This window comes from Lissotriton helveticus, chromosome 9 (genome assembly GCF_964261635.1).
Source record: "Lissotriton helveticus chromosome 9, aLisHel1.1, whole genome shotgun sequence".
In the NCBI taxonomy this organism is placed as follows: domain Eukaryota; kingdom Metazoa; phylum Chordata; class Amphibia; order Caudata; family Salamandridae; genus Lissotriton; species Lissotriton helveticus.
In genome coordinates this window covers 796,619,510-797,196,225 of record NC_136070.1, presented here as the reverse complement: position 1 = coordinate 797,196,225, position 576,716 = coordinate 796,619,510, and the positions used below count along the sequence as shown (strand labels likewise).

Genomic DNA, 576,716 nt, shown 5'->3' with positions numbered 1-576,716 from the left:
GGTGCTTACATGAAGTAATTTACGACCCTACAACATACCTCTAAAAAGGCAGAATGACCCAATATTTTTCACAGTTGATGCCAGGTTAAGATTTTAGTGTGTGATCGAAGCTGATACTTTTTTTAATTTATTTTTTTATATTTATTCCATTAGCAAACCTAAATACCAAACTATTCATATTACAAGCAATTAAAGTAACTTATCATAATGGAGGAAAAACAGAAGAATAAAATGCAGCATTATTGGTCCATTCTCCAGACAAAGTCCTTAATTGCAGATGGAAGCCTAAGTACACCCATCCCCCCGTTCCACACCACACGTAAGCATTTAACAATGAAAGAAACATATTCCTTACAGGCATTGTATTCATGTTCCTGGCACGTACTTTGTGTGCAGACTCTCAACCAACAGTGTACATTATATGCATATTCATGACCCGTCATCCCTCAGGAGCTTTTGAATCCTTAATTGACCTATTTTTTAACTGACTCTATCACTCTACAGAAAACATTTGTCATTTCCGCCGATTGTGCAATATCCTCAGGCGCTTTATCATCAAATCTGACCTCTTTCAATCTTCTCTCTTCTGCAAGTGCCCATTTGGTTATGTCTCTCAGCCAAGCAGCGACAAGAAACTCTCCCACAGAGCCAGTGAATGGCTATACACCGTTTTCCATGGACAAACCCCCAACATTAAAAACGTGCATTGCATTTTGCCTTTCTGGGGTTTATGAATTAGCCCAAACACATATTGTTGCTCTGTGGTCTCTATATTTATCAAAGTCACTTTTTTCAGGATCTTAGTCACTTCCTCCCAATACATTTCGATGGGTCTGCACTCCCAAACCATGTGAAGAAACGCAGCATTGTTACTACCACACTGAGGACAAGCAGGAGATCTGTCCACCTAAATTCTACGGCTCCTTATTGGGGTGAGATAGGTGAGATGCAATATATATATAGCATTGCTACTAGCTAACAGTTGAACCAACGCACAGATAGTTTCCCAATCCCTATCAGCGATCGGTCCCTATCAGCGATAGGTTCCTGTAGATCAGCTTTCCAGTGCTGGTTCACTTTCAAGGGAAATATCACTCTATCTTGCTTAACGGCTTTATTTAACAGGGATATTCATTTACCCCCACCACTTCCTTCATGCACCACCTGAAGTGTATCAGAGATGGACAGCATTTGAAGGAATTCTGACCGTAGATCCTTTGCAGTCTTTGTTGAGTTAACAAAATTGTAAATACTGCCCCTGTCTTTCCGCAAATGTTTCTCAAGCATCTTCCAATGTGATAATCGTGTCTCCCATATACAGGCCCCCAGTGTGAGACACTTGCCTTCTCTCCATTGATACACTGCCATGCCTTCAATTATATTGCAAAACAACTGCAACCACAAGTTCTGTAGCCAATTTGAGAAAGGGGGTTGTTTAGAAACTAACTTTCATGTCTCTTTCCATGCTGCAGCGACCAATCCAACAATCTTAGGAAGAACTATTGCTTGATGCATCTCACACATCAGTTGAAGTGGAGCAAGTTAGTATTTATAGAACCCTTAAGGAGATTCTTCTCCCAGTTGCAGTAATCACTGCACAGCACGATGCAACTGTAGAGCTCTATAATATAGCTATAATAGCATCCTGCCCAGTCCGGATTCCGCACCTCTTTTAGCACCGAGACCGCGCTCGTGGAAGTCACCGAGGACATTAGGGAATGTCTGGATGGGGGCGGCAGAGCGGCTCTAATTCTATTGGACCTCTCTGCCGCGCTTGATACGGTCCCCCATGTCCAGCTTCTCTCTAGGCTGGAGGATATTGGCATTACGGGCGCGGCCCTCAGCTGGGTCAAATCCTTTCTCACAGACAGGTTCCAACAAGTATGGCTGCCCCCCTACCACTCATCGAATAGCAGGGTAGATACAGGAGTTCCCCAAGGGTCGACTTTAAGTCCCCTGCTTTTTAATGTTTATTTGACCCCTCTTGTCTATCTGGCCGAGAGCTTGGGTGCGAAAATAATGGCTTATGCCGATGACACCCAACTTCTCTTCACCTGGAACAAGAATAATCTCTGTACAGATGGTGTCCGACAGTGCTTGTCCTCAGTTTTTGCCTGGCTTGCCCAGGCTTGCCTCAAATGTAACGAGGACAAGTCAGAGATACTTCTGTACGGCCACTTTCCGGCGGATTTTAGGGAATCCGCTCGGCCCAGTGGATTGCCATGCCCCATCGGGGACTGTGGGGTTGCTAAAAATATAGGGATCTGGTTTGGAGCTGATTTATGCTTCAGGGAACAAATCACGTGGTTGGCTGGCACGTGTTTTGGAACCCTAACCACTCTCCGGAAGTTTTTTCCCCTTCTTCCCCAAGAGGCAAAAGAAACAGTAGCCAGAGCACTTATTCTTTCGTGTCTGGATTACGCTAACGCCCTTTATATCGGTGCACCTGACTTTTTGATACGCAAACTGCAGGTGGTCCAGAACGCGGCAGTAAGGCTCCTCTTAGACATTCCAAGGAGACTCAGTGTACGCAAACAGCTAAGGGAGTTAGATTGGCATCCAGTGATCCATAGAGTACGCTTCAAGACCTTGGTTTTGGCTTTCAAAGCCTTACATGGCCCGAGCCCGTCCTACCTAAGGGACAGATTTGCCTTTTACCAACCTCCTCGTCAGCTGCGATCTGCCACCCTTAGACATCTGGTCATTCCCAGATTTAAGAGAGCTCGTCTAGGGGGGCAATCTCTGACGGTTAGAGCTGCTCAGATGTGGAACAACCTTCCTGACGTACTTAGGCATTCGACAAACCTCACATGATTTAAAAAACATCTGAAAACTCACTTATTCAGGCAAACCTTGTAGATTCCCTGCGTTTCCTTTAGCTGACACTACGATCCTCTTTCGGGCCAGGACAGTTTCGACTAACAGTGCGCGTTACAAGTAACCATATAACATAACATAATTGAGGGAGACCCAACCTTCCTTCGAATTTATCCTTTTTCAGGTGTGCTAACTCCTCTCAACTTCTTTTTCCCACCCATACCAGGGAAGTTAATAGCCTGTTGATGTTGATCTGGGTATAGTATGTTTTGTAAATTATATAAGCAGCGCAATGGAAGACCATATTTGCCAATGCTCCCCTGCCCATCACTGGCAAAGGTAGTGTATTCCAAACACATATTGAAGTTTTGAGTCCCTGAAGAACTTTGCAAAACGTACATATGTGGTCTGTCTGTGGTGTGAGAAATCTGTAGTCCAAATATCTCCGACTCCTATGTCACACCACATCGAGTAAGTCGTGGGGGCCAATTCTGAATATGCCGCCATGGGAACAACAATGTGTTATGGTTGTTTAGTTGAAGGCCAGATATTCTACCAAGTTTTTGTAGTTCTCGTGATAATACAGGTATCGGATCCATTGGCTAGTTAACACATGCATGTGAGTCATATCACCTACCTTGATGCCCAAGTACTTTATAGATGTACAAAGACGTAACACCAGGGGCTTCACTGTCAACACAAACAGAAATTGTGAGAAGTGGCACTATTGTCTTGCGCCCCTTTCTACTGTCCATCTATTAGATAGCAGAACCTCTGACTTTACCATGGAGACTGTGTTAGTGTAGAGCAAGCTCATCCAGCTCCAAGTTTTTGTTCCAAATCCCATTTTGTTCAACTCTGCACACATGTGATCCCATTCTATCTTTTTATCTAAAGCCACTAGGGAGGCATCCATGTCCCTATCTGCTATGCTATTCATTACAAGATGTGGGTGACGAATGTCCATCTGTGTGTTGCGGTTGGAAAAAATAAACCCACTTTCATTTGTATGTACCAGTTTAGCAACTACTGGAATCATTTTGTTAGATGGAGTTTTATTTAATATTTTTATATCTGTGTTAATCATGAACAATGGTCTGTAGGACCTAAGGACCTGGGATCTCTGTCTGGTTTCTGTATCATGAGAACTACGGCTCAGGGTATCTTGGAACCTCACATCACCCCTGGCCTCTTCTAACACTTCTAGAAGCTTCTCTATCAGTTCTCCACAAACCAGATGATGAAACTCAGGAGGAAGTCCATCCATTCCTAGGTCCTTAACTGCCGGCATATCATCAAGAGCCAGTGTGAGTTCTTTTTTCTAGCGGTCTCATTTCATGGCAGTTGTTTGTTCCATCATAAGGGTAGAAGTTGCATGTTAATATAAGAAACGTACTATTCATGCCTTTGAAGAGCAGGACTATGTCTTACATACCCTTTCTAAGTATTGTGCAAGAGTAGAATTTTTGCTAGTTGTGTAAGCGCCTGAGTACCCTTGGTCTTGTCAAGTGATAACATAATAGACAAGGATCTTTCCCTTTTGAGCAGCTATGCTAGCAATCCACTATGTCTATTGCCTTCTATGAGTTATCGTTGTTAATATTACCAAGAGTAACCCTATTCCTGTGTGTCCCAAACATCAACCACTTTATGTTCTGCTTCCACTCAGGCTATTCCCCCAAATGAATTACCCAAGGATTGAAGTCTGGACAATTCAATGTCTGCCAGGCCTAGGTCATGCTGAAAAGTGTTACTTTAATTGGTATTAAAAGAATGACACCCTCTCAAGGAAAACGACAACATTTTATTAAAAATCCCTCTCCCAATATTAGTAGCATGCTTCACCACTGGGTGTGCTTTAATATCCCTGAGCAGACCAATGCCTGGGACGGAGCAAAGGGTAAAGGTGAATGAAAGTACACACTTTTAAAGAGATCCACAATGCTGAAAATAATCTCATTAAAACTACTTTAGTGAAGTCTCTGTTTCCTCTTTAATATTGGGACCCCAGGTAAGATTAAAAATGATAAACCATGATGAAATGGGGATGTTAGTGCCCCTTCATCCAAATTATAAGCTATATTGTCAACATGTTTCAGCCTGTTATGATCTCCCTATAGGTCATTCGGCCTTCCTCAGGACTAAGATCCCACACTTGAACCTACCCACTCCTTTTATTTAACCAGTGTTAAGTGAGAGACCATATACTTCTATGAGGTGACCTTACTTGACACTCCTATGTAACCACACTCAGAGTTTTCTAAAATGACAAAAATACAGATAATACCATTGTACTTTTTCCATACCAGGGTGCAATAGTGAATGAACAAGGAATCCTAACCATATTATCTCTGGTAAAATCGTTGTAGCTAGGACAATGCGTAGTATGTTACTCTTTAAAAATATGCCAGCACATCTTTGTTTGCGGGCACCCCATCACCACACTAACAGCAGAACTAGGTGAGGATCAAAGGAAGAGTATGTGGAACACAGATTTAGTTGCACATCTTCTTTCATTATAATATTCTCTGAAACCTTGAAAAGAGAGAGAGCATCTCCCTGTAGTCACATACTATTATTTGGAGTAAAAAACATACCAAGCACCAAATCACAGCAATGAATTATTTCCTTTCGATTTATAACGTCAGCGTGTCTTAGTCTTGATTGCGGCCTGTCAGTCTGTGGCTCCAAATGTACAGAAAGCAGGTTGATCCTGCCGAGGCGCATCAAGTATGCAACATTCACTCCATAGCACAACTTACACGTAGCCCTGTAGAGCCGCTCATATCAGGACGGTCATATAGGTGTCAGAGTGCTTAGCGCGTAAATGTGTTCAAGAAGGGCCTGCAGTTTAAGTGCATCCAGTGGTCACCCTTGAACAGGTTCCTATGTTTCTATATATAATATATATATGGCAGCTTGTTTTTGTTGCAAGCTTATATGTGTCTCCGAATGCACAGAACCCCTGTTGAACTTGTCGAAGCACGTCAAGCCTGCAACATCCACTCCATACCACAACGCACATGTAACCCCGTAAAGCTTTTCATATCATATGGGTCAGAGTACTTAGGGTCTGATTATGATCTCAGCAGACGGGGAACTTCATCACAGTGGTGACGGATAGTCCATCCGCCAAAGTCTAAATCCCACTTAGACTTCGGCGGACGGGATATCCCTCACCACTGTGACGGAGTACACGACCGCCTAGATCGTAAGTTGGCCCTTAGTGTTAAAGGGCGTAAATGTTTTCGAGCAATGCCTGTATTCATTGTGCATCAAGCAGTCACCCTTGAATGGGTATCTGTGTTAATTTGCAGTCACCCAAATACACCTCCCTTGTAAACAGTTCATGCATTTAATTTCAAATGTGTGGGAGTGCTCGAGGGCATACTTTGTCATTCTCCTTAGTTGAGAACTTTTCTCGTGGTTTTCTAGATATACCTTTATAAAATAGCCCATTGTACCATCATAGCGAGTACTCTACCCCCCTCGTGTATTAAAACTAGGGGTTAAAAAACACCCTAAGAAAATGTAAACACTCGCATCAACAAGAGATGGACTCCTCTCAATCTTGCAGCTCGCTGCCCTCCGAAGTGTGTTTCAGGAATACACCCCTTTTGTAACATGCCAATGGGGCGCTGTGATTGCAAATCACATGTTTACCCTTGGTCTGGACTGTAACGTTCCCTGGCGAGGTGCCTCAATGGTCGCCACCATCTTGGAACTTGTTCATAGAATGTGAAACACCAGCTTTTTTACACAATTAGGGAAGTTTCATCATGAACATGACGGACTAATATTCCATCAAATCTCTATTCATGTTTATATTGCAAACCATCACAAACTTGAAAGGAATTTATAGATAATCATAATGTAGATATACATCGAAGAAGTTCATTCATTATCCCAAAAAACAGTGTCCTGAATGTGGTAGTGTAATTAGTTCATGTTCTATATCATACCTAGATGTGAATCAGTAATCAAAAAGGATAGTTGTTCTATCATTATCATATTCTACTTTTCTCTATTTAACATTGAGAGGGACTGATGAATTTAAATGCCAGTGAATGTATTGTCTAAAGGCAATTCAAATGGTGCCAAGGGATATCATCTTTTAATCCAATTTCATGGCTACGTATGCTATATATCCATTTCTGTTCACTCATTAGCAGGATATTTTTTTACATATTTAACTTTCAGAGAAATGTTAAGTTTGTCCAACACGGTCCATCTAATATCATCAATTGTGTGTTTTTCTCTATGAAATGCGCTGTCAACTTCATCATGGTTTTCCTATATCTAATGTTATTTCAATGATCAATGATTCTGATTTTAACTTTGCAAGTGGTCACCCCTACATACAATAGGTTGCATGGACAGCAAATAAAATCTATAACATTGTCCGAGTTGCAATTAGTATGTGTATTCAAGATCAAAGGACATTTTTTTTTTTTTTTTTGTTCAAATCTGCTTTATTGACACGAGTATAGTAGGATACACAGCTTGAGGCGCCTACAACCCGGAGGCCGGCAGCAATATTGGAGCAACAGTACACAGCCTAGAGGCCGGCATCCCGGGGGCCCGGCGGCACATCACAGAAGTAAAGTCCGGAACATCACCGTCCGGCGTCCGGTGGAGCAGGTCCAGGAAGGATGTGTTGCAGTCAAACAGGTTTTTGTGTGAGCGAGAAGAGAAACCCCCTCTTAGTTTTTGTAACAATTAAAACAAGAACCAAGAAAAAAAGAAAAAAAAGAAACCCCCAACTCCTCAACGAGGTTACGTGTTAACGGTGGTGTAGTGCCGTGCAACAATAATGTATGGTAGTGGTGTAGCGTGATGGCCGTGTCAGGTGCCAGTGCGCAGGGTGTTGCATGTCCCAGGCTCAAATTACTAGGTTAGCGGCAGTTCGTGGGGCGACAGTGCAGAGCTTCTAGTGGCATGTAGGAAAGTACTCTCCGGATGGAGAGGGGACACTCGACAACGCGTCTGGGGGGGAGCATGGGTATAGGAAGGGGGGCGAGGGGGGGCAGCGCCTCGGAGACCAGGGTCGCATACTCTACGAGAAGACAGCAGGGGGCACAGGGGTCCCTCAAATGGGGGAGAGCAACATGTGACGTCCTTAGCCAGACATCAAACAGGTAGACAAAGGTGTTATTGTGATTGGGATATGGTGGGCTCATTGCCCGATAATGTATCATCGTCCGAACGTTTAAGCAGGTAGTGTACCAGCGGGTCCCAAACGTTCCTAGGCCTACTCGTGAGAGGCAATAATTCAGAAAAGGTGGTGTGCTGATCCTGGCAATATGTTAGGTCAGTTAGCCAATCCTTGAATTTGGGCGCTCTGCCTCTGCCCCAGCGGCAAGCGACACGTCGCTTGGCCAGGAGGAATGCTATGTCGGCGAATTTTCTGCATCCCGTAGATATATTCTTTGTGTAACCAAGGATGGCCACCAGAGGGTCCTCAGGAATCTCCTCATCCACCATCTGCGCAACAGCCTCAATGACCTGTCGCCAGTAGTCAGCAACCCGGGGGCAGGACTATGCCAAGTGGAGAAAGTCAGCATGCTCTGCTCGACATCGTTCACAGCGGTCACTATCGGCCAGCCCGAATCTGTATTTCCGGACCGGAGTGTAGTAAACCCTCTGCAGGTATTTATAATGTATTATTTTCAACCTGCAGCTGGCAGAAATGCGGGAAGTCAATGTACAGCAGTATTTCCATTGGTCGTCTGAGACTTCGGCGTCAAGTTCCGCTGACCAGCGCAGTTGGGCAGCAGAGACCGGTAGGGGAGCAGCTCCGCGATATTGGCGGTAGAGCCCAGAGACCAAATGGGCCCCATTCTGTGATTCCAAGAGGTGGTGTAGTGGCGGTAAGGTCGCAGGTTCAGCAGGGTAATCTGGAAGGATGACCCGCATCCCCGCGCGCAGACGAATATAGTAAAAGAGTTCAAGGGGCGTGTGGGCTTGTGTGCGGAAAAAAAGGTCCGCTGTTTTGAAAAGGCCGTTGTGGAACAGATCACCCCAATAGGTGATATGGAGTTTGTTACAGAGCTGACGAAACCCCAGTTCCGAAAGTAAGGCAAGTTTTGGGTGATAGGCTAGAGGAAGTTTAGGGGAGTAGGGCAGCGCGCAGAGGAGCCGCCGGGCGATGCGTCGCCACGCGTCTAGCGTGCAGGAGATCGAGGTATGCGCCGTAGAGATGGAAGTCTCGAGACAGTGTATCAGACCGTTCAATGGGAGTGGGTGTGCTATCCAATCTTCCACTGCTATGTGAGGCAGGAAGGGGGTAGGAGCCATCCAGTGGTAGGCAAAATGCGCTTGTGCGCACAGGTAGTACGCTTCGAAATCAGGGACGTCGAAGCCGCCTTGTTCATAGGGAAGGGTCAACGTGGACCATTTTAGTCGAGGAGATTTGCCTCCCCAAAAGAGTCTGCGCAGTTCGGCGCGGAGTGTCTTGAAGAAAAAAGCGCCAGGGTAATAGGGGATATTTAGGAAAAAGTACAGAAAGCGGGGCAATATCACCATCTTTATGAGGGAGGCCCTGCCCGCCATGGAGAGTGGCAAATTGATCCACCTATCGACGGAGGCGGCCAATTTGGTTATGGCCACTCCATAATTGGAGCGAAGTGTCTCATCTTTGTCCCGTGCCACACGGATCCCCAAGTAGCGGAGATCGTCTCTGCACCACTCCAACGGGTAGTCTAGTGGGAAATCACTGACCGCATCCGTAAGGGGAAAAAATTGTGATTTGGACCAGTTAATATGAACACCTGATAGCCCCCCGAAAAGGACAAACTCACGGAGTAGGGGGTTAAGGTGCAGCTCCGGGAACTTGACATATAGCGTGCTGTCGTCCGCATAGAGGGACACATCGATTTGCCGCTGCAAGCATTGGAACGCTCCCTCTCGGTGTAATTGGCGCAAGCGACATGCCAGTGGTTCGACCGCAATAGCGAACAATAGGGGTGAGAGCGGGCACCCCTGACGGGTGCCTCTCGTGAGGTTGATGGGTGATGATAGCTTCCCATTTATTAGCACTCTCGCCGTGGGGTCCGTGTAGAGGAGGCGCACCCAGGCTAAGAACAGTTTAGGGAACCCCATGCGTTCCAGGACCGAGAAGAGATAGGGCCATTCGACAGAGTCGAATGCCTTGGTGGCGTCGAGGAAAACAGCCGCCACCGGGATATCAGGATGGACCGAGCGAAGTAGAGAAAAAAGGGTGCGGAGTTTATGGGAAGTGGATCTGCCTGCCACGAAGCCAGATTGGTCGGGCAGAACAATTCTAGTCATGAGCAATGAGAGTCTCGTGGCGAGAACCTTGGCAAGAATCTTCACATCACAGTTAAGAAGGGAGAGTGGACGGTAAGAGTCACAGGAAGTAGGGTCCTTGCCAGGTTTCAAAAGTGAGGTGATAACCACTTCGCGCATAGATCGGGGTAATGCCCCATCAGCTAATGATTCAGTGAAGACTTCGCTAAGCACGGGTGCCATAATATCAATATACGCTTTGTAAAATTCGGCTGGGATGCCATCAAGCCCTGGGGCCTTCCCATTCTGGAGGGACATAATGGCCTCGCGAACCTCCTCAAGCTCGAAAGGCGCAGCAAGGAACTCCCTATCGCCATCACTGAGCCAGCACAGTGCTACATCATTCATATAATCAGCATATGGAGCATCCGCCTCTGCCTTGGAAGTATATAGTGTTGAATAGTGCGCCGTGAATGCAGTCAGTATTTCATCCGATTCTCTAGTGACAGTGCCAGTCCCATCAGTAAGCTCCAATATGGTGTTGCATTCTCGTGGCGTGCGCGTGAGCGAGGCCAGCACCTTACCAGGTCTATCCCCCTCACAGTACTTCCGGGCCACCCAATGTTTGCCCCGGTATTTCGATTCCCTGGCAGCCTCCTCCTCATACTTGGATAGTGTGTTCCTAAAGGCTATCTGTAGTTGTGGGTCATCCCCTGCCACCATCTGGAGCTCTAGTGTTCGCAGCTCTCTTTCCAATGCGGTAATGGTACGTAGAATATCCCGCAGGACCCCATGGCTCTTAGAAATGCAGAAGCCCCTTATAGTGACCTTGAAAGCCTCCCATATGTGTTCCACGGATTCCACTGTGCCCTTGTTTCTAGGGAAGAAATCCCTGATCTCCTCTCCCAACTCCGTGCGAAAAAGCTCATCAAGCAGCGTGTTTGGGTTCAGCCTCCACTGCGGTCTTGGATTATCCCACCCAGGAGTGCGGAACTGCAGTCTAACAGGGCTGTGATCTGAGTAGGTTCTAGGCAAATGGTCAACTACCAACAGTTCCCCAGTGATGCCCCGGGTTACCAAAAAGTAATCCAAGCGAGCCCAGGTCCCGGTGTGATGCGTAAAGTGCGTGCCCTCCCGTCCGTGGGGATGTAGCTGTCGCCAGGCGTCAAACAGTCCACCCTCCTCCACCACTCCCTCCAAAACTTCTCTAGCTCGGGGCTTGTAGGAATTAACACCATCTGCCCTATCAAGCGAGGGCACCAGGGCCAAGTTAAAATCACCACCCCAGATGACATGGCGTGCCCCAATGGAAACAATTTTGCCCCACAGTGTGGAAAAAAAAACAGGTGAGTCAACATTTGGTGCATACATTGAGACAAATAAATAGATGGCATGACCCACCCTCCCCCACAACAAAACATATCTTCCCTCTCTGTCCGCTTCTTCCCCAATGAAGTGGAAAGGGACACCACGGGCGACAAGAATCGCCACACCTCTGGCATAAGACGAATAGGAGGAAAATGCGCGGGTCCCTGCCCATTTCAGACCAAACGGGGCGTTCTTACGCGCGGGCATGTGTGTCTCTTGCAACATAGCTACTTGTATACAATGTCTAGTCAAGTAAGCAATAACATTCCTACATTTCCGAGCATCGTTTAACCCCCGAACATTCCATGAAAGACATGTCAGTCGCGCAGTCGAGTTCACAGCAGCCATGAGCACAGTGACAGTAAAGAAGTAGGCGCCCATGCGGGCCAAAGCACGAATCCACATCCGCACCCGAAGTGCCAAATCCCACACCAAATCAGTATAAATATACACATTTTATGCAACGGTAACCTCACGAAGTCCAATCCCCCCCACCCACCCCAGCATCCCAAACATGCCAGCAGCCATGAAACCCCCAAAAACTGCCCCCCCTCGCCCCCCTCCCCCCCAACTTCAGAGTGGCAAATAGCCAAACACACAATAGGTCAGCGGGGAATACCCAATAGGGGACCATCTAAAGGTGCGCACTGCCACTATCCGGCCCGTAGCTCCAGTCTGTACCGCCCTCGGTGGAGGCTAGGGCCGGGAGAGCGGTCCTTGGTATACTTTACCACGGGGGGTGCGATGTCCAGTAAGTCCGATTCGCATGGTTCATCCCATCTTCCACACGGGGAAACAACACCGACCAGCAGACAAGTACGTTGCCAGCTGAGGTCGAAGTTCCTAAAGGCAATCAGTCCTCTTGGCGTTCTGGAGGCAGGTCAGCATTCTCTAGGTCGTCCTCAGGCGCCTGGTCGTCCCTGCGTGCTCTCCGGATGGTCTTAAGGTAATCCTCGGCTTTCTGCGGGTTGGTAAAGAAGCGTTGCTTGCCCTGGTGAGTAACCCTCAGCTTTGCCGGATACAAAAGTGCATAGTCTATCTGGGCTTCTCGCAGTTTCTTTTTTATTGGAAGGAACTTGCGCCGCTCATCCTGAACCATCGGCGTGAAATCAGGATAGATGGAAAAAGTGATGCCCTCATACCTCAGCGATCTCTGCGTCCGGGCTGCTCGAAGGGCCGCGTCGCGATCACGGTAATTCAGCAGCCGAGCGATGATAGGTCTCGGTGGCAGGCCAGGTTGGGGCACAGGTGCCAGCGATCGATGGGCCCTCTCCACTATGAACTGGGAGGAGAAGGCATCCTCCCCGATTGAGCTCTTGAGCAATTTCTCCACATAGAGCTCCATCCTGCCTGTGGCAGTGGATTCCGGCACATTGGTAATACGAATGTTGTTCCGGCGGCTTCGTGCTTCTAAATCCTCGTTCTTTGCCGCAATTATGCGGAGGAGGTTATCCATCCTCGCCAACTGCGTCGTGTGGGACGCGGCGGCATCTGTGTTGTCGGAGATTCTTTGTTCCGCAGTTGTTAGGCGCTCCTCATGGCGGTCCACTTTATGGACCAAGGCGTCCAGTCGGGCCGTGACGCCGTCCACCTTCTCCACCACGGTAGCGAATCCTTGCCGCATTTCCTGTAGCAGGTTTGTAATGTCCGCAGCAGGGGCAACAGGCGGGGCAGGTTGCGGGGGCGGCTCGCTGGGACCCAGGCGCAATTGCGTCGATGTGCTGTCCTTGCGAGAGTTGCCAAAGCTCAGTTTAGGCTGACGAGTGTCAGAGCGCCCCATGGCAGTGCCCCTAGGCAGGTGAGGGTCCAGTTAGCGTATAAAAGGTAGTATGTGCCAAGCGGGCGGCAAGCAGCCAGCTGCACGTCAGGAGGCCTTAGGGCCGGAGCTCAGCAGTGTCACGCAGCCCGGGCAGTGCTACCAGTAGCGCCACGTGCCCGGCAAGTGTATAATGGCAGCAGCCGCACGCCTCGCCCCCAACTGCAGTCCCAAGTACCTGTCAGGGATCGTGTGTGTCGAAGCACCGGTCTCCGTGCCGAGTCCCCGGGCCAACTCCAGAGAGCGCGCCCCACCAACCGTTATTGGGCGCAATGCAGCTCACTGGATATCACCGTGGAGGAACGACAGTCAGGGCCTCCGCCTGCAGTCGTCAGCGCCGCCAGCTCTCAAAGGTCTCGTAGCGCCTTGCGGGCAATCAGTGCCGTGAGCGGCAAGGGGTCCTTGCGCAGATGTAGCTGTCTCGTTCCCTGGCCTTTGAAGCCGGCGGCTGAAGCTGGCGGGCAGCGTCGCGCAGATCCGGGCCCGCGGCGACACCGGGGATAGGCACGGCGGGCCGGCGGGCCGGCAACGCCGTGGCAGCAGGCGGCTCGGTAGGAGTAGTACGTACGCCGTGCCGGTGAGGCTGTGCCTAGGAGGAGATCAACCACAGGATCGTAGTATCCGCTCACCCGCTCAGCATTCGCGGTGTACCGGCTCAGAAGGGTGAGGCAGGCAAGGCCTCCGTGCGGCCTGAGCGCCTCGTGGCAGGCCCCGGGGTCGCGTAGCCGCAGTAGCCGGGCGCCCTCCTCAGTAAGCTCCAGGGCGGGTGTCGGGCAGTTTTCAGGAGCCCGTATCTCCGGCTCCGAGGCTCGTAGGCGCTCCAAACTTCGGACGAGTGTAGGGATCACCTTCTCGATGCAGGATCCGGACCTCTGGGGGTAACACGGCACCCCGTGGCGTAGGATCAATGTAGGATCAGTGTCCAAGGAGCGGGAGCTGCAGGACTAGGCAGCCATTCCGCAAGCGCGCCCTCTAGCGCCCCAAGATCAAAGGACATTTTAGGGGCACGTCCACCATTTTAATGTTTGCTGTCAGGGGACATGTGCTACATGAGCCAATTACTGTGTGGCCGACTACAGTTGGAAGATCCCCCATTCTCGTTCAAGGCTAGGACCAAAGGTCTGTGATCTCGCATGTACGAGCATATCCCTGATACCAGCACTTTTCTTAAAAGAAAACATGGGTACTGCTAGGCCCAAGCTGTTTGAGTTAAGAATACGCCAATTTCTTGTGATTATTCTTTTTACATGAATGGATACTTTGCTGAATGTAGTATTACAGATAGTCTTGTCAATTGGAGGTTGTCTTTAGTTTCCAATTGTAGTTCCTTGCTCGCTTCCATTCCCCGTCTTCTACGTGGCACAGGTAGTTCTTCTCCTATAGTTGCTTACTGAGTTTCCTTGCCTCTTGTTAAAAGCACCTGATGTTAGAAGAGTTCCTGCGGAAATGCAGGAACTCTCTAAATGGAAGATTTTCTCTCAGGGATTTAGGGTGGAAACTGTTAAATGACATTGGTTTATTCCTATTGGTGGTTTTGTGATATACCTGTGTGGCTAGTTTCCTCTCATTGGCCTCAATATCCAAATCCAAGAAAAGTAGTGATGTATTGGTAATAGTAGGAGTAAAGTGTAAAAGTGGATTCCTGCTGTTTAGCCACCCTAAGAATTCTTGTATGGATTGTTGATCACATGGCTTTCTAGAAAAACGTCATCTATGAAATGACGCCACAGCCTGATCCATTCAGTCCAGAGGTTGTCAGATCCATAAATTAACTCCCTTTTCAAACTTTTAGACATACAGACACGCCAGGTTCAGCAGGAATGTACTGCCCATGGGCATACCATGTGACTGGAGATAGATGGTGCCATTGAATTCAAAGACGTTTTTAGTAAGTGCTTTATGTTCCAGGACAAGGATGATTGATTTCTGTTTGGAAGTTCCAATACTGTTGGTATAAACTGTCTTCAATCACTCGCAAAGTTTCCTTATATGGGATGTTAGTATAAAGGGACTTGATATCGAGCCCTACCATGAACTCATTTTCTAGATCAAAATCTTTGTCCTTGATGAGGTTCACAATGTTTCTTGTATCCTTCAGAAAAGATTTCATTTGATGGACTAATGGTAGCAAGAAATAAAAATATAAAATTGTGAAAAGGGTTACAATATTGAACCAATGCCCGATAACGTAGATCGCCCTTGTGGGGTTTTAGTGTATTTGTGCACGTTCGGTAGTGTGTAAAAATATGGGGTCGCAGGTTTCTCTATACCCAGAAATGTACCCTCATTAAGAGAGATTCAGTCATTATTGATCGCTTCGTTTACCAGAGTCCCTATCTCCTTTTGTAATTATGCAGTGGAACCCCCAGGAAGGACTCTGTAATTACGTCTGTCAGATAACAAACGTAGGCATTCCTGGTTGTAAGCTTCTTTAGTCTGAATGATAAAGGCCCCCAGGTATTATGACTATCTTGGGTTTCTGTCTTAGTTCTTGTCTAGCTTGAATTTACAGCCTCAATAGGTTCTTAAAAGGTTGGTTACTGACTTTGCTCATTTCCTCCACATCATGCATGATCGCCTGTTCAAATGCTGCCATTTCTGGCAGTAGGTTTTAAGAGCATAGGTACAAAAGTGGATGTTGGCCAGAGGTCCACATCTCCCTGATGTGTTTGGCCCCTGCTTGTCTTTGTCAAAGAAACTCCTTAGGCGTACCTTTCTGAAATATTCAGCTAGTTCACATCTCAATTCCCTGATGCTATTCCAGGTGGCTATGGTCCAATCTCATCTGAATGATGTATGTTCCAAAAATATTCATTATTACCTAATATTCCCCTGGGTGCTGTACTGGCTCTTAAGTATTCAGTAATTATTTCCCCATGAAATATTGTTTTTACCTGGGTCTTTTTAAGTTCCAGTATCGAATCCCAACCCTCGCCCTGAGTGAGTGCTTGAGCAATCGTGGTCCTCCCCTTAAGGAAGGATTGACACTGCTTCGTCATCACTTTAGGACAAACTTTGTTTTCAGATATGGTTCTTCCACTAACTATGAAGTACTTCCTCAGTTGAGTGGTAAATGGGTATCTCCCTCATCATTCTTTAATATATCCCCTGCGGCTCAACAGCTGTGCTAATATCAATACACAGAAGAGAAAAGGGAGAGAGGTACCTCTCCTTTTCTGTTCTCCCTTTTGAATAATCTAGCATTCACACACAAAGGGGAGAAGGAGGAAGTAAAAAAGGACACCCTCTCTGGGAAAACAGCAAGGTTTTTATAAAATGCTCTCACCCACTGATAGCGGCATTCTTCAGGTACCTAGGAGAGACATGCTTTTGACTTTGGGCACTCTATATAAGACTTATGTATGCACTGTAAGAATGCCAGATGTGTTGATCTGTTCCAGTATTTACACAAAAAATTAAAAAACACTATTTTGTTATATTTCCTTTATAGCGCAACCCATCCCATTTCAGGGTATCAGAATGCTTTACATCACAGGGTACATAATCACACGCTGACAATAAATCACATGTGCCTAAATCAATGTACAGGATGTGTTACATAATACAGTTAGGGTTACAAGGCATAAGTGCCACATGGCCTTCATAGCTCACTGTGCTATATTAGAGGGATTACAATTTAATTTATGAACCGCAAGTAACAAAAGGATCTTTGTGTTAAAAGCACTAACAGCCTGATTCATGTAGCCAATAGCGCTCGCAAAAGGGCCAGATTCTGAGAATCTGGCCCTTTGCGAGTGCGATTTTTGCATTTGGTATTCATGATCCCAAATGCAAAAATCGCTATTTAAGAATTAGCAAATATGCGAGGAATAGCATTTAAGGAATCTCTATTAGAGATTCCTCAAATGCTATTCATGACACATTAAAAAATTGCGATTTTGCACTTTTGGGGCCGCTATTTACCGAGAGGTCAGACCTGTCGGTAAATAGCAAAAACTCAGAAAAATGCTTTTAAAAGCATTTTTCGAAGTTGCATGTTGCACACACACATGTCCTTTGGACATGTGTGTGCGCAACACCTGTTCAAATGTGCATTTTAGGGGTGATACAGGGCGTCCTTTGGACACCCCTGGCACCCTTAAAATCGCTATCTTATTTGCGAGTAGCAAATTGCTACTCGCAAATAAGGGATACTCCCCATTCATTCCTATGGGCCTCTTGGCCCATAGGAATGAATGGGGAGTTTTTGCGAGTAGCAAATTGCTACTCGCAAATAAAGAACATGTAGGAATCGCTATTTAATTAGCAATTCCTACATGAATGCCGTTTTGCGTGTCCTCAATAGCGAGTCGCTATGATTCGCTATTAGGGCCACGCAAAACGGCCTGTACATGAATCAGGCTGTAAGCCACTTACTCATTTACGTAAAAGAGAAATCTGTAATCTGCGTGTGACATGATGTGCTTTGCAGGAGGCAGATTAACCCTCTATGCCATTTTCATTCAAAACCGGGACTAGACAAAACACAGATCTCTCAGCGAATATGTTAACCTCCAGAGTTAGTTTACCAACATTAGATTTAGTTGTCTCACAACGATTTCTGCAGTAGGTGCCTTAACCCCATAATATATTTTAAAATGCAGACTTTGCAACGAAATCAGGCAGAACAGATTTACTTCGACGTTTCTCCTTCTTTCCAATTATGGACTTTATTCTTGAATTCATGGAATAAGAGGTAATCCCTGGTGGGTGAGGGTGCATTACATTTTGGTAAATGTATTGAGATCCCTACACCCACACTCCGGATCAGGATCTTCACCACCTTTTTTATCACTATTTGAAAAAAATGCACAATGTCCAAATTCGCTTTGTGAGAAAAGAAAGTGGAAAGATAGTCAAAACGATCAGCTTGTATTTGTAATTCACATTTATTACTTACTTGCCACAGGTACAGTTTAAGTATTTTTTGTATCAGTATTGGGATTAAAGGTAGTGTACATTGTGTGTTTAACGAAATCTGTTTTCTTTCCTACTATCATCTTCCTGCCCAGAACTAAGCAAAAGGTCAGAGCCTAGCGGAGTTCATGCTGTTTTGAAAGGGAATGAAGTGCCTGCAAGCTACAGTTTAATATGTTGGTGCTCAGAGTGTGGTGTTGAAAACTGACCTACTGATCTTCATCGCCATTCAGGGCCCTCTGCACCTACAGAGGGATGTACGTTGTTACAACGCATGCTTTTACCACGCATGCTGTAACAACGCAAGTTTTAAAACGCATTCCATTACAACGCATTACACTGGAGGGTGCTGGATAGTGAATAGTTTAATTTACTATTCCAACACCAGTCCCCGTGGACACTAGGGAAGGTGTTGGATAGTAAATTAAAACTATTCCCTATCCTAAAGCGCCCCCCAGTGTAATGCGTTGTAATGGTTTTCGTTTTAAAGTCTGCGTTGTAATAGCACTGCGTGCTAAAAGTTGCGTAGTAAAGGTTGTTCCCCCCTACAGAGACCTGGTGTGGTCAAGTACTGGTATTGGATTACACACAATGCAGGAGACTGTGTGCTGACTTAAAAACATGAAATGCTATACCTGGGCCTCTTTCTCGGGAAAGCACAGACACCATGAGTTCTAAACGAGGGCATAGATAGAATATTAAAAGTATCATTACCAGGTGATGGTCTCTCCACTTGACACTAATTCAAACTTCTCAAATCAAGATATGCAAGAGTTTCTTCCTATGAGGTCAGGTTCTGTTTAGTCATATAGAAGGTGGCATTTAAAAAGGCAAGGTGCATCACAATTAATTACTTTTTCTGTTTTTTCGTCATTTGTTCTCATTACCTATACATTTGTGGTCCTGATTTTTCTCAGCAGAGAAAAAAATGATACTTTATTTGGAACTACCTTCTTTCAACTGCTGTGTTACTTAGCGTCTATTGCCATTGTCTCTTTTTCTCTGGTAGTTTGAATCAACTTCCAATTTGATCTAATGAGTCTAGTTGGGACTCATATTTCGCTTGGGTCTTTTCTCCTTATAGATGTCAGTGGGAATTCTGGTGTCTTGCTGATTTCACAAACGTAATGCACATCTTCAGTCAAGACCAACATAGATAGGCAAAGTAGTTGTTTCCTGTTTGTGGGGTTATCCTTCTTGATGTGACCCTTTAAAGGAGACACCTGTCACCTTTCATATACATTAAATTCTGAGATGAAAAAGAATTTAAAAGCAGCCGGTTCATAGAAGACTGCACCACCAGGACTAGTCACAAGCAGTATGCGATATTGCCCACCTCAAATGATCTGCTGCTTGTAGATCACAAATATAACTACGCAAACTGGTTTGAATGAGAGGCAATATATAGACACATGTAATTGGACATACAATAATACACCAATAAAAAAGCATTAGCAGATGAATGTTTTCTGGTCTTTTATTCTCTGTTGCGTTTCATGTGATACAACCAGCCAATGCGTTTTACCCAAACATGGGCTTCTTCAGGGCAAGATACTGTTGAAGTTAACCGCATCTTCTGGCATGTGTGACAAGAAACGGTTAAAGCGAATCTTGAAGACGGTATTAGCCGCAACCAAAAAATTGGAGCCGTGTCCATAAGCAGCATCCTAAGGTCAGCACAATAGACGAGAGACCAGTTTGCGACATTAAATTCTGTGTCGACTGGCACTGTGGCTACTAGGAGACATCACCCTTTCTTCAGCAATCTTTAAAGGGCGCTGCACAGCAATACTTCGCCTCCAGTCCTTTGCGAATTTCATCCATTAAACCATTGTTAATGTTTCATAGTATGAGCTTTAATTTATAAAATTGAACAAAACCAATAAAGTGGGTTACAAGCTTGCATCCAACTAGATGTGTGAAAAGAGCAAAAGAATCCAAAATAAAGAAACAAAAAGGCACACAGACGAGGTTCGTCTTGACCCGACTGGTGAAACCGCGGACGCAGTTCTCAGCATTCTTAGCACAATTCCATAGAATCACGGCAATTGTATTCAGGCATGTAATATAATGTCTTGATGATGATCCCAAAATGTAAAAAAGGGATTGAAATGTCGTCGACTTAATGTACACCATATACACTTTTCTATTGCATATTATTTATGTGTAACGGTGTTCCATCGCATTCTTGTTTGTGCTATTTGAATGTGCAACATACAAACAAGTCACTCTGCCTGAGCCTTTTTGTTTCTTTTTTTTTTATTCTTTTGCTCTTTTCACATGTCTAGTTGGATGCAGGCTTGTGTCCCACTTTATTGTTTTTGTTCAATTTTATAAATTAAAGCATTTTCTGTCAGGCTGGGCAGCTTTAAATATAGAACTGACTCTGAGTCTATATTCATCTTTCTCCTAGTTCATTACCCATGTTTAAGGATCACTGTGTTTAAAAACTTTTAGAAAGTGGCTGTTTTCTTGTTTAACCATCCTTTGTACCTTTGTCTGATTGTGTATTCACTGTCTGGTTTTGTAGTGACAGGAGATGGGGATGTTCATTCACTTTAAATAGTTACAAGGGGGGTTGAGGTGTGTCATGCCTTTCCTGGAAGACTCAAAGCCAGGCAGAATAGATCATTCTGCATTTAGAGTGGTGGAAGACGTTTTCACTTCCACCTGAATAGGCTGTGTCTGCTCAGCACAAAGGGGTCTCCACCTCCTGTAGTGAAGCTGGACTAGGTAGGACATGACTGGTTTCTGCTGAGCAAGAAGGACTTGCTGCCGAAAAACTTCAAAGGACAAAGTAGTATAAGTCTTGGGGCCCTTACCCCAGAAGTTTAGATGTCTTTTGAACTAAGGAACCTGCCGAGAAGTAGAGCTGGAAGAGCTGCCAGGAGAGGTACTGCCCCTTTGCTGTGTATTGCTTTGTTGGGTTGGCCGACAGTTGGTGCTTCTGCCTTGGGCAGTGAAAGGACTGGACTGAACTTTCTACAACTTATTCCTGGAGTATCTCCAAGGGCTTTAAGTAGAGCTTGTCTCTTGCTAGAAGTCTCAAGAACATCAAAGACTTCATCTTCATCTGCCCTGGGAACTGTGTGTTTTGTGCTGCAACAGAAGAAAAACAACACCAATGCTGTCAATGACGTGGCTGCCGGGTCCATGACCTGAAAGCACTGCAGGGGGCACCACCCGCTCTGCGTTACAACCCTGGTCTCATTGACGATGCCACCACCGACCTGCTGCTTGCACCATGACCTGAGGGCACTGCACTTCATGTCGCATTGCTTCACATCATCTCCCTGGCATCCCTGATGATGATGCTTCATGCTAACATCAATGCCGCTGCCTGTGACCTGTCGGCACCATGCTCATAAGTTACTCAGCACACGTCCCATCCCACTTCGCAGCATTGGTTCACCGATACTGGCACTATTGACTCCAGATTTTCACCGACGACAGTGCTTCAGCAATAACAATGCCGCTGTGTGCACCATGACCTGTCAGCACTGCAATGAGCACAACCCCACTTTGCATTGCAGCCCTGGTCTCACCGAAGCCACTGGATGCCACCACCAAGAAACTGCCTGCACTGCAATCTGAGCACATTGTACGGTTCCACTTCGCACCACAGCCTGATGCCTGCCGGCATTCTTTACTTCAACCTCATGGAGTTTGATTTTCAACGCTTGTGACTTCAAGGGCGCGGCGACTCCTGCATCATCTTCCGGAGCCTATGCCAATGCCTCTTTGGATCTTATTGCAAGGTTCATGGTGCCCTGCATTTCCAAGGTACTGTTTGGGGGTCTTTCCTACACCGTAGCGGCCCGCGGCACCGTTTTCAGTCTGACCTGTTGAATTTGTTTGTTCATGATGCCGTGATAGCCCGGGATGGAACTATGGACTTCCAGGAACAGTCTTTTAAGTTTATTCTTGCCACATTCATAACTTTTATGACTGTAAGTTGGATTTTTATTGTTTTGTCTTTGTTTTACTCAGGTAAATATTGGCTATTTTTCTAAAACTTTGATAGCATCGTACGAAGTGAAGCCATAATAAGAGTCAAAATATAATCTACAACATGTACAAGATTAAGGAAATCACAAACAGCAGCCCTGCCAAGTACCACACATCAGGGGTTAGGCTGACACATATTACTGCTAGTGTCGGCATTACTACGCTAAAATGCATTAGTCACAAATAATTACAGCTCCTTCAACTCACTTTGTGCAATGAGGTGTGGTAATCTGCTCGCTTCATGCACTGCCATGCTGCTGCCTCAGAATGCCACTGCAGGCAATTTTAATCAACTGGCTTGTCTTGGAGCAATGGAGTTGCGTTGTTATGGTCACGATTCCTAAAAGTTCCTGATACTTTGTTTTAATTTCCCCATTGCACCAGTACCGGCAAGTGAAGCTTCTTTCAAAAAAACAAAAAAAACATTATGAGCTGGTCTCACACCTAACCTCTTGGGGCTGCTGGAGCTTGGGCCCACTCAAACATTTATCTCCAGATTGATGATCTTTGTAGCTGCATGAGAAGTAAAGGGAGAAATCTATTCAATTATTTACACCTCATTACATTGTAACTAATGTGGTCACATGAAAATCCAATCGACAACTTAATCTGAGTTTAGTGGGTTTAAATATACATTTAGAAACAAATCAATATAGACCAATCTCAACAAGATCATATAGAAATGCAGAAATATAAATCCAAATCTCCTTGAGAGCTTTACCCTGTATAACACAAAGCAGATTACTAACTCTATGACGACGATAGAGATAATCAGGAAAAAGAATTGAGTATTTAATTGCATCAGATGATTTTCCAAAGTAAGCATGAGAAAGCTACCTCTCCCCACACTACCTTAAAAGGGAAACCCTAAATTAGGAAGCATTTGAAGAAGGTGAAATTAGATAGGTGACAACTGGCGGAGTCTTCAGTAGAAGACTCTCCAACCATGGGTCAGATAGCATATAGCCGCAAAAGCATAGATCTGCACTCCGTGAAATCCTAAAATGAGTCTCCTGTCCCTCTCTACGTTCAGCATAAAATATCTATTGCATTCAGAGTAACATAATCCTACATGATCCTTGCTAGTGAATTTACATTTCAAGTTCTTTTTAGAACTTCTCTTTGCTCAAAAGAGTGTAATTTATGTTGCTTATGTCTTTCCATGCAATACATTGCTTGATTTTAACTCTTGCAAAAGTGTCACTCTAAGTTTCACACATTTGGTACTCTGACACCATGGATATGTCAAACACATTGTCACCTGGTATTAATGGGCTCAGGTACTCTTGCCGTCTGTTTGCCTGAGTGAAGGGCCTGAGTGGAAGAGAAGACCTTCGGCAACTGCTCGCCGAAATTACCGGGACTAGCGCCTTAAGCGGACTGGAGGAGCTGTGTGTTTGCATGAGTCCAGCGAACTAACAGGCAGGTAGAGAAGCGCTGCAGGGACTCACTCTCCCAGGAGTCCCTGCTTGACCGTGTACACCTGGTCTGCGCTCCCTGCCCGACACGCCCACAGCCCGCCACACGTACTACTTCTTGGTCATAGGCTACCGCTGCGCGGGAGCGCTCGGAAGTGCGCTGGGCTAAGCCCGGGCCAAGTGCGGGCCCTTCTGAGCCCGTCAGAGACAGTAAGAGACTGGACTGGGTCACCCCCTTTTGTCTTTTTTATATATTATCATAGTGGGCTTTATGTATTAACTGGTAAAGTCTAAAGGTGTATGATTAGTAACTGCTGACAATTGTCTCATTAGGATTGATTTCCAACATAAGAGTATGGCATCTAAAAAACCTAAAGGCAACAAATCTGGTAATAAGGGAGGTGGAGGGGGAATTATTGGTCCCATAGATGCTTACATTACCATGGCCGCTTCGGCTCTGGAAAAGCCTTACACTGCATTACAACGCATTACACTGGAGGGTGCTGGATAGTGAATAGTTTAATTTACTATTCCAACACCAGTCCCCGTGGACACTAGGGAAGGTGTTGGATAGTAAATTAAAACTATTCCCTATCCTAAAGCGCCCCCCAGTGTAATGCGTTGTAATGGTTTTCGTTTTAAAGTCTGCGTTGTAATAGCACTGCGTGCTAAAAGTTGCGTAGTAAAGGTTGTTCCCCCCTACAGAGACCTGGTGTGGTCAAGTACTGGTATTGGATTACACACAATGCAGGAGACTGTGTGCTGACTTAAAAACATGAAATGCTATACCTGGGCCTCTTTCTCGGGAAAGCACAGACACCATGAGTTCTAAACGAGGGCATAGATAGAATATTAAAAGTATCATTACCAGGTGATGGTCTCTCCACTTGACACTAATTCAAACTTCTCAAATCAAGATATGCAAGAGTTTCTTCCTATGAGGTCAGGTTCTGTTTAGTCATATAGAAGGTGGCATTTAAAAAGGCAAGGTGCATCACAATTAATTACTTTTTCTGTTTTTTCGTCATTTGTTCTCATTACCTATACATTTGTGGTCCTGATTTTTCTCAGCAGAGAAAAAAATGATACTTTATTTGGAACTACCTTCTTTCAACTGCTGTGTTACTTAGCGTCTATTGCCATTGTCTCTTTTTCTCTGGTAGTTTGAATCAACTTCCAATTTGATCTAATGAGTCTAGTTGGGACTCATATTTCGCTTGGGTCTTTTCTCCTTATAGATGTCAGTGGGAATTCTGGTGTCTTGCTGATTTCACAAACGTAATGCACATCTTCAGTCAAGACCAACATAGATAGGCAAAGTAGTTGTTTCCTGTTTGTGGGGTTATCCTTCTTGATGTGACCCTTTAAAGGAGACACCTGTCACCTTTCATATACATTAAATTCTGAGATGAAAAAGAATTTAAAAGCAGCCGGTTCATAGAAGACTGCACCACCAGGACTAGTCACAAGCAGTATGCGATATTGCCCACCTCAAATGATCTGCTGCTTGTAGATCACAAATATAACTACGCAAACTGGTTTGAATGAGAGGCAATATATAGACACATGTAATTGGACATACAATAATACACCAATAAAAAAGCATTAGCAGATGAATGTTTTCTGGTCTTTTATTCTCTGTTGCGTTTCATGTGATACAACCAGCCAATGCGTTTTACCCAAACATGGGCTTCTTCAGGGCAAGATACTGTTGAAGTTAACCGCATCTTCTGGCATGTGTGACAAGAAACGGTTAAAGCGAATCTTGAAGACGGTATTAGCCGCAACCAAAAAATTGGAGCCGTGTCCATAAGCAGCATCCTAAGGTCAGCACAATAGACGAGAGACCAGTTTGCGACATTAAATTCTGTGTCGACTGGCACTGTGGCTACTAGGAGACATCACCCTTTCTTCAGCAATCTTTAAAGGGCGCTGCACAGCAATACTTCGCCTCCAGTCCTTTGCGAATTTCATCCATTAAACCATTGTTAATGTTTCATAGTATGAGCTTTAATTTATAAAATTGAACAAAACCAATAAAGTGGGTTACAAGCTTGCATCCAACTAGATGTGTGAAAAGAGCAAAAGAATCCAAAATAAAGAAACAAAAAGGCACACAGACGAGGTTCGTCTTGACCCGACTGGTGAAACCGCGGACGCAGTTCTCAGCATTCTTAGCACAATTCCATAGAATCACGGCAATTGTATTCAGGCATGTAATATAATGTCTTGATGATGATCCCAAAATGTAAAAAAGGGATTGAAATGTCGTCGACTTAATGTACACCATATACACTTTTCTATTGCATATTATTTATGTGTAACGGTGTTCCATCGCATTCTTGTTTGTGCTATTTGAATGTGCAACATACAAACAAGTCACTCTGCCTGAGCCTTTTTGTTTCTTTTTTTTTTATTCTTTTGCTCTTTTCACATGTCTAGTTGGATGCAGGCTTGTGTCCCACTTTATTGTTTTTGTTCAATTTTATAAATTAAAGCATTTTCTGTCAGGCTGGGCAGCTTTAAATATAGAACTGACTCTGAGTCTATATTCATCTTTCTCCTAGTTCATTACCCATGTTTAAGGATCACTGTGTTTAAAAACTTTTAGAAAGTGGCTGTTTTCTTGTTTAACCATCCTTTGTACCTTTGTCTGATTGTGTATTCACTGTCTGGTTTTGTAGTGACAGGAGATGGGGATGTTCATTCACTTTAAATAGTTACAAGGGGGGTTGAGGTGTGTCATGCCTTTCCTGGAAGACTCAAAGCCAGGCAGAATAGATCATTCTGCATTTAGAGTGGTGGAAGACGTTTTCACTTCCACCTGAATAGGCTGTGTCTGCTCAGCACAAAGGGGTCTCCACCTCCTGTAGTGAAGCTGGACTAGGTAGGACATGACTGGTTTCTGCTGAGCAAGAAGGACTTGCTGCCGAAAAACTTCAAAGGACAAAGTAGTATAAGTCTTGGGGCCCTTACCCCAGAAGTTTAGATGTCTTTTGAACTAAGGAACCTGCCGAGAAGTAGAGCTGGAAGAGCTGCCAGGAGAGGTACTGCCCCTTTGCTGTGTATTGCTTTGTTGGGTTGGCCGACAGTTGGTGCTTCTGCCTTGGGCAGTGAAAGGACTGGACTGAACTTTCTACAACTTATTCCTGGAGTATCTCCAAGGGCTTTAAGTAGAGCTTGTCTCTTGCTAGAAGTCTCAAGAACATCAAAGACTTCATCTTCATCTGCCCTGGGAACTGTGTGTTTTGTGCTGCAACAGAAGAAAAACAACACCAATGCTGTCAATGACGTGGCTGCCGGGTCCATGACCTGAAAGCACTGCAGGGGGCACCACCCGCTCTGCGTTACAACCCTGGTCTCATTGACGATGCCACCACCGACCTGCTGCTTGCACCATGACCTGAGGGCACTGCACTTCATGTCGCATTGCTTCACATCATCTCCCTGGCATCCCTGATGATGATGCTTCATGCTAACATCAATGCCGCTGCCTGTGACCTGTCGGCACCATGCTCATAAGTTACTCAGCACACGTCCCATCCCACTTCGCAGCATTGGTTCACCGATACTGGCACTATTGACTCCAGATTTTCACCGACGACAGTGCTTCAGCAATAACAATGCCGCTGTGTGCACCATGACCTGTCAGCACTGCAATGAGCACAACCCCACTTTGCATTGCAGCCCTGGTCTCACCGAAGCCACTGGATGCCACCACCAAGAAACTGCCTGCACTGCAATCTGAGCACATTGTACGGTTCCACTTCGCACCACAGCCTGATGCCTGCCGGCATTCTTTACTTCAACCTCATGGAGTTTGATTTTCAACGCTTGTGACTTCAAGGGCGCGGCGACTCCTGCATCATCTTCCGGAGCCTATGCCAATGCCTCTTTGGATCTTATTGCAAGGTTCATGGTGCCCTGCATTTCCAAGGTACTGTTTGGGGGTCTTTCCTACACCGTAGCGGCCCGCGGCACCGTTTTCAGTCTGACCTGTTGAATTTGTTTGTTCATGATGCCGTGATAGCCCGGGATGGAACTATGGACTTCCAGGAACAGTCTTTTAAGTTTATTCTTGCCACATTCATAACTTTTATGACTGTAAGTTGGATTTTTATTGTTTTGTCTTTGTTTTACTCAGGTAAATATTGGCTATTTTTCTAAAACTTTGATAGCATCGTACGAAGTGAAGCCATAATAAGAGTCAAAATATAATCTACAACATGTACAAGATTAAGGAAATCACAAACAGCAGCCCTGCCAAGTACCACACATCAGGGGTTAGGCTGACACATATTACTGCTAGTGTCGGCATTACTACGCTAAAATGCATTAGTCACAAATAATTACAGCTCCTTCAACTCACTTTGTGCAATGAGGTGTGGTAATCTGCTCGCTTCATGCACTGCCATGCTGCTGCCTCAGAATGCCACTGCAGGCAATTTTAATCAACTGGCTTGTCTTGGAGCAATGGAGTTGCGTTGTTATGGTCACGATTCCTAAAAGTTCCTGATACTTTGTTTTAATTTCCCCATTGCACCAGTACCGGCAAGTGAAGCTTCTTTCAAAAAAACAAAAAAAACATTATGAGCTGGTCTCACACCTAACCTCTTGGGGCTGCTGGAGCTTGGGCCCACTCAAACATTTATCTCCAGATTGATGATCTTTGTAGCTGCATGAGAAGTAAAGGGAGAAATCTATTCAATTATTTACACCTCATTACATTGTAACTAATGTGGTCACATGAAAATCCAATCGACAACTTAATCTGAGTTTAGTGGGTTTAAATATACATTTAGAAACAAATCAATATAGACCAATCTCAACAAGATCATATAGAAATGCAGAAATATAAATCCAAATCTCCTTGAGAGCTTTACCCTGTATAACACAAAGCAGATTACTAACTCTATGACGACGATAGAGATAATCAGGAAAAAGAATTGAGTATTTAATTGCATCAGATGATTTTCCAAAGTAAGCATGAGAAAGCTACCTCTCCCCACACTACCTTAAAAGGGAAACCCTAAATTAGGAAGCATTTGAAGAAGGTGAAATTAGATAGGTGACAACTGGCGGAGTCTTCAGTAGAAGACTCTCCAACCATGGGTCAGATAGCATATAGCCGCAAAAGCATAGATCTGCACTCCGTGAAATCCTAAAATGAGTCTCCTGTCCCTCTCTACGTTCAGCATAAAATATCTATTGCATTCAGAGTAACATAATCCTACATGATCCTTGCTAGTGAATTTACATTTCAAGTTCTTTTTAGAACTTCTCTTTGCTCAAAAGAGTGTAATTTATGTTGCTTATGTCTTTCCATGCAATACATTGCTTGATTTTAACTCTTGCAAAAGTGTCACTCTAAGTTTCACACATTTGGTACTCTGACACCATGGATATGTCAAACACATTGTCACCTGGTATTAATGGGCTCAGGTACTCTTGCCGTCTGTTTGCCTGAGTGAAGGGCCTGAGTGGAAGAGAAGACCTTCGGCAACTGCTCGCCGAAATTACCGGGACTAGCGCCTTAAGCGGACTGGAGGAGCTGTGTGTTTGCATGAGTCCAGCGAACTAACAGGCAGGTAGAGAAGCGCTGCAGGGACTCGCTCTCCCAGGAGTCCCTGCTTGACCGTGTACACCTGGTCTGCGCTCCCTGCCCGACACGCCCACAGCCCGCCACACGTACTACTTCTTGGTCATAGGCTACCGCTGCGCGGGAGCGCTCGGAAGTGCGCTGGGCTAAGCCCGGGCCAAGTGCGGGCCCTTCTGAGCCCGTCAGAGACAGTAAGAGACTGGACTGGGTCACCCCCTTTTGTCTTTTTTATATATTATCATAGTGGGCTTTATGTATTAACTGGTAAAGTCTAAAGGTGTATGATTAGTAACTGTTGACAATTGTCTCATTAAGATTGATTTCCAACATAAGAGTATGGCATCTAAAAAACCTAAAGGCAACAAATCTGGTAATAAGGGAGGTGGAGGGGGAATTATTGGTCCCATAGATGCTTACATTACCATGGCTGCTTCGGCTCTGGAAAAGGAGATTGATTTAATGGTTTGCCTACTATCTCTTGACCCCGTGTTTCAAAAAAGATCTTAGTTAGGGAATATAGCATTAGCGACGTCCCCAGCTCCAGCCCAGACTCAGAGTGCTCTTATAACCCAGACAATCAGGGAGCACTCGATCACCTCTGATATAAGCGGGCTGGACACTAGTTTGGCTTCTTTTATGGCCTACCCGAGTATTGAGACGGGGGCCAGAAAAAGCATTGAGGTAATAAATGAACTCTTAGTTGCTCATAAATCCTCAGAAAGCACGCCGGTGTCCGCTTTAAAGCGTAAACGTGGTGGTAAAGGACAGAAGGGGGGGCGCATTAAGAGGATGAAAGCCACATCACCCAAACATAGGGCAAACGTTCATGAAGACTACAACAACACTTCTACACAGGGGGAGACACCTGGCCATGTACAAAACAGCTCTATTCTCAAAATAACTGATAATGCACCTCGAGACACAGTGGATATAGCTTGTTCATTAGATAAAATTGAACATCTGGTGAAGTCTCTAATTTTTCCACTTGTAGAGCGTTTGAGAAGGAGAGGTACCCAGCTAGAAGCCCTTCATAAGGTTACTCTGTCTAACTCAGATACGCTCAAGGAATTGGAGGAAGTAAAACACTTGGCGATTAGTGCACCTATCCTGCTTAACCCCCCAAAAAATATCCAGAAGTCTCCTTCCAAAGAGAAGTTGTCTAAAGGGGACAGTGCTTCTTCTAAGCAAGGTGGGGATAAGTCCAAAAGTAAGACCCCCCCAGTTAGCAAATCAAGCGCTCAAAGGTAGCGTAGCTGTTACCAATAGCCAGAGTACCCCCAAGGGGCCAGTGAAAATAGACACCATGGCAGATCAAGTAAAACCGGCGGCGTCAAATAGCCGGAGTAACAAAAAGAGAGTTGATCTGCCACGGGAGTCTTATCCCTTTGTAATTGTATTAGCCGGGGTCCCAGAGTGGCAAAATGATAGGGCGGAAAACTATCACAAATTAAAAAACAAGGTGATGTTTTGGTTGACGAAAAACCGCCCCCTTAGACCAGATCTACATGGGGAAATTCAGCAAGCTGGGTGGGCCACAATGCTGTAGTGTAGTTCCTATATTCCCAATAGGCTCTGCGCATTGGAATAATATAAACAGCAGTGTAGACGTAGGACTGAGGTCGACTAGGTCTCTATTGACTATATTAGACTTAATTAGTTTTGCCAGCTAGCTCAGAGGTCACTAGAAACTTTCTCGAATAAACAAGGAGGAGTTTAACTTCCCTGGATAGACAAGAAGGGATTAGCTTCTGACAACCATAAAACATGACAACTTTGCTCCCTCAGAATAAGAGTGTATCTCTAGAGTCGTGTGAAAACAATAGACAATTATTTTACTCAGTCAATCGTGCATACTTAGTTTCACCAGAGTGCAGAGAATAGAGAGACGGGCGTTTTCAATAAAAGGTGTTATTTATTGAGCAGTCTTCTTCCTCATGCAAGAGAAATGAATTGCCACAATTGCAATACTTAGTATAAAGTAAAGTGCGTACAGTAAAAGGAGTATTATAAAATAATATTGTAAAAGCATTGATATGGTTTCTGAGCCATATGATACTTTAAAATAGATAAAATATATACATACATATATACATTGACTAATGTACTCAACTGGTGCTTCTAAATACGCCTACCCCGGTGTACCTGACCTAAGCCTAATACGTGGGAAGGAGTAAATAAGTAGCAGTTTAAGTTAAGTTGGTTTTGCCAAGAATCTGAATCAAGAATTCTCTTTAAGGGTTTAGTCATCTCCGTACCTGGGTAATAGAAAGCAGGAGGTCTGGTATCTCTCTCTCAGGACTCGATACCCCAGCAACCCGCAAGGGCGGCTGAAAACACCGGAGCTGGATTTTCTTGGCTGGAGAAAAAGACAGCGTCTTTCTCAGTGCATCAAAAGGGAGGGGCGGCGTCCGTGGGCTCTCGCATCAGCTGGGCTCTCGGGCATGTAGATAGCCGCTCTGCTCCAAACCACCGTGTGTTTGCTTAAGGCAACGTTGGTATATTTATACCTGAAAGGTGCCGGGTTTGACGTAAGGCTGGACATAAGACGTCACCAAGAACTAACAGTTCTTTCTGACTCTAGGAGTTTTTGTGAAAATCAAAACAAAAGCAGGGGGATTTCCCGGGCTGCTGGAGGCTTGGTTTGTTTAAAGAACGCGTTGTACTTTCTAGGAGTCTAGGGGAGTAACCATGCTGTATTTGGCCTGCATGGGTTGTTACTAAATATGGATATGATTCTTATGCCTTCATAAGGATATTATTTATTATAACCACATAAGGGCATGAATCAGGAATATCGAATTAGGGTCCTAGATAGAATTGCAACAATGCAAAGGATGTAGAGGGAGACTGCATCATAGTGAACTTTAGAAACCCACAAGTAGTACAGTTCATTAGTGGTTTCCCCAATCAGGATAATCTTGGTGGGATCTTGTCTTTTGACCTAAGTCATTTTTATCCATTGGCCCCTGCTATGGCTGGTAGTGGGAGTTTTCTCAATCCATCTCATGGGAGAAATTACACTCAAAGAAGGCATTATGTTAACACTCCGGCAGTATTCACTACGCTTAGAGGTTACCCCCAAAACAATCCTCAAAATATTCATCAAGTAGGAAATCTTTTTAATGTCCCTATTATCAATCGTTTTGATGCACTGTCCGATCTGGGTTGGATAGATTGACAAGTGGGGGAGAAAGTGATAGCAGATGGAAATGAAACCCTTTTCTCTCATCATGTAATGGCCAACCAAGTGAACCCGGGCCCCCTGGAGATGGTTGAGGAATCTGTACCTGTTACCCCGAAATTAGCTCATGGTCGTGATTTTCTAACAGGTATAAACTGTCTATCAGACAGGTTGGCTAATCCATCTAGTAGTATAAATATAAAGCTTGTAACCTGGAACATCGCAGGCTTGAGAAATAAAGTAGATGACCCAATCTGGAGAGAATCTATAAGGACAGCAGATATTATTGGGTTACAAGAAACCTGGGACATAGGGAACATCCTCAGCCTAGACGGTTATTCCACACATTTTCATCCCGCGGTGGTATCACTCATGGGGAGGGCGAAGGGGGGCTGGTTACATTAATTGCGGCAACTATCCCTGGTATTCATACTCAGATAGCAACAGGTTCTCCTTATTGTTTGGCAGTTCAATTTGCCTGTAAAGGGGCTTGTAACATTTGAATCGTAAATGTTTACAATTCTTATGACAGAGTCACTATGACTGACCATCTGGCTATGCTTAACCTTTTCTTGGCAGATTATAAGGAGGTCAATGATAACCATTGTTCGATCATTCTTCTGGGAGATTTTAACATCCATGGGTGTCCAGATGAATGTTTGTCATTTGACCAGTTAGGCGCCCCTGAACAGGGTGATGGTCATTTTGAGCACTCTGCACAAGGAGTTCTCCTCGAAAAAATTCTGGCTGATCATGGCTTGATGCTCCCGCAAAGGGAAGATGAGGAGACTCCTACTTTCAAAGGTAGAGGTAGTTGTTCAACTATTGATTATATCTTCATTAGCCTTACGCTGGGTAATAAAATTAGTGGATACTCTGTGGCCTGGTCACATTTCAGCGACCATAACCCAGTGACCCTCAGCGTTATAGACCTAGTTAAAATATCTGAGAAATGCCAAAATAGGGCCGATAAGTATGACATTCGCCCGACAGATCAGGCTCGAAGGATCAGATGGGGCAGGGTTGTTCCTGAAGATTTCTTAAACAATCTTTTAATCAACAGAGGCACGGAGTTGCACACATGTATGGATGCTTACCTAACAATTTGTACTCAGGTAGCTGCGGATCTTAAACGTCCAGACAAAGCAAAGGACCTCGGGGGGTTGGCTGGTTTGATCACAATTGCTCACTAGCTAATCAAAATTAAGGATTGCCCTGAAATGTAAACCAGTTGATAGGTCCCTTGTGGCCTCTTTAAGGAAAGCCTACAAAAGTGTTGTGGAAGTTAGTAGACGAGAAATTAGGGCAGCAGCCTGGGAAGAATTAACCTCAATTGATGTGCTAAAGAACAGTGCCAAATTTTTGTCTGTTGTTAACAAACCTTATTTTCACGATCCATGTAACAATCAATTGGATTGCGGCATACAGGAACAGGAGTGGTTCTCTCATTTTAAATCAGTCTATGAAGGGGTAAATACATGGGAGGAGGATTTGACCACCCCTATTTTGCACTCGTATACTTTATTGGTTACTGAGGCAGAGGTGGCAGAAGGAATCGGGAAAATGACTAGCAACAAGGCTCCAGGTCCCGATGGTGTTCCTGCCGACCTCTTTAAGTCAGATGTCAAGATATGGTCCAAAGTTTTAACTAACGTTTTTAACAGAGTGTGTAAATCCGGTATTCCGGCTACCTGGTCTGAATCAGTCATTGTACCGATTTTTAGAAAAGGTAATAGAGGCGAACCTAGTAATTATCGCCCGATCTCTCTCATTGACTCTGGAGTGAAAGTCCTAGGTCGTGTGGTCTTGAGTAAACTAACAGATAAATTGGAAGAAACAAACACCCTTTCTGCCCTTCAATTTGGTTGTAGGAAGGGGTGAGGCACTATAGATCAAAGCCTCAATCTCCAATTATTAATTGGGAAATATACAATTGCCAAAAGAGGTACGCTATACATAGCATTTATGGACCTGTCCTCGCCCTTTGACCGAGTGAACAGGTCCAAACTTTGGGGTTTGCTCATAAAGTTAGGCATTGATGAAAACATTGCGTATTTCCTAGCAGATCTGCACAGGGACCTCACGGCCACAGTTAGATATGATCGCCAGGGCAACTGCACGGGTAAGATCGGGATCACGAATAGGGTTAGGCAGGGTTGTATTTTAGCCCCTCTACTTTTTACCCTCTATAATAATGAACTGGGTGCTGTGTTAGGGGAGGCATGCAAGGACATTCCGAGGGCAGGCAAGTTTTCCATACCGGCATTACTTTATGCCGATGATGCCGCTCTTTTAGCGCGCACAGCAGTAGGGTTACAACGCCTTTTAAACTCATTTTACGATTTTATGAAAGTATTAGACCTTAGTGTCAACTTTTTAAAATCCCATGTAATGGCGGTGGGTAAAAATGGCAAAAAAATGAAGACCCTGCATTGTGAGGGGAATGTGTTGTCCAAGGTCTCGAGATTTCCTTACCTAAGGGTAATTTTTGATGACAGCTCCACATGGTTGCCCCAATTGGCTGCTAAACGCAATGTTTTTGCAAGGTCTACTCTGGCTGTACTTGGTTTTTCGCGGAAACTAGGAGTAAAGCCGTTGCAGGCCGTTCTAAAAGTTTATGATGCCAAATGTGTCTCTTTAGCAATGTATGGAGCAGATTTATGGGGCTTTAAAAATGTAAAGATGTAGCAGATTATAGAGGACAAGTTTCTGAAGACTATTTTATCGGTCCCCCAATCGACCCCTGGTTATATTGTCCACCAAGAATGTGGGGTGGAATACTTGGAAGATCGAATAGCTTTAGCACCGCTTCTAAAATGGATTGCAGTGTGGTTGAACCCTGAACTGGAATTAAATCATGAGGTTTTGAGGGACTGTTTAGCCCTGGAGCATTGCAATTCCATCCCGTGGCTGAGTTATGTCAAAAAATTAGCTGACATACTAGGTCGCCCAGAACTGTTTGATCAGCCATCTAAACTAGTTAAGGGGGATGTGAAATGGGCAAAAAATAGATATATGCTCAGCAAGGGACTGGACAGAGAAGATAAGGAGTTGACCAAACCAACTGTAAGGGCTCACCAGCTATTAATACATTCCAGAGAGATAGAACTATATCTGAGAATGGTCAATAATGCTAATCATAGATTCCTGTTGACCAAGTTCAGGTTGAATAAATTCCACCTCCTTCTTACTGAACGTCCAGGTTGGACCAAGATGACAGACCTGGAGATCTGCCCTTGTGACGGATTCTCCATTATGGACACTACGCACTTTATGTTTTTTTGTAAACATTTTAATTTAATAAGAAAAAAGTTAATCCGACCTCTAATCAAAGATAAAGGGTTCAGACAAGTTAAACCGGCCCTTATGTACCTTCAGCTGTTGTCTAACACTTGGGAAATTTTTAATGTAGAGAACTTTTTGACAGTAGCCATGAGACTAAGGAAAAAAATTAAGTGGACTAGTTGTAAATAGTGGATTTTAGGAATTGCATTGGAACCTCAAAAAAATTATCGCTAGTGGATGATTTTTAATATGTTATTGTATTGTATGTATTGTTAGTTTTTAATGTTGTATTCTATTTTGGGCCTCATTCCTGACGTTTGTATACTTTTATGGTTTTTGCTATGAACCAAATAAAGTACTTCTGACTGGCTATGTCCCTCTTGTTTTGCGGCCCGTTTAATTTTTTCACACAGAGAGTGAATAATAATCTATTATTCACTCTTGACATAATAAAAATGCTGAACTCTTTTGGATGCAGCAACAGCCTCTATCAGATGGCTGGCACAGGTGCACAAATGCGCCTGAAGGAGCCTTCAGAGACAGAGATTACCAGGGCGGGAGATACCCCATCCTTGGTCTTGAGGCCCTAGCACACCTCTGTGCCTCTCCTATTTGTGACGTGCTAATCATCACAGCTACTGTTAGCCATGGTCACTGCAGGCTTAAGCTCTGCAGTGCCCCTGGCTACATGCCAATCAGCCTGTCACCCCACCCTTTCCCAACTCATCACAGAGCTGGGAAAGGGTAATGTGGAAAAGCATAGACTGAAACCTGGTCCCTGCAACTGGGTAGGTTTGAGGTTTCAGTTTCAAGCCCCAGCACCGGAATCTGACAAGAGCTAGAGTCCAAAAGGGACCTGCATGCTTTTAGGTGGTGTGTGATGTGCATATGGGTAAAAGTGTGTGTTTGAGGGATGTGTGTGTGTGTGTGTGCATAGGGGTATGGGTGTGTTTGTGTGTGTGGGGGTGTATGTGTGTATATAGGGGTATGAGTGTGTTTGTGTGTGTGGGAGTGTGTGTGTGTGAGGGAATCAGCTGAGTGAGTCAATGTGTGAGAACGAGTTACAAGAAATGTATGAGTGAGAATAAATGATAGTGAGGAAGATAGAATGACTGTGAGTGTTACTGAGAGGGAGAATGGCAGTGAGCGTACCTGTGAGGAAGAATCGCAGTGAGTGTTACTGTGAGGGAGAATAACAGTGAATGTAACTATGAGGGGAATGACTGAGTGTAACTGTGAGTGAGGATAACAGTGAGTGTTACTGTGAGGGAGAATGTCAATGACTGTAACGGTGAGAAAGAATTATAGTGAAGGTTACTGTGAGGGAGTCTGAGACTGAGTGAGACAAAGTATGAATAGGTGAGACTAGGGGAGTCAGAGTGAGATTGAGCAATAGGTGAGTCAGAGTGAGATTGATTGAGTGAGAATGAGTGTTGCTGAGTGAGAATGAATGAGATTGAGTGAGACTGGGTTAAACTGATTGAGTATGTGTGAGACTAAGTGAGATAGCCAGAGTGAGAATAATACAGAGTGAGAGTGAGTGAGTCAGAGTGGGTTTGAGTGAGCCCAAACCACCATAAGCCATCTGAGAAGTCAGGCTTTAACACTGGAATTCAAGCCAAAGATTATGCATCACCACTTCTAAAGGTCACTAGCCACCGCTGGTGATGCCTAGGCAATCTAAAAACGTGGCAGCTATGAAGCAGCTTGTAAAAAATAATAATTGTTCGTTTTAGTCCTTACATATGTACTAACCAGTGTGCTGCTGTAATATTACACAAGTGCACCTACAATGTTGGTTACAGCCATCATCTACCCAGGTGCAACTATCACATGCCAAATGCAGTCTTGTGCAATGATAGCCTTGAAGGTCCAGGCACAACCATTGTTTGTCTACATGTGACCTCACATGCCTCAATGAAGACCGGAATGCCCAGGTACAAATATCCAGGCATAACAATCATATGCTCAGCTATAATGCACACCAGCACATTTATATGATTCAAACTCTCAACCTTAAGTACATTTCCGCAGCGTAGCATCACAAATCCAGATGCAACCTCAAATTCTCCTACAATACACAGAAATATATGCCCATTGCACTCGCATTGCGGTCAGGCTGTGTCTGGCCATAATGAGAGCGTAATGGGAATAGCTTAAGATACCCAGTGGATCCACACCAAGGCAGTCATAGTGTTTCAATGCCCATTGCAGCAACAATGTTTGCAGTTGCATCCTCAAGTGTCCACTGCAAGCTCACTGTGTACAGGTGCAGCTAGAAATTTGGGGGCATATTACCAAGCAATAGCGATGATTACCGCTATTGCTTGGTTGGATTTTTATCGCAAATAAACCTTGGTATTACCAAGGTTTATCGCAAATGCGATAAAAATCGGCCGCAATGCATGAATGTCGCTGAAAAGTCAGCGATATTCATGCATTACCGAGCTAATGCTCTTAGCCATGTTATCCACCTCCCATTGGATAACATGGCTAAGAACTGCTATGGGCAGGTGTTAGCTTTTGGAGATATTCGCGCTTAGCGCGAATAGCTCCATAAGTTGGTAATAGGAGATAACGATGTTAGCAACTGTTTCCAGTCGCTAACATCTTGGCACGCCCACTTTGCATGTCATTAGTGATAAATATCACTGACTTGCAAAGTGGGGCCCAAGATGGTCGCTATCTCCTACTAGCTGTCGCTAACTGGTGTTAGCGACAGCTAGGTAATAGGGAGATAATTTTATCTCCGCTTTCTTGGCTTTTAAAGCCAAAAAAGCAGAGATAAACCCCCTTGATAATATGCCCCTTTATTTATTGCGTCCCTATCCACACATTTAGCTTCAAGTGCCGCAGTCCTATTGCGCAATGAATTTCCGGGCAATTTAGTAGCAAATGGAAAACTGCAAAGCACAAAAGTACAACAATACTAATAAAAATTTGTTAATGTGAGGAAGCTAGGATATCCCAAAAGGTTATATTTTGGCAATTACTTACTGTGTTTAAAACTACATCACTGCAGCTCATCTTGGCCGTGAATGTCCTCGACCAAGACTCGCAGGCCCGAATCCTCAAAGCTTTTTCCATCAGCGGGCTTACTCCTGGAAATTCAAAAAGTCACGAGTAAGTGACACATAATCACAGAAAAATCATCTTGAATCGGGGCGCAAATTTCGCTCATGATGCTCGTTCGAAGAGTCACATCCTCATATTACTCTAATTAAGATTATACATTATCAGAAGTTTAGTTTTGTAGCCCTCAAACATTTCGAGAGTAATGAAGATAATGAGACTCAGTTCTGCAAAACACGAACCTCAATAGTTGATAAAGAAAGGTGGCAGCTCATTACTTGGAAGTAAATTTCAACTTGTACGGTTAATTTTGTTGTACAATGTGTTTCAAACACGTCAAGCAGTTGAATGCCATTAGTTTTTTTTTATTTCTTCACCTTTGAAAAGGGTCAACTTTTTGATAAGTGACTTTTGAAACTCTACATCTGGCTTTCCAATTATAATTATGAATGCAGGACTACAATAACTCTTACGCAAAGAAATAAAATTGGACTTGTTATGCTTGCCTGCTTAGTACTCTGGATTACACTGCATTACTGCTCTGTTCACCTCGAACAAAAACATATAAAAAAGGCAGGTATTAGAAAACGAAATGATAACCTAATTGACAGCAATCATTTGGATGGGTCCTGTGTCTGGTTTCTTTGAATCCATAACTAAGAAGGTCAGTGCCTTGACCTTCTGTCCTGGGAACCGCTCTCCCCCCACGCAGCTCCGCTTGGCCATCACCGCCGCTGTCCCAGTGGAGCAGGGTTCTCAACCATGCTCGAACTGCCCTCTGTGCCTGCACTGTTGCCTACCCTTGTGTCTGGCTGCCATTGTAATTTAGTTCTGTGTAGAGAGGTGCATTGCTGCATCGTCTTGTTTCTTTCTTATAGTTAATTTTGTCATAGTCAATTTCTTTGCTGTATTGTTTTTCATTGCCCCTCTCCCCATTTCACTGTCTGGCGCTTGTAGGCCCCTCCTACTCCCCTATCGCCGCTTCCCGCCCTTCCTGCCACCCTACTGCGCTTGCCCTCTCCTCCCCTATTTAATGTAGGCCGCTGCGCGGCTGCACCATTCTGTGCGCGCCAAAGGCAAGCCCGTCTGCTCCCGTTCATGATCCGACCAGCGCCCGGGACCCTGGATCTCCGACCATCTATCGCTATGACACTACAACCCTCCTCGCGCTCAACCCCGGAAAATGTAGAGACTGGCAACAGGCCTCGCCAAACAAGACCCATAGCCAGTTCTCCTGCCTCCACGTACGTCAGACTCTCACCACTACCCCGGCCCCCAACTCCATCACCAACCACACCCTCAGATGCATCCTCTTCAATGGGCGCTCCATACACAAACAAGCAATGGAAATCTGGAACCTACTCAACACTCACTTGCCCGATGTCGCCTTCTTCACGGAGACCTGGACTAACGCCTCCTCCACCCCAACATCAATACCGACATCCTGGACGGATACAAGAACCAGAGGAAAGACGGCCCCAACCACCCGGGAGGGGGCCACCCCATGGCCCACAAGAGCATCCTCCACCTCACCACCTCCAGCACAACCTTCCCCACCGCTAAACACCTGCACTACCAGATCCAGACCAGCACCAACACCACACTCTGAGGAGCCTGTGTCTACAGACCCCCCGGCCCTCTGATACCTTTCGCCACCACCATCACTCACTTCATCGCACCCCACTCCATCGCATCAATGAACTACATACTCATTAGAGACCTGAACTTCCACCTCGACAACCCCACCATCCTTTGTAACAACCTCCCCAACATCGGACTTAAGCAACTTGTCACCACACCTACCCACAGAGCAGGACAGACCCTCAACCCCATCTTCGCTGCAGGTAAAAGCAGTCACTTCAGTCACACAATGCAACCACCATGGACCGACCACCACTACGTACACTTCAGCGGCGACATACCCAAAGCACCAAAGCACCCTCAAGCCCACCACGGAGGAAATGGAGCAAGGTTACTGGCAAGCAACTCATCTCCACCCTCACCCGACACAACCACACAGGTGCAACCAATGCTATCGGCCCCTGCCAGAGGACTCCACACTTGGATCTCCAACTGCATAGACAAACTCGCCCTGCTACGCAACCCCAACAAACAGCACCCCAGGAAGGCTGTCTGATTCCCTACCGCCCTCCAAGAAGCCAGACGCACCTGCAAATGCCTAGAAAAGAACTGGAGAAACACCAAGTCAACCAAAAATTACACCCCCTACAAAGACGCCATGATGGTCTACCACAAACAAATCAGAACCACCAAGAGAAACTTAATCCATAACAAAATACTCGCCAACTCCACCAGCTCCAAAGAACTCTTCAGTGTCATCCAGGAATTCACCAACCCAAGCAGTGAAAGCACAGACATCACTCCATCCCAAGGCCTCTGCCATAAACTTGGAACCAACTTCCACCTCAAGATCAAAAACCTCTACGACAACTTTGTCGACCACCCACCAGATGCCACAGCCGGACCCCCACTCCCCACTCCCCAGAGACAACAGCCATCCCACCATCACAAACTGGATACCGGTCACGACCAAAGACACCGCCTCGACCATGAAAGACATCCACTCGTGGCCCTCCACTGACCTCTGCCCTCCTCACATCTCCCACAGAGCTGAGGCCACCATCGCACCCAAACTACAACACACCATTAACACCACCCTCAAAACAGACACCTTTCCAGATGACTGGAAGCGCGCAGAAGTCAAGCCCCTGCTAAAGAAGCCCTCAGCTGACCCCACTGACCTCAAGAACTACTGGCCCATCTCGCTCCTCCCATTCACAGCCAAGGTTGCAGTGAAAACAATCAACAGGGAGCTAACATGATTCATCAAAGACAATGCCATCCTCGACCCATCCCAAGCCGGATTACGAAACAACCACAGCACCGATACCGCCCTACTCGCCACCACAGACGACATCCGCACCCTCCTGGACCAAGGCCACTCCACAGCTCTTATCCTGCTCAACCTATCAGCGGCTTTCAACACTGTCTCCCCCCGCACAATAATCACCAGACTACATGATGCAGGCATACAAGGAATAGCCCTGGACTGGATCCGATCATTCCTCACCGGAAGAAGCCAAAGGATCCGACTGACACCCTACCACTCCGATCCCACAAAAATCACCTGCGAAGTCCCACAGGGGTCATCACTGAGCTGACCCTCTTCAACATCTACATGGCCCCCCTCGCTGCCATCGTAAGACAACACAGCCTCAACATCGTGTCCTATGCGGACGACACCCAGCTCATTCTCTCCCTCACCAAGACCGCACCGCTGCCAAACTCAACTTCCTGAAAGGAACACAAGACGTCACAGTTTGGATGACCAACAGCTGCCTAAAGCTCAACGCCAAGAAGACAGAAGTCCATGGTCCTTGGAACCACACCTTCAGCATGGGACACCACCTGGTGGCCGACTGCCTGGGAAGGGAGCCCACCCACCCCCTCAGACCATGCCAAAAACCTCAGCATCGTGCTTGACTCATCAATCACCATGCACCAACAGGTCAACGCCATCACCTCCAGCTTCTTTAACACCCTTCGCATCCTCGGCAAGACCTTCAAATCGATCCCCCCGAGTCAAGGAAGACAGTCACCCATGCACTCATCACCAGCAGACTAGACTATGGAAACGCACTCTACGCCGGCATCAAGTCCCTACTCCGCAAACTCTATACAATACAGAACACCGCCGCCAGACTCGTGCTCGGCATCCCCTGGCATGAGCACATCAGCAAACACCTATAAAGACTTCACTGGCTGCCTGTAGTTACAAAATTTGCCTTCAAGATCCTCACTCACGCCTACAAATACTCACACAACAATGGACCCAAATACCTCAATGACAGAATCAACTTCCACGTACCCAAAAGAAACCTTCGATCTTCCAACCTCGCAATAGCTGAAACCCTGCGCATCCACAAAGCCAGAGCAGGCGGAAGATCCTTCTCTCACGGTCAAGATCTGGAACGAACTACAGGCAGACATCAGACCTGGGTCTTCAACTAGACAGATCTACCTACCCCCCTCAGTGTCTTGAGACCCTCACAGGTGAGTAGCATGCTTTCAATTTTCCTGATTGATTGATTGATTGATGGATTGATTGAATTTCCTCTAGCCTATCTATTCATCCCACCAACCATTTGCATGCACTCATATAGCCCTCATTAATAATCACAACTAACTCATATCAATTTAACCTACTATGAAGAAAATATATCAAATACATTGAATGATTTTCTTGATAGAACAAAATTAATCTCAATAACTACCAACCACTGGATTAACTGCTAACCCTGTGTTCCAGCATAGCATAATACTGTATGTAAAGTGGTATTCAGTCAAAATATCAAGTTTTGAAATGTCAACTTACACTAATATCGAATTCTAAATATTGTGACACAGAAATATTGACAGCAAGTATATTGTGCTCAAGAATATCAACTTTAAGGTAAGAAATAACAATTTTAAAAATATAGTGAGTAATATTGTTTGTAAAAATATATTTGTTTAAAATATTAATTTTTCAAATAGTGTTATTTTTTTAGGCATATATTTTATTTCTGTGATGTATTTTTTTGTATAAGTATTGTTTATGTTTTTTAATATATGTGCTACAATTTTAGGAGATCTTCATTTTATTTTAATTACATTTTGCGTTTTTTAGTTCTGTAGCAGGTTGTGGGTTTATAGGGGAATAGGGTGGGAAGTAAATTAAATATAATAAATTAATGATTATATTTATTTATGAATATTTTTTATTTAGATTGTATAATGTTAATTGTGTTTTCAATTTTTTGGGTACATTTTAGGTGTGTGTTGTGGGGTATAGGGGTACAGGGTGGGAAGTAATTTATTTTTAATTATTGATAATTAGTTGTTAATTAATATTAGAACACTGGAATGATGGGAGCACCATTGAAGACAATCCAGTTCTCCATGCTTCTACAGTCTGGTAAAGGCCCGCAGAGCAACATTCCAATGTTTTACAAAGGCCTCCCAGAGCACGAGGGTATTTAAATCCCCTCGTGCTTCAAGAGGCCTTTGTTTTATTTGTTAGAACATTCGGCCCTCTAGTGGCAGAATGTTCTAAGAGCCTTATAGCCCTTCGTAGCAGGGCTATACCGGCTATTAAAGCCCCGGTCCCTTGTTAAAGGCCCTCGCCTCCGGCTCGGGCCTCTAAAGCGGGATGAGGCCTTTAATAGCCAGTATAGCCCACTACGGCAGGCTATAAGGCTATATTAATATATTAATTGACAATTCATTATGTTAATTGTGTAATTAATTTTAAGGTGTGTGTTGTGGGGGTTTTAGGGGCAAAGGGTTGGAATTAAATTATTTTTAATTAATTAATGATTAGATGATAAATATGATTAATTACTTAATTGATTAGTGTAATTGTTTAATTATTTTTCTGTGTGTGGGTTTTGGGTTTATAGGGGTGAATGGTTGTCTGACCATGTGCCTCATGGGAACAGTCCAGCCCGAGCTGCCAAGGGTTGGTGGAGTGAGCTAAAGAATGATGATGGATTAAACCCAGATCAGTTGACTGGGGGTGAGTGTTTGATTTGCTCCAACGCTCCGTCCATCATCCCCTTTGGTATCGCTTTGTTCGCCCTAAGTTGGCAGGGTATGCCCAGACGTGGGTCCCTTGCTCACTTTGCCACTGGATTCAAGCTAGCCTGGCTGATGACGGCTGATTAGCCAGAAACCGGTCCCAGGATGCTAGTTTCCGGCAGTTCGGGCTGTACTGTTCCCATGAGGCACAGGGTCAGACTGATTTGCATATGGCCATGTCTGACCTGGGGTGGGGGAGTGCGCTAAAGAATGATGATGGATTAAACCCAGATTAGTTAACTGGGAGTGAGTGTTTGATGTGCTCCAACACTCCGTTCATCATCCCCTTTGGTATCGCTAAGTTAAACATCAAGCACAGGTCAGAGAAGAAGTTTGAGGGAGGCATAATTAATAATGGACATTTTTTCATTAATTCAATTTCACACACCCCTTTGAGTCCAGTTGCAGAATGCATAGACTATTTTTAGTGGGGTAACGCTCTAGTTCGTGGGATTGCGATTGAAACTTGCAGCTGTCTTGAAAAGCGGGACGGCTTAATCCTTGCTACGCATATTGCTCGCATTATCTTTTGCTTGTCTCTGTACTATTTTAAACACACTTTGCCTTCGTTGGGCTACATTGATGTTTCTTTGCTTTTAAACGTTCTTACCTGTTTTTTTGGTTCTTCACTCCCCACGCCGCTTTCCACCTCCCTGGTCCACCTCAGTCATTAGCGGGCTGTTTGTGTGGATGGAGCACTGTAAAGCCTTAGACAGGGGAATACACTTCCGGTGGGCCGTTGTCTGGTTGCCATTTTTAGTGGGGTGACGCTCTAGTTCTCCTGATTGCCTGCATCAGAGACTTTATTTAAACTGCAGATGGAACAGGAGCGTAGCGGATTATGATCCGGGGGCCCAAAAAATTTACCAGGACGCCATCAAGACCTATCGTATGGCCATTCACTCCGCATGGGCGGCCTATTTTATGGAGGAAATCAAGTCCAGCAAGAACCCTGCCAAGTGTTTTTTTAAGATTATTAACGATCTGAAAAGCAGAAAAGATTCCACTGCTTCTGTAATCACATCTGAGCAGCAGTGTGAGGACTTGGCTGATTTCTTTGTGAATAAGGTAGAAGTGATTTATAAGTCCTTTCCTGTGTCCACCACAGGCCGTCTTGATGCACATGGCTCCCTCCCTATGCATGTCCTGGCAACCACCCCCTCTATATTACAAGATGAGTTTCTCCTGTTAAGAAGGAAAGTCAAATTAGGCTCCCCCATGGATCCTATGAAGCCTGCTCAGTTTAGGGACTCCTTACCTGTGCTTCTTGCCCCACTGTGTCAGATGATTAACATCTCGTTCACCACAGCAGTTGTCCCTAAGGTATGGAAGCAGGCGAGGGTAGTTCCTCTACTTAAAAAACCCTCATTGGATCCAGCAAAATTGGAGAATTTCCGCCCCATATCATTACTGCCTTGGGTAGCCAAAATAGCTGAGGCACACATTAACAACATTCTTACATGAGTTCTGAAGAACACCAGCCTCTTAGATCAGTCCCAGAATGGCATCCGCCCTGGTCACAGCACGGAAGCTGCTCTCCTAGCTGTGACCGAACAGCTGCGGACCATTCTCAATGGTGGGTACTCCGCTGCACTGATTTTATACAAGCCACTCTAACATAACATAACATTTTACTTGACCTTAGCGTCGCGTTTGACATGGTCTTCCACAAGATCCTCTTAGATCGTTTGGAGGCAGCCGGGGTCGTGGGTGCTGCCTTGGAATGGTTTAGATCATTTTTGTCAGATAGAACGTTCCAGGTGTCCGCTCGTCCCTTTCTCTCCCGTGCCCAGGCTATCGGGCAGGGTGTCCCTCAGGGCTCTGCCCTTAGCCCCATACTTTTCAATGTTTACGTCCAGCCCCTAGCCAAGGTGGCCAGGGACAATGGTCTCAAAATGGTCTCGTATGCTGATGATACGCAGTTGGTGGTGGCCCTCTCCGATGACCCTACGCAGGGCTCTGCTAAATTTTGAAATGGCATGGCGGCGGTCGCGGAGTGGTGACCACCAACTGCCTTCAGCTCAACGCCAATAAGTCCAAGGTGTTGTTGGGGGGGTGAGATCAGGGACAATGGAGCGACCATTGGTGGCCCACAGCCCTTGGCTGCGCACCCACTCCCAAGTTGGCAGTGAAAAACCTTGGGGTTTGGATGGATGCCACTCTTAGCTTTCAGGAGCATACCAAGAAGCTAGCAGGTACCTGCTTTGGCCTACTTTGAGGATTGAGACCGTTGTTGGGGTTTTTTGATCCATCTACCCGACAGATGATAGTACAGGCGACCATTTTGTCGCAATTGGATTATGCAAACTCGCTCCTGTTAGGAGCTAATAAGGAAGAAACGAGCCATTTGCAACGCGTTTCGAACGCAGCAGCTCGTGTCCTGCTGAGGCTTCCCAGAACTTGTTCTGCGACTGGGACGATCCGTAGCCTTCTTTGGGTACCTTTGATCAAAAGGATTGAATTTAAAACCCTGTGCTTGACTTTTAAAATCTTAAAATTTTCTTCCCCTGGGATTCTGTCCAATCTTCTGGTACCCTATATACCTGCGCGCCAACTTCGATCTGCTGGGCAACATCTAATTTATGGTCCCTTGAGTGAAGAGTCTCCGAGCTGGCAGACGATCTTTTCGCTGCTTGGCGGCTAAATTGTGGAATTACTTGCTGACGCAGATGCGCTGTCTGGGTAGATTGACGTCTTTCCGTAAGGCTGCCAAGAGCCTTCTTTTTCCCACGGCCTAATCCCTTATCTCTTAATTTCACTGCTATCAGCCTTTTCGCTGAGGCAGCTGAGCGCTATATAAAAGATTTTAACATAACATAACTAGGAGGAGAGACTGACAGTACTAGTATGACAAGTCACTCAGTGAGGGGTACCACATCTATCTGTTTGTGTCTTACAAAGTCAGCCAATTATTTAAATCAAACACTGGTTGTGGCCTTGCACCAGCAAGTAAACTGTGACGTAAAACAGTAACCCCACCCACAAAACATTAACAACAACATATGTAAAGTATAAATATATAGTTTAATCCCCTAACAAAAATAAACTATGTAAAATAATCCCACAACCACACCTGACCCACCCCTCTCCCTAACCCCAACCAATGCCCGGAATGAAAAAGTCCAATAAATTAAATGTCCAATTGTCCAAATAAAGTGAACCCCAATGCCCAATACCCACCCACCGAAAGAAGCAATAAAAAATGGGCAATCAACAGGGTCTGTTCATGGGCGGGCTCGCCTCTCCAGGAAACAAATTTGCTCCTCTAGACGGGCTATGCAGCGCTTCAATGACCAGCAATTGCATCCACAGGGGGGGCAGCAGTGCTAAATGAAGGGCAGCGGCAGGAGGCTGACAGACGGGGGTGCTGTAACACCGGAGGGGGTGTCTGGGGCCTAGGGCATTGGAGGAGGCTGCAGCTGCTGCCGTCTCCTTCTCCTCCTCCGCCAGAACCACCAGCCACCGGTATTCCGTTTGTATGGCCTCCAGCTTTCGGTGCCGGGCCTTGGCTGCCAACTCTTTCCTGTCCGGGTTCCCTTTGGAAGGAGTAGCTATATCAAGAAGAAAAAACAAGACTATTGTAAAATATACTCTTAGCACAGTAGCACTAACAAACAAGGTACAGAACATTTGTGGTATGAATCTATCCTCCCACTTCCTCGGCCCCAAACATTTGTGGGAGTTCAGCCACCGATGCATGCATGCATCCCACGTATCCTCCTCAGCCAGTCATAAATATTAAATCTCGCCCATCCTTCCTCCTTCCATCCTTCTTTCCCTTTCCGTTCAACCCATCCATGAAGGTCATCTGATCTGACTTTTAGTCCTCTCCATAAAACTTTCACAGCTGAGTTGAAGCCAGATAGAAGAGGCCATTGGTTACTCCCGCCGGTAATGCTTTTGCTAATGCTAAGTAAAGGGTGTCTTCTTCAACCATTCACAATAACTTCTTACTTAATAAGTCTCAACAGTACAGTATACAGTACACCCTTGCAGTGAGTGTAATGTTATTAAGTAACATTAGGAACATAACTCCCGACACTGCTGCTGGCTCACCCCCTGCAGCTCCTCCTGCAACTGCTGCATCTCCTCCCTCAGCAGCCGCGTCGCCTTCGCCGCTGGCCCTTGCACTGGTGGTCGGTAGTACACCTAGAAAAAACATTACACATTTTTTAGAAGCCATATACACCTCCCCCTATTTTTCAATAGCAAGATTGAAAAAAAGTTAATACATACATTTACAACATACATCACTAGTACAAATCAGGTAGTAGTGTAGGCACTAGTAGTGTTAAATGGTCCATAGTCTTTGCTTAGTTAGCCCGAGCCATGCAACCATTTCAGCTTTGTGTCTTTTACTTTTGCGCACATCACCTCGCAGCTTGTTGTGTAAGACGCCTTTGAGCCCACATGAGCTCATACTGCTACTGTCTGACACTGCGTACAAGGTCGAAAAACAAGCCGCTTTGTTTTGGAGTTCTGGTGTTAATCCATATTGCTTATCCATAAAAATGCTACACTTTTTGGCACAACTTAGAAATGCTTGCAATACACTAACGTGCACCACTTTTCTCAAAACAGACAGAAGATTCCCTTCTACAAATCAGAACTTTGCAGAGCTTATGATGTAACAAGTACTCAGTTCTTCTAAGGTGAGGGGTGCCCAGAATTCACTCAGAGATCTTCATTTATAATTTTATATAAACTATATTCCTACCAAGGGGAGGGTGGTTCTTCCACCACTGTTCAGTTATCATGATTTTGCCTACTGTCTTCTATGGACTTGTAGTTGTACATGTAACTAAGTGTAACAATGTTTATTGTTTTAATTTTATGGATTTTGCTGTTGGTGCTGCATTATAGAACAACGTACAGAGCTTGTCAGTTGAAAATAAACCTTTTGAACTTACTTCTTCTTTGATAACTTTATTTCGACCACAAAGGGCCATAAAAGTGCACATATAAAACATACAGTAGTACAGTCAAATTCATTGTTGGATAATACATAAATTAGGACTAAAAAGCTCATTCATATTTATACACCTATTTACAAATTTAAAACACTCAGCTAAAAATAGAATTAAATCATCAAATAGTTATCAAAGGAATTCATTTAGGTATCTGGTATCCTTTGGTCACAGTTTAGTTCATTATGAAGGTTCTGCGTTTTGTCCACATACCATTTAAAAAACGAGAAACAGAGAATACAATTGGGGTATTAGTGTCGTATTTTAGCACTCTAAGGGCATTTTCACAGTTACGATATCCTAAATTCCTGCAAATGGGTTTCACCCAACGCTTACGTGACAACTCATATTCAGGACAAAAAAGAAAACATGAATTTCATTTTCCAACGGGTGTCTGCATGCAGGACACTCAGTGTTTTTATTCGCATCCCATTTGCTAGTAAATGACCTGAGTGGCAGACTGCCCATTCTTAATTGCATATACAGCTTTCTTGCTTGAGCAGGGTAGATCAAATCAATAAATTCCTCCTTTTTATACTCTACTTTTATGTGGAGGAACTGCGATGTCAGGCTTCCTACTGATGAGCTAGCATGAAGAATCATCAGATTATGATATCTGTACTGATTCACCAGATCAGCCCTAGCAAGGGCCAAACAAGATACCTCCGGTGATTCCCATAGCTCAGGGACGCCAATCCTATCGCAGAGGTTCTTGTTGTGGGTTAGCCATGACATTTTCTTAGATTTAGTTGCAACCCACACCTCCTTAAACTCAGTGCGATATGAGACCAACTCCGTAACAGACCAGAGTCTTCTCCAATAGGTAAGTGGCCGAAAGGCCACCTCCTCCTCAACAGGGAGTAACCCTAGGTCAAACCTTACTGGCACCAGCGGAGTACTAGCTGGTAGGCCAAACAAATTTCTCATAAATAAGTGTTCGACCCTGGCCAGACTCTTAGGCCTGTAATGACCCCATAGTTCCGCCCCGTATATAGAGGCTGCTCTTGCTTGTGCCTTGTATATTTCTACAACAGGGGCAGCGGGCTTGAAAACTGATGTTCTGTACATTTTAGATAGACCACCCGCAGTCTGCGTCAATTTTAGGGCAGACTTGGCTAACTGGGCATCCCATCCCAAGTGCTCCTTCAGAGTAATACCTAGATATTCAAAGGTCTTTACTCTCTCAAGGGGAATACCATTCAGAACTGGGTTTGGTCGCATCTGCCTAGGAGGATTGAAAATCATGAATTTTGTTTTGGCTAGATTAATCTCCAGGCCACTTTCCACAAAAAAGTGTGCAAAACCATCCAAGATACGTTGGATACCCATGGATGTTCGGGACAGCAGTAGAGTGTCGTCCGCGAACATTAATGCGGGCACCCTACCTGTAGCTAATCTCTGGGCATCCGTGTCCTTTATGCCTGTCAAATGCTTTATGAGCCTATTGATGTAAAGACAGAAGAGAGTGGGGGCCAGCACTCATCCCCGGCGCAACCCCCTTTGTACTGAGAATCGTACTGACAGTTCTCCCGATTTCCCACATCTCACCTGAGCAAAGTTTCCTTGATGAAGCTTTCTCAACACTCCCAGAAGGTAAAATGGAATGCCAATATCATGGAGAACTCTCCGTAATTTGTCCCTGGGGACCAGATCAAACGCGGCCCGCAGGTCCACAAAAATGAGGTAGAGGCTGCCACCCTCCACACTCACTGATTTCCAATAAAGGACCTGGAGTCGGAAGATCTGGTCTATGGTTGACGTACCTGTTCTAAAGCCAGCCTGTAGGGTACTCAAGATCTCATTTTCCTCTTCCCAGGTCTGGATTCTTTCCAGGATTATCCGTCCCAATACCTTCTGTGCTATATCTATCAGGCTAATGGGCCTATAATTCAAAGGTTGCAGAGGGCAGCCTTTTTTAAAAATAGGAACTATCTCTGCCCCACGACAGGTCTCTGGCGGGTCCGTCCCCATTAAGATTGAATTAAACAGGACACAGAGATAGGCGGCCCATATTTTCGGTTCTGACCGATATAAGTCCCCAGGGATTTTATCAAGCCCAGGCGCTTTGTTTGGCAGTAACTTGGCAATAGCAGATTCCTCTTCTAAAATCGATTTCTCCTGTGCCCCCCGCCAGTTGGCACTCGTGAAGGGGGCACAAGGACATCGGTGCAGAATCGCGATTGCTCAGCCGAGCATAGAGACTACCAAAATGATCTTCCCATACCGCTGCAGCTCTATTGGGGCTTATTGCATTCTTCTCTTCCCTCCCATCATTACTGACAATTGCCCAGAAAGATTTCAGGTCTCTTTGCTGTAGAGCTAACCTCAGTTTTTCCCATTTGTCCTCCTCCCAAGATTTTCTTTCCTTCTCAATCACTTGCTTATTTTATTTATTTTATTTTATTTATTTTAAAAGTTTTATATAGCGCTGGCTAGACCCGGAGGTATCAGAGTGCTTTACATAAGCATCAGATCATAGTTACAGGTTACATCGTTACCAAGGTTACACAGTTCTTAGAGCATGGCAAAATAGTTACTTGTAGAGTCGAGATAAACAATAAGCACAAATACGTGGGGGAACAGCAGGCATGGTGAGAGATTCAGGGGAGGGGGCGTTGGAGCAGGGGAAGTAGACAGATAATGAAGGCGGTAAAGAGGAGGGGAGGGTGAGAGACACAGCATGGGAAGAGGAGGGGAAGGGTGACGGGGACACAAACCGGTAGACGAGTCAAGGCAACGTCCAAACTCCAGTAAGCTGTTATCCCAGGGGAAGTGGTATCACTTCCCCTTTACAACAATTCGCATTGTACCATGGGTGAGTCTTGACTAATTTTTCCTTGAAAATCTTTTTGGGGAACAATATCTCTAACAGTTTGCAGGCTAATTGGTTATGTATTTCGATAGGCCTGTTGTCCCTCCCAGCTTTAGGGCCCAAGACCCTACCTCGGCCATTTCATTAAGGTAGGGTAGGACCTGAAGATATATTTGGGACTGCCTGTTAGGGGAGCCCATTATATGGGGCCATTTTACTCTCCGTCTATTTTTGTGGACGAGGAGAGGCTGTTGGACATGTTTCGGCTCAGTCTGATTATTGGACAGACCCCCACTCCCTGGCTTTGAAGTCATAACCAGGGCATTGTGGTCACTGTCCGTCCGTTGATAAATCTGTAAATCCAGAACCTTATCCCACGATCTAGATTCGATCATGATGTAATCTATAATCGATGTGTGCCCTTCTCTATTAAAGGTCACAACGCCAGGTCTATCTGATTTTAATCGGCCGTTTCAAGACCTCACGGAGATGGCCAAGGTAAGGGAGGGAATTTGTAAGACCAACGGGGTCCATGCTTTGACCGGTGGAATCGAGGGTTCCGGGATATTCCAGTACTGATTCTCCATGTCTAGGTCATCTGAGCCCATATTTCTTAAGGGTTCATACTGACAATTGAAGTTGCCCCCAATTATTATACCATACTCTGGGTCAAGTGTCAGTATGAATTCACTCAATTGATCGATGACCTTTGACTCTTGCCCACTCTGGGTTGGCCTAGAATATATATTTATTAGAGCAATGTGTTTATTCCCTAGCAGGGTCAACAAAACACATTGGATATCGGGGGAATTTACTGGCAACAGTTGGCTCCCAGATGGGTAGCTACCCAGATGCTTAACCCACCTGACGGTCTTCCCCTGCCTCCTTTTGTTGCAAGAGTATTAAATGTGGCAAATCCACCCCGCTGATTGTTATCCAGGGCCCACGTCTCCTGCATAAGGCAAATGTCATGTTTATCCATGAACATGCCCCAGTCTTCAGATATCAATTTATTTTTTAACCCAGCGACATTCCAGGATAAGATAATAATACTCCCATTTGCCTCCTCGTACGTGGGGCTCGCACTAAGACCACAATTAGTTGGCCTTAGCAACAAGTCGCCCGTAAGGACAGTCCCCCCCCAATTACACTAATGGCACCACCAGTCCCAAGTACTCTTGACCCAGCACCTCCATTTTCGGTAGGTGCTCCTGCCGCCTTTATTTGTATTTTGCGGGCCCCACCATTACTGCTAATAAAATCACCACGTTGTTGGCCTCTTTTGTCCCCTAATTTGCCTTCATCTCCCAAAAGGACAACCTTAATATTAATACACTTCATCACAGCAAAGCTAGCCTTTACTCCTAGTAGGTTCATGCTATCCACTACGAAATGTGGGGCTTTCCTAATCTTCCGTAGTCAGTCTACTGATTCCGGGGAGCTATATCTGTTGTTGTGGTGGTACCTATCAAGTGACAAGGGGCGATTTAGGTGCCCATTCCAGTTGGCATTACCCATAAAGGGATTGCCGCCCTGGATTTCCCTACCCACCCGCATCCTCCCTCCCCTCATGGGTGCTGAATGTGCATTACGCGGATAAAAATAAGTTAGTGAAAGGGATTTTATTGATGTTTCTGGGCTACCTGTCTCCAGGTTGCAAATGTGGTTGACTGTCCAAGTATTCCTGAAATTGATCACTACACAGTCACCTTCTATATTTTTCCCCCGAGACCCCACCCAGTCTACTCGTCTAGCAAATAGGATTTCACTTGTTCCCCGATTTGGGAGAGGTTTATTGTAGTTCAACCAGTGAATGCATTTGTTTTTTAGGTCACTATAGTCCTCCATCTTTCCCTGGCTCAAGGATGGGACCCCAGCAAGGACCACCACATATGGTATAGATTCTGGGGGCAGGTCTAAACGAGGTAGCGAAGGCCTATTTGTGTCCGGTATTCTCAACCCATTACCCGTATAAGTTGTTTGGTTAGGACTTCGAACCCCCGTGTCCCTCCTTCCTCCCACAATCTTTGTAGTTACCGGGGCATCAAGTGCAACAGGGTCTGGCTGGAAGGTTGGGTTATTACCCGCTGTGCCTAGTTGATCTGGTATAGCTCTTTCTGTATTTATGCCCAACAACATTGTACCCTGGAGGCTTACTTGGCTAAGACCATGGGTTCAGTCTTTCATGGATGGGGAGGCAGGACTCTATAAATATCTGCTCCATTTTCGCCCAAAAGTCACCCCTGCTCTCAGGAGGGGTCGTGACTTTGATCACTTCAATGATCACAGACTCATTTACTGCAGGCTGCGATCCGTCGAGGACAACTACGGTTGGGTCCCTTTCCGTAATAGCACGTTCCTGCAGTTTCATTTTCCTGTCCGTGAGTGCAGTTCTTCCGCACTTTCTTCTGGCTACTTGAGCAGGCACTTTTCTAATAGCCCCTGTGTTGGTGTCCAGGGCCGACCGGATCGACAGTCCTGATCTAGTGGTTCCTGGGCTCTGGGGAAATGTAGTTAGATTAGTTGCTACATGTGCCATATTTACTGGGGAACTGTACAGGCTACCAGCTGCTTCAGCCGGTTGATTACCCTCACCAGTAGGGCCAACAGGTGCAGCAACAGATGCGGTCTCAGCCACTTTTTCCATTACGAGCGATTGCGTCTGAGGCAATGTTACGAGCACCGGGGATTGGGCGTTAGCCAGTAGAAAAAATGAGGACCGCTTATCAAAGGTTGGATCCATAGATAGCCTTTTCTCAGTTAGTTCTATTTCACGCTGTAGCATGGACGTTGCCCTAGTTAAAAATTGATCTATTGTCCCAACAACACTTCCAGTATTTGACTTTCTCCCCTTCCCCGTGCTACTTGAAGCCATGTCCTTGTTAAGTTAAGACACAATGTCTACAGGGCTCTGTAACCAGAACAATTTTTGCCAGCTACAATGCGGTATGCTAGAAGTCTTTTTGATTTGAAGCAACAAACTAACCTTACTGTTGGAATCTGCGGGGAAAATCAAAGAGAGTGGTCCCGTCCCGTCCTCGTTTGTGCTCGGACGGGCTCAGACGGGCCCGCCCTTTGCCCGGGCTTAGCCCGGTGCCGCCCGCGCACATACCCGTGACGCGGGGGCTCTCCTCTGTCTTAAGCACCTCCAGGCGTGGAATAAGCGGTAGCGGCTTGCTGCCGCGAAGGCTCCCGGGAATTGTGGTCCCCCCTCGCTGTGGCGATGCTGCGGTGGAGAGGAGCTGCGGCGGCGGAGGGAAACCAACCATGGGACCAGGGAAGCTGCGGGCGAGTCAGGCAAGTCAAAAATCAAATGCCCCCAAAGTTCGTAGAGCACCCGCTCCACCTGGGCTCTCCTCCGCCTTAAGCGCCTCCAGGCGCGGAATGGGCGGTTGCGGCTTCCTGCCGCGAAGTCTCCCAGGTGGCGGCAGAGGGAAACCAACCACGGGACCAGGGAACCTTCGGGCGAGTCAGGCAAGTCAAAAAACAAATACCCCCAAAGTTCGTAGAGCACCCGCTCCACCGGGGCTCTCCTCTGTCTTAAGCGCCTCAGGGCGCGGAATGGGCGGTAGCGGCTTCCTGCCGCGAAGGCTCCCGGGAATTGTGGTCCCACCTCGCTGCGGCCACGCTGCGGTGGAGAGGAGCTGCGGCGGCGGAGGGAAACCAACCAAGGGACCAGGGAAGCTGCGGGCGAGTCAGGCAACTCAAAAAACAAATGCCCTAAAAGTTCGTAGAGCACCCCTTTTGAACTTACATAGACTCGGTGGAATTTGGTGTGGACTTACACGAGTGAGTGAGCGAAAGGGTGTGCATTGCTTCCATGACTAAGAGGTCGGGAGTGTTATGTTCTGGGTTGTCTACTCATTGGTTATCTTGGAGGGGGTTTGGAGAGCTAATAGTAACGAGACACTATAACTAGTCGGTCAGGGTATTGTGGTGGGTTCTGATTGAGGCGTGAAGAAGGTCCAACCGCCCATCACCAACGTCCTATTTTCTTGTGCAAAGGTTTGTATGTGAAGAATCCCTACCACAGTAGTAGTATGTCCTATCCTAGCAAAATTAGCAAAATCTGGTTGGGCATTTTGTTAGTGGGAATTTTCGAAAAGCCTCAAGATTAAGAAGACTAGAAGTAGTAGGAGAGGACAACCCAAAGGACTGGACTCAATGGCTAGAGCTATTGGTGAATCTGAGTTTTGTTTAAAACCGTTTAAATAAAGAGTGGCCAACAGTGCAAGCTTAGCTACAGACAGACTAATAGTGGTAGTACAGAGAGTTATGGCAGAGGCAGTTAGAGGCAGGGATAACAAGAATTTAGAAACAGATAGTCTAGTTCCAAGAAGAATTTGTAAAAAATAGAATTAGGAAGCCGAAATAATAGTTTGGAAAAAATAAGGTGCAGGAAAAGTTAGGGAAATATAATTATTAATATTAAACACTTACTGGGGCCAGCAGCAGAGCCCTCGGTAGAGGAATGGTCCTTGCCCTGGGAGCCATATTGTTCTGGGTCCGCCGACTTGGATCCCGTCTTCTTGCTCCTGGGTGCTGATTATGTAAAATTTAAAAAAGAAAGAGACAAACATTAATTTTTGGTGTGAAACAAAAAAATTATTTAAAAATACGCTCCTAAAACATATTTGTGAACAACAATTGCAATAAAATTGACCTATCTAATCTGATAAACTAGTAATATTGCGAGATTCATGGACCGTCTAGTAAGCCTAAGTACCACCTGACCTAGCCCACCTATTCCAGATGGGCCAATTGTTCACTAAGTCTGCGTTTCCATTTATTTTAGTCCTCAAAAATGCATAGATGGAGGACACATGCATACATTTGTGCATACACCAAATTGTTGGTTGGTTGCTGCTGATGTTCTTCTAGTGATGATAAGCCTATTAACACGCACTAAACAAACTACAAAAGTTTCTACTAAGGACTGGGGTAAGCAGCATTCAGCTGCACGTGACGTGATAGAAGATGCATCACGCAGACCACTTAAAAATTAACAACTAATAAGTAAGTAAACCTATTAATCCACCACTATCTCTTCTTAGTGTTAGGAGGACAAAGGAAGGACTAGAGTCTCTCTAGCATTACCTAACTTAAGTTCTCTAAAGTAAACTCTTACATAATCAGGCCAAGCGAGCGCAAAGTTGCAAACATGTAAGATTAGTAGCACTGAGCACCTGTGTCATAACAATCAGTGAAGATTTTTAAACATAATTTACCTGCAATGTAAGCAGCAGCATTCTTGCTGGTCGGAAAAAAAATATATTCGCAATATATAACACAGAGCAGAAAAACACAAAGTAGTACTATTAAATAGCTACTCACCAAGCCCCGGGACCTCCACTCCTAGAAGGTCCAGCAGGTCCTGCTTCCTGTCCAGAATATCGGACCACCGGTACGTCAGCTGGTTATTGGTGCGCCGGACACCAGAGCAGCAAAACATTGCCCGGCGCACCTTTCCCCACTGCTGCCGACGCTCCCAGAGGCTGTACCCGGACCCAGACCTGCCACTTAATGTCAGGGTAAGGGGAGATGGCCTTCCTAAAAAAAAAACTGTGCGGCCACCTCCGCCTCACCAAATAAGGCCCGTGGCTGCACCCCGTGTTGGCGCCGCCTTCCACGAGGAAGGGGGTCGCAGCTATGGCTACGGCTACGAGCCCTGCGGCCCTTTTCCATGGGTAGGCACGGGGGCGTAAAAGAAAAGGTAGGAATGAAAAAAGTAAGTAAAAGAAATGAAAAAGCAGGTAATAGAAGAAGAGTGAAAAAGTAGTGAAAAAATACACAAAAAGTAGAAAAAAACTAAAACTATAGAATCAGGAAAATAGAGAGATAGATAATAAATAAAAAAAGATTAAAAAAAAGTTTCCAGAAAAAAAGGATTGGAAAGATAGAGGGAGGATTGAAAAGCAGGCCGAGAATCATAGCAATAGAGTGAGTCAAGTCAAACAACTTTATTCGGTTATTCATGTAAACAACCATAAAAACACAGTTCATTAAACAAACAGTGACATATAAAAAAAGTTACAAAGACAATATAGAACAGGGAAATCACAAGCAGAATGTTCAATAAAAAGTATAAAAATTGTCGACATTAAAAACAATATCTATAGCACTATTACCCCTCCATGCTGTTCCTAAATTTTAGTGCTAATTTTAAAAAACTGCTTACATGTAAAGTGCAATCATAACTTAGCAGCTGAAGGTAAAAAAGTGCAGGTTTAATTTGTGCAAAGTTCAGTTTTTTAAGACATGGTTTTAGATAGAGCCTCCGGGGTATAGCATAGTAAGGGCAGATAAATAAAAAGTGTGCCATGTCTTGCGGAGACTTTTCGTCGCAGCCGCAAGCCGGCAACACTTGACCACGATAAGACCCCTTAGGTACGGCCAGTAATAAATGAAATAGGTCCAGGCGAAACCTCGTCAACAGGAAGCGATCATAACCTTGCATGGGCCAGGACAGATATGGTTCCATATGTGGTGAAGTTTTTAATAGCACATGTTTCCGTACGCTGCCTTTCTTTAGTTCGCCCTCCTCCCGGGCCAGATACCTGGATGTGATAAAGGTTTTCTTCACATAAATAACGTCCGTTTTACTGATGGATTCTGGCGTTAAAAGGAGATCAAGGCGCCCTAATTCAGTGAAGCAATCTTTTAAATACTTAATCCAGGGGACTTTAAGCCTGTTATCCCATGTTAGGGCTTCCCTCAAAGTTTGCTGTGTGAGGGATAGATCACTATTTAGCCAGCAGTTTAGCCAGCAAAGTAAGAGATTTGAGGCTATATTGTCACATAAGTATGACATACCCAACTCTTCGTGCACGGCGAAGTTTGCTGTTCCCCTTGGGACCCTCAGTACCTGCTTCAGAAAATTATTTTCTGTTACCTCCAAATCGCCCAGTGAAGTATACCCCCAGAGCTCGCTTCCGTAACAGCCAATGGCAATGCTCTTCGCCTGGTAGAGTTGAAGCAACGCGGCCACCGGGCTGTTGCCCATTTTTCTTGAAAAATCAAGTATTGCTGCATTTGCCCGGGTTACCTCCCCCTTTTTCTTCTGTACCGCGGGTCCCCAATTCAGTTGGTGGTCGAAGAGGACACCGAGGTAGGAGAAGGTCTTAGTTATTGGGATTTTTTCCCCGTTAACATTAAGAGAGTTGGGCTTTTTGCTTCCTAGGCCTACCTTCATTACGAAGGATTGGGAGTTGTTAATGCTCAGGTCTCGGGACTTCATAAAAGCAAAAAAAGAATTTAACAGCGTTTGGAGACCGATCGCAGTCCTGGCCAGCAGGACTGCGTCGTCCGCATAAAGTAGAACCTGCAGACCTTTCCGTCCGACGTAGGGATAATCTGCTCCCGTTTTTAGGAGGTACTCCTCCAGATCATTTATGTATAGATTGAAGAGGAATGGGGCTAGAATACATCCCTGCCGGACACCCCGGTGGACTCCAAATTCCCTCGTTACTTTTAGATCTTGTGTGTACCGGACATTGGCTCTCGTGTCAGAATGCATATCGGCTAGCAGGTTGATCAGATTCTGCTCCACACCCATTTGGGCCATGCCATCCCAGAGCTTACCACGGTTTACGCAATCGAATGCCGACGATAGGTCCATGAATGCCATGTGAATTGTGCCTTGCCGGGCCATGGTGTATTTCCCTAGAACCATATACAGGTTAAGACACTGGCTAACTGTAGAGTGACCAGGCCTAAAGCCGTATTGGATTGGGGACATTATTTTGTTTTCATCTGCCCATGTTACTAGTCTGTTTAAAACTCCTCCCCCCACTACTTTGACCACTGAGTTAATTAAGGATATGGGTCTGTAGCAGAGGGGGCTATTTCGGTCTCCTTTCTTGAACACGGGTACTATAGTAGAGACCCCCATGACCTTGGGCATCCGGAGACCACCGCTGCATTAAGTACGGCGGTGAGGACAGGCGCCCATAAGGATGTACATGATTTAAAGAGGTCCGGGGGAAGGCCATCTGGCCCCGGGGCCTTGTTACTTGTCAGTCCAAGGATTCCTTTTTCGACCTCGTTAATTGAGAAGAGCAAATAGTTCTCCTCAGGGGCATCAAATCTGTATTCTGCTTGTGGCACGATACTTTTAAAAATGGAACTAAAATGGGAAACCCACTCCTCATCTGGGATGTTTGTGCCAAGGGCAGAATTACTGGGTTGATCAAACAGAGGCTTATTTATAATTTCCCAGAACTTAGCGCTGTTTCCCAAGATTTTGGGGTCTAAGAGGGTCTCCCAAACACTTGCCTTCACCTCTTTCTTTCGCTTAGCAAGGGATTTGTTATAGCTAGTGCGCAGAGCTTTAATATGGGCCGGGTCTCTAGGTTTTGTCTTTAAGGCCATCTTGAGATCTCGGCTGGCCTTAGAACAAGAGTGGTCAAACCATTTTGGGCCACTACCTGCATGCCCTGTGGATGGCACGGTTAACAATGTCCCTACTGTTAATACAACGCCCTCAAATGCAGACAAGGTTAGTTGTGGTGACGATGCTGGCGACACACAAAGCGAAAGTTCAGAACTACACAAGTTATTGATTGAAGTGTACAAATCGTTGGAGTTCACCATTGTCCATTTTAGACGACGTTTTCCGTCAGTACTCTTCAAGGTCACATGGGCTTCACGTGGCTTGCGCAGATCAAAGATTCCTCCACCCAATTTTATACAAAGAGGATTATGGTCGCTATGTATATTTAGTTGGATAGAAAAATCCAACACGAAATTGGCAAGTTCACCAGATAATAATATATGATCTATATATGAGCCAACTGTGTGTCCTTTATACGTGGGATTGGGGTGAAGGGTGTGATCAGCCACCGTGGACATAGCAGCAGTTAAATTATTTTCGTTTATCAGGTTGTTCAGTTGGATTCCTCGCCGAGAATGATCGAAATGAAAGCCTCTCAGGCTGTTGCACCCCATTTGACCCATAGTAGTCACTCCTGGATTCCCACAGGGGTGTGTATTGAAGTCACCTGCAATGAGTATTTGACGCGGCAAAATACCCACATTATCTCTCAAAAAGTCATACAGGGACACTAAACTACATTCTCCATTCTGGTTCACTGCGTTGTAAAAGTTAATCAGGGTTAAAGAGTTTTTACCTTTCTTCAACACTAAGACTTGGATGTTACTGTTACCAGGAAGGTGCTTGATTATTTGACATGGGAGTGCCAGGTTGACATAAATTGCTAAGCCCCCCCATTGCTCTTCCGCTACGCGATGGTTCAGCTGGTGTAAAGAAACTTTGATACCCCTCGATGAAGACGTTTTTTTCTACCAGCCAGGTTTCTTGAAGGCATATCACAGCATGTTCTTTGATAAAAGTCAGCCAGGTGGGATCGCAGACTTTATCTGCCAACCCTGCAATGTTCCAGGAGACTAGGCTTGAGCTACAAGGTGTCGAAGAACATGAGGTTTTAGTAGCTATGTTTGTGTACTCCCTGTCAGCTGGATTTGAGCCGAGTGCCTCTATATAGGTGATAACCTGTTCCCCCGTGGAGTTACAAGTTTGGTCTATATGGAGGGTGACAAGGCTGTGATCATTTAGTGAATGCACTGCTTGAGCTTAGCCAGGCTTGAGGTGGCAGGGCCTCCAATGGAGATCTCATTTCTTGTGTTGTAAAGAAACTTACTTAGTGTTTTCTACAGCTATTGTATCATGCGGTGCATTGGTGTTAACCTCATTTGTTGGGCCTCTATCAAGATTAGTATGGTCAGTAGTATTGTGGGCAGTTGATAGTTCATGTAGTCAGTCTACCCCCTCCAAGCCACCCTGTCCGAGGAAGGCATTAAACCTATACTGGTTATTTAGATAGTTAGAGTAAGGATACTCATGTTGGTATGTTTGGTATGGGTTTTCCCTCCTCTCTGATTGTGTGACAAAGGGATTTATAATTCTGTAGTCCCTGGGTATGGCCCGAGTTAAATACTGTGAGTCATTAGGGATATAGTGCCTGTGATCCCCTGAATTGTCCCAGAATGGATGCTGATTAACATGAGCATTCAATGTCCCCTGTTCCAGCGGGTGATGTTGGTACATATTGCTAAGCTCTGAGTCGTTTGGGGGATAAAAGTAACTGAGACCCACGGTACGAATCAAACTGTTTGTGGGACCATCCCTCCAATTGCTGATGTAACTTGCCACACGATTGTCTTTAAAGTTTATGATGATGCACTCTCCCTCTGTAGACTTAAATCTATGTCCCACCCAATCTACCCTTCTGACGTGGGATATTTGACCATTAAGGTGTGAGGGGATCGGTCTGTGGCTAGTAAGCCAGTGACTTACTTTGTTTTTTAGTTCCCCGTAAGTTTCCATTTTACCTTCACCAAGTTTCGGGACGCCTATCATTACTATGGTGAAGGGGTGAGATTCAGGGGGAAGATTAATATGGATGGGCTTTTTGACTGATTTCAGGTTAGTGGGTTGGTCAGGCCGGACATTGTTAGCCGTATTGTGAGATACCGGGGGTTTTGGCTGGCCAGGCTGGTTATTATATTCATAGGTGCTTGAGCCTTCAGCAGCCCACTCACTCTCGTCGTTGTCAATTTTAGCAGCCTCTGGTGCTGCATTGGAATCTATGCCCTCTCACGGTGGGGCATTTACACAGACACTTAGAATTTTGATTAACTCATTTTGGACTATTACTACAGAGGAAGAAGTCGATGTCTGCTTAATTTTACTGCTGTATGATGGCTTCTTTACTCGAGGGTTTTTGGTATTGGTCACCTTTGGTGTGGTTATAGCCAATGTTGAATTTGCTTTTAACGGCTGGGATTTAAGGGTTTTTAACATAGTTTCAGTGTTTACTTTTTGTGTGGCCTCTAGTTTCTCTATAGTTTCACCCAACCTGATGACTCTTTCACGAATGGGAAGCAGAAGGGACCTTAAAAGAGACTCCAATTGTGATAGGAATGTATTATCGCTTAATTGTTTTTCATCCGTCTGGCTTGCATTGTCTATACTGGCTATCACATTTTCTGCCTGCGTCTTTATTAGTTGTGAAGATACCACTGAACTAGGGGGTGGCGATGCCAGATGGTATGGTATTTTATTTATCAGTTTGGCCAGTCTAAAATTAGACCAAACGTCCTTTACAGAGGGCTTATGTTTGCAGAAGGGCCGCGAGATTTTCCTAACTGTTGATTTTGTTTTCTTCCCTTTCCCTCGTTTGCACTTAATTATTGGACTGCCCTTGTCAGGGGTAGAGTCTCCTTTAGGAGGTGTGCGTGCAGTGTCCCCATCGCCTACGTGTGGCGTAGCTGTGAGGGGGAGGGAGCCCAGGTCTTTTTGAGTGCTGCAAATCGGCAAAGGGCTACTTTCCCTAATGTTAGGATCAAGTGGTATGGTTGGATCTGGTAGTGTATTTTCCCTGTCTTGGGTGTTAGGCAACCCTGTAAAGGATTGCATTAGAATTGAGTCCTGTGAGTTTATGGTAGTGTCAGAAGTGTTAATAGTCACAGTGTTATGTAATGACAAGTTGGGGAATAACATATTTGGGGTTAACGAGAGACGCCTCTCTGTGTTCTGAATTGCATTCGCCACAACACCTATACTTTTCTGTAACATTAAGTCAATGGCAGTGAGGCTTGGAAGAGGTGTAGTGGGAGCCACTTTGTTCCTAGAGGAAGATCTTGTAGCAATAGGTGTCTTTTTTACTTTCGTCATATTGTACTGGGAAATGGTTTCCTGATGTCTGAATTTTGTGCTTTACTAGAATTCAGGGATGCAATACTATGTAGAATACAGATTTAATTGTTTCCCACACGGCTGGAATAAGGAATGCGTAAAAAGTCACCTTTGCACGTCTTCCCTGGTGGTAGATGTAGGGGAGGTAGCCCGTCCCGTCCACCTCGGTCCTCTGAGGGCCACAGAGGGCCCGCCCTTTGCCCGGGCTTAGCCCGGCGCCGCCCCGCGCGCGCTCCTGCGACGCGGGGAGTTGAGCGCGTCTTTAGGCTGCCGGGGATTGTAGTTTCTGTGTCTCTCCCCCGCTCGGCGGCAGCAACGATGGAAAGGAGCTGCGGCGGGGGGAGAGCACAGGCGGCAGAGTGGGCAACAGTCCCAGGAGCAGGCGAGTCTTTTGATGCAGGTAAGATGGCTCTTAACAGGGTCAGGGCAATTTGGCAGAATCTCAGTAAAAAAACAAGATGTCCACGCCCATTGCGACCGCATGGGTAAGTTCGAGCGAAATTTCCCCCTGAGCACGCAAAAAGCATTGCAAACACGTAATACTAATGTATTGGGTGACAGTCTGTCTAGTGCAGAGCTCACGACCTCCTGTCCCTCTGACAGTGTGTGAAGATGCCCCAGGACAGAAGTGGTGTCACCATGGTCAATCATTTGTGACTCAGCCCTTCTGGCAGGCACCTGACCCACTGGTTCTTCCACTGAGGGCTATTTCACCTTCTCACCCCTCAATCTGGACTTCTGCTCCCTGCACTTAGGAGTGGCACTGCCGGACACCAGAACTCATCGAGGCCTGATTACACACACACCCAGCTCACCTAACACAGGGAGATCACCCTCGAAGAACGGTCCAACAGAACAGACTAGGCTCCCGAACTGGTGTTCCTTTAAAGAACCATCCAGTACTGGAGACTGAGGCGCGAGCACTTTGGGACACAGCCCAATCTCACTCCTTCTCCTGCGAGATGGTATGTGAGTCCCTACAACTTCCTCACTATAAGGTTACCTAGCTAGGCTTCTCTGAACCACTTCCACCACTCTGTGTTGGAAGACACCTGCACCATTCTTCTAGTATCAATCCCCAATGTAATTTCCCTAGAATCAAAGAACTTACACACTCCAATGGGTGTTGGCGCGACTCCGGAAAACAATTATGGGGCAGGTTCTCTCTGACAAAACAGATTGAATAGCCCTTTATCACCATTTACCATGCTAACCAATCACCCAAATGTCCAGTGCACCAAAACATTCATCCTCAGTTCTCCCACAAGACTGGTGAGACACCATCTTTCTGCCCTTGAATCTCAACCTGTCCCCCTCTTAATCAGGAACCAGGTACCATACTCTGGGAACTGGGAAAGGGACTTCCTGCACTGGACTACATATTGCTGCCACCACTGGATCCCACCCTTACTAGGGATTCCAGAAAACTAAAACTGCACTTAGGGGATAATCTACCCTCCCGAGCTAGTCACTCCATGCCAATTAAGTTACCACTGTAGGCCAACCCCATAAATAGCAGTCTGCACAAGGGAAGTACAAATCTTCCAGTTCTCTGGTTTCTGTTCTTGGCAGGACTCCCAACTCATAGTACAACAAAAAAACACATTTAAAAAAGAAATGACACTTAAAACAAACTCAGAAACAATAATCCCCAAACATGTGACTATCTAAATGCAGAGTTTGTAGTGCAACCAGTTGTCACTGCGGTACTGCGCAAACGCAAGTCCCATCCTCCCCGCTGACAACCAATGTTAGAAATGGGATCTCTGGTTGGCTAAGGCTTGCGCCAAAGCCAGGCAGAGACCACCACTCTAGTCAGGGCAAGGGAGGTACACACCAAAGATAGCCCCTGCTCACCCCCTAGGTAGCTTGGCACGAATAGTCAGGCTTATCATGGAGGCAATGTGTAAAGCTTTTGCACAACACTCACACAGCAACAACATTTTAGGCACACCAGAAAAGAAACTCCACACACGTTTATATCTAAAATAACCTTTGTATTATCATAAAACACATTAGAATAGTAATCACACACTATACACTGTGCCAACTGGCACTGGGCAATATTTACAGGGGATTATATACACATAACAGGGCCAATTGGACCACTGTCAGAACCATCACAAAGTGAACATAGTAAATGTAGAACATATCATAAATGTAGAACAAAACCAGTAATTACTGGCAAACACTGTACTTAGCATCATCCTGTAACACAAACCATATTATGCACAGTGTCACATTAGGCATGAAATATATTCTGCGCCAACATCATGAGCCTAAACATATTAGACCATAACCTATCAAGCATAACTCACATTAGGAGCCTAACTCACAGTAGAGAATAATCTCACTAGCATAAACTACCGTATGCAAAACCTCGTAACATAAACCACAGTAGAGGCATAAATCAGGTGCATACAACACAGCACAAGAATCACATTTCCTGTGCACCTCATAAATCACATTAGAGCCTGGCTCCCTAGAAACTTCACAGTCCCCCTGGCCAACTAGCCTTTTCAGAGGGCTCTAATGCCCTATGTCCAAATGTCAGGGCAGCTGCCAATGCAGCAGAATCCATGTGTGCAATTGCACTGGGGCAGAGAAGTGTCTCTCACTCCTATCTCACTCAAAAAATGCCCACAAAGAACTGTTGTCCTAGCCATAGCAGCTAACACTAATTGCTGTGCTGCTGTGATACCAAGAAGGCCTGAGCCCTCCCTGTGCCCTCTGAGCAAATATGCCAAACGTTGTAGCTGCCCGTGCTGGGGTGACACAGTTGAAAATGAAAAAAGGGGCCCGGCTCTGGGGCTCTGCCAAACTGATCTGCCCCCATTGTTGCAGCTGCCCTCTAGCGAGCGGGGCAGCTGGGAATCAGGTAAAGGGGCCCTGTAACATCTGTGCCCCTTCAGCCCCACTGGGCCTCTTTAATTAAAATTGGCCCCACATCGTTGCAGTTGCCCACTGTGAAATGATGCAACTGAAAAAACATGGGCATGGGCCCCTCTGGGCCTCCTAACAACCAATATGCCCATCGTTGGGGCAGCTCGCTCTCTTGCGGGACTGCCCTGACCAAGCACCGGGCACGGCAACACTGACGAAGACCCTACTCACCGTGGCTTGGATCGGGCTCCTTAGGTCTAGGCGGGAGGCAACAGGGGAGCCCCCACTCCTCAGGGGGACTCCTCTCACCTTTGCTCTTTGCCCGGTCTCTGCAACGCAGCAACACGCGGGGCTCCGTATTCATCACAGGAGCCCCACCTGGATTCCTGCTCCGGCCGCACTACGCGGTATACGAAGGTGGGGTGGACTCATGCTGGACTTTCCTCTTTGGTTCACCAGTGCGGGGTGGGCTCCTGCCTGGTTTCTCCTACACGCGGGGCTCCCACAGCTCAGGGGAGCCCTGGTCACTTCCGGCGGCGCGCACCAGGCCCCGCCCACAGTCAGGCAGCTCTTACCTGGCTTCCGGGCCGCACAATTGCTACGGCTACCATTTCTTTTCTTTTTGGTGGCAATGAGGGGTAGGCTCCCTCTTAATTTAAAATATAAAGCGGGGTGGGCACCCGTCTTAATTAAATATTAACATAAGCGGGGTGGGCACCTGCCAATCAATGGAAGCAAAATGCGGGGTGGGCACCCGCTTCAGCCTGCATCACAGGGGAATCCCTACAATGGGGATTCCCATTAAAAGGGCAGCAGCTCAGCGCTGCGCAGCGCAAGCTCTCCTCTTCTTCTGGGGGAAATAAAATTAAAAGTGCTCCCAGACGCTAGATGCAGCAAACAGTCTGTAGGTCCATGGGGCATAGCTGGGCCCAGGAGGGCCAGAACACAGGGCCCTCCAGCAGGGAGGTAAGCCCCCATTGCGGTCCCTCCTGGGCCCCAACATCAGCACGCCTCCCAGTCAGGAACAGCACACCAGAACAAGAACAATTTCATGGGTTACAGCCCCTATACTTATACTACACCATCTCTTTGTCTGCAGCGCAGGGCTTGGGGAACCAGATGCAACTGGTTCAGGGGGGGTTTGGGGGACTTTGTTTCCCAAGCTCCTCTTTCCCTTTGTCAGGTGGGGGCTAGATGATCAGACGCACCACAGGGGGCGGAGCCAGGATTGTACAGGGCAGGCACACTCCTATTCAGAGTCAGGGGATTACTCCTCCCACTACTCCCAGCACAGATGTCCCATTCAGCCAAGCGCTGATTTACCCTGCCCCTCCTGGAGCCACACACACCTCCCAGCCCCTGTCACTCACAAGCCAGACATGCAATTCACATCAGGCAGGCAGACACATAGCACACAGAAATGCCAACTTCTAAAAGTGGCATTTCTACCATAGTAATAATACATCTACGCACACCATTGCGCAGCATTTATTCTCACAATTTCATACATACCAAACTTAACCACTCTGTTCCTCCCATACCATGAATTACCACTGAGGCACACTGATCAGGGAATCCACAATGCATTCCTATGGGAGGGCAGGTCAATCTCACCAATGTAACTGAGTGAGCGGACGCACTTTACACTGGACCACAGTACTGAAGTGCCCAGAGGCCTAAAACTACCAACACCAGGTTACAGAAAAAGGCTAGAAGAATGCAAAAGTTTTAGGGGTGAACTTGCCAAAAGGGCCAAGTCCAACAATATGTCTCTACATTTTTAAATCATCATCATATCTGATAGAAATATGTATACAATATTTCTGAAATACAGTGAAACCTAAAAACTGAGACATATAATAGATCTGCATTAATGATTGCAAAACTCCATGGGTAGTACTTGGTGATTGTATGACTCCAAAGATAGTTGCTGGGTAATTGCAGGAGAAAATGGATAGTGACTAGCTAATTGCACATGTGCACACATAAAGGTAGAGTGCATGGATACGTGTATGAATAGCACCAGAAGGCACAGATGACCCACTAAGAAGTGCCAAGGTGAAATCATGAGTGCAACAGTAGGGCCTGGGTGATTCTATGACTGCAAGGGTAGTGTGTGGGTTATTACATGAGTGAATAGGTGCAGCCTGCATTTGGGCCTGGTTGATTGCATGACTGCAGGGGTAATATCTGTGGATTACTGGAGTACATAGGAAGTGAAAGAGCGATTTGTAAGTCCATAAGTACTGCCTGGGTGATTACAGAAGTACTAACATACTGTCTGAGTGATTGCAGGAGTTCAGAGGTAGTGCCTGGCTGATTTTATAAGTACATGAGTATTGCCTGAGTGATTACATAAGTACAAGGCTAGTGCCTCTGTGATTGAAAGAGTACAACGTTAGTGCCTGAGTGTTGCTACATGAAGGAAAGAGTGCATGGGTAATACCTTAGTGATTGCATGAGTGCATAGGTAGTGCTTGAATGTTTGCATGAGTGCAGGACTAGTGCCTGAGTGAATACAGTAGTGTATATATAGTGACAGGATCATTGGAAGACTGCATGGGTAGTACCTGGGCGTTTTTATACCTGCATGAGTGTTGGGCCTAGCCAATTATAAAAGCAGCAGACTATTACATGACTCAACTATAAGTCTCTCCATATTGTTAAAAGCATGCATACATATGACCCTACATTATCAAATCATAATCATATCTAAAAGAAATATGTATACAATATTTCTGGAATATAGTGAAACTTACAACTAAAACATGTAAATGATCTGGGAAACATCCTTTACAACAAAACTTTTACAACGCACTACCATTACGACGCAACTTTTACAACGCAAACCATTACAACGCATAGCGCTGGGGGGCGCTCTAGGATAGGGAATGGGTTTAATGTACTATCCAACACCTTCCCTACTATCCACGGGGACTGGAGTTGGAATAGTAAATTAAACAATTCACTATTCAGCGCCTAAAAGCATTATGCGTTGTAATGGTATGCGTTGTAAAACTTGCGATGTAAAGGTAGGCGTTGTAAAAGTATGCGTTGTAACGTCATACATTCAAATGATCTAGCTGAGTGATTGCATAACTTCATGGGTAGTGCTTAGGTGATTGTATGCGTGCAAGGGTAGTCACTGGGTAATTGTGGGAGAAGAAGGATAGTGACTGGCTGATTGCATGAGTGCACACATAAACATTGATGGAATGGATAAGTATATGAATAGCACCTAAAGGTACAGATGACTTAGTGAGTACTGCCTAGGTAGATAAGTGCAAAAGTAGGACCTGGATTGTTCTACAACAGTGAGGGTAGTGCCTGGGCTATTACATGAGTGTATAGGTACACCCTGCATGATTGCATGACTACATGAGTAGTACATAAGTAGTGCCTGGGGATTGCATGATTGCAGGGGTAATATCTGCGGGATTACCGGAGTACATAGGAAGTGAATGGGTGATTTTATAAATCCATGAGTAGTGGCTACATGATTCAAAGAGTGCATGGGTAATACCTTGGTGATGGCATGAGTATACAGGTAGTGCCTGGATGTTTGAATGAGTGCAGGACTAATGCCTGAGTGATTACAGCAGTGTATATGTAGTGACTGGATCATTGGGAGACTGCATAGGTAGCACTTAGGTGTTTTTATAACTGCTTGAGTGTTGCACACAGCCAAATATAAAGCAGAAGACTATTACATGACTCAACTATAAGTCTCCCCATATTATTAAAAGTATGCATAAAAATGTCCCTATAGTTTGAAATCATCATCATATCTAAAAGAAATATGCATACAATATTTCTGGAATATAGTGAAACTTACAACTGAAACATGTACTAGATGTGGCTGAGTGATTGCATAACTGCATGGGTAGTGCTTGGGTGATTATATGCGTGCAAGGGTAGTCACTGGGTAATCGTGGGAGAAGATGGATAGTGACTGGCTAATTGCATGAGTGCACACATAAATATTGAGTGCATGGATAAGAATATGAATAGCACCTAAAGGTACAGATGATTCATTGAATGCTGCCTAGGTGTATAGATGAGTGCAACAGTAGGACCTTGATGATTATATAACAGCAAGGGTAGTGCCTGGGTTATTACATGAGTGCATAGGTACAACCTGCATGATTGCATGACTTCAGGGGTAGTACATATGTGGTGTCAGGGTGATTGCGTGACTGCAGGGGTAATATCTGCTGGATTGCTGGAGTACATAGGAAGTGAGTGGGTGATTATATAAGTCCATGAGTACTGCCTGGCTGATTACAGAAGTACTAATGTATGCCTGAGTGATTACAGGACTGCAAAGGTAGTGCCAAGGTGATTTTATAAGTACATGAGTAGTGCCTCTATTATTCAAAGAGTGCAAGGATAGTACCTGGGTGAGGAAAGCACTGTATAGCTAATGCATTGGTGATTGCATGAGTACAGAGGTAACATCTAAAGGATAAAAGGAGTACATAGGTAATGCCTGTGTGACTGCATGACTACAGGAGTAATATCTGGCAATTTACATGACTACATAGAAACTGACTGGGTGATTTTATAACTGTATGGGTACTTCTTGGGTGATTACAGGACTACTGAGGTAATGTATGAGTGAATAATGAGTGCAAAGGTAGTGTCTGGGTGATTTCATTACACCATCACTACTGGCTGAGTCATTGATAACAGAAGTATAAAATGAGTGTGTCTGTGATTGAAAGAGTACAACGTTACTACCTGAGTGATTATATAAGTTCATGAGTAGTGGCTACATGATTCCAAGAGTGCATGGGTTATACCTTAGTGAATGCATGAGTGCATAGGTAGTGCCTAGATGTTTGCATGAGTGCAAGAGTACTGCCTGAGTGATTACAGCCGAGCATATATAGTGACTGGATCATTGGAAGACTGCTTGTGTAGTACCTGGGCGTTTTTATAACTGCATGAGTGTTGGGCCTAGCCAAATATAAAACAGCAGACTATTACATGACTCAATTATAAGTCTCTCCATATTGTTAAAAGCATGCATACATATGACCCTACATTATCAAATCATAATCATATCTAAAAGAAATATGTATACAATATTTCTGGAATATAGTGAAACTTACAACTAAAACATGTAAATGATCTGGGAAACATCCTTTACAACAAAACTTTTACAACGCACTACCATTACGACGCAACTTTTACAACGCAAACCATTACAACGCATAGCGCTGGGGGGCGCTCTAGGATAGGGAATGGGTTTAATGTACTATCCAACACCTTCCCTACTATCCACGGGGACTGGAGTTGGAATAGTAAATTAAACAATTCACTATTCAGCGCCTAAAAGCATTATGCGTTGTAATGGTATGCGTTGTAAAACTTGCGATGTAAAGGTAGGCGTTGTAAAAGTATGCGTTGTAACGTCATACATTCAAATGATCTAGCTGAGTGATTGCATAACTTCATGGGTAGTGCTTAGGTGATTGTATGCGTGCAAGGGTAGTCACTGGGTAATTGTGGGAGAAGAAGGATAGTGACTGGCTGATTGCATGAGTGCACACATAAACATTGATGGAATGGATAAGTATATGAATAGCACCTAAAGGTACAGATGACTTAGTGAGTACTGCCTAGGTAGATAAGTGCAAAAGTAGGACCTGGATTGTTCTACAACAGTGAGGGTAGTGCCTGGGCTATTACATGAGTGTATAGGTACACCCTGCATGATTGCATGACTACATGAGTAGTACATAAGTAGTGCCTGGGGATTGCATGATTGCAGGGGTAATATCTGCGGGATTACCGGAGTACATAGGAAGTGAATGGGTGATTTTATAAATCCATGAGTAGTGGCTACATGATTCAAAGAGTGCATGGGTAATACCTTGGTGATGGCATGAGTATACAGGTAGTGCCTGGATGTTTGAATGAGTGCAGGACTAATGCCTGAGTGATTACAGCAGTGTATATGTAGTGACTGGATCATTGGGAGACTGCATAGGTAGCACTTAGGTGTTTTTATAACTGCTTGAGTGTTGCACACAGCCAAATATAAAGCAGAAGACTATTACATGACTCAACTATAAGTCTCCCCATATTATTAAAAGTATGCATAAAAATGTCCCTATAGTTTGAAATCATCATCATATCTAAAAGAAATATGCATACAATATTTCTGGAATATAGTGAAACTTACAACTGAAACATGTACTAGATGTGGCTGAGTGATTGCATAACTGCATGGGTAGTGCTTGGGTGATTATATGCGTGCAAGGGTAGTCACTGGGTAATCGTGGGAGAAGATGGATAGTGACTGGCTAATTGCATGAGTGCACACATAAATATTGAGTGCATGGATAAGAATATGAATAGCACCTAAAGGTACAGATGATTCATTGAATGCTGCCTAGGTGTATAGATGAGTGCAACAGTAGGACCTTGATGATTATATAACAGCAAGGGTAGTGCCTGGGTTATTACATGAGTGCATAGGTACAACCTGCATGATTGCATGACTTCAGGGGTAGTACATATGTGGTGTCAGGGTGATTGCGTGACTGCAGGGGTAATATCTGCTGGATTGCTGGAGTACATAGGAAGTGAGTGGGTGATTATATAAGTCCATGAGTACTGCCTGGCTGATTACAGAAGTACTAATGTATGCCTGAGTGATTACAGGACTGCAAAGGTAGTGCCAAGGTGATTTTATAAGTACATGAGTAGTGCCTCTATTATTCAAAGAGTGCAAGGATAGTACCTGGGTGATGAAAGCACTGTATAGCTAATGCATTGGTGATTGCATGAGTACAGAGGTAACATCTAAAGGATAAAAGGAGTACATAGGTAATGCCTGTGTGACTGCATGACTACAGGAGTAATATCTGGCAATTTACATGACTACATAGAAACTGACTGGGTGATTTTATAACTGTATGGGTACTTCTTGGGTGATTACAGGACTACTGAGGTAATGTATGAGTGAATAATGAGTGCAAAGGTAGTGTCTGGGTGATTTCATTACACCATCACTACTGGCTGAGTCATTGATAACAGAAGTATAAAATGAGTGTGTCTGTGATTGAAAGAGTACAACGTTACTACCTGAGTGATTATATAAGTTCATGAGTAGTGGCTACATGATTCCAAGAGTGCATGGGTTATACCTTAGTGAATGCATGAGTGCATAGGTAGTGCCTAGATGTTTGCATGAGTGCAAGAGTACTGCCTGAGTGATTACAGCCGAGCATATATAGTGACTGGATCATTGGAAGACTGCTTGTGTAGTACCTGGGCGTTTTTATAACTGCATGAGTGTTGGGCCTAGCCAAATATAAAACAGCAGACTATTACATGACTCAATTATAAGTCTCTCCATATTGTTAAAAGCATGCATACATATGACCCTACATTATCAAATCATAATCATATCTAAAAGAAATATGTATACAATATTTCTGGAATATAGTGAAACTTACAACTAAAACATGTAAATGATCTGGGAAACATCCTTTACAACAAAACTTTTACAACGCACTACCATTACGACGCAACTTTTACAACGCAAACCATTACAACGCATAGCGCTGGGGGGCGCTCTAGGATAGGGAATGGGTTTAATGTACTATCCAACACCTTCCCTACTATCCACGGGGACTGGAGTTGGAATAGTAAATTAAACAATTCACTATTCAGCGCCTAAAAGCATTATGCGTTGTAATGGTATGCGTTGTAAAACTTGCGATGTAAAGGTAGGCGTTGTAAAAGTATGCGTTGTAACGTCATACATTCAAATGATCTAGCTGAGTGATTGCATAACTTCATGGGTAGTGCTTAGGTGATTGTATGCGTGCAAGGGTAGTCACTGGGTAATTGTGGGAGAAGAAGGATAGTGACTGGCTGATTGCATGAGTGCACACATAAACATTGATGGAATGGATAAGTATATGAATAGCACCTAAAGGTACAGATGACTTAGTGAGTACTGCCTAGGTAGATAAGTGCAAAAGTAGGACCTGGATTGTTCTACAACAGTGAGGGTAGTGCCTGGGCTATTACATGAGTGTATAGGTACACCCTGCATGATTGCATGACTACATGAGTAGTACATAAGTAGTGCCTGGGGATTGCATGATTGCAGGGGTAATATCTGCGGGATTACCGGAGTACATAGGAAGTGAATGGGTGATTTTATAAATCCATGAGTAGTGGCTACATGATTCAAAGAGTGCATGGGTAATACCTTGGTGATGGCATGAGTATACAGGTAGTGCCTGGATGTTTGAATGAGTGCAGGACTAATGCCTGAGTGATTACAGCAGTGTATATGTAGTGACTGGATCATTGGGAGACTGCATAGGTAGCACTTAGGTGTTTTTATAACTGCTTGAGTGTTGCACACAGCCAAATATAAAGCAGAAGACTATTACATGACTCAACTATAAGTCTCCCCATATTATTAAAAGTATGCATAAAAATGTCCCTATAGTTTGAAATCATCATCATATCTAAAAGAAATATGCATACAATATTTCTGGAATATAGTGAAACTTACAACTGAAACATGTACTAGATGTGGCTGAGTGATTGCATAACTGCATGGGTAGTGCTTGGGTGATTATATGCGTGCAAGGGTAGTCACTGGGTAATCGTGGGAGAAGATGGATAGTGACTGGCTAATTGCATGAGTGCACACATAAATATTGAGTGCATGGATAAGAATATGAATAGCACCTAAAGGTACAGATGATTCATTGAATGCTGCCTAGGTGTATAGATGAGTGCAACAGTAGGACCTTGATGATTATATAACAGCAAGGGTAGTGCCTGGGTTATTACATGAGTGCATAGGTACAACCTGCATGATTGCATGACTTCAGGGGTAGTACATATGTGGTGTCAGGGTGATTGCGTGACTGCAGGGGTAATATCTGCTGGATTGCTGGAGTACATAGGAAGTGAGTGGGTGATTATATAAGTCCATGAGTACTGCCTGGCTGATTACAGAAGTACTAATGTATGCCTGAGTGATTACAGGACTGCAAAGGTAGTGCCAAGGTGATTTTATAAGTACATGAGTAGTGCCTCTATTATTCAAAGAGTGCAAGGATAGTACCTGGGTGATGAAAGCACTGTATAGCTAATGCATTGGTGATTGCATGAGTACAGAGGTAACATCTAAAGGATAAAAGGAGTACATAGGTAATGCCTGTGTGACTGCATGACTACAGGAGTAATATCTGGCAATTTACATGACTACATAGAAACTGACTGGGTGATTTTATAACTGTATGGGTACTTCTTGGGTGATTACAGGACTACTGAGGTAATGTATGAGTGAATAATGAGTGCAAAGGTAGTGTCTGGGTGATTTCATTACACCATCACTACTGGCTGAGTCATTGATAACAGAAGTATAAAATGAGTGTGTCTGTGATTGAAAGAGTACAACGTTACTACCTGAGTGATTATATAAGTTCATGAGTAGTGGCTACATGATTCCAAGAGTGCATGGGTTATACCTTAGTGAATGCATGAGTGCATAGGTAGTGCCTAGATGTTTGCATGAGTGCAAGAGTACTGCCTGAGTGATTACAGCCGAGCATATATAGTGACTGGATCATTGGAAGACTGCTTGTGTAGTACCTGGGCGTTTTTATAACTGCATGAGTGTTGGGCCTAGCCAAATATAAAACAGCAGACTATTACATGACTCAATTATAAGTCTCTCCATATTGTTAAAAGCATGCATACATATGACCCTACATTATCAAATCATAATCATATCTAAAAGAAATATGTATACAATATTTCTGGAATATAGTGAAACTTACAACTAAAACATGTAAATGATCTGGGAAACATCCTTTACAACAAAACTTTTACAACGCACTACCATTACGACGCAACTTTTACAACGCAAACCATTACAACGCATAGCGCTGGGGGGCGCTCTAGGATAGGGAATGGGTTTAATGTACTATCCAACACCTTCCCTACTATCCACGGGGACTGGAGTTGGAATAGTAAATTAAACAATTCACTATTCAGCGCCTAAAAGCATTATGCGTTGTAATGGTATGCGTTGTAAAACTTGCGATGTAAAGGTAGGCGTTGTAAAAGTATGCGTTGTAACGTCATACATTCAAATGATCTAGCTGAGTGATTGCATAACTTCATGGGTAGTGCTTAGGTGATTGTATGCGTGCAAGGGTAGTCACTGGGTAATTGTGGGAGAAGAAGGATAGTGACTGGCTGATTGCATGAGTGCACACATAAACATTGATGGAATGGATAAGTATATGAATAGCACCTAAAGGTACAGATGACTTAGTGAGTACTGCCTAGGTAGATAAGTGCAAAAGTAGGACCTGGATTGTTCTACAACAGTGAGGGTAGTGCCTGGGCTATTACATGAGTGTATAGGTACACCCTGCATGATTGCATGACTACATGAGTAGTACATAAGTAGTGCCTGGGGATTGCATGATTGCAGGGGTAATATCTGCGGGATTACCGGAGTACATAGGAAGTGAATGGGTGATTTTATAAATCCATGAGTAGTGGCTACATGATTCAAAGAGTGCATGGGTAATACCTTGGTGATGGCATGAGTATACAGGTAGTGCCTGGATGTTTGAATGAGTGCAGGACTAATGCCTGAGTGATTACAGCAGTGTATATGTAGTGACTGGATCATTGGGAGACTGCATAGGTAGCACTTAGGTGTTTTTATAACTGCTTGAGTGTTGCACACAGCCAAATATAAAGCAGAAGACTATTACATGACTCAACTATAAGTCTCCCCATATTATTAAAAGTATGCATAAAAATGTCCCTATAGTTTGAAATCATCATCATATCTAAAAGAAATATGCATACAATATTTCTGGAATATAGTGAAACTTACAACTGAAACATGTACTAGATGTGGCTGAGTGATTGCATAACTGCATGGGTAGTGCTTGGGTGATTATATGCGTGCAAGGGTAGTCACTGGGTAATCGTGGGAGAAGATGGATAGTGACTGGCTAATTGCATGAGTGCACACATAAATATTGAGTGCATGGATAAGAATATGAATAGCACCTAAAGGTACAGATGATTCATTGAATGCTGCCTAGGTGTATAGATGAGTGCAACAGTAGGACCTTGATGATTATATAACAGCAAGGGTAGTGCCTGGGTTATTACATGAGTGCATAGGTACAACCTGCATGATTGCATGACTTCAGGGGTAGTACATATGTGGTGTCAGGGTGATTGCGTGACTGCAGGGGTAATATCTGCTGGATTGCTGGAGTACATAGGAAGTGAGTGGGTGATTATATAAGTCCATGAGTACTGCCTGGCTGATTACAGAAGTACTAATGTATGCCTGAGTGATTACAGGACTGCAAAGGTAGTGCCAAGGTGATTTTATAAGTACATGAGTAGTGCCTCTATTATTCAAAGAGTGCAAGGATAGTACCTGGGTGATGAAAGCACTGTATAGCTAATGCATTGGTGATTGCATGAGTACAGAGGTAACATCTAAAGGATAAAAGGAGTACATAGGTAATGCCTGTGTGTCAGCATGACTACAGGAGTAATATCTGGCAATTTACATGACTACATAGAAACTGACTGGGTGATTTTATAACTGTATGGGTACTTCTTGGGTGATTACAGGACTACTGAGGTAATGTATGAGTGAATAATGAGTGCAAAGGTAGTGTCTGGGTGATTTCATTACACCATCACTACTGGCTGAGTCATTGATAACAGAAGTATAAAATGAGTGTGTCTGTGATTGAAAGAGTACAACGTTACTACCTGAGTGATTATATAAGTTCATGAGTAGTGGCTACATGATTCCAAGAGTGCATGGGTTATACCTTAGTGAATGCATGAGTGCATAGGTAGTGCCTAGATGTTTGCATGAGTGCAAGAGTACTGCCTGAGTGATTACAGCCGAGCATATATAGTGACTGGATCATTGGAAGACTGCTTGTGTAGTACCTGGGCGTTTTTATAACTGCATGAGTGTTGGGCCTAGCCAAATATAAAACAGCAGACTATTACATGACTCAATTATAAGTCTCTCCATATTGTTAAAAGCATGCATACATATGTCCCTACATTTTCAAATCATCATCATTTCTAAAAAAAATATGTCTTCCTCTCTGTCTCACTCTTTCTCTCTTTGGCTTGCTTCTTCTCTCTCACTCTTTCTTTCTTATCTCTCACTCTCTCTCTCTCTCTTCCTCTCTCTCACTCTTTCTCTCTCTCTTCCTCTCTCTCACTCTTTCCTTCTCTCTTCCTCTCTCTTCCTCTTTCTCTCTCTACCTCTCTCACACCGATTCTCTCTTTCTCTCTTCCTCGTATCTCACTCTTTCTCTCTCTTTCCCTGTCTTCCTCTCTCTCTCACTGTTTCTCTCTTCCTTATAACTCACTCTTTCTCTCTTCCTCTCTTTCACTCTTTCTCTCTCTATCTACCTCTCTCTCACACTGCTTCTCTCCCTCTTCCTTGTGTCTTACTCTTACTCTTTCTCTCTCTTACTCTTTCTCTTTTTATTTTTCAGATCACTAAACTTGAGGTCTGAACTATCTCCCGGCACGTGGTTGGAGACACACCGGTGATACAAAGGTGAGCTGCAAAGATTTTTCCAGTCTCAACACTCCCTCTCCATCTCTTCCTTTCTCTCTCTCACACTTTTTATTTTTCCCTGTCTCATTCTTTCTTTCTCTCCCCATCTCTCTTACTCGTTATCTCTCTCTCTTCCTCTTTCTCACACTGTTTCTCTCTTTATCTCTCACTTCTTGTCTCTCACACTGTTTCTCTGATTGTATTTCTCTATGTCGCACTCATTCTCTTTTTGGCTGTCTTCCTCTCTTTCACTCTTTCTCTCTTCCTCTCTCTTTCTCTCTCTCTCTCTCTCTTCCTCTCTCTCACTCTTTCTCTCTTCCGCTCTCACTCATTCTCTTTCTCTCTCTTCCTCTCTCTCACTCTTTTTCTCTCTCTTCCTCTCCCTCACTCTTTCCCTCTCTCTTCCTCTCTCTCACTCTTTCTCTCTCTCTCTCTTCCTCTCCCTCACTCTTTCTCTCTCTCTCACTCTTTCCCTCTCTCTTCCTCTTTCTCCCTCTTTCTCTCCCTGTCTTCCTCTCTCTCACGCTGTTTTTCTTCCTCTCTTCCTTGAATCTTACTCTTTCTCTCTCTCACTCTTTCTCTCTTTCTCTATCTTCCTCTCTCTCACTCTGACTAAGATTCTTATTTGTCCAACCTCACAGGGACACTTCCGGGTCCAAAAAGGTTGTTGGGGGTATGCTGGTGATGTGGGAAAAGGGTGTGTTACCTGCTAATATGGGGAGATGCAGCGTGAAAGGGGTATCTCTCAGAGAAAGAACTCCGGTATGTTTTCAGAAATGCCTCCGACAGATGCCAGCTGACGGACTGAATCACAAAATGGCTTTTCAATACTCATGTAGTATGACTTATGAACAGTTCGCACCCAGGCTCACAGAGGGACAGCTGCGGCCCGTGTACTCGATTCGCAGAGGGAGAACTATGGGCCATCCGCTCCAAAAGGAACAGCAGCGTGGTAGCTCACAGAGGTAGAGGCACGGCACGTAGCAGCCCGCAAAAGTACAGAGCTGCGAGCCAACGCACTGGCTTCTAAAGGCATAGCTGCGAAGTGGTGATGTTGGGCATAGGGAGCGTGAAGAGGGTATCTCTCGGAAGAGACATGTGGTATATTTCCAGTCTTGACTTCATAGATACAACTGCAGCCCCAAAACGTCCCACCGGAACAGCTGCGAGCCCACCACTAGTTCGCAGAGGCAGACTTGGAGGCCCAATAAGGTTGTTGGGGGTATGCTGGTGATATGGGAACAGGGTTCGCTACCTACTGATGTGAGGAAAGCAGCATGAAAGGGGTATCTCTCACAGACAGAGCGCTGGTATGTTTTCAGAGTTGCCTCGGACAGATGCGAGCTGACGGACTCAATCACAAAATGGCTTTTCAATGCTCATATAATGTGACTAATCAACAGTTCGAATCCAGTCTCGCAAAGGGACATCGCGCCCACAGCAACGTAGTAGCTTGAAAACGTTGAAGAGGTGGGAGCCAATGAACGGGCTTCTAAAACCATAGCCGCGACCTAGTCATATGAGGAGAGGCAGCATGAAAGCCATATCTCACATTTACACAGCCAATTAGCTGCACGGTCGTGCTTGTAACCCCTCTGCCAATCACACGTCAGAATTCTCAAATATCGATATCATTAAAATTTGATATTTCTTAAAAACTAATGAACAGATTTATACCATTTAAACAAAAGCATGCTTTCTGGACTATCACCTTTCTCCCTCCCAAATATGCCGTAATTCCGTTCAGCACTTTCCCCCATAGTTTTCTGTAAAGTTTTGTATCGAAACTGCATGGAGAAACACGTTTTGGGCCCCCCTTTTTTTTCAGCCCCTCCTACACCATTCACCCCCAAACTTTCATTATAGTATCTAATCAAAAAACAAGAAACTTTTGGAATAATTTTATAAAGATTTGTCAAACGACAGCAAAGTTATAAGCACATACAGTATAGCGATTCTAGGCAGAAATCTTTCCCCATACAAACCCTCCTGTGTGCATGGGCATCTGTGTGTAAGATTCAGGAACCGTCCCACTGCAAATCCCAAAATGCACTGGGAGCCGGCGGTTATGGGAAGGACAATGGAAGCCTGAGACCTCCTTATAAGCTCCTCCTATTGACATGGAGAGTGCTTGTCAATCTTCCTGGTCGTTTCCTGTCCGAGAGAAAGCCTTGCCGTAGTACCTGTGAGATTCCTTCGGGGAAGCGCGGACGCTCTCTTTCCCGCTTAGGAACCAGTAAAACACCATCTTGTGCCCTGGCCGGTATCGCGGATTCTGTTCTCCCGCGAGGAGCCGGCTTTCTTTGACTTGCCGCGTGGCCGGCATCGCGGATGCTTTCCTTCCCGCGAGGAGCCGGTTTTCTTTTCCTTCCTTCATGGCCGGCATCGCTGACGCTTTCCTTCCCGCAGGGGTGATTCAGAATGCCGTGACCGTCTCGGTGAGCACAGCTGCGCTCACATGTTCCTCACTAGAGTGTTGGGGGGAATCAGAGCATCTTCTCTTCTGGCTGAGGGCCCCACTCACCGGAGCAGTAATGCGGCAATATCCGAACTACCTGCAAAATAGGCATTTGCAGGAAAACAGAGAAAGATAAGTACGTGCCTTTCAAGGAAAGGTACGGTTGTCTAGGTTCCTGTGTGCTGAGCCATAGACAAACATTTCCTAAGTTTTGATTGTGGGGGGGGCGCTAGGTGGCGCTGAACCAAGATGGTCGCGCTCTAGTGAGGCTCTTGCCCTTCTGAGCCCTCACATGATCCTTTAGCCCATCCTGAGTGCCCGAAACAGCCCGTAATCACCACCGATGGATCCGTGAGATCGGGAGGATTCCTCCGATACTGGAATTACCACCTCAGCGGAGCTGCCTGCCGAGCTGTGACCGCCCGCATTGCCCCGCGGCCCCTGCTGAGCCTTGTGTGGTAGCGTGCCCCGGCCGCACCGGACACCCTAGACCGCGGCCTTTGGGCCTACCCCTCCGGCTCCCTTCCAGAAGACGCTGACCACTTTGCGGGGCTTGCGGGGCTGCCCGAGTGCCTGCCTACGGCCCCGGACTGCTCTACTGCCAATTGCCGAGGTGAGGAGACTGCTGCCGTGGGCGATCGGGGCCTTCTGCGGCTGAGGGCCGCATCGCTTTGCTGGGCCTCTGAATTCTCCTCCCGCCGGACACCACGCTTGGGCCCAACTACCACCGCTTGGCGGTAAGCGCTAATTTGCGCCCTTCACCCGCCTTAAATCTCGTGTGGGACCGGGCCTGCACCCCCCCCCCCCGGAGGGGATCGGATCGCCTCGGGGAGCCTCTGCACTGCCCTGCACTGAGGATTCCGTTTTGCCCACCGGCACTTGGGTGCACCAGCCGTGTTGGAGGCGCGCTCCTCCCTGCCTTCCTCTGAACTGCCTCCACCTAGGCCTGGCTGGCTTTCGACCCTGCTCACGGGACACGCTGCTAGCCTGAATTACCTGAGAGCCCCGCTGCGCCATCTGACCTAGCCTGCTGCCGACCTACCTGCTCTGGACTTGGAGACAGTGCTGGCATGTGCGCCTGCCTCTTCTGTGCGCTCGGCGTTGCCGCTTGCTTGGGGAAAGCAGTGGCTTAACCTATCACGCTTGGGCTGATCAATCACCCCCTGAGCACAGACCGCACCTCATAGACAGGTGCCGACTGTGCAAAACCCATACCGCCGCCATATCCCACGCCGTTTGATCACGCTTGCCTGGCCCCCACTGCCACTGGACGTCCCCCCGGCTGGCGCTGCCCGCCCCGGGTGCATCGCAACCTCCTTGGACCTCCTTGTTGCTGCCACGCTCGCTGGTCACTCCTCTTCCTGCCCCGCCAAGATGGGGCGTAACGATGCCAGACAGTCCAAGTTACCGTATGAGGCCCGGAAAACCACTGACACTCAACCGGCGGAGAAGCCCCCCCGGCGCCACTGCCCCGGACGATGAGGACTGGAAGTCTCTTCTCCTGGGCATGAAAAACAGCCTAACTTCCATTGACTCTAAAATTGACGCGCTCAACTCTCGGATGGACTCGGTGGTGGCCAAAATGGACCAACATGATACCCGTTTGAAGGAGGCGGAGAGTCGCATTTCCGGTCTTGAAGACACCATCACCAGCTCTAGCCGCCACCTCACCCAAATGGACAGGCTGCTCAAAATCATTGCGGATAAAAAAGAGGACCTCGAAGCCAGGTCACGAAGAAACAACGTCCGCATTTTGGGCCTTGCGGAGACAACCAACACTGGGCGCATGGAGGTCTTCGTAGAAAAGCTCATGGTCGACTTGTTTGGCAGGGACTCTTTCTCTGCGCACTTCATTGTGGAGAGAGCGCACCGTTCCCTCGCTGCCCGACCCCCTCCCGGGCATCGCCACGTCCTATCATAGCCAGATTCCTAAATTACCGCGAAAGGGACACAGTCCTGCGACTGGCCAGAGAGAAACAACATGTCCCCTACGAGAATACCTCACTCTCATTCTACCCTGACTTCACAACCGCTGTGCAAGAGGCACGCCGCAAGTTTACAGACGTGAAGAAAAAGTTGCAAAAGCTGGAAATTCCATACGCAATGTTATACCCAGCCAAACTCAAGGTCATGCATGATGGAAAGCAACACTTCTTTGGCTCTCCCCAACAAGCAGAGGACTACCTCAAGAGGCACAAAACGACTACCCATGAGGCGACGGCTGCGGGAGTGCGCTCCAGATCACCCTCCCCTCTCTCTCAACCGGGCTGATCCTAGTGGCTTGGACAGACATCGTTGGAGTCTACCTTGGACTACGTAATGAACTGCTCTGCTGAGATGCCTGGTGATGTATGCCTTTAGTGTATTGTTTACACCTTTTCCTCTGTTGTTGCACTCACTCTGATGCTCAGTCTTACCTCTCCATCCCACACTCGTGTCCTCGGCTAACTGTTGAGTGACCGGTGGGTGCAAGTAGGGAGAGGTATGGGCGGATCCGGTGCACCTAGTGACTTTTCCCCCCTACTCAGGGCGAACCCCCCGTTCTGCTCCTCCACTGCTATCTAGCTGGAGAATTCTTTGTTACTCGGCTCTGTTACTAGTTTTATGGGGTGGGACAACATACCTGGCAAGTTGGGGCAGCCGGTGTGGGAGGAGGGAGGGAATGTTAGAAACAGTATCACACCACGTATATGTACTTGTCCTGCATCTATGCTACATCCTAAGACTGACTCACGACATCCACTGCTACCTTTTAGTGCACATTTCGGACACTCACCATCAGTAGAGCTGGTTTGGTGTAGATATGGTCATCCCTAGCGAAGACAGTTCGTACCAGAACATCACAATTGCCACCTGGAAGGTTCGAGGTCTTAACGACCCTAGAAAACGTAGGCAAGTGTTGGGCTCTCTGGACCACCATGGTATTCAAGTATCCCTCTTACAGGAAACACATTTGGGCCCAAACGGTCCCACGCATTTCGCTTCCAAATGGTCCGCTAGTCGCACCTTCTCTTCCTATTCCAGCTACTCCAGGGGGGTCACTATTCTTGTTAAGAGAGGGGTGGCTTTCACACCAAGCGGGGCGGACCTAGATTCGGGGGGCAGATTCTGTTTAGTGTGGGGTCGCTTGCACGCACATGATATCCTCTTTGCGAACTACTATGGCCCCAATATTGACGACCCCTCCACCATTCTTGTACTAAGGGGTAAAATCCTCACTCTAGGCACTACCCATGTAATATGGGGGGGCGATTTCAACACAGCGCTTCATCCCCTGATGGACAGGTCGAGAGTGCTCCCCTCCCATTACACGAACACTCAGAGGACTCTCAATGACAAAGTCCAAGAGAACGGCCTATTGGATGTCTGGAGACTTGCCCACCCCTCTCTCAAGGAAGGCACACACCACTCCTCAGTACACTCCACCTAGGCGCGCCTAGATTACATATTTGTTTTGGCGGGACTGTCACCATGGCTAGCTAGAACGCAGCACTTAGCCCGCACCCACTCGGACCACTCACCGATGCTACTACTACTCCGACTTCCACTGGCATGCTCGCCCCACTTGAATTGGCGCCTTAACCCTGCACACCTTAGGGATGCAGCCTTCAAGGCTGAACTGGAACAGGACATCTGTGACTTTTTTGACCGCAACATGTCCTCAGTGGATAGCGTGACGACCATCTGGGAGGCCTTTAAAGTGACCGTTAGAGGCTGGTGTATTGCCAAGGGCGGGGGCATTCTCAAATCACTGCGCACTGAACTCCATACTCTAGAATTAGACCTACGCCAGCTAGAACGGGCTAGCACCCTACACCCCGAAGACTGCGCACTACAAGCTCAAATGAGAGACAAACTCACCGAGTACACATTGACTGCAGATAGGGAGTGCAAATTTTTAGGGCGAACGCATTTGCTCCGTATATATGGTGAGGGCGACAGACCTGGTAAGGCACTAGCGAATTCGATCAAACCCCCCAGATTTCAGACCTATGTCTCTGAAATACAAGACCCTCTCGGAAACATACTGAGGAACCTCCCCGAACAACTCCATACCTTTCAGGAACACTATCGGGCTCTGTACTCTTCTCAGAGGACTGACCCCCTTGATCTCACAGATTACTTTGGCGACACAGCTGTGGCATGGTTAGGAGAGGGCCAGCAGAAATTCCTCCATCATGAGCTGGAGCTTGATGAGATAACTGACGCCATTATGAGTATGCAGTCGGGTAAGGCGCCTGGTTCAGATGGCCTGCCAATCGACTTTTATAAACTGTTTGCTCCTATCCTAGCCCCCATTCTAAAAAAGGTATTTTACGCGGCACTCGAAGAAGGCATTCTCCCTCGAACCATGCGCGAAGCACTTATTACCTCTCTGTTGAAGCCGGACAAGCCCCCCCACATTATGCGATTCATATCGGCTCCTGTCGCTTTTAAACTGTGACACGAAAATCCTTGCTAAGACATTGGCGACCCGACTTAATCTCCTCATGGAGCGCTTGGTTCTGCCGGACCAGGCTGGGTTCGTCCCCAACCGTGCTACTGCGCACAACCTCCGCACACTGCACGCTGTCCTGCAGGACATAAACCTCAGATGCGAGGCTGCGGCTGTATTCCTAGATGCTACCAAAGCTTTTGATTCGCTGGAATGGGATTATCTCCTCGGCACGTTACGTCACATGGGAGTGCCATTCCGCTTCATAGATTGGGTTCGATTATTATATAACCAGCCGACAGCCACTGTACTGCTCAATGGTGCCAGATCTGAGCCCTTCACTGTGCAGCGCGGGACACGTCAGGGCTGCCCCCTCTCCCCTGTCCTTTTTGCTATCGCACTCGAGCCCCTGGCTGCGAAGCTTCGCCAGCACCACAACCATTGTGCCCTTAACTACCCCACCCGCCCGCTACTGGTGTCCCTCTATGCGGACGATATTACCCTTTATATCGAGAAGTCGCATGAAAATCTCAACCCGATTCTGCGCGAAATCACTAAATTTGGAGGAATTGCTGGAGTGCAAATCAATTGAGGGAAGTCTGCCATTTTTCCACTGACTGACAATACCCACCCTCACCCACTTGACTACCCTCTGATATGGGAACATGACGACCTGAAATACCTGGGAATCCACATTTCTCGTCGAAAAGAGGATATGATGCGGGCCAACTATGGTACCGTTATAGATAAAATTACTGACAATGTCACCAAAGGGATCCACCTCCCACTATCAATGGCGGGAAGGATAGCTTTGATCAAGATGGTGCTCCTTCCCAAACTACTATATATTTTCGTAAACATCCCCTATAACCCAGGGAGATTCTTTTTTAGTACCCTGAGATCCCAACTTACGAGGCTGATATGGGGCGGGAAGCAAGCTCGCCTTAGCCTTGATACTCTTATGCTCCCTTTCCATCTGGGCGGCTTTGACGTCCCTAACTTTGAAAGATACTATGACTGTGCTCAGGCACACTTCGCAGCCTACTGGTATTTCCCACCTCCGTTTATGGCGCACCTTGCCGTCGAAGATGGCTACATGGCTCCCACAGCTAGCCCAGGTTACATTCATGCCAAGCTGGGGCCCAGAGAAGGTGATCCCTCCACAGTAGACTGTACGGTGGCTGCATGGCGCCGGATGGCGCAAGTCCTAGAATGTGCGTTCCTTTATTCACCCAAACTGCCGCTAGTGAATGACCCCAGGCTCCAGGTTACATGTGAAGCGATAGGCCGCAAACTCCTCAGAGGACTGGGATATGTTCACTGGGGCGACATATATCTGAACGGGACCTTTCTTACTGCTGAGCAATTTTTTAAAGAGAGGACGGCCTCATTCATGGACACATTCCTATTTTCTCGCCTGCATCAAAATGTTCGCAATATCACTCCCGACTTTCCCACAGAGCCAGAAACCTTTGCACCACTCCATGCTTTAGTGCGCGCAGATGCTCCACGCTTAGTGGTTTCCATGCTTTATAAACATGTGCAAGACACGCCGCACCCCCCCCCCCCTGCCCCCTTTGAAAGCCCGGCTGGAATGGGACAGGGACCTCACAGAACCACTAACAGACGAGCAGTGGCAGACCAGCTGCATACAAACGAAAGCCATCACTGGCAACAATAGGCTGCGCCTCCTCCACTATAAATTTTTACACCGCTTATACCACACACCTGCGCGATTGCACAGATTCCGGCTCCTTGACTCTGATTGCTGCATGCGGTGTGGTTCCGCTGGTGCGGACTTTTTTCATTTAGCTTGGTCCTGCCCCCAGGTAGCCATATACTGGACACTGGTGTTTGAAGGGCTTTCTACGATGCTGGGCGTCACTATAGCCCCCTGCCCCTTGATTGCCCTGCTAGGCCTGATGCAACAGGTGATCACTGCACACAAAAAACTCCTTGCACTTAGCCTCCTTCTGGCCAAAAGACTGGTGGCATGTCGTTGGGGGAGAGGGCGCGCGCCCAAGTTTAAATGCTGGCTCCGAATAATGACCACATGGCAGGAGCACCTACATGACTTTGCCGAGCTAACGCCCACGCGATCTAAACCCAAAGACATCTGGGCTCCCTTTGTGTCCTTCCTACTCAGCCAGCAGTCGGATGAGGAGGATGTTCAGAATTCACTTCCCACGGGCAGTGCCGGTGATTCTTGAGGCTCTTGGGTGAGGAAGCGAATGGCACTGTCTTCCTATTTTCCGGCTGGCCCTCCTCCCCCCCCTCAACCCCCCCTTCATAATATATATTGGGACTTATGGAGCAGCTGCCTTACACTTGTACAATAACCTCTCATGGCACATGGAATTCCAGATGGTACGTATTGCTGGCTTGACCTGGCTTCACCTACCTCAACTGAGATCACCTTCCGATTGTGCACTGTACTATGGATGTGCTATTCGTATTTAGGATTACAGTTCAATATTGCATATATGTTTTAACTGTTTCATTGGGGAAACTGTTTAATGTTTATCTTCCCCTTTTTTATAAACCTAACCGATCCATGTAATGTACACAGCATGGGAATATGCAAGATACCTGTATATATTTGGCACACAGTTGCCTCAACTCAATGCATTGACGTACCATGCTCCAAGAAGGCATTATAGGTTTTCGGAACAAAAGAGGGGAATCCAAAATAGAAAACTGTAAGACAATGATATATCCTCGGCAAGAATAGCATGATTTCAATATGCATCCTGAAGTACGCCGCCGGACCTCTGGTTGTCGGCTGAGAGGCTGTGTAAATATGTCAGAGAAATAGGACAAATATGAATCATCGCAGCCGGCCCACAGGGTTGTAGGCTTCATGCCGTGTCATGCTGGAATTTACCAATAAAGGTCTTACAAAAAAAAAAAAGTTTTGATTGTGAAGTTCTACTAGCTGTGAGATTAATAACCCTGGGCGAAGCACTACGCTACGCTACGCTCGCGGAGTTTGCGAAGTTTTCGCAACTTCGCACTACGCGAGCTGCACGTAGCACGGTGCGAACATGCGTAGTGCAGCGTAGCGTAGTGCAGCGGTCATTTTTTGCTTGTTCGCGGTCCTGAACGTCATGTTCGCGACCGCGAGCAAGCAAAATGACATCCCGGCGAGATTCTCAACGCGAGGAGGTCAGGTTTCTCATTGTGAGTGGTTGCGCATGCTCGCGACCGCTCTCAATGAGAAACTACCTGTTCGCGTTGAGAAAGCTGCCGCTCGAGTAATAACCTACTCGAGCAGCAGAAAACTACAGCTCGCACTGTGCAAGATGCCGTTTTCAATGCTTGCACAGTGCCGGATGCTTGTCCGCACTGTGCAATCATTGAAAACGCATCTTGCATAGTGCGAACATGCTACTACGCAGCTCGCGTAGTGCTACGTGAAGTTCGCGTAGTGCGAAGTGCACTTCGCGTAGCTTCGCTTAGTGCTACTTCGCGAACTACGCCCACCCTTAGAGATTAACAGCTCCACAACTTTGATCTGGATTTAGTGCTGTGTACTTTCTGGCAGCCATAAAAACACTATTTCTTTATGGCTTCATTGACCTGCAGCTGAATATGGATATTCAACCCATGGATTAGCATTGCTGGGTTTGATGTAAGTGTATTTATGGTGTTGTTCCTAGTACAGAGTGTGTATGAGTATTGTACTGTTCCCTTTACACTGGTCTCTCTCTTTTATGTTTCTCTGTAGTTGTTCAAGTACGACGAAAATACAGACACCTAGACCAGACCTAGGAAGCAAGCAATCCCGGCAGTGCCTTTTTGTTATTTTGTCCCCTTCCCTTTTCCCCGGGGTGCTGCTTTCCATAGTTGTGTCCATTACACTGCGGGGAGTAGCGTTCTGAGGAATAGGGAGGCTTCTCTACATGCTGTGGTCCCCGGTGGCTGCTAAAGAAGAGGTTAGTGGCGTATTTCTATCTTGGGCTACAGACACTCCTGACATACAGGTCTCAAGGAGGGGCGCCGCACAACTCCCCTGCCAACATGACTGAAGCCCTGGGGCTGCGTGAACCCCAGCGGGCCACCACAATCCCTACGAGACCCCGATATTATTTTTTTTTAAATGCCCCCAGAACCCAGCCAACCCAAGCGCCTCATTAAATTAAAACGCACAACCCCAGCGCAAATTCAGCCAGTCCTTCTAGGACCCTCTGAGCAGACCCAGGGGGTCAGGGTGTTTCTACCCTGCTCCCTTCTCTTGTTCTCTACCTTTGTTTCTCGGTTTTCGGGTGTCTCGCTTCTACCGAGCCACAAGATGGCTTCCAACACTTCCTGGTTTGTACGACTAGCAGACAATCACAGTGAAGCTCGCAAACGCGACTTAGGCTCCGCCCAGTTATCAAAACTTTTATTTTTCGAATTTCTCAGCAACTACAGAACGGTTTTCCACCATTTGAAAAATGGTCGCTTTCTGGCCCCTGCACAATCTTCGTGCCAAATTTGGGGTAATTCCGTTCAGTAGTTTCGGCTGTAGCCTTGCACAGAGTTTCCTATGGAAAAATGATTTTTTTACTCTTATTTTTTAAATTTCTCAAAATGTACTGAACGGATTAACAAAAGGTCACTTTCTGAACCAAGCTCTACCTTTTTACGAAATTTGGGGTAATTCTGTTCAGCAGTTCAGGCTGTAGCTTCTCGCAAAATTTCCTATGGAAATTAACATGGGGAAAACACATTTTGGGACCCTCCTTTATTCTCAGCCCCCACTTGACGAATCACCCCAAAACTTTCAGGATAGGAGCTGACCTGGATAGACTTTTTTGGGGAGAATTTCAGAAAGATTTGTCAAACGTCGCCAACGTTATTAGCAAATCAAAAAATGCTTTTAATATGGAAACTAGGTTTTAAATATAACTACCTACTGGCAACTGCAGTGCACTACGATATCCAGAAGGCCATGCTTTTGGCCGCGCCCATCGGGCAGGTGTCAATTTAAATGTGCACGAACCAAGGTGCTTTCATTTCTGTTTGAACTATATGCCACGGAAGAAGGGACAGTGAGTTTCCCGAAACGCGTCTGGCTTCATATTGTTGGAAGCGAGTTGCTGTGAAGTCTCGTGCTTGCATGCTGCCAATAAAGATGAAGGGCCCAATTTATTGTTTCCAGTGGCCTCAGTCAAAAGGGTAAACCTGCAATGTGTGGATTTATAACGGCTGTTCTTCGGTCGTGACAAGAGACCCACTGTTGAAGTGCGGGTCCTACCAAGTGCCGCTTGGTGTTTGGACTAAGGAAGGAAGCAAGGCTGGCGCTTTTGCAGGAGAGTTCCCGCTTTCCCGATATAGACAGCAATAAAGCGGGGCATGGTGACTACATTTAATTTGCATCTACCTTATTTTCCTTTTTTATTATTTATCTGCTGCATTGCAATATATAAGCCCTTTAATTATGGGAGACAGAGTAGAAGTATTGAACTGTCAAACTCCTTCAATTTACGAAATGATTATGGGTGAGCAAGCTAAGGGTAGCTTTCTGAGGATTGTAGAGCCTAGTTATCACAAAAAAACAAAATATAAGATACTTAAGGCAGCTTTTGGAGTCTGGCAAAAAGTTTGTAAACATATAAAATTATATAAACTAAATTTTTATACTCCCCTCATATCAAAGGGCCTCTTACCAGAAATATTTTGTGATTTAACTATGTATAGATGGCAGCAGAAAGGAATACGGTATTTGGGAGATCTATTTAGTAATGCTCAATTTGTTTCATTCCAGGATTTAATGAACACTTTTTCTGTGGGAAGAAATGACTTTTTTAAATTTCTCCAACTTCGAAGCTTCCTACAGAGCCAATCCTTAATTTCCCCAGTTAAAATGACAAAAATTTCATTGTTAGAACTTTTACAAAAAAAAACCCGTATAGGTGCTATCTATTCAAGCTTAATTCAGGAATATGGGGATGATTTAGGACAATGTCAGCGGAAATGGGCTAACAGCCTAGGTATATCTGATGTCGATATTTTGTTATCGATTAAAATGGCTTCAGATTGTTTAATAACAGGGATGATGAAATCCCAACATTTTATGTGTATTCATAATCTTTATTATACCCCAAGTAAAGTTGCTAAGTGGAGTACGACAACAGGTACGAACTGCAGTCGCTGTGGGCTATTCGCAGCTGATGAATTGCATATGTTTTTTTTTGCCCTAAACTTTCTACGTTGTTTCAACATGTCGAAAATTTTCTATCTATTATTCTTAAGAGTGAGATTAAGATAACTGCGGAATTGTTGTTATTGGGTATTGATCATACTGTTATTAGGTCAAGACCAATTTCTTACTTTTTATTTTTATGTATGGCTACAGTTAGATCTTGCATTACTAAGGAATGGATTAGTTCGGACCCGCCTTCATTCTTTATGTGGCGTGAAAAATTATTGCTTATGTATAATATTGAATCTGCTATATACAAGTTAAAGGAGATTAAAAAGAGTGTCTTGGGGGAGAAAATGTGGGCACCAATTGCCGAATGGATTTAATTTAATATGCTGATTGAATTATATTTATGTTATAAAGTGTTATGTACTTTATGAGGACATTGTGTTATTCTGGTAACTATGTACTGCCGTATTTCCTTGCAATAAAACAATAAAACTGTAAAAAAAAAAAAATAATAATAATAATTTGCATCTACCCACTTTGGGAAAAACTTTGTTCTATTTGTGAAATAATGAGCACACCCACAGCGGAAGACGCAGCGCACTACGATATCCAGAAGGCCATGCTTTTGGCCGCGCCCATCGGGCAGGTGTCTCAATTTAAATGTGTGCGAAGCAAGGTGCTTTCATTTCTGTTTGAACTATATGCCACGGAAGAAGGGACAGTGAGTTTCCCGAAACGCGTCTGGCTTCATATTGTTGGAAGCGAGTTGCTGTGAAGTCTCGTGCTTGCATGCTGCCAATAAAGATGAAGGGCCCAATTTATTGTTTCCAGTGGCCTCAGTCAAAAGGGTAAACTTGCAATGTGTGGATTTATAACGGCTGTTCTTCGGTCGTGACAAGAGACCCACCGCTGAAGTGCGGGTCCTACCAAGTGCCGCTTGGTGTTTGGACTAAGGAAGGAAGCAAGGCTGGCGCTTTTGCAGGAGAGTGCCCGCTTTCCCGCTATTGACAGCAATAAAGCGGGGCATGGTGACTACATTTAATTCGCATCTACCCACTTGGGAAAAACTTTGTTCTATTTGTGAAATAATGAGCACACCCACAGCGGAAGACGCAGGGCACTACGATATCCAGAAGGCCATGCTTTTGGCCACGCCCATCGGGCAAGTGTCTCAATTTAAATGTGCGCGAAGCAAGGTGCTATAATTTCTGTTTGAACTATATGCCACGGAAGAAGGGACAGTGAGTTTCCCGAAACGCGTCTCGCTTCATATTGTTGGAAGCGAGTTGCTGTGAAGTCTCGTGCTTGCATGCTGCCAATAAAGATGAAGGGCCCAATTTATTGTTTCCAGTGGCCTCAGTCAAAAGGGTAAACCTGCAATGTGTGGATATATATATATATGTATATATATATATATATATATATATATATATATATATATATATATATATATATATATATATATATATATATATATATATATATGATTATATTACCTACTGGCGGTCGCCAGTAGGTATATATAGTTAGGATTTTTTCTCTATGGGTTTTTTGAAAATTCTATGTCTAATAACTTTGGCGTTTGTGGACGGAATTGGCTGAAATTTTCAGGAAAATGGCACATTTTGTTTCTGAGCAGCCCTTGAAAATTTGGGGGGGGTTCGTCAAGGGGGGGCTGAGAAAAAAGGGGGGTCCCAAAACGTGTTTTTAACATTGAGTTTTCCATAGGGCGGTTGGCCTCACTTTTAGCCCGAACGGCTGAATGGATTTGCACGAAACTTGGCAAAATTGTAGGGACTGGTAGCCCGATGTGCCTTTTGTAGGTCTCAATATATGTGCTACAGTGGATTTTGAGAAATTAACGTTTAAAAAAAGATATATATCTGTAACAGCGGACCGGGCAGCGCTCCAGGACGCGTACTTTTCGCGCAACGGAGCTTTGTGAAGCGAAGCTGATTGGTTCTCCGGCGTCTGTCAACATTCCAAACAGTCCGTAGCGGCCGCCATCTTGTCTCTCGGTAGGATCGAGAGACAAGAAGAGGCCAAAGCGAAGGGGCAAATGACCATAAGGGGGAATAGTAGATCCTCGCTGACCCCCTACGTTTGATGTGGAGGTTTTAAAAGGGCCCCGCGGGGCAAAAAAAAAAAATAATAATAATCGAACGGCTGAATGGATTTGCACGAAACTTGGCAAAATATTAGGGACTGGTAGCCCGATGTGCCTTTGCTAGGTCTCAATATATGTGCTCCAGTGGATTTTGAGAAATTAACGTTCAAAAAAAGATATATATCTGTAACAGCGCTCCGCTTCGCGTACTTTTCGCGTTACGGAGCTTTGCGAAGCTGATTGGTTCTTCGGCGTCTGTCAACATTCCAAACAGTCCGTAGCGGCCGCCATCTTGTCTCTCGGTAGGATTGAGAGACAAGAGGAGGCCAAAGCGAAGGGGGAAATGACCATAAGGGGGCATAGTAGATCCTTCCTGACCTCTTAGGTTTGATGTACCATTTTGCCAAGTTTGGTGTAATTCCGTTCAGCCATTCAGGCTGTAGACGTATGTAAATGTCCTATGGAAAATTGCATGGGGAAAACACATTTGAAAGTGTTGAAATTTAGAACCAATTAAAATGTTAGTTTGGTTTTGTATTTGTGTGTGATGAAAGTTAATTGGTTATGTATATATTTCAAATGAGAGGAAACCACAGCCATTTTGTGATACTACTGTCTGAGGTACATTTGTGAGGAATTTTTGGTGGTGAATTTCTGGTGTTTGATTTACACAGTACTAACACTTCTCCTACTTTTAAAAAGGTGAGTTGTTAATTTGTAAGGGGAACTATGTTGTACACTTGAAGATAATTTGAAAAATGTTTTCTGTTATTTATTTGCAGTCCTTCTGTTATACTAAATACTTGATAAAGTTAGTTTTATATTATGTATTACTAAAAACGATAAATGAAAGTGATTATTTTTTTCTGCAATTTACAGCAAGCAATTTCAAAATAAAATGGCTCACAATGAAGAGACCGTGGCAATTTCTTTTGAATTGTCCACTACATTGATTGAAATTGAGAGCACCAATAATGAAATATTGTCACAAGGAGGAGATGACTTGTATGATTCCATTAGATTGATTGAAATGGACAGCACCAGTAATGAAATATTGGCACAAGGAGATGACTTGAATGATTCCACTACATTGATTGAAATTGAGAGCACCAATAATGAAATATTGTCACAAGGAGGAGATGACTTGTATGATTCCATTAGATTGATTGAAATGAACAGCACCAATAATGAAATATTGTCACAAGGAGGAGATGACTTGAATGATTCCACTACATTGATTGAAATTGAGAGCACCAATAATGAAATATTGTCACGAGGAGATGACTTGAATGATTCCACTACATTGATTGAAATTGACAGCACCAATAATGAAATATTGTCACAAGGAGGAGATGACTTGAATGATTTTTTTGATCAATCTGTTGATGGCGAATTTATCGAATGTTTGGAGACCATAGAGTTACAAGAATCATCATTGCAGACTTTTCATGAGGACATTGCTGATGAGGACATGTTACTAGTTCTTTCAAATTTAGAAAATTCTGAAGAATAAATTTATATTTAGAAATCAAAAATTGTTTGAGACATTATTCAATTTTATTTTTTATTTATGAGGTTGTAGCGAAGTGATTGTAGTATAAAATGAGACTTATAGTATAGAGTGCAACATTTTTATGTTACATGGTAAGTTTACTCATATTTACTTCCCTTCTGCCACTATATTATCTCCAATGTGTATTTGACATCTCTTCTTCATCTCCGGCCTCCTTTCTCTCACTGTGTCTCCGATGCATCTTATCGCTGCTATTTTGTGTAATTACAGAAGAGAGTAAAATAAAATAGTTCGGAACGTGAAAAGGGGGCAAAGTAGAGTACTCCTCACCCCCTAGGCCTTTTTAGGCGGTCCCAAAAGGATCAGTTTCTGCTTTCCTGAGAGATTATGGTATGAGTTCCATATACCACAATAACTTGCATTACAACATGCAAGATATCTATCTCCTTTTGGAGATATTCGCGCTAAGCGCGAATATCTCCAAAAAGTAACACCTGCCCTGAGCAGTTCTTAGCCATGTTATCCATTGGGAGGTGGATAACATGGCTAAGAGCATTAGCTCGGTAATGCATGAATATCGCTGACTTTTCAGCGATATTAATGCATTGCGGCCGTTTATTATCGCATTTGCGATAAACCTTGATAATAGCAAGGTTTATCTTCGATAATTTCTGACGATGCTTAGCGGTAAAAAATTCGTTGGTAAGCATCGTTAGCGATAAATATCGCTTAACTTTGGTAATATGCCCCAACGTCTGTTAACGTTCGATTCGAAGGAAATGAGGAAGTGTTGAAAAACATTGTTTGCGCCATCTTGCCTTTTTTGAAATGCCACACTTTTGTGGTGCACGGCAGCCATTTTAGATGTCTTGACCAGACCCACTCTCTGCACGCTGTCAATTCGTAGCACGGCTCCTCACCCTCGCAAGCATCTTCCCCAGGCACTGGTCACCCCCGCTCTCTGTCTTATGCATGGGCAATAAACCTCCCCCCATCTGCGCTGCTCTTCCCTGAAAATCACACTCTGTGCCCGCCCGACACCTCCCTTTCGCCCTATTCACTACCGCACCCTCTGACACTCCTCTTCCTCTGTGTCCGATTGTCCAGGCTATCAGCTAGCCCTGCAGATGTAGTTTATGGCCCCAGCTGTAAAGAATCACCCCTCTTCAAAGGAGTTATAGTAGATCAAGGCCCACACCCGATGAGATCCGTCACACCACACGCGTTCCTACTATCTGAAAACCATCCTGTATTGTGATTGGGGAGGGGACCGAGCCTGAAGCGGAAGATTCCAGGAATGACTCTTGGTACATCAAAGTTTTTACAATTATGTGTCACATTAAAAATATGTAGCACTCCAACAAAGTAGTAGGAATATAAAACTTTAATAACATATAAATATATACAACAAAACAAAAACAGTAAAAACATTTAAACAACGAAGAGACCGTGGCAATTTCTTTTGAATTATCCAATAGATTTATTGAAATTGACAGCACCAATAATGAAATATTCTTGTCAGTAGCGGTCTGTTGTGCGAATAGTTCCAAGGCAGCAGAACGCGCTGAAATCTAGATGGCACGAAAGTGATGTCTAGTAAGTTGCCGCCCAGCAAATAACGGCGTGGGGCGCCGCGGGGGTGAGTGAGTCCAGTAGGCACCACAGCTATTCTTACCGGCATCGCAGAATTACTGCTGGGGACAATGCCTGTGCTGTAGCAGGGTCACAGCAGAAACAAAAAGGATTTTGTTGAAGATGTTGTTGGTTTTAAATTTGAAAACAGTTCTGGTGTCAACTGCTATGCTAATGTAGTGGTTAATGTTTTGTTTTCTCTAGAAAATGTAAAAGAGGGGGAGGCAGTCCAAAGTTCCGTTAAAAGGGCAAAGGAAAGGATCGGTGGTTTGAACTATCAGTGAAAAAGGGGAGGGGGTGCAACAATTTTTCCTACCGGGTCACACTGTGCTTTCACCGGAACTGAGGTCTGCAGGATTCTAGTAATTCAAAGTGAGGCTGGCGCCAGCATGGGAGCGCCGACGTCCCGCGGATACAGTTTCGTCACTCCACGGGCGATCATGGCAGTCATTCCCCATCGGGGGTCGGAGACTCCCGCGGCTCCTGTAGAATCTTCAAGGTCGTGGAGGACTACGGTGGTGGAGTCAAGCAGTGACCGGGCCATTTCTTTATGCTGGGCCCGCTCTTGCCAGGTCGACCGCCATTTTGAGAGTTCGGTAGCTACTGGCGATCGCGGGGTCAAATGAGCGGACGGGCTCCACCCTGCCGGGCGAGACGTTGCAGCATGGCCACAGTGGAAGAACCCTTTTCCGGGCGCCTGGAGCGCTGAGGGTGCAGCTGGGAAGCCTCCACCTGGGGAGGCGGGAGAGGCCTGTTCGCACCGTCTCTCCCTCCCAGTGCACCCCACGGCGTCTCGCTTGAGATTTGTTATGGCCGGACCAGGCGATGAGGACGAGGGGGGGGGGGTCGGAGGCATGTGCAAGAAATCCCCCCCAGTGTTGTCGCAGCCATTATTCAAGAAAGAAGAAGTGTCCCGTCCGTCTTCGGGCCGGGCTTCCGGTAGATGTCGGCCGGACGCCCCTGGCTCTGGCCCCATGAACGGGTTTCTTGGTTTATCGGCTGCAGCCGGATCCCGTCGTCCTCGGCCCCCCGACCGTTGGTGGCCGGACCGGAAGAGCATGTGGCGGGAGTACCTGCAACTCTCAAGGGCCACCGCGGCCGGACTGGGAGAGAGACGGGAGGGTCGAGGAGACATTCCCCCCCCCTGCAACTGTTCAGCGTTGTAAAGGCAATCCCCTGGCCGGGTCCCGCTGGCCTCGGCCTCTCCTCCGGCTACACCCTACGTTAGGATCTCCTGGCCGAGGCGTGGCAGCAGGACCTGCCTTATATGGGTTGCTCCCGGCTGGGCGTAGCCGGAACCCTGCCCCACCTTGGAAGTTTCCAGAGTGGGGGCGGATGTTCTACTGACTTGCATTTTCCCTAGTCTATTGATTTTTTTGGCGTGGCAGGCGGTGGGACAGCGAGGGGTGATTTGGTTTCTCTTACTGTTTTTCTGGTCTCTCACCACTGGCATATTTTAACGTTTTCTTGTTTCTAGGACATTAATAGGTTTTATCATTACGTTATGTTATCGTTTCTTTGTTCGTTGTTTAATAAAAGTTCATGTTCATCAGTGGCCTACTGATTTTCGTTTTCCTATTCTTTTCTTTCCAGGTTGTTTCATGCTAAAGTTTCTGTTAACAGGATACAGTGATCACTTCGTTATTATTGCATATGTCCTTTTCACTAGGGGTGCTCTCTGGTCGGGCCAGATAACGTATCTCTAGTAAATGGTCCGGGTGAAACAGGTGCATCAATCAGTGGGGAGTAGATAGGCATGACAGATTACAACGGGGGAGAAAGGTCCGCATTACGTACCCTTTCACTACTTGCAAAGATTTTCCTACGTTTATTTGCAAACAGGGAATACCTCCAAAAAGAACTAATTCCCAAACAGTCAATGTTCGGACAATCAATCAATCAATGAGGAATGGAATAGGTACGACGTGTTAAAGGCTTGCGTTACCTACCCTTCACTATCTGCAAAGGGAGAGAGAATATTCCTATTCTTCCTCGTTTGCAGGCAGAGAAGATCCTTAAGAGAACCAACTTCGAACAATTCAATGCTCGATTGAAACAATCAACAAGGGGTACTGTGAACACAAATGAACGCCGCTTATGTACATACGCATTGCTATTTTCAACAGGTTGTTCCTAATGTTTCTATTTTAGCGAGGTCAAAAAGAGATCCCATTAGTGGCCTACTGATTTTGTTCGATTCCTTTTGTTTTTTTACACGATTTTTCGCTATCTGCAAAGACTAAACAGAGTATTGCGACTCTGTGCTTGTTTGTAAATAGAGAATGAACCAAAGAGAACAATCAATCAAATGGAGAGAGAAGCAGGCACGACGGATTACAAAGGGGGCAAAGGGCTGCGTTAACTACCCTTCACTATCTGCAAAGAGAGAGTACTCCTAATAGAAATGAGGGGTGGGGGGCAGCATTCAAAGCAGATCAGTGTGCATAAACACGAAAAGAATTTTACTTACCACGTACTTGACATTCGACAGCTTATGATATTTGCTATTAAAAAACCATTGAAATTCACTGAAAAAACCATAGGTTATAGACCATATATAATTAGGAATTAGCATTTACAAAACCTTGAAAATTCACTGAAAAAACCATAGGTTATAGACCATATATAGTAAGGAATTAGCATTTACAAAACCTTGAAAATTCACTGCAAAAACCATAGGTTAGAGACCATATATAGTTAGCTGGACATTTTATTGACATAAAACCAATGAAATTCCATATATAGTTAGTTGCACTAACTATATATCGCGCACCCGCAATCCACTGCTGATGATGTCACATATTACATCATTCATGACATGGTCAGTGACATCACTGATGACATCACTGATGACATCTCAAATGACATCACTGATGACATCACTGATGACATCTCATTTGACATCAATGACCACATCACTGATGATATCATTCATGTGACAATACAATGCATCTCCTCACATTTTAATATAACCTCTGTTTCACCCAGTGTTAAAAAGAGTATAATTTTTGAAACCATTGACACACCAATACTAGTTACTACATACGCACTCACTGATTGCTACGTCTACACACACCTTCACTCATTCACCCATACAATCATTCATACATACAATCACTCATCTTTACAACACTATCATATGCACTCATACACCTATACAGACACTCACAGTCTGCCACTCATCCATGGAGTTACTCACACACCTAGTCAGTCCTGTAAAGAATCAATGAGACTTCCATTTTCTTGTCTATACAGTTAAACATAGAGCACCTTACATTTTCAAACATATACTAACATATACTTACCTTCTTATACAATCATTGATACAAGTACAGATTGATCTGCACAGAGTCACACACCTCCCAGCTAGCCACACACACACTCAGTCTCCCATACAAATACTTGGGCAATCAATCAATAACCCATATAGTTACTCATATAGCTACTGATCAACACATGCAGCAGTTTACAGAACAACAGACATAATGATGCACAAATTAAGACAGTTTAGTCACTAAACCATGCACTCAGTGAGACACATTTAATCACTCACTCATACAGTCAGTCATGCACCTACTAAATCCTTCGTCCAGACACTTACACATCCACTCATTCTTCAATATGTAAGACATATTTAAACTTTATAGAAACAAAAAATCACTGGATGTTGTTATCAGTGATGCCATCAGTGATGTCATTTGAGATGTCATCAGTGATGTCATCAGTGATGTCACTGACCATGTCATGAATGATGTAATATGTGACATCATCAGCAGTGGATTGCGGGTGCGCGATATATAGTTAGTGCAACTAACTATATATGGAATTTCATTGGTTTTATGTCAATAAAATGTCCAGCTAACTATATATGGTCTCTAACCTATGGTTTTTGCAGTGAATTTTCAAGGTTTTGTAAATGCTAATTCCTAACTATATATGGTCTATAACCTATGGTTTTTTCAGTGAATTTTCAAGGTTTTGTAAATGCTAATTCCTAACTATATATGGTCTATTACCTATGGTTTTTTCAGTGAATATATATATATATATGATTATATATATATATATATATATAAAACCATCAGAAATGCTCCTGTGGGATATATATATATCCAAACAAATATCTCCTTTTGCTGGGAGCCCCCATCCCTTCATCAAGACAGTTAAGTAGTGTCCTGTCATTCAAATCACCACACAGCGATCATTACGTCTCGAAGCCCCAATATGAGGAATATTGGTGTTTTATTCTATCATACTCGCAGAATTTCTTTCTCTGACACGTTTGAGCTGTATGATCACCCTTGTTCATAGGTGAGCCGAGTAATAGTACTGGGTGATGAAGGCCTTAAATTCCATTAAACACGTGACCTTCTTTTCAGAAAATACAACTCCCACATTGCACCTGAAACGTAAATAAATTCTGTGTGAGTACACTAACACTTTTTGTTTTTCTTAATAGCATTCAAAACATCACGTTATCCTGTAGTCCAAGTGCACATAATGTTCAATTATAAAAAGTCATGCACTAAAGGGAGGCTTGACATTGTAGATGTGTTCTCGCTCGCTATCATGCTGCTGCACTCACATCACATCATTATAATGGTCAAACACCAATTCCCAGAAATTACAAGAGGAAACACTTCTGCTCCTGCTCCCTTTCTTGCCTCAGTGCTCCTTTTGCCAGACTTCATCATAGTGATGCAAAAAGAGGCAAGCGGACATGCTCCCCAAATAGAGATCCAAACAAACATCTCCTTTTGCTGGAAGCACCCATCCCTGCAGGGAGGTTTCATCAAGACAACTAAGGAGTGTCCTATCATTCAAATCACCAAACAATGAAGAATACTTCTTGAAGATCCCATCTGAGGAATATCAGTGTTTTATTCTATCAGACTCACAGCATTTCTTTCTCTGACGCATTTCAGCTGTATGATCAGCCTTGTTCACAGGTGAGCCAAGTAATAGTGCAGGGTGATGTAGGTGCTGAAACTTATCAGACATTCCCCCCCAGTTACAGATCTGGGTTGAATACATCATCATTCTTTAGCTCACTTTGCTACCCCAGTTCAGACCTAGCCATATGCAAATCAGTCTTGGCTGTGTTCCTCATGGGAACAGTCCAGCCCGAACTGCCAAGCCGGGTCTTAATAGATACGTACAGATATTAAAATGACTCAATCAAGCACAGTAGGATACACTCTTTATACGATTGACTTTACCTGAGTGACAAATAATCTGCTATTAGGCTCTCAAACAATTCACTTTTGTGACAATGTAATCCAGTACCATATAGCATCATAGCAATGTTTTACTGTTTTCATTATCTATATGTGCTCTAGGGAGTTACAAACATCTCTTCATCATATATACATATAATAACAAACGATTTGTCCCAATCACTGGGAAACAATATAACTTAGTGTCATCCAGCGGTGTCCCAAGAATAATCTCTTCATGTGGGGAGGAATGTATGTCTTCATATGCAGGATATCTGTCACCGGGGGGGGACAGAAGGGGAACACCTCTCAGCTGGACCTCCTATCTGTCTCCTCCCTCAGGGATCTGTAGAACCAGTGTATTCCCTCTCCACACTTTCATCATGTCCACACTCCCACCTGAGTGTAATTCAACCCTGGGGATCAGTTCCCTCAACAATTTTGTTCACAATCCCACCACTGTGTGGCGGCGGCAAACCCCAGAGCTTCCTCACGTTGTAGCGCCCTTTCTCCCACGTAGGCCCGCATGTTGATGTTCTGTGGGCCCCGTCATCGCTTTCCAGGTCATTGCTATCTGTCTGCATGCTAGGACCAGGGCTAGGTCTGTGAATCTGGAACCCCCTTTTCTTGCTTTTGGTCTAGGGAGCTGTCCCAGGAGACAGACATCAGCTGAGCAAGGAAGAGTGTGAGCCAGTGTTGTGTTAATATGGTCTAGAACTATTTCCCAGAACCCCTGCGGTTTTACACACTCCCAGGTCATGTGGATAAATCTTGTATCTCACATTCCACATGTAGGGCAGCCACAAACATCTCCCCATACATCATTTTCAGTCTTTGTGGTGTCAGGTAGACCATATGGCAATAATTAAATTGGATACGTTTTAATGCAGCATTTCTGGACACCTATTTCGAACTCCGCAGTACCAAAATCCACTCTTTATCCTTGAGGTCTCTCCCTAATGCCACATCCCACCTCTCAATCTAGGGGAGTCTTTACTATCCCTATAATTGCTCTATAGTGCCACCTCTCTAAGTGTTTAGCTGACTCGTAAAGTCATCACCCTAGTAAAGCCTCATGAATGTGTGGTTCTTGACGGCCACTCTTCCAGAGATCCCCAAACATTCTCACCACCGAGTGCTAGGTCAAAAATACCCACTGGACAAGCCTTACTGAGATAGGTAGTCTTCCAGGGGGAGCATTTTGGAAGCAGTATCCCACCGTGGTGATCCCAGCAGACGTCCACTCTGACAATTGCACCTGTGAAAATGGGACAAGCAGGACCCCATGTAGAAGTCCAGTTAGTTGTAAGCCTGGGGCATAGAGAGGTAATCCAACTATGTGGCAAAGCCACCGCCTCCTCTATTATTTGCCATCTGCATCAACACCCCTGGTTCCAGAAGGATCACTGAAGGATGTAGGAGCATAGCTTGTAGCAGTTCCTGATTATCAACTAGGTTGTTTGTTCGGAGACCCTTTTCCGTCCTCCATCCTCCGTCCTCAATCAATTCCCAAAGCAATTCATTGACACCCGCGAACCATGAGGGTGAGATCACCACCAGTAGGTTCACAAAATAATATAGCAGTCTAGGAAGCATGATCATCCTCGAAAGTGCTACATGGGCCATCAGTGGCAGTTTCAATGAGCGCCAAAATAAGACACATGTCTTCAGAGACCGCATAACCGGGCTCAAATTCCCATCTTGTAGATCTTCCACACTGTAGAGTACTTGTATTACTAAATATCTAAAGGATCGGGGGACCAGGTCAGGGCCTCAGACAAACCCACAGGGCACCAAGCTTCACTCGTCAGTGGAAGAAAATGTGTTTTTGCTTTGTTGAGCTTGAGGCCTGCCAAGGCAGAATACTCATCTAGAATGGCTAGTGATTGCTCCACCCCTCGACATCAATCCCCCAGATATAGCAGTAAGTCATTGGCAATAAGAAAAATGACTTGTCCCTCCCCCTAGGCACATACCATTGTGACATCCTTGTTGCCTAAACAGTTCTGCCAGGGGCTCAATAGCCAGGGCAAACAAAAATGGAGACAACGGGTATCCCTGTCTGATACCCCTCTAAATGTCATAGGAGTGTGATATCATATAATAATAGTTTCAACCATCTGATACATCCACCACCCAGGCCCATTCTCGTCCTTGTGGCATACAGAAAGTCCCACCTCACGGAGTCGACTGCTTTTTCCAGCTCGACCGACATTATAAGAGCCTCCATATATTGGCCCTATTCTGAATGATGCATGATGTGGAAGAGTCTACGAATGTTGCCAGAGGTGAAGCTGGTTGGTATGAAACCATTTTGGTCCCTATGTATAATGTGGTTAAAGCCTTGTCGCCAACATTTTGCTAAAAACTTTAAAATCCACATTCAACATTGAACGGAAGCGAAATTCCAACTTGAGCGCCCCAGATAGTTTTGCCTTTGGGAGGGGGCAATCAGAGCAACCCTAGTGGAAGCCAGTAGCACCCTCGATCTAGTGCCTCTGCACAAAGCGCCTCCAATTTAGGAACCAGGGTCTGTGCAAACACAAAAAAAATTCCACCAGCAAGCCATCTGGTCCTGGTGTTTTCACAGTGGCCATCTCTAAGGGCCTCAATCACCTCTGGTGCTGTCACTGGGCCCCCTAGTTCCCTTTTAAGAATGAATACGTAGGTAACTGTTAAAAATATTGGCCTTACAAAGAAAAGATATGCAACCCCAGGTCAAATTTCATATGAAAACAATTTATTAATACAAATACATAATCAATATTTAATCAATAAATACGTTGTTGTTAGAATTATTTTTGTAAGCTTTCTTTAAAAACAGGTTGTGCTTACATCTGCACTGCAGTTTCTCTAGACTGAATGCTCATTTATACTCCCACACTCATCCAATTTTAAACTAGTTCGTATTAGCTGTATTTCATATATCAACCAACAGGGAAAATCTTAATTATACTATTATTCTACAGGTATTTCCATTACTCTGTATATCAAAACTTTATTTCAATACATTAAATCATTTTGGAAATCACATATAGTTCCTTACTGATTCATGACTCTCATACATTGTCTACACTGGGTCCTTGTGACTTACAGACCAGATATAGAATCATTGGGTCTGGGGAGTCCTGTTGTCAAGGTCGTGCTTCACAGTCACAGGAGCAGAATGTCGCAAGTTCCTAGTGCCCCTTAGTGATTTCCAGCACCATACATGTCAAAGGTACAAATGCTATGAAATCTCATGGGGGAAAGGGAATGGGACGGAGAAGAGACTGCACGCTACATCTGACTCTTCCTTCAGCTTCAGACGTCTTTCAATATTCGGTCTTACTGGTAATACTTGCAAGCTGCAAGAAATTAACAGTATTAAGACTACTACTCTGTTCCATTGCTCTAACGATTCAGATCCTCTATTAATTCTCTTTACCCAGTCTACACCTACCCAGTATAGGTGAGGCAGTCGCCTCTCTTCTAATATCTGTGTATTTGGTTTTCTTGCTTCCTCAAGCCTGCACAGCTGCTGTTTTAACTGGATTCTTCTAATGGTAAGCCTTTGCTTCATGGACTTCGTTTTCTCCTTCGTTTTACTCTAATTATATTCTGCCTTTGAATTTTCCTTTCAGAACGGTAAATATTCCTTTACTTGATAGCTCGTTTAACCTTGCCAAACTATTTCTCTCATAGCTTTAAATTCAGGTTTCAAACAAGAACATTAAACTATTATTATGCCACTTCTTTTTATCCTAACTGAAATATAGGCTTATATTTCAACCAATGCCAATTTCTCATTTGTATGAACTTTCAACTGAGTTTTAATTAGCTTTGCTTTCTACTGGCTCCTCAGAGAATGCACTTTTACATCTAACCTCTGAAACTACATGAATTACTAGCTCCGGAAAGCGGAAAAGTCTTACGTTTTTTTCTTCTTCCTTCTTCGCAACAAATTCCTCAAGAAATACTTTGAGTTCAGTTCGAGCTCTGCCAGGTCCGAAACATCAACCTGCGCAGAACTTGAGTCAGGCATCCATTCCGCGTCGCTCGTCAGGTGAAGTGCACAGTTGATAGGGCACCGACACCTGAACTTTCTTGTTTTGGCCATCAACTAGAGCGCTAACCTTCCGCGCTAAGAATCGTTTTCTGGCAGCCATTTTATAGTCAATGCTCGCTCGTCTTTTAGTGCACCATTGGGTTCTTCTTCTTTTTAGCCCTAAACCATGTGTCAACACACCTTGTGATTGTCCTTTATCTTGAGATTGAGCATAGATCCTGACAACTCCCTCACTTAAGGATGGTCCTTCCAATTTAGGCTTACTGGGGAACTTTTTATGAAAATTTCTAAATCAATCTGGGTGCGTGCACATCTGAAGATAATTCCCAATACCTCTCTTCTGGGCCATACCCCTTCTAATCTAGTAGGTAGTACAATTGCCCTTTCCGTAATCTAGAGTCCAAAACTTTTTTTACCTCGAATTCTTCTCCCTGCTCTGTTTGAACTGTTTTTTTTAGTGCACCATTGGGTTCTTCTTTTTAGCCCTAAACCATGTGTCAACACACCTTGTGATTGTCCTTTATCTTGAGATTGAGCAGAGATCCTGACACCTATACAGCACGACTTTGTGGGGCTAGAGCATGTATTTATGTAGCATGGCTAGTAAAAAATATACATGAAATAGCTTATAAATTGTGTCCTACACGCGTTTCGGCTATGCAGCCTTCATCAGGAATCTATGGAGATTGGAGCCTTGTGTCTGCAAGTTGCGCAGAATGTGGTTGAGTCGTGGCAACAAGACCAAGCCTTATATTTGAAATGCTGTTGATGTACTGTGTGGCAGAACCTCAGGGAATGGAGAAAATTAAGGAAACATTCACAGAAAAATACAAGGGCGTTCTTATGGTGGGTCCATGGGTACGGGTATTGGAAATTGTGAAACAACTACCAAACTCAGCTCCTGTGTTTCAGTCAGTGTACTGCTGTTACTGGTTAAGCACCAACAGTGCGGGAGACCATGTGAGGCTCTCCCAAATTTCAAAAGCGGCCGAGCAGGAATTAAAGGCTTATCAGTTCCTCCATCTCTGTGGTAGATGCCAGTTAACTCACTGGAGAACCGGTCAAAGTCTAGTTTCCTTCACAAACTAGAATCCAGTGTCTTCCGGGTGTTAGCACTCAACCATTTTATCACATGAATGCGGGTTGCATAGCTCCATATAACGTCCCATAATATGCTCTAAATGCCCATTTAAAGCCCTAGGAGAGTATAGCACCATCCCTTCTACAGTCGTGACCTGCATAATAGGTGATCCCCTAGACTCGCGTTGCACTAGCCATGCAAGTAATCTACCCGCCTTGCCCCCTTCCTCATGGACTCATGACTGATATTCGCACAAATCTAAGCATTGCAGCCGCTTCAGTGTCTTTTTTTACTTTCCCCTCGTATTTTCCAGCTGCTTATGTGTCTCAGAGTCCACCAACAATCTAAGGCTCTGATCGTGTAGGGTGTTTTCCAGTGTGGAGAGCTCTACTATCAGTTATTTTTGTAGTCCCACTGTCTGCCCCAAGCAATGCCCCCTCACCACCACCTTGAATGCCGCCCACTCTATTGTCCTAGTGGCAGTCATTTCCTGATTAAACTGAAAATATTCAGTAATCACCATACTTAAAGAATCCAAAAAGCACTCATCTTCTAGAAAGGTAGGGTTAAGTCGCCATGTGGGAGTCACCATAGGTTCCGCAAAAGGGTGAAGACATAGTAGTAGTGGCTTGAGATCAGATGAGGTGAGCCCTAAATATTCGGAATATGTTACAGCTGGGCCCAGTCAAATGGAGCAGACATAAATATGTAACCTGGTGTGGAGGCTGTATAGGTGAGAGTAGTAAGAATAATCCTGAAACAGTCTTTGATGCACTCTCCAGATGTCTATGAGTTCCCCTTGTTCCAAACATTCCCTGAACCCTTTCACCATCCTGGAAACCAACGTGACATGTAACAGAGTGGTCGATCTGTCCAGGTCAACATTTGAGACGCATTTAAAGTCTCCCCCTATAAGAAGTTCAGTTATACCCAGAGGTAGGGGGGTGTAGATAGTTTTCCCAAGTAGCAGAGTTGGTCTTGGTACTCCCTAGTGTGAGCTCTCTGCCCACCAATCTGCTTGCACTAGTACGCATCTGCCTTCAGGGTTAATAAGCATGCATTTCATCTCAAATGGTGTGACGGATCTGATCCACACCAGCGTGCCCCTTGAAAATTTGGAATAGGGGGGCATATAATTTGCCCTGCCACCTACATTGCAACCTGGCCCCTTCTTCGGAGGTCAGGTGGATGTCCTTCAACATCACTATATGTGCTCCCCTATGGGTAATGTAGCTATGTATGTTATGGTGTTTGGCTGGTAACCCCATCACTCTCACATTGCGGGACAACATTTTAACTTTCTGATGTAGCTGCATCACACTTGGTTCAACCATATTCTAGGATCCGCTATATCCCCCAACCTCCCCCAATTCCCCCCACCTTCCCCAAAAGCAACAAGGACCACTGGATGAGCACGGAACACTCAAAACAAGTACCTCCCCATCCCCAGGGCAGCTTCTCAATGACTGGCCGTCCAAACCTGTGAAAGAAAGCAGTAAGAATAGATGGCTTCCCTCAGTTACTTGGCAGGGGCAATATAGTTGGGGGTGAGCTACAGAGCAAATATGTTTATCTCCCTTCCCGGCCCGGTACTCTAAATCAACTGCAGCCAGGGTCAGGCCTGTGGCCTCGGTTCGGGACAAAATCACCCCTCTATGTTATTATTATTTATTATTATTATTAGTGAGTTTTGTATCGCGCGTGGTTACCCTTGGGCATCCCAGCGCTATCCAGAGAGAGCAAACATAACCGAGACAGCTCATTAAGCAGGGAACAGGTGAGTCTTTAGGAGTTTGCGGAATCGTAGTGTGCCAGTTTCCGAACGCAGGGCAAACGGAAGAGAGTTCCACAAGACTGCCACATTGACGGAGAATCTTCTACCGCCAGTCCTGGCCTTTCTTACTCTCGCAACATGCAGGAGATGTTGATGGTCTGAGCGAAGGGCACGGGGGGCCTTGTAAGATTGAACCATACCCCGGAGGATGGGTGGCCCGTTCCCCTGCAAGATTTTGTGGGCTAGGCAAAGTGCCTTAAACTTCACCCTCTCTCTGACAGGGAGCCAGTGAAGCGCCTTCAGCGCCGGACGGGCTGATTGCCGCCTGGGGAGGTCTGTCAGAAGCCTGGCAGCAGCATTTTGTACTTGCTGCAATTTGCTCAGGGTTGATTCTGGCGCCCCCAGAAACAGCGCATTGCTGTAATCCAGCCGGAAGATGACAAGGCCCTGGATTAATAGCCTCCTGGAGGCCATCGGGAGGAGGGGTAGGATCTTCCGGGCAGACCGGAGCAAGCCAAAGCACACGCCTGCGGTTTTTTTGGCGTGTGACTTAAAAGAGAGGTCCTGCTCCAGCCACACCCCCAAGCTCTTAATCTCCTGTTTAGGGATGGGTGGCACTCCCAGACAGCTAGGCCAGCTACTTAAGGGCAGGGAAGGAGGAGAGTTCCCCAACATCATCAGTTCGGTTTTGGAACCGTTGAGTTTAAGTGCTGAATTGCACATCCAGGTAAAAATCTTAGCCAGGCATGCATGCAGCTGGTCGGGTTGATTCGCCGACTGGGGGAGCCCTACCACCAGTTGGGTGTCATCAGCGTAGCTGATGATCTTGATACCCAGTGGAAGTACCACACTCTCCAGTGGGGCCATATAAATGTTGAACAATGTAGGGCTCAACGATGAGCCCTGTGGCACACCACACTGGAGAGGGACCGATGTTGACTTCTCGTGACCTTCCCAAACCTCAAACGAGCGATCTTCTAAGAAGGACGCGAGCCATTTCAGGGCCGTCCCGGAGACCCCCACCCCCGACAGCCGCTGGAGTAGCACCTGATGGTTTACGGTGTCAAATGCCGCACTGAGGTCCAAGAGGATCACTGCCACCGATCCCCCTGAATCCAAAATGCTCCTGGCATTCTCCACCACTGCCAGCAGGGCGATGTCCGTCCCCTGACCAGGGCGGAAACCCGTCTGAGAGTCACCCAGAAGGGAGTTGGATTCCAGAAAGCCCGATAGGCGCCTATTCACGAGTTTTTCCGCCACCTTGCTAAGGCCGGGAAGTAAAGAAATAGGCCTGAAGTTCGCAAGGTCAGCGGGGTCTAGGCTGGGCTTCTTCAGGAGGGCCTTGACTACCACTCCTTTCCAACTGAGGGGCACCACGCCTTGAGTGAAGGATAGATTTATAAGATCCGTCACTGGGCCACCGATAGTGGAAGCTACCTGCTTCAGATATTTCATCGGGCCGGGTCTCTCGGAGACCCACTCTTCACAGAAGCCAGAGCCCCGAGAACTTCGTCCACAGTGATTGGTCCAAAGGAGACCAGCTCCGCTGTCCTCCCCCCGGGCCAAGACCCTAGGTTACCAGCAGCGGATGTCTCCTGGACCGACCAAGGGAGGGATGCCAAGATGTTCTCTATCTTCAATTTGAAAAAAGAGGCCAGTTCTAAGCATTTCTCATGTGGGTTGTCGTGAGTAACCAGAGGTTCAGGGGTTTTCAAAAGTTCTCTGATAACCTTGAAAGACTCTTTCGAGGAGTTGGAAGAAAGACTTATTCTCTCCTCGAAGAACCCAGATTTCGCTGCCCGGATGGCGGATTTATAGGCTTTAAGAGCCAACCGATATTCTCTCCGGCTCACTTCGCCCCAGTCCTTCCTCCAGATCCGCTCCCGCCTCTTGCAGCCCTTCCTTAGTGTTCTAAGCTCTGGCGTGTACCAGGGGGCTGATCCCACTTTCCTGCCCCTAGTAAGTAATCTTTTCTTAGGGAGGATAGTGTACAGCGAGTTGGTCAGCCAGGTATTTACATTCTCATCGGCTGCTGACGGGTCAAGGCCGAGGATGGGACGGGACGCCTCCAAATGTACCGCCCAGGTATCCACTGAGAGCCTAGACCAGGCTCTTTCCACCGTGAATACCCTAGGTGCAAATGCCACTGGGACATCATATTGCCACCGCGCCGGGATCATGAAGTGGTCTGTCCAGGGCAGAGCCAGCGCGGGCAGAACTTTGAGGCAGTCTGAGTTTGAAAAAATGGGATCGAGCAGATGTCCCTTACCGTGCGTTGCACCCGAATTGATCAGGTTGATCCCAAATACTTTGAGATCGCGCTGCAGATCGACTCCCAGGGAGTTATGAGGGTCATCGAAATGGATGTTAAAGTCACCCAATGCCACGAAATTGGCAGTGGAAGAGGCAAGGAGCGCCACCATTTCGAGAAAGGAATTAGGGAAATTGCCCATAGTCCCAGGTGGACGGTAAACGAGGAGGCCAGTCAAGGACGCAGTGGGCGACAAGCGTAGAGAGAACTGACAGCTCTCGCAATCGCTCATCCCGCCATCCTGGACCTTACAGGTTAACGTGTCCCTGTAAATGATAGCAATTCCGCCTCCCCGCCCCAGTGGTCTGTCTAGATGAAATATGAGGAAGCCCGGTGGAGTGCCATGACCATATCCGGGCCGGAGCAGGAGGAGATCCAAGTCTCTGTAAGGAACAGTACGTCCAACTCATGGTCGAGAATAAGGGAATTAATTTCTGTCGCATGACTAGGGAGGGACCGGCAATTCAGCAAGGCCATTGATAACGCACATTTATCCCTGGCCATTTCCTGACCCGAAATACAGGCCCCACAAGGCAAAAATGGTTGTCCTCTCTCATGAGCAAATCTACATGAGGCAAGATGCGGAGACCGCCAAAACATAAGTTCCTCCTTCGTGTACCTTATGCAGGCTGCGTATGGATCCCGTGAGTCGGACAGGGGGACCAGCCCTGAGCCCGTCTGGGCCCGGACGGGCACAGACGGGCTGAACTCTGGCGTAACTCCGGCGTCAGTCCGGCGTGGCCGCTGCGCGTGGCCGCTACGCGTCAGCATGGCTGCCTATATGCTCGCCTCGCGAGTAGAAAGAGGACTTGAGCGCACAATCAAGCCCACTCACCCAATATGGCCGCCACGAATCAGGGGCAGAGGACCCGTAAAGAGCGGTGTATTACACGATTATAGTGCAAGTATGATGGCGGTATTGGGAGTGGACGAAGTCAAGCTGCTAGGAACAGGGGGTAAGTGCCAAAAATAATGTTTAAAACAAAGCGACAAAACGGGAAGTTAAAAACAAGGAGCTGCCAAATACAAGTGCTGCAGGTATGGCGCTAACGCTGAGATGGGGCGCGCTGCCGGGTTTACCTGCCTATATGCTCGCCTAGCGAGTAGAAAGAGGACTTGAGCGCGCAATCAAACCCACTCACCCAATATGGCCGCCACGAATCAGGGGCAGAGGACCCGCAAAGAGCGGTGTATTACACGATTATAGTGCAAGTATGATGGTGGTATTGGGAGTGGACGAAGCCAAGCTGCTAGGAACAGGGGGGAAGTGCCAAAAATAATGTTTAAAACAAAGCGACAAAACGGGAAGTTAAAAACAAGGAGCTGCCAAATACAAGTGCTGCAGGTATGGTGCTAACGCTGAGATGGGGCGCGCTGCCGGGTTTACCTGCCTATATGCTCGCCTAGCGAGTAGAAAGAGGACTTGAGCGCACAATCAAACCCACTCACCCAATATGGCCGCCACGAATCAGGGGCAGAGGACCCGCAAAGAGCGGTGTATTACACGATTATAGTGCAAGTATGATGGCGGTATTGGGAGTGGACGATACCAGTGTGCGTGCCACCCCGACAGTCAAGCCGCCCTCAACCAACTTTTTCCACCCACCCTCATAAAGGCAAAGGGGAAAATGTCCCATATTCTCCACCTTACCACCCGGCAGAGCCAGCCCCCGACACTGGTGTTAAATTAGTACGCCCAACAATCCCGGAGTTACCACGGGGAGCACCATTTCACTCTGGACCGATGCCCCTGGGTCTGAATGACAATCCTGTAATCTGAGAACCCTTCGGTGCCTATGTCTGCTGTTTAGGTCGTCATAATCTCCACCACTGCTTTAAGTGCTGCTAGTCGTTCCTGTGCTGTCTGGGATGAGTTGGGTTTCTGCAGTGTCACTCGCTGAGCAGATCACCACAATCTTTTTCTTTTTAGTGTGTCTGCTGCCACAGGGCCACTTCATGGTTGGGGAGGCAGTTCACCTGTCTTATAGCTCTGTAACCACAACCACACTTCCTTCAGGGAAATCATAAAAGTGAACTTTACCATCCAGGTGTATTCGGAACTTGATTGGAAACTGAAGGAAGTACTGTATGCCTTCTTCCTGCAATGCTGTTTTTACCTCCAGAAACAAAGCCCTCTGCACTTGCACGTTTGCTGTAAAATCCAGAAATATTGACACTTTCTGGTGTCAATCAAATATATACCATTTGGGCAAGAATGTTGAATTATGGCATCCCGATCTCTGTAGTGCAGTAGTCGTGCCACCACTGTGCACGGAGGCCACCCTGGTGCCAGCTGTCATGCCAGCACTCTGTGTCCTCCCTCTAGAGCAAAGAACTGAGAGAGATGTCCTGGAGCCACAGGGGTCAGAAGCCAATCCTCAAGGAAGGCTATCATGTCTGGGCCCTCCATGCCCTCTAGGACCCCCACCACTCAAATATTATTGCAACCTTCTGCATCTTAAGCACGTTGCTCAAGTGTCGCTACTCTGGCAGTTAAGTTGTCAAGTCTGTGGGATGAGGTTGCTTGTTCTGGTTTAGCACTTCTACGGCAAGTTCTACTTCTTTCATTCTATCAACACATTTATTATGTTCCACTTGAAGTAGGCACAGCCCCACCAACACTGCCCCTATGTCCTGTTGCAAAGTGGCTTTTGTATGAGCGATGGCAGCCAGTACTTTATCCAGATGTGTATGTATAGATTGGTCAGTGACATCAGGTGTTTCTGTTCCAGTCTTTGTAATGGCCTGGGATGGCTCTCCTTCCTCTGGTGGCATGCTCCCCTGTTTCGGCCTCATCTTGCCCATTATGAGCTCTAGGCCTTGATTGTGACCTATCCTAGGCTTCTATGTTAGCCCCAAACTCAATCCACGTCTCAGCAAATTATATCTCTGTGGGTGCAAGCAAGCACAAAACTTCCCTACGCACCCTTAGCACTTCATTTACATATCTTTTCCCAGATCTTGTCTTTACACTGGGCTGCCAGTAGTCCTGGTGCTCTCCGGCCTCCTCTGGGCCAATTAGCAGACTCTAAGAGTGGTGGTGACCCCACGGTCTCTCTGGGGTGAATGGGGTCCCTCCCCCGCCCCATCTGGGGCAGGTGTCAGTTGTATTTTTTCTGTTCTCAGCAATCGCTTCAAATCACTGCTGGGACTCCCGGTTCATTCAGGGAGTCTCTCAGGTTCACAGCATCTCAGTAGGATCCTCCCCACCCATGCCGTCAAGATAGGTTCATCTGGCTTCTTACCCCAAAGCCTTGGGCTTTGCTGCAGTTCTCACATTGAACTCCTCTGCAGCGCTACCCCTCAACAACAAGCAGTGGAAGTGTCCAGCAAGCCATGTGTGCAGTGCTACTCCTCAATAACAAGCAGTGGAAGTGTCCAGTAATCCATGTGTGTGTAGGTAGGGGCCAGTGACATAAAGAAAGGCCTAAAAGAGGAATCACAGGCACCCAAAAATAGTGGGCCACATACAGTCAGGTAAGTGGGAGCCACCCCAAGGCACAGCAGCTGCAGGGCAGCAGCAACGATCTTTACCATGTGTCAAAGGTTCACAGGGCCGACAGGGATACAGGACAACAAAAAGCTCAGCAGGCCTAGGCATGGTCACTGCGTCTCACCACACCTCCCCGTTCCAGCAGCTGAATAGACCCAGCGGGGAGCGTTGCGGTTGGCATGGGTCGAGACAGCGATGGACCATCTCCAGACCCCAGTCACTGGGGATAAGCCGTCAGCGGTTAAGATCTACAGGCTAGGGGAGCTACATCACAGCTCTGCTCCAGGTCGCTTCCGTCACTCCAGCCCTTGAAGAGACACCATCCAGGTAATAATCATCGCCATGCAGGTGGTAGGTACTCCTCCACAAACAAGACTGCGGGTCGGAGGTCTGGGATTGGCCGCTCCAGGTTCACCGGTTCCGAGGCTGATCCGCAGTTACAGCAGGATAAATGTCTGGCCCAGTACAGAGCTCTATAACAAGCGTCCAATGTGGCCGCCATGTTGGCCAAGCCCTGAGTGCATTTTCTATGTTTATTGTTTTCAGTATTTAAATGAAGCACCAACATGGTGATTTTAAGGTTGATAAAGGCAGTTGATCTGCCAAAACGTGTCTCTTCTTTTAATTGCTATGGAGGGCCAAATCAATAAAGATGTAGAGGATTCTGCAGATGTTGTGTGCATGCCCTCTTCTTTATGGGAAGCAGGATGTGTGTAGATGTTTATTAAAGCATTGCGGTGATGCTTCTGCACGCACCACCAGTCGTAATGGGCAAAAGTGAGACGGCAAAATTGGAGGTGGCATGGCAAGTGTTAAAAAGGCGAGCCCCCAGACTGCATACCTGGAAGAGGCAGTAGAGGCGTGGTGGTTGGAGGGGGCAAGGAATGGGCATGGGAATGTCGGGTGATTTTCAGTGTGGATATCCCGTCCTCTAGCACAGACCGGCAACCCCACTCATAAGGCTGGCTGCAATCTCGTGACTGGGAACCATGTACGTATAACTTATATGGTGAGATCTACGGACAGACAATTTATGTAATTTACGGGGAGGCCTTCCCCGACTCCGCAATACGGTAATACCTGTGCTGCTGATGATAGTGGATTGCAATGGCACAGGTGGAACACACTGATGAATTATGGGACTGGTAGCACTGTATGTGTTCACAGAGACTGAAAGAGCATAGTGGCTGATGTATTTGGATTCCCGGTCAGCTGATATAAAGCAATGTAGAAGAATTCATTGTTGATTTCTCAGTCATGCAAGGTGCCATTAATTCTGAGATTGAAAGGCAGCACAGGCTGTGTAAATTAGAAATTGTTGGTGCTGCATTTGTGGACATATGAAATGGAGTAATCTGTTTCAGTTCCTGATAGTCGAGTCGCTGTTTTATTAGAACAAAGTTGAAATGGGGGGATATTGACAGCACGACCGAGCATGCAAATGAAAAGAACATCATTTACATGTTTTCTTTTTTGCAATCAGTGCTGCCACATTATATGAACTATGTTATGCACACTGGCAACTTGTCACATTTTGAATATATTCTTTAAGGGATGGCCTGCAAACAATGAGGAAGAGCATTTTCTATGTTTACTGTTTTCAGTATTTGAATGAAGGGTTCGAGGGAGGCCCAACACAAAAAAGTGTTATGTAGCAATGGGGTAACCCGATTGGCCACTGCACCCGGGTAAATTGTGATACAAAAGTTAATGTCACAGTGGAGAACAGTCACAACACATAAAAATAGAAGAAATGATCTTCGTTATCTAATCGAAGTTGAACACCAGATATAGAATCTTTGTCATCTATGTTTGACAGTGCTGGAATAGTCTGGTATTACGGCCTGTTAGCTGTCATTCCTAACTTTTCCAGCAGCCCACAGACACAGGTTACTGGTCAACCTTGGCCTTCATAATTAAATCCACGAACATCTGTGAACATCCTGAGAGCCCACAAGGCCCAGCTTCCAAATCCTCAGCCTGAAGTTCTTGTGCTGATTTTTACTGGTGCCTCCTATCTTCCCTCACCTCGGTCCTGATGAAGACCCCACCCCCAAGGTGCAAGGTTTCCTGATCTATATAGGGGTCGAAACATCAACAATGCTTTGCTTTATTGTCAAACATAGATGACAGAGATTCTATATCTGCATCTATTAAATTATGTTATGATTTGTCATATTACCTACTGGCGGTCGCCAGTAGGTATATATAGTTAGGATTTTTTCTCTATGGGTTTTTTGAAAATTCTATGTCTAATAACTTTGGCGTTTGTGGACGGAATCGGCTGAAATTTTCAGGAAAATGGCACATTCTGTTTCTGAGCAGCCCTTGAAAATTTGGGGGGGGTTCGTCCAGTGGGGGCCGAGAAAAAAGGGGGGTCCCAAAACGTGTTTTTAACATTGAGTTTTCCATAGGGCGGTTGGCCTCACTTTTAGCCCGAACGGCTGAATGGATTTGCACGAAACTTGGCAAAATTGTAGGGACTGGTAGCCCGATGTGCCTTTTGTAGGTCTCAATATATGTGCTCCAGTGGATTTTGAGAAATTAACGTTTAAAAAAAGATATATATCTGTAACAGCGGACCGGTTAGCGCTCTGGTTCGCGGACTTTTCGCGCAACGGAGCTTTGTGAAGCGAAGCTGATTGGTTCTCCGGCGTCTGTCAACATTCCAAACAGTCCGTAGCGGCCGCCATCTTGTCTCTCGGTAGGATCGAGAGACAAGAGGAGGTCAAAACAAAGGGGGAAATAACTATAAGGGGGCATAGTAGATCCTCGCTGACCCCCTAGGTTTGATGTGGAGGTTTTAAAAGGGCCCCGCGGGGCAAAAAAAAAACAAAATAATAATAATCGAACGGCTGAATGGATTTGCACGAAACTTGGCAAAATATTAGGGACTGGTAGCCCGATGTGCCTTTGCTAGGTCTCAATATATGTGCTCCAGTGGATTTTGAGAAATTAACGTTGAAAAAAAGATATATATCTGTAACAGCGCTCCGCTTCGCGTACTTTTCGCGTTACGGAGCTTTGCGAAGCTGATTGGTTCTCCGGCGTCTGTCAACATTCCAAACAGTCCGTAGCGGCCGCCATCTTGTCCCTCGGTAGGATTGAGAGACAAGAGGAGGCCAAAGCGAAGGGGGAAATGACCATAAGGGGGCATAGTAGATCCTTCCTGACCTCTTAGGTTTGATGTACCATTTTGCCAAGTTTGGTGTAATTCCGTTCAGCCATTCAGGCTGTAGACGTATGTAAATGTCCTATGGAAAATTGCATGGGGAAAACACATTTGAAAGTGTTGAAATTTAGAACCAATTAAAATGTTACTTTGGTTTTGTATTTGTGTGTGATGAAAGTTAATTGGTTATGTATATATGTCAAATGAGAGGAAACCACAGCCATTTTGTGATACTACTGTCTGAGGTACATTTGTGAGGAATTTTTGGTGGTGAATTTCTGGTGTTTGATTTACACAGTACTAACACTTCTGCTACTTTTAAAAAGGTGAGTTGTTAATTTGTATGGGGAACTATGTTGTACACTTGAAGATAATTTGAAAAATGTTTTCTGTTATTTATTTGCAGTCCTTCTGTTATACTAAATACTTGATAAAGTTAGTTTTATATTATGTATTACTAAAGACGATAAATGAAAGTGATTATTTTTTTCTGCAATTTACAGCAAGCAATTTCAAAATAAAATGGCTCACAATGAAGAGACCGTGGCAATTTCTTTTGAATTGTCCAACACATTGATTGAAATTGAGAGCACCAATAATGAAATATTGTCACAAGGAGGACATGACTTGTATGATTCCATTAGATTGATTGAAATGGACAGCACCAAGAATGAAATATTGTCACAAGGAGATGACTTGAATGATTCCACTACATTGATTGAAATTGAGAGCACCAATAATGAAATATTGTCACAAGGAGGAGATGGCTTGTATGATTCCATTAGATTGATTGAAATGGACAGCACCAATAATGAAATATTGTCACAAGGAGGAGATGACTTGAATGATTCCACTACATTGATTGAAATTGAGAGCACCAATAATGAAATATTGTCACGAGGAGATGACTTGAATGATTCCACTACATTGATTGAAATTGACAGCACCAATAATGAAATATTGTCAGAAGGAGGAGATGACTTGAATGATTTTTTTGATCAATCTCTTGATGGCGAATTTATCGAGTGTTTGGAGACCATAGAGTTACAAGAATCATCATTGGAGACTTTTAATGAGGACATTGCTGATGAGGACATGTTACTAGTTCTTTCAAATTTAGAAAATTCTGAAGAATAAATTTATATTTAGAAATCAAAAATTGTTTGAGACATTATTCATTTTTATTTTTAATTTATGAGGTTGTAGCGAAGTGATTGTAGTATAAAATGAGACTTATAGTATAGAGTGCAACATTTTTATGTTACATGGTAAGTTTACTCATATTTACTTCCCTTCTGCCACTATATTATCTCCAATGTGTATTTGACATGTCTTCTTCATCTCCGGCCTCCTTTCTCTCACTGTGTGTCTCCGATGCATCTTATCGCTGCTATTTTGTGTAATTACAGAAGAGAGTAAAATAAAATAGTTCGGAACGTGAAAAGGGGGCAAAGTAGAGTACTCCTCACCCCCTAGGCCTTTTTAGGCGGTCCCAAAAGGATCAGTTTCTGCTTTCCTGAGAGATTATGGTATGAGTTCCATATACCACAATAACTTGCATTACAACATGCAAGATATCTATCTCCTATTACCAACTTTTGGAGATATTCGCGCTAAGCGCGAATATCTCCAAAAAGTAACACCTGCCCTGAGCAGTTCTTAGCCATGTTATCCAATGGGAGGTGGATAACATGGCTAAGAGTATTAGCTCGGTAATGCATGAATATCGCTGAGTTTTTAGCGATATTCATGCATTGCGGCCGTTTATTATCGCATTTGCGATAAACCTTGATAATAGTAAGGTTTATCTTCGATAATTTCTGACGATGCTTAGTGGTAAAAAATTGGTTGGTAAGCATCGTTAGCGATAAATATCGCTTAACTTTGGTAATATGCCCCAACGTCTGTTAACGTTCGATTCGAAGGAAATGAGGAAGTGTTGAAAAACATTGTCTGCGCCATCTTGCCTTTTTTGAAATGCCACACTTTTGTCGTGCACGGCAGCCATTTTAGATGTCTTGACCAGACCCACTCTCTGCACGCTGTCGATTCGTAGCATGGCTCCTCACCCTCGTAAGCATCTCCCCCAGGCACTGGTCACCACCGCTCTCTGTCTTATGCATGGGCAATAAACCTTCCCCCATCTGCGCTGCTCTTCCCTGAGAATCACACTCTGTGCCCGCCCGACACCTCCCTTTCGCCCTATTCACTACCGCACCCTCTGACACTCCTCTTCCTCTGTGTCCGATTGTCCAGGCTATCAGCTAGCCCTGCAGATGTAGTTTATGGCTCCAGCTGTAAAGATTCACCCCTCTTCAAAGGAGTTATAGTAGATCAAGGCCCACACCCGATGAGATCCGTCACACCACACGTGTTCCTACTATCTGAAAACCATCCTGTATTGTGATTGGTGAGGGGACCGAGCCTGAAGCGGAAGATTCTAGGAATGACTCTTTGTACATCAAAGTTTTTACAATTATGTGTCACATTAAAAATATATAGCACTCCAACAAAGTAGTAGGAATATAAAACTTTAATAACATATAAATATATACAACAAAACAAAAACAGTAAAAACATTTAAACAACGAAGAGACCGTGGCAATTTCTTTTGAATTCCTGATGAGGACATGTTACTAGTTCTTTCAAATTATGAAAATTCAGAAGATGTTGCCTGGGGGTGGGTCGTCAGTAGCAGTCTGTTGTGCGAATAGTTCCAAGGCAGCAGAACGCGCTGAAATCTAGATGGCACGAAAGTGATGTCTAGTAAGTTGCCGCCCAGCAAATAACGGCGTGGGGCGCCGCGGGGGTGAGTGAGTCCAGTAGGCACCACAGCTATTCTTACCGGCATTGCAGAATTACTGCTGGGGACAATGCCTGTGCTGTAGCAGGGTCACAGCAGAAACAAAAAGGATTCTGTTGAAGATGTTGTTGGTTTTCAATTTGAAAACAGTTCTGGTGTCAACTGCTATGCTAATGTAGTGGTTAATGTTTTGTTTTCTCTAGAAAATGTAAAAGAGGGGGAGGCAGTCCAAAGTTCCGTTAAAAGGGCAAAGGAAAGGATCGGTGGTTTGAACTATCAGTCAAAAAGGGGAGGGGGTGCAATAATTTTTCCTACCGGGTCACACTGTGCTTTCACCGGAAGTGAGGTCTGCAGGATTGTAGTAATTCAAAGTGAGGCTGGCGCCAGCATGGGAGCGCCGACGTCCCGCGGATACAGTTTCGTCACTCCACGGGCGATCATGGCAGTCATTCCCCATCGGGGGTCGGAGACTCCCGCGGCTCCTCTAGAATCTTCAAGGTCGTGGAGGACTACGGTGGTGGAGTCAACCAGTGACCGGGCCATTTCTTTATGTTGGGCCCGCTCTTGCCAGGTCGACCGCCATTTTGAGAGTTCGGCAGCTACCGGCGATCGCGGGGTCACATGAGCGGACGGGCTCCACCCTGCCGGGCGAGACGTTGCAGCATGGCCACAGTGGAAGAACCGTTATCTAGGTCGTTCCGAAACTGTGCAGCACTGTAGTTGTTAGGATGCCACCGCCTGGAGCGCTGAGGGTGCAGCTGGGAAGCCTCCACCTGGGGAGGCGGGAGAGGCCTGTTCGCACCGTCTCTCCCTCCCAGTGCACCCCACGGCGTCTCGCTTGAGATTTGTTATGGCCGGACCAGGCGATGAGGACGAGGGGGGGGTCGGAGGCATGTGCAAGACATCCCCCTCCAGTGTTGTCGCAGCCATTATAAAAGAAAGAAGTGTCCCGTCCGTCTTCGGGCCGGGCTTCCGGTGGATGTCGGCCGGACGCCCCTGGCTCTGGCCCCATGAACGGGTTTCTTGGTTTATCGGCTGCAGCCGGATCCCGTCGGCCTCGGCCCCCCGACCGTTGGTGGTCGGACCGGAAGAGGACTACCTGCAACTCTCAAGGGCCACCGCGGCCGGACTGGGAGAGAGAGGGGAGGGTCGAGGAGACATTCCCCCCCCCTGCAACTGTTCAGCGTTGTAAAGGCAATCCCCTGGCCGGGTCCCGCTGGTCTCGGCCTCTCCTCCGGCTACACCCTACGTTAGGATCTCCTGGCCGAGGCGTGGCAGCAGGACCTGCCTTATATGGGCTGCTCCCGGCTGGGCGTAGCCGGAACCCTGCCCCACCTTGGAAGTTTCCAGAGTGGGGGTGGATGTTCTACTGACTTGCATTTTCCCTAGTCTATCGATTTTTTTGGCGTGGCAGGCGGTGGGACAGCGAGGGGTGATTTGGTTTCTCTTACTGTTTTTCTGGTCTCTCACCACTGGCATATTTTAACGTTTTCTTGTTTCTAGGACATTAATAGGTTTTATCATTACGTTATGTTATCGTTTCTTTGTTCGTTGTTTAATAAAAGTTCATGTTCATCAGTGGCCTACTGATTTTCGTTTTCCTATTTTTTTCTTTCCAGGTTGTTTCATGGTAAAGTTTCTGTTAACAGGATACAGTGATCACTTCGTTATTATTGCATATGTCCTTTTCACTAGGGGTGCTCTCTGGTCGGGCCAGATGACGTATCTCTAGTAAATGGTCCGGGTGAAAAAGGTGCATCAATCAGTGGGGAGTAGATAGGCATGACAGATTACAACGGGGGAGAAAGGTCCGCATTACATACCCTTTCACTACTTGCAAAGATTTTCCTACGTTTATTTGCAAACAGGGAATACCTCCAAAAAGAACTAATTCCCAAACAGTCAATGTTCGGACAATCAATCAATCAATGAGGAATGAAATAGGTACGACGTGTTAAAGGCTTGCGTTACCTACCCTTCACTATCTGCAAAGGGAGATAGAATATTCCTATTCTTCCTCGTTTGCAGGTAGAGAAGATCGTTAAGAGAATTAACTTCGAACAATTCAATGCTCGATTGAAACAATCAACAAGGGGTACTGTGAACACAAATGAACGCCGCTTATATACATACGCATTGCTATTTTCAACAGGTTGTTCCTAATGTTTCTATTTTAGCGAGGTCAAAAGAGATCCCATTAGTGGCCTACTGATTTTGCTCGATTCCTTTTGTTTTTTTACACGATTTTTCGCTATCTGCAAAGAGTAAACAGAGTATTGCGACTCTGTGCTTGTTTGTAAATAGAGAATGAACCAAAGAGAACAATCAATCAAATGGAGAGAGAAGCAGGCACGACGGATTACAAAGGGGGAAAGGGCTGCGTTAACTACCCTTCACTATCTGCAAAGAGAGAGTACTCCTAATAGAAATGAGGGGTGGGGGGCAGCAATCAAAGCAGATCAGTGTGCATAAACACGAAAAAAAAAATTCTTACCACGTACTTGACATTCGACAGCTTATGATATTTGCTATTAAAAAACCATTGAAATTCACTGAAAAAACCATAGGTTATAGACCATATATAGTTAGGAATTAGCATTTACAAAACCTTGAAAATTCACTGAAAAAACCATAGGTTATAGACCATATATAGTTAGGAATTAGCATTTAAAAAACCTTATTTTACTCACACAAAACCATTGAAATTCCATATATAGTTAGTTGCACTAACTATATATTGCGCACCCGCAATCCACTGCTGATGATGTCACATATTACATCATTCATGACATGGTCAGTGACATCACTGATGACATCACTGATGACATCTCAAATGACATCACTGATGACATCACTGATGACATCTCATTTGACATCAATGACCACATCACTGATGATATCATTCATGTGACAATACAATGCATCTCCTCACATTTTAATATAACCTCTGTTTCACCCAGTGTTAAAAACAGAGTATAATTTTTGAAACCATTGTCACACCAATACTAGTTACTACATACGTACTCACTGATTCCTACGTCTACACACACATTCACTCATTCACCCATACAATCATTCATACATACAATCACTCATGTTTACAACACAATCATATGCACTCATACACCTATACAGACACTCACACTCTGCCACTCATCCATGGAGTTACTCACACACCTAGTCAGTCCTGTAAAGAATCAATCACACTTCCATTTTCTACTCTATACAGTTAAACATAGAGCACCTTACGTTTTCAACCATATACTAACACATACTTACTCTCTTATACAATCATTGATACAAGTACACATTGATCTGTACAGAGTCACACACCTCCCAGCCAGCCACACGCACACTCAGTCTCCCATGCAAATACTTGGGCAATCAATCAATAACCCATATAGTTACTCATATAGCTACTGATCAACACATGCAGCAGTTTACAGAACAACAGACATAATGATGCACAAATTAAGACAGTTTAGTCACTAACCCATGCACTCAGTGAGACACATTTAATCACTCACTCATACATTCAGTCATGCACCTACTAAATCCTTCGTCCAGACACTTATACATCCACTCATTCTTCAATATGTAAGACATATTTTAACTTTACAGAAACATAGTCACTGGATGTTGTCATCAGTGATGTCATCAGTGATGTCATTTGAGATGTCATCAGTGATGTCATCAGTGATGTCACTGACCATGTCATGAATGATGTAATATGTGACATCATCAGCAGTGGATTGCGGGTGCGCAATATATAGTTAGTGCAACTAACTATATATGGAATTTCAATGGTTTTGTGTGAGTAAAATAAGGTTTTTTAAATGCTAATTCCTAACTATATATGGTCTATAACCTATGGTTTTTTCAGTGAATTTTCAAGGTTTTGTAAATGCTAATTCCTAACTATATATGGTCTATAACCTATGGTTTTTTCAGTGAATATATATATGCATGCCAGTCATCTGGCTGGATAGGTTGTAAATATTGATTGCTGATGTATATATGCACACTACGGTCCCTTTTCAAATCACTTTCACAAATCCCTCCCATCCACTTGCCATCCCACCCTTTGTGCACCGGTTTTTCAAAAAATGTTTAAACTCGAAATACCTTGTGCCTTATGACTTGATTTATTCTAATCTTGTGATGAAATAAAATCACAACCATTGTTGGAATGATTTAATGGTGGTGTCAGACTTTGATTAGATTACGGAGATCATTTCTTGTATTTTTATGTGTTTTGACTGTTCTCCACTGTGACATTAACTTTTGTAACACAACACAAACAAGCATTTGCAAAGCAACAGGTCTCACCTTTGGGACCCTACACGTTTTTAGCTATGAAGCACATTATCCTGGATAAAGCGATTGTTGTATTTTGCTGACCTCTGCTGGTCTTTTACAATCAAGACAGTTAAATAGAGGCTGTTGCTTGAAAAATAAAAAAAAAGAAAGACCCTAAGCAGAAAGCGATTCTGGTATTTTACTGACCTCTGCTGGCTGGTCGTTTTCTGTCAATACAATTAAATTGAGACAGTTGCTAGAAAAAAAGTAGTCCCCTAAGCGAAAGAGGAAGCAGACATGTCCTAGGCTTGCTCCAAAGCCTACTCAAAGTACACACAACAGATCTTCCAGAGAGCACAAGCGCTGTCTAGGCTCGACCTAAAAAAAGATATAAAAGGGTTCTGAAGATAAAGTGTGCCTGCCCTCTTCTTTCTGGGAAGCAGGATGTTTGTAGATGTTTATTAGAGCAGTGCGGTGACTCTTATGCACGCAACACCAGTCATTTTGGGCCACAGAGGGTGATCACAAAATTGGAGGTGGCATGGCAATTGCTTGGATCGGTAATCCCCTAGACTGCATTCCAGGAAGAGGTAGTAAAGGTGTGGTGTGTCGATGGGATGAGGACTCGGCATGAGGAAGTCATGTGATTTTCAGCACGGATGCCCCAACTTCTAGCCGTGGACCGGAAACCCCACTCAGAAGGCTAGCTGCAATCTGGTGGCTGAGCACTGTGTAAATATCACTATTATGGTGAGACATAAGGACAGAGAATTCATGTTATTTACGGGCAGGCCTCACCTGACTACTCACTCCAGTAATAACTGTTCTGCTAATGATGTCAGATTTCTGTGACCCAGGTGGAACGCACTGATGGATTATGGGGCTGGTAGTACTGAAAGTGTTCACAGAGACTGAAGGAGTATAATGGCAGATGTATTTGGACAACTGGTCAGCTATGTAAATGTATATGTATAGTCACTGAAAAAACCATAGGTTTCAGGGACATTATAGTTAGAAATTAGCATAAAAAACACAGAAATTCACTGAAAAAAACACAGGTTTCAGGGACGTTATAGTTAGTTGGACATTTCACTCGTACAAAACCAGAGAAATGTGACCGTTATAGGTTTTTTTTAAACTTTATTTATTATTTTCCAAAAGAAATACAAAAAGAAAGGTAAGCATACATGTCTAAAATATACTGATGAGTCGTAGAGTGTCACTCTAGTCACATCCACATAATACATAATAGTCCGAACATACTCAAATGTCATTCTTGAGACAGGGTTAAAGGCCCACAGTGGGACAACACACCAATAGCACCCCACTAAGGCAGCATAACCCCGCATTGACCCCAACAGGATATGTACAGCACTCGACTCCCCGAGCCATTGGAAAACATGGACAGAAGAACAGGGGCACCACACCATGCGTTAAAAACAATCAAGTGTCGAAGAGCGGGACCACTCACCACCCTTCAACCAATTCCCTCGGGGACCACCACATGAGTAGGAGTGGGTTGGCCTCCATCTATGGCGCCAGCGATATATGTGCGGTACGGCCCCCAAATGTCGACGGGTCTGGATGCAGAGGGGACCATTGTGGAGTATTCAGTACTATTAGCATTGCAGTGCACCATGCTCCGGAGCCAGAAGCTATGTAGCGGGGGACGTCGGTCACACCACCGTAGTGCCACCTCGCGTTTAGCCAATAAAAAACTCAGCGCTGCCAGTCTGCGCACTGCCCTTGGAAATTCAGCCATATATCCCAGAAGGGCAATCTCAGGGATGGGAGTCAGATTTAAGCGTAGCATGTCACTGAGTGTGCTGTGTACTCGGGACCAATAATCATGTTACTCAGGGCAGGACCACGAAAGGTTTGCAAAGTCTGCGAATGGACCGCCGCACTTGGGGCACGTATGGGATCTTGATGGGTCTATTCTATGCAGTCGCGCTGGAGTGAAGTACAGTCTAAGTAAGAATTTAAAGTGTAGAAGTTTATGTTTACTATTGAGAGAGATGTCTTTTGTCGCCTTACAGCACCACTGCCACTGGTCATCTGAAATGGTCTATCCCAAATCCGCCTCCCATGCAGCACGCACTACCTGATCCCGAGAAGGGAGAAGGTCGCAGCACATTTGATATAACTTAGATACTAAATGAGTGCCTGATGGGTGTTGAATAATAAAGGTGAGGGGAGCCATCTCCTCGGGAGGGAGGGGGAACGAAGAGAACGATGCGCGCAATAAAGAGCGCAGCCTGGTTAGAACAAATGAGTCCATGAACGCTCTCTCCGTAAAGCGGTGATCCTCTGTAAGCGAGAATGCATGTCCGTCAGGGAACAAATCTCCGATAGTGGCAATGTGGAACTTGGTCAATGTTTGCCGTACCACAGACTCCCCGGTTATTGGGAGCCAAGTGGGATTGGGCAACGGAAGGGTCGGGGAATACAGCTGTGTAAGGCCGATAAGGCGGCCCAGCCTTCCCCACGCCCAGCAGGTCGATGAAACAGTTTGAATGTCTCGTGGATCTCTAGGAAATCCCGACGGTAGAGTTGTGGACAACGATCCCGGCAATACCAAGTTGGCTTCGGGTTTCAGGTAAGGGATCCGGGCGTCAGGGTGGAACCATGGGTATATATAGAAGCACTGTGCCACCAAAAAGTAAAGATAAAAATCAGGGACACCAAGTCCACCTCGCTCATACGAGAGCGTTAACACGCGCCAAGATACCCGTGGAGTCTTGTTACCCCACACCAGCCTCAATAATAGAGAGCGTAGTTGTGCGAAAAATAAATTTGTGAGGGGTTCAGGTATATTATTGAACAAGTATAGAAACCGTGGTAATACTATCATTTTGATGATTGCGACACGTCCGGCCATGGATAATGGGAGTCGATTCCATCGTTCAACCTGTCCCTCTAGGGCAGTCAGCGCAGTGCCGTAATTTAATCTAACAATGGATTCTGTTTCTAAATGTACATGGATGCCCAAATATTTCACAGATTCTCGGTTCCACGTGAGGGGGAAGGGGTTGGGCCATTCGACAGTACTGGGCGTGAGTGAGAAGACAACAGACTTATGCCAATTTACACAGAGGCCCGAGTACTTGCCAAACCGGGTTATTTCCAAGAGTAAAGGTTCGAGGTTGATCTGGGGCTGCCGGACATAGAGGATGGTGTCATCCACATAAAGTGAAACCAAGAGTGGGCCCGTGCGGAGTTGGAGGCCTCGGTGTAAATGCCTCTCCTGAAAATGTCAGACCAATGGGTCCATCGGTAAAATATATAATAGCGGCGACAGGGGGCAACCCTGTTGCGTACCTCGCGCCAGGCGGAACTGGGCAGTGATCGTACCATTCAGGCGCAGTCGGGCCATGGGAAGAGTATACAATAACTCCACTGTGTTTACTAAGCATTCAGATATCCCCATACGGCGCATGACAGACATAAGGAAAGGCCATTCTAAAGAGTCAAACGCCTTTTCGGTTGCTAGCAGTATCGCCGCCGCCGGGGTAGCGGAGTCAACACGGTGTAGAATGGAGAAAAGGGTGCGGAGGTTGAGGGAGGTGGAGCGATGTGGAACAAAACCTGATTGGGCAGGAGAAATTATGGATTCCATTAGGAGCGAAAGGCGGATGGCAATGACTTTCGCTAGGATCTTGTAATCTAGGTTCAGTAAAGACAGAGGACGATAAGATTCACAGAGAGTAGCATCTTTACCCGGTTTGGGTAGTAGCACAATGACTGCCTCCCGAAGAGTAGGGGGCAGACAACCCATTTCAAGGGCCTCGGCATACACTTCCACCAAGCGGGGAACCAACAGATCTTTATAGGCCTTGTAAAAATCGGCCGAAAACCCATCTAGCCCAGGGGCCGAAGATCCTTTCATGGAGTCTATGGCCTCCACTACATTGTCCAGCGTTATGGGATCAGCCAAAAAGTCTCTCATCCATTTATCTAAGTACACCATTGCGATCTCATTGAGGTAATTCCCTCGGTCAGTGGCATCGTCAGTTAACCTAGATGTATATAAAGAAGTGTAGTAAGACAAAAGGCATCACAGATCTCAGGCGTGGTGCGTAGCAAGTCCCCTGTCGGCCCTCTAAGTTCTGTAATGTAGGAAGAGGTGTACGGGGGGCGAAGTAAGTGTGCCAATAACTTGCCTGGCCGATCGCCCTCTCCATGCTGCCTAGCCGTGTATGATCTAACCAGAAATCTGAGCTCCCTCTCGGCCTCCTCCCTAAACTCCACCATCAATTGTAAGCGCCTAAGTTCCCTCTCCTCTGTATGTTGTCGAAGTTGTTCCGCATCTAGTGTCGCTATGTCACGCTCTATCCGAGAGAGGGTCGCCCGTACATCGCGTAGTACTCCAGTATGTTTAGCTATGCACACTCCCCTGATGGTAGCCTTAAATCCCTCCCAGAGGACAGCCCATGTGTCAACCGTACCCGTGTTCAGGTCAAAATATTCTTCAATGGCCCCTCTGATTTCTTCCGTGAAAACTGGATCTGTTAAAGCTTTCCCAGGGAAGCGCCACCTTCTTTCATAACCACCCGCCCAGGGGACCTGCAACCTCAGTACTATAGGAGAGTGGTCCGACAGGGTACGTGGGAGCGTAAGGAGGTCATCTACCCGCCCAACCACTTCCGGGGAGATCAGCCAATAGTCAATCCTGGTCCATGTGTCATGAAACCCGGAGTAGTGCGAGTAAGCTGGTGTAGAGGTGTGCAACTGTGCCTCGATGTCTATGAGGGAAAAGTGCGAGAATATGTCACGCAGGACTGAGCGCGAGTGGGGTCTGGTGTCTGGGGTAGCCGCAGTGCTGTCCCTTGACGGGTTAAGTAGGAGATTAAAATCACCACCGATTAGTAACAAGCCAGGTTCCGAGTTCAGCAAGTGTATCTGTAAGTCATTGAAAAAAGTAGGAGTGTCAGTGTTAGGGCCATATACTCCGACGAGCGTGACCTTGTGGCTCATGAGGGTCCCCGTGATGATTACATATCTGCCCTCTTTGTCAATGACAGTGTGAGTTAGCACAAAGGGTATCCGTTTGTTTATACAAATAGCCACCCCCCTGGAATATCTATTATAGTGGGAGAAGAAGCGGTACGTACCCCAACTTCTGGCAACTTGTGAAGCGGCATCTGTAGTCAAATGAGTTTCTTGCAGGAAGACTATGTCGATCCTATGCCTAGCAATATAATTAAACACTTGCTTACAATTCCTGGCGTTGTACAGTCCCCTAACATTCCAGGACATCAAAGATAGTTCCGAGGGGCCCAACTGTAACCCTAATCTGGCCATGAGTACAGGGTGAGGGTAAATGACCTATGACATGAGCAGCTCAGCACAAAAAATGTAATTGCGAAGACTTCGTGACACATTCTAAAATAACAAAACCAAACAAACCCCCATTCCCACCCCCCACCCAACCTCTCACAAACCCCAAAGAGGAATACCCAACCCAATGCGGCGATAAAATGAAACATTATGAGCAGTAAAAGTGCAATTTGAACTGAGAACACCGCAATAAAGAAAGCAACAAATTCCCCATGTAGAAGGGCGTTCACCATAGGGGGTAGCAACGCCTTGCCATCCGGGCTAACCAAGTCCTCACCTGTGTAGCAACCAATCTAGTGGGTCCTTAGTCGGTTCACCAATTGTCCAAGCCACAAGAGTAGATTCATGAGCAAGAGATCAATTGTCAGCCAGGTCCTGAGCTCGTGAACAGTTCCACGCTGTGTTGAGAGTCTCCCTGAGACGGTGATGGCGCCCTGGAGTTGCCCGCAGTCTGGGTATCTCTGGATTTATAGGAATGACAGAACTCCTGTACCTCCGTCGGGGTGTCAAAGATGCGGGCCCTGCTGGCTACCTCCACCCTAAGGCGCGCAGGGTAAAGCATACCATATTTGAGACCTAAATTGCGCAGAGTAGCCTTAACCCCAGTGTATTTCCGGCGCGCTTCTTGAACCATAATGGTGAAGTCCGGGTAGAATGACAGTGAGTCGCCCTGCCACCGTATTTCCCCCTTCTCCCGAGCCGCACGGAGGGCTGCATCTCGGTCCCTGAAGTTCATGATCCTGGCTATGATGGGACGTTGCGGCAGTCCCGGCTTTGGCCGAGGACCCAGAGACCGGTGGGCCCGCTCCACCACAAATCCTGGAGTAAACTGATCCCTGCCGAACAGATCTATGAGAAGCCTTTCCACGAAGACGTCCATCCGGCCAGTTTGGGTCGACTCCGCCACACCCAAAATGCCAACGTTATTGCTTCATCCGCGTGCCTCTAAGTCCTCATTTTTTATGGCCACCTCCTTTAGGATCTTTTCAACTCGTTCAAGACGTTTCAGCGTTTTGGAGCCTGCGTCTTCAATATCCGAAATGCGAGATTCGGCAACATCCAGTCGGCGATCATGTGCTTGTACTTTAGAGCCCATGTCAGCAAGCTTTTTTTCTTTTCAGTTAAAAACATATTAGACATATTAAATATGTTTTTAACTGAAAAGAAAAAAAGTCAATACTATCTTCATATCTAAAAAAGAATCACAAGAAAAGAAAATCCAAAAAAAAGAAAAAATACAAATATTGATACCTCTACTACTGAATATATATCAAATACTAATAAAATTACATCCATAAGTATTTATTGTTTGATGTTTTTCAATACAGTTGAACTTTATATATTTTTATAAAAGTCAGTATTGGTTGTATGTAATCACAACAATGTTTGTTACTTGTGTCACTCTGAATAGGACTGTGCCCAGCCTGTAGAATGCTGGCTCCTCCCCCTGTGGTGCATCTGATCACCTAGCCCCCACCTGACAAAGGGGAAGAGGAGGTTGGAAAACAAAGTGCTCCCAATCCCCCCATAAACAGTTGCATCTTGTTCCCCCATGCCTTGTAAAACAGACAAAGGAATGCCTGGTATAAATATTGGGGCTGTGACCCCATGAAGTGGTTCTTGTTCTGCTCTGTGCTTGTTCCTGAACCTGCAGGTGTGCTGCTGCTGGGGCCCAGGAGGAACCGCCATGAGGGCTTGCCTCCCTGGCCCCCTTGATCCCTAAGGACTTGTTGGGCCCACTTGTGCCCTGGGACTGCTTTATTCTGATCTGCCCAAGAAGAGGAACATTGAGTTTGTGGCTAAACCGCAGCACAAAGCTGCAGTTAGAGGGCACCCCGATATGGGGATTCCCCTGCAGTTTGTGCCTTGTTTGGCGGGAGCCCACCCCGCATTGCGATGCTTAGCGGGAGCCTACCCTGCTTTATGGATACTATGGTGCCTTTTTTGTGGTTGCCCACCCCGCTTCTGCCTTATTTTATTTGCAGGTGCCCATCCCACATTCTGGAGAGATCACCGCCGCAGCCCGGGCCGCTGAAGAAATCTTCTCCGGGCCGCTGACCCGGAAGTCAGACGACCTTGACTAGTTGTTGGCGGGGCCTCCTACGGGCTGCCGGAAGGCTGCACGGGGCTCCCGTGAGCATGGGAGAGCCCCGCGCATCGGGAAGAGTTTCCCCGAGCAAAAGAGGGAGTCCTCAAGGATGAAGGCTCTCCTGGGACACCGCCAGGAGCCTGCCTTGCGTGAAGATGAGAGCAGAGTTTTCCCCCTGCCGTGGAGGGAGTCAAGAATACCGAAGGAGTCCTGCCCCCAGCCTCGGTGAGTAGGGGTTTCGCCTGAGTGTTGTGGTGCCTATCGAGGCCCAGGACCGGTGCTTAGGGAGTCTGAGCGGCCCGCCTGACAGAGGGCCGCTCCAACAATGGGCACATTGTTTTAGGACCCTCTTGGGGGTCCAGAGGGCCAAGGGGTACCCGTGTCCTTTGTTTGGCAATTTTCCCAGCTGCCTCGCTTGATAGAGGGCAGCTGCACCGATGGGGGCCATTTGATGGAGAGTGGCCCAGTGGGACTGAAGAGGCACAGATGCACCAGGGCCCCTTTACTTTGTTTGTCCTCAGCTGCGCCGCCCCAGCGCGGACAGCTGCAATGTTTTGGGCATATTTGTTCAGAGGGCACAGGGATGGCCCAGGCCCACGTCTTGAATCACAGCTACACGACAATTAGCGGCAGCTGCAACATTTAGGCCAACATTTCTTTGGGGGCATTTTGAATGAGATAGGGGTGAGATACACTCCACTGCCCTCGCACAATTGTGCACTTGTGAATGCTGCTGCATTGGCAGCCGCCCTGACATTTTGAACATAGGGCATTTGAGCCCTCTGAGAAGGCCAGTTGGCCAGGGGGACTGTGACGTTGATAGGGCGTCAGGCCCTAATGTGATTTACGTGGTGCACAGGAAATGTGATTCATATACTGTGAGTTATGCACCCTGATTTATGCCTCTAATGTTGTTTATGTTTATGAGGTGATTTGCATACTACTGTGGTTTATGCCCCTAAGGTGATTCATGATTAGGAGGTTATGGTCTAATATGTTTAGGCTTATGAGGTTGGCGCATAATGTATTTTACGCCTAATGTGATATGGAATGCATAATATGGTATATGTTGCAGGATCATGCTGAGTACAGTGTTTGCCAGTAATTACTGGTTGTGTTCCACGTTAATTATTTGGTTCTACATTTACTATTTTCACTTTGTGATGATTTTGACAGTGGCCCAATTGGCCCTGTCATGTGTATATAATCCCCTGTAAATAATGCCTAGTGCTAGGTTCCACAGTGTATATTGTGTGATTACTATTTTAATGTGTTTATGATGATACAAAGGCTATTTTTATATACAACCTTGTGTGGAGTTCCTTTTGTGGTGTGCCTAGTATGTTGCTGCTGTGTGTATGTTGCACAACAGCTTTACACATTGCCTCCGGGATAAGCCTGACTGCTGTTGCAAACTACCAAGGGGTTGAGCAGGGGTTATCTTTGGCATGTAACTCCCTTGCCCTGACTAAAGTGGTGGTTTCTGCCTGGCTTTGGCGCAAGCCTTAGCCAACCAGTGATCCCATTTCTAACAGTGTATCTATGGTTTCGAGCATGGCAGTCTGTATTTTAGAGAGGGTGTATCAAAGGTTATAGTAGGCTATGAGAAGGTGCATCAGATTATCATGTGGATGGTGCCATCAGTGATGTCATCAGTGATGTCATTTGAGATGTCATCAATGATGTCATCAGTGATGTCACTGACCATGTAATGAGTGATGTAATATGTGATGTCATCATCAGTGCATTGCGGGGGTGCGATTTATACAATAACTAAACAACGATGAGGGTCACAATTTAGCATGCACTAGTGAGATATTTATATAACAGTCCAGTGAGGTTTATCTCAATTTATAACGCTCTACTTCCTATAGCCCACCGTCCAGACCATTTAGGTGCCAAAAATCAAAGAGTAATGGAAGGAGCGTATACTTTATAATAATAAACAATCAAATATTGAAATCCATTTTTTTGTTTCTTTATTAGCCAGAATTATTTCTCCACAATTCAAAAAAAGGAATTTCTGCAGTCCAAAATCCAACAAAGTAAGTTTCTTTATTAGCCAAAATTAGTTCTCCACAGTTCCAAAAAATGAATTTCTGAAGTCCAAAATCCAACAAAGTGATCATCAATTCATAAATCCAATGAAATATTTATTGATCCATGCAGTCTATTAGTTCAAAAGACAGCCTACACGTTTTGTCCCCCTTGGGACATCATCAGCGCTGTAATGTAAAAAACATAAAATCACAATCCAAACCATAATACATTATTTCATAATGGTCATTCTATAAATGAACATTCATCCAAATTTAAATGTTCACATGAAGAACCTGCCTATTTAAAATTCTTCAATGTAAGAAAAGTAATGTCCATGTACAGTATTTCCACAATTACCACAAAAACAAAAACGAATAGCTAACGAGGCTTAGCAACGAATTTTTTAATGCTAAGCATCGCCGGAAATTATCGCAGAGATTACTTGCTATTAGCAAGGTTTATCTCAGAAGTGATAAAAATCCTCGCGCTAACTGCCAAATTAGAGATTATCGCTGGAAAACCAATGAGAATCTCTCGAAGTTTAGCGTTAGCTTGATGATAGGGGCTCACAAACTTAGCCATGTTATCCACCTTCCATAGGATATCATGGCTAAGTCAGGAAAATACCAGGTGTAAAAAAAGCAGCGCTAACCGCGGTTAGCGCTGCTTTTTTTATCACTAACAGGGTTAGCGAAATCCTTGATAATAGGAGAAATGTCGCTTAACAACATTTCTCCTATTATTTTTTTCTGGAATGCCCCCTTTGCATCTCATTAGAGATGCAAGGGGAAACATAGAGAAAAAGGGTGCTAACATGCGAATTTGCGTGTTAGCACCCTGTTGCTGATAGGGAGATAATTTTATCTCCGCTTTCTTGGCCTTTAAAGCCAAAAAAGCGGAGATAAATCCCTTGATAATATGCCCCTTACTTTGTTGGATTTTGGACTGCAGAAATTCCTTTTTTTGAACTGTGGAAAAATAATTCTGGCTAATAAAGAAACGGAAAAGAAAGGAAAAAAACAGACTTCAATATTTGATTGGGTGTGATTTATAGTTAGCTCAGCTAACTATAACGGCTGAATTTCTCAGGTTTTGTATGAGTGAAATGTCCAACTAACTATAACATCCCTGAAACCTGTGGTGTTTTGAGTGAATTTCTATGTTTTTAAATGCTAATTTCTTACTATAACATCCTTGCAACCTATGGTTTATTCAGTGAATTTCTAAGGTTTTTAAATTCTAATTTCTAACTATGCCTATGTAGGCAGGATATGTGCAGAAAGAGGAAGAAAGGTGCAGAAAGAAGCAAGAGAAGTACAGAAAGAGGCAAGAGAGGTGCAGAAAGAGGAAGAAAGGCATAGAAAGAAGCAAGAGAAGTACAGAAAGAGGCAACATAAGTCCAGAAAGAGGAAGAAATGTGAAGAAACAATTAAGGGATTTGTAGAAAGAGGCCTCATTTGACTGTACCTTACAACATACTCATACAAAGTACCCTAATCACTAATCATTCTCCGAAGATGTCTTAAACCTCACTTTTCTCTTGAAGTTTCACTATTAATTGACTGTTCAGAATGTTAGGCCTGCCAAATATAAAACAGCAATCCTAAGCAGATCATTGCTGTAAGTCTGACCAAGTTTGTGAAGGTATGCAGGCGTGTCTATGCTTTTACCTAGTAACATGTTAAATGAAAATAAACATACAAACACTTGAATACCTGTGTTCCAAACAGCATACTCTGTAAATTTGTGTAAAAAAAGGTGTATGCATTTCTTTCTGCTCACAATGAAGGGCACGTGGGTATTCAATAGTATATTTGAGGGGATCTAAAACACATATATACATAAGACATGTCTGCCTATGCAACCAAACTAAGAAGATTTGACCGCCTATAAGAGAAGCTACCATCTTCAGATAAATAACACATGTGAGAAAAAATGTGCAAGTAGACAAATGCCTCAGTCACGAGAGCACGCAGACCATTAAACTGCACAGCTTGCACTTCCCATTTGAATATGGAAACAGCGAGAGAAGTACAGAAAAGAGCAAGAGAATTGGAGAAAAAAAGAGAGGTGCAGAAAGAGTAAGAAATATGCAGAAAGAGGCAGGAGAAGTGAGGAAAGAGGCAAGAGAAGTGTAGAAAGAGGCCAGAGAAGTGCAGAAAGAGGCAAGAGAAGTGCAGAAAGAGGTAAGAGAAGTATAGAAAGAGGCAAGAGAGGTACAGAACAAAGCAACAGAGGTGCAGAAGGAGACAAGAGAGGTACAAAAAGAAGAAGAAGGGTGCAGAAAGAGGCAAGAGGAGTAAAGAAAGAAGCAACAGCGCTGCAGAAAGAACCACAGGGGTGCTGAAGGAGGCAAAAACGGTGCCGAAAGAGGAAAGAGGGGTGCCAACATTTTCAAGAGAGATGCCAAAAGAAGCAAAGAGCAGTGCAGAAAGAACCAACGGAGGTGCAGAAACAGTCAATTGGGGTGCAGAAAGAGGCAAGCGAAGTTCAGAAAGAAGCAACAGGGGTGCAGAAGAAGGCAAGAGAACTGAAGAAAGAGACAAGAAAGTTGCAGAAAGAGGCAAGAGAGGTGCACAAAAAGGATAAAAGCGTGCTGAAAAAGGTAAGAGGGGTGCAGAAAGAAGCAAGAGCGATATAGAAAGAAGCAAGAGAAGTTCAGAAATAAGCAACACAGGTGTGAAAAGAGGCAAGATAAGTGCAGGAGGAAGCAACAGAGGTGAAGAGAAAGGCAAGAGGGGTGCCAAAAGAGGCAAGAGAAGTGTAGAAAGAAGCAATAGAGGTGAAAAAAGAGCCACAAGAGGGGCAGAAAGAGGGAAGAGGGGTGAGAAAGAGACAAGAGGAATGCAGAAATAAGCAAGAGCGGTGCAGAAAAAAGTAAGAGAAGTGCAAAAGAGGCAATAGAGGTGCAGGAAGAGGCAAGAGCAGTGCAGAAAGAAACAACAGAAGTGTCGAAAAAAGCAGGAGACGTGCAGAAAGAAGCAACAGAGATGCAGAAAGAGGCAAGAGACGTACAGAAAGAGGAAAGAGGTGTGCAGAAAGAGGCAAGAGGTGTGCAGAAGAAGCAAGAGTAGTGTGGAAAGAACCAACAGAGAGGCTGAAGGAGGCAATAGGGTTGCCGAAAGAGGCTAGAGGGGTGCCAACTTGTGCAACAGCGGTGCAGAAAGAAGCAAAAGCAGTGCAGAAAGAACCAACAGAGGTACAGAAACAGACAAGAGAGGTGCATAAAGAGGCAAGAGAAGCTCAGAAAGAAGCAACAGAGGTGCAGAAGGAGGCAAGAGAACTGAATAAAGACGCAAGAGAGTTGCAGAAAGAGGCAAGAGATGTGCGAAAAAAAGGAAGAAGCATACAGGAAGAGGCATGAGGGGTACAGAAAGAAGCTACAAAGGTGTAGAAAGTAGCAAGAGAAGCACAGAAGGAAGCAACAGAGGTGTAGAAAAAGCAAGAGAAGTGCAGAATGAGGCAAGAGAGTTACAGAAACAGGCAAAAAAGGTACAGAACGACGGGAACAGGGGTGCAGACAGAGGAAATAGAGGTACAGAAACAACCAAGAGAGGTGCAGAAAGAGGGAAGAAGGATGTAGAAATGTGCAAGAGAGTAGCAGACAGAAGCAAGAGCAGTGCAGAAAGAACCAATAGAGGTGCATAAAGGCAAGAAGGATGCAAGGAAAAGCAAATGAGGTGCAGAAAAAGGCATGAAGGGTGTAGAAAGAGGCAAGAAGGGTACATAAAGAGACAAGAGAAGTTCAGAAAGAAGCAACAGAAGGAGACAAGAGAACTGCAGAAAGAGCTAAGAGAGTTGCAGAAACAGGCAAGAGAGATAGAGAAAGAGGGAACAGGGGTGCAAAATGAGTCAGGAGAGGTGCAGGAAGAGTGCAGAAAGCGGCAAAAGGAGTGCAGAAAGAAGCAACAGAAGTGCAGAAAGAAGCAAGAGAAGTGCAGAAAGAAGCAACGGAGGTATAGAAAGAGGCAAGAGGGGTGCAGAAAGAGACAAGAGAAGTACAGAAAGTAGCAACAGCAGTGCAAAAAGAGACAAGGGAGGTGCAGAAAGAGGGAAGAGAGGTGGTGAAAGAGGGAACAAGGGTGCAGACAGAGGCAAGAGAGGTGCAGAAAGAACCAACAGAGGTGCAGAAATAGGAAAGAGGGGTGTAGAAATGTGTAAGAGAGTAGCAGATAGTAGTAAGAAGAGTGCAGAAAAAACAAACGAAGTACAGAAAAAAGCAAATGAAATGCAGGAAGAGGCAAGAGAGGAGTAGAAAGAGGCAAGATAAGTGCAGAAAGAAGTAACAGAGGTGCAGATGGAGAAAAGAGAACTGCAGAAAGAGGCAAGAGAGGTGCAGAAAAAGGGTACAGGGGCGCAGAAAGAGGCAAGAGAGTTGCTAAAAGAGGGAAGATGGGTGCAGAAAGAAGCAAGAGGAGCGCAGAAAGAAGCAACAAAAGTGCAGAAAGAAACAAGAGAAGTGCAGAAAGAAGCAACAGAGGTGCAGAAAGAGGCAAAAGGGGTGCCGAAAGAGGCAAAAGGGGTGCCAAAAGAGGCAAGAGAAGTACAGAAAGAATCAACAGAGGTGAAAAAAGAGCCATGAGAGGTGCAGAAAGAGGGATGAGGAGTGCAGAAAGAGGGAAGAGCGGTGAAGAAAGAGGCAAGAGGGGAGCAGAGAGAAGCAAGAGATATGCAGAAAGAGAAAAGAGGGGTGCAGAAAGAGGCACAAGGGGTGCAGAAAGAGGCATGAGGGGTGCAGAAAGAAGAAAAAAAAAGTACAGAAAGAAGCCACAGAGGTGCAGAAAGAAGAAAAGAGGGTGGAGAAAGAGGCAAGAGAAGTATAGAAAAAAGCAACGAAGTGCAAGAAGAGGGAACAGGGATGAAGAAAGAGACAAGACAATGCTGAAACAAGCAACAGAGGAGCAGAAAGGGGTGAGAGGGGTGGAGAAAGGGGCAGGAGGGGTGCAGAAGGAAGCAAGAGAGGTACAGAAAGAAGCCACAGAGTTGCAGAAAGAAGGAAGAGTGGTGCAGAAAGAGAGAGAGAAGTGCAAAAAGAAGCAACAGAGATGCAGAAAGTGGGAAGGGGGTGGAGAAAGAGGCAAGAGGAAAGCAGAAAGAAGCAAGAGAGGTGCAGAAAGAAGCAAGAGGTGTGCAGAAAGAGGCAAGAAGGGTACAGAAAGAGATAAGAGGGGTGCAGAGAGAAGCACAAGTGGTGGAGAAAAAAGCAAGAGAGTTGCAGAAAGAAGCAAGAGGAGTGCAGAAAGAATCAGCAGAGGTGCAAAAAGAGGCAAGAGGTATGCACTAACAGGAAACAGGGGTGCAGAAAGAGGCATGAGGGGTACAGAAAGAAGCAAGAGAGGTGCATAAAGAAACAAAATAAGTGCAGAAAGAAGGAACAGAGGTGCAGAATTAGGCAACAGGGGTGCAGAAAGAGAGAGAGGGGTAGAGTAAGAGGCACATAACTACTCACTCACCCATATAGCCACTACATACCTACCCACTCACCCACCCACCCAGCTACTCACACACTTACTCACTCTTTCACCCATACAGTTACTAACATACATACTCACTCATCCCTACACCAGTCATGCACCTACTCACTCACCGATACAGTCACTCACTCATACAACCACTCACATACTGAGTCACTCACTTATGCAAACACTTAGCATCTTATCACTCACTCAATCAACTGATCAGACACCAACTCATTCTTCTATACAGCCACTTACACAGCCACTCAGTTACATGTACCACCACTCATACCGTTACTCACTCATCCATAGAGGCACTCATGCAGTCATTTACTCTCTCACCATTATAAATCTTCCTAAATAACCTATCACTAATTTATACAAGCACTCACACACTCACTCACTCACTCATACTGCCATTTACACACTAATACAGGCACTCATCTACCCAGTCACTCACCCATGCAGCCAATAACACACTGAGACACACCCTTGTATCAACACTCCTCTTTATATATGCACACACATACAATTTATCTATTTTAACCATGAAAGGTCGTTCAAATAAGAACCTTCTTTCCTTCTTTTTTCTGGAACTGTGTTTTGTATTTTTTTATTTTCTAACATTTTGTATGTTTTCCAATTTTAACTCAAATAAAATGGCAATGAGGGGAAAAAATTCTAACTTCAAAAACAGTAGACAAACTGGAGTAAATTATATAAAAAAGTTAAAAGGTATGTTGTCTTGCTGTCTCCAAACTGACATCGACAGACTGCCACTGGCTGTGAGAGTGGTGTTGCAGTCAAGGCAATATGTCCCAATGTGCCTTAACTCAGGAGATATTTCTGGGTACCGCCTCTCCACTTTCGCTGGTCATCTCTCTTCAGGCGTAGGTGATACAGCCCAGGAAGTTGATGGCCCTTCTCCAGCTCTCTCCTTCTGTGTCCTTATACGACTGTTTCTGTGGTAAATGTTTAAGTGGTACAACATACTTGTTGTACCACAAGAATATTGTTTTGTTATGCCCCTTAATAGGGTTTTATCACACAAGGTGCACTTGACAAACTTTGCCACTATTTTAGATTCACAAGGTGGGATGGTGAAAAAATGCCAAGCTATGCTTTGCTTATTTGCTGGTGTTTCTTCATCAAGATAGTCTTCTGCTTCTTCTGGTGCCTCCTGATCCTTGTTGATGGAGTTACTCCTTCTCACTTCTTCCTGATGTCATTTAGTTTGCTAAAAAATGACCAAAAAATACAGGAACAGTTTTGCACTCCAAGTACGGGACAGCTCCAAGAACAAACCAAATAGCAGGTGGAACTTTCAACAAGAAAAAAATAGTTGGGAACTTCATTTGAAGATTAATGAAAAGTGCCTCAACCACTTTATTTCCAGGTCACATGATCTTCTCAAATGTCAACGTCATCGCGAAGACCGGCATTGTCGCAATTATGTGAAATACAACTAAAAAGTACTATTCATTTATATTGAATACAAAAATATAAGTTTAAACACTATATTAGCATGCAGATGTTCTAAAACATTAATTATAAAATGTGTATATATGTGTTTTACACTTTTTCAAAAACACAATGTCTTCGTGACTGTTCTGCAAAACAGGAACATACGTTCTGTGATGATTCCCAATGAATTAATGACTAATAAAACTTTAAAAAAATACAATGAACCCGCTAAAACAAATGGCAAGTAGAGACAGGGAAATATGTAAAAAGTTGGTGCATTACGCAGCTATAGTGCACAATATACACTAGGAATTTACACAATTGGATACCATTTACTAATTGGCCAGTAGAAAGAACTGTAGTCGCTTAGACATCTTTTAGGCAAAGCTGCAGAGTCTTGTTTAAAAAAATGAGGTTCTTATGGCCCTGATGCTCATTTCAGCTCAATTAAACCTCAACAGGAAGTACTTATAAATATATACAGAGCAGATGCCCCAGGTGAAGCTCTACTTGAGTAAAGTGGAAATAATCCTAATTTTTTTGGCTTGGCAAATGCAATGCAAATACTTTTCCCGTAATATTCTACTTCAAAAATTATCTGAAATCCTTAATAGAAGTGACTGGATTTTTAATCTATTGGAGTGTAGACTCAACTTGGATTCCTATGAGAAGTTGTTTCTTTATTGATGTGTTTTTGTAACAGCAGAGTACATGGTTTTACCTTTTAAATACCCATGTATAGAAATTCCCAAAATGCCTTCTACCGCTCAAACACATGCACACACAGATCTATACAGACTATCGTACACCAACCCACTGACCCAAAGCAGCACTCACAGAGCCACTCACAGGAATACACAAGTACTGGCAGAATTACTCACAGATCCACACAGTCATTCATAGATCCACACAGGCACTCATACACCCACTCACAGACCCACGCAGTCACTTACATACCCATTCACACACCTATCCAGACATCCATAGCACCACTCACAGACCCACACACAGAACCATACATCTACTCACACATCCACTCACCGACCTATACAGCCATTCACACACCAGCACTCACAATTTAGAGGTTACAGTAGGAAATAAAAAAATAAGAAAAAAATAACATAAAAAATGTACTGAAGAAAACAAAAGTTACAGGGATGTTATAGTTAGTGTCATATTTCCCTCAGACAAAACCATAGAAATTCAGCAGTTATGGTTACCCTAGCTTACAATAACTTTGCCCCCTACAATGCAATGCTTATGACTTCACATATTACCTCCCTCATGACATGGTCAGTGACATCACTGATTACATCTCAAATTACGTCACTGATGACATCCCCAATGACATCATCCAGTGAGTGTGTTTTGGGAATTTTCTGAGACTCAAAGATGTATACTAAGCTACACCATAAGTTACATTACTCTTCTTTCTGTGCTGATAGTGAGTGATACTGTTTGTAACATATGCCAACTGTGCAGAATGGTCGCGGAGGATTAGGGCATCTGTTTCTCCCCGTCGTGAAGGGCTCTTATGTCATTGGTTGCTGTGATCTGGGTGGTTTTGGTGCTGTAGTTCGAGTGGAATCAGGATTGGGTTGGGTCCAGAAGATCGCCGTTCTCCGGGTGTTTCCGTGAGTTGTAGGTTGATGGCCTTTTCGAGGACTGCGGTGGAAAATGGTAGCAGGGAGGTGTGCCAGTAGGTCTTGAGCCCATTGAGGTCAGTGAACAGTTTCTTGAGGAGGGATTTGACTACAGCATGTTTCCAGTTCTTCTGGGAAAGTGGTCGAGGTGAAAGATGTGTTGAAGATGGCGGTGACTCATTGTTGATTGTCCTGTTTCCGAGTTTGAACATGTAATGGGGACAGCATTCGGTGGGTACCCCTGAGTGGATGGAGTTCATGATGAGTGTGGTGAGCTAGTCCCAACCGGTGAACTAGTGGATGAAGTTTGCGTCTGTGTGAGCGAAGAGGCTGAGGATGTCAATGGTGGTAGGTTGGGGTAAGAAGTGTTTGGAGATAGTGGAGAACTTAATGTGGAAGAGGTCTACCAGGGTGTCGCTGAGTACTTGGGAATGGGTGATGATGTTTTCAGTTGCTGAGGAGTTGGAGAACTCCTTTATGAGGCTGAATAGTTCTTTGCTGCGGAGGCCTTGGCAAAAGGATATCTCTCTATTGTCTGTGATTATAGTTATACATAAGAGTTTGGTTGTTTTTTACTAAAAAAAGGATGTTCCTCAGATGACAGATAAGGCATTAAATAGTAATCAAAGGAAGATAAAGCAAGCAAACTCTAAAACAATTCCTCTACAAATCAACAGACATCAGCTTCAGAATAGCATGCCTGGATCTAAACAGAACAAAGTCCTGATTTTATGTAATCCAGAACTGGGCAAGCAGGCCAGAACAATGCCTATTTGATGTCATGGTAACCAGTTTAAGTAACTTATATTAGTGTTGCTAAGAAATATCAAGAGAGATTAAAAAGTTAAATAACAATACATTCAAAAGAGAACATGAAAAGCTACACTAGAGATACTATGAATCTTACCACGCAGCAGGTGAAGAGCTGGAAATTTTGAGCAGGATATTTAGCAGGAGAATAAAATGTATACACACTGAAAAAACATGCACAGCACAGACCACAGAACAATACTCCTAATACATGAAAAACAATTTATTACAGAAACACATTTCAGAAACTTGACTTTTTTGGCTGTTTGTTGTGGTTAACTAACATATTCCAACAAGAAGAGCAGTGAAGCAGTGTGTGTGCAAACCACGTCAATCAACAACACAAAAGGCCACAGCGCTCATGGGATAAAACTGACAATAACTGGGTGAACGTCCTTCTACATAGCAGATAGTCACTTATGTGTCTCAGCTTCAATACGTTGCTTCAGAAAGGTTTTGTTGTTATTCCTTTACCCATGTTCTCCTTTTAGGGCCATTGCAAGGCATTTAGGGCCACACAATAAGCACAACATCATTGAGCTATTTGATTTATTTCAGTTTATTTTACTCTGAACTGCAACAACTACAAATGCAAGCTTTCAGTCAACAATTAGAGAAGATGGTGAATGCAAAGAGTTGAGGAGTCCATCATCTTCTTGGCCACTTCTGTTACCAGAGTGAGCCAATGGCATTCATGATAGGCCAATTTTCCAATTTAGATTTCACTGGGTTTAGGCAACAGAGGCAGCAAAAGAGGTATTGACATGATCCAATTTTACAGTCAATGTCATGGTGATTCGGGTGTAAGCTGGTGAACTATCCAGAATGGTTCAGTTCAAAGCATCCTTGACTTTTGTGGTCACTACAACCAATGTATTCTGCCGCTGAGGTACGTAAAAAAGTGTCTCATAAATAAATAAATCAAGTAGACTGCATCTTCAAAATGCCTTTACAGAGTGTTGACTCTAAAGGAACCCATATTTTTTCCTGCCCGAGATCCTTCGGGGAGAAGGCTCAGGCAGGTATTTAGACGTGACGATTTGGAGGAAAGCATGCTACTTTGCCTCTTTTTCTGTCTGAAGTACCTTCGTATGCGAAGCCTGAACTTCTGATGGAGGGAGGCATAGATAAATGGGTTGTAGCAGGCTGAGCTCATGGCAGTGAAATGGCAGCAGACCTGAACTATATTGATGTACTGTTTGCTGATGAAGGTGAAGTTGCTATCTACATCTCGTATCAGATTCAGGATCTGCAGAGGCATCCAACAGATGGCAAAAACCAATATAGAAATGACCAACAGGACAAATGTCTTCCGCTTCTTTTTGTTCCACTTGCCCTGGTTTTGGTCTGCCGCCCCGGGAACGTTTCTCTTACGAAGGTGAAAACTGATTGCACAGTAGGAGATTGTGACGGACAAAAGAGGGATCATGTATGACATTAAAAGCATCAGACAGGAATACATTAACCTCTGCTTCTCCATTCCTTTCCAGAATTCTTCACACACAATAAAATCAAATTGAATGCTGTTGAGATCTAGATATTCAGTGAATATAGAAGGTGGGGCAGCCAATACCAGAGAAACAATCCAAATTACCAGAACAACGAGTCCACAACATCGAAGAGTGATCCTTCTTCTGATAGGATAGGCCACAACAATGTAGCGATCTACAGCGATTGCTGTTAGGGACAAAACAGAGACATATACTGTGGCCACTTGCATAAGAGACACAAAGTGGCACATGAAACGACCAAACAACCAACCTCTCAACTCAAAGGCATAGGATACAGTCAAGGGCACACAGGTCAGGCACATCAGGAGGTCACCCACTGAGAGGTTCCCAATGAAAAAGTTAGTGGCATTGTGCAGTTTCTTGTCGGCGATGATGGATCCAACCAAGAAGATGTTGCCCAAGCATGCCACGAGAATGAGTAAACTGTAAAGCGGAATAAAGAGAAGCTTGAACTGAACAAGGAGCTTGAATCCTGAAAATATGTCCAGGGGGTCACTCGAGTTTCTGGCACTGGTATTGTACTCCATTCTCATCTCAGAAGTGGGCTGCATTTCCAACCTACAAACAAAAAACAGCAGCCACATGTTAGGATTCTGAAAGTGATGACAAATGAACTAGCACTGAGGTCTAATCTTAAATTCCATCTTAATCCGTGTATCACAATGAATTCATGTTTTGAAAACAATGCTATGGATGATTTTAACCTCTCAATATCTGCAGAAAAATAAAGTTCACTTCCTTACGGACCAAAATTCTGCAATCAGCTAATGATTTTACCAAGCAGCAAGCATTAACCTATCAAACTTAATATTGAAAAATTCCTCTTAGTGTTCAATATGAGTGGAATGACATGAGCTGTCACAGTGGCCCAACCAATAATTGAAACCTTCAGCCTTTACAGAGCTACAGTTGATATTCTCACATTTTCAAAGAAAGGAATGAGTGGAGAGTCATGTACGGTTTCTGGCGCGCTATGCTATCCTGTGTCATGCTGTTAGGCTTTTTTAGTGTGTGATGTCATTGTGGAATGTATGTATTTGTTTTCCACCAGTATAGTTTCAAGGGTCTGTAGGGAAAGGGCTGAACTAACAATAGCTTTGTTCCTGGTATGGCCCTGCTCCTTCTATTTTCACCTTCAACTGAGCTTAATTAGTTTTGAATCATTGTTATATTTCGAATGAGCTGCTTGAAACCCACACCCAAGAGAACAAAAAGACTAAAAGGGGAAAAAGACGGCATACCAGAACAGAGAAACATCAAGAGGATCCATGTAGGAGTAGCAAGCATTGGCAAAGCTAATATGTCTGTGGTTGACCGCCAGCCTTCTGGCCATTCTCGCTTGTATGTCATGGTTTGACAAAACCTTATTGTTTGGGAATAGGCTGGACCTTCATCAATCTAAAAAAATCATTGGCTACAGGCAAAAACGCTTTTTGGGTTAAAAAAACAAGCATTGCCATAGTACTCCTTAGTACTGCAAGAAACTACTTTGTGTGTGGCTATGCTCCTAGCGAAAGGGCAGCATACCATAACTCAGAGTGAAGTGAGCCAGTGGCTGAAGTGGGCTGACACATCGCCCCTTAATGTATGCTGGAAGGAGTGGAAGACAAATGTGAATGACACCAATCACAGGCTGAAGTCTAGCTGAAACCCGTATAAGTAACTATTTTATACACATTATTTTAGTAAAATCTAAATTTCCTGGCTAACAGAGACCTACAAAAAGTCAATCATTCTGACATTGGCTGCAAGCTTCTTGCCTTAAAGAAAGAAAGAAAGAAAGAAAGAAAGAAAGAAAGAAAGAAAGAAAGAAAGAAGGCAAAACAAAGATCAAACGAAAGAAGGGAAGAAAGAACGAAAGGAAGAAAGATTAATCAAAAGAATGACAGCAGGCAAGAAGGAAGGAATAAGGAAAAGAAAGAAAGAAAGAAAGAAAAACAATGAACAAAAGAAAGGAAAGAAGAAAGAATACAGGAAGGCAAACAAGAAGGAAGGAAAAAGAAAGAAAGAAAGAAAGAAAGAAAGAAAGAAAGAAAGAAAGAAAGAAAAAAGATAGCAAGTACGAAAAGGCAAGAAAAAAGGAAACAAGAAAGAAAGAAAGACAGCAGGAAAATAGCTAGAAAGAAACAAACAAAGGGAAGGAACGGAAAGAAAAAAGTTGGCACGAAAGAAGCAAAGAGAGAAAGAATGAAGGAGAAAAATACAAATATAAAACAAGGATAACTTAGTACTGAGCAATTTCAAATGGGCACAATCTGGAATTCTTTGAAATAGCGGCAGCCCAAAAAACAAAGAACAATCCAAAAGTAATTTACAACACCTTTGTCAGGTGATGGGATCTGATAAAATTGGACTGTGCCTTGTGTTTACATCAAAAATGTCCTGCTATCCCATCAGGCTGTAAAACACAAAGGCAACACTAAAGTAATTATAAAGTAAACACAAAAACACTGGAACTGAGGGAACTATCATGTGTGCGGATATGCTCCATGTGATAGAGCAAAATGCAGTCGCTTAAAGCGAAGTTAACTAGTGGCTAAGTAGGCTGATTGTTATACCTAGAACTGGCTAATTGGGATACCTAGAACTAGTTACCTGCATTGAAACTCTCACTCAGGACCTTTTAAAGACAATCACAGCTCTTCTCAAGCATGCTGTGTAGCGAAAAGACACCTGTGTTAGTAGATGAATAGGCTCACAGTTTTCTAAATTATTTCTATGCAAAGCCAGGATTTAAGCCCAGGATTCTTAGTCACACATTCTGCCATTTAGCCCCTAGGGAGTGGCAGTGTAGCTAGGATTCCATGGGTCCTGTTGAAAGCAAGGACATTATCTCCTTTGACTGTTGTTGGGATAGTAAAATACAACAATTTACAGGGTCCAATTGGCCCCTCAGGGCTCTTAGCCCTGGTGCACCACACCTGCTGACCGAAGAGTAACTATACCCCTGCCTCCTCCTCTCTCCAGTTCTATATAAAAGAACCATTGGTTTGGCTCATTTGTCCTCCAGGATCTAAAGCAGTACAAAATGTATTTTAAGGCTGACTTAAAGATACACTTTACACATGGTAAGGCTTTCAAATGCTTTCTTTAAAATAAATCTGTCAACAAATTGGCCAACCTGGCTGGTTTAATATCTAATGGAAGCAAGAGTATAGAAGGGAATGAATATTGAAAGATATAAAACAATTCAGAAATATTCTGCAAATTATACAGATTTTAAAAAAATGGTGATGTTTTCGATGACACAGTCAATGTGTAAGACAGTGAATTGAGGTGCAAATGATTCTTAATTGAACAAAGAAAATTATTTCAGAAGTCCAGCAGCTTAACCAATGCAATTGAAGAGGAAAACAATAGGGTGTGAGGCGCTTTGGAGCTTACTCTCAGGTGACACATACCTGTTTGCAAAGTACAGCTACATTCTGTAAATGAACTTTCACTTGCTTCATCTACATTTAATCTGCAATTTCAGTGGAAACAGGTCTAGGAATAACAAATGTTTCAATGAAGATTTAAGCCTTCGTAAAACATACTTACCAGCTGCCATTAGTTTATCAGGGTACTGCCTATCTCTTTATTCAAAATTGCATTAGTCAGGGATGAGAGGGGTCTGCACCAGCCACGGCCCGTCCACAGAGGCTGAGGGGCCATTTCTGCTTACCTTTTGCCCCTCAAGAAGAGTATCTGTCAGGCTGAGCAAAGGTCAGCCTAACACTCTTCCTTGTCAGGTCAGGGTGACAGGAGCTAGACATATCCTAAATACACAGGCTCCTGGCTGCCTTAGCTGAGCTTTGCTCGGCTGAGGATGGCACAGCTCCTGTGGATGTGACTTCCTCAGCTCAGAAAAGGTTCTTGAGGTGCTCCCGTTCGTGACGATGGGAAGCATCACTCACTGCCTCTCATTGCCTCAGAACTGGGTGCTTCTGTTTTAAGCCCTGAAGGGCCCAGACCTGATTGTCAATCAGTGAGACCTTGTCACAGAGTGGGGTGGGGCCAGCAGTCTCACTGACCCCATCCTACTCTGTGACGAGGTTAGGTCAGCCAATGAGGGAAGGCAGCAGTTCTAACCCTCCTGGGACCTCCAAGGTTTGGGACTGCTGCCTTCCCTCTTTGGCTGACCTAAATTCGATCAATGAGGGAAGGCAGCAGTCCCAACCCTCCTGGGACCTCTGAGGCAGAGCTGACTGCAGGTTAGTGTGATTTCTCTTTTCATTAATGTTTGGTAAGTGCGTTTGTGAATGTTTTAATATTTAGTAATGAGTGTTGTGAATGGACGTGCGTGTGAGCGAGTGCATGAATGCATGGGTGTGAGTGAGTGTGTGTGTGTGCGTATGTCCCATCTGCCCCTTCCTCCTAAAAATGCCAGCTGACACTGGTCTGCACCCAGGATATTAGGCCTGGCTCTGAAATGCCTTGAGTCTTACTGCACAAGAATCGAACCATAACTCAATAGTTTGACACAAGTTCAACTTGGAACTTCTTTAGCTCCCTCGTGGAGGTTGATTCACTAAAACACATGGGGTAGCGGAAGTGACCTCACAACTCAATGACTTCACATGAAGTGACATCATGTTGAATCCTAGAAAAAATTGCCACAACACCATAATACTGTTGGCCTCATAATGATTGACAGGACTGCAGCCTAGTATATTCCTCTAAGGTACACAGTATTGCTAATTCACAGGGAGATGCAGTGTTCAGGCCCATACTTATTCAAAGGGACCATATATTGTATATGAACTAATAATGAACACTGTTTACCTTTGGTGCCTGGTAATGCCTTGGCCACCTCCCAGTGGTTGCAAATGCAGTGCTAGGTGTTGTAAGGGATGAGCCAGGGGTCACAGTTTGACCCCTGACAAACCCTAAATGATGTCCATGATCTAACCTTGTTTTACATAAATTAAGGGACCTCACATCAAACAGTAACAGATAAAGGAAAAGGGGCCAACTAATCTGAGAATGGATGAAAGGGCAAGAGACTCTGGGTGTCTCTCAGTCCTGGCTAGATAATAATATATAAGTATTTGGAAACAAACTTAAGCAAGGAACAATAAATGTAAATGTGCAGACATACAATAATTAAACTAACACATACTGTACAATCTAATAATAGTTCAAACACCCGAGGAAACATAATATGTTTTCACAATAAATATAATTTAAAATATTTGAATTGTTTTATGTACAATGTACAATATTAAAAATGTAGAGATGTAAACATCATGATACAATCTTTACATAGAAAGTGTCCTAGACAATAATTAGTTCATGAAATAAGCAAGAAATGCATTAGGTAAGCAAATTATATTTGCATACAGTCCATAAAATCATGTTCAATCTACAATTCATTGATTAAGGATAACGGAAAGCAAGGAACATTAATTTATTGAACCATAAATCAACATCAATTTAATTCATAATGTGAATGTCTTGAAAGTTGTGTAACTGACGGTGTAATGACTCTACGCGCGTTTCGGCAGGAATGCCTTCATCAGGAAGCCGTCACATCACTCACTAAAATCACAGATATATAGCCTTAAGGCAATGATGAAAGAATGAATGGGCACTGGAATCAAGAGGCTAAAACTATAATCTGGTCCGCCCAATTTCACCGGGGCCTGGTTCTTAGAACCTGGGATGTGAAGGAGGCTGATCACACATAGTTAAATCGTGTCCCACACATCCCCCATATGTATGCAAGCACACGTCTATCCTGATCTCTTTCATTATGTGTGCTCCAAATGCGGGACCTGCACCTCAAACTCCTGCCACTACCCTCCACCGTCGCCCTGGGAGGTGGACATCATGATGGTTAGGGGGGAAAACTGGCACAGCCGGAGCAGGAGTTAGCTCCCATTCTAAAGTAGATAGATATATCCTTTGGAATGTTCTACCTTCAAGTTAGCACTTCCCCTTAAAGTCCTTTCTCTGCTCTTCCCTTTCTTCCCCTCCAAGGCCCTAGTTCAACTTACTCGTCCTTCTTACCCAGTCGACTGGGGCAGTGGCTAGCTGAGTTCAGACCATAGTCCAATGCTAAGCCTAGGGAGTTGTCAATGCTCAAATACCTCATGGCCTTCCAGACCCACTGTCCCCAAGTCCCAACTGGGGAGTCTCTACTCTACCTGCTATGGATCGATGCTTCCATCTCCTGTCGTCCGCCGGCCTTGGGGCACATACCTGGAAATGATTCAAACATTTATGATTGTCTCCATGAATGTGAATGGCCTGTCCCATTACATCAAGCAAAAAAATATCCTTAACTACCTGGTGTCAAGAAGGTAGACATAGCACCATTCCAAACAGCCCTTTTGTCACACAAAGAATTGTCCAAACTTAATTGGGACATGATGGGTACAGTGGTTAGTAGTAGCACGAATGTCATTGACTTAGGTGAGGAATCCCCCTCGAAGAGCTGTTCTGAAAAATGTAATGGGGCCATCCTCACTGGAAAAAAAGCTTGCTGGGTATTGGAATCATGGTTTAACGATGAGCGCCACTGGGCACTGACAAAACTACCATTGTTGTTGGCTCTGTGTATGTGCCAACCTCAGATAAATTCCATTTCCTAGCCAGCTATCTCGGCTACTGACCTCGAATGGTTAGACCTCTGCCCTGCTGGGAGGGGATTGGAATATAGCTGTGGACCTTCTCCTTCTTAAGACTGTAAAACAGAGTGCACACAACCATAATAATAGAGTCCTGAAGAAATTCACCTTTACTCTTGCACCCATGGCACTCAATTCTTTATAGATTATTCCCTACTACATGGATGATTGTTATCCCATATCACCAGGTGTGAAATACTAGAAGCAGGCCTCTCTGATTACTACCCGGTGCCCATGGAATTAGACCCCGGGCTTATACCTTCAACTCCAGTTAGATGGAGAATGAAAGCATTTGCCTACACTTTCCCTGAATGTGTCTTTGCTCTAAAATCCAGTCTTATCTTAGGGATAACTGTACGTATTGTATGCTCGCAGAGGGTTGTTGGGCAGCTGACAAGGCAATAAGGAGGGGGAGAATGATGCAGAACTCAGCAACAGCAAAATGCAAAAGCCAGGAGAAGCTGAGCCTCCTGAGTCCAATATTTGTGATCTCACAGATCGATACACTGTTTTTCCCACTACTACTACCTCTCGGAGGGAATTCAAGCTAGCAAAGCTAGGCCTAAATGCTTTCTACACAACTGCAGTGGAAAAGGTCTTGGTTAAAGTTTGATGGCATGGATATGACTATGGTGAGAACCCTGGGAGGCTCCTGGTAGCCCAGCTGCATCGATGTGAGTCCCAGTTGGCCTTCCTTGCCTTGCACAACATACTGGTTTTCTCATTTGGCACAGTCAACCGTTTTACTGCCCTACATACCTCAGATTCAGTGACGACCATCATGTAGGTGAACTCCTTTTTACATCTGTTGAACTTACTCACACCAATGCTAGAAGGCCAGGCCTTCATATCGGGAGCGTTCTTAAAGAAGAGGTTGCAGGGGTTATCTCATCGCTCCCCAGCAGAAAATCCCCAGGGGAATACGGATACCCTGGGGAATTCTACAATACTGGCATATCCCTATTGGTCACCATGCTCACCTGAACCTATCAGGAAGCTGTAGAATTAGGTTCTCTTGGACCCATATCTAACAGAGCCACCATTATGGTACTGCCCAAAGAGAACAAAGATCAGGTGGAATGCGTCAGCTATCCACCAATCTCACTGCTCAATGTGGACCTGAAAATCATGGCCTAGATTCTAGCAATGCCCCTGGGCATGGTACTACCCCAACTAACACATGAATTCAAAGTGGGGTTTATCCAGGGTAGCACCTCTAGAGATCACCTACCCCTGTTGGCTTATCGCCTGTGGCGGATGAAGGATGGATTTGAAGAGAGGTTGGATGCTTTCATTGGATGCTAAATAGACTTTTGACATGGTGGGATGGGTATATCTTTTCCATGTTATGTCTCATTTGGGGATGGGAGACAACTGGTGTGCAGTCATAATATCGAGTCATTTATTTCGACTGGACAGAATATCGAGTAAAAAATATAGAATGGACAAAATATCGACTAGACATAATATAGACAATAAAAATATCGACTAGAAAAAATGTATATCGAATAGAATGGACATAATATCGAATCAAAAATATAGAATGGACATAATATCGACTAGACATAATATAGACAACAAAAATATCGAATTTAAGGTAAGTTAATAATATTTTTTATTTTTTGTGTAATATTATTCTGTAGCGGGTTGTGGGTTTATAGGGGAATAGGGTGGGAAGTAATTTAATTATAATTAATTAAATATGTTCATTTATGTATTGATATTTATTTAGAATTAATTGTTAAATAATTATTAATTGGTAATTAATTAAAATATAATTGGTAATTAATTAAAATTGATTAATTGATAAATATTTTAATTTTGGTAATTGATTTTCTGTAGCGGGTTGTGGGTTTATAGGGGAATAGGGTGGGAAGTAATTTAATTACAATTCATTAAATATGTTAATTTATGTATTGATATTTATTTAGAATTAATTGTTAAATAATTATTAATTGGTAATTAATTAAAATATAATTGGTAATTAATTAAAATTGATTAATTGATAAATATTTTAATTTTGGTAATTTATTTTCTGTAGCGGGTGGTGGGTTTATAGGGGAATAGGGTGGGAAGTAATTTAATTATAATTAATTAAATATGTTAATTAATTCATTGTTAATTATTTAGAATTAATTGTTACTTAAATAATAATTGGTAATTAATTAAAATATAATTGGTAAATAATTTTAATTGATTACTTGATAAATTTATTAATTTCATTAATTTATTTTCTGTAGCGGGTTGTTGGTTTATAGGGGAATAGGGTGGGAAGTAATTTAATTCTGATTAATTAAATATGTCATTTAATTTATTGGTATTTATTTTGAATTAATTGTTAATTAATTATTAATAGGAAATAAATTAAAATATTATTTTTAATTAAAATTAATTGATTAATTTTTAAATTGTAAATTAATTTATTGTTAATAGGTAATTAATTAGTATGAGTAGGCAATTTTTATAATTAAATAATTTTATTTTGTATTTATAAATAAATATTTAATATATTTTATACACTTGTAAAATATTTTAATTATTTGTAATTGGTATTACTATTTATGTTATTTATATCTATTTGTGAAGTATTTACTTTCCCTACTATTGCACTCTCTGAAGTTGGAATAGTAATTTTAACCCCTACGCTATCCAACACTTTCCCTACTGTTGCACCCTCTGGAGTGGGTAGGCAACGTTTACAACGCAACTTTTACAACGCAAAAACTTTTACAACGCATACATTTACAAAGCATGTTTTTACAACGCAGATACCTTTACAACGCATACCATTACAACGTAAGTATTGGTAAGTATATAATTATTTTTAAAATGTTATATGTTTGGGTTTTTGGGTAAAGGGGTATTTTTAGGGTTCAGGGTCAGTTTTCAGTTTTTGGGTAAAGGGGTATTTTTAGGGTTCAGGGTCAGTTTTCAGTTTCTGGGGTAAAGGGGTATTTTTAGGGTTCAGGGTCAGTTTTCAGTTTTTGGGTAAAGGGGTATTTTTAGGGTTCAGGGTCAGTTTTCAGTTTTTGGGTAAAGGGGTATTTTTAGGGTTCAGGGTCAGTTTTCAGTTTTTTGGGGTAAAGGGCTATTTTTAGGGTTCAGGGTCAGTTTTCAGTTTTTGGGTAAAGGGGTATTTTTAGGGTTCAGGGTCAGTTTTCAGTTTTTGGGTAAAGGGGTATTTTTAGGGTTCAGGGTCAGTTTTGGGTTTTTGGGGTACTGGGGTACTTTGTAAAAATAAAGTAAAATTACATTTAAATAAAATTTATTAAATAAAATTAAATAAAATTAAATTATATTATAATATTTTTAATTAATTTATATTCAAAAAATTATTATATACTTACCAATACTTACGTTGTAATTGTATGCGTTGTAAAGGTATATGCGTTGTAAAATCTTGCGTTGTAAATGTATGCGTTGTAAAAGTTTTTGCGTTGTAAAAGTTTTGTTGTAATGGTAGGCGTTGTAAAAGTATGCGTTGTAACGTCATACATCCCTGGAGTGGGAATAGTAATTTTAACCCCTACGCTATCCAGCGCTTTCCCTACTGTTGCACCCAGTGGAGTGGGAATAGTAAATTTTACCTCTACGCTATCCAACACTTTTGCTAATGTTGAACTCACTATAGTTGTAACAATAAATTTTAACCATTTTCTATGCTACGCTAAAAATGTTATATATGTTTATTTAATAATATGTTTTTATATATATATATATATATATATATATATATATATGTATTATTTTTGGTGATATAATTTTTTTAATTATATAAATTATTTATTAAAATTACATTTTTTAATAATTATTTCTAAGTTTATATTAAATATATTTATTACTATATTAGTTTTAACTTAATTTTAAGACATTTAAAACAATCGATATTTTGACAGTCTATATTTTTGTAAGTCGATATTTTGGAGTCGATATTTTGGTACTTACCTGTTTGAAGATAGGGAGTCGATATTTTGTCAATCGATATTTTTGACTCGATATTTTTGTATCTCGATATTTGTGAGGTCGATATTATGTCAGTGATCCGAGACAACTACATACACAGGGTACATCTTTTGTATGACATCCCCACTGCTGAGGTCACATGAGGTGGTTTTATGTACATTTGTCTTTACAATGAGCAGAAGCACTAGACAGGACTTCTCCCTCTCGCCACTCCTCTTTCTGCAGGCATTAGAACCCTTTACAGTGGCGATTAGTCTCTCACAGGAGGTGAGAGGTATCCCAACAGAAGTAGGGTAAGGTGAATCTCTGCTATTACAATTGTCCTGCTGGACATTATCCTGCTATTAAAATCACATCTCAGGTTTTCAATAGCAGAAGTAATGTCCATTATAGATTACTTTTTGAGCCTTTCAGGGCATTTGATCAAGGGGGCAAAATGTCAGCTGTTCCCAATGTCCAAAATCACCACTGCTGCTGCATTGAGGGTTATGACATTTGATGGATGCCTGAAAAACTCAGGGTCTTATTTATGAAGCCTTGCAATAATTTTACGCCACTTTTTGTGATGCACCGGCGGCGGAAAAAATGTGCCTTGTTGCACTCTATTTACCAAAGTGATGCATCTAAGGAGATGAGGCGAATGTGGCCTCCAGAATTTTAACCAATGATGATACTGTCAATTGACCCATTGCCTACAATAAGTTTGAGGACTGCGATCCATAGACTTCCCTACCTTGCCTATTCTACCGTATCTCCAAACTCTGGGTAGATTCCATGCAGCGGTCTCGGGCTTCAGAAGAACACTACTCAAGATTTCCTTTTCAGACCCCTACCTCCATGCAAACAGGCTACCTTCACAAGTTCTCCTTAGCAAGAAATACTCCCCTGAGTAATGGGTGGCATTACTACTAAACCACAACAGGGTTGTCAAGGAAAACAAGTTTAAGTACCTATACTTTAAGATACTGAATGACTGGTACCGCTCCATCTGGAAACTTAAAAGGGTCAAGCTCCTTCGTTACATTCTATGCTGGAGATGCAATGAGGCTCACTGTGCCTTAGAGGGGCGGCTCCTCCGTTATGGCGGAGGAGCGTTGTCCCCCCTGCTGAAAGCCAGCAGAGGCGAGAACAAATAAAATGATAATAACATATTTTAAACATTTTATTATGTGTCCTGCAAACAGAGCTGAGAGAGGGGCGGGGACAGCCACAGTGATGCTGCAGCACCAGAGAGGAGGAGGAGTGGTGGGCACTGCTAAATGCGCATGTTTGTTTGGCCGTCCCCAAAGGGCTGACCAAAGCTTCAGGCGCACTTAGCCTTTCTCTACCTAGCTGTGTTGTACAGCTGGGTGGAGAAACCACCACAGGCTCCCAGTCCAAGTCTGAGAGCAGAATCGAGGTGCTCAGACCAATCCCAGCGCTGCTCACATGCTGGGAATAACATTGCCAGCATGTGAGCAGGGCTGGGAAACAGCACTTACCTGCTCCGATGGCCACCGCTTTCCTCCCTATCTGGGAGCCAGCACACTGTGCACCAGGTTCCTGACATGGACGCGAGGAAAAGGAGGAAAGCAGCGGCCGTCGAAGTAGGTAAGTGTAGTTTTACTTATTTTTTAATTTGTCCTTTTTGTGTTACCCCCTACCTCCACCCCCCAGCAATTCACAGTACTAGCGGATCCTCCTGGTGCCCTATATCATATCCTCTGATCTTGCTCGGCCCTGACTACATATTGGCGGGGCAGCTCCTCCTAAAGAATGGAGCGGCATCACACACCCCCACCCCCACTGTGAGTGCAGCAGGCAGAAACAAATAAATAAAATGGCATGTTAATGCCATTTTATTTTGCCACGGATTGCGCAGTGTACAGAGCAAGGGTGGGGTGGGGATGAACCCTGCAAATGCTGGATGACTGCACTGGTCTAAAGTGTGCATGTCAGATTGGCCGGATGTCTACAGCTGTCCTATCGCACATGGGCACTGTAGACCCAGCAATCCAAGGGCTTTGAAACAGCCTGGGGATTGCTGTCACAGGCCCCCAGACTGATAATGAGCACTGGGTTAGCCTGCTCCAACTAATTCTGGAGCTTCTTTTATGCTGAAAACAGCACGAGGGCAGCTCCAGGATTGGCTGGATTTGTGTTTAACCGAGCAGGAAGGAAGTTCCCTTTCCTGCTCGTGGACACAAGGATCAGGATCGCCGGCAGAGAAGTGCCACTCCGGACATGCTGCCGCATTTAAGGTGAGTTGTGCACCATCGGGCCGCACCATATTTTTTATGTGCTAGTCACCACTCCATATTGGATGGACATCTAGGCTCTGAGAGCTCCTTTCAGATACTCTCCTCCCCACAATTGGCCATACTCCATGATATCTCCAATATGTGGGTTCTCCACAAGTGTTAGACTATGAACGACTCACCTACAAATTTAATGATAAACATGACACTTTCAAATACATTTGGTGCCCCTTCCTCACACTTGAAGAGGAAGATGACACCCTCCTCAATGATGAGGCATGAGTCACTGATCATAGCAGCATTCCTTAGCACTGTTTGACATTTACCATGACTCTTCCCCATGTTAATTTCTCACACTCCGACCTTCAAACTCACAGGGTTGTGTGTATGCCACCCCCACCCCTTCTTAAGACAGATGAAGTTAAACCTTCCAATCTCTAACTTTGATCATTCATTTACTGATCCACGGCATACTCCCTGATATCATTCATGCCATTCACACTACCCACACGCACCCCTCTCTTCACCCACCTTCCCCTTGTTGTAAAGCCCCTAAAGACTGACTCCATCTTAAGTAGGCCCAATTCCTTCTTAGGTAATGAAAGTCACCATTTTCTCAATTTTAGGTAATGGGAGTCACCATTTTTCTCAATTTATGCAAAAATTACTGTCATGTCTGCCATGAATGCATATGTTGTATGACATTATCATTCCAAGAACGGTGAAAGTGTCAAGTCATTCAGACAATGACATAGATATCACACCTGGTGCAACATCAAGTCTGGGACAAGTGTCTAGCTATCACACTATCAAGGTCAAATAAAAGCAAACCACTGACATATAGACAAGTCTAGTCTGAATTGATGTCCATTTGCCTTATACGTTCATAATCATACAGCTGGGACACACACTTGGATGCACATAATCTATGTCAGACATTCCTAAACTTATGTCAGAAATTCAAGTCCCAAAATAAAATGTAATGTATAATGACCACTTGTCAAGAGAGGTTCTTCCCCCAGATCATCACACAAGATACTGCCGGAGATGATTTTGACTGCTGCCAGAACACCAAAAAGATGCTACATCGCACCAAATGTGGATAACGAGCTGAGTCCAGGAGAAAGGATGCTGCCACAGCGTGTGTTTTCACACCTCACTGATAACCACAGATTTTGCTGCCAACAGGGTATGTAGTGGGTCGCTTCTCTCTAAGAAATTCTAGATTGCAATTCTACTTTCCATACTCTCCTAGCATATCGTATAGAAGTACGTTTTAGAGTGTTCAGTTTTTCATGACATTTAACAATGCTAAAAAAAATCATTTTATTCTTGCTGTTCGCAACATGCCTATTTGCTGTTTTTATAATATCTGTGTGGTTGTTTTAGATGTACTGAGAAACACTGTTATGCTGCATATTACATTCCACAGATTTGATGGCCCTTGTAAGATTAAAGTACACAGTGGTGAGCATTATGATGATCCAATTCGGTGCTTAATTTGAGCCGATGGTATCTTGTGGGGGACACAAGCACTTATTTTTGGGGACCATAACTTATTTTTCACCATCGCATATTTACCAATTGCAAGAGAAGGAAAAGCACACAGATCAGAAAGACGGAGGAAGAAAAAGACTGCAAAACCGCTAGAAAAGGAGAAGGCAAGAACATGCAAGATCTAGAAAAAGGGTCTGGAAGTTTCTTGTTTGAGGATTAAAGGCCACCAGCCTTGGTATTCATGGGGCTGTCATTTAACTGAACCATCTGCCTGCTTCCGAGCAGAGCTTTGGGCACTGGCCCTCTTTCTTTCACAAATTAGGAACTCTTTCTTTCACAAATTAAGCACTGCCTGATTCCTTTTGTGGTCCAATGGAAACGAGCAAAATTCACTTTTTGGCTGAAAGTTCATACAAAATAATAGCAGCTCCTGACCTGCACTATGGGAAGAGGCTACCTCAATTATCAGTGATCAGATTCACTGAGAGGCAGCTCTGACAGCCACTCATGAGATGCCTAGAGGTAAAAAGACAGTTAGTGGCATCTCTAGAAGCAAATTCTTTTGGAAGACACATTGAGACACAAACATTGGTGGATGATATACGTATATTTGTTTTTGCTTATACTGTGTCAATCAGAGTTTGTATGTATGTGTGCATATATATCTTTCCATATATATTTGTAAATAGATATAAACACACATACATACAAAGTCAAATGCACACATTTTAAGCACAAAACACTGTTTTGCATTGAAAGATAGTGGGACAAATTAATGTGTGAGTCAAGGTGCCGTGCCTGTTTTTGCTGTATCATCCCCTGGTACAATAAGCAGCTGTGGTGTTGGGAGATAAGGTGGGACAGGACAAGTAGATCAGGGGCTGAAGTCCCACCTGGCTCTCTTCTAGAGACAACCTGGTGACAGAAGTGGGAAGACCCACTCCACAAACAGCTGAGACTAGAGATCACCAAGGAGATTACAATTATTCAAGAAGGGGCTTACTGAATATATCGCTTTGCAATGGAAGGCACCCCGTAATGTTCCAGCATTGCTAGCTGCTCTGGATAGATTTCAAGTACTGTAAAATCTCCTACAATAGCAAAGGAGTAGAAAATACAACTAATATAAATGTTCTTCAAAGTATTGAACAATTGAATGTTCACAGTGGGAAAACATGATATAAACTTATGGATGCAGAAAACTGACTGGTCACCAAAACAACGTTTTACACGCCTTCTGGCATAATTCCTGGAAAAAGCTCAGTTGTGGTATTTATTCAAAACTTAAACTAGTCAGCAAAGTTAGGATGTCTTGTCTTTCAATTCCTCATCTAATTTTAAACAGAAGTCAAAGTGTCTTTTCAGAAATTAAAACTCGTTTAGCCTAGTTTAAAAAAAGTCAAAAGTACGATATGGCATTAGGGAGAACAATGACCTAACAAAGACGTTTGCAAATATAGATCTGAATGTCCTATGTTCTCGCTGCTGGAGTCATAATACTCATCTTCTTAGCTCTCGCTTTTCAAATGTACTTTTTGATTATCCTATCCAGAAAAAAGTAGGTTAAGTGATCACTTCTAGTCCTGTCTCACTGTGAAAACCTGCAACTCTCTTCCCAATTATCTAAGAGCCACTAGTTTTGTGAGAAATTGGGTTATTTGTGAGATGGGTTTGAGCCCCTCTCAAGCAACAACCACAATCTTTTTGATTGTGAAATACAAAAAGCCCAATAAATTAACCTGTGCTTAACCCTCTGGTAGCTTGGCACAAAGGCAGCCAGGCTTAATTTAGAGATAATGTGTAAAGAATCTATGCAGCACACAAACAGCAATAAGTTGAAAACACAGCACCAATTGAGATAAGTAAACTGTATTAAATTATATGACACCAAAACAGCAACAAAACAAATATTAGTAAAACCTGAGATATGCAATTTTAAAGATTCAGATAATAGAAGTGCCTAGAAACACAAAGCGCCAACTGTGGCTGTCTGGTAACACCAAATCGGGACAAAGTAAGAAGTTCAGGCCAACCACGATGGAGCACGGGCCATACATAAGGGCATGATTAGGCCACTAAGAATTGTACCTTTTGTCCTGGATGCGGGGCATTGCGCCGTGCAGCAACAGTTCTGAGGAGCGATACAGGGTCCTGTGTTGAGTTATGTTGCATCAGTTCTGAAGGGGAACTGAGAGGGCTGCGATGTGAGATCCTACATCGAGTTGCACCACACTGTGTCTGTTCCAATGAGGAGCTGAGAGGGCTGCATCAGATTGTATCACACTGCCCCAGTTCTGATGGGGACCAGAGCTGGGCTGGCAGAGCACCTTTATCCCCAATTACAAGGGTCCAGGGATGGGGGGCACCTCATGGGGGGTTAGGAATCACAGTAAGAAGAGGCCAGGTGCAGGATTCAAGGTTGTTGGAGACCATGGAGTCACTCTGGTGGTCCCGGGAGCAAGGTGGGGGGTCAGTCCTTCTTTTTCAGGCAACAGGGCAGCAGAGCAGCAGAGCAAATGGGCAGTCCTTCTTTCAGCAGAGCAGCTGGAAAGTCCTTCTTGCAGTAGAGAAGCAGGGCAGCAGAGCAGTCCTTCTACTGAGTCTTCCCAGCTCCAGAAGTAATCTAAAGAGTGGGTCCGAGGGTCCCATTAGTATACCCACAGCATACTTCGAAGTGGGAGAAGCTTCTGGGGTTTTCCTCTACAGAGATATCTGGAATTTCCTGCTTCCTGCCCTGGCCGATTTCTGTAAGGGAGCACAATGGGATAGTGTGTAGTCTTTCATGAGTGTGCTGGGCCACTGCCTTTGAAGTGCAAGTGTGGTAGGTGACAGCTCTGCCCCCTCATTAGGTCAGGATGGCCCCTCCTGCCAACATGCAGACTCTCTCTTGTGATACTGTCTGAGAAGAATACGCAAAGGTCAACTGCCAACTACACCTAGTCATGTGACCAAGGAACAGGCTGCAGGCACCAAATGGTTAGGATAAGAAAATGGCAACTTTCCATAAGTTACATTTTCAGAATTGTGATGTGAAAACTGAATTTGCCATTAAAGAGGCTTTTAAATTACAATTCCTTAGATGGCTTTCCTACCTGCTCCCAATCAAGCAGTATACTGTTATAAATCCAATAGGGTAACCCAAACTATCCTATGGGATATTTGCAGTAGTGAAAAAAAGAATGTGAGATTTTCACTACCAGGACATGTAGCACTTAAAAGTACATGGCCACATTTTTAAATACAATGCAGCCTGCCTTATGGGCTGTTTGGGGCCTACACAAGGGGTGGCGTATATGTATTAAAAAAGAAAGATATAGGCCTGGCAAAAGGTTTATTTTGCTAGGTCAAAATGGTAGCTTAAAACTGCCCACATAGACTGCAATGGCAGGCTGGAGAAATGTTTAAAATACTATTTAAGTGAGTGGCACTATTAGTGCTACATGCCCACTAGTAGCATTTAAATTACAGGCTCTTGGTACATGTGGCGCCACTTTATTAGGTTCTTACCAGTAAATTAAATGTGAAAATTGGGTGCAAGCCACTCTTACCATGTTTAAAGGAGAGCACAATCATTGTATCACTGGTAAGCAGTGGTAAAGTGAACAGAGAGTGCTAACACCCAACAAAACTGTATTGAGAAAGCAGGAGGGTGAATGCTAAAAGTCTGGGGAGGGCCAGGTCCAATACTTATCCTACTCTGCTTTCACTCACTCAAAATGTCACCATTTAGAAGCACATTGTTTGATTTCCTTGTTGTAATTCATCCAAGCAATGCAAGCACCATTATACATTGATGTGGTCACAGTTTCTGCTTCAAATAAAAATTTTAATTTATTCATTGATTCGTTATTCATTTCAGGAAATCTGACAGAAGCAAGCATTCTACTTCATTCCAGAACATACCCTGATGTTGGAAACCCACGATGGTGACCGCGAAATAGAATCCTCATGGTGGTGCATCCTGTTCACTACCATACCACTTACCATACCTACATACTCACTACATACCACTACCATGCCTATAAGGCAGTACATGGCGTTGGACCCAGGTTCCTCACAGAAGCCTTTCAGCTATACACCCCCAAGAGGCAACTAAGATAGGCTAACATCTGTCTCCTCCCTGTACCGCGTACAAGAACTGCCACCTGGGGAGACAGACGTTTTCTGGTGGCCACTCCAAAACTTTGGAATCTCTTGCCATTGGCTATTAAAACTGCCCCGAACCTGATGAGCTTTCGCAGGCTCTTAAAAACATGGTTGTTCAACCAGTACGTTAATGGCTGATTTCTAGTAGCTCACAAGCGCCGAGACACCTTAGGGTATTTGTTGCGCTATAAAAATTTCGAAAATAAAATAAATAAATAAATACATTCCACTCCCATCTTACAGTGGTGGTCCAAAGATCCCTTCTTTTGATACCTAAAAATGACACTGAGGGTTGAAACCTATCTCTTTGCCTACAGACAGATTGCTTACTCAAAGCAACATCTTTGCAGGTGTCTTCATTCTAAAGATAACAAAAGCATGATAGAGGTGAGGTCTGAGAAGTATACGAGAGACTTGTGCATGTAATTTCATGATTTAGAGCCTGATCACAAAGTGGTGAAATTTCACCTGGCGTAAAAACTCCCGGTGAGATTACACCACCAGCAACTCCAAGTGTCTCTAGGCCTGGAATTATTGGGTCTGCAAACTCTGAAATCAAGAATTCATGGCCGGCGACTGGACCCTGTTACGTGCAGCCAGGTTACAAGCTGTGGCCACTCAGCATCCTATACCACCTCCTTATCCCCCACTGACCTTCTTTAAATATTATCAGAAAAGGGCCTGGTATCTGCAGAGCCATGAGGCTGTTTCCCATTCCTCTATGCACCTGTATTCCTGGTCCTCTATGTATTGTGACTTGTTCATTCTTGTATAGAATAGTGTAGCTTTGGATTGAACTCTCACTTGTTCATCATGAGGATTTTATTTTAAAAAGCTTTAAAAAAGTACCCATCATTTAAGAAGGCATCAAGACACTGCATGCGCAATCTAAATTGAGCTATGCAGAGCTCCATGTGCATTCTCGCAAAGGGGCTGAATGTTTAATAGTACGTCCATTGCTTTAAGACAGCAGTGGTTTAATTTTTTAAGTAGCCCAATATCTTCTTAAAAGCAGTCAGTTTATCATCTATTTTTGTACCTCTTCTATTGCTGTTTCATGGATGCTGTGCTTGCCCAAGCTTTATCACTTGCACACAACACTCACCTAAGATGCATAAAACCAGTAACAAAGGTATTTCACCTAGAATTCTAGGGCTACGGTTGGAATAGTAATTTATCCTGTCCTATACCATAGGAGAAAAGCATTTGACGTCAAAAGACATGTCATGTGAATCTCACAATAGATGATTTACAGTATGAGAAGGCAATAGTTCTTAATTTTTAACAGGTGCACGAGTTTCAATTTTTAACAGGTGAATGAGTTTCAATCAAATACATAATATTATATTACTTTATCGAGAAAATATTACAATTCATTTCTAAATATGATGTAGAAAAATCTAATCAGGATGGATAAAGGGCAATATTAAAAAGATGTAAAGAAAGAAATATTTTGTAGTGTGTATTGAAATTATTTCCAACAATAATATTCTACATGGCACAATCATAAAATTGATTAAACGAAAAATGTATATGTTTTGGACAACATAAGCTCCGAACTAAATCATTCATATGTGCTCTCAATGTATGCAATTTAGAAAAATGTGCCACACAAGTAAACTGGCTTTCCCATGGGCACGCAATTTGGGATTTGAATCTAGATGCTCCAGTCATTAAAGTCTGAAGTTTAACCACAAAAAGTATTTCCAAGGTCTAAAGGAAAAGGACATTTCTTGAGCTCAGTTACTATACTCGTGTTCAATAAAGCTTACTTGCAAAGTACACAAAATATAACAGCTTACCTGATATTAAACCATGGTAGACAGATTGAGGGTGATCCAATCTCAAAAGTGACACTAGCACAGAAGTAGGCAAACTTGTTTAAATTTGGTATAGCAAAGATTTGTTACATTTTGGTGGCATGCTGCAAATAGGATCCTCGGCCCAACTACTGAACTAAAAAACAGCTAGCTTATGTGATTAGCAAGCGACCAATACCTGGCATTGTACACTTTCCCAAGATGAATTCAGAGTGTCTCTGTGAAGATCCACAGTGAATCATCTCAGGTCTGACAAGACCTATTTCCCAAAGAAGCTTTTTGACTGTCGTCTACTACGTAATTGGACAGCTCAGCCAAGATTCTTATTATGCCTTCTTCATCCAGAGATGACCATCTGGGCAAACACAGGCTAAAGAGGAATCATCTAGTTAATGTAAGCTCTTGCCTTTCAATGTGGAGACTCCTTCAGCAAACCTTCTGATGTCTTAAGGTGCACAATAACCTCATCTGATTGGTAAAAAGTGCACAGTCCTATTTTCAAAGTCATGCTCAAGTGGGTTGAGGATTGGCAATTCCTGGTTCTCTATGAAGTCATCCCCAAAGTTTATCTTTGTGATTTTCCTAAGCCCTCCAGCTTCTGCGTACCTCCCACCTGCCAGGGCAGCCATTTAATTATATGAGATGAAAAGACATATGGAAACTATAGAGAATTCCATACCTTTTAGCCCTTTCTGCATCAAGCGACCTAACAACAAAGGTCAGAAGAATGGTGTGGATGTGCTTAGGTTGTTGGACACTAGAGAAAGAACCCTGGAGAGACAGAAGTCACAGGGACAAGAGTGTCATGACTGCTAGAAACTGCTAGTGATGTCTGAACCTTATTTATTGTTGCATTGTTGTAATTTTGCTATCTGTACAATTAAATCCATGCACACTGTTAACTTATCATTTATTCCTGCCAAGTAATCTGTATCAATCAAATGCATCAATGGGTAAATGATCATCTCACTGGGAAACATGCTGCTCTTTGCACTTCAGCACCTTTGGTAACAAGTGACACAACCAGATATATTCTTTGTGGCCCTTTTGGTTATGATCATACCTTTCTTCCAGCAATCATGCTCCCCTTTACATATGGAATGCAGTCTAGTTGTTTCTCATGCCCAGATAGCAGCAAGATTTTGGAGAAAGACGTCACAGTAAGATCTCGCAAGATTCACTCTAAATCTCTGCTGCTATCTTGGATATGATAGGCTATAAAAAGCATTGGGTTCAGAACTAGCTGCTTGCTATTTGGATGATTTATAAGACCATCTAAAACACTTGCAGCATCCCATTTATTATTTGTTTCCAAAAGCATTTGTGAGCTGAGGACCTGTATAATTTATTGAGCCCTTAATACCATAACAGTGAAAAATAGATACCCCTTGCCACTCCTTCCTTCTTTTTGGACCAAGTAAGAACCACCATATACACCAAACTAAACCTACCACTTAGTGGAAATCTGCACAGGAGAGATTGAAAAACAGCATTTCAAATCTATTGTGTCCTGTTCAAATAATGTATAATGATGTTTGCCTGTGCAGTGCCCCAGCGGCATTCTAATTATTTATCAATAGTGAGCTTCATGAGTAACTAGACAGGTTTGTCAGCCTATGCCATATCTCCTGGATTAATTCTCACATCAAAAGTAATCACTGTGGCAGAGTGAAAGCTAAAGGCTATAACTGATTAGCTAAGACCCCTGTATTTTAAGAATATCTAGCGCTTCATGGGTTTTACCAAATTTTACAGAGGATTTACTGATCAGTTCTCTGCGAAAATAGCCCCAATTATCCACTTGCTTGAAAAGGGGGGAACACCCCAATGGAGCAAGGAAACTGATCAAGCCGTCCTTGAGCTTAAGGTCGTTTTTACCACCATACCCATCCTCACCCCCCCCCTATACCACACAACCCTTTGTTATAGAACCACATGCCTTGGTCAATGTCATGGGGGCCTTTATCTCCCAAGATAAAGAAACAGGCAGCTTCACCCTGTAGCATACCTATCTAAAAAACTAATTCCAGCGGAACTATACTACACCATGGCAGAAAGGGAACAAGTGGCCATTCACTTAGTCTTTTAAGAATGGTAACACTACCTGCCAGGGGCCAAAGTCCCCACCTCAGTTTATGCATACCATCGCAATTCAAAATTTCTACATTGTGCTGAGGCCCTGTCACCCAGACAACTGTGTTGGACATTCTTCTTCACAGAATTTGATTTCGAAATTACATTTCATCCCAGATCTTCTACCAAAAAAACTGATGCCCTTTTCCATTCCAGTACCCCCTTGGGGCCAAAAGTCATCAAACCTTCTTGAATGGTACCACAGGATGCAATCTTTGCGGCAGTGCAATTTGAGATCTTCCTGAGGTTAATTAGAGATCTAGTGCCAACATGGAAAATTGTTCTTTGGCAAAATAAATATCTCTGCATCATTGAAGATCTACTATTTTAAGGAACCAGTCTATATGTACGTACAAAAAAATCCATTGACAAACCCTACATTGGTGTGAAGTTCAACCAGTTGCCAGCCAAACTGGCCGTACAAAGACAATAGAACTAATAAGCAAGATGCAACCTCTTACATAGTGAATTGAGATGCATGCTATAAAGCAAACCACAACAAGAAACGGGAATATCTCCACTGCATACCCACTCCATAATGGTCTTGGAGGATACATTGTTAGTTTCTGAAATTCAGAGTGCAACAAGGTTTTGTGGTAAAGCGCTGAGGCAAGATCCTGTGATATTCAACTCAAAGCTTTGCCAACATCTTGGATACAAGTGGCAATTAAAAGGCATCAGGTTCCTGAGCCAACCGCTTGCTATTTAAACGATTCAGAGACCATAGAGACATAATTTTTCCTGTTACTAGGAGACAGCAGATTTTTTCAGGGGGTTCCTTGCCTTGGCAGCATCCTCTCAACACTCATTTAAGTTCAAGAACTGTCCTCGGACCTGGAACTGTAAAAAAAAACACCATAGTTCATGTTGGCCATCCTTCTTGCTAGTGCAACTGAATCAGGGTAAGAGAATTCAGTTGGAATAATGTTTTGAACTATGGTGCTCATAAAACTTACTAAATAAAAATGATTACTTGTTGGTTCAAACTGCTTGCTGTTTACCAGCGAAAGAGAAAATGTAAAACTCAAAGATTATAGACTCTTGAGGTGCAAAGAGAAAGAAACTCTGTTTAAGGCTCAAGTGTATGTTTGTTGAAACTAGAAACTATTTGTTAAGAAAGGTTCTGATTGACTCAAAAACTCCAAGATATATATCTGAAAGAACAAGGCATGGTTTCAAGTAGAGAGTGAAATTAGGAGTGGGCATGCTGGTAATGAATGGACTCCTGACTTTTTTCAGTTTTGGTCCCATGGAGTTGTCCATGTATCCCAGTACCATAGAACTATAGGCTCCAAGTTTCTCTTTCAGAGGTAAGGAGATTGTAAACATATTAACAACATATGCATGCTGCACAGTCGTACAAGTGATCCCGTTAAAGGAGATTCTGAGCGCGACTCTCTCTACAGTCCATCCCATCCATTGGCCCCCTCCCCACATTACCCTCCCTACAAACCCATCCTCTTGTCCGGTCACTCCGACCCTCTGGTGCTAGCAACTGCAGATTTGTTGCTGTTAAAAGTGGGCTTCTTTAGGGTACTGCTCCACAGAAAGCCAGGGGCCTTTAACAGTTTTGGTAAAGAGACGCTGAAAGAATCCTGGCGGATGAAAATTGCTGGTGGAGTGGCCTAGTGCCAAAGTTGTTGAGGGTAACGAAGATTGATGATGAGACTACCATGTCTGAAGTGTAAAGTGTAAAGGAGCGCAGCCCCATTTGGATGTGAATCTAACCTGCTATGGTATAAATGGTGAGGCTCAGATGTGTTGGATGCTGTCGCATATCAGAATGCAGGTGGGGAAGGAGGGAAGTGCTGGTTGTCCCGCGAAGGACAAGCTTTCACACATACTAATTGGAGTGGTTAGTGCTGACCACCGCCTTCTGGCATCAGGAGTCAAACTGTAATGGAGCAGCTGGTGCAATGATCGGCATCCCCCTGTAATAGCTGTGAGGAGAGTTGTGGACCATATATCCTCCCTCTTTGCCTTCTCACCAGGAATGCCAAGAATAACAACATGAATGTACTGGCCAGGCAATAATACAACTGGATGAAGCTTGGTAAGAATCAAAATCAGGAAAGAGGATCCTTTCTGAAATTGCTGAGCCTAGCAGTGGAATCATTGATTATGCCCCAGACAACTGGACAATCAATTATGGCAATTTAACAATGCACATACTCCCCTTAGTGTGTCCCAGGCTCTGGGAAACACAAGGAATGACTGGAGTGGGCACAGCAGAGGCATCATTTTCCTGGAGCAAAACCCTGACGGATACTACTGGAAAATGTTGTTTGCCATCATTGACAGACTTTTGGCACCCATAGCGTTGCAGATGCAATATTAAGATCATCAAGGCTGGAGCAGGCAGATGTTTCTGTTCTTAATCAGATATTCGTTAGGAGCGACCACGATGAATGAGAGAGTGGCCTAAAGGAAACCTGTGCCATCCAAAAAACGATTAAGGCTGGAAATATGGAATCCTGAATATAAATCGGACAGAATATCGTAACAACACTATCTAGGGACAAAATATTGAAAGCTAAATTCACAGGAGTTTAGGACTTACTCTTCTTAAATCCACATCTACAACTTTACCTTTTGAGATATGTTGCAACAATATTCTGTCCCGTCGATATTCAGGAATCGATATTCCCCACCTACACCCAAGAAACTAGTGTAGATTAAGATGTTAGGACTAATCATACAGAAGCAAAATGCTAATGTTAAACATTGAAGGCAGTTTAATTAAGCTCTCAGATTCACAATTCACTGGTGGGGTGTGGCATTAAAAAGGTTGAAGACCAGTGCAGTAGTGGATGTGACAGATTATATAACATTTAAAAAGTTTATATAAATATGTCCAAAAACTAAGTCACACATAGCAGTAATATGAAAAATATTAGTGGACATACAAAAACAAGTGAAAGGGATATGAATGACTACTTGGATTCAGATAATATAATAGAACAAAATGGATTTGGAGATGAAAATAGGACAAACCTCTGAATAAATCTAATTCACGGGATAAATGGGAAAAGCTTTAGGTAGATTTAGTACATTATTGAATTATTCTAGGTCTTGAATGAAATCACCAAACCTTTTGCCTGTACTTCAGCCATCCCTGCTTCCGAGACCCTATGTGACACTTTAGCAAACCATTTCAAAACAAAAATGTAAACTATCTATCAGAATTTCCATACCACTGCCACACTTTTCCCCAATTTATTTTCCAAAAACCTCCTCCGCAGAGACACTTCTGTACTGCTTGTAAGGTTTGAGCCTATCACTCTAACCCAGATGCTAGATCTGTTAGCTAAAGCTAAATCAGGCTCTCCCTCAGATCCCTGTCCTTCACATGTAGTGTCCACTCTACACCCTCTTCTCTCTCCTACCATTACAGCACTGTGAAACCGATCACTGACCCTAACTGCTGTTCCTCAGAAGTGAAAAGCTATATATGTTATGCCCAAAAACAAATACGGATGCAAAGGAGCCAGCTAACTACTGCCCCATTTCTCTTATTCCTCTGCTAGGTAAAGTTCTGGAGTCGTAAGTGAATAAACAACTTTCCTCCTATCTAGAGAACCATCATCCTCTGGATCCTTCACAAACGGGCTACAGAGCCTCCCACAGTACTGAAACTGCCTTACTAGCAGTAGCAATCTTTATTGGACTATCGCTAGATGTCGGAACCCAAGAAAGGTTGGCACTTCTTGACCTGTCAGAGGCATTTGATACCCCTCACATTCCATTCTGATTCAACCTCTCTATGATAGAAGCAAGTCGCTTTACATACGCAACCTTGCTCCATCCCAAGTATCCAGGGCACAACCATTGACTGGTTCGAAGACTTTCTTAATGACAGGACCCAAACAGTTTTCATCTGCACTTTCCAATCTAAGATCCACTCCCTGGGGATGGGGGTTCCAAAAGGCTCCTCCTTAAGCCCTACTCCTTTTAACATCTAAGTTGCACCCCTTGACCAGCTAGTCAAGACCAGTGATTTTGATAATCTTTCCTATGGGGACAGTAGCCAATTAGTCATCTCTTTCTGGCATGACATTGAAAATGTCAAACACCGATTCATCTTCTGCATGAGGAAAATTGACACATGGATGACCATTCATTTTCTTCAGCTAAAGTGAGATAAAATGGAGATCCTTTCGTTTGGAAAAACTCTGCTATACTGGCCTAAATAATTGTGGCCTCCTGAACTATGCCTGGTGCCTTCTCCTAGTAAAACAGCTAGAAATGTAAGCATCCTTCAGGATGAAAATCTATCTATGAAGGATCAGGTGAAATTCACTTGTGGTACCTGTTTTAAAACTATGTGCCTTTTCAGGAGAATATTTGAGTGGCTTCCATTGAGTTCAAGGAAGACTCTTACTCAAGCATTAATGATTAGACGGCTTGACTATGGTAATACCCAAATAACCTCTCCTCTCCAAAATGCAGGTCATAAAGAACACTGTTGCCCGCTTGGCCAATAAACTGCCCCCAGGCACGCTGTTGGCTCCTTCGTTTAAAACCCTTCACTGGCTCACTATGGGAAAATAGCGTTATTCAAACTGCTCTACTTGACTCATGTTTGGCAAAGGCCCAGTATACGTACAGGACATACTCACATTCTACTCTCCAGGCAAGAACTTAAGCTAAAAAGAAAACTGCTATTATGTCCCCACTGCATTCGTATGTCTTAAAGTGGCAGCCAGGCTTTTTATCACCTTGCCCCCTAACATTGGAATAGACTGCCCTTATACATTATCTCTTGCATTCACTTCACAGGATTTAAAAAAGCACCTTAAAACTTGGTTGTTCTAACTCTCCACCTTTCCCCTGATTCTGCTGCAGCAACGAGATACCCCTTTGGGGGTGAGTCCTTCAGTGCTATATAAAATGCCCAGTAACATAACGTAACAAGGTGTTCGAACAGATTTTCAGTATACCATTATGTATGAGTGCTGCTACATGACAAATACATGCAAATGAATGTTTGCAAATACGAAGGTAATGACATTTTGGAAAGAAGTCTTTGGTGACCTGAAAAAAATACTGGGGTAAACAATCCTGGAACAAATGAGAGAAATTCTACAGGAACTGACTAATTCCTTCCAATAGAAATTGTCACAAAAGCGGCGGCAGCTGCCACATAGAAAAAGTGGTGAGTCGGGGGACGAGGTGCTCAGGGGGAGCGTGGAAGGGGAATGAAGGAGGGGGAGAGAGTTTAATAATACTAAAGTTTTTAACTTACCTGCTGCCGGCGGCCTCCAGCGTCACGCCTCGGTCGTTGGTTCTTCCTTGTCCCAGCAGACAGTAGGACTACATCACAGACTCCCTGTCCAATCCCCACGCAGCTCTCCTGCCTGGAGAGTAGCACAGCGATTGGCATTAGTGGGCTAAAAAGATGCTCCCCTCAGGGAGTCTGTGGGGTTTCTCCAGCCCGACTGTTCAACACAGCCAGGTTAGAGAACCTATGTGAGCATGTGTGTTTGGCCAGCCTGAGATGGCTGGCCAAACACATATGCTCACTTAGAGAGTGAACATAGCACTCCTCCGCTCCCCTCCCATGCCCCGGCCCTCCCTGCACACGCCGGCTGAGCTAGCTGCTTAAAAGTAAAACTATAATGAAATATTGTTTTATTTTGTAGCTGCTGGCTCTAGCCAGTCGGGCGACGCTCCTCCGCCATTGTGGAGAAGCTGCCCCAGCACAAAAGCCACAGTTTCCACAAGGATGGGCAAAGAGATAGAACGTTGAGATGTCTTTTATAGATATTTGTAAAGGTAGCAAAATAAAATGTTGCAACTTCCCAAACCTGTAGTCTTTAACTTGCTGGCATAATGAGCCTTATACAGCACTGGAAACAGATTTGCTCACTGGACATATATATTGTTCTTTGGGGATTTCGATCTAGTGGTAATTCAGCTCCAATATTGCAACGCAACTTCGCAAAGGATAGTCTGGGAGCAGATGTAAGAAATTAATTTTGTTAGTCTTGATTTTGAATTGTCATGTTTCAAATATTATTTTATCTAAATGTGTCATTTTTTGAATACATTTACATGTTATAACTCACTCTATAGCGTCTAGTTCAGTGAACCAAACATTAAATTACACAATCTTGTTTGTGAAATATCATGAAAAGAAAGAGTAATAAACCTTCTCCTCCATAAGGGTATAAAAAAGATTACATGTGACACCACAAATATCCCCCTTGGACTTGCTCATGGGTTACAGGCTCTCATTGAGACGTTTGAGAAAAGCAGCTCTGTTGCAACCCCCAGTCATCATCATCATCATCATCAAATAACTTTATTTTGCATTACAATAAAGAATGCATAAAAGTACATATAAAATATTGCTACATATGATACATAGAACCGTAGTTAAAGAAATAATTACAGTTTATGTCCACCAATGAACAATTAGGTTAAGAATTTCATATTAACAACATAAAAATAGGAGCAAACATCAAGTTTCTGGTCAAACAATCATTTTAAAGTTCTGAAATAGGTGTACTATCGAGCTTTGTGAGATTTTATAGCTGCCAATAAAAATGATGACAATGTATAGCATACAAACACGGTTACTAGTTGATAGAAAGAGGAAAGTGCAAGTGCAAAAGAACGGAATGAAAATGTATTTAAAAGCGGCACAATAAAATTATTTCTCTCTATTGTAGAAAATGGACAAAAAAAGAGGATATGCTCAGTAGATTGAATTATCTTATCATCACAGGGGCAAGGCGGTAGGTCGTTTATAGAAAAATCATTATTCGGATGGCTTAACATTAGCGGGATATAATTTAATCGAAATCTAATCAAAATGTGGCAATGCTGTCTGTTCTCTATGAACACTAGATACGAGCTAGAGTCTAGCGGAATATGCGGTAGACTATCATAGGTCATAACAGATTGTTTGCCTCTATATCTATCTCATCTTTCTGCAACCGCTTTCTTTATAAAGATATCTTTTTATCGTGTTTTAGGGAATTTTTGGCATAAGGACGTAGAGTCACATAAATATGCAAGCCCCAATGAGACAAGAGTATGATGAACATATGAAAGCCAGGGGTTTTTATAAGCTCGATCTAGGTTTTGTAATATCTGTTAGGATCTTCTGATTCTGAACAACCGAGCTTCTTTTCCAGACTGAAAGCCATACAGTGAGTGGGGCCGATTTAATAGCAACAGTTATAATAGGCAAACTCAATTCCTTATGAGAAATAAAGTTATTGCCTGCTAAAGGGAGTGAGAGCAATCTTTTAACAAATGTATCCTCTATGATTTGAAGTGCCCTCACCTCCAATATTCCCCATATAGCTGCTCCCTATGTGGCAACTGAAACAGTTTTAGCAAAATAGATTTTGGACATTTCCATTAATGGTTTGCATCCCAACTTCTTGGAAGATCTAAAAATGGCGGCAATACTTTGGACCATGAGATTAGCTCGTGTCTGCAACATATCCTTTCAGTTCGGCTTGGAATCAAAAACACCCCTTAATAATTAAAACAATGGACTGTCAGGTAGATTCATCAATGCCTCAATCTGCGAATTCTAAATTGCGATTAAAAGCGAATCGCAATTTAGAATTCGCAGAACAGCATTCATGATTATTAGCGAGAAAAAAATGCGATTCGCAAGCGGTCGCAATCGTCGATTGCGAGTCCCAAAAAATCGGTAAAGATTCGCACATTCCGCCAATTCCCGTGTTGAAATTGCGATCTTGCAATTACCGAAATCGCAAATTGCAATCTCGCTAACTGCGAGATCGCAAAAACGGGAAGTCGCAACCTGAGCACGGTGATGACATCACAACCAGGAAGTAGGCAGGTCACACCCTCATTCTGAAGTGAGATGCAGAAGTACAGGCAGCAGTGTCAGAGCTCCCCTCCAGTGTTTTCCACATGAGTACAGCAGGAGACACCACAGTGGCAGGCATGTCACAGGATGCAGCAGGAGCTTCCACCAGTGGGAGAAAGAGGAAAATCAAGTTTTCTGAGCAGGAGCTCGAATACCTTATAGAAGGAGTAGCAAGGGACCACAACAGGCTATTTGGCAGTGACTCCCGAAGGGTGCCGGAGGCCGACAAAAGGGGCATATGGCAGCGCATCCGCGCCAAAGTCAACGCAGTAGGGGTGACCCAGCACTCGGAGGACGAGCTGAAGAAGCGCTGGTACGACCTAAGAGGGCGGGCAAAGGAAAAGATTGCGGAGAGGCTGGGGGAGCATGTGGCGACAGGTGGAGGGGAGCCCACTGTCCCACAGAACACACCACTGGAGGACCGCATGGAGGAGACCATCAATCCACAGGCCTGCGTGGGTGTGACCCATCTGGACTCCTCCCGACCCACCAAAGACACAACAGGTAAGTGCCATGCGACAGGGACCCCCTGTCCCCTAACGATGTCCATGACTCCAGTGCATCCCATAGCAAACCCCAATCATGCTGCCAAAGCACACCACTATAGCGCTATTGCATTGTGGGACATGTAGTCTGACCACAATGACCATCCTGTATCATTAAGCCTGACATGCCCAGTGTTAGTCAGTCCTGCAGCGAGTCAGGGAATGGTAGTCTGCATGCATGTAGCAAGCCTAACCGTGTACGGAACATGTCACTAATCAAAATCAACATCCACCTTAAATCACAGGTGGCGCAGATGTCCCCAGCATGGACAGCGAGGCCCTGGTGATTGATGACAACTTGGAGGACACGGAGGGAGACACACAACATACCCCACAGCCCGGACCATCAGGGCAAGCTGCTGCGCCAGCGGCCATCCCACCACCTGCCCCTGTGGCCCCTACCACCCCTGTGCCAACAGGCGCTGCTGTACCACCGCGCCGCACTCAACCATCAGTGGGGCCTGCAACACCAGCAGCAGGTCGCCAAACAACCTGCCGCCCTGCGGCTGTGAGGAGCCAGACTAGTGGACTGGCGAGAGAGCAGCGCACCAACACCCCCAGCGCTGGCAGGGTCAGGAACGTGCGTGCAGGTGGGCTCTCCATCGAGCGCAGGATGTTACATGTGCACCAAACTCAGGCCCGTCACCTAGCCGCCATCCATCTCCAACTTGATAAGACCGCACGTAATGTGGATAGGATGACTGCAGCTCTGAAGGCCAACACACAGGCCATGTCCAGACAGAGCGATCTCAATCGCCGCAGGCACCGACAACTGATGACCCTGTCGGCGTACACGCGCTCAAACTATGTTATGGGCAACGTCACCACCCAGCTCTCGCGACGCTCCCTGGCCATGCAGGTCCAAATGGCCCAGTGCTGCCAGGACGTTGCGACAGCCCTGGAGCATATTTCTACAGCCATGCAGGGCATGCAGGCTACCGGCCATGGCCAGGCAGACGACACCAGCGAGGCTACATCAAGCCACAGCAGCCAGTCCCTTCCACCAGTTGTAGCACCCTGCCACAGCAGCAGGCCCTCCGCTGCCTCACGGCAGACTCAGGAGGAGGACGTTGAGAGGAGGCCAGGGGCAACTACCCGGAGACGCCACTGAACTGTTGAACATTCACATGAGGGTACATGCTGACGCCACAAGCATGCCCTACAGACATACAGACATATGACGCAATATGTCAGTCTTGTTGTAGTTAACAGAATGACCATTTTATTGTGCAGTAACATATAAAAAATTCTGATTAACTTAATCTGACTCATGTCATTATTAATGTTGTCATGCATGAGTTGAGTAATGGGTGTGGGGAGTGGGTGTACTAGAAATAGTTCATGGTGATTTGGTTGCGGCGCCTCTGTCCTTCAGCAGGATTCTCTCCGCGTGCGTGGCGCACATGTGCAGGTGGGCGGTTGTCCCCTTCCGACTCACTGCCAGAGATGTCAACAGGGATCCTGCGCTTGGTAGCAATGTTGTGAAGGATCGCACAGACGGCCACGATGCGGCAGCAGACCTCAGGATCGTATTTCATGGCCCCACCTGTCTTGTGCAGTATGCGGAACCTGCTTTTCAACAGGCCAAATGTCCTCTCAATACAGTTCCTTGTGCGAATGTGTGATGCATTAAATCGCGTTGTTGTGGAGTTGCAGGGTTGAGGTATGGGGTGAGGAGGTGCTCACGGAGAGCATAGCCGCTGTCACCTGTATGTAAGGAGCAGAGAGTGAGTGCCTGTTCTGCGCAGCTACATGATCACAACGTACACATTTGGGGCATGTGTACTTACCTAGTAGGTGTCCTTCCCCAAAGTCTCCCCTGGCCAGTCGTGTGTGGATGCCGCTGTGCCTGAAGATGAAGGAGTCATGTGTGCTCCCTGGGTACTGTGCCAAAATGTCCGTGATTATTGTTTTGGCATTGCACACCATCTGGATGTTGAGGGAGTGGTAGCATTTCTGGTTGCGGTACATGTACTTCGTCTCAGCAGGTGGGCAAATATGGATGTGCGTACAGTCAATACATCCAATGACGTGTGGGAATTGAGCTACATTGTAAAATTGCAGCTTTGTATCATTGAGGTCCTGTTGGCTGGTAGTGAATGATAAATAGTGGTGTAGCCGGGTCAGCATTGCCTCCAGGAAACTCCTTAGGCAGCGGGACATGGTGGGCTGGGAAACCCCCCCTGCAACTGCGACCATCCCCTGGAAGCTTCCGGAGGCCAGGAGGTGCAGGCAGCACAATACCTGCACATGTGTGGGCACGGCACTGGTCCTCCTTGTAGGGTGCTGCATCAGGTGGTCTAGGTCCCGGATGAGCTTGATTATCATGGCCCCACTCAGGTGGTACTTGGCATAGATTTGCTCCCTGGTTTGGCCCAGAAGGGTGACCCGCTGGCGGAATATCCGCTCCTGTATCCTCCGTCTGTTGCGTGCAGCTCGCTGCAGCCTACGCCGCCTCACCAGCATGTAAAGTCCAGGCATTGTGGGAATCACCAGGCTCCAGCTGCATGTCCCTAAATGTGTTTGATCAGCCCTGCACTTGTTGGGAGTGCCCTAACTGTTTTTTGAATATTTTTTTTTTCAGTACTGGTTACCACCTGATTTGAGTTCTTCTTAAATTGCGCGTCGCAAATAGCGATTTTCACGTTTTTCGCTTTTAGCGATTTTTCATGAATGGCTTTTTTTGCGAATTCGCTATTAAATTCACAGAATCCATGGATTCTCGCTATTTCCGATTCGCTAATGCCCATTCTCCAGGATTCTGCGAATTTAATAGCGAATTTGCTATTTTTAAATTGCGAATTCGCTATTTTGGTTGTTTGGGTTTCTTGAATTCGCAGCTATTGCGAGCGCAATTTCCTTTCATGAATCTAGCTGTTATTCTATTTTGTCCCAGGTAAATGATAACTTAGCTGTTTCTTACTTGGACCCCCCAATGCCATATCATATGTTTTTGCTTTATTAATATGCAGGTCCAGTTTAATCATAAAAGCGGAGTATAAAACAATCAAATTTTGCAGAGCCAGAGGGTCCGAACCAGCAAAACAGCATCATCAACATATAGCACAATTGGAAGGGGAGTCTCCAGTGCATAGGGAGTATCTTTTGCTGTGTTACTCAAGGCGATATGTACGTTATTAGTGTAGAGGGCAAACAGAAACTGCGCCAAAACTCACCCTTGTCTGATGCCCCTTTCGATTTTAAAGGAATTTGTGCATTCGCCATGCCTCCAATAGTGAACCATGGTGGTAGCATCCCTGTATAAATCCCTGATTAACTCAATAATAGCCTTGTTTACTCCTATTTCCTGCAAGCCGAGCCAGAATTTGCTATGCACAACACAAACAAAATCCTTAGAAAGGTCCATAAAGGCCATGTATATGGTGCCCTTTTTTGCCAAAGTATACTTTCCTACCATCAGGGACGAATTAGGACACTGGTCAATGGTTACCCTGCCCTTTCTGAACCCATACTGTACATCAGAGAGAATCTTTTTATCCTCCGCCCAAGCTTCCAATTTATTTAGTAGTAACCTACCCATTAACTTGGCCGTGCTGGCAAGCAATGAGATAGGTTGATAATTGGCAGGGAAAGAAGTGTCCCCTTTTTTAACAATTGTGATAATAACAGATTGTTTTCAGGAGGGCAGGGGACCAGACTGAGCTATTGCATTAAAAACCACATTTAGGTAATATTCGAGAGAAAAATGTCCATAGCGACCCTGTCAGGGCCTGGCGCTTTCATGGGTGCCGATTGAGTCAGCACCAGTAAGATTTCTTCAAGCTCGAATGAAAGAAAAGAAGGAGACTTATTGGATGGGCAGCTAACTGACAAATACAAAACATCTGAGAGTTTGAAGATGTCCTGGAAGTACCTTATTCAGGAATCTTCATCAATATGTGTATCTGTAGAAGGTCCTCCATGATCATTTAAAAATGGGGTATTAATCACCTTCCAAAATACATTTTTATCGAGAAGTGCGGAAGCTCATTTTAAATTGTCCCCGGCCTCAGCTTTTAGCTATTTTAATTTAGAAACTCTTGCAGTTTTATAGGCTTCTCTCAAAGTACGAATAAGGCCTCTATCCCTTGGTATAGTTTTAAGAGCTAACTGTAGGTTATTTGAGGCTGTAACACCTCCAGGCGCGGATTCGCAGTGGTGGCAACAACCGCAAGGCAAAGGTTCCTGGGGCCTGTAGGCGGCCCCCTCCTTCCTGCTGCACAGTAAGGGCTCCCGCACTGCAGGACCCGAGTGTGAGATTTAAGCGACTCCGCGTGCGGATTTGCTGTGGCGGCAATGGCCACAAGGCAAAGGTTCCTGGGGCTTATAGGCTGCCCCCTCCTTCCTGCTGCACAGTGCGGCCTCCCCCCAATCAAAATATACTTGGTCAGGGATATGGTGTTTAAGCCTGGTGGCAGACCGCTTTAACCTGGGCCGGCTTTAGCGCTGGTGGCACCCGGTTCGACAATTTTGTTTAGCATTACAATTTTGGCAGTGAGAATTGAAACCGGCTGTTCATTCTGACTGGATTCTGATGGGCTCAAGGAGCCCATCGGCCAGTCATAGACCGGTCCATAATCCTAATGGACGCCAGTTCTGCCGTTGGGTTTATGGACCTCTTTTTCCCACATGCTTTCCGTGCTTGGCTTTCCGACATGGAAAGCCTGATGAAAAGCGAGGTTCTTCTCTTTCTCTTTGTGGCCTCCGGTTGGGGGCAGAGGGGCACCTATGGTGCCCCCCTGTTCATCCCTGCACCATGTGGCAGGCATGCCTGCCACGCAGTACAGGGATGAACACAATCTCCCAATTCCCTATGGGATCTTGTGCTACGGACGGTTTACGGATTATGGTTTGGGAGTATGTGACTGCACCATGTGCAGTCACATCGTAATTTTGCAGTCGGGACGCCGACTGGAGGACGATCGGTCCCGTCCCGTGATGATATCGGTGTCGGTGGGAGGCAACTCTGACCAACATCATAATCGGGCCCAAAGTGTGAGTTCTTTTATCCACCTACTTTGCAGATACAAAACTGTTGAGTTATGGCCTGTTTTTTTTGCAAAAGTGTCCTATTTGGATGCGCATCCATGCTCATTATTGCCCTAGCAAGTTAATTATATTCACATTGCATTCATGACATTTTAATGTCTTTACAGCATGTTTACTCAAAAGAATAAATGTGGCTGCACATAAACTTTCTAAACCATGAATTGAAAATAATGGCTCTTTTCCAAAGTATCTACAATGTAAGATTCTGTGCTGCATAAGTTTTGAGTTCATCAATTGCAAAGCAAATTTCATCCTCTGACATGCTTTCCTAACACTCTTCTAGGATGGCAAAGCTTAAAGCTGCTGATGCAATCTATTCAACGAGGGTTTTACTCTTAGCTTCCATATTGTAGTATAAGATGTTGTTTCAAGTTTGTATTTTCTTTTTTGGACAGCTTGGGGCAACACACACACTCCGTCGCTCAATTATTACAAAACACTTGCCTGGATTGCTGGCCTTGCCAGTGCTTGTTCTGCTTTCTCTCCGATCACAATAATCAAGTAAAGAAGAAAGAAGGGTTTTCATCTGCTCCTCTGGTCGTTTCCAGGTCCTGAAAGGATCTTATATGTCTTACTTGCTTTTTAACAAGCATGTTCACAAGCTACACGAGATACTGATGGACGGATTTTTCCACATTTATGCGAATTAAATCCTAAGGCAAATTCAATAGTTGATATCATTCAAAATGAATATGGGGCAACTGCTTGAGTTTGAATAACGAGAAATTGAACTTTTACATACAGGCTCAGACTAGATCTTAAGAAAGATCAGTAAAATACACCACACCCTGGGGGTCAGCAGCATGAAAATGTCTAATAGGAGTATTGATAAGGCATGAGGAGTGTTCTTTGGTTCACGGATAGCTATGGAGGCCTAAGCCATTGCAGTTGCAGAGGCTTTCAATATCTCAAGCTTCTTCATAGAGTTTACTTCTTAATTAGTGTATCTGAAAGGGTCGTGGAGGCAAGTGCAATGCTGGGCTTTCAGGTACCTCATGGTAATTCACGAAGGATTGTCAGAGTCAAAATGAATATTATCAAACTCCGGATAATTCCAAACAATTTGGAGAGAGCAGCTAAAAACCTAGCACCATAAATTCGTATTACTGCTGCCACACGATCCTTACATTGGTCGCCTGTATAGAAAAAATGGGAAGGCCACAGTCATAACTATGGCACACAAGTAATTTTCGATGGCATAGCAAAATACCTTAGCAATAGTATTACTTTTTATCATTCATTCTGGAAACTATTCTCAAATGGTAAAAAAAAAATGCTGACTCAAACAAGCATTTATTAATGCTGAGGCTGTTGGTCAAGCCTTTCCATCACACGGTAGCGATGTAAGGAACAAACACTTGCAGTGAAATACACAAAGATCTGAAGGCCATGTTGTTAACAAAATGATGGATTTCTCTCCTGGTCCAACTGAGCACTTGGTTGCCTGTGGTCTGAGTGCTTACAATTAACTTATGATGACAATGATGGTAAGAGGAAACTAGAGGAGGTGTAGGACTAGAGGAATGCTAAATAAGAGGGAAGTGGTGGGGTGCACCTAGATATGGAAACTCAATCCGATGTAACCTGGGTGACTTTGGTGCATACATACATAACCTGCAGAAAATATCTGCTTACAAAGATAACGTTTTCAATGCACTTTCAAAGTAAATTATTATAATGCATAATTAAAATTGCGAAATAGCTACTTTTTAGAATCTATAACGAAATGAATCAGGCACTTCCAACATTTAGATTATGGTGAGATACAAAATTCAGGTATTAGGGATACTAAAAATAAATACCTTTAAAGAGACAAAGAAATTAGCAAAATCGCCTCAACACAGGTGTGTGTATTCACCGTTCACCATCGAGTAGAAAACATCGCCTGTTAGAGGAGATATTTGGACTATCAGCTACCGTGACAGCCCAGCTTTAACAGTCTATTCTGATAATTCAGAATTTCAAAAAGTGATGCCAGGGCCAACTCACTCCACTCGCACTGCATTTATAAATATGTATTCCGCTCCCCAGAGAGGCCTCACTTAACCTGACCAATTTAGAAAGGGCCGACAGAAAGGAAACGATTAAACTTACTAACGCGGAAACTAAGGAAATAAAAATGTACCGTTGTTAGCCAGTTGTGCTTGCTGTGGGGTTTGGAAGTCAAGACTCAAATTGCGAAACCTTGTGAAACTCCTCTCACGAAATTATTCCTTTGTTAGCCAGTTGTGCTTGCTGTGGGGTTTGGAAGTCAAGACTCAAATTGCGAAACCTTGTGAAACTCCTCTCACGAAATTATTCGGCCTCGGGCGCTATTGTATGACGCCGGCCTTTGTAAGAAGAGCAATTGCATCTTATTGTGCTGTGCTCAAATTCCCGACATGTTCTTACCCGCCTTGGGACTTCCACTCTTCCTTCCCCTGTTAATATTTCACCCGTGATTTCCTTCGACAGCTTTGTAAACAAAATCCACTCAAAGTCTGGCATTCGAGGTGCGTCGTTTACTCTATGCTCCCGGGCTCGTGCTCTGTGCTTTGTCAATGCAAGGTGGCACAGCAGACCACGCGAGATCTCCAAGTGCGGTCGGTGTATGTTTGTCCGGTAGTTCCACCCTCCGTGCACAGCAGCATTTTTTATTTTTTTAGTATAGTCTCAGAGTTGCCTCTACATTGATCCATTTATGGCAACACTTTGATCTTAACACCGGCAGTCTGCTTGAAAAGGGGGGAGAGACGGCACTAAAGATTAGTGACGTGAGGGGATTTTGAGAAGCATTAACAAAGCCTGAAGGGCTTGTCTTTAATAGGCCTATGGAGATTTTCATATAGAAGCATTAATTAGAGAAGGAGGCAACATATGCGCAGCAGAATGCTGGTATTATAATAATGAACAACATGTGTTGCTAAACCGTTTTATTCTTTGTAATGCAACATGTAGGAAACAGCTTATTTCCATCTAAATGTGGGAAACTAGTTCAAATTGTTATGGTGGCAGTAAATTGTTACAAGTTAAAAGTTCATAAGAGGCAGGGCACAGGTCCTAAAAAAGTAGTGGGGGGGACAAACAAAGTTAAGCGGTATGCAAGTGACATCATGGCACGTGCAATCACAGTGCATGACATCACGACACGTGACATCGCACGTGGCATCACAGTAAGTGACCTCACTGGAACTAACATCAGATATTAAGACCTCAGACATATGTTTATCAGGTATATCACGAGTATATTTAAGCGCATTATGAGATTTAACAAATGAGATTTTGAGTCGGGTTATGGCAAAAACAGTGGCGAAACCCTGATGCTAGGCCTCAACTAATAAATTTTTTTAAAATCCTGCCACAGAGAAATTTCACAAGCGAAGCATGGTCGCAGATCTGTTCTGCTTAATTGGTTGTAAATTCTACATTTTTAAATATTTTATGGGGTTAAAGCATCTGCTGAAGTGGCGCCAAGTAAATCTCAGGGAATAATAATAATGGTGAGATAACTAGGGGCCTCATTTATGAAGCTTTGCGTCAGTTTTGCGCTTCCGATGCGTCACTTTTTGTGACGCATCGGCGGCGTAAAACATGCCTCCTGTTGCGCACTATTTACAAAGTGACGCATCTAAGCAGATGCGTCACTTTGTAAACCCCTGCGCTACATTTTACCTGCGTCAGGTATAATGTATGCAGAGGGGGCGTTCCCCCGCAAAAAGCCTCGTAATAGTGACGCAGTGAAATCTATGAGATTTTACTGCGTCACTTTTAGGACGCTGTTGCGTCAAAATCTTGCGCCTGCCTCACAGCAGGCGTAAGACTGACGCAAGTCCTTTCACATGGGGCTTTCCCCATGTGAAAGGACGCATTGCTGGAGTTGCGTCACTTTTGTGACACATTCCAGCAATGCGTGACTTTTGCGCTTACAGATACGTCAGAAATACTGACGTATCTGTAACTCCTTGCGACATGATGCGTCATACATTAAATATGACGCATCAATCATGTCGCAAGGAGGGCGCACTGAGAAGTCACGCATCGCTGCTTTCACGCAGCGATGCGTCACTTCTCATAAATGAGGCCCCTGGTGTATACGGTGAACTCTGCTTCACCAGTGGAGTTTGGGGAGTGTTGCTAACTCCACGCTCTGCTGGGAGTTCCACAAAAACTCCCATTTCGCCACATGGGGGAGTTTGCACCCACTGCCCACCCCTAGCTTTATCTCTTACCCTGGGTTACAAAATACGTTTTGCTGTTTAAAAAAAAGGACATTATGATTGTGTCCGTTTTCGTGCAGTAATGCATTTTTTAACTGGTGAGCATGTGTTAACAATTTACAACAACCTGACAGTAGCAGTGCAAAAGAAGTACCATTTCAGGGGCAGCTGAAGTTAAGCTGTTGGGCTAAAACTGGGACCTGTTTTGTCGTTAGGTCTAAGTGGCTGCTAACTCTTTTCAGAGCAGGCACAGATTTAGTGGTGACATATCAGAAGAGTGTTATAGTTCCATATTTTGGAGGGAGGACATTCGGAAAATAAAGAAAAAGGGCCAAAGCAGGCTCACCAAAATTCCTCACTGAACGGCCTACAGTGCCAGTGTGAAGCACACTTCTTTATTAAACTTTAGCAGTGTGGCCTGATGAAACAGTTTGGAAATTGGAGTCATTGCTTGGGCCTGGAGAACGTATAGCACCATTGTAAGACTAGCAGCATCGAGGTGCTTCCTTTGTGTGGAATCTTACAAGTGCATAGAGTGTACGGAGGGGGGTACTGTGCTTCAGACCAACCTCTGCTGGTGTCTTGCACAAGGGGCATGTTTGAGTTTGGAATCTTTTTGTATCTGGCTGGACACTTGGGGATATGTGATGTACTTATTCACCAGGAAGAGATAGATGGCTTGTTGGGTGTGAAAGAATGAATGAATGAATGAATAAATGATTGGCCTGTAGTGCAGACGACTGTACCAACTAGCTGACACACGAAGGCAGCAAGGCTCTGGGATTTCACAAAGCTGCTGGGAAGAGGTCAGGTGATTGCTTCCAAGTGACGCGGTGTTGCATGTGACTTTTGGCCTGTCCTGGCCTTCTAAGCCAAGAATACTTTACAAACTGATTTATTACCACCTAAGTTTAAAAGCAAAAAAAAGGATCCCTGGATTGCAGCTTGGTTTCGTTAATGAGGCAGGACTGGCTGACCGTGTCCTCATGAGAAGGGGCAGCATTTCAGCTGTGCCTATGTTGAAGTAGCATTTAATTAGGCCAAGCAACACAGGGTCCGACTCAGCTTGCAGAGGAAATGTCCAGCAAGTTACAACAGCTAGAAGAGGAAATGTCCAGCAAGTTAAAACAGCTAGAGGAACCATACCTTACTCTGTACCTGCCTCCCTGGCGGCTCTCTGTTCTTCTCTTTTCACACACGTTATTGTCCCACGCTGGCATGCGGCGGTTGCCAAGCAACTGATGTGCATTGTGTGCACCGTGCCCTGGTGCAGGGGGCAGCGGAGGTGGATCCCCGGTGTAGCGCCACCACATGCATCCATCTTCTTGGGCAGTGAGGAGCCCCTTTCAGAAAATATGACTTCTTGGGCAGTGAACTACGCCCACCACCCCTGGAGATAACTCTGGGGGTTAACACATTTGTTGGAGAGATCTGTGTTTTGTGTTGTCCCAGATTTGAATCAAAGCAGTGTAGAAGGTTAATGTGTCTCCTCTAAAGCACATCATATAACATGTAGATGACAGATTTTTATTTTATGTACCTAGGTAAGTGGTTTACTGCTTTGCACAGAGAGATACTTTTGTTACTACCAGTTCATACATTGTAATCCTTCTAATATATAGCACAGTGACCTGTGAAGGACACCTGACTATTACACCTTGCAAGCATCCCTGTCTCATATAACACATCTTATTAATTGATTTACACACTTACATGATTTATTGTCACTGTATAATGTGTATGTTGCATAAAGCGCTTTGACACCCTGAATTGGGATTAGTAGCACTATAAAAGAAATAACATAGCACTATTTTAATTGTTATTTGTGTAAATATTGAGACAGTCCAGCACATCTGAAATTCTTTCAGTGCAAGCACTTATTTACAGGGACTGAACATATTCAAAAGCATGCATTTGTTAAGTACCTACTGAAGAGATAACAATTTGTATGCTTTTATTTTACCTCTTTTGCATTTGCATTTAAGTGAGGGGTTCCAGGCCATGTCAAGCAGGATACTCAATCAAAAGGAGGCCTGATGGACTCTTAACTTCGCCTTTTATTGTTGGTCCAGTTGGAGGTAAAATGATGAACTTCTCCTGGTGTCTGAAAATTACACTGCAACAAGTTCATCATATTTCTGTGGGGCCCAACTTCTTGGCAGGGTGGACGGCATCCTCCCTGTGAAAATAGTGGGTGGACGCAGTTCCCACGGGTACTCCCGACTTGTTCCCTGATTAGAGGTTATTTGTAGTAATAGCATCTATCTGCTATAAAGGGGTAGGATGGTACAGTTTGCAAAAGAGGCGGGAGCGGTGCACAGTCAAAATATCGACTACAAAATATCGACTGGACACAATATTGAGTTTTAAATATCGAATGGACAAAATATCGACTGGACAGAATATAGACATCAAAAATATCGTTTTTAAGGTAAGTAATGTAATATCGAATGTTAAAAATATAGACATTTAAAATATCGAAGTATATAATATAGGTTAATAAAATTATCGATTTTTTGATAATCTAGAATTTTTTATACTGTTTTTTATGGTATTATATGTGTTAAAAGTGTGTATTTATGTTATAAATAATTTTAATTAATGACATTTTTATTTTTTAATTTTTGCGTAATTTAATTCTGTAGCAGGTTGTGGGTGTATAGGGGAATAGGGTGGGAAGTAATTTAATTATAATTAATTAAATATGTAAATTTATTTACTGTTATTCATTTTTAATTATTTGTTAATTAATTTATATTTGTTATTTAATTAACTTTTAATTGGCAATTCATTTTAATTAATTGATTAATTGCTAATTATGTAAATTTTACTAATTTATTTTCTGTAGCGGGTTGTGGGTTTATAGGGGAATAGGGTGGGAAGTAATTTAATTATAATTAATTAAATATGTAAATTTATTTATTGTAATTCATGTTTAATTATTTGTTAATTAATTTATATTTGGTAATTAATTAACTTTAATTGGCAAATAATTTTAATTAATTGATTAATTGCTAATTATGTTAATTTTACTAATTTATTTTCTGTAGCGGGTTGTGGGTTTATAGGGGAATAGGGTGGGAAGTAACTTAATTATAATTAATTAAATATGTAAATTTATTTATTGTTATTCATGTTTAATTATTTGGTAATTAATTTATATTTGGTAATTAATTAACTTTTAATTGCTAATTAATTTTATTTAATTGATTAATTGCTAAATGTGTTAATTTAATAATTTATTTTCTGTTGTGGGTTGTGGGTTTATAGGGGAATAGGATGGGAAGTAATTTATTTACAATTAATTAAATAAAACAATTTTTTTAATTGTATTTAATTTGAATTTATTGTAAATTAATTTTTAAATGTTAAATTATTAATTGTTAATTTGTAATTAATTTGTATTAATAGTTAAATAATTGTAATAATTAAATTTATTTTGTAATTTCAATTGATTAATTATTATATTATATTAAATTCGTAATTACTTTTAATTAATTTTTGATAGATATTAATTTATATTTATGAAATAATATATGAAGTATTTAATTTCCCTGCTGTTGCACTCTCTGGAGTGGGAATAGTAATTTTTACCTCTACGCTATCCAACGCTTTCCCTACTGTTGCACTCACTGGTGTGGGAATAGTAATTTTGACCCCTACGCTATCCAACGCTTTCCTCACTGTTGCACCCACAGGAGTGGGAATAGTAATTTTTACTGCTACGCTATCCAACGCTTTCCCTACTGTTGCACTCTTTGGAGTTTGAATAGTAATTTTTACCCCTACGCTATCCAATGCTTTCCCTACTGTTGCACCTACTGGAGTGGGAATAGTAATTTTTACCCCTACGCTATCCAATGCTTTCCCTACTGTTGCACTCACTGGAGTGGGAATAGTAATTTTTACCCCTACGCTATCCAACGCTTTCCCTACTGTTGCACTCTTTGGAGTGGGAATAGTAATTTTAACCCCTACGCTATCCAACGCTTTCCCTACCGTTGCACCCACTGGAGTGGGAATAGTAATTTTTACCTCTACGCTATCCAACGCTTTTCCTACTGTTGCACTCTTTGGAGTGGGAATAGTAATTTAAACCCCTACGCTATCCAACGCTTTCCCTACTGTTGCACTCTTTGGAGTGGGAATAGTAATTGTTACCCCTACGCTATCCAACGCTTTCCCTACTGTTGCACTCTTTGGAGTGGGAATAGTAATTTTAACCCCTACGCTATCCAATGCTTTTCCTACTGTTGCACTCTTTGGAGTGGGAATAGTAATTTAAACCCCTACGCTATCCAACGCTTTCCCTACTGTTGCACTCTTTGGAGTGGGAATAGTAATTGTTACCCCTACGCTATCCAACGCTTTCCCTACTGTTGCACTCTTTGGAGTGGGAATAGTAATTTTAACCCCTACGCTATCCAACGCTTTCCCTACTGTTGCACTATTTGGAGTGGGAATAGTAATTGTTACCCCTACGCTATCCAACGCTTTCCCTACTGTTGCACCCACTGGAGTGGGAATAGTAATTTTAACCTCTACGCTATCCAACGCTTTCTCTACTGTTGCACTCTTTGGAGTGGGAATAGTAATTTAAACCCCTACGCTATCCAACGCTTTCCCTACTGTTGCACTCTTTGGAGTGGGAATAGTAATTTTAACCCCTACGCTATCCAACGCTTTCCCTACTGTTGCACCCACTGGAGTGGGAATAGTAATTTTTACCCCTACGCTATCCAACGTTTTCCTCACTGTTGCACCCACTGGAGTGGGAATAGTAATTTTTACCCTTACGCTATCCAACGCTTTCCCTACAGTTGCACTCTGTGGAGTGGGAATAGTATTTTTTACACTTATGCTATCGTACGGTAATAATATTGGATATTATTTAATTATATTATGTTAATATATATATATGTTTTAACAAATATGATTGTAATTTTCTTTATAACTTTCATTAATTATTTATTTATTATAAGTTAATTTAAGTATTTTTAAGTATATTTTAGTAATTCATTTTTAATTTTAATTTAACACTGTTTTTAATAAAGTCGATATTTTTTTAAACTATATTTTTGTAAACGATATTTTGTACTCGATATTTTTGTACTTACCTGTTTGTAGATACAAACTCGATATTTTGTCTGTAGATATTTTTTCCTCGATATTTTTGCTAGTCGATATTCTGTCAGTCGATATTATGTCAGTGATCCGGCGGGAGCATAGGCTAAAATCAGGAGCACAGGGTACAAGTGGGTGCAGTGTGTAGCAGGGCCTGGCATAGTACAAGGATCTACAGACAGTGCTTTTATGCAAAATGCTGGCCCCCTATGCAGAATATGACATGGAGCAATAAGCATCCCCACGGATATTCATTGGCCTTGGACAGAATAGGGGCCCTCCCTTCAAGTATTAGGGGACCCCTGAAGGGCAGGTGACCCCACTGCTCTGCATGGGCTTCAAGGGCCTGCATTATGCCCCTGACAAAAGACATCTTTTGCACAGTTGTGATAGCTGGATCACAGGCAGAAGTTTTACATAGTCTGCCTCCCCATACACATACAAGAAACATTTTAAATGCAGGACGCACCAGCACAAGTTTACCATGATAAACACTCAAAGGGGTATAACATGGGAGTGAGCAATGTGGGTTTCTTTCAAAGAAAAAGGTGTTGCATGGGTGTCTCCATATTTATTGACTGTATGTATATATGTCTGTTTGTCATCTAAACACATGAGTATAATATGTGTGTTGATCTGTGTGTGTACAAGGAAGCCGGGAACTATGTTGCCTAGTCTGCTCGTAGAAATGTGTTCAGCTGTTTGCATGCAATATACAAAAGATAAACCTATTGCTTTGTCAGGTTTTGTTAAGACATCGGAGCAGAGCCAAACAGCCTCTGGGGACATCAGGCGATTTCTCGAGAGCCTTAATAATAACCTTACAGCCCACAGTCCTCTAGGTGAAAATGTGGTTGCCTCTATCCAGGCCTGTGGAATTATCAGTTTCAGGCATTACATAGGACTGACTGTTCTTAGTCTGAACATTGGCTTTTCCGAGGCACTAGATTCACTCAATACTCTTAATTCCCCTAAGGTCAGTCCTTTATATATTACTGTTTGCCTCTCAAGTTTTGTCCTGGTCTTCAAGTACTATTTAGAATGGCACATTAAGCACATAAAGGCTGACACATTGTTTTTTCAAATAAAATGGACATCTTACACAAGTCTGAAAAGGTTTGATTCTCTTCTGTGCTTATTTATGTTCCTAGTCAAAGAAATCACAGTCGATTTCCGAAAATGTTTTCTCACCTCAGCAAAAAAAGCAGCCACACAGAACTAAGAAAAGATAGCAGCATCACTTCATGCGAGGCTCATCTCACTTTTGAACCAATCAAAATAATATCAAAGCCTCATAAAGAGTGGTCACTGTCAACTAATGGTTGAACAATACAACAGCCCACTGGGGAGATCCTTTCTAGTCTCTGTATATATTACGTGATCTCTTTGAGATAGCTAACTGTGTTTCAGCCACACCTACAGCAGCACTTGATAACCAGCCCACCAAATTCCCAGGCCATGTGCATTGGGACTTCTCTGGCAATATAACTTCTTTTAAAAATGAAAAGTGAATGATGAGAATAGTGGATGTGTGTCGATATATATTAGCAGGTCAAGAACCAAATAGTCCATTGGCACCTTTGTAGGGCGCGAACCTCTCCTGATTTTACCTGAGAGGTGTTTCCAAAATGTCATTGTAGTCATGTAAGCGGTCTATCAGTTAATGGTCAGAAGAGCATTAAGCTGGACAAAGCAACATACCAACACAAAGAGTCACTCTGTTCTACTGATTGATTGAGCTTGTCCCAGAAATGCATCTGTCACAGGCCAGGCAACTGCATGCAAACATTTTAGTCAGAATCGTACAGTGGTGTACGCTAAAGTACTGAAGCAAATCTAAAAGAGTAAAGTGCACAATTGATGATGGGATATGAAAGGATCAGTAAATCAATAAATATATGTTATGTTAAAAATAATTTACAGAGCGCACGTACACCGATTGGTTTCATGGCGCTATATGTGAGATCCTCCTCTTCCGTGTCTCAGCTCTCGCATAAGGAGCAGGTCGTATTTGGCCTACAGCCTTTACCCAGCGACTGAAGTAATGCCTCTTCTCACTCTACTTTCAATTATAAAGAATCCAGCCCTTTGCTCATGAATCCTTTGGCAACATCAGGACACACAGAAGTTACCATATTACATAGCAGAAACATTTTATTGCTCCAAAAAGACCTGTGTTTCTTCAACGACCATCCATGATTTAGCAAATTTGAAATTTCACAGTTTTTTTTATGAGGATCCATAGAAGAGGATGGATAGTGCAGACAGCGCACACTACAGGCCTGCAAATGACTGCTCAAGTGGTATACATGCTTTCTTGTGTAGTGCGACAGCATTGAAGTCAAATGGCCAGGTACCGCCAACCCATCATCCATCAGTCACTCAACCAAGGAGGGCTCACTTAGGGGCGGCTCTAGGCTCATGGCGGCCCTGGGCAGGGAGCGTAGGTAGGGGGCCGGAAGAGGGCCCCGGAAGAGGAGGCCCCAGAAGAGGCGATGAGGCCAGTGTAGAGGGGGGGGGGGGGGGAGTCAGAGCGTTTGGAAGTGGAACAGAGCCAGAGGCCGCCAAATCCCTGCCACTGGGGCCGCCACACAAATATGTATCCATTCTCAGAGGATTATCATATTAAGGATATATATTAGCGTGGCGGACCTGTGCAGGTGCACAGCTTGCACATGCCTAAGGCCAGCCCTGGCTCACTGAAACACTTGATCCATGAGTTTTACCTGCAATGAGAAAACCTTTCAGGACTTTATTTCTTCAAGGCCTTTGGTAGGTGAAATTGGGGATCTTTAGTGACAGAGGCACTTATTCTGGGTTGATGTGAAGTACATTTTAGCAATCTTATTGTTTGCTTGACATCTACGGAAGGTTACACAATCAACAAACATACTGATGCTAAGACGTTTCTTTTTTCATTTGTTTGCCTACTGTACCTGCTTTGTGTATTACTGTGCTGAAGGTCACGCAGTCTGTGGAACTGCCACGTGTTTTGAAGTAATGTTTCATATCAATTATATCTCGTTTCCCGGAGATCCTTTTTACGGCAATAGTGTGCTCTACAAATTGATGGCCCTCATCCATTCATGTTACTTTCAATAAAACTGCCTCTGTAATTTTGACTGTGATTTTATCAATCGCTGTTTTTGTTTTGCTGCAAATAGGTTTTTTTTACCACATGAAAAAAGACTAAAGAGTATCACAAGTTGCTACATAGCTGATGAGTTTGCGTCTGGCATTAGTCAAACATGTTGATTTGAAAAAGGCATATTTAAATATATAACTACTTACAGGGAATTTCAGCCAGCTGTATTCATCCATTGGTGTGGCAGTTTATCATTCACATCATAGCTTAGGGTCAGCCACAAAATGCCCTTGTACAGTTTTACAAAAACCTTTCACCAACACTGGCAAGGCCAAAGGTTGGCAGCAGCACCAGAACTATTCGCTTTGCCAATGCTTGTTTGGACTAACATTCCAAATCAATAATTTTTTTTTTTTGCACTGTCCTGGTGATATCTAGGAGTGGCCGTATAACCGTGAGTTTTTTAACAAAAAATAGTTTTTTCACATTAGTATCCTCACGGATAGGACACGCCTTAGCGTGCGTGGATCACCGGAGGATCATTTGGTCCTGAAGAAAGCTGGGCGGAATTTGGCAATAAACAGCTGAAACATGTCGACCGTTTTTTACTAGGACTCTGTGGTTCAAGTAAAGACCACGGTGAAGTCCGATTCACTTGTTTTAACAAGACCAGTTGTCCATGGAATAAAATGGTTTATGGTACTACTGGGATCTTTTAAATTTTGCACTTATCACATTTGAGCACATTTATTCACTCAAGTTTACCAGCTCCGCTGTAATCCAGGCGTTGCAGCACACTGGGGGGACAGTCGGACTCCCCAGTAAGAACCCAATGATGAAGCATGTCATCACTAGGGTGAGTGAGGGTTCTTCTTAATAAATATTAAGTTTCTTTTCTCACATTTACATTTTTTTGTTGTTCATTGATAGGTTTTACAGTCCTTACAGGTTTTTTGTTGTAGCACTTAAGTATGGTTACAGCACTTTGGTCATTCTTATGTTGTGGATATATAATTCAAAAGGGGTAGAAGAGTGGCTTATTTGACCCTTACTCTCTTGTTGTTTAGATATATACTGTCGTGCAAGTGACAAGAGCTGGAATATTGCATTCGTACCGAATGTTGGGTTTGGCAACGTGGTAAAGTAGACCATCTTCACTTTCATGGGTTTTCAACTTCAAAAAATGCTTTCTCAAGAGTATTTTTCTGCAGTATTAGTTTTTCTCCCATACACCTAATTTTTAGTAGGTGCTTTCTTCTGATATTTTTTTGCCCGCAAAGCTTACAAAATTCACAAATAGAATTGTTAAGTTTCACAAATAGGCAGAGCTGAAAAATACACGTATTCACATTTCTAATTGCAAATGAATTAGGGTATGGCAACAAGGAAGTGACCTGTAAATCACCTGTTCTTATCTTGTGGTCTGGGGACCCTTAGGGATTTGGAACCTACTGTTTAGGAAATGAAATACTATTAGCAGATTCATAAAGTGTACATCAATAAAGAAGCAAAGTGTAAAATTGAACTTTTTTAACGTTCTGTAAATATTATGGAGTTTGAAATTGGAGGCTACACTTAAGTTAGGATCCTCAGATTGATTTGTGGGAGCAGTTCAGGTGCATCAAGCAGAATATAGTATGGATGATGGGTGGCCTCAATTGAATTTGGAAAAGCTCACATTTTCCAAGTAAAACTGAATTTTTGTGTATGTTTGTGAATTAAATAAAATATGTAATCATTTGTGCATTTGTTTGATGAATATTTGTTTCTGTAATTTTGAGTATTGTTTTGTGGCTCAAATCATCGAAATTGCTTAGGCCGGAGTCCCAGGATTCCAATATTGACTCAGCGGGGGCCCCCGGATTCCAAAAATGAGTCTATGGGTGTCCCTTGATTCCAGTAATGATCAAATGGGGGTTTACAGATGTCAAAAGGTTAAGTACCACTGCTGTAAACAAGGCCTACTGATCCTCCCTTATGAAAACTGACTCTTCACAAGTAGAAGGGTTGCCATATTGAATAATGAGCTGAACCCCTAAAAGTCCCTTTCTTCCAAGAAGAATTTCTGGTGATGAGCTCACATTTCTTTGAAAGTAATTCCCCATCTGTATCTTTACTGATTAAGCATGGCCTATTGTACCCTCATATAGTATGCAAAGAGCATAGTGACCTGTGTTTTCAGCCAGAATCCATTCATCCCATTGCTCTTCATATTGTTTCCCAGAGTCTACACGCCTCAAATGTTGGTCTCTCCCTGACAAGCATGGCTGGTCCTCCAAGGATTCATTCCTTGGAGACTGCATGCAGTTACATTGTGACAACCTCAAATAGACTTATTCCCGCCACTTCTAATACTGAAACCATAGAGTTATAAGAAAGAGCCACTTTGCTAACCTCTCTGGCAGAATGTGTGCCTTATGCCAGGTTGTCTGGTAGCACAAAGGGGTAAGTCCTTTATGTTCCTACGCAGAGGCTACATTTACAGGTGGAAAAGAGTCTTGTCCACTCTGTTGCCATTTAGGTGGTATTGGAAACCCCACCAACTCTTGGAATGCTTCCATTGTTTAAGCATATACCTTTAAAGTGTTTTCAGTCTGATAATTTCTTTAATCTTCGAAGTTTTCAAGTAATTTATTACACTTGCCAGATTCATCAGCATATACATCGTCGGTTTTTGTTCAGCATAATCCCCCTCTTCTTATTGTAATGTTTTACAGATGTGAAAAACTCAGGCTGTCCTCTTGAGCAGTACATAGTGCTCTGGACGTGGCCCTCAGAATGGGGCACAATACGCTCAAGGTGTTCTCCAGGACTGCAACACAAATAAGATAAATGACCGACAACTCTACTGCAGATGCATCCTCTAGGGCTGAGTACAATAGTTCAGACTGGATCTTACCAATGCTGTGTACAGTCGTAGCACAATCTCTCTTCTAGGTATGCTCTTTCCTCTGCAGTGTTGGTTACCTTTGCATTTAACACAGCCTTCTCATATTAACCCCTGGTCCCTTATGTTCTCGTCCCGTTCATTACTAAGTGGAGATAACTATCTCCCGACAGAAAAAAGGATCAGAAGAATGCTGGGACTCTAACCCCGCCCCTCCCACTGGGAGTTCATGAGGGGTACTTACCCAGCATTTCGCCTGTTCTTTTTTCTGTCTGTCGACATACTTGATTGTAGATGCTGGTGTTGCTCCTGCTGGGCTTGAGTGGCTTCTGTTCCTGTTCTGCCCCGTCCAGCTGACTGGCTGTGTGGGTGGGGTAGCTGGTTCCTTGCCTCCCAGTCTGTTGGTCTTTCTGGGAGGCTTGGTTTCTCGGACGGCTCTTTGATTCACATGCGTGGAGTTTTCTGACGGCCCTTTGCGGCTGGTAAGCCGGCCTCCTGGTTCCTTCCGGGTTGCTGTAAGCTCGTCTTCCTGGGGCTTGGTCGGGTGGAATACGTGCTGATTTTCTGGTTCTCCTGCTTTTCTGGCGGTCTTCGCTCTCCCCGCTGTGGCTTCTTTAGTGGGAGCTGCGGTATGCTGGCAGGCGGTGCGGTGTGCCTGCTGCTTCATGAGCGTCCTCTGCCCTGTCCAGCTGCCTGGCTGTGTGGGTGGGGGAGCTGGTTCCTTGCCTCCCGGTCTGTTGGTTTTGCTGGGAGGCTTCGTTTCTCTGACGGCTCTTTGATTCACATGCGTGGAGTTTTCTGACGGCCCTTTGCGGCTGGTAAGCTGGCCTCCTGGTTCCTTCCGGGTTGCTGTAGGCTCGTCTTCCTGGGGCTTGGTCGGGTGGAATACGTGCCGATTTCCTGGTTCTCCTGCCTTTCTGGCGGTCTTCGCTCTCCCCGCTGTGGCTTCTTTAGTGGGAGCTGCGGTATGCTGGCAGGCGGTGCGGTGTGCATGCTGCTTCATGAGCTTCCTCGCCTTCGGCCTCTTTGGGCTGCCTTTACTGACTGGCGGCGGCTTCCTGAAATCCGGAAGGTACAGACGGGTGGGGGCCTTGTTGCTGTTCACGCCCCCTCCCGGGTGAGTCCTGCTTAGCGGTGTATTTTCTTATTTATTTGAGCATCACCTGGAGCAGCTGAATGGTTTTTCAAAAACCAATTCACTAAAAGTTAAGTTTACACTCAGAGTAAAGACGGCCCTTGCTAAAGATTCTTTACTTCTAAACACATGTGTTTGCTCTTTCATTTCCATGGTGCTGGTGCTGTAGGTACTCGGGGAGGGGTGCGGCACTCATGGGCTGTCTGCAGGTGGATCTTCCACGCTGCAGGGGCTGTGGGCGGGGCTCCATAATTTATTCAGCAGCGAACACCCGCTAAGCTGAGGGAGCCACGTAAGCATGGTTAGAAGCACGTACTGCATTGCAGTGATATTTTTTTAGCGTTTCTGTTGGCGCATGGCTGTGTGAACGCGGTGTTGGCCGGGACTGTGTTTTGGATGGTGCATTATTCAGTCTCTGTCTGCGAGCTCACATTTTTATTCGTGCTGTTGTGCCACACTTCTGCTAGTCCTGTGTGCAGATGCCAGGGAATGTGGCGGGGCTTCATGCCTGTGCTGTTTGTGTTCACGGGTCGTGTCAAGGGCATTGCTCAAGTTTTATGTCCTATGCTACTGTTTTCTGTTTTCAGCTGCTGCATTTTCTGTGTAGTGTGGAATGTATTTGTGTAATCCCTGATGTATGTGCATACTCTTGTAGCACACAAGGATGCGGCCTAGCGTTCACGCCTTTGCACCATGGCACACAGTTGTGTGCTTCATGTCTGCCATAGGTTCTGGCCTGGAGGTATACGCTTTCAGCGCAAACTCTAAAAGTTAACCGAGTTTGTTTTGCTGATCGTCTCTCGGTCTCTCAGGTGGCCTGCTGAACTCCGTTACTTTCTGGGTAGCATGCTTTGCTTCTCCTGCATTTTTAGTGGCGGGGAGTCCGTCCGTGATGCCGTGGACAGGCAGTGTCTTTTGCATCCTGTTCCTTGGGCTGCTGCCTTTTCCTCACGTTTGGCAGGCTCAACCAGACAGGACTGGGGCCTGTTGTTGGGCACAACTCGGGTCCTGTGTTCTGCCACCGTTGTGCCAATGGCACAGGCATAGTGTTGCAGTTATGTTTCTTGTGATAGGTGAATTTACACTGCATTCTTCTCCTTGAACATCGGAACTGTGCTCTTTCTTCTCGGCTCTGGCGATGCCTTCGTGGCTACTTTGGGCTGTCTGTTGGGGTGGGGCCTTGTTCCTGGTGGTGTCCGGGCTTCCTCTCTGGGTTTGCAGGGGCTGTGACCTTCTGTATTCCGGTGGGTGCTCTTCTTTTTCCCCGTTGCGGGGGGGGGCTTGTTTGTGGCTACCTCTCCTCCTGTATGCTGTAGTCCTTCTCTGGTGTTTTTTTGGGGGTCCTTTTCTTTGGGGATTTCTCGACCCTGGCCTGGACTGGGTATTCCCTGTGTCTCTGGGTGGGGGCTCTGGGCACCTGTGCCTATGTGGGTCTCTGCCCGTTGCATATCCTGGAGGATGTGCCTGTGACTACGGTGCCAGGTTGTTGTCTCTGTCATCCTGCTGCTGTTCTGCCTCTAATCGTCCCTTTCCATGTTGCCTTTGCCTGTGATTTTGCATGGTTCTTCCGGACATGCTTGTTTGTGCTGCTTTTTGCCCTGGTTGTCTGCTAGCCCTGACATCCCGGCTTGGTGCTGGAGCTACTTGGCTGTGTCCGGGCCTGGATGTTGCAGTCCTGGCCTCCGGGGTATTTGCCTGTGGCCTTTCCTCCCTGGGGAGGGCTTCTCTCCTGGGTGGGGTCGCCCGCTTGGGATTCTGGATGAGGTTGGTTTCCTCTTTTTCTGCTTCCCCGGGCTGCTGGTTCTTGGAGGGCGCTGTAGTGCTGGTCTGGCCTACTTTCGGGGTCTGTCTCCCTTGCCGGTGTGCTTGTGGATACCCTGGTCAATCCTCTCTGATCCTCACTGCTGCGTGGTGTTCTGGGCGCCTCGTCTGCTCTGGTGCTTCAGTAGATTTTGGCTTCCCCTGTGGTGTCTTGTGTTTGGCCTCTTGGCAGTTGGCTGTGCTTCTTCCTTTGGCCTTTCCTCCCTGCTTCTTCTGGTCTTGTCTGGTGTCAGTGATGCTGCTGGGTGGATGATGTTTGATGCCTGGATGGGTTCCCCGGTTGTTGTTAAGCTCCGCTGGGTCTCTTCTGGCCTGCAGTGTTCTTTTCCGGCTAGGTTCGCTGCGGAGGGTGGGTGTTGTCCCTGCCCTTTCTGGTGGTTCTTTTTGCCGGGGTTGTGCCTCAGCTTTTCCCTGTACTTATGTTGTTCCGGGGCCCGTGTTTTGGTCACTCCTGGTCTGCAGGCTTGTGGTTGCTTCTGCTTGGCCTTCGGCGGTACCTACTTGTAGCTGCCTGTTGCCTTTGACCTTCCTCCCTGTTGGCTCCTGTTCTTGGCTGGTCTGCTGGTTTCTGTTTGGTACGACCTGCTCGGGGTTGCCTGGTTGCACTCTTGCTGCTGTACTGGACTGCATGATTAGGTTGTGTTGGAGGTTTTTCATTGGGTGGCCTGGCAATTCTTTGCTGGTGTCTTTTCTGCCTGTGGGGTGGCTGGTCCCTCTGCTATCGGATTCCGGTCCTTGCAGGTGTGGTGTGTTCCTGACGTTGTGGCCTCTTGGTTCTGGCTGTGCCAGTTTGGGTCTGTAACCCACTCCTGTATTCCCTGCTTGCCTCCTCTTGGGTTTTTTTTGGGCGACGCCGGGGCTGGTTGATCTCTGGCCTGTGCTCTGCTGGGGCCTTCCCTTCTTTGGCCTGCCCCCGGTTTTGGGTTGGGCCTTCGGGTCCTTCTGGCCGTGCGGGTTGCTTGGCTTTGGCTTCCCGGCTGTGTCCTCAGTTGCCGTTTTATGCACTGGGGGTTCATCCCCTGAGCGTGCCCTACCTTGGGTCGTGCCGGGCTGTGGGGTTTGGTTTGCTTGTGCGATCCGCCCTGGCTTCTGTTGCTTCTGTGGTCGCGATGTTTTCGTGTTTCCTCTCCCCTGATGGGTTGGGGTTCCATGCTGTGATGTTTGGGCCTGACCCGCTCCTTCGGGTCCTCTAGGGGTTTTTGGCCCTCTGTCTTGTTGGACTTTGTGTTTTTGGCCCTGCCTTCTGCTTGGGCTGTTTGGGGTCGTCTCTGCCTGGCCTGTCTCTGGTTGGGCTTGGCTGTTGTTGATGTTGGCTCTCTTAGGGTTCCCTTGCTATGGTCTTAGGTTCTCTGGGTTGTTTGACCGACCGGTTGCACTCCTTCTCTGGTGTTTGGGGTGTGCCTTCTTTGGGCTGTGGCTTCCTGCTCCGGTTTCCGCCGGTTTGGAGTTGGGGTGTTTTGCTGGAGCTGTGTTCTGGGGTTCATGTGGTTCCTCCTGTTCCCTTTTCCTCTTTGTTTTCCAGGCCTCTTTGTCCTGGTTGGTTGCCCTTGTCGGTTCTTGCTGCTCGGGCTTCCTGGAGGTGCTGGTTCCCTTGGTACCTTGTTTCCTAGTCTCTCGGGTGCCTGTTGGGTTGGCTTCCGGGGTTTGTTCTTCCATCCCGGTGCCTTGGTTTACCCTCTTTCCCTGTCCGTGGGCTCTGTCTCGCCTTCCTGGCTGTGTACTGGTGGATGGTCGGCTGGTGCTGGCCCTTTTCTCATGGGGCCTGATGTGAGGTTCCGGGGGGTTGTCCTCTGGTCTCTCTGGGGTCAGTTCATTGCTTCCCTTCTCTTCTGGGTTGGTCCTGCCCTTGGTGGGCTTCTCCACCGTTTTTTCCGGGGGTGACTTTGTTTGTTTTTGGTTGGGGCTTTGTGTTTTTCTGGCCCCCTTGTACCCTGGGTGTTTCTTTTCTTTCCGGGGCCTGAGTTCAGCTGGCATGGGTTCTCTGTGCCTGGGTTTGGCTCATGTTGCCTAGTTCTGGCTTGCTGGCCTGGTGGCTCTTGGCCTTTCTCCTTGGTTAGCCTCCTCGCTGTTGTTTTCTTCTTGCCTCGGATGGCTTGTGTGTCTATGCTCTCCCCTTCTCTGATTGGCTGTGAGGTGCTCCTGCTGTAAACTGTTTGGCCTCTGTGGTTGTCGGACTGGTCGTCTGGATGTTCTCCCGTTGTTTTGTTGGGTGTGTCCGGGATTGGTGGTACTCCCTCTTGGCGGGGGCTCTGCCTAGGGTTTTGCCGGTTTTGCCTTTTGCTTCCTGAGGTTGCTGCCTTGGTGTGGTTTCCTGGGTTCGCTTCTGTTTTGTTTGGGAAGGCCGGCTTTTTTGGTTTGGTATTCTCCACTTAATAATGAATGGGACGAGGACATAGGGACCCGGGAGTAATGCTCTATTACTTACCAGTAATCTTCATTACTCAGGGTCCCGTTGTCCTCGTCCCATTCATACACCACGCCCTCCCTCCCAGATGGCCGGCCTTCCTGTTGTGGGCTTGGTTGTTCAGGCGGATTGCTGGGTAAGTACCCCGTATGTACTCCCGGTGGGAGGGTCGGGGTTAGTGTCCCAGCATTCTTCTGATCCTTTTTTTCTGTCGGGAGATGGTTATCTCCACTTAGTAATGAATGGGACGAGGACAACGGGACCCGGAGTAATGAAGGTTACCGGTAAGTAATAGAGCATTATTTAACCTGCTATAAAATCTCAGTGGCAAGGAAAGCGTTCACTCCTGCTGATTGTGCTGTAACCCTTTTGTGTTTGTGAGAGAAACTTGCACTATTGCTGCTCATGCTTTACGGCTTCTGTGTGCACAGGAATGGGAGACTACTACTGCAGAGCATAATGTACCTTCTCTATGTGTGTCTGTATAACCAAAGCTACTTCTGTCTGTACCATACTTTTTCTGTGAAGAAATTTTTCTCTGCTGATGATTGGGCTTAATGTGTTCTGAGAATGTACAGGACCTTGCACTGCAGCTGGTATGCAGATGAAAGTATGTTTAAAACAGAAATGCAGTTTCTCTACAGTGCAATCCGGAGTCAGTTGTATGTTGGAACACTTTACATCTTTATTTGAAACTTTTTAGGGTCCCAGACATGTGGCAAAGTGCATTAATAACAATTTGAAAAATGTACATGCAGTATCGTATTTGAACAACTTTCTGATAATTTACAAGATGGTGTGATGATTAGGTATGGAGAAGTTCTCATATATTTAAGTGTTTATTTAAAAAATGTTGTTCAAAGGATCTTTGAAAGAGGGGAAGGATGAGTATGCATGTTTATGTGTGTTGCCTATGTCAAAGAAGTTTGCAATGCTGCGGATCAAACGGCAATTGTGCGGGATGTGATGGTAAAAAATCATTTTACTAACCAAAATCCATAAATATTGGCTGGGGACGCGCCCTCTGGACATCCATTGACAGTGGTTTGGAATTAGGTCACAGCTACCAGTACAACTCACGTTTCAAATACATGACCTAATATTCCCTAACTGCTACCTCAGAACAAACACCAATATTCATTTGGAGAGTATCACGGTTAAACTAACAATGTTGTGAGCTTCTTGAACCTCAAAAATAGTAGAACTAGAAAAGGATACATTTCTCAAGGGATTATCCAACTCTTGGAGTCAGCATTTCACATCGAAAATATTTAAAGGCCTCCAATTAATCTATGTGGCACCCATGAATTTGCAGTACCAAACATTTTTTAGATTGAATATTTACACCTGCACTCATTTTCTACCATGAGTAGAGGTGTTTACATAGTGGCTTCTCCTTCACTAAGACGGAGGAGCGTCGCCCCATTACTCTCAGAGCAGCAGAAAAGAAAATGAGAATAACAACATTATTATAATGTATTTTCCCGCGCCGGCTATGGGGTATGAGAAGGAGGGCTGGAATCACATGGAGGAGGAGGGGTTTGTACACCATAATTGCGCATGACAGTCTGGCTGGCCAAACTGTCATGCACACTTATAATTTCTCCACCTGGCTGTGTTTCAGAGCCAGTTGGAGAACATGCACAGGCTCCCAAGCACTGTCTGAGTGGCCAAACAAGATGCTCAGACCAATCAGGTCACTGCTGTCATGCTGATGACAGAAACGTTGGGATTGGCTTAGGGGAGCTTGTGTTTTGCCAGGACCCAGGAAGAGAAGATGATGGAGCAAAAGTTGTGTCTATTATCAAGTAAGAGTTTTCTTTGTTTTTGTATCTTCCCCCCCCTTCCCTGCCCCACCACCCCTGCTCTGTAGCAGACGCCATTATGTTTACGGGCTTGCTAATATGTACTATATATATTTTAAATTTGTGGTGCCATGTAATTTCAATGAAGTATTCCAATATAATTGAACTTTGTTTTCCCTGCTAAACAATGGCATGTGACCAGGTTGAGCCATAGCACAGGCTAAGCAGAGATATGTGCATTTTCAGTTTGTAATTTGCCTAGTATTCCACAAGGCCTGTGGGCTTGCAATTCTATGTAATAGCAATAACTGTAGTTTAGGGGTAGAAAAGCCCAACTACGCCTATTGGTGCATTTCTGTTTTAAAGTCAAAGCACCTGGATACCCTCTCGAGTGGTTAGTGCACCATGCAGATCAATATAACAGAACAATTATTCCAAATCACATCACAGACTTTGGCTGAAAGGATTGTGTCACAGAACCCAATTGGTCAGGCGGAAAAAAAGTCACATATGGAGAAGGGTAGTTTTGACATATACTGAGGCAGAGGCACCTACAAATGTTCCAAGACCTTAGATATATTATTCTCTGCTACATAGGGGGGTCTAGTATAAATATTCACAGAAGTACCGGAGTCTGAGAGAGAGAGGCGACTACCAGACTGCAAAACATAGACACAGGGGAAAACCAAAGCCTATATCTCACTTTTTTCTGCTTAGTGTTGAAGCTCCAACAATACATTTGTGCATCGCAGGAAACCAGATTTTTTTGTTTTTTTCAGCGACAGGTTGATTTGATGTACGAGCTGAGAAGCAGAACTGATCAGACACCTACGGTAACTTCTATGCCCGAAATATGTGTCATAATGAAACTGTGCAACAGAATTCAGAAAATTATACTATGTTTACTTTCCCAGTGTTCGCTGAGTTTAAGCTAGCGATGTGTATATATATGTGTGCGTGTATGTGTATATATATGTATATATATATTTCCGCACTTGTACTCCTGCTACCACGCCACGCCATGTATATATATATATATATATATATATCAAACTCACAAAGCTTGCCTGGAATGAGGGAGCCACAAACAGGAAAATTCGATTTTGCCATTTTAATGATGATGCAAACAGCGCAGGAACAGCTTGCTGCCTCACAAAAATAATGTCCAGCCCTGACGCGTTTCGTGCTCTCTGACGCACTTCTTCAAAGGGTTGAGGACTTACGTGAATGAAACCAGTCTTTTAATGCCTGCATTAGTCTCTGATAATCCCCGCCTCAGTGGGCGTGGCCATAACTATGGCCCGATGGTTCTTGTAGTGCAGGAGTTTTTGCGTGTCTCATCCACAGTGCAAAAATAGAAATGAAATCCCCAGTGGGTTGTGGGGTCAGTGTCACAGTTCAAACACCCCATTAATCACATCACCGGCTTTTCCCTGCTCCTCTCACTGACTCATCGCTTGATGCTTCAGCTCGGACTGCAAACTGCAGCTGTGTTCGCCTCGTGGCTCAGACAACAAGCCACCTCTAATCAAACTCACAAAGCTTGCCTGGAATGAGGGAGCCACAAACAGGAAAATTCGATTTTGCCATTTTAATGATATATATATATTCACTGAAAAAACATAGGTTTCAGCTACGTTATAGTTAGGAATTAGCATTTAAAAAACCTTAGAAATTCACTGAAAAAACCATAGGTTTCAGCCACGTTATAGTTAGGAATTAGCATTTAAAAAACCTTAGAAATTCACTGAAAAAACCATAGGTTTCAGCCACGTTATAGTTAGGAATTAGCATTTAAAAAGCCTTAGAAATTCACTGAAAAAAACCATAGGTTTCTCACATGTTATAGTTAGCTGGACATTTCACTCATACAAAACCATTGAAATTCACCCTTTATAGTTAGTTCAGCTAACTATAACTCGCACGCCCGCAATGCACTGCTGATGACGTCACATATTACATCACTCATGACATGGTCAGTGACATCACTCATGACATCACTGATGACATCTCAAATGACATCACTGGTGATGACATCATCCAGTGAATGTGTGTCTTTCTGAAAAATAAATATTGTTTATATATGTATATCTAAAGGTCGATGGAAGAATAAATGGGTAACTAAGGGCCCGATGTAGGTCGGTCGGTAACGGCCGAAATTCGGTATTTTCGGCCGTTACCGATCGGTATCGAGCCATTGGGGAGTAGCAGTCCGAAAACCGCCCAAATCAGTGATAATACCGAATCGGAAACGTTACCGAATCCTTAGAATACCGAATCGGAAAATACACAGAATCAGTAAATATACCGAATCGTTAACAAACCGAATCGGTAAAAATAGGGATTTGGAAAAATCACCGATTCGGTAGAATACCGAATCGGAAAAAACACAGATTCGGAAAAAAATACCGATTCGTTAACAAACCGAATGGTTAAAAATACCGAATCGGTAAAGTCAGCGATTCGGTAAAATTACCGATTTGGTGTAAATCCGAATCTGTGTGAAAAACTGAAGATTGAGATGTAGGAAAGCTCTGAAATACCGAATTAGCTTCAAATTCGGTATTTAAGAGTCTGTAGTTACCATAGATTGGAATCAGGTGGTAACCAGGTGCAACCTCTAAAAATGGACCCAAAATGCAATTCTTCTTGCACCATGGCGGCATTTTATGTCATTGCAAGACGGCTACGGCTACAGCAGGAAGGAGAGAGGGAATGGCTGAGACAGGAGCAGGTGTATAGACAGCGGATCACCCTGTTCATGCTGACAGATGCAGAGATCCTACAGAGGTACAGGCTGGACCCAGAGACCATCTTAGAGCTCATTAGGGACCTCCAACCCCTGTTGCAGCACACCACCCCAAGGGCACACGCAATCCCAGTGCACGTGCAGGTGCTATGCAGCCTACACCTGCTTGCGTCTGGCAGCTATCAAAGTGGAGTAGCTGTGGTAGGAGGGGGTGACCCAGAGCAGCCTGTCAAGGTTCTTCCACAAGTTCCTTGACGCCATGATACAAAGGATGGACCAATACATTTCCTTCCCTGCAACCCATGCAGAACTGGTACAGACAAAAGCAGACTTCTACCAGATGGCAAGATCCCCCCACATCATTGGCTGCATAGATGGCACACACATTCCGATTTGCCCCCCTGCTGACACGGAATACGTATACCGCAATCGGAAGTCACGGCACACCATAAATGTGCAGGTGATTTGTAATGCTAAGTGTGTCATCACTGACCTGGTTGCAAAATTTCCAGGGAGTACCCACGACTCCTACAGCTTTCAAAATAGCGGAATTTATGCACGGCTGACGGCAGGGAATTCGGTGAAGGATACCTCCTAGGTAAGACACAGTGTCAGACCCCCATACCCTAAATAGCAGTGTGAAGTACATGTATGCATGTGAGTAATGTTACCCCTTTACCTTCTAGGCGACAGTGCATATGCCCTCCGCTCATTCATTCTCACCCCCTACCTCAACCCCTCAACACCCAGCCAAAGGAGGTATAACCGTGCGCACAAAAGCACAAGGAATGTAGTAGAACGGACCTTCGGCATCTGGAAAAGCAGGTTCAGATGCTTGCACAAGAGCGGAGGTGCAAGGCAATATACCCCCATCACCTGCTGCAAGATGATTGCTGTCTGTGCAATGTTGCACAACCTTGCGGTCAAGAAGGGCACAGAGGTAGAGTTGTCTGACTACGAGGACCCTGACGATGACATTGCTGTGCCACAAACACAACCTGCTGGAGTGTCTACACCAAGTGATGGCAGGTTCAGACGTGAGGAGATAACAGACAACTATTTCTGAGTGAGTACAGATGCACAGACACGTTATGGATGTGAAGAAATGTAAATTTAAAATTTTTGGTACAACGTTACAGCACTGATGTGCAACAAATGAAATGATTAACTACAATGTGGGGACAGGAAATGGGCCGGGTTGCCTCACCCACACTGGCAGTGTCATTTCCTGCTGCGCTTTGGAGACCCACTGGGATGCGGCTCCCCCCCTTCTGCATGTCCGGCTGCCTCTGCGGAGCGCCTGGAGCTCCGGCGCGGCTCGGACACAGCGCTGGCTGGACTGCTGCGGCTGCTGCTGTCCCCAGCCTCGGCCACGTCCAGGGCAGGATTCACCACTGCGTTGGATATAATGAGTGTCTCCATGGCACTGGTGATGCGGGCCATGCCCCTGGTCACCTCCGCAGTGTTTTGAGTGAGGCACTGTTCCATATTTGACCCTCTGCGGCATAGCAGGGCTGTTGCTGCGGCAAGCCGGTTAATTGCCCGGTTTTGTACACGGGCATCCCTGCGCCTTGTGTGCTCATTCTGTTCCATCTTGGCACACAGCTGTGTTATGGCAGTTGTTATGCGACCCATTCCTGTTGCAATTTCCCAGTTACTTGCCACAAACTCAGCAAATCCCTTTGTCATTTCCACCATCTGCAGGTTATGTTCACGCAGTTGCCGGTGGCAAGCGAGGATGGACTTGGCCTGCATCCGCTGGATTCGCACCATGCTCCCCTCAAGCCCTTGGAAGACGGTGCCTTCCCGTGATGGAATTGCACTGCTGGAAGTGCGTGGGCGGCGGAGATTGGTGCTGGTCTGCTGGGTGGCCTGCTGTGCCACAGGTGTCACAGGTGTGGGTGCTGGTGCCTGACCCGCAGCTCCCTCCATGATGGTCAATGGGGCCACAATACTCCTCCTGGCTGGAGCTATGGCAGGTGCTGGCTGGGACCGTGTGGGTGAGTTCTCTGGTGAGAACAGCAATGTTGGGGATTGTGACAATTGGGGGGAGTGGTGAAATGAGAGGGCATGTCCTGAGTCATCCTCATTGGCCATGGCACTGCTGTCCTCCACCTCCTGCGAGGCTTCCATGCTGCTTGGCCCTGCCACCGCACTGTCCGCTGTTGCTGGAGCTGACACTTGTGCAGCTGCTGCTCCACTACCTGATGGCGCCCCTAAGAATAAAGTAGCATTTGTCAACTGAGCGGAAATGTCTTACTGTCACTACAATAAATGCATTGCACATGTCATTTTCATTACTCTGATTCTTTCTTAAAGTGCATTGCAGTTTAATGTGCACTGTAAATTGTTCCTACATTAGCTGTCTACATTTCCCATCATGCATTGCTCATGTATTTTGCTAGCAGTACTGGACTGGGGTTTGGCTGTACATTGGGGCCAATGGGGAGGTGTCTGGTAGGGTGTGTCATGCTGTGCACGCTTCTTACCTTTTGCTTTGGCTCTGGCTGAGCTGTCCATGTCCCCAACTCCAACCACACTCTCCGTCACTATCGTTGTGGACACCAGTTCCTCCAGTTCAGTGAGGGGGGGCGCGGGGTTCCTGCCTCCACCGGTCAGTCCTGCCTGCTTGTGGAGCTCCGCCAATTTCCTCTTGGTGAGGCTCCGGATATCATAAAACCTCTTCTTGAGGTCATCCATGCTCCTGGGGGTCACACCAACAGCATTGACCCTCTCACTGATGGCACTCCACAGTTTCCTCTTTGTAGACTCAGGGATTGTGAGGGACAGCCTCCCATACAGCTGCCTGTGGACCCTCACCACCTCCTCCACCAATACTTGCAGCTCCATGCTGCTGAACTTCACCTTGCGCTTTCTCTCAGCCTTCTGGCTCTCAGAGCTGCTTGCCATTTCCACTGTGTTCATAAATCTCCAACCACTCTCTCTGCTGCTCACTCTCACTGCTCAGCTCTGGCTGCCTCTCCAGAAAGTTCTGATGAGTTGCACCTGCCTGGGTTGCCACTCCCTGCTAGGGTGGGGGAGGGTGCTTCCACCTCATTGGCTGCTTTCATTAGTTTCACTTTTACTAGCTTGCCGATTCCGTGTTTACCGATTCGGTATTTACCGATTCGGTATATATACCGATTCGGGAAATATCGATTCGGTAAATACCGATTCGGTTTTGCCAGTGCATTCCTATGGGCCTTTTGGGCAATACGGTTGTATTGCCATTACCGAATCGGTATCTACCGAATCGGTCAATACCGATTCGGTAAGTGTCGAAACACGATACCGAATGTTACCGAATCGGTATTTTACCGATTCTTTTTCTCTACATCTCGTTTTCCGATTTCAGAATACCGATTCGGTAAAAATCGGTATTTTAAAATCGGTAAATGACTTTTACCTACATCGGGCCCTAAGTGTCTAAATGGATTTTCTTTTGTAAAATTGATTGTATAACTGACTTATTAAGTGTATCTTCGTGAATACATGTATTAGCGAGTAATGTTTAAATATGTAAATATCTGTATCAGTGTCTCACTTTGTGTATAAGTGGCTGCATGGGTTAGTGAGTAGCTACATGAGTGTCTATATAGGTTATTAGTTGGTTTTTTGAGTATCAGTATGAGTGTCTGTATGGTTTGGTGGGGGGTATTACTTAGCGCATAGATGCATGAATGACTGACTCACTGTTTGTATGTGTTTTGAAGACAGCATGTGTGCAGGACTATATGGGTGGATGAGCGTGTTAGTGAGTGAATGACTGTCTCAATAGTATCTTTATGAGTAACTACATATGTTTTAAACTAGTATATATGAGTATTGATGTATATAAGGGAGTATATGTGAGAGTGAGAGATTGGAAGAGTTCCTGTATATATAAGTATGTGTTTCTATAAGTGGTGTTTAAGAGAGTAAGTATGTGTATGTTTCTGTAGAAGTGAGTGTAGTGGTGTGTGCATAGCTGTATATGCAAGTAAATGGTGTTTGATAGTTTATTTGCATGTGTGAGCATGTGTGTGAGTAACTCTATGGATGAGTATCGGTGTGTAACAGGATGTATAGGTGTATGAGAACATATGATGAGTGAGTACATGTATGAGTGAACATATAGAACTGTTGGTGAATGAGTAGATGTGTATGTAGATGTTGGAATTACTGAATAGGTTGTTGTAACGGGTATTTGGTATCATTTTTTTAAAAAGTTTTTGTTTCTATTTTTGAATTTGTGTATCAAAGGTTATATTACGGTGAGAGGAGGTCTGCCACTCTTTCACAAGGATGATGTCATCAGTGATGTCATTTGAGATGTCATCAGTGATGTCATGAGTGATGTCATTGACCATGTCATGAGTGATGTAATATGTGACGTCATAAGCAGTGCATTGTGGGCGCGTGAGTTAAAGTTAGCTGAACTAACTATAATGGGGGAATTTCAATGGTTTTGTATAAGTGAAATGTCCAGCTAACTATAACATGTGTGAAACCTATGGTTTTTTCATTGTATTTCTAAGGTTTTTTTAAATGCTAATTCCTAACTATAACGTGGCTGAAACCTATGGATTTTTCAGTGAATTTCTAAGGTTTTTTAAATGCTAATTCCTAACTATAACGTGGCTGAAACCTATTGTTTTTTCACTGAATTTCAAAGGTTTTGTAAATGATAATTTTTAAATGTATTAATTGTTATACTTTTTTTATACTGATTTAGTACATTGTTTTAAAGTATTTCTTTTTAGATATTTCTTTTTTAAATTACATTACATATTTTTAATATAAATTTTAAAAAATGTTTTGAAAAATATTGAAATTGTAATTTTTGTTTTTTTATTTTAGATTTTTTAATTTATATATATTTTATATAGCAGGCAATGATATTCTATGGAAGGAAATTCAAGTTACTGGTAAGTACGGTTAAAATTACTTTTCATGATCAGTAGTGGGCTGAAAGATGCAGCACTGAGGTCTCTCCTGATAAAAAGTGAGTAAATCAGAATTCGTAGTTAGGTTGATTTTAGAGGAATTTTTTAAAGTTCCAAAACTCCACACTTAGAAGAATTTCCAAGCGAAACCAGTCAATGTTAGCCTATGGAAGAAATTCAAGTTACTGTAACTACGGTTAGAATTACTTTTCAAGATCAGTAGTGGGCTGAACGATGCAGCACTGAGGTCTCTCCTGATAACAGGTGAGTAAATTGGAATTCATAGTTCGGCTGATTTTAGAGGAATTTTTTTAATTCCAAAACTCCACACTTAGAAGAATTTCCAAATGAAACCAGTCAATGTTAGCCTATGGAAGGAAATTCAAGTTACTATAAGTATGGTTAGAATTCGTTTTCAGGATAAGTAGTGGCCTGAAAGATGCAGCACTGAGGTCTCTCCTGATAACAGCTGGGTAAATCGGAATTCGTAGTTCGGCTGATTTTAGAGGAATTTTTAAAAGTTCCAAAACTCCACACTTCAAAGAATTTACAAGTGAAACCAGTCAATGTTAGCCTGTGGAAGGAAATTCAAGTTACTGTAAGTATGGTTAGAATTACTTTTCAGTATCAGTAGTGGGCTGAAAGATGCAGCACTGAGGTCTCTCCTGATAACAGGTGAGTAAATCGAAATTCATAGTTCGGCTGATTTTAGAGGAATATTTGTACGTTTCAAAAATAGACACTTAGAAACTTTTCTGGTGAAAACCACACAATAGATTCCTATGTAAGGAAATACACGTTTTTTTTTTTTTAATTCTGTTTATTGATTTTCAGAAACAAAGAATGTACAACCATTTGAAAATGGCAATACAACAAATACCAGTACATTTTTGCATTCAGCATCCCAACATGTATGATACAGAAAGATCATTGTTAGAGTCAGTACAGTTTATGTGCTAGCAGTACGTTATTGCACATGTGTCACGGGTTCCACCTATTCAAATTTATGCAAGATGTATTAGCATTCACAATGTGTCAGCGGCATCATCATTCTGCAGATACGTTGTTAAATAAGTCCAATAGTCTTTTGGCCTAGATCTAGCCGGTTGTTCTTCCTCGTAAGTCAACAGTTGAGCTCTGCAATGCGCTAAGTCTTGCAGCCATTGTTTCGTGCCCTGCACTTTCGTGCCTCCCCAACATTGAGAAATTTGCCTTTTAGCCAATAACAAGGAGACTGCACAGAACTTACGCTTCCCGGCTTTGACCGTGGGAAGAAGACCCAACAGGCACACCTTTAAAGAGCATTCAATCTCCACCCCCACCATTTTCTGAAGTAATGTGGTTACTTTCCCCCAGTAGTCCTGTAGTTTCGGGCAGTACCAGGCAAGATGCACAAAATCTGCCTCTTGTTCCCCACATCGTTTACATCTAGCATCGTCTCGTAATCCATATTTATGGAGACGCGATGGTGTGTGGTATGATTGATGTAGATATTTTAGATGGAGGATGCGCAAATTCCCATTCGAAGTGAGTAACCTAATCAGTGCACATGCGGTGTACCATTCTTTTTCAGAAAGTGGGTCAGGTAATGCTTCATTCCAGCGTGTCCATGCTTTAGTGGAAGTGAATGGGATCTCGCTTTGGGGCGTTCTGTACAATCGTGAAACTAGGTGTGTTGAGTTGGAGGAGGTGATGATGCACTGTAGTGTTTCCAAGCATGGGGGTTCTATCGGATAGTTCGGGTATAGATCTCGGATGGCTCTTTGTATTCTGTAGTATGGGAAACGGAACAGTGTGGTTTGATTGCTGATGTAAGTTAAGTCGTCTATGTTTCTGAATACGCCATCACAGTAGAGGTCTCCAATCGTGTCCATGCCAGCCTGTTTTAGGAGCCCCATACCTACTTGCTCACTGGTAACCGAGATCTGGGGATGATGGTGTAATGGCAGTGCTGGTGCATAAAGTGGAGTTTTGTGCGTCAACCGGCCTAGCGATCTTCAAGCGGCTGCAGTCGTGTCAATCGTGTTAATGTCTGTCGCGTGTAGTGGTGGGCGTTTGTGCGTGATCATCGCTGTCAGTGGTATCTGAAAGGCGTCCCCCTCCTCAACCGCTGTATGTGTTAAATAAGGAACCACATGGTACCAGTATGTGCCATACTGAGCCTGGACACAGAGATAGTATAAATAGAAGTCTGGTACACAAAAGCCACCTTTTTCATAGGGTAATGTCAACGTTTGTAGGTCTATGCGTGCTTGTTTACCCACCCATATGAGTTTTAGAACCAGTGTGGTTATGTTTTTGAACACCGTTTTCGGGGGTGTGATTGGTATATTGTTAAATAGATATAAAAGTTTGGTTAGGATATTCATCTTTACTATGGCAATCCGATCTGCCAGTGATAGTGGTAGTTGTATCCACCTGTCGATTTTCTCTGTCAACTTATCTAGGACTCTACCATAGTTAGTGCGTATAACCTCCTCGGGGTCTCTGCTGTACCATATCCCCAAATATCTGATTGGGTCAGTTTGCCACTCCAGCGGGAAATCTGTTATGTGTTGTGACGTGGTGTCAGTTAGTGGGATTATGGATGATGTATCCCAATTAATCTGTAGGCCAGAGTGTCTGCCGAATTTGATGTATTCACGTAGTAACGGGTTTATATTCTGGTCGGGGTCTCTGATATATAAAAGCATGTCGTCTGCATACATGGATATGTGCAATGGTCGACCTGGGAAGTGGAGCGCTGAATGATTAAGTGACTGTCTAATGATGCATGCAAGGGGCTCCAGTGCAAGGGCAAATAGCAAGGGTGACAAAGGGCATCCTTGCCTCGTGCCTCGTTCAATGTGGAAGGGGTTTGATATGTAACCATTTACACGTACTCTTGCTGCCGGGTCTGTGTAAAGAAGTGTAATCCATGTTATGAATCGTGAGGGAAAACCCATACGCTGGAGTATCGTGAGTAGATATGGCCATTCGAGCGAATCGAATGCCTTGGCGGCATCGAGCATAACCGCCACCGCCTTAGTGTTGGGCGTTAAATAATGGGACAGTGCAAATAAAGTCCTAGTGTTGTGGGAGGTTGCCCTTGTGGGTATGAACCCCGCTTGGTCCGGCAATATCAATTTAGTCATTAGTGGCTGTAATCTTACCGCCAGAATTTTGGCCAGTATTTTCGAGTCTACATTTAGTAGGGATAGGGGTCGGTAGGATTCACAGAGATCTGGGTCTTTATTAGGCTTCAGGAGTGTTATCAGTACAGCTTCTCGCAGCGATGGGGGCAATTTGTCTTGATCAAATGCATTACCGTACATAGCAACCAGATGTGGCGCTAATGTGTCTACATATGTTTTGTAAAATTCACATGTATACCCATCTGGGCCGGGTGCCTTACCATTGGGAAGCGATCGAATGATGTCTGTCACCTCCTCCACTGTGATGGGCATCGCTAAATATTCTCGCTGCTGATCTGAGAGCCAGGCAATGGCAATGTCGCGCAAATATTCGAATGTTTCTTCAGGGGGCGCCGTGTGCTTGGACGTGTATAGTGCGCTAAAGTTGTCGACAAAGCAGCGGAGTATGTCCTCCGGTCGTGTCAGTAGTGTGCCCTCGGTGTCACGTATTTGTGTTACAGTTTGTGGTTTCTTCCCCTCACAGATTTTCGTTGCCAGCACCCTACCTGGTCGTCCACCCTCCCCAAACTGCTTGGCTAGAGGTCGCTTAGTGATATATTTTAGTTCATCCGCGGCATACGTTTGATGTTCGGTGTACGCTTGTCTGAGGTCACCCAGTGTGGCAACATTCTGTGTCCTTTCATATTCCTTTTCAAGCGTTCTCATTTTAACCTCGCATTTCGTTATCTGCTCTCTGATATCCCTCAATATCCCTACTGTAGTGCTAATACAGACTCCCCGTAATGTCACCTTAAATGCCTCCCAGATATGCCTGGGTCATCGGTCGTCTCTTCGTTAAACTGGAAGTATTCTTTGACAGCCGTAGCAAATGTGTCTGCATATAATGAGTCTAGGAGTGCTTTAGTATTAAATCTCCAACTAAATGGGGAGGTGTGTAGTGTGGTATCTGTAACTGTAACATGATTGGGTTATGGTCCGATATAGTCCTAGGTAGTGTGGTGAGAGTGTTTGTCCACAATAAGACATTGTCAGTGCGCAATCAATAGTCTATCCTGGACCAGCTACCGTGCATTACATTGATGTGAGTGGCAGTGGTCACTTCCGGGTTCCTAACTCTCCATATATCTCTCAGGGAGGCATTATTCATTATGTCCCATATCTTACTTCTAGCCCGTTTGTGTGGTTCCATGGAGGCCTCTGAGCGATGTAGCGTGTCATTCAATGCAACGTTAAAATCTCCTCCCCAGATAATGTTCGTGTCGACGAATTCCAGCATATGATTCCAAAGGTCTTGGAAGAATTCAGGGGAGTCTATGTTTGGGCCATATACATTCACCAGTGTTAGGTGCTGTCCGCGCAATCTCCCCGAGACAATCACATACCTACCATTTGGGTCTAAGATGGACCTGTCGATTTTGTAGTTAACACCTTTCCAGACTAGTGTCATTACCCCCCTGGAGTAAGAGGAATATGTGGAGGAGTAACAAGATTCGGCCCATTTCGTTCCAATCTGTCTGCACTTATGCGGAGCTATATGAGTTTCTTGCAGTAGTGCAATGTCTATCCAACCCTGCGAATATCTGTCTAGTCTTTTTAGGATTAGTGATGCCCCGCACGTTCCAGGTCAACAGGTTTAGATTACTGTTTCTAGCCATAACTAAGCTTTTGTGCGAAATACCATTGTATAAATCCCATTAGAAAGGCAGGTGACACAGTACTCATCACATGAAATCGGCGTGAACGCTTACTCTGTACTTGATACACAATTCGGGAATTAGCAATGCATCTCAAATGCCCTGGTATAGTCTGCTTAACAAAACCCCAACTTGTCCCATACCCACCCACTTCAGCAACCCAATTTTGCCGAAGCCATATTCCCTTAGTAACTTCCACGGAAAACATAACTTTGTGGGGATCTCCCATGTGGAGGTCCGCTGGGGATACACCTCCACCACCCTACTGAGAGGGTGGGGGCAGATCTTACAAAAAAAAGTAGGGTATGTAGGTTGAAAGTTGAACAAATAATCCAGCGACATACGAATGGGGTACACTCGGGACTTCGTCCCCATCAAAGTGAGTGACTTTGTCCGTATGCAGACACCCCTTGACAGTCTTGAGGTACACCCCCGCAGTATGTGCATCAGGCTGTCTCTACTTTCACCTCCAAATCAAGGCCAAACGTGACCCATAGTATGAGTGCTAGGGTGTCGTTATGCGGGTCATGACAGTATGATGACGCAATGGCGTACCTCAGAGACGCAGTCCAAGCAGGTATTGTCCAGTTACCAGCGAGTGCTAAGTGTACAGAAGCCTGCATGTCCGTCAGCGTGACTCAGGGGAGATGGAGTTTGATAATGTATCTCGTACCTGGGAATGTATACATCCCACATTGCAAATTAGCAGTTCGTCACCTTACGTTTACTCAGAGTCTGGTTGTCTCTCCCTGCCGTTCACCTTTTTACCCTTTGACGCAATTCTTTTGATGAAGTCCATGGCAGCTTTGGGAGTTGTCAAGAAGATCAGCTTTTCTTCCCATGTGACTCTTAGACCTGCTGGGTAAAGCATGGCGTAGGGTATCTGTAGGTCCCGAAGCTTGGCTTTGGCAGCGTTGAATTCTTTTCTCACCTGTTGCACTGCGTACGTGTAGTCTGGGTAAAAGTCTAATTTATTACCTTGGTGGGTGATGTCGCCTTTCTCCTTCGTGAGGCGAAGAATGGTGTCCCTGTCTCTGTAGTTTAAGACGCGGGCAATTATAGGCCGAGGAGTCGCGCCTATCAGAGGTTTGGGCGCTAGAGACCGATGTGCTCGCTCAATGATGAAAATAGAAGACATGGAACCCTCACCAAATATGTCCTTGCATAACTGTTCGACATATGTCTCCATGCGCCCTGTGTTGGTGGTCTCGGGCAGGCCCGCGATGCGTATGTTGTTTCGACGCGATCGCACTTCCAACTCCTCCGCCTTAGCTTTGATGACTTCCAGTACCTTCTCCATGCCGGTGCATTTGGTGGTGGTGGAGTGTGTGTCATCTTCCATCGTGGATATGCGTCTCTCAGCGTCGTCTAGTCTCTCCTCGTGTTTCTCCATTTTGGCAGCCATACTATCCATATGTCCCGTCAGATTGTCTAGTTTGCCGTTGATGTCCTGGAGGCTGGTTTTAATGGCCTTGAGAATGTCCACCATATTGCATTCTTCTGAGCTCCCTGATGCTGTGTCTTCTTCAATTGGTTCCGCCTGTCCTTTTGGGGGTTTGCGCGCTTCAAAGTTTATTTTGGGTTGCTGTCTGTCCGGTTTACCCATGGTTGCCTCGTGTCAGTGAAGCCCCAGTTAGCGCTTAGCGGTGATCTGGCACTAGTGTTCTTGTTGTTGGGTTTCGGGAGGCGTGGAAGTCTGGGCAGTGATGTTGGTCGCTCCTAGTCACCATTCAAGAATGCCGCACACACCTCGACAGCGTACGTCGCCTCCCAAGGCCTGGATCTTGTATGTGGACAATGTAGGCTGGCTGATGAATGACAATCCCTGGTGTGGATACGCGAGATCAGGTACACCACATGTGTAGGAGATATAGGCCTGATGAGTTCACACCACCTGGCGCGGTATATCACACTCCGCCTGCGTAGTACACCCTCGAAGCCCGCAGTCTCCACCACAGAGCTTAAATGATAGGATTAGAAATTGAGCCGTAGGTCCTCTCGCAGTGGCGTCGGGTCGGATGAGGAATGGTATGGAAGCCGGAGGCCGTCCGGTTAGCACTTACTGTTGTTCGCTACCATTGGAGCTTTGGGGGAGGGTTATAGCGCGAATCTGGCGCTGCAGACAAAGCGGGGGTAGGAGTGTGTCGAGTCACTGTTACAGGTCTGGCAGAGTTAGTAGCACAGACCGATTTCTTCCCGCAGCACTAGCGCATCATATTTATGGCAGGAGATAGCAACTTATAGCAGATGTGCTTCGTGAAGTATGGGCGCCGCCATCTTGTGATTGCATATTTCCCCCAGTGTGTACATACATGCAAACGTTAAAGCCGTGGCATAAGGATAAAGTCCCATGGAGCTAATATGCTAGTGCCCTGCAGAAGCGCTGACATACTCATGGCTCGTACCGTAGTGTGCGAGTCCTCATTACTTCATTTGATGCTGGGTAAAAGTTTTGTTGCCGGTGATGCGGCGCCGCCATTTTGCGCACTGGGTAGTTGCAGAGTCAGCCTCACCTTGGTCGCCGATATTGTGGATCACCAATTTGGAGCTGCTCGCCTCATTCGCCCCGTTGTCCGGTACATCCAGTGATATCGCTCTTGTACTTTTTGCCATGTGCGGCGGGTGTCGGCATCTCAGAGCCGAGTCGGGCGGCCGGCCACCATGTTGCTGCCTGACCTCCGTTCGCCGCCCGGAGCTTATTTAACCAAAGAGGAGGCTTGCTGTGATCTTGTAAGTCGCTCCGGTTGTGCCGCTAATGTTTCTGTTCAGCGCCACATGTGTCTGTCTCGGTAGGATGTCGTTTTAACAACGTTGTTATTAGATCCGCCCAGCGGAGCTGCTCGTTTAAGCAGCCATACCGCTGTGCGCCCCCTAGCGCCTCTTTCAAGGAAATACAAGTTACTGGTAAGTACGCTTAGATTTACTTTTCAGGGTCCGTACTGGGCTCAAAGATGCAGCACTGACGTCTCTTGTGATAACAGTTGAGTAAATTGGAATTCGTAGTTCGGCTGATTTTAGAGGAATATTTTGCTCAATAGTGAAGGAAGGGGGCGGGGCCTGAGGTGACATGTGTGCAAACACGCCCTGTGGCGTGTTTTAAGTTGGGGAATTAATTCCTCTTCAATCCTGAGGTACCCTGTGGGCCAACTAGCCCACCAGGTACCTTCAGTATGCGCCAGGGAGCTGCATTGCAGAGAGGTGTAAAAAGAGGTGTGGCCTCATTACACCGCTCTGCAACGCAGCCCCTGGCACGTTTCCAGAGGGGGAACTAAATCCCCTTGAATACAGGGGTGACCTGGGGGCCACCTAGCCCACCAGGAACCTCCAATATGCGCCAAGGGGCTGCGTTGCAGAGAGGTGTAAAAAGGGGGGTGGCCTCATTACACCTCTCTACAACTCAGCCCCCTGGCATGTTTCCAGAGGGGGAACTAAATCCCCTTGAATACTGGGGGTCCCTGGGGTCCAACTAGCCCACCAGGAACCTCCAGTATGTGCCAGGGGGCTGCGTAGCAGAGAGGTGTAAAAAGGGGCGTGGCCTCATTACACCTCTCTGCACCGCAGCCCCCTGGCGCGTTTCCAGAGGGGGAACTAAATCCCCTTGAATACTGGCGGTCCCTGGGGGCCAACTAGCCCACCAGGAACCTCCAGTATACGCCAGGGGGCTGCGTTGCAGAGAGGTGTAAAAAGGGGGGTGGCCTCATTATACCTCTCTGCAAGGCAGCCCCCTGGCGCGTACTGGAGGTTCCTGGTGGGCAACTTGGCCCCCAGGAACCCCCACTATTTAAGGGGAATTACTCTCCCGTCTGCTCTCTCTTTCAAAAACCAAAGCAGTTTGCTATGTCCTGGGGGTGGGCACCCCGGGACACTGCAGGAGCCGGCCCTGGAGGATGGCGGTCCCCAGGGCCACCACAAGGCTCCAGGAGGGGGGCTGCGCGGCCCCACTCCCAATATTTAAAAGCCCTGGGGTGGTGGTCCCCGGGGATGGGGGGTCCCCCTATTTTGAATATTAGAGCCCCGGGGAGGTGGCAGTCCCAGGGGGCGTGTGGAGGGGCTTGAGCCTTCCCACAAAGGTTTTTTTTTTTTTTTTTTTTTTAAAGAAGCTCCAGGGGGTGGCGGTCCCCAGGGCTGTGGGGGGGCCATGAGCCCCCCCCCCTGCATAACATAATATTAAAGCCCCAGGGGTGGCAGTCCCCGGGGCTGGGGGGCCCCTCTGGGCCCCCGATTATTATAACTAAAAGAAGCCCCGGGGTGGCGGTCCCTGGGGCTGTGGGGGGCCGTGAGCACCCTGCATACATAACATTAAAGCCCCGGGGAGTGGCAGTCCCCGGGGCTGGGGGGCCCTTATGGGCCCCCCATTATAATTAGGAAATTTGCCCACGGGATTTGGCCCCCTGGGGGCTAATTACCAATAAAGCGGCTTCTGGAGGGGTTTTCCGCGGGATACGCATACCCTATGCGTATCCCGCAATTTTATTGGGTCTTGGGGGTCCTTGTGGCACCCCCTGAGCAGGCCTAGGGGGTCAGAGTGTTTCTACCCCGCCCCCTTTTCTTGTTTTTTGCATTTCTTTTTCAGTTTTCTTGTGCCTCGGTTCTACCGAGGCACATAATGGCTGCCAACACTTCCTGGTTTGGAGTGTTAACAGCCAATTAGCATAAAGCTCGTGCTCGGGAGGGTATGCGTACCATACGCGTACCATACTTCGTCTATAGATATATCTATGATTTTACTTTTGATTTTCTCAGGAACTACTGAACGGATTTACACCAGTTAACAAAAAGCGTGATCGGCGAACCAAACTCTACCTTTTTGCCAAATTTGGTGTAATTCCGTTCAGCAGTTCGGGCTGTAGCCGTGTCTAAAGGTCCCTATAGAAAATGCATGGGGAAAACACATTTTGGGACCCCCTTTTTTCTGAGCCCCCACTTGACAAATCACCCGAAAACTTTCAGGATAGGAACGGAGTGCCCCATCTTCTTGGTGAATTTTGCAAAGATTCGTCGACCGGCGCCAAAGATATTCCAAATAGAATGTTGCGTATTTCCTATGGAAACTATGTCCTAACTATAACTACCTACTGGCGCACGCCAGTAGGTTATATATATATATATATATATATATATATATATATATATATATGTATATGTATATGTATATATATATATATATATATATAAATATTCAATGAAAACAGGAGTAATGACGCGCTCTCAGAAGCAAATATAAATATATATATGTCTTTTGTCATTTTGCAGCTCTGCGTGGATAGCACTGTGCTAATCCTATGCTTAAAGACTTTGCTGTACAAATGGCAAAAGACTATGTCCATTTCTATCTCGGCGTGGATAGCACTGTGCTAATCCTATGCTTAAAAACTTTGATAGAAAAGCAGACATTTGAGGTGAGCAAATTTTGAGTGTTGCTGGTGTTGAGGGTGTTCTATACAGGAGCTGCTTTCCACCTAAACTTGGGAACTACCTAGAGTTCTCTCCCTCTTTTTTGCATATATATATATATATATATATATATATATATATATATATATGTATGTATATATATATATATATGTAAGCTCCGAATTCCCAAAGTTGCCCAGCCGGGTTTCAGGAAAGCAGCACTCTCAAGCACGGCAGTAGGTTTTAGCAGGGGGTTTATTAATTCAGAATAGACGCGTTTCGGGAGAACACTCCCTTCGTCGGTATTCACATCAGAGAAACTGAATACAGCGCCATTATCTATGTTTGTCACAACATTCAACATAGACAAGGGACTAGCCCATAAGCGTCTCATCATGCGCCATCTTTGAATGTGCAAATACATAGGCAGCATGACATTGCAAGCAAATTGATTACACCATAAATCTCGCCGTGTATCGGCATAATCGTTATCTAGATAATCACCCACATATTAAACATATTTGGAAACAATTTACATCCAAACGTTGTGGCTAGAATGACAGAACACAACTCCCGCCCCTTAGTCAAATCACATATTATGCACGAGAACATAGGGCAAATCTTGCCGTGGATCGGCAATAGCAGCCCCTTAGGACTGGTAGAATGAAGGTGTAACAACTTTTAATGCATCAAAACTCAGAGCGATTGTCGCTAGATTTATCATCTCCAGATCTAAACCCAAAGTCTCAAAAAAAAAAAAAAAAAATTCATTTAATCTCAAACACATATTTTCACTTTGTTTCATTGTCAAAGTACCATGGGTCTGATATGCCTGACACCCCTCTTATAACATACAGAAAGGCGAGATCACTGCGTGACCAGGTAGTCCATAGTTTTTTACAACCAACTGTAAAACAAAGGGGCACATTGAAGGATGCGAAAGGCTTTTTTCCCTGCGGGAAATGCAAGGCCTGTTCAGCAAGTAAAAGAACATTGAGTTATGAGGTCCCGGGTTGTAAAGAAGGAAGGAAGATCAGTAAATTTATGTCCTGCCATACTGACCACGCAGTCTACTGCCTATTATGCCCTTGCATGTTAAGGTATGTAGGCAGTACCATCAATCCTGTTAAGTTGAGGGTGCTGGAACATATGCGGGCCATCACCAATAAGGACTTTTCCTATCCGGTGGCCCGTCATTTCTCCATCAGACACAATAGCGACAGGAACCTTCTGAGGTACTTCTGTCTGGATCAAGTCGAAGAAAATCCGAGAGGGGGCAATAGATTGCTCGCACTAAGGAGACTTGAGTCCCGATATATTATAGATTTAGAGACTAGGGCCCCCAAAGGATTGAATATGGGAGAAGAACTGGCCTCACACTTGGGTTGATGAGATAGATCATGGTACTTTGACAATGAAACAAAGTGAAAATATGTGTTTGAGATTAAATGAATTTTTTTTTTTTTTTTAGACTTTGGGTTTAGATCTGGAGATGATAAATCTAGCGACAATCGCTCTGAGTTTTGATGCATTAAAAGTTGTTACACCTTTATTCTAGCAGTCCTAAGGGGCTGCTATTGCCGATCCACGGCAAGATTTGCCCTATGTTCTCGTGCATAATATGTGATTTGACTAAGGGGCGGGAGTTGTGTTCTGTCATTCTAGCCACAACGTTTGGATGTAAATTGTTTCCAAATATGTTTAATATGTGGGTGATTATCTAGATGACGATTATGCCGATACACGGCGAGATTTATGGTGTAATCAATTTGCTTGCAATGTTATGCTGCCTATGTATTTGCACATTCAAAGATGGCGCATGATGAGACGCTTATGGGCTAGTCCCTTGTCTATGTTGAATGTTGTGACAAACATAGATAATGGCGCTGTATTCAGTTTCTCTGATGTGAATACCGACGAAGGGAGTGTTCTCCCGAAACGCGTCTATTCTGAATTAATAAACCCCCTGCTAAAACCTACTGCCGTGCTTGAGAGTGCTGCTTTCCTGAAACCCGGCTGGGCAACTTTGGGAATTCGGAGCTTACATATTGACCGCGACACCACCGCGGCTTGAAAGCACCCGCTTTTAGAGTGACTCGTCTTGTGGTGTAAAGGGAACGTTTATATATATATATATATATATATATATATATATATATATATATATATATATATATATATATATATATATATATATATATATATATATATATATATATATATATATATGTGAAAAAACTCAGGTTAAAGGGACTTTATAGTTAGGAATTAGAATTAAAAGAAAACATAGAAATTCCGTGAAAAAACGAAAGGTTACTAGTTACCGGAGCTAACAATAACTTACGTCCTGTGATGCACTGCTTATTACCTCACATATTACATCACTCATGACATGGTCAGTGACATCACTCTTCACATTACTCATGGCATCTCAAATGACATCAATGATGAGTGTTATCAATGATGTCATTGAACATGTCATAAGTGTAATATGCAAAGTCACCAGCAGTGCATTGCAAGGGTGTTAGTTATAGTTACTTGAAATAACTTTAGCCGTTGAATTTCATTATTGCTTCCTTTTTGTTCAAAATGCTACATTTAAGCTGCCATTTTGACCTTACTATAACTTCACTTTAACATTTATTTTTTTACGTGAATTTCTGAGATTTTTCATCCAAAGTAAGATATTGTTATCCTACCTAACTATAACCTCACTTTAACCTTAGATTTTCTTTAGTGAAATGTTATGGTGTTTTAATCTAAAGTAATATTTATCACCATACAAAACACCAGCTCTTGGGTTCTGAGTGTTATCAGAAGCCTCTATCGTTTACACCACAATCCAAATCAGGTAAATCACTGCTAGAACTTAGCAACAGTTGATGATACAGCTCATTACCCACTATTGCTATGTCATAAAGGCCCTCCAAGACAGTCTGACGGGGCTCTCTGACAGCAGCTTGTTTGCTTTGAATCAAAGTCGAAAGCATAGCAGCAGGTGGGAGAAAGAAGGCAGGAAAGATGGTGGGTGTTGGTTAAGGATGACAGGTAAGGCACTTTTTTCACATTTGGGTCAAAGAGGAGATGCCATATTATGTATGGCATCCTGTTTACACTTCTGGCCCTGCGCAGCAGTTGAAATCAGTTGAAGGCAAGGGGCGGTCAATTTTGGGGGCCAAATATAACATAAAATTGGTGGGTAAGAGGTGTTTGATGTTTTTCACCTCAGGGTTCAGAGTGACATCATAGACAACTCGAGCTTTTCTCTCGTTGTCTATTTGATGTCACTCATAACCCCTTGGTGAAAAACATCCCTGTTACCCATCTAATATTCTATATGTTATATGTTGTGGGAAGCAGCCCACCTCAAACAATAATCGTAACTCTTGTTAGGGTGACCTTTCAAAGTCACTAAATTAACCAGAACTCTACCCCCTGGTAGTTGTGGTACAGAGCAGACAGGCATAACTTAGGGCAATATGTAAAGTATTTTTGCAGAACCAAAGCGGTAATCAAGTTGAAATGCACACAATAAAAATGCCCAAACTGAAAAGGGAAAAGGCCTCTTGAAGGTTATTGTGTCCCTGTAGCCATACAGGTGGTTAGCAAACTGACAACTGGAGTCCACTTGTTTGCTCTGGTTACAAGGTAGAATAGGGACAGTTCTTCAGGAAGTCTGGTAATGCTGTTAATGTATCTCTCCTTTTCTTCTTGTTCTTTTTTCCATCCAGTTGCAAGACTAATGCGGGATGTTCTTTGTGGTGAGGTTGAAGCGGGAGGATCAAGGGAGCTGGCAAGACAGAGTCCTGGAAGCCGGGAAACAGGTAAGTGGCAGGCAAAGAGGCTAAGTGAAGAGGAGAAGTGTGGATTGTCTTTAAATAAGACTGCTTTGGCATGTTCATAAAGGTCACATTCTAATTGATTGTAACAAGGAACAGGTGCAGATAATTAACTTGTTGATGATGCTTTCTAGAAGGTGCTTTAGAATGTTCACAAAGGTTGCATTCTAATTGCTTATAGAAAGGAACAGGTACAGATGATTAACTTGATGAAGCTGTCTTCTAGGTTTTCTAGAATGTTCACAAAGGACGCATTCTAATTGCTTATAGCGAGAAACGGGTGCAGGGGATTAATTTGATGAGGGCTGTCTTCCAGATGATTCATGTTGAGGTCATCTACGCCAGTTGCTTGATGCTTATTCTGGTGGATTTTCAGGATGTTTCCGTGGCGCCTAAAACCTGACATTGCATATACATGGTAAAACATTTGTAAAACCTATTAAGAAAGCTGGTGTTCCTCGGTTTGTTGGAAAATGTTCCAACAAACCGAGGAACACCAGCTGCTGCTAGTTATTTCCAACAGCATGTAATATGGTCCAAAATCAAGGTACAAGACATTTTTTCATTCGTAAGTGTTGGGAGGAATGATATGAGTCATATCAGTATATTGTGATAGTCAAGACCCTTGTGCTTTGGCAGCAATCCTGACGGTCCTCCCACATATAACACTATCCAATTTGAAACAGTCCCTGTGCCCTCAACATACTAGGAGACAGAAGTCTAGTGAAACTAAGTAGTAGTGCTCAATACACAGACAGGAGATACACAATCATTGTTCTCTTGTCCTGCTTTATCCTTTTCAGAGCACAAAAGTTTAACATGTGCTTCAGACTGGCCTGCCGTGCAGGATATGACACTTTTGTGCCAATAGAATCCCACAGCCCCCACCCTGAATAGTCGACTGAGCTCAGAGGAATAACCCCTGTCCATTCAGGTCAACCTATTATGTAGCTCCCACGAGGAATATCACACCTTCTTTGCACCTCATTCAAGTCAATTACAAGCTGAGAGTTGCTGGAGAGTTAATGCTAGACAGCCTCCAGAAGCTTCAGACAGGGTAAAGATAACTTGTATGAGTACCCTTTCCTTAATACTTATTATTATTATTATTTAATTTGTAACACACATGACTGCCTTACAGGCATTACAACAGAGAGGATAGAGGCAACCACAACTGTTAGAAGAGCCTAATCTTAAGCTTCCTATGGAAAATCTCAAGAGAGATAGCAGTTTGAACCTGAGGGGGAAGCAAATTGCAGAACTTGGGGGTGAGATAGCTAAAAGACCGGCCTCCTTGCCTAACCAGCTTCACCTGAGGAATAGCTCAGATTACATGAGCATAAAGAACACTTGGAAGCATAAGGGGAGACTAGCTTGTTGATGAGATCAGAAGCCTTCTGGGTCAATGCTTTATATATAGTACACAGTGACTTAGACTGGATCCGACCTTCAAAGGGTAGCCAGTGAAGCTCATGCAAGTGAGCAGAGACTGAAGTATGATGAGAATGTGAAAAAGTAGCCTACAAGTTGTGTTTTGCACTATCTGAATCTGAGTTGCTTCGAGATACCCAAGTAGAGTAGGTAGCCATATTGCAATTGTGATGTGATTAGAGCCTATACTAACGTCTCTGTGCAGGGACTGGCAAGAGACCCATCATTTTATGTAAGCTTTTAAGTAACCCAAAACACAACCCTATTAATTTGAGAATCCTGAGATTGCATTCTGAGTAGTCACCAAGATACTTCACCACCTACTATGGGGAGGGGAAGGAATGATTAGAGATAATGGGGTAACCCTGTGTCCCCCAGACCATGGGTATAAGTATATAGTATGCAATGTGTTCTGTTGGGTAATACAATTGCTTAGCATAAATGGAAATTGATCCCACATAAATATAGCGTTGTGACTTGTTTAATGTAGGAATGTGTGTCAATTATTTTGAACATTGAATGTAAGTCAAAACACACCAACTGAAAATCATACTCAATATGTAAATATATATTTTTCATTTTTATGTTTCATGTTGTATATGGCTGCTACATATATAAATCACAAAACAAACATCAGGAAATAAGTGACTTAAGCTAGAAGGCCTGCAAAGGAGTGACTTACTAATATTTAAAAAAGGAGTTCTTTACCTGTCAAAAAAGGATATGTTGACAAATAGCGCTGCAGGTTTTACAATGCAGAAGTCAGGATAAACAGTGCTGCAGTCCACAAGTGGTCTTTGCCTTTGAGGCCCTGGGTGCGCTTTCTGCACCATATACTAGGGACTTAAAGGCAAGTTGTTGGACTTGGCCCTTTTTTTGCAGGGTCTTCCCTGAACATTTTGTCTTTCTCCTAGTCTTTCTTTTCTGACATGGAGTTGGTGGTTTTAGGACTGTAGGCACTTTAGCACAGCTGTTCAGTGTAAAGTGCGTGTGCTATCTGTGGGGAAATATGGTAAGATTGGTCTACACCTGTTTGGCCTATTTAATTTACCTGTCAGTCCCTTTTAAAGTGGTAGCTCATATACCCAGGGCTGGTAAATTAAATGCTACTGGTGGGCTTGCAGCTCTAATTGCGCCACCCACCAAAGTAGCCTTTCAAACCTATCCCAGGCCTTTGCATTGCAGGACCTGTGAGCACCGCGTTACTGCCGCTGTGACGCGGCACCTAGGGCGTGTGCCATATCTGTGACCCCCCTTCACTGCATGTCAGTCACCCCTAAGGTAGGCCCTAGTTAGCCCTATGGGCAGGGTGCATTGTAGGTGAAAGGTAGGCCATGTTCCCAAGACACCCCCGCGCCGCACGGCCACCAGCTGTGTGTGTGCTCCTCGCCTCGCTGCTGCCCGCAGCCTCGTTGTGCCTGCCTGACGGTTCCCTGCCCCTCCGCCGCACTTTGCGTGTTTGTGATTTACCCTTAGTTCCCTTTCGTTTCCTAACTGTTTTTTGCCTTTAATTGTTGTTAGCTGCTGTCCCCTGCAAGTTATTGAATTGTACTGCCCCTCCGCTGCACTTTGCGTGTATGTGATTTACTCTTCGTTTCCTAACTGTTTTTTGCCTTTGACTGTTGTTAGCTGCTGTCCCCTGCACGTTATTGTATTGTTGCCTGTGATTTAGTCCCCCTGTGCCAGCCCCGCTCCCCGCTTCCCGCCGCCGTCCAAGCGGCCACGCCCCCTTTTCGTTCTGTGCCCTCCCCGCTCCCGCCTCCCAGCTGCACCTCCCTCCCTCCCACTTGGCCATAAATGGCGACCGCGCGGCGCAGGTGAGTGTTACCTGTTCCCAGGACACCGCCGCGCCGCAAGGCCACCAGCTGTGTGTGTGCCCCTCGCCTCGCTGCTGCCCGCAGCCTCGTTGTGCCTGCCTGACTGTTCCCTGCCCCTCCGCCGCACTTTGCGTGTATGTGATTTACCCTTCGTTCCCTTTCGTTTCCTAACTGTTTTTTGCCTTTAATTGTTGTTAGCTGCTGTCCCCTGCAAGTTATTGTATTGTACTGCCCCTCCGCCGCACTTTGCGTGTATGTGATTTACTCTTCGTTTCCTAACTGTTTTTTGCCTTTGACTGTTGTTAGCTGCTGTCCCCTGCACATTATTGTATTGTTGCCTGTTATTTAGTCCTGCTGTGCCAGCCCCGCTCCCCGCTTCCCGCCGCCGTCCAAGCGGCCACGCCCCCTTTTCGTTCTGTGCCCTCCCCGCTCCCGCCTCCCAGCTGCTCCTCCCTCCCTCCCACTTCGCCATAAATGGCGACCGTGCAGCGGTCACGCGCAGCGGGCGCGCCGATTGTGCGCCGAAGGCGCGCCAAAGGTAAGCCCGTCTGCGCCCGTCCGCGCCTGGACCGCGCCCAGTGCCAGGATCCCTGGTCCCCAGCGATGCAAGTCGACCCGACAGACCTACGACGCCGCGCCCCTCAACGCACTCAATACCGGCCGAAACACCACCTGCTGCCGAGCCGCCCCAAGACGCACTCACGGACCCTTCACCTGCACAACCTGTAAGATCACCTGCCTCCGATCCTGCGCCACGCCCGCCAAGCCAAACTCCAGCAACGACCTCAAGTGCATCCTGCTCAACACCCGCTCCGTCCACAGACACGCCGTAGAACTCTGGAACCTCCTCGATACAACATCACCAGACATCGCCTTCCTCACTGAAACATAGATGAACGCCTCCTCAGCCCCCGACACCGCCATCGCCATCCCGGACGGATACAAGATCATCAGGAGGGACCGCATCAACCAGACCGGAGGAGGCATCGCCATCGTCCACAAGAACACCATCCGCATCACGACCGACGCCGACGAGACCCTCGCCACTGTCGAACACCTCCACTTCCAGATTCACACCGACTCAAAGACGACCCTCAGAGGCACCCTCATCTACCGACCCCCGGGACCACGCACACAATTCAGCGAAGACATCACGGACTTCATCAGCCCACACACCCTCCCCTCCGCCGACTACATCCTCCTAGGGGACCTCAACTTCCACCTGGAGAACAACAAGGACCGCAACACCGCCACCCTGCTGGACAACTTCGCCAACCTCGGCCTCAAGCAACTGGTCAACACCCCCACCCACTATGCCGGCCACACGCTTGATCCTGTCTTCTCATCCAGCAAGCATATCAGCTTCAGCCACTCCACCGAACTCCACTGGACCGACCACAGCTGCGTCCACTTCGGATTCAGAAAAACCACAACCCACCACCACCCGCAACAGGTTCCTCACAGGAGCTGGAGCAAGATCACCGCCGACCAGCTCACCACCTCCCTCAGCCAGAACCCACCCGCCAGCACATCGGATGCCAACGAAGCAGCCCGCAACTTCACGCAGTGGCTGACCGCCTGTGCCGATGACCTCGCACCATTGAAGAACCCTTCCAGCAGATCCAGAAGCAAGAAAGCCCCCTGGTTCACCGACGAACTCAAGGACTCCAAGAAGACCTGCCGCACCCTCTAGAAAGCCTGGCTCCGTGACCGGACCACTAACAACATGACCGCCCTCAAACACGCCACCCGCAAGCACCACCAGCTCATCGGCACCACCAAGAAGAAATCACTGAAGGTGCGACTGGACAACAACGCCCACGACAGCAAGGAACTCTTCAGCATCGTCAAGGAGTTCTCCAACCCCAGCACCGGCAACAACGACATCACCCCTTCACAAGATCTTTGCGACTCCCTCGCCTCGTTCTTCCACCGCAAGATTGCCGACATCCACAATAGTTTCGGCGCACCATCCACGCACCCATCCACCGAACCAACGAACCCCACTGCCACCCTCCGCACCTGGACCACGGTGACCACCGAAGACACAGCCCGCACGATGAACACCATCCACTCCGGCTCTCCAACCGACCCCTGCCCCCACCACATCTTCAACAAGGCCGACTCCACCATCGCACCCCAACTCCGGGACATCATCAACACCTCCTTCAACACCGCCACCTTCTCGGAAAGCTGGAAGCATGCCGAGCTCAGCGCCCTACTGAAGAAACCAACAGCGGACCCCACCGACCTCAAAAACTTCCGACCCATCTCGCTCCTCCCTTTTCCGGCCAAAGTCATCGAGAAGATCGTCAACAAACAGCTTGCCGCCTTCCTCGAGTCGAACGGATCCCTCGACCCCTTGCAGTCCGGTTTCAGAGCCAACCACAGCACCGAGACCGCCCTCATCGCAGCCACCAACGATATCCAAGCCCTGCTCGACAACGGGAAAACAGCGGCACTCATCCTCCAGGACCTCTCCGCAGCATTCAACACTGTCTGCCACCGCACCCTAGTCCAACGCCTCGACAACGCCGGCATCCAAAAGAAGGCACTGAAGTGGATCATCTCATTCCTCTCCGGAAGAACACAGAGAGTCCGCCTCCCCCAGTTCCGATCCGAGGCCACCGAAGTCATCTGTGGAGTCCTGCAAGGATCATCACTCAGCCCCACTCTCTTCAACATCTACATGAGACCTCTAGCCGCCATCGCACGCCAACACAACCTCAACATCATCTCCTACGCCGACGACACCCAGCTGATCCTCTCCCTCACCAGAGACCCCGACTCCGCCAGAACCAGCCTACACGAAGGGATGAAAGACGTCGCTGAGTGGATGAAGAACAGCCGCCTGAAACTGAACTCAGACAAGACGGAAGTCCTCATCCTGGGACCATCACCCTCCGCCTGGGACGACTCCTGGTGGCTCCCTGCCCTGGGCACCGCCCCCAAGCCAACCGACCACGCACGCAACCTGGGCTTCATCCTGGACTCCTCCCTCTCGATGACCAGACAAGTCAACGCCGTATCCTCATCATGCTTCCATACCCTTCGCATGCTTCGCAAGATCTTCCAATGGATCCCGACCGAAACCAGGAAGACGGTCACCCAGGCCCTCGTCACCAGCCGACTGGACTACGGAAACACCCTCTATGCCGGAACCACAGCCAAGCTACAGAAACGACTTCAATGCATCCAGAACGCTTCCGCCCGTCTCATTCTGGACATCCCCCGACGCAGCCACATCTCCGGCCTGTGGAAAAGTAAATTTTGCCATGTTCTGTGTCCCTACGTGTCATCCATCATATGTTATCTGTGCATGATTGATATGCATATGTATTCCCCATTTTCGATTAAAGACGCAATTACAGTTGTGTCCACCTCTAGTATGCCAATTTCCAGTTCTCATGAATACTACGAATATCAGGCCTATGTAAAGTTACGTTGCCACGTTTCTCAGTGTACACGTTATTCCATTGTAAAGTCCCCGTTTCTAGGCCTCAAAAGGGCCTGGACACCAGATTCAGCTCCTGTCTCCTGAGCCTCGCTGAGGAGCGATACAGCCCCCACCTGTATCCTCGACCCTTCACTTACTTCCTGCCTCGCAGTGCCCGGTTCAGCCTGGCTCTGCCTCTGAGTCTGCCAAGAGTATGTTATGATTCCAGTTATCAGTTCAGTCCTCCTTCTCTGCATTCCTAAAGCTACTGAACTGCATCAATAGTTTCCGTCATTGTCTAGCCTTTACGTCTCCATGTTGGAGAAATACTGTATTAATGGTCATTTAATATTCTTCATCACGCACTACATGTAGAATAATGCATGCTCCGGTCTTAGAGTCTGTTAGCCTTTACCCCGATAACTTTTGGATTCTATCAACATGTTCTCAAAACATCAGATATTAGATACTGTTTAGGTACATGTCGCCCTGACTCTCCAGACTTCAGTCTCTGCTCCTAGCACAGAGTTCGTAGCCCCCAGCTTCTCCTAGTAACACGTCATTGCCAGTTTGCGCGCACCATTAGGTCAGAGGTCCCGGCTCCTTAGGTAGCCCCCTCCATGTTTCCGCCCCATTCATGACATATTCTGTTACGTTTGCATCACATGTCTATGTATACGCCTCTGTTACACCTCTTTTCACCCTTATCTTTCGCGACTGCTACGCGTCACGCCTATTACCCCACCCACTGCTACGCCTATTGCAATGTAATGCTATGTGTTTGCGTTATGTATATATGCTCATGTACTGTTATTAAAAGGTTACTCCTGATCCTGGTCCTTGTCCCGATTCTGCCCCCGGCAGCGCTGCCATCCTGTTCCCGTGCAGGTTGTCCTGTTCCTGTCCTTATGCTGTATTAAACCTGCAAAACTCCTACTACCTCGAATCTTGACTCTTATTTATTGAGCTATCTGTTATTCATTTATTCATCCAAAAATAGAGGTATTATTTATTTATTTACCACATAATGGCGCCCGAATAGGGACTTGCCCTTTCCCCACGCGCCGGTGAAGCCACGCCGGCCCCCTGACCCTCTACAGCCGTGACGGAACCATACCGTGCACGTGCAGATATTTCTGCTTCAAGTATCCCTCAGGCCCACGGAGGAGACGGAGGTGGCGGTCCAGCATCCAGACGAGGCGGTGGAGGAACGCGGCGAGTCCCGACCAGAGCCCAAGCCGAGAGTCCAAGGTCCGAGGTATCCGGAGGCCCACCCGTAACAGAAGTCCGAAGTTCGTCCGTCCGGCGTCGAAGCAGTCCAGTCCCGTCCGAGGCCTTCCGTTCTTGCTGCCCGGTGAGTACCGTTGCTGGGGTAGTATCTAGACAGGGTCAATCTAATTGACTCTGGTCCGTGGGTTGGTGGTACACAGACCCACAAACGAAGTGTTCACTTCGGTGGATGCGGGTCCTGACGTGTCTCTTTATGAGACCGGTAAGTTTCGTACTGTTTCAGCAGTGCATCTAGTTCCTGTTCTAGTCAGTTCTGTTCTCGAGAAAATTCATGTATTCTGTTTTCCGTATTCCAGGTAGTATTCTGTTCGAACTGTTATTCTGAATGTTATTCATGTATTTTAATGTCGTGGTATGAGTGCGAAGTAATTATCGTGTTTATTGTGTATTGTATTGTGTCCAGATTATAGTTCAGTCATGCCACTCTTTTCAAAACTGCGTCAGTTAAAAACCAGAAAAGGTCTGCTAGAAGCAGCAGTTCCTGTCCCGCCTAGGGACAGTCCAGGTCATTTTATGTATCAGAAGCATGGCATAAGTGCCATACTATATCTAGATTTATGGGTAGAGTATACCAAACAGTTAGAAGAAAAGTATAGATGGCCCGTATCGGGTACATGGGATGCCGAGTGCATCATGAGAGTAGAAGAAGCATTATGGAAAAAGAAAGCCAGACAGTCACAGAAAGATGCCATCGAGTTATGGCGCAAAGAATCTCATAAAAGAACCGAAAAAGAAATCAGAAAGTCAGAATTAAGTAGAGAATCCTTGGAACGAGCCCAAGAAAGGGAATTAATCGAGATTGGTGAACGAGTTAAAACCGAACAGTCAGACAGACAGAGGCATGCCCTCATCAAGGGTATGTATCCTCTTCTTGCTGAGGGCTTGCCAAAAGCGACCCCGGAGGCATCCAGTAATTTCCCGCCACCATTAGTTCCGACCAAGCTACGTCACAAACCGACCGCAGCCGATATTTTCATTTCGTCCTATTTGGACGACACAGTCCCAGAATATGCAAATCCCGCTCCGCCAGTCCCTGTAAATCAGGCACTTCCCGCTCCTCCAGACACCGGAGTACCTGTTACGGTACCCCCGGTCCAGCCCGCCATACAAGTCCAGCCTGCATTTCCATTTCCCACTCTGCCAGGACGAAGAGCATCAGTAGACGACTCTAGTTTAGGGGCCGCAGGGGGAGGTACTCCTCAAACCCCGCCGCCACACAAGCGTTTAACGTTAGCCGAATTACATGCACAAGCGTCACAGCGTACGCCCAGATATCAGTCTGTTGCAGAAATAAGAAAAGCCCTTACCGAATGTGGCTATGATCCAGTCCCAGGCGAGGATAGTATGGTTTTATATTCATTACGCGTAAGAAAGGTGACCGAGTATCTAGTCACCCTACCAGATATGAAAGAAGATCTAGACAGAATATATCGTTTCATCCGTACCGGGAATGATCCAGAAAGTATTAGTGACGTCATGTGCCAAAGAAAAGTTGAAGTCCAGCTCATGATATTAAAGTTTCTGATTAATTGTTTAATACGAGAACAAGATTATCCGACCAAAGATCGAGCCGAAATGAAAATCCTGACAAGGTGGAGTGATAATATAGCCGAGGGTAAGCACAGAACCATCAGTAGTATAGAGAGTATGTATAAGAAGATTCGTAAAGAAATAATAAGGATACACGAACAACGTAAAGCAGCACAAGTAAGCGAGAAAGAAAGTAACTCTGATACTGAAGAGGTAGAGGACGCGAATCCCGACAGAATAGCGTATGTAGGAAAATCTAGATTTCCAGATCGCCATTTACGCCTAGAACACAAGTCAATTTTTCATCATCCGGCACCAGAACCAGGTTCTCTGGAACAAGTATTTCAAGCTACCGATCACATTCTGAAATCACGAATCGGTTATAGCGAGTTAAGTACCATGCATGAACAAGAACTAGTCCGATCAGCAGTCCGATGGATTACTGATTCTACCACTTTTCCAGACGAAATAGTGGCACAAATGTTTCTGAAATTGCCCCCAGCCGAGCAACGACTGGCGGGTATGTATATGATCCAGCACCTCATTACATTGTATGAGGGTCAACATTCTGATCCAGGTCCGTTACACGATGTCCTGAACGAGTTACTTCAGTATAAATGGAAAGGTTTAGGTACCGATTTAATTAGTGTCATTCTAGAACAGCGCCACAAATACAGAACGTTTCTGAACCCACATCTTGTTCATGTCTCACCCCCAGAAAGTAAACCCTTTTACATAGACAGACAGAATCCGTTACGAGAAGTACATCCAGTTAAGACAGACGGTGGTGAAATGCAACGAGTGTTTGTTTACACCCCGATCACAAAGATGGAACTCTTAGAGATGAAAAAGTTAATTCCCTGTCATGATAAAGATCCAGCAGGGTTCCACCGAGAATTAAAAGACATGCTCCGTATGGGAGAATACACGTATCCAGATATTATTAAAATGTTAAAAGTCCTGTTGCCCGCAGGGGTATATGAGAAACTCAAAGAAAAAGAATGGGAGGTGGGAGAGAAAAAGATCGATTGGGCAGTCCTAGAAGCTGAAGACAAGGCACGAGTACCAGGTACCGGTCTTGGAGATAAATGCAAAGAATTACCAGAATTATTAATACAAGTTTTACCCAGATTATTGACAACTAGAAAAGAAGACTGGGATGCAATCTCAGCCTGTAAACAGAAACAAGACGAAGATATTAGTGATTATTATTCCAGATTTGAGAAATGTTTTACCATAAACAGTGGCCTCAAGACAAGTAGCGAGTCATACCCTCATCTTTTTGTTACTAAATTAGTCGAGAATTCAAGCCCACAAATTAAAAACCGAGTTTTGAAAGTCGAAAGTACCTGGCAAGCTAATACCCCGTCCCAAATGTTACAGATGCTCCAGTATCACCAGAATAGAATCAGAGAAGAGCAAGAACATGAGAGAAAACGTATGAAAGACACGAAAATGAAAGTACTAGTTGCACAATCTGTTCCTCAAGATAGTCAGAAGAGGGGTCCGAATCAAGCCAGTCATCCTGCAGCTCCCGTTAAAGGAAACTGCAATTATTGTAAACAGCCAGGTCATTTTATAAACGAGTGTGCAGTTCTGAAACACAACATAGCTACCGGTAAGACTAAAGAAAGACCACGTCCGCCTAGACAAGAACAAGTTTCACAGACTTCTCAGCCACAGAATGCACCACAGACAGTTACAGCACCGCAGCCTATCGCTGCAACACAGCATGTTACACAGCAGATGTACCAGTATGCACAGTCCGAGTATCCAGAGTATCAACCGTATTCATGAAACAGCCTAGAGAGGGAGGTAGGCTTGCCTCTCATCGAGATACCTGTAGATCAAGAAGGTCCCTATGTTCACAGTCAAGTATTAGGGAAAGACAGAAAGTTTTTGATCGATACAGGGGCAAGTAGGACCACTATAAGTCACGCCGAAGTTCCAGGGGCTCCGCTCTCAGGCTCAAGAAATGTTTCCCTTGGATTTTCAGGAAAACCTATCGTAAATGAAATATCAAAGCCAGTAACTCTAGAAGTAGGTCCATTGTCCCGCACTACTGATCTGTTACTTACTAAGTCATGTCCAGAAAATCTGTTAGGCATTAAAACACTGAAAGAATTAGGTGCAGTTATATGCTGTTCCCCAGAAGGAATACGATTGTTCCTACGTGACTTCAAGGGTCACTATGTATTACGAGATTTTGATCCTAGATTGTCTAATGTTCCGCAGCATCTATGGGCGCAAGGTCCAACTGATGTTGGCTTTATGCAAATCACACCCCATCGTGTGACTCTCAAGCCAGGTGTAGTCCTGCCACGTATCAGACAGTACAGATTGCCACCTGAGGCTGTAGCAGCCTTATCCAAAATTATTGACGAGCTCATGGCTCAAGGAGTAGTTGTAGAAACTGACTCCAATGTATGTAATTCTCCGATCATTCCAGTCATGAAACGTACTGATCCGAATGCACCTCCAGTATATCGATTAGTGATTGATCTCCGAGAACTTAATAAATGTATTATTCCCCAGTATCCAGTCGTCCCAGATATCTCTTCCCTATTGACAGCCATTGATTCCGAAGCTTCATTTTTTACTGTCATAGACCTCAAGAACGCATTTTTCAGTGTCCCCATTCATCCAGACAGCCAGTTTCTTTTCGGATTTTGTTTAAATGGAAGGAGCTATATGTTCACACGCGCTCCTCAAGGTTTCACAGAAAGTCCTAGTATTTACAGTCAAGCACTCAAGAGACAACTAGACAACATTCACATGCCAACTGACACTGCCCTGCTCCAGTATGTCGATGACCTCCTGATCACAGCCCGTTCTGAACGTGCTTGCGAGCGAGCATCCCTTACAGTCTTGTGTTTCCTAGCCGAGATGGGGCACAAGGTGTCCCCTTCGAAGCTTCAATTCTGTGTCCAGCAAGTGGTCTACTTAGGACACTTACTGTCCAAGAGGGGTAGACAGTTGACACCAGACCGTATTCAGTTAATAGCGAGTCTTCCTCAGCCCAAGACCCAGAAGGAGGTACGTGCTTTTATCGGCCTTACTTCTTATTGCAGACAATGGATTCCTCAGTATGCATTTCTAGCTAAACCACTGATACAGTTAACGACACAGGAGGCAGCCGTATCGACTGTCCTCCCTTGGACATCTGAACATACACTTAGTTTCAATGAGTTAAAGAAAGCCCTATGTCAAGCTCCAGTTCTAGCAACACCGAACTACAGTAAGCCTTTTACACTTTTCGTCACTGAACGCGAAGGTACAGCATTATCTGTTCTCACACAAGATCAAGCAGGACAATACAAGCCCTGTGCTTATTTTTCGAGCACATTAGATCCTGTAGCCCAGGCTCTGCCTGCGTGCCTCAAGTCAGTTGCAGCCACAGCACTAGCTATCAGACAAAGTGATTCCATAGTATTAGGACATTCCTTGACAGTACAGGTTCCACACTCCGTGGAAGTTCTTTTAAACCGAACACAAACTCAGCACTTGACAATTGCACGTTTAACAGGTTATGAATTGACACTGTTCCAGCCACACATAGAAATCAGACGCTGCAACGTTTTAAATCCTGCTACATTGTTACCATCAGTTACTTCGAATTTTGCCACACATGACTGTGTGGAAGTAGTTAACATCATGACAAAGCCAAGACAAGATCTGACAGATATTCCATTACCAGATCCCGACCTGACACTTTATGTGGATGGTTCATGTATGAGAACAAGTACAGGAGAACTAGTCGCCGCGTATGCAGTGACTACTGACACTGAAGTTATTGAAACACACCGCATTGACACCCTGTCTGCTCAAGCAGCGGAGCTAGTTGCTCTGACACAAGCCTGCATTCACGCCAAGAACCTGAAAGTTAATGTTTACACCGATTCACGTTATGCATTTGGAGTTGTACACAACTTTGGAGTGCTCTGGCAAGAGAGAGGTTTCATGACTTCTCATGGAACCAAGATTCAGCATGGTCTCCTTATTCAGGCTCTGTTAGATGCAATACATTTACCGACATCCATTGCTATCATGAAATGCAAAGCACATACGAAAGTTACTGACATTATTTCCCAGGGTAATGATCTAGCAGATCGCACAGCCAAGCTCACAGCTCAGACTCCAGACATTTCAGTTAATAAGACACCGACACACACTCCAGATCTGACTACATGTATGACAGTTAAGGACCCTACTCAAGACGTCATAGATATCCAGTTACATGCTACTCCCGATGAAATCAAGAAATGGTCCGAACAAGGAGGGGTCCAGACAGATCAAGGATGGTTAACAAAGGGTAGAGCCACATGGTTTCTCCCCGACTCCATGGTTCAAGTCATTATTAATACCGCACATAGTCCAGCACATTTAGGAGAAAAAGCTATGTTAGACAGTATCCAGAATATTTGGTTCAACAAGCATTTACGAGCTGCAGCCAAGCAGAAAGTCCGTACCTGTATGATATGTTGCCAGTTTAATCCAGGTAAAAGTGTCCCGGTGGAACAAGGTGGATTCCAGCCCCCTGACCACCCTTTTGAAGTCCTCCAGATGGATTACATTCAGATGGAGCGATGTCGAGGTTTCAAGTATGTCCTTGTAGTTGTATGCGCTTTGTCCAGGTGGACGGAGGCATATCCAGTTCCAGACTACACAGCCACGACCACTGCCAAGCAGTTGGTTCGTGAGTTCTTCCCCCGTTATGGACTCCCTAGGGTCGTATATTCTGACAACGGCCAACCATTCTCATCTGAACTCATGAAGCATGTTTCCCTTTTGTTAGGGTACCAGTGGAAGTTCCATTGTGTACGCCATCCTGAAGCAGCCGGTCTCGTAGAGAGACATAATCAGACCCTGAAAATCCGTATTGCAAAAGTTTGTCAAGAGAAAGGTGTAGACTGGCTAGTAGCTCTGCCAGTTGCTCTGTTTTACATGCGCATGGTCGCACATTCCAGATCAGGTCTGTCCCCGTATGAGGTCGTATTCGGCCGCCCCCCTAACATGTGGGGTACACCTAGACCCCGAAGTATTACCGATGTTTCAAGTAATATGCTGACAGATTACCTAGCTTCCTTGATGTCTGCCCTCAACTCTTGTCGTTCACAGGTTGCCGCCGCATTTCCAGACAATACCGAGGTGGCACCGCATGAAATTGTTCCAGGATCCATGGTCCTAGTGCGAAATTTCGATCGCTCAAGTCCGCTGGAGCCTCGCTGGAAGGAGCCCCGACAGGTCCTCCTGGCCACCCGTACAGCCGTGAAGTTGGAGGGACGCAAAGGCTGGGTGCATCTTTCGCATATTAAAAAATGTTATGGATTGAAGCCAGTCTCAAAGAACATTTCCCAGGATTCAAAGGACTGCCAAAGTACTATTCTTAAGGACTGTCCCGCAAAAGACAATGATACTGCACCCTCCCTGTTAGAGACAACTCCGCAACAGGAGTATAAACTCAAGTTAAGGTCTAGTAAAATAAGTCAGCCAGTTTGATTGTCTAAGTCCTCCCCTAGGTGAAACGGTTAGACCGGTTTCTGACATGTATAAAATAGACCCCCATAGTGAGAGAGTTAGTCAAAACTCAATCCGATGTATCGTTTTTCTATGTTTCATATTATTTCTCAGTATTATGATTTCCTGCACCAGTTATGCATTTTATCTGTATTTTCCAGTTTCTCATGTAAATAAGTCTTCAAATGCTACAGTAGAGCACACGTTTAGTGATCTACCTCCTCATGAACTCTCTTACCGCCTCGCTATGCGTAATAATTCTTTCATCCGCATGTTACATTATTCACACCAGACCAGCAATGCCACTAATTGTTGGGTGTGTGGTCGACTCCCCCCTTTCCAGACCCCGAAGGGAGTTCTGCCACTCTTTCCTTATCCATTTTCACATAATGGTTCGTGTGGAGCATGGTCCACGTTAACGTCATCCTCAACAGATATGTCTTTTCTTAACAGTACATGTTTCCCAGACAAGCAAGGTCTTCCCCACAGAACAGGGTTAGATCTAGAAAACGAAGTTTACAATTTAGGTAATTATTCTTCGAATTTTATGGTCCTAAATGTTCAGTCTGATTCCACTCCAGACTTACCTGCTATTTCAGTACTACCAGTCAAAGGCGAATTATGTGTCCGAAATAATGGTTCCGTACATGTAGGACATAGCGATTGTACTACTATTGTCAAATATAGTGACAGTGGGAAATCTATTTTCAAAGCTTCACGTCATTCTTATTTTATTTGTGGTCAGACCGCATATGTTCGTCTGCCCCTCGATTGGGAGGGAACCTGTTACATTGCCTTCCTACTGCCACCAGTTTTCCTAGCCCCGTCTGATTATCATAGAAACACACATCTAGTACACATTAGACATAGAAGGGAGATCGAGTCCCCCATTGTCGATTATACTGAAACTGCCCTAGAACAGTATACAGATTTCAACAGAGGTTTCTTCTTCTTTATAGGACCTATCCAGAATAGTAAGCTAATCCGTAGGTTAACCAGAACCCTTGAAGTAGTAGTCAATGAGACTGCCTCTGCTCTAGGTAACTTAACCGAAGAGCAATCTGCTATGAGATTTGTCGTTTTACAGAATCGTCTCGTCCTTGACGTCATACTGGCCGATAGGGGCGGGGCCTGTAGAGTCATCGGATCTAGTTGCTGCATTTTCATTCCAAATAACGCGCCGTCTGTTTATTCAGCTATAACCAGACTCCATAAAATTGCCCATCTGTTACACCAAGATCCAGGCACCTGGACGTGGTCCGGTTGGTTCTGGAATATAATTTCCGCTTGGGGATGGAAAGTCTTGTCCTTTCTAGGTATTGCAGTAGCGATCATATTCAGCTGCTGCCTCTGTATACAATGTGGCCCTGCGATTTGCGGCATTTGTGCTACCTCTTGTATTCCTAGTCCCAAGTCCCGTTCTAAATCCCGTTCCAAGAAAATTCGAGACGAGCAAATGATACTGTATGAAATGATAGATGGTATCATGAATATTGATGTTTCCTGATGGAAACGTAGTGACAAGGAGGGAATGTGGAAAAGTAAATTTTGCCATGTTCTGTGTCCCTACGTGTCATCCATCATATGTTATCTGTGCATGATTGATATGCATATGTATTCCCCATTTTCGATTAAAGACGCAATTACAGTTGTGTCCACCTCTAGTATGCCAATTTCCAGTTCTCGTGAATACTACGAATATCAGGCCTATGTAAAGTTACGTTGCCACGTTTCTCAGTGTACACGTTATTCCATTGTAAAGTCCCCGTTTCTAGGCCTCAAAAGGGCCTGGACACCAGATTCAGCTCCTGTCTCCTGAGCCTCGCTGAGGAGCGATACAGCCCCCACCTGTATCCTCGACCCTTCACTTACTTCCTGCCTCGCAGTGCCCGGTTCAGCCTGGCTCTGCCTCTGAGTCTGCCAAGAGTATGTTATGATTCCAGTTATCAGTTCAGTCCTCCTTCTCTGCATTCCTAAAGCTACTGAACTGCATCAATAGTTTCCGTCATTGTCTAGCCTTTACGTCTCCATGTTGGAGAAATACTGTATTAATGGTCATTTAATATTCTTCATCACGCACTACATGTAGAATAATGCATGCTCCAGTCTTAGAGTCTGTTAGCCTTTACCCCGATAACTTTTGGATTCTATCAACATGTTCTCAAAACATCAGATATTAGATACTGTTTAGGTACATGTCGCCCTGACTCTCCAGACTTCAGTCTCTGCTCCTAGCACAGAGTTCGTAGCCCCCAGCTTCTCCTAGTAACACGTCATTGCCAGTTTGCGCGCACCATTAGGTCAGAGGTCCCGGCTCCTTAGGTAGCCCCCTCCATGTTTCCGCCCCATTCATGACATATTCTGTTACGTTTGCATCACATGTCTATGTATACGCCTCTGTTACACCTCTTTTCACCCTTATCTTTCGCGACTGCTACGCGTCACGCCTATTACCCCACCCACTGCTACGCCTATTGCAATGTAATGCTATGTGTTTGCGTTATGTATATATGCTCATGTACTGTTATTAAAAGGTTACTCCTGATCCTGGTCCTTGTCCCGATTCTGCCCCCGGCAGCGCTGCCATCCTGTTCCCGTGCAGGTTGTCCTGTTCCTGTCCTTATGCTGTATTAAACCTGCAAAACTCCTACTACCTCGAATCTTGACTCTTATTTATTGAGCTATCTGTTATTCATTTATTCATCCAAAAATAGAGGTATTATTTATTTATTTACCACAGGCCACCTAAGGGACCTGCACTGGCTCCACATTGACAAGAGGATCACGTTCAGGCTCCTCACCCACGCACACAAGTCTCTCCACAACCTGGGCCCCAAGTACCTCAACGACCCCCTGACCTTCTACACGCCCACCCGCCAGCTTCGGTCCACCAGCCACGCCCTCGCCACCGTACCACGCATCCGAAGAGCCACCGCCGGAGGCAGATCCTTCTCCTACCTGGCGGGCAAGACATGGAACTCCCTCCCCATCCACCTCCGGCTGACCCAGGACCACCTCGCCTTCAGGAGACAACTCAAGACCTGGCTGTTCGAGCAGTAGCGGACCCCTTCCCCCAAGCGCCTTGAGACCCTTCCGGGTGAGTAGCGCGCTATACAAATGCTGTGATTGATTGATTGATTGAAGTGTGTGAAATGTCCTGGTAGTGACAAACAGCTATTTTCGTTTCTCACTAGTGTGAGGCTGCCCTCCCATAGGAATGCATTGGGGATTCCCTGATAAGTTTTTCAGTGGTAATTCCTGATATGAGAGGAACAGCGTGGTCAAGTTTTGTACGGTTAGAATATGAATAATAAATGCTGTGAAAAGGTGTGCGCAGATTTATTATAACTATTTTAGAAGAGCCACTTTTAGAAGTGGGCACTTCTGTGTGCTATGTGGCTGCCTTGAGAGCGCTTTACTTTTCTTCTACTGAAAGGAGCGTGGGTGGCCTGCAGCGTGCTGCTGCCAAGATTGCTAAAGGGAACCCTGGCATAGGGATTCCCCTGAGTTCCTTTGAAAAGCAGGTCCCCACCCCACATGTATGCCACTTTAGAAATGTGGGTGCCTACCCCGCATTTGTGTGCTTTAGCTGGAGCCCACCCCAAGTTTTTGCTGATCTACCTGGTGCCCACCTCGCTTTAGGTGTATTTTAAAAGGCGGGTGCCAATAGCGATTCTCCCACGTACCGCAATTATCCTGATTTCAAGCGGGTGCCCACGATTGTCTTTGTTTTCCACGAGTGCCCACCCGGCAGTAGTACCTTCGGAGTGGGAGGCCACCCTGCATTGCGGGCAAAGAGAAAGTGAGCCGCCGGGCTGGTGTCAGCATGAACCGGAAGTCAGGCAGAGCTGCCTGACTGTGGGCGGGGCCCAGAAGCCAGCCGAAAGCGAAGGGAGGTGCGGCCAAAGGTGAGGGGGCTCACAAGAGATGAGTGTGCTGAAGTCAGGTAGGAGCCCCCCCCCCACCTGCGTGGTCTTGCGGCACGGAGGAAGCCCCGGTGAGAGGCGCCGCAAAGAGGGATCTTCCCCCACCAGGAGACAGAGCAGGAAGAAGAGCCTGACTGGAGTCTTTCAAGGTAACCAGTCGAGAGAGGAGCTGCCCGCTAGCTTTCTGGACCTGCCTACAAAGAGCCCCGGTGAGTGGAGGCTCAAATTGGGTATGGTTGGCGGCAAGGTTTGTCATTTGCACAGCTGCTCCGCCAGACAGTGGGCAGCTGCAACGTTGAGCACATTGATTTAGTAGGAGTCCCAGAGGGGAGCTCCCAAGAGGCACAGTGGTGCCAGGGCTCATTTGCACAGCTGCCCCGCCGGACAGTGGGCAGCTGCAACGTTTGGGGGCATTTTGTTTTCACGATAAGACAGGGGTGAGTTACATCCCACGCCACAGCGCAATTACGCACCTTGCTTGCTGCATTGGCAGACAGCGGGCTAATTGGATAGCCCTAGAGTAAGCCCTGACATTTCTTGACAGAGGGCATTTTGAGCCCCTAGAGAAGTACAGTTTGCCAGGTGGTCAGTTCTATGTTGGTACAGCACAAGGCCCTAAAGTGATACCTAATGTGTAATGTGTTTATGCTTATGAGGTGATTGCGTAATGTGTTTATGTTGGTGATACCTAATGCGTAATGTGTTTATGCTTATGAGGTTGTTTATGCCTAATGTCAGGTTATGATATTTTAGGATGGTGTCTAATGCTAATATGATAATGCTTAGGTAATTATAGTACCAGTAGTTACTGGTTGTGTTTTATATTTACCACCTGCATTGTAATGGTTCTGACAGTGGCCCGATTGTCCCTGTCTTGTATATAATCCCCTGTGAATATTGCTAGCACCAGTTGGCACAGTGTAAATTTGTGATTATGTTTCTAATGTGTTTATGATAATATAAAGGCTATTTTTTTTGTCAAAAATCTTTTTCGTAAGCAATACAACATTCAAAGTACAGTAGGGTGCACAGGACCCAGAGGTGAACCCTTCAGCTAAAGGAAGTCCAGTTGCACATAGCACTAGGTCTGGTACAACCCCCTTGTTATTGTCAAAGCTGAAAGCCATTTTTTGTGTCAAGCTTTCAACCCTAAGAAACAATCCCAGGAATAATAGGAAACCTAATGGAAATCAGTAAGACCCCCATCCCTCCCCCCTTACAAACCCTGGTGGTGGTGGAGCCATACAGAAGTAAAGCAAGTCTCACAGGTGTGCCAGATAGGTGTGACTGTAAGAGCATGGCCTGAGCTGTAGGAGGAGTGGTGAGTGCTGTATCCAGTACATGTTGGGGAACTTAGAATTGGAAAAGATGCATAGACCTTAATGAGGGAGGGCAAACTGCCAAGGGCATACATGATGAAAGAGGGGGGAACAAAATACAAAAACTTCGGAGGTTGGAATCCAGATTCATTATTAAGTATCAGACAACAGCCCCGATAGGACATAACTGTGACGAGGAACTAGAAACACATCTAGGGTAAAGGATCGAGCAAACTATGCCTTGTTAGAAATAGTTAAGAAGAGTCAGGGGTTTGAGGTTTTTTTGAAAACTTTTAATAAGTTTTAGAGGTAATGAGAGTAGAGATATTTTGTAAGAAGTTAATGGCGGACCTGAATGTGAATTTCTTGTTAAATCTCTGAGGGGTCACCACAGTTTTTTGAACCATGTTAGTCTTTAGGACCGAAATGATGAAGTATATTTGTCTCACAATAAAAAAAGAATGATTTTTAATCATGAAGGGGGATGGGAGAAATAAGTGGTAAATTGTTTTCTTTGTTTATATATTTCATAGATACTAACGAAGACAGAAAGAGGAAGAAAATATGAACTAGTGGCAGCCACCAAGTGAGACGACACATGAGGAGAATGAATGTTTCAGAGCCTATGAGCATATAGAGGGAGGTTTAAGGTGATGCCCACTTGGGCGGAATAACTAATTGCACAGCCAAAAAAAGAACTGAATTGAATATGCCCACTGGGGCAAGATAACTGTGGAGGCTCTATGAAATGATAGAGTAATTAACTAGCCAACAGCTAGTGATAAGTTCTGTGGTAATCCAAGGGAAATTAACCTGGATTAGCACTCCCATAAATTTATAAACTTACTATAATTTTGTATATATGAGAAACCAGAAAACATTTCTCTTCAGAATATGTATTATATAGCTGTCTAACATATGAATTGAGAATATGTAGTAATGTTTTCGTTAGTTACTATTCACATTTATTTTTTGCAGCACTAGTCTGCTTTCTATGATTATGCACAAGAAATGTCACATGTTGATTTAAAACCTATTGGAATCCCAAACACTTTCACTCGTGAGCAAGGGAGGTAAGCTCCCGAAACGCGTAGAGTATTTTGGTTGCCTTTAAACTGCATTAAAGGCTTTTCCTTCAGCAATCTGAGTTTGTGTGTTATTTGGCTAAGAAACAGAAAGTCAAGTTGTTGAATTGATTTGTAGGTTCGCTACCTACACACGAACCGCCTTCGTTTAGAGGCTTGGGGAGAGCGGAGCTTGGCGGCTGCTGGGCTAATTGAATTTATATATATATATTTTTTTTTTTTTGGGAGATCGAAAAGAAAATAAGTGAGGACAAAGATACGAAAAAAAGTGACGAACTACGTCAGCAAATGAGACAAAGACTTATTGACTATGAAAACACAATAAAACGGAGAAAACAAACGAAGTTTGTGCGTGATGAAAAAGACTATGCGAATGGACGGATACTAACATTTGCAAGGAAGTACGATGCACCAAGGAAAACACTGATACAGGGGAAATCTAAGAACAGGTCCCCAGTGAGCACGGAGGAATCTGAGGTGTCTGAAGACGATTCATCATGCACCAGAAGTAGCGGTGGAGGCAGAAGTGCTGAAGGTGGTGGGATCCCCACTGGCTCGGAAGAAGAGCCATCCACGTCTCCTCCAGAGACAGAACCTCCTTTTTTTCAGGAGTACGAACTCATAAGGGGACTGAGGCAAAGACCAGCGGCTACAACACACCCCCAGGAGCAATAAGAGGAAAACGAGGAGGGGCAGGAAGGGCCGCCCCAGGACGATCTACCCCAGTGGTGACAAGGAGTGCACGTGGGAACAAGTAGAAATGAGTGAGACACTGCCTGAAAAGAATACAATAGTCAATTTGTCAGACAGGAAACTATCTGAAGAGGAAGAACGAATCCTACAATTGGGATTAACATTCTGTCCCACTCCAGCATTTGACTACACACAAACACAAATCGATCTCTTTAATTTCATTAGAAAAATAAAACTGCAAAAAATTCATATGATGCATCCCAAAAGGAGTGATATACAAGGGAGTGATGAGGAGAATCCCTTAGATACATTGACAGGAGATGATTTGGGAGCAATCATTATGGCACAAACTCTGGCGGAGGACAGTGATGATCATGATTGGGAGATGGAACCTACTCAAATGTTGAGTGAGAGTGGAATCACTCAGCGAAGCTGTAAAAGTACCATGGTGATCAAATCAAAAACAAATCCAAGAACGCCACATGATGGAATAGACACCTTCCAGGAGGTGGTAATAGAGGAATTGAAAAAATTACATGAACAGAAATTCAATTGGTAAAGAAGAAATCTAAAGAAAGACGAATGGCAAACAATAAGGAGTCTAAAAGAAGATGAAAGTATTGTAATTAAGCCCAGCGATAAGGGTGGAAACACCGTTATCCTTAAACGCAGTCAGTATGAAGATGAGGCCCTATCACAGCTGGGGAGAAAAGAACACTATGTAAAAATCAGACGAGAAAAATTATTGGAAAGTGTTACACTGTTCAATGGATTAATTACAAAATGGAAAGACGAAGGGATCTTGTATTTCAAAGATTGGCAAAATCTGAAATGTGAACACCCGCAAATAGCGACATTTTATCACCTACCTAAGGTGCACAAGAGCACAGTGTGGCCTCCGGAAAGACCAATTTTGTACGCAAAGGATAGCCTACTGGAAAAGACGTCCACTTATATTGACAGTTTCATTTCCCCATTTGTAAAGGACCTCAGCTCCTACTTGAGAGATACTAAAGACTTCCTGTGTATCATACAGGGGGTGAAATGGGAGGATGATATGATTTTGATTACACTGGACATTGCAAGCCTATATACATCGATTAGACATGAGAATGGTCTGTTTGCTATGAAAAGTTTCTTGGAAAAGAGGGCTCTCAAATTCCAAAGGCATAATAGGATGTTGATGGAGCTAACTGACTTTTGCCTGAGAAACAATATTTTCCTATTCGCAGGGCAGTTATACCTGCAACTCCAGGGAACCGCGATGGTCACGTGCTTCCCCCACAGCTATGAGAATTTATTCGTTGGCTGGTGGGAGAAGCACGTGGCCTGGGCGGGGGAAAACGAGCAGTGGCTGGATCACATTATATAGTGGACCCGCTATATAGACGACTTGTTCGTGGAATGGCGTGGTTCTCAAAGTGAGGCGGAGGAGTACATAAGAGGCCTGAATATCAATGACCTGAACCTCCAATTCACGAGCAATATCAGTAAGAAAGAAGTCTTCTATCTGGACCTCAGAGTATATGTTGAGAACAATGCCATTGAAACTGCGGTGTATCGAAAGCCCACATCGGGCAACACCATCTTACACTCAAGGAGCTTCCATCCACGCAGTGTAATTAACAACATCCCCCTAGGAGAATTCCTACGCATGAAGCGTAATTGCTCCACAGATGAGGAATTTGAGAAAGCACGAAGGGAGGCCAGAAAAAGATTCAGTCAGAGGAGATACTGTAAGGGAATTCTAGATCAGGCAGAAATGAAAAGTGATAGAGTAGGTAGAACTGATCTACTAATTGACAAACCCATGACAGGCGATCCCAAAATTAGGATGATCACGGGCTATTCTGAAAAATCAGCAGAAGTCTTCAACATCATGAAAAGGAATTGGCAAATCTTGAAGACAGACAGTGTGGTAGGGCGAACACTGTCAGATTACCCCCTGATATCCTATAGAAGAGGAAATTCATTCAAAGATCACCTCGTGAACAGCCACTATGAGTGTAGAATCAGGAGAAAACCAGCAGTAGTGGGCTTCTACCCCTGCATGAAATGCAAGGCATGTAGAAATTCCCATAAAGTTAAAGACTATGTGGTACCTGGAAAAACGAACAAAACACCAATATCCAAGTTGCTAAATTGCAACTCGGATAATACTGTGTATTGTCTGATGTGCCCCTGTGGGAAGAAGTACATAGGGAGCACAATAAAGCAGACGAAACTCAGAGTTCTCGAACATATGAGAGCTATTTCAACGAAGGACCAGAGCTACCCAGTAGCCCGGCACTTCGAAGAAATGCACAAAAGCAATAGCAACCTGCTTACCTTCTTCATCCTTGACCAATTGATCAGGAATGAACGAGGTGGAGATTGGATAAAAAAATTACGAAACCTGGAATCCAGGTATATTATCCTACTCCAGACCAAGGTACCAGCAGGGATGAACAATGAGGAAGAGATGTGGACCCACATCTAATAGATGGTCAATTGACTCTGAAATGGGGGGAAAGACATGTGTTGAAAGAATGAAAGGAATACCTCCTTCCCTGACCCTCTGAGACAATTTGAAACCAGTTATAATACCTTTGAATGCCCATTCAGGGCCCAATTATGAGGATCACAACGAATCCTAAAAGCAAACTCCCGGTTAAAATATCCGTGAACCTCCATTGGTACAGCTCTCAACTCTAAAAGTAAAGATAGCAACTGTATAAAAAGAGTAATAAGAGGTGCTGTATAAGATAACGGCATGCACGAATAATAGGCGACCAGGAACATGTGATGTAACATTGTATCCGATTATGAATTACAATTGTCAATGAACTAATTAAGATAATCATGTAGCGGTTCATGAATGCGCTTAGAAGCACAAAAGATTATGTTTAAATTGTACATATTTGCATTGTATTAGCGCGATTCTGACCACTCTAAGATGGCCGCCACTTATACTGATGAAATGATAGAGCACGTGCCGTTTTTTATTTTTATTGTTTGCACATGTGACAGGAAGTCACAATGTAAATTTTATTTAAAATACTTTAAAAAAAGCGATGGTTTACACCGACGAAGGCGGCAACGCCGAAACGCGTTTGTGACTTTTGCTAAGCGGCAGAGCTATGAATTAAATGGCTATACCACGCAGAATTGGCTTTGAGTGCTCTTTTTAAGGCGAGTCCTAGTCACGAAGGGACCGAAGTGTTTTGAAATATATATATATATATATATATATATATATATATATATATATATATATATATATATATATAAACAAAATTATCTCTCTGCACCAATTTAAAATCGCGTCTGCTCTTGTTAAATACCTCCACTTATAACTGCTGCATATGAAAAAAACTAAATGGCATAAAACATAGATCCAGATGAATGAAATATTCCTGAGAAATATTCCTATGAGAACAACCATTTGCAATGCAATAAGGCTCACATTTGTGAGAGTTTGAGCTATTGGCTTTGCAAATGACTATGCATTTTATTTGAGTGTTTTGAAAACCTGCGAGGGAGCACTTTGCACTTCCAGTCCTTGCTTACGAGATGCAAGGCTGGCAATAACTGCACCTCTTTTACTGCCAGCCTTGCTTCTCGTAAGCAAGGACTAGTAGTAAAAAGTGCGTGTTTACGCACCTCTTGCAGCTTTTCAAAACACATAAATAAAAGGCATTGTCAATTACAATGCCAATAGCTCAAACTCTTGCAAATACGAGACCTATTGTATTGCAAATGCTTGTTTTCAAATGTTGGCAATTATAGGTCCCTGTTCAGAACAGTTTTGATTTTATTATCCCATTTCTGCTCTTTCATGCCCTCTTTCACTGTGTCACTGACAGTGCACAGGCACACTCCTCCAAATTCTAAATGTGTTTGTCTAATATTCAGGGATAGTTAAATGCGATTTTAATATTTGTACATACTAGCAGCTCACTAATATTACTGCAAATAAGAAATAAGCTCTGTGACACTCTCTCATTTCTCATATGTGAGATCCTGTTTTGATCTAATAAAGAAAAACATTATGAATGTTGCATGAAACACAAACACACTTTCTCTGCAAAAAGTTTGCAAAAGACTCACTCACCAAACACATACAAATAAATTAAAGGAATATGGGATTAAAAACAATCTATTTAAGAATTATTAAGGGTCATCGGGGCAAGAGTCCATGCATAACTGAGCTGGCCCTATCAGGGGGCCCCGTGAAAGGCTCGGCCCCTAGGCCAGAGCCCACTTTGCCCATGCCTTAAATTATAACGTCTCTGTCATGGGGGAGTGGGCGCCATAAATTGTTGTCGCAATGGGAGCCACGAGCACAAAAGCCTGCCCTGTTGGAAGGGCACACAATATGGCTGGTCCCTCAGGCAGTCTGGCGCCCGGTGTGAAGAGCTTTTATCGCCGCTGAACCACTTTGTCTACTTTCGGTGCCTTTTGTTTGCCAATTGCCGCTCATAGATTATCGGTAAATTACGAAATGGTTTTGCAGGCAGGATCGAGAAGCGTGTTCCTTGAAATCGACACGCACGATGCAGGGTGCGAGACTGCCGCCAGACTCCAGCTGGCTACCTTGAGCACCGGATTATTGTTCACTAGGGCGCCACTGTGCACAACACAAATGTACCCACAGGTTTGATGCACCCTCAGATCAGACTTTGTGCTACTTGTCTCCATTGTCACTTTATTGTGTGCTAATTAAAGCACACCATAATGACAGTTGCAATATTATAAGTAAAAACACTTTTTAAATCCGAAAACATGCAAGACTGCTCACAGTTCTAAGAATGTCCAGAGCATGTGAACCTTATGCTAAAGTGGGCACGTGTAAACGGGACTTCTTTGATGCAAGGCTAGGCTTCATTGAAAGTTCACTTCTGAGTCTTATTTGTTTAAAATGTATACAATCGTACGAATCCAAAAAGACACGCGCATACCACAGTAAATAACTAATTTATAAGCAAGAAAAACACTTAAAACGTGTATCTAAATTGCAGCAAATATAATTTCCATGATACAAGTTTAGAAACAAAACCCCGTTTATACTCCCCCTAACAAGTTAGAGAAATGGCCATTTTATATATACCTTGCAGAACACATTTAGCATGAGACATACAATTACTCGAACCTGCTCCTGGATTCCATGCTCAAATAATTTATATTTTCGATCAAGGAAATGTATTTTTGACCATGGTCCCTCTACAGATTAGATAAAATCGTGACTGCCTTTAAAGTTCATATAAAAAGCATGTTTGTTGAACAAACAGATCTGTGATGCCTTTGTGCTTTATTCAGGATTGCTGTGTGGAGTACTTACAATGGTTTACGGTTATTCTTGCAACATTCTATGTCCTTTGGAACATTTTGAACTTCGTGCCATTTCACTTTTTTTCAATAAAGTTTTTGGAAGATATTCGAAGTACAATACTGTTGCAAACCTAAGTGTCTCCTGGTTTGGTCTCCATACTTTTTTTAAGGTAGGTATTCGAGTACCAGTATTGATTGTATGCTTGCAGATTAATTCTCCCATAATGTTATCTGAGGATGTATTAATGAATACCAAAGATGTGTTTTAGCACTATACAGATGTTGCTGCATACAATTCCTCCACAATGCTAGTTTTAGTTGTCCAATAGGAGGAGAAGGTTCAGTCGCGGCCAGCATTAATCACGGTTGGGGAGGTCACGCGGGGAGCGTCACGCGGGTAAGAGGGGTACATTTAATAATAATAATAAAAAACTCCCCTGTAAACTGACTGGGTTCTGCGTTTTCTTGCCTCCTGCTCCTGCTCTCCTGCCTCCGGCAGGAACAGGAAACAGTCAGTCTCCTGGCCCTCCCCTAAGCCAATCACAATGCTGAAATGGCAGCGTTGTAATATGTGAGTTGTCGCCCAGCCAGGGGCTTAATGGGAGGCCATTTTAGCTTAATTTTTTAAGTCCTCATGTTTGACAACTTGCAAATGCATATAATCAGGTGTTATATAGTTTTGGCGCCCTGGGCCCGCTGCCGCCAGGCACAATTGCTCCTGATGTTCCTTCCAGCTCCATTCGCGGGCGGATGATGAGATCACCCGCCCAAAATCTCTCTGGCGGCACGTGTCTTAATCATTGGACCGATTCCTATCAGAGCTTTGTGTGTGCTAGTTCCAAAATGTGTGCAACTAGTGGCTCCCAAGTTTTGATTCGATTTGATGACCCATTTAGGCAGTCAAGTTTACCAATACATTCCTCTACTGATAGCCATTCAGCACAAGTGGGAGATAAACGTGAAACCCACTTAACACAGATTTCCCTACGTGCGATAATTATCAGAGTCAGTAAAAGTTGTTCTTGGAGTTTCCTAGCTCTTCCCGCAAGGTCATTATCTTCTAAAACCCCAAAGACAATCAGTGATAAGCGTACTTGCCACAGAGATGGTATATCAGCTGCAGGGAGAACTTCCTTCCATCTTCCTTCTGGTAGAGTATGGGGGCCATCTTCTGCGTGTATCAGCATCTAATTGCAGGTTGAGATCTCTTTCCTTTGCATGTTGGTTTCACAGATTTTTTTTACCCACTCCATGGCCTGACTTGCGTCTGGTTGTTCATGAGCTCAACCTGTTAATTGTAGATATTTAAACCTTGACAGCGTATTGTTTGTTTCTTGAGCAAGATAATCCCATGAGATTGTATTCTCTTCCCTTAGCAGCTGGACCCATTTTTCTATGCCGGCCTCAATAAGTGGTGTTGCCAATCAGTCCATTAGGCATACTGGCATTCCCGGGGATTCCCAAATTGGGTCCAGATGACAATAGTAGGGGATTCCAAGAAGTCTCCTAACCTGTATCCATACTTTAAATGCCGTGATTAAAACCCTAAATTGCACTTTAAAAAAAAATGTGGGTTGCCCAAATTTGAGTAGAAAACAAGATCATTGCTCTGCCAAATCATCCATTAGGGCTCCAAAACAGGACGTCCCCATTTGAAAATTGTCCGCTAGCAATATTTTGAAGTGTTTTAATTGGAAAACCCAACAGCATATTTGGAGATCTGGCAAGGTCACTCCATCATCAATTCATTTTTTTCTGCATCTTCTTCCAGGATATTCTGGCATCCAACATTATTACGGATAAGGGATGCTGTTGGCCAGTGACATAATCGATCGCACAGATCAGGTTGTGTACCAACTCGTGTAAATGACTGTTTGTCATAAACCCTTTTTGAGAGGTGTAATTTGCTCTCCTATAACAACACCCAGTCTGTTGGGCAGAATATTTGTTAAGAGCTTGTAGTCATTGTTGAGTACTGAGATTGGTCTGTATGATTCACATTTTTGCTTGTTTTAATTTGGTTTGAGGATTAGGGTGATTGTAGCGTTATTCCATTTGTCAGGAATAGTAGCATTATCAATGTAAATATGATTAAATAACGAGGTCAACTCTGGAACTATTTCCTCCGCTAATGCTTTACGAATCTCGGATGGGATACCATCTCGGCCTGGAGCCTTCCCGCTTTTTGAGTTCTTGATAGCTTTAAAGAGTTTGTCTGCGGTTATTTCTCTGTTGAGATATTGCTCCCTGTCTGATGCGGGTTTGGAAACCGAGTCTAAGTTTAGCCAACTCTCAATCTGAGACTTTGTCGCAGGACAATCCTCCATGTACAAGTTTTGGAAAAAGGCAGTAAAGGCTCTCCCGATATCTTGATCATTTTGGGGCATTTCCTCAGTTTCTTCAACTTTAATTTCTTTGATTGTGTTTCTACTCAGAGCTTCTCTTGACTTCCACACCCCTTCCCACATCCCTCCCCGTATTCATTGTGTGCAAGTTGACTAGCGTTCCATTTTTTTTGTATGATCTCGTCTAGCTATTGTGAGAGTGCTTTTTTAGCTTTGTCTATCTGTTTTTGAATCCTGGTGACCTCTTCACTGTCAATTGCATTATTCAGATCTGAGAGCCCAACAGCTATTGCCCTCTCTTGCCCAGTTATTCTACAGTTGGCTTCCCTTCTCCTGTGTGTAGCATAGCTTATCAGCCTTATACGTATCCCAGATCATAGCTGGCTGAGCGGAAGTTTTATTTATATCGAAAAACTCTAGGGTGTCTCGTTTCAGACTTGCAATTATGTTCTAATCCTCTAAAATGGATCTGTCTAACGTCCATCGTGGAGTCGGTGTTTCACTATCTAGGATTAAAACGAGTCTCACCGCAGAATGATCTGACAGGTGTTTAGGTTGCTGTGTGATTGTGCAATCTCATTACCTAACCTGGTATCAATTAAAAAATATTCTATACGAGAAGCGTGGCCATATTTTTTATTATGCTAAGTGTAGCTCGTATTGCTACCCGCCTTACGCCTCCAGGGATCTATCAACCCCATACTCTTCATTAGATTTTGTATAGCATTACTCACTTTTGGTGTATTTACCATATTATATATTATATTTTCGTTGTCTAAAAATAATTGGAATAAGTCCTGCAGGGAGGATGGTCATCTACATGTGGATTGTAGTAAGTGATCATAGAGTACGTAATGCTATTAATGTTTGCAATAACTATCAACCATCTCCCCTTAGGGTCTGCAATGACCACTAGTATTTTGGCCTGCACTGTATTTTTAATTAAGATCGCTACCCTCTTTACATAGCAATTATGGTTTGTACATGCATACTGGTTGATCCAGCTCTGGCCTTTGACAATTCCTTCCCACTCTGCTCGCCAAAGATGCGTCACTTGCAGCATTAATATATCATTTTTTGATTGTTTCAAGAACAGCAAAATTCTCATTTTTCTGGCTGGCACCCTTAAGCCATTTACATTCCAGCTTAGTATCCTTAGGCTACGGGTAGTGTAGGAGTTAGTTATTTTGAGAGGGACACCCTTTCTTTGCACTCTTCAATCTCAGTATTTTGCCACATGTAAGGACCTGATTTCTTTTTTATTGTTTCCCACTGCTCCCCACCCAGTGAATTATTGACATTACTGTATTTATAGTATCCCCTCCCCTCTATGAGGAACCCTCCCTTTAACCAAATGTGGCATTTCCATTCTGTCCTTTGCCCTCACCTCTGCATATTAGTAATTCATTGTGATGTCCGAACCTAGCCCTTAACTTTAATTTTTTTCGATCATATTTGAAACTTTTTCCGGATCTTTTAAATGAAACATATTGTTATTCCACATTATTCTTCATGTAGCAGGGAATTTTAGTTGTGCCGTGGCGCCTAGTGATCTGAGCTCCTGCCAACAACCAAACCTTTCTGCTTTCTTGCAGTGCGTAAAGCAGAACCATAAAATGGTATTAATTACCAATTTATGTTTCTGCTTCTTGCATTGCCAGAAAGAAGTGGGGAGAAACTCCGCCACCCTAGTAGAGGAGCCCCCCCTGAGAAGGTTAAACTGAACAAGGATAGGCATGGACAGTAAGTCTCACCTTTAAAAGACGAGTGCTGACCTATGGGTGCTGCCACTGCTTGACTGCACTGGCACTTCCACATTATTTATTTTTTAGGTTGAGCCTCGACAGCGCAAAACCTGTTGTATCTCTTCAGTTGGCTTGTGGCAAACCCACCGATGTCCAATGGTTGTTATCTGTGGCATTCAGAAATGCTGGCTTGTTATTGGTGCATTTGTGTAAATGTCCCTCCTTTGTGTGCTTAGATCCCTCAATGGCGATTTCACAAAGATAATATTTTTGTTGGTCATCACACTGTACAGCATGTGATGACCTCCCCTCTCCTTTCATTATTGCAGGTTTAGTTCCTCCCTTATGGCTGTTTTAGGCTTAGCAGTGCCCGACGGGGAAAAGACTGGCAGTTATTTGCATTTAAACATTTTATTTTTATATAATGAGAACGTGGTACATAGGTATTGGAGCGTTTACATCCAAACCACATACGTTTGCAGAAGGAACTGTTCATTTTTGGAAGGCACGTGGATATTGTTATTCATGATGACTGAGTGGGCGGAGTCAAGGCTGCTCTTCTTAGGTCAGTGACTCCGGTTGCTGCTCCCACTTCGTGGATTGTTTGCCACCAGGGATGACTGATCTGTCTTCTAAGGGGTGGGCGAATATCACTCTATGACCCCGCCACCAGACCAGGAATAAACCTGCCAGTTATTTCCATAAAAAAATGTAGCGCAAACTCGTTACTAAGGTATTGGAGCACTTTGCACACCACATACATTACAGAAGTAAACACTCATTTTTGGTAGGCACGCAGAGATTGTTATTCCTGGTGACTGTGTGGGCAGAGTCAAGGCTGCTCTCGTTATTCTGTGACTTCGGTTTCCGTGGAGCCAATAACGCCGTACGGTTACGGTGCTAGCCAAGCAGGTTCTTGTCCTGACCGGGGCACACACCCTGGTGCAGCTGCCAGAAGTGCAGCCCTCAGAGCTGTCACATTTTCTGTAGAAGCTCTTTGGGGCCATGGCCCAGGGCAAACCGGAGGCAGGGGGCTCTGTGGTACCTACCTGCGGCAGGTGCCTTACACCCAGAGGTGGGGTGGCCGAGAAGCATTGGGAGCCCATGTGTAGCGGCCCCCGAGCATGCATTAGTTAGTTGAATGTTTATTGTTGTTCTTCTGGCCACCTGTAGCAGATTCTGAGAGGAAGCTGGCTCATGTGGTGCTTGCTAAAAATATATCCTTGTAGAACACCAATAAATCTATACAGCAGATGGTGCAATACACACGTTACTGCAGACAGAGAGGGCTGCAATCCACACTACACACTGGGAACAGCAGGCTGTAGGAGAACAAATCTCTAACGAAAACCTGTGTAGCGAGCAGAAGAGGCATCCCGTGCCCTGCAAAGCCACCAAGCTTCAAAACAACATTAAAAAATAGCTTTTTGTGGAAGTGCGCCATCGTGGGACTTTTTTAATGTGTTCATTGTTTACCTCTCCCTGTAGATTTACTTTCATCACTCTAACCTGGGATCTTTTTTCTTTTTATTTAATAAACGTGGTCTAACTCTGTCCTCAACACTCAATGTGGTGGCAGTAATTCCCAAACTTTGGCACCATCGTTGCTGTGAACTCCACCAAGTTCAGCAGAAGTGTGTTCACGTAATGGAGTATTTATAATATGCTGCAGGGCCAGTAGCGTTAGTGCCAGTCAGTTGTTACTGTGGGCCTTCTCCAAACACTGTGCAAACTTTTCACGTGTCTTCTCCTACAGCTGCTGTTCTCTGTGAGTATGGTACGCACTTTAAGACAGTCTGATTCCCTGCCAGCAAAACGGTTCATGACAGAGCCGGAAGTGTTGCTCACACCGGTGTATTAGGAGTGGACAAATGCTACCTTTATTCCAAAGATGATTGGCCCAGGTACTATGCCTTGTGAGGTGGACAGCAGAGAGGCTAAGGGAAACAGTGGGTGTGATAAAAAGGTGGCACTAACGCTACTGGCCCGGCCAAAGTCATCGAGAAGACCGCCAACAGTCAACTGACCATCTTCCTGGAGGAGAACAATGTCCTGGACTCCTCCTAATCCGGCTTCCACAGCAACGACAGCACCGAGACCGCCCTCATAGCCGCCACTGACGACATCAGGACCATGACGAGGACAAGGACGAAACCGCGCACTCATCCTACTGGACCTCTCATCCGCCTTCTATACTGTCTGCCACCACACCCTGCGCACACGCCTCCACGACGCAGGGATCCGTGGAAAAACCCAGGACTGGATCACCTCCTTCCTCACCGGCAGAACCCAGTGAGTCCGCCTCCCCGTTCCGATCCGAAGCCACCACGATTACCTGCAGCTTACACAAGGTTCATCCCTCACCCCGACCCTTTTCAACATCTACATGGCACCGCTCGCCAACATCGTCAAAGCGCACCACCTCAACATCGTCTCATACGCCGACGACACACAGCTGATCCTCACCAAAGACCCGGTTGTCGCCAAATCCAACCTCCACGAGGGAATGAAGGCCGTCGCAGACTGGATGAAGACCAGTCGACTAAAACTGAACTCAGACAAGGCGGAGGTCCTCATCCTCGGCTCCACCCCCTCCGCATGGGATGACTCCTGGTGGCCCACATCACTTGGAGCTGCCCAGACACCCACTAACCACGCAGACAATCTGGGGTTCATTCTGGACTCAACACTCTCTATGACCCAGCAAGTCAACGCTGTCTCCTCCTCCTGCTTCAACACCCTCTGTATGCTCCGTAAAGTCTACAGATGGATCCCCACGGAAATCAGGAGAACAGTCACCCAAGCACTCAGCAGAAGACTGGACTACGGCAACGCCCTCTACGCAGGGACCACAACCACACTCCAGAAAAGAATCCAATGCATACAGAACACCTCTGCAAGCCTCATCCTCAGACTCCGCCACCACAGCGATATCGCCACCCACCTAAGATATCTGTATTTGGCTCCCGATCAACAAGAGGATCACCTTCAAACTCCTCACCCACACTCACAAAGCACTACACAATGCCCGACCAGCAAACCTCAACGAACGACTGTCCTTCCACACCCAGAACTGCCAGCTCCACTCCGCCGACCTCGACACCGTCCTACGCATTTGCCGAACAACCAATGGCAGCATATCCTTCTCCCACCTCGCCGCAAAGACATGGAACACCCTCTCCGCTCATCTGCGGCAGACCCAGGACCTGCTGACCTTCAGGAGATGTCTCAAGACCTGGCTGTTTGACCAATAGCTGCCCTGCCCCGTAGCACCTTGAGACCCTCAAGGGTGAGTAGTGCACTCTATAAATGCCTGATTGATCGATTGATACAATCTATGTTGGTGGGGAACGCACGTGCACATACTGTTGTATATGCTTTCTATGTTGAGCGTGGCTTCCACGATCGTTCTCTCATCCATGCCCAGGGAGGTCACGCTCCATTCTCTCTTGTTATGTTTTCAATGTACTTGGTTAGTGGGGCGGTTAACGTGGGAGATCGGTTATGGCATTATGTAACTGGAACTTAACCTGTAAAGACCCATTAAACCTTCCTGGATACTATCTGATGTACTCCTCTTCATTGTTCATGGATGGATTATTCTTTTTCCCACATTGGCGACGAGCGGGCACAAAGCTATTGCCCATACATATTTAAGGAATTTTTTTTTTTATTTCTACAAATCCGGAAACTTGTTTATTTTATTTTGGCATTGATCAACTACATCAAATGGATATGCTCCTGCTACGCTACTGAAGTACAAAAGGGGGTGGTGATGGACGGAGCATTTGAACCAATCAAACACTCACACCCAGTCAAAAGATCTGGGTTTGATCCATCACGGTTCTTTAGCCCACTCCGCCACCCCAGTTCAGACATGGGCTTATGCAAATCAGTCTGACCCTGTGCCTCATGGGAACAGTCCAGCCCAAACTGCCAAGCCATGCCTTCCCTGGACCGGAAACAAGCTTCCGAGGACCGGTTTCTGGCATTCCAGCCGTCTTCAGCCCGGCTTGCTTGAATCCAGTGGCAAAGTGAGCAAGGGACTCACGTCTGAGCATACCCCGCCACACTTATGGCGGCCAAAGCGGTAAAAAAGAGGGTGGTGATGGACGGAGCATCTGAACCAATCAAACACTCACACCCAGTCAAAAGATCTGGGTTTGATCCATCACCGTTCTTTAGCCCACTCCGCCACCCCGGTTCAGACATGGCTATATGCAAATCAGTCTGACCCTGTGCCTCATGGGAACAGTCCAGCCCGAACTACCAAGCCATGCCTTCCCTGGACCGGAAACAAGCTTCCGTGGACCGGTTTCTGGCATTCCAGCCGTCTTCAGCCCGGCTTGCTTGAATCCAGTGGCAAAGTGAGCAAGGGACTCACGTCTGAGCATACCCCGCCACACTTATGGCGGCCAAAGCGGTACAAAAGGGGGTGGTGATGGACGGAGCATCTGAACCAATCAAACACTCACACCCAGTCAAAAGATCTGGGTTTGATCCATCACCGTTCTTTAGCCCACTCCGCCACCCCAGTTCAGACATGGCTATATGCAAATCAGTCTGACCCTGTGCCTCATGGGAACAGTCCAGCCCGAACTGCCAAGCCATGCCTTCCCTGGACCGGAAACAAGCTTCCGAGGACCGGATTCTGGCATTCCAGCCGTCTTCAGCCCGGCTTGCTTGAATCCAGTGGCAAAGTGAGCAAGGGACTCACGTCTGAGCATACCCCGCCACACTTATGGCGGCCAAAGCGGTAAAAAAGGGGGTGGTGATGGACGGAGCATCTGAACTAATCAAACACTCACACCCAGTCAAAAGATCTGGGTTTGATCTATCACCGTTCTTTAGCCCACTCCGCCACCCCAGTTCAGACATGGCTATATGCAAATCAGTCTGACCCTGTGCCTCAAGGGAACAGTCCAGCCCGAACTGCCAAGCCATGCCTTCCCTGGACCGGAAACAAGCTTCCGAGGACCGGTTTCTGGCATTCCAGCCGTCTTCAGCCCGGCTTGCTTGAATCCAGTGGCAAATTGAGCAAGGGACTCACGTCTGAGCATACCCCGCCACACTTATGGCGGCCAAAGTGGTAAAAAAGGGGGTGGTGATGGACGGAGCATCTGAACCAATCAAACACTCACACCCAGTCAAAAGATCTGGGTTTGATCCATCACCGTTCTTTCGCCCACTCCGCCACCCCAGTTCTGACATGGCTATATGCAAATCAGTCTGACCCTGTGCCTCATGGGAACAGTCCAGCCCGAACTGCCAAGCCATGCCTTCCCTGGACCGGAAACAAGCTTCCGAGGACCGGTTTCTGGCATTCCAGCCGTCTTCAGCCCGGCTTGCTTGAATCCAGTGGCAAAGTGAGCAAGGGACTCACGTCTGAGCATACCCCGCCACACTTATGGCGGCCAAAGTGGTAAAAAAGGGGGTGGTGATGGACGGAGCATCTGAACCAATCAAACACTCACACCCAGTCAAAAGATCTGGGTTTGATCCATCACCGTTCTTTAGCCCACTCCGCCACCCCAGTTCAGACATGGCTATATTCAAATCAGTCTGACCCTGTACCTCATGGGAACAGTCCAGCCCGAACTGCCAAGCCATGCCTTCCCTGGACCGGAAACAAGCTTCCGAGGACCGGTTTCTGGCATTCCAGCCGTCTTCAGCCCGGCTTGCTTGAATCCAGTGGCAAAGTGAGCAAGGGACTCACGTCTGAGCATACCCCGCCACACTTATGGCGGCCAAAGCGGTACAAAAGGGGGTGGTGATGGACGGAGCATCTGAACCTATGAAACACTCACGCCCAGTCAAAAGATCTGGGTTTGATCCATCACCGTTCTTTAGCCCACTCCGCCACCCCAGTTCAGACATGGCTATATGCAAATCAGTCTGACCTTGTGCCTCATGGGAACAGTCCAGCCCGAACTGCCAAGCCATGCCTTCCCTGGACCGGAAACAAGGTTCCGAGGACCGGTTTCTGGCATTCCAGCCGTCTTCAGCCCGGCTTGCTTGAATCCAGTGGCAAAGTGAGCAAGGGACTCACGTCTGAGCATACCACGCCACACTTATGGCGGCCAAAGCGGTACAAAAGGGGGTGGTGATGGACGGAGCATCTGAACCAATCAAACACTCACACCCAGTCAAAAGATCTGGGTTTGATCTATCACCGTTCTTTAGCCCACTCCGCCACCCCAGTTCAGACATGGCTATATGTAAATCAGTCTGGTCCTGTGCCTTATGGGAACAGTCCAGCTTGAACTGCCAAGCCATGCCTTCCCTGGACCGGAAACAAGCTTCTGAGGACCGGTTTCTGGCATTCCAGCCATCTTCAACCCGGCTTGCTTGAATCCAGTGGCAAAGTGAGCAAGGGACTCACGTCTGAGCATACCCCGTCACACTTATGGCGGCCAAAGTGGTACAAAAGGGTGTGGTGATGGACGGAGCATCTGAACCAATCAAACACTCACACCCAGTCAAAAGATCTGGGTTTGATCCATCACCGTTCTTTAGCCCACTCCGCCACCCCAGTTCAGACATGGCTATATGCAAATCAGACTGACCCTGTGCCTCATGGGAACAGTCCAGCCCGAACTGCCAAGCCATGCCTTCCCTGGACCGGAAACAAGCTTCCGAGGACCGGTTTCTGGCATTACAGCCGTCTTCAGCCCGGCTTGCTTGAATCCAGTGGCAAAGTGAGCAAGGGACTCACGTCTGAGCATACCCCGCCACACTTATGGCGGCCAAAGCGGTACAAAAGGGGGTGGTGATGGACGTAGCATCTGAACCAATCAAACACTCACACCCAGTCAAAAGATCTGGGTTTGATCCATCACCGTTCTTTAGCCCACTCCGCCACCCCAGTTCAGACATGGCTATATGCAAACCAGTCTGGCCCTGTGCCTCATGGGAACAGTCCAGCCCGAACTGCCAAGCCATGCCTTCCCTGGACCGGAAACAAGCTTCCGAGGACCGCTACTGAAGCAAAATTCTACGTACTATTCTCTTCGTTATTTTTTTTTTATCTTCGTAACAATCGGCTCCCCTGTTTTCTGTGCCTCTGCACTTATACTAAAAGTCACAGCGCACAACTTGCACGAGGATGGCGTGAGTATAGAAGATTGGAAAGGTAGATGGTTTTAATTCTCTAAAGAAGTGAGTATTGAACGCTGCTTTGCATCTTTTGAAAGTGCATTTCGGTTCATTCGCCCGCTTTCAAATAGAATCCTCGAAACCTCCATGACTACCATCTCATGCCTTTGAACCTTCCCCTTCTACATGCAGAGAGCACGCATTCACGTCATTAAAGGAAGATTCGATTCCACTGCGTTACACTGCGCAGGCTAACCTTTAACCCTACGTGCCTCAATTATTTTTTATTTTACTGCCACACAGTTACGGTGATCCTCACACTGCTGATTTTAGAAGCGCACTCCACACATATTGTTCCTGGAAGTAAGATAACCTTTGGTTACACACACACCGATTGTTGTGAAGTACATTTTCCAGAGAAAGGAAATCGTTGGTGACACACACTCCGCGTGTTGTGAGGTACATTATTTGACATTTACCCACAATTTTTTTATTTACCATTAAATTAAACAAGGCCATAGGATTCAATGACTTGAAAGCCAATTGCATTTTCACGTTTTAAGTGTTTTCTTATGATGACATACTCATTTTAAAATGTAATGTGCTTATAAGCCTATTTCAACATTTTTTAGCATTATCTTTTACTGTTGTTATTGTTCCTTAACATGTCTGTTATTGTAGTGCCTCCTTCCTTCCTCACATCATCTGGTGAGCCTTCAATGGCATGGGAAGTGTGGAAACCTGTGTTTCTGGCCTACGTTGAGGTTATGGAAGGAGAGGATTGTGAATCTGAAAGAAAATTATCCCTATTAAAACATTGTCTAGGAGGATTTGGATTAAAAGAGTTTAAAACCTTAACTGATTTAGTCAATCCTGGGAGAATTAATGTATCCCAGTATGCTTCTTCAACACTCAATCTGGGTTTTGGAAAAAACAAAAACGTGGTTATGGAAAGATTCATATTTATTCACACAAACAACAACCTGATGAATCAATTGGAGACTATGTATCAGCACTCAGGTCTCTTGCAGCCTCTTGTGATTTCGAACATATCTCATATGAACAAGTACAAAGAGACCAAATATTAATGAGAACAAATAGTAAAAAAGTTCTGGAAAAATTGTGGTCCACCTCTGATCTATCATTAAATGCGGCTATCGACATCGCCAAATCTATCAAACATTCTGGAAAATTTGTAAAAGAAATCAGAGGCAACGAAAAAGGAGATGTATTTATTGTCAATAGAGAGTCCAAAGACCTTAACAAACACAAAAAGACTTTCAACCAATGGATTGACAACTCCAACAAAACTGAGAGCAAATACAAGAATTCTAACACAAAAGTTGAAAGACTCAATCCACCGCTACTCTGTTTCTGATGTGGAAGTAATAGTCATTTAGCGAACTTTAAGGGTTGTCCTGCTGTTGATAGTGTGTTCTAAATGCAATAAGAAGGGCCATTTTAGTAAGTTCTGTAAAACTACTCCAAGAAGGGTTCATTATATACAATGTTTAGATGATGATGACACTCCCTATGATAAGGATGACAATGCGATCAATACAGTGATCAATGTTTGCAATGATGATGGGGTTTCAAAATTTCCATCTTGTTTCATCAATGTTGATGGAATCAGTTTGAGATTTTTGGTAGATTCTTGTGCTTGGTATTCCATCATTTCTTCAAAAATGTTCTACGAGAATTGGCCAAACAGACCTTTGATTCATCCTGACGTGTCTCCTGGGGGTTACACTAGGCACAAGATTGACCTAATATGTTACTTTTCTGCAGATCTCAAATTTTCTGGTCATCATACTTTCAGCAAAATTGATGTTGCAAAGTCAGGGAAATTGCGCCTAGGATGACCACATCAACAAGAATTGGGTATTAGACTTGATCCCAGAGCCAACCCCCACCCCTGTTTTTGCCATTGATTCTTTTGCTCATTACAAACCTATTTCCAATGATAAATTAGTCAGAGAATGTCCAGGGGTTTTCAGTGGAAAACTAGGGAAATATCAAGGATTTGAACATGTTATTAAACTACATGACAAATCCACACCCATTCGCCATAAAGTAAGGAACGTCCCACTTTCTTATGGGGGCAAGTTGAAAGATATGCTAAAGAATCTCTGCAATGAGGGCATTATAGAACCTATAGAGTCCTCCCCATGGGTTTCTCCCATAGTTATTTCAGTAAAATCTTCAGGCGAACTCAGGCTGTGTGTGGATCTACGCAGTTTGAATCGTGCCATTTGGGTTGATGCTCACCACCTTCCCAATCTGCATGAAATGGTATCTACTTTGGCTGATGCGCAAGTACTTTCTTGCATTGATTTAGCAAGCGCGTATCACCAAGTAGTTCTTTCTGAAGACTCTAAAAATTTGACTGCGTTTATTACACCACAGGGCCTTTTCAGATATTGCCGCATGCCGTTTGGCCTGACTAGTGCTGCATTCGTTTTCCAGAGATTGATGAAAGGAACTCTAGAGGGATTATCTGGTGCCATCGCTTTCCAGGACGACATCTTGGTATACGGAAAGAATGATGAGGAGCATGACCGTAACTTATACAATGTCTTAGCAGCCTTATCTGAGAAGGGCCTTACTCTTCGCTTGGATAAATGCAAAATAAAAACAAAGGAGGTAGAATATCTGGGACACACAATTAGTGGGAAGGGCATCAAACCCAAACAAAAACACATTGAAAGTATCGGTAATGCTCCTTTCCCTTGTTCAGAAGAACAGTTAGTTGCGTTCCTTTGCCTAACTGAATTTTACGCAAAGTTTATCCCAAATTACTGAGCAAAAGTTGATCCTTTCAGATCTGCTTAAGAAATATGCTAAGTACATATGGTCAAATGACATGTCTGAAGCATTCCGAAAATTGAGGAAATGTATTGTTAATGCACCATGTTTAAAACCATTTGTCCCGGGGGAAAAAATGTATAGTAATGGTAGATGCCAGTAGTTTGGGTGGTGGTGTCTTACTACAAATAGACAATGGCAATGAATGGATTGTAGCCTATGCCTCCAGAGCTTTCAGAGAAGCAGAAAAACTACTCCCTCGTTGAAAGAGAATTGCTTGCTTGTGTATGGGGTGCAGAACACTTTAGAAGTTTTTTGTGGGGTACTGGGTTTATTATCAAAACTGACCATAAACCACTTGTATTTTTATTGTCTCCTGGTGGAGGTAGATCAATGTCTGCATGGTTAGCTCGATTATCCTCGAGATTACAATCTTTCCGCTTCTGTATTGAGTACGTTCAAGGAAAGGCAAATATGCATGCTGACTGTATGTCTAGGTTACCTATTGCAAAGGATGAAATGTATCAGGACGATGATTGTGAAGTAGCTTTCACCACACATGATGTGAACCTAATACCAGGGGGTAAACCTAGTTTGTGCGAAGAAATCTGGATATCTGAAATGGAAAAGGATGTTGAATTAAATACTGTGAAGAAATACATTGTGCAAGGTTGACCGGAATATAGGAAGTTGTCTGGTGATATGATGAGTTTTTCTAAGATTCACGATGAATTAGCTATTGAAAATGGTTTGGTCATGAGAGATGATGAAATAATTCCACCCTTTTCTCTGAGAGACACTATCATGGATATTGGTCATGAGGGACATCTAGGGATTTCCTTCACTAGGAGATGAATTAGCGAAGCATTATGGTGGCCTGGAATAGATTCCTCTGTTGAGCACTTCGTAACGTCTGTGTATCAAATGTTTGAATAGTGATAAATCAGCTACTGCCTTGCATGTTGAATCTCACCCTGTTGATTTTCCTATTGCTCCATGGAGGTAATTGGGTTTAGATATCATTGGTCCGTTTCATGTCTTACCCAAAAATTAATGTTTTGGTTTTGTCCTAATTGACTACTTCTCAAAGTGGCCTGATGTCAAGATGGTCAAAGAGGTCACCTCACAATGTGTGATTAAGTTTCTTGATGATATTTTTTGCGGAGAAGGGATTCCGCAAGAAATTGTTATGGATAATGGTCCTCGAAACATTAGTAAGGAGATGGAGTTATATTTTTAAAAATGTGGTATAACTCAAAGAAAGATAGCTGTGTTTCAACAAGAGGCCAATGGTCAAGTGGAACGTTTTAACCGTGTTGTGAAGGAAGCCATCCAACTATCTATAAAGGGAGGTCTGAATTGGAGTAATGCTTTGCAATCCATGTTACTAGCATATAGGCCCTCACCCAATTCAGTCACTTTGGCTAGTCCATTTGAATTCTTGAGGGGACGCAAAACAAGTACTAGTTTGGTTCCGTGGTGGTTAAAAAACGGTTTAAGTGATGACAAATTGACTGCTATTGACAATGATGTAGTTAAGCAAAAGGTCAAGATGTACAAAGAAAGAATGAAACATGTTATGGATAAGAAGAGAGGGTCTGCAGGCAAACAAAAAATTGCTATTGGTGATCTTGTTTGTTTAAGAAGAAAAGAAAACGTTTCTAAAGGTTCTCAATGTTGGTCAGATCCAAAGAAAATTATAGAATAGAAGGAAGAAGTGTTTGGAATATGAACAGGATCTCTTTGTTCAAGAACATTTCCCACTCATCTTGGAATCCTAGCAAAAATGCAGGTTTAGATGATGTTCACAGTGTTGTTTCCTCCAAACAGGACCCTGGTTGCTCATATTGGAACAATGATTCTACCAGGAGGAAATGTGAACATCACTGTCCCGAAAGATTAAAAGATTATGTTATAGATTAGTGTGTATATATATATATATATATATATATATATATATATATATATATGGAAGGAAAAAAATAAAGGGGGAAGATGTGTTGTTCATGCTTTCTATGTTGAGCGTGGCTCCCACAAGAGTTCTCTCTTCCACGCTCCATTCTCTCTTGTTATGTTTTCAATGTACTTGGTTGGTGGGGCGCTTAACGTGGGAGATCGGTTATGGCATTATGTAAATGGAACTTAACCTGTAATGACCCATTAAACCTTCCTGGATACTATCCGATTTACTCCTCTTCATTGTTCTTGGATTAATAATCTTTTTCCCACACATACCAACTGATTAATGGACATGGAAGACAGGCAAGCAGAGGCACCTTGTATTCAAAACCTCTATATCTGGTCATTTGACATTACGATTACTGCAACTAGAAACCACCGTTTAAAGTGCGCACCCTGCTCTTTAGGTAGCACCTGGTTTTGGTTAACTAAAGCAGCTGTAGCAGACATATATTTAGCAAAACACCAGTGAGGCAATAAAGCCCAAAATAGTTTTTAACTACTCACGTATTTTATTTAATGGTCTTTCACAATTGTAAGCTGATCCTTAAATCTCTGCAAGTTACTCAGGTCTTCCGTATCAAACTGTTTAGTGCACCCAGCATTTCATGATGTGCTATGATTTTGTACTAATGTGGTGACAATGCGGCTGCTTTCTGTATTGTTTTATGGTACGAAAGAAGCATTCTTTTAGACTTTGTTACTTAGCCAGTATGTTTAATTGTAAGTTCCTGCCTACTTGCATTTTGCTGGGGAAAGATGTGACAAATCCATGGTTGAACTGAGAAAGCTTTATATTTCCGTGAACAAGACAACATTCTTAGTAAGTACCACACAGTGTGATATCACTTTAACACCTAAATGCAGCAATCAGCAAAAGACCATTGGCATGCCATTGTGCCTTACAGGGCCTGCCTCTGCACAGCAAAACAAGTAGCAGCATTTTTTGTAACCGTATCTGTTTGAGCTAGAAGAGTTTAAAAAAATCTCTGTTAGACTTGGCCTCTTTGCCGTGGTTTCCCCTGACTTTTTGCCTCTACCGTCTGTATATTTGATGTTGTGCTGGATTTCATTTTTGCTGGCTTAGATGCTTTGGGCACTTTACCACTGCTGATCAGTGTCAAAGTGCAAGTGCTCCCTGTGTAAATTGTTATTACAATTGGTTCTCCTTAATTGGCATATTGGATTTACTGGTAAGCCCCTAGTAAAGTGCACTGAAGTGTGTCAGGGCCTGTAAATCAAATGCTACTACTGGGCCTGCAGCACTGATTGTACCACCCACAGGAGTAGCTCTGAAAAGGTAACTCAGGCCTTCCACTGCAGTGTCTGTGCACAGTTGTAAACTGCCATGTCGACGTGGCATGTGCACCCACATGCTAGGCCCTAATCTTCCCCTTTTCTACATGTAAGACACCCCTATGGTAGGCCCAAGGTACCCCCTTGGGCAGGGTGTAGTGTATGTGAAAGGTAGGACATATACTGGTGTTTCTGGCATGTCCTGATAGTGAAATACTGCCAATTTCGTTTTCCACTATTGGAAGGCTATCTTGCTCAATAGGATAGAATGGGAGTTTACTGATAACATCTTATAAATATAACTTCCCATTGGAATATATAGAGAAATATATAGAGAAATATAGTTTAGGCTCGCTGAACTCAGAATTTAATAACATCTTTTAGTAAAAATGTTTTTTAAATTGTGTTTGAAAATGCCACTTTTAGAAAGTAATCTAACATCAACACGCATGCCAATACTGATACAAGATCAACAAATTACTTCCTCAAATCACACCTGACACTCATTGTGATTGAAAAGAAAATTCATTTACTTATTCTTTGGTTTCCAAAGGAATTTGTGATCCAATTTTGTCAAGCAATCTCATTTTTTTGCACAATAGTCTATTAATGAATTTTCTATAGACCAGAGAAAATAACGTCACGTACATAACATATATTCCATATAGTGTTTATACAAATATTTTGGACAGCACTAAATATTGACAGGACAACAAATAAAAAAGCAATAAAGCAAGCTCAGGTTCCAAACAAAATTCTCATCCTACATAAAGGAATCACATAAATGCAACAAAAACGGGGGTGGTTGGAGAACAGAACAGAAGGGTTGGAGAGTATTTTTGAGAAATACTTTGTATTACTTTTTTAGTCTGAACAGTGTGATATTCAGTTAACCCAGCTAGTTTCTTCAGTGAAATTTAAAGCAATTGTTTGAACATAAGTGTATAAAAGGGTTAGCCTGATAATAAATGCATGTTCACTTGTTTGGTCGAAAACGTGGTTAACGCGCTTTGAACACCTACATACTTTAGGGGGGATCTCCTCAGGACATGGAACCAAAACAAAGCTTCTGCGGGATTGTCCAATCTCTAGACCAAAAATCATTTCTTGGTGAAACCCTTTGGATATTGGCTTCAAGCTTAAAGAGTGCTCAGGTTGGGTGATAATTGGCAATTCAGTTATGTCCGAAGTGGTGGGAAACACGCTGTGCTTTTGTAGATAAAAAGAGGAGGATGCTGTTTTTAAACCGCGCCTTGTAGTATATGGTATTTGTCGTTGGCTTTGGCACAAGGTTGCATTTATGTCCTTAAATCGCTCTACTAGGGAAACCGCATTTAATGATGTTTACGTAGCAGCAACAAAACCGTGCCCGGGTCAATCCCACAAGCCAATCGTCACGGCGAGCATGCGTGTTGTTGCTGGCTTATGTAGATTGGCCTAGCTTTGCTGAATATGGGCCAGAACCTTCTATTGTTGATCACTTTGAGAAACTAGGCATTTTATTGTTTAACCATTCTGTGTGCTTCTGACTGTTTGTGTACTGCCTGTCTGGTTTTAGAGTGACAGGGGCTGGGGATGTGCATTCACTGTAAATAGTCAGTGGTGGGGAGGGATTGAGGTGTGCCTGGCCCATCCTGGATGGCTCAGAGCTGAGCTGAATATGGCTCAGCTCAATTTAGAGTAGTGGGAGGAGATTTCCTTGCACCTGAATGGTGCCTGTCTCTACAATGTCTGTACAATGCTGTCTCCTACCCCTGTGGTCATACTGCACCAGTGACGCCAGAACAGGTTTGGACTGGGCTCCAAGGACCTTGCACAATGAGAACAAAGACATTTTTGGGTATAAGTATTAGATCTAAAACCCCAGAACTGTAGATCATTTCTGGAATCCAAGAGGAAACTTTTGCCAAGGAGAAGAGCTGGAGAAACTGAAGGAGAAATACTGCCCCTTTGCTGTGTTCTGTCTGGGGATGGCCTGCAGTAGCTGATTCTGCCAAGGAAAGGATAAGGACTTTGCTGTGTGCTGTGTCCCCTGCTTGAGGAAGATCTCCAAGGGCATGTGTGTACATGCCTCCTGTTCTGAAGTCTCAGGGACACACAGACTTCACCTCCAGCTCCCCTGAACTTCCTTGCTGGGAGTTCCGACCTGCCAAGCGGTGCATGTGACTGTGTTGGGCCTCTGGATGTTGTTCCTGCTGTTGGGAGCTAGAAAAGCAATGCAACTACAAGAAAATTGCTGCATCACTCTTTTTCAAATTCAAATTCGTCTTCATTCGATCATAAATAATCATAAAAGACACATATAACAATACAAGTAGTTAAAATTCATGGTCGGTATTTTGTTTTAAAAAACATGTTAAACATATCATGGTGGAATTCTGTTAAAATTCTAGACACATATCAACAATAAAAATGATTATAAATCCTTTCCTACGAAAAAAAATAAAAAAAACATTATGTCTATTCACACAGGTTATGGCTAGACCTTCATTCTTATGAGCAGAATATATCAGAAAAGACTAAAACACAGTACACTCAACACAATCATGTTACGTAGAACCTTGCAAACGAATCCTTCTAGGGCCCACGTCCAGCTCCAAAATGTAGCCATAGCAGTAACTATGACTTCACTAGTATTAGTTTTTAAGATACGCAAAGCCGTTTGACAAGATCTTGATCCTATTATAGCGCAAACTGGCTTAAGCCATTTATGACGAGGGCCCTTGTATGCAGGGCATACAAACAGGAAATGCGGTAAGGTCTCTTCCTCACATGGGCAGAGGTGACATTTTGTTTCTTGATTGATCCCCCACTTTTTAGTAAAAGATTTTAGGGGGAGAGAGCTCACTCTAAATTGGTGATAGTGTTTCCTGTCACCAGGGCTCATGATGGTATCCCAATAAGCCTCCAGCCTATATTCAATTTTGTGATCCAGAGAGAGACGTGTTAGGGAAGCACCATTAACCAGAGATAGAAACTTTTGGCTAGCCATGTCCCTGTATATGGCTTTAAAATGTATTTTTGAAGGGAAAGAATTCCCTTCAGGGTTCTCCCACAAATGGATAAGGCCAATAGAGTGGCCTTATTCTTTTATAACCATGTAATTTAGTTGGATTTATCAGCTTCTCTAATATACTTGACTGCTCGTGCATAATGAGCTAACTCCGGGGTAGTCCATAGTCTTCGCCAATAGACCAGAGGTCTAAAACCCGCAGCCTCCTCAAAAGAAACGCAACCCAGATCTTCAAATAATGGTCTAAGAAGTGTGGATTGAGGCAGGCCGGTCAATGCCCTCAGAAACTTGTTCTGAGCTTGGACTAATGGAACTAGATTTTCGAAGCCCAAAGTTCAGCTCCATAAATAATTGAAGCTCTAACCTTCCCTTGGTAAATAGTTAAAGCAGGTGCAACTGGTTTGGTTTGGGATCGCCAGTGTTCTTTTAAAAGGGCCCCTGCTAGTTGGTTGTGACTCAAGACCAACAAATCCATCTGTGGCTTCCAGTTCAACCTTTTGCCCATAGTAATGCCCAGATATGTAAAGGAGTCAGTTGGTTCCAGGGACGAATTATTCTTTTCTACTCTAGCTTTCAAATTTTTTTGTTTATGCAAGACCATGAACTTGGTCTTGTCAACAATGACTACAAGGTCGTGGTCTTTACAAAAAATACTAAATTGGTCGAGGAAACAGACCCCTACCTAACTCCCTTGTTCACAGGGAAACGTTCTGTTAGCTCACCCTGTTGACCCCAATGGACTTGGGCATAGGTAGATTCATGTCATTTTATGATGAACAATAAGATCTCCGCGGGCATCCCTGATTCCTTAAGACTGTCCCATAGCTTGTTACGGGTGACTAGATCAAATCCAGATTTAAGATCTATAAATGCTGCACACCGGGTCCTCCCAGCTAGGATCACTGTATTCTAGTATATCAACATAATTCTAAAGACTTGGTCGATAGTGCTAACATGGGAACAAAATCCTGCTTAATAGGTGGATAAAATTTTGTTGTCATCAAACTAATTGTTAACCTGTATAGCACTAATCTGGCCACCAGCTTTTGCATCGTGTCTATAAGGCTTATGATCCGATAATTAGACAGATTGGCATGATCTCCCTTTTTGTAAATGGGTATAATTTCAATCGCATGCCAGGAGTTCGGAATGGGGGCGCCTCTGGCCAAGCCATTCGTAAAAATAAAAATATATTTGACCCAGTTCTCCCGATCAGATTTAAATATGTCGACCGGGATACAATCCAGGCCCAGGGCCCTGCCTGCAGTTACCCGATCAAGGGCACGCTCAATGTCCACTAGGGTAAATGTTAGGGCTTGATCCGAGGCTACACAATGGTACTGCCCAGGGCTATTTGCAGGGGATGAAAATTGGGTCTGGTAGTGTGCAACCCAAACTTCTGGGGCGACATTGTTGACTGGTACCGGACCGGCATTATCACTGCCCCACTTAATTAGTTGCCAGAATATGTACCAATTTTTTTCATTACTCGCGTCTAACAAGTCCCTCCATCTGTTTTCGTCAAAGGCCTTCTTTGCCCGGTGTTGGGTTGCCTTATAGTCAAACCTAAATTTCCTTACCTCCTGCATTGAACCTGCCCTTATTGCTTTAGACAAATCCCTATAGGCTATCCAACATGCCCCGTCATACCTCTTAGCTGACTTGTGGATAGGGTACATATTGTTTTTTTTTTTGGATTTAGAAAAAGAGGATCTCAGCTTAGCAAACAGGGCCTCATGAGCTGATGTAAGGGCAGGAAGAGTGTCCTCATTAAGGTCAAGTTGTGTGAGGGCAATGATAGAATCTGCGAGTGTTGACTTAATCCGATTTAGGGTGCCCTCATCCTCAGAAATCTGAGCCCATTTAAACCTACGGGAGTTGTTGGACAGAATAACAGCTGCTGTTGCAATATCCGTTGTACCCCTCGAGAGTGGGCGGGACTTTGCCTCTAAAGATAATATCAGGGGATCATGATTGCTCTCTGGTCTTTTCAGGACCTCCATGTCCCTTACCCTCTGCCAAAATTCTAAGTTAATGAGGAAGTAATCGATCCTACTGCTTCTTAACTCGTTGGTATAGGTGGGGTTACCTTTACTGTCTGATGTTGCATTGGCAGCCCGGAGCCCCCTCTCCAGTGTTAAACTTTTTAACTGTAGGACAGCTTCTGTCCATTTCTTAATTGGAGCTAACATCAGAGACAGAAAACCCCAGGTAGTATCCTCATCACCAGTGAGGTTATCATCTTCTAGACCAAGTGGCTCGAACGTGCAGTTGAAGTCCCCCGCATCACTCTTTTTGCAGCAGTTTTTCTGACGCAGCACCGCTGTGCGAGAAGAAATGCCGCACCGCTGCCGAAACCGACGCAGCTTGTGTCGCTGATGCAAGAACTGACACACCAAGGGGTCGCAGCTGAAGAAAATAACGCAGCACCGCTCTCTGCCATCGCATCCCGGATTTCCATGCATAGTACCGGTGCAGCAAGTTTTCCCGACGCACCACCAGTGGACCAGAACCGTCTCGGTATTGATGCTTCATTTATCCCTACAGACCGGACTCGACAAATCACCTCTCCTGCATGCAGCAGAACTGTCGCCTTGCCTCCCCAGGGTCTCAGGAACTGATGCATCTCTTTGTTTTTCAATGCTTCCCATCTCTGTTTGGCCTTGTGAAATTTGTCACAGTACAGGTACCTTGAGAGAAATTACGAATCCATAGTTTTCTATGAGCCAAGTTGTTTGAAACCTTTTTAAAGTCATATTCTTATTACATATATGTTGGATTTTTGTCATTTTGGTCTGGTTGAGTTTAGATAAAGATACTTTAGTATTCTAAGCTGGTGTGGTGTCCATTTGTGGTGTTAGCACTGTATTACTGTGTGTTTTGAGTAGAAATACTTTACACATTGCCTTTGGGATAGGCCTGTCTGCTCTTGCTAAGCTACCCAGGGGTTCAGTAGGGTTCATCTAAAGTGTGTATCCTCTATACCCTGACCAAAAGCAAGGGTCCATATTTGGACATAGGTACCTACCTCTGCCAACTAGAGACCCCCAATTCTAACAATCTGCAAATCACGTAGAAAATTAGGGGTCATTTGGCAACCCCTCTATTCCATAATTATGCAGAAATCTCAGCACTGCAGAATCACATCATTCTAGTGACCCTTATTCTTATCTTCCACAGAATAAAACGGGCCACTCAAAACGAGCGTCCTAATGTTTTTTCGCAAAATTGGAGGTAAAACCGTTTTGGGCAATTTGCTGTTTGTGACAGCATTTACCACCGAATTTAGCATTTTTAGAACTGAAGCCTTCCGTTTCTGCACTTGTCAATGCAGCCTTTTTCACTACTGTTGTGAAGTTAGCAGACTAGTGGTTGTGGGTGGAGACAGGGGAGGGCAGGAAGAGGAGGAGCGGGAGCGAGGGGAAGGCAGTTAGAGTAGGGACAGGAGACAGGCAGGGAGCATGAGAATAAAGCTCCAGTAATCATATCTAACTGTGTCTGTAGTTATTGTAGCAGGATGCTACAACTGGCGACGAGGGTGGGATCCAGTCAAACCCACTGCCTGCAGAAAGTCTAGAGAGACACCCTGTCCCCGGCAGTACCAAGAAAAGAAAATGCTGCAGAGAATTGCGAGTCGCTGATGCCCCAAGAGAAGAGGCCAGCAGCAGGCAACCTGCGCCCCCCCCCCCTCATGAGGGAGCTGTGAGGGGCTGCGCATCCGAGCGCTGAAAGGCTCGAAGAAAGGAGAAGCGGAGCGCGCCGACACGCGACCCCGCCAGAAGCGTGAGCATTAGCAGTGCAGAGATCGGGCGCCTACTCCGACCCTGCTGTGTGCCCCAAAGTGAAGGAGAAGTACCCCCAGCGTCGAGGACGACGTCCGTCACGACCGCCCAGCAAGAGCGACCAAGCGACGGGAAGCCCGGGCCTGAAATCCCGCCGCCGGTGAAATCCTCACGCTTGATGCGTGTAAGTCGGCAGATCGCCGCGAAGGAAAAGTGGGAACGTGCAGAGCAAGGCGGGAGCCCACCCCAACCTCACCTGGTTGCTGTGGTGGCCAAAGAATAGTGATAGCTGGAGCGCGCTGCCCTGTGACTGCTGACCGGTGAGTCTGGAGTGCCTGCGCCGAGAGAGAGAGAAAGCCTCGTGTAACTGTACTGACGGCGGCCATCTTAGAGTCAGGCGCTCGTCAAGACAGACCCCTTGGTTTTCAACGGGCGGCCATTTTGAAGTCAGGCACCAAGGAAAGGCAACAAGCACTGGCAAAGAAATAAGCATTGGTAAAGAAACAAGCATTGGTACCCAGCAACAAACAAGCATTGATAAAGAAACAAGCATTAGTACCTGAAAACAAACAAGCATTGGCAAAGAAACAAGCATTGGTACCCGAAAACAAACAAGCATTGATACCCGAAATTAATCAAGCATTGGCAAAGAAACAAGCATTGGTATCTGAAAATAAACAAGCATTGGTGAATTCAAGTGAGTGTGACAGAGACATAAACAAACACTGCAACGATGTCTGATGAAGATCGACAGCCGCCAGACGTCAAGCCTACGGTCCCAGGTGGGTCACACCTGCAAGCGCCCGAGCCCCTCAAAGTGACCACTGGGGGAACCATGGGCCCCAAATGGCAAGAATGGTTCGAAGAATTCGAAGAATATATCGAAGGATCAGAAGTGACTGAAGATAAAAAGAAGTTGATTGCCCTGCGTAACTTGGCGGGGCGGGAAATTGTCAAAATAATTAAGGACATTCCTGCCACAGAGGCGGACACATATGACAAAGTGCGTGACGCACTGAACAAAAGGTTCCTTCACAAAAAGAACGTCGACTATGAACGACACACCTTCCACTCAGCACGTCAAGGGAAGGAAGAACCGATGAGTGCTTTCATGATGCGACTGAGGAGACTAGCCAAGCATTGCGCATTTGATAACTTCTCTACTGATGCTGCAGTAAAATCACAAATAATTGATGGTTGTCACTCCGACCAACTGAGGAGACGGTTGCTGAGGAAAGAACATACACTAGATGAGATCGAGGAGATGACACGGATCTTTGATCAAGCGGAGGAGCATGCAGCTGCCATCGAAACAGGGCACAAAGGGAGTCGCGAGTTAGTGCGACGTGTGCACGCCAGAAGTGACCAGCGAAGGAGCTCGAGAGACAAGCAGTGGAGGTCACGCCCGTCATCTCGTCAGGAACAATCACGACATCAGCGGCGAGAACCGTGGAAGAAAGAAAGAAGATCTGAAAATATAAGGAAGTGTTTTCGGTGTGGGTATGATTACCCCATGTGGATAGCTGCCCTGCCATGGGTCAGAAATGCCGGAAATGCGGCAGAACCAATCATTTTGAAGCGATGTGTGGGGAGTACCACAAAGAGAGAAGAGGTGGAACCAACAGGACAGTTCAGCCTGAGCCACGAGGAGGTACCTCAAGAATGTCCCGATCTGACAGCCGAAGATACCATGCACGAGCGGTTCAAGACCAAACTGAGCTGTCGTCAGGGTCGTCACACTCCAGCAGGGAGTCACGTCGGTCCAGGTGGGACCGGAGATCACAGACCAAGGAATCCAGGCCGTCATCCAGAGACTCTGTATATACTATTGAATATTTGAACTTAGCTGCGGAGATCAGCTCAAAACATATCCGAGGCTGGACATCAAGGTTGGCAATCACGACACCAAATTTGTACTAGACTCAAGTGCATCTCTGAACTATATTCCAGTCACTGAATACGAAAGAATGAGTCCGCGTCCCCCTCTGTCATTCGCACCCGTCAGAGTTTTCACATGGATGGCCAAGAAGCCACTACCTTGCCTGGGGAAGTTCTCGACAACCCTTAAACATGAAGACACAACCATCTCGGCAGTCATCCACGTTATCAAAGGCCCTGAAGCAGACTGTCTGTTGAGCTTACCGACAGCAGAACGCCTTCACCTAGTGGAAATTCTTTTCAAGGTCAGTGGAAACCAAGACGTGACCCGTCAGTTCCCCAGACTATTTCAAGGGCTAGGCAAGTTAAAGGACTGTCAAGTGCGGCTGCACATCAACGAACAAGTCAGGCCAGTTGCTCAGCATCCACGAAGGGTGCCATTCCATTTACAGACCGCGGTGGAAGAGGAACTCCAGGACCTGCTAGCCGCTGACATCATCGAGCGCACCGAAGGCCCAACACCGTGGGTATCTCCAGTAGTCATTGTCCCCAAAAAGGGCACCGCCAACAAAGTCAGACTCTGTGTAGACATGCGTTTGCCCAACACTGCAATTGAAAGAGAGAGACACCCAGGACCACACTTGAGCGACATGATCTCAGCTCTCAACGGGGCGAAGGTGTTCTCCAAATTGGACTTAAATAAGGGATACCATCAACTGGAACTAGAGGCAAAATCCAGATACATCACCACATTTGCAACTCATCTTGGGTTGTTTAGAAATAAGAGGCTCAGCTTTGGAGTTTCCTCAGCAGCTGAAATATTTCAAGAAGCTATTAGACAAGTCATCCAGAACATTCCCAATACGCTCAACTATAGTGATGACATCCTTGTGTATGGCTCTGATCTACGAGAACATGACATTGCACTCAATCGTGTCTGTCACACACTACTGGAAGCAAACCTGACCCTGAACAGAGACAAATGTGAATTTCATCAAGACACATTAAAATTCTTTGGTCATATCTTCTCCGGTGCTGGCATGAAACCTGACCCCGACAAAATTGGGACTCTGAACAACACCAAGAGTCCTCAAGACGTCAATGAGCTCCGGTCATTCCTCGGGATGGCCAGTTACTGTGCTCGGTATATCCAGGACTATGCGACGATCAGCCACCCCCTCCGCATCTTGACCAAACAGGGTCAACCGTTTGAATGGACTCCCCAATGTGAGAAAGCGTTCAAAGAAATCAAGAAGGCGGTGGCAACTGCAGATCACTTGTCATACTTCAATCCACAACGAAAAACGGAAATAACTGTGGACGCCAGCCCCGTTGGGCTTGGAGCCATCCTGGCACAGTATGACAACGATTCAGATCAACGTCGAATCATTGCTTATGCGAGTCGCAGCCTAACTGACCCGGAGAGGGCATACTCGCAGCCCGAGAAAGAAAGTCTTGCCGTAGTGTGGGCATGTGAACATTTTCATGTTTTCATATATGGTAAGCACTTCACTCTAATTACAGACCACCAAGCCCTTGTCACCATTTACGGAAATCCCCGATCCAAGATGCCCCCAAGAATTGAGAGGTGGGGCCTAAGGTTACAGGAATACACATTTACCACCGTCCACAAGCCGGGGAAGTCAGAAAACCCGGCTGACTACATGTCTAAACATCCACTTGCATCGTCAGTCTCTAATCCCTCCATTGCGGAAGAATACATACACTTTGTGACAGATCAAGCTCTCCCTCCTGCCATTCCAATGGACACCATCCGAGAAAGTACGTCCCAAGACATTGTCATGAAGAAGGTCCTACGCCGAATTCGACACAACAGGTGGAGACACGACTCTAAGGATGAAGAGACTGATCCACTCCTCAAACAGGAAATGCAAGCTTTCCAACATGTATGCAGTGAACTGTCTGCCACCACTCATGGCATACTGCTGAGAGACCAGCGAATCGTAATCCCTACCAAACTGAGACAAGGAGTAGTTGCACTTGCTCATGAAGGACATCGGGGTATTGTGTCAACCAAGCGTGCACTGAGAGAGCGAGTATGGTTTCCATACCTTGACCAAATGGTGGAAGCCACTTTGAAGGATTGTCACCTCTGTCAGCTCACAAGCAAAAATTATCCTCCAGCACCATTGAACATGACCCCCCTTCCACCGGGAGTGTGGCAAGAGATTTCCATTGATTTCTAAGGACCCCTGTCATCGGGCAAATATGTGTTGGCCATCATTGATGAACATTCCAGATATCCCTTTGCACACTTTGTACCATCGACTAATGCCGCGAGCACTCTCAAGGTGCTTGATGAAGTCTTTGCGGCTTGGGGAGTTCCCTCTAAAGTGAAGACGGACAATGGGCCCCCATTCAATGGGCAGCGTTTGCAAAACATCTAGATTTCCACCACCGTAAGATTACGCCCCTCTGGCCACAGGCCAATGGAACAATCGAAAGATTCATGGCCACGCTTAAAAAGACTTTTCAGCATGCAACGGCGGAGGGAAAGGACTTACAAGTAGCCCTCAATGAGGTCCTCCGAGCCTACCGAACAACCCCTCATGCAACCACAGGGCAATGCCCAGCGACTCTCATGCTGGGACGTCCCATGCGGAACCGCATTCCAACGTGGGAAGGGGCCTTACGACCATCAGTGTCACCTGCTCGAGAACATCAAGAGATGATGGTGACTGACAAACACCGAAAAGACAAGATGAAGTCATACGCAGATCGACGGAGGAGAGCAAGGTCACTCTCGTTACATGAAGGGGACCAGGTACTTGTCAGACAAGAGCAGCAGAGGAAGACTGACTGCCCTTTCAAGGATGAACCGTTAGTAATCACAAAACGGAAAGGAACTATGTTGACTGCAGAATCGGAGCAGAGGCGAATCACCAGAAACATTTCACACTTCAAGAAACTATCACAAGACACCACTGAAGCTGCATCTAGTGAAGTAGCCATTCCTGGTTCGGCTGAACCACGGACAGATGATTGCGAGAACATTAGTCCTGTCGATGAAACACCGAACAGCATTGGTCCGAGTGTCAAGTCGCCACGACCTCATCGGGATACCCGTCCACCCAGAAGACTTATTGCAGAAATGGACTAAGAAGTCAGAGTTTTCATTTGTTTTGTTACAAAAGGGGGAGATGTTGTGAAGTTAGCAGACTAGTGGTTGTGGGTGGAGACAGGGGAGGGCAGGAAGAGGAGGAGCGGGAGCGAGGGGAAGGCAGTTAGAGTAGGGACAGGAGACAGGCAGGGAGCATGAGAATAAAGCTCCAGTAATCATATCTAACTGTGTCTGTAGTTATTGTAGCAGGATGCTACAACTACCACCTCATAGTTTGGGGTTAAATTGTAGTACAATACCCTGGGAATAATTTGCTCTTACAGTTGCACTTGGAGCATGTTTACAAATATGCACTAAAGTTATTACACTTTTTCACTTTTTTCTGACCTGTAAATATGGCTTAAGAGTTATTAAATGAGAAATTGCAGAGTGTGAGGCTACCACGTTAAAGGGGTGATGGAGTGGGGTCTAGTTGAGCATTTTAAAGCATTTTGTTCATCAATTTTTTTGCAATTTTCGAAGTGACAACCAACATTTCCTATTTTTCAGTTCCTATCCACTTGCAGTTTGTAGGGGAAAGAAGTGGCAAATTCATTTTTTAACACATAAAGCAACACGCTAAATCCAGCAAGGAATAATTTGCGTAGCTCTCTCAAGGTTTACTAAGTAAGATACAAATGAAATTGAAAAACATTGAAAATAAGTTGGAACATTTTAATGTATAAATGTTGGCATGGAAGATAGTGCTTTAGGCTGTGCTGCTAGTTGCTTCTGTCGTCCTGTCAGTAATTCCTCATACTAAGTCCTCTAGACAGTGCTGCAGCTGCTTCTCTCGTCCTTCTGGCAATTCCTCATTTTAAGTTTTCTAGGCAGTGCTGCAGCTGTGCCTCTCGTCCCAATGTTAATTCATCATTCTAAGGGCCATATGTATGAAGCAAATTCCCATTCGCAAATGCCGAAATTCGCAGAGTTTCGGCGTTTGCAAATGCGAATTTGCCAAATGGTATGTATAAAGGAAAATCTGGTACAAAACAAGGAATCGCAAAATTTGCGATTCCTTATTTTGCAATTGCATTTAAGGAATCACAAATTTAGCGATTCCTTAAATGCAATGTATGAAGCAAAAAACAAAATGCAAATTGTCCTTAAGGAATCGCAAATTATCACCAACTTCAAGTTGGTGGTAATTTTGCGAATTCCTTGAAAAATGCACATTTTTGCATTTTTCAAAGTGCCATGTGATGCACATACATGCCCTTAGGGCATGTATGTGCGCCACAAGTGCACCCATGCTCATTTCAGGGGTGCAACAGGGTGTCCTTTGGACACCCCTGCAACCTTGAAATTATTCTCAATTTGCGATTCTCAAATTTCGAATCTCAAATTGGGAATAACTTCCCATTCATTCCTATGGGCCTCCTGGCCCATAGAAATGAATGGGAAAGTATTCCTTAATTGCGAATCACAATTTGCTAATCGCAATTAAGGAATACTAAGAATTCGCAAAAAAATTGCGAATTTGTACATACATCCCAATTTGCGATTCTGAAATAGGGATTTCTAAACAATCGCTATTTCAGAATAGCAAATCAGGTTGATGATACGTATGGCCCATAGTCCTCTAAGCAGTGCTGCAGCCGTCTCTCTCGTGCCAGTGGTAATTCCTCATTTATAGTCCTCTCGACTCCTCTAGTAAAAAACAATACCATTAACAACACCAACAGCTCTAACTTTAAAAAATGTGAGACAGATTGTACTGCAAATTCTTGTTATTCATAGTCTACTATTCAAAAATGGTTGTCGGCCAGGTTGGAACCATAAAAGAGAAAAAAGCCAGAATGGCTGCTGTTACATCACAATGCATGCTACATGTGCCCTCAAGTTGGTCATCTTGGAATGATTTTCATTTTCTATGTGCACTCATGCGTCAAAATTTATAAAGCACAACCATCCTGAAGCACAAACGGCCATTTTAGCTTTTTTTATTTTACCATCCCAATATAGCTGAAGCCATTTTGAAATGGTAAAGTAAAAATAGTAAATAACATGTCCATTAGCCTAAAAAGAGAAGAGGGTCACCAGAGAGTAACGTACAGCTGCCGGTCCCTAGAGAGAAAAAATAAAAATGAAAAAAATAAAATAGAAACGGGGCAGCTGGATGGGGTGGAGAAGAGGTGTTCCTGGGAATACCAGACAATCACAGTGTTAAAGAAGGAACGGATAGAGATATGGCATGGTACGGGGCCCCATCAATAAGCAATTACAAATATATTTTGTATTAAGGCAGAGCGAATGGTGCAAAGCATTGTATGCCACACCTAGAATATTCCACTAGCATTGTGAAGGTAAACTTTCTCAGCATCAGCTATGGGAGGATGCAATTTTATATAAAAGTCTCTGGTGGAGAAATTCCCTAACGCCTGCAATTGGTGGCAAAAAGTCCTGCATCAAACATGGGCATGAAAAATATATCCCCAACATGCTGGGGGCATTTTAACTGCCCATAGTCAGTATAGGTACCTTCTTTTCAGGTCGACAAAAGTCTAGCACCAACCAATAACAGTCTTACATAGGGTTAACTTCGAAGTCATAGTGACCGGTCAGCATCCAGATAGGGTGACAGATCCACTGCCATTTATAATATATTTAATTCTGAAATGTGGCAAAGATGTTTAAAATGACTTCCATTAAGAGAAATACTAGTTCTCTTACCCAGTTTTGCATCACAGACAATTACCAACAATATACATTCCAGAATGTTGCTTTGTTTGATTATGTCTTCTTGGGTTTTGATACATTATGACATAATTCCCTGGATGACCTTTAGGTAGATTGAGGAGTCTCATGAGGCATGCAGTTCAGCTGGATGACATTAATGAAGCAGTTGTAGCCTGGGAGGTGAGAACAAACACTCTCTCATTTCTATGTTGCTAATGTATTTTAATTCATGTGATTAAGCTTTGGTGAAATCCAATTACAAATGCACTTCGTGTGATTAAGCTTTGGTGAAATCCAAATACAAATGCACTCCGACATATTGCACATTCTAATTGTTATTTCCAATCCTACTAGTCCACACGGTGGACATGAAGGTCAAAGTTCATCACACCAGCTATGACATCACTGCGACTTTGTTTTTCTTTGATTTGATAAGCCAATGCTAAGTACATTACATAAGTGGAAGTGTGTGTTAGCTGCTGCATCAATCACCAGATGGAGATTTTTGTTTTTCAATAGGCAGCGGCACAATGAGTTTGAGTTAGATGCTTTGAAAGTAACAGTTCCATAAAACTGCCTTATTATGAGGTTTGTGTGAGGTATCAGCGTCATTCTGGACTCCTAAGCTTTTTAATCTCGCTGCTAAAATAAACTGTTGGCTGAAATTGTTGGACATTTGTAGAACAAATTATGAAGATCTATCCAAAGAGCCAGTGTTTTTGGATCTTCCAGCTGTGTCTGCAGTTATCTTTTATCCAAGCCTGGATGTTGCCCTGGAAATTTACAAATCATTATCAGGTTTTGGATCTTGGTAAAGTCTAATCTTTATCTGTATGCCACCTGTATAAGAATGCATTTTTGCATGGTGGGCTTTGGACATATAGACAACTGGCCAAAGATATATTTTAAAGTGTGCAGCAGAAAAAGTGAGGCCCTGGTGAGCCCCCTATTCTAATGATCTTGGACCAGTTAAACAGGCCCCATTTTGACTTATTGCCCAAAATGGTTCAAGAAAGATTGAAATCCTTTGAAGGCTTACGCAGAAGCCTTGACCACAGTGCACAGGAGCTCTCGAAGAATGTCCTGGGTCTAGGTTTCAAAACTAGGGAGTAATTTACCTTCACAAAAAAAAGTGATATATACTGTAGGACATCTTGCTTTTCTGCATGATCACCTCAGATTTTTTGCCTTTTCTGGACCCTATTTTTGTTGGCTTTAGAACTCTGTGCACTTAACCCCTGCACACAGGAATAACGTGTGTGTTCCCCATTGAAACATGGGTGAATTGGCTTATTCCTGGTTGGCATATTTAACTTGTGTTGGACTTTGCCCTTTTTTGCAGGGTCATCCCTGAACTTTTTACCTTTCTCCTAGCCTTTTTTTCTGACATGCTGCTGGTGGTTTTAGGACTCAGGGCACTTTAGCACTGCTGTTCAATGTAAAGTGCGTGTGTTCTCTGTGGTATATATGGTAAGATTGGTCTACACCTGTTTGACCTAATTAATTTACCTGTCAGTCCCTTGTTAAGTGGTACCTCATATACCCAAGGCTAGTAAATTAAGTGCTACTGGTGGGCTTGCAGCGCTGATTGCGCAACTCACAAAAGTAGCCTTTCAAACCTATCCCAGGCCACTGCCAATGCAGGGCCTGTTCACGCAGTGTTACTGCCACTGTGACGTGGCACCTAATGTGTGTGCCATGTCTGTGACCCCCTTTCACTTGTGAATCCAGACAACTAAAACTACTCTCAGGGGACAGCCTTTTCTCCAGAGCTAATTTCTCCCTGGTGAAGGCCCTCACAGCCTCCACCATCCTCTTCTGCGCTAGGACCCTTTCAGTCTCTAGCTTTTTCTCTGCCACACCCAGCTGCGCTATCTCCTTAGCATGCTCTAGTTTGAGCTTCTCCAAAGCCAGCTGATGTTCCGTTTCTTGCTTCCTATCTACCCACTCCTCTGGGGACAGGTAAATGGATAGGGCACTGTCCCAGGCACTGGACCCAACAAGGTACTTTCTATCTATGGGGTCTCACTCTCTACTGGTGTCCCTGCCCTGTCATTTTCTTCCTCTTCTTCAGACTCTTCAGGGTTACCCTCCCTCACATAGTCCTTCAATGCTCATTCGCTATCCTGCCACCGGAGTAGAGTTTCCTGAAGGTCTAGCTCGGTTTCTGACCCACTAACTTCTATGAATCTCTCCTCACATAAATCCATTACCTCCCCCTACTGTATTTGAACAGGTTATAAAACCTAAATGTAGATTCCATTTTTGCAAGGCACCAAATACACAGGTGAAACACAGGAGACTTAGGTGCAAGAGCTGAAGCAGGAATACACAATTATAAAAATGACACTTTTAAGGAGAAATAAAACCCAGGAAAAAACATCCAGACACCTGTGATTATCTAGATGCAGAGTTTGTAGGGCAACCAGTTGTCACTGTGGTACTGGGCAAACACAAGTCCTATTCCACCTCTGCCAGCAATGTTAGAAATAGGATTTCTGGTTGGCTAGGGCTTGTGCCTAAGCCAGGCAGAAACCACCACTCTAGGCAGGGCACGGTAGTTACAAGCTGCAGATAACCTCTGCTCACCCCCTTGGTAGCTTGGCACGAGCAGTCATGCGTATCCCAGAGGCAATGTGTAAAGCGTTTGCGCAATACACACACAGCAGCAACACACAAGGCACACCACAAAATGAATTCCACACAAGGTTATATCAAAAATAGCCTTTGTTACAAGACTATTTTAGACTGGTACCTTTACCCCACCAAGCTCAAATGGATCTTCACCTGACACCTCGAATCTCTGCTGGCGGGTCTGTGGGTTGCAGGGGGACTTCTGCCACACCTGTTGGGATTGCCCGGGTATTCCACCTTTTTGGGAAGAAATCCTTTCTCATATTAAAGACATATTGGGGTATCCCGTTCCGACTACTATAGAGGGGCGCTTCTTGGTATTAGGGATCCCAACCTGGAGCATCAAACAAAAGCCTACAAGGCTATCCTTTGGGCGTGTCTAGGGGCGGCAAAACTTACTATAACATTTGCCTGGAAGAAGAAAGCAATGCCGGAGATTTCACTATGGCATTCCCGGCTGTGGAGAATTCTTTCTGGGGAGCGCCTTGCAGATATCTTCCGGGATGACTTTAAGGCCTTTGCAACTAAGTGTTTCACCATGTCCAAAACACAGAACCTCAACAAGTTAGTATTTTGATTGTGTTCGGCCTGGAAATGTCTTGCCATGGGGTATGCTTTATCACAGTTTTTTATGGCCCTTAAGTGTTCCAAAATCCTAATTTTGGCTTTATGTATAGTGCTGCCTATGTAGGCCTTTCCACAAGGACAGAACAAAGCATTCACTGCGAACTCAGTGTTACATGATGTGTATTCCTGTATTATGAAGGGTTCAGTCATTGGTGAGAGTTTTACTTCTTTGCAGTTCTTACTGTGTTTGCACGCTTTGCAATTTCTACATGGAAAGAATCCTTGTATTCCCCTTGGTTTTTCTTTCCCTTGTACTATTGCACTGCACAATTCATCTTTCAATGATTTATATTTTTTAAAGGTTATTTGGGGATATGATTCAACATATTCAGAAATTTCAGGGTCTGTCTGTAAAACCGGCCAGAATTTAGTCAAGCTCCGTTTTACCAAGAATGCCTGACTACTGTAAGTGGTGATGAAGCACGTTTTCATGCCCTCTCCACTTTCTTCACTTTCCCTCTTTTCTTCCAGAAGTGAATCTCTGCTTTTTTCTGCCGCTATCTTTTTCGCCCTTTCAATAGTCTTTTCCGCATATCCTCTGGCTCTAAATCTCTCAGTCATGTTCTTTTCTTCTTCTAGGAAGCTTACGGTTGTGCTGCAGTTTCTCTTTGCCCTCAATAGTTCACCTACTGGAATGCTCTGAATGAGTGAACTCTGGTGGCAGCTGCGTGCCTGCTGTCGTTTTCCTATAGAGGACACTCTCCAATCGATTATTTTCCAGCTTTAACCTTAGATCAAGAAAATCAAGACTGTCCTCTGCCCATTGACTGGTAAACTGCAGGTTAAACTCATTTGAGTTTAGTTCATCTACAAAACTCTTTGCTTCTGTTTCTGTGCCTGCCCAGACCACAAAGATATCATCAATGTATCTTACCCATTTGATGACCTTCTCCTTGTACATTGATGATCTATATACTACCTCCTCTTCCCAGTACCCCATGAAGAGACCGGCAAAGCTCGGCGCAAAGCAAGTCCCCATGGAAGTACCGAGGACTTGCCTGTAGATTTTACAATCGAAGAGGAAGTAGTTTTGGGTCAGACACAGTTCCATTATTTTCAACAACATTTGTGTGTGATAGAGGTAAGATATTGACCTTTTGGATAAAAAATGCTTGCAGGCTGTTAGTCCCAACGTATGAGGGATACAAGTGTAAAGTCCAATCACATCTAGTGATAGTAAGGTGTAATTCTTTTCCCATTTAAGTGTCTTTATGAACCTCAAAAAGGCTCCTGAGTCCTTGACATAGGACGGCAGGTTCTGCACCCAACTCTGTAGGAAAAAATCTACGTACTGTGAGGCATTTTCAAGGCAACTCCCTATCGACAAGACTATTGGTCTCCCAGGGGGATGATTCCGGTCCTTATGGATCTTCGGTAGAAGATATAATGCCGGAATTCTTGGGGACTTACATTCTAGAAATCTAAACTCTTCAGTTTCTATGAGCCCCTTCACTCTCCATTCCTGAAGCAGCGCCTGGAACATCTTTACTGATGCCTCATACTCCATGCGATTGCTTCTGCAGTATTTAGTCTGGTCTGACAATTGTCTTAAGCCTTCTTGCACGTAGTTGGTTCTTGACTGTACAACAACATTTCCTCCCTTATCCAATTTTTTTATCACAATAGTGAAATCATTCTTTAGATTCAACAGTGCCTTACATTGTTGGATATTTATATTATTCCAGCATTTCAGTTTTTTACTGTTCGAAATTTGTCGCAGCTCCTTACTCATCCCCCTCTCAAATACATCAATGGTATCATTTGTGGGAGAAAAGTCGAATTTGGCCTAAAGCCACTGTTTGCACTTAAATCCAAAGATATATTTTCACTTTTGAATCCTTCGTATGGACAACTGGCTTCATCTATTTCTTCAGCTAGTACCTTCAATGAGTGTTCTAATTCTGCTTCAGCCATTGTCATGCTATGTGGCTTTACAATGGGTGTCTCAAGTTTATCTGCTACCTTGCTGGCAAACCACTTTCTGATTCTTAGCTTTCTGGTAAAGAAAAATAGGTCTATCCGACTCTGCGTAAAATTAAACATTTTCGAGGGACAGAAACTTAACCCCAAAGACAAAAGTTCTACCTCATATGTGGTGAGCTCTCTGTGCGAAAGGTTGATGACCGTTCGTCTCTCCACTATTTCGCCTTCAGCTGGCCTCTCGTTCTTTTTCCTACGGGGCTTCCCAGTTCTCCCAGAGATGAGGTATTCCTGCTTTTGTCTCCTCTGTTTCCTCTTCCTCGACTTTGAAATGGTTGCCTGCTGTTTGCTTCTCTCCCCTTCATGACCATGCTGAACTCTGTTAAAATACTGGTTTTTACTCCTGAAAAACCTTGTCCGCTGGAAGCGTCGCTCCCACTCATCAGGCTCCCTTCTGTTGAAGTTTCAGTGTTTTCTTGTGTCTCATTTTCTGCAGATTGTATTGCAGTAGTTGTATTGCCAGTGCCTGTTGTTTGCAATGCTTTTCTCATCTTGTCATATTTTTTGGCAAATGTAATTATTTGACCTTTTTGGTAATCAACCAAGTCCCTTTGGAATTTTCATTGCTTCCTTAATTTTATGTCTTTCTCAATTTTATTCAAGCTGACTTCCATTCGTTCCATTTCCTTTTTAAATTCATCTTCACTGCATAAGCTCTTCAGTTCATTACTGAGCTCATCAATTTCCTTATTTAATCTCTCCACATCCTTTGAGGCAAAGCATACTAGCATTTTTAACATGTTCGTCAAACATTGGTGGTTATTTTCCGCCCATTTAGTTATCAGCTCTGGGTCAGGGTTGTGGAAAGTTGGCATTATGAAGATCCTTAAACCCCTCGGGACTCGGGATACATCTATATATTTCTGTAATGTAGTGGCTTCCCACCACTTATTCTGTTCGCTCTTCAGGGCTTTCCACAGCTTTCGTATCTTTGTCCTCACTTATTTTCTTTTCGATCTCCAAAAAAAAAAAAAAAAAAAATATATATATATATATATATATATATATATATATATATATATATATATATATATCATTAAGGTATGTTCCAACTGTTCATACTGGTTTTCAAAATGATCTTGAATCCTCTAGAACTTCGCCTGAAGCATAACCATTTGCAACCTATTCTCTGCCTGTCAAACCTTCTCCAAAGCCTCCTTGCACTACATCGAGGTTCCAAACATTCAGCCTGCTCTACCCTCCACCAGAGCTCGTTCTTGTGGACCAGTGTGCTCTTCACCATCTACATTCAAGATCGCGATTCAACATCACCTCCACGAACCAGAAGGGGTAACTGCCAGTGGTGTCCTCTGAACCTCCAGCCGCAAGCAAGATTGATTATTCAAAACATATAATATATCCAAAACGTTCAACATTTGTAATTGTCTACACCAAAATAACTATCTATCGTATATGTGGATATAGACAAGGTGGGCGGGAGCCCGTGAACATCAGCATTGCTTGTAGACCTGCTCCTGTTGGTCAATCAGTATCCATGCTACCTTGAAAATTACAGAGCCTTGTGGTGGAGCTGCAGACCTCCGCCGCAGACCGCCGGCGACATCGCTAGTCTAGGTCTGTACAGTACAATCCCTCTTATACCGTTCTGCGTCCGTCAACTGGTCCACGAACAAGCTGAGCAAAGACAAGGAGATGATGGACTGAGCGCTGAAACTTTTCAAACACTCATCCTCAATCACATATCTGGAATGAATACATCATCATTCTTTAGCTCACTTCACCGCCCCAGTTCAGACCCAGCTACATGCAAATCAGTCTTGACACTGTTCCTCATGGGAACAGTCAAGCCCAAACAGCCAAGCCAGGCCTTCCCTGGACCAGAAACAAGCATCCTAGGACCGGTTTCGGGGTAACACCCCTTATCAGCCAGGTTAGCTTGAAGACAGTAGCAAAGTGAGCGGGCCTGACCTGGGGTGGCGAAGTGAGTTTAATTACGATGATGGATTCAGCTCAGATTTGTGACTGGGGGTGAGTGTCTGAAAAGGTTCAGCGCTCTGTCCATCATGCCCTTGTTTTTGCCATGCACAAGCAGAGCCTGAAGTTCACTGCAGAATGATTGGAGCACCCCATCTGAGCATCGCTCATGACGCCTAAGCTTCTCCCACGAAGGCGACGCTATTAAAGCCACATTCTACCAATCCTGCACAGCAAATGGGGTAGCATATGCAAATACTGCTCGACCGCGCTTACAGTACTTCACTCCCTGCTTAAATGCAGCAAAAGGTTTCATACAACTTTCTCGATCCCCCTTACCCCGAACCTAATGCATAATATCAAAATTCCTTCCCACATACGGTTCTTTAAAAATGAATTCAGACGTCTAACCATGCACAACAAAGTGATTAGCAGCTTACTCATAAAGCCAGCAGCACTTTGAATCCTCAAAGGAAACAGGAGCTAAACAATGTTAGAATTCAAGATATGCCATCACTAGCTGCATTAAAAAGCACTCACCTTCATAGACATTATTGCACTCCCAACATATAACGCCCCCTCTCCTCCCACTCAATCAATCAATCAGAAGTTTGTTAAGCGCGACTACTCACCTGTAAGGGTCTCACGGCGCTAGGGGTAGGGGGGTGCATGATCCATTCCAACAAGGAGGGGGTCTGTCGAAGAGCCAGGTTTTGAGGTTTCCTGCGAAGATGGGGAGCGAGGTTGTCTGTCTGAGGTGGAGCGGAAGGGCGTTCCAGGCTTTGGCTGCCAGGAAGGAGAAGGAGCGGCCTCCCAATCTGGTCTTTCTGGTGCAGGGGACCATGGTGTAGGAGAGCTGGGCTGTTTGTAGGGTCCTTTGGGGTGCGTGGAATTTTAGTCGGCTGTTCAGGTATGCTGGTCCGGTGCTGTGGAGGGCCTTGTGTACGTGGGTGAGTATCTTGAAGGTGATTCTTGCCGCAACGGGGAGCCAGTGGAAAGTGCGCAGGTGCTGGGAGATGTGGCAGTGTTTTGGCAGGTTGAGGATCATTCTTGCATCGGCTACTGGATGTTCTGTAGCTTGCGGGTGAGGTTTCTGTTTATGAGTGCGTTGCCGTAGTCGAATCTGCTGGTGACCAGGGCGTGAGTGACGGTCTTTCTGTGTTAGAGGGGGATCCATTGGAAGGTCTTACGAAGGAGGAGAAGGGTGTGGAAGCAGGAAGACGAGACAGAGTTGATCTGGTGGTACATTTTGAGCTCGGAGTTCAGGATGATTTCCAGATTGAGTGAGTGGTCTGTGGGTGTTGGCGGGTTTCCGAGGGTGGGAGGCCACCAGGTGTCTTTCCAGGCGTCGGGGTTTTAGCCCATGATGCATACTTCTGTTTTGTTGATGTTTAGTTGTTGACAACTGTTTTTCATCAATTTCGCGATGGCTTTATTGATTCTCGAAAGTTGTGTCTGGCGGTGTTGGGTTCTTTGGATGGGGAGAGGATGAGTTGGGTGTCGTCTGCGTATGACACAATGTTGAGTCCGTAGGTTCTGATGATGGGGGCGAGTGGAGAAATGTAGACGTTGAAGAGTGTCGGGCTGAGGGAGGAGCCCTGGGGGACTCTGCAGGTGGTAGGTATAGAGTCTGAGAGGAAAGGGGGGAGTCTGACCCGCTGCGTTCTGCCGGAGAGGAAGGAGCGGATCCAGTCGAGGGCCTTTTCCTGGATTCCTGCATCGTGGAGTCTGCGTATTAGGGTGCAGTGAAAGACCTTGTTGAACGCCTCTGAGAGGTTGAGGAGGATGAGGGCTTCTATTTATCCTTTGTCCAGTAGGGTGCAGATGTTGTCTGTTGAGGCGAGGAGGGCCGTTTCCGTACGGTGGTTATTTCTGAAGCCGGATTGGGAGGAGTTGAGGATGTTGTGCTCTTCGATGAATGTGACGAGTTTGCTGTTGATGGCTTTCTCAAATGACTTTTGCTGGGAACGAGAGCAGGGAGGTGGATCTGTAGTTTTTGAGGTCGGTGGGGTCCGCCGAGGGTTTCTTCAGGAAGGGGTTGACCTCGGCGTGTTTCCAGTCGTCGGGAAACGAGGTGGTCGCCAGGAAGCGGTTGATGGTGTGGCGGAGTATGGATGCGATGGTGTCAGCGGCTGTGTTGAAGATGTGGTGGGGGTAGGGGTCCATGGGGGCCCCTGATTGGGTTGAATTCATTGTCTTCAGTGGTGAGAGCTGTCTAGTTGTCAATCATTGGTTTCTGGGTGTCGGAGTGCCTGTTGAGGTTTCGGTGTGTTTGGTTGTCTTTATTGAAGTTGTGGTAGATACTCTTGATTTTGTGGTGGAAAACGGAGCTGCGTTTGTTGCAGAGGTCTTGTGAGGGAGGAATGTCAGTAGACTCGCTGGTGGGTTGGGCGAACTCCTTAATGATGTTGAAGAGTTCCTTGATGTTGTGTGAGTGGGTGAAGATTCTGTCTTCGATCGCTTTTTTCCTCATTTCTCTGATGAGTTGGGGGTGGGTATTGGTGGTGGTTCTGAAGTTGTTGTGGGCTTCTGTGGATTTGGTGTTCCTCCAGGTCTTTTTGAGGCGGTGGCAAGTGCATCTGTACTCTCGAAGTTCGGTGGTAAACCATCTGACTTTCTTGGCACGGGTGTACCCCAGTGCAGCCGAAACTAAGTGGTTCATTCCACTCCTCTTCTGGAAAGGAAACAGGTGCCTATGTGGTCCATGTAAAGGATGTGTCATTGGACAATTTCTTTGTAACAAAGCCAAGAGGCGTGAGTCACAGGCCTCGGAACGTGCGCAGGACAGACAGAGGGACGGACAGTGTGTCTGCCCCCAGCCGCAGCCTGACAGCTGTTGGCACAGCGCGCACCTGATTTCAGGGGCCAGAATGCAGTAGAAGTTAGGGAAAGAATGTAAATCAGCCAAGCACAGGAGCTTGAACGTGAGAGAGCACAGAATGAGTTCAGCACCGCGACTCCTGCGTTGCAGCAGTGCGCCAAGATGACGTCCGAGGCCGAGGAATGATTGAAATGGTCTTAAGTGGCCCAGAACCGCAGATCTGTGCCAAGGCCCGTTCACCCTGAGGCTGAACAGAAAGAATGCCAGCCCACAACGTTAACTCACATTGAAAACATGTGGCCAGGGTTCATGGATAGCACTGGTAGAGATCAGAGCCCCGTAGATCCGCAGAGAAGAAAAAAAATCATTCTGCAAAATGTTATTCATTAAAAATCCACTCTTCTCTCTTTATGCACCACTCTTGTCTCTTTCTGTTCCTCTGTTGCATCTTTTTGCACCTATCTTGTCCCTTTCTTTACCCCTTGTGCCTCTTTCTGTACCCCTCTTGCACTTTTCTTACCCCTTTCGGCACTCCTCGTGCCTCTTTTTGCACCTCTGTTCCTCTGTTGTCTCTTTCAGCACCTCACTTGCTTCTTTCTGTACCGCTCTTGCCAACTTCTGCACCCTTCTTCTCTCTTTATGCACCTCTCTTGCCTCTTTTTGCACCCCTTTTACCTCTTTCTACACCCCTTGTTTCCTTCTGCACCTCTCTTTCTTCTTTCTGCACCCCATTGCCACTTTCTCTACCCCTCTTCTCCCTTTCTGCATGTCTGTTGCTTCTATCTACACTTCTCTTGCCTCTTTCTCTACCCCTCTTTCCTCTTTCTGCACTTCTGTTGCTTCTTTCTGCACTCATCTTGCTTCTTTCTGCACCTCTCTTGCCTCTTTCTGCAGTTCTCTTGCCTCCTTCTGCACCCCTTTTGCCTGTTTCTGCAACAGACCACAAATGTAAACTTCTAAAAGTTTAAAACCACAAATGTAAACTTCTGAAAGTTTAAAATAGTCAAATATTGTCAAAGGTGAGGTGACATCCCTAATTTTATGAAACTTTCAAATTGCACCCTTCGAGTTTTGTTATTAACTGCAAGCACAGAGAGTGTATTTGCAATAAAAATATGTAGCAGATAAAACAACCTGTCGCCATTGTGCAAAGGCAGCCGCTTGTTTATATTTACATTGTGCTTTCACTTTAACAATAGCTGCTGCCCCACACAGCACTCGCGGGGTTGGCCGGCAGCAATTGTTAAAGTGAAAGCGCAATGCAAAAATAAACATGTGGCCGCCCTTGCCAGGGCTGAATGAAAAAAAAATGAGTGCTACTGACTAATGAAAGAGACAGTGTAACGCTGCAAGTAAAAGATCCAGTCCTGACGGGCGGTCACAAAAGGAGACAGGGCGGTAACAAGGAGGGACTAAGAAGCCTTATTATCAATTGGAAGCCAGCATTTACAATGGACAATGACACCAGACAATGAAAAATATGGGCGAAGGCTTCTACAGCACTTCTACAACACACCCTACTACAGCATGACTCACAGAGCGAGTTGTGCATGAGCTGCAACGCTAGGATCGACCTAGAAAAATCCGGACACTTTGCAGCACAGGGCTGCTGCAGATAGAAAGTTCTTGTTTGTGTATCTGTGTGTAATAAAGAGGTACAGTTTCTGCAACAAAATTACCAGGAGCAATTGGTAACTATTGGGGCCCCCAAAATACAAATTAATATGTCCCTGCCCCATGACCTCCTTCTCGGATTCCCTCACAACCACCGGGCAAAAGTACCCTTGTCTCTCCATAGCCCCTCTCTCTCTCACATACATTTTATTTGTTTTAAAGCTCTGATAAATGCTGGCTTCACTAACAAGAATGCATATCTGCTCAAACTAACCCTTTTAGCAAGATTATGAAAAGATAATAAAAACAGACTGGGGAGAAAGATCGTAACGGCATGGCCTATTTTATGCAGTTTGCATGCAGCTCTTTGATGACAGTTCTTAACAGTCATTGTTGTATATTTGGGTTGTATTTTATGAAATGCGGTAATAAAAGGATCTCCCTGACGAAAGCAGTACTACACTCAGCTATTCGCAGAACAGAAGGATCTGTGATCAGCTATCCACAGAAAAGAAGGATCTGTGATCTGCTCGGTACACGTTATTTGCAGTAGGCATATTAAGCCTCTGTGCTACTGTATGGAAAGTCAAAACTGAAACTAGACAAAACTCTGATCTTTCTCTTTAGCAGGAACATTAACCACAATAGTTATCTTTATTTTTTTTTTGCTGCCAAAAAGCTGGATGCATAAAAAACTCTGCTGCCGGTGTTTTTAAATAGGACGTTGTTGCTAAACACAGCCCCTTCTGAGGTCGGCACCTCCTCCCCAGGTCAGCGCCCCGTGAGCTGCAACTGGTGATCTGCCCTAAAGCCGGTCTGTCTTCCAAAGGGAAATGCAATCTGCATGAACTGTAGCTGGGGTAATCATCCAAGGAGTTGCAGCTCTGTGGTAATCTTGATGGTCTCTGGAATTGAGCTATGTGACGTTTTATGAATAATGATGGATTTGACACATAAGCCATCATCTTCTGCACAACTTGCATTCTTTGATTAAAAAAAATTGTAGCATAGCTGGAGCAAAAGATACTGAAAACGGTAGCAAGTTTGTGGCTTGGCAGTGGCAGGAATTGTTGTCACACAGAGGCAGATTATCTTTCAGGTGCTGCTTGCAGTATGTAGGTGTTAAACTGATAACAATGAGGTGAAACCTATGTTTATACAGTGGTAACGTGTATCAATGACAAACTTGTTAATTAACAATGTGTCAAAATGTCCTGCATTACACCACAAAATTTGCCTTTTCTTGCCACTTAATTTATTAAATCCTGATATAATGTGTACTTTCCATGACAAAATAAGTTCAATAACTTTGATCATGGTGCATTTGAAATACATTTTGTTAAGAGATTAACTGGAATTTACGTGTTCCTCCCTTAGGACCAGACACTTCTCCAGGTGCCCAGCAATTAGGGGTAGCAGTAATTGGAGTAATTCCCTATTGCATATTGACTCTAAATTACCACTAAATTACTTGTAAATATGCGTAATTTCAAGAGAAACGTGATCCAGCATTACTCAAGCTGCCTGTTTGTGCGTAATTTCGGACATTTTGCATCATAAAACTAATGTGTAATTACTGAAACTACACTGATCACTCTGGCATATTTAAGTTGTTGCCCAGGCCTACTAGCAATGCAGCTGCATTTTTGTACACCAGCTGGGCTGCAACATGGCCTTCATTGTTCAGTGAGACTGGTGTAATAATAAAACACATCACAAAATGTGGATTTTCAAGTTGCAAAATATCCTACCTAATGAATATTAAATAAACAGAAAGCATTCCTTGACCATCAGCAAACACTGCAATGGAGGTCTGGAAGGAACAGCATACCTCATACTGTGCATTCACATTCCTAGTAGGACAGCATTGGTTTAAAGTAGCCTGTGATGAACAGCGAAATGCACCTTCTAAAAAAATGTTTCATGCTTTGAATGAAATAGGGAGACCATGTAGTGGTCCTCTGCCGCACCCAAGTTCGGTAGTCATGATTCCAATTTGTGAGTCAGTAACCTCACCAACTCAGGGATCAGTAACAGAGTAACGGTTTGTAACTGTGGTCAGAAATGATAAAGGATGAATTCCTTTTTAAAAAAATGTTTTAAAAAATCTGCATTAAGTGGATGCTAAATTGTGGGTAATTCTGCAGTTTCTGACGGTTTGCATCTGCCTCCCTTTGATAAAAAAAGGCAGAATGCCTTGTAGAAAAGTTCCTCATTCAGCAGTGAGGCATTCACAAAAGGAAGAAATGGTGTGCCATCCAGCATTGTCAGAGATTAGACAATATAATGACGTTAATGAGAATTAGATCACATTAATAACAGTGGCTACCCCCAATAGTGCTCTTCCAGGCAACTTTCCTTTCAGTGGAACCTGGATAGGCCACCTGCTTCCTAAAACTTTAGGAGAACCCTGCCGGCAGCGACACCAAGACTTCCCTGCAAGGGGAGTTCCTTTGAAGGGCACCGTTGGAGGCCTGGCAATGTATATACCTCAATGCATTTCGCATTAGGATGAACACATTGCCAGGCTACTCACAGTGCTTCAAAAAGCCACCGTGCATTTGCCTTTGGGTTTTTTTCTGTCGAAGATCCATGGGATCTGCCCAAATTCTGCTCCACAGGTAGAAAAAGTGATGCAAATTTCAAATATTTCAAAATTCATCTAAATATTCCACCCATAAAAATGGAAAGTAATGTTTTAGGGCTTCTAGATGCCCTCATTATGTCCCCAGGGCTCATCCCTCAGGCCCATGCTCTTCAGCGCACATATGACCCCGCTGGCTAACATCGTCAGATCCCACGGTCGCAAAATAATTTCTTATGCAGGTGACACCCAACTCATCCTCTCACTCACCGATAGCATGACAAATGTCACTGACGAGATGAAGAACAACTGCCTGCAGCTAAACAGAGACAAGATGGAAGTACTGATCTTTGGCAACAGCAGCAACACATGGAACAACTCTTGGTGGCCATTGGACCTAAAACCAGCCCTCACTCCCTCCAAACACACCAAAACCTTGGAAATATTGTTGACAACAGCTCATCATGAAATCACAGATCAATGCCATCTTCTCCACCTCCTTCCTAACTCTGCGCATGCTACGTAAGATCTTCAAGTGGCTACCCCTACAGATGAGACGCACTGTGACACACGCCCTCATCACCAGCCGTCTGGACTATGGCAATGCCCTCTACGTAGTAATGGCCACACACCTTCGACAGAAACTTCTACCATACAGAATGCTGCAGCCAGAATCATATTCGAGCTTCCCTGATAAACCCACATCACATCCCACCTCAGGAAGCTCCATGGGCTCGCCGTACAGAAGAGATAGCAATTAAAGCAGCTGACTCATGCACACAAGGCTCTACACAACCAAGGACTGATATGTGCCTGAGTTAGGCCCCTGTAGCAACTCTGCACATTTTCTTGCATTGCCCACTTTCTGCACAATAACATTTTACAATAACCTTTTCCGCATATTTGCATTCTTGACAATGTTGGATTAGTTTCCCTGAAACTGCTTTGCTTACACATTTCGCTTTGTGCAACATTATCTTGATGTCTTGAACACCTGGTACAAGGCTTTTGCACAAGCTGTGCAATGTCATTCTATCTTCAGCCTGGGGGTGACAGGGCTATCTGAAAACCATACCAATGCTAATTTGTATATACACTTCAAGGGTGCTTTTTATTATTAAAAAAAACATTTACGGGGGTTGGCCAGAGGAGACACTTCTACTGACATCGAAAGGTCCTTGAATACTGATGCTTCACCCAGCAGTTGCCTAAACTGAGGGGTGTCCAGTTTGTGACCAAGCCGGGGTCCGACATTCTGTCCTGCCAGGTAATGGGGTTCAATCATACAAAGGGGGAATTCTTGGCTACACACTCAAACACACATAGGGTAGGGATGTATAATAGGAGTACGCCTGATTACATCCTTGTTCTATATTTCCGCATGTATACACTATTCTTAGCACCATGGTGGAATTATACATGCTATTTACTATTTTGGTGCTTGTAATCACTTTCATGTCATTCTGACTATTGATTATTGCAGCACATGTACTCTATACAAGAATAACGTTGGATCAATAAATATATTGACGAACATCTCATTGTGTATTATCTGCATACTTTTCTCAGAACAAGAGTGCATTAGTGACTGACCAAAAAGGTTCTAGATCTGTTACCTTGATCCCTGAGGGGCTAGAGTTGGCATGTTCAGTGGCTGCCAGAAACCATTTTCTCCTTGTTTAAGTTAGGGGGCTCTTGTGATGGCGCTATGAGCTAGCTGGTCTCTAGGCCAACATATATTAAAGGGGTGCATGGAATCAGTCTAGGCTCCTCACCAAAGGTTTATGTTGTCCATAAACATGCAGATCCTACTGATTAGTGCGAACTACACAACACCGCCTACATTAACCGCTGCCTGAACTTCCACTAACCATCGAGAAGACTGCGCTCTGCCACCCTTTCACTTGCCCATACTCCCCTCATCTACCGAAGCAGAAGTGGAGGACGCTCCTTTTCCCACATCTCAGCAGAGACTGGGAAGAGACTTCCCACGCACCTCCGGACTATTACCTCACTTCAAGAATTTTGAATGGCCCTCAAGACCTGGCTGTTCGAATAGGCATCTGGGACCTGCAAGTGCCTGGATACCCTATCGGGTGAAAAGCAGCGCTTTATAAATCCTGATTGATTGATAAATAAATCTTACATGATGGAGTGTGGACCATTTTGATTACATTTTTGTTTCCAGGGACCTGTTTTCTTCTCTGTTAAGTTTTTCACCAGAATGGAACCCGAATAGTGATCATAATCCCCTGATCGCTATTTGTACTTGGGAAAATAGGTCTAGGGGGATATATGACATTATAACGCATACTTTTACAACGCATACCTTTACAACGAAATTTTTACAACGCAAATACTATTACAACGCATGTATTTACAACGCATGTTTTTACAACGCAGGTACCTTTACAACGCATACCATTACAACGTAAGTATTGGTAAGTATTGTAAATTAATTGAAATTAATATAATTTAATATAATGAAATGTAAATTTAATTAATACAAATAAATTTAAAAAAAAAAAAAACTGACCCTGAACCCTAAAAATACCCCTTTACCCAAAAACCCAAAACTGACCCTGAACTCTAAAAATACCCCTTTACCGAAAAACTCAAAACTGACCCTGAATCCTAAAAATACCCCTTTACCCAAAAACCTAAAACTGACCCTGAACCCTAAAAATACCCCTTTACCCAAAAACCCAAAACTGACCCTGAACCCTAAAAATACCCCTTTACCCAAAAACCCAAAACTGACCCTGAACCCTAAAAATACCCCTTTACCCAAAAACCCAAAACTGACCCTGAACCCTAAAAATACCCCTTTACCCAAAAACTGAAAACTGACCCTGAACCCTAAAAATACCCCTTTACCCAAAAACTGAAAACTGACCCTGAATCCTAAAAATACCCCTTTACCAAAAAACCTAAAACTGACCCTGAACCCTAAAAATACCCCTTTACCCAAAAACCCCAAACTGACCCTCAACCCTAAAAATACCCCTTTACCCAAAAACCCAAAACTGACCCTGAACCCTAAAAATACCCCTTTACCCAAAAACCTAAAACTGACCCTGAACCCTAAAAATACCCCTTTACCCAAAAACCTAAAACTGACCCTGAACCCTAAAAATACCCCTTTACCCAAAAACCCAAAACTGACCCTGAACTCTAAAAATACCCCTTTACCCAAAAACTCAAAACTGACCCTGCATCCTAAAAATACCCCTTTACCCAAAAACCTAAAACTGACCCTGAACCCTAAAAATACCCCTTTACCCAAAAACCCAAAACTGACCCTGAACCCTAAAAATACCCCTTTACCCAAAAACCCAAAACTGACCCTGAACCCTAAAAATGCCCCTTTACCCAAAAACCCAAAACTGACCCTGAACCCTAAAAATACCCCTTTACCCAAAAACTCAAAACTGACCCTGAATCCTAAAAATACCCCTTTACCCAAAAACCTAAAACTGACCCTGAACCCTAAAAATACCCCTTTACCCAAAAACCCAAAACTGACCCTCAACCCTAAAAATACCCCTTTACCCAAAAACCCAAAACTGACGCTGAACCCTAAAAATACCCCTTTACCCAAAAACCCAAAACTGACCCTGAACCCTAAAAATACCCCTTTACCCAAAAACCTAAAACTGACCCTGAACCCTAAAAATACCCCTTTACCCAAAAACCCAAAACTGACCCTGAACTCTAAAAATACCCCTTTACCCAAAAACTCAAAACTGACCCTGAATCCTAAAAATACCCCTTTACCCAAAAACCTAAAACTGACCCTGAACCCTAAAAATACCCCTTTACCCAAAAATCCCAAAACTGACCCTGAACCCTAAAAATACCCCTTTACCCAAAAACCCAAAACTGACCCTGAACCCTAAAAATACCCCTTTACCCAAAAACTCAAAACTGACCCTGAATCCTAAAAATACCCCTTTACCCAAAAACCTAAAACTGACCCTGAACCCTAAAAATACCCCATTACCCAAAAACCCAAAACTGACCCTGAACCCTAAAAATACCCCTTTACCCAAACACTCAAAACTGACCCTAACCCCTAAAAATACCCCTTTACCCAAAAACCCAAAACTGACCCTGAACCCTAAAAATACCCCTTTACCCAAAAACCCAAAACTGACCCTCAACCCTAAAAATACCCAATTACCCAAAAACCCAAAACTGACCCTGAACCCTAAAAATACCCCTTTACCCAAAAACCCAAAACTGACCCTGAACCCTAAAAATACCCCTTTACCCAAAAACCCAAAACTTACCCTGAACCCTAAAAATACCCATTTACCCAACAACCCAAACATATAACATTTTAATTATAATTATATACTTACCAATACTTACGTTGTAATGGTATGCGTTGTAAAGGTACCTACGTTGTAAAAACATGCGTTGTAAATACATGCGTTGTAATAGTTTTTGCGTTGTAAAAGTTTCGTTGTAATGGTAGTGCGTTGTAAAAGTTGCGTTATAAAGGTTGTATACCGTCTAGGGGCATAAGCTATCCTATAAAACCATAGTCATCACCAAAGACAGGGGACATAGGATTAAATGGGGAAATATTGTTCCTGGGGAATTCAATGCCAATATGTTACCGTTGTTTCAGGAGGGTTTTAACAATGAGGCCTTAAATTCCACATTCTTAAAACTTTTCACTCCACTTGTGAGCATATAAACTCGACAATTACCAACCTAGGATCAGCAGGGTCACCAAAACCTTGTAAATGGCTTGATAAAAATTGTACCAGGGCAAGGAAAGCGCTTGATGTCACTCAAAAGTATCACACGAGATAGGGATAAGGTCAAAAGATGTAGATCAACTTATAAAGCTGCATTCACTAACAGGAAGCTGCAGCTTAAGAATGATTTGTGGAATTACCTGGTTATAGCCAGCACATCAAAGTATAGCATCAAGTTCTTGGGGGTCTTGAACCATTCCTTTTTAAAGAAGAACGGTTGCTGGATCAGGGGGTCTCTGTCCCTGCGAAGTCTGGGTAAACCACTTCTCAGCCCTCTGCAACTATGAGAGATCTGAGCCTCTGCTTTACCCTATTGATAATAGCTGCAGCTATAACACTACTTCTGGCCACTGCCCAACGTAAATTGGACTCTCCTGAGAGTGGGCAGAGGAGGTGTTTGGGACCTTTTGCGACTTGACCACGGCTATAAGCAATCTGTTTATCGTTCCAACTAGACACACTGGGGCTAATACTCAGGCCCGCACACTGAAAAGAGAGGGTTGGTATACCCACAAATGTAGGGCAAGTAAGAAAGCATTGGTGGAAGCAGTCAAATCCAAATCCCAAACTAGGACCAGGTCGGCCAGAAAGATTTACTCCCAAACCTTAAAAATAGCGAAAAGGGAGTGGGAGGAAAGGTTTTGGGCGGACCTTCTGGATGCTAGTCAAGGAAAGGATGCTAGGGGCTTCTGGAATTTGGTGGGATCCAGGAACAGACCTGAGGGCAAGTTAAGGACTTGTACCATCCCGGCCCAGATCTGGTTTAACCACTTCAGGGCCTTATATTCACCGGTAGAAGGATCCCTCAATGAGCCATTTTCCCTTGCCCTTTTGGCAGAGGACAGTGTTCTCGATCCCTTTACCCTACGGGAGGTTGTGAATGTAATCAAGTCCCTTGTACCCTTGAAGGCAGCTGGTCCTGATGGGCTCCCAGGGGACTTACTCCGAGCCTACCCGACTGAATGGGGTAAATTGGTAACCGCCCTTTTGAATGCCATCTTGGAGGGAGGACCTGTCCCTGAATCACGGAAAGGGGCAGAGGTTGTCCCCATATTTAAAAAGGGATGTCGGGACAACCCTGGGAACTATAGGCCGATAAGCCTGATTGACTCGACACAAAAGGTGGCGGGGAAGGTGATTCTGGGGAGGATCCTTCACTGGGTGGATGAAAACCATATCCTGTCTGATTTTCAGGCGGGTTTCCGCTCAGGAACGGGGACCATCGAACAGGTCTTCAGACTGATGCTATTACATTGGAAAGTGGTGGTGCTGGGCAAAGGCAGTCTTTACTTGGCCTTCATTGACTTAAAGACCGCCTTTGACCTGGTTCCTAGGGAGGAACTCTGGAGGGTTCTGCAGGGTCTTGGGTTGCCCCCCTACATTCTGTCGCTCCTGATCAAACTCCACACAGACAATTATGCACAGGTGCGTTGGGGCCAGAATGGGGAAAAGACTGACAGGATCCCAGTCTGCAGGGGCGTCCGACAGGGATGTGTTCTAGCTCCCACACTATTTTCCTTGTATCTAAATGGTGTGGTAGAGCACCTGCTTCAAGAACCAGCAGATGCACCCTCCCTGGGGGGCGTACGGATCCCTACCCTGCTGTTTGCGGACGACACCCTCCTCATTGCCAAGACTCCCCAGGGTCTCCAGAAGCTTCTGAATCGTTTTCAGGAATTTTGTTTGGCCAGGGGTCTGGTGATCAATGTGGACAAAACGAAATACCTGATCATGCACCCACCTCGGAAATTAGGGCACGCACCAGTCTTGAACTCCGTCCCTCTCGAGAAAGTCTCTGAGTTTGACTATTTGGGAATACGTATGAGCGATGCTATGAGCTGGACACCCCATATCAACAAGATGGTTCTTAGCCACAAAAGGGTGGGGGGTGCGCTGTTAAAGGAGTATCGCGCTTCATCCAAACAGTCCGTGGCACCAGCAATTGACATCTACAAAGCAAGAGGAGTCACTGCAGCGTTATACGGGGCGGAGCTATGGGGTCTTTGTAACTTGGTGTTTCTATCCAAGTCGGAGAGTAAATTCCTGAAAGACCTACTGGCTCTCCCCCTGAGCACCCCAACAGTTCCGGTGCTCTTGGATGTGGGTTGTAAATCAATCAGGGACCAGGCTCGCCTCCGGCCTCTGCTTCTATGGGCCCGCTTGTGGAGGGTCCCAGAATTTAAATCATATGCCGATGGGCTGTCCGAGGTGATGGAAATGGGGGGCTGGCATAAGATTAAGTGGCTAAGGCATATCAAAAACCTCCTGGGGGAACTGGGTCTGGGGGCTTCTTGGGTTACAAAATCTGCCCCACCCAAAGCTACCCTGAAAAAACTATACTGGGAATGGGTCTCCTCTCAACTTATCGGTAATTCCCGTCACTGCAATTCCACTGCAGCTTTTTTAAGAATCAAGGACGTGGTGGCCTATGAACCCTATCTGGATTTGATCACCATGCCAACTGTTAGGGCTCTTTATTTTAAGTTTAGAGTGGGCACTCTTCCGATAGGGGTTCTCCTTTGCAGATGGAAAATGCCTGTGCAGCTTTCGCCATTTTGTGCCCTCTGTTCCACAAGGCCAGAGACGGTGACACATATCCTTTTTGAGTGCCCCGATTACTCCCGACCAAGGAGGTGTTGGCTTAAACCTCTATTTAGACTATTAGGGACACGCCAGCACTTGGTGGCGTTACGTATTTTACTAACTGACACTTCTCCCCCTATAGTCTGTGGTGTCTCAAAATTTTTAAGATGGGCTTGGTTGATTCGCTCGAAACGATTGTCCATTACAATTTAATTCACTTTTAACTAACTTATTGTATGCATCATGGTATTTTTTTATTCGGTCTTTTATTCTGTTTTTATCCTTGAATGCATTTTTTTAAATCATGATCTGCAGTCTTAAATATGTATGTAATGCTTTTAAGATATATCTGCATATCGAAATAAAGCTATCAACCTATTGATAATACTGATGTGTTTATAATTCACTGGTCAAAGGAGGTAACGCTATCCCTACCTCAGGGCAAGGTCCTCGGTGCCATCAGGTTTCCGGGTGACCTGTGAAAGTCATTAGTGGACCTCTGGGCTCCTATCCTCTAACCCTCCACATAAATGTGACCATCAGAGGTCCACAGCCACAGTTATAGAAGTGATCTGTAATAGTTCCTATATTTAAAAATGAAGACAGAGAAGACCCGGCATGTTATAGGCCAATTTGTTTAGTTGATATTGAAGTAAAGACTATAGATAAAGTGATTCTGTAGAGACTTACCACCTGGCCTACCGAGAAGGAAATTTTCTCCGACCTTCAATTTGCGTTTAGACCCGAGAGGGGTACAGTCGAGCAGAACTTAAATCTGCATTTCTTGCCATCTAAATACACCCGGGCTAGAGGGGGTTCTGTCTACCAGGCTTTAGGGACCTCAGTTCAGCATTTGACTGTGCCAACAGAGATAAGCTCTGGACTGAGCTGGGGTCCATGGGGGTGGATCAGGCACTTGTCACCTTTATGAGAGACTCACATAGTGGCCAGTCAGGGGTGGTCAGATTCAGCCTAATGGTGAATGCACTCAGTCCTTTTAACTTAAAAAAAGCATCCCCTAGGACTTCATTCTTGTCACTTTTTTATTTATCATGTATATAAATTGGCTAGAGGAGGTGCTTTTAGACAAAAGCCCAGATGTTCCCAGAGTTGAAGAAGAGCGATTCCAGTACTTCTATACGCTGATGATGCTCTTATAATTCCTCATACAGCCAGGAACCTCCAGTGACTTTTAGAGACATTTACTGATTTTATTAAATGTTTAGATTTATGTACCAATTTTAAGAACTTTTATGGTAGTAGGCCTCAAGAACACTAACTCCTGTTGTCTCCAAGCAGAGAGTGAACATGTTTTCTTTTCTGGGACTGCTACTCAACTCAGGTCTCAGTTGGAAATCTGGAATATTGAAAAATGGGGAGATTTTAAAAAGGGCTGTCTCAGGGTTACATGGCTTTTGCAGATGCATTGGGCACAAGCCCCATAAAGTTTCATTAGATATAATTAAGGCTAAATGTGTCCTCATGGCCACCTTCGGCTGTGAAAATTCGGGATAGGCAAATACTCATCATCGACAGGTGATTGGAAATAAGTTTTTGAGAAACTTATTGGCCATGGGTCAGGGAATTCCTGCCCAAATTACCCACAAAAAACGGAACACATATTTTATCACAGATTTCATTTGTGTCCGCCCGATTTTATTGTTGTGCTCTTTATGGTATAAGGAGGAATTACATTTTAACAAGCTCATTCTTCAGGATTGTTTGCATTTAGATAATGTAGCTCATATCCCGTGGCTGCAATATATTAAGAAATATTTTCATGACCTAGAGAGACCAGGTTTATTTACCTGAGACATTTTGAAAAGTTATTTTGCATGGGTTAAGCAGGCCTTCTCCCAGAAGGTGGCAGGCGATTGGGAGAACTCTGCTATGTGCAAGTATGTCTTGGTCAAACCTGTCAGAGGTTTCAAGCCCTACCTCCTCTTGGACATACCTAATCAGCATCGCTGCCTCTTGACATTTCTGGGGCTGGACATATTTCATCAGCTCTCTTTCCTGAAGGGGGGTCTAGTAGAAACCATCTAACCTGCCTGTTTGCAGCTGTGATAGTACCTTAATTAGTGACACTATGCATGTACTACTCATTTGCCCGACGTTTTCTAATCTCTGATGTAAATAGAGGCCCTTTTTGATTTCAGAACAGTTCAGACCAATTAGACCTGTATATTTTTTACTTACAGCTTCTAGCTACACCCAAACTGTGTTTTTGTTTCCCTTTTTTCTGTCTGGTGTTCTATTTGTAAGTCACAAAATATCAGAACTTTAGGCTCTGGCTTTATCAGGTTAATGATGGTAATCTTAAATATTATTTTTCATTTTTAAATGAATTCTTTATGTATTTTTGCAAGTTATTTTTTAAATTTTAGCATTGATGTATGTTTCCTGCAACATATTACTGCTATTTAATGAGATGTACACTTTAATGATTTTATCAAAAAAGGAATAAAGTTTATTTAAACTGATTCCATTGATACATCCCTTTCCAACTCACAAATAGCTTTCTCCTGGTTTCCATTCAGAAGTGGTCACAAAAGCCCTTCTTTGAGTCACAAACTATTTCCTTCTCACAGAAGGCATTGGCAATAGAAAAAAGGTATTAACACAGTTGCAGAATTTGTGATCACAAAATACCATTGAGAATCGGGACCTCTATGTGGTAATCAGAAGTGTGCAAACCACAGAGAACTACAAGTGATAATTGGGCCAGATGTATCAAGATACACTTTTGCGATTCTCAAATAGCGATTTTTAAGGAATCGCTATTTGAGAATTGCAAAATGGTATGTATGTAGAAATTCGCAATTTTTTAGTGATTTCTTAAAATTCCTTAATTGCGATTAGCAAATTGCTAATCGCAAATAAGGAATAATTTCCCATTCATTTCTATGGGCCAGGAGGCCCATAGCAATGAATGTGAAATTATTCTCAATTTGCGATTCGCAATTTGCTAATCGCAAATTGAGAATAATTTCAAGGGTGCAGGGGTGTCCAAAGGACACCCTGTTGCATCCTTGAAATAAGCATGGGTGCACATGTGGTGCACATACATGCCCTAAGGGCATGTATGTGCATCACATGGCACTTAGAAAAATGCCAAAATTGGCAGTTTTCAAGAAATTCGCATATTACCACCAACTTAAAGTTGGTGGTAATTTGCGATTCCTTAGGGACAATCAGCAATTTTTTTGCATCATACATTACATTTAAGGAATCGCAAATTTTGCGATTCCCTAAATGCAATCGCAAAATAAGGAATTGCAAATTTGCGATTCCTTATTTTGCACTAAAATTTGCTACATACATTGCATTTTGCTCAAATGAGTTCGCAAACGCCGAAATTTGGCGTTTGTGAACCCATTTGAGCTTCATACATATGGCCCATAGTTTTGTAAAGTGGCAGCTCATTGGTTTTTCTTACTGAATTAGACATGTGTCCTGCAGGTGAGATAAGAGCAGGTCATCATTGGTGGAAAGGGGTTTCATGACATAGTTGATGGCTGCATTGGTTGTCCTAGTCAAGGAGCATGCCCTCCTCAGTGCTTACTTTGTAAAGGAAAGAGTGCTGGTGCCAAAAGCATTACTCAGTTGCCACCAGTTGGAGCTATTTAACATCAGCATGCCGAATACCAAGGCTGAGTAGTTTTAAATCCACCTCATGCCTGTTTAGTCCACTACCAAACACTCACTGCCAATTTATCTCACTCTTGCAGTTCTTGTTTTGTCCATGTGTTCTGATTATTTCGTCTTTCTTTCCCTCGGTCTTTCCGATCCATGCGTTTGCCCTCTCTTGCAAGGTCGAACAAAAAATAACAACCTAACAAAACACTAAAAAAACCTTCTTCGGCAATTGAACACCCATAACTTAAGGGCCCTAAACGGACGTTATGCTGAAGACGATCCACCGGCAGTCACTTTCCACTCTAGCACACAATCCTCGCATTTGGATTACATGTTCATGTCGTTGGACATGTTAAGCTGGATAACTTCATTTAAAATAGACGTGAGTGATTTCAGCGACCACCTGCCCTTAGTGGCTGAGATAAAATCCAATTCGGTAGAGAAAAAAGAACGCTACATTGGCCCAGAAACAGAAGTCAGTGCAAATTTAAAACGGATACGGTGTAGTCTTGATAACATCGACCTTATTGGTTCAATTGCGAAAACCCTCTTCCACCAAATTCACTGCTCATCCAAGTTGGGGAATGTCTGGCATGACTTCATCATCACCATCGGGGAACAACTGGGTAGTACCAGGCCCTCCAATTCTCGCCTTGTGAGGGGACCCTCAAGCACGAGACAGATGTGGTTGGACATGAAAACACAAAAACGCCTGATTAATCAAACTCTGAGGCAGATACGAAAGGATCAGGGAAACCCTAGTTTGCAAGTAGTGCTGAGGGAAGGAAAAAAGAAACTCAAACGGCTGAAATGGTTAAGTCAAAAACAAAGGAATGAAGAACTTTGGGGGAAACTTGTTCACGAAGGAAAGCAAAAAAACAGTTCTAGGTTCTGGCAAATGGTGAAAAGAATCCAGAACCCTGACCATTTGGGGCAACATTCACACATAGCAGAGGAAGTATGGACTAAATACTTATTGTCACACTTTAATAATGACAACATAGGAGATACGACAACAAAGTCCCCCTGCATGGAAATCACAAAGCTTGGTCGTGATGGTAACTCCAGCAATCAAAGCGGGACAAGCTTGTGTGGATTGGGGGAGTTTAAGGGTATGACCTTACCACAACTAGAACTCTTAGAAGGGGAAGGCAGACCTTTAAGGATCATGGAGACAGGGCTCACGGAAAACACCCCAGCAGACATTGGGCGGCGAATCACCAAGGGACGACCGAATGGGGCCCCGGGACCGAATGGAATCCCCCCCATGTTGTACAAATCTGACGTAGCCTTTTGGAGTGCATCCTTGGGTCAGGTCTTTAACGAGGCCAGACTTACTTTATCCCTTCCGGACTCTTGGCATGGGCCCATCATTAGTCCAATATACAAACATGGGAGCAAGAGTAATCCGAACAGCTACCATCTCATTGCTTTGCTTGATATAGAAGCAAAATATTTCGGCGGTCTCATTCTGGAAGAACTATCGGTGTGGGCGTCCGAAAAAGCCATTATCCCTCCCAATCAAACATGTTTCCGTAAAGGCCAAGGGACAACAACCAACATCATGGCCCTGTCCTTACTGATGGGCGCAGCAAAAACCACCAAGCTACCGCTATTTCTCTCATTTATTGATTACACTGCGGCCTTCGACCATGTGGACCGGAATAAACTTTGGGAAAAACTATTTAATTGGGGCATTCCGAAACATCTCCTAGATGCCCTAATACTGCTCCACTCTAACACCTGGGTTAAAATTAAACTTGGAACTGGCCAGTAGCTCTCGAAGCAGATAAGGACAACTAAAGGACTAAAGCAGGGGTGCTTATTAGCGCCAATTCTCTTCAATCTGTTTATTTCGGACTTGCCGGAAGAACTTGACAAATGCCGCAATCATGCGCCCAAGCTAGGAAAAGTCACCCTCCCTAGTCTGTTATATGCGGACGATTTAGTGCTGATAAGCCGGTCGCCAATAGGCCTTCAGCATCTTTTGAATTGTACCCATGCCTTCTCGGTAAAGAATACCCTAGAAATAAACCTCAACAAATCTAAGGTCATGACAGTGAACTACAGGAAGAAAAGGATCCCTTGTTGGTACCTTAATGGAGTAAAGCTTGAACGGGTAGCCACATACAAGTACCTTGGCGTCATGTTGGATTTTAAGAATACGTCTAGGCCTCAGCTCCAGTCTATTCGAGGGAAGGCAACAATGACCCACCTCGCATTGAAATCTCTAAAGACTAAACTCCCTGACCTCACCCTTAAACCCTTCCTTGAAATCCTCCGAGCGAAACTTCAACCAACGCTCACCTATGGGAGTGAATCGTTGCATGGGAAGGACGCTGCATTGCTAGACACAGTCATAGCCAATTGTTACAGGGCCATCTTCAATCTTCCCAAATACGCGTCTCCGGCCCAAATTCATTTAGAATTTGGGGTGGTCAAACAAACACTAGAAAGACGGAGTGCATGTGTAACTAACTGGCGCAAGATTCGCGATGCAGATCCTGACTCCTTAAATGCCAGCGTTTGGGAAGAGCTACTTAGATGTCGCACTTCACTGCCGAGGGACTACCTATTTGGATCTCTTGACGTGCTAGGCTTATCCGATATTTGGGAATCCGCCATAGATCACCAGTCCTTCAAAAAGTTGGCAAAAAAATCTGCCCGAATAATTTCTGCAATAGAAGATAAGAAAGATCTAGCCAACAGGGCGCATGGATGGATAACGGTGGGAGACTACGGCAAAATACAGCCACAGGCATATCTTAATATCGGGATAAAAATAAAAATAAAAGAAAAGTTCCTGAAAATGCGCCTTGGAGCTATCCCGATATTGCCGCACCTGCCGCCATGGGAGAGAACTCATGCCTCGGCTCTATGTCGCCTGTGTAAATCTGGCAAGGAGGACATTATCCACGTGATATGCATCTGCCCAATACTAATGGACTTGAGGCACAAGCTGTTGCTACCTTTTTTTAGATCACATGCCGTTCGGACTTGCAGGCAGGCAGTTAAACTGTGTTTTTCCTCCAGTGACATTAAACTGAACTGTCAGGTTGTGAAGTTCTTTGATTTAATGAAGGAAAGACTCAAGCACACCTGAAAGACTCATCGGAACTTAATAACAACCTTGAATTGACAATAGTAACGGCTGTATTTTAAATCATTTGTACTGTCATATGGCGTTTTATATTTTTGTAAAGATTTTAATTAATCATATACAAATAAAACATTACTTACTTACTTACTTCCTCTCTTGCACTTGGAAAGCATCGTTTACGGAAAAATAAGTGCTGGGCCCCAAAAATTATTGCAGCATTGGCCCTCCTACAGATAAAAGATTGTGTCTGACTTTTACACCTGTCTCGCTCTATGAGGGCTAGGTATGGACTATATGTGCAAATATGGATCCCGCTAAAGAGACAGTTGATTAGTTGTAGGGACATTTCTGCAGACATCAGTTGAGTGTTTGTCTCTCTAATATGACACAGGATTATCAGTCAAAGCGGAAGTGTCCTCTGAGTGTTTGGTTTTCTGTAGTTGTTTTCCAGAATTGTGCACCAGCCAAGAACCTTTGTGACATCACAAACTAAACCATCTTTAGGGATTGGACATCCAAGACAGGTATCATTGGGAAGGGCCTAACATCTTGCAAATTACCCAGGTTTTGGAGTACTGAAAGATGGCATCAATGACTGATTGTGCAGGGAATAGGCATTAATATGGTTAAAACCTACAAACAAAACATCACTTCATACTAATAATTCTGTGGAGGATGTAGAGTTCAGGTTCTGGTTCGATGCAATGGGGGATTTGTTTCAGTCTGCGCGACATATGTTTTTTACAGGTATCAGGGGCTGTCAGAGCTGGGAATTTATTTTTAGATGAGATACAAGTGCGTTAACTATACCCTAGTGTTAACAGGAAGCATATTGAGCTTTGAGGGCATTTCTCTTTTTTGGTTGGTGATTAAGTACAATACAAAAGTTTTATTTGTTAAGGAACTCCAACGGAGGGCCACAAAAGATCTCCTTTTTTTCCTAAAATACAACAATAGATTAAAAAATGCAGCAGAAGGGTGAATATACTTTTTTTTACAGTAATGGCAACTAATAACGAGATTTTAAATAAACGCTAATAAAGAGCCAAAAAATGTTTTAAAAATTGGAGTACCCTATAACAGACCATTTCATTTGGTGGCGATAAAACACATTTTCTGGCCTCCTGGGCTGAATGAATATTAAATTTAATAAATGATGGTCTTACAAACAAGCGCCTTTCCCTTTGTAATTCCGGACACACAAATAAAACATGATTAAGATCCTGGATTTTAGTATAACATAATTCACAAATTCTCTTCTCTTTCGGGATTTTAACCCATGTGCCAGTAACATCTCTTAAGGGCAACAGATTAATTCTCAAAAGAAGCATCAGTCTTCTAGTCCCATGTGGGTGAATCCAGATTAAATAAGGTTAAGGCCTTTTCCCCAAGGCACTACCACAGACCAACTCATTTTGGGAGTTAGATTTACTTAGAGCAATATCTTTTGCCATGCTAATAGAGCTTACAGAGATCTTATGAATAGCTTCAATGCAGACTTTGGCATAGAAGAATTACTATTTAAACTGAGCCTAAATAAATCATTTGCATATGCAAATGATCTAAAAAAAATGCTGTATAATCCTTTAGCTTGTCAAAGATTTCCACTCGCAGGGCAGCCCTGAGGGAGCCCTCATCTCCCTAGAGGAGAGCGTTCCCCCACCTCAGGACCACTGACAAAGCTAAAATAAAAGAGGAGACTGAACCAAATTCCAAGCGTAAAACCTGTGGGGCGGCCAGAGAATTTAGATTGGTTGGTGATTTAGTAGTTTTCCTCCATCTGAACCTTCTGGGCTCAGTTAATTTGCAATACTGACAGAGAAGGATCTAAGCAAGTCAGAGACAGAGCTATGAATGATGCAGCAGGTGTAGTGACATGGGGGGCCAGATCTGTCAGAGGCCCATTCAACCTTGCTAGAAATGTGGTCTTTAGTTGACAGAGGCATCTTGTCCAAGTAGGGACCTTTCCTTCTAGTCAGGGTAAAGGGATTACACTTCTAAAATAAACACTGCTCACCCCTTGGTAGCTTGACCAGAGCAGTCAGGCTTTACTGTGTAAAGCACTTGTACATAACACACAGTAATACAGTGAAAACACTACGAAAAGACACCACACCAGTTTTTAAAAAAATAGCCAATATTTATCTGTATAAAACAAGAGCAAAATTATAAAAATCCAAGATACAGTAATAAAAATATGAATATTGCATCATGAACAAACAAATCCAACAGTTCAGACCGACCACAGCGTCGCGGGCTAGCTAAGTATTCCCAGGGAGACCCAAAAACATTATCTTGGAAATGCAGGGCGTCACGGACCTTGGCATGCGATCCAAAGATGCGTAGTTGGCATGCATCAGCTTCGGAGGTTGGTGCAGGCGTCATCGGGCCCTTGTAGTCACACACGTTGCAGAATGAATTCCTGGAGGTTGAAGTCAGGAGCATCAGGCTTAGGGGCAGCAGTGCCAAGTGCAGTGGTACGGCGTGTAGTGCCCTCAGGTTGGGGTGAAGGCAGAGGCTCGGTGACGGCATCCAGCAGTGTTGGTGAGGCCAGGGCTGTGGTGCAAAGGTGGGCGGTGCTGGCAGGTCACGGTGCAAGCAGTGGCATCATGGTTGACGTAGTGCTGTTGTAGGTAGATGATCTGGAGTCGATGGCACCAGCATCGGTAGGCCAAGGCTGCTGTGTGGGACGGGGCGGTGCGTCAAGTAACTTACGAGCAGTGCCCTCAGGCCATGGTGCAGGCAGAGGCGTGAATGACTGGGTGGAGTGGCGGCGGGCAAACCAGGGCAGCAATGTGAAGCGAGGCTGTGCCAATTGGGGTGCTCTCAGGTCACGGTGCAGGCAGCAGTTGGCGTTGTCAGTCAGACCAGGGTTACAGTGTGCAGCAGGCGGTGCTCTCTGCGGTGCCAACAGGACATGGAGCCGGCAGTGTTGTTGTTGACGGCGTCCAAATGCTTTTTCTTCTGTTACTGCACACAACAGGCAGTTCCCAGTGCTGGTAACAGATAAGCTTGAAGTCTTGCTGTTCCTGAGATTACTTGAACAGGGGGTAAGCTCTACTGAAAGCCCTTGGAGAAACTTAGGAAAATATGTTACAGAAAGTCCTGTCCAGTCCTTTCACTGCCTAAGACAGAAGCAGCCACTGCAGGCCAACACAGCAAAGCACACAGCAAAGTGGTACTTCCTCCTGACAGCTTCTCCAGTGCTTCTTCTTGACAGGTTCCTTAGTCCAAATGAGCTCTAAGGTTCCGGAATCAGGGCCCCAATACTTATAGTCCTTTTCCCTTTGAAGTTTTAGGCAGAAAGTCTCTGAGCTAAGTGAAAACCAGTTCTGTCTTGCTTGTTCCACCTTCTCTACAGGAGGTGGAGATAGCATTGTGCAGAGCAGACACAGCCTATTCGGGAGCTAGTGAAAATTCTTCTCACCACTCTTAATGCAGAAAAATCTATTCAGCCTGGCTATGAGTCACACAGGAAATGGAGAACACACCTCAACCCCCCTTGTGGCTGTCTAGTGTGAATGCACATCCCCAGCTCCTCTGACCCCAAAACCAGATGGTGAATGAACAAACAGGCAGAGGCACACACGTTCTAAAAGAGGCATTTTCAAACACACAATTTAAAGCCACCTTTCATAACAGATGTGTTATCAAAATCTGAGTTCAGAGAGCCTAAACTCCATTCTCTATCTTGTCACAATGGAAAGTTACACTTGTAAGCTGCTACAAGGCAGCTCCCAAGTTAACCATAGGACAAAGAGCCTTTCAGTAGTGAAAAACAAAATTCACATTATTTCACTATCAAGACATGTAAGACCCACCACTACACGTCCTACCTTTCTCATACGCTGCACCCTGTCCATGGAGCTACCTTGGGCCTATCTACGGGGTGACTTACATGTAAGAAAACAGAAGGTTAGGGCCTGGCAAGTGAGTGCACTTGCCAGGTCGACACTGCAGTAAAAACTGTGTGAAGAAACTGCAGTGGCAGGTCTGAGACGCCTTTGAAAGGCTACTTGTGTTGGTGGCATAGCCAGTGCTGCAGGCCCACTAGTAGCATTTGATTACAGGCCCTGGGCACACACAGTGCACTGTACTTGGGACTTACTAGTAAATCAAATATACCAATCAGGGAAAACAAATAATAACACAATCTACAATTAGGAGCACTTGCACTTCAGCACTGAATATCAGTGCAAAAGTGCGCAGAATCACTAAACCAGCAAAAAGAAAGTCCATTAAAAATAGGTCAGAAAACAAAAAGACTGGGGAAATATGCTAAAAGATTCCAGATCTAACACACCTCAAGTAATACTGTCTTTTACTAGCCTACTAGTGAGGAGGTCTCGTTTACTTTGCTTGTATTAGTGCCCATGGTTTTCTTGTTTTGCTACTGGAGCAGGTGGTGAAGGCATATGATTGATACATCCATTTTACTTCCAAACAGATTTAGCCACTTTTCAGCTTTCATTGTCAAAGGTGAATCAGTCCCGCTGCAACTGCCGAACCGCTGACAGAGCCTTCAAAGGTGAACAGATGGAAGACAGAGTTTCTGTTGTGACTGCGGTGTCTCAGTCACTTGGGCGCCTGAGAACCACTATACTTGCATGGTCCTGCAGTTTCTGAGTCTCAGGAAATTCCACATGATGCCTGCAGTTGTGGACTGTCAGTTTTGCTCACCTGGGACTGCCTACCCTCAAGGGCTTGGGCTCCTAGCTGCTACTCCTTGCACATTCAGCTCCAAAATGGCAATCAACTGCTTGAGGGTTTGCTGCTGACTTTTAAAGATGCTCTGCATCTTGTCTGGTTAAGATTTTCCTTTCTATTTCCTTCCCTTTTCCATCATCGCTGCTTCTTGCGTGATTACTTTCTGTTTTTTCCAGTCCTTTGTGTTTCCAGTCGTATGATGTTTGATGTTATATCCTTTTTATCCTCTTTTACTATATAAAGGCTTTGGTGGTTGAAGGGTGTGTCACAACAAGCTGTGTCCCTTTGTTCCCTCACTCCCTCCACTTGCTGAACCTGACTTCTCACTCCTGAAGAATTTCACTATCGGATTCTAGTTTGCTGATTTTCTTCCGCCCTTTGAAGTCTTTGTGCAGCAAGCAGGTTTTTTTATGTCTTTGGGCTTTTGCTTCTGAGAATATGACAGCTTCCAGAGGGAACTGCGCTACCACATATTCTAATATGTGGTGACATTGTGGTTTCTGGAAACAGTCGCCCATACATTGGACAGCAGAAGACCTGGAACGGGTTTATGGGAAAACATTCAGATCTGAGCAGTTACTCAGAAGAACCATGAGAGGAAGTATATGTTTGTTGAAGATTATGGAAGGCATGTGAGTTGTCTCCCCAGAGCACAAGGATGCACTGCATTCTTACAGCTGGGTTCACACTGCTTCTTTTAATGCCGGACTGTGTCATGTACTTGAGAATTCAGGAGTTAGCTGAGCCTATGTTTTGAGTCATCTGCAATTATTCAGAATGTTTTTTGAAATGTGGCACTATAGTCCCACCAAAATGTGGTACCCTTTGACAGCTGCAGGGAACTGAATACTAATAATGTTGTAGACTCAAACATGCATGAATAACAATGGTTCTCTCAACTCAATGAGGTACGGGCAATTTATTAGAAATTTGAGAATTTGCCCCCTCAGGGGAATATGCCACCATCCTGCAGTTGAGGTTCAGAGTGATCATTTCTGACGGATCCTGTCTCAAATTCTAGACTGAAGATGAGTATGCTCTCCTTATTTCAAAACACTGGATGGAGGGGTTGTGTTGTTTGAGCAAAAATGGTGACTTTCAGTCAGTGGCAGCTCAAGTGGCTGTTTGATCTAAGCTAAAATCTAAGATCACTTCTACAGCAAAGGGCTGAGGTGGTGGTCTCCTATACAAGATATGGGTTTCTCTCTTGATTTTAGACCTGTGTTTTCTAGGCCAGCCCCAGATTTCTCAATGTACTGTGTTGCATTGTGTCACAAGGTGACTCTAGGGCAACGCAATCTTAAAATCAGATTTACCAAGTCACAAAAAGCCACCTAGTGTGGCATTCGTGGCTTGGTAAATCTGGAGTAACAAAGGGCAGCTCAAGTCACTGCTTGGTGTTACCCTGCTCTGGAAAGACGGTACACCGTTGGAGTGTGGGTGTTCCCACACATCCACCCATGCATTCTGGCGCACTTTCAGATTGACCAAGACAAGTAAACACGGGAATGCGTCAAAACTGTACTCCTTCCCAATAAAGGCTCAACTAGGAGAAATATATTCATTTCTCCACCTTTCCACCTATCCCCCCCAAAAGCCCTCCCTCACCTCCTTACCTTCTCCACCAACAACACCCACCTTGCACCCTCCTTTGTCCCCTCTTTCATACCACTATTCTCCATGCACAACTCCCCCTGCTGACTTTCCACCTCACTCACCTATCGGTCCTCTTAAAATTGGTCCTCTTAGGCCTACCTCCGATATTCCCACTACCTCTATTAACGATCTTAATAAATTGAATACCTCCCTTACGACTACTTCCGATATAGCCCCTACCTCTATTAATGTTCGACCACCTCACTATATTCCCCTACCCCCTCCAGGCTTTCCCCCCTTCCGCCCCATGCTTTCCCCCAACTTGATAATCCGTACCCTACCAATCTCTTTAATTTAACCGATACACTTTACGCCTCAATTCCATCCCAATCACTCCTTAAAGTCGAACTTTTACATTCGTCCCTCGTCTTAGAACTCTCTTCACTCAGAAATGATATCTCTCTCCTCCTTAAAGCCCACCCGTCGGATCCTGACCATACCTCACCGATGTCAGATTGCGCCGTCCCGTCGCAAGACGACACTCTTCACAATCCGCCCTCTGACAGACCTCCTATTGTATCGACCTTCACCGACACCCCTCTCCTCCCCTGTAAACTCACTGCCCGAGCTAAGCATAATGATTACTCCATAAGCACCCCACCCAGCAACTCTAACACATTCTCTCCGCCTCATTGTGATACTCGCATCTTAATCTCGGGAACAAACTCTTTTATTAACTCCCTGACTTCCCTTCTCCATCCTCGCCTACCATCCCCTGTTCATCCACAACACCGACTCCCCCCAACTGACATCTCCTAGACCCCCCCAACTACTTAGACCTATCCCCCCCTGTCCCCCCACCCCTCCTCCTGTCCCCTCTCCCCTCCGCTGCATGTTGATAAACTGTAGATCCGCCTCCTGCCACGCAACTGAGATTTCAGAAACCATTCTCAGTGGAAACATTGACATCGCATTCCTTACTGAAACCTGGCTCAACGCCCACTCCACCCCTATCCTCGACCTGCTTATCCCTCCAGGCGTCTCTATTATCAGGAAGGACAGAATCGAACAACTAGGAGGAGGCCTTGCCCTTATCTTTAAGGAGAAACTCAACATATCACCCGTCCTGCTCCAAGACCCTTCATCCTTTGAATACTTTGCGCCGACCTCTCTTTTCCTGGCTTTCCCACCACTCGGCTACACACCATCTACCACCCCCCAGGAAATTGCCTCCCCTTCACAGAAGAGATGACTGATCTTATTATCCAAGCTTCGATCTCTCACCCCAAGAATCTCTTCCTGGGGGACTACAACATCCACTGGAACAAAAAAGATGACCCTGCGGTCTACCTTTTTAATGAAACCGTAGACATCACTGACCTGACCCAACTCTGCCTAGCCCCCACTCACAGCAAAGGCGCCACCCTGGATGCTTTCCTGACGAAGAAGGATATGGCCTCTCTCTAATATAATACCTGTAGTTGGTCTGATCACCACCTCATCATCTTCACCTTGAACAGCCCCTCCACTCCCCCCGCACCTATCAACACTCTTCCCATGAAACCCACTCGTAACCTTCACCTCAACCCACCTGACGAACTTGAATCCTCAATTAAAACTCACCTACTCCCCCCCTTCTCTTAGCACCAATGATCTCACTGATCATTATAACAATTCCATTCTTGATGCCCTTGACTTAATTGCCCCTATTAAACTCAAAAAACTAAAAAACATCCCTCCCAAGTCCTGGTTCAACACTGACCTCAATAACGAAAGACGGACCCTCAGACAATCTGAACGCGCCTGGAGGAATCATCCCTCCTCTGAAAACCTGGCCCTACTGAGAACCAACAGAGCACATTACAAAAAACATATCTTTAACGAAAAAGCCACCTTCCTCCGGTCTTAACTTGACCAGGCCAGAAACCGTCCCAGAGAACTGTTTAACATTGTTAAAAAACAAACTTCCTCTGGCCCTCCTAAACTTGCAGCCTCTGTAGATAGATACGAAGAAATTGCCAGTTTCTTTTCAAACAAAGTCAACTCCATTAAACTATCCTTCTCTTCTCCTCCTCTCTCTCTCCAACCTCCCTCCTTCCAATCCACCATACCTAATATTCCCAACTCTCCTTCTTCCTCCTCCCCCCCTCCACTCACCCATCAACATCCCCCCATCCGAATCTCCCGCCCCAGCACTCCCAAATCACTTATTTCCTCCTCCCCCCTCCTCTCGGGAAACATCCATCACAACGCAACTTTTACGACGCAATACCATTACAACGCAGGATTTACAACGCAAGTCATTACAACGACTTGCGCTGGAGGGCGCTGTAGGATAGGGAATAGTTTAATTTACTATCCAAAACCTTCCATACTATCCACGGGGACTGGAGTTGGAATAGGAAATTAAACTATTCCACTATCCAGCACCCCCCAACGCAAGACGTTGTAAAGACTTGCGTTGTAAATCCTGCATTGTAAAGGCATGCATAGTAAAAGCATGCGTTGTGATGACATACAACCCTCCTCTCACCCGTCAACATCCCCCCATCTGAATCTCCCTCCCCAGAACTCCCAATTCACGTATTTCCTCCTCCCCCCGCACCCCGACTCCACCCAACCCCTCCCTACTCTCACCCTGCCTGATCCATTCTATACCTTTTCCCTTCCTAAAAATAACGCTTCATGGAGTGTATTTATTCCAACTTCCGAAACCACTATCATCAACATCATCTCCAAACTCAAACCGTCCTCACATTCTAACGACCCCCTACCCGCCCACCTAGTTCAAGAACTCAAATACATCATTGCCCCAATATAGACCGCTATCATCAACTCCTCACTTTCTTCTGGCTGCATTCCTGCCTCCCTTCAGCTAGGTCAAATCTCCCCCATTCGCAAAAACCCCACTGCCGACCCTAATGATCTGAAAAATCTGCACCCTATCTCCAACCTTCTCTTCCTCTCTAAAGCCCTTGAAAAATGTGTTCTGTCTCAGCTAGACAACCATATCTCCTCCTTCAACCTACTCGACATCTTCCAATCTGGGTTTAGAAAGGGATGCAGCACAGAAACAGCCATGCTCAATATTACTGATGACATTCATCGCTCTCTTGACAAGGGCTAATCCTCACTGCTAATCCTCCTTGATCTCTCGGCTGCCTTTGATACGGTACACCACCCCACCCTGTTGAACACCCTAAAAGATCGCTTTGGTTTTGAAGGCATTGTACTCAAATGGTTCACCTCCTTCCTCCGGAACAGATCTCAACAAATTAAACTCAGTCACTGCCTGTCTAAACCTCAACCTGTCACTCTCGGGGTCCCCAAAGGGTCTATCCTCTCTCCAAACCTTTTCAACCTCTTTATGGAACCCTTCACTCTCATTCTCAAACAATCCAAAATCAGTTACCACCTATATGCCGATGATAACCAACTATACTACAAGATCAAAACCCACAATGACATCCTTCACCTCAATGACACTCTGTTGAAAGTCCAAGCCTGGTTCCATCTTAATCATCTCAAACTCAATCCTAAAAAAACCGAAATCATCCTTTTCACCCCCAAATTCAATTCCCTACCCATTCAACTCTGGATTGAAGACATCAAATCCTTTAATTGCTCCCTCTCCACCTCCAATACGGTCAAATCTCTTGGTATCAGCATCGATCAGAACCTTACTCTCATCCCACACATTAAAAATACAGCAAGAAGTGCTCTCTCCACCCTACACCACCTCAAAAAAGTTAAACCTTTCATTCCAGCTGATGATTTCAAAATCGTCGTCCAATCTCTTGTCCTATTTAGGATTGACTATGGTAACGCCACTCTGGCCGGCACCCCCAAAGTCCACCTGGCACTAATTAAATCTGTCCTCTTCATAGCCGCCAGACTTATTTCTGACTGTCGAAAATTTGACCACATCTCCCCTGTCCTCAAAAACCTGAAGTGGCTCCCAATCGAAGGTCGATCCACCTACAAGATTGCTTGCATTACCCACAAAGCTCTTCACCAAAACACCCCCTCTTACCTTTCAAACAAACTACTTAAAGCAGGGAGCACTAGATCCCTGAGAAGTACAAACTCCCTTCTCCTTATCCCTCCTAAACTTAAATGCAAAAAGACCCAATCACGTGCATTCTCTGATAATGCCCCCACGATCTGGAATGCACTACCCAAAGACCTTCGCTGCAACCCTTCCTACCCTCTCTTCAAAAAGAGAATCAAAGCTCTTCTCCTCAATAAATACTGGGGTTCTTAATATCTATCGAACTTGAACTTGCTCATCACCCTTCCATCACTGTTGCTCTGTCACCCAACCCTCTCCCCCTTCCATCTCACCCACCCCCCTCCTCACCCCCTTCTTTAGCGCTATTTTCAACTCTCCCGGCCCCGCCTCTATTCTGCTCTACTGGCCCCTTTCACTAACTTACCGCTGTTTTCTCTTTTAATTCTCCTGTGCACTTCCAATTGTATATTTTACTTAATATGTACTTGTTCTGTTCTTGTGTCATTACTATGTAAAGCGCTCTGATACTCTCGGGTCCAGCAGCGCTATATAAAACTTTTTAAATAAATAAATCCTCTTTCTAAATGTGCTGCATTCTGCAGGAAGGGGTCCCTTCCTGGATAAAAACCAATCCTGTCCGCAACACAGGGAACCCTTGCACCATGTTGCAAAGATGCCTGCATTGGTAATTTGCAGGACATAGTGCGCTAGGATTTGACCATACTCTCAACCACTCCTGAGGCGGAAAGCCGGGAGCATCTTTGTTTGCTATTTTTAACTGTTTGCTTGTTTTTAATTTCACCGCTTGTGCACTCACCCTCATTCTTCCCTCCCCTCCTCACTTTACTCCGCTTCCCCGCACAGCCGATTAGGCGCTGTAGCAGGGGAATGGCGAGGACACACATGATCTTGGAGGAAGCCCTGGGTCGGCGGTGCAGTTGCACGGCCACTCCCGCCTCCCGTCAGTTCATAAGTCGCGCTCTGGGCCTCGCGTGCAGATTTGACCATACTCTCAACCACTCCTGAGGCGGAAAGCTGGGAGCATTTTTGTTTGCTATTTTTAATTGTTTGCTTGTTTTTAATTTCACCGCTTGTGCACTCACCCTCATTCTTCCCTCCCCTCCTCACTTTACTCCGCTTCCCCGCACAGCCGATTAGGCGCTGCAACAGGGGAATGGCGAGGACACACGCCATCTTGGAGGAAGCCCTGGGTCGGCGGGGCAGTTGCACGGCCACTCCCGCCTCCCGTCAGTTCATAAGTCGCGCTCTGGGCATCGCGCGCAGATTTGACCATACTCTCAACCACTCCTGAGGCGGAAAGCTGGGAGCATCTTTGTTTGCTATTTTTAACTGTTTGCTTGTTTTTAATTTCACCGCTTGTGCACTCACCCTCATTCTTCCCTCCCCTCCTCACTTTACTCCGCTTCCCCGCACAGCCGATTAGGCGCTGCAGCAGGGGAACGGCGAGGACACACACCATCTTGGAGGAAGCCCTGGGTTGGCGGTGCAGTTGCACGGCCACTCCCGCCTCCCGTCAGTTCATAAGTCGCGCTCTGGGCATCGCGCGCAGATTTGACCATACTCTCAACCACTCCTGAGGCGGAAAGCTGGGAGCATCTTTGTTTGCTATTTTTAACTGTTTGCTTGTTTTTAATTTCACCGCTTGTGCACTCACCCTCATTCTTCCCTCCCCTCCTCACTTTACTCCGCTTCCCCGCACAGCCGATTAGGCGCTGCAGCAGGGGAACGGCGAGGACACACGCCATCTTGGAGGAAGCCCTGGGTCGGCGGTGCAGTTGCACGGCCACTCCCACCTCCCTATAGCATATTATGCCTACTTATTCCCGGCCCAGCATCGGCCGCTCGCAGCGGGCGCGCCGAAGGCAAGCCCGTCTGCGCCCGTCCGCGACCGGCCGTGACCCGGGGCCCATCATAATGCCCGGGATCTATTTTATTCATCAACCCAACTCCATGCTTGCCAGGGTGACTGGCCTATTAGTATTTCCATTCAGGCACGTATTGGAAACCTTGGCATATCTCAGCTTACCTCCCCCCCATCACTGTTTCAGGCCCAGACACCCCTGCTGTCACCAGCGCTTTTAGAGTCCTCTTCGCAGTCCCTATCCGCCCCTCCTGCCGTGGACACTGCCTATTTCCTTAATACCCGCTCTGCGGTTAAGCATCAACTAGAGCTGTTTAATCTTTTGGACTCTGCAAAACCGGACCTTTTATTTCTCACTGAAACTTGGTTCTCACCCGAGTCACTGCCTGATGTTTTTGCGGCTCTCCCTGATTCCTACTATGTCCTCCGAGCTGATCGTCTGGGTGGGAAGGTAGATGGCGGAGTGGCCATGATAGCCCGCTCTAATCTTCAGTTCCAGCTCCTCTCCTATCCTCAAATTGCCTCAGTTTACTTTTTAGTCGCCCGCTCGGTCAACCTTACGGTCCCCCTTACCGGCGCATTATTCTATCGTCCACCCCAGGCCATGCCTCACTTTATTTCAGCTATTCAGGAGCTGCTGGCCACTCTTGTGGTCAATAATTCCTCTGTGTTGATCCTGGGCGATTTTAACTTCTGGCCCAACGACCCCTGGGAGGACCTTACATCTAAAGACTTCACTGAATCTCTTCATTGTTTAAATCTCACTCCTCAGATTCACCTCCCCACCCACATATGCGGTCATACTCTCGATCAGATCTGGCCAGCTAAACTGTCTATTTCTTCCCTTACAATCTCTCCCTGTATCTGGTCTGACCATTCTTTGATCTCTTTTTCCCGTGACCTGGGGGCCATCAACAAGTCTTCCCTTCCCAAAAATGCCTGGGCTCGGAACTGGAACCATGTGGACACGGCCGCCCTTTGTTCCTCCCTTGCGGCCTCACTCCCTCATTTGGCTGATGCCTCCCCTGACTCGCAGGTGGCCACCATCAACAGCTGGCTCTCTGCCTCCTGCGACCTAGCTGCCCCTCCTAAGCTAGTCAGGACCTGCCGCTCGCATGAGGCAAACAGATGCTTCACCAACGACCTTAAAGCCCTCAAACTTTCACTCAGACAGGCTGAACGCCATTGGAGGCGCGGGTACTGCCCCATCCTTAAGTCCTAATATTTGGCACTCCTTCGCGACTACAAGAAAGCTATTTTATTAGCTAAAACAGAACACTTTTCTACTAAGATTCTCCTAGCGGTTAACAAACCCAAGGAGATCTTCACCATTGTTCACAACTTAGCAGCTGCTGACAAAGTCACTCCCAAACCTGCTCCCTCCCAATCCCGCTGCAATTCCCTCAATGGTTATTTCATTGAAAAGATTGCCACTATTAAACACAATATTCCCCTGCCCTCCCCTTCCTTTTCTTCGCCTTCTCTTTCCCCTCCATCTATCTTTCTCAATCAGTTTCCCTCGATCCCTAAGGAGACCTTTCTTGCCTTGTTGAAGAAAGTGAAATCAGCGTCCCCTTCCGACTGCTGCCCCGTCCGTATACTGAAGGAGGTCTTTTCTAGTTGCCCTGAAACGCCGCTTACTCTCCTTAATACTTCTATCACTCAGGGAATTGTTTCAGCTGCTTTTAAATCAGCCATAGTGATTCCCATTCTGAAAAAGCCGGGGGCTGATCCTTCCTCCCTTTCTAATTTCCGTCCTATTTCTTTACTTCCGTTCCTGGGTAAGATCCTGGAGAGCCATGTTACCACCTGTCTCTCTGCATTCATCGAGGAGAACCATCTTTTGGCCCCCCATCAGGCCGGCTTTCGTGCGGTCCACTCGACAGAATCTGTTGTTATGTCCGTCCTGGATGATCTCAGGCAGAGTGAGGACATCAACTCCCCCCAGGCCCTCGTCCTCCTCGATCTGTCCACCGCCTTCGACACGGTCGACCACTCCATCCTTCTCGACCGTGTCGGGGGCGCCGGCATTCGGGGGACTGCCCTGGCCTGGCTCACATCCTTCTTACAGGATCGGACACAGGCCATCCAGCTGGAGGGCTTCTCTGCTCCCTCCTGTTCTGTTGTCTGCGGGGACCCCCAGGGTTCTTCTCTTTCTCCCCTCCTCTTCAACCTTTATATCCACCCTCTCATAGCCGCTTTACAAAAAATGGAGGTATCAGTATTCAACTATGCTGATGACCTCCAGCTCATTTTCGACCTTTCCTCCTCTCACGACTCTATTCTCAAGTTTCACACCGTACTGACATTCATCTATGACTGGATGAATCATAATCATTTAAAACTCAATCCTGATAAGACGGAGCTGGTCCTCATTGGTGGCCTTCCCAGTCCTTGGTCCCCCGCCTTCTGGCCCCCTGCCCTTGGTTCCCCCCCCTCACCTTCCACCAAAGTCAAAACCTTGGGTATCCAAATTAGTCAAGACCTGACCATGCGTCCCCAGATCAGCTCCGTTGTTAAGGCCTGTTTCCTGTCTCTTCGAATTATCCGTAAAACCTCTCGCTTCTTTTCTGTCGGTGCCCATAAACTTATCATCTCTGCCATGATCATCTCCCGCCTGGAATATGGCAATGGCCTTTATGTAGGCATTCCGGCTTACGAGCTTCGGCGCCTTCAACTTATCCAAAATCAAGCAGCGTGCCTTATTCACAGGCTCCCTAAGTCCCATCGCGCTACCCCTCTGCTTAAATCTCTTCACTGGTTACCCATCTCCCAGCGATCTCTATTTAAGTTGGGCTGCCTGACTTTCATGGCCCTAGCCGGCACTGCTCCAGCCTTCGTCAACTCAAAGATTCGTGCCTATCTCCCCAACAGAAATCTCCGCTCCTCTACCCAGGTACTCTTGGATGTACCTCGCTTTCGGAGGAAAAAACAGGGAGGCTTGCGGTTCTCTACCCTTGCCCCCCGCCAGGGCCAGCCTAAGGCATGTGCAAGCTGTGCACCTGCACAGGGCCGCCAAACCCCAGGGGCCGCCACGCCATTATATATCCTTAGATACATATTTGCGTGGCGGCCCCTGGCAGGGATTTGGCGGCCTCGGGCCCCCTACCTACACTCCCTGCTCAGGGCCTCCGTGAGCCTAGAGCCGGCCCTGCCCCCGCTTCTGGAACGCCCTTCCCTTCTCCATCAGGTCCATTCCCGTTTATATGGACTTCCGCAAAGCTTTAAAAACTCATCTCTTTTCCCTAGCTTTTCCATTACAGTAATCTCCCGGCTTCCCATCCTCCTCTGCTGTCAATTTGTGGTAAATAAATAAATAATACCTCTCTTTTTGAATGCATAAATGAATAACAGATAGCTCAATAAATAAGAGTCAAGATTCGAGGTAGTAGGAGTTTTGCAGGTTTAATACAGCATAAAGACAGGGACAGGACAACCTGCACAGGAATAGGATGGCAAGCCCTGGCAGCGCTGCCGGGGTCAGGATCGGAATCGGCGGAGGGATGGATAACTTTTTAATAACAGTACATGAGCATATATACATAACGCAAACACATAGCATTACATCGCAATAGGCGTAGCAGTGGGTGGAGCAATAGGCGTGACGCGTAGCAGTCGCGAAAGATAAGGGTGAAAAGAGGTGTAACAGGGCGTATACATAGACATGTGATGCAAACGTAACAGAATATGTCATGAATGGGGCGGAAACATGGAGGGGGCTACCTAAGGAGCAGGGACCTCTAACCTGATGGTGCGCGCAAACTGGCAATGACGTGTTACTAGGAGAAGCTGGGGGCTATGAACTCTGTGCTAGGAGCAGAGACTGAAGTCTGGAGAGTCAGGGCGACATGTACCTAAGCAGTATCTAGTATCTGATGTTTAGAGAACATGTTGATAGAATCCAAATGTTATCGGGGTAAAGGCGAACAGACTCTAAGACTGGAGCATGCATTATTCTACATGTAGTGCGTGATGAAGAATATTAAATGACCATTAAATGCAGTATTTCTCTTACATGGAGACGTAGAGGCTAGACAATGACGGAAACTATTGATGCAGTTCAGTAGCTTTAGGAATGCAGAGAAGGAGGGCTGTACTGATAACTCGAATCATAACATACTCTTGGCAGACTCAGAGGCCGAGCCAGGCTGAACCGGGCACTGCGAGGCAGGAAGTAAGTGAAGGGTCGAGGATACAGGCGGGGGCTGTATCGCTCCTCAGCGAGGCTTCAGGGGACAGGAGCTGAATCTGGTGTCCAGGCCCTTTTGAGGCCTAGAAACGGAGATTTTACAATGGAATAACGTGCACACTGAGAAACGTGGCAACGTAGCTTTACATAGGCCTGATATTCGTAGTATTCACGAGAACTGGAAACTGACATACTAAAGGTGGACACAACTATAATTGCGTCTTTAATCGAACATGGGGAATAACATACGCATATTAATCATGCACAGATAACATATGATGGATGACACGTAGGGACACAGAACATGGCAAAATTTACTTTTCCACATTCCCTCCTTGTCACTACGTTTCCATCAGGAAACATCAATATTCATGATACCATCTATCATTTCATACAGTATCATTTGCTCGTCTCGAATTTTCTTGGAACGGGTTTTAGAACGGGGCTTGGGACTAGGAATACAAGATGTAGCACAAATGCCGCAAATCGCAGGGCCACATTGTATACAGAGGCAGCAGCTAAATATGATCGCTACTGCAATACCTAGAAAGGACAAGACTTTCCATCCCCAAGCGGAGATTATAGTCCAGAACCAACCGGACCATGTCCAGGTGCCTGGATCTTGGTGTAACAGATGGGCAATTTTATGAAGTCTGGTTATAGCTGAATAAACAGACGGCGCGTTATTTGGAATGAAAATGCAGCAACTAGATCCGATGACTCTACAGGCCCCGCCCCTATCGGCCAATATGACGTCAAGGACGAGACGATTCTGGAGCACGACAATTCTCATAAAGGATTGTTCTTCGGTTAAATTACTTAGAGCAGAAGTAGTCTCAATTACTACTGCTTCAAGGGTTCTGGTTAACCTACGTATCAGTTTACTATTCACAACTGTACCTAAATAAGGGAAGACACCTTTATTGATATCTATATATTGTTCTAGAGCAGTTTCAGTATAATCGACAATCGGGAGGTTTCTCTTGTGTCTAGTATGTACTAGGTGGGAATTCCTATGGTAGTCGGGTGGGGCTAGAAAAACCGGTGGCAGTAGGAAGGCAATGTAACAGGTTCCCTCCCAATCGAGGGGCAGACGAACATATGCGGTCTGACCACAAATAAAATAAGAATGACGTGAAGCTTTGAAAATAGATTTCCCACTGTCACTATACTTGACAATAGTAGTACAATCACTATGTCCTACGTGTGTAGAACCATTATTTCGGACACATAATTCGCCTTTGACTGGTAGTACTGAAATTGCAGGTAAGTCTGGAGTAGTATCAGACTGAACATTCAGGACCATGAAATTCGAAGAATAATTACCTAAATTATACACTTCATTTTCTAGATCTAACCCGGTTTTGTGGGGGAGACCTTGCTTGTCTGGAAAACATGTACTGTTAAGAAAAGACATATCTGTTGAGGATGACGTTAACGTGGACCATGCTCCACACGAACCATTATGTGAAAAAGGATAAGGAAAGAGTGGCAGAACTCCCTTCGGTGTCTGAAAAGGGGGGAGTCGACCACACACCCAACAATTAGTGGCATTGCTGGTCTGGTGTGAATAATGTAACATGCGGATGAAAGAATTATTTCGCATAGCGAGGCGGTAAGAGAGTTCATGAGGAGGCAGATCACTAAACGTGTGTTCTACTGTAACATTAGAAGACTTATTTACATGAGAGACTGGAAAATACAGGTAAAATGCATAACTGGTGCAGGAAATCATAATGCTGAGAAATAATATGAAACATAGAAAAACGATACATCGGATTGAGTTTTGACTAACTCTCTCACTATGGGGGTCTATTTTATACATGTCAGAAACAGTCTAACCGTTTCACCTAGGGGAGGACTTAGACAATCAAACTGGCTGACTTATTTTACTAGACCGGAGTTTCAACTTATACTCCTGCTGTGGAGTTTTCTCTAACAGGGAGGGTGCAGTATCATTGTTCTTTGCGGGACAGTCCTTGAGAATAGTACTTTGGCAATCCTTCAAATCCTGGGAAATGTTCTTTGAGACGGGTTTCAGTCCATAAAATTTCTTTACGTGCGAAAGGTGCACCCAGCCTTTGCGACCCTCCAACTTCACGGCTGTACGTGTGGCGAGGAGGACCTGTCGGGGCTCCTTCCAGCGAGGCTCCAGCGGACTTGAGCGGTCAAAATTTCGCACCAGGACCATGGATCCTGGAACGATTTCATGCGGTGCCACCTCGGTATTGTCTGGAAATGCGGCGGCAACCTGTGAACGACAAGAGTTGAGGGCAGACATCAAGGAAGCTAGGTAATCTGTCAGCATATTACTTGAAACATCGGTAATACTTCGGGGTCTGGGTGTACCCCACATGTTAGGGGGGCGGCCGAAAACGACCTCATACGGGGACAGACCTGATCTGGAATGTGCGACCATGCGCATATAGAACAAAGCGACTGGCAGAGCTACTAGCCAGTCCACACCTTTCTCTTTACATACTTTGGCGATGCGGATTTTCAGAGTCTGGTTATGTCTCTCTACGAGACCTGCTGCTTCAGGATGGCGTACACAATGGAACTTCCACTGGTACCCTAACAGAAGGGAAACATGCTTCATTAACTCTGAGGAGAATGGCTGGCCGTTATCAGAATATACGACCCTAGGTAGTCCATAACGGGGGAAGAACTCACGAACCAACTGCTTGGCAGTGGTCGCGGCTGTGTAATCTGGGACTGGATATGCTTCTGTCCACCTGGACAAAGCGCATACAACTACAAGGACATACTTGAAACCTCGACATCGCTCCATCTGAATATAATCCATCTGGAGGACTTCAAAAGGGTGGTCAGGAGGTTGGAATCCACCTTGTTCCACCGGGACACTTTTACCTGGATTAAACTGACAACATATCATACAGGTACGGACTTTCTGCTTGGCTGCAGCTCGTAAATGCTTGTTGAACCAAATGTTCTGGATACTGTCTAACATAGCTTTTTCTCCTAAATGTGCTGGACTATGTGCGGTATTGATAATGACTTGAACCATAGAGTCGGGGAGAAACCAAGTGGCTTTTCCTTTCGTTAACCATCCTTGATCTGTCTGGACCCCTCCTTGTTCGGACCATTTCTTGATTTCTTCGGGAGTAGCATGTAACTGGATATCTATGACATCTTGAGTAGGGTCCTTAACTGTCATACATGTAGTCGGATCTGGAGTGTGTGTCATGTTAACTGGAATGTCTGGAGTCTGTGCTGTAAGCTTGGCTGTGCGATCTGCTAGATCGTTACCCTGGGAAATAATGTCAGTAACTTTCGTGTGTGCCTTGCATTTCATGATAGCAATGGATGTCGGTAAATGTATTGCATCTAACAGAGCTTGAATAAGGAGACCATGCTGAATCTTGGTTCCATGAGACGTCATGAAACGTCTCTCCTGCCAGAGCACTCCAAAGTCGTGTACGACTCCAAATGCGTAGCGTGAATCTGTGTAAACATTAACTTTCCGGTTCTTAGCGTGTATGCAGGCTTGTGTCAGAGCAACTAGCTCTGCTGCTTGAGTGGACAGGGTGTCAATACGGTGTGTCTTAATAACTTCGGTGTCGGTAGTCACTGCATACGCGGCGACTAGTTCTCCTGTACTTGTTCTCATACATGAACCATCCACATAAAGTGTCAGGTCGGGATCTGGTAACGGAATATCTGTCAGATCTTGTCTTGGTTTTGTCGTAATATTAACTACTTCCACACAGTCGTGTGTGTCCGGACTTAAAGTAACTGATGGTAACAGTGTAGCAGGGTTCAGGATGTTGCAGCGTCTGATTTCTATGTGTGGCTGGAACAGTGTCAATTCATGACCTGTTAAACGTGCAATTGTCAAGTGCTGAGTCTGTGTTCGGTTTAAAAGAACTTCCACGGAGTGTGGAACTTGTACTGTCAGGGAGTGTCCTAATACTATGGAATCACTTTGTCTGATAGCTAGTGCTGTGGCTGCAACTGACTTGAGGCACGCAGGGAGAGCCTGGGCTACAGGATCTAATGTGCTCGAAAAATAAGCACAAGGCTTGTATTGTCCTGCTTGATCTTGTGTGAGAACAGATAATGCTGTACCTTCACGTTCTGTGACGAAAAGTGTAAAAGGCTTACTGTAGTTTGGTGTAGCTAGAACTGGAGCTTAGCATAAAGTTTTCTTTAACTCATTGAAACTGAGTGTATGTTCAGATGTCCAAGGGAGGACAGTCGATACGGCTGCCTCCTGTGTCGTTAACTGTATCAGTGGCTTGGCTAGAAATGCATACTGAGGAATCCATTGTCGGCAGTAAGAAGTGAGGCCGATAAAAGCACGTACCTCCTTCTGGGTCTTGGGCTGAGGAAGACTCGCTATTAACTGGATACGGTCAGGTGTCAACTGCCTACCCCTCTTGGACAGTAAGTGTCCTAAGTATACCACTTGCTGGACACAGAATTGAAGCTTCGAAGGGGACACCTTGTGCCCCATCTCGGCTAGGAAATACAGAACTGTGAGGGATGCTCGCTCGCAAGCACGTTCAGAACGGGCTGTGACCAGTAGATCATCGACATACTGGAGCAGGGCAGTGTCAGTTGGCATGTGAATGTTGTCTAGTTGTCTCTTAAGTGCTTGACTGTAAATACTAGGACTTTCTGTGAAACCTTGAGGAGCTCGTGTGAACATATAGCTCCTTCCATTTAAACAAAATCCGAAAAGGAACTGGCTGTCTAGATGAATGGGGACACTAAAAAATGCATTCTTGAGGTCTATGACTGTAAAAAATGAGGCTTCTGAATCAATGGCTGTCAATAGGGAAGAGATATCTGGGACAACTGGGTACTGGGGAATAATACATTTATTAAGCTCTCGTAGGTCAATCACTAATCGATATACTGGGGGTGCATTTGGATCAGTACGTTTCATGACTGGAATAATCAGAGAATTGCATACATTGGAGTCAGTTTCTACAACCACTCCTTGAGCGATGAGCTCGTCAATAATTTTGGATAAGGCTGCTACAGCCTCCGGTGGCAATCTATACTGTCTGATTCGTGGTAACACTACACCTGGCTTGAGAGTCACACGATGGGGTGTGATTTGCATATAACCAACATCAGTTGGACCTTGCGCCCATAGATGCTGCGGAACATTGGACAATCTGGGATCAAAATCTCGTAATACATAGTGACCCTTAAAGTCACGCAGGAACAATCGTATTCCCTCTGGGGAACAGCATATAACTGCACCTAACTCTTTCAGTGTTTTAATACCTAATAGATTCTCTGGACATGACTTAGTAAGTAACAGATCAGTAGTACGGGACAATGGACCTACTTCTAGAGTAACTGGCTTTGATATTTCATTTACAATGGGTTTTCCTGAAAATCCAAGGGAAACATTTCTTGAGCCTGAGAGCGGAGCCCCTGGAACTTCGGCGTGGCTAATTGTGGTCCTACTTGCCCCTGTATCAATCAAAAACTTTCTGTCTTTCCCTAATACTTGACTGTGAACATAGGGACCTTCTTGATCTACAGGTATCTCGATGAGAGGCAAGCCTACCTCCCTCTCTAGGCTGTTTCATGAATATGGCTGATACTCTGGATACTCAGACTGTGCATACTGGTACATCTGCTGTGTAACGTGCTGTGTTGCAGCGATGGGCTGCGGTGCTGTAACTGTCTGTGGTGCATTCTGTGGCTGAGGAATCTGTGAAACTTGTTCTTGTCTAGGCGGACGTGGTCTTTCTTTAGTCTTACCAGTAGCTATGTTGTGTTTCAGAACTGCACACTCGTTTATAAAATGACCTGGCTGTTTACAATAATTGCAGTTCCCTTTAACGGGAGCTGCAGGATGACTGGCTTGATTCGGACCCCTCTTCTGACTGTCTTGTGGAATAGATTGTGCAACTAGTACTTTCATTTTCGTGTCTTTCATACGTTTTCTCTCGTGTTCTTGCTCTTCTCTGATTCTATTCTGGTGGTATTGGAGCATCTGTAACATCTGGGACGGGGTATTAGCTTGCCAGGTACTTTCGACTTTCAAAACTCGATTTTTAATTGGTGGACTTGAATTCTCGACTAATTTAGTAACAAAAAGGTGAGGGTATGACTCACTACTTGTCTTGAGGCCACTGTTGATGCTAAAACATTTCTCAAATCTAGAATAAAAATCACTAATGTCTTCGTCTTGTTTCTGTTTACAGGCTGAGATTGCATCCCAGTCTTCCTTTTTCGTTGTTAACAATCTGGGTAAAACTTGAATCAATAATTCAGGTAATTCTTTACATTTCGCTCCAAGACCGGTACCTGGTACTCGTGCCTTATCTTCAGCTTCTAGAACTGCCCAATCGATCTTTTTCTCTCCCACCTCCCATTCTTTTTCCTTGAGCTTTTCATACACCCCTGCGGGCAACAGAACCTTTAACATTTTAATTATATCTGGATACGTGTATTCTCCCATACGGAGCATGTCTTTTAATTCTCGATGGAACCCTGCTGGATCTTTATCGTGACAGGGAATAAATTTTTTCATCTCTAGGAGTTCCATCTTTGTAATCGGAGTGTAAACAAACACTCGTTCTAGTTCGCCACCCGTTCCTCTAACTGGGTGGACTTCTCGTAACGGATTCTGTCTCTCTATGTAAAATGGTTTACTTTCTGGGGGTGAGACATGAACAAAATGCGGGTTCAAAAACGTTCTATATTTGTGACGCTGTTCTAGAATGACACTAATTAAATCGGTTCCTAAACCTTTCCATCTATACTGGAGTAACTCGTTCAGGATATCATGTAACGGGCCTGGATCAGAGTGCTGACCCTCATATAATGTAATGAGGTGCTGAATCATATACATACCCGCCAGTCGTTGCTCGGCTGGGGGCATTTTCAGAAACATTTGTGCCACTATTTCGTCTGGAAAAGTGGTAGAATCAGTAGTCCATCGGACTGCTGATCGGGCTAGTTCTTGTTCATGCATAGTACTTAACTCACTGTAACCGATTCGTGATTTCAGAATGTGATCGGTAGCTTGAAACACTTGTTCTAGAGAACCTTGTTCTGGTGCTGGATGATGGAAAGTTGACTTGTGTTCTAGGCGTAAATGGCGATCTGGAAATCTAGATTTTCCTACATACGCTATTCTGGCGGGATTCTCGTCGTCTACCTCTTCAGTATCAGAGTTACTTTCTTTCTCGCTTACTTGTGCTGCTTTACGCTGTTCGTGTAACTTTATTATTTCTTTATGGATTTTCTTGTACATACTTTCCATAGCACTGATGGTCCTGTGCTTTCCCTCGGCTATATTATCACTCCACTTTGTCAGGGTTCTCATTTCGGCTTGATCTTTGGACGGGTAATCTTGTTCTCTTATTAAACAATTAATCAAAAACTTTAGTATCATGAGCTGGATCTCGGCTTTCCTTTGAGACATGACTTCGCCAATGCTTTCTGGATCATCCCCTGTACGGATGAAACGATATATTCTGTCTAGATCTTCTTTCATATTCGGTAGGGTGACTAGATACTCGGCCACCTTTCTTACACGTAATGAATATAAAACCATATTATCCTCGCCTGGGACTGGATCATAGCCGCATTCATTAAGGGCTTTTCTTATTTCTGCTACAGACTGATGTCTGGGCGTACGCTGTGACGCTTGTGCATGTAATTCGACTAACGTTAAACGCTTATGTGGCGGCGGGGTCTGAGGAGGGCCTCCTCCTGCGGCCCCTAAACTAGAATCGTCGACTGATCCTCTTCGCACTAGTGTGGCAGGAAATTGAAATGCGGGCTGAACTTGTGTGGCGGGCTGGACCTGGGGGACCGTAGCAGGTACTGCAAGGGGTACCCCGGTGTCTGGAGAAACGGGGAGTGCCTGATTTACAGGGACTGGCGGAGCGCGAACAGGATTTGCATATTCTGGGACTGTGTCGTCCAAATAGGACGAAATGAAAATATCAGCTGCGGTCTGTTTGTGACGTAGCTTGGTCGGAACTAATAGTGGCGGAAAGTTACTGGATGCCTCCGGGGTCGCTTTTGGCAGGCCCTCGGCAAGAAGAGGATACATACCCTTAATAAGAGCATGCCTCTGTCTGTCTGACTGTTCGGTTTTAACTCGTTCACCAATCTCGATTAATTCCCTTTCTTGGGCTCGTTCCAAGGATTCTCTACTTAATTCTGACTTTCTGATTTCTTTTTCGGTTCTTTTATGAGATTCTTTGCGCCATAACTCGATGGCATCTTTCTGTGACTGTCTGGCTTTCTTTTTCCATAATGCTTCTTCTACTCTCATGATGCACTCGGCATCCCATGTGCCTGACACAGGCCATCTATACTTTTCCTCTAACTGTTTGGTATACTCGACCCATAAATCTAGATACAATATGGCGCTTATGCCATGCTTCTGATACATAAAATGACCTGGACTGTCCCTAGGCGGGACAGGAACTGCTGCTTCTAGCAGACCTTTTCTAGTTCTCAACTGACGCAGTTTTGAAAAGAGCGGCATGACTGAACTATAATCTGGACACAATACGATACACAATAAACACGATAACTACTTCACACTCATACCACGACATCAAGATACATGAAGAACATTCAGAATAACAGTTCGAACAGAATACTACCTGGAATACGGAAAACAGAATACATGAATTTTCTCGAGAACAGAACTGACTAGAACAGAAACTAGATGCACTGCTGAAACAGTACGAAACTTACCGGTCTCATACAGAGACACGTCAGGACCCGTATCCACCGGAGTGGACACTTCGTTTGTGGGCTTGTGTACCACCAACCCACGGACCAGAGTCAATTAAATTGACCCTGTCTAGATACTACCCCAGTAATGGTACTCACCGGGCAGTAAGAACGGAAGGCCTCAGACTGGACGGGACTGCTTGGACGCCGGACAGACGAACTTCGGACTTCTGTTACGGGTGGGCCTCCGGATACCTCGGACCTTGGACTCTCGGCTTGGGCGCTGGTCGGGACTCGCCGCGTTCCTCCACCGTCTCGTCTGGATGCTGGACCGCCTCCTCCGTCTCCTCCGTGGGCCTGAGGGATACTTGAAGCAGAAATATCTGCCGGTGCGCAGAAGAGTTCCGTCACGACTGCAGAGGGTCAGGGGGTCGGCGTGGCTTCACCGACGCGTGGGGAAAGGGCAAGTCCCTATTCGGGCGCCATTATGTGGTAAATAAATAAATAATACCTCTCTTTTTGAATGCATAAATGAATAACAGATAGCTCAATAAATAAGAGTCAAGATTCGAGGTAGTAGGAGTTTTGCAGGTTTAATACAGCATAAAGACAGGGACAGGACAACCTGCACAGGAATAGGATGGCAAGCCCTGGCAGCGCTGCCGGGGTCAGGATCGGAATCGGCGGAGGGATGGATAACTTTTTAATAACAGTACATGAGCATATATACATAACGCAAACACATAGCATTACATCGCAATAGGCGTAGCAGTGGGTGGAGCAATAGGCGTGACGCGTAGCAGTCGCGAAAGATAAGGGTGAAAAGAGGTGTAACAGGGCGTATACATAGACATGTGATGCAAATGTAACAGAATATGTCATGAATGGGGCGGAAACATGGAGGGGGCTACCTAAGGAGCCGGGACCTCTAACCTGATGGTGCGCGCAAACTGGCAATGACGTGTTACTAGGAGAAGCTGGGGGCTATGAACTCTGTGCTAGGAGCAGAGACTGAAGTCTGGAGAGTCAGGGCGACATGTACCTAAGCAGTATCTAGTATCTGATGTTTAGAGAACATGTTGATAGAATCCAAATGTTATCGGGGTAAAGGCGAACAGACTCTAAGACTGGAGCATGCATTATTCTACATGTAGTGCGTGATGAAGAATATTAAATGACCATTAAATGCAGTATTTCTCTTACATGGAGACGTAGAGGCTAGACAATGACGGAAACTATTGATGCAGTTCAGTAGCTTTAGGAATGCAGAGAAGGAGGGCTGTACTGATAACTCGAATCATAACATACTCTTGGCAGACTCAGAGGCCGAGCCAGGCTGAACCGGGCACTGCGAGGCAGGAAGTAAGTGAAGGGTCGAGGATACAGGCGGGGGCTGTATCGCTCCTCAGCGAGGCTTCAGGGGACAGGAGCTGAATCTGGTGTCCAGGCCCTTTTGAGGCCTAGAAACGGAGATTTTACAATGGAATAACGTGCACACTGAGAAACGTGGCAACGTAGCTTTACATAGGCCTGATATTCGTAGTATTCACGAGAACTGGAAACTGACATACTAAAGGTGGACACAACTATAATTGCGTCTTTAATCGAACATGGGGAATAACATACGCATATTAATCATGCACAGATAACATATGATGGATGACACGTAGGGACACAGAACATGGCAAAATTTACTTTTCCACAAATTCATAGCGCCAAGAAACCGTTGGGTGTTAGAGCGCTTAACAAATCCCTTCAACTTCAACTTTAGTACTGGAAAACAGCAGGAATGCGCCATATCTTGATAATTATGGCACATTCCTGCCCTCTCCGTTTGTCTTGCTTCATTGCACTGCATCAAATAATGATGAATCTGGCCCCCAATGTGCCTTTCTCATACTGGTGAGGGATGGAGTGCGTGTCCCACACAAGTGATTTGTTTTCCTATAGTTGGCGAACGCTAGATTTATTGTTTCCTCCACATGTTTTTTTATATTGATGATGGCTAGAGTGGTCATCTCATACATTTCATGCGGTTTTCTCCTACATTGGAGAGAAGAAAAGGTTGTTTCTGACAAGTAATTAACTTTTCTTTTGCAGGTGAGGACTGAAGTGATTTTATTCTCGAGTGATATGGTTTTCCTGCCTGGTTACTGGCCTTTCTTGTTTCATACATTTGGTGCGGTTTTCTCATATCCTCCAAGCTGGAGTAATTGTCTCTGACAAGAGTAATTGTCTCGACAAGTGTTTGATGTTTTGTCCTGTGGACACAATGGCTGGAGTGGTTGTCTAGCGCTTATGATGTGTGTTTTTTTCCATAGAGACGATCACTACGGCGATTGCCTCCTGAAGCAACATGCTTTTCTCATACAAGAGAGGACTGGACAATGTTGCTTGTGACTGAAAGCATTTCTTTGGGAGTGATGATGAAACCATACTCGACGTTTTACTTTTTACTTCCGTAATTTTTTATTGAAAATAAAGAGCATATTTACATGGTACTAACTGCACAGTTCTCGATTCTCACACTACCCCCTAGTCATCCCATGTCACCCCCTTCGCCTCCACCCTTCTCACCCACCCCCAACTCAAGCGCACGCATTTAACCTTCGAGACACACCGGTTTACAGATATAAACCCTTAACAAATAAAGGTGTGAAAGCATGAGGGTGTTGGCCAACTTTGCTGCCTGCGAGAGGCCCAAACAAATAACGCGCATTGGTCTCTGCTCTGACACAACCCAGGCCCTACTCTCTGTTTAGCCAGCCTCATTTGGGCAGTTATAAATATTTGCTCTTCTCGAAGCAACGGCTTTTAATTTTCCACGGATAGCGTTATCCAAACCCCATGAATCACGACCATGCGCCCTTGCGCTCGGCTCAACAACTAAATATAAACCAGCAGGCGTAGTTCTGAATTTCGTTCAAGGGCGCATCAATAAATAGTGCGGCAGGTTCAGTGACACCGGCGCCCATGGGTGAGCGCGGCCCACTTCAACAAATGAGTTGCTCATTTTACTACAAAATCAGGGGGTGGGGGCAGAGTTTCCTTCCTTGCATTGGAACCCACGCCATTTGCGCTACACTACTGTTCGAAGTGTGCCGCCGTCCGCACTGAATATGTTGCTGAAATTAGAGGCACTGATTTGTCACCGCGCGTATGCGAAGCGCCTCTTACAAGACCAATAACAAATAATGGCCTCCCTTGGGGAATGGATTTTGCACACACGAGCTTGGTGTGTCCGTAGGCACGACCGTCGGCAGAACTACGTGACAGGGACTAATTGCTGTGTGTCATCCGGGGGGCACTGGGGTGGGGAGAGTCATATTTGAGATTGAGGGCCTGTCAGGTTTACAGTTGTCCCTGGAAGACCTCGTCGTCGACTGGAGTTTCATATGGATAGTGCCAGTGGTTTAATGAAAATATGGAAGTGCCGGTACTCCAGGTTCAAAGTACGTTTGCTGTGCGGGTACCTTCCCATTAAATACATTGCACCATTGCTGAGAAGTGCTGGTAATCTCCCTTTCAAAGGGAAAATAACTTTGGTACTCAACACCTAACAGAACTGGCCAATTTAAAGCACTTGAGTGCAACAATACACAGCAGCACTCAAAGTGCAGTAGCAGCAAACACTTGCTCAATGGGGGGCCATTTCACTTTGGGTGCTGAGCAATCACGAAACCAGTAATAATCAGTGACATCCCTGAAGAGATCTGTGCCCCATCATCTGGACACCTAGCCTGCCACTTCCCTGTGGCCTCCAGTTCCTGCTTGTTGAAGAATGATCCAGTGACACCACTGTTGCCCGGGTTTTCCCACTGGGGTTTTCCCACCAGGGTTTTCCCATTCCCATTTCTTCCTGCCTACAGAAGTGCTGCCCACCTCAAGACCTACTTAATGCAGGCACATGCCAAAGGCTCACCAAAGTCAAGTCCATCCGCACCCCTCCGCGCCTGGACTGAGCCCGGAGCCACGAACCTTGGACCTCCTGCCCCCTGAAGAGACACCATGACCGACTGTGTAACAAACACTGCAACTATGCCTACACACATATAATGGAGAACCTTTTACCTTCACCCACTGCCACTACACCTGCCACAACACACACACAAGACCACTGATCAGCCCCACCCCAAGCACACAACAGACACCACCTGAATAAAAATACCAACTCACATGTGCCCTTCTCAACACACGTTCATTATGCAAGCATTCCACCAAATTATGGGACCTCAAATCCCCCTTGAACCCGACATCATCTTCCTCACAGAGACCTGTCTCAACCTCACATCTGCCCCAGACCAAACCGATCTCAGACGGGTATAAAATCACTCCCCAGCGCTGCACCAACAAGCTGGGAAGAGGAACAGCCATCGTCCACAAAAGAGACCATACTGTACACCACCACAACTGACAACACCACAACCCTGTAGATCATCTCAACTTCAAGCTCCACACGGACTACAAGACAAACTTCAGAGGCACCCTCACATACAGACCCGCCCCAGACCCGTGCTCGTACCCACTGATGAGGTCCTCCTAGACCTCTTAGCAACCTTCAACACAGTATCCCACCACATGCTGATCAAAAGACTACAGCATCCAAGGAGCGTGCTCAGATGACTCACCTCCTTCCTCACTGGATGAAACCAGAGGATCCACCTCTCACCTTTCACCTATGAACACAATGAGATCACTTGCGTAGTCCTCCAGGGTTCATCCCTCAGCCCCACGCACTTCAACTGGCCAACACCATCAGATCCCACGGTCTCAACATAATTTTCTACGCAGATGGCACCCAATTCATTCTCTCACTCACCGATGACCCCACCACCACCAAAAGCAACTTCCACAGATGCATGACAAACATTACAGATTGAATGAAGAGCAACTGTCTGCAATTGAACACAGACCAGTCAGAAGTACAGATCTTCGGCAATAGAAGAAACACATAGAACAACACCTGGTGGCCATCAGACCTAGGACCCGCATGTACTCCCTCCTACCATGCAAAAAACCTCAGAATAATCATTGAAAACAAGCTCACCATGAAATCACAGATCAATGTTGTCTCCTCCACCTGCATCCTCACTCTGCTCATGCAGCATAGGATCTTCAAGTGGCTACCCTTACACATGAGACACACCTTGACATAGGCCCTCATCACCAGCCGACTGGACTATGGCAATGCCCTCTACATAGGAATTGCTGCACACCTCCTACAGAGACTTCAGGCCATACAGAACTCAGCAGCCAGACTCCTCCTCAGCTTTCCCTGATAAATGCATACCACATCCCACCTCAGGAAGCTCAACTGGCTCCCCGTACAGAAGAGATGCCAATTCAAGATGCTGACCCATGCATACAAGGCTCTACACAACAAAGGACCGGCCTACATTTATCACAGTCTGCACTTCCACCAACCATCGAGAAGTCTACGTTCCTCCTCCCTCTCACTTTCCCATACTTTCGCATCTACCAAAGCAGCAGTGGAGGACCCTCCTTCTCCCACATCGCAGCCAAGAGCTGGAACAGCCTCCCCATGTAACTGTGACCATCACCTCACTTCTGAAAATCTGAATGGCCCTCAAGATCTGCCTGTTCGAATAAGTCTCTGGGACATGCAAGCAGCTGGATACCCTATTGGGTGATTAGCAGTGCTTTATAAATCCTGATTGATAGATTGATCACAAACACCTTGGCTACATATGGAAGGGGTTTGATTGCTATTCTGAGGTGGCACTTTCCTGTGCTTATAGAGCTTTAATTTATTGTGATTTACTTTGCAATCAGTTAGCGTCACAGAAGATAAAGTAAAGCAAACCCAGAAGTTAATTCTTATTAAGTGACTGAAAAGATTAAACCCTATTTTTGGCACATAAAACACAATGTACTTTCAAGAGGATTGGACTGTGCTACAACAATAACAGGAAGCTAAGTACCCACACCGCTGAGGGGCATTATACTCACACCTCTGCGCACACAGTAGAGGGATGGTTTGAAAAACAGCATAAACCAAAGCCTTTAAACGGTGCAGGCATAGAGTGGCAACAAGCCGGATCCTGATTCCACTAGATATTCTTACTCCAGAACCATGACCCGTATGGTAATTTAAGGACGTTAAAATCCTCCTTACCAAAGTAGGTGGTAAAACACAGACACACTATGGATGTAGTGAGCCCTTCAAATCCCTGGGTACCAGAGCTACAGCATCTGTTGCACTAATGAGAGCGACACCTTTGTCCCGGAACTCTTTTCTGGACTCTCAAGTGGCAAATCTTCCTAGTTATGACAAGGTACAATGTGTCGCAACTGGGAAGCATAATAGCATAGCAGCACCATACCTAATATCTGTTTTGTAATACGCAACATTCATGTTAATAGATGAACTTGCTTATTTTAGAAAAATGAAAGATTAATTTTAAAGAGCACTAATTTATGGTTTTGTAGTGGTGTATAAATTGTTTTGCAATGGTTTTAAATAATTAAGCAAATAAAATGTAAACTCGAAACTGAGTTGTAATGAGCAACAATGAAGAGAGAAGGTCTGGCCTATGACGCCAGCCGCAAACTATCTATTCTTCTCATTTTGCACCTCTCAGCAGTGCTGTCCCACTGTCAATATCACTGGCAGCAGGTCACCTGCTAACATAAACAACTACTGTGTGTCACATGAAATTCACTCTCTTCACACAGTAACCCATTGAAGAGCCAATATAGTACGGTATGAGACAATGAGAGCTGGAAACCCTTGCACGCACAGGGTTTCCAGCTTATTTGTGGAGGCTATAAGAAGCTGATGTCTTTCAGCCCCAGCAACGTCTTGTTTTTTAAGATCTGACGTTAGCCAAGACCCTTTTTTTATGGATAAAAATACAATAACATGCTGGGCCTTTCTCTCAGTCCTCTTCACCCATTGGTCTGTTCAACTGTCAATCACATTTGTACTGCCTACCAGAGCATACAACATGGGGCAAGAGGTCAGCAGACTTTAGCCATTGGCTCCCCTTACCGCGAGTGACTTCATTTTGCCTTTGTACAATGTGCAGGTGTGCTTCAAAAGAAGTCTCCTTCAGCAAATGGCACTCGTTGGCAAAAGTGCCCTTTTGAATGAAAAGCAGAAGGCTTTTTTGTTTATTTCCTTACTTTTTACTGGGCCCGGCGTCTCAACAGGCAATGCTACCAGACACTCATTAAACAATTGTGAAAGCTCCCAATCACAAATGGTTACTGTATTCTTTTTTCTCTCTCTCTCTCTCTCTCTCTCTCGTCTAATGGAGAGGCAGGCCCTTTCCTCAAGTATAATGTTGCTTTTTATTTAAACATGCCCAGATTCAGCATCTTCCAGGGCACTTCAGCTGCTCTTCACTTTAAAGAGCTGCTCTGTCTCTTTGTTCATTTCACAACACGTTTACACTAAGGCTCTTGCGTGCAGGCGAACCCCGGCTCCGACTTGCTCATTGTGCTTGGATGCAGGAAAGCCCAGGCACTCTTGCGTTTACCAGGGAATGCAAGGCGATCACTAATCAGACAGATTAAGGCCCATATTTATCAAGGTGTTGAGTTGTCCTTGTGTGACGCAAGATAACACAAGGGCAACGCAACACTAACATCAGAATTACCAAGCCACGCAAGGCAATCTTGCAGGTCCTGAGGTGCTTGGTAAATCTGGAGGAAAGCAAGGCAGCGCAAGTCACTGCTGAGTTACTCAGCCCCGGGGAGGTGTTCCATGGGTGGAGCGTGGGTGCTCCCGTGCATCTACCCATGGATTTTGGCTCATTCCCAGATTTATTATGATTGATAGACCTGGAAATGCGTAAAAATGCTACCCCTTCTGAGGGGAAGCCTAACAAAGAGAAACTTCTTCATTTCTCATTGTTTTTTTACCTTTTCTTACGTGTGCTACAGAATGCAGCACACAGAGAAAGAAAAAGAAGCCTCAGAGGACTGTTTTTGAGCAAGAAGATGTCCCTGCACAAAAACAATCCTTCCCACAAGTCAGGCGCTCTTGCATCATGGTATAAGGGTGCTTGTGTTGGGGCTGGGCAGGCAAAAGTGTTCCAGTGTAAGGAGAGGACAGTAAGGTGCCATATAATGTTAAATGTGGCACATTCCTGCCCTTTCCCTTTCACGCAGTGCAGCCCAGAAAGATGTCTTGCTGCATTGAGTGAAATATTGCTAAATCTGCTCCTTTAGTATCTATGTACTTTAGAGACTGCTGTGAATCATGTTGCTCTTTAAAATATTTAAGCACATCAATAACTATTTCATCTACAGTGTGGGGAATGTGTAACGTTTTACATTTACAGTTTAACTAAAAAGGTTCTCTGAAAATCGAAGTATAGGAAGGAAGATAAAAAAAACTGATCAATTTCCTTCCTTTAACTCTCCATTGGGTGGATTGATTGCTTTTACTGTGCAATAGATAAGGGTTTGTGGAATTTTCAATACAATAATTTTACAGGGCTTGCAGTTTTTTCGGGTGCAGTGTTTTGAGATTTATATTCAATCAATAGCTGAGATATTTATTTCTGGAAATCGCTTCATGGTGGTTCATAACAGCTCAGTGTACCCCAGCAGAAGCTCTAAAATTGAACCTTAGCACACAGCAGTAGTAAACCTCCTTTTGGCCATTTTTTAGGTCGAGCCTAGTGCAGTGCGCATGCGCTGCACTAGAAAATGGGCCTCTTGGAATCACTTCAGCATCTGTAGAAGCTCATGTGTGTGGTGCTCACACAGTATTGGTCTTTGCGTCTGGCTTTAGAACGCAATTGGCCAAAGGCGTGTGGATGTCTTAGCTTTTTGGGAAATGTTTACTCCTAGAGCGTTTTGCTCTTGGGAGCCAGCAGCGGCTCACAGGGGCCATCTGTTTTTTATTAGCGTGGCCGCGCTTGTCTCCTACGCAGTCTCTCTCCCCCCTCTTGTAGCATTTCCCTCATTGACTCGAGCTGCTTCATGTTTCCCCTTAATAACAGCCTTTTTCATTGACCAGTGTGCAGTCTCTTGCACTCGGCTGCTCCTACAATGCCGTTGCCGCCTTTTTCATTGACACACACAAACAAACGAGTCGCGGCACTTTGTAATATTCGCTGCCACCGTCGCATGAGTAATTCATCCTCCGTACACTTTCTTCCCGTCTGGGTGTCTCCGGAGACGTTGATTGGTGTAAGGGCCGCGAGAGGTCTACCTTTCTGGCAGAGTAAGGGATTTATTCCGACTCTGGGCACGGGGAGGACTAGAATATGGGATTGTGTTTAGAAGCGGATTGCGCATCACTGGGGAATTCTCTGTGCTTGTGGGGAATAGTGAATGTTTGGGGGTTTCACATTTAACTGTAACTGAAATGAGGATTACAGTTTCACTCCCTGTGCACCTGTCATATTGTACACCTGAATGTGCACGCTTCCCTGTGGTTGCACGCAGTGTGGGTATTGCGATGTCTGCGTGAGGCTGTGTGTGGTTGCTGTGTGAGTGGCGTACAAGGGACGCGTGTGTGCACAGCCTCATGCACACGTGCGCCTTCCGGTGCCACTCTAGCGTGTCAGCACGTGTAGTCACGTTTTCTTCTGCCATGACATGTTTTATTGCGAGTTTATGTTACGGCGGATGTGGGTTGCTGCCCATGTTTGTCTCTATTTGAGGTGCTTCGAGTGTTGGTGTATGTGTTACCGTCAATGATGATGTGCAGGTGTTGGTATGTACATATACTGTTGCAAGGATTTCTGCTCATACACAGAACTGTGCACAGAGACCTAGGACATTAGTGAATTGTGCTGTACCAGAAACTCACCTCTGCACCTAGAAAAGCCCAACCAGCTAGCAATCAGTGTCCCATTGGCTCTTTGTCCTATAGCAAAGTAACTAATGATTAGACAACCTAGAAAATGCGACTTAGGACCTTCTCAGGAATGGTGGGAAGTGAGAACACTCTTTTGTTATACTTTCATACCAATCCACAACAGGAGTAATAAAGAGACACAATAAGGTTAAAATATTTAATTTAACGATGTGATCTCAGTATTTTAGTCAACATAAGCAGACATATGATTAGGAATAATATGGTCAGCATGGTTACAATTCCATAAAATACAAAAGGAGGAATCATATTTGAATTTGAATTTGAATTTTAAAATATTTGTAGAGCGCTCTTTTACCGAAACGGTTTCATGGCGCTAGATAGCCAAGGGTCAGTGGATGGCGAATTAAGCTGTGATGGATCTGGAGAACAAGCAGGTCTTCAATTGCTTGCGGAACTCCAAGTAAGAGGGAGACATCCTGAGGGCAAGAGGAAGAGAATTCCAAAAGGAAGGAGCCAGCACTGCAAATCTGGCCCCCCCGACCCTCTGTTTCCTAAAACGAGGAACTGACAGGAGGGCCTGATGAGTGGATCGAAGTTCTCTTGACGGAAGATAAGGGGAGATGGCATCACACAAGAAGGCAGGGGCGGTCCCAGATCTAGCCTGGTAGGTGATACATCCCAGCTTGAAGAGCGCCCTCTCCCTCACAGGGAGCCAGTGAAGGGACTGAAGCAGAGGGGTCGTGTGGGTGAACCTAGGAAGACCAAAAATCAGGCGAGCCGCCTGGTTTTGGATCTGTTGGAGTCGGCGAATGAGGTAAGCTGGGGCCCCATTGAAAATAACATTCCCGTAGTCAAGGCGCGACAGCACCATGGCCATGAGAATGAGTTTCAATGCGGCCACCGAGAAAAAACGTGAAACCCTCCGGATGATCCGGAGGGAAAAAAAACAGGCAGACACCACAGAGCTGATCTGAGTGTGGAGGGTGAGCAGTGGGTTAATGAAAATGCCCAAAGTTTTGGCTTTGGGGACTGGGAGGGGGGGAACACCAAGTGAGGGGGGCCAGAAGGAGGGGGACCACGGGCTGCAACCACCCCCCGTCAGGACCAGCTCGGTCTTGTCCGGGTTTAGTTTGAGGTGGTTGCAGTTCATCCACCCTTGGATGAAAAGCATGACCTTCTGGAAATTGGAGGATGAGGAAGGGGAGGATGATAAGTTGAAGATAAGTTGGAGGTCATCGGCGTAGTTAAACACCGAGACCTCCATTTGCTGTAAAGAAAAGATGAGGGGTGAGATGTATAAGTTAAATAATAAGGGGGAGAGGGAGGAGCCTTGTGGGACTCCACAGGTCACCCTCCTGGGGGGGGCCGTGAAGTTGGCAAGTTGAACGGCCTGCTCCCTGTCGGTCAGGAATGAGCGGAGCCAGGCGAAGGCCGTGCCCCCAATGCCCGCCGCTTGGACACGGTTTAACAAGATGTCATGGTCCACCGTGTCGAACGCGGCGGACAGATCTAACAGGACTAGGGCCTGCGGCCGGCCTGTGTCGATCCCCTCCCTCAGTTGATCCATCACCGACACCACTACCTTCTCGGTCGAATGCAATGGGCGGAAGCCCGCCTGTCGGGAGGAAAGAGCGCCCGAGGATTCCACAAAGGAGCTGAGAGACCTGATGACGTGAGCCTCTGAGACCTTCGCAAGGAAAGGGAGGAGGGAAATAGGGCGGTAGTTCGAGGGTAGGGAGGGGTCTGCCCCTACCTTCTTAAGAATAGGGATGATTACTGCCGACTTATGTGCGGCGGGGACAGTGCCGATGCTGAGGGAGTGGTTGATTAGGGTCAGTGGGGGAGAGTGACAATTGGAGAAATCATATTACAATGATAGTGCAAACAGGTGATATAGCGCCTAGTTTAAACACCCTCCCTACATAGGAACTATGTATTATAAGCTATATAAGGTCTCTTGAGCTTGTTTTGGGGGACCCATTACCTGTCCGTTCAGTAAGTGTAAATTACATCTGGATCAGCAAGGCTCTCTGCATCCCTGGAATCTTCCAAGTGTATGAAATTATGGCAAGTGTGCTATGATAAAGGCGCCAGAATCTTGCTCGGCTCGCAGCTGCCAAAATGTTGTGTCTAGAATGTGTTACACTGACATGCCGATAAACAGGCTCACATGTTATGATAACCTTGATGGTCAGCACTCACTGTACAGACTGGGGGCAAGATGTATGTCTAGATATGTCGAAAAACAAACCTTTTCTCATGTATTAGACCTTCGTGAAAGCTAACTTGTAAAAACAACTAAGCAGTGTCGTGTGCAAAAGCAGCAAAACGTAAAAATGGTGTTTAAACATCTAATAAGCCATGCTAAATTAACATGCACACACAAGGAGGCCCTAAACCATACTACAATACATGTAAGTGTGGCTAGTAATCTTAATGGTGATTTACTGATTCGTGTTAACTTCATTGCTACTGTATGTGTGTGTTACTGGAAGGAATGCTCCTGTGCGATTAGCAGTGATGTATGTGAGGAGGTGTATTGTGAGATCTTTGTGCTTCTTTGTGGCTTTAGGTGCAGCAGCGTGTGTGTTGCTGTTATTGCCAATTATGCTGCATGTGTGTTAATGGATGTCTATGCTATTCAGTGATGCTGTAAATGGGTTTTTAAATTGTGCCCGGGTTCCTAGCGCTGGCAGCAACGCATTTAGCCTGTTGCTGTCTATGTGACTGTGTCTTCGCAGCAATCTATGTGCCCTAGTATGCATGTTACTGTGCGTGCATGTTAATGATAGGGAATTCTGTGTGTGTTGCAGTCTGTGATACTTAAGTGTGTCTGTTGCTGTCAGTGAAGACGTATGAATGGTGATTGCGTTACTGTCAGTGATGCTGCTCGTGTTTTGTGTCTGTGTCTCTTGAGGTTTATATAGGTGTGCTTGTTTTCTTTGGTTCTGCTCCGTGTGCAGTTTGTGTCATTGTCAGCTATATAGTGAGTGTGCAAGTATGTTTGTATCAAACAGGTTGTTTTGTTGAGTCCTGATCTGTAACTGTGTGGTTGTGTGTAATCTACTGTGTTGTGTGTCTGTCTGTGATGCTGTGCCGGTGTTATTGCTTGGTATAATATCATGCAAGTTCTGTTATTGTGTGTTCTGATCAGTTGTGCTGTAAGAGTATCGTCGTTTGACTCGTTTTCAGCAGCACTGTGTTGTGTAGCTGTGTGTCAATGATGTATGTTGGTGTATGAGATGCTGTGTGTAGGTGTGTCTGTGACACTCGTGTGTTGAAAATGGCAATGTATGTGTACATAAGCGGCGTTCATTTGTGTTCACTGTACCCCTTGTTGTAAGCAGAACAAATAATTACGAAACACTGACTGTGTTATCCCGCCAGCATAAGACCCATGCACACATGTACACGACAGCTATTTTAGGCACCGTGGCCTCTCTGACCGTTTGCTAAACCCCCGACACCCCTCCCCGCGCGCACTGCTCATGCATCGACCACAAGACCCTCTCCCTCTGCGTGACCCTTCTCTAAAAGTAGCACTCCTGCTTGACCCACACCCCCCATTTCCTCCCAAAGAACACCCTTCCCCTCAGCTGACAAACCCCCCCCCCCGGCTGCACTTGACCTATCGACCCGGTCCCAAGTCCTAAGACCAAGCCTCGTGGATATACATCCCTCTTTTCCCTGCCCAGCATAACAAAACCCGTGATACACCAACCGAAGTGTCCGACCTTACCACCTGACCAACCTTTGACCTGATCATCCCCTCCTGCCCTCGTGTCCTGTTGGAATGTCCAGCTGAGAGATCACAATCTCTTGTTACATTCAGGAGGGGAGGATGACATCTGAGCGATTGGTATGGGAATAGGCCTGAAGCGGGGATTCCAAGCATGTTTTTCCTACTTCAAAGCGTCTTTATTATAATAAGGAATGTTTGTGAATCGTAAACCTGTGTATAAAAGACGAAGCCTCAGAGAAACTTGTTAGAGCACCTCCTGAAGACACTATGCGAGTGTCCGAAATGACAGGCTCTCCTCATGAGAAATAAAACTCTATTCTTGTATTCCTGCTTCCAGCGCCCGTCTCTTTATTTGGTAATCATTCAAGATGGGAACTAAGAGGCGTCCTGCGCCAGCAGCCTGGGCATCAGGTGTGTTATGGGCTGACTTTTCCACAATTGGCGCCCACGTGGGGCCCATCAGCGACATAAGGTCCGGTAAGAGAGGTCCAGACGATGGGGTGAACATCTAAACGATTGGAGTATACCTGCCTTGAGAGGGCCCTCGTCCGGCTGCCGATTGAACGAACTTCACCGATTCTGAACGGACCTCTCTCAAGTGACCTACTGTCCTGACTGGAACCCCACAGGAATGCTGCGATAAAAACATGGAGAAATGTGGCGCTGGAGGAAGGAAGGCGAAGAATTGCCCACATGGTCCGGTCCGGGTAAGGTTAAGTAGGACGTCTTTACGTCTGATTGGTAGGATGGCTTATCCATCTGATTGATTGATTGATTGTTTTGAAATCAGTATCTAAAATACTGGTATTGTTCATTGATTGGTTCATTTAGCCTCGGTTGCTACTTGAAGTATTGGTTCTCTTGGAGACATTCTCTGTTTGCAATTAGCGACGAATAGGAACGTTCCTCTCTTTTTGCAAATAGTGAAGGATAGGTAATGCGGACTTTTGTCCCCCGTTGTAATCCGTCATGCCTATTTTTCTCCCTACTGATTGATTGGTTGCTCTGTTGCTCTTTGAGACATTCGCTGTCTGCAAACGGGGAAGAATAGGAATATTCTGTCTCCCTTTGCAGATAGTGAAGGGTAGGTAATGCAGACTTTTGTCCCCGTTGTAATCCGTCATGCCTATCTTTCTCCCCATTGATTGTTTGTTATCGGTTTTTATCGATTATTGCTCTTTGAGATATTCCCTGTCTACAAACGGGGAAGAATAGGAATATTCTGCCTCCCTTTGCAGATAGTGAAGGATAGGTAATGCAGACTTTTGTCCCCGTTGTAATCCGTCATGCCTGTTTTTTTTCTCCCCACTGATTGATTGATTGTCTGAACATTTATTGTTCAAGGAATAGTTCTTTTGAGGCATTCTCTGTTTGCAAATAACGTGGAATAGAAATGTTCTGTCTAGTCTTTGCAAGTAAGGAAGGGTAGGTAATGCGGACCTTTGTCCCCCGTTGTAATCTGTCATGCCTATCTACTCCCCACTGATTGGTAAACCAGTTCCACCCGGACCATTTATTGGAGGTAGGTCATCTGGCTCGGCCAGGAGGGTACCCCTAATACAAAAGGACAAATATAAAAATGCGGATTAGCCGCTGTATCATGCTAGCAAATAAAAGAGAAAAATATATATATAAAAATCGTTAGGGAAAAGAAAAGGAATAGAGTGAAATCAGTAGGCCGCTGATGAGATCTCTTTTCAACCTCGCTGAAATGGAAACATAGGGAACAACCCCTCAGGAAATATGAAACTGGTGAGGAGAGCCGAACTTAACGCTATGACTTCGAGACAGCTTGGCTCCACCACCCACCCCGCCCAATTAACGACAAAACTTAGGCGAATAATAGAAAAATATATAACACTCTAGCGAAGTAACAGGTGAACACGTTTTTTTTTTTTAACAAACAAAAAAAAAAAACATTTAAGCAACTATTTACATGTCGAACTGCTGCAATGACAAACGAAACCCACAATGCATTTCGCCGTCTGCCTGACGCCGTTCCAGCCCTTCCTTCCCCAAAGTAGCAATGTTGGGCTACTTTGGGCTACTTTCTAGTAGTTTTTGGGCGTTTTAAAGTCTACAAAAACCGTCGAGGGCGGTGGGGTGGAAGGACCACTACGCGAATAGCCCGAAGGCGGCGCCACATGCCAAGGCCTGTCCCCCGGATGAACCAAGGAACCCGTTCCTGGGGCCGTGGCGAAGAGCGTCCGGCCGCCATCAACCGGAGGCCCGGCCCGAAACGTACTAGGCGCCACTTCTTCAATAATGGCTGCGACAACACTGGGGGGGGGATGTCTTGCACATGCCTCCGACCCCCCCCCTCGTCCTCATCACCTGGTCCGGCCATAACAAATGTCAAGCGAGACGCCGTGGGGTGCACCGGGAGGGAGAGGCGGCGCGAACGAGCCTCTCCCACCTCCCCAGGTGAAGGCACCCCAGCTGCACCCCCAACGCTCCTCGCACCCGGCAAAGGGTTCGTCCACTGTGGCGATGCTGCGACACCTCGCCCGGCAGGTTGGAGCCCGTCTGCTCATTTGACCCCGCGATTGCCGGTAGCTGCCGAACTCTCAAAATGGCGGTCGACCTTGTAAGAGCGGGCCCAGCATGAAGGAATGGCCCGGTTGCTTGTTGATTCCACCATCATAAAAGTTCTCCTCGACCTTAAAGATTCTATAGGAGCCGCGGGAGTCCCCGACTCCCGCAGATACCCCCTATGGGGAATGACTGCCATAACTGCCCGCGGAACGATGAAAATGTAGCCGCGGGACGTCGGCGCTCCCATGCTGACGCCAGCCTCAATTTGAATGACTAAAATCCTGCAGACTACAGTTCGGATCAGTTCCGGTGAAAACGCAGTATGACCCGGTAGAAAAATGTTGCTTCCCTCCCCCTTTTGACTGATGGTTCATACTGCCGATCCTTTCTGTTGCCCTTTAACGGAACCTTTTGGACTGCCGAAAGAGGCTCTGGGCCGTGGAAATTTAGACTATGCCTGGATCTGCCTGGTCGCACCCAAAATGGCGCCGGTACAAATGAAACTTTCAACTCCTTGTTGTACTCCGATTGCTCAGCCTTGGTGTCATGGGATAAGTATGTAGTTTTTAAACATATGGATTGATATAGGATGTGTACTGATTATATGTTCGGACAATGGATTGATATAGGATGTATACTGGCAGTTCGGTCAATGAATTGATATAGGATGGGTACTGATTATGTGTTCGAACAATGAAGGACAATGAATTGGCATGAGATGGGTACCGATTGAACATTCGGACAATGAATTGTTGTTAAGTTTTGGCGCCTCATGATTATTGCAAGTTCGAATTTTAACACTTATGATACTCGCCCACACTGAATTCTCGACATGTTTTTATTGCACTAGTCGTACTTTTTATTATAAAATAAACAACCCCCGACTCCATTAGGTTTTTCACTAATAAAGTATCCCCACATCTACAGTTCCAGCCTGCTCCGTGGCCGGCCCACGGGGTTATAGACCCGTATTTGTGCACCGACATTCTTATTAAAGATTTTTGGAAAAAACGTACGTAGTTGTCACGTGTAAATTGGTAAGTTTCGAATAAATGACCACTGTTTCCGATATAACCGAATTACAGGTGAAATGGCTCAGCTCGATTAGTTAAGGGTTAAAAAGTATAATACGCAGAAATATTGCAAATATGAATGGTCCAGGTTTTTGTTGTATGTACTTTGCACATTTTTGTACGGCCTAAAGCAATCGCTAAAAGACCCTGGAATCCAGTCTATACTTTATATGCTACCTGTATCAGGAAAATTGTGCTAAAAATGCCCCTAAGTCGCCCCGAAGGAGTGCCACCTGGCCTCCCTACATACGGTCCGTAATACCACACTTGGGTGACCTATGCTATCCACCGGCTTCCGATAATCATCTCTCCCACACTAAAAGGTTCATCTGGGCTTAAATGCCGAGTTGGCAAGAACTGCGTTCCGTGGAGATAGACCGAGTATGTAGTAAGTAAAAGCCTTTTCGGGTTTATGCGCGCTGATGTATTTTTAAAATGCTGCCCCCGCCCCCCTTCTTTTTCCCCTCTTTCTGCAGGTCACTTTGGAACATCGATTAAAAATACGAAAAAGAAAAAGGTGATCTAACGGACGAAGAGACGGGAAAAAGGCGTTCGGTTAAGGTGCCTACGCACCCCGAATAATACAACCAAAAATAATGTGCACTCATGATTAAGCACTCTACACTTAACTAAATAGGGAAAGGTTTAAAGAATATTCTGAGGTGAGGTTTAAACTCTAGTACCCTCCGTTTGGAGGACTAGGAATGTTGTCAGTGTTTAGAAATTACTACATCCTTTCCACACCCTCATGAACCGGAAACTCAGAGCTGCCCTATTGTTCTCCCAACTGACACCCACTGTTGCCTCCGCCTGGAAACGCATTTAGCCCGACCAGGTTAGTTCTTGACCGGTTGCCAAAGGCGTAAGTGTGTAAAACAACAAAGACCAGTAAAGACAGCCGACAATAAAAGGAAAGAAAAGGGTAAAAAGAGCTTAGGATGCTAAGATACGCAATATACAGGAAGAGATCATTATGGCCAATAACGGTTATATGTCTTGTCTTGGATTTTTGTATATAATACATGTACTGTCTCCCTCACCTGAGTATGTGTGTACGTAATGTATGGAGCTACGTCATCCCTCTGCCTGTGTTTCCGTATTACTTAACCCCTGTTGTTCTGTGTTGTGCGCGCACTGAATTACCCATTATTGTACACGTCTCTCTCTCTCTCTCTCTCTCTTTCTCTCTCCATGTCATACGTGTACCGAATGGACCATTAAGAGTGCGCTCTCTCTCTCTCTCTCTCTCTCTCTCTCTCTCTCTCTCTCTCTCACTCTCTTTTTCTCTCTCTCTCTCCAAAAGCCCCCTGTTCCCTCTTTCCTTGTATGGTGACGTTGTGCCCCCCCGGCACAAAACTTAATTGGGTCTCCTCGAACACAAAAGTGTTCGGCAAAATTGACAGGAACTAAAACGATTGTGACTTGTCATATTACTACCTCTCCTTTCTGCAAAACGATAGAACCCGAGTTGGTAATGAAGGAAAGGACAGGTAAGACGACGGATGTCCCCTAATCTGGCCTTTTTATAGGGGGACTATAACGTCAATGGCCTTCTGTTTTTCGGTTCGCTAAAAATGCAATTCCCAATGCACAGATTACTTCGCTCCTCTGCACTTAAGTGCGGATGTCCAGAGTACCCCACTTCTCCCGATCGACCCCAGCTCCCTGTCCAAAGCGTCCCCGTTTCCCCCTATCAACCCCAGCTTCATGTCAGCTACCCTCGAAGCGTAATTGATGACCTTGATTAACGGTCGCTCCCCAAGAAAAGCATGTTTAACATCTGCCCCCTCCCCCTTCTTCATGACGATAACGCCCCTGCTTACAAGAGTTAGCCGACCCCGAAGGGAAATGTAAGATTGTTGATACTTGGGTTAAAGGGAAGGGCGAGTCTCTACATAAGGACTTGATTTTGAGTTTTGATATAATACACTGTGTATAAAGGTCCAATTTCTCTCCACATACGTCACGAATGACCGCCAAACAGGTTTTATGAATTCAATGGTAATGCCCTCCTACATACTCCATAAGTGATGACTTCTGACTGTGACCGATGAACTTATCCCCCACCTACATAGGATTGGGGACGGAATTGAGATGTATAAATATCTTCTCCGGCCAGTTTTTCTAAAACTTATTTTTTACCCATTCAAAGATACAATCACCGGAGGAGAGGAGCTGGACGTGACGCACAGCCTGGCCACAGATCATGAAGCACGTGTGACCGCGACCAAAGGTGGAGCCACCGAGCAACGAGACGCGGGACGAGGCACCACTCTCAACCTCGGCAGATTAAGGAATAAAGGGCCGCCTTGAAGCCCTCGATTTGCTGCCCCACTCGTGCCCGTCCTCTTTGAGCCCGACCGATGGGCCTGCCTGCTCGTTATCCTTTGCTCCTTTTGGTCCCTTGAGGTGCTCAAAGATCTGATCCCACTCCGCCCTCTCTTCCCTTGATTATTCAACAACATCACCCTTTCGCATGAACTTTTGACTATGGAATAAGGTTTTGCCACGGAAAAAGAAAGACACGCAGGTGCCCAGCATGAGGCACCCCTAAGACAATGAGTTAAGAAACAGGACTGTGATCTAACAGCAGAGGACTGATCGCACCCTGCAGCGTGTAAGGATGAATCCGAGCTGGACCTATAGCTCCACCGCCGGTGCTCAACAGCGCCAACAAAAGAAGACGGACTCCGTTAAAAAGACATTGTGACGAAAACCCCCCTTCCTGAACTTTCTACTCACCCCCTTGACCAAATTGCTTGTATCAACTTGAACTCCTCCCTCAGCCATTTTTATTGCTTTCTAAAATGTTTCATCGGTCACCCATGTATCTAGTTTTCCAAAGCACTGATAAGACCCAAAGGTATCAGATTACTCTTACTGTATGTTGATGTCACCGAAGAGAAAGTCTGAACTTGATTCTATAATGTTTCGAAACCTCTTTTCTTGATTGACTTCGACTAAGTATTATGCCGATCTCTAGACTTGTATGAAGAACCCAACCAATGTAAATTAACATGTATTACATTCTGCCTATCGCATCGATTATATAGAAATTGAACTTGCTTATGTAAAAAAGCGGCGACTGTTGAAAATGGCAATGTATGTGTACATAAGCGGCGTTCATTTGTGTTCACTGTACCCCTTGTTGTAAGCAGAACAAATAATTACGAAACACTGACTGTGTTATCCCGCCAGCATAAGACCCATGCACACATGTACACGACAGCTATTTTAGGCACCGTGGCCTCTCTGACCGTTTGCTAAACCCCCGACACCCCTCCCCGCGCGCACTGCTCATGCATCGACCACAAGACCCTCTCCCTCTGCGTGACCCTTCTCTAAAAGTAGCACTCCTGCTTGACCCACACCCCCCATTTCCTCCCAAAGAACACCCTTCCCCTCAGCTGACAAACCCCCCCCGGCTGCACTTGACCTATCGACCCGGTCCCAAGTCCTAAGACCAAGCCTCGTGGATATACATCCCTCTTTTCCCTGCCCAGCATAACAAAACCCATGATACACCAACCGAAGTGTCCGACCTTACCACCTGACCAAGCTTTGACCTGGGCTAATTCATACAAAAACAACAGAGGAGTGACTTGGCACAAGAACCTAAAAAAACAACCACGGTTCCCTTAATGTGTGGTGATGGTTAAATAAATTAACCCCCCTTTGTGTGCTCTGTCTTCATCTTAGATAAAATGGTACTGCCTGTTCCGTTAGTATACCATCTGGTACGCAACTCACCCTCTAGAGGTAGCAATCTGCAGTGGAGGAGCTCTATTCATTTAGAAGGACCCTCACTCACCACTAATTGGTGACATGCTTCATCATCGGGTCCCCGCTAGGGTGACCGAGTATCACCCTAGCGTGCTACAACGCCTGACTACAGCGGAGCAGGATGTGGTGAGTGGAACAGTGCCCAAATCAAAAAGTGACTAAACGTGTGGTGTTAGTGCAGTTTAAAAAATGCGTAGGTTGTAACCAGGTCAAAAACTTTTAATGATGGTCAACCCGCATTGGTTAAAAATTGTGAGTGGACTAAACAAGGTTCTGAGTTAGGGAACCCGAGTCCTAAAAATTGGTCGACATGTTTCTGCTGTTTTTTATTGCGTTTTGCTCAGCATTCTTCAGGACCTAATAACTAGTCCTCCGGTGGTGTGCGCGCGCTAAGGCGTACCCTCCCGAGAGGCTCTAAATGTGAAAAACAAATTAAATATAAAAATGTGTGAAAAAATCATCACACATCAGTAACCATGTCATCTCATGCCATTTGCAGAAACAATCATAGCAACCTGTGAAGAAAAAGACAAAGACAAAGACAAAGACAAACAGTGGCACATAATTAGATCTCAAATTTTGGTCCAATACATAAGAAGAAGCTGCATTAATGGAGCTGACTTATTGTGTATCACACAGGAAACACAGCCCATCCATGTATGACGGTGCAGTGTATTTTCATTTGTGTGAATGGGTGCAAATTGTTTCATAATTATGGAACAGATCACAACATGTCCGGCCAATTCTGCCGGTAAATTGCGGGGCAAATCGCATGTATATCCTGCTTTTAATTTAAGCCAGACTTGCCTTATACATATGGCTGATTCGTCCTATATTAATAATCACAGTCGAGTGAAGGACTGAATATTCCGCTTTTAAAAGTCATGTATACAATACATAACTCCAGGGCTCTGAACCTCTGCCTCGCAGAAAAATAATGAGAATGCTGTATTTCATTGGGATTCTGAATTACTCACAAAAAGCGGGACATTAACATGCCCCTTCGGTGAGGGTGGCGCGGGTGTACTTCACGCGGTGACTTTCTACAGTGAGAAAGAAGAAAGGGAGGAGGCATGCGTCAGTGTCCCCACTATAAACAAAAACAATAGAGTGGAAGAGCTGAAGCCCCGGGGGATTTTTTTACCGGTCAGATGTAACTTACTTCTGCACTCGCGGCTCCCCACCCGTGACCTGCTTTCTGGTCCAACCCTCCCGGAAACGATAGTTCCGAGGGGAAGACAAGCCTGTGTATATGAGACGCCCTGAGTGGCTCAGAGTACACCACGTGTGGTGGTTACAGTCACGTGGTGTCGTCCGTGGTTGAACTCTTAAAGGGATACAGTACTTCAAAAGGGTTACCAATGCCTAGCATCACGGGTTCGAGCCCCGGTATCGACATCTATAACCACAATGTGCTGTAATTAGTAGTATGATCATAGAGCCCACAGTTAATCTGTTTTAATCACTACAAAAGTGTCACCTTAAATAAAATGTGTGATAATTACTATATCAAGGAAACAGAGTATCAGAATGCTAATTGCACTTCCTGCTTCTTCATGAAATTAAGAGATTAGTGATAATAATAACTGAGCTCCCCAGTCGAACACTCAACACACTCCCAACCTAGGTTCACTTTTCAGAGATGACAAACATGCCGAGTGTGTCCCAGTGTAGACGTTAACTGTTATATGAATAGGAAATAAGGACATGATTAACCATGGACATAGTGTGTTCCTCTATCTTCGCAGGACACTGCCCCATGGGATATCATCATTGAGACCAACCCTATTTGTTCCAAGGCGATACACCCAACGTTGCTCACGTTCAAAAAGCGACGCCTCGGACCCATATTCTTGATGTTCTAGAATAGTCCACTGTAAGTCGTTAGGGGTATGTCCAGCCTGTAGAAAGTGTACGGTGAGTTTTGTGGTCATCTTTTTGCACCGTATATTACTTCTATGTTCACAGATTCTGATTCTTGTACGCCGCGTTGTCATTCCCACGTATTGGAGGCCACATCTGCACGTTATGAGATACACCACATTGGTGGTGTTACAGTTTGTATGGCTGCGTTGTTCCCAACGGGTGCCATCTGTCAAGTCCAGATATTTGGTGTTGGAAGTCAGGTGGCACACGTTGCAGTTTCCACATGAAAAATGGCCTTTAACCGGTGGAAGACCCCATGCATTGAGAACGCTTGGTGTGGGGTCAGTGGTCCTTTCGGTTCTGGGTCTTGTGTGGACCAACGAGTCTTTCAGGCTGGTTGCTCTCTTGTAGGACAGTAAAGGTTGCTTCCAATTTGTTTTATTGCTGGTTATGATCCTCCAGTTCTTCTTGATACTTGATGCTTTGTCCATCAAACTACAAAACAGAGGATATCCGCAGAGGATAATCAATAAGAGTCATAAGAGGGCTCGCAACCAGCAGAGGGACATTTTGTTGGATGACAATCCCCCTAAAGAGAAGGAGGAAATTCCTCTTACCTGCGTAACTACTTTTAATTCGCTGTCCAACGCAGTGAGTAAAAGTATCAAGAAGAACTGGAGGATCATAACCAGCAATAAAACAAATTGGAAGCAACCTTTACTGTCCTACAAGAGAGCAACCAGCCTGAAAGACTCGTTGGTCCACACAAGACCCAGAACCGAAAGGACCACTGACCCCACACCAAGCGTTCTCAATGCATGGGGTCTTCCACCGGTTAAAGGCCATTTTTCATGTGGAAACTGCAACGTGTGCCACCTGACTTCCAACACCAAATATCTGGACTTGACAGATGGCACCCGTTGGGAACAACGCAGCCATACAAACTAACACCACCAATGTGGTGTATCTCATAACGTGCAGATGTGGCCTCCAATACGTGGGAATGACAACGCGGCGTACAAGAATCAGAATCTGTGAACATAGAAGTAATATACGGTGCAAAAAGATGACCACAAAACTCACCGTACACTTTCTACAGGCTGGACATACCCCTAACGACTTACAGTGGACTATTCTAGAACATCAAGAATATGGGTCCGAGGCGTCGCTTTTTGAACGTGAGCAACGTTGGGTGTATCGCCTTGGAACAAATAGGGTTGGTCTCAATGATGATATCCCATGGGGCAGTGTCCTGCGAAGATAGAGGAACACACTATGTCCATGGTTAATCATGTCCTTATTCCCTATTCATATAACAGTTAACGTCTACACTGGGACACACTCGGCATGTTTGTCATCTCTGAAAAGTGAACCTAGGTTGGGAGTGTGTTGAGTGTTCGACTGGGGAGCTCAGTTATTATTATCACTAATCTCTTCATTTCATGAAGAAGCAGGAAGTGCAATTAGCATTCTGATACTCTGTTTCCTTAATATAGTAATTATCACACATTTTATTTAAGGTGACACTTTTGTAGTGAATAAAACAGATTAACTGTGGGCTCTATGATAATACTACTAATTACAGCACATTGTGGTTATAGATGTCGATACCGGGGCTCGAACCCGTGATGCTAGGCATTGGTAACCCTTTTGAAGTACTGTATCCCTTTAAGAGTTCAACCACGGACGACACCACGTGACTGTAACCACCACACGTGGTGTACTCTGAGCCACTCAGGGCGTCTCATATACACAGGCTTGTCTTCCCCTCGGAACTATCGTTTCCGGGAGGGTTGGACCAGAAAGCAGGTCACGGGCGGGGAGCCGCGAGTGCAGAAGTAAGTTACATCTGACCGGTAAAAAAATCCCCCGGGGCTTCAGCTCTTCCACTCTATTGTTTTTGTTTATAGTGGGGACACTGACGCATGCCTCCTCCCTTTCTTCTTTCTCACTGTAGAAAGTCACCGCGTGAAGTACACCCGCGCCACCCTCACCGAAGGGGCATGTTAATGTCCCGCTTTTTGTGAGTAATTCAGAATCCCAATGAAATACAGCATTCTCATTATTTTTCTGCGAGGCAGAGGTTCAGAGCCCTGGAGTTATGTATTGTATACATGACTTTTAAAAGCGGAATATTCAGTCCTTCACTCGACTGTGATTATTAATATAGGACGAATCAGCCATATGTATAAGGCAAGTCTGGCTTAAATTAAAAGCAGGATATACATGCGATTTGCCCCGCAATTTACCGGCAGAATTGGCCGGACATGTTGTGATCTGTTCCATAATTTTGAAACAATTTGCACCCATTCACACAAATGAAAATACACTGCACCGTCATACATGGATGGGCTGTGTGATACACAATAAGTCAGCTCCATTAATGCAGCTTCTTCTTATGTATTGGACCAAAATTTGAGATCTAATTATGTGCCACTGTTTGTCTTTGTCTTTGTCTTTGTCTTTTTCTTCACATGTTGCTATGATTGTTTCTGCAAATGGCATGAGATGACATGGTTACTGATGTGTGATGATTTTTTCACACATTTTTATATTTAATTTGTTTTTCACATTTAGAGCCTCTCGGGAGGGTACGCCTTAGCGCGCGCACACCACCGGAGGACTAGTTATTAGGTCCTGAAGAATGCTGAGCAAAAAGCAATAAAAAACAGCAGAAACATGTCGACCAATTTTTAGGACTCGGGTTCCCTAACTCAGAACCTTGTTTAGTCCACTCACAATTTTTAACCAATGCGGGTTGACCATCATTAAAAGTTTTTGACCTGGTTACAACCTACGCATTTTTTAAACTGCACTAACACCACACGTTTAGTCACTTTTTGATTTGGGCACTGTTCCACTCACCACATCCTGCTCCGCTGTAGTCAGGCGTTGTAGCACGCTAGGGTGATACTCGGTCACCCTAGCGGGGACCCGATGATGAAGCATGTCACCAATTAGTGGTGAGTGAGGGTCTTTCTAAATGAATAGAGCTCCTCCACTGCAGATTGCTACCTCTAGAGGGTGAGTTGCGTACCAGATGGTATACTAACGGAACAGGCAGTACCATTTTATCTAAGATGAAGACAGAGCACACAAAAGGGGGGTTAATTTATTTAACCATCACCACACATTAAGGGAACCGTGGTTGTTTTTTTAGGTTCTTGTGCCAAGTCACTCCTCTGTTGTTTTTGTATGAATTAGCCCGGGGTCTAGGAGTGCCTACTCATACCCTCTCTCTCTTGTTGCTGATATATATCAACCTTTGACCTGATCATCCCCTCCTGCCCTCGTGTCCTGTAGGAATGTCCAGCTGAGAGATCACAATCTCTTGTTACATTCAGGAGGGGAGGATGACATCTGAGCGATTGGTATGGGAATAGGCCTGAAGCGGGGATTCCAAGCATGTTTTTCCTACTTCAAAGCGTCTTTATTATAATAAGGAATGTTTGTGAATCGTAAACCTGTGTATAAAAGACGAAGCCTCAGAGAAACTTGTTAGAGCACCTCCTGAAGACACTATGCGAGTGTCCGAAATGACAGGCTCTCCTCATGAGAAATAAAACTCTATTCTTGTATTCCTGCTTCCAGCGCCCGTCTCTTTATTTGGTAATTGTTCAAGATGGGAACTAAGAGGCGTCCTGCGCCAGCAGCCTGGGCATCAGGTGTGTTATGGGCTGACTTTTCCACACGTGTAGGTGTGTTGCACGGTTCTATGTATTAGTGATGAGAGGGTGCACATGTTTCTTTGTCAGTGATGTATCTGGGTGTGTCTGTATCAGTGAATGTTTTTGTGTTCTCTTTCTCATTGGATGTGCAAATGAAGCAGTGTGTGGTGTGTGGCTCTGTCTGACAGCGATGTTGCGAGTATATCGGTGTTCTGTATCAGTGGCGTATGCCTTTGTCGGTGGCACTTTTAGTGTTGTGTATCCCTCCGTCTGCTCTGTCAGTGACTCTATGTGTTTGTATGAGGGACACCATAGGTGTGATGGCTTGTCTGCGTTACCTTGCATTTTGTGTATCTCTATGTAGGGTAAATGTTTAGGAATGTTGTACAGCTCTGTGTGTACGTGTCAGCCACTCTGTATTTGTAATGTGTGTGTGTGTGTACCAGTGTCTCTGTGAGTGTGTTGGCGTAACAGTGACACTTTTGTGTGGTCAGTAGCGTGAGTCAATAATGCTGTGTAGCTAAAGTGCATGTACCCTTGACACTGTGAGTGTATTGTTGTGTCAGAGACACTGAGCACATAGGGTGACTCTGCATGTCAATGATGGGCTGAGTGCATTGCTGCTTTACTATCAGTGATATTGTGCTCTGGGGCGTCTGTGCCAGGGGTACGTTTGGCTGTGTGCAGCCGTGTGTGCCTGCATGTGTACGTGATGCATTTTATGCGGAGTGTGTGTGTCTGTACGTGGTGAGACTATGATGCTTTACATATTGTGTGGTTCAGTGTGGCAGTACAGCTGTTTGTTTGTGGGTCAGTGTTACTCAATAATGCTGTAAACATATACACAGTGCCTTTTTGAGGTAAACTTGTAATGTGTTGTCAAGCCATGCGATTTTATAGACATTATTGCATTCTATTGTTTTTTGCCTGCAACTATAAACTAAACGAAACTCAATAATGCGATGTGTGCTTTGTGTAACTGTCAATTATGTTTGTTTACGAGTGTCAGTGTCTTTAAAGTTGTTTGTGTGACTCTCTGTACTAGTGATGGTGTAGATGTGTTGGTGTGTGTGTGGCACTGTGTGTGTTGTACCTGTGTGTGCATGTATCAGAGGACTGTGTTTTTTGTAATGCTGTCTATGTGCACCCATGAGGTTATGTAGCTCCGTATGGCAGTACTGTTGTGCTAGTGTGTCCGTGTTGTTCAGTAATGCTGTGTGGGTGTGTGTATTTTGTCAGTCAGTTATGTTGTGTGTTGGTGCGCCTGTGTCAGTGTTGTATGAATGTCTCTTTATACTAATGATGATTTCAAAGTTGTGGTTTGAGTGACGCTGTGTATCATGTGTAGCTCTTTGAGCACGTGTTTCAAAGATTGAGTGTTTGTTGCGTGTCTCTCTATGTGAACCATTGTGTTCAATTCTCTGGCAGTGTAATTTCCTACCCTATTATTATTATTGTTCATATGTACCCTGTATTTTAGTTATACAAAATAAAACATTAAATACGTACTTCTCAATGCAGTTCTATAATATGCCTAATAAATAGAATAGCTTTCACCCACGATAACGTAAATCATAACTAAAAAATGATAAGGTCCCAAAGGTGAGACCTATTGGCTATGCCAGTAGTTCCCAAACTGTGCGCCGCGGCACCCCAATGCGCCATCAGAACTTGCCTGGGGCGCCGCGCAGCTCATGGGGACTTGAGAAAGGTTCTCCTCTACTGTAACTAACCCAATGTTTTCCTTCCATTTGTGATGCTGACTGCCTTGCATTTCAACACCTACAGCGGAGCATGGCGGCTTTTAAAACCCATCATGTTTGAGTTGTTTGCAATGCTATTCATTCATTTGCATACTACTGTATAGCTTCGTTATAAATACATGCAGTTACGTTTTTGGAATGTGCCTTTGTGGGCCCCGAGCAATCCATGTGGGAATGCTATGCAGAGGAGTTAGGAAGCCTCATCTGTCAGCATCTGGAATATTTTGAACAAGCGTGATGTGTTACAATTAAATAAAGAGCATGTCCACTTAGGCGGGCCCGGGCTCAATCAGTACAGTGCTGCCGGGTATTATTGCTACCCTGTTCTGCAGCCCCTCAAGTAATCGCTTCTACGAGGGAAATCAGGTAATTACGATCATGTATAGCGAAGGGGTCATGTCCAGATCAATTGCGAGTGTTTGTAGCGTTTTGGGGGGAGTGGGGGGTGGAGGGTTCAGATAACTGGAGAACTAACTGTGTTTTGTGCTTTATAATCTTTCCTGCCACTTATAAAAACAAAATACAACGTTGTCAGTTGGCTTGCCTTATCTTCCAAAATAGTGACTCCAAATTGCTTACGCTCCCACCCCATTCTTTCACATATTCACAACTCTGTAAAGCACAGCATTGTAACATAAAAATATAACAAGGGTACTCCCAAATTTGATTTTAGGTCTAGAGGAAGGCGAGAAGACAGCAACTATAAACAAATACCTCTAATCTGACCTATTTGCTTTCAAAAAGTTGAATAAATCTAGATATTTCACAAGGATGCAACACTTGTAAAGAGTATTCAGGCAGACATATTATTCTTACATTTTCTATTTATTTTCATTATCATAGCTTGAGATAAGAGAGCATTTTTTTAAATATAGCATTTTTTGATATTTTTTTACTATACAGATTTGATTTTTTCAGTGCTAGGAATTCATTATTAACAGTGATAAACTTGATATGAACCCCACATATAAACTATAAAGTGCTAGCAGTCTATCCGTCATTCATTCCACATCATTCGCTCAAAATCATACATACTCATACTAGTGAACAAAAACACAGTAAAAACAACATAGGAAGGCAATACAGCTGAGAGTCTCAATGTATCTTTACGACTAAATGTTCATATCTCTTTATCTCGATGATACACAGATTGTAAATTGCTACTTCATTTGTTTCTTTTTCCTTTTTTATCCCTCTGTACATGGATCTCAGGTGTATGGGGCCTGAGATCCATGTACAGAGGAAAGAAGAAAAAAGAAAAAGGAAAAAGAAACAAATTGGCTGGCTATGGTGAATGCTAACACAGTCAATGGGTATCAACATGCTAGATACCTACTTCATGTACGGTCTGCAAATGACCTACAGTCCAGGACCTTTCTGAAGTTCCTCGCTTGTTAGCTTGATCTATAGGAATAGAAAAGGAGGGGTCCCTTGATTACATTGGGGGACAAACCTGAGTTATCACGAATACGGAGTAGTTTCATTAGGGGCGAGACTTACTCAGGAGGGGGCAGGTCAAAACCGGGTGTAAATCACCAGATACCAGAGCTTCTAATCACATCCAATCACGCGGCGTAGTCAATCTGCCATCTTAGGGTGCCCGAACAATCAGGCTACATGGGTGAATCTGAGAAACATTAAAAATGGAGAGTGGTAAGTGAAAAATCACCAATTGAAAGTAGAGTCCGTGTACGCACAACAGTACCTGAATTAGCAGGCTGCTGGAGTGTCGCGTAATAATTCTAGAATAGTTACGTCAACATTGTGTGTGGAAACGTCGTTCCCATGGACAAGGCACAGAAGGTGCAGCATTTTGTGTAACCTTTATTTATTTATTTTGAAGCTTGTAAAGCGCTCAGCTACCCCCAACGGGAGTGTCCCGGCGCTGTAGACATGCGACAACCAGAGAAGATCAGAGAGGGCTAGATCAGAGAGAAGAGCCGGGTCTTACGTTTCCTCCGAAACCGAGGCTCTGATGTTAGAAATCTGAGTTCCAGCGGAAGTTGGTTCCAGAGTTTGGAGGTGGCCACCGCGAAGGCCCTACCACCCGTACGTGCAAGATGGAATCATGGGGCAAACATTAGGCGAAGATGATTAGATCTAAGGTCCCGAGTTGCTTGTGTCATCTTGAGTCTATGGCTCAGGTAAGCAGGGCCTCGACCATTAAGAGCTCTAAAGGCAAGGACCAAGGCCTTGAACTGTAAGCGGTATCTCACTGGTAGCCAGTGCAGTTTGGCCAAATAAGGTGAAATAGAGTGGCGATAGGGAATATTACAGATCAGCCTGGCCGCTGAGTTCTGCACTGTCTGAAGACGATTAATGAGATACGCCGGAGCTCCAACATACAGACTGTTAGCGTAGTCCAAATGAGACGTTATGAGTGCATGGACTACCGTCCTGCGAGAGTCAAGGGGGAGGAAAGGGATGATTTTTTTAATCATTCGCAGCTTCCCAAAGCAAGATGACGAAACTTTATTGATTTGAGTTTTACATGACAAAGCTGTATCAAATATAAAACCCAAATTGCGGGCAGCTTGAACTGGTACCGGGGGAGGGTTAACCTCAGACGGCCACCAAATATCAGCGGGAATTGGAGATTTCTGGTTAAAAAATAAGACCTCCGTCTTGTCGGTATTCAATTTTAAATTGTTAGAGGCCATCCAGGAGGCGGTATTCACCAGGCAAGGGCGGAAATTAGCCAAGGAGCTTTCAGAGTGGTCTTTGAAAGAAAACACAAGCTAAATATCATCAGCATAAAAGACCACTCTGACGCCCCAGGATTCAACCACTTTCGCCAGCGGCAGCAGATAAACATTAAATAAGAGGGGACTGAGTGCTGAACCCTGCGGAACCCCCCATGTCAATGGCTTCTCCGTGGAGACAAATGGTCTGAGAAAAACCTGGTGTGTTCTATCCGTCAGGAAGGATTTCACCCAAGCCAGCGGGATCCCTCCTATGCCCATCTCCTGAAGGCGAACCAACAGGATATCATGCGAGATGGTATCAAATGCTGCGGATAGGTCGAGGAGGACCAACATGGCCTCCTCGCCCCTATCCACACACTTGCGGATTGACTCAGACACTTCAAGTAAAGCTGACTCTGTACTGAAGTCTGGCCTGAATCCTGATTGGGTATCATGTAGCAACTGGTTAGATTCTAAGTATTCGGACAGTTGCTCATGTACCGCCTTCTCTAAAACTTTTGCTGGCTTGGGGAGAAGTGATATGGGCCTTTAATTGCTGAAACATAATGGGTCAGCATCAGTTTTTTTTTTAAATTGGTAACAACATCGCATGTTTCCACAGGGAAGGGAAAAGACCAGATTGCAGGGAGGAATTCCATATTTCTAGCAAAGGGCCAATCAATAGCGGGGCTATGTCGTTCAAAATCTGGGCCGGGGCTGGGTCGAGCGGGGAACCCGACTTACATTTTATGAGCAGAGACAAAGCATAGTCTTTAGACATGGGTTTAAATGAAGTAAACACTTCAGCATGAGTCGTGTCATGATCTGCAGTTACTACTATGGGATTCTGATGGATTGTTGCCATGATGTTAGCGATTTTCTCGTAGAAGAAATCTGACAAACCATCACTAAGCAATTGACTAGGAGTGACAGGGCAGGCCAGGGCAAGAGGATTAGCGAACTCTTTAACAATGTTAAAGAGGGTCTTGGTAGAATTTTTCGCCCTTTGAATTTTTTCAGCAAAGTGCTCTTTCATGATGCTATGTTTGAGTTTATGAAACTCTTTAAGAGCCAATCTATAAAGGGTTTTGGCAGCTGGATCGTATGTCTGGCGCCATGAGCGCTCCAATTTTTTGCATCTGCTTCTGTTCTCTCGTAGTTCCACTGTGAACCAGGGAGCTGAAGGTTTAGATCTTGGGGAGGTGAGGTTCTGTACTGGCGCAATTTGCTCAATGGCAGCAGAAAGGTCTTTATTAAATATGGATACGTCTGCATTAGGTCACCAGACAGTGTGTCTAATCTACTCCTATATGATTGCTCCAAGGCCTTGCAGGTGACCTTAAGTAAGCACAGAGACCATTTGTGTAGAGCTTAACAGCCGGTGTCAGGGTATCAGGGGGGACTGCGTCTAAAAAACCAGTTGATCTCTGTGGTAAATAGCGGTACCCCAGGCTGATAGTACTGCCTGTGGTGCGCTGTGTTGCGTGAAAATTAAAAGCCCAAAAAGTGTATGGGCGCAAATATACTCAATAAATTGCCGCGATTATCAGCGAGGGTAAACCTAGATATATAGTGGTTCAAAAGCGCGTATAGCGCACTCGTTGTTTATTTATAGTATCCTAATGTGCCCCGAGATACAAATGCGCCTGAAGAGAGCAAATGCATGCGGGCGGTAAATTAAATTGAAAGTCAGGTCTGTTATGTAATTTTCAAAATGTAGGAGAGGCATCGTGTCTATTTTAAAGATGGTCTGACACCACAAGGGTGTCATACTCCGCGTTATTAGCTGAAACTTCAATACAAAGGAATGCTCAGATTGGACTTCTCCCTACCTGTGGACCTCCACCTTCACCTTCACTGCCTTCCGTCAGAGTGAGCCCACCCGACTCATGCTGATAAATACCTCGGTGTACGAGGCGCAGCCGCTAGATGCTGCTCGGGGGCTCGTCTCCTAACTGCCTATCAGCTCGTAGTCATACCTGGGCCATAAGGGAGCATTGTGAAAGGGAAACATTTGAGCCTCGTTTGCGTATCTCTGGTATCGCCAAATTAAAGCATAAATTTCAAAGACAACTATCGTAATGACATATCCGATGTATTATAGTTTGATGACAATCATCACAGTGAATGGAAGTTTTGCTTTAGCTGTGTAATGGAAAATTTAAAGCATACGAGAATGTGAAAATACATTCATATGATCATATCGGCAGCACACACTTGTGTCATTATTAGGAACATGTACATATGGGTTCGCTTAAATGCACATTTCTCTAAATAAGTACAGAATCAGCACCTGTGACAAGTGCCATAACCTTGTCTTACTGAAACACGATTGGTAATACAGCATGCAGACCCACAAAATGTTATTATATCCATGAAAGACTGACCGTTAGGTGGTCAAGGACATTAAGCATTAGATAATAAACATGATTGTTAGGGCAACATGCAGATCCAGACATTACGTTGTTATTTGATCCTAACGTGGTCAGAGACCTCAAGAATTTAGATAAACAATAGTAATGCAACCTGTAGAGCCCTAATGTCTTGCTTGGTTATGTCATAAGTCTCAGTGATTCATTATTGACTATTCAGGGTCAAGACCTGCCATCTGTGCATACGTAGCGTCTAATTCATTAAGTCCATTACGGACTGTGTCGAAAAAATGCATCCATTTGCATTCCCTGATATTCATGGTGGAGCTCATGTTGCCACCCCGAGGCCCTAGGGTGATTTTCTCAATTACCAACCATTTCATGGATTCAGGTGTATGGTTATATGTTGTGTAATGCTCTACAAGGGGGCCCCCCTGAGTATTACATCTAATCCTACTGCAGTGTTGCAGAATGCGATTTTTCACCTTTTGCTTGGTTTGGCCGATATACATAGAACCACATGGGCAGATAATGGCATATGATTTCGCTTGTATTGCAGTTAGTGAATGATTTCAAGATTATTGTCTTGTTGTTATGTGACAATGTTTTAGTTTCTTGGCATGTAGAGCACGCTTTGCATTTTGTACATTTGAAGTGTCCTACCACCCCCGGGTAAGTTCCATAGGTCTTGAATAGTGGGATTCGGCGGAGTGTCCAGCAAGGAGCGGACTACAAAGTCTCTGATATTTTTCGCCTTCTTGAAAGCATGAATGGGTGGTTTAGGCATCTCAATTGTGTCTCCAATTATGTATTTTTTTTTTGTTTAAATATCCTTTATTGAAATCACAGGAGGAATAAAAACATAAATGTAACAACATGCATGGTACTACATCTCAACGATGTCTGTCATGGTTGCGGGGCATGCCACACAATGCATTAGTTCTTCGCTTCATACATCATGGCAATGTTTCATCACAAATGTTCCAACCGTGTTAGCGCAACAGAGGATATAACTTTCCAAAAGAAACAATGGAGGAAAGAGGGAAAGAAAAAAGGACAAAGGACAGAAAAGGGGAAAGGGGAAGGGGGGGTATGGTCATCTGGTTCGAAAGTGTGACGTGTGCGTCGAGTCGAGGATGCACCGATGTAGGGGGGTGTGCGTGCGTCATTGAATATGAACTATGGGAGTGAGTACGGCTATGGGGAGGGCAATGGGTCAGTTGTGGTATGTGTTCAGCATGAGGGCAGTGCTGCGTGGAGCATCATCATGTCTGCCCTCATGGAGTATTAGCAGGGGGTGTGTCGTTGGTATCGACCGGTTGGGTGATGTCTGTTGGGTTCCGTGCTAGGTGGCATTCCCTATGGAAGGAGCTTAGCATTACATCCCACAATGCCGCAATTGGGAACTGTCGTAGACCTGCTGTTTCCTCATTGTGGAGGGTGGTGCTTTCCGCTTTCGCCCAGTTGTCCAGGGATGTGTGCCAGTGTTCTGTTAGGGGCGGTGTAGCTCGCTTCCAGTGTTTTGTGATCAGTCTTTTTGCCGTGAGGAGGCCAAGGTCCCAGAAACGAGAGGGAACTTTATTTGATTTGGTTCGTGTATACAGGCCCAGTATGCATGCCTCCCACGTGTGCGGTATCACCGTGTCTGTGCGTTTGTCTAGTATCACTAGCACTGCCCTCCAGTATGCCTTAATCCGTGGGCACTGCCACAGCATGTGTAGCAAGTCCGCCCCTTCCAGTGCACATCTCGGGCAGTTAGCTGTAGCACCCGGGAAGTATTGGTTAATTTTGCTGGGTGAGAGGTACGCTCTATGTAGTATATAGAACTGGATCAGTCTGAAGCGTGCGTTACGGGGTATGTGTCCGGGGCCCAGTAGTATCATTTTCCACTCCTTATCTGTCCAGTCCCTCCCCCTGTCTGCCGCCCACTTGTCACGCAGCGGTTGTAACGTGTGTTGCGTGTGTGATAACAGTGCTTGGTGTAGCCAGTGCACTACATGTGTACCGTTTCCCATGACATGTAGGCTCTGTATCAATTGATGTGTTGGCAGTTCCTCAGTGATGCTACCCCACCGCTGTGTGTATGCCGACAGCAAGGAGGCGTGTTGTAGAAACTGCCCCGGTGGGAGGCCCGTGTCAGCGGCCAGCGTCTCAAAAGGTATCAGGGCTCCATCGGCGTACAGGTCCGCCATGGTGTCTACTCCAGTGTGCGTCCAGTGTTCCAGTTCCGTTTCAGTGACTATAGAGGTGGACTTGGGGGTGCCTAGGAGCGGGAGCGCTGGGGCATATGGTTTGGTCAGTCTCATGAGCCGCAGGCTTCTGACATAACACCTCACCGCCACATCTACATGTAGTTGGGCCATTCTCCTCGGGTGTGTCAGGGGGTGGAATAGAGTATGTATCTGTGTGGAGGTCAGCACATCCGTAATCGTGGCAGTGTCTTCCAGGCGGTTTCCCGCGAGCCAGGCAGTTACCCATTGTAGCTGGGCTGCCAGATAGTAAAGTTCGAGGTTCGGTACCGCAAGGCCACCGTCATTGATTGGCGCATATAGTTTTTGCAGGGCCACTCTGGGTCGTCCAGTGTTCCATATCAGGTCCCTGATCATGGATGCCAGTTCCTTGAAGGTGTGTGCCTGCACATATACTGGTATGTTGGCGAAGTAATATAGGAGCCTGGTGAGAACGATCATTTTCGTCAATGTCACCCTGCTCGGGACATTGAGTGGTAGGGATTTCCAAAAGGCAATTTGGGACCTTATGGACGTGTCAGGTTGCCGTCCAGTATGTCCTGGGGCGTCCTGTAGATGTATACTCCTAGATACTTGAACGTGGTATGGTGCCACGGCAGTCGCTCGCCATTAATCATAATTGCAGGGTCTGGAATGTCTGGGTTGAACGAATACGCCCCTGACTTGGCCCAGTTTACCTTAAGGCCCGACACGGTCTCAAAGGATTTGAAGATCTCCGAGAGGTCTGGTGGTATTTGGGTGAGGTCCCTGATATACAAAAGGAGGTCATCCGCATATAGCGAGACCGTGTCCATGCCATCCGCCAGTGGGATGCCCCAGTGCGCGCACTTACTGTGCAATATGTCAGCTAGGGGTTCAATCGCTAGTGAAAAGAGCAATGGGGATAGCGGGCAGCCCTGTCTGGTGCCTCGCCGCACCCTTATGGCGTCAGATAGCAGCTTGCCTGTGCGGACTCGCACCACAGGGTGTCTGTACAGCAATCCCACTAGTTCGATATAGACTTCCCCAAGCTCGAATTTACACAACACGGACAGTAGGTAGGGCCATTCGACTGAATCGAATGCTTTCTCTAGGTCAAGGACTAGGCAGCCCGACCTAGGCCAATCCTGCACTGCGTACGTTTGTACTCGGAACAGCCTCCGTATGTTATGGGAGGTGCATCTGGTTGGCACAAATCCGTTCTGGTCATTGTGTATCAAGTCCGGCACTAGTCGGGCGAGAGTTGAAGCTAGTATTTTATAATCTGTGTTTAGCAGCGCTAGGGGTCTATACGAGCCGAGGAGCGTGCCATCTCTACCTGGCTTGAGAAGGGACACTAGCGTCGCTTCATTCATAGACTGGGGTAAGGTCAAGTCTTCCAGTGCCGCCGCTTATACCCTGAGGAGCTCTGGGATCAGGATGTCAGAGCATGCCTTATAATATTCCGCTGGCAACCCATCGGGGCCCGGGGCCTTGCCATTCGAGAGAGCAAAGATGGCCTCACGGAGTTCCTCCGCCATCAACGGCGACCCCAGGTCGTCTTGTTGGTAATTTGTCAGGGTAGGCAGCGTGACATCTTCCAGATACGCAGTTATGGTGGGTTGTTTGGTCAGAAGTCGGGACTTATATAGCGCGTCATAATGTGTCACAAAGGCCTCGTGTATCTGCGCTTGCGTGTACACCGTCGGGCCAGCTGTTGATTGAACCGCCGTCACTGGCGTTTCGCGGTTTTCGCGTTGTATCAGCCATACCAGCAGCTTGCCAGGCTTGTCTCCAATGTGATGTGTGCGGGCCGAGTGTGCTTTGTAATTGATGTTCTTCAGCCTGTCAATCAGTTTGTCATGTTCTGCCCGTGCCTGTAATAAATCAGTGTTCGTGTCTGTGGCTGCTGCCTGTTCTATTCGCAGCAAGTCTGATTCTAGACGTCGGAGTTCTGTCTCTAATTGCCGTCGGGAGTGAGCCTGGGTGCCCAGACATTGTCCCCTGAGGACCACTTTAAAAGCGTCCCATTCAATCTGTGGCGTCGACGCTGAGCCTGTATTGTCTTCGAAATATTGCGCTGTCTGTGTGCATATGGAACCCCTAAATGCGCCGTCCAGTAATAGGTCAGGTTGTAGCCGCCATGTGGGTATCGGTGGCCGAGGTTGTTCCCACGTCAGTTCCAGTAGGTGTGGATTGTGGTCTGAGTGCATGCGTCCCATGTAATAGGTATCCGTGACATTGAGTAGGATCTCGCCGGTCACCATGTACCGGTCAAGACGTACATGCAGGGCGTGCGCTCCCGAATAGTAGGAGTAGACTCTGGAGTGTGGATTGCGAGTGCGCCACGCATCATGTAGACCCCATTGTGTGGACCACTGGAGTCACTGGCCTGCAGTGCTTTCGTAGTGTTCTGTGCCTGTGAGTTGGGCGGTGAGGGGTGAGAGCGGTCTAGCGCTAGATCCAGGGAGCCATTGTAGTCCCCGCCAAGTACCCAGGGGATTCCGTGGCAAGGGGCCAAAGTGTGTGACAAATGGTGAAGGAAATCTGCCAACCCCGCGTTGGGCGCATATATTGAGGCTAGCACTAGTGGGTTGCCATCTAACCTACCGTGGACTGCCACGTGTCTGCCCTCGGGATCTATGTGTACATCCTGTGTGGTCCATGGAGTGCCCGGCCTGACCCATACCAGTGTCCCCCGGGCATACGACGAGAAACCCGTAGCATATATCTGTCCACGCCACCTGCGTCGTAGCGTGGGAATTTTCGTGGCGCTAAGGTGTGTCTCTTGTAGGAGGGCAATTTGTATGTGATGGCGTTTGAGGTACGAGTAAATTTGATAACGTCGGGACGGCGTATGTATACCCCTCACATTCCACGTGCATATCTTAATGGCTGACATTACAATATTTCAACAAAACCCCCCGCCCATCCCTCCCCCCACCACCCTATACATCCTGTGCCCACCGTCATGTAAACGGTTCCTGCAATGAAGTAAACGCCTAAGTTGGCACGCCCTTTCACTGTGACCATAGGAGGGGAGGGAAACATGGCTAACGGAACAGTAAGCCAATGAACATTATGAGCTTTCAAAATACCAAAAGGTCGGATGCGAAACGTGCTCCCGTCCATACTCTCTAGGAGAGCAACAGAATTCAAATCTAAGGGGGTGTTTGTGCTATGTGCACGTGAACCGTGGTTCTATGTCAATACAGTTGTTGTGTGAAGGCCTATTGCCTTCCCGGGAGGAATGTAGCAGTCTGAGCCGCCCTTGCAGACAGTGAACCCATTATGCACATGCACGAAGCTCTATACATTACGTGTCCCATCCGAACTTCCACCAGGCGAAGCAAAGCGCCCTCATAGCTACACTTTGACCGAGTGTAGGCAACCAATGCTGATTCTTGGGCTCACGTTCATTGAGGAGCTGTTCGGCGTGTGTGAGTCCCATGTGCAGCATGCAGGGTTGGAGGTGTAGTCCGCTGTCACGAGCAGTCCCCGTTGCTTCTGCGTCGTTCCAGGTCCGCTGTGGTGGTCAGTCGTGATTGTACCTGCAGATTGTTGTGCTCGTCGTGCAGTTAGCTGATGTAGTCTGCCGTTTGGGGAGTGACATCAGGCCGTTCCTCCGAAGTTTGGGAGTCCGGCACACCATAAATGGCTTTGTCGTCACTTTGGAGTTCCTGCATGCTGCCGCCCGCCATCTCGCTCCGTGCAAGGGATCCGCTGAGTTCCATCACCAGGCGCAGGGCGTCCTGCTTCTCCTGCCGCTTGGCATCCGCTGGAGGGGGAGCTCTTGTCGCTGCTTGTGATCCCGTCTGGGTTCTCTGGCGGGGCCGACGTCTTCGTCTGTTACCTCCGGATTGCCGCCGGGGTGCAGGACCTGTAGTTGTTTTGGGTTCTGTATCCACTCCCCTGTCTAGCCAGGTTTCCACTTCCGTGGGGTCCGTAAAGAAATGAGTCCGTTCTCCGGCCACTACCCTCAACTTCGCGGGAAACAGCAGTGAGTATTGGAGGCCCATCTGCCTCAGTCGCTTTTTCACTGCCAGAAAGTCGTGCCTTTGCCGCTGGACCTGTACAGTGTAGTCTGGAAAGAACATTACCGACGCGTTCTCGATCCGGACCTCTTGGAGCTTGCGTGTTTCTCGCAGTATGGAGTCTCTGTCCCGATAGTTCATTATGCGGAGCAGCATGGGTCTCGGGTTGGAGCCTGTCGTCAGAGGTTTAGTGGGGACCCTGTGAGCTCGTTCTATTACGAAGTGCGGGGAGAGCGTTCCCTCCGGCAGAATGCCCTTCAGCCACTGTTCCATGTGTTCTTCTGGGGTCCTCCCTTCCCATTTCTCCGGAACCCCAACCAAGCATACGTTGTTTCTACGGGTCCTACCTTCCGCGTCTTCAGCTCTGTCCTCCAAGAACTCCACCCTGTTCAATAAATCTTGTATGTGTTTATGTGACTGGTCGGCATGAGGTTGAAGTGTCTGCAGTGCACCTTCCAGGGCTGTGGTGCGCTCCGCCAGTTTTTTATGATCCGCCCTCAGGTGCGTGAGGTCGATGACCACGCTGTCGATTTTGGTGGCCAAGGAGGTGCGGGTCAGGTGTATTGATTCCTCGAGCCTCTCCATCGCCGCCAGCATGGTGTCTAGTTTTGCCGCCGTTTGGTCCGGGTCAGCGTTCTTCCCAGTCTTGTCCATCTTGCCCTTCGTGCTCACGCTGCTGGCTCCGGTTCGTGTTCTGGGGCCGTTAGGCATCTGTACCTCCTCGTCGTCCCCGGTCCAGCAGCGCGTTTCTCCCTCAGAGGACCAGCCTGGGTGTGTGATCTTCCGGCTGTGAGGTAGGTGACTACTGCATCGTGCTCGCGGTTCCGAGGTGGGTGGGCGTCCGTGTCCGCGTCCACGTGTCTGCGGCCTGCGGCGCCTGGCGTCGATTGGGATGGTGTGCTCGGGCTGATACTTGGCTCCGGGTCAGCACGCGCCACACTGTGGTGGGTCAAGCTCAGCGGCCGGCCATGCGGGCTGCACCGGTACTTGCGTGGCGCAGGAGGTGTTGCGAGCGCTTTGTGTTCTGGGCCGAGGGCGCCCGTGCAGTCTCACCGTCACTGGCCAGCACGTGGGCGCGTTGCAGCAGATGCGCTGTTGGTTAGGCCGGCTCCGCCGTCCAGCTGCGTACCGTGGGTCGCTCGTGGCCGTCCAGCCCCGCCGCTATCAACCTCCTAGGGAATGGGCAGGGTGTCCGGGTGGGGGTAGGCCTCCGTGGCCGGTGGAGCAGCTTCACTTCCCCCGCTTCCCAGACGTGCCTGTGAGACCGGCTTCACCCGTCCTCGTTCCGCTGCACCGCTGGTCCAGTGTCTGGGCAGGCAGCACTCAGCTGATGGGTCTTCCGAACAGGGCCAGCCAGGTTCCGCTGTCCGTCTCCGCACCCCACCTCAGCGCCGTGCGGTCTCAGGGCATGTAGGCCTCGACTCCGGGCCTGTGTCTCCCGCCAAAGCAGCGGTCTTTCCTGGGCGCCTCCCGAGATCGGAAGCGAAGCTTGCGGTCACCGCTTCGCGGAATCTCCGGTGTACCACGGGTATGCCGATCGTCCCCAAAGTCAGCCGGGTGATAGGTAATGGTGTCCGGTGGCAGCGCCGGTGGTTCTCCGCCGTCTGCAGATGGGTTTTATCGGAGAAATGCGCCGGGAAGGGGAGCTCGGCGTGGAGCTCTACCCCAAGGCGGCCATTCCCGTTGCGTGCTTAGCCACGCCCCTTGTGTCTCCAATTATATCCCAATGTTTATTGATTATTTTCCGTATCTCGTTACTTTTGGTGCAGTGGGTTGTTACGCAAATCATCCTGTCATCCGTTTGTGTGCGTTCTCTGGGTGTTAGTAATGCTTCCCTGTCACTGTACCACGCTCTTTTCCTAGCCCTTCTGACTAGTCTCCTCGGGTAACCCCTCTCCAAGAGGCGCTCAATGAGGTCATCTGATTCTATGAAGAAATCATCTTTCCAATTGCAATTCCGCCGGATACGGAGGAACTGGCCAAATGGCAGATTGTCCCGTAATCCTCTGGTGTGGTGGCTTGAGTACCTCAAAAGGGTATTCCGTTCGGCTGGTTTCCTGTGCAATTTAGTATACAGTTTGCCATCCTTCGCTTTTATACTTATGTCGAGAAAGTCAATTGATTCTTTGGCAGCCTGCATAGTAAACTTAATGTCATCTGATTGTGTATTGAGCCATAATGTGAATGAGGTCAGTTCTTCTTCGTTCCCAGTCCAAATCATCAGGACGTCATCAATGTACCTCCGCCATTCAGAAATCATACTGAGGTAAGGGTTTTGGGGTGAGAGAATACATTGTTGCTCGTAGTCGTCCATAAACAAAATTGCTAAATCAGGGGCGAAGGCTGCCCCCATCACCACACCTTTGCTTTGGATATAGAAATTGTTTTGGAATATAAAGAAATTCTTTGACATTGGATTTCTAATAAATCAATTATGAACTCAGTGGGAACTCCTGCAGGTAATGGTCTCCTTTGTAGGGCTCTTCTCATTGATTGTAGTGCCTGTGCCTGCGGGATACTCTTGTACAACGAGACGATGTCCTTTGTAACTAGTAGCTCTCTGTCTTTGTCAAAAGGTTTGTGGTCCACTAAGTTTATGACTTGCATAGTGTCTCTTAGATAGGAGGATGTGGCTTCAGCAAGTGGCTTTAAGAAAACATCCACATATTTGCACAGCGGTTCAAGCAGGGAGCCGCAACCCGATATGATGGGTCAGCCAGGTGGTTTCTCAGGATTTTTATGGACTTTGGGTAAGATGTAGATGGTTGGCACCCTCGGTTGTTTCACATTCAGATTTTCAAACTCCTTATCTGTGAGAAAGCCCTCTTCTTTATCTTTCTCAGTGATGGCCAGGATCTCAAGTCTAATCTCTTTGGTGGGATTGATCCGTATTGGTCTATAGCTTACACCATCTCTTAGTTGCGAGTAGAGCTCCTTTTTGTAGTCCTCCACATCCAGGATCACTATGGCACCCCCCTTGTCTGCCGGTTTTATTACCACCGTTTTGTTCTTTTTAGTGAGTTGAGTGCTGTGCGTTCTGCTTTTGAGATGTTGTGTCTCACAAACGGTCTTGTATCACATGTCTTCAGCACATCCCTCATCACCATACTCTCGCAGGTCAAAACCTTATGCGAGACTGATGCCATGGTTGGCGTGAAGGTTGATGGTGGTCGTAGTCCAGTAATGGAGGTATTGCTTGGCAATGTTTTATGTAGAAAGAAGTTTCTCAGTCTGATCTTACATAAAAATCTAGCCAGTTCTGCCTTTATGTTGAATTTGTTGACGTGTGAGGTAGGCACGAAGGATAGTCCTTTACTCAATACACTTATTTCGTCCCTGGATAGATTGCGGCTGGATAGATTCATGATGGGGTTGGTTGTGTTTACCAACTGTAGGTTCTCCTCCTGGTGCTGATCTCGCCATGATTCTCCTGCTGGAACCTCACCTGTTTGGTGTTCTGGCCTTGTTGTCTCCCTTCGTCCCTGTTCTGTTGGTTTAGGCCTCTGGTCGGGCGCCTGTTCCATCCGCCCCTTCTGCCTCTTGGGGGTCTCCAGGTGGTATCCTCTAAAAAAGTCTGTTGAGTTCTGGTTGTGCGGTCTTGGGGGGGCTGATACCATTGGTCCTGGTACTGATAACTCCCACTTGGTCCCGCCTGTTCGTTGTCGCTACCACCACTATACGACGAATCTGAAAAATTAGTGAACCTTCTTCCTCCTCGGTATCCCCCTCTTCCTCTGTAGAAGAAACGTCCCTGATTATCTTGCTTAAAGTAGTCTTCTTGCAAGTAAGGGTAGGTTTTCTTTTTATTATAGTATTGGATATCCTTTGCCAGCTTATCCAATTTCTTGGTCTGGGTTTCTGAGTCAAAATCTTTTAGTGTTTTTTCCAGACGCTCTAAAGTCTCTTTGGCACTAGAGAAGGCTGTATGACTGGCTATCTCCTGCTTCAGATCTTTAATCTCCTTGGTTAGCTGTTCCACTTGCTCACGTGCTGTCTCAACCCCCAACACCATCCAATGGCGTGAACAATTGTTTGCTACGAAGCTAAACCCTTCCTTAAACTTGGGGTTATCCACAAAGATTGCCGGCTCGTTGCGGACCTGCAAGCCAGTTGGTATGATGTTTGCCCGTAGATATCCTGTCAGAAGGTGTCCATGCAATTTGGTTTGTACCAATTTCTTTTCTTGGCGTTCTAGTTTATTAATTTTCTCATTCAATGAAAAGTCTACATTAGTGCTGTTTGACGTCAGAAAAGCCTCCCCTGTGTCTTCCCCTATTAGGCCTTTATATATATTCCTCAGTGTAAGAGAGGGTTTCACGTTCATTCATGATACTACCCTCAATGTGGAAACTAATTACTAGATGTAATTTACAGAAAAAGAACCCTCGCAAGACAGCTCTTGGACAGAGAGTGTTGAGTTTCAACGGGGTCTACCCTTAAAACTGCCTGACCTGCGTCATGGGTTGAGCACATAAGAGAAAAGGTCAGTGTTTGCTAATTCAAGTAAGAAATGACTTACAAACATTCAAATGGTAAATGAAAAGCAAAGATTCATCACATAATCACCATATAACTTTTGCAAAATATGAATTTAATGAGCATAAAGATCGTGGAGACTCAAAATCAATTATGTAGCTCCGAAAGTATTACTCACAATATTAGGTCAACAAAATACATGAATAACTCTTGTTAGTCAAAGTTATCTGTATAGTATTAAAATTGAGCGTACTCTCAGTGAGGGAAGAGAAAAGGGTATTTGGGTAAGATGGGGGTGATTGGGTCAGTGGGGGACTGGGTAAAGGTGGTGTGACAATAACACAATCACGGTACAATTGGAGGAAGACCTTTACAGTCTAACAAGATCAATAGTTCCCTAAATCTCTTCACACATGGGATGGATTCCTCAATTCTAGTTAGGTCCCATAGTGTGAGGTGATGGTGTAGTCTACGTTTCGACCCCGCTTGCTACAAGGGTTATTCGCGCCTCATTCTGGGGACTTCATCAGGACAATGTATAGTGAGAGCACCTAAAATCAATAACATGTGTTCAGTTTTTTGGCTGGCTATGGTGAATGCTAACACAGTCAATGGGTATCAACATGCTAGATACCTACTTCATGTACAGTCTGCAAATGACCTACAGTCCAGGACCTTTCTGAAGTTCCTCGCTTGTTAGCTAGATCTATAGGAATAGAAAAGGAGGGGTCCCTTGATTACATTGGGGGACAAACCTGGGTTATCACGAATACGGAGTAGTTTCATTAGGGGCGAGACTTACTCAGGAGGGGGCAGGTCGAAACCGGGTGTAAATCACCGGATTCCAGAGCTTCTAATCACATCCAATCATGCGGCGTAGTCAATCTGCTGTCTTAGGGTGCCCGAACAATCAGGCCACATGGGTGAATCTGAGAAACGTTAAAAATGGAGAGTGGTAAGTGAAAAATCACCAATTGGAAGTAGAGTCCGTGTGCGCACAACAGTACCTGAATTAGCAGGATGCTGGAGTGTCGCGTAATAATTCTAGCATAGTTACGTCAACATTGTGTGTGGAAACGTCGTTCCCATGGACAAGGCACAGAAGGTGCAGCATTGTGTGTAACCTTAAGTAAGCACAGAGACCATTTGTGTAGAGCTCAACAGCTGGTGTCAGGGTATCAGGGGGGACTGCGTCTAAAAACCAGTCGATCTCTGTGGTAAATAGCGGTACCCCAGGCTGATAGTACTGCCCGTGGTGCTCTGTGTTGCGTGAAAATTAAAAGCCCAAAAAGTGTATGGGCACAAATATACTCAATAAATCGCCGCGATTATCAGCGAGGGTAAACCTAGATAAATAGTGCTTCAAAAGCGCGTATAGCGCACTCGTTGTTTATTTATAGTATCCTAATGTGCCCCGAGATACAAATGCGCCTGAAGAGAGCAAATGCATGCGGGCGGTAAATTAAATTGAAAGTCAGGTCTGTTATTTAATTTCCAAAATGTAAGAGAGGCATCGCGTCTATTTTAAAGACGGTCTGACACCACAAGGGTGTCATACTCCGCGTTATTAGCCGAAACTTCAACACAAAGGAATGCTCAGATTGGACTTCTCCCTACCTGTGGACCTCCACCTTCACCTTCACTGCCTTCCGTCAGAGTGAGCCCGCCCGACTCATGCTGATAAATACCTCGGTGTACGAGGCGCAGCCGCTAGATGCTGCTCGGGGGCTCGTCTCCTAACTGCCTATCAGCTCGTAGTCATACCTGGCCCATAAGGGAGCGTCGTGAAAGGGAAACATTTGAGCCTCGTTTGCGTATCTCTGGTATCGCCAAATTAAAGCATAACGTTCAAAGACAACTATCGTAATGACATATCCGATGTATTATAGTTTGATGACAATCATCACAGTGAATGGAAGTTCTGCTTTAGCTGTGTAATGGAAAAATTAAAGCATACGAGAATAATGTGGAAATACATTCATATGATCATATCGGCAGCACACACTTGTGTCATTATTAGGAACATGTACATATGGGTTCGCTTAAATGCACATTTCTCTAAATAAGTACAGAATCAGCACCTGTGACAAGTGCCATAACCTTGTCTTACTGAAACACGATTGGTAATACAGCATGCAGACCCACAAAATGTTATTATATAAATGAAAGACTGACCGTTAGGTGGTCAAGGACATTAAGCATTAGATAATAAACATGATTGTTAAGGCAACATGCAGATCCAGACATTACATTGTTATTTGATCCTAACGTGGTCAGAGACCTCAAGAATTTAGATAAAGAATAGTAATGCAAACTGTAGAGCCCTAATGTCTTGCTCGGTTATGTCATAGTTCTCAGTGATTCATTATGAACTATTCAGGGTCAAGACCTGCCATCTGTGCATACGTAGCGTCTAATTCATTAAGTCCATTACGGACTGTGTCGAAAAAATGCATCCTATTGCATTCCCTGATATTCATGGTGGAGCTCATGTTGCCACCCCGAGGCCCTAGGGTGATTTTCTCAATTACCAACCATTTCATGGATTCAGGTGTATGGTTATATGTTGTGTAATGCTCTACAAGGGGCCCCCCCTGAGTATTACATCTAATCCTACTGCAGTGTTGCAGAATGCGATTTTTCACCTTTTGCTTGGTTTGGCCGATATACATAGAACCACATGGGCAGATAATGGCATATATGACTTCGCTTGTATTGCAGTTAGTGAATGATTTCAAGATTATTGTCTTGTTGTTATGTGACAATGTTTTAGTTTCTTGGCATGTAGAGCACGCTTTGCATTTTGTACATTTGAAGTGTCCTACCACCCCGGGTAAGTTCCATAGGTCTTGAATAGTGGGATTCGGCGGAGTGTCCAGCAAGGAGCAGACTACAAAGTCTCTGATATTTTTCGCCTTCTTGAAAGCATGAATGGGAGGTTTAGGCATCTCAATTGTGTCTCCAATTATATCCCAATGTTTATTGATTTTTTTCCGTATCTCGTTACTTTTGGTGCGGTGGGTTGTTACGCAAATCATCCTGTCATCCGTTTGTGTGCGTTCTCTGGGTGTTAGTAATGCTTCCCTGTCACTGTACCATGCTCTTTTCCTAGCCCTTCTGACTAGTCTCCTCGGGTAACCCCTCTCCAAGAGGCGCTCAATGAGGTCATCTGATTCTATGAAGAAATCATCTTTCCAAGTGCAATTCCGCCGGATACGGAGGAACTGGCCAAATGGCAGATTGTCCCGTAATCCTCTGGTGTGGTGGCTTGAGTACCTCAAAAGGGTATTCCGTTCGGCTGGTTTCCTGTACAATGTAGTATACAGTTTGCCATCCTTCGCTTTTATACTTATGTCGAGAAAGTCAATTGATTCTTTGGCAGCCTGCATAGTAAACTTAATGTCATCTGATTGTGTATTGAGCCATAATGTGAATGAGGTCAGTTCTTCTTCGTTCCCAGTCCAAATCATCAGGACGTCATCAATGTACCTCCGCCATTCAGAAATCAGACTGAGGTAAGGGTTTTGGGGTGAGAGAATACATTGATGCTCGTAGTCGTCCATAAACAAAATTTCTAAATCAGGGGCGAAGGCTGCCCCCATCACCACACCTTTGCTTTGGATATAGAAATTGTTTTGGAATACAAAGAAATTCTTTGACATTGGATTTCTAATAAATCAATTATGAACTCCGTGGGAACTCCTGCAGGTAATGGTCTCCTTTGTAGGGCTCTTCTCATTGATTGTAGTGCCTGTGCCTGCGGGATACTCTTGTACAACGAGAGGATGTCCTTTGTAACTAGTAGCTCTCTGTCTTTGTCAAAAGGTTTGTGGTCCACTAAGTTTATGACTTGCATAGTATCTCTTAGATAGGAGGATGTGGCTTCAGCAAGTGGCTTTAAGAAAACATCCACATATTTGCAAAGCGGTTCAAGCAGGGAGCCGCAACCCGATATGATGGGTCAGCCAGGTGGTTTCTCAGGATTTTTATGGACTTTGGGTAAGATGTAGATGGTTGGCACCCTCGGTTGTTTCACATTCAAATTTTCAAACTCCTTATCCGTGAGAAAGCCCTCTTCTTTATCTTTCTCAGTGATGGCCAGGATCTCAAGTCTAATCTCTTTGGTGAGATTGATCCGTATTGGTCTATAGCTTACACCATCTCTTAGTTGCGAGTAGATCTCCTTTTTGTAGTCCTCCACATCCAGGATCACTATGGCACCCCCTTGTCTGTCGGTTTTATTACCACCGTATTGTTCTTTTTAGTGAGTTGAGTGCTGTGCGTTCTGCTTTTGAGATGTTGTGTCTCACAAACGGTCTTGTATCACATGTCTTCAGCACATCCCTCATCACCATACTCTCGTAGGTCAAAACCTTATGCGAGACTGATGCCATGGTTGGCGTGAAGGTTGATGGTGGTCGTAGTCCAGTAATGGAGGTATTGCTTGGCAATGTTTTATGTAGAAAGAAGTTTCTCAGTCTGATCTTACAGAAAAATCTAGCCAGTTCTGCCTTTATGTTGAATTTGTTGACGTGTGAGGTAGGCACGAAGGATAGTCCTTTACTCAATACACTTATTTCGTCCCTGGATAGATTGCGGCTGGATAGATTCATGATGGGGTTGGTTGTGTTTACCAACTGTAGGTTCTCCTCCTGGTGCTGATCTCGCCATGATTCTCCTGCTGGAACCTGACCTGTTTGGTGTTCTGGCCTTGTTGTCTCCCTTCGTCCCAGTTCTGTTGGTTTAGGCCTCTGGTCGGGCGCCTGTTCCATCCGCCCCCTCTGCCTCTTGGGGGTCTCCAGGTGGTATCCTCTAAAAAAGTCTGTTGAGGTCTGGTTGTGCGGTCTTGGGGGGGCTGATACCATTGGTCCTGGTACTGATAACTCCCACTTGGTCCCGCCTGTTCGTTGTCGCTACCACCACTATACGACGAATCTGAAAAATTAGTGAACCTTCTTCCTCCTCGGTATCCCCCTCTTCCTCTGTAGAAGAAACGTCCCTGATTATCTTGCTTAAAGTAGTCTTCTTGCAAGTAAGGGTAGGTTTTCTTTTTATTATAGTATTGGATATCCTTTGCCAGCTTATCCAATTTCTTGGTCTGGGTTTCTGAGTCAAAATCTTTTAGTGTTTTTTCCAGATGCTCTAAAGTCTCTTTGGCACTAGAGAAGGCTGTATGACTGGCTATCTCCTGCTTCAGATCTTTAATCTCCTTGGTTAGCTGTTCCACTTGCTCACGTGCTGTCTCAACCCCCAACACCATCCAATGGCGTGAACAATTGTTTGCTACGAAGCTAAACCCTTCCTTAAACTTGGGGTTATCCACAAAGATTGCCAGCTCGTTGCGGACCTGCAAGCCAGTTGGTATGATGTTTGCCCGTAGATATCCTGTCAGAAGGTGTCCATGCAATTTGGTTCGTACCAATTTCTTTTCTAGGCGTTCTAGTTTATTAATTTTCTCATTCAATGAAAAGTCTACATTAGTGCTGTTTGACGTCAGAAAAGCCTCCCCTGTGTCTTCCCCTATTAGGCCTTTATATATATTCCTCAGTGTAAGAGAGGGTTTCACGTTCATTCATGATACTACCCTCAATGTGGAAACTAATTACTAGATGTAATTTACAGAAAAAGAACCCTCGCAAGACAGCTCTTGGACAGAGAGTGTTGAGTTTCAACGGGGTCTACCCTTAAAACTGCCTGACCTGCGTCATGGGTTGAGCACATAAGAGAAAAGGTCAGTGTTTGCTAATTCAAGTAAGAAATGACTTACAAACATTCAAATGGTAAATGAAAAGCAAAGATTCATCACATAATCACCATATAACTTTTGCAAAATATGAATTTAATGAGCCTAAAGATCGTGGAGACTCAAAATCAATTATGTAGCTCCGAAAGTATTACTCACAATATTAGGTCAACAAAATACATGAATAACTCTTGTTAGTCAAAGTTATCTGTATAGTATTAAAATTGAGCGTACTCTCAGTGAGGGAAGAGAAAAGGGTATTTGGGTAAGATGGGGGTGATTAGGTCAGTGGTGGGACTGGGTAAAGGTGGTGTGACAATAACACAATCACGGTACAATTGGAGGAAGACCTTTACAGTCTAACAAGATCAATAGTTCCCTAAATCTCTTCACACATGGGATGGATTCCTCAATTCTAGTTAGGTCCCATAGTGTGAGGTGATGGTGTAGTCTACGTTTCGACCCCGCTTGCTAACAGGGTTATTCGCGCCTCATTCTGGGGTCTTCATCAGGACAATGTATAGTGAGAGCACCTAAATTCAATAACATGTGTTCAGTTTATTGGCTGGCTATGGTGAATGCTAACACAGTCAATGGGTATCAACATGCTAGATACCTACTTCATGTACGGTCTGCAAATGACCTACAGTCCAGGACCTTTCTGAAGTTCCTCGCTTTTTACCTTGATCTATAGGAATAGAAAAGGAGGGGTCCCTTGATTACATTGGGGGACAAACCTGGGTTATCACGAATACGGAGTAGTTTCATTAGGGGCGAGACTTAATCAGGAGGGGGCAGGTCGAAACCGGGTGTAAAGGATGATGTGGTGTAGGTTGGAGTCACACTCTGTTACCCTGGAGTGCTGCTACGGCTCAAATGCAGATGATCCGGAATTCTTTTCCAGACTATGGGGTAGAATTGTTGAAATAGGCTCCACACATGTAATATGAGGAGGAAATTTAAACACAGTATTAATCCCCGTTAATCACCTATCTAATCCTCTCCCACACCACTACTCTAAGGCCCATGGTATAATGTCAGATGTGATAACTGAGACTGGCCTCATGTATGCATGGAGGCATGTTCACCCAGAGAAAAAGGAAGGAACACATTACACACCAATGCACTCTTCCAGGACCAGATTAGATTTTTGGGTGGTCACTTTGGGTATTGGCCCATGGATAGTTGACGCTGAACGTCTGGCCAGGACGTACTCTGACCACGTCCCAGTCTGCATGACAATATCCTCGTCACCGCTATTCCAAGCTCCCAGAAGCTGGAGACTCATTCCAGAAACATTGCTAGACACGACCTTTCAGACCAAACTGGGACAAGAAATCACTGACTTTTTCCAAAGAAATATAGGATCAGTCACACATATAGGGGTGATATGCGAGGCCTTTAAATTCAGGATATGTGGCTTTTGCATAGCCAAGAGTTCTGGTGTCTTGCGAGACATTCGGCGCTATTTCCATCATTTGAGGGAGAGCTTAAACGCCTGGGAAGAGAAACAGGGAATGATGTAAACGGCACACTCCAGGCAACATTCAGGGATACACTGTCTGACTATAAAGATACTGCAGAAAGGAAGATCCACTTCAGGGGAAAATATTTCACAGCGTGTAAATATGGCAGAGGGAAACGACCAGGCAAAGCCTTAGCGGAAGGGATACAAGCCTCGCTTCACCAATTACATTGCAGAATTTACAGATGATGATGGGGTGAGACATAGAGACAGTAGGGACATATTGGATATCTTCACTTCACTTTATACAAATCTGTACATTACCCGTAGACTCCAAACATTAGACCTTTCTGATTACTTGCAGGATGTAGCTATTAGCTGGCTAGGAGACACACAGAGAAAATACCTTGCTGCCCCATTTGAGGCGAATGATATACGCACTGCCATTCTGCAAATGCAGTCCGATAAGGCCCAAGGGTCAGATGGCCTTCCCATAGACCTTTACAAGACTTACATAGATCAACTGATACCTATACTTACAGAGGTCTATGACGAAGCTCATGAAACAGGCATTCTTCCACGCTGTATGAGGGAAGCCCTCATTACCTCTCTCCTAAAGCCGAACAAACTTGTAAATTCATGTGATTCCTACTGGCCATTATCCCTAATTAACAAGGACGCAAAAATACTTGCCAAAATTCTTGCTAATAGGTTGAGCCTCCTGATGGAGAAAGTAGTGCTGCCGGATCAGGCAGGCTTCATCCCGTGGAGAGCGACATCCCATAATCTCCGTAGATTAGTTTCCATTCTGGCATTTGCGGCTGTCTTTTTGGATGCCATGAAGGCCTTTGATTTAGTTGAATGGGATTATTTGTTCAACATATTGCAATGCATGGGCATCCCTAAAGGGTTCCTAGCATGGCTACGACTGCTGTATAACTCTCCTGCAGCTAAAGTCCTGATTAATGGTCTCGTCTCTTCACCTTTCTCCATTACGCGAGGCACAAGGAAGGGTAGCCCACTCTCCCCACTCCTTTTTGCTCTAGCAATCAAGCCACTCACAGCCAAATTGAGGCAATATCATTACAATAAAGCTCTGCTTTGCCAATTGCGCCCCATACTCAACTCTTTTAAGCAGCTGATATTACCATATACATTAGAAACCCTCAGCAGAATGTATACCCTCTACTGCGAGAATTTGTTCGATTTGGGGAACTGTCAGGGATACATATAAACTGGTACAAATCTCAAATCTTCCCTCTCACCACCTCCACAACACCATTTGACCCTGACTTCCCAATAGAATGGTGTGCCACAGAGGTGAAATACCTTGAGATCCACATCACTTTGGATCTGGAGGAAATAATGCACTTGAATTAGAACACATCGTTAGGTGTGTCACAAGATGGATTGCCCTTCCCCTGTCTATGGCGGGACGCACCCCTCTAATAAAGATGGTTATTCTCCTCAAACTATTGTATTTATTTATGAACATTATTCGATCCCGGTAGATATTATTTTAAGACTTTACGCACTGAGATGATTGGATTGCTGTGGGGTGGCAACCAACCCAGATTGAAGTGGGATGTGCTCATTAGGCCCTATTCTCAGGGGATATTTGATGTTCCAGATCTGGAATTGCATTACGTCTGTGTGCAAGCCCACTATGCCCAGTACTGGTTCCACCCACCTAAGTACATGCCACAAGTGGTGGTGGAACAGTGACTGGTTGATCCTATACCTCTGGAGGGGGTCATGTTGAGCATGCCCCAAGCCCGTGAGCCCGACTCTTCGGCAGTCACATGCACAGTGAAAACCTGGCAGCATATAGACAGACGCATGCACATTCCCATGCTATATTCACCTTAGTATATCACCCCAAGATGTCAGTACTACAAGAAGGGGTGTTCAGACATACCAAAATTAAATTTGGCTTACAGACCTGGGGAGACTTATACTTGAAAGGTAAGTTCCGCACAATGCATCAGATGTTCGCTACTTCCACACCATCTCCCATGGACATTTCTTATATGTTAGGGTGTGACAGGGCATTAAAGAATACACGCTGTCATACCCACAAGAACCACAAATGCTCACCCCCTTACATACGCTGTTACTGAATGAAACTGCTTCGCATGTGGTGTCCACGCGTTACCATAATATATACACCAGCCAAACACAGGCACGATGTGAGGCACAGTAGTGGCTCTACTGCTGCAAACAAACAGAGCAGGTCTCAGCTAGTAGCTTCCTATGCATTATACATTACAAATTCTTATACCGTATATATCATACACCTGTTAAAACGTGTAGGTACAAGTTATGGGATAATGACCGCTGTGACAGATGTGGGATGGAAAAGGCAGACTTTCTACACCCTTATTGAAATTGCTCCAACATCCTAGACTATTGGAAACAAGTTTTCGAAGCACTGCAACAGATGACGTCACCCTTAATTCCAGTTTCACCACTAACTGCTCTCCTGAACTACAGAGAGGCTATTGAGCTGGGGTATCGGCGATTCATTTTCTTAGGGCTGCTAATAGCCAAACAGGGAATAGCATGCAGATGGGGACGGGGTAGAGCCCCTAAATTCAAGAAGTGGATTAAAGACATGCTGTTCTGGCAGGATCAAACACTCGCATATGCGGAATTGCTACATTTGGCCTCGAGTCCCAGAGACATATGGGACCCCTCTAATATTATCTCCTTGCCCACCCCATAGACACTATGACTACTAAGTAGATACCTTAATGTATGTTATTTGGTTCCGGCCCGCGCATGAAAAAAGATCCGGGGATAAGGTGACAATGCTTGTATGGTGCTGAATATATCATTCCTCTTACTACAACCAACCAATGTGTTAAACTAGTGCATTCCAGACCTCCTGCAAATTGCCACTATGAATATTGTTAAACATATTTTTCTCTCTGCTGGTCACGCCTACAATGTATAAGCATTCATCTGCCTGTGCAATTCATGTATCTGAATGTCTCATGGTTTAAAAAAACGAATAAAATCAGTTTAAAAAAAAGTACTTGACATTATTATCAATCAAGGTGATAAGATGGTAATTGGCTGGGAGAGATCTGTCTCCTTCCTTGAAGATTGAAGATATAATCGAACCTCTCCATGACTCAGGCGTAGTGCTTGTGCTTCTGATCTGTGCAAACACAGGTGCTAAGTTTTCTGCTCAAAAGGCTGGGTCATTTTTGAACACCACCAGAAGTATACTCTGTTAGGGACTGGAGCTCCTTTCCTTTAACTTTTACTTATTTGCTTTTTAATGTTCTCTACATCCACCTCATGACCTCATATAGTCCTTCTGCTTGCATTGCAGGTAGGGTTTAAAAGGGATCCGTCTGGGGCGTATCTGTTGTTTCATGGTTGAAATGATCTCTTAGATGTTGTGCCCATGTCGCTTCAGTGATATGAGAGTCAATGTGTCTGTGGACTGGTTGAAGGAGTTGATCCACAAAGGCCCAAAATCTGGCATTATTATTACACTTCACCTTGTTGTGTATCAATTCAATTCAATAAAGCTTTATTCGATTTGTAAAAACAGAATCATAAAAGCATACATTTAAAACCAGCATAATAAAAAACTTCCAATACATATGGAATAGATACATTAAAAAGTGACTAAAAGTTTTGCAATACTAAATAAAATATAAAATCCTTTTTAATAAGGGTGCTCTACTCCTAATGACCTTATACATTCATTGTAAAGCTGCTGGTTACATTGTCTGGGCCTGATAGTTACAGTTGTTCTAGAGTTACATCAAGTTCCTGAGTCTAACAATCTCCTTTAAATAAATAGATACAACTTAGATGGCATGTACGTTATCTAAAGTTTTCAATTTGTTATAGGCCTCTCTACAGGTTCGTAGGCCCCATGTCTTTAGTAAAGGCTTCAGTAGTCTTTCCCTCGGAAGCAGATAAAATCTGCAGAATAATATACAGTGAATGTTGGACTGGTGTGAGATGTTGTCACATGGGCAGATTTTTATATCCCTTATCCAATCATTACACTGTGGGAAAGTAGTTATTCTAAAGAATGTGTCCGGGCGGAAGCGGGTCAGAAGCATACGTGTGAAGGGGGATGGTTCTAAAAGCAAATACTGCTGTACCCCGTCAACAATAGTGGTCAATTGATTTTCTACGACCATACTTTTGCCCTTTTCTACCAGCCATCTTTTACTATCTAAATGTCGTAAGAGCAGTTTTTTCAAACCAGGTCTGGGCACCGTCTCCATACTTACAGGATTGGAAAAATATTCCGGGAACCCAATGTCTTTAAGCATTTCTCTTACATATTTGAACCATTTGATATTGTCAGCACCATCTAAGGCCAGACAATCCTTTATAACTTCTCTATTCAGACTTGTCTCCGGTTTTACCCAGACATTATGCCACAGCAAAACTGGTGAAGATTTTATAATGTCCGAAATGTATGGGAGACCTAATTCATTGTGAACAACATATGTGGCTGTTCTCTTAGGGGTTGCCAATAAGTAGCGAAGGAAGGAATTCTCGGAGCGTTGTATAGAATCCACATGCTCGATCCCCCAGAGACCGGCTCCATATGTGCCGGTCGATGTACATTTAGCTTTATAGATCTGTAGGAGTTCTCCAACGGGTCTGCCTCCCAATCTTTTAGCAAAGTTAATCAGTGCCTCCGTGGCCCTGGAGAACGCTAGACCCCTTGTGGTTACGGCCGTCTGCCATGTACCCCTTCTATCAAAATTAATACCAAGGTAGGAGAACCTATCTGTGTTCTCCACTTTTCTCCCATCCAGGAAAATTGGGCATGGTGTCCTTCTGTTCCCTGTTCCACAGGACATGGTATAAGTTTTTGAGACATTTATACGTAGGCCTCTGTTTTTCATGAAATCTGAAAATTTCCCTACCGCCCTTTGCAGACCTACCCTTGTCTGGGACATTATTGCGGCATCATCCGCGTATAGAAGTATGGGTAGTGGTGTCCTGTTTACTGTAGGATAGTCATGATATACTTCAGTAAGGTGTTGGCCAACCGCATTAATGTATAGGGTAAAGAGCAGGGGAGCTAGAATGCACCCCTGTCTTACTCCTCTGTGGATCTTGAAGATATCGAAACACTCGCCCCTCCTGCCATATCTGACTCGTGCTCCTGCCTCCCTATAAAGTTATTTTATAAACAGGAGGATGTGTTTATCCAAGCCGATCTCAGAAAGAGTCAACCAGAGCATCTCGTGGTCCACGCAATCTAACGCGGAACTTAAATCCACAAAAGTCACGAAAAAATTTCCTTTTTTAGCCTGGGTGTATTTAGCTATTATTAATGCCAGGTTGAGGCCCTGTTTTATGGTGCCTTTACCTGCTCTAAAACCATATTGTAGATATGAGATGACATCGTGCTCTTCCGTCCAAACCTGGATTCTATTTAAGATGATCCTCCCAGCAACCTTCATCAGACTATCGAGTAGCGAAATCGGACGATAACAAGTGGGGTCATTCCTGTCCCCTTTTTTAAAGATCGGTACAACGATAGCCTCTGGCCAGGTTGAAATGAATCCGGTAATGTTTGAGGAATTGAGCACGTTGGTGAGCATGGGTGCCCATAGATCGATCTCTGATCTAAATACATCTATGGGGACACAGTCCGGTCCAGGTGCCTTCCCTGAAGGACTTTCTTTCAGTGCCCTAATGACTTCCTTACATTGAAATGTAATACCCAAAGGGAAAGAGTTAGATGATTTATGCTCCGCAGATGCACCAAGATCATTTCCCTGTGTGAGTCCGTGCCCTGCAAGCTCTACTTTGTCATATAGGCCTTCAAAATGGGTGACCCAGGTTTCACACGGGATTACTAGATCAATCTGAGCACCCTGGTTATTTTGCAAGAAAGGGGCATTTACTGCCTTCCAGAAGGCTATGTTGTCCCCCCTCTCAGATGCTTCGTGAAGAGCCAGCCAAGCCTTCTTTTTTAGTTGTTTTTTCCTGCTAGTTACAGCTGCGCGGTAAGAGCGCCTAGCTGTCTGGATGTTTTCCTGAGATCTTGGGGAGGAATGTAGAGCTTTCTTTAGGGCAGCAAGAGCCCTGGTGCAGCTCTTGTCAAACCAGCCATGACTCGCTCTTGGGGCATGGCGAGGCACCCTGGTTAAAAGACTTTTTATTTCTAATGAAATTTTAATGAAGGAGTCAGTGACAGTCTGATGCTCACCTTTATTAGAGAGGCATGTTTGAATTTCCTCATAGGTATTCTTGACTAAGGTTTGGAAGAAGTTCGCAGGCACCACCTTGTCCCATTTAATGCAATACCCATTGTTGCTAGCTAACCTTGGTGTCAAATTATATAATATGTTATTCATTGATTTTACTGCAGGATCATTAAGTTTCATAGTGACAGAAATGGGATAGTGATCACTAAGAGCGGTGTCTAATGTATCCCAGTTAAGTATAGTCCCTGAGTATCTTGATGATAGGAGCGTGAAATCGATAATTGAATTGCATTCCCTCCCATTGAAAGTGGATCTGAATGGTTTAGTTGGAGAGCATAATTCATTAGCGAATGACAAGATGAAATGAGAAGTCAAGGTGTTCAGAAGGTCCCCTAGTTTGGAATGATGAAAATGGGTCGAAGCCTCTTCCTTAGAGTCACCGAGGCCACAGACACCTGCCTTCCCTCGAGGGCAAAGAGGGCAATTAAAGTCCCCTACCCATAACAGGGCCATGTCTCCCTCCATCTGCTCCTCTATTTGTAATAAATTTGACATAAGATTATTTACAACAGACTCAATTAGTGGAGATGGGATATTATTGTAGAAGTTCGCTAGTGTCAAGTTTTTTAAAACTCCCCAAGAAGTAACAATAATTTGGTAAAATTCTGTTGTAGAAAACTTTACAGTTGAAGTTCATGCGTTGGACGAGATGTATGTGCATATCCCCCCCTTATGTCTACCATGACGACTGGGCATGGCTGGGGTGTGGAAGGTTTTATATCCCAGAATGTGTAACTCGTTACTGGTCCACGTTTCTTGTATACATACAATACTATGGTTGAGTGCGATTTCTAACCAAAATGAATTAGTGATTTTGTTAGACAAACCCGCCACATTCCAACATAGGATGTTATTAGTGGGTAGTCGCTCTATAACGGAGACGCTTTTGTCAACCCCTACTTTAGGGCCCTCTGCAAATCCCGGGATTAGCGTGGGGCTTATGTGTGGTGAGTGCTCCTTATAAGGTATTAGGTTATTAGTTATAGGTGTTTTGACTAGGAGCACCTTACTCAAATTACTAAAGTCAAAAGTTGTAGGAGGAATATTAGAGGCCGTATTTATGTGTAAAGAGTTTGGGAATTCCTTATCCTGGGCCATGTGTGATTTTTCCAAAAGTGGGCGAAGCATATTAGAGGTTTTTCCTTATTTCTAGGCTCCCTGGGTTTGATTTTGGCCATAAGTTCATCGAGGATTCCTTCAGTGGCATGCAAATTGAAGTTAAACAGGGAAGCCTTGTCTGCATGGTTTCTATCTTCTTTCCTTCCCCAGCTCCCACTCCTTAAAATATCCTGTTCAATGAATTTTGTTTCGGCCAAAGAAATACTGTGGTCCGTCGTTATAGACAGTACATCATCATAGACTCCCTCAGGGGCAGCTAGTGAGTCAATATGCATAAATACATACTGGTCCATTGACGTATCGTTAGCGAGTCAGTCTACCCCTTCCAGCCCCGAGAGTGTAGCAAATCGGTTAAAGGTGTGGATGTTAAAACTAAGACCCGCAGCATTACTCTCGTATGGGTTCAGAGGTCTTGGTGGTTTAGGTAGTGTAGATTGGGGGTAAAAGTAGCTCAAATCACGTGTCGAGATCCCTCCTCCACCTCTCTCCAAGTACCAGTCTCTAATGTGGGAGATTACCCTACGATCCCTAAAATTAACAATGATGACGCCCCCCTGGATATCTTTAGGTCTATGCCCCACCCAACTTAATCTTCTCACATGCAAAATTACACCGTCTATGTTAGGGGGTAGTGGCCTATTGTTTCTCAGCCAGTAAACTACTTTGTTTTTAAGATCTGAATAACCATCGATTTTCCCGGCTGCCAGTTCGGGGATCCCAGTCAGTACTACGGCGTAGGGAGCCGCTTCCGGCGGCAGATCTATTTGTTGTTTGCTGCCTTTTGGGTTTTCATCGATTTGATGCTCCCTGGCAGTATTTCCCTGTTTGTTTACTAGATTATTAGTTTGTCCTACAGATCCTTCTGCCCTAGGTATTGTATGGCCGATGTCTATTTTCAATGGGACCAGTATGTTCTCGTGTAATGATGGTAAAGGGTCCACTTTGTTCATTACGTTGGATGTTTTCAGCCATGTGCTTTCCCCGCATATGATCTGATTCTGCTTGTAGGGTGCCAATTCCTTTATTAATACAGTGTTTGCAGCTATTACTTCCTCTATAGACCCCAGTTGCTCGGCTATCCTTTTCACTCTCTCCACGAGCGGTAATAAAGGAGATTTAACTAGAAGTTCAATGTTTTCCATTAACCCTTGGGTGGAGAAAGATGGGGTAGGTAAGTGTTCGGGCAGGTTCTTCCTAGCTCCTATATTTCGTCCTTTTAAGGGACTTAAGAGTGTTTTAGGTGTTTTAGCACGCCTGCCCTTTTGTCTATCCCCCCCACGCTTCCTTTTTAATGTGACCCCTAGTGCCATTGGTGTATTTTGTGTTTTATTCTTAGGGATAAATTTAGGAGATGATAATATTATCGACTCCTCTGAAATAATTTCTAATAAGGGTTCTGTACTTAAGTCCTCATTACTAAGCTCCCTGCTTATCTCTGGTAATACTGTTACATCTTGTGGCTGTGATGGGATACTAATGTCGTTTAGATGTTTTTTCCGATCCTTGTAATGGGGTGGTCGCTAGCTGAATGGCTCCCAGGGATGAGCGTTTATTATAAAGGAGTTCTGAGGACAGACGGCACTCAGTGATAGCAATTTCATGTTCCAAAACAGAGGCAGCCCTAGTTATGAACTGGTCTAATGTCCCTCTGACGGACCCTCCCACCAAGGATTTCCTTCCTTTGCTGGACCTTGAATTCATCTTCCACTATGGTGTATTTGCGGGGCTAAATACCTTATGTAAAAATAATATAGGGGTCAAAATTGATAATAATAACAATATGATCACAAAGGCGATCTTACTTCCAATGTCCCAGATTGGCAGTTGTATAGGGAATGGCCCAGCCTGGCCTCCGTGGCCCCGGACGGTCACAGACGGCCCGCCCTTTGCCCGGGCTTAGCCCGAGGCCGCACGCGCGCGTCCCGTGACGTGGAGGGAGTACCGGTCCTTTGAGCGCCTCCGGGCACGGAAGTGGGCGGGGTAATACAGCAAAGGATTCTGGGGGCTGTAGTCCCCCCGCTCGGCAGCCGCGTGATGTTCCTAAAGGCGGCAGCGGGGGGGACCAACAGCCGGAGGTGTCTTTGAGCACTAACAGCGCGGTGAGGCAGGTAAGCTTTCCCCCAAAAAACAATATGGCCCAAAGAGAGTATCTGGCAGAGGCTCCCGCTCCACCAAGGGAGCGCCGGTCCTTTGAGCGCCTCCAGGTGCGGAAGTGGGCGGAGGTGGGCGGGGTAATACAGCAAAGGATTCTGGGGGCTGTAGTCCCCCCGCTCGGCGGCCGCGTGATGTTCCTAAAGGCGGCAGCGGGGGGACCAACAGCCGGAGGTGTCTTTGAGCGCTAACAACGCGATGAGGCAGGTAAGCTTTACCCCAAAAAACAATATGGCCCAAAGAGAGTATCTGGCAGAGGCTCCCCTTGTTGTGTAACTTTGTCAAGATTTTGTCTTCCTGTGCTCTTTTTATTGGCCATTTTAATTTCTTGTTCTGGTTTATATTACGTTGTAGGGCCACAAGAAGAGTCAGATCCCCATGTCTTCTCCACCAAGTTCTTAGAGCTTTGTTTATTGCAGTGTTTGGCTTCCAGAATCTTGGATCTTGTCTTGTGCCTGTGCCCTCCTCGCAAACTTTATTGGCAGTGTGGGGTTTGTTCGCTTTTGCATGTGCCTCCTGAAGTGTTTCTTTGAGGGTTTACCACATAGCCACTGCATCAGCTTCTATCCTTTGAGATTTTGGAGTATGTCCCTTGTCATTGTGGGCAATTACGTAAGAATAGCTGGTGTCATTTTAATGCATCTGTAGTTTATGGTGTAGGTTTTGTCCATTATCGCCACAATATGTTTTGGAGTGGTTAGGTTTGAAGAAAATAGTACCTCCTGCGGGTGGTGATCATTGCAGAGTCTATATTTGATTTGAAATGAGTTAACATATTTGAATACTGAGAGAGACACAAAGGTGTAATCCAGACTTGTGCTGGTTGGAGTGATATGTGGCAGCCAGTAGATTGTCTCCTAGGAACCTTCCATTCAGAGCCCTGAGGCTTAGATGTTCAAGGTCATCCATCAGACCGCTTCCAATTTTTGTTTGAAGCCTAAGTGTGTTTTTACTTTGGTCAGGCATCTCCCAAAAAGTGGTTTGGGCTATTGCTAGGTCACTGGCAGATGCAGTCAGTAGGTATAAGTTGAATTCCCCAGATATCACAAAGTACATGGAGTCTTCCTCTTGTGCTAACCTCATTAGTTATTGCACTATTTTTCCACAGTCTTTTGGACTTAATCTTGTAATGAATGTAGATATTCATAAAAATGATGTCAACATGCACATTTTTCATTGATAAACTACATTTAATTGCGTTCATTTCTGAGGATTCAATGTCCAAGGCTGATGCCAAGGCTATGCTAGTTATCGAGATGTAATTTGCCAGTCCGCCTGAGCGATGTCCCTATTTTGCACCGTTTCACAGCTGGGGTTGAAAGTTTTGTATAACCTTGAATGTAGACAGGGTCAGCCAGCCAGGTCTCCTGCAGGAGGATGATATCAAAGTACCTCAAGTAGTTGTGCATGTCCGGCTCACTTAGCTTTGTGGTAAGGTCTTTTATTTTCTAGAAGCACATGCGGAGTGAACCGGGAATGGCTCTGTCTTGTTGCTCCTTGACCGTTCGCGGTCACACTGTCGTTTGGGAGTATCTGACTGTTCCCGCTATATCCTTTGTGGCTCAATTTGTCTCTTCAGGAGCAGGTTGCCCAGTTGCCCCATGATTCCTGTTTGCTGACAATTGTCTTACTAATGGACCCCTTGCACCCTTGAGCACGGATGTAGTTTCTTTTTGCCACTTGGACGGCCTGTTTTATAGTCTTGAGGGAGAGGGGTGCAGGATATCCTGGCACTTGGCATGAGATGACCTTTATTTACCATTTTTTAAGAGCTGGTCCTTCTGCGAGAACTCTTTTTGTGTCACCAGTTGTGGTCCATATGGTCTTAGTTGCTTCCCCACCAAATGCTTCTTCATAGAGTTTAAACTGGATTGCCACAGGATCTTCTGAGTGTTCCGGTCTCTCTTGGTGCAGAGTTGAAATACTTTCTTGTGAAACTGTGCCAGCGGCATTGGTTTTGGTACGTCCCTTGGGTGTTTTGTTTAATGAGTGCAGATGTTAGGTGTCTGAGCTGGACTAAAAATTATTAGATGGGTCAGTGTTATACCTTTGGAGGCATACAATAATTCTGTCTCATGAACTTATTTAGGGTTCTCCTGTTGGGTGAAAGAGCTCTTGTGCTGAATTGATTAGTCTGATTGAGGTCTGTGGAAAGTTTAATTGTAGTTGGGACAGTAAGGTCCTTGGTCGCTGCCGTTTGTGTAGCCACCAGGATTTTGAGGTTGGTGTTTGCCGTGGAGGGCTGTCCAGGCAGTTTGTCTAGCAAGTTTACTGCTAGTGAACTATAGCTGGGCTCAGCCAGCTGGTTGCCTAAACCGATGTGGTTCGGGTACAAGTGGCTCTGTACTACAGTTTGCCCGTCCCACTGTTCTTCTTGAAGGGAAACTTGAACTTCCATTTTGACTGGTCTTGTTTATAAGTTGAAGAGGGGGTATATTTGCTCTGGGTCGACAGGTTTTTTGTTGTGTCCATTTCTCCTTTGTGCCAGTTTGTATTTGGCACTGTCATTTATGTTTCGAACTCCCCTTGGCCCAGTTTGGGGAGTTGTGATGTTTTGCTATTGCTATAGCATCTGAAGATCCCTAGTAGAGTGCTTGATGTGCTGCAGTTGCATTTAGAGGAGCCTCTGTGGTTTCTAAGTTTATTGCTGTCTGTAGAAGTCGATTCCTACGCCTTTTAGTCCCTTCCATGGTCGATGGAAGGCCTGTAGGTTCCTCAGGGGTGATTTGGTCTTAGTTTTATGGTTCCTTCCCAATTTGTTTTTTCCCCTGAGACGAGTTTTCATTGAGATCAATTAGGAGATCGTACATTACAGGGTCAGTCGACAGCTTGTCGACAATATTTGTACAGGGACAATTTACTTGGGTGAATGAGGTGTTGTTCTGTATCCTTTTTATCAGGTAGTTTAACTCCCCTGTTTTGCCATCGATCCCTGCCACATAGACTGCCAAAGTGTTAAGATGTGAGACTTGAATGTCAATCTTATTCGACTAAAATTGCAGGGTTTCTGCGGATAGATGGACCATGTCCAGAAGACACACTCATGCATTGTTCAAAGGAGGTTGTTGCTCTATGCTTTCTTTATGTTTTCTGCCATCAAGGCTGTGCTCAGAACTTGGTTGCCAAGGGGTCCGAAATAGTTTCTCTGGGGCCTGTGAGTAAGTTGCTAATATTTCGTCCCATTCCGGCATTTTTTAAGTACGAGAATACCAAGCTATCTTTCTTTTCAGTTTCTTCCTGGGCTCTGGAAAGTCCTATAGGTGAAGTACCTGTACCCCCCTGTTAGACCCGACATCATTGGCGTGCGTCTCCCTTCCATTTTTGACGGATTTCCTCCTCTGTTTTGATATGTTTTTGCTGGTTATATGCTTTGGGCACTGAGCCACTGATAATCAGTGCCACAGTGTAAGTGCTCCCCATGTTAAATTGATGTATTAATTAGTGATTCCATGATAGAATTATTTGGTTTACTGTTAGACCCTAGTACAGTGCACCATGTGTGCCCAGGGCTTGTAAGTCAAATGCTGCTGGTGGACTTGCAGCACTGGTTGTGCCACCTACAGAAGCAGCTTGTAAAGTGTGTCTCAGGCCTGCCATTGCAAGGCCTGTGTGCAGTCTGTGACTGCTATGTCGACTTGGCCAGTGCACCCACTTGCCAGTCCCTAAACCTTCCCTTTGCTTCATATTAGACACCACGATGGTAGGCCCAAGGGCAGGATGCATTGTAAGTATAAGGTATGTGTATAAGGTATAAGGTGTGTAGCATGTCCTAATAGTGAATTACAGCCATTTTCGTTTTTCACTTTTGAAGACTACCTGTTCTCCATAGGCCAGAATGGGCAGTTAGATTATTACATTCTTATAATCCTAACTGACTCAGGGAACATGGTAGAAATTCGAATTTAGTATGCCTGAACTCAGAACAATAAAATACATCTTTTAGTAAAGTTGGTTTTAATATTCTGGGTTTGAAAATACCACTTTTAGAAAGTAGGTATTTTCTTTCCTAACTGCCCAGGCCTGCCTCTTCTGGGTTGTGTATTCCTTGTTTGGGTTTGTGAGTGACAGGGCTGGGGGATTCCAGGAGACAGGCTGGGGCAGCCCGGTGGTGAAAAGAGAGATCTGCATCTAGATGGGAGGGAGGATTTGCACCTGGGACCTGAATAGGGCTGGGCCTTCCCTCTACAATGCTGGCTCCACCCCCTGTGGCTTGTCTGATGTCTCTGCCCTGCACTGTGAAAGGAGATAAGGAATCTTGTCAGCAAAGTGCTCCAGAGCTGTATCTTCCCTCCCCGTGCTGGCTCCACCTCCTGTGGGGCGGCTGATGTCTCTGCCCTGCACAGTGAAAGGAAGAAGAGAGTCATGTAAAGAAAGTGCTCAGGAACTGGTTTGGACTAAGCAGAGGCCTCTCTGCCTTCAGAGAACAAAGGATTTTGGGGTCGAAATATTGGGACCCTGATCCCAAGAAATTAGATCACTTCTGGACAAGAAACCTTTCTGCCAAGGAGAAGAACCAAGGAAGCTGCAGGAGTTTGGACTGCCCCTCTGCCAGTGTGCTGTTTTCTGGGTTGGCCTGCAGTGGTTGCTTCATTGCCAAGGGAAAGGAGAAGGAACTTTTTAAGGACTTTCATCATCTACAGAATATACTCCAAGGGCTTGAACTGTGCTTGCCTCCTGCTGAAGTATCAGGGACAAAAGTATTCACTTTCAGCTCCCCCTGTGAATTTCCTTGCTGGGAATTCTATCTACAGACATTTGTGTGTCGCTGGGAGCTGGAAGCGTGACACACCGAGAGGAAGTGTGTCGCGCCGCAGCTGACGTCGTCGCATCGCTGGAGAAGCGAGCCTTTGCCGCATCTCCCTGGAAGCGTGTGTTCATCGAAGCTGCCTGCTGTCGCCATCGCATCACCGGAGAAGCGTGTCACAGGGCCTGTCGCGGCTCCAAACTACAGAGCCGTCGCAAGGCTGCCAGGGCGTCATCGCATCGTCATCGCATCGCCGCGTCAAGGGCGCCATCTTCTCGCATAGCAACCGGATCATCGCATCGCATCAAGGTGCCATCTTGCGCAGCGCAACTGGCCCGAAGGCCGAGAATCTACGCATCACCTCCGCACCGGTAAGGCTCTTGACGAGTCCCCTACTCTGCGCAAGCATTGAGGCAGGACGCAACCATTCCCCTGGGTCACGGAACCGACGCATCTCCCCTTTTGCGAGCCTTTTGTTTACTTTGCGTTACGCATCCAGGTACTTTGTTGAGAACTTTGTCGCATTTACCATCAAATTTAACTAAGCAACATTTATCATCTTTAAGTAAACTTTTAGTATAGTATTGTGAATTTTTGTCGTTTGTGGTCTTGTGTTAAGTCTATATAAAGAATACTTATTTTTTATAAAACCTGTGTTGTGTCCATCTGTAGTGTTTCCACTGTATTACTGTGTATATTCACAAATGCTTAACACACTGCCTCTGAGATAAGCCTGCCTGCCTGTGCCAAGCTACCAAGGGGGTGAGCAGGGGTTATTAAGGAGTGTAATCCCCTTATCCTGACTTAGAAGTAATGGTCCCTATTTGGACAAAGGTGAATACCATTGCCAACTAGAGACCCCCAGATCTAACACCCCCTGTCAGGAATTGGAATTTGCGGTGCTGTTAAGATTTCCTGCGCCAATGGAAGCTATTAGGCTGCCCTCGAAGTCAGTGTTTGACCAGGAGGAGGCTTGTCTTCTGCTGCTTGCTTGTGTGCAAGGAAGACTCCCGTTGTGCTCTCCTTGACAGTCTTGTGGGGTGCCTGGGTTGGACTCTCCCTTCCTTGGGAAGGTCAACAACACTGTCAGTTTCTTACTATCCTCATCACTGTTTTGTAGGAGGCTTTGCAGTGGTGCTTGGTGATTGAACAAGATTTGAAGTGGCCAGTTGATTGGAGGTCAAGGGGGGAAGACCCGAGTCTGTTTCCATGGTGGTGTCTGAAACAGGAGGAGGAGAGGATATTAAAAGAGTTTAGAGCCCAGTGAGTTTTTTGTTGCTTGTGAAGACTGCAGACCCAGCGTCTTTTAAAAAATTGAATTTAGTGTGGATTTTTGACTGCTGGCTGCAGACTGCATTGGTGACGGGTCAATTCCCAGATGTCCTCTAGTTGCCCATTGTTTCTACTTGATTTTGGGGTCTTTTAAAGGACCTATTTGGGCAGAGCTTTGGCTTGGCTTTAGATCTCACTTGATTCCTTGTCTTTGCAGGGGAGCTGTTTTCTTTATTCTCTCTGCCTTGCGTCCTCCTTTTTGTAGCTGGTACAGTCTCCCCCTTATCTTTCCTGATCTCATATTCAGGGCAATAGGTTAACACGCCAACTACATAAGTCTGTATGCTCTCAGCAGGTCACAGTCAGTTATCACAACTGCTATATTGCTCAGTTGAGGTGTAGTGTATCATTCAGGAATTCAGTTCTCATCGAAGGATAGCTCAGGGGGTAAGAGCACCAGCTGCAGAGGTCCCCTCCCCGAGCGACTGGTCTGGTTAGAGTTGAATACCTCAAGGGTTTAGTGCACCGGCTGAAGCGTTCTCTCTGCCTCTGCAGATCACATTTATTTGGCCACTGAAGCATAAAAGCAGCTGACTGGCTTACAAACCTCATTTCCCAATAAACCAGTAATAGTGAAAAGCACCTCGTGGAGCTATGCAGGTTCGCTACAGTAACCTATATTGAATCCTGCAGGTGCTCTAATGCTGTTTTCCAAAAAAGGGGATTTACCTATGCCTCTTGTGAGCACAATTGTGCCAACGTTAATGTACAGCAAAGAGAAAACCACATCAATTAGTTAACTCAGACATTTAATGTCATTTGCTTTTAAGCTTTGTCTATTTTGGTTATTTTAAAACAAGGAAAGATACATAGTCAACTTCACATTGAGCAAACATAATTTTTGCCAGGGAAAAGCAAGAAAAACAATGTGTACAATCAATGAATTGAAACAAGTGAAAATGTGCAAACAAATTATATCAATGATAAACAGTTATTTCCAAAACAGTGAGGGAAAAACAGTATCATCAAGTCATGTGAAACAATATAAATGAAGACGTTAAGTCTTATTCATTAACAGCCCAACTTCCTGTCACTATGTCATTACAAGAGAACATTTTATATGAGCACAGGAATGGGAACCCAAAACTCAATTTGGACAAACACAATGACTTATTGCCGACGCGTTTCGAATCCCAACGTAAAAATCATCGGATTCTCATCAGGGCGTGAAAATATATCCGCAGATACTGTTTAGAGAAAAGAAAGGGGATTGATTTTAGAAGGGTAAACCTTACATAAATAGTGCAAATAGCTTTGTCCCAATGAATGCACCCGAGGGTGCAACATACCTCATGCGACCAATGGTTTTTGGTCACTAAGTCATTTTATAGAATAGTCATCATGCACCGTGGATGTCAACCTGCAAGGGAGCAACGTTGCTATAATCAGTAGTTGTACTGTAGCTGTGGGCTTGCACAACTATAAGATAGTGGTTTATATTTGAGCGGAGGAAATTACCTTCGAATCTGATGCGTCCGCTCAGAACTCGAGGTGAAAGGAGAATGATTTCGATCCAAATGTTCTGTCCCTTTCAATGATCTACAAACAAAAATTAATGTATATTCTTAGCCAAAAATTATTTATGTCGATATGGGAAGCCCAAGGTAAAAAATTGAATTGCTTACTTTGTTCGTGATTTAAAAATGAGAAGGAGTTGTTTCCGTCAAGAGTCCTGTAAAAGGAACGAACGGAAACCCATTGTTGGCATCTGCTTGAAAATGCTCACAGTCAAGAAAAAATTAAGAACAAAAGGGCCGCTGCCGTTGGGTGTCTTACCATTGTTTTGGACCCTCGGTACGTTGTATTAAACGTCTAATTTGAGGGCATAACTGTTGCAGTATACCGGAGTCAATCCTGAAAAAAACGACGGGTACAGAATTACTAGAAAATCCCTCGTGCAGGGCAGCGCGTGTGTGTGCGCAAACGAGGAAGCGGGTCTCACCGTGAGTGCTCAATTTGCCGCGGTGTCTTCCAAAACTGAAGCAGGAAAGGCGGTACGCTGCCGCGAGTGCAATTCTGAAAAGACACCCAGTGATCACGTGGGGCCACCGGCCAATCAGGGTGTGTAGGGGCTTTGAATCATATCGCTATGAATTGTGGGAATTGTAGTAACTCAAGGCATAGAGACATCAGTTTCTCTATTGAATCAAGCAAAAGTAAAATGACTTTCCTGGACATCACAGTAGGCGTCCGCGATGACATCCTAACAACTACCTTACACAAAAAAGCCACGGATAGGAACACCATCCTCCATTTTAAAAGCTCGCATCCACAGTGCTTGAAAGAAAACCTCCCTTTTGGGCAAATGTTAAGAATAAGGAGAAACTGCACGGATATGGCAGACTTTGAACAACATGCAACAAATTTTTGCGCTGAGATGGTTAAAAGGGGTTACCCTAAAAAACTTCTTAAGCATTCAAAAAAACGTGCCAGATTCACCCCGAGGGAGAATCTTCTTCAGAAAAAAGAAAAAAATGAACCGAATGAACTGGTGTGTGTCACGACTTATGGATCACACACAAATCAGTTTAAACGCATTATTCTGAAGAATTGGCATTTATTGGAAGATTTGGAACATCCTCTGAGGAAACCCATTTTCGCCATGCGCAAAAATAAGAGCATTGGACAACATTTGATTAGAGCAGACAGCTATATTCCAAAACAAAAGAGCGATTTGATATCACAGTGGAACCTAAAACCCATAAGCGGGCACCACAAGTGTGGCAATTGTGTATCGTGTTCGACTACCTTGGAAGGAAATACATTTGACCATGACGGGGTCAGATGGAAGCATGAAATGTTCACAAATTGCAGGACCAAGAATGTCATCTACGCCGTGGTATGTCCCTGCAACAGAGTGTACATAGGGAAAACCAGTCAAGCAGTAAATGTACGGATCACGCAACACCGCTCCAGGATAAAGAAAAAAGTAACTTCTGCACCCATGGTAGAACATTTTATGAATAACAACCATGGTGAAAGTGGGTTCAAATGGACAGCCCTCACATGGGTGGATCCTAAACATTATTCACAAGATATTGAGGCTGCACTTTTACGCAAAGAGGCGTATCTCATCATGAAATTCAACAGCGTAAATAATGGGCTAAATGTATTGAGCGAAGTCAATAGAATATAATTGGTTCCATCCTTTTCACTAAAATATGTCCCCTTTAATACAAACTACAATTCCCACAATTCATAGCGATATGATTCAAAGCCCCTACACACCCTGATTGGCCGGTGGCCCCACGTGATCACTGGGTGTCTTTTCAGAATTGCACTCGCGGCAGCGTACCGCCTTTCCTGCTTCAGTTTTGGAAGACACCGCGGCAAATTGAGCACTCACGGTGAGACCCGCTTCCTCGTTTGCGCACACACACGCGCTGCCCTGCACGAGGGATTTTCTAGTAATTCTGTACCCGTCGTTTTTTTCAGGATTGACTCCGGTATACTGCAACAGTTCTGCACTCAAATTAGACGTTTAATACAACGTACCGAGGGTCCAAAACAATGGTTAGACACCCAACGGCAGCGGCCCTTTTGTTCTTAATTTTTTCTTGACTGTGAGCATTTTCAAGCAGATGCCAACAATGGGTTTCCGTTTGTTCCTTTTACAGGACTCTTGACGGAAACAACTCCTTCTCATTTTTAAATCACGAACAAAGTAAGCAATTCAATTTTTTACCTTGGGCTTCCCATATCGACATAAATAATTTTTGGCTAAGAATATACATTAATTTTTGTTTGTAGATCATTGAAAGGGACAGAACATTTGGATCGAAATCATTCTCCTTTCACCTCGAGTTCTGAGCGGACGCATCAGATTCGAAGGTAATTTCCTCCGCTCAAATATAAACCACTATCTTATAGTTGTGCAAGCCCACAGCTACAGTACAACTACTGATTATAGCAACGTTGCTCCCTTGCAGGTTGACATCCACGGTGCATGATGACTATTCTATAAAATGACTTAGTGACCAAAAACCATTGGTCGCATGAGGTATGTTGCACCCTCGGGTGCATTCATTGGGACAAAGCTATTTGCACTATTTATGTAAGGTTTACCCTTCTAAAATCAATCCCCTTTCTTTTCTCTAAACAGTATCTGCGGATATATTTCCACGCCCTGATGAGAATCCGATGATTTTTACGTTGGGATTCGAAACGCGTCGGCAATAAGTCATTGTGTTTGTCCAAATTGAGTTTTGCGTTCCCATTCCTGTGCTCATATAAAATTTTCTCTTGTAATGACATAGTGACAGGAAGTTGGGCTGTTAATGAATAAGACTTAACGTCTTCATTTATATTGTTTCACATGACTTGATGATACTGTTTTTCCCTCACTGTTTTGGAAATAACTGTTTATCATTGATATAATTTGTTTGCACATTTTCACTTGTTTCAATTCATTGATTGTACACATTGTTTTCCTTGCTTTTCCCTGGCAAAAATTATGTTTGCTCAATGTGAAGTTGACTATGTATCTTTCCTTGTTTTAAAATAACCAAAATAGACAAAGCTTAAAAGCAAATGACATTAAATGTCTGAGTTAACTAATTGATGTGGTTTTCTCTTTGCTGTACATTAACGTTGGCACAATTGTGCTCACAAGAGGCATAGGTAAATCCCCTTTTTTGGTATTACAATAGGCCCTACCTATCCTCTTTCCCACAGGGCCAAACCCCTCCTTTCTTCTCATTCTAATGCTGTTTTCAGCATGAGAGAAGTGTCAGGATTGGATGGCGCTGGCAAACCCAGTACTACTTTTGTGACTGGGGGCCTGTATCTTCAATCCAATGGCTGTTATCAGCTGATGGATTGGTGTGGCAGTACTGTGCATGTCGGGTTGGCCATCACAAGACAGCCGGACAATCCGGCATGCGCACTGTGCACTTGTGTGTCATCCCTGCTGCTGTCAATCAGAAGTTATCACCCCTGCACTCACCAGTAGCATTCACATCCTGGAAATGAGATTGAGGCCTTTTTAATAATGTTAAAGTATGTGTTCCTTACTCAGGGCGGAGGAGCGTTGTTGCAGGCGGGGCAACACTCCTCTGCACTAAAGGGGGAACCACCACTATCTGGCTAGAGAGTGGGTCCTCCTGTTCATTTCTATCCAAAGGAGGGAGCTGAGTGTTGCTAGGCTTTCTTCCTTCGGTTTCTAGAAACATTTGATGAACACGCCCTTGCTTGCTATTGATCGCCAGACTAGACCAAGCTCGAAGCATACCTGAGCTGGTGACGTATATGCTCGTAGAGCTAACAGTGATTTAAATAGCCTGGTAGTGACTTTCTCCAGGCGGACCCTGTTTCTACCCCAAAGGATTTTGCTGCCATAAGCAATGGTGGGAATTAGTTTTGACTAGATTATTTTTAGCTGGGGTAGGTAGGTCGGTGAACCTACGGCTTCTTTAATGTTCTTAAATGCAGCTGTTTGGGAATGGGGTTTCCGACGCAACCGCTCCAGATGTGGTTTGTAAGTCCGTTTGCTGATTAGGAGAACTCCCAAAAACTAGTATTGCTGACCATGTCCTACTTTATCTGCCCCAAGTGCCACAACTTTGAGTGCTGCTGAGGCATTCTAAGAGACATAGTTTGGGAATTTTTAGTTTGATAATCAGGGCATTGGAGTATTCAGCTATGGTGTTCAAGAGCCATTAAAGACCGGTTTTTGTTCAACTGAGGAGGATCAGGTTATCTGCATACATCAGGTACGGCAGGGGGGTATGCCCCAATTTCAGCGCATGGGAATTTATTTGTGCTAGACTGGCCAGTATATCAACTAAAAAGAGATTAAACAGAATTGGGGTTAGCATGCACCTCTGTTGTAAGTCCTAGTAAGTTGGAATTTCTCTTGAAAGGTAAGATCCGTCCCCAAGCTTGAACCTCACCCATGTGCCACTTCGAAGAAGCATTATTGCTCTCAGGAAGTGGTTGAGAATACTTCCGTTGGCTAGTTTGGACCACAATTTGTCTCCATCTACTCAACCAAAAGTGGCATTGGAATCTATGAATGATAAGTGTAGAGGTTCCTTGGTGATCTTACTGCGGCTGAACAGTAGAGATATGGCTAATAGGTTAGTGCCTGAACCTATGGAAAATCCAGTTAGATTCAATGAGATTAGTTTGTTGTCTGATATCCAAGCTTCCAATTCCTCCAGAAGGCAGCGTGCGAAGAATTTACATTCGGCATTCAGGTGGGCTATTAGCCTGTAATTGGCTGGGTCTTTCTCTGTGCCTCATCCAAAGATTGGAGTAAGAATTGAGCCTTTCCATGAATAGGAGATAGAATTAGATGATGGTACTCTTTCATAGACCATTACCAAGTGGGTTAATCAGAGTGATATGCCCTCTTTACAATGGGCTACCGATATGCCATTGGGTCCTTGGGCTGCATCTCTCTGGCTTTTAGTTATTTGCTGTACGATTATCGCTGCTCGATATGGGTGATGTGCGTGAGGTTGTTCCCACAATTTGGCTTCCCACGGCCGTCTGGTCAATAGAGCCCATATTCTGGGCTGGTGTGGGGTTTGGGTGGTCGAAGTGCTGGTTTAGGGAATGGTACCGGGACTCTTCAGTGATGTGTGCTGTGGCCCTAGATTGAGATAAATTGCTTAAGCTGTTCACCTGCTGCCAAAACTTTGCATGTCTGTTCTCCTTGAGATTGTATAGGAGCTTGGTCGATAGATTGGCCACATCTTCTCTTTGCACTTCCCATAGATGTTTTCTATGAGCTGTTCTAAACTTGGTCTGGCGTGTTCTGAGCGCAGCATCACAAGGGTTTCATTAGTATAGTTGTAGGGAACTGTTCAGGCTCCGCTTTAATGCCTTGGTTTTCTGGCTCATCAACAGCCCTGGTAGATTGTTGTCTTGTCTCGGTTTAACACTCTGGCGTGGGTGATTTGCCACAAGTTCTTTCACAAACAGCTCTCAGGATGCTTGAACAGAGATTACTCTGTCCTGGATTGTAACCCATGTACATTTTGCCTCCTCAGCTGTATCAGTGGTTGTAGTTGTTGACCATTTGAGTTTCATTGTGTTTATTGTATGTGTGGCACTTTGTAATGCAGCAGTTGACTGGTTATGGTTCATGGTCAGGCAAGGAATAGTTTTGCGATAGGTGGTTGCTTTCTGTTCTTGCAGTTATCTGGAAACTGGAGACTAAATGGAAAAAGGGAAATAAAAAGAGTGTAAAGTCGATTAACGTGTGCACCTTCTGAATGTAGAAAGAGAAAGAAGGTGGCTGGTCTTTGTGAAAGCAACCGTTAACAGCACGCAAGTTCAAAAACTCCAGTTGGATGATCAATGATCCGCAGTGTTTATCAACTTTCAGGACTTGGCTTTGAACATTGTCTGCCAAATGGCACCCTGAGCTGCCAGGGCTTCTTCGTCATGCTCTGTACCCAGCAGGTTCATATTGAAGTCCCGAGAGAGCATTATTTCAGAGGAGGAAGGGCATTCCTGTACTGAGCATCCTCGTTAGTCAGGTGTTTAGTGACGGTCAGTTTGAATTCTTTTTTCAGTGGAATGTAGATGTTAATAAAAGCTATTTTGTGGTTTTGAGAGCACCAAATCTGAGAGAGTTAAACTGTTAGTAAACTATTCAAAGTAGTAGGATGCATGAGTGGGTCCCTTGAATGGCAGCATGAATATAGGTCACTAGGCCCCAGCATGGACCGCCATACAGGGCTCTTTTTGAGGCTCGGACAAAGTAGTAAATGTACCCTGGGATGGTCGGACCTGATTTGGCCCAGGTTTCCTACAACATAATTATGGGTAAAGAGGATAGGGTCATTCAGTGTCTCCTAGTCAGCCAGTTTGTCAAGCAAACTGTTGATATTCCAAGAACAGATATGGCTCACCTTTGATGGGCCAGAGTGAGCTGATGCCAAATCTGTTGTTCACAATTGTCTTGATGGTAGATTCAGGATTCCTGGAAGCCCATTCCAGTTGTGAGAGTGAAAGAGGCCCTTAATTCCCTGTGGCGGCTGTGTAGCACCTTAATGGGACCAAGGCACAGTTGACTTGCTTCTTGCACTTCTTAAGATTGAGATAGGGACATTATTGGGAGATGTTAGAACCTGGCTGCTTGTTTGACGGAGTATGATATGTAGGTACGCCAGTTCGATAATAGGAGTTACCTGAATACACCAGTTTTTTTAAACTCCTGCTGCTCCCAAAACCATGTTTTGGCTGTTTTTGAAGTCCTGGTCCCCTTTGTGGTTTCATTTCCGCAAGCTTGGCAGGGTAGAAGAAACTCGACCATGGAGATGTCGGCTGTGAACAAGTTTGCAGAATCAGGTATTTTGCTCAGAAAGCAAAGAATATTGCTGTGGTTGAGTAAGTCATTTGAGCCTCTTGATTTATATTCTGGGTGTATTAGGACAACCCGGCTACTGTCCATGCTGGTGGAGATTGATGATGGTTTGGTCAAAGAATAGTCCAGAGCTTGGGGCGTTGCAGCATTGATGGCTGAAGGTAAAATCATGGGTATGCTTTCAGCTGATATTAGTCTGCCTCAATTATGAGAGACATGTAGCTCTGAGTTAACGCCTCCAGGGGCACCCAAGACCCATGCAGATGTAACTGTGCATTATTTTTATCTGATCAACAACCAGGACTAGTGCTGCTCCCCCACTTGCAAATGAAGGTCTATCTGAAAGAGTGCTTCTTGGAAAGGAAACCCTGGTTCTCGCAGGGTCTATATTTGGATATACAATAGGTCTTTAGAATCTGCAGGTGCCAGTTGGAGTGCTGTGGTGACTTGGTTTTGGAGTTCAGTCTTAGCCGCCTTCTGGGTTTCATTGAGTTGTTACTTGTGGGATCCTGAGTGGGGCTCTGTGACTTGTATTCAATGCAGTCTGAGCCATTCTCTGATTCCTCTTTGTTTGCCCTGTTATATAGTTTGGAGTTGTTGCTCTGATTACTGAAAAAGGAATAGATGGTTTTCTTTGCTTAAAATTTACCGTATGTTTTTGCACTTTATACATTGTATGAGCGGGCCATTTGGGATGTAGGATGCGGTGAGCAGGTGCCATCTTCCATTGCAAGATCATTTGTTGGGATTGGTTGCTTCAAAGAGGACCTTAGGTCTTTGGGGATGCCATCCATCATACAAGGAAGAGTTTCCAGTTTGTCAGGAATTGGGGGGCAGGCGCAGGGACCAACCGGCATCATGACTTCTGCCGCCCTTTGAGCTTTGATTATTAAGTTGCTGAGGTTGGCGATTTTGGCATTGATCCTTGACGTAAAGACAGCCAGTGCATTTAACAACTTAATCGAAGTGTTCATTTTTGCAGACTGATAGTTAAGGGCTTCAAATTTCAGTTGTAAGGTGTTTAATAGTACTCCCCAAACGTCTTTTAAGTGTGGCCCAGTAAATCTGTTTGCCCCATCGGTAGGGCACTTGGAAACCTCATCTAGGAAACTGGAGTGGAGTATGTATGGTTTAGCTCCCTCATGGCTACCCCATGGCTATCATTGCTTATGATTCTACGGAGGCAAGTGAGGAAGGGTTCTATAAGGGCCCGCTCTCCGAGTGCTCCTGAGTGGCTGAACAGCCTGGATGAACAACGTCGGGCATGACTGAGCAATTTCTTCTGGTGGATGAAGTTGATGAGAATTGATGGTTAAACTGAGCCCCTGCGAGATGGTAAGGGGCAATAATCTGTAGGGAATGCTAAGTTTGACTGTGTGGCTTCGATGACTGAGGTACCAGATGTCATGACAGGGCAGGCTCTCAGTCTTGTCAGCACTTAAGTGAACTTATGCAGGAATAATAGACACAGATTGGGGGGCATCGCTATGTTTAGTTGTACTGGCTGGCTACATGAGGGGAATTCCAGGCCAGTGATGTTCTCCGGGTAAGTAGAGCTTGCTCCTTTGCCCCGGCACTGATATTAGCAAGGCCAAGATGGCTGTCATAAACTATCTTGGCAGGGGGCGCCTCAAGTCCAAGGGGAACTTGAGAGGTTGTTGCTGCTCCTCCAACTTTTGGCTGCATAGGGTTCTTACTAAACAAAGGGTTCTGCAGTGTGCCATAAACAAGGCCGTAGGTAGCTATTTGAGTAATAATTGTCGGTGCTAGGGGAATGGTAAGCCTGGGATGTTTGAGTTCTTTTGTTTCATTTTTTTGGTTGACATTTTTTTAGTGAGAGCTCCTTGTAAATGGTCCTGGCTTTTGTTGTGTCAGGCTTTTCCAGATTTGTTAGGGCTATGGTACTGCCAGCACTGCCAGTGCTGCCAGATGGTTTTGTTGAGCCAAAAGGTGGTGGTGTGATGCTTGCTGCAGTGGATATCTCTTTGTGCTCGACTTCCCTAGTCGGAGCTGCTTTTCTTTTTGGAGGCAATGCAGGAGGGGCCCTTGTCTTGCCAGATCACACTATGATGTTCTAAGATAAGGTTGGTTAGGAGTTGGACAAGTAGGAGCAAAGTTAAGGCTGAGTTGGTGCTATTTTGAGACTGCTTTACCAGGGCTTTGTTGAGCATTGGTGGTCCTAAACTTGAATGATAGTGACACCTGACCTTGTGAGCTTGGATCTTTTGGGGAAGCAGAACACTGTGAGCTAATCGATTGCAGCTGGAGTGTGCCTAGTGGTGTTAGCTGATTTGAGGGTCCTTTGGTGAAAATGGCTGCAAGCCAAAGTGACATCGCCGGGCTGATTCGTGGTCTGGGGGGCTCAACCTAGTGAGGAGGAGCTCACTGCCTCTCTTCCCTCTGACTCTTCGCCTGGCTCTTCGTCTCATCCACACATCGTCAACTCCCTTGCCTCTGCTCGCTTGGCTGCCTTACTCCATTGGAGCCAGACTCCAGACCCAGATCCCAAGATCAAGATGGGGTCTTGACTTGCTGCACCGCAGGAATGAGAAATGGAAGAAGTGGTGTCTGAGTGATGTCCTGGTTTCCTGTGCCGGGACCGTGGAGAGCTGAAAAGAAAGGCTGAGGAGTTGAGGGGCAGAGTGTCTGTCCAACAGATTAGGTGTGGAGTAGAGTTTAGGTAACACTATGTAGCACTAAGTAGCAAAGTATAGCGCTGTATGAAGCTGAGTGGCACTCCGTTAGCTGGGCTCATTGATCACTCAGCTCTGCTCCAGTGCTCTATCGTGCCTGATCGCTGTCCTGTTACCAACTGCTACTGTACAGAGACAGCTGAGGTGGAACCAAAGGGGGGAGGGACGGTTGCGATGGACCCAGCTGCCTGGCTCCAGATTGCTGTGTTGAACCCGGAACTGTGTGTGAGCGCTCATGGCACTGCAGAGCTTCTTGCTTAATTCCTCCTCACCCACTCCCTCTCTACTGGGCAAAAGAGCAAAGACCAAACAGCAGGGAGCCGAGACACTGCCTCCCAGCCCTGTGCAGGTCGCGCTAACTCTGGTGCATCCTGTAGTTAGCACTGCATCTCCCACCTCTTCTCAGCCCCTCCCCGTTCTCTGGGGATCAGGGCTCAGGGGGTTAGGGCCAGTAGTAGTGGCTATGGCTTTTGCTTGGATTAGTTTGCTCTGCTTGCTCTGCTTGCTCTGCTCGGCTCAGTGGCCTCACTGGCGACTTGGCAGCTCCTCAGAGTGCTCCGCTCATTGCCTGCTTGCTGTCGGCTATTACTTGTGGCTGCTTGCGATACATCACAGGTACATATCAAATTGATTCACAAATGGCTTGTTTCATTTGCAAACCCAGATTTGGTGCTTCAAGTGAATATGTCACTCGAAAAGGATCCTACAATCTGTTTGTTACAGAGACATTTTGACTGTGAGAGGCTGGTGGTGATTTCACTCAGCTCCATTCTTGCTAGCATCTAGGACCCCAATTGCTTTGAGTGAGAAATTACTCCCTTTTGCCCTGATCACCCCCATTGTTTGACTGATACTGGTGGTTACTGACTCTGAATGTGCCCTGGTCTCTGCTAACCAGGGCCAGTGCTAAGGCATATTGTAATTTGATATAATTACAGTTGGTTCAGACAATCTACATGTAAGTATCTAGTATATGGTAGGGCATGTAGGTTTAGAGACCCTTGTGGATTTAATTTACTTAAGTATGCACTGCTGTTGTGTCTGCTGTAAATTTCAAGCCAGCCCTGCCTTGCAGGCTGTTTTTAAACTAAAACAATGTCCAAATTCAACTTTAGAATTAAAAGTGCTTCCAAAATCTAAAACTGCCTTTTTATTATGTATAAGTAATTCCTAGGGTCTGCCCTAGCTGCCCAAAGGGTAGGGAGACTTGTAATTAAAAGCAGGGACGTTATAAAATATGTTTTATATGCCCTAGTGTTGCTAGCTCTATAGACTAACAATGAAAGACTTTATTAAACTTTCATATAGTCTAACGTTTGACCGAAGTGAGATAGAACAATATTTCAAAGTATCAAAACAATTGTTATAATAAATTCAACAGCTTGTCATGGTCACATTTTTCTGTTCAATCATGTCGTCTATCGCCAGGCCCGGGGGACTGCGATGGGAACCTGGTTCTCCCCCAGTTATGCGGGGTTGTTCCTGGGCTGGTGGGAGGAGCAGGTGGCCAGTAACATCTTGTCCTTTACCCAGAACGTGGTCCTCTGGGCAAGGTACATAGACGACGTGTTCTGTGTGTGGAAAGGGAGTAGAGAGGATGCAATGGAATTTGTCACTGACTTGAATGTAAATGATTGTAACTTAAAATTTGCATGTACTATAGACAAACAGTGTGTTGAATTTTTGGATGTGGAGGTTAATGTCGAGGGAGGAAGACTAAGGAGTAGATTGTTCCGAAAGCCCACAGCAGGCAACAGCCTGCTTCACGCGGCAAGCTGCCACCCCAAAAATTTAATTTGTAGCATACCTTTCGGGGAACTCTTGCGTGCCAAGAGAAATTGTGGTACGAACACAGATTTTGAAAGAGAAATGGTGAACGTGAAAGAAAGATTTGAGGAGAGAGGGCATGCTAAAAAAAGTGATAGAACAAGCTTGTGCCAAGGTTAAAAGTATCACTAGGGAAGATCTTTTACACCCACAATCCCCAACTAATGAGAAGGAAGAATCACTTAGGTTCAATACAGCATACTCTGACCAATCCTGGCAGGTGAGGATGAGTCTTAAAAAAATATTGGCATGTGCTAAACTTAGACCCAATATTGAAGGAAATGGTAGGTAATCATCCCAAGATTATTTTTAAAAAATGCACGGCTTTGAAACATTTGCTGTGCAAGAACACTTTAAAAGTCAAGACTGATATAAAAGCAATTAAAAGGTTTCTTTACATGCAGGGTATGTAAAGCCTGCAAGAACAGTGTTAACAGGAAGGAACTGCTCCTGTCGAACACTCAGAAACATTCATGATACAGAAGCACTTAACGTGCAAATGAGACTTCTGTGTCTATGCATTATGCTGTCCCTGTCCACTTGTATATATTGGGAGCACAATACACCAGGTAAAGAAACGAGTCCTGGAGCACACCAGGGCAATTGTGAATGAAGACAAAAATTGCCCTATAGCCAAACATTTCAAAGATTTTCACCCAAAAAATGTGAATCTGTTACAATTTTGGCCTTGGATAGGATTCCTATTTCAGAAAGAGGGGGAAACAGGGTGAGAGACTTACGTCAGCTAGAATCAAGGTTAATAATCAAATATGATACAGTCCAACCTCTAGGACTGAATAAAGATGAGGAGATGTCGGTACATCTAGGCTGAACCATTGCTTAGGCACACCCACAGTGTACAACTAACGCATGAGAATTCTGTAATTGATTTGAAGCTTCTGTCTGGTTTTTAACTTGCACATACATTATAGTGATTTCACATTTTTATTTTGTAGGAGACGAATATTCTGCACACAACATGGATGAGAAAACAACAGCTGCCTATAAAGAATCACAGAGCATATTGGTGTAATGAACTGTGCACTGAGAAATGTAGTACCAGAAGGAATATTTTGTAATCTCTAGTGTTAAATGAACTGTCTTCAAGTGATCAGGCCATGACATCACTGTATATACAATTGAGCTTTTTCAATGAGTACAAGCCCACTAGGGCAGAATTGTGACAAGTTCCGGGAATGTTGAAATGTAGTGTGAGTTCCCAGAGGGGAATGAAATTTGATTGTCCGTTGAGGTAACAGTTAGCCCAGAGGGGCAGAATTGAACGGCTGTATTAAACGGAAATTGCCCACATGTATTAATGATACAATGTTATATAAAACATGAAATGGAATCATGCAATTATTGTGCGAAACGCTGATTGGATAAAATAATGGCATATGGCGTGACCATACTGATAATTTAGAATTCCCTAAAGGTGAATGTATTGATACTTATAATTTTACCATTCAAAGATGGCAGCCACATTTACAAGCATTCACGTTTGTTGGGACAGGTAGTCCTACTTCACTTTTTATACTTTGAACACTTTAAATGTATTGACAAAGAAAAATGCTTTACCCGTGACCAAGGTGCGGCTGCACCGAAACGCGTCGGGTGTTGGGATAATTTTGTTGTAAATAAATCTTTACGCATCACGAAGCTGGGCTCGAGTCTGCTCCTTTTCTGGATTTGAAAGGTTTGCGCATTAATATATATATATATATATATATATATATATATATATATATATATATATATATATATATATATATATATATTTTTTTTTTTTTTTTCACTGAAATGAAATACAGGTTTCAGGGACATTGTAGTTGGTCGGACATTTCACTCGTACAAAACCAGAGAAATTCGGCCGTTATAGTTACTTGAGCTAACTAAAACTCGCGCCCTGCAATGCACTGCTGATGACATCACACATTACATCACTCATGACCTGGTCAGTGAATTCACTGATGACATCTCAAATGACATCACTGATGACATCATTGATGACATGATTCCGAGACTGGGTGATTTTTAAAAGTTAAAGAATGTTATATAGATACGCAAAGGTGTATTGAGAAATGAGTGGGTGTATGAGTGCCTGAATGGATGATTTAGTGGGTGCGTGACTGACTGTATAAGTGAGTGATTAAATGTGTCTTAGTGAATGCATGGGTGAGTGACTAATCTGTGTGAATGTTGGTATCAGTCTGTCAGTTGGTATGTAAGTGGCTGCATGGGTTGGTGAGTAGCTACATGAGTATTTATATGGGTTAATGATTGGTTGTCTGAGAATCTGTATGGGTGCCGAAGTATCTGTGTGAGTGGGTGGGGGAGTGTAACTCCCTGCATGGATGTGTGCCTGGATGATTCAGTGGGTTTATAGGTTTATGAGTGCATCTGTAAGGGGCTGTATCGGTGAGTGAGTGTGCGTATGGCTGTGTTGGTGAGTGAAAGAATGTCTCAGTGGTATATGTGTGAGTAACTACATATGTGAAAGGCAGGATATGTGGGTGTTGGAGTATATAACTGACTATGTGTGAGAATGAGTAATTGTGAGAGTGGCTGTATGGATGAGTGTGTGCTTATGTCAGTGACTGTATACGAGAGTAAGTATGAGTATGTATAAGTGAGGTGGTGTGTGTATAACTGTATTGGTGAATAAACTGCAGTGTGACTGAGTCTTTGGGTGACTGACTAGGTGAGTGAGTATCTCTGTGGATGAGTGGCAGTATGTGAGTGTCTGTATTGGTATATGAGTGCATATATCAGAGGCTCTATTGATGAGTGACTGCGTGTATGAGGGACTGTATCGGTGAGTGAGTGGATGTGTGTAGACCTATGAATCAGTGAGAGGGTGTGTACTAACTGGTGGTGGTGTGTCTATGGTTTTGAGAATGGTAGACTGTATTTTAGAGTGAGTGTATGAAAGGTTATACTAGCGTGTGAGAAGCTGCATCAGATATTAGGTAGATGATGTCATCAGTGATGTCATTTGAGATGCCATCAGGTATGTCATACTAACTTCTAACTGTAACGTAATAGTCACGTTTGCAGAGTGGTGCAGAGAGGGGTCAGGACCTCCGACCAGAGCTCAGGAATTCCACTGTGGAGGACTTACAGGAGGTACCAGTAGGGCTTCTTGGCCCCCAAAGTTCCTCAGGAGTAAAGTGGACTTCAACCCCCAACCCGTAGTGTGCCAGGAGGCAAGTTTGCAGAGTGGTGGAGAAAGGGGTGGTGTGGCATCCGAAGACCTCTTAGCAATCCCACTATGTGGGACTTACTGGAGGTAACCGGAGGGGTAGTTGGCCCCCAAGGACAAACTTGGAAGCCAACTCCCCTTCCTATTGCCTCCAGGAAGTACCACACAGCAGGATTGGTAAGTTCTTATAACAGACCACGCCCCCTTTGCCCACCACTCTGCAAACGCGCTCCATGGCATGCTCTTGGATGGTGAGTGGAGTCCCCTTTGCTGCTGGGGGTCCTAAGGGGCCAACTAGCCTACCTGTTACCTCCAGTAAGCCCCACATAGTGGGACTGCTGAAAGGTGGACACAGGCCACGCCCCCTTTCTCCACCACTCTGCAAACACGCTTCCTGGTGCGTTCTTGGTGGGAGAAGGAAATCCCCTTGCCTCCTTAGGGTCTCTGGGGGCTAACTAGCCCTCCTGCTATCTCTAGTAAGCTCCACACAGCTGTATTACTGAGAGTGGTCCGAGGCCTTTTCACACCACTCTGCAAACTGGCCTTCTGGCGCACTGCAGCTCTAGGGATGAAGTCCACTTTAGTCCTGAGGTCCTCAGAACACAAGAGGACCTCATCACCCCACCCCACCAGCAGTGCGCCAAGAAGCGCATTTGCAGAGTGGTGTAAAAAGGGGCTGGCCTCGGACCACTTCTCAGCAATTCCACTATGTAGGGCTTACTTCAGGTACCTGGTGGGCTAGTTGGCCCCTAAGGACCGTTAGGATTCAAGGGGACTTAATCCCCTTAACCCAGAGCACGCCAGAAGGCGCATTTGCAGAGTGGTGCAGGAAGGGGGTGGGGTCTCCAGCGACATGCTGATCCACTTTTTCTTTTCTTTTTGGAAAGGGGACAGTGTGGCCCCCCTTCCCTTAATTTTTTTGGGGCCCAGGGGACCCCATCCCCCAGGGCCTGTGACTTTATTTATTTTTTTCTTTTTTTTAAAAGTATTTTGGCCCCTGGTATCCCATCCACTGAAGCATGGTCACTTTTTAATTTTTTTTAAATAAAGCAAATTTAAATGATGTGAAACGTACGGCCCCCCCCTCTGGATGCACATTTTGGCCCCGGGGACCCAATTCCCACAGCTTTGCCTTTTTTTTTTTTTAATTGAGGAGGGGAGCCGCGTGGCACCCCTCCCGTGCCATTTCCGGCCCCGGGGACCCCATCCCCGGGACATAGCCTTTGTGTTGGGGGCCGCAGGGGTAGCCTCAATGCCCCCACGGTCCCTGCTGGCTCCCCGCCTCCTATGGGAGGCAGCATTGCTTTTGGACAAAGGGAGCTGCTGACATGCAATTCCCTTTGCCCAAAAGCAATTCTGCTTTGCTTCGTGGAAGCAAGAGCAGGTTTCCTACTCTCGCTTCCATGAAGCAAAGCAGTGCAAACTGCAATGTCCCGAGGGTGGGCACCACGGACATTGCAGGAGCTGGTCCTGGGGGGTGGCGGGCCCCAGGGCCAAGGAGGGCTCCAGGAAGGGGGCCCGCTCCCAACTGATTAAAAGCCCCAGGGAGGTGGTGGTCCCCAGGGCCGGGGGTCTGCTACTGACACCCATATTTTATTTGCTTAAAGCCCCTGGGAGGTGATTGCCCCCAGGGCAGTGTGGGGGATGGGCAGAAGCCCTCCCCCACATTAATTTTAATGGGGTGGTGGCGTTCCGCGAGGCTTGGTGGGGCCCTTGATGCCCCCCATCCATATTATATAAATGCCCCGGGGAGGAGGTGGTCCTGGGGCAGAGTGGGGGTCGGGAGCCCCCCACACAGTCCCCAGGGCTGCAGGGAAAACGCCAGCCTCTCACTTAAGATTAATTGTGCGTCGGAGAGGTGCCGTTCCCCGGTGAGTTGGAGTCCCCCACTGGCCCCCCTCCATTATAAATCTGCATTGCCCCCAGGACCTGGCCCACCCAAAGGCTTCTAGAAAACGAAGCACCGGAGATAGCGCTTCATTTAAAAAAAAAAATATTTGGCGGGATTTGCGGACACTACGAAGATTCGTCACCTGGTGCCAAAGATATTGGCAAATAAAAACGCTTTAAAAATCTATACAAAAGTGCCTGTCAATATTTTGTCCCTGGACATTTTTGTCTACAATATTACTGTCCTACGGTAATCGATATTCAGGATTCACAACTTTGTAAATCTCTCTAAGACCTGTGGACAAGCTATAGAAAACCAAATACATTTACACAGGTGAAATTTTACCCCACAATATTCTGCATGTGTAATCATACCTCAGCAGCAGAAATTTAGTTAGCATTCCAGGTTTACGAGTGTTTAGGTTTTGTCGAATCTTTTCCCGACCCATTTTCCATCCTGGAAGTGGTTGAAGATGTACTCCTCTCAAGAGCAGGGGTAAATCCCTTTCCATGCTGGGACTGGAACTGGAGTACAGCCAAAACTGTCGGAGAGGTGGGGGGAGAAGGGGTTTCTCCAAGGGAAAAAAGTATTTCCCGCTTGAAGAAAGAAAGGAATATAATGCTGCATAAAGGCAAAGGCATTTTCACATTTAATTGCATATTATGTATAATAGCACAGACAGAACACCCTTCCCTTGAACAGTAAAGGAGATTCAATTAAAAAAAATCTTAAGAAAATATGTTTTCCAGCACATCTCTTGAAAACCTTTGAGAATTTCTAAAAGGTAGAAATCTGCACCAATACAGGGTAATAAACTTGCAGGTGCGGATTTCAATTATTTTGCATGAATCAGCCCCAGGTCTGATGTAAAAATGTTCTCCGCCTTCATAACGGGTCACTTTGATATCATGCAAAATGGGACTGTGGCTGTGGCCTCAGGGGCAACACTGTTCAATGAAGATGTAAGGCATGAAGTAAAGAATATAAATATAAAATGTAAAAATGTTATGTAGGTTTAGCATTAGCATGTACCCTGAAGGCAACAAAAATAAGGCCATTTTGAAAAAAATCTGAGCAGGAAGGAAAGTAAAAACAAAACATATTATGAAAGAAACCGCACCGGATGCTTTATCGAAATATATTTCTGCCAATAGCGTGTCAGAGCGCCTGCAGTCACTTCACTGCCCGGCATTATCCGGCCTATTCATCAAGTACAAATATACTTTGCCTAATGGACCAGCGGTAACTCCAACAATGCCTGGTCCTGCTGAATACTCTGCATACTAACTAGACCCATACACCAACAGAGAACATTTCAAAAACCTTTCAACGCTGTTATTCCAGTTTTTTCACCAATTAGCTGTCAGTCCATGTACTCAATATCCCCCCTCAGCTGGTGATATGGAAGTCCTCTCTCGAAAGCCGCCCACTGCTGTCCCCTCTCATGTTAGAGGTACCTTAGTTGTCTTAGTTGCCCTTTAACATGAAATGTTTGGGCCTCGTTTATGAAAACTGTCGCATAGCTGTGTGAAAGCAGCTATGCAACAGTTTTCACTGTGCCCTCCTTGTGACATGATTGATGCGTCCTATTTAATGTACGATGCTCAAAGTCGCAAGGAGTTACAGATACGTCAGTATTTCTGGAGTATCTGTGGGTGCACTAATGACGCATTGCTGGAGTGTGTCACAAAGGTGACGCAACTCCAGCAATGTGTCCTTTCACACGGGGCAAGCCCCATGTGAAAGGGCCTGCATCACCCTTACGTCTGCCATGAGGAAGGCGTAGGGTTTTGACTCAAAGGCGTACTAGAAGTGTCAAAGATTTCAGTGCGCCACTTCTACAAGGCTTTGATGCGGGGGAAGGCCCACCCTGCATACGTTATACCTGATGCAGGTATAATGTAGCGCAGGTGTTTAAGAAGTGACGCATCTGCCTAGATGCGTCACTTTGTAAATATGGCACAACATGGCGCAATATTTACGCAACTGCAGCATCACAAAAAGTGACGCAACTGCAGCATCACAAAAAGTGACGCAACAGTGGCGTATATGTGATGCAGGGCTTCATAAATAAGAACCTTAGTGTGTTCCAACTGTGAATCGAATGAATGGTTCTTTATTATATGAAAAATTAAACTTTTCACAATAAAAGCTTCATATCAAGAAAATGTCAGTGCACACATTACAACATTGTACAGTGAACAATTACTTTCAGAAAGTCGACGCATTAAAAATCCATGAAATCACATGTTGATTAATGTCATGCCTTGTTGTGAATTAAGTCCAAATATGCAAAAGAGTGCAACGTGAAGTATGAACATTATACTGGTTATCCCTCGCCTACAGCCCCGCCCATGTACAACCCCATAGACAGCCTTGTATGGCAAACACTTCATTGTGATCAGCAACATTTAAAGAGGGGATGCCTTATAAAGCATAGTATTAAGCAAAATTGTCTACTGTACCTTAATCTGAAATTGTTCAAATTTGTGGGACAGTTCAGAATATGCTGTAAGCATTAATACTGGGGACCCCCCCCATATCCGAGAAGTTAATGTAAAAACCATTTGGGAAATTGCAAGTACGGATACATGCAAGATACATAATTGAGTGAAATTAAAATAGTTAACCGCTGCCATATGCGAGTAGTTGCGTTTAACCAAAGTGCCAGTGCTTTGTGACCCTTGTTGTTCAAGGCAGCCATACCTTCAGAGATGGAGTGCCCCGAAGGACACTAATACTTTCTCACGATATTGTTATTGTGAGGGATATATTCAGGGAGTCAGGTTGCCTTTCTCAGTTAATATGCACATAAGTCAAGATGGTGATTCATTTCAAAGTCGATCATTACAGGCTGTCCTCCTTGGTCGACTTCCTGTTTTTGCAAAATATTTGGCAATTCTAGCTAGCTCTGTTGGGACCTCCTGCCTATAGACATAGGTTGCTACATCATTGCAGCTTCTCGGGCCATGCTGCAGAAATATTGGCCATAGTAAAGTGCACCTTTGGGACAGCAATGCTGGGCAACAACATAATAGGTAGTTCACTGATTCCATAGCATAGGTGCAAAGTCTGTACCGCTTTTGTCCTGGTATTTTTGATCTCCAATGTGTTCTAAATTCCCGTATTGGCAGTGCCAGGAGTTTCGTAAGTAAGATATTTGTTAGGGCTTGCCTTCCCATTGGAGCTTTCAAGTATGGCTGATCGACAACATCCTCATGCTTTGCAATGACCCACTTGTGGTGTTCAGGAGAACAAGGGTCAGTCCCCCTACTCACAAGGAACCAGGGTATATTTTATATATAAAAAAACAATGGTACCTGTGGAAAACATGGAATACCTAATAACAGTTAGGCACAATGGGTAAAGATGCGCAAACTCAGAAGAAGAATCACAGAGCCTAGAGAATAAAATGTAATACTGTTTATGTCAAAATTGATGTAGAATCAGGAAAGAAGTGTGCGGTGGCCCAAGTGAAATTAGAACCCATATATCAAAGTGACAAGTTGTGACATACATTGAGGTTTCAAAATATACAACAACGACCACTTGGTAAGTTTACAATAGTTATTCGCAGTTTTCTGTAACATTTGTGAAAGCTGGGTTCAATGGTTCGTTTTAAATGCGTGACGAGGGGGTTTTGGCCCCACAAACAATAGGGGGTCCCATCAGGACCTGACAATGAGAGACACCTGAATATATGACAATATCCTGTCAGAGTGGTGAGGTGCACACCAATATAGGAAGTGACTCAAAAGGAGCATTGGAAGGGGTAATTACTTAGATGGGGCCAGCCAGGCAACCTGTAAGTGGGAGGGGGTCTGACAGTCTTTCCGGCATGTATTGGTGCACACGTTCGTAATTAGTGAGGAAATATCACACAACAATCCGTGTTGACAATTTTCTTCCAAAAAGAAGTGTGACTCATTGGGTTTACTTCAAGGGAAGTGGCCCACCTTAGTCAGCCGAGCAGCGTGCTAATGAGCATGTCGTTTTGTCAGAGGACCGCTCCAGTCTGCCTCCATCGGTGCAATGACCCAAGGCACCCTGTAGGTGGCTTATTTCATTGAAGTCTAGATCTTTCGACCTTTGCCATCCTTGTGTTTCTTAAGATGTACTTTAGATGGCGTTGTGTCAGAGCCGTTTCTATTAAATCTTGCCCATGGACTTTTTGCGTCATTGCAAATCGCCTGCAATTGGGCTTTCATAGAGCCTTCTTTGGCCTTGATGAATCAATAATATTTTTTTACTAGAGCCGTTTTGCATTCAATGTCCTGTTTCACCAGCCTAAATTTCAAACATATTAATGTCTGCCTTGAATATTTTGGGAGTCCAAAGATCGTCCTGTATGCAGAGGTTTGGCATTGCTCTAGTATCAGTGGAAGCATTCCGGGTCTGCAAGGTGCCCATAATTCATTTTTGGTAATAATTTGTCCCAGATTTCTATTTGTATCCCTTCACCTGTTGCACACTTTAAATTATGACGGAGCTTTGCTAGCGCAAATGATGTCTTGACAGCCTTTCCCTTAATTCCGCTTGACTGTAGGAAAGCTTTACCCATGTCCAAGAGCCAGATGCCAAGGTAATTGTACTTACAGGTAATGGATATGTTTAAAGGGCCCATCTTCCATGTCAACGGATGTTTTTTCACTCACAGTCCGAAGATTAAGACCTTGGTATTTGCAGTGTTTGATTGTAGGCAATTTTTGATGTTATAAATACATAATACACCTAGTACCCTCTGCATACCGATGCGAGTATGATCTAATATTACCAAGTCATCTGCCTACTGTATGATTGGTAGTTTTAGGGTCCCATCTCAGGGAGGTAAGAGATTTCCTTTCAACAGCACCAGACCAAGGTCTGCAGTGTACAAATTGAACAGTATTGGAGCTATAACGAATCACTTTTTAAATGTACTATTTTATTTTTGAAGCTTATAAAGCGCGCGGCTACCCCCTACGTGGGTGTTCCGGCGGTACGGACTTAGAGCAGCAGGGATGTCTAACAGGGCTATAAGTTGGAGAACAGCCAGGTTTTTAAGTTGCGCCGAAACAGAGATTCAGATTCAGTCAACCGCAGACACAGTGGTAGGCTGTTCCACAGTTTGGCAGTCACAACGGCAAAAGCTCTGTCCCCCATTCTGGAGCGGCGGAAACGGGGAGGGTGGAGAAGACGAAGGTGATTAGATCTGAGAGCTCAAGAGGACTGAACAGGCTTAAGCCTACATCTGAGATGAGCGGGCCCTTGGCCCTTTAGTGCCCTGAAAGCCATTACCAAGGATTTAAACTGGATGCGATAGGTCACAGGCAACCAGTGTAGTTTCATCAGATGAGGAGCTTTTGAGTGACACAATCTGCAGCTGTTTAATCAGATAGGCTGGAGTTCCCACATAGAGGCTGTTGACGTAATCCAGGTGAGATGTATTAAGAGCAAGAATGACGGTCCTACGTGAATCCAGAGGTAGGAAAGGGAGAATTTTGCTGATCATACGAAGTTTGCCGAAGCATGCAGAGGTGACCTTATTAATTTGAGTCTTACATGAAAGTTCAGTGTCAAATTGGAAACCCAAATTTCGGGCTGACTTTACCGGTACCGGGGAGGGTTTAGCTCAGACGGCCACCACAGCAAGGAAGGAAGAGGAGCACTTTGATTGAAAAACAGCACCTCGGTTTTATCCGTATTGAGCTTGAGGGTATTGAGGGTCATCCATGATGAGATGTTAGCCAGGCAGCGTCTAAAGTTGGCAAAGCTAACGTCAGAGTGATCTCTAAATGAGAACACAAGCTGAGTGTCATCAGCATACTGAGTGGTTTTTCCTCCGATACAAAAGGTTGGAGGAAGACCTGCTGAGTTCGACCACTCAAAAAAGATCTTATCCAGGCCAAGGGGATATCCCGTATCCCGAGACTTTATAGTCTATCTAACAGAATAGCATGCGAGACGGTATCGAAAGCCGCGGACAGGTCAAGAAGCACCAACATGGCATCCACGCATTCACGAATAGTCTCAGATACTTCCAACAGAGCGGCCTCTGTACTGTAACCGGATCTAAATCCGGATTATGAGTTGTGGAACAATTGTCTGGACTCGAGATAGCCGGCCAATTGTTCTTGAACGACTTTCTCCAGTACCTTGGCTGGTTTGGGGAGGAGCGAGATAGGATGGTAATTGTTGGACACCGAAGGGTCGGCGTCAGCTTTTTTCAAAATGGGAATCAGCATGGCCTGTTTCCACGACGTGGGGTACTGACCTGTGAGTAGAGACGAGTTCCAGATTGAAATTAGTGAGGCAAAGATGAGGGGGGCGAGAGTACTAAGCACCTGGGCAGGAACCGGGTCCAGCGGGGACCCCGATTTACACAGCGCATTTTCATCAAAGATGATTCCATAGAGATAGCTTTAAAGGACACAAACGCCTCCTCCTGGGGAACTTTAAGGTCCAGGGGAGGGATTGCAAGGGCCTGATTGAATGAGGCAGAGATATTAACGATTTTATCAGGAAAGAAATTAGAGAGACCGTCGCAGAGGCTTTGACTGGGGCAGATCGGACAGGCAAGGGCCGTGGGTTTGGCAAATTCTTTCACAATTTTAAACAAAGTTTTTGAGGAATTTTCAGCAGCGCTAATTTTGCTGATAAAGTATTCCCTCACAGTAAAACGTTTAAGTTTGTGGATTTTTTTTATCGCGGCTCTATAGATGGCTTTAGTGACAGGATCATAAATTAGTTGCCAGCTGCACTCAAGCTTTTTACAATTGCTCCTTTCAGTGCGTAGGGCTGGGGAGAACTAAGGCGCTGAAGGTTTTAATCTGAAGGAAGATAAGGTTCGCACCGGGGCGATGACGTCAATGGCAGAGGAGAGACGAGTATTAAAGTTAGAGACATCAGTGTTCAGATCACCAGAAGTTTGTCAGGTAGTTTAACTTTATTTTTGGGGTGACATGGGTTTGAGATAATTTGATTTGGACCCACGTGTCTGTATACAGGGCTGTTATCGCTGCCAATAGATTTTTTGGTATCCCACATGCGCCAAGCTTAGCCCATAAAATTCTCTGATCAATGCTGCTAAAAGTCGCACTCTAATCAACAAAGCAGGCATACAGCAGCCTTGAACCTTTTTTGGCTGCCTTATTTACTATGTATGAGAGGGCAATCATGTTATTCATTGTTGACTCCTTTGGGTGAAACCCTGTCTGATAGTATGGGATGATATTATTGCCTGTTACCCACCAGGCCTCAAATTCAAATAGCAGTGCCTTTGCCAAGACTTTCCCCTCCAGGGGATTAGTCTGTAACTCTCCGGCTTTGTGTTGTTGCCTTTTTTGTGGATTGGATGCAAGAGGGAGCCTATCCATGAGGCTGGAATATTAGATACCAAGATACATTCTTGGAAGAGGACGCGCATATAAGGCATCCAGAGATCTATGTCTTCTCTGAAGGTGCTTCCTGGGAGGCTATTTGACCCAGGACTGCTGTCCTAATGGATTGATTAAAGTATTGTTTTTGTTTTCTCCTCGTTTAAGTAGATTGGTTTCTCTTTGTGTTCCTGTGCTGCCTCTTCTTGTTGTCAACATACAGGCATGATACATGGTCTACCAATTTTTCTGTACAAACAGAATTCTCTTTGCTGATAGTTTTAATAAACAGGCTATTTACATATTCCCAACATTTCTGTGACATGCATGGTGCCAGGAAGGAATGTACGTGCTTCCACTCTTCCTCTATATGTTTTTGTTTTAACGGCCAAGCAATTTATTTATGTTTTCTCCTTGCCTCTTTTTGCTCAGTTTCGGTAAGTTGTCCTTTCCATCCCCTGTATCTTATTTCAGCTTTCCAGCACAGCTTTTTGCTTCATTTGAATTCTCTATACTTGCTATATATTTTATTTGTGAGTTTAGAGGGCAATCCTGGTTTGGTTTCATACTTATTGAAGGTTAGGGCAGCATTGAGATCTCTCATTAAAATGCCCAATCTTTTGCTATTAGTGTACATTTATGATCATGTGAGAAATGTCTATATTGTACTTGCCACTACTGATACTTTTGTTAACTGCAAGCCCTCACTTTATCCTTTTCAATAAAGGGTTAGCTTCAACACTCAGAGGCTGGCCAGCTGGATTGAAGTGTATATGAGTTTTAGAACTCAAGTTGATTTTAGTTGTCTGGGGATGGGTATCACCTTCGGCTCTGCTTATGACCTTGAAATCCATGCATCTGGTTTGCAGATGATTGCTCAAGAACACATAATCCAGGGTAGAGATGTTTCTGGAAGTAGACTGTCATCTGCCCTCTGGATTTCACAGCTGGGCACATGTGCACAAGTCAAGTTCTTTGATACAGGCTTCTAGGCATTTTCCTCTGTTCTGTTTTATATATTTCATTGTAGCCTGGGATGTATAAAAGTGCAGTGACCCAGATTTCCTGCAAGCATAGCAAATCCCCAGTGTTTCATAAATCAAGAGCTTCTTTATTGTCCAAGACAGTAGTCAGTCCTGCTACATTCCAGCTTATTAAGCTTATATTAGGTCTGGCCTCGTTTTTGATTTTGTTCGGTGTGTTAGGGGCTCCGTAGATCTTTGAATGTTAGGACAGCCCACAGCCATCCTCAACTAGCTTGATGGTCGTTGACAGCGTATTTTGCATGCACGGGCTCACTGATGAAAATCCCCCACTCCACAAACCACTTTCCTTCATTCGGTTTTTGATGTCACCAGTGCCTCACCACTAAGTTACTGTTAATTGTTTGTGGCTAATCATCTTGGGAATTATTTTAAAATGTATAGCCATGATGAGATACTCAGAAGAGAGTTATGTTAATGATCGTATATATTTTAGGAGGCATGGAATGTTTGATCTGTTTAAGATGTTCCATTCTACTATCCAATTAAATATGGGTGTAAAAATTAGTGTGCTGGGCGTGAGTGATGAATGGTGGCTATTCCCCTCCAGGGTCACAGTGGGCCAGAAACATTTGCGATGCAGTTGACATTTCACTGTCTGTGCTGTATGGCTCATGTGCTGTTCGGGTCTACTTCTAATATATCGTTCTGCTTCTGCTTTGAGACATGCAGTCAGTCGTTGGAGCTTGAAGGGTCAAGTTGAATGTTTCCACCTCCTGAGGCATTGGTATTGACTTCCTCAACAAACTGGGGGTGTATTAGTGTCGGAACTGACATTTTCTGGTTGGCTGAGGTGGTGCCCTTGCCAGCAGGGCTGGGCGGGAGGGTTGGGAAGTCGACAGACGATGGAATAAGGAAAATTAAATAAATAAATCCTATTTCATCGTCTGTCAGCAACTTTCCCGCCCGCCCCACTGCACTTACCTTCACCTTAGACTCAATGTATAACCTGTGCTCACCCTTCAGTAGTTTGTCACTGAGCAGTCAGACTTATTACTAAGGTAATGTGTAAAGAATTGGAACTGCACTCTCACAGAATAAATACATGTGGTGTATGTAAATAAAGTTTGTATTCAAAACACACATTAATTAACACAACATGAATTTCATGTATTTCTGGGCATAACTCACATTTGGAAATATTACTAGCAGTACTAGGCCCAACCGTGTTAAAATGACATTAGTAGAATGCACACTTGGGAAGGATCCTACTTCAACTCCCAGACCCTTTATGCAGTGTGAAGCATTGTCAGAACCTGGCCCACACTGGCAATTATTACACTCAAATGCCACAAAGCTATAGGATGCACCCCAGATCACAACAATATCAGAAATGTGTACACACAGATAATTCGAACACTATTAAATAGAACCATGGGCCATGGTATCACGGGTAAGAACCAATGTGAAGCATAGTATTCTTTTGCCAAGGAATCAAAGTGTAAAGCAACACCATTATGCAGTGTAATTAATAACAGGCGGTTGTCATGCAGTCACTCCCACACACTCGCTCAGCACTGATACGCGTTGCCATGGATATCAGGCAGGTCCATATGGAGCGCACTCTCACATACACGCACACAGCATCATAATGGGGTGCCACTGATACCTGGCAGGTCAGTTGATAATACAAATGCAAACCCCGTGGCTCGAGACTTCCTCCACTGTCATGCTAGCCCGACTACCCTACACCCATGGGTTCGTGATAGACAACCCTCCTCCGCTATTAGGCACATTGCAGCCACACTTAGTCAGGGTCCCTGGGTGGAAGGATGCCAAGACGTGGATCCCTTGCTCACTGTGCCACTGGATTCAAGCTAGCCTGGCTGATAAAGGGTAATAACCAGAAACCAGTCCCAGGATGCTTGTTTCCGGTCCAGTGAGGGCCTAGCTTGGCAGTTTGGTCTGGACTGTTCCCATGAGGCACAGGGTCAAGACTGATTTCCATATGGCTGGGTCTAAACTGGGGTGGCATGGTGAGCAAAAGAACTATGGATTTAACCCAGATCTCTTGACTGGGAGTGAATGTATGATTTATTCAGCATTCCGTCCATCATTTGTTTGCGTAGCACCTTTTAGGAGTGGCATTTCTAAGCTATGAATGGCAAATCCACCTTTACCACAGGAGAGGGTTTGTTATTGTGAATCCAATGATAGGAAATATTATGAGGCTGCACCACTGCAATTAACTATTACAGCTGAAGTAATTCAACCTTTCCCCCATGTTAACCTATTGGAAGAGCAAACCTGATAGGTAGTGAAACAAGCATTGGCATAGTCAATAGGTCTCGCCTCTGGAACCTTATAAGTGTTTAGCCATGCAACAGTTGATGCTGTTGTACCAATGATATTGTGCTGCATAACTAAATACTTATAAGGTCCCAAATGCAAGACCTATTGGCTATGCCAATGCTTGTTTTGTTTATGTGCGCCTTGAAGCTCTACTTGCTCTAGGGTGCTTGCAATAGGGACTGTTGAGCGCCTCTTGGCGCTTAAATGCAGAGTGGTAACATTTTACAACACAGTGAAATGACCTATTTGCAGGTGCGTTTTACAAATGCACAAAACATTTCCAAATGATGCGTTGCCCATAGCCTCTGATGGATAAAATGCGGAGTCGGATATATCCGGGATCAGTCCGACCTCAAATTTACGCGATCTGCTGAGCTCACCTAGCTATTGTACCAAGCTCTGGAATAAAAACAGAACTTCATAGCTGTCTGCGAAATCTTGCTTCCAAACCCCCGCCCACCCTCTTGCTGAATCTGGAATGACCTTTGACCTCAGCTGAGTTATGCCTGCTTTGCCTATACTAACAACATGTGATAATTCCAAAGAGTAACGCAAACAAGGCGCCTCTTTTCGCTCCGGAGAAGTGAAGCCCCCTCACCCTGGCCCCCTACAGCTTTCATTATTTTTGCACAATTTCCTGGTATTCTCTGCATGAAAGCATTTTGCGAGATCAAAACGCAGCATGAAATTTTATTGAGCAAAATTTGCTAATACTGCGCTCAATGTCCCCCTCTTTCGGCGATATCTCCTTTCCAAACAAACCCTGAACAATACCCGAAGTTTACTTTGATATTTGAAACAGGGCCAGATGTATTTTCTTAGTTATAGAAAATAAACCCCCAGTGGATCTGCAATTAGTTTGTAGCTCTTGTTTGTTCCCTAGACATGTCTGGGACGAGGGAGCGCAATTCTAGGAGCTCATTCAGCTTTCAATGTGCGCTGTATTAGAACCAGTACGCGCATCACTCCTCACTTACTGAAAACCGTGACTTGAAGAAACGGTTCACATCTCTTTCCTTCTTTCATTTAGTTTATTCCCTGTTTGTAGCTCTCGTTTGTTCCCTAGACATGTCTGGGACCAGGAAGCGCCCCCCTTCCACGCCCATGTATCACCTGAGTGCCAAGAGCCCATTCGGTCTGTAGTCAGCGCTACATGAGAAAACCCAGTCACCGGTGCACACGGTGCAAACAACTTTAACGGCTGAATAATATCAAACCTTTCTTTTTACAAGTCACTGGCGCTACTTGCAGCTTCAAAGCGCCCCAATATGGTGTGCTTTTAAATGTTATTGCTCACAGAAAGACGCAGATCTTTTTAGGATGTTGGCTCGGTCCTGCCAGGGCTGCAAAGCAGCAGTGGCTCGTGGCTAAAACTCACGCTTTGGAACCATGGGACGGGTTCAAATCCCAGCTACTGCGCGCAACCAGATTATGTGATCGTGTTAAATTCACTGATGACGCCAATGCTTTGTTTAGTCCCCTTAGCTCCCAGAAATCGGCCAATCTAGGAGCTCATTCAGCTTTCAATGTGCGCTATATTAGAACCAGCGTGCGCCTCGCTCCCCACTTACTGAAAACTGTGACTTGAAGAAACTGTTCACAACATCTCTTTCCTTCTTTCATTTAGTTGATTCCCTGTGAAATGGATCCAAAATAGAACCAGCGCACGCCTCGCGCTGAAAGTAAAAAAAAAAAAACGAAATGGGAGACGAGGAGGCAGCAGGGGGAGGGGAGAGAGGAGGGGGCCTGCGGCTGATACCCTTGCGGGAGCGAGCAGGAACCATATGTTAAAGCTCGCTCCTGCAAGGGAATCGCCAGACATGCACTCGCTGCATTGAAAGCAATGCTATGCGTGCACGTTTTTGACTGAAAAACAGAATCCATTGCTAAAGGTCTTTTTCCTATGCAGCACATACGCGCTGCGTACGGAACCTAAAAAAACATGGGTATTCTTTACTACCTGGGAGGGGAACACACATGGGTACCTGCCCTTTCCCTCACCTACCAACCCCATCATCACTTAAGACTTACTGCTGGGGTGCTCTAGAGGGTGCGAAAGGTCTCCTCACGATTGGATAGTGGTTTAGAACGGTCAACCAGAGCATACATGCAATTGTGCACACAGAGGTCTGCAATGGCAGGCTTGAGACATGTTTAAATAAATCAGGTAAGCATCACTTTCTAACATATGTAAGAAAGAAGCATGTACTTTCACACTGCATTTATAGTGGGAAAGTGCCCAGAGCCCTAAGGCCAAAAGCAGAGAATCAGCAAAACCCAGGTGGTTTCCCATGGGAAGAGCCGACCTCCTAGGTAGGGTACACCCACATGGGGGTTCTTCACTAACTGGGTATGAAAACCCCATGTGTGCCTGCCCTGCCTTTCACCTACCACTTGCTTTCCCCCTCAGGGCTTATCCTAGGGGGGTCTACGGCTAGTGTAAGGCCCAGGGTAGGCTAATGAGTGGGAAATGCCAACCTGAGCATTAGCGCAATAGCGCACCCACAGGCCTGCAATAACAGGCCTGATACATGATTTATTTATTTATTTATTTATTAATAATATTTCTAAAGCGCGAACAATGGCCCATGGGCGTCTCGGCGCTGAGATATCTGCGGTATTTAACCAGTGAGGGAGAATCTAAATTTAATGATTAAAGAGCCAGGTCTTAAGTTGTTTGCGAAAAGACCAGAGAGAAGGGATAGTTTTTATCGCGTGAGGCAGAGTGTTCCATAGTTTAGGAGCTGACACCAGGAATCTTCTGTCGCCCCACGAAACCGATTTGGTATGGGGAACCATGAGGTCATTAGAGGTGGAAGAGCGTAGTGTTCTGTGGGGACAGTAAGGGGTCAGATTTTGAGTGAGAAAAGCTGGTCCTGAGTTGTGCAGCGCTTTGTACACAATGCATAGGGTTTTAAACGTTATCCTATTTCTGATGGGTAATCAGTGTAGATCTCTAATGGTTTCCGAAGCAGATAGATGTTTGGGGATTTTGCCCAAGAGCCTGGCAGCTGAATTTTGGATAATCTGCAATTTATTTATGACTCTTCCTTGTGCATTTATGAACAAGGCGTTACAATAGTCCAGAGGGGACAGTACCAGGGAGGTCACCAGTGTTTTGCCAGCTGTGTCGGGAAGGAAAGGGAGGATTTTCTTGATGAGTCTCAGTTTGTGAAAGGCGGAGGAGGTGATTTGATTAGCATGTGGGAAAAAGTTAATGCGGTCATCGAAAATGACGCCCAGGTTCCTCACCTTATTGACTGGCTTGGGGGGAGGACCTAAGGACACAGGCCACCAGCAGGAGGACCATTCAGGAGTCAAGTGTCCGAAGATGACTACTTCCGTCTTGTCGGAATTTAGTTTTAAACAATTGAAAGGCTATTCTGGTGTGTGACACAATCAGTGCTCCATCCCACTATTAGTCAGTGCAGTTCCTTCTTTGAGTATGAAGTATACCTTTTAACAAGGCACTCACAGGTACAACACCTAAAGCAATGAAGTAAGCACCACTTCCTAGCATGTGTAGGAGGGCACAAGTGCTTTCACACTGCATTACAGTGGGATAGCGCCCAGAGTTCTAAGGCCAGAAAAAGATAATCAGCAAAAACCAGGAGGAAGAAAATATAGTTGTAGGGAAATACCCTAACAAGGGCTATGTCCAACATGACCCCCATTCAGCCCAAAGTAGCTTAATCATCCCCTTGACAAACTTCTAGGCTCAGGGCAATGGAGCCTGGATAATGGCCCACCACTGCAGTGGTACCCCCACAGCTCTATGCACCATGATCCCAGTAGAATTCATTTTGCCTCTCTGGGGGCCCACCCTAGGGTGCAGCCCCTTCAGACTCTGGAGTGATACTTCCATCCCTACACCAGGGCCAATTTGGTTAACTGAAAAACCATCAGGCAACGAGCGCCGGCAGTTGCCAGTGTCCATAACCAAGCACCTACCCCACCCTTGGTGGCTCCAGAAATGGGGGGGGGGCAGTTGCCCCAGATGCATTGCACCTTTTTCCCACTTTCCTTATGACCAGTTCAGGGATGGCTGCCTGCGCCTGGTCCTTCAGCCCAAGGTCTGTACCCTTGGAATGGGCAAGAGCCAGAGGTGAGTTTATTTTTTTCCTGCCCCTCTTTTAGTGGGCCTGTACCCCCTTTTGGGAGGAATACCCAGAATCCTACACTGGTGGAGCACTGGTGCCGGGCACGCCCTCAAGTCGCGCTGTTACTAGGGGACCCCAGTCAGTGGATTTTCTCTCTGCACAGGCCAGCTTCCCCACCTGGCAGTCCCTTTGGGAATACACCAGATCCAGGGGCTGGGTATAGTGCATCCTCAGCTTTTGCCTACCCCTGACTCCCCCCTCATTCTGAGAAGGAACATGGGACCCATTTCTTACCCAGTTCCATGGGGAACAGCCTATGTTAACACTAATCCCTCCACAATAGTGGGGAGATAGTTGGCCCATCACACTGAGGGCTATCCCCCAATGTCTTTCCAGCGTGGGGTAAGAAATCAACTCCAATGGGATGTACAGTTCGGATCCTCTCCCAAAAATATTGATCAGAATGGCTTTCTGGACTGAGTAACTCACTGTGTCCTTCCCTGCCGGTGCAAGGATGGTGTCTCTCCTACCCTTAGGTAAGTGCTGCCATAAGTTACCTACCCAGTTTTCCTCTGGGACTCTGGGCACTGTTAAAATTGCCTCATAGGCTGCCAGCCATTTCTTAATGCCCCCCAACACAAATCTTGGTATTATCTACTTTGGGATGCGACCTCTACTCTCACTGCCAGACGCAGCAGGTGTTCTGCCACTATTACCACATTTGGACCCTATTTGTAGGGTTCTAACATCCAGCTCTCTGATTCTAAGCTCATAGACCACCTTTTCTCTTCCATGGCTAGCCCCTTCTCAGCCAGGGCTTGCTCGGTTTACAATCTGGCAAGAATCTGCTCTTTTTCTACTTTAATAAGGGCTACGGCCTGCTCCTTGTCTGTTAAAGCAAGCTCTAACTTCAGTGCCCTTTCTACCATTCTGCCCTCCAGCTCTTCTGAGGACATGCCTCTGGAGAACACATTGCTACTTGTGGCCAAGAAGATGTTGGGATGGGTGAATCCAATGTCAATGAATGTCAGACCCAACAATGGCAATATCAGTAAATGTAGTGTGAACATATGACCAATCCTTTGCCCACATAACCTCTACAATGCCCGTTACTGCAATGTTAATGTATACCGTAACTTGTGCCCACACAGCAGCGCTAACACCAGCAATAATAATAACAATGTATATCATGATCCATGCTTGTACCATAATAATATTGTTACCAATATGAACAATGTCAATGTACGATCCGACCTAAGAAAACATACCTTTGGCAACCAGTATGAAAAATGTCAATGTGCAACATGACACCTGTATGCTCCAAGTTAGTAATGTCGGTAAAAATGATAACAGTGGCTGCCATATTATTTTTAGGAGTTCCAAAGGACTCACATCATTGCTGTTGGATTCCCCTAAGGTGACCTCCCCATCAGCCACAAGTCAGATATATGTGGTCAGGCAGGTCCTGCGACCCATGCCCATGCTTATCGAGTAACAAGTCATAGGTGGACTCTCCCATAAATTACAAGCAAGCACCCACCCAGGAAAAATGCTGATTGATTCCACAGATAGATAGTTGCACCACAAACAAGTCTAAGTTAATTGGCCCCAGTAAAACCCGTTTGGCCAAATGTTTGCGTTCCCCAAAAATACCACAAGGCTTGATATCACATGTAAATAGGTGCACTCAGTCAATCAGGACATGACATGCAAATCACCCCTAGCGTTCATACGCTTTGAACACAGCAAACATGTAGACATATAGACACTGGCCCACATTCGCTCTCCCCAAGGTTTAAAGCCATCTGTGTCCTTATCATATGTGCACACATAATTGATTTATACCTTTTGGAATGTAGAGAACATTTTATTGTACCTAATGAACTGTATACATTGATGGTCAAAAATGTGTACATCAAGAGATTTTGAGCAGATGCATTCTATCCAGACTCTCCTGGCAGCAGCATTTAATTAAACCAACTTGTTGTTCTTTTGCCAAATGCCCCTTGTCCTTTCATTTATTTATGGAGAATTCATATCTGAGCAACATTTTGTAGAGCCAGATAGGAGAGATTGGTTCATTGAGTCCAACTGCTGCCGAAGGAAGGACCTCGGCCTGAACGGATTCATCTGTATAAAAAACATCAGTGAGCCGATACCATAATTGAGCAGAAGTTCTGCTGAATCCAAGGAGTGGAGGTCCAGCCGGAGACAGCAATCATAGAGTGAGAGACTTGCTCTGATTCTTAGTCCCAACTTGAGTCACACTGTGAATTTTGGGGCAGAGTGCCCCATCATAATAGTTATTAAAGAAAATGGGGTAACCCAGTAACCCTCAGAACCTGAGTAAGTATGCTAAGAAAAACAGTGGTTCTGTCAGGGATATCAATTGATTTGTGATAGCTACTTAATCCTTTAAAAACAATATGTCTCAGTCATATTACAAAGTGACACAAATTATAAAGTAACATGCCAGGAAAGAAGTCAAATTTCTGCCAAAACAACTAAATTCCTTTACTTGTTTTTTTGTGTATATTCAAATCAATATAGGGCTGTCAGAGACATAAGACATATACGCCGAATGAACCATTGGCTGTGTGGTACAGTTTGTGACTTTTTGTGATATGTGACAAGTTGCTGTACAGGGGTGACATAAATAACATATATAACATATAATAACAATATTTAACATATGAGTCCAGAAGTCATAGCATATGTCCCAACCGAAGATACTATTTTCTGTCAGGGAATTGCTTGGACTCATTATTGACAGCACTATCATCATTGGGGATGGTGGTGCAGGACTCCGTGCTGCCTATTTAATTAACGACGCTAGAGGTCCTGGCACTCGTATTACAAAAGGTATTGATATTACTAAACAATGGGTTGTAAGCTGACACTTCACTGTGATCTTAACATTGGAAGGTTGGGCATGTCAACCAACAACTGGTGGGCAAAGGAAATGGCATACATAGAAAACACTCCCGAGTACTGTTGGCTTTAAATCTCGCCAATGAGCCTGAAGGTAGTGAATAGAATGACAGGGGAGATTGAGCATGAAGTGGCAGTAGTAATGCACATGTAAAATGATTTGGTGCAGTTGGGCTGAAAAGACAGGTGATATTTAACACATATGTGTTTGTAGGTTGACACTGACGATTACAGTCTTGAAGGAGAGACGTGACCATCTGGCGCGTGATCCTTTATTGAAGTGGTTTGCAGGTATGAGGGATGACAGCAACCACTCGTTAAATATATAATCCTATGGAGAGGTTTTATAAAGGAATGCTGAAGAGTATTGTGGAGACAGGGTTTGTTTATGATTGGCACATCCTTCTTTTTAATCTCGTCAATAGCCACAGATTGGGTGTGATAAACAAATGAGGTGAAGACTGGTTTTCCCATCAGCCCTGAAGAAGTTGCCGTAAACAGGCTGGCAACGAAATGTGTTGGCCTATCGTGTTTGAAAGTGGGCCACATACATGCCTTTCTTTTAGCTTGAGGACACTCACAGCCATAAATAAAGTACCTTTGAGGAATATTAGCACACACCTTCTTTTTCTCTTTGGTCATGAAAGTAACCAATGATGATAACGTGGACAAACTGGTGAGTACCATCCAGTAGCTCTTTGGATGTGCGTACGTGAGGTGCTTTCTGGACTTTCTCACATTATTCTGTTTCACACATGTATGTGATGGGCAAAAACACTCTTATGTATGTATGTTATATGGTTATTGATGTTCTTTTTAAATGGAATAGTCGGACCAACAGGTCACTGGTAGTTAGCTGGACCTGTGGGGGAAGTCAAAAGTTGCGGAAAATCTCTCCGTCGGTCTTAAAAATATAGGAATATCCATTCTACAGAGGTCAGGTCTTGTGGTGTTTATAAACTTCTTTGTGTGCACCAATCAAATATACCTTTGCTTCCCTTTTTACTGGTTCCACCTGCTGAATTTGTACTTCCTTTCAATATACCCTCATCCCAGGTCTCTCCCATCCTAGTAACTTGACCCCTTTTAGGAGTGATAGAGGAAGTGGAAGGTATAGCATTGCAGGGCTGAATATTTGCTCGACCTACCATAGGGACTCCCACATTAGTGCTATCACTCCTTACCAGTGCCTACTCTAGACCTTCTTGCACTTTCAAGCTATCCAGTGTAGACTTAGACATTAAAACAGAATTCTCCAGTTTGCTGAGTCTAGCCAATAAAGGAGAAAGACTTGCTATCATTACAGACTCAAATTTCCTGATTATGTAATCCCAGTCCACATCAAATTTCAATGAAGTACTAAGGGTAGGTGCTGTCGCCTTATCCGTATAAGGGGATAAGGGCGGTGTGGTCAGCTCCGCCCTAGTGCATTGTACATATTAGGTCTTATTTGATCTTTCTCTTGGTGCTTGATTTGTGCCCATGTGTTTAGTTTTCTTTTCCTCTGGAGCCCCCTCATATTAGATTTAGTGATGATAGATTTAGGCATATAGCAAATTCCCAGGAATAGTCACAACCCTACCCCTACAGCTAGTGTCCTTATGCAGGATCTCAGAATAAATGCACAGATCTGGTTCTGTGGAAAATATAGAAATATCACCCATTTCCAATGATAAAAAGTGTTCCACCAGCGTGATTTCATTATCAATGACATTCCGGTGCCCTCCAAAGAGGAATCTAAAGCAGTGCCTTGTGGTCTCTTGGGGAAAACTTCTTTATCCCCTCTGTGTTTCTGTTTCACCATTTATAAAGTGTATAAACAATGTAATACCTAAATGGTAGGGACTCACTGGGCACTTCTTCAAACAAGAAAGCCGAGGGGGTGGCTCGACCCGACCGTGATCAGCAATGGACAGGCGCAGACGGGCTATGCCTAAGTGCAAACTCTGCATGCCCTGAGCAGCTGGATACTTCTGTCTTCTTAGTGGTGCTCCGGGTCCTATGGTCTGACAAGGCAGGCAAGGGAGGCTGGGGAATGTGGTCTCCTGCCCCAATGAAGTCCCTGCAGTGCCCAAGGAAACGGACAAATAGTGAGAGACACCCGCACTCTGGGATGCGTCTGCCTTCTTTATGGCGCTCCGGCGTCTGTGGTCAGACGCAGCAAGGGTATGGGGTCTCCTGCCTCACCGAAGTCCCCGCAGTGTCTGAGGAAACAGACAAATAGGAAGAGGCACCTGTGCTGTGGGATGCCTCTGCCTTCTTTAAGGTGCTCTCGCACCTATGGTCTGACATGGCAAACAAGGGAGGCTGGGGGATGTGGTCTCCTGCCCCAGCAATGTGCCAGCAGTGTCCGAGGACAATGACAAATAGTAAGAGGCACTGGTGCTGCAGGACACTGCTGCCTACTTTACGGTACTCTGGCACTCATGGTTTGACACAGCAAGCAAGGAAGGCTGGGGGATATGATCTCCTGCCCTAGCGAAGTTCCGGGAGTTTCCGAGAAAACAGACATAAAATAAGAGGCACTTCAGGTAAAAATACATCTGGTTTTAGGGCTAACTCAACCCACTTCCTAGTGGCATTAGATGGATAGGCATTCCTGACAGTGGTGACCATCTAGTTAACAGTGGCATGTTTATCTGAATGACTTCACCAATAGGGAAACAGCATAGAGTCAACATGAAATACATTTTTAGACTGAGCCTAACCTATTCTCTGAGATTACATCCAGAAGAAGGCGAAATGTAGACCGCTGGTCACTTTGTGGAGATATATTTAATGAGGGATAAGAGGCCTGTGCCGCAAGTTACCGGAGGTTCTCGCAAAAGTGGATAAGAATGCCTCCAAGCAGTCACTTGCTGCAATATTTGCCTTTTATCTTCTTTTTTTCAATAGTCTCTTCCCAGTGAACCTCAGGTGGAGAGAGAAGATATCATGTGGTGGATATCGTAGGTGTGGACCTGGCAACTAACATACAGTAGCATATACCTACCTTGGCTAACCCTCCCCAACGTACTTCCAATCCTCTTTCTAAAAGCTTGGTTACTGACATTTGCAAACACTTGCTATGAATCACTGTTCTATTGCCACATGTTGAGTATGGTCATCATGCTACAGCTCATTCACAAATTCATTCTGGCAATCGCATAAGACTGTTTAATTGACTCTCTATGCTCTGTCCGGAAAACCAGGCATACCATCTCTAAAATATTCTCATATGCATCATGTATTAGGTCAGCATAGAACAAAAAGAAATTTAAATCCAATATACTCTTTGCCTACCCAAAGACTCAATTAAGTAAAAGGGGAAACTAACACTGACTTTGTCTTCAGAGTTCTGGGTATTTCCACTTGTCAAATAACCTCATTTCAACACTAGAAAAAGACATCTTAACATCACTGATACCTGGTGGGTGGAAGCTTCTAAACACATCTAATTTTAATACACTCAGTTCTTTGACTACCATGCACATCCACATTAATGGAAAGAGAATGATTCAGACACACCAATTCAATCTCCCGACCTTCAACCAGAGCTTCATCAACCTAAACACATCCACAAGTTGCCAATCATCTTGGACATTTCTTGCACAAAAATCAGTCACAACAGTTGCCCTCTAAACCATTGCACTTCCTCCTGCTTCCAAGCTTTTTCCATCAACACTGATTCCAATTATTTCTCTTGATGATTCAGTGTGGTCACCCTTTTCTCCCAATGCCTTACTTGGGCACTCATCACAAGCACTGCTGTCAAAGACACTTATGATGACAAGGTGCATGAAGATGTCAACAACCACCAAGTGCCTTACCATCTGGAGTCAAACGGCCTGCTAAATGACTTTCAGTCAGGCTTCAGACCCTGTACAGGCACAGACACCACCCTATAACACATCATTAAATAACAACTCAGCTCATGGGCTCAGGGATACCCCTCTGACTGACCACTTAGACCTCTCAGCCATCTACATCATCTTTGACAACTGGGGCACCATCGAAAAACATCGTCTTGGTTCACTTTCTACAATACGGCTCCACTCAAGTCAAATTAGGCCCCTTCTTCTCTTTAAAATCAACCTCAGATGTACAGTAGCTTGAAACTCTGTCCTGTCACCCATTCCACCATACAGTGCCCATGTTTGATATCTTAGACTCCTACAAGATTGAAAACTGGATATATGCCGAGGGCACACTGTTCCACCTGGCGCCCGAAGACTAACCTAGCAACCCTCTCAGCTTTGCTCGCTGCTTTTCATAGGGTCATCAATTAATGCAGAATATCTGGCTCTGCCTCAACAGCAAAGAAAGTTACATTATTTAATGCATTTATAAAGCACCCCATTGCTCCTTACTCAAGTTTCTAGGTGCCGAATATAACATCATGCCACACATCTTTTCCAGGGAATTATTGGCAATGCAGACAAGTTTTGATTATTTTTTCTAAATTTTAACAAGTTAGGCTCTGCTCATAAATGGAAAGGAAGGGAGTTCCAAAATCTGGGTCACAGGATAGAGAACTCTCATCCTTGTTAACCAATTTCAGAAGGTCGTCTGTGGCCAAAATAACTTGCTTGATTTTGAAACCCAGTCTGAAGTCTGCTTGAATTGGGATGAGTGGGTCAGAGGACAATATTTTGACATTGTGAATTGACTACCTTCTATAGTAACTTGTCTAGGAAGGGAAGGAGGGGCATTAGTCTAAAGTCTTGGGGTTCAGCGGAGGTTTTTCAAGATTGGAGACACACATGCATCCCTGAGGAAACCAATCATTCAATCCCAGTAATATAGATTAAGGTAAAAGCCGATTCTGACTGAAGAGGGCTGGATTAAAAAAAATGCAGACAGTTCTTATTGAGTCAGCCACTATAAACGTGGGAACAGCCAGTCCCTTTGCGGTATGGGATTCTTGCAAGACCTTTATCAGGGGGGAGGCAATTTCTCGTAAAGCTAGAATTATTAAACAGAAAAAAGAATTAGCCAAACATATTAAGCAGACTTTTGATCAAGCTGGCCGAATTAATCTTATATCTCATTCAGAAATAACGACCCTTATTCTAAACCAGGCTCGTCAAAAAATCTGAGACTTTTACAACCATCAGAAAATAATAAATCAAAAAAACCTGTTTCCAAAATTGGTATGAGGACAGTGAACATGCTGGCAAGCTTATGGCATAGTCGGGAAAGAAAAAGCTTAATAACACCATGGTAAAATCTATTTTTGATGACAAGACTTGCCAAAATGTCTATCAGGCAGATGAGATCAATAACATTTTTTTATCACACTACGATAAACTTTATACAACTTCAATACCTACACCATCAGAGGAAATCGATACATTTTTTAATACAATTTTGCTACCCCGTTTAATATCCCTGTAAAAAGCCCAGTTCATAGCACCAATCTCCAAGATGGAGATTCATGCGACTGTAAAAACACACCTAGCACCAAAGCCTGTGGCATCGATGGAATACCCATTGAATTCTATAACAAAATTCTGCCTCAATTAATACATTTATTCCTCTCTTTACATAATACAATCCTGGAAGGTTGCCAAATCCCAAAGACATTTGTCGAAGCAGTTATAGTCATTTTTTTAAAAAGGGGAAGTCCCCGGATACACCCGGACCTTCTCGGCCTATTAGTTACCAAATAATGATTACAAATTATTCACGCAAATCATGGTAACGAGAATTACCCTAGTTGCTGCAAGTTTGGTTCATGAGGACCAATGTGGCTTTTTACCAGAAAGATTTCTCACCAACAATAAAAACTTTTTATGTCAGGCCATCGATTTATTTTCAAATACTAAAACAAAAGCAGTAATTATTATGATTGATGCAGAAAAAGCCTTAGATCTGGTCAATTAGATTATTCTTTTTGCGATATTAAAAAAAATAGATTTTCCCCTAGACTTTGGAGATTTACTTAAGAAATTATATGGCAAACCCCAGGCCAAAATAATAATTAACTCTAATACTGCTGGTATAGTTGAGATCCAAAGAGGAATTTGACAAGGTTGTCCAATGTCTTCCATTTTATTTGCCTTATACATGAAGCCATTAGCGATTTTGATACGCCAAAACAATTTAATCACGCCACCATAATAGTGGCACCCAAATTAAAATTATTTGCGGCCGGCATAATCCTCTATCTCGAGGCAGAAACAACAAATATTAAACAAACCTTTGACACAATTAATACATTTTTTAACTTAGGAGGGTATAAAATCAATGAAAGCAAATCCGAGATTCTATTATTTAATTGCCATGATCAAATTCGACCCCAGGCTCTTCAGATTCAGGTGGCAAAAAACAAACCTGTTCGATACTTAAGTAAGAATTTTCACAGTTCGAAATTTAACAAAAATGTTCACTGCTTTTCGCACTTAATTATACCACAACACTAAAAAGGTCAGGAATATCTTAACCCCTTCCACGCGGGGCTAATTGCCCCGCGTGTGGCAGGGGAGGGGCTGCGCGTGGCGCCGCGGTTCTCATGACGAGTCCAGCTCGTCATGCTGCACAGTGGAGCTGTGCTCATGACGAGCTGGACTCGTCATGACTCAGCCCACTCCCATAGGATGCCCGCACAGGCTGGAAATTAGCCGCACGTGGGACGTCCGTGGCAGTTATGACGAGCTCAGGTCGTCATGAGCACAGCTCCACTGTGCCTCATGACGAGCTGAGCTCGTCATAAGCACGCAAGGGGTTAAATAGCTGGCATAACCTTCACTCATCTATAATTGGTAGAGTTGCATTAATAAAAAGGATGGTACTTCGCTATTTATTTTTATTTTCTCAAATGTCCTAATCAAGATTCCACATAACTACTTTCTAAAATTAGATAAATTAGTGCGGAAATGTATATGGGCACGGCAGAAACCACACACAAAATTGATAACATTACAATTGAGTTCTGAAGAAGGTGGTTTAGAGCTTCCTCACATTCAAAAATACTTTGATGTTGCCTTCTTAGACTGGTGTGGATGTGTAACATCAGCTCACAATCATGGGCCCAACTTTTATCTTCACCAAATGTTGTTGGAAAAAATATAGATCTAAAACCCTTTATCAAAATTCCCACGCTACCCAAACACTATAGATAGAAGAAGCTCTGTATAGTTCATGATAGACTTAAACAATTGAAGAAAGTATATCAATGTACACATTTACATTTAGAAACTCAACTAATACACTGCAGAATACTAGGAGTTGCAATCGATACACCAACATTAAAAAGATGGGAAAGGTTGGGAATTTATCAAATACAAGATCTAGTAGTAAAAGTCAAGATGAAGTCATGGGAACAAATCAGACAAGACAAAACAGAAACAGTCTGGACCCTAGTATTTTTCTACCTCCAAATCTCGAGTCTAGTGTAAAAGCAACAACTCTCTGAGGGCTCACTTCCTGCAACCGTTACCCATGTACTATGTATCACAGAAATGACAGGATTGGGAACAGGTATCATATTCTCCAGCAACAAATGATCAAATAGTCCAGAAAACGCTTTTAAAAATTCAGGGGACCACAGGGTGTCACATTGAAGCAGCACAATTAAAGGACTACAATAAATGTGCTATTAAGGCCATTTGTGGGGTGAATTGTAAACTTATGGCACTCTTCTCCAAACAGCAACTATACCACACCCCTTAGAAATTGCACAAAATATTCCCAGAAATATCATCAATTTGTCCCAGATGCAATTACCAAGGAAGAGACTGGTTTTATATGTGCTTCTCTTGCCCTAAACTGACCGGCTACTGGACTAGGGTCTTTCAGTCAATTAGTCAGCAAATCAACCATGAACATAGACTCCAATCCTACAGTTATTTTATTCGCTTTCCCAAATACACTTTAACGGTACAACAAAAACAATATGTTTTTAATGCTTCTTTAATAGCCAGATCTTTGATTTTACAAAATAGGAAATCACTGGATTCACCGAAATTTGCACAATGGGTAGTCAAAATGAGAAGCACAAAAGAAAGATAACAACTATTCTCCCTTAGAATAGGAGCCATTCTGAAATTTTTACAAATATCGGTGGCAGACTAGAATCGAATACTTGTAGACACTACAATAAAAGCATAAGGTGAAGAAATGGATACGGACAACTTGCATCAACTATAACTACTCATTATATATGTCAATACAGCCTATTTTACATACTTTACATATATTTACAATGCATAGAGAATTATCAGCAACAACAAGAATCTTGAATATATTATGCATGCCAGTACGCTATACTGTTTTATTATTATATTTTTAAGGGGGAAAAAACTTTTTGAACCCTGATATAGATTCCCATTCCAAAGCATTGAAGAATTTCATTGTACATTATTATTTATTGTATTCGAATCATGCATTGTAGTTGAGATTCTACTCTATCCTTTTCTTTTCCTTTTTTTATCATGGGTCTGTGATTGATTGATTGAATAAATAAAACTTTTAAAAAAATGAATATTTAAGACAAAGGGCCCAATTGAGTCCCTTAAAGGTTTCCATAGATAATCTGTCATGATATCATTGGGGACTCGTGATGGCCGACCTTCGCCTGTGATTAAGCAGTCTAACTCTGTAAACACTGAAAAGTTGGGAGATTTAGATGCAGGAAAATCTTCACCTTGATGGCTTTGATAACTGTTCTCTGATTTTCTTAATTTTTCTAACAATTTGTTTGCAAGAGTGGCAGCCAAGCTTTGTGAGACATACCATCAATAATAGCAGCTCTAACATTAGTAATTATCTATTTTCCTCAGCATAGTTTTCTCTGTTTTTCTGTTTCTCTGTTTTTTGTGCAGAGGTGAACCAATAGCTATGTTTATTGATGATTGTTTTCTCTATAAAAGGGATGAGGGTGTCTAAAATGGTGCTAAGCTGTCCTTGAATAGAATCGACTAACGGTCTTTCAGAGGGGTCCCATGAGGGGAGAACTTCATTTTTAGAATCCTATTGGAAATTGCTTCAGGAAATATTTTATTCAATGGACTCGTTTTTATTTTCTTAACAGTAGATTTTTTAACCATACTTCCCTTCAATTCCTGAATGTGAAAAGTCAATAGGAAGTGGTTGCGCTGTCAAACCAGACCAGAAAAGGTTGATAAATTTACTCTTTATGAAAATGTTTAATTGTTTTTTATTTACTCCATAAAAGTGTTCAGTGCATTGCTCAATGTACCATTGTGTTGTAAGTTACAATTTCATTTATTTTCATTGACATTGCTCCACTCAGACTTTTTCATAGTTCATGTCCCTTACTTTGCCGCCCAGTGCCGGTAAGAGCGTTTGTGGGGGGGTACTTCAAAAGACCGGGTGCTGCCGAATGACCGCGACGACTGGGGGTGTGGGTGAGATAAAGACCACAATGACTTCAGGTGATGCGACGAGGGAGAATAAAGAAGCAACACAACTCACCTTGTGCTCGAGGCTCGCTGCTGCCCCCAAAAAAGTGACACCTGGGGCGAACCGAACCCCCCATCTATGCCACTGGTTCATATTTATGTTTCAGTACAGGCTGAAAGGGTTCGTGGAACAAACCACTGAAATAGGAAGAGAAAAAGTCAAGAGGCTTGCTGAACATTACCAATGCCAGGAATAGTTCTGCCAAACGGTTTCTGTGAAGGCTCGAGTTATTTCTGAGAGCACCAATGAAAACATCAAAAGCAATAGTGGTAGAGTGAAAGAGCTAAGCATCATTTCTGAAGCATGACGCTTGCGCACCTCTTACACTCTACCAATTCCACATGGCAAGCCTGGGTTAGTTTCTTATATCGCAGCCAAGCCTAAAAAGCACTGGCAAAGGCAATATGTGTAACCTTTAATATGTGTAACCTTTTGGCTTTGCCAATTTTTTTTATTTGTTTACATTTTTTCAGCCCAAAAAAAATCCCCAACTCAATGATATATGTGTGCGCATGGATAATCACACATGCACAGATAGGTATCATGAGTTTTGTGGTGGCCTGTTTTAATTTAAATTTACCGTTCCAAGATAAGGGACGCTCATCTTGGAATAGAGAATGAAAAAATAAATAAAAGGCGTGTAAAAGTACAATTAGAGAAAGGAGAAAGGAGTGGCTTTGTAACGAACTGCAGTTGTCAGGCTCCCCTAAAAAGTACAAAATAAATAAATACCAAAACGGCAGGGGGCGGGAGAGCCACAGAGGGGAAGGGGGAGTAGGTGTAGCAAGTCAACTATGCTGACAAGTGGTGGTGAGAATCGACGGGTAAAGCAACCTAGGAGCTGAGGTTATGGAAAAAAAGCCAAGCAGGATAGGCGAGGGCTGGGGAAGTAGCTGGAGAGCTGGAGATTGAGGAAACAACACTGGGAGCAGGAGAGGCAAGGATGTGAACAGAAAGCAGCATACTAGAGAGGAAGAGAAAGCGAGGAAAAACCTGCTCCCACAGAGTGCTGAAAGCAAAAGAAAACAGTAGCTACATTAATGCAAGCTGTGGAAGCATACAAGTCATCCTATCGAAACTATGCTAACTTAACTGTGCTCCAGGAGAGGACAAACAAGTGAAGAGAAAGGAAAGCCACCAAATAGGAAGCTATCACGTGAAATTGACAAGAAAGTCAACCAATGAGAATCAAGGGACTGGTCAAAGGTAGAGTCTACTTACTGGTATTGTACTCAATAGGTATTTCAACAAGAAACAGCTAGCAAGATCTACAAGTAAAGGGATCAAAATAATCAATATAACCAAAGAATGACTAGATCAGCAATTATACATTATTAGGGACCTTAAGTATGCTGAATACTTCTTTGCTTGTACCTATTTTTAACAAGATTACTTACAGAATTTGAAGTTACAAAATTACAGATCTTCATGTTCCCAACCAGACAAAGGATAATTTTTTTGTTTAGTTTATTTTTATTTGCATAGGTAATTAAAACGATTGCAATAATAGCACTACAAGATTCATAAAACATAATTGTTAAAATCGTTTAAAATCCGAGATGGAAAATTCATTGCAGTTAAAACACAATTAGATTATGCTAGTTGGGAAAAGTCAAAGGATAAATGAATGGGCTTCTATAGGATAAGATGCAGAGCAAAACTGATTGCACGCACCAATTTCAACATTGCAAAGCAAATAAATTAAGATAATAAAGTCGGTATAGTGCAATTAAATTAATTTGCATGTGTTTTAGTCGCCTTTAACTCGCTCAGCTGATTGTCGGACTGTGTAATCACCGTGCCTGCAGCTTTAGAAAGTTTGAGATGACGCTAATTTTGGCTACCTTTTTATCGACCACCTAAGGATGAAATCTGCATCTGGCAGGCCGGGAGAATTAACATGTTGGACTGTAATTTATAAACCTTTCACCATGACAGGTATATTGAGGGCCTGATTAATAAAGGTAAACTTAAACTTCTGTAAGTTTATGATTGTTTGCTATTCACAATGGGACATACGAGTACTATCTTTAGGAGTGTGGAGTCTCCGCACATAAAAAGACCTATGTTTTTAGATAAGTCTTCACACATAAGAAAGACAGGTGTTTTATGTGCAGGGAAATTAGTGTACAAGAAACCCTGCAACTAAATACTTTCAAATTAGCATCCTATCTAATATGAAGCGCTAAAAAAACATGAATAGGTGTGAATACAACACCCAATTTTATTTATTAACAATCAGCATTATAAAATATTCTAGAAACCATGTAATCGTATCCTCTAATATGATTCTACTATTTCATATCAGACAGTGGTACAACTCAGTGTACACTTAAAAATACATAGTCCTTTCATGTTGATTATAGCATTCACACTGGCAGTCACACAGATCACCCACACTATCTTTTAGCAGTGTACACTTAAATGTGGACCATACTCATGCATGATACCTAACAAGAATAATATTTATCCCAGAAAATAAAACAGTTATCAAAAAGCTGTACAATAAAAATTCTTTAAAATTCATTGATAAGATCATAAATAATTTCAATAAAATCAGTTAAAAGTACAATCATATCAGTCCAACCCAATGGGAATCTCACAAGAAGAGCAGAGAATAGAGCCCGCATTGTAGACCCCGAAGATAGACTTATTTGAGCCCTCCTTCGGAGGGAGGGTAAGGTTGTATAAAGTGTTGGTGCATAAAGTGGGGTTTCTGCAATGGATAGTTAGTCATTTTTGCTTGAGGTGATTTCTCTTTAGCACCTGAAATATGTTAGACCACCCCATGCAAGGTTTTTTGCCTAACTATCCAAGCATGACTAAGGAACTTGGCCACCCCACAGACAAAGAGGGCTCTTACATCAGACTTCAGAATGCCCAGAGCAACCCGATGGTCAAGCGTGCCCAGTTGTCTGCAGATTGGTTTAAACCATTTAAACCTCGCTGCATTATATGCTGGGCAAGCAAACATGACATGGGCAACACACTCCAAAAGGGCTCTGCAGCAGGGACAATCATCTTTTGTCTGTTTGGGAAAACACCACTTTGCGGTTAGAGCGCTTACAGGAAGCGTACCAAGCCTAAATTGGATAAACAGCGCCATGTCTCATGGTACAGGTATTATGTCCAAATATGGCTCAAGGCTTCTGCTCTGCTTATGATTATAGAATTCTTCTGTTAGTCTTCCCACGTTTGACTTGCTAAGTTCTTGGCTGTCTATCCAGTCCCAGTAGACTCGTTTTAGGTCCGCTTTGCTAGGGGGATTTGGCCTGTCCCAGGATTCTTTATGGCCCAGGGCTGTCAGTGTTTTCCTGACATTTGATATCCAGTTAACTCTCTGGTCAGCGTTTAAGCTCATCACCTCAGTTAGTGCTGTGGAGTATTTTGAAAGTTCAGGAGTCCGCCTTATGCTGGCCCAGATAGGCAATGGGTGCAGCTTAGCAATGTCTCCAAACGACTGCCTGCCCATGCCGTACATTAAAGGTGTTAATGGTCCCGAAGTACCTCAACAGCCGCCTCACTTTCTACACACCCACCCGCCAGCTACGATCGGCCAGCCTCGCCCTCGCCGCCGTACCACGCATTCACAGAGCCACCGCTGGAGGAAGATCCTTCTCCTACCTGGCGCCCAGGCATGGAACTCCCTCCCCATCCACCTACGGCTGACCCAGGACCACCTATCCTTCAGGAAGCAACTCAAGACCTGGCTTTTCGAGCATTAACGGACCCCTCCCCCCAGCGCCTTGAGACCCTACAGGGTGAGTAGCGCGCTATACAAATTGCTGATTGATTGATTGATTAAATGGGACATTACGGGGAAGCATCACCAGGTCCCTCAAAAAACTTATGCTCAGATCTGCAGATGTCTTCGACATTATCATGCGTATTATTGAATGGGGTACTTTATATTGGTGGTATGTGGGATTAATTGTGGGTAATGTTTTGTTCTTTCATTGGCAGATGGTCTATGCACTGTACAAAAAGAGACTCCCAGTTGGAATTGCCCTTGTCGAAGGAAAAACAGAGAAGTCCACGACAGTCTGTTTTTACAATGTTGCTTATCACCAATTAATAAGTCATGAGCAAATAAATGCACCAGTTTGACAGTAAATCATATGTTTAAAAACAGAACCAAAAGCAACAAGCATTGGCAAAGGTGATAAGTCAAACCATCGCAAGAGCTATTGGCTTTGTCAATGTGCTTTAGCTTTGCTATACAGCAGCACAGCTGCTATTCAGCATGGCTAAAAGTTCAAAATGTGCAAGAGTTTGAGCTATTTGCATTGTAAATGACAAGCGTAAACACACACTTTCTACTTACAGTCCTTGCTTAGGAGAAGCAAGACTGACAGTAAAAGAGGTGCAGTTGCTGCCAGCCTTGCTTCTGGTAAGCAAGGACTGTAAGTACAAAGTGCGTGTTTAGGCGCTGCTTGCAGGTTCTGAAAACACATAAATAAAAATCATTGTTATTTACAATGCCAATAGCTCACACTCTCGCAAATGCGAGACCTATTGCATTGCAAATGCTTGTTTTGAATGCACTTCGACGCCGGACTACATGCACGACACCCTCTGGTGTAGAGGAGTAAGGTGAGCCCAACCCACACCCGGTGTAACGGCAGCGAGTGCTGATGGATGGATAGCAGCATTCCTAGCAGGATCAGAGCTGCAGAGGTGCATTCAGCTCAGAGCTTGTTTGTTTGCGTCTGACACAGCTAATAGCGCCACCTACTGGCACAATTACAGAAGTGCTCCTCTCGCCCCTCGAAAGCTCTTTTAGCTCCCTGTAACCTGCGGACTACTGGTTCACAGTACGCTGTGCCAGTATCACCTGGGATACACATTACTGCTTCATCATGCACTGTCAGTCAGTACCGTGAGCTAAATACCACGATTCTGTCTAAACCGCCACTAACATCAGAGCAGCCCTATCACCGCTTTATCCCAAACCCTGGTAATAATAGTTGAGCTGCACATCGTAGATCCAACTTATATTGTCAGTGACACACGGACGGACGGCTCGTCGCTCCTCTGCACCATCTGAACGGCACATCACGGGTTCATCCTAACCTCTGTCTACACAACCTGAGCGACTCCACTGGTTCATCTTTAATTCCGTCAGTGCTATACTAGCTGCACATCACGGCTCACCCCAAGCGCTCGGAGTATCATCGGAGGCGCATCGCTGCCTGATCCCAACCTCTGTCAGTACCAACAAGAGAGCATAACACCAATTCATCCTAAAGCCAGTCAGTGCACCGCGTCCCGCAGTCCTGGCTCACCTCACGCTCTGACAGTAGAATCTGAGCTGCACCTTTCTGGCTCATCCAAAACTGCACCACCTGCGGTTCACCTTACTGGTTCATCCAAAACTCTATCAGCCCCACCTGAACTACACACACCCCTGGTTCAACATAAAGTCCGTCAGTTCTATACTAGCTGCACATCACTGGCTCACTCCAAGCTCTCACAGTATCATCCGAGGCAGATCACTGGCTCATCCTAGGCTCTGTCAGTGCCAACTAGACAGCATGACACAAATCCATCCTAAAGTTAGTCAGTGCACCGAGTTCCACAGTCCTGGCTCACCTCACGCTCTGCCGGTATAATTTGAGCTGCACTTCATTGGCTCATCCAAGACTGCACCACTCGAGGTACACCTCACTGGTTCAGCCACAACTCTATTTCCACCACCTGAAGTACACTTTACTGGTTCATCCGAAACTCTGTCTCTTCTACCCGGGGTACACCTCACTGATTCATGCAAAACTCTGTCTGTTCTACCTGGGGTACACCTCACTGGTTCATCCAGTTATGTGTTTCCACCAGCCGGGGTACACCTCACTGGTTCATCCAGTAATGTATTTGCACCACCTGAGGTACACCTTACAGGTTCATCCAAAACACTGTCTGTTCTACCCGGGGTACACCTCACTGGTTCATCCAAATCTCTGTCTCTTCTACCCGGGGTACACCTCACTGGTTCATCCAAATCTCTGTCTCTTCTACCCGGGGTACACCTCACTGGTTCATCCAGTAATGTGTTTCCACCACCCGGGGTACACCTCACTGGTTCATCCAGTAATGTATTTGCACCACCTGAGGTACACCTTACAGGTTCATCCAAAACACTGTCTTTTCTACCCGGGGTACACCTCACTGATTCATCCAAATCTCTGTCTCTTCTACCCGGGGTACACCTCACTGGTTCATCCAGTAATGTGTTTCCACCACCCGGGGTACACCTCACTGGTTCATCCAGTAATGTATTTGCACCACCTGAGGTACACCTTACTGGTTCATCCAAAACTCTGTCTCTTCTACCCGGGGTACACCTCACTGATTCATCGAAATCTCTGTCTCTTCTACCCGGGGTACACCTCACTGGTTCATCCAGTAATGTGTTTCCACCACCCGGGGTACACCTCACTGGTTCATCCAGTAATGTATTTGCACCACCTGAGGTACACCTTACTGGTTCATCCAAAACTCTGTCTCTTCTACCCGGGGTACACCTCACTGATTCATCCAAATCTCTGTCTCTTCTACCCGGGGTACACCTCACTGGTTCATCCAGTAATGTGTTTCCACCACCCGGGGTACACCTCACTGGTTCATCCAGTAATGTATTTGCACCACCTGAGGTACACCTTACTGGTTCATCCAAAACTCTGTCTCTTCTACCCGGGGTACACCTCACTGATTCATCCAAATCTCTGTCTCTTCTACCCGGGGTACACCTCACTGGTTCATCCAGTAATGTGTTTCCACCACCCGGGGTACACCTCACTGGTTCATCCAGTAATGTATTTGCACCACCTGAGGTACACCTTACTGGTTCATCCAAAACTGTGTATCTTCTACCCGGGGTACACCTCACTGGTTCATCCAGTAATGTGTTTCCACCACCCGAGGTACACCTCACTGGTTTATCCAACACTCTCTCTGCACCACCCGAGGCACACCTCACTGGTCTTTCCAGAACTCTATCTGCACAATGAAAGGCACACCTCTCTGGTTCATTCAAAACCCTGTCTGCCCCACCGAAGATAGACCTCAATGGTTCATCCAGAAATCTATCCACACCCCTCAAGGTACACCTCTCTGATTCATCCTAAACTCTGTCTACACCACCCAAGGTACACCTCTCTTATTCATCCTAAACTCTGTCAACACCACCCAATGTACACCTTTCTGATTCATCCTAAACTCTGTCTACACCACCTAAGGTACACCTCAATGTTTCATCCAAAAATCTATCTACACCACCCAAGGTACACCACTCTGGTTCACCCAATACTCTGTCAATATCACCTGAGCAGTACATCATATGTTCACCCTACTCACTATCAATACCGTTGAAGCGGTGCATTAGTAAGTTATCCTGAGGTCTACTGGTGCCAAAAGAGCTGCACAATGGTCCAGTGTAAACTCTCTCACTACTTACTATTCAAGCTGCAGAACCAAGGTTCATCCTGAGTCGTCTCACTATCACCTCAGCAGCGCGTCACTGCTTCATCTGACCTCAAACCATCTGAACTGCATATCTCTTAAGTTCTGTCAGTTTCATCCTAGTTGTGCACCGCTAAATCGTCCTAACCCTTTTTACTAGCACCTTCCTTTCATATCACAGGTAAGTGACAAATACTGTAGTGGCACCAGATCTGCATACCGCTGGCTCATCCCACGCTCTCTCTGTACTATGTGAGTTGCACATCACTGATTCATCCCAAACTATGTCAGAACCTCAGAGTTATATATGCCTGCTTTACCATAAGCTCTTTCAAAATCACATGCACATCACTGGTTCACCCTGAGCTCCGTCAGTCCCTCGTGAGCTGCATATCACTGGTTCACCCCGAGCTCCGTCTGTCCCTCGTGAGCTGCACATCACTGGTTCACCCTGAGCTCCGTCAGTCCCTCGTGAGCTGCACATCACTGGTTCACCCTGAGCTCCGTCAGTCCCTCGTGAGCTGCATATCACTGGTTCACCCTGAGCTCCGTCAGTCCCTCGTGAGCTGCACATCACTGATTCACCCTGAGCTCTGTCAGTACCTCGTGAGCTGCATATCACTGGTTCACCCTGAGCTCCGTCAGTCCCTCGTGAGCTGCACATCACTGGTTCACCCGGAGCTCTGTCAGTCCCTTCTCAGCTGCACATCACTGGTTAACCCTGAGCTCCGTCAGTCCCTCGTGAGCTGCATATCACTGGTTCACCCTGAGCTCCGTCAGTCCCTCGTGAGCTGCACATCACTGATTCACCCTGAGCTCTGTCAGTACCTCGTGAGCTGCACATCACTGGTTCACCCGGAGCTCTGTCAGTCCCTTCTCAGCTGCACATCACTGGTTCACCCTGAGCTCCGTCAGTCCCTTGTGAACTGCACATCACTGGCTCACCCTGAGCTCTGTCAATCCCTCATGAGCTGCACGTCACTGGTTCACCCTGAGCTCCGTCAGTCCCTCGTGAGCTGACCATCACTGATTCACCCTGAGCTCTGTCAGTACCTCGTGAGCTGCACATCACTGGTTCACCCGGAGCTCTGTCAGTCCCTTCTCAGCTGCACATCACTGGTTCACCCTGAGCTCCGTCAGTCCCTCGTGAGCTGCACATCACTGATTCACCCTGAGCTCTGTCAGTACCTCGTGAGCTGCACATCACTGGTTCACCCGGAGCTCTGTCAGTCCCTTCTCAGCTGCACATCACTGGTTCACCCTGAGCTCCGTCAGTCCCTCGTGAGCTGCATATCACTGGTTCACCCTGAGCTCCGTCAGTCCCTCGTGAGCTGCACATCACTGATTCACCCTGAGCTCTGTCAGTACCTCGTGAGCTGCACATCACTGGTTCACCCGGAGCTCTGTCAGTCCCTTCTCAGCTGCACATCACTGGTTCACCCTGAGCTCCGTCAGTCCCTTGTGAACTGCACATCACTGGCTCACCCTGAGCTCTGTCAATCCCTCATGAGCTGCACGTCACTGGCTCACCCTGAGCTCCGTCAGTCCCTTGTGAGCTGCACGTCACTCCCTCGTGAGCTGCACATCACTGGCTCACCCTGAGCTCCGTCAGTCCCTCGTGAGCTGCACATCACTGGCTCACCCCGAGCTCCGTCTGTCCCTCGTGAGCTGCACATCACTGGTTCACCCTGAGCTCCGTCAGTCCCTCGTGAGCTGCACATCACTGGCTCACCCTGAGCTCCGTCTGTCCCTCGTGAGCTGCACGTCACTGGTTCACCCTGAGCTCCGTCAGTCACTCGTTAGCTGCACGTCACTGGCTCACCCTGAGCTCCGTCTGTCCCTCGTGAGCTGCACACCACTGGCTCACCCTGAGCTCCGTCTGTCCCTCGTGAGCTGCACGTCACTGGTTCACCATGAGCTCCGTCAGTCACTCGTGAGCTGCACATCACTGGTTCATCATGAGCTCCGCCACTTCCTCAGCTGCACATCACTGGTTCACCCTGAGCTCCATCAGTCCCTCATGAGATGCACATCACTGGCTCACCCTGAGCTCCGTCAGTCCCTCGTGAGCTGCACATCACTGGCTCACCCTGAGCTCCGTCTGTCCCTCGTGAGCTGCACGTCACTGGTTCACCCTGAACTCCGTCAGTCACTTGTGAGCTGCACGTCACTGGTTCATCATGAGCTCTGCCACTACCTCCTCAGCTGCACATCACTGGTTGACCCTGAGCTTCGTCAGTCCCTCGTGAGCTGCACGTCACTGGTTCTTCCTCATCTCAGTCAGTCCCTTCTTAGCTGCACATCACTGGTTCACCCTGAGCTCCGTCAGTCCCTCGTGAGCTGCACATCAGTGGCTCACCCTGAGTTCCATCTGTCCATTGTGAGCTGCACATCACTGGTTCACCCTGAGCTCCGTCAGTCCCTCCTCAGCTCCACATCACTGGTTCACCCAGAGCTCTATCAGTACCTTGTGCGCTGCACATCACTGGTTCACCAAGAGCTCCATCAGTCCCTCGTTATCTGCACATCACTGGTTCACCCTGAGCTCTGTCAGTCCTTCCTAGGCTGCACATCACTGGTTCACCCTGAGCTCCGTCTGTACCTCGTGAGCTGCATATCCTGGTTCACCCTGAGCTCTGTCAGTCCCTCGTGAGCTGCACATCACTGGCTCAACCGGAGCTCCATCAGTCCCTCCTCAGCTGCACATCACTGGTTCACCCTGAGCTCCGTCAGTCCCTCGTGAGCTGCACATCACCGGTTCACCAAGAGCTCCGTCAGTCCCTTGTGATCTGCACGTCACTGGTACACCCGGAGCTCTGTCAGTCCCTCCTCAGCTGCACATCACTGGCTCACCCTGAGCTCTGTCAGTCCCTTGTGAGCTGCACGTCACTGGTTCACCCTGAGCTCCGTCAGTCCCTCCTTAGATGCACATCACTGGCTCACCCTGAGCTCTGTCAGTACCTCATGAGCTGCACATCACTGGTTCACCCGGAGCTCTGTCAGTCCCTCCTCAGCTGCACATCACTGGTTCACCCTGAGCTCCGTCAGTCCCTTGTGAACTGCACATCACTGGCTCACCCTGAGCTCTGTCAATCCCTCATGAGCTGCACGTCACTGGCTCACCCTGAGTTCCGTCAGTCCCTTGTGAGCTGCACGTCACTAGTTCTCCCTGAGCTCCGTCAGTCCCTCATTAGCTACACATCACTGGCTCACCCTGAGCTCCGTCAGTCCCTCGTGAGCTGCACATCACTGGCTCACCCTGAGCTCCGTCAGTCCCTCCTCAGCTGCACATCACTGGTTCACCCTGAGCTCCATCAGTCCCTCGTGAGCTGCACATCACTGGTTCACCCTGAGCTCCGTCAGTCCCTCGTGAGCTGCACGTCACTGGTTCTTCCTCTCTCAGTCAGTCCCTTCTGAGATGCACATCACGGGCTCACCCTGATCTCAGTCAGTCCCTCCTGAGCTGCACATCAGTGGCTCACCCTGAGTTCCGTCCGTCCATTTTGAGCTGCACATCACTGGTTCACCAAGAGCTCCATCAGTCCCTCATTATCTGCACATCACTGGTTCACCCGGAGCTCTGTCAGTCCCTCCTCAGCTGCACGTCACTGGCTCACCCTGAGCTCCGCCAGTCCCTTGTGAGCTGCACGTCACTAGTTCTCCCTGAGCTCCGTCAGTCCCTCATGAGCTGCACATCACTGGCTCACCCTGAGCTCCGTCAGTCCCTCCTCAGCTGCACATCACTGGTTCACCCTGAGCTCCATCAGTCCCTCGTGAGCTGCACATCACTGGTTCACCCTGAGCTCCGTCAGTCCCTCGTGAGCTGCACGTCACTGGTTCTTCCTCTCTCAGTCAGTCCCTTCTGAGATGCACATCACGGGCTCACCCTGATCTCAGTCAGTCCCTCCTGAGCTGCACATCAGTGGCTCACCCTGAGATCCGTCCGTCCATTTTGAGCTGCACATCACTGGTTCACCAATCGCTCCATCAGTCCCTCATTATCTGCACATTACTGGTTCACCCGGAGCTCTGTCAGTCCCTCCTCAGCTGCACATCACTGGTTCACCCTGAGCTCTGTCAGTCCCTCCTAGGCTGCACATCACTGGTTCACCCTGAGCTCCGTCAATCCCTCGTGAGCTGCACATCACTGGCTAACCCTGAGCTCCGTCAGTCCCTCCTCTGCTGCATATCAATGGTTTACCCTGAGCTCCATCAGTCCCTCATGAGCTACACATCACTGGCTCAACCGGAGCTCCGTCAGTCCCTCCTCAGCTGCACATCACTGGTTCACCCTGAGCTCCGTCAGTCCCTCGTGAGCTGCACATCACCGGTTCACCAATAGATCCATCAGTCCCTTGTGATCTGCACGTCACTGGTACACCCGGAGCTCTGTCAGTCCCTCCTCAGCTGCACATCACTGGCTCACCCTGAGCTCTGTCAGTCCCTCGTGAGCTGCACGTCACTGGTTCACCCTGAGCTCCGTCAGTCCCTCCTTAGCTGCACATCACTGGCTCACCCTGAGCTCCGTCAGTCCCTCGTGAGCTGCATATCAATGGTTCACCAAGAGTGCCACCATCAATACTTTGTGCGCTGCACATCACTGGTTCACCCGGAGCTCTGTCAGTCCCTCCTCAGCTGCACATCACTGGTTCACCCTGAGCTCCGTCAGTCCCTCCTCAGCTCCACATCACTGGTTCACACAGAGGTCTATCAGTACCTCGTGATCGGCACATCACTGGTTCACCCTGAGCTCCGTCAGTCCCTCCTCAGCTCCACATCACTGGTTCACCCAGAGCTCTATCAGTACCTTGTGCGCTGCACATCACTGGTTCACCCTGAGCTCCATCAGTCCCTCGTGCGCTGCACATCACTGGTTCACCCTGAGCTCTTTCAGTACCTCTTGAGCTGCACATCACTGGTTCACCCAGAGCTCTGTCAGTCCCTCCTCAGCTGCACATCACTGGTTCACCCTGAGCTCCGTCAGTCCCTTGTGAACTGCACATCACTGGCTCACTCTGAGCTCTGTCAATCCCTCATGAGCTGCACGTCACTGGCTCACCCTGAGCTCCGTCAGTCCCTTGTGAGCTGCACATCACTGGGTCACCCTGAGCTCCGTCAGTCCCTCCTCAGCTCCACATCACTGATTCACCCTGAGCTCCGTCTGTCCCTTGCGAGCTGCACGTCACTGGTTCACCATGAGCTCCGTCAGTCACTCGTGAGCTGCACGTCACTGGTTCATCATGAGCTCCGCCACTACCTCCTCAGCTGCACATCACTGGTTCACCCTGAGCTCCATCAGTCCCTCGTGAGCTGCACATCACTGGCTCACCCTGAGCTCTGTCAATCCCTCATGAGCTGCACGTCACTGGTTCTTCCTCATCTCAGTCAGTCCCTTCTTAGCTGCACATCACGGGCTCACCCTGATCTCAGTCAGTCCCTCGTGAGCTGCATATCAGTGGCTCACCCTGAGTTTCGTCCGTCCATTGTGATCTGCACATCACTGGTTCACCCGGAGCTCTGTCAGTCCCTCCTCTGCTGCACATCACTGGTTCACCCTGAGCTCTGTCAGTCCCTCCTAGGCTGCACATCACTGGTTCACCCTGAGCTCCGTCAGTCACTCGTGAGCTGCACATCACTGGCTAACCCTGAGCTCTGTCAGTCCCTCCTCAGCTGCATACACTGGTTCACCCTGAGCTCCTTCAGTCCCTCTTGAGCTACACATCACTGGCTCAACCGGAGCTCCATCAGTCCCTCCTCAGCTGCAAATCACTGGTTCACCCTGAGCTCCGTCAGTCCCTCCTCAGCTGCACATCACTGGTTCACCCTGATCTCAGTCAGTCCTTCGTGAGCTGCACATCACTGGTTCACCCAGAGCTCCATCAGTCCCTTGTGATCTGCACGTCACTGGTACACCCGGAGGTCTGTCAGTCCCTCCTCATCTGCACATCACTGGTTCACCCTGAGCTCTGCCAGTCCCTCCTCAGCTCCACATCACTGGTTCACCCAGAGCTCTATCAGTACCTCGTGAGCTGCACATCACTGCTTCACCCTGAGCTCCGTCAGTCCCTCCTCAGCTCCACATCACTGGTTCACCCAGAGCTCTATCAATACCTCGTGATCTGCACATCACTGGGTCACCCTGAGCTCCGTCAGTACCTCGTGAACTGCATATCACTGGTTCACCCTGAGCTCCGTCAGTCCCTCGTGAGCTGCACATCACTGGTTCACCCTGAGCTCCGTCAGTCCCTCCTCAGCTCCACATCACTGGTTCACCCTGAGCTCCGTCAGTCCCTCCTCAGCTCCACATCAATGGTTCATCAAGAGTGCCACCATCAATACCTTGTGCGCTGGACATCACTGGTTCACCCGGAGCTCTGTCAGTCCCTCCTCAGCTGCACATCACTGGTTCACCCTGAGCTCTATCAGTACCTCGTGAGCTGCACATCACTGGTTCACCCTGAGCTCTATCAGTACCTCGTGAGCTGCACATCACTGGTTCACCCTGAGCTCTATCAGTACCTCGTGAACTGCACATCACTGATTCACCCTGAGCTCTGTCAGTCCCTCCTCAGCTGCACATCACTGGTTCACCCTGAGCTCCGTCAGTCCCTCGTGAGCTGCACGTCACTGGTTCACCCAGAGCTATATCAGTACCTCGTGAGCTGCAGGTCACTGGCTCACCCTGAGCTCCGTCAGTCCCTCCTCAGCTCCACATCACTGGTTCCGTTCACCCAGAGCTCTATCAGTACCTCGTGAGCTGCACATCACTGGTTCACCCTGAGCTCCGTCAGTCCCTCCTCAGCTCCACATCACTGGTTCACCATGAGCTCCGTCAGTCCCTCCTCAGCTCCACATCAATGGTTCATCAAGAGTGCCACCATCAATACCTTGTGCGCTGGACATCACTGGTTCACCCGGAGCTCTGTCAGTCCCTCCTCAGCTGCACATCACTGGTTCACCCTGAGCTCTATCAGTACCTCGTGAGCTGCACATCACTGATTCACCCTGAGCTCCGTCAGTACCTCCTCAGCTGCTCATCACTGGTTCACCCTGAGCTCCGTCAGTCCCTCCTCAGCTCCACATCACTGGTTCACCCTGAGCTCCGTCAGTCCCTCCTCAGCTCCACATCACTGGTTCACACTGAGCTCTATCAGTACCTCGTGCGCTGCACATCACTGGTTCACCCTGAGCTCCATCAGTACCTCCTCAGCTGCACATCACTGATTCACCCTGAGCTCGTCAGTCCCTCCTCAGCTGCACATCACTGGTTCACCCTGAGCTCCGTCAGTCCCTCCTCAGCTCCACATCACTGGGTCACCCTAAGCTCCGTCAGTCCCTCCTCAGCTCCACATCACTGATTCACCCTGAGCTCCGTCAGTCCCTCCTCAGCTCCACATCACTGGTTCACCCTGAGCTCCGTCAGTCCCTCCTCAGCTCCACATCACTGGGTCACCCTGAGCTACGTCAGTCCCTCCTCAGCTCCACATCACTGGTTCACCCTGAGCTCCGTCAGTCCCTCCTCAGCTCCACATCACTGGTTCACCCTGAGCTCCGTCAGTCCCTCCTCAGCTCCACATCACTAATTCACCCAGAGCTCTGTCAGTACCTCATGAGCTGCACATCACTGGTTCACCCTGAGCTCCGTCAGTCCCTCCTCAACTCCACATCACTGAATCACCCTGAGCTCCGTCAGTCCCTCCTCAGCTCCACATCACTGGTTCACCCTGAGCTCCGTCAGTCCCTCCTCAGCTCCACATCACTGGTTCACCCTGAGCTCTATCAGTACCTCGTGCGCTGCACATCACTGGTTCACCCTGAGCTCCATCAGTACCTCCTCAGCTGCACATCACTGATTCACCCTGAGCTCTGTCAGTACCTCATGAGCTGCACATCACTGGTTCACCAAGCGCTCCATCAGCACCTTGTGAGCCTTGTGAGGTGCAGATCACTCGGTCGACCTATGTTCCATCAGTACTATCATCTGAGCTGCTTAATGCTCACTGGTTGTACATAAGCTCTTTCAATGCCCAGTGACAGCACATTACTTCATCCTAACACAAAGCTCTGTCAGAACTCGGCATCTCACTAGTGCATCATGAAGCACCCTGGGCCCCGCCTGAGCTGTGCACCACTGGCTGATTCTTTAGAGTTCTGTCTGTATCATTTGTGCTGCTCATCAGTGGTTCAGCCCATAGCCACGCCAGTACCCTCTGAATCTCACTAACTAGGTGGCCCTAACAGAAGCTCAGTCAGTACCCCGAAGCTGTACCTCACAATGTCGTCCTAATATGAAGATGTTTGTTCCCGCTGAGCTGCACTTCACTTCTTTATTTCCCCATTTCAGAGATATAATATTTCGTAGAACATCCCTGACTGGACCTTCAGAGCCAGCTCTATCGCTAACAATGAACTGCAAATCCCCAGTTCCCCAGATACCTTTTTTCAGTACCCTGTATATCACTTACCCCTAAAAATCGAATACCCTAGGATTAGTGCCTTCGTTATGAAATAATCTGCCAGAACCATCTAAACTACACTCGTGAAACACTGAAGAGGGATAAAGAGGCGAAAAGAGATGTCTTCTTCCGACATCTGTGCTGCGAATGACCGCTTCCTCTGACACCCGGTGTAATCCTGTACACACTTCTGTGTCTCCTGATATTCCAACGAATTGTATTGAATCTGATTCGCTCGCACTTCACCCTAACAAGTAACCGGTTTGATTGTGGCTAGGGTGTATCAAAGGTGCAAAGGACCCTAACGCAAACTATTAAAATTAGTAATAATTTGGACGCCCCCAAAACTCTGCAGCACTACACCTGCTACTCCATTGGTAGCTATGCCCTCCTGCAGGGGCACGATTAACTAAAGCCACTCGTAAATGTTGTTTTCCTTTTAGTTTCACTCCCTATTGCGATAATATGCCCTGCGCGCCATTACACTTTTCAGATCAGTGAAACGCGCACCACAATCATTATTGTGTACACTTCACCCAAAAACGGTCCCAGTACTTTAGAGCTGTTGACAGATTTCTGCCCTGGGCTCCAAATCTGTCTACATATCTAACTCCCGGGCTTTGCAAACTGTCTGTGTCATTCCACGAGTTTTAAGGAGAACGAACATGGGTTTCGGTTCAAGTAAACCAGTCGTCAGTTTTTTTCGCTCCGGATAGTACTAGGTATTTAACTAGACATGTAATTGACCACTGACGTACAATGATTAATAAAAAGTAAATTAATTCGAGGCTATGTTGTGAATCATAAACACTGCACGCACCATTACATACAAATAAGTTATTAATTAAGGCATTCTGGGGCGCCGAGAGTTCGGTCTTGCAGCGCTATAACTGAACACTGATTACGATACAAACGAGTGTAAGAATGAAAGAACATACCTGCTCTTGAACCCTGCACCACGCTGATGGCGGCTCCCTTGGCTGCTCGGGGTCCTCAGCTGTCTGCCAGGTGCAGCATCACACCCTCGACAGGTGTCAGCCGGCTCTGAGCTCCCGCGCTACAAGTGAAGGCATCAGCCTAGCAGGCAACGGGTGGGGTCCAGAGGCAGCCCGTGCTCAGCCCTCGCTCCTCCTGCCTCGGCTCGTCACCCCCCCCCCCTCCTACCTACAGCGAAGCGCGCTCACCCTTTCCCGCCTGCTCTCCTCTCCCCTCACTGTCCCTAGACTGTGCTTGCTACATAGAATTCACAGAATAAATAAACTACCAATGAGGAGCAATAATAAATATCCCGCTTGTCATGACAGTTTTACCACTTCATAGCTGTAAACAGCAGGTGGTGCTATTTCTTAACTGAATATCCTGCCCCAAATACCCATATACTCTAGAAAATTCCTTCAGCATAAAATTAAACAGACACGAAGGTGGCTTTCAAGAAGAGAAGAGTTGGCCGTGATTCCAAGTAGGCTGGTAAACTTCAGTTCGACGTCAAACCCTATTTGGAGCAAGGACCCGAATAAAAACTTTGTAGTAATTACCACGAACCGCAATTTTCTTCTGATCATTTTTGGCAGGTCAATTATTTGCTTAAATCCAAAACATGCGGTATTTTGGAGCAGGCTGCTCCAAAGTCCTCATGCAATTCCTCTTTTTTCCTTGGGACAACTTGGTTTAGGATATATTTATTGCACCCTGTAAATACAGCACCCCAAGGCACAGGTATTTATTGGGTGTGGACAATATCTCACCCCCCTTCCTATTGACTTGGAAAATCATTATTATTATTATTGAGGCAGAGTAACTTTGGCTCCATTCTTATACATCATAAATATGCAATATATATGTGCAGTTAGCAATGAATATATGACATTACAACGCAAACAATTACAACACATGTTTTACAGCACAGTTTTTACATCGCAATTACCATTACATCACATGATTTTACAAGGCATGCCATTACACCGCATTTTTAAAAACTACCATTACAACGCATTCCATTACAATGCATACCATTACAACGCATACCTTTACAACACATACTACTTTTAGGGCAACAGAAGGGTAAGTGTTTGATAGTGTAGGGGTAAAAATTACTATTCCCACTCCAGTGAGTGAAACAGTAAGGTAAGTGTTGGATAGTGTAGGGGTAAAAATTACTATTCCCATCTATCCCAAAACCCATACCCACTCTAAAACAAAAAAATCTCTATTACTTACCTTATAATGCGTTGTAATGGCATGTGTTGTGATGGTATACTTAGAATGGCATGCGTTGTAATAGCATGCGTTGTAATGGCATGCGATCTAAAGGCAGATGCGTTGTAACAGCTACGTTGTAAAAGCAGTGCGATGTAATGACTGCGTTGTAATGCATGCTTCCCGTTAGCAATGCATACTCATTTGTCCTGACGATATTAATGTAAAGTGTTGCATTTAACATTACTATTGTAGTGCATTCACTGCTGGATTATAGACTTATAAATACACTGTGTGTGTGTTAACCGTAATATAGCCCGCCGTAGCAGGCTATACCGGCCGCTAAAGGCATGCTTTCGGCTTGGGCCTTTAAAAAGGGAGAAGGACTTCAATGGCTGGTATAGCCCAGTTACAGAGGGCTATAAGGCTATTAGAACTGCCTGCCTCCAGACCTTGCTGGAGCTTTTGTCCTTGCCCCTAGCGCTGAGGAGAGTTTTTTCTTTGCCCCTAGCGCTGAGGAGCGCTTCATTTTGGCCCCAGCGCTCAATAGTGCTTTCCTTTGCCCTTGCGCTCAGAAGCGCTTTATTTTTGCTTATTGCGCGTGAGAGCGCTTTTTGTTGCACAGCCGGTGCCCACCCGGCATTTACTGAATTCTGCTGTGCTCACTATTCAGTTACGAGTGCCCACCTCGATTAATTTCCAACGAGCCGGTGCCCACCCGGCATTTGCTTCTTTGTCCTCTCGCCGGGCCGCCGCACTGCCTGCGACGACCCGGAAGTGATTGGCAGGCCGGCCAATCGCTGCGCGGCCCCCGGGAGAAGGACCGGAAGTTCCGCCTCGCAGCCGGGCAGCGAGGAGAGAAGCGACGGAGGGTGCAGGCGGGGCTCCGTTGTCAGGAGAAGAGCCCTGCCGCCCCAGGGTGAAGAGCCGCCGCCCACGAGAGAGAGGAGCCGCCCGCCGGACCAGCCGCGGGGCCTCCATGTGTTGAGGAGGGTCCTGCATCCAGCCGGTGAGTGCGGGGGTGGTCCCTATGATTTAGAGCGGCCCCGGGTGGCAGCGGGCCGCTCCCACGATCTCCGGGGGCCTGTTTTGTTTACGAGCCTGTGAGGCTCCCGGGCCCCTTTGTTCTCGAGTCCAGGAAGGACTCCAACGACGCTCCAGCTGTTTGTAGAGCCCCGAGAGGTTCTGAGGCCATTTCTTGTTTGACGAGCCGCAGAGGCTCAGGCGGCCTAATTGATTCACGAGCCTCAGACCCGGCCCCATTGCTCTTCGAGCCCTGAAAGGCTCTTGGGCCCCAGTTGTTCTTCGAGTCCCAAGAGGCTCTAGCCCACAGTTGATTTAGAGCCCAGAGAGGCTCTGGGGGCATTTAATTGTTTTAGAGCGCTGAAGCTCTTAAGGGCCAGTCTATTTGCTTTGCGAGCCCTGAGAGAGGCTCTTGGGGGACACAGGCAGTTGGTCAGAGCCCCGTGGCTCCCATGCTGTGTTTCGCCCCACCATTGTTCTTGAGCCCACGAGGCTCCAACGTTGGCATCAGCATTGTTTACAACTGCCCAGCACTTTGTGGGCAGTTGCCACGTTTAGGTTTGTGTTCTTGGCTGCCTGCGCAGCCTGCCCTGACATTTTGGACTAAGGGCATTTCAGCCCTTGCGAGGCCAGTTGGCCTGGGGGACAGTTCTAGTGTTGTGCTATGTGCACCCTGCGCATTTATGGTTTATTTGCTACTATGATTCCTGCGCAAACGTTCTACCTGCACCTCTGAATGCATTTTAATGCCTCACGTGCAATGTGTTTTATGTTTCTTCCCCTTTGCTAAAAGTGACCTGCTTAGAGGATTGTTTATGTTTTATTACCTTTGCTAAATGTGACTTACTTAGGTGATTGTTTTATGTTTCTTCCCCTTTGCTAAAAGTGACCTGCTTAGAGGATTGTTTATGTTTTATTACCTTTGCTAAATGTGACTAGCTTAGGTGATTGTTTATGTTCCTATAGGTCCTGATAATAAGGTCCTAGTTCCCTGCGTGATTTTCCTACAGTGGTTAGGGTTGCGTAGGAGGTATTTACCCTTTACCAGTAATTACTGGTTGTGTGCTACATTTACTATTTTTAATGCTACAGTCTTTATATGTCTATGTGCTAAGTGTTATACCTACAAAGTATTATTTCTAAAAGTGCATACCCCTGACAGTGGTCCAGGTGGCCCTGTCCTGTACATAATCCCTTGTAAATTCTGCCCGTGCCTGTTGGCACATTGTAAAGTGTGTGGTGTTATCTACTGTGTTTTTGCTATAATACAAAGGCTATTTTTGATATAACCTTGTGTGGAGTTTCCTTTGTGGTGGGCATTGGGTGTTGTTGCTGGGTGCGCGCGCAAACGCTTTACACATCGCCTCCGAGATTAGCCTCGCTGCTCGCGTCACGTTACCTAGAGGGTGAGCAGGGGTTATCTTGGTGTGTAACTCCCTTGCCCTGACCTTAGAAATGGTGATCCCTGACTGACTTTGGCGTGAGCCTTGGCCGGCCGGGGTCCCGTTTCTAACATTGGTGGCAAGCGGTGCGGATTGGACTTGCATTTGCGCTGTACCACAGTGGCGACAGGCCGCACTAGAAAACTCTACATTTTTAGATAACCACATTTTGGGGATTATTGTTTTTAAGTTCCAGTATTTCTTCTCCTGAAAGGTGTAATTTTATAATTGTGTCAAGTACATTTGTTCCCCGCCCTGCTCCCAGATTGGTACCTGTGTCGCTTATGGTCAGGTTGAGAAATCAGGGGTGGTAGAAACTGCCTTACTGAGGGGGGGGGGGTGTGAATGAGTGGTGTGTTACACTGGACAGAGGAGTGCAAGTTCTCTGAGATAGGAATCTTGCTGAGTTTTTGTAATTGTGTACTCCTGTTAAGCTCAGACCCCCAGGTACCCTGTGTCAAACTCTTCTTGAGAACGTCCGCCAAAATGGAGCCTCTTTTTGATCTCTGTGGTCTTTTTAGGTTCAGTAGGTCAGAGCTGGTCAGATTCTGTGAAGAGGGAGGCATGGAGGTGAGTGAGTCGGATACTCAGTCCCAGCTTAGGGACAGCCTGATCCAATGGCAGAAGGGTCTATGGGATCTTGAGCACAGTGAGAGAAAGAGGGCCCGGGCCACATGCCATGAGGATGGTGAGTCTGTGGGGAGCCCTGAAGAATGTGAAGTTGATGAAGATGACAGTGAATGGGCACCAGCAGATAGTGAGGACCCCATAGATAGGGAGTCCCTTGCTGGGTCCAGTGTCAGTACCAGCGCCCCATCCCTTGTCCTGTCCCCAGAGGAGTGGTTGGATAGGAGGGAAGAGCAGGAGCATCAGCTAGTGATGGAACAGCTCAGGTTAGAGCACGCCAAGCTAGAGGCTGAAAGGGCCTTGTTCAGGGAGAAGATAACCCTAGAGGGTAGGTTATCCCCTGAGTGCAGTTATAATTTTCTGGATTCCCCAGGGAGGGTTGAGTCCACTGGTGGCAGCTATTTAAATGGCAGTGCAGAAAGTCCCACTCCCAGTTCCCCGAGTATGGTACCTGTTTCCCCAGAAGAGGAGTTAAGGTTGAAATTCAGGGACAGTAGGAAACCGTCTCACCAGTCTTGGGAAGATTTTGAGGATGGATGTTGTGGGACACTGTTTGAATAGGTAAAAGTGCACACTCACGATCATTTTGACGTATTGTTCGACATGGTTCTCAGGGAGCAGTTCCTCAGTGTTTGTTGTCCAGAGTTGCACCAACACCTGTTGGAATATGGGTCTCCTTGTTCAGAGGAGCCTGCAAAGGAAGCAGATCGCTGGGACAGTGCGAGAGGTTCTCTGGAGTCACTAGTGAGTGATTCCAACAATAGTGGGTCAGGAGTCCTCCAGCCCAGCGCGGTGGAAGAGGGTCAGAGTAGCCCAGCTAGGTCCCAGTACAGTGAGGAGGGTGTATGGGCTTACTACCTATCTCAGTGGAGCGGGAGTGAGTGTGTGACCCGTGGTTTGTTGTCAGCAGTCGAAGGAGGCAGTCCAGAGCAGTCCAGAGCCAGTGCGGAGAAGGAGCGGAGCGGAGAAGAGTCGTCAGCGGCACCCACAAACATTTGTTATCCGCACCCCATCACGTTCCGTTGTTCCCCTGCTGATCTGCTCTGGTAACCGGCTTTGTGCCTAGCCAGCGGGGTTGAGCGGCAGGGTCGAGCACGGTCTGCGGTGTCCTCGGCTCAATAGTAGGCGGAGGGCGGGGCCGGGAAGAGCTGTGTGCGTTGTTGAGCGGCAAAGGCAGGGGAGAGCTGCTCCTCCGCTCTTCCACTCTACTGCTCCTCTGTACCTCTACCCCTTCTGCCGAACCAAACCAACCCAGCCGATATTGTAGCTAATAAGCCTAATTTATCCTCAATAATCTCACTAACCCCATCAACTCCACACAATTGGGGAAAGAAGAGAATTGAGCAAAACGAAGAAACGCAAGGAACAGCAAAGAAAGGCAGAAGAGGACACAGCGGTATGACGGCGGAAGGCACAAGGTTACCAGTGTCATAGATTACCGGAAGAGGAGGAGCTTACTGAGACGCGGACCGCGGTGCCTGGTGCCGGAGCCTGCTGCCGGAGGAGACATCGGGGGATAGCTAAGGCTCCTGAAAAGACTAAAAAGTCTAAAAAAACTGCACATACTCGCGGGGAGAGTGTCTAAACCCCAGGCGAGTGCGACAGGCGAGACAGGCGAGGCGGGGGAACTGTGCGGAGCCACGGACTTGCCGGAGCCGCTCAGAGACCAGAGATCGTAGCAGAGCAGCAGCAGCAGAGCCGCACGGAGACTGCAGCAGAGGAGAGACAGGGGGCTAAACAGAACAAACTGTCTATTCCGCCTGCACCGAGGCGAGGGTGGCAGGCGAGCCGGTCCACGGAGCACGGAGCCCGCAGAGCGCTGCAAGGAGAGAAGCTGGGCGCCAGTTGAGGTCGGGTGCCAACTGACGTCACCACTGACATTGGTGAGTAAAGCACTACAACACAGCACAGCTATAGCCTCCCAGCCCTCTTTGCCTGCTTTGCCTCTTTGCCTTTTGCCGTGGTGGGTGAGAGCTGCAGACTGCCACAGACTGCCACACGCGAAACACATTCCCGGCCGTCCATTTGCCCATCTGCCCATCGCCTCCACCTCCTCCTCCGCACCCTCTCTGCGTGACTTCAGGCGCGGCTGTGCGGACCGGGCATACAGGTCGCTTTGGGGGCTGCTTGGACAGGATGGACAGGGCGGATTAAGAGGCACAGGGGAAGCAGCACAAAGGGCAGGGGGCCCACGCCTCCCTGCAGCGGGTCATGGGACCAGCGGAGCAGCGCACCACCAACGACACCCCCACACGATACACACTGTCGTAAAGGAGGAGTAGGGACGTAGCGGCGAGTGGAGGAAGTAAACGCTCGAAGCCCGCCAGAAGCCAGCAAAAAAGGGAGCCAGCAGAACTAAGGGACAGCGCACAAGAGCAGCTGAGGACATAGGACTTTTGGGAGCCCGAGAGAGTCCAAGAGAGCCTGTGCGCCAGGCCCAAGGAAGCAACGTGCCTAGCCAGGATGGGCCACTTATTCAACTGAGCATTTGTTCACATACCCCCCGACCTCGACAAGTCTATATCGTAATATTTACCACCAACCACGACTAGAGGCTCGACGGGGGGTCAATGGGACCGCGAGGTCCCAACGGGGGAAATGAGATCGGGAAAAACGCGACAACCTGTGGAGAGCAAAAAATCTAAAAAAAAACTAAGAAAGACAACCACGGAACCCAATACGTCATCAGGTTTAGGGCCTGAATTAAACCCCAGGGAGAGGCTGGTATCTGCACCAACCCCTGAGTTAAAACCGGACCCCAGAAGGAAATCCGGACTCCTAAAATTATTTTATCCCAAGGACCCAATGGCGGGGATCTACGCACAGACCGCGGAGGCGGTTAAGTTACCAAGCCTCATCGCGCCATTGAACGCACCCTCCCCCGGGACCAATAATTTGCAGAACATGCCACGTAGCGATACAGGGTATGCACCCCCCCCACCGTTTTTGGGCCCTAACGGTCATGGCAAACAAGAGTTAGTCATTGCCCAGGTGCATGGCCCCAACACACCCGCAGCTACAAACGAAATAGAGGGAGGTAGAGCTGAAAAGAACACCACAGATAAATGCCTCGAGAAGGACATCAGGCCGAGCCAGAATAAAAGTGAGGCAATCGTGGAGCTACCAGAGAACAGAGACCACGGAACGGCGAGCAAGAGCGAGTAGGAGGCTAATACTGACCATAAAAACCAATCCATCACATCTGGGCAAGAGGGAGACCCATGGTTAAAGCCTCTCTTCCTATCCAATGACTCCCAACTCGAGGAACTCTCAGAGAGAATTATAAAGTATATCGATTCACAAGGAAGAACGCCACGAGAAGAATACGGTTTTGACGGCCGATATCTGAGTCCTGTTATACAGGTTTCAACCCCGCGTGGCCTAAGGCCAAAAAGTGACCAACAAAAAGGATGCATAAATGACAGCATTATCATGCAGGCAAACCAACCACACTACGCCCATACTGACCCAATTACAATCTCACCTGGGAGCGCGTTGGACTTAGAGCCCAAGGACCCAAGTAAAATCCAAAATGCCGAGCCCGCCACGTCATGGACCCAACCTTTGTTAAGCACTCTAGAGCAAGCAATAAGGGTGCTGAACTTTCAATCAAACAAAATGGAAGTCCAGATCGACCTCATCACTTTGATGGCTGGGCATATTTCAAGTATAAACACAAAACTGGACTCCCTTTCATTGCTCCTGTCATCTCAGGGGAAATTAGAGCCCAAAACCAGCTGAAGTAATCAACAACGAATCTGCGGATGTGAAAGTATAATTGAAAAGCTGGCAAGCCTCCCGGCCATTTTGATGGACATTTTAGGGGAAGTAAAACAATCTCGTGGCCACAGCCAGATGACAGAAACTAAGCAAACCCCGGAGAATTCACAAACGCTCAAGAGAAATCTCACAAACGGCCCAAAGAAAAGCGAACAAATAATGGTTCAAGTACCATTACCAAAGGAATGTCGCCCAGACAAAGGAGACCCAAATATTGAAGAAATCGAATCATCCCACCAATCCACATTTGAGGAGCTTCCAACAAAGAGACAAAGGAAAAGGGCAAGGAAGGCAAGGCTCAAATACGAGAACAAACAAAATATAGATCAGGGCAAAACCTTCCCCATCTTTAACACCAATACCCTCAAAGAAAAAAAATCCAACTCTTTGAATGGGCCGTCAGTGAGTGAGGAAATTCACACAGACCGACTTGACCACTCAAACACTTCACTCATATTAAGGGGCGATGGCCCCTGGTCAGGAGCCAAATCACCCAAATCCCCACCCACAAGGGAATTCAGTAAAAAGTTCTCAACACTGAATCACCAATCACAAGCTCCAGAACCTGGAAAAGAACAAACAAAGCCAAAACAGGTGGTCAAACAGGGAGGCACCGAGCAACATGAGCTGACCACAGCTCGGGTAAAAAATAGTTTGGATTCTAAACTTGACTTCAAAGAGGGCCACAACGCCGGTACAAAAATTACCTTTGAGCAACAACCACCTACCATATTGGAAAGTAATGCACATGAACCTCACGGCCCAGCAGCAACACTCGAATTTCAAACAGCCTCAACCCCCATACGAATCACAGTTCTGGCAAAGGAACGCAAATGTTCGTTATTACGAAGGGAGCAAAGTACAGCCCAAATGAAGTTAATCGACTCAGCTCAAATCCAAAAAATAGCAAACTCAATTGAGGCAGCACAGAAAGCACAAGAACAACAATTAATTCTCCCCGTTCACGAGCAAATGCAACCTTACAACCCACTACTTTGCAAAACCGGAACATCACAAATGGAGCCAATCAATTACCCAGAGCTGTCTGACTTAAAGCTAACTTTTATCCCTGAATATGTAACTATGGGTTCTCAGGACTTCTTAAATCGAGGCAACTTGTTAAAACTGTTTAACGAACTACCAGCTTTAAAAGGAATCAGTTCGCAGGACCTCAACTCTGTTGAATTTCAACAAAACGCTAACAATGGGGCCATCGAGGAAACAGTTACAACTTGGGCCTCAAAGGATCTGGTAGAAAGGATATATCTTGAAAAAACGCAGTTTGAATCATGGGGAATATCTATAATGCGAAACACACAAGGAGAAGACCAGGTCCGAGATGGTGGGATGTCTAGGGTGGTGAACGTGGATCACATGGAAAAATGTGCGAAAAAGAAAAGTTTTTGAGTATTGACAGGGCCAAAAGAACCATCAGACCACCCATGTGGCGGTATATCATCATATGGAATAAGTTTTTAGTGGTCGCCCCATATACCACCTGTGTCGTCGAATGACGGCGTAGGGGAAAGCAGTGCCACATTGCGGCCCAGTCACACTCAAAGGAATCTGGAAAGAGTGCAGTGCTCATAGAGAATGTGCTCGCTAAAATTGACTACCTAAACTGAGGGGGATGTGTAGGTGTCAAGATTAAAAAGAACGCCTTGTAGTAAAAAAGTGAAACTACATGGTTGCGCTGTGTAGAGTGGTCGGTCGACTAGTTTCAGCTATATAGAGTGTTTCCTCTAGCTTTCATCAGGACCTATGTAAAGAAACATGCTACTGCAACTCAAAGAAAGGGGTTGTACAACAATGAGTAGGAAAGAAATACATCAAAATCTTGCAGTGTATTATCGAAACTCAAGTATCACCCCAACATATGGAACCTTAGTTTCCAATGATGACAGGAAAAGATCTTCTCCCTGTCAAAAAAACCAGAAAATACAATGTATTTATCTTCACACAGGAAACCACGTAACCCAACAGACACCATCTAAACAAAGACCACCTTGTAAGAACAATTTGCGTTCTATACATTAATTAAGCATATTAGCTAAATCACAAGGAGGCATTTCCTCCTAGTGATACTCACCCAGCTTTGTGTGGGTGAAGACCTCACCTCACCCGGCAACCGCTCGGGAAATAGAGGCCCCGCTCTGATGTGTAAAGAAAAAAGAGGGCACAGTAAGCGCACAATCCCACTGTGTCCAGCCTAATCGCTAAGAACACATATACCCCAATGGTAGTTAGATAGACTCCCCTCTAACCTATCAAAAAATGCCCCTTGCAGTCTCCCAAAGTGAATTACTGATGGTAGATAGATACTCCAGAAGGGAGAACTAAGGTAGTACTAGTATTATTACAGTGGGAACACAGTGACTGATGTGGTATACAGCACTGGATTCTCTGGTATAAGTATGCAACTGCCGTCATACAAGAGTAGACCCGAGTCTGGAAAGTATGCTTACAAAGGGACTATAAATATCATTGGGCGTAGCATTAGAACATCAGCAAACAACCTCACCAATTTATAGTCAAAACACTTCTATCAGGGTAGTCTCTATGCCACTCGCTACTCACACTGACCACACTGCTCATAAATGCCATTAAGCAGGACATGTTATACAGCATACTAGCTCAACTCACCTATCCGTCGGTGCCCCGCGTGTAAAAACGAGCGGAAGGGAAGGCACTGACGGAAGCACCTAGTCCGTTTATGTAACAGGGCTCAATTAACTCTACAGCCAATAGAGGCATTTGGTATTGGCATGTAGCACCGGGGATACTTACCCGCTTAAACTAGTAGCCGATCTCTAAAAGCGCCGGCTTGCTTGGTCGATCTTTTCGGCACTGATTATTCCGCGCATGTGCAGAAACGCTCTGGGGCAATGCTGGAGAGACACTGTGTCTTCACGCATGCGCACAACCGAAAAGGGGCGCCGAGCGACTTTCTGCTAATAATTACAAAACACCATTGTTCTATGTAGCGCAACAGCGTAATTCATGCCCGTGTTATGCATGTGCTAAGATTTAAGACAAACCAATGTTGAACCCAAGGTAAGGAGATTCAGGGAAGGAGCGAGAGATCGACAAACTCCTTTTCTGTCTAATATTATAAACTGTGTGGACAAGCTGCAATGAATGACCATAGTTTGTAAAGGAAAAAACACAAGAATCCTCCAAAAACAAATTTGACCATGTCCAATTAGCGTGTTTAAAAACAGAGGGCCAGTGCTTAGAGCGATGAATTTACACGTAAGACGGGTAAATATTCAAGTGTTGTAGAAGTAGGTATGGTGTAGACAGATGGTAATCCTGGCTCTAAATTGAGGCAGTCTAAAAAGCACTATAATAAATACAATTCGCTGGGGGTTTGGATGGTTATGAACCCATGTGGGTCCAAAGTCAGCCAGACCAAGTGGGCAAAGGTGAAGTCAATAAGAGAGAGGAATCACACACACTAGAATTGGGTGAGCTTATACTGATGTAAACCTAGAATGTGTTTACATCTGGAAAAAACGACCCGCAACAGAACGTTGCTCTCAATACGAAAAAACAAATGTGCAGAGGGTCAAAAGGGGATATAATTTAACGACCTGTCAACCCATGCCCCTGGAGACAATAAGAAACACACAAGGAGAAGACCAGGTCCGAGATGATAGGTTAGAGGGGAGTCTATCTAACTACCATTGGGGTATATGTGTTCTTAGCGATTAGGCTGGACACAGTGGGATTGTGCGCTTACTGTGCCCTCTTTTTTCTTTACACATCAGAGCGGGGCCTCTATTTCCCGAGCGGTTGCCGGGTGAGGTGAGGTCTTCACCCACACAAAGCTGGGTGACTATCACTAGGAGGAAATGCCTCCTTGTGATTTAGCTAATATGCTTAATTAATGTATAGAACGCAAATTGTTCTTACAAGGTGGTCTTTGTTTAGATGGTGTCTGTTGGGTTACGTGGTTTCCTGTGTGAAGATAAATACATTGTATTTTCTGGTTTTTTTGACAGGGAGAAGATCTTTTCCTGTCATCATTGGAAACTAAGGTTCCATATGTTGGGGTGATACTTGAGTTTCGATAATACACTGCAAGATTTTGATGTATTTCTTTCCTACTCATTGTTGTACAACCCCTTTCTTTGAGTTGCAGTAGCATGTTTCTTTACATAGGTCCTGATGAAAGCTAGAGGAAACACTCTATATAGCTGAAACTAGTCGACCGACCACTCTACACAGCGCAACCATGTAGTTTCACTTTTTTACTACAAGGCGTTCTTTTTAATCTTGACACCTACACATCCCCCTCAGTTTAGGTAGTCAATTTTAGCGAGCACATTCTCTATGAGCACTGCACTCTTTCCAGATTCCTTTGAGTGTGACTGGGCCGCAATGTGGCACTGCTTTCCCCTACGCCGTCATTCGACGACACAGGTGGTATATGGGGCGACCACTAAAAACTTATTCCATATGATGATATACCGCCACATGGGTGGTCTGATGGTTCTTTTGGCCCTGTCAATACTCAAAAACTTTTCTTTTTCGCACATTTTTCCATGTGATCCACGTTCACCACCCTAGACATCCCACCATCTCGGACCTGGTCTTCTCCTTGTGTGTTTCTTATTGTCTCCAGGGGCATGGGTTGACAGGTCGTTAAATTATATCCCCTTTTGACCCTCTGCACATTTGTTTTTTCGAATATCTATAATGCGACATAAGCGCCCAAGGTACCCCCATCCCCTTTAATATAATACAAGTGTCCAAGACAAGGGACATTGGCGCAGAGGTCAACACACCTCTTGTCTACGCGGCGCCAAGGCATCTACGATAGAGCCATCAAGCGAAAGTTGTAAAGCTCAAAGAAACGGTCCTCACCACGCTGATAGAACGGATTGGTCATGGATACCTAAAGTCCTTGGCAATAAAGCTACCTAACCCAGATCCAAACTCCCCCGTAAACCAGCGCAACGAAATGCTCCACCAGAATCTAACAAAGAATTCATCAGTTTCAATTTGTTCATGGAACGTGCATGGCTTTCGAGAAATGGCCCATGATAGTGAAACCCGAGTCTTTTTTCAACGACAAGACATAATTCTGATACAGGAATCTTGGAAACTGCAATCAACCCCAGTCCAAGGTTTCCATGAACATCAAATATATGCAGAAAGACTCCCCATGCACGGCCATCCCCGTGGCGGACTATCAACTTATGTAAGAAAAACCAAAGGGGATGATGGACGGAGCGTTGACAATACAAACACTCACCCCCAGTCAACTGATCTGGGTTTAATCCATCACCGTTCTTTAGCTCACTCCGCCACCCCAGTTCAGACATGGCTATATGCAAATCAGTCTGACCCTGTGCCTCATGGGAACAGTCCAGCCCGAACTGCCAAGCCATGTCCCAGGATGCTTGTTTCCGGTCCATGGAAGACATGGCTTGGCAGTTCGGGCTGGACTGTTCCCATGAGGCACAGGGTCAGACTGATTTGCATATATCCATGTCTGAAATGGGGTGGCTGAGTGGGCTAAAGAATGGTGATGGATTAAACCCAGATCAGTTGACTGGGGGTGAGTGTTTGATTTGCTCAAGCGCTCCGTCCATCATCCCCTTTTGTATCGCTATCAACTTATGTAACCCATAAATATAACTGGGTATCTGAAGAGATAGACGTTAGCCTGAAGTGGGCCCAAGTGATTAAAATCACCGAAGCATCGCCACCGGGGATTGAACCATGGAAATTGTTAATATTTAACGTCTACATCCATCCCGACAAAAAGGCACAAAAAGAAAAACACGCAACGTTATTGTCACTTATAAAGTCCATGCAAAGAACCTACTCGCAATACCCACTGGTAATTTCCGGGGACTTCAACAACGCCCTTATTGATCAAAACAAGGCGAAGGTGAAGATGACGGGAAATAGTAGTGGAAAAAAATAGCATCCAGATTAAAAGATCACGGTCTGGCGATTATGAATGGCAATACTAAGGGGGACATGCCAGCAGCGGTCACATACTTGAGCGGCAGGGTCCATTCAATAATCGATTATTCCTTAGTAAGCGATGAATTAACCCCCAACATCAACTCATTCCGCATAGAACATCGGGTAGAAAGCGACCACTTCCCACAAATACTAACCTTGAATATCGCATCAAGTATGGCGCCAACAATGACCGCCCTTCTGCTTCATGCATCAAAGTTCAACCTGAAAAAACTAAAATGGCACGGAGAGGGGTTGGGCAAAATTATGGATTCAGTAAAAGCACATATAGCCAATCTTGGAATCCACAAGGAAGAGGACCTCGTAATGAGCTGGGAGCAAATGATTCGAGTCCTGCAGCAAAAGTTCCCAGCAAGGGAAGTGAAGCATATTAACCTCAACACTAAGCATGGGCGGATTTTGCGGATCCACGATTCGCGGATTTAGCGGATCCACGGATCGTGGATCCGCAAAATCCGCGGATTTAGCGGATTTGCAGATTTGGGGGCGGGGCTTCATCGAGTGTGTGGGCGGGGCCAAACGGACGGGGCTTCCACGCGAGCGCACATGCCTCTTGTGTGTCTAAAAGGTCAGAGACCGATCAGAGCAGCATCACAGCGGATTTTCGATGATATATTTGGGAAGAAGGCACATCTGCCCAGCCTCCCAACGCTCACGATTTTTTTTGGGCTGATTAATGAGTCACTGCATTTGCGCTTCAACTAGTTCCAGCGACCAAGTGTGTGTTACTATGCAATCGCGCCGAAGTGCGCAGGGGTCCCTTGAGTGAAATGTCCATCATAGTGGGTAAATGGCGGGAAGACGGTGCACACCTCGAGTGTGTGGGCGGGGCCAAACGGACGGGGCGTCCATGCGAGCATGCCTCTTGTGTGTATAAAAGGGCAGAGACCGATCAGAGCAGCAGATCAATTTTTGGGCTGATGAATGAGTCACTGAATTTAAGCTTCAACTAGGGCACATGCTTTATTGATATCTGCAAGTGTTTCCTGTTGAGGTTTATTTTTTTGTGCCAGGACCGTCGTGCCCGAATGAACCCTGCCCTTCATATTTATTTAAAGAAGACACCACCGTTGAAATAATTTACGATGGCGCCGGCAAGCTGCATGCGCCATCCTGCAATAGTTACTTAATTAGCTTCAACAGGAAGCTCCAACTGTTAAAATAAAGCAGGCGCTCGAGCCCCTGCTGTATCTTATCTATTAGAGCTTCCTGTTGAAGCTAATTAAGTAACTATTGCAGGATGGCGCTGGCAGCTTGCCGGCGCCATCGTTAATTAGGCTCGCTTGAACTTTTGACCGCAAAATCCGCTCCGATCGCGGATTGCGGATTTTCGGTAAATCCGCGAGAGTTCGCGGATTCACCGAAAATCCGCAAAATCCGCGATCGGAGCGGATTTTGCGCTCATGCTTACTCAACACCAAGAAGGAGCCCTGGTTCAATATGGACTTAAGAGCCAAAAAAAGAAAGGTCGCTAAGGAGGTCCGAGCCGTCGCAAGCCAAAAAACGTCGGGGCTAGTGGTAAACAAATCTAACCTGAGGGAAGCAAGGAACATCTACAGGAAGGCATTGAGGGCCGCAAAGTATTCATACAAAGAAACTATTTGGAATAAACTGCTAATTGCGGGAAAACAACCTAATAGCAGGGCCTTCTGGGGTATTATAAACGAGCTTAACCAAGGGGCAAAAATCCTACAAGAAGCCGGGGTTGGAGCAGAAACTTGGATCAGAAATGTGCAAATCTTATATAACAATACAGATTCAGGCCTCGTTAAAGATTCAGGGGCAGTTAAAGTCAACACGGAGGAACCAAAAGGAGCGACGAAGAAGGACTATTGGAAATCCAACCAGGAAAAACCGCTGAAGGGGTCAACAGACCCAGTGGACTTAATCACTAAAACCGAACTAAGGTCTATAATTTCAAGACTAAAGTCAGAGGGTGCAGCAGGACCAAACGGGCTACCGAACGCGATATTTAAGCATGACCCGGATCTGTAGGCAGAAATTCTAATGCCACTGTTCAATCGAATATATAATCTCGCAGAGATACCCGCCTCTTGGGAGGGAAGTATTATTCATCCAATTTTCAAGCATGGCGATCATCGCAATCCCGCAAATTTTAGACTGATATCCCTATTAGACGTAGAGGCTAAACTCTACACCTCTTGCATTCTACGTGAACTACAAGTCTGGATATCAGAAACAAAGATTATGCCAAAATTTCAAACAGGCTTCAGGCAAGGAATGGGAACAACAACCAACCTAACATGCCTGTCTATTCTAACGGACCAAGCAATAGCAAATGGCACTCGCTTGTACGCCTGTTTCATAGACATCAAGTCTGCCTTCGATCGGTTAAACAGAGAGCGCTTGTGGAGCAAATTAGAGAGTTGGGGGATGCCTTACCAACTCCTAAGAGCCATCAAAGCCCTACATCACCGCACTTGGGTAAGAGTGAAGCTGGGAAATGGAGGCAGTACCACCAGTAGCATCCAAACACCCCAAGGCTTAAAGCAAGGCTGTGTATTAGCCCCTACCCTTTTTAACCTTTTTGTCTCTGACCTCACAAGTGCGATCGAATCAGCAGATAACCATCCTCCATTTTTGGCAAACAATTCAATACATTACTTACAATATGCTGACGATATTGTATTATTGAGCAAGACACCAATTGGCTTACAACGAGCTATTAATAAATTAACTCTGTACCTAGAACGGGAAGGCCTAGCACTTAACAAAGAGAAAACCAAAGTGGTCCGCCTAGTTGAACGGCAAAACCTAAAGTACAAATGGATGACCCAAGGGGCACCAGTGAAAGAACAAGAGCACTATAAGTACTTGGGAATTACAATAACAAAAGGAGCAAATTATAAGGACCACAAAATAGCACTCAAAGCAAAAGTACAATCCTTAATCTTCGCGTATCGCTCTCTAAAGGAAAAAATGGATTGCCCCAACTACAATCATTTATTAAAAACAATGGCAGCACAGATTATGCCCACCCTATCTTATGGTTTGGTCACGTCGTGTGGCAAGGAGGTGGACCTTTTAAATGAACTACAAATTAAAATTTATAAAGCGGTCTTCAATCTTCCTAAATCAGCTTCAGCCGCACAAGTCAGGCTTGAATTTGGATTGCAAAATCAGAAATTCCAGAGCATGAGCGGCTTCGTGAACTTCTGCCACAAACTCAGATCCGCCGATCCAGACTCCCTGGACTGGCTAAGCTGGGAGGAAATTAAAAAACGGGGGGAAACTGAAACCACGAACAATTGGGGAAAGTATCTGACATTCTGCGTGGAAAAGTTAGAGCTAGAAGCCGTTTGGAAATCAGGGACAGATAAAGTAAGTCTAAAAAAATCAGCCAACGCGGCAGCAAAATGGAAATCCTTTTTTGAGGACAAAGAGTTACTGGCAAAACGGTGGCATGCCTGGACCATCCTGAACTGCTTCACAACCCCAAAAATACACGCATATCTAACATCCCTCTTCAGTGGTCATCTAAAAAAGACTTTTACAGCCTATCGGATGGGGATGCATGTCACAAAGGATTTACTACCGTTCCGGAAATCACCACACCAGACGAATCAATGTCGCCTTTGCGGGTACAAAACCGAAACACTTGTCCCCCTTTTCTGCTTATGTCCGGCCCTGATAAGTCAGAGACGACTCTTATTGAAACCCATCTTCAATGCTCTAAACATTCGATCCTGCAGACACGCAGTCACTAGCTGGCTCGGTGGTTCCAACATAATTCTAGAATGCCGTGGAGTCAAATTCTTGGCAGAAGCAAGAAAACTTTTAGAACTAATAGAACAGGAGGACCATCCAGTTGGTGGGCAAACAGGGCCAGCCCAACCCCAGGATTTCACAAACCCCGTCCCTAAACAAAACAAAGGCCGAGAGACAATAATTTTGTAACAATTTTAACTAATTATGCAAATAAAACTTTGACTTGACTTGACTTGAGTGTGTGACCGAGAGTCCCCAAGCGCCCGAAGCCCTGCCCCAGAGCCTGGATGGTTTCTTTAGGGAACACCAGGATGGGAACCTAAGCTTTCCTGTTAGTTCACTTGAGGGAGATCTCCTAGTGTGTAGAGGACCTGGAGCATCTGTAAGCGGAGCTTCTATGGTTCTAGAGTCTGGCAGTACCACTCCGGTAGGGAGGGTACAGGAGTCCAGCGAAAGGAGTGATTGGGGAATAGTATGTGAGTCCCCAGAAGTCCTGTGCCAGGCAATTGTTCCACCGAAGGTTTTAGACCAGAGGTTAGAAGGCCAGGTTCAGGATTCGCCTGATCTGAAGGGTGGGACTACTGTAATCAGTGTCCTGACCAGTTCTTCTTCCAGAGGTACAACCCCGGTTGGGAGGGAGCAGGACTCTGGAAGGGGGTGCAGAGGGTGGGAGAGCCCACCTCCGACCCGGTGCAACCTGAGGGGTTAAACCCTAGGTTGGGAGAATGGTGTTGTGAGGGTACCCCTCGCAGGAGGAGGAGGAACCCTAGAAGAAGAGGTAGGGGAGGAGAGCCTTCCCTGCGACTCCTGGTCCGCCTGAGGTTGTAGACCCTAGGCTGGAGAATCCGTGGCAGTCTGGCCTTGTCTTGCAGACAGGAAGAGTGGAGAATAGCTACTATGTGCCAGGGGTTACCACCCCCCACTCTGTGAGTAGACAGAAACCAGTGGCACCTGGGTGGCCTAGGGCCTGGTCCTGGCCGAGAACAGCTGGAGAGTACCAGTGGGGTAGCTCAGTTAGTCCCTACAGTAGTTTTAGAAGGAACCCCAGGGGTTAACTGTGGCGTAAAACAGGAGGGTGTCCCTGCAGTTGCGGGCCCGCGTCCGTGTTTTATCGCCCCAAGCAGGGAAGTCCATCACGGTGGTGATTGGTCTATCCTGCGTTTTGGCTAGAAGGGTGTTGTGTTGGACTTGGCCCTTCAGGCAGGTTCACCCCTAATCTTTTTGCTTTTAGTATGTGATCTGTGTTAGTGATTTTTGGGTCTCTGCGCACTTTTTCCCTGTATCCCAGGGTAAAGAGCGTGCGTGTAGTATGGCTGGCCTGCCCTCCCATAGGAATGCATGGGGAATGTGTGTGTCCATGTTAGTTCCTGATGTGTGTGGGAGTGCAGGCTCGAGTTTGGCATGTGCGAACTCGTGAGAGTGAATGCTGTGCAATGGTATGTGCGGCTTGTATGTGTCTAGTGGGGAAGTGCCACTTCTAGACATTGATGTGTGTGTGCACTGAGGGTGCTGGAGCATGATGGGCTGGAGCTGGCTGGCAAGCCTGGCTCCAGGAAGTCTGGATGGGTCTGCCCAGGAGTTAGTGGAGAGATCAGCATGAGTGATGTGAGGGAGGGCTGCACCTGGTTTCTGATGGGGCTGGGCTTTCCCCACACAATGCTAGCTCCGCCCCCTGTGGTGGGTCTAACGACCCTAGCCTCCCCAGTGAATGAAAGGGCTGGTTGGGCCATTTAGGGTGCTCCAAAACCAGCTGCAACTGGTTTCCCCCACTCTGCACCTACAGACAAAGGATTTAGTGGTATAAGAAGGGGCTGTGTCCCCTTACAATATGTTTTTTCTGTTCTGTTCCAGGGTCCTGAGGGGGCTGCTGCTGTTGCTGGAGCCAGGACGACCGCCACTTGGATTGTCTCCCTGCCTGGAGACCCAGTGAGCTGGCTCTGGGCCCAGCCTTGCCCCCCTGCCTGCCTCCAGACCTTGCTGGAGCTTTTGTCCTTGCCCCTAGTGCTGAGGAGAGCTTTTTCTTTGCCCCTAGTGCTGAGGAGCGCTTCATTTTGGCCCCAGCGCTCAATAGTGCTTTCCTTTGCCCTCGTGCTCAGAATCGCTTTATTTTTGCTTATTGCGCTTGAGAGCGCTTTTTGTTGCCCAGCCGGTGCCCACCCGGCATTTACTGAATTCTGCTGTGCTCACTATTCAGTTACGAGTGGCCACCTTGATTCATTTCCAACGAGCCGGTGCCCACCCGGCATTTGCTTCTTTGTCCTCTTGCTGGGCCGCCGCTCTGCCTGCGACGACCCGGAAGTGATTGGCAGGCCGGCCAATCGCTGCGCGGCTCCCGGGAGAAGGATCGGAAGTTCCGCCCCGCCTCCGGGCAGCGAGGAGAGAAGCGACGGAGGGTGCAGGCGGGGCTCCGTTGTCAGGAGGAGAGCCCCGCCGCCCCAGGGTGAAGAGCCGCCGTCCACGAGAGAGAGGAGCCGCCCGCCGGACCAGCCGCGGGGCCTCCATGTGTTGAGGAGGGTCCCGCATCCAGCCGGTGAGTGCGGGGGTGGTCCCTATGAATTAGAGCGGCCCCGGCTGCCAGCGGGCCGCTCCCACGATCTCCAGGGGCCTGTTTTGTTTACGAGCCTGAGAGGCTCCCGGGCCCCTTTGTTCTCGAGTCCAGGAAGGAGTCCAACGACGCCCCAGCTGTTTGTAGAGCCCAGAGAGGTTCTGAGGCCATTTCTTGTTTGACGAGCCGCAGAGGCTCAGGCGACCTAATTGATTCACGAGCCTGCGAGGCTCAGACTGAAAGGCTCTTGGGCCCCAGTTGTTCTTCGAGCCCCGAGAGGCTCTAGCCCACAGTTGATTTAGAGCCCAGAGAGGCTCTGGGGACATTTCATTGTTTTAGAGCGCTGAAGCTCTTAAGGGCCAGTCTATTTGCTTTGCGAGCCCTGAGAGAGGCTCTTGGGGGACACAGGCAGTTGGTCAGAGCCCCGTGGCTCCCACGCTGTGTTTTGCCCCACCATTGTTCTTGAGCCCACGAGGCTCCAACGTTGGCATCAGCATTGTTTACAACTGCCCAGCACTTTGTGGGCAGTTGCCACGTTTAGGTTTGTGTTCTTGGCTGCCTGTGCAGCCTGCCCTGACATTTTGGACTAAGGGCATTTATTATTATTATTATTATTAAAACAGTTTTGTATAGCGCATGGTTACCCTTGAGCCTCCCAGCGCTTCACCAAACAGAGTAGCAGAAAAAGAGAGAGAAGCACAGCGGTTTAACAGAAGAGAAAGGTTTTCAGTTGTTTACGAAAACGCAAAAGGCATGGCTCGGAGCGTAAACCTAGGGGGAGTGAGTTCCAAAGGGTTGCAACCCTTACGGAGAATCTCCTCCCTCCTGAGCGGGCCTTTTTAACCCTAGGGATCATGAGTAAGTGTTGTTGGTCTGAGCGTAGTGTTCTACTTGCCTTATATGGGGTCACCAGTTTTTGAAGGGCAGGAGGGCCCTTGCCTTGCAAGATTTTATGTGCAAGGCAGAGGGACTTAAATTTCACCCTTTCTCGCACTGGCAGCCAATGCAGCTCCCTCAATGCGGGTTTGGCCGATCGTGACATAGGGATGTTGTGGAGCATTCGTACCGCCGCATTCTGCACTTGCTGAAGTTTGTTCAAAGTGATCTCAGGGGCACCCAGATAGATTGCATTGCTGAAATCTAATCTAGATATAATCAGGCCCTGGATCAAGAGCTTCCGGGATAGAAATGGAAGCAGAGGCAGCACTTTGCGCACCGATCGGAGAAGGCCAAAACAGACACCAGTTGGGCTGGGGGACAGTTCTAGTGTTGTGCTATGTGCACCCTGCGCATTTATGGTTTATTTGCTACTATGATTCCTGCACAAATGTTCTACCTGCACCTCTGAATGTATTTTAATGCCTCATGTGCAATGTGTTTTATGTTTCTTCCCCTTTGCTAAAAGTGACCTGCTTAGAGGATTGTTTATGTTTTATTACCTTTGCTAAATGTGACTTTCTTAGGTGATTGTTTTATGTTTCTTCCCCTTTGCTAAAAGTGACCTGCTTAGAGGATTGTTTATGTTTTATTACCTTTGCTAAATGTGACTAGCTTAGGTGATTGTTTATGTTCCTATAGGTCCTGATAATAAGGTCCTAGTTCCCTGCGTGATTTTCCTACAGTGGTTAGGGTTGCGTAGGAGGTATTTACCCTTTACCAGTAATTACTGGTTGTGTGCTACATTTACTATTTTTAATGCTACAGTCATTATATGTCTATGTGCTAAGTGTTATACCTACAAAGTATTATTTCTAAAAGTGCATACCCCTGACAGTGGTCCAGGTGGCCCTGTCCTGTAAATAATCCCTTGTAAATTCTGCCCGTACCTGTTGGCACATTGTAAAGTGTGTGGTGTTATCTACTGTGTTTTTTGCTATAATACAAAGGCTATTTTTGATATAACCTTGTGTGGAGTTTCCTTTGTGGTGGGCCTTGGGTGTTGTTGCTGGGTGCGCGCGCAAACGCTTTACACATCGCCTCCGAGATTAGCCTCGCTGCTCGCGTCATGTTACCTAGAGGGTGAGCAGGGGTTATCTTAGTGTGTAACTCCCTTGCCCTGACCTTAGAAATATGATCCCTGACTGACTTTGACGTGAGCCTTGGCCGGCCGGGGATCCCGTTTCTAACAGTGTGATTAGTAAGAAAGTAAGCAAGCCAATTAAAAGCTGAGCCACAGATGCCTAATGATCTTAAAGCTTTTACTAACATGGTGTGAGACACCGTGTCAAATGCTGCACTTAAGTCCAGCAAAATAAGGGGCACTTTGTCTCCAGCATCCTGATGACGGGGCAATTTTTCCCTAATCCCCAACAGGGTAGTTTCTATTGAGAAACTAGCTGTAAAGCCCGATTGAGGGGGATGAAGAAACCCTTGGGTTTCAACAAAATTAGAGAGCTATGCTGTGACAAGGACATGGAGTACCAGAGTGTTAACTGAAAGTTTGTATTCAGCACAGTTGCAAAGGCTCACAGGTGAACAAGAACAATACCGTTATCATGTCTGACCTGAAGAAATCGTCAATGCGATGGAACCCCTGATGATGCAAACAGAGGGGTGTTACTTGGGAGATACTGATGTATATAACTGAAGTTCACCCTGTCTGAAGTCACACCATTTTCCTTTGGACTTCGAGTGTTTAGACCTTGATGCTTTCCATTTGAATCGTGTAGAGTGTGGCTTAGGTTTTACTCTCATTTCACTGTCCGAAGAAGACTCTTGACTGAGATTCTGAAATGCTAACACCTTCATGCATTTTTCTCTATTTCTGCATTTCCCTGATTTTTTAGACCATTTTAGGGTTTAAAACCATCCTTCCAGTTTGTACTTCATCTGGACGATTTTAGACGTAACTTATGTATAGAAGAGAGAACCAGAGACAGAAACATTTCTTTGAGCATCAGATTCTGTTATTGATCTTTCGTATCGCTGTAACTGAACTTCTTGTTTTCTCTATTCAGGTATGTCTGAAGTTCTTTAAGGGGTTGGGTAACCCAGTCATTATTCTTTATCTTTACAGCATGGTTTTAAGATTTGTCTACCTTAACGTGGCTGCTAAATCAATCAACCAAGCATTTGTAGAGCATGCTACTCACCTGCGAGGGTCTCAATGAGCTAAGGGGGGAGGGGGCTGCTACAGCTCGAACAGCCAGGTCTTGGGAAGTCTCCTGAAGGTCAGCAGGTCTTGGGTCGGTCGCAGGTGGATGGGGAGGGTGTTCCATGTCTTGGCGGCCAGGTGGAGAAGGACCTGCCGCTGGTGGTCATTCGGTGTATGCGTGGAACGGTGGCAGGGTCAGCGAAGCGAATCTGGCGGTTGGGAGTGTAGAAGGTGAGTCGTTTGTTGAGGTATGCAGGTCCGGCATTGTGAAGTGCTTTGTGAGCGTGGGTGAGGAGCTTGATGGTGATCCTCTTGTTGATGGGGAGCCAGTGCAGGTTTCTTAGGTGGGCAGTGATGTGGCTGTGGCGGGGGGATGTTGAGGACGAGGCATGTGGAGGCGTTCTGTATGCGTTGAAGTCTTTTCTGGAGTTTGGATGTGGTTCCCGCATAGAGGAAATTGCGTAGTCCAGCCTGCTGGTGAGGAGGGCCTGGTTGACCGTCCTTCTGGTTCCGGTGAGGAACCATATGTATGTCTTGCGTAGCATGTGGAGGGTGTTGAAGCAGGAGGAGGAGACAGCGTTGACTTGCTGGGTCATTGACAGTGATGAGTCCAGGATGAAAACCAAGCTGAGTGCGTGGTCAATGGGTGTTGGCGCATCTCCCAGCGAGGCCGGCCGCCAGGAGTCGTCCCAGGCAGAGGGGGTGGAGCCAAGGATGAGGACCTTCATCTTGTCCGAGTTCTGCTTCAGGCAACTGTTCTTCATCCATTCGGCGACAGCCTTCATTCCTTAGTGGAAGTTGGTTTTTGGCGGTGGTGGGGTCCTTTGTGAGGGAGAGGATCAGCTGGGTGTCGTCGGCATATGAGACGATGTTGAGGTCGTGCGATCGGACGATGTTGGCGAGCGGTGTCATGTAGATGTTGAAAAGGGTCAGACTGAGGGATGATCCTTGGGGTACGCCACAGGTGATCTTGGTGGCTTCGGATAGGAATGGAGAGAAGCAGACTCTCTGGGTTCGGTCGGTGAGGAAGGAGGTGATCCAGTCCAGGGCTTTATCGTGGATCCCTTTGATGGAGCAAGAATTAGCATGTAAAGCGACTTGCTTGAACTCATGAACCTCAAATAACCCTAAAAGTATTATTCAACTTGTTTGTCTTACTAATTTCCCTTTTATTCTGAAGTTTTGGGTGTCCCAGAGAAGCTTGCCTATGTGTTTACTAATCCTAATACGCTTGCTACTAAAATGGCTGCTGCTACGCGGGAATTTTTTCTGCGCATGCGTCGGTCATACCCATGTGATGTGACGTACTCACAGTTCTGGGGGTAACCTTTTGCACTTGCGCGCTAGAGTTAAAATGGCTGCTTTGTGTTCTCACATGCCTGCAAGCTTGCATCGCTGCTTTTGCTAAGCTGTTCGTTCTGCCTAATCTTAATACTATAGTTTAGTATAAAGTAATGGGAATAATGTAGGGATTCCTGGTATACCGTGCATTAATTTTTTCTGTGTTCTAAAACTGTTCCTTTCCATTTCATGGTACATTACGAAATATGGCCTGATGCTCCCGCGCTGTACTCCATTTTGCTTGAAACTGAGTCTGCGCAAGATCTGCGAGTCTCCACAGCAATGACCTTTGGAACCATGCCAAGTGGCAGTCCAAGCCAAGATGCGCCTGGAAATAGGCATCTTCACCTAGTAGAAGAAGCTGATTTGTACTAAATGTATCACAATGTATAAATTGTTAAATTCACCATTGTTATGTGTAAGGAACATGTCATGGAAACCCAAAATTCAAGGGGCGGTCTGGAAAATGCAAATACGGGGCTTGAGAAAGTCAAATCCTAGGAGGTGTGATGACCTGTCCTCTCTTTTGCCCAATCGAAATTGGGGAACCTTACACTTGCAACATTTGGGGGGTGGTACACTGACCCGAAAACAGTATAACTAGCCTAGGTTTAGCTAGTGAATTTGTCCGACTTGTCCGAATAGCTGACCTGTCACTGACCCTACGCACTCAATAGCTGATTGAAACAGAGGTGCTGCGGAGCACTCTGTCCGACCGACTCACAGACCCATTCAGGGTTTTGAGAACCTTAAGTGCTGGCGAAGCACTTTGCTGGGGAATTTGAGAACCCAATCGGGGTTTTGACTGATAGCTGCAGAGAAGGTGTAGCGCAGGCGTTGCAACTGAACTGCGGGTGCTGGTCTTACCTTGGTGGTCTTGTCCTGATCCTAATCTGGTTTTCCTGTCCTGGTTTTCCATTCTGCACCTGCTGGCCTACTGGCGACTGCATATTCCTTGGGGTTCCTTCTGTCCTTAACTGACCCGTGGCCAGGGTTGGTCTCCACACCGTTCTAGGTAAATATATATCTGTAAGGGAAATACACCTACATCCTTTTCTTGCTCTTTGAAACTGCTACAAGTCTTATTTGCACTTTGTTCCTTTTCTTACCCTCCCTGTGCTGGCCAATAATAAAGTTTTACACTTTTTGCTGTGGTACTAGAATGTTCCATTTTCCCCCCTCCTTTAAGGCAATTGTGAAATACTGCTCATGAAATATAGATGTTCCCTTTCTTTACCCTCCTTTTAGGCGAATTAAAGTGATTGCTCTAAATCAGTAGCGTGTTCCATTTTTACCTTCCCTATAGCTACATGGTATCTTCAAATTCCCTATAGACAAATTAAAGTTTCTTTTACCTTACCCACCTTTGTGGGGTACTCAAACTGTGATATTCTAGCATGTTCCTTATCTTTTCCGTCCTTTAGACTCACCAATACCAAGTCTAATCTCTGAAATTTCTTACTAGCATGTTCCCTGTTCTTACCTTCCCTTTACAAATCTAAATGGTTGGCATAATCTATTTTCTACATGGATACACGATTTTCATGATCTTGGTTATTGATAGTTTACTTGCTGTGAATTTCATGCTTTCTAGTTTTGATGAAGATTAGATAAAGTTTTTCAAAACTCCCTGAGTCTGTGGTTATTATAAAGAGTGCAAATATTATAAATGTTATTGTATTTGGTGACTGCTTATCTTTTACAGCTAGCTCCCTGATCCATTGTGATCATAGGTACCCGTGACGAGGATTGGTAAGTCGGGTACATTGGAAATAAATAGGAATGAACAAGGGTTACCGGTAGTAGAGAGTAGGTTACCCGATTATATTTGGTATGGGGTATTAAAATTTATGGGCCTAAGTGTGCATATGGTAAAATTATTAGTCGGGTGACCTGCACGCTCTATCAGTAATTTTCTGGTAGCAGAATGATGGTTAGGGACTAGTTAAAGGTAGGTAGGACTAGTTAAGATAGGTAGATAGGTAAACTGCTGCTAACTGTGAAAAAATGTATTGCTGCTAAAAGTATTGAACGATCAAATATAACATTGTTTTGCTTTTAAATGTTATGAAATGTTTAAAATTTTTCTCTGAAATGCTGCTATATTGATTTAATGTTCTAACCAACTCGTTGGTGATTGTTATATGTTTGTCTGGAATCCCCGGGGGCAGAATAGCAAGTGGTAGAATAGAAGCCACGTCGCAGTGAAGTCAGTTGCTCGTGGAAAATTGGTGCGGGTTGGGCAGAACTGGAAGCACTAATTAGGGTTTTCTGTATAAGTGTATGAATAAATGATAGCAAAGAGTTCGCTGGCAAAACTTCTATTGTGATATCACCTAGTAAGGGTCACACGGAAGGAGTAGCAGGTTCGTCTGAGCTTGATTGATAGCAAAGGGGTTCGCTGGTGAAACTTTTGGCTTAGTATATATCCCAAAGTGGATGAGTCGAAGGAGTAGCAGGTTCTCTAGTGCTTGTGTGAAGAGTAGGCAGAAGGCATCTACTCGCAGTATATGAAAAGTAAACGGAAGAGATTTACTTGCAGTGAAACAAATCTTTTCTTTATAGACACTCGAGTACAGTGGCAAATGTTTTTGCGTTGTAAATTAAACAGAGCACTTGCACTTTAAATAAAGAATTAAAATTACGGTACCTTGTGAAGGAGAGAGTCAGTAGCGGAGCTGCGCTGACGTCACTCAGTGCCGCGCTGGTATTGGTCGAAACAGCGGGCGTGTAGCTGAAATAGCACTGTAAAGGAGGGGTGAGCACAGAAGCGTGAGAACTCATTTCACGAGAAACGCCGCGCACCCATTGGTTGAAATTGTTTTGAATTGCGCAATTGATTGGTTGCTGAAAAATAAAAGATCCATTTGTATTGGAAGTGATTTTGTAAACAAAGTAATTTGCGAAAAGGTATATGTGGTATTCGAATCATCCCGAGTCCCGACCTGATCCTAGATATCAAGGTTTTGTGAGAGATCAGTGGAGAACAGCTAGATATAACATTATGTACAGGAGCAAGAGAAAAATGACATTTGTAGACAAGATAAAGAATTATTTCAAGAAAGACAAGCCTATCAAAACTAGAGAAGGAGTTATCATTCCACCACCTAATACTCCCGCATCATTTATGATGTTTGACAGAGGCTACCATGCTTGCGTGTGGTTAGAAAATTGGGTGGAATATACTAAAGATGACGGAATTTTGGCCTTTCCGTTAGAAGGTGCATTTAATGGCAGGATTCTGTTCAATTTGAGAACCCGAATGAATGATTTACATCCCAGACCCAGACTAACGCAATATGAGGCCTTAGAAGAATGGGAAATAGAGGCGTTTGAGCGAGACAGACCCAGAAATGACAAAGGGTTAACAAAATTTTACCCAAAAGTAAATAAAGAGACACGAGAAAAAAGAATGAAGGAATGGAGACAAAGCATGATGGTAGAAGGACTGTACCCTGTAATAACAGTAGAAGAGCCCATGGGAGGGAAAAGGACAGAAAAAACAAAGCATTTAATGACCAGTGGTGATTCAGATGATGATTATCTGGAGGATTTGTGAATGAAAAATCCACCACCTTATAACGAAGGACTAAGATCTTAGTCCTTCGTTATAAGGAGAGATCCATGTCTAAGACCTCCTTATCAGGAGGAATCAAGATCCTTGAGTACGGGAAACCCCTTTCTGAAACCTAATTATGGCGGGAGACCGAGTATGACACACCCAACTGCCACGAATTATAATCCTACCTTAACTCCGCAGATAGTACATGAAACCTCCATGGAAAAGGTACTGCAGGATAGAGAACGAGAGGCTTTAATTAAACAAAGAACAGAATTAATTCAGAAAATCTCCCAACTGAATACCAGTCCTGAAGCTTTGACGATTCCAGTAACTATTGGACCAGTTGTTCCTCTGTACGGGGATAAGCAAGGTAGTCCGAAGACTCCAATAATACCCTATCTGTAGTACAGCCAAGAAAAGAGCCTTTGATAGTAGATGATCAAGCAAGTGAATGTGAATCTGTGATCTCCTTGATGGATTTACCGATAAGGGAACCAGAAGGGAGTTCACACAGAAAGAATACTCCTTTTACTTCGAGAGAGAAGTTCAAATTGAGTCATCTTCAGGTACTAGAAGTGCTATGGTAGTGACTCTTGAAGAAATAGAAAGATGGACCAGAGAATTAGAGAAACCAAATCCTCAGCCAAAACCATTGGATATATACAAACTGAGAATAGAATTAGAGGAACTGATGGCTGGGAATGTGGGGTTGGACAGACTAAACACCCTTAGCGAAGAGGAATTGTTATTCATTTGTAAAAGTCTTACCCGGTATACCAGAGTGTATCATGAGAAATTAATGGACACGGCAGCTAGTATGGGTATAGACATTAGCCGATCTAAAGTTTTGCAAAAACCTTACAGAGCAGAATTCCCAGACAAAGATTTGGAGAACATGAATGTGTCAGGGAAAAAGGTACAGATCAGAGAATTGTTAAACCTGTTACAAAAATTGGGAGATTTAGAAAAATGGAAAGCCAGGTGGGCCAAGAAAAAAGAAGATAGTAGATCAAAGCAAACGACATCTGAATATGTTTTAAAAGAAGCAGAAAAGGTAGAAAAATTATATCCAATGCGAGAAGTACAAGGTGGAGGATATGTACATGTTCCATGGTCCCGACAGGATATTGTGTCCTTTACGAATGATTTCCCAAAATTGCGAGAAAAACCTGTTGACTGGTGTAGACAGGTCGAGAGATTTGTGAAAGTTCAAAAATGCCTCCTGAAAGATCTAGATGGTTTCTTTGGCATTGTAGTTCCTGTAGATTTATGGACTGAATGTAAAATTGCTGTTGATTGGCCTAGTGAGGAAATCCCGAGGGACCCGAAGACAGGGGCTCCTTCAGGGGACGTGATGAGGAAGTACGATCAGGTAATGTTGTATCTGAAAGGAAAGGTGCCTGCAAAGGAAACTGATTGGATCCGTATAGACAGAACTACCCAGAATCGAGATCAAACTGTGCATTCTTACTATGAACGACTGTTACAGGTGTTCAAGACTTACAGTGGTCTGGACAACATTGAGATGAAGGACATGACTCACTTCATTTACCGATTTGTGCTAGGGTTAAGGCCTGAGATCTCACAGTGGATCAAAGACAATAAAATCTGCTGGCAGGCAAAACCAATTGATGAAGTCCTGAAGTATGCTAAATATTGCGAAGATGAGCTGGTAGATAAACGGAAAGAATTAAAGGAAAAGGTCATGTGGGCACAGGTAAAATTAGCAGAGCACCAAGAACAGCAGCTGAATAAAATGACTAGTAATCAGAGTCATGGCCCTGGAGATGGGGGAAAACCGAGGGTAAAAATGAGCCGAGAAGAGCCACGAAAGAAATTCCCCTGTCACGGGTACGGAAAGCTAGGCCACTGGAGAGACGAGTGTAAGGCTGTGCAGAATGGTAATGTGCAAATTAATTATTTAAATCCACAGATGCAGAATGAAACTCCACGGAAGACCCAGCAGCAGGTAAAACAAAATCAGTTGCCTCGTGCACCTAGGCCAAATCACAGGAGCAATGCACAACAGAGTGAAGACACTGAAGGTTGGGAAGGAAGGGAGGATAGAAATGCAGCAACTTCACAATTTCTGTTAAATGACACATTCCTCTGTGACGATACTTACTGACGGTGCCTGAAGGGGGAGGACGAGGAGTGCGTGCTTGGCGCCTCCTTGTCGGTGGACCAGTCAGGGCCATACATAGAAGGAAATGTTGAAGGAAATGACGTCACCTTTCTGTTGGACACTGGTGCTACCCGTTCTACTGTGAGAACAGCAGACGTTCCAAACCTACCCCTCTCGTGAGAAGCGCTCCAAGTAGTGGGCGTTTCTAATCAGCTAATTAGTACCCCAGTTACAGAACCTATCGAGATTAAAATTGGGAATTTTAAAGAAATGCATAGGTTTGTTGTTTGTGATTCGAGTCCTGTAAACCTATTAGGACGAGATTTGCTGTGCAAAATGAACTGCCTATCTTTTGCACTCCAAATGGCATGGAAATTCAGACCCCAGACGAAGACGGAATATACAAATTAATGTTAGCAAGACCCGACTAAGAAATTAAGAAACTGACAATACAAGACTTACCTGAAGAACTCCAAGAGACAGTGAAACCAGAGGTATGGGATTTTACTGGAAAAGATGTAGGATTAATGGAAAATGTTGACCCAATTAAAATAGCCATAAAAGAAGATGCAGTCTACCCAAACACCAAGCAGTACAAAATGAGTGCAGAAGTGAAAGCAGGAGTTGCTATTGAAATAAAAAGATTGCTAGAAGCAGGCATATTGCAAGAAGTATTGAGCAGTCCTTGTAATTCACCAATAATTGGCATCAAGAATCCTAGTGGTAAGTACAGGGTCCTACAGGACATGTGCAAGGTTAATAAAATTGTTGTTCCTTGCTGTCCTGTCGTGCCAAACCCTGCAGTGATTCTGTACCAAATACCGTGGAATGCTGGATGGTTTACCGTCATTGACTTATGTCATGCATTCTTTTCAATTCCATTGCATCCAGACAGCAAATTTCTTTTCTCATTTGAATTCGACAGTCATGTATATGTCTGGAATCGTGTTCCTCAAGGGTACACGGAAAGCCCTTCGATCTTAAATCAAATTTTGAAAGAGTGCCTTGAAACTCTGGTATTGCCCGGAAAATCAGTCCTGGTGCAATACATAGACGACCTCTTGGTGGCGTCTAAGAGTCGAAAAGACTGTGTTACTGACACCATTGCCTTACTGAACCATTTAGGTGAAGGAGGACATAAAGTGTCACCAGAAAAGCTGCAAATCTGTACCTCATCAGTAAAATATCTGGGGCACCAGATAGAGAGAGGTATCAGAAAAGTTACCACAGAAAGAATTAGAATAATTCGTAGCATGGAATTACCAAACACCCAGAAGGATATCAAAATGTTTTTGGGAGTTGTAGGATACTGTAGGCAGTGGATTGTGGGATTTGCAGTCCTAGCAAGACCATTGATAAAGATGACAAATAAGGGAGCGAAAGATCCTGTGGAATGGGATGACGAAAGCATGACTGCTTTTGTAAAATTGAGAGAATGTCTGTGTACAGCTCCTGCACTAGGAATGCCTGACTATTCAAAAGATTTTGCACTTTTCTGTGACACACAAGACAATTGTGCACTTTCAGTCTTGACCCAAATTCATGGGTTGACCCGATGTCCAGTGGCATATTTTTCTTCCACATTGGACCCAGTAGCAGCTGGATTACCTGGATGTTTGAAAGCTGTAGCTGCAACATGCACGAGTCTTGAACAGAATGAGTCCATTGTGATGGGACATCCAATAACTGTATATGTTCCACATTCTGTTGTAATTTTGCTAACAAGAACTAAAACCCAGTATCTCACACCTAGTCGGCTGACTAAGTATGAGAGAATCCTTATAGGTGCAGGAAACATGACAATTTCCCGATGTAATATTTTGAATCCAGCTACCTTACTGCCTAGCTCCTTTGCAGCACAAGTGAGGGAGGAAACTGAACATGATTGCATTGATTTGACCGAGTTTAGTACAAAACTACGACCAGATATAAAAGAAAATCCTTTAATTGATGAAGATTATGAGCTGTTTGTAGACGGCTCATGCATGAGACATGAGGAAGGTGGCCTAAGTGCTGCCTACTCAGTGTGTACTCTAGGAGGTCCAGTGGAAGCATCCTATTTACATGGAGTCATGTCTGCACAAATATCTGAATTGGTTGCATTAACAAAAGCTTGCAAATTTGGGAGGAACTCGAAAATAACCATATATACTGATAGCCAATATAGTTATGGGGTTGTGCATGACTTTTGACAGTTATGGATGCAAAGGGAGTTCCTGACTTCTTCAGGCACCCCTATCAGAAATGGGAATTATGTGCAGAATTTACTGGAAGCAATCCAGTTACCGAACGAATTGGCCGTGGTCAAGTGTGCTGCTCACAAATCTGGTGATGACAAAGTGACAGCAGGTAATCGATATGCTGACCAGTTAGCCCAACATTGTGCAAGATACCGAATAGCAATCAATATAAAGGTTGGGGGAAACGGAAACCGCTGCCAACATTTGATGCTAGAGGGAGTGAGTACATGGGAGGAAGTGAGAGACTTACAGGACTCGGCAGAGCCACAGGAAAAACAAAGGTGGAGAAATGTTGGTTGCCAGAGTAGGGTGGAAGATGGTGTCATTGTTTACTTGGATGGTATGCCTGTGTTGCCAGACTGTCTGCTTGCTCCTATGGCTAGGTTGATACATGGAGACACACATTTAGGCAGAGACGCCATGATTCTTATGTTTCGCCAGACCTGGTTCAATTCGAAGTTCAGAAACGTAGCAGAAGCACTCCGCCAGAGGTGCCTGGTTTGTCAGCAATTTAACCCAGGAAAGAAAACTGTAGTGTTACTAGGAAAGATTGGAAAGGCAGAAGGCCCTTTTATTAGACTACAACGTGACTTCATTCAGTTGCCTCCTTGTTGAGGAATGAAATACCTACTTGTCATTGTCTGCCTATTTTCAAAATGGGTGGAAGCTTACCCTGCACGTAGAAATGACAGCATCACAGTAGCTAAATTATTACTTAGAGAACTCATACCTAGGTACGGTTTCCCAGTCACGATTGAATCAGACAGAGGAAGTCATTTCCAAAATGGAATAATTAAACAAATTTGTGAAGCATTCAAAATCACACAAAAACTGCACTGTGCATATAGCCCAGAGGCTTCTGGAGTGGTGGAACAACTGAATGGCACAATTAAAGCAAGATTGGGAAAAATGGGTGAATACACTCAATTGGAATGGCCTGATGCTTTGCCACTTGTGTTGATGGGACTCAAAAGTATTCCAGACCGGAACACAGGCTTGAGCCCCCATGAAATACTAATGGGAAGAGCAATGCGGCAAGCATGGGTGCCAGGATACAAACTGATAAGCATATCTGATGATTTGGTACTAAAATACTGTAAAGAGCTGGCTGACCAAGTGCGTTCTATCTCTCACCAGGTTGGGGAGACGCCGTCGCCAGGCCAACGACTCCAGCACATGACCTGAATCCAGGTGACTGGGTCGTGATAAAGGAACATACCCGGAAAAGTTGTCTTGAACCAAGGTGGGGAAAGCCACGACAGGTGATTCTAGTAACCACCACAGCTGTGAAGTGTGCAGGAGTACCTCGCTGGATCCATGCCAGCCATACGAAAAAAATGACAGAACCTGAAGAAACTGAGGCTGAAGGTTGTGCAGCTGAGGGGTCCCGAGATATCGGTCCTGAAGTAGCTGAAGAGGAACAACCGAGCTCCAGTCAAGATGATTGGGTCCCAATAATCGACCTGACTATCGTCCCTATACGAACCAGAAGACACATCTATTTAGATAGACAGTGGCATAGAGAGTACGAGACAGGTATAGAAGAAGGCACTCAGATCATCGAAATCCAAGTCAAATCTGATTCTGAGGTGGACCAGATAGGGAAAGAACAGGTAATTGACACTCCACCAAGAACATAAATACAAGAAAGAAGACCAGGTCTGTCGGAGTGTGCTGTGGTATGCGGCGAACAGGATCACGTGGAGGTATGTGTAGCAATAGTTGAGTCGCACTGGGCTATTAAATTTCCCTTCAGACCACCCTCGTGGCGGAATTTCATCATGTGGGAAAAAGACGTTCGCTTAGAATGCCGCCCAACCGTCAGCTGACGGTGCGGAACAAGGAAAAGCGACGTATTGGGCCACAGTGTTGCTCAATGGGTGATGCTGAATGGGTGCAGTGCTCTAAATAATAGTGCTAAATAAAATTAACTACCCAAACTCAAAGCAATGATGATAAGTGTGGGTGCCAAGATTAAAAACACGCATAGTAGTTAAGGAGTGGAACTACTCAATGGCGCTGTGCAAAGTGGTCAACTAGTTTCAGCCTAATGGAGAATTGCTCCAGCCTTCATCAGGAACTAATAATTAATAAGCTACTGCAAAAAACTATACTAAGTACTTAAGATTACATAAACAATATATTTGCATCACAATCATTAATGTGAAGTGTACTTGAAAGAATCAATATCTGCCAGGAACTTGAAGCCCCAATGTCCGCTGGAGACAGGAAAGTAATCTTCTTCCTGTTAACAAAATACAGAAAGTGCACACCGTACATTAAATTGTACACATAAAACCACATAACCTCACAGACACCGCAATAACAGAACACAAATGCGGAGACAATTTGCGTTCCACATAACAATTAACATATTAGCTCAATCACACGGAGGCATTTCCTCCTAGTGATACTCACCCAGCTTTGTGTGGGTGACGACCTCACCTCACCCAGCAACCGCTCGGGAAGTAGAGGCCCCGCTCTGATGTGTAGGAAAGAAAGGGCACAGTCAGCAACCAAAACTTCTGTGTCCCACCAAATTGTACCACACATCTACCCCAAAAAACGTGTGATCGATCCCAGGACTGCCCCTCCATATAAATATACCTCCAAGACAGTGGCTCACAGTTGACAGTTAGCTTGGTCGTACAGAAAAAATAGCCACTTGCGAGCATCTAGGTCACACTATGCAGCAAACTGCAAGGCACAGAATAATTGTATCACTGAATCAAAGGAGAGAGGGAGGACTAGGTAAGCTAGTCTAAATCCCCACTTTTATATATCAAAAATCAAGAAGGACTAGCTAGGTTTTTTACAGGAAAGACTCAATGGAGTACGTATGCCAAGGAAAACCAGTAGGTTTTTTGAAAAGCCCTCACCCACCAACCTAGTTGGTGGCATGCTTCATCATCGGGCCCACCACAGTGGCACCTAGCGTGCCCCGGGTGTGCTTCGACGCCAGATTACTGCGGAGCTGGTATACTTACTGAGTGTGCAGTGTGGTGAGTGTGAAGGTGAAGATTAAAAAGCCATACAGGAAATCCCAGCACCCGAGGGTAAAAACAATATTTTAATTAACTGGGTCTCTGTTGGCATATTAAAAGGCAGACGGACACGGTGGAGTATGGATTATGACCTCCAGTGTCCTGTGTGGTCTACATGTTTCAGCCTGGCCTTTCTTAATTTAAAACAGGCTTTCCTCAGGACCAAGTGAGTATGTGTGGAGGTGAAAAAGTTAATTTACAGTGAGTGTTTTTGTTTTTATGTGTAGCACTCCCTAAGGTGCTATATGGGTGAGAAGTGGGTTCCCTCTCGCTTTGACAGTATTTTGCTGTTCAAAGCCTCCTTGGGTCGCCTGGCAGAGAAAAAGACCGAAAATGTCGGTCTGGTTCCTCCTTGGACCTGTCGTCCTTCTGCGGCAGAACAGCAGAAGGATACCATAGCTAAGTGGGCCAATAGAACCCTAGTCTCTTGTTCTTATTAAAAGAGCTAAGGAGATAAGTACCTAGATATCCTTCACTAGTATTATAAATATATGTATCAGACTCAGAACGGCGCCTAATTGCCATGTTAAAGATAAACAGAGCATCTGCTGGCTTACCTATCCGTCGGTCCCTCACGCTGAATTCGAGCGGAAGGGAAGTTGCCGGCGGGATCAACCACCTGATTTAAATATCCGGATTGCTTGGATCTACCGCCTATCACGGTGCTCGGGACTAAAATGATTACATATGTCCCTCCTTCCCTTCCCTCTCGTACTGAGCCACAATCGTAAGCCAAGAGACTAGGGTTCTATTGGCCCCCTTAGCTATGGTATCCTTCTGCTGTTCTGGCGCATGTGTACAATTATTCTGTGCCTTGCAGTTTGCTGCATGGTTGTAAACTTAGGTTGATGTTTACATGAAATGCTCTCGCCAATCAAATTGTGTTTGACCCCGTCTGCCCACTATGTTCTACCTCAGTCCTGCGGACACTAGTTGTATGCCACAGAATAGGTTGCAGCTCTGTTTGACATTTAATTACTCAGTCCTGTCTCCAACTTAGCACTATCCCAACAATGATTTGGCTCCTTCATTTGGAGTACTGCAGACTTAATAGATACGGCTGGATCCCAATTGGGACTATGTTACTATATCTATCTTGGTGATTGCTTGCCCATAGTAATGTGGTGAGGTGGTTTTTTGAGCTCCACCTTACAGTGTGGGCGTTACTAGCGATTAGCATCATCGCTGGCATCTATTTAATTCACTACCTTTCACAATTATATGAAGAAACGCTATTTTGTGTGCGTTATTTCTCCATTAATGTAGACCGGGCAGTATATGGCACTTACTAAACGTGTACAAGCAAATATCTCCTCCTCCTCCTCATTCGTAGTTCTATCGGGGTATTTTTGACGACTGGGGTGACATGTCCTTTCAAGACATGTGACTTTTGAATATCAGCCCCAATTGTAAACGTCAATTTTGAATGTGTTTTGTCAATAATGCCACTCCACCGTCGGGATGAATGACAGACACTGCCTTATTATTCTGTCTGTCCATAGACGGCCATAGACGTTAGAGAGCATGCGTATTGACACAATGCTCAGACACTGAAAAGCTGGTTGCACGCACGCATGCGTGAAGGATCAGCGCTATGTTTAGCCGCGAATGAAGTTTTACATCATGATTGTGGCTCAGTACGAGAGGGAAGGGAAGGAGAGACATATGTAATCATTTTAGTCCCGAGCACCGTGATAGGCGGTAGATCCAAGCAATCCGGATATTTAAATCAGGTGGTTGATCCCGCCGGCACCTTCCCTTCCGCTCGAATTCAGCGTGAGGTACCGACGGATAGGTAAGCCAGCAGATGCTCTGTTTATCTTTAACATGGCAATTAGGCGCCGTTCTGAGTCTGATATATATATTTATAATACTAGTGAAGGATATCTAGGTACTTATCTCCTTAGCTCTTTTAATAAGAACAAGAGACTAGGGTTCTATTGGCCCACTTAGCTATGGTATCCTTCTGCTGTTCTGGCGCATGTTTACAATTATTCTGTGCCTTGCAGTTTGCTGCATAGTGTGACCTAGATGCTCGCAAGTGGCTATTTTTTCTGTACGACCAAGCTAACTGTCAACTGTGAGCCACTGTCTTGGAGGTATATTTATATGGAGGGGCAGTCCTGGGATCGATCACACGTTTTTGGGGTAGATGTGTAGTACAATTTGGTGGGACACAGAAGTTTTGGTTGCTGACTGTGCCCTTTCTTTCCTACACATCAGAGCGGGGCCTCTACTTCCCGAGCGGTTGCCGGGTGAGGTGAGGTCGTCACCCACACAAAGCTGGGTGAGTATCACTAGGAGGAAATGCCTCCGTGTGATTGAGCTAATATGTTAATTGTTATGTGGAACGCAAATTGTCTCCGCATTTGTGTTCTGTTATTGCGGTGTCTGTGAGGTTATGTGGTTTTATGTGTACAATTTAATGTACGGTGTGCACTTTCTGTATTTTGTTAACAGGAAGAAGATTACTTTCCTGTCTCCAGCGGACATTGGGGCTCCAAGTTCCTGGCAGATATTGATTCTTTCAAGTACACTTCACATTAATGATTGTGATGCAAATATATTGTTTATGTAATCTTAAGTACTTAGTATAGTTTTTTGCAGTAGCTTATTAATTATTAGGTCCTGACGAAGGCTGGAGCAATTCTCCATTAGGCTGAAACTAGTTGACCACTTTGCACAGCGCCATTGAGTAGTCCCACTCCTTAACTACTATGCGTGTTTTTAATCTTGGCACCCACACTTATCATCATTGCTTTGAGTTTGGGTAGTTAATTTTAGTTAGCACTATTATTTAGAGCACTGCAACCATTCAGCATCACCCATTGAGCAACACTGTGGCCCAATACGTCGCTTTTTCTTGTTCTGCACCGTCAGCTGACGGTTGGGCGGCATTCTAAGCGAACGTCTTTTTCCCACATGATGAAATTCCGCCACGAGGGTGGTCTGAAGGGAAATTTAATAGCCCAGTGCGACTCAAATATTGCTACACATACCTCCACGTGATCCTGTTCGCCGCATACCACAGCACACTCCGACAGACCTGGTCTTCTTTCTTGTATTTATGTACTCAGATGGAAGGGGCGTTAGTTGACAGGTCTTTAAATTATTCCCCTTGACCCTCCGCACATTTGTTTATAGTATTAAGAGCAGCTTTCGGCTGCGGGTCTACTTCTGGTTGTAAACTTAGGTTGATGTTTACATGAAATGCTCCCGCCAATCAAATTGTGTTTGACCCCGACTGCCCACTATGTTCTACCTCAGTCCTGCGGACACTAGTTGTATGCCACAGAATAGGTTGCAGCTCTGTTTGACATTTAATTACTCAGTCCTGTCTCCAACTTAGCACTATCCCAACAATGATTTGGCTCCTTCATTTGGAGTACTGCAGACTTAATAGATACGGCTGGATCCCAATTGGGACTATGTTACTATATCCATCTTGGTGATTGCTTGCCCATAGTAATGTGGTGAGGTGGTTTTTTGAGCTCCACCTTACAGTGTGGGCATTACTAGCGATTAGCATCATCGCTGCCATCTATTTAATTAACTACCTTTCACAATTATATGAAGAAACGCTATTTTGTGTGCGTTATTTCTCCATTAATGTAGACCGGGCAGTATATGGCACTTACCAAACGTGTACAAGCAAATATCTCCTCCTCCTCCTCATTCGTAGTTCTATCGGGGTATTTTTGACGACTGGGGTGACATGTCCTTTCAAGACATGTGACTTTTGAATATCAGCCCCAATTGTAAACGTCAATTTTGGATGTGTTTTGTCAATAATGCCACTCCACCGTCGGGATAAATGACAGACACTGCCTTATTATTCTCACTGTCCATAGACGGCCATAGACGTTAGAGAGCATGCGTATTGACACAATGCTCAGACACTGAAAAGCTGGTTGCACGCACGCATGCGTGAAGGATCAGCGCTATGTTTAGCCGCGAATTAAGTTTTTCATCATGATTGTGGCTCAGTACGAGAGGGAAGGGAAGGAGGGACATATGTGATCATTTTAGTCCCGAGCACCGTGATAGGCGGTAGATCCAAGCAATCCGGATATTTAAATCAGGTGGTTGATCCCGCCGGCACCTTCCCTTCCGCTCGAATTCAGCGTGAGGTACCGACGGATAGGTAAGCCAGCAGATGCTCTGTTTATCTTTAACATGGCAATTAGGCGCCGTTCTGAGTCTGATACATATATTTATAATACTAGTGAAGGATATCTAGGTACTTATCTCCTTAGCTCTTTTAATAAGAACAAGAGACTAGGGTTCTATTGGCCCACTTAGCTATGGTATCCTTCTGCTGTTCTGGCGCATGTTTACAATTATTCTGTGCCTTGCAGTTTGCTGCATAGTGTGACCTAGATGCTCGCAAGTGGCTATTTTTTCTGTACGACCAAGCTAACTGTCAACTGTGAGCCACTGTCTTGGAGGTATATTTATATGGAGGGGCAGTCCTGGGATCGATCACACGTTTTTTGGGGTAGATGTGTAGTACAATTTGGTGGGACACAGAAGTTTTGGTTGCTGACTGTGCCCTTTCTTTCCTACACATCAGAGCGGGGCCTCTACTTCCCGAGCGGTTGCCGGGTGAGGTGAGGTCGTCACCCACACAAAGCTGGGTGAGTATCACTAGGAGGAAATGCCTCCGTGTGATTGAGCTAATATGTTAATTGTTATGTGGAACGCAAATTGTCTCCGCATTTGTGTTCTGTTATTGCGGTGTCTGTGAGGTTATGTGGTTTTATGTGTACAATTTAATGTACGGTGTGCACTTTCTGTATTTTGTTAACAGGAAGAAGATTACTTTCCTGTCTCCAGCGGACATTGGGGCTCCAAGTTCCTGGCAGATATTGATTCTTTCAAGTACACTTCACATTAATGATTGTGATGCAAATATATTGTTTATGTAATCTTAAGTACTTAGTATAGTTTTTTGCAGTAGCTTATTAATTATTAGGTCCTGACGAAGGCTGGAGCAATTCTCCATTAGGCTGAAACTAGTTGACCACTTTGCACAGCGCCATTGAGTAGTTCCACTCCTTAACTACTATGGGTGTTTTTAATCTTGGCACCCACACTTATCATCATTGCTTTGAGTTTGGGTAGTTAATTTTAGTTAGCACTATTATTTAGAGCACTGCACCCATTCAGCATCACCCATTGAGCAACACTGTGGCCCAATACGTCGCTTTTTCTTGTTCCGCACCGTCAGCTGACGGTTGGGCGGCATTCTAAGCGAACGTCTTTTTCCCACATGATGAAATTCCGCCACGAGGGTGGTCTGAAGGGAAATTTAATAGCCCAGTGCGACTCAAATATTGCTACACATACCTCCACGTGATCCTGTTCGCCGCATACCACAGCACACTCCGACAGACCTGGTCTTCTTTCTTGTATTTATGTACTCAGATGGAAGGGGCGTTAGTTGACAGGTCTTTAAATTATTCCCCTTGACCCTCCGCACATTTGTTTATAGTATTAAGAGCAGCTTTCGGCTGCGGGTCTACTTCTGGTTGTAAACTTAGGTTGATGTTTACATGAAATGCTCTCGCCAATCAAATTGTGTTTGACCCCGTCTGCCCACTATGTTCTACCTCAGTCCTGCGGACACTAGTTGTATGCCACAGAATAGGTTGCAGCTCTGTTTGACATTTAATTACTCAGTCCTGTCTCCAACTTAGCACTATCCCAACAATGATTTGGCTCCTTCATTTGGAGTACTGCAGACTTAATAGATACGGCTGGATCCCAATTGGGACTATGTTACTATATCCATCTTGGTGATTGCTTGCCCATAGTAATGTGGTGAGGTGGTTTTTTGAGCTCCACCTTACAGTGTGGGCATTACTAGCGATTAGCATCATCGCTGCCATCTATTTAATTAACTACCTTTCACAATTATATGAAGAAACGCTATTTTGTGTGCGTTATTTCTCCATTAATGTAGACCGGGCAGTATATGGCACTTACCAAACGTGTACAAGCAAATATCTCCTCCTCCTCCTCATTCGTAGTTCTATCGGGGTATTTTTGACGACTGGGGTGACATGTCCTTTCAAGACAAGTGACTTTTGAATATCAGCCCCAATTGTAAACGTCAATTTTGGATGTGTTTTGTCAATAATGCCACTCCACCGTCGGGATAAATGACAGACACTGCCTTATTATTCTCACTGTCCATAGACGGCCATAGACGTTAGAGAGCATGCGTATTGACACAATGCTCAGACACTGAAAAGCTGGTTGCACGCACGCATGCGTGAAGGATCAGCGCTATGTTAGCCGCGAATGAAGTTTTTCATCATGATTGTGGCTCAGTACGAGAGGGAAGGGAAGGAGGGACATATGTAATCATTTAGTCCCGAGCACCGTGATAGGCGGTAGATCCAAGCAATCCGGATATTTAAATCAGGTGGTTGATCCCGCCGGCACCTTCCCTTCCGCTCGAATTCAGCGTGAGGTACCGACGGATAGGTAAGCCAGCAGATGCTCTGTTTATCTTTAACATGGCAATTAGGCGCCGTTCTGAGTCTGATACATATATTTATAATACTAGTGAAGGATATCTAGGTACTTATCTCCTTAGCTCTTTTAATAAGAACAAGAGACTAGGGTTCTATTGGCCCACTTAGCTATGGTATCCACTTGTGGGACACCCCCGCGCCGCACGGCCACCAGCTGCTGCGTGTGCCCCTTCGCTGTGCCCTCTGCCTCGCTGCTTGCCTCGCTGCCGGCTGACCCTGCTGCTCTGTTGTGTTTTGACAACCATTTGTGCTTGTTTTTATTTTTCCTAGTTTCGGCCCGTGTCAAGCGTCTTTTGACTGTCATTTGTGCTTGTTTTGTATCTCTCTTTGTTTTTGCCCGTGTTTAGCGTTTTTACAGTAACTTGTGCCTGTTTTCTTGGTTTTTGACCGTCCTCCGGCCTGTTTCCCGCCTCCCTCGCCGCCCCCGCTTCCCGCCACCACCGCCGACCCCGCCCCTTTTTTCCTTCTGTTCCCTCCCCGCTCCCGCCTCCCAGCTGCTCCGCCCACCCGCGCACTTCGCCTTAAATGGCGACCGTGCGACACAGGTGAGTGTGACCCACTTGTGGGACACCCCCGCGCCGCACGGCCACCAGCTGCTGCGTGTGCCCCTTCGCTGTGCCCTCTGCCTCGCTGCTTGCCTCGCTGCCGGCTGACCCTGCTGCTCTGTTGTGTTTTGACAACCATTTGTGCTTGTTTTTATTTTTCCTAGTTTCGGCCCGTGTCAAGCGTCTTTTGACTGTCATTTGTGCTTCTTTTGTATCTCTCTTTGTTTTTGCCCGTGTTTAGCGTTTTTACAGTAACTTGTGCCTGTTTTCTTGGTTTTTGACCGTCCTCCGGCCTGTTTCCCGCCTCCCTCGCCGCCCCCCGCTTCCCGCCACCACCGCCGACCCCGCCCCTTTTTTCCTTCTGTTCCCTCCCCGCTCCCGCCTCCCAGCTGCTCCGCCCACCCGCGCACTTCGCCTTAAATGGCGACCGTGCGAACGTGCAGCGTTGACGCGCAGCAGGCGCGCCGATTGTGCGCCGAAGGCGCGCCAAAGGTAAGCCCGTCTGCGCCCGTCCGCGACCGGATCGCGACCAGCGCCAGGACCCCTGGCCCCCACCGACGGAAGCCGACCCGACGAACCTACACCGCCGCCGATCTCATCGCACTCAACACCGGCCGCATCCCGGGATGTCATCGAGCCGCCCCGAAGCACACCCACGGACCCTTCAGCTGCCACGCCTGCAAGTTCACCTGCATCCGGACCTTCCCTGCACCCGCCAAGCCGAACACCAGCAGCAACCACCTCAAGTGCATCCTGCTCAACACCCGCTCCGTCCACAGACACGCCGTAGAACTCTGGAACCTCCTCGACACCACCGCCCCTGACGTTGCCTTCCTCACCGAGACCTGGATGAACGCCTCCTCAGCCCCCGACATCGCCATCGCCATCCCAGAGGGCTACAAGATCATCCGGAGGGACCGCACCGCCAACCAGACGGGAGGAGGCATCGCCATCATCCACAGAGACACCATCCGCATCACGACCAACACCGACGACACCCTAACCACCGCTGAACACCTGCACTTCCAGATCCACACCAACCCGAAGACCACCCTCAGAGGCACCCTGATCTACCGACCCCCGGGTCCACGCACACGATTCAGCGAGGACATCGCCGACTTCATCAGCCCGCACGCCCTCCCCTCCGCCGACTACATCCTCCTGGGGGACCTCAACTTCCACCTGGAGAACAACAGCGACCGCAACACCATCAGCCTGCTCGACAACCTCGCCAACCTCGGACTCAAGCAGCTGGTATCCACCCCCACCCACCTCGCCGGACACACACTCGACGCCGTCTTCTCATCCAGCAAAGACGTCACCTTCAACCACGCAACAGGACTCCACTGGACGGACCACAGCTGCGTCCACTTCACCTTCAGAAGAACGACGATCCACCTCCACCAGCAACAGGTTGCCCGAAGAAGCTGGAACAAGATCACAGCCGACCAGCTCACCGCTTCCCTGAGCCAGCACCCTCCCGCCAGCTCAGCGAACCCCAGCCAGGCCGCCGACAACCTCACGAAGTGGATCAACAACTGCGCGGACGAACTCGCCCCTCTGAGAACCCCACCCAGCAGACCCTGCAGCAGAAAAACACCATGGTTCACCGACGAACTCAAGAGCTCCAAGAAGAACTGTCGAGCCCTCGAGAAAGTCTGGAGAAGGGAACCAACTACGGACAACATGACCACCCTCAAGCTCGCCACCCGGAAACACCACCAACTGATCCGCGCCACCAAGAAAAATACATACAAGGACCGACTGGACAACAACGCACACAACTGCAAGGAACTCTTCAACATCGTGAAAGAGCTCTCCAACCCCAACGCCGGAAACAATTACATCACCCCGTCGCAAGACCTCTGCAACTCCCTCGCGTCCTACTTCCACAACAAGATCACGGACATACACAACAGCTTCAGCAACCAACCAACGCAAGCCACAACCGCAACAACGCCACCCACCACCACCCTCCGCACCTGGACTCCGATCAGCACCGAAGACACCATCCGCACAATGAACTCCATCCATTCCGGATCTCCGACTGACCCCTGCCCTCACCACGTCTTCAACAAGGCCGACGCTGTCATCGCACCCCACCTGCGGGACATCATCAACACCTCCTTCGACACCGCCACCTTCCCTGAGAGCTGGAAGCACGCCGAACTCAGCGCTCTTCTCAAGAAACCCACAGCAGACCCCACCGACCTCAAGAACTACCGTCCCATCTCGCTCCTCCCGTTCCCGGCCAAAGTCATCGAGAAGACCGTCAACAAACAGCTGGCCGCCTTCCTCGAGACGAATGGATCCCTCGACCCCTCACAGTTGGGCTTCCGAGCGAACCACAGCACCGAGACGGCCCTCATCGCTGCCACCGATGACATTCGAACTCTGATGGACAACGGAGAAACAGCGGCCCTCATCCTCCTGGAACTCTCCGTGGCTTTCGACACTGTCTGCCACCGCACCCTAGTACAGCGCCTCGGCAACATCGGAATCCAGGACAAGGCACTGGAATGGATCACCTCCTTCCTCGACGGAAGAACACAGAGAGTCCGCCTACCACCGTACAAGTCAGAGGCCACCGAAGTCATCTGCGGCGTCCCTCAAGGATCCTCACTGAGCCCCACCCTCTTCAACGTCTACATGAGCCCCCTCGCGGCCATCGCACGCCAACACAACCTCAACATAATCTCCTACGCCGACGACACCCAGCTGATCCTCTCCCTGACCAACGACCCCGCCACCGCCAGAGCCAACCTGCACGAAGGGATGAGAGATGTAGCCGAATGGATGAAGACCAGCCGCCTGAAACTGAACTCGGACAAGACGGAGGTCCTCATCCTGGGCTCCTCGCCCTCCGCCTGGGACGACTCCTGGTGGCCCCCCGCCCTGGGCACCGCACCCAAACCGACGGACCACGCACGCAACCTGGGCTTCATCCTGGACTCCTCCCTCTCCATGACCAGACAAGTAAACGCCGTCTCCTCGTCTTGCTTCAACATCCTGCGCATGCTACGTAAGATCTTCCGGTGGATCCCCACCGAGACAAGGCAGACGGTCACCCAGGCCCTCGTCACCAGCCGACTGGACTACGGCAACGCCCTCTACGCCGGAACCACCATCAAGCTCCAGAAGAGACTCCAGCGGATCCAGAACGCCTCGGCCAGACTCATCCTCGACATCCCCCGACGCAGCCACATCTCCGGACACCTGAGAGATCTGCACTGGCTCCCGATCTGTGGTAAATAAATAAATAATACCCTATTTTTGACTAGGCATATATCATAACAGATAGCTCAATAAATAAGAGTCAAGATTCGAGGTAGTAGGAGTTTCTGCAGGTTTATTACAGCATAAGGACAGGAACAGGACAACCTGCATAGGAATAGGATGACAGGGCCCGGCAGCTGCCGGGGCTGGATCTGGGATGAGCGCGCTAACTTTTAATAACAATACATGAACTTATATACATAACGCAAACACATAGCATTACATTGCAGTAGGCGTAGCAGTGGGTGGAGCAGAAGGCGTGACGCGTAGCAGTCGCGAAAGATAACAGTAAAAGTAGGTGTAACTGGGCGTATACATAGACATGTGGTGCAAACGTAACAGAATATGTCATGAATGGGCGGAATCATTGGAGGGGGCTACCTAAGGAGCCGGGACCTCTAACCTAATGGTGCGCGTAAACTGGCAATGACGTATTACTAGGAGAAGCTGGGGGCTATGAACTCTGTGCTAGGAGCAGAGACTAAAGTCTGGAGGGTCGGAGCGACATGTACCTAAACAGTATCTAGTATCTGATGTTTAGAGAACATGTTGATATAAACTAGAAGTCATGAGGGGAAAAGCTAACTGACTCTAAGACTGGAGCATGCATTATTCTACATGTAGTGCGTGATGAAGAATACTAAATGACCATTAAATACAGTATTTCTCTAACGTGGAGCCGCATAGGCTAGACAATGACGGAAACTATTGATGCAGTTCAGTAGCTTAGGAATGCAGAGAAGGAGGACTGAACTGATAACTGGAACTATAACATACTTTTGGCAGACTCAGAGGCAGAGCCAAGCTGCACCGGGCACCGCGAGGCAGGAAGTAAGTGAAAGGTCGAGGATACAGGTGGGGGCTGTATCGCTCCTCAGCGAGGCTTTCAGGAGACAGGAGCTGAATCTGATGTCCAGGCCCTTTTGAGGCCTAGAAACGGGGACTTTACAATGGAATAACGTGCACACTGGGAAACGTGGCAACGTAGCTTTACATAGGCCTGATATTCGTAGTATTCACGAGGACTGGAAACTGGCATACTAGAGGTGGACACAACTGTAATTGCGTCATTAATCGGACATGGGGAATAACATATGCATATTGGTCATGCACACATAACATATGATGGATGAGGCGTAGGGACACAGAACATGGCAAAATTTACTTTTCCACATTCCCTCCTTGTCACTACGTTTCCATCAGGAAACATCAATATTCATGATACCATCTATCATTTCATACAGTACCATTTGCTCGTCTCGAATTGTCTTGGAACGGGATTTAGAACGGGGCTTAGGACTAGGAATACAAGAGGTAGCACAAATGCCGCAAATCGCAGGGCCACATTGTATACAGAGGCAGCAGCTGAATATGATCGCTACTGCAATACTTAGAAAGGACAGGATTTTCCATCCCCATGCGGAAATTATATTCCAGAACCAACCGGACCATGTCCAGGTGCCTGGATCTTGATGTAACAGATGGGCAATTTTATGGAGTCTGGTTATAGCTGAATAAACAGACGGTGCGTTATTTGGAATGAAAACGCAACAACTAGATCCGATGAGTCTACAGGCCCCGCCCCTATCGGCCAGTATGACGTCAAGGACGAGACGATTCTGTAAAACGACAATTCTCATAAAGGATTGCTCTTCGGTTAAGTTACCTAGAGCGGAGGCAGTCTCATCTACTACTGCTTCAAGGGTTCTTGTTAACCTACGGATTAGCTTACTATTTACAACTGTACCTAAATAAGGGAAAACACCTTTATCTATATCAATGAATTGCTCTGCGGCAGTTTCAGTATAATCGACAATCGGGAGGTTTCTCTTGTGTCTGGTACGTACTAGGAAGGAATTCCTATGGTAGTCAGGCGGGGCTAGAAAAACAGGTGGCAGTAGGAAGGCAATGTAACAGGTTCCCTCCCAATCGAGGGGCAGACGAACATATGCGGTTTGACCACAAACAAAATATGAATGACGTGAAGCTTTAAAATTAGATTTCCCACTGTCACTATACTGGATAATAGTAGTACAATCACTATGTCCTACGTGTACAGAACCATGACTACGGACACATAATTCGCCTTTGACTGGTAGTACTGAAATAGCAGGTGAGTCTGGAGTAGTATCAGACTGAACATTCAGGACCATAAAATTCGACGAATAATTACCTAAATTATACACTTCATTTTCTAGATCTAAACCTGTTCTGTGGGGGAAACCTTGCTTGTCTGGGAAACATGTACTGTTAAGAAAAGACATATCTGTTGAGGATGACGTTAACGTGGACCATGCTCCACACGAACCATTATGTGAGAACGGATAAGGAAAGAGTGGCAGAACTCCCTTCGGTGTCTGGAAAGGGGGGAGTCGACCACACACCCAACAATTAGTGGCATTGCTGGTCTGGTGTGAGTAATGTAACATACGGATAAATGAATTGTTACGCATAGCGAGGCGGTAAGCATATTCGTGAGGAGGCAGATCACTAAACGTGTGCTCTACTGTAACATTAGCAGACATATTTACATGAGGAACTGGAAAGTACAGGAAAAATGCGTAGCTAGTGCAGGAAATCATTATGCTGATGAATAATATGAAACTTAGAAAAACGATACATTGAATTGAGTTTCGACTGACTCTCTCACTATGGGGGTCTATTTTATACATGTCAGAAACAGTCTAACCGTTTCACCTAGGGGAGGACTTATACAATCAAACTGACTGACTTATTTTACTAGACCTTAACTTTTGCTTATACTCCTGCTGCGGAGTTTTCTCTAACAGGGGAGGGGTTGTGTCAATGTCTTTTGCGGGACAGTCCTTTAAAACAATGTCTTGGCAGTCTTTAAAATCCTGGGACTCCTTGGAAATGTTTTTAGAAACGGGTTTTAATCCATTGAAAAGTTTTACATGAGAAAGGTGGACCCACCCCTTCCTGCCTTCCAGCTTGACGGCAGTACGGGTGGTCAAGAGGACCTGACGTGGCTCCTTCCAACGAGGCTCCAGCGGACTTGATCTGTCAAAATTCCGGATCATCACCAGGGAACCTGGAACGATTTCATGCGGTGCCACCTCGGTATTGTCTGGAAAGGCGGCAGCAACCTGTGAACGACATGAGTTGAGGGCAGACATCAAGGAAGCTAGGTAATCTGTCAGCATATTACATGAAACATCGGTAATACTTCGGGGTCTAGGAGTACCCCACATGTTAGGGGGGCGGCCGAATACGACCTCATACGGGGACAGACCTGATCTGGAATGTGCAACCATGCGCATATAAAACAAAGCGACTGGCAGAGCTACTAGCCAGTCCACACCTTTTTCTTTACAGACTTTTGCAATGCGGATTTTCAGGGTCTGATTATGTCTCTCGACTAGACCGGCTGCTTCGGGATGGCGTACACAATGGAACTTCCACTGGTACCCTAACAAAAGGGAAACGTGCTTCATGAGTTCAGATGAGAATGGCTGACCGTTATCAGAATATACGACTCTAGGAAGTCCATACCTAGGGAAGAATTCACGAACCAGCTGCTTGGCAGTGGTCGCGGCTGTGTAATCTGGGACTGGATATGCTTCTGTCCACCTGGACAAAGCGCATACAACTACAAGGACATACTTGAAACCTCGACATCGCTCCATCTGAATATAATCCATCTGGAGGACCTCAAAAGGGTGGTCAGGGGGCTGGAAACCACCTTGTTCCACCGGGACACTTTTACCTGGATTAAACTGACAACATATCATACAGGTACGGACTTTCTGCTTGGCTGCAGCTCGTAAATGCTTGTTGAACCAAATGTTCTGGATACTGTCTAACATAGCTTTTTCTCCTAAATGTGCGGGACTATGTGCGGTATTGATAATGACTTGAACCATAGAGTCGGGGAGAAACCATGTGGCTCTACCCTTCGTTAACCATCCTTGATCTGTCTGGACCCCTCCTTGTTCAGACCATTTCTTGATTTCTTCGGGAGTAGCATGTAACTGGATATCTATGACATCTTGTGTAGGGTTCTTAACTGTCATACATGTAGTCGGATCTGGAGTGTGTGTCTGATTAACTGGAATGTCTAGAGTCTGTGCTGTAAGTTTGGCTGTGCGATCTGCTAGATCATTACCTTGGGAAATAATGTCAGTAACTTTCGTATGTGCTTTGCATTTCATGATAGCAATAGATGTCGGTAAATGTATGGCATCTAACAGAGCTTGAATAAGGAAACCATGCTGAATCTTGGTTCCATGAGAAGTCATAAAACCTCTCTCCTGCCAGAGCACTCCGAAGTCGTGTACAACTCCGAATGCGTAACGTGAATCTGTGTAAACATTAACTTTCAGGTTCTTGGCGTGTATACAGGCTTGTGTCAGAGCAACTAGCTCTGCTGCTTGAGCGGACAGGGTGTCAATGCGGTGTGTTTCAATAACTTCAGTGTCAGTAGTCACTGCATACGCGGCGACTAAATCTCCTGTACTAGTTCTCATACATGAACCATCCACATAAAGTGTCAGGTCGGGATCTGGTAATGGAATATCTGTCAGGTCTTGTCTTGGCTTTGTCGTAATGTTAACTACTTCCACACAATCATGTGTGTCAGGATTTGAATTAACTGATGGTAACAATGTAGCAGGATTCAGGACGTTGCAGCGTCTAATTTCTATGTGTGGCTGAAACAGTGTCAATTCATAACCTGTTAAACGTGCAATTGTCAAGTGCTGAGTTTGTGTTCGGTTTAAAAGAACTTCTACGGAGTGTGGAACTTGTACTGTCAGGGAGTGTCCTAAAACTATGGAATCACTTTGTCTGATAGCTAGTGCTGTGGCTGCAACTGACTTGAGGCACGCAGGCAACGCCTGGGCGACTGGATCTAGTGTGCTCGAAAAATAAGCACAGGGCTTGTATTGTCCTGCTTGATCTTGTGTGAGAACAGATAATGCTGTACCTTCACGTTCAGTAACGAAAAGTGTAAAAGGCTTACTGTAGTTCGGTGTAGCTAGAACTGGAGCTTGACATAAAGCTTTCTTTAACTCGTTGAAACTAAGTGTATGTTCAGATGTCCAAGGGAGGACAGTCGGTACGGCTGCCTCCTGTGTCGTTAACTGTATCAGTGGCTTGGCTAGAAATGCATACTGGGGAATCCATTGTCTGCAATAAGAAGTAAGGCCGATAAAGGCACGTACCTCCTTCTGGGTTCTGGGCTGGGGAAGACTCGCTATCAACTGGATACGGTCGGGTGTCAACTGCCTACCCCTCTTGGACAGTAAGTGTCCTAAGTAGACCACTTGCTGGACACAGAATTGAAGCTTAGAAGGGGACACCTTGTGCCCCATCTCGGCTAGGAAATACAAAACTGTAAGTGACGCTTGCTCGCAGTCACGTTCAGAACGGGCTGTGATCAGTAGATCATCGACATACTGGAGCAGGGCAGTGTCAGTTGGCATGTGAATGTTGTCTAGTTGTCTCTTAAGTGCTTGACTGTAAATACTAGGGCTTTCTGTGAAACCTTGAGGAGCGCGTGTGAACATATAGCTCCTTCCATTTAAACAAAATCCGAAAAGAAACTGGCTGTCTGGATGAATCGGAACACTAAAAAATGCGTTCTTGAGGTCGATGACAGTGAAGAACGTAGCTTCGGAATCAATAGCTGTCAATAGGGAAGAGATGTCTGGGACAACTGGGTACTGTGGAATAATACATTTATTAAGCTCTCGTAAGTCAATCACTAATCGATATACAGGGGGTGCATTTGGATCAGTACGTTTCATGACTGGAATGATCGGAGAATTACATATGTTGGAGTCAGTTTCTACAACTACTCCTTGAGCAATGAGCTCGTCAATAATTTTGGATAAGGCTGCTACAGCCTCAGGTGGCAATCTGTACTGTCTGATTCGTGGTAACACTACACCTGGCTTGAGAGTCACACGATAGGGTGTGATCTGCATGTAACCTACATCAGTTGGACCTTGCGCCCATAAATGCTGCGGAACTTTAGACAGTCTGGAATCAAAATCTCGTAATACATAGTGACCCTTAAAGTCACGTAGGAACAAACGTATTCCCTCTGGGGAACAGCAAATAACTGCACCTAACTCCTTCAGTGTCTTAATGCCTAACAGATTTTCTGGACATGACTTAGTAAGTAACAGATCAGTAGTGCGGGACAATGGACCTACTTCTAGAGTAACTGGCTTAGATATCTCGTTTACAATAGGCTTTCCTGAAAATCCAAGGGAAACATTTCTTGAGCCTGAGAGCGGAGCCCCTGGAACTTCGGCATGACTAATTGTGGTCCTACTTGCCCCTGTATCGATCAAAAACTTTCTGTCTTTCCCTAATACTTGACTGTGAACATAGGGACCTTCTTGATCTACAGGTATCTCGATGAGAGGCAAGCCTACCTCCCTCTCTAGGCTGTTTCATGAATATGGCTGGTACTCTGGATACTCGGACTGTGCATACTGGTACATCTGTGATGTGACATGCTGTGTTGCAGCAATAGGCTGCGGTACTGTAACTGTCTGTGGTGCATTCTGTGACTGAGGAATCTGTGAAACTTGTTCTTGTCTAGGCGGACATGGTCTTTCTTTAGTCTTACCAGTAGCTATGTTATGTTTCAGAACTGCACACTCGTTTATAAAATGACCTGGCTGTTTACAATAATTGCAAGTCCCTTTAACGGGAGCTGCAGGATGACTGGCTTGATTCGGACCCCTCTTCTGACTGTCTTGAGGAACAGATTGTGCAACTAGCACTTTCATTTTCGTATCTTTCATACGTTTTCTTTCGTGTTCTTGCTCTTCTCTGATTCTATTCTGGTGATACTGAAGCATCTGGAGCATCTGGGACGGAGTATTTGCTTGCCAGGTGCTTTCGACTTTCAAAACTCGATTTTTAATTTGTGGACTTGAATTCTCGACTAATTTGGTAACGAAAAGGTGAGGGTATGACTCACTACTTGTCTTGAGACCACTGTTGATACTGAAACATTTTTCAAACCTGGAATAAAAATCACTAATATCTTCTTCTTGTTTCTGTTTACAGGCTGAGATTGCATCCCAGTCTTCTTTTCTAGTTGTCAATAATCTGGGTAAAACTTGAATTAATAATTCTGGTAATTCTTTACATTTATCTCCTAGACCAGTACCTGGTACTCGTGCCTTGTCTTCAGCTTCTAGAGCTGCCCAATCGATCTTTTTCTCTCCCACCTCCCATTCTTTTTCCTTTAACTTTTCATACACCCCTGCGGGTAACAGGACCTTTAACATTTTAATGATATCTGGGTAAGTGTATTCTCCCATACGGAGCATGTCTTTTAATTCTCTATGGAACCCTGCTGGATCTTTGTCATGACAGGGAATTAATTTCTTCATCTCGAGAAGTTCCATCTTTGATATTGGAGTGTATACAAACACTCGTTGCATTTCGCCACCCGTTCCTCTGACTGGGTGGACTTCTCGTAACGGATTCTGTCTGTCTATGTAAAACGGTTTACTTTCTGGGGGTGAGACATGAACAAAATGCGGGTTCAAGAACGTTCTATATTTGTGACGCTGTTCTAGAATTACACTAATTAAATCGGTACCTAGACCTCTCCATTTATACTGGAGTAACTCGTTCAGGATATCATGTAACGGACCTGGATCAGAGTGTTGACCCTCATACAGAGTAATGAGGTGCTGAATCATATACATACCCACCAGTCGCTGCTCGGCTGGGGGCATTTTCAGAAACATTTGTGCCACTATTTCGTCTGGAAAAGTGGTAGAATCAGTAATCCATCGGACTGCTGATCGGGCTAGTTCTTGTTCGTGCATGGTACTTAACTCACTATAACCGATTCGTGATTTCAGAATGTGATCGGTAGCTTGAAATACTTGTTCTAGAGAACCTTGTTCTGGTGCTGAATGATGGAAAATAGACTTGGGTTCTAGACGTAAATGGCGATCTGGAAATCTAGATTTTCCTACATACGCTATTCTGGCGGGATTCTCGTCCTCTTCTTCTTCGGGATCAGAGATACTTTCTTTCTCGCTTACTTGGGCTGCTTTACGTTGTTCGTGTATCTTTATTATCTCTTTACGGATTTTCTTGTACATACTCTCCATAGCACCGACGGTCTTGTGCTTACCCTCGGCTATATTATCACTCCACCTTGTCAGGATTCTCATTTCGGCAGAATCTTTAGACGGGTAATCTTGTTCTCTTATTAGACAATTAATTAGGAACTTTAATATCATGAGCTGGATCTCGGCTTTCCTTTGAGACATGGCTTCGTGAATACTTTCTGGATCATCCCCTGTACGGATGAAACGATATATTCTGTCTAGATCTTCTTTCATATTCGGTAAGGTGACTAGATACTCGGCCACCTTTCTTACGCGGAATGAATATAAAACCATATTATCCTCGCCTGGGACTGGATCATAGACACATTCGGCAAGTGATTTTCTTATTTCTGCTACAGTCTGATGTCTAGGCGTACGCTGTGATGCTTGTGCATGTAATTCGGCTAACGTTAAACGCTTGTGTGGCGGCGGGGTTTGAGGAGGACCTCCTCCTGCGGCCCCTAGACTGGAATCATCGACGGACATTCTTCGTGGCGGAGCGGGAAGTTGAAATGCTGGCTGGACCGGGGGTACCGTAGCAGGTACTCCGGTGTCTGGAGGAGCGGGAAGTGCCTGATTTACAGGGACTGGCGGAGCGCGAACAGGATTTGCATATTCTGGGACTGTGTCGTCCAAATAGGACGAAATAAAAATATCAGCTGCGGTCTGTTTGTGACGTAACTTGGTCGGAACTAATGGTGGCGGGAAATTACTGGATGCCTCTGGGGTCGCTTTTGGCAAACCTTCGGCAAGGAGAGGATACATACCCCTAATAAGGGCATGCCCCTGTCTGTCTGACTGTTCGGCTTTGACTTGTTCACCTATCTCGATTAATTCTCTTTCTTGGGCTCGTTCTTGGGATTCTCTACTTAACTCTGACTTTCTGACTTCCTTTTCGGTTCTTCTATGCGCTTCTTTGCGCCATAACTCAATGGCATCTTTCTGTGACTGTCTGGCTTTCTTTTTCCATAATGCTTCTTCTACTCGCATGATACATTCGGCATCCCATGTACCCGATACGGGCCATCTATACTTTTCTTCTAACTGTTTGGTATACTCTACCCATAAATCTAGATACAATATGGCGCTTATGCCATGTTTCTGATACATAAAGTGACCTGGACTGTCCCTAGGCGGGACAGGAACTGCTTCTTCTAATAAACCCTTTCTAGTTTTTAGCTGACGTAATCTTGAAAAGAGCGGCATTGTAAACTTGAATCGGAACACAATACAATACACGAAGAACAATAACAATTGGGAAAACAATTCAGGCATACCACGACATTGGAAATACATTAAACAATATCATAACATAACAGTTCGAACAGAATATTACCTGGAATACTGAGAACAGAAACAGAACAGAATTTCTCGAGAACGGAGCAGACTAGAATTACTGGATGCACTGCTGAAACAGTACGGAACATACCGGTCCCATAAAGGAACGCATCAAGACCCGTATCCACCTAGGTGAACACTTCGTTTGCGAGTCTGGGCACCACCAACCCACGGACCAGGAGTCAATTTAGATTGGTCCTGTCTAGATACTACCCCAGCAATGGTACTCACCGGGCAGCACGGAACGGAAGGCCTTGGACTGGACTGGACTGCTACGACGACGGACGGACTTCGGACTTCAGTTACGGGTGGGCCTCCGGATACCTCGGACCTTGGACTCTCGGCTTGGGCTCTGGTCGGGACTCGCCGCGTTCCTCCACCGTCTCGTTTGGATGCTGGACCGCCTCCTCCGTCTCCTCCGTGGGCCTGAGGGATACTTGGAGCAGAAATATCTGCCAGTGCACGGTATGGTTCCGTCACGACTGCAGAGGGTCAGGGGGTCGGCGTGGCTTCACCGACGCGTGGGGAAAGGGCAAGTCCCTATTCGGGCGCCATTATGTGGTAAATAAATAAATAATACCCTATTTTTGACTAGGCATATATCATAACAGATAGCTCAATAAATAAGAGTCAAGATTCGAGGTAGTAGGAGTTTCTGCAGGTTTATTACAGCATAAGGACAGGAACAGGACAACCTGCATAGGAATAGGATGACAGGGCCCGGCAGCTGCCGGGGCTGGATCTGGGATGAGCGCGCTAACTTTTAATAACAATACATGAACTTATATACATAACGCAAACACATAGCATTACATTGCAGTAGGCGTAGCAGTGGGTGGAGCAGAAGGCGTGACGCGTAGCAGTCGCGAAAGATAACAGTAAAAGTAGGTGTAACTGGGCGTATACATAGACATGTGGTGCAAACGTAACAGAATATGTCATGAATGGGCGGAATCATTGGAGGGGGCTACCTAAGGAGCCGGGACCTCTAACCTAATGGTGCGCGTAAACTGGCAATGACGTATTACTAGGAGAAGCTGGGGGCTATGAACTCTGTGCTAGGAGCAGAGACTAAAGTCTGGAGGGTCGGAGCGACATGTACCTAAACAGTATCTAGTATCTGATGTTTAGAGAACATGTTGATATAAACTAGAAGTCATGAGGGGAAAAGCTAACTGACTCTAAGACTGGAGCATGCATTATTCTACATGTAGTGCGTGATGAAGAATACTAAATGACCATTAAATACAGTATTTCTCTAACGTGGAGCCGCATAGGCTAGACAATGACGGAAACTATTGATGCAGTTCAGTAGCTTAGGAATGCAGAGAAGGAGGACTGAACTGATAACTGGAACTATAACATACTTTTGGCAGACTCAGAGGCAGAGCCAAGCTGCACCGGGCACCGCGAGGCAGGAAGTAAGTGAAAGGTCGAGGATACAGGTGGGGGCTGTATCGCTCCTCAGCGAGGCTTTCAGGAGACAGGAGCTGAATCTGATGTCCAGGCCCTTTTGAGGCCTAGAAACGGGGACTTTACAATGGAATAACGTGCACACTGGGAAACGTGGCAACGTAGCTTTACATAGGCCTGATATTCGTAGTATTCACGAGGACTGGAAACTGGCATACTAGAGGTGGACACAACTGTAATTGCGTCATTAATCGGACATGGGGAATAACATATGCATATTGGTCATGCACACATAACATATGATGGATGAGGCGTAGGGACACAGAACATGGCAAAATTTACTTTTCCACAGATCAACAAGAGAATCACCTTCCGGCTCCTCACCCACGCACACAAAGCCCTACACGACCAAGGCCCGAGCTACCTCCACAACCGGATCAACTTCTACACTCCCAAGCGCCTCCTCAGATCAACCAGCCTCGCTCTCGCCGCCGTCCCCCGCATCCGAAGAGCGACAACAGGAGGAAGGTCCTTCTCCTACCTGGCCGCCAAGACCTGGAACTCACTCCCGACCGACCTGCGCCTGACCCAAGACCACCTCTCCTTCAGGAAGAAGCTCAAGACCTGGCTGTTCGAGCAGTAACGGCACCCCCCCCCCACCCAGCGCCTTGAGACCCTACGGGTGAGTAGTGCGCTCTATAAATGACCTGATTGATTGATTGATTGATTGCTGTTCTGGCGCATGTTTACAATTATTCTGTGCCTTGCAGTTTGCTGCATAGTGTGACCTAGATGCTCGCAAGTGGCTATTTTGTCTGTACGACCAAGCTAACTGTCAACTGTGAGCCACTGTCTTGGAGGTATATTTATATGGAGGGGCAGTCCTGGGATTGATCACACGTTTTTTGGGGTAGATGTGTAGTACAATTTGGTGGGACACAGAAGTTTTGGTTGCTGACTGTGCCCTTTCTTTCCTACACATCAGAGCGGGGCCTCTACTTCCCGAGCGGTTGCCGGGTGAGGTGAGGTCGTCACCCACACAAAGCTGGGTGAGTATCACTAGGAGGAAATGCCTCCGTGTGATTGAGCTAATATGTTAATTGTTATGTGGAACGCAAATTGTCTCCGCATTTGTGTTCTGTTATTGCGGTGTCTGTGAGGTTATGTGGTTTTATGTGTACAATTTAATGTACGGTGTGCACTTTCTGTATTTTGTTAACAGGAAGAAGATTACTTTCCTGTCTCCAGCGGACATTGGGGCTCCAAGTTCCTGGCAGATATTGATTCTTTCAAGTACACTTCACATTAATGATTGTGATGCAAATATATTGTTTATGTAATCTTAAGTACTTAGTATAGTTTTTTGCAGTAGCTTATTAATTATTAGGTCCTGACGAAGGCTGGAGCAATTCTCCATTAGGCTGAAACTAGTTGACCACTTTGCACAGCGCCATTGAGTAGTTCCACTCCTTAACTACTATGCGTGTTTTTAATCTTGGCACCCACACTTATCATCATTGCTTTGAGTTTGGGTAGTTAATTTGAGTTAACACTATTATTTAGAGCACTGCACCCATTCAGCATCACCCATTGAGCAACACTGTGGCCCAATACGTCGCTTTTTCTTGTTCTGCACCGTCAGCTGACGGTTGGGCGGCATTCTAAGCGAACGTCTTTTTCCCACATGATGAAATTCCGCCACGAGGGTGGATTAAGGGAAATTTAATAGCCCAGTGCGACTCAACTATTGCTACACATACCTCCACGTGATCCTGTTCGCCGCATACCACAGCACACTCCGACAGACCTGGTCTTCTTTCTTGTATTTATGTACTCAGATGGAAGGGGCGTTAGTTGACAGGTCTTTAAATTATTCCCCTTGACCCTCCGCACATTTGTTTATAGTATTAAGAGCAGCTTTCGGCTGTGGGTCTACTTCTGGTTGTAAACTTAGGTTGATGTTTACATGAAATGCTCTCGCCAATCAAATTGTGTTTGACCCCGTCTGCCCACTATGTTCTACCTCAGTCCTGCGGACACTAGTTGTATGCCACAGAATAGGTTGCAGCTCTGTTTGACATTTAATTACTCAGTCCTGTCTCCAACTTAGCACTATCCCAACAATGATTTGGCTCCTTCATTTGGAGTACTGCAGACTTAATAGATACGGCTGGATCCCAATTGGGACTATGTTACTATATCCATCTTGGTGATTGCTTGCCCATAGTAATGTGGTGAGGTGGTTTTTTGAGCTCCACCTTACAGTGTGGGCGTTATTAGCGATTAGCATCATCGCTGCCATCTATTTAATTAACTACCTTTCACAATTATATGAAGAAACGCTATTTTGTGTGCGTTATTTCTCCATTAATGTAGACCGGGCAGTATATGGCACTTACCAAACGTGTACAAGCAAATATCTCCTCCTCCTCCTCATTCGTAGTTCTATCGGGGTATTTTTGACGACTGGGGTGACATGTCCTTTCAAGACATGTGACTTTTGAATATCAGCCCCAATTGTAAACGTCAATTTTGGATGTGTTTTGTCAATAATGCCACTCCACCGTCGGGATAAATGACAGACACTGCCTTATTATTCTGTCTGTCCATAGACGGCCATAGACGTTAGAGAGCATGCGTATTGACACAATGCTCAGACACTGAAAAGCTGGTTGCACGCACGCATGCGTGAAGGATCAGCGCTATGTTTAGCCGCGAATGAAGTTTTTCATCATGATTGTGGCTCAGTACGAGAGGGAAGGGAAGGAGGGACATATGTAATCATTTTAGTCCCGAGCACCGTGATAGGCGGTAGATCCAAGCAATCCGGATATTTAAATCAGGTGGTTGATCCCGCCGGCACCTTCCCTTCCGCTCGAATGCAGCGTGAGGTACCGACGGATAGGTAAGCCAGCAGATGCTCTGTTTATCTTTAACATGGCAATTAGGCGCCATTCTGAGTCTGATACATATATTTATAATACTAGTGAAGGATATCTAGGTACTTATCTCCTTAGCTCTTTTAACCCCTTCGGGGCTGATGACGAGCTGGGCTCGTCATGGAGTAGGGCGCTCGCATGCTCATGACGAGCCCAGCTCGTCATGAGCCCCACCCTCGGGGGAAGCGCCAGCGCTCTCCCTGAGTCATCCCGATTTCGTTCGTTTCTGCAGGAATGGCAGGGGAAGACCTTCCCCTGCCTCCCCCCGCCCTTCCCGCCCGCGTCATCAATGACGTCAGCGCGCGAGGCGCGCTGACGTCACTGGGGGTTCCTGTTGTTTACCGACGCGCAGGGAAGCCATTTGCTTCCTGCGCGTCGGATGGTTCTGAGGTCAGTTTTGCGGCTGGGGCAGGGGGGAAAGTTTTCAAAAGGAGATCGAGTGAAAGGAAAGGCTTTTCCTTTCACTCGTTGCAAGTTTGGAGCATTCTGCTGCACGATCGTGCGATCGTGCAGCTGGAATGGTAGGGTTTTTTTTTTTTTTTTTTCATTTGTGGACAATTTCGTTGTTCGGGGAGCGGCCCCTTGGGGAAGGGTCGCTCCCCTTTGTGGGGTAACATTACTTTGTACTTGTTTTCATGCCTCTGGTATGACAAAATGTTGATTTGTTGGAAAAAAAAAACAGATGGGGTCATTTCTAAAATGTGAATGTAGTGCTCATTTTATTGAAGGATGCAAGTGCCTCTGTCCTTCATCTCTTTTATTTTTTGTGTACCTGAAGTGGCTGAAAAACACACCTGTGCTGCCTAGGCAAAGCTCACTAGTGTTTTTGGGCTGATGAATGTTTTTTTTTGTGTGCTGCTTTTGAAACATATGCTTTGTCTCCAGTGACCATGTGTGTGTTACTATGCCATGTGCGAAGGGGTCCCTTGAGTGAGCTGTCCATCATAGTGGGAAGCTCACAAATGTTTTTGGGCTGTTGATTGTTTCCTGAATTTGTGCTGCAACTCGAGCGCCATCTTTGTCTCCATTGACCATGTGTGCGTTACTATGCAACTGCACAAATGTGCGCAGGGGTCCCTTGTGTGAGCTGTCCTTCATAGTGGAAAGGTCACAAATGTTTTTGGGCTGATGAATGATTTCCTGAATTTGTGCTGTAACTCGATCACCTGCTTTGTCTCCAGTGACCTTTGTGTGTGTTATTATGCCATTGCACCGATGTGCGCAGGGGTCCCTTGAGTGAGCTGTCCATCATAGTGGGAAGCTCACAAATGTTTTTGTGTTGATGATTGTTTTCCTGAGTTTGTGCCGCAACTCGAGCGCCATCTTTGTCTCCAGTGTCCATGTGTGCGTTACTATGCAATTGCACAGATGTGCGCAGGGGTCCCTTGTGTGAGCTGTCCATCATAGTGGGAAGGTCACAAATGATTTTGGGCTGATGATTGCTTTCCTGAGTTTGTGCTGCAACTCGAGCGCCATCTTTGTCTCCAGTGTCCATGTGTGCGTTACTATGCAATCGCACAGATGTGCGCAGGGGTCCCTTGTGTGAGCTGTCCATCATAGTGGAAAGGTCACAAATGTTTTTGGGCTGATGAATGTTTTACTGAATTGGTGCTGCAACTCGATCACCTGCTTTGTCTCTAGTGACCTTTGTGTGTGTTATTATGCCATTGCACCGATGTGCGCAGGGGTCCCTTGAGTGAGCTGTCCATCATAGTGGGAAGTTCACAAATGTTTTTGGGCTGATGATTGCTTTCCTGAGTTTGTGCTGCAACTCGAGCCCCATCTTTGTCTCCAGTGTCCATGTGTGCGTTACTATGCAATTGCACAGATGTGCGCAGGGGTCCCTTGTGTGAGCTGTGCATCATAGTGGGAAGGTCACAAATGTTTTTGGGCTGATGAATGTTTTACTGAATTGGTGCTGCAACTCGATCACCTGCTTTGTCTCTAGTGACCTTTGTGTGTGTTATTATGCCATTGCACCGATGTGCGCAGGGGTCCCTTGAGTGAGCTGTCCATCATAGTGGGAAGTTCACAAATGTTTTTGGGCTGATGATTGCTTTCCTGAGTTTGTGCTGCAACTCGAGCCCCATCTTTGTCTCCAGTGTCCATGTGTGCGTTACTATGCAATTGCACAGATGTGCGCAGGGGTCCCTTGTGTGAGCTGTGCATCATAGTGGGAAGGTCACAAATGTTTTTGGGCTGATGAATGTTTTCCTGAATTTGTGCTGCAACTCGAGCGCTTGCTTTGTCTCCAGTGTCCGTGTGTGTTACTATGCCATCGCACCAATGTGTGCACAGGTCCCTTGAGTGAGCTGTCCATCATAGTGGGTAAATTTAGGAAAGATGGTGCACTCCGCTAGTTGGTGGGCGTTGCCAAACGGGGATCTTCTGTGTGAGTTCACATGCCTCTTATGTGTATAAATGGTCAGAGACTGTTGAGAGCAGCAGATGGGGAGAAAGAAGCTCCTGGTTATAGGAACTGTTTTAGGATTGCGCTTGTGAAAATCAAGGATGCAAGTGCCTCTGTCCAGCATCGCAGTTAACCACAGTAATTCTGTTGTCCCCCTCCCCATGAGAATCCCTGATGACGTCAGCGCGCACAGCACGCGCCAACATCTTCAGGGATTCCCAGGCGGTCGGGAAGCCATTTGCTTCCTGCGCCTGGAGGTGTTAGGTTGGTTTTGAGATATTTGGGGGGGTTTGCAAAGAGGCATCAGGGGAGAGGTAAGTGATTTTCCTCTCTTCTGATGTCTCTTTGCAGGGCATTTCTGGCTCACGGTCGCGCACAGCATTGCGATTGTGCGGTGGAAATGCCCCCACTAGCACCAGGGATTTTATTTTAGATTGTAGGAAGTGACCCATTAGGCAAGGGTCGCTTTCAGGTGGGTCGGATTTTAAATTTAGATTTTCTGGCCTCCCCCCCGGTGGGCAAATCAACCCGTACTTTTGTCCGTTTTGCCCTTTTTGATGGCCCATCTGTGTGGATGTGATTTTGGGGGTAAATTTGTGTATTGTTTATTCATTTGTTATGTTGTTTGTGAAATGTAGTATTAAATTATTTTTTTTCTTCTTTGTTTTTGATCCAGGATTTTGCTGTTTGTATTGGTGTAGGTTGTGGTTCGGTTAATGCTGGTTTTGCAGCTTGTGTAGTTGCATGTGCTTGGTAAGTAAATGTTTTTTGTACTATTTTTCCTAGATAAATGTGTTGTTATGAAAAGTGAAGTTATTGCTGTTTGTGTGGCTTTGTGTTTCTTGATTGTTAACTTTTTTTTTTGTATTGCTGCTTGATGTGTACTTTGTCTAATCTATACTTTTTTTTTCTTTCCAGTGGGATTTCCTTTCTTTTTGCTGTGTTTCAGCAGAGTAGGTGCTGGTGAGTCTTCTTATATTTGGTTAGATTTGAATTGTTTTTGAGTGTATTGTTTTTTGTGTGAAGACTCTACCTTGTTTACTTCTTCCTTTGCACAGTGTAGGTTGTTGTTCACTTGTGTGTGTAGTCTTCTTGATTTGTAAGGATAATGGCTGCTCGCAGGATTACTGCTAAGCAGGTTGTTAGTTTGCTTTTTGAGTCTTCCTCTGACCATGGTCCAGACACTGACTCCGATTCGGAGCATGAGGTAGGTGCAGAAGATTCAGGCAGTGAGTTTTCTCTTCGCATGGTATCATCGGATGATGATTCTTCTTCTAGTGCTGATGAAGTGCCTGTGGTAGAGAGGGACATTGATGTGCCGGTAGAGAGGCAAGAGCCATGTGAGCGGCAGCCTAGGTCCTCAAGGTTTCCCTTTTTTTCTCGTCGGGAACAGGCAAGTGTGGTAAAGGCTGCGCCCAAAAGGTTTCACATTGCTGTGGTGCGCCAAAGGTTATCTGGTGCTGCTAGTCTTCCTGTTGTAGAGCAGCATGAGGCATCTGGTGCTGCTAGTCTTTCTGTTGTTGTTGAGCAGCAAGTGGCATCTGGGGATGCGAGTTCTTCTGTTGATGTTGAGATGCAAGAGGCAGCTGGGGATGTGAGTTCTCCTGTTGGTGAAGAGATGCAAAATGTATCTGGGGATGCTAGTATTCCTGTTGGTGTAGTGATGCAAGAGGCATCTGGGGATGCTAGTGTTCCCGTTGATGTAGTGCAGCAAGAGGCATCTGGCCTGCAGGCTAGGGTGGCTTCTTCTCCTCATGTTAGTGATGACGTCTGGGTTGCCCCTGGCATGGTGCAGCCGGAATTGCCAGACTTCACTGGTGTTCCAGGGTGTAGAGTGAATACTGACAATTTTTTGCCAATTCAATTTTTTCAGTTGTTTTTTGACGATGAGTTTTTGCAGGAGATTGTGGAGCAAACTAATTTGTATGCAGAGCAGTATTTGAGGGACCACAGTGCCAGCCTTAAGCGCCATTCCAGAGCTACCCATTGGTCTCCCACATATGTTGAAGAGATGAAGAAGTTTTTGGGATTAACTTTTTTGATTGGCTTGCTAAGGAAGCCATCAATGTCTTCTTATTGGTCCACTAGTCCCTTGATGGCAACATCTATATTTCCAGCAGTTATGACTCGTGATCGATATATGCTTCTTCTTCGCATGATGCATTTTGTTGATAATGATTTAGCGTTGCCACGCGATCACCCTGATTGTGACCGTCTTTTTAAAATTCGGCCTGTCCTTGATCACTTTGTTGATCGTTTTCCTGAGATGTTTGCACCTGGAAGAGAAATAGCTGTGGACGAGTCTTTGGTATTGTTCAAGGGCCGCTTGGTTTTTAGGCAATACATTCCTAGTAAGAGGGCACGCTATGGCATCAAACTGCATATGCTGTGTGACAGTGAGACTGGATATGTTTATAATTTCAGGGTGTACACCGGTAAGGATTCCAGCATTAACACTTCTGCTTGTCCGTCCACTTTTGGAGTGACTGAGAAAATTGTGTGGGAACTAGGTAGACGATTATTTAACAAAGGCCACCATTTATATGTAGATAACTTCTACACTAGTGTGCGTTTGTTCAAGGAGTTGGCCAAAGTGGGCACTGTTGCATGTGGCACGATGCGCAGTAACCGGAAAGGTTTCCCAATAGAACTTGTTTGCAAAAGGCTTGTGCGGGAACAGTCTACTGCATTGCGATGTGGGAAGCTTCTAGCTGTGAAGTTTTCAGACAGGAGAGATGTTTACATGCTGACTACTATCCATGACGAAAGCACTGAAGCTCTGCCAGTTCGGGGTGAGACTGCTGAAGTGCGTAAACCTGTGTGCATTTTAGACTATAATAGGCACATGGGTGGTGTTGACAGAGTAGATCAGAGGTTGGAACCTTATGCTGCTCTTCGAAAGGCTTACGTTTGGTACAAGAAGTTGGCTATCCATCTTTTCCACTTGGCATCCTTTAATGCTTTTGTTGTTTTCCAGAAATCTTGTCCTGAGTCAAAGATGCCTTTTGTTAAGTTTCAGGAGACTATAATAGGCAGCCTTGTACTAGTGGAACAGGCAAGTGTGCCAAGATTTGGAGTGGTGGAGGAAGTGGCTAGACTGAAAGATCGCCACTTTCCAGAATACATTCCTCCCACAACTGCAAAAGACAATCCCACTAAAAGATGTAGAGTCTGTTGGCGAAGAGAAGTGCGGAGGGAGTCTCGTATGCACTGTCCTGACTGTCCTTCAAATCCTGGATTGTGTGTGCCAGCTTGTTTTAAATCGTACCACACACAGAAGAAGTTTTGGGAGTTTCATTGAGCTTGTAAGTGTACTGTCTGGTCTGTTTTCTGTAATATTTTTTAGTTTGCTTTTAGGTTTGCATTAGTGCAAAGCATTTAGTTTTTGAATTTGTGTTAGCAGATTTGTAGGTTTCTACATTTGATTTGTGGTATTTCTTTAAAAAATTCTAATTTCGATGGTGGTGTGTGCCGGATTGTGCTTGGATTGTTGGTGTGCGTGGACTGGCGCTTGGCTGGTGGTGTGCGTGGTCTGGTGCTTGGCTGGCATAGTGCATGGATTGGAGTTGTGCTGGGGGGGTGAGTGGATTTTTGCTTGGCTGGCGGAGTGCATGGTTAGGTGCTTGGCTGGTGGTGTGAGTGGATGGCGCTTGGCTGGTGGTGTGCGTGGTCTGGTGCTTGGCTGGCATAGTGCATGGATTGGAGTTGTGCTGGGGGGGTGAGTGGATTTTTGCTTGGCTGGCGGAGTGCATGGTTAGGTGCTTGGCTGGTGGTGTGAGTGGATGGCGCTTGGCTGGTGGTGTGCGTGGTCTGGTGCTTGGCTGGCATAGTGCATGGATTGGAGTTGTGCTGGGAGGGTGCGTGGATTTTTGCTTGGCTGGCGGAGTGTATGGTTAGGTGCTTGGCTGGCGGTGTGAGTGGAGTGGTGCTTGGCTGGCGGTGTATGTGGAGTGGAGCTTGGCTGGCGGCGTGTGTGGAGTGGTGCTTGGATGGTGGTGTGGGTGGACTGGCGCTCGGCAGGCGGTGTGTGAGTAGTTACTTTCTGTTGGTCAATACACACACTGCTAGTTGAGTGACACTCCACACAGTCCATCATTTTGTGTAGTTGCAGTGTCAGAAATGTGGGCGTGTGAAAGTGATGGGCCCTTGAATGGCGCTGTTTGCTGGTGTGAGTGTTGAAATGTGATGGGTCCGCGGCTGGCGGTGTGAATGTTTTGTATGTGTCACGCGTACGAAAGGTGTATGAATGGCCTGTAAAGAGGTTGGTGCCTTGACGTGGCTTTACAGCTCACGAGCTGTGAGTCAGTGGTTCAGTTTATCATAGTTTCAATTATACGCAGTGTATTTCATTTTTGATGAAATTACTTGCGTATCCAATTGTATGTACTGAATCATCACTCACCCTCGTGCCAAATCCAACCAGTATGTGTGTGTGCTTGCGGATTAGATGGGTGTGCAGTAATAATTGGTTTTTTTCTCTTTCTGCAGTAGGGTGTACCTTGCCCCTTATTGTGATTGTTGTTATGTGTTGCTTTTCCATTCGGATGGTGTCAATGGTCTGGTTTGTATCAGGTATGAAAGGTGCGTGAATGGCCTGTAAAATGGTTGGTGCCTTGTCGTGGCTTTACAGCTCACGAGTTGCGAGTCACTGGTTCGGTTTTTATGCATTTATTTATTGACAGACCATTTCATTTTTTTGAAATATCTTGTTAATAAAATTTTATGTACTGAACCAACACTCGCCCTCGTGCCAAATCCAACCTGTATGTGTGTGTCTTTGAGGAACAATGGTGAAAATGTTAAGTTCACCAGCTTTTGCTAGAGGGGTTACCTGGGTTTTTGGCCCCGTGCGAGACAGCCATCTAGGGAAACCTACCAAACCCACACATTTCTGAAAAGGAGACACCCGGGGGCTTCCAAGGAGGTATGGCTTGCGTGGATCCTCCAACGTTCCTTTACCCAGAATCCCTTGCAAACCTCATTTTGTGCTTGGAAAAATCAGTTTTTTCACACGTTTTAGTGTGGGAAAGCGTGGCATCACTAGGCTCACACAAATTACCACCCACCCAGCGTTTCCCAAGGTCTCCCGATAAAAATGGTACCTCACTTGCCTGGGTAGGCATAGTGGCTGCTTTAGGAAAAGGCCCAATTCATACTGTGGCGACCAAAACATTACCTTTAGCCAAATAATCTTATTTTTTGAGGGGGTCACCTGAGCTTTTGGCCCGGGGCTTGGCGGGCATCTTTGGAAACTACCAAACCCAAACAGTTCTGAAAACTAGACACCCGGGGAAGTCCAGGGAGGTATGGCATGCGTGGGTCCCCCAATGTTTTCCTACCCAGAAACCCCTGCAAACCTGAAATTTTGGTCCAAAAACCCACTTTTCCATACTTTTTTGCGTGGGATCTCGCTGCCGGAACAAATGTCCTACCACCCAGCGTTTCCCTTGTTCTCCCGAGTAAAATGATACCTCACTTGTGTGGGTGGGCCAAAGGCATGTGACTCAGGCTGGGGTGCTTAATTTGTAAAACTTAAATATGACTAAAAACTACTTTTTTCAAAATTCATTTTTGGCGTGTTCTGCTTTGGGGCACCCACACAAGTGAGGTATCCTTTTACTCTGGAGAACAAGGGGAACGCAGGGTGGTAGGACTTTTTTGCCGGCACGGCGATCCCACGCCAAAATGTTTGGAAAAGTGCTATTTTTACCTATTTTTAAGGTTTGCAAAGAGTTCTGGGTAGGAAAACATTGGGGGACCCACACATGCCATACCTCCCTGGACTCCCCCGGGTGTCTAGTTTTCAGAACTGTTTGGGTTTGCTACTTTGCAAAGAATACCACCGAGCCCCGGGCCACAAACTCAGATGCCCCCCCCCAAAATCAAGGTAGTTTTGCAATGAGGTAATGTAAATTCACCACCGTACGATTTGAACCGTTTCCTGTTGCAGCCACTATGTCTATCCACGCAAGTGAGGTACCATTTTTTCGGGAGACCTGGGGGCACGCTGGGTGAGTGGAAATTTGTTGATCCACGCAGATTCCAGAACTTTCCACCACAGAAATGTGAGGAAAATGTGTTTTTTTGGTCACATTTATATGTTTGCAAGGGATTCTGGGTGACAAAACCTGGGGGTAGGCAGACGAGTCACCCCATCCTGAATTGCCCTGGGTGTCTAGTTTTCAAAAATGTATAGGTTTGCTAGGTTTCCCTAGGTGCTGGCAGAGCTACGGCGCAAAAACAAAAGGTAGTCTTTTTGTCCGAATCGTGCTAAATTTCACTGGGAAATTGAGGTGCGACCATGCTGCGTTTTTTGCTGTTTCATGTCGCAGCCACTATGCCTACCCACGCAAGTGAGGTACCATTTTTTTCGGGAGACCTGGGGGCACGCTGGGTGGGTAGAAATTTGTTGATCCACACAGATTCCAGAACTTTCCACCACAGAAGTGTGAGGAAAATGTGTTTTTTTGGTCACATTTTTATGTTTGCAAGGGATTCTGGGTAACAAAACCTGGGGGTAGGCAGACGAGTCACCCCATCCTGAATTGCCCTGGGTGTCTAGTTTTCAAAAATGTATAGGTTTGCTAGGTTTCCCTAGGTGCTGGCAGAGCTACGGCGCAAAAACAAAAGGTAGTCTTTTTGTCCGAATCGTGCTAAATTTCACTGGGAAATTGAGGTGCGACCATGCTGCGTTTTTCGCTGTTTCATGTCGCAGCCACTATGCCTACCCACGCAAGTGAGGTACCATTTTTTTCGGGAGACCTGGGGGCACGCTGGGGGGGTGGAAATTTGTTGATCCACGCAGATTCCAGAACTTTCCACCACAGAAATGTGAGGAAAATGAGTTTTTTTGGTCAAATTTTTAATGTTTGCAAGGGATTCTGGGTAACAAAACCTGGGGGTAGGCAGACTAGTCACCCCATCCTGAATTGCCCTGGGTGTCTACTTTTCAAACATGTATAGGTTTGCTAGGTTTCCCTAGGTGCTGGCAGAGCTACGGCGCAAAAACAAAAGGTAGTCTTTTTGTCCAAATCGTGCTAAATTTCACTGGGAAATTGAGGTGCGACCATGCTGCGTTTTTCGCTGTTTCATGTCGCAGCCACTATGCCTACCCACGCAAGTGATGTACCATTTTTTTCAGGAGACCTGGGGGCACGCTGGGTGGGTGGAAATTTTTTGATCCACGCAGATTCCAGAACTTTCCACCACAGAAATGTGAGGAAAATGTGTTTTTTTTGGTCAAATTTTTATGTTTGCAAGGGTTTCTGGGTAACAAAACCTGGGGGTAGGCAGACGAGTTACCCCATCCTGAATTGCCCTGGGTGTCTACTTTTCAAAAATGTATAGGTTTGCTAGGTTTCCCTAGGTGCTGGCAGAGCTACGGCGCAAAAACAAAAGGTAGTCTTTTTGTCCGAATCGTGCTACATTTCACTGGGAAATTGAGGTGCGACCATGCTGCGTTTTTCGCTGTTTCATGTCGCAGCCACTATGCCTACCCACGCAAGTGAGGTATCATTTTTTTCGGGAGACCTGGGGGCACGCTGGGTGGGTGGAAATGTTTTGATCCACGCAGATTCCAGAACTTTCCACCACAGAAATGTGAGGAAAATGTGTTTTTTTGGTCAAATTTATATGTTTGCAAGGGATTCTGGGTAACAAACCCTGGAGGTAGGCAGACGAGTCACCCCATCCTGAATTGCCCTGGGTGTCTAGTTTTCAAAAATTTATAGGTTTGCTAGGTTTCCCTAGGTGCTGGCAGAGCTACGGCGCAAAAACAAAAGGTAGTCTTTTTGTCCGAATTGTGCTAAATTTCACTGGGAAATTGAGGTGCGACCATGCTGCGTTTTTCGCTGTTTCATGTCGCAGCCACTATGCCTACCCACGCAAGTGAGGTACCATTTTTTTCGAGAGACCTGGGGGCACGCTGGGTGGGTAGAAATTTTTTGATCCACGCAGATTCCAGAACTTTCCACCACAGAAATGTGAGGAAAATGTGTTTTTTTGGTCAAATTTTTATGTTTGCAAGGGATTCTGGGTAACAAACCCTGGAGGTAGGCAGACGAGTCACCCCATCCTGAATAGCCCTGGGTGTCTAGTTTTCAAAAATGTATAGGTTTGCTAGGTTTCCCTAGGTGCTGGCAGAGCTACGGCGCAAAAACAAAAGGTAGTCTTTTTGTCCGAATCGTGCTAAATTTCACTGGGAAATTGAGGTGCGACCATGCTGCGTTTTTCGCTGTTTCATGTCGCAGCCACTATGCCTACCCACGCAAGTGAGGTACCATTTTTTTCGGGAGACCTGGGGGCACGCTGGGGGGGTGGAAATTTGTTGATCCACGCAGATTCCAGAACTTTCCACCACAGAAATGTGAGGAAAATGTGTTTTTTTGGTCAAAGTTTTATGTTTGCAAGGGATTCTGGGTAACAAAACCTGGGGGTACGCAGACGAGTCACCCCATCCTGAATTGCCCTGGGTGTCTAGTTTTCAAAAATGTATAGGTTTGCTAGGTTTCCCTAGGTGCTGGCAGAGCTACGGCGCAAAAACAAAAGGTAGTCTTTTTGTCCGAATCGTGCTAAATTTCACTGGGAAATTGAGGTGCGACCATGCTGCGTTTTTCGCTGTTTCATGTCGCAGCCACTATGCCTACCCACGCAAGTGAGGTACCATTTTTTTCAGGAGACCTGGGGGCACGCTGGGTGGGTGGACATTTTTTGATCCACGCAGATTCCAGAACTTTCCACCACAGAAATGTGAGGAAAATGTGTTTTTTTGGTCAAATTTTTATGTTTGCAAGGGATTCTGGGTAACAAAACCTGGGGGTAGGCAGACGAGTCACCCCATCCTGAATTGCCCTGGGTGTCTACTTTTCAAACATGTATAGGTTTGCTAGGTTTCCCTAGGTGCTGGCAGAGCTACGGCGCAAAAACAAAAGGTAGTCTTTTTGTCCAAATCGTGCTAAATTTCACTGGGAAATTGAGGTGCGACCATGCTGCGTTTTTCGCTGTTTCATGTCACAGCCACTATGCCTACCCACGCAAGTGATGTACCATTTTTTTCGGGAGACCTGGGGGCACGCTGGGTGGGTGGAAATTTTTTGATCCACGCAGATTCCAGAACTTTCCACCACAGAAATGTGAGGAAAATGTGTTTTTTTGGTCAACGTTTTATGTTTGCAAGGAATTCTGGGTAACAAAACCTGGGGGTAGGCAGACGAGTCACCCCATCCTGAATTGCCCTGGGTGTCTAGTTTTCAAAAATGTATAGGTTTGCTAGGTTTCCCTAGGTGCTAGCAGAGCTACGGCGCAAAAACAAAAGGTAGTCTCATTTGTCCGAATCGTGCTAAATTTCACTGGGAAATTGAGGTGCGACCATGCTGCGTTTTGCGCTGTTTCATGTCGTAGCCACTATGCCTACCCACGCAAGTGAGGTACCATTTTTTTCGAGAGACCTGGGGGCACGCTGGGTGGGTAGAAATTTTTTGATCCACGAAGATTCCAGAACTTTCCACCACAGAAATGTGAGGAAAATGTGTTTTTTTGGTCAAATTTTTATGTTTGCAAGGGATTCTGGGTAACAAACCCTGGGGGTAGGCAGACGAGTCACCCCATCCTGAATTGCCCTGGGAGTCTAGTTTTCAAAAATGTATAGGTTTGCTAGGTTTCCCTAGGTGCTGGCAGAGCTACGGCGCAAAAACAAAAGGTAGTCTTTTTGTCCGAATCGTGCTAAATTTCACTGGGAAATTGAGGTGCGACCATGCTGCGTTTTTCGCTGTTTCATGTCGCAGCCACTATGCCTACCCACGCAAGTGAGGTACCATTTTTTGCGGGAGACCTGGGGGCACACTGGGGGGGGGGAAATTTGTTGATCCACGCAGATTCCAGAACTTTCCACCACAGAAATGTGAGGAAAATGTGTTTTTTTGGTCAAATGTTTATGTTTGCAAGGGATTCTGGGTAACAAAACCTGGGGGTACGCAGACGAGTCACCCCATCCTGAATTGCCCTGGGTGTCTAGTTTTCAAAAATGTATAGGTTTGCTAGGTTTCCATAGGTGCTGGCAGAGCTACGGCGCAAAAACAAAAGGTAGTCTTTTTGTCCGAATCGTGCTAAATTTCACTGGGAAATTGAGGTGCGACCATGCTGCGTTTTTCGCTGTTTCATGTCGCAGCCACTATGCCTACCCACGCAAGTGAGGTACCATTTTTTTCAGGAGACCTGGGGGCACGCTGGGTGGGTGGACATTTTTTGATCCACGCAGATTCCAGAACTTTCCACCACAGAAATGTGAGGAAAATTTGTTTTTTTGGTCAAATTTTTATGTTTGCAAGGGATTCTGGGTAACAAAACCTGGGGGTAGGCAGACGAGTTACCCCATCCTGAATTGCCCTGGGTGTCTACTTTTCATAAATGTATAGGTTTGCTAGGTTTCCCTAGGTGCTGGCAGAGCTACGGCGCAAAAACAAAAGGTAGTCTTTTTGTCCGAATCGTGCTACATTTCACTGGGAAATTGAGGTGCGACCATGCTGCGTTTTTCGCTGTTTCATGTCGCAGCCACTATGCCTACCCACGCAAGTGAGGTACCATTTTTTTTGGGAGACCTGGGGGCACGCTGGGTGGGTGGAAATTTTTTGATCCACGCAGATTCCAGAACTTTCCACCACAGAAATGTGAGGAAAATGTGTTTTTGTGGTCAAAGTTTTATGTTTGCAAGGGATTCTGGGTAACAAAACCTGGGGGTAGGCAGACGAGTCACCCCATCCTGAATTGCCCTGGGTGTCTAGTTTTCAAAAATGTATAGGTTTGCTAGGTTTCCCTAGGTGCTGGCAGAGCTACGGCGCAAAAACAAAAGGTAGTCTTTTTGTCCGAATCGTGCTAAATTTCACTGGGAAATTGAGGTGCGACCATGCTGCGTTTTTCGCTGTTTCATGTCGCAGCCACTATGCCTACCCACGCAAGTGAGGTACCATTTTTTTCAGGAGACCTGGGGGCACGCTGGGTGGGTGGACATTTTTTGATCCACGCAGATTCCAGAACTTTCCTCCACAGAAATGTGAGGAAAATGTGTTTTTTTGGTCAAATTTTTAATGTTTGCAAGGGATTCTGGGTAACAAAACCTGGGGGTAGGCAGACGAGTCACCCCATCCTGAATTGCCCTGGGTGTCTACTTTTCAAACATGTATAGGTTTGCTAGGTTTCCCTAGGTGCTGGCAGAGCTACGGCGCAAAAACAAAAGGTAGTCTTTTTGTCCAAATCGTGCTAAATTTCACTGGGAAATTGAGGTGCGACCATGCTGCGTTTTTCGCTGTTTCATGTCGCAGCCACTATGCCTACCCACGCAAGTGATGTACCATTTTTTTCAGGAGACCTCGGGGCACGCTGGGTGGGTGGAAATTTTTTGATCCACGCAGATTCCAGAACTTTCCACCACAGAAATGTGAGGAAAATGTGTTTTTTTGGTCAAATTTATATGTTTGCAAGGGTTTCTGGGTAACAAAACCTGGGGGTAGGCAGACGAGTTACCCCATCCTGAATTGCCCTGGGTGTCTACTTTTCAAAAATGTATAGGTTTGCTAGGTTTCCCTAGGTGCTGGCAGAGCTACGGCGCAAAAACAAAAGGTAGTCTTTTTGTCCGAATCGTGCTACATTTCACTGGGAAATTGAGGTGCGACCATGCTGCGTTTTTCGCTGTTTCATGTCGCAGCCACTATGCCTACCCACGCAAGTGAGGTATCATTTTTTTCGGGAGACCTGGGGGCACGCTGGGTGGGTAGAAATTTTTTGATCCACGCAGATTCCAGAACTTTCCACCACAGAAATGTGAGGAAAATGTGTTTTTTTGGTCAAATTTATATGTTTGCAAGGGATTCTGGGTAACAAAACCTGGGGGTAGGCAGACGAGCACCCCATCCTGAATTACCCTGGGTGTCTAGTTTTCAAAAATGTATAGGTTTGCTAGGTTTCCCTAGGTGCTGGCAGAGCTACGGCACAAAAACAAAAGGTAGTCTTTTTGTCCGAATCGTGCTAAATTTCACTGGGAAATTGAGGTGCGACCATGCTGCGTTTTGCGCTGTTTCATGTCGCAGCCACTATGCCTACCCACGCAAGTGAGGTACCATTTTTTTCGAGAGACCTGGGGGCACGCTGGGTGGGTAGAAATTTTTTGATCCACGCAGATTCCAGAACTTTCCACCACAGAAATGTGAGGAAAATGTGTTTTTTTGGTCAAATGTTTATGTTTGCAAGGGATTCTGGGTAACAAACCCTGGGGGTAGGCAGATGAGTCACCCCATCCTGAATTGCCCTGGGTGTCTAGTTTTCAAAAATGTATAGGTTTGCTAGGTTTCCCTAGGTGCTGGCAGAGCTACGGCGCAAAAACAATAGGTAGTCTTTTTGTCCGAATCGTGCTAAATTTCACTGGGAAATTGAGGTGCGACCATGCTGCGTTTTTCGCTGTTTCATGTCGCAGCCACTATGCCTACCCACGCAAGTGAGGTACCATTTTTTTCAGGAGACCTGGGGGCACGCTGGGTGGGTGGACATTTTTTGATCCACGCAGATTCCAGAACTTTCCACCACAGAAATGTGAGGAAAATGTGTTTTTTTGGTCAAATTTTTATGTTTGCAAGGGATTCTGGGTAACAAAACCTGGGGGTAGGCAGACGAGTCACCCCATCCTGAATTGCCCTGGGTGTCTACTTTTCAAACATGTATAGGTTTGCTAGGTTTCCCTAGGTGCTGGCAGAGCTACGGCGCAAAAACAAAAGGTAGTCTTTTTGTCCAAATCGTGCTAAATTTCACTGGGAAATTGAGGTGCGACCATGCTGCGTTTTTCGCTGTTTCATGTCACAGCCACTATGCCTACCCACGCAAGTGATGTACCATTTTTTTCGGGAGACCTGGGGGCACGCTGGGTGGGTGGAAATTTTTTGATCCACGCAGATTCCAGAACTTTCCACCACAGAAATGTGAGGAAAATGTGTTTTTTTGGTCAAATTTTTATGTTTGCAAGGGATTCTGGGTAACAAAACCTGGGGGTAGGCAGACGAGTTACCCCGTCCTGAATTGCCCTGGGTGTCTACTTTTCAAAAATGTATAGGTTTGCTAGGTTTCCCTAGGTGCTGGCAGAGCTACGGCGCAAAAACAAAAGGTAGTCTTTTTGTCCGAATCGTGCTACATTTCACTGGGAAATTGAGGTGCGACCATGCTGCGTTTTTCGCTGTTTCATGTCGCAGCCACTATGCCTACCCACGCAAGTGAGGTACCATTTTTTTTGGGAGACCTGGGGGCACGCTGGGTGGGTGGAAATTTTTTGATCCACGCAGATTCCAGAACTTTCCACCACAGAAATGTGAGGAAAATGTGTTTTTTTGGTCAAAGTTTTATGTTTGCAAGGGATTCTGGGTAACAAAACCTGGGGGTAGGCAGACGAGTCACCCCATCCTGAATTGCCCTGGGTGTCTAGTTTTCAAAAATGTATAGGTTTGCTAGGTTTCCCTAGGTGCTAGCAGAGCTACGGCGCAAAAACAAAAGGTAGTCTCATTTGTCCGAATCGTGCTAAATTTCACTGGGAAATTGAGGTGCGACCATGCTGCGTTTTGCGCTGTTTCATGTTGTAGCCACTATGCCTACCCACGCAAGTGAGGTACCATTTTTTTCGAGAGACCTGGGGGCACGCTGGATGGGTAGAAATTTTTTGATCCACGCAGATTCCAGAACTTTCCACCACAGAAATGTGAGGAAAATGTGTTTTTTTGGTCACATTTTTATGTTTGCAAGGGATTCTGGGTAACAAACCCTGGGGGTAGGCAGACGAGTCACCCCATCCTGAATTGCCCTGGGTGTCTAGTTTTCAAAAATGTATAGGTTTGCTAGGTTTCCCTAGGTGCTGGCAGAGCTACGGCGCAAAAACAAAAGGTAGTCTTTTTGTCCGAATCGTGCTAAATTTCACTGGGAAATTGAGGTGCGACCATGCTGCGTTTTTCGCTGTTTCATGTCGCAGCCACTATGCCTACCCACGCAAGTGAGGTACCATTTTTTTCGGGAGACCTGGGGGCACGCTGGGGGGGGGAAATTTGTTGATCCACGCAGATTCCAGAACTTTCCACCACAGAAATGTGAGGAAAATGTGTTTTTTTGGTCAAATGTTTATGTTTGCAAGGGATTCTGGGTAACAAAACCTGGGGGTACGCAGACGAGTCACCCCATCCTGAATTGCCCTGGGTGTCTAGTTTTCAAAAATGTATAGGTTTGCTAGGTTTCCATAGGTGCTGGCAGAGCTACGGCGCAAAAACAAAAGGTAGTCTTTTTGTCCGAATCGTGCTAAATTTCACTGGGAAATTGAGGTGCGACCATGCTGCGTTTTTCGCTGTTTCATGTCGCAGCCACTATGCCTACCCACGCAAGTGAGGTACCATTTTTTTCAGGAGACCTGGGGGCACGCTGGGTGGGTGGACATTTTTTGATCCACGCAGATTCCAGAACTTTCCACCACAGAAATGTGAGGAAAATGTGTTTTTTTGGTCAAATTTTTATGTTTGCAAGGGATTCTGGGTAACAAAACCTGGGGGTAGGCAGACGAGTTACCCCATCCTGAATTGCCCTGGGTGTCTACTTTTCATAAATGTATAGGTTTGCTAGGTTTCCCTAGGTGCTGGCAGAGCTACGGCGCAAAAACAAAAGGTAGTCTTTTTGTCCGAATCGTGCTACATTTCACTGGGAAATTGAGGTGCGACCATGCTGCGTTTTTCGCTGTTTCATGTCGCAGCCACTATGCCTACCCACGCAAGTGAGGTACCATTTTTTTTGGGAGACCTGGGGGCACGCTGGGTGGGTGGAAATTTTTTGATCCACGCAGATTCCAGAACTTTCCACCACAGAAATGTGAGGAAAATGTGTTTTTGTGGTCAAAGTTTTATGTTTGCAAGGGATTCTGGGTAACAAAACCTGGGGGTAGGCAGACGAGTCACCCCATCCTGAATTGCCCTGGGTGTCTAGTTTTCATAAATGTATAGGTTTGCTAGGTTTCCCTAGGTGCTGGCAGAGCTACGGCGCAAAAACAAAAGGTAGTCTTTTTGTCCGAATCGTGCTAAATTTCACTGGGAAATTGAGGTGCAACCATGCTGCGTTTTTTGCTGTTTCATGTCGCAGCCACTATGCCTACCCACGCAAGTGAGGTACCATTTTTTTCGGGAGACCTGGGGGCACGCTGGGTGGGTGGAAATTTTTTGATCCACGCAGATTCCAGAACTTTCCACCACAGAAGTGTGAGGAAAATGTGTTTTTTTGGTCACATTTTTATGTTTGCAAGGGATTCTGGGTAACAAAACCTGGGGGTAGGCAGACGAGTCACCCCATCCTGAATTGCCCTGGGTGTCTAGTTTTCAAAAATGTATAGGTTTGCTAGGTTTCCCTAGGTGCTGGCAGAGCTACGGCGCAAAAACAAAAGGTAGTCTTTTTGTCCGAATCGTGCTAAATTTCACTGGGAAATTGAGGTGCGACCATGCTGCGTTTTTCGCTGTTTCATGTCGCAGCCACTATGCCTACCCACGCAAGTGAGGTACCATTTTTTTTGGGAGACCTTGGGGCACGCTGGGGGGGTGGAAATTTGTTGATCCACGCAGATTCCAGAACTTTCCACCACAGAAATGTGAGGAAAATGTGTTTTTTTGGTCAAAATGTTATGTTTGCAAGGGATTCTGGGTAACAAAACCTGGGGGTACGCAGACGAGTCACCCCATCCTGAATTGCCCTGGGTGTCTAGTTTTCAAAAATGTATAGGTTTGCTAGGTTTCCCTAGGTGCTGGCAGAGCTACGGCGCAAAAACAAAAGGTAGTCTTTTTGTCCGAATCGTGCTAAATTTCACTGGGAAATTGAGGTGCGACCATGCTGCGTTTTTCGCTGTTTCATGTCGCAGCCACTATGCCTACCCACGCAAGTGAGGTACCATTTTTTTCAGGAGACCTGGGGGCACGCTGGGTGGGTGGACATTTATTGATCCACGCAGATTCCAGAACTTTCCTCCATAGAAATGTGAGGAAAATGTGTTTTTTTGGTCAAATTTTTAATGTTTGCAAGGGATTCTGGGTAACAAAACCTGGGGGTAGGCAGACGAGTCACCCCATCCTGAATTGCCCTGGGTGTCTACTTTTCAAAAATGTATAGGTTTGCTAGGTTTCCCTAGGTGCTGGCAGAGCTACGGCGCAAAAACAAAAGGTAGTCTTTTTGTCCGAATCGTGCTACATTTCACTGGGAAATTGAGGTGCGACCATGCTGCGTTTTTCGCTGTTTCATGTCGCAGCCACTATGCCTACCCACGCAAGTGAGGTACCATTTTTTTTGGGAGACCTGGGGGCACGCTGGGTGGGTGGAAATTTTTTGATCCACGCAGATTCCAGAACTTTCCACCACAGAAATGTGAGGAAAATGTGTTTTTTTGGTCAAAGTTTTATGTTTGCAAGGGATTCTGGGTAACAAAACCTGGGGGTAGGCAGACGAGTCACCCCATCCTGAATTGCCCTGGGTGTCTAGTTTTCAAAAATGTATAGGTTTGCTAGGTTTCCCTAGGTGCTAGCAGAGCTACGGCGCAAAAACAAAAGGTAGTCTCATTTGTCCGAATCGTGCTAAATTTCACTGGGAAATTGAGGTGCGACCATGCTGCGTTTTGCGCTGTTTCATGTTGTAGCCACTATGCCTACCCACGCAAGTGAGGTACCATTTTTTTCGAGAGACCTGGGGGCACGCTGGATGGGTAGAAATTTTTTGATCCACGCAGATTCCAGAACTTTCCACCACAGAAATGTGAGGAAAATGTGTTTTTTTGGTCAAATTTTTATGTTTGCAAGGGATTCTGGGTAACAAACCCTGGGGGTAGGCAGACGAGTCACCCCATCCTGAATTGCCCTGGGTGTCTAGTTTTCAAAAATGTATAGGTTTGCTAGGTTTCCCTAGGTGCTGGCAGAGCTACGGCGCAAAAACAAAAGGTAGTCTTTTTGTCCGAATCGTGCTAAATTTCACTGGGAAATTGAGGTGCGACCATGCTGCGTTTTTCGCTGTTTCATGTCGCAGCCACTATGCCTACCCACGCAAGTGAGGTACCATTTTTTTCGGGAGACCTGGGGGCACGCTGGGGGGGGAAATTTGTTGATCCACGCAGATTCCAGAACTTTCCACCACAGAAATGTGAGGAAAATGTGTTTTTTTGGTCAAATGTTTATGTTTGCAAGGGATTCTGGGTAACAAAACCTGGGGGTACGCAGACGAGTCACCCCATCCTGAATTGCCCTGGGTGTCTAGTTTTCAAAAATGTATAGGTTTGCTAGGTTTCCATAGGTGCTGGCAGAGCTACGGCGCAAAAACAAAAGGTAGTCTTTTTGTCCGAATCGTGCTAAATTTCACTGGGAAATTGAGGTGCGACCATGCTGCGTTTTTCGCTGTTTCATGTCGCAGCCACTATGCCTACCCACGCAAGTGAGGTACCATTTTTTTCAGGAGACCTGGGGGCACGCTGGGTGGGTGGACATTTTTTGATCCACGCAGATTCCAGAACTTTCCACCACAGAAATGTGAGGAAAATGTGTTTTTTTGGTCAAATTTTTATGTTTGCAAGGGATTCTGGGTAACAAAACCTGGGGGTAGGCAGACGAGTTACCCCATCCTGAATTGCCCTGGGTGTCTACTTTTCATAAATGTATAGGTTTGCTAGGTTTCCCTAGTTGCTGGCAGAGCTACGGCGCAAAAACAAAAGGTAGTCTTTTTGTCCGAATCGTGCTACATTTCACTGGGAAATTGAGGTGCGACCATGCTGCGTTTTTCGCTGTTTCATGTCGCAGCCACTATGCCTACCCACGCAAGTGAGGTACCATTTTTTTTGGGAGACCTGGGGGCACGCTGGGTGGGTGGAAATTTTTTGATCCACGCAGATTCCAGAACTTTCCACCACAGAAATGTGAGGAAAATGTGTTTTTGTGGTCAAAGTTTTATGTTTGCAAGGGATTCTGGGTAACAAAACCTGGGGGTAGGCAGACGAGTCACCCCATCCTGAATTGCCCTGGGTGTCTAGTTTTCATAAATGTATAGGTTTGCTAGGTTTCCCTAGGTGCTGGCAGAGCTACGGCGCAAAAACAAAAGGTAGTCTTTTTGTCCGAATCGTGCTAAATTTCACTGGGAAATTGAGGTGCAACCATGCTGCGTTTTTTGCTGTTTCATGTCGCAGCCACTATGCCTACCCACGCAAGTGAGGTACCATTTTTTTCGGGAGACCTGGGGGCACGCTGGGTGGGTGGAAATTTTTTGATCCACGCAGATTCCAGAACTTTCCACCACAGAAGTGTGAGGAAAATGTGTTTTTTTGGTCACATTTTTATGTTTGCAAGGGATTCTGGGTAACAAAACCTGGGGGTAGGCAGACGAGTCACCCCATCCTGAATTGCCCTGGGTGTCTAGTTTTCAAAAATGTATAGGTTTGCTAGGTTTCCCTAGGTGCTGGCAGAGCTACGGCGCAAAAACAAAAGGTAGTCTTTTTGTCCGAATCGTGCTAAATTTCACTGGGAAATTGAGGTGCGACCATGCTGCGTTTTTCGCTGTTTCATGTCGCAGCCACTATGCCTACCCACGCAAGTGAGGTACCATTTTTTTTGGGAGACCTTGGGGCACGCTGGGGGGGTGGAAATTTGTTGATCCACGCAGATTCCAGAACTTTCCACCACAGAAATGTGAGGAAAATGTGTTTTTTTGGTCAAAATGTTATGTTTGCAAGGGATTCTGGGTAACAAAACCTGGGGGTACGCAGACGAGTCACCCCATCCTGAATTGCCCTGGGTGTCTAGTTTTCAAAAATGTATAGGTTTGCTAGGTTTCCCTAGGTGCTGGCAGAGCTACGGCGCAAAAACAAAAGGTAGTCTTTTTGTCCGAATCGTGCTAAATTTCACTGGGAAATTGAGGTGCGACCATGCTGCGTTTTTCGCTGTTTCATGTCGCAGCCACTATGCCTACCCACGCAAGTGAGGTACCATTTTTTTCAGGAGACCTGGGGGCACGCTGGGTGGGTGGACATTTATTGATCCACGCAGATTCCAGAACTTTCCTCCATAGAAATGTGAGGAAAATGTGTTTTTTTGGTCAAATTTTTAATGTTTGCAAGGGATTCTGGGTAACAAAACCTGGGGGTAGGCAGACGAGTCACCCCATCCTGAATTGCCCTGGGTGTCTACTTTTAATATATGTATAGGTTTGCTAGGTTTCCCTAGGTGCTGGCAGAGCTACGGCGCAAAAACAAAAGGTAGTCTTTTTGTCCAAATCGTGCTAAATTTCACTGGGAAATTGAGGTGCGACCATGCTGCGTTTTTCGCTGTTTCATGTCGCAGCCACTATGCCTACCCACGCAAGTGATGTACCATTTTTTTCAGGAGACCTGGAGGCACGCTGGGTGGGTGGAAATTTTTTGATATACGCAGATTCCAGAACTTTCCACCACAGAAATGTGAGGAAAATGTGTTTTTTTGGTCAAATTTTTATGTTTGCAAGGGATTCTGGGTAACAAAACCTGGGGGTAGGCAGACGAGTTACCCCATCCTAAATTACCCTGGGTGTCTACTTTTCAAAAATGTATAGGTTTGCTAGGTTTCCCTAGGTGCTGGCAGAGCTACGGCGCAAAAACAAAAGGTAGTCTTTTTGTCCGAATCGTGCTACATTTCACTGGGAAATTGAGGTGCGACCATGCTGCGTTTTTCGCTGTTTCATGTCGCAGCCACTATGCCTACCCACGCAAGTGAGGTATCATTTTTTTCGGGAGACCTGGGGGCACGCTGGGTGGGTAGAAATTTTTTGATCCACGCAGATTCCAGAACTTTCCACCACAGAAATGTGAGGAAAATGTGTTTTTTTGGTCAAATTTATATGTTTGCAAGGGATTCTGGGTAACAAAACCTGGGGGTAGGCAGACGAGTCACCCCATCCTGAATTACCCTGGGTGTCTAGTTTTCAAAAATGTATAGGTTTGCTAGGTTTCCCTAGGTGCTGGCAGAGCTACGGCACAAAAACAAAAGGTAGTCTTTTTGTCCGAATCGTGCTAAATTTCACTGGGAAATTGAGGTGCGACCATGCTGCGTTTTTCGCTGTTTCATGTCGCAGCCACTATGCCTACCCACGCAAGTGAGGTACCATTTTTTTCGGGAGACCTGGGGGCACGCTGGGGGGGTGGAAATTTGTTGATCCACGCAGATTCCAGAACTTTCCACCACAGAAATGTGAGGAAAATGTGTTTTTTTGGTCAAAGTTTTATGTTTGCAAGGGATTCTGGGTAACAAAACCTGGGGGTACGCAGACGAGTCACCCCATCCTGAATTGCCCTGGGTGTCTAGTTTTCAAAAATGTATAGGTTTGCTAGGTTTCCCTAGGTGCTGGCAGAGCTACGGCGCAAAAACAAAAGGTAGTCTTTTTGTCCGAATCGTGCTAAATTTCACTGGGAAATTGAGGTGCGACCATGCTGCGTTTTTCGCTGTTTCATGTCGCAGCCACTATGCCTACCCACGCAAGTGAGGTACCATTTTTTTCAGGAGACCTGGGGGCACGCTGGGTGGGTGGAAATTTCTTGATCCACGCAGATTCCAGAACTTTCCACCACAGAAATGTGAGGAAAATGTGTTTTTGTGGTCAAAGTTTTATGTTTGCAAGGGATTCTGGGTAACAAACCCTGGGGGTAGGCAGACGAGTCACCCCATCCTGAATTGCCCTGGGTGTCTAGTTTTCAAAAATGTATAGGTTTGCTAGGTTTCCCTAGGTGCTGGCAGAGCTACGGCGCAAAAACAAAAGGTAGTCTTTTTGTCCGAATCGTGCTAAATTTCACTGGGAAATTGAGGTGCAACCATGCTGCGTTTTTTGCTGTTTCATGTCGCAGCCACTATGCCTACCCACGCAAGTGAGGTACCATTTTTTTCGGGAGACCTGGGGGCACGCTGGGTGGGTGGAAATTTTTTGATCCACGCAGATTCCAGAACTTTCCACCACAGAAGTGTGAGGAAAATGTGTTTTTTTGGTCACATTTTTATGTTTGCAAGGGATTCTGGGTAACAAAACCTGGGGGTAGGCAGACGAGTCACCCCATCCTGAATTGCCCTGGGTGTCTAGTTTTCAAAAATGTATAGGTTTGCTAGGTTTCCCTAGGTGCTGGCAGAGCTACGGCGCAAAAACAAAAGGTAGTCTTTTTGTCCGAATCGTGCTAAATTTCACTGGGAAATTGAGGTGCGACCATGCTGCGTTTTTCGCTGTTTCATGTCGCAGCCACTATGCCTACCCACGCAAGTGAGGTACCATTTTTTTTGGGAGACCTTGGGGCACGCTGGGGGGGTGGAAATTTGTTGATCCACGCAGATTCCAGAACTTTCCACCACAGAAATGTGAGGAAAATGTGTTTTTTTGGTCAAAATGTTATGTTTGCAAGGGATTCTGGGTAACAAAACCTGGGGGTACGCAGACGAGTCACCCCATCCTGAATTGCCCTGGGTGTCTAGTTTTCAAAAATGTATAGGTTTGCTAGGTTTCCCTAGGTGCTGGCAGAGCTACGGCGCAAAAACAAAAGGTAGTCTTTTTGTCCGAATCGTGCTAAATTTCACTGGGAAATTGAGGTGCGACCATGCTGCGTTTTTCGCTGTTTCATGTCGCAGCCACTATGCCTACCCACGCAAGTGAGGTACCATTTTTTTCAGGAGACCTGGGGGCACGCTGGGTGGGTGGACATTTATTGATCCACGCAGATTCCAGAACTTTCCTCCATAGAAATGTGAGGAAAATGTGTTTTTTTGGTCAAATTTTTAATGTTTGCAAGGGATTCTGGGTAACAAAACCTGGGGGTAGGCAGACGAGTCACCCCATCCTGAATTGCTCTGGGTGTCTACTTTTAATACATGTATAGGTTTGCTAGGTTTCCCTAGGTGCTGGCAGAGCTACGGCGCAAAAACAAAAGGTAGTCTTTTTGTCCAAATCGTGCTAAATTTCACTGGGAAATTGAGGTGCGACCATGCTGCGTTTTTCGCTGTTTCATGTCGCAGCCACTATGCCTACCCACGCAAGTGATGTACCATTTTTTTCAGGAGACCTGGGGGCACGCTGGGTGGGTGGAAATTTTTTGATCCACGCAGATTCCAGAACTTTCCACCACAGAAATGTGAGGAAAATGTGTTTTTTTGGTCAAATTTTTATGTTTGCAAGGGTTTCTGGGTAACAAAACCTGGGGGTAGGCAGACGAGTTACCCCATCCTGAATTGCCCTGGGTGTCTACTTTTCAAAAATGTATAGGTTTGCTAGGTTTCCCTCAGTGCTGGCAGAGCTACGGCGCAAAAACAAAAGGTAGTCTTTTTGTCCGAATCGTGCTACATTTCACTGGGAAATTGAGGTACGACCATGCTGCGTTTTTCGCTGTTTCATGTCGCAGCCACTATGCCTACCCACGCAAGTGAGGTATCATTTTTTTTGGGAGACCTGGGGGCACGCTGGGTGGGTGGAAATTTTTTGATCCACGCAGATTCCAGAACTTTCCACCACAGAAATGTGAGGAAAATGTGTTTTTTTGGTCAAATTTTTATGTTTGCAAGGGATTCTGGGTAACAAAACCTGGGGGTAGGCAGACGAGTTACCCCATCCTGAATTGCCCTGGGTGTCTACTTTTCAAAAATGTATAGGTTTGCTAGGTTTCCCTAGGTGCTGGCAGAGCTACGGCGCAAAAACAAAAGGTAGTCTTTTTGTCCGAATCGTGCTACATTTCACTGGGAAATTGAGGTGCGACCATGCTGCGTTTTTCGCTGTTTCATGTCGCAGCCACTATGCCTACCCACGCAAGTGAGGTATCATTTTTTTTGGGAGACCTGGGGGCACGCTGGGTGGGTGGAAATTTTTTGATCCACGCAGATTCCAGGACTTTCCACCACAGAAATGTGAGGAAAATGTGTTTTTTTGGTCAAATGTTTATGTTTGCAAGGGATTCTGGGTAACAAAACCTGGGGGTAGGCAGACGAGTCACCCCATCCTGAATTACCCTGGGTGACTAGTTTTCAAAAATGTATAGGTTTGCTAGGTTTCCCTAGTTGCTGGCAGAGCTACGGCGCAAAAACAAAAGGTAGTCTTTTTGTCCGAATCGTGCTAAATTTCACTGGGAAATTGAGGTGCGACCATGCTGCGTTTTTCGCTGTTTCATGTCGCAGCCACTATGCCTACCCACGCAAGTGAGGTACCATTTTTTTCGGGAGACCTGGGGGCACGCTGGGGGGGTGGAAATTTGTTGATCCACGCAGATTCCAGAACTTTCCACCACAGAAATGTGAGGAAAATGTGTTTTTTTGGTCAAAGTTTTATGTTTGCAAGGGATTCTGGGTAACAAAACCTGGGGGTACGCAGACGAGTCACCCCATCCTGAATTGCCCTGGGTGTCTAGTTTTCAAAAATGTATAGGTTTGCTAGGTTTCCCTAGGTGCTGGCAGAGCTACGGCGCAAAAACAAAAGGTAGTCTTTTTGTCCGAATCGTGCTAAATTTCACTGGGAAATTGAGGTGCGACCATGCTGCGTTTTTCGCTGTTTCATGTCGCAGCCACTATGCCTACCCACGCAAGTGAGGTACCATTTTTTTCAGGAGACCTGGGGGCACGCTGGGTGGGTGGACATTTTTTGATCCACGCAGATTCCAGAACTTTCCACCACAGAAATGTGAGGAAAATGTGTTTTTTTGGTCAAATTTTTATGTTTGCAAGGGATTCTGGGTAACAAAACCTGGGGGTAGGCAGACGAGTCACCCCATCCTGAATTGCCCTGGGTGTCTACTTTTCAAACATGTATAGGTTTGCTAGGTTTCCCTAGGTGCTGGCAGAGCTACGGCGCAAAAACAAAAGGTAGTCTTTTTGTCCGAATCGTGCTACATTTCACTGGGAAATTGAGGTGCGACCATGCTGCGTTTTTCGCTGTTTCATGTCGCAGCCACTATGCCTACCCACGCAAGTGAGGTACCATTTTTTTTGGGAGACCTGGGGGCACGCTGGGTGGGTGGAAATTTTTTGATCCACGCAGATTCCAGAACTTTCCACCACAGAAATGTGAGGAAAATGTGTTTTTTTGGTCAAAATGTTATGTTTGCAAGGGATTCTGGGTAACAAAACCTGGGGGTACGCAGACGAGTCACCCCATCCTGAATTGCCCTGGGTGTCTAGTTTTCAAAAATGTATAGGTTTGCTAGGTTTCCCTAGGTGCTGGCAGAGCTACGGCGCAAAAACAAAAGGTAGTCTTTTTGTCCGAATCGTGCTAAATTTCACTGGGAAATTGAGGTGCGACCATGCTGCGTTTTTCGCTGTTTCATGTCGCAGCCACTATGCCTACCCACGCAAGTGAGGTACCATTTTTTTCAGGAGACCTGGGGGCACGCTGGGTGGGTGGACATTTATTGATCCACGCAGATTCCAGAACTTTCCTCCATAGAAATGTGAGGAAAATGTGTTTTTTTGGTCAAATTTTTAATGTTTGCAAGGGATTCTGGGTAACAAAACCTGGGGGTAGGCAGACGAGTCACCCCATCCTGAATTGCTCTGGGTGTCTACTTTTAATACATGTATAGGTTTGCTAGGTTTCCCTAGGTGCTGGCAGAGCTACGGCGCAAAAACAAAAGGTAGTCTTTTTGTCCAAATCGTGCTAAATTTCACTGGGAAATTGAGGTGCGACCATGCTGCGTTTTTCGCTGTTTCATGTCGCAGCCACTATGCCTACCCACGCAAGTGATGTACCATTTTTTTCAGGAGACCTGGGGGCACGCTGGGTGGGTGGAAATTTTTTGATCCACGCAGATTCCAGAACTTTCCACCACAGAAATGTGAGGAAAATGTGTTTTTTTGGTCAAATTTTTATGTTTGCAAGGGTTTCTGGGTAACAAAACCTGGGGGTAGGCAGACGAGTTACCCCATCCTGAATTGCCCTGGGTGTCTACTTTTCAAAAATGTATAGGTTTGCTAGGTTTCCCTCAGTGCTGGCAGAGCTACGGCGCAAAATCAAAAGGTAGTCTTTTTGTCCGAATCGTGCTACATTTCACTGGGAAATTGAGGTACGACCATGCTGCGTTTTTCGCTGTTTCATGTCGCAGCCACTATGCCTACCCACGCAAGTGAGGTATCATTTTTTTTGGGAGACCTGGGGGCACGCTGGGTGGGTGGAAATTTTTTGATCCACGCAGATTCCAGAACTTTCCACCACAGAAATGTGAGGAAAATGTGTTTTTTTGGTCAAATTTTTATGTTTGCAAGGGATTCTGGGTAACAAAACCTGGGGGTAGGCAGACGAGTTACCCCATCCTGAATTGCCCTGGGTGTCTACTTTTCAAAAATGTATAGGTTTGCTAGGTTTCCCTAGGTGCTGGCAGAGCTACGGCGCAAAAACAAAAGGTAGTCTTTTTGTCCGAATCGTGCTACATTTCACTGGGAAATTGAGGTGCGACCATGCTGCGTTTTTCGCTGTTTCATGTCGCAGCCACTATGCCTACCCACGCAAGTGAGGTATCATTTTTTTTGGGAGACCTGGGGGCACGCTGGGTGGGTGGAAATTTTTTGATCCACGCAGATTCCAGGACTTTCCACCACAGAAATGTGAGGAAAATGTGTTTTTTTGGTCAAATGTTTATGTTTGCAAGGGATTCTGGGTAACAAAACCTGGGGGTAGGCAGACGAGTCACCCCATCCTGAATTACCCTGGGTGACTAGTTTTCAAAAATGTATAGGTTTGCTAGGTTTCCCTAGTTGCTGGCAGAGCTACGGCGCAAAAACAAAAGGTAGTCTTTTTGTCCGAATCGTGCTAAATTTCACTGGGAAATTGAGGTGCGACCATGCTGCGTTTTTCGCTGTTTCATGTCGCAGCCACTATGCCTACCCACGCAAGTGAGGTACCATTTTTTTCGGGAGACCTGGGGGCACGCTGGGGGGGTGGAAATTTGTTGATCCACGCAGATTCCAGAACTTTCCACCACAGAAATGTGAGGAAAATGTGTTTTTTTGGTCAAAGTTTTATGTTTGCAAGGGATTCTGGGTAACAAAACCTGGGGGTACGCAGACGAGTCACCCCATCCTGAATTGCCCTGGGTGTCTAGTTTTCAAAAATGTATAGGTTTGCTAGGTTTCCCTAGGTGCTGGCAGAGCTACGGCGCAAAAACAAAAGGTAGTCTTTTTGTCCGAATCGTGCTAAATTTCACTGGGAAATTGAGGTGCGACCATGCTGCGTTTTTCGCTGTTTCATGTCGCAGCCACTATGCCTACCCACGCAAGTGAGGTACCATTTTTTTCAGGAGACCTGGGGGCACGCTGGGTGGGTGGACATTTTTTGATCCACGCAGATTCCAGAACTTTCCACCACAGAAATGTGAGGAAAATGTGTTTTTTTGGTCAAATTTTTATGTTTGCAAGGGATTCTGGGTAACAAAACCTGGGGGTAGGCAGACGAGTCACCCCATCCTGAATTGCCCTGGGTGTCTACTTTTCAAACATGTATAGGTTTGCTAGGTTTCCCTAGGTGCTGGCAGAGCTACGGCGCAAAAACAAAAGGTAGTCTTTTTGTCCGAATCGTGCTACATTTCACTGGGAAATTGAGGTGCGACCATGCTGCGTTTTTCGCTGTTTCATGTCGCAGCCACTATGCCTACCCACGCAAGTGAGGTACCATTTTTTTTGGGAGACCTGGGGGCACGCTGGGTGGGTGGAAATTTTTTGATCCACGCAGATTCCAGAACTTTCCACCACAGAAATGTGAGGAAAATGTGTTTTTTTGGTCAATGTTTTATGTTTGCAAGGGATTCTGGGTAACAAAACCTGGGGGTAGGCAGACGAGTCACCCCATCCTGAATTGCCCTGGGTGTCTAGTTTTCAAAAATGTATAGGTTTGCTAGGTTTCCCTAGGTGCTAGCAGAGCTACGGCGCAAAAACAAAAGGTAGTCTCATTTGTCCGAATCGTGCTAAATTTCACTGGGAAATTGAGGTGCGACCATGCTGCGTTTTGCGCTGTTTCATGTCGTAGCCACTATGCCTACCCACGCAAGTGAGGTACCATTTTTTTTGAGAGACCTGGGGGCACGCTGGGTGGGTAGAAATTTTTTGATCCACGCAGATTCCAGAACTTTCCACCACAGAAATGTGAGGAAAATGTGTTTTTTTGGTCAAATTTTTATGTTTGCAAGGGATTCTGGGTAACAAACCCTGGGGGTAGGCAGACGAGTCACCCCATCCTGAATTGCCCTCGGTGTCTAGTTTTCAAAAATGTATAGGTTTGCTAGGTTTCCCTAGGTGCTGGCAGAGCTACGGCGCAAAAACAAAAGGTAGTCTTTTTGTCCGAATCGTGCTAAATTTCACTGGGAAATTGAGGTGCGACCATGCTGCGTTTTTCGCTGTTTCATGTCGCAGCCACTATGCCTACCCACGCAAGTGAGGTACCATTTTTTTCGGGAGACCTGGGGGCACGCTGGGTGGGTGGAAATTTTTTGATCCACGCAGATTCCAGAACTTTCCACCACAGAAATGTGAGGAAAATGTGTTTTTTTGGTCAATGTTTTATGTTTGCAAGGGATTCTGGGTAACAAAACCTGGGGGTAGGCAGACGAGTCACCCCATCCTGAATTGCCCTGGGTGTCTAGTTTTCAAAAATGTATAGGTTTGCTAGGTTTCCCTAGGTGCTAGCAGAGCTACGGCGCAAAAACAAAAGGTAGTCTCATTTGTCCGAATCGTGCTAAATTTCACTGGGAAATTGAGGTGCGACCATGCTGCGTTTTGCGCTGTTTCATGTCGTAGCCACTATGCCTACCCACGCAAGTGAGGTACCATTTTTTTCGAGAGACCTGGGGGCACGCTGGGTGGGTAGACATTTTTTGATCCACGCAGATTCCAGAACTTTCCACCACAGAAATGTGAGGAAAATGTGTTTTTTTGGTCAAATTTTTATGTTTGCAAGGGATTCTGGGTAACAAACCCTGGGGGTAGGCAGACGAGTCACCCCATCCTGAATTGCCCTCGGTGTCTAGTTTTCAAAAATGTATAGGTTTGCTAGGTTTCCCTAGGTGCTGGCAGAGCTACGGCGCAAAAACAAAAGGTAGTCTTTTTGTCCGAATCGTGCTAAATTTCACTGGGAAATTGAGGTGCGACCATGCTGCGTTTTTCGCTGTTTCATGTCGCAGCCACTATGCCTACCCACGCAAGTGAGGTACCATTTTTTTCGGGAGACCTGGGGGCACGCTGGGGGGGGGAAATTTGTTGATCCACGCAGATTCCAGAACTTTCCACCACAGAAATGTGAGGAAAATGTGTTTTTTTGGTCAAATGTTTATGTTTGCAAGGGATTCTGGGTAACAAAACCAGGGGGTACGCAGACGAGTCACCCCATCCTGAATTGCCCTGGGTGTCTAGTTTTCAAAAATGTATAGGTTTGCTAGGTTTCCATAGGTGCTGGCAGAGCTACGGCGCAAAAACAAAAGGTAGTCTTTTTGTCCGAATCGTGCTAAATTTCACTGGGAAATTGAGGTGCGACCATGCTGCGTTTTTCGCTGTTTCATGTCGCAGCCACTATGCCTACCCACGCAAGTGAGGTACCATTTTTTTCAGGAGACCTGGGGGCACGCTGGGTGGGTGGACATATTTTTGATCCACGCAGATTCCAGAACTTTCCACCACAGAAATGTGAGGAAAATGTGTTTTTTTGGTCAAATTTTTATGTTTGCAAGGGATTCTGGGTAACAAAACCTGGGGGTAGGCAGACGAGTTACCCCATCCTGAATTGCCCTGGGTGTCTACTTTTCATAAATGTATAGGTTTGCTAGGTTTCCCTAGGTGCTGGCAGAGCTACGGCGCAAAAACAAAAGGTAGTCTTTTTGTCCGAATCGTGCTACATTTCACTGGGAAATTGAGGTGCGACCATGCTGCGTTTTTCGCTGTTTCATGTCGCAGCCACTATGCCTACCCACGCAAGTGAGGTACCATTTTTTTTGGGAGACCTGGGGGCACGCTGGGTGGGTGGAAATTTTTTGATCCACGCAGATTCCAGAACTTTCCACCACAGAAATGTGAGGAAAATGTGTTTTTTTGGTCAAAGTTTTATGTTTGCAAGGGATTCTGGGTAACAAAACCTGGGGGTAGGCAGACGAGTCACCCCATCCTGAATTGCCCTGGGTGTCTAGTTTTCAAAAATGTATAGGTTTGCTAGGTGTCCCTAGGTGCTGGCAGAGCTACGGCGCAAAAACAAAAGGTAGTCTTTTTGTCCGAATCGTGCTAAATTTCACTGGGAAATTGAGGTGCGACCATGCTGCGTTTTGCGCTGTTTCATGTCGTAGCCACTATGCCTACCCACGCAAGTGAGGTACCATTTTTTTCGAGAGACCTGGGGGCACGCTGGGTGGGTAGAAATTTTTTGATCCACGCAGATTCCAGAACTTTCCACCACAGAAATGTGAGGAAAATGTGTTTTCTTGGTCAAATTTTTATGTTTGCAAGGGATTCTGGGTAACAAACCCTGGGGGTAGGCAGACGAGTCACCCCATCCTGAATTGCCCTGGGTGTCTAGTTTCCAAAAATGTATAGGTTTGCTAGGTTTCCCTAGGTGCTGGCAGAGCTACGGAGCAAAAACAAAAGGTAGTCTTTTTGTCCGAATCGTGCTAAATTTCACTGGGAAATTGAGGTGCGACCATGCTGCGTTTTTCGCTGTTTCATGTCGCAGTCACTATGCCTACCCACGCAAGTGAGGTACCATTTTTTTTGGAAGACCTGGGGGCACGCTGGGGGGGTGGAAATTTGTTGATCCACGCAGATTCCAGAACTTTCCACCACAGAAATGTGAGGAAAATGTGTTTTTTTGGTCAAATGTTTATGTTTGCAAGGGATTCTGGGTAACAAAACCTGGGGGTACGCAGACGAGTCACCCCATCCTGAATTGCCCTGGGTGTCTAGTTTTCAAAAATGTATAGGTTTGCAAGGTTTCCATAGGTGCTGGCAGAGCTACGGCGCAAAAACAAAAGGTAGTCTTTTTGTCCGAATCGTGCTAAATTTCACTGGGAAATTGAGGTGCGACCATGCTGCGTTTTTCGCTGTTTCATGTCGCAGCCACTATGCCTACCCACGCAAGTGAGGTACCATTTTTTTCAGGAGACCTGGGGGCACGCTGGGTGGGTAGACATTTTTTGATCCACGCAGATTCCAGAACTTTCCACCACAGAAATGTGAGGAAAATGTGTTTTTTTGGTCAAATTTTTATGTTTGCAAGGGATTCTGGGTAACAAAACCTGGGGGTAGGCAGACGAGTCACCCCATCCTGAATTGCCCTGGGTGTCTACTTTTCAAACATGTATAGGTTTGCTAGGTTTCCCTAGGTGCTGGCAGAGCTACGGCGCAAAAACAAAAGGTTGTCTTTTTGTCCAAATCGTGCTAAATTTCACTGGGAAATTGAGGTGCGACCATGCTGCGTTTTGCGCTGTTTCATGTCGCAGCCACTATGCCTACCCACGCAAGTGAGGTACCATTTTTTTCGGGAGACCTGGGGGAACGCTGGGTGAGTTGAAATTTGTTGATCCACGCAGATTCCAGAACTTTCCACCACAGAAATGTGAGGAAAATGTGTTTTTTTGGACACATTTTTATGTTTGCAAGGGATTCTGGGTAACAAAACCTGGGGGTAGGCAGACGAGTCACCCCATCTTGAATTGCCCTGGGTGTCTAGTTTTCAAACATGTATAGGTTTGCTAGGTTTCCTTAGGTGCTGGCAGAGCTATGGTGCAAAAACAAAAGGTAGTCTTTTTGTCCGAATCGTGCTAAATTTCACTGGGAAATTGAGGTGCGACCATGCTGCGTTTTTCGCTGTTTCATGTCGCAGCCACTATGCCTACCCACGCAAGTGATGTACCATTTTTTTCGGGAGACCTGGGGGCACGCTGGGTGGGTGGAAATTTTTTGATCCACGCAGATTCCAGAACTTTCCACCACAGAAATGTGAGGAAAATGTGTTTTTTTGGTCAAATGTTTATGTTTGCAAGGGATTCTGGGTAACAAAACCTGGGGGTAGGCAGACGAGTTACCCCATCCTGAATTGCCCTGGGTGTCTAGTTTTCAAAAATGTATAGGTTTGCTAGGTTTCCCTAGGTGCTGGCAGAGCTACGGCGCAAAAACAAAAGGTAGTCTTTTTGTCCGAATCGTGCTACATTTCACTGGGAAATTGAGGTGCGACCATGCTGCGTTTTGCGCTGTTTCATGTCGCAGCCACTATGCCTACCCACGCAAGTGAGGTACCATTTTTTTCGGGAGACCTGGGGGCACGCTGGGTGGGTAGAAATTTTTTGATCCACGCAGATTCCAGAACTTTCCACCACAGAAATGTGAGGAAAATGTGTTTTTTTGGTCAAATTTTTATGTTTGCAAGGGATTCTGGGTAACAAACCCTGGGGGTAGGCAGACGAGTCACCCCATCCTGAATTGCCCTGGGTGTCTAGTTTTCAAAAATGTATAAGTTTGCTAGGTTTCCCTAGGTGCTGGCAGAGCTACGGCGCAAAAACAAAAGGTAGTCTTTTTGTCCAAATCGTGCCAAATTTCACTGGGAAATTGAGGTGCGACCATGCTGCGTTTTGCGCTGTTTCATGTCGCAGCCACTATGCCTACCCACGCAAGTGAGGTACCATTTTTTTTGGGAGACCTGGGGGCACGCTGGGTGGGTGGAAATTTGTTGATCCACGCAGATTCCAGAACTTTCAACCACAGAAATGTGAGGAAAATGTGTTTTTTTGGACAAATTTTTATGTTTGCAAGGGATTCTGGGTAACAAAACCTGGGGGTAGGCAGACGAGTTACCCCATCCTGAATTGCCCTGGTGTCTACTTTTCAAAAATGTATAGGTTTGCTAGGTTTCCCTAGGTGCTGGCAGAGCTACGGCGCAAAAACAAAAGGTAGTCTTTTTGTCCGAATCGTGCTACATTTCACTGGGAAATTGAGGTGCGACCATGCTGCGTTTTTCGCTGTTTCATGTCGCAGCCACTATGCCTACCCACGCAAGTGAGGTACCATTTTTTTCGGGAGACCTGGGGGCACGCTGGGTGGGTGGAAATTTTTTGATCCACGCAGATTCCAGAACTTTCCACCACAGAAATGTGAGGAAAATGTGTTTTTTTGGTCAAATTTTTATGTTTGCAAGGGATTCTGGGTAACAAAACCTGGGGGTAGGCAGACGAGTCACCCCATCCTGAATTGGCCTGGGTGTCTAGTTTTCAAGAATGTATAGGTTTGCTAGGTTTCCCTAGGTGCTGGCAGAGCTACGGCGCAAAAACAAAAGGTAGTCTTTTTGTCCGAATCGTGCTAAATTTCACTGGGAAATTGAGGTGCGACCATGCTGCGTTTTGCGCTGTTTCATGTCGCAGCCACTATGCCTACCCACGCAAGTGAGGTACCATTTTTTTCGGGAGACCTGGGGGCACGCTGGGTGGGTAGAAATTTTTTGATCCACGCAGATTCCAGAACTTTCCACCACAGAAATGTGAGGAAAATGTGTTTTTTTGGTCAAATTTTTATGTTTGCAAGGGATTCTGGGTAACAAACCCTGGGGGTAGGCAGACGAGGCACCCCATCCTGAATTGCCCTGGGTGTCTAGTTTTCAAAAACGTATAGGTTTGCTAGGTTTCCCTAGGTGCTGGCAGAGCTACGGCGCAAAAACAAAAGGTAGTCTTTTTGTCCAAATCGTGCTAAATTTCACTGGGAAATTGAGGTGCGACCATGCTGCGTTTTGCGCTGTTTCATGTCGCAGCCACTATGCCTACCCACGCAAGTGAGGTACCATTTTTTTCGGGAGACCTGGGGGCACGCTGGGTGGGTGGAAATTTGTTGATCCACACAGATTCCAGAACTTTCAACCACAGAAATGTGAGGAAAATGTGTTTTTTTGGACAAATTTTTATGTTTGCAAGGGATTCTGGGTAACAAAACCTGGGGGTAGGCAGACGAGTCACCCCATCCTGAATTGCCCTGGGTGTCTAGTTTTTAAAAATGTATAGGTTTGCTAGGTTTCCCTAGGTGCTGGCAGAGCTATGGCGCAAAAACAAAAGGTAGTCTTTTTGTCCGAATCGTGCTAAATTTCACTGGGAAATTGAGGTGCGACCATGCTGCGTTTTTTGCTGTTTCATGTCGCAGCCACTATGCCTACCCACGCAAGTGAGGTACCATTTTTTTCGGGAGACCTTGGGGCACGCTGGGTGGTTGGAAATTTTTTGATCCACGCAGATTCCAGAACTTTCCACCACAGAAATGTGAGGAAAATGTGTTTTTTTGGTCAAAGTTTTATGTTTGCAAGGGATTCTGGGTAACAAAACCTGGGGGTAGGCAGACGAGTCACCCCATCCTGAATTGCCCTGGGTGTCTAGTTTTCAAAAATGTATAGGTTTGCTAGGTTTCCCTAGGTGCTGGCAGAGCTACGGCGCAAAAACAAAAGGTAGTCTTTTTGTCCAAATCGTGCTAAATTTCACTGGGAAATTGAGGTGCGACCATGCTGCGTTTTGCGCTGTTTCATGTCGCAGCCACTATGCCTACCCACGCAAGTGAGGTACCATTTTTTTCGGGAGACCTGGGGGCACGCTGGGTGGGTGGAAATTTGTTGATCCACGCAGATTCCAGAACTTTCAACCACAGAAATGTGAGGAAAATGTGTTTTTTTGGTCAAATTGTTATGTTTGCAAGGGATTCTGGGTAACAAAACCTGGGCGTAGGCAGAAGAGTCACCCCATCCTGAATTGCCCTGGGTGTCTAGTTTTCAAAAATGTATAGGTTTGCTAGGTTTCCCTAGGTGCTGGCAGAGCTACGGTGCAAAAACAAAAGGTAGTCTTTTTGTCCAAATCGTAATAAATTTCACTGGGAAATTGAGGTGCGACCATGCTGCGTTTTGCGCTGTTTCATGTCGCAGCCACTATGCCTACCCACGCAAGTGAGGTACCATTTTTTTCGGGAGACCTGGGGGCACGCTGGGTGGGTGGAAATTTGTTGATCCACGCAGATTCCAGAACTTTCCACCACAGAAATGTGAGGAAAATGTGTTTTTTTGGTCAAATTGTTATGTTTGCAAGGGATTCTGGGTAACAAAACCTGGGGGTAGGCAGACGAGTCACCCCATCCTGAATTTCCCTGGGTGTCTAGTTTTCAAAAATGTATAGGTTTGCTAGGTTTCCCTAGGTGCTGGCAGAGCTACGGCTCAAAAACAAAAGGTAGTCTCTTTGTCCAAAGAACGTAAAATTTCACTGGGAAATTGAGGTGCGACCATGTTGCATTTTGTGCCGTTTCCTGTCATAGGCACAAGGCCGATCCACACAAGTGAGGTACTGTTTTTATCGGGAGACCTGGGGGAACGTTGGGTGGGTGGAAATTTGTTGATCCAGGCAGATTCCAGAACTTTCCACCACAGAAATGTGAGGAAAATGTGTTTATTTTGTCAAAATCTTTGCTTTGCAAGGGATTCTGGGTAACAACACCTGGTGGTAGGCAGTCGAGTCACCCCATCCTGAATTCCCCTGGGTGTCTACTTTTCAAAAATGTATAGGTTTGCTAGGTTTACCTAGGTGCCGGCAGAGCTAGCGTGCAAAAACTATAGGTAGGCACTTTGCCAAAAAAGGGTCAATTTGTAACTGCTAAATTTAGGTGTGACCACGTTGCATTTTGCGCCGTTTCCTGTCGCAGGCACAAGGCCGACCCACACAAGTGAGGTACCGTTTTTATCGGGACACTTGGGGTAATTCAGATTTGTAAATCAACTGGTATTACCAAATGAGCTTTCATGCATTTCTCCCTTTGAATGAAAGACATTGTGTAAAAAAAAAATCTTTATGAAAAATGACCAATAATTCTCATGCTAGTATGAGTATTCCCAACTTTGAAAATGTGCAATTATATACTGTTTCTGAAGTCTATAATTTGTACCCAATTCAGAAATACATAGGTGTCTTTCATACAGATTATTCCATGTATACATTTTCCAAGACAAAGTGCACTATACCCAGTAAATGAAAAAATACCATTGCAAGTTGCTGCTCAGTTTTTGGATCTGGGTTCGTCGGGTTCTTGGTGAAACTACAAGTCCTATATATCCCCACAACCAGGAAGGTCTAACAAATGTAACGGTATATTGCTTTCCAAGAGCTGTCAAAATTAGAAAAAGTTATAGGTGAAAACGTTGAGACAAAAGGCTGTTTTTTTCAACAAAATTTCAAATATTCCAATATCTAACTGTTAGTTTCTATAACGAAACCTTCATGGAGTTAGACAAATGACCCCTTTCTGAATTCAGAATTTTGTCTACTTTTCGAAAATGTAAAGCTTTCCAGGATCCATTATTGCTTTCAAACTCATTTCTACCATTAACTGGAAGGAGGTGGAAAGCTCTAAAAATAGCAAAAATAGGCTATGTCACAGAAAAATGCCAAAACTGAGTGAAAAATTTCGGTTCTCTGACAAAAGTCTGTCATTCCCTGACAGCTGAGAAAATGGAGATTTCAGACCCACAAACCCTTTTGTGATACCATTTTCAGGGAAAAACCCAGAGGCTTTCATTTGCAGCCCGTTTTTCCCATTTTTCTGAAAAAAACTAAAAAATCACTATATTTTGGTTAATTTCTGGGACCCCTCCAAGGGAATCCACAAACCCTGGGCGCCTTTAGGATCCACATGATGTTGGAAGAAAAGGACGCAAATTTAGCGTGGATACCTTATGTGGTCAAAAAGTTACAAGGGCCTAAGCGCGCTCTACTCCAAAACGCCAAAAAAAGCCTCAGCACAGGAGGGGAAAAGGCCTAGCAGCGAAGGGGTTAATAAGAACAAGAGACTAGGGTTCTATTGGCCCACTTAGCTATGGTATCCTTCTGCTGTTCTGGCGCATGTTTACAATTATTCTGTGCCTTGCAGTTTGCTGCATAGTGTGACCTAGATGCTCGCAAGTGGCTATTCTGTCTGTACGACCAAGCTAACTGTCAACTGTGAGCCACTGTCTTGGAGGTATATTTATATGGAGGGGCAGCCCTGGGATCGATCACACGTTTTTTTGGGGTAGATGTGTAGTACAATTTGGTGGGACACAGAAGTTTTGGTTGCTGACTGTGCCCTTTCTTTCCTACACATCAGAACGGGGCCTCTACTTCCGGAGCGGTTGCCGGGTGAGGTGAGGTCGTCACCCACACAAAGCTGGGTGAGTATCACTAGGAGGAAATGCCTCTGTGTGATTGAGCTAATATGTTAATTGTTATGTGGAACGCAAATTGTCTCCGCATTTGTGTTCTGTTATTGCGGTGTCTGTGAGGTTATGTGGTTTTATGTGTACAATTTAAAGTACGGTGTGCACTTTCTGTATTTTGTTAACAGAAAGAAGATTACTTTCCTGTCTCCAGCGGACATTGGGGCTCCAAGTTCCTGGCAGATATTGATTCTTTCAAGTACACTTCACATTAATGATTGTGATGCAAATATATTGTTTATGTAATCTTAAGTACTTAGTATAGTTTTTTGCAGTAGCTTATTAATTATTAGGTCCTGACGAAGGCTGGAGCAATTCTCCATTAGGCTGAAACTAGTTGACCACTTTGCACAGCGCCATTGAGTAGTTCCACTCCTTAACTACTATGCGTGTTTTTAATCTTGGCACCCACACTTATCATCATTGCTTTGAGTTTGGGTAGTTAATTTTATTTAGCACTATTATTTAGAGCACTGCACCCATTCAGCATCACCCATTGAGCAACACTGTGGCCCAATACGTCGCTTTTTCTTGTTCCGCACCGTCAGCTGACGGTTGGGCGGCATTCTAAGCGAACGTCTTTTTCCCACATGATGAAATTCCGCCACGAGGGTGGTCTGAAGGGAAATTTAATAGCCCAGTGCGACTCAACTATTGCTACACATACCTCCACGTGATCCTGTTCGCCGCATACCACAGCACACTCCGACAGACCTGGTCTTCTTTCTTGTATTTATGTACTCAGATGGAAGGGGCGTTAGTTGACAGGTCTTTAAATTATTCCCCTTGACCCTCCGCACATTTGTTTATAGTATTAAGAGCAGATTTCGGTTGCGGGTCTACTTCTGGTTGTAAACTTAGGTTGATGTTTACATGAAATGCTCTCGCCAATCAAATTGTGTTTGACCCCGTCTGCCCACTATGTTCTACCTCAGTCCTGCGGACACTAGTTGTATGCCACAGAATAGGTTGCAGCTCTGTTTGACATTTAATTACTCAGTCCTGTCTCCAACTTAGCACTATCCCAACAATGATTTGGCTCCTTCATTTGGAGTACTGCAGACTTAATAGATATGGCTGGATCCCAATTGGGACTATGTTACTATATCCATCTTGGTGATTGCGTGCCCATAGTAATGTGGTGAGGTGGTTTTTTGAGCTCCACCTTACAGTGTGGGCGTTACTAGCGATTAGCATCATCGCTGCCATCTATTTAATTAACTACCTTTCACAATTATATGAAGAAACGCTATTTTGTGTGCGTTATTTATCCATTAGTGTAGACCGGGCAGTATATGGCACTTACCAAACGTGTACAAGCAAATATCTCCTCCTCCTCCTCATTCGTAGTTCTATCGGGGTATTTTTGACGACTGGGGTGACATGTCCTTTCAAGACATGTGACTTTTGAATATCAGCCCCAATTGTAAACGTCAATTTTGGATGTGTTTTGTCAATAATGCCACTCCACCGTCGGGATAAATGACAGACACTGCCTTATTATTCTGTCTGTCCATAGACGGCCATAGACGTTAGAGAGCATGCGTATTGACACAATGCTCAGACACTGAAAAGCTGGTTGCACGCACGCATGCGTGAAGGATCAGCGCTATGTTTAGCCGCAAATGAAGTTTTTCATCATGATTGTGGCTCAGTACGAGAGGGAAGGGAAGGAGGGACATATGTAATCATTTTAGTCCCGAGCACCGTGATAGGCGGTAGATCCAAGCAATCCGGATATTTAAATCAGGTGGTTGATCCCGCCGGCACCTTCCCTTCCGCTCGAATTCAGCGTGAGGTACCGACGGATAGGTAAGCCAGCAGATGCTCTGTTTATCTTTAACATGGCAATTAGGCGCCGTTCTGAGTCTGATACATATATTTATAATACTAGTGAAGGATATCTAGGTACTTATCTCCTTAGCTCTTTTAATAAGAACAAGAGACTAGGGTTCTATTGGCCCACTTAGCTATGGTATCCTTCTGCTGTTCTGGCGCATGTTTACAATTATTCTGTGCCTTGCAGTTTGCTGCATAGTGTGACCTAGATGCTCGCAAGTGGCTATTTTGTCTGTAGGACCAAGCTAACTGTCAACTGTGAGCCACTGTCTTGGAGGTATATTTATATGGAGGGGCAGTCCTGGGATCGATCACACGTTTTTTGGGGTAGATGTGTAGTACAATTTGGTGGGACACAGAAGTTTTGGTTGCTGACTGTGCCCTTTCTTTCCTACACATCAGAGCGGGGCCTCTACTTCCCGAGCGGTTGCCGGGTGAGGTGAGGTCGTCACCCACACAAAGCTGGGTGAGTATCACTAGGAGGAAATGCCTCCGTGTGATTGAGCTAATATGTTAATTGTTATGTGGAACGCAAATTGTCTCCGCATTTGTGTTCTGTTATTGCGGTGTCTGTGAGGTTATGTGGTTTTATGTGTACAATTTAATGTACGGTGTGCACTTTCTGTATTTTGTTAACAGGAAGAAGATTACTTTCCTGTCTCCAGCGGACATTGGGGCTCCAAGTTCCTGGCAGATATTGATTCTTTCAAGTACACTTCACATTAATGATTGTGATGCAAATATATTGTTTATGTAATCTTAAGTACTTAGTATAGTTTTTTGCAGTAGCTTATTAATTATTGGGTCCTGACGAAGGCTGGAGCAATTCTCCATTAGGCTGAAACTAGTTGACCACTTTGCACAGCGCCATTGAGTAGTTCCACTCCTTAACTACTATGCGTGTTTTTAATCTTGGCACCCACACTTATCATCATTGCTTTGAGTTTGGGTAGTTAATTTTAGTTAGCACTAATATTTAGAGCACTGCACCCATTCAGCATCACCCATTGAGCAACACTGTGGCCCAATACGTCGCTTTTTCTTGTTCCGCACCGTCAGCTGACGGGTGGGCGGCATTCTAAGCGAACTTCTTTTTCCCACATGATGAAATTCCGCCACGAGGGTGGTCTGAAGGGAAATTTAATAGCCCAGTGCGACTCAACTATTGCTTCACATACCTCCACGTGATCCTGTTCGCCGCATACCACAGCACACTCCGACAGACCTGGTCTTCTTTCTTGTATTTATGTACTCAGATGGAAGGGGCGTTAGTTGACAGGTCTTTAAATTATTCCCCTTGACCCTCCGCACATTTGTTTATAGTATTAAGAGCAGCTTTCGGCTGCGGGTCTACTTCTGGTTGGAAACTTAGGTTGATGTTTACATGAAATGCTCTCGCCAATCAAATTGTGTTTGACCCCGTCTGTCCACTATGTTCTACTTCAGTCCTGCGGACACTAGTTGTATGCCACAGAATAGGTTGCAGCTCTGTTTGACATTTAATTACTCAGTCCTGTCTCCAACTTAGCACTATCCCAACAATGATTTGGCTCCTTCATTTGGAGTACTGCAGACTTAATAGATACGGCTGGATCCCAATTGGGACTATGTTACTATATCCATCTTGGTGATTGCTTGCCCATAGTAATGTGGTGAGGTGGTTTTTTGAGCTCCACCTTACAGTGTGGGCGTTACTAGCGATTAGCATCATCGCTGCCATCTATTTAATTAACTACCTTTCACAATTATATGAAGAAACGCTATTTTGTGTGCGTTATTTCTCCATTAATGTAGACCGGGCAGTATATGGCACTTACCAAACGTGTACAATCAAATATCTCCTCCTCCTCCTCATTCGTAGTTCTATCGGGGTATTTTTGACGACTGGGGTGACATGTCCTTTCAAGACATGTGACTTTTGAATATCAGCCCCAATTGTAAACGTCAATTTTGGATGTGTTTTGTCAATAATGCCACTCCACCGCCGGGATAAATGACAGACACTGCCTTATTATTCTGTCTGTCCATAGACGGCCATAGACGTTAGAGAGCATGCGTATTGACACAATGCTCAGACACTGAAAAGCTGGTTGCACGCACGCATGCGTGAAGGATCAGCGCTATGTTTAGCCGCAAATGAAGTTTTTCATCATGATTGTGGCTCAGTACGAGAGGGAAGGGAAGGAGGGACATATGTAATCATTTTAGTCCCGAGCACCGTGATAGGCAGTAGATCCAAGCAATCCGGATATTTAAATCAGGTGGTTGATCCCGCCGGCACCTTCCCTTCCGCTCGAATTCAGCGTGAGGTACCGACGGATAGGTAAGCCAGCAGATGCTCTGTTTATCTTTAACATGGCAATTAGGTGCCGTTCTGAGTCTGATACATATATTTATAATACTAGTGAAGGATATCTAGGTACTTATCTCCTTAGCTCTTTTAATAAGAACAAGAGACTAGGGTTCTATTGGCCCACTTAGCTATGGTATCCTTCTGCTGTTCTGGCGCATGTTTACAATTATTCTGTGCCTTGCAGTTTGCTGCATAGTGTGACCTAGATGCTCGCAAGTGGCTATTTTTTCTGTACGACCAAGCTAACTGTCAACTGTGAGCCACTGTCTTGGAGGTATATTTATATGGAGGGGCAGTCCTGGGATCGATCGCAGGTTTTTTTGGGGTAGATGTGTAGTACAATTTGGTGGGACACAGAAGTTTTGGTTGCTGACTGTGCCCTTTCTTTCCTACACATCAGAACGGGGCCTCTACTTCCCGAGCGGTTGCCGGGTGAGGTGAGGTCGTCACCCACACAAAACTGGTTGAGTATCACTAGGAGGAAATGCCTCCGTGTGATTGAGCTAATATGTTAATTGTTATGTGGAACGCAAATTGTCTCCGCATTTGTGATCTGTTATTGCGGTGTCTGTGAGGTTATGTGGTTTTATGTGTACAATTTAATGTACGGTGTGCACTTTCTGTATTTTGTTAACAGGAAGAAGATTACTTTCCTGTCTCCAGCGGACATTGGGGCTCCAAGTTCCTGGCAGATATTGATTCTTTCAAGTACACTTCACATTAATGATTGTGATGCAAATATATTGTTTATGTAATCTTAAGTACTTAGTATAGTTTTTTGCAGTAGCTTATTAATTATTAGGTCCTGAAGAAGGCTGGAGCAATTCTCCATTAGGCTGAAACTAGTTGACCACTTTGCACAGCGCCATTGAGTATTTCCACTCCTTAACTACTATGCGTGTTTTTAATCTTGGCACCCACACTTATCATCATTGCTTTGAGTTTGGGTAGTTAATTTTAGTTAGCACTATTATTTAGAGCACTGCACCCATTCAGCATCACCCATTGAGCAACACTGTGGCCCAATACGTCGCTTTTTCTTGTTCCGCACCGTCAGCTGACGGTTGGGCGGCATTCTAAGCGAACGTCTTTTTCCCACATGATGAAATTCCGCCACGAGGGTGGTCTGAAGGGAAATTTAATAGCCCAGTGCGACTCAACTATTGCTACACATACCTCCACGTGATCCTGTTCGCCGCATACCACAGCACACTCCGACAGACCTGGTCTTCTTTCTTGTATTTATGTACTCAGATGGAAGGGGCGTTAGTTGACAGGTCTTTAAATTATTCCCCTTGACCCTCCGCACATTTGTTTATAGTATTAAGAGCAGATTTCGGTTGCGGGTCTACTTCTGGTTGTAAACTTAGGTTGATGTTTACATGAAATGCTCTCGCCAATCAAATTGTGTTTGACCCCGTCTGCCCACTATGTTCTACCTCAGTCCTGCGGACACTAGTTGTATGCCACAGAATAGGTTGCAGCTCTGTTTGACATTTAATTACTCAGTCCTGTCTCCAACTTAGCACTATCCCAACAATGATTTGGCTCCTTCATTTGGAGTACTGCAGACTTAATAGATACGGCTGGATCCCAATTGGGACTATGTTACTATATCCATCTTGGTGATTGCTTGCCCATAGTAATGTGGTGAGGTGGTTTTTTGAGCTCCACCTTACAGTGTGGGCGTTACTAGCGATTAGCATCATCGCTGCCATCTATTTAATTAACTACCTTTCACAATTATATGAAGAAACGCTATTTTGTGTGCGTTATTTCTCCATTAATGTAGACCGGGCAGTATATGGCACTTACCAAACATTGTACAAGCAAATATCTCCTCCTCCTCCTCATTCGTAGTTCTATCGGGGTATTTTTGACGACTGGGGTGAATTGTCCTTTCAAGACATGTGACTTTTGAATATCAGCCCCAATTGTAAACGTCAATTTTGGATGTGTTTTGTCAATAATGCCACTCCACCGTCGGGATAAATGACAGACACTGCCTTATTATTCTGTCTGTCCATAGACAGCCATAGACGTTAGAGAGCATGCGTATTGACACATTGCTCAGACACTGAAAAGCTGGTTGCACGCACGCATGCGTGAAGGATCAGCGCTATGTTTAGCCGCGAATGAAGTTTTTCATCATGATTGTGGCTCAGTACGAGAGGGAAGGGAAGGAGGGACATATGTAATCATTTTAGTCCCGAGCACCGTGATAGGCGGTAGATCCAAGCAATCCGGATATTTAAATCAGGTGGTTGATCCCGCCGGCACCTTCCCTTCCGCTCGAATTCAGCGTGAGGTACCGACGGATAGGTAAGCCAGCAGATGCTCTGTTTATCTTTAACATGGCAATTAGGCGCCGTTCTGAGTCTGATACATATATTTATAATACTAGTGAAGGATATCTAGGTACTTATCTCCTTAGCTCTTTTAATAAGAACAAGAGACTAGGGTTCTATTGGCCCACTTAGCTATGGTATCCTTCTGCTGTTCTGGCGCATGTTTACAATTATTCTGTGCCTTGCAGTTTGCTGCATAGTGTGACCTAGATGCTCGCAAGTGGCTATTTTTTCTGTACGACCAAGCTAACTGTCAACTGTGAGCCACTGTCTTGGAGGTATATTTATATGGAGGGGCAGTCCTGGGATCGATCACATGTTTTTTGGGGTAGATGTGTAGTACAATTTGGTGGGACACAGAAGTTTTGGTTGCTGACTGTGCCCTTTCTTTCCTACACATCAGAGCGGGGCCTCTACTTCCCGAGCGGTTGCCGGGTGAGGTGAGGTCGTCACCCACACAAAGCTTGGTGAGTATCACTAGGAGGAAATGCCTCCGTGTGATTGAGCTAATATGTTAATTGTTATGTGGAACACAAATTGTCTCCGCATTTGTGTTCTGTTATTGCGGTGTCTGTGAGGTTATGTGGTTTTATGTGTACAATTTAATGTACGGTGTGCACTTTCTGTATTTTGTTAACAGGAAGAAGATTACTTTCCTGTCTCCAGCGGACATTGGGGCTCCAAGTTCCTGGCAGATATTGATTCTTTCAAGTACACTTCACATTAATGATTGTGATGCAAATATATTGTTTATGTAATCTTAAGTACTTAGTATAGTTTTTTGCAGTAGCTTATTAATTATTAGGTCCTGACGAAGGCTGGAGCAATTCTCCATTAGGCTGAAACTAGTTGACCACTTTGCACAGCGCCATTGAGTAGTTCCACTCCTTAACTACTATGCGTGTTTTTAATCTTGGCACCCACACTTATCATCATTGCTTTGAGTTTGGGTAGTTAATTTTAGTTAGCACTATTATTTAGAGCACTGCACCCATTCAGCATCACCCATTGAGCAACACTGTGGCCCAATACATCGCTTTTTCTTGTTCCGCACCGTCAGCTGACGGTTGGGCGGCATTCTAAGCGAACGTCTTTTTCCCACATGATGAAATTCCGCCACGAGGGTGGTCTGAAGGGAAATTTAATAGCCCAGTGCGACTCAACTATTGCTACACATACCTCCACGTGATCCTGTTCGCTGCATACCACAGCACACTCCGACAGACCTGGTCTTCTTTCTTGTATTTATTTACTCAGATGGAAGGGGCGTTAGTTGACAGGTCTTTAAATTATTCCCCTTGACCCTCCGCACATTTGTTTATAGTACTCCACCAAGAACTCCTGAGCTAGGAGAGGGACAGATAGAAATTAGGGCGGAAGATCAAGCGGAAGAAAATCAAGAGTTCGAAGAGCTTGAACAGGATCAAATAGGATTAGACAATTGTGTTCAGGAAGAAGAAATCGAAACAGATCAAAGCCACAATCAGTATACACCTGAACAAGGCCAGTTTAGGGACCTGGCAGAAGAAACTGATGAAAAACCTGGACCTAGCCAGTTAGGGGAAAATACAGAAGACGAACTTGAACCAAATGTGCCACAACTGAACGACAACAAAAGGACGTTTGAAGAAGGCCAAAACACAGTGCCAGTTAAAAGACTCAGAAAAGGTAACTCAGTACCTAGATTTTTAAAAAGACTGAGACTACGACTAAAGACAATAAACGAAGACCCTGAGCAGATAAATGAAGTGTCAAGCCAAACTGACCCAGCTGAAATAAAACCAAAGCGAAGAAGTGCTTGTATAAAGAAATTGAATAACAAGTACCCCAGTCCTGAGTGGACTTACTTTGTACTGGAAGAATTTGAAAATTTGGAATTAAGTGACGAAAGTGATGAAGAATTGATTACTGACCAGGCCGAAGAAGAAGCGAAACCAACCTGAGAAGTTGCTCGAGTAAGCAAGCTATGCAGAGTTACAAAGAGGTGTTGAAGCTTCTTTTAAGCCAAAATGTCTGATTCTTCTGTGAATGGGAGACCGAGACGAAGTTGTTTAAAAACATGCTGCCAAGTATGTTTATGTAGTGTAGCAATAGTACTGATACTTTGGATAGGACTAACGATAGCTATTCCTTCCATGATGAGTAAAGACCCGAACTTGTACCCAAATAATTACTTACCAGAAGACACTGCAGAATCACACACTAGAAATATACCACAAAGAGTAGATGCACCAGAGAAGCCACTTAGCCTTAAGCAAACAAGACTAGATTTAGAAGCACCAGATGAGGAAGGATTACATTACAATAAGATCAAGAATAAAACTCATTTAAATGTTTTTGCAAACCTGTTAGTACATTATGTAGAAGCTATGGAAATAGACGACTGTTATGTCTGCATGAAGCTACCCACTTCAGTAGCTGAAGGTGTGACATATCACCACTTGCCCTTAACCTATGGAATCTCCTGTAGTATACTAACTAGTTTATTTTATAGAAGAGGACCTTTACAGTATTATTACTCAAACCTTGATGTGACATTTTCTGAACTTCCTGTGCGAAGAAACCTAAACCCTGTACATACAACTAGAGATGTAGCAAAATACATTAGTGATTATTTTCTAACAGTAGGAAAAATAGACATAGATAACGCACACAATGATAACTTGACCTGTTCATTACACGAAAAAGAGAAAATGTTTCTAAATATGTTAGAGAAAAGAAGAGAAAGTTTCCAAAAGAAAGCAAAGGACAAAAGTCAAAAAATTCCAAATGGGCCGAAAGCATAGAAAGCTCCTCAAAATGTGGGGCTAATGCTGCCATGTTGCTGGATTTCGAAAAGAAGGGGAAACTTTGTCTTAAAAGAGAAAGAACTAGTTATTATAACAATATCTTCATTGGTTCCAGTGAATGTGAACACAACTACAAGGTAATTGGGGGTTGGGGTTTCAAAGATGGGTCAGACCCTGTGTTTCCTGGAATTTATTATATATGTGGGAACAAGGCTTATTTCAAATTGCCCGACCATTGGTATGGAAGCTGTTATTTTGGTATTGTCTTCCCAAAGATATACCATGTGGGAAAAATCACTGGAAGCACTGAAAAAACTAATGAATAAGTACGTACTAAAAGAGAAAGTGTTGGTGAAATAGTAGGTGATATATTTAGTGCAATGATACCTACAGTGGGAGTGGCTCTGAACACACACAGAATTTGCAAATTGTCAACAGTAGTAGATCGGTTATCAACTGACACTGCTGGAGGTTTCCTGATGGTCAATACCGAAATGGTTTTCCAAAACAGACTTGCTCTTGATACGTTATTGGCAAAAGAGGGTGGAGTATGCAGAATGTTGAAAGCGCAACATTGTTGCACTTACATACCTGACAAAAGTATGGAAATTAAAGGGTATGTGAGGAACATTATAAATTTAGAAAAAGAGCTCAAACCACTTGAGGTTGACAGTGCATGGAAGAGACTTACTGATGGTCTCTCTGCTGTAGATCATTGGTTCTCTAACTTAGGTAAAAGTCTTTTGAGTAAAATACTGATGCCAATCGCGGGAATAGGTCTGGCAGTTTTTATAATAATAATCTGCTGCAAATGTCGAAAACACCAAAAGAAGTACACTGTGAACAAGAGAGGAGTGAAACGAACTGTTGATGAGCTTGAATTAGAAGAATTAAATAATCAGATTTATAAAAGGGTGAAAAATTCTCATTCTAATAAAGAAACTGAGAAAAAGCTGAACAGAATGTTTGAAGAGATTGAACTGGGTAAAATATGAAAAGTTGGCATCTGGTTCATTTAATTTGTGATGATATCAAATATAATCAAAGAGGGGATTGATGGAGCAAGATTTCGCACGTAAAGCGACTTGCTTGAACTCATGAACCTCAAATAACCCTAATAGTATTAATCAACTTGTTTGTCTTACTAATTTCCCTTTTATTCTGACATTTTGGGTGTCCCAGAGAAGCTTGCCTATGTGTTTACTAATCCTAATACGCTTGCTACTAAAATGGCTGCTGCTACACAGGAATTTTTTTGTTCTGCGCATGCGTCGGTCATACCCATGTGATGTGACGTACTCGCAGTTCTGGGGGGAAACCTTTTGCACTTGCGCGCTAGAGTTAAAATGGCTGCTTTGTGTTCTCACATGCCTG

At 45.3% G+C, this 576,716-nt stretch overlaps 1 protein-coding gene across 2 annotated transcripts; it reads right to left on the bottom strand.

The window, feature by feature from the left end:
- Nucleotides 1-144,894: 144,894 nt before the first annotated feature.
- On the bottom strand, nucleotides 144,895-467,507 carry LOC144782981 (prolactin-releasing peptide receptor-like). 2 transcript variants are annotated; one of them, XM_078662197.1, is made up of 3 exons: nucleotides 368,407-368,463; nucleotides 368,243-368,310; nucleotides 144,895-146,755 (listed from the first exon to the last, which is right to left on the bottom strand). In XM_078662197.1, exons 2-3 carry the CDS (start codon nucleotides 368,245-368,247, stop codon nucleotides 145,636-145,638), a joined length of 1,125 nt encoding a protein of 374 aa, XP_078518323.1. In that variant the 5' UTR covers nucleotides 368,248-368,310; nucleotides 368,407-368,463; the 3' UTR covers nucleotides 144,895-145,635. The 2 variants fall into 2 exon arrangements, with proteins under 2 accessions (XP_078518323.1, XP_078518324.1); XM_078662198.1 differs by lacking the exons at nucleotides 368,243-368,310; nucleotides 368,407-368,463 and adding an exon at nucleotides 467,402-467,507.
- Nucleotides 467,508-576,716: the final 109,209 nt, after the last annotated feature.